The sequence below is a fragment of the Equus asinus genome, chromosome 21 (genome assembly GCF_041296235.1).
Source record: "Equus asinus isolate D_3611 breed Donkey chromosome 21, EquAss-T2T_v2, whole genome shotgun sequence".
Lineage (NCBI taxonomy): Eukaryota > Metazoa > Chordata > Mammalia > Perissodactyla > Equidae > Equus > Equus asinus.
Genome location: NC_091810.1, coordinates 74,110,912 through 74,687,627, shown reverse-complemented (window position 1 = coordinate 74,687,627; position 576,716 = coordinate 74,110,912). Strand labels below are relative to the sequence as shown.

The 576,716-nt window shown below is 38.0% G+C and overlaps 1 protein-coding gene and 1 non-coding gene across 3 annotated transcripts; one reads left to right on the top strand and one right to left on the bottom strand.

Moving 5' to 3' along the window:
- Positions 1–56,817: 56,817 nt before the first annotated feature.
- LOC123279742 (U6 spliceosomal RNA) lies at positions 56,818–56,921 on the bottom strand. Its single transcript, XR_006518005.2, has one exon. It is a non-coding gene; the product is annotated as a U6 spliceosomal RNA (small nuclear RNA).
- A 130,074-nt stretch (positions 56,922–186,995) lies between these two features.
- On the top strand, positions 186,996–525,954 carry KCNH8 (potassium voltage-gated channel subfamily H member 8). Of its 2 annotated transcripts, XM_070493015.1 has the most exons (17): positions 186,996–187,328; positions 187,714–187,821; positions 294,939–295,172; positions 327,392–327,523; positions 377,100–377,227; positions 382,257–382,497; positions 411,185–411,342; positions 413,830–414,037; positions 450,294–450,491; positions 461,034–461,233; positions 462,108–462,357; positions 467,663–467,877; positions 489,964–490,002; positions 494,363–494,721; positions 497,082–497,188; positions 499,884–499,960; positions 522,976–525,954. In XM_070493015.1, exons 2-17 carry the CDS (start codon positions 187,746–187,748, stop codon positions 523,681–523,683), a joined length of 3,330 nt encoding a protein of 1,109 aa, XP_070349116.1. In that variant the 5' UTR covers positions 186,996–187,328; positions 187,714–187,745; the 3' UTR covers positions 523,684–525,954. The 2 variants fall into 2 exon arrangements, with proteins under 2 accessions (XP_070349116.1, XP_070349115.1); XM_070493014.1 differs by lacking the exon at positions 186,996–187,328 and having other exon boundaries at positions 187,427–187,821.
- Positions 525,955–576,716: the final 50,762 nt, after the last annotated feature.

The window sequence follows — 576,716 nt, the reverse complement described above, 5'->3', positions numbered from 1 at the left end:
CAGGGTAACATTTTGAGAATTAAGTTCTGATTACTCTCTCCAAATACAGCACATCATTGACAGACAGAACGCCTTGTTAGGTTGGCGTCTATACAATCATCCCGTATCGAAAGACAGGGAAAAAACATAGTTACTGGCTTTGTGTGTGAGTGGCCACTTTTAGTTTTCAATACAATAGGTTTTTCCAGTTTCTCAAGTGCAGCAAAAGCACGGGAAGATAAAGAAGCATAAATGCGACCTTGGAAAGGGTTGTGAGGCCAAAATTCTGTGTGTATGTGCAATTGTGTGTGTGTGTGTGTGTGTAGCGCGAGTTATCTTTGAAACTAATGAATTACATTTCAATTAGCCAGCTTTTAGCAGCAGTTACTTTCTTTGGTGTGTTGGCTTCTATTTGTAGCACGTATGGTAATATATTTTTTCTCATAAATGGAGTATATTGTTTTTAATCAGAGAAAGAAAAGAAATTAGTGAGCCAGAAAAATGTCAGTCTACCTTTTTAAAAAATCTATCACCTTCTAGAGAATAGCACCACCCTCTCTTCCATGTGCCAAATATACACTTGCCTTTGAAACTAGCTAACTTTCAAGAGGAGAATGAATTTATAGACTTCCTCAGACAAATGGATTTCGGAGAAACTGAGTGGCATTGAAACCAGGACCGTGCTGTGAGCTGGTGTCATCAAGGAGAGAGGACGACTGTCCTGAGGCAGTTGCATGAAGACAAAGGCTGGTGAAGTGATGGAGAATTGGCCTGTGTTCCTTTGAATGTAAGTCCTTTGAGATGATCCTCAAATAGAGAGTACTGTATCTGGGATGTTTTTATTTCTTTAAAATAGACTTGTGAAGATTTAAAAACCATTAATAAATCTGAAACAGCCTAAGTAGCCTATTTAATTTTGTTCAAACCAGCTTTTCCCAACCATGTTCGGCCTTGTATCCCTTTTTGCCCACCACATATATTGTAGTCCCAATGAACTGGTTTAACAGTCAGGATAGGCTAGGTAATGCTGAGCTAACAAAGAGCCTCCCAAATCTCAATGGTTTATTTCAATAAATGTTTACCTGCTCATGCTCCATATCCAGCATGTCTTTGGGGATCAGCAGGAGTGTTGAGTTCATTGTAGCCACTCATGGTCCAAACCTGAAGAAAGAGCTAGCATAAAAAGGAGCCAGTTGCCATGCTGAAGGGAAAAGAGAAAGCTCTGGAAAGTCTCATGTACACATTGACCCTTAAATGCTCTGAATCAGAGGTGACTCATAGCACTTCTGATCACAATTCATCGGGCAGGACTAGTCAGTTGGTTCCATCCAAACATGAGGGGATAACAAATACAGTCCTAACGCATGCCCAAAAGGCAGAGATCCTGAAATAATTCTAGAATAGCATTCGTGACTACCATACCTAGCATTTTTCAGAATATGTTTTAAGACTTTCTGGACAACTTATGTCTCTTAGATGCACCAAATCTCATTGTTGTGCGTTTTTTCAAGACCAAGAAGAGTTGCACCTGGGAGAAAGGGAAGAGAGATAGAATACCACAGTATACTGAAAATATTTCAGTTATGTGAGAAACAGCTTTCTACACTGGAGCTTCGAATGAGAAAATTGAGATACGTAAAATGACCATTGTGAATTGATATGGTATTCAAAAGGTCTTTGTAAATCAGAAGGAAGCATTGGGATCGGGGAAATGTGAACAGCTTCAAAATCTGAGACAGCTAGACTAGCAAGAATTACCACCACAGTTCATTTCATTCTAAATTCTCCCAGATTTGTAAAGGACTTGTCCAAGTGTTGGGGAGATTATTCAACAGAGATACAGTGAGGAATAAAGCTTTCTAACAAAAAAGTGAGGAAACAAAGTTTTGGTGAGGTGTCAAGAGGTGACAAATTATTTCATAAATATCTTGAGAGCTTCTGGCCACCAAAAACAATGAGCATTGAATCATTAAAGAAAAAATTCATAGAGTGCCATAGAAGGGAAAATTTTAACCTATCACTTCAGCCTCCAAAAGGACAGTTAAAAGTAAGAGGGGAAAAAATAAATAAATTCAGCCCTTTTTATGTGCTGTTGGACTCCTACTGAGGAAAATAAATTCTGATTTATTGCTGTCTGCGTCAGAAAGAAGGGTGAAGGCACAGAATGACATTTTATAGCTTCGTTTGGGTCTGTCAGTGTAGGTGGGGTACCAGGCTGTGGGAGCAGTATGCCATGACAGCCACTAGCAAGCCACAAGCCACCGTGTTACCCATTCCACGTCCTGCCTCGCCTCCATCTCCCCCAACCCCCAAATCTGCCATAATTGGTCTCGCACGGCTTACATTGCCACAGCCGCACGCCTGAGGCATTATCTCCTATCTGTGGTATTATGTGCTGTAATCCCACAGCTAAATGTGGTAACCCAGATTTCACAGAGACTCTGTAGCAGGCTTGCTGAGATAACCCATCTTGGTATGTGGAGTGCCAGGTCGTACGAGCCTGTAGGCTTGGAGCGCTATGGATGCTTTGTGTAGATTCATCCTACGCACCCTATAGCTTACCCATCCTTCCAGAGATCACAGGAACCCTAAATAGCAAATATGGCATCCTAACTAGAACACCACCTGTTTTGTGCAAGTGTACATGGGCTTCTGCCACCCGGCTGCTTCTCGCTCGCTCTCTCTTTCTCTCTGTCTTTTGGTAGAGACGAGACAAAGTTTAGAATCCGTCTCTGTTGTCTGGCTGACCAAATAACATAAAACTGGTAAGTCGAGCCTCACTGTTTGTACCCAAGCCAACGGTACCTTTGCCACCTACACAACAACAGTGTCCTACATACATCTCTCCCACATCATGTTCTTAAACACGCTCGCAGGTGCTGGGATCCTAGGCAATAAAGACTGTCGCTTGACAAGCCTCTTTGTCCCACGTTTCAGAATTTTTTGTGGTTGTTTGTTGTCAAAAGAGATATGTATTTTTTATCTCTCCCTCTCTCTCTGTCTGTCTCTCTCTTTTTCTCTGGTGTGGGATTGCTTAGAAACATACAAGTTTTGACACACGCTTTTACCTGAAAATGTATCTACTCCTGCTGCTTTATTGGACCCCTAATTACTTGCAAAAAATAATAATAAATCGGGCAGGTGTTTGCTCTTCCAGTTGATTAATTGACAATGATTTCACTACAATTGACGGCAGAAAGCTAGGAAGCTGTCGGTTGGAGTTCAACGAGGAATACACATTTTTCTACTCAGCCATGTGAATCAGCTTGAGAGGAGAATTTACAAAAGGCTCAAATTTGCCAGCAAACTATATGTTTTTTATTCCAGGCTTGGAGATCTCTTAGTCCCAGTGTTGAGCCCTTACGCACACATAATTCTCTGTTTTATACACGTGAAACTCTGAAGCTGATAAAATGAGTTTCGAAATGTTTTTTTCCCTAAGTGAAAAAGATCACTCAGATCAGTCACTATTATATGTGGAAAGCAGTGCACTATAGCAGGAACAATGAAGTCTGATGTAAAGTTGAACAGGCTTTTTCACTGTGTCGGTGGTGTTTGCTTTTCAATGTACCAGCATCAGAAGCAGCAGCCGCCAGCCTAAGATGGTCTCTGAGGACCGTGTCTTCCAGATTATTAGCATAGTGAAGTTGGGGCCATTCTGTACTATTATGATTTTTTATATAGCTTCAAAGAAAACCACATGATGTTTTCAGACTAGTGAGTAAATAAAAAGAAAGAGCTCTAAATATCAGAAATAGAGAAACAAAACCAAGCACTTTTCTTCATTTTTTGATTGATACTAAAACTTTCCAGGTCTTCCAAAGATTCCAGTGATGTACAGAAGACATGGAATATTATAGATTTTATCATTTTAATTAAGAAGAGTCCTAGGCATAAAGCTTAATTTCAGATGACCAGATTTTCAAAAGAGAAGTAGTTTGGCTAATAGAATTTTGTATGAAATAAGAAAGTGGTGAACTATATAAAATAAGTGAGATTCAAGGTTTGGCTGGAGTTCAGGCCGTATTTTTCTGTTGATCCTTAGAACTCATTCATTCACTCTATTTTTATTTTACAGCTGGGCTTGTAAGCATGAATAATGTAGACACACAAATAGCATGGAAAGTGAGTGTAGCCAGGAGGTAGCGGGAGAGAGAGAGAAGAGTCCATATTTCCTAAAAACAACGCCAAATAGGAAATACATTTTCATGCTTTTTAAAAGACAATGACAAATAAAGACGACTTACCAGCAATGCGTATCAACTCAAAGTACCCCTTGAAACGTTTTTCCCCAAACATAGATGTTAGGAGACCACCTTACAGGGAATTGCCATGGCCATTTTAAGATACTGTTTTACTGATCAAATTTATAAGAGGAAAATTATGACATTCTGGAGTCATATCACTGAAATCCTGAAGTTGATGACCTCCTCTCTTCTTTCAAAAATACTTCAACATAGAATCAAGATCCAAAATATTTTAAAGGTACATTTCAACAAAACTATCAGATCATTTAAGAAAGAATGAACATATGCATTCACTCTGAAGTGTTTGCACGAGGAATTATATTCTCTTTGATGAAACTGATTAGGTATAGAGACTTTTAAATATTGTGCATTTTCAGCAAAAGGCTCTGAGTCTCATCTCCATTCTGAGAGTTCGGTCTTTGGCTATAAAACCTTCTCATGTTCTTTGATATTCTGACTTGTCAAGCAGATAAAGGGCTAAAATCTTCTAATTTCTCCTTTCATAAGAAAGAATTTTAAAATATACATAAACATTAAAAGCTCTTTTTGGAGAAAGTATGAGTTCCTTTCCCCTGCTCCTAGAAAAAAAAACTCTTCTCACACATTAACATTACTGGAGGATTTGCGTGGTCAATTTCTTTTCAGCTCTAAAAACCTGGATGGAATGTGCCTCTCTCTGATAGCGTTCTAAACCACCCTCTGTCTGCCGCTGTAACCCTGGGGAGGTGCAGCTGCCTCAATGGCCCAAGGGTACTAGGCTTCTGTACCTGACTTCAATGATGTATTCCTAGAATTAAGACTTTCCTAGGAATACGGCAGCAACTCCCAATCTCTATCAATTTAAAAAAATCAGTGTATTTTATTTAAGCGAATTCATCTAATTGCCCCAAGAACGCACAGACGATGACCAAACGGCTTTGCAAAAGGAGTACAAATGAAATTAACTTTAAAAACGGGATGGAGAGGATGGCACTTGAGAACTTTGTGTAGAAAACATAGGCTTTCTTTTCATAAAATTCTCCATTTCCCAAGTTCTACCTAAGCACCTTGATTGCTTTATGGATGAAACTGTGTATACTCAACGCCTGCTCCGGATAGGCTGTGAGTCAGGGCAGACACAAAGCAGACGGGCATATCCCAGCTGTAAAATTGCACATTCTACCATAAGTGAGCAATCCAGACTACCTACTTCATCTCCTTCTACCAAAATATTGCATTTTCCCTCCCAATAAAGATGTTTTATAATGGCAATGAGGTGCCATAACTCACGAAGTTTCTGCTTCTTACTTGCACTCTGTGTCCTGTAACTCCCACTCTATCATGAGAGCATATGTTGTATCTCTGTCATGAATTATTATTTGGTGATTCCACGTTGGAATTTGCACTTGGAAGGCAGTTTCTCCACCCCCACTGCAAAGATTCCTGCTCATTCATAGAAGGTCCATATTGTCGAATGGCTTCCATGTTGTGAAACAATTCCTTAGGTACTGCATCCAGGGGTTTGATCTCCTAAATTCTTAATTAGCAAAACCATCCTGAACTTATATAGGTACCTAAGGTGCTGTGCCTCTTCATTTCGAAATAACCATTTTTGTACATTACTTTCAGGAAGACGACTCATTCAACAATGAGCAAATTCAATGGCAAAATATTTCAGGTGGCAGTGATAAAAATCTCACCGGCACAAATCAGGAGAAAAGTTATCCATTTTTTTCATGCACTGCCTCCTACCTTTCTTCCAACTGATAAATTTAGAGGATGGAGAGTAATAAAATGCATTTTGTTTCAGCCTTTGTGATTCTGACTTTCATCAAAGGGATTCCAAACTATTTCCCTATGGGTAAGTTTTCCTTCAAATGAATATTTGTTGGGCTTCTCCTAGCCGTGGTGTCTTGGAGCCTGTTCATACTGGCTCATAAGAGCTGATTGGCACATCTCTTCTCCATTGCAAATTTAGCAGATGATTCATTGTTAACTTGAAATAGGTCAGTGTGGGAGTGTTTGCACCATGGAAATCAACGAATCAGGGCTTTCTTGGGGGAAGATGAGAGTTAGTTGCTAAACAGTTACCAGCATATCACTGCCTCCTACCTAGTACGTAAGGTATTATGCGGATATGGAAAGTATTATGTAAAGTAGACCTCAAACAAAAGTGGGTAAACTCTAGTTGCAAAGTAACACATAAAACAAAGTAAAGATACTTCAAATTATTAGTAGAAAAGATGTTGGGTTGGCAGTGTAACTTAGTGGTTAAGAACTTAAGCTTGGTTCAGTTTGGGTCAGTCCACTTACTAGTTAAATATCTTCAGCAGCTCACTCATTTTTCTGAACCTCAGTTTAATTCATTGTAAAAACGAAATAATAAAAGTTAGCTTCCTGATGTGGTTATTTTTTAATTAATTGAGATAATCAATGACCGTATTTGATGCTTGACTCACTCATACTGAGGGCCCAATACATTTTAGTCTTTATTATTAAAGATAGGTAGTTTAAAGGTTGCCAACCTCATCTGAGTTGTAGTTACTTGTTTACTTAATTCCAGTGGTATGTCTTTTTTTATTGTCCTCAAACATACTGAGTTCCTGACTCCGAGCCTTTGCATCTACTGTTCCAACTGCCTGAAAAATCTCTCCCCTGGATCTTTGCCTGCTTGACTCCTTCTCTTACTCTGGCATCAGTTCAGATGTTAGCTCTTCAAAGAGGACTTTCTAGGTCAGTCTTCCTTGGCACACATCCATCCTCTCCACCTAGTCACCGTATTCCAGACTCCCCTGTTCTAAGTTCCTGTAGAACCTTTCATTGTAAAAAGTTTCTCCCGTATTTCATGACATGTTTGCTAACTCTTTCTCTTGCTGAATCTAAGATCCATGAGAACAGAGGCCCTGCTTGCCTTCTTCACCGCTTAATCCTGGGCCCCAGGAATGGTGCCCGGCACTTGGTATGTATATAATAAATATTGGTGAATGGTGAAAAAATAAATGGTGACTTTGGAGCCACAAAAGTTAATTCACTACTTAGGTGGAGCAGGTAGATCTACCAACCTATTTTTAGTCCAATTAAGAGTTGTTTTTGATAATAAAATAGAAATATTTATGGATCCACAGGAGGTAGAGAGGTTCATTAATGCTCTGGATAAATAACAGAATGAGCAGTAGAAAATCTATTGACAGATTTAATCAGGAAATTGTGAAAACAACCAGATATAGCTGATTTTGCAAAGCATGGAAAGATTGGATTCAGAATAACTTGATTGGGTGAATGTGAAAAGATTTTCTTTCCCTACACACCGCTAAAAGTTTATTTATCTCTGTGATCTTAGCATAATGATTAGAAATAAGAAAGCAGAATTTAAATTTCCAATCATTAACTATCTTGATTATTATAATTTTGCATGAGAAGTAAGATATAATGTGGACTAGCCTTCTTGGTATGCAAGAGTTTCCATAGACTTTTGTGCAGGTGTGTGGGTGAGACTTTTCTCCCCTCCTCACATTTGTTTGAGCCTATGAGGAGGGGGAATGGTGGGTGTTAGAGAAGGAGGACAGAATGAACCAGTTGGAACAAATACTTTTTAATTTTTGTCGCATCAAGTCATGATTTAAGCATTTCTATGCGAGGAGATACTTTTTAAAGAGCAGGAGAGGTTTGGAGAGCTTTAAAAAATACCATTCTAAAAGTGAAGGACTTTAATTAATAGAGAAAATATTTCCTCCATATCACACTCACACAGTAGACTTAAGAAAGATGTTATGAAAGAAGAATAGAATTTTAGCATAGACATGTATTTCTTGCCTTATTGAGGAAAGGACATTTTATAAGTAGAAAAAAAGACCATAAATGCAAAGTATGTGTAGTTAGAGCCCTTTATCGTGTGTCTGGATTAAATGCTCAAAGTCCAATATTTTTCTTTATTTTTCAGATTAGCTAGGCTAGAGCAGACGGTAACATACATAATGTTGGCAGAGTTTTCAATTAAATTGAGGATATATACTTAGATTGACCATTTGAAAGAATTACATAAAGTTTCAAGTATCAGTTGCAGGAGGCTTAAAAGTGAGTCATTTTATGCGCCTGTATATATAGGGATATATACGTATATTTGTGTATATGTATGCATATGCATGTGCGCACACATGTAATCAACATTATCACCATTTTAGGGCAAATAACTCAGATAGGTATATAGCTACTTAATTCCCAAGGAGGGTCTTTTGGACCTATTTCAGTATCTGCATGGAGAATTTTAAGACTTAGTTTCAGATTCTTAAAAATATAAAAGCCCCTGAACTCCTCTGACAAGAAACTCACGATTAGGCTTACATGGTCTAAAACACAAGAAATTCAGTAGAGTGATATTTTATGTAAAAATAAACAGCGACCTAATTACTGCACATGTAATCTATTATTTACCAAAATGTCTAAGCACACATCACAAATTCTTACGCTCACACTCGTACAGAGGTTAATTTTTATCATGCTTAATGTATGACATTACATAGCTAGAGACTGATGCTAAATTAGTGTTCACTGGGGAGAAACAGCATTTCTGTAACAACACGCCATAGGCTAGAAAATTCCAGCTGCTGTATATATTTTTGTCATTTAATCCTTATAACAATTTATATATGTACATAAATACTATATTTTCTTCTTTTATCCTTTTACTGTATAACATAAGATGTATTGACCTATATCATAGTATTTAAGTATTGTTAACTTTACATCATAGTGTTTATTTTATTTTATTTTATTTTCTTGAGAAAGACTAACCCTGAGCTAACTACTGCCAGTCCTCCTCTTTTTTTGCTGAGGAAGCCTGGCCTTGAGCTAACATCGGTGCCCATCTTCCTCTACTTTATATGTGGGACACCTACCACATCATGGTGTGCCAAGCGATGCCATGTCCACACCCGGGATCCGAACTGGCAAACCCCAGGCTGCCGAGAAGCAGAAAGTGCGAACTTAACCGCTGAGCCACCGGGCCAGCCCATACATCATAGTGTTTAAATGGTGGGGTATCATGAGGAGGAGTAAACAACACCCAAAGACTTTGCATCCTCTTCTGAGGAAAGGTTTCGTGTGTTTCCCCTTGCACACAGGACAGTTATATCATGTTGGATGGAACTATGACCTTGTTATAGTCTTTCTTTGGGGATTAAGTGTGGTTAGGGAAATGCATGTGAATGCCAAGTTGACAGAGGTTGGATTTGTGATGGTTAATTTTAATGCCATGGTGCTCAGATGTGTGGTCAAATGCTATTGTGGATGTTTTTGTGAGGGTGTTTTTGGATGAGATTAACATTTAAATTAGTGGACTTTGAGTAAAGCATATTCCTCTCTATAATGTGCATGGGCTCATCCAACCAGTTGAAGGCCTTAATAGAACAGAAGATTGACATCCCCCAAGCAAGAGGGAATTTTGCAGCAGATGGCCTTTGGACTTGAAATGCAGTATCAGCTCCTCCCTGGGTCTCCAGCTTGCCCACCCACCCTGCAGATTTTGGACTTGCCGGCCTCCATAGTAACATAAGCCAATTCCTTAAAGCAAATCTCTTTATATATATATATGTGTGTGTGTGTGTGTGTGTATACACATCTTATTCATCTTTCTCTGCACAACCAGCCGAATACACAATTCAGATCTCTATCATATACATGAGGAAAATGAAGCTCACAGAGGTTTAATTGTTCAAGATCATAAGACCAGCAATCGAGGTGGAATCTGAATCCACACCTTCTCATATAAAAGCCAACATATTCTTGCATCTTCTACATGACCCTCAAGAAAGGCTTCTAATAATTGGTAATTTCATCAATTTATTGATTATTGGGGTGTATGACTAACTATGATTATCTGTAAATCTGTAAACTCTGAAAGGACAAGAAATATGCCTTAGCTGTCTTGTTGGCTGTGTCTAGTACAATGTCTGACAGAGGAACCACCAGAAAACACGCATACACATATGCTGACACCATACATTCACCTTCATAGACTTAGCCGCATTGCAATTACATTCCCTATTGTATAAATTGTTTACGTCAAGGGAGCCTACAATTTATGTAAACTTGGCCAACAGCTCATTCCTTCTCTTCAGTGTTTGATCCCATGAGTAACATTGAACAAGGCAAGTCCTCTTAACCTCCCTGAGCTCCCATTTCTTTGTTAAACCAAATTTTGGGCTGCAAAAGGGTTTCCTAATTTTCAGACTTCAGAGATTTGTAGATCACTGTCCTGATGTTTATCCTATTTTTAGACCATCAAGTATGTGTAATTTGCTGCTGAAAAGAAGGCAGAGATGGTATGGAGGCGTTAACATTAGTCTCAACCTAAGCAGTAACATCGTCATTTTTTGAACACTCATTAGGATAAAGGCATAAAATGTTAAAAAAAATTTTAAATAGTCTACATGCAAACTAAAATCATACAGTACTACCTGTGAAATGAGTACTACACTTTGGGAGAAAACGTCTAAATTAGAGGAATCTAAAAGTCTTTCCTAGTTCTGTCTCTATCTGTTTATAAATTGACTATTGAACATTAGGTAATTCTATAATTTACTCCAGGTATAACCTACCTAATAATCCTCTAGTCTAAAATCCTCTAAATATGACAAGAGATGTTCTTAGTCTTCCACATTCCTACCTTCTCACTGGCTGCTCGTACACTCCTCCTTCAGCAGGGTTCATAGGCCCTTTATAGTGTTCATAGATACATGAGAATATATGTGTCTAAAACCTCAAGGGGTCTTTTCCAGAGGATATTTTATCAATTTTCTTTTTAACCACAACCCACATTATGAAATGCATTTGTGTTATGATCCAGTACACACACACACATATACACAAAGTAACTAAAGCAAAATTTTAATGACATATACTTGCACTTACTTCGTTCTATTCCATTCTATTGTTCCACTCTATCATATTTCGTTTTTTGAACTGCAGATTGCTACTTACCAAATTTATTTCATAACACATTGTATTAGTTATCTGTTGCTGTGTAACAATGTTACCACAAAATTCAGCAGCTTAAGAAACATGCTTTTATTTTCTCACAGTTTCTGTGAGTCAGGGATCCACGTGTGGCTTAGCTATCTCCTCTACAAGGCTGCCATCAAGGTGTCAGTCAGGGCTGTGGTCTCATCTGAGATTCGACTGAGGAAGGGTTCATTTCCTTGCTCATTTGGTTTTTGGCAGCATTCAGTTCCTCGCAGGCTGCTGCGCTAAGGGTCCGGTTTCTTGCTGGTTGTTGCAAAATAAGTGCTATAATTGTATACAACGTGATCACATTCACAGAATCACATACACCTTGTTACTTTTACAACATTCTCTTGGTTAGAAACACATCACAGATCCTGTACACACTCCAATGGAAGTAGTTATACAACGGAGTTAATATTAGGAGGAGAGGCCTCTGGGGTCAACTTAGATCCTGCCTGCCACACAAATTATCATATCAATCTCTGAAATTTGAAAAGCACTAATCCAACAAGTGAACTCTCTTCAGATGATAATTTTGAGCCTCTGTAGACTAGCAATGCAAGAGTCATAATTTGTAATCTTTGACAATCTGTATAATCTGAGTTTATATATATATATTTACTTATAGAATATACATGTTTGTATTTATATTCATATTTAAAAAGAGTTAATACTAATCTTGAATACATCTCTATATGTTTAAAGGCAAATGTTTTCCCACAATCTAGAAAGATGGACTTGACATGAATATAGGCAGGGATAGTTAATGAAAGCTTAAAAGTTAATTATGTAAATGTTATATTATTCCACATATTTGTTTATAGGCTAATAATGCCCCCAACAATTTTGATCACATCATCGTTGTGAAAGTTTTAAGAAATTGAAAAAAAGTTATCAATTTAAGTATAATTATTATGCCATCCTATACTTTCAAACAATTTTATTATTTAGAACAATGTTTATTATCCCTCACCACTGCCCCAAGTATGGCTAGCTCTGAAACGAGGGTTTGAGGAGCTTTTAATTTGTGAATTAAGCATCATAATAAGAAACAGCTTTTCATTCTGTCTCGTTTTTCCAGATAATGGTCATTTGAACTGTCTCTAAGTCTGGAGGTTGCTGTTAACAATCCGAATTGTATTACTGCTGGGCTAGTTAACATTCAAATTAGACTTTCAAAACAGTGTGGAGAAAACACTCAGCTCTTTGATGGGATTTATGATGGACACACGGCTGGGCTAATGAAGACAATATGTCAAGCCTTGAACAATAATTATTTTAGGGATTTTTTGGGTTGACAGAGATGATTTTGTCTTTGGGGTTGCATTCTGAAGTAGTGATAACCACCTTTATAGAGGCAAGATTGAAGATGAAGAGTGTGGGGGGTTGGGTGAGGTGAATAATTCTAGGAGTAGTCAGACAAAGAGAAATCTTGTCTAAAAGGACATGAAGACTCTGAAATTAAATAAAGATTTGGTTGCGGGATTTTTGGTGGAAGTGGGAGGGGTTAGAGAGGACAATGAGGAGTCAACATCATGAAGAGCTAATAAGGGGTAGTACAGCACAAGATGCATCTCTACGAAGACCCTCGTTACCTGTGCTCTACGCAAGTATGAGCTTCCTCTGTGAGAGAAGGTGAGTTAAACAAACAGTCTTTTCTCCAGCCAGGTTCTAGTCATCTCTTCTCAGAGGTCTTTGAAGCTAGTCCTCTCTCCCTAAAGCCCTAATGAGCCCAGCTCCCTAGATTTTATTTCCTCTAAATTTCTAAACTCTCGAAATTATGCTTACTTATTTTCTTGTTTAAGAAGCATCTTTATTCTGTAAGAACCATATTTTTAGAGAGAAGGGAGAATATTGAATATCGTCTTTTTCAAAGGCTTCTACAAGATTTCCAGTTTGGAAGGAAGACTCAGAAAATTAAGGTATTAGTTCATTAAAATATCTTTATGTTAGAAATTATTACACACAAGAAAAGTTTTCCCTTTTTAACTGGCAAAGCCTATGTTTTTGAAGGTTATCATTAATCAGAAGTATTATAATGAAAATTATCATTTATCTAACTCCAAAATTTTCGGTTATATGACATTTCATGTCTCCATATGAAGCACTGACAACATGGCCGTGGAGTAAAACTCCAGTTTGGTGTACACTTCTGCATGTTCTCTCTTCCATTAAAGTCTCATGGCCTCCTTTAAAAAAACCTCATTCCTCCTTGAATTTCCTTTTTAATTAAAAATCATTATTGTTTTTCTGTTTTTGTCCAAACAAAAATCAGGGACCAAATTACCTGCCCACCTTATCCACTGCTTAAGAACCACTATATAACATATTTTGCCCAGGTTTTTTGTGCCTTTTTTATGGTTTAGTAGTTTCTTTAAAAATAAGTAGGGGGCTGGCCCGGTGGCAGAGTGGTTAAGTTCGCACTCTCTGCTTCCACGGCCCAGGGTTTTGCCGATTCGGATCCTAGGCGCGGACATGGCATCGCTCGCCAGGCCATGGTGAGGTGGCGTCCCACATGCCACAACTAGAAGGACCCACAACTGAAAAATATACAACTATGTACTGGGGGGTTTGGGGGAGAAAAAGCAGAAAAAAAAACAAAACAAAATAAATACACACCTACCATACAGTTCAGCAATTCCACTCCCATTTATTTACCCAAAACGAATAAAAGCATATGCTCACAAAAAGACTAATCAGCGACCAAAAAAAGTGAACTATTGATACATGCAACAACCTGGATGAATCCAAAAATAATTATGCAGAATGGAAGAAACCAGACAATGAAGAGTATAAACTCTATGAGCCCACTGACATCAAACACTAGTAAATGTAACCTAATCTATAGGGGCAGAAAGCGCATAAGTGGCTGTCTGAGCCCAGGGTTGAGGATGATGGAAATATTCACTTCTTTGACTTTGGCGAGGTTTTCACGGGTTTCTACATAGATCAAAGTCATCAAATCGTACACTTTAAAAATGTGCAGTTTACTGTTTGTCAATTATCCTTTAATAAAGCTGTTAAATTTTTTATAAGCAATTATTGTGACTAAAACCTAATCTAAGCCATGGGACAGAGCACTGTGTTTTTTCCAAATGCTTCTCTAAACCCCAAATTATGACATACCACCCTGTGGAAGTACCGCCTCCTCCCACTCCAGCCCAGCCCTAATTGAAATATCAAATTGTAAAAGGGAAGGGGTAGCATCAGCAAGGAAGTCTGGTTCCCAGAAGACAAAATTTTAATTCCCAATGCCATTTGGCTCTTTTCAAAAAGGATGGAAAGTTGCCACCTTAAAAAAAAATCAGTGTTTTTCTTCTCCACAGGTAAGTATTTTTAAAGGAAATTGTGCTATCAATACCTGATTGAGCGGATTTCTATTCCCCCTAGATTTAATGTTTTCCATCTGCAACATAAAAGGAAGATAATGCACAATTATGCTAGTAAGACTCTCTCTTCCAATAATGTTTGCACTTCTCACTACCACGTTTAAAAAGGAAATAGTAGCACTTGAAAAGTTAAGTAAGAAGATGAACAAAATTGAACAGAGGAAAAATAACTGTCTAAAGACATGCCGAAAATTTAAAGACTGTCTGAGACAGCAACTGATCCAGCCAGCCTATCTTTTAAAGAGCTGAGCATCATTCAGGTGTAAATATTTGACCTGGAAACTGGAAGGGGAGGAGGGAATCCAAAAAAATTAAGAATTGATTCATCCTAGGAATCAGCAACTGAGGTTCAAAGTTCTCTCCCTCTGCCTGGGTAAATTATCACTTCTTTTTGCTGTGAATTTTTAAATATACACATATGCTTCACTTAATGACTTGCATATATTCCGGAAAATTCTATCCCAAAGGGAAAAGTTGTTAAATGAAAAAAAGATGTCTCTTAATTTTAAATAGAAAAATGATGGCATGTTCCATCTCAACCCATTATGCTCAAAACATACCAACTGAATTATATGTATATATATGTGTGTGTATATATCTATCAATTATCAATATACGTCAAAATACACCAATTGAAAAAATCGGTTGAAATATATATCAATGGAACAATGAAAGCAAGCTTGTGTAAGTAACAAAGAATAACTTGAAGGTTCATAAATACAGCTTGTAGCTAAAATGTAATTAATTGAAAGTTTACAGCACTCTCTAAAGGAGGAAGAAAAGACAATAGAAAGTGGTGGGTGGTGGAGAAGGGCTACAGAGGAGTTATTTTTTGAAAAGACGTTTTTCTGTCTGCATCATTTTCTTCTTGAATTGTTTTTAACTGTTTGTGAGCTTGTGGTTTTCTTTAACTCAAATTAAACTTAAAAATAAAGTTAGAGGGGCCGGCCTGGTGGTGCAGCAGTTAAGTTCACACGTTCTGCTTTTTGGCGGCCCAGGGTTCGCCGGTTCGGATCCCGGGTGCGGGCATGGCACCTCTTGGCAAAAGCCATGCTGTGGTAGGCGTCCCACATATAAAGTAGAGGAAGATGGTTACGGATGTTAGCTTAGGGCCAGTCTTCCTCAGCAAAAAGAGGAGGATTGGCAGTAGTTTGCTCAGGGCTAATCTTCCTCAAATAAATAAATACATTAATAAATAAAGTTAGAGCACAGAGAAAAAAATCCTTTAAGGCAAAATAAAGGCTAAGCAAGGGAGCCTTTCAAAACATGTGGAAACAGCACACACACACCCCCAGGATAAAGAGATGTACCAAGGACACCTCTCCAATCTTCTCACTTGGTGTACACATGCACAGAAAATCATTTCAGGCTCAGCCAACCATGGAAAAAATTCACATAAATCCATGTGGTTTTCTCTGACTAGAAACTCTTGTGGAGTAAACGGTGAGTGTATCTTTATGTAAAACAGTAATATCAAAGTAGCACTTCTATTGGTTTGGTATCATTTTGGTGAAAAAGTGGTTCTATAGAATAAAAAGGAGTTGACTGAAAATAAGTGGCAGACCTTTCCTAGAGCCATTATCTGGAGGATTATATGAGATATGTCTGTACCACATTTCTGAAGGAATATTCATTTGACTCAACTGATTTTCTCCCCGTGCTTTTTCTTCAGTAGTTGGTAGAAGTCTATACATAGTAATAAAAACAACCTCAGCCCTGTCGTCCAAAACTTGTCCATCAAAACATGTCCTATGAATTGTTGAATCAGAGTTTCACCAGGAAGTCACATTCCCAGAAAGTTGACTGTGTTTTTTTTGCCCCCAGTCGTAGGGAAGGAATTGCATGAAATCATTGTTATTCTTTCTCAACAAAAAGTCTACATTTAAAACTTGGATGGAATTACAGGCTCTGTCTGTGGACTCCAAGGGAAGCTTGAAGTCTCATTACCACAACTGTCTAGTCAGGGGAGCTAAGAGGCACAGACTGCATGTGCTCATGGCCTGTAGACTTGCCATTCCCTGGAGATAGTGCACAATCTTTAACTTGGTTTAACTGGAGGGTCACTTGAGTTAGGTGACATGATGTAGGCAATGTCCTCAGTCAGTGCAGAGCTCATGCTTAAAGACACTTCTAAGCAATCAAATTCTTACATTATTTTTCTTCTCACAAAATGGAATTCCAGATGAAAAAATGAAAGCAGCCATGTGATAGACATTAGAGATAACAACAAAATTTGCAAAGCTCATATAGATATACAAGTGTTAGTGTGTCTATCCCTCACATCTATATGGAGTATAAAGGGCAGCCATTGCTATTTTACTGCCATTTAGAAATGAGGAAACTGGGGCCCGGCCTGGTGGTGCAGCAGTTAAGTTCTCATGTTCCACTTTGGCGGCCCAGGGTTCACCGGTTCGGATCCTGGGTGCAGACATGGCACCACCTGGCATGCCATGCTGTGGTAGGCGTCCCACATACAAAGTAGAGGATGATGGGCATGGATGTTAGCTCAGGGCCAGTCCTCCTCAGCAAAAAGAGGATTGGCAGCAGATGTTAGCTCAGGGCTAATCTTCCTCACACACACACACAAAAGAGTAAAAAAAGAATAAAAATGAGGAAACTGAAAAGTTGTCTAAAGACACACAATCAAAACACATCACAGTGTCCATGAAATCTAGGTCTCTGGATTTCAAAATCAGGTCTTCTTCTTACAAATTTAGGCTTTCTCATATTGCCATAAGCTCCAGAATGTGAAAATAAAGTTAACACCATAAAAGCGTATTTTCCCCCAATGTGTTCACCAATGAAAATAGAAATAATTTGCTTCACAAATGCATTCTGGTTCAAATAATTCATATACATGATACGAAAACATAATAATGAGACAAATTTTTTTTTAGTCATCTTGCTCTATGTTGATAATTACACTTTTATTTAACTTTATTTTAAAGAAAATTGCACTTTTTTCCCCTCAAGTAGAAAAGTCATATATGTCCACTAATGAGAGCTTGAACAAATATGAAAAGCGTAAAAAGATAAGTGCCAAATTTTTAAAGCATTCAAAAGAGGGCAAATGGAATGGCATCAGGTTTGGAAAGCATGCCTCAAAAGATACAGTAAAGAGGATTGATTAGCACGGAGGTGTGGCAGTCTGGTTATCAGACCAGCAACATCAGCATCACCTGCGAGCTTGGTGGGAATGCACATTCTCAGGTACCACCCCAGCCTTTCTGAATCAGAAGCTCTGGGGTTGGGAGCTGGCAGTAGGTATTTTAAGAAGCCCTTTAAGAAGCTGAGCTTGAGAAACACTGGCTTAGAGAAGCTTCAGGGGGTCCTGTTTGTATTTTAAAATAATTGAAAGGTTTTTTGAAGAGTGAGACTTTTTAATGTGTGCTTCAACACACAGAACAGCTCCTGTGAATGAACATTTTGAGGAAGTCGATTTTGACCTAACGCAAGCGAGAACTTCCAATTGACTAGATCTGTCTGGGGATGCGACTGACCCCGTTCGGCAAAGACTGGGTTCACAAATGCGTTCTGGAGAACGCATTTCTCCTGAAGCTGGAGACAGGAGCCTAGGTTTGCTGGAGAGATGGGGGAGAGTTTAACCAAGGATATGGTTTTCCGGGGCTCTCAGAAAATACGGCTCTTTCCAGCTCTGCATTACTAACGGTCTGTTCTAAACTCTGCCTCAATATCCAATGATGTCTCTGTGTTAACGAGATGAAGACTAGATAACATTAACTATTCCATTGCTGACAACAGATGATAAAGGGGGGCCCAGAGTTGTACTCTCCAGAGCCTTACACCAATGCCTCACTCGTTAGCCTAAATTTTTTCTACCCTTTGATACATGACCCCGACTTTACTTAATAAGATGCTCTCTGACTTAAAGCCCAATACAGTGTGATAAAGATTTTATTGAAAGCATCAGCAGCTTCAGTTTTCAATCCTAGTTCTCCTATCAAGTATTTCTGGACCTTTGTTTCTTCTTTGTAGAATTAAACGGCTGGAACAGGTGATTCCTTCAGTCTCATTCAGCTTGAAATTCTATGTAGCACATATTGAGTTTCTCTTCTATCCACCTAACACAGTCAACAATCACCCCACGAGAGGTTCCAAGACTCAAAGGAGGAAGTCCCTTTATCCACTTGTTAATAGGAATGATCTGCCATCTGAACAAGAAACTCATGATCTTTATGGTTTGGGATTCTTCTCAAGTCCTTGGTACTGATCGAGAACTACAGAACAATCGTCTAATAAAAAGTGACGAGCTTGGAACAATTTCTTTGTATATCCATGAGCTCAATATGGTGTCTGGCGTGGATGACCAGCAGATAGTTTCCTTAACTGGAAAAACTTTTTAAATGTGGACTAAATGTCTTTTGCATCATTACAAAGAGGAAAATAGAGAAATCTCGTAACCGAAGAAAGTGAAATCCACTTTACTTAATGCGGACCTCTGTCTCTGGAGTGCAGGTCCTCTGTGTCCAAAGATAATTAGCACTTTATAGTGCTAATTATTATAATTATGTCTGAGAAAAAAATCATTAGGGGGTAGGCCCGTTCATGGATTTTCAATTGCCCCCTCTATTTAAAAATAAGGTCACTTTTCTATGAAATAGCTTTAGGAGCTCAAAGCAGAAAGAGGGTTATGGAAAATTCTGTGTAGGTACAGTCTTGAGTTTTTAATATTCTTATAATTCTGTGATGTGTCTGGGAACCGAGCAGAGAGGAAAATAGCAAAGCTATTTAGTGTAAGAGACTGAAAATCAGGACCCAGAGAGCAAATGCTCCTATAAGAGTTAATCATCCAATAGTCATTTCCTTACCTTCACTGTGTGCCTGCCACAGTGTGCCTGGGCTAGGCTGTTTCCAGATGCTGCCTCAGATAATAATCCTCACCATAATTCCAGGAAGCAAGTATTAGTACCTCATTTTTTTTGCAGATAAGGAAGAGAGGATTCCGTTTGCCCAATATCATATACCCAAGAAGCAGAAAGCTGGATTCTGACTCAGGTTTTGCTCACTCCAAAGGTCATGCTGTAAATACTTCGTTACCCTGTGTTTACATGTAAATGCGCCATTTCTGTTAGGGAGCTCAAAATATTAAACTAACATATGGGGAGGAGGGGCCCCCTTTGGAGACACCTGGAATATAGGTTGTTTCAGAGAAGCCCACTGTCAGGTGGCAGGAGATCAAGCCAACGGGAGAGCCGAGAACACTTTCTGAGCACCCCAGAAGTACAGCCGTGGCACAGAGACAAGAATTTGGGGCATGGAGTGAAAATAGCCTGCGTCTGAAGACCAGCTCCATCTCTGCCTTTCTGGGTGATCCTGAGTGCGCCCCTTCCCTTTGCCAGGCCTTAATTACTAGTTCCTGAAACAACTCCTGCAGTTGCTACTCTCACTACCGATCCTACTACTACAGCTACCACCGCCATGACCAGTTTCTGAGAACTTATTAGGTGCCAGGCAAAGTGCTAAACAGGTCATATGCAGTGTTTATTAAATACTCACAAAGCATTGCTATCAATCCAGTTTCACATATAGGAAAAGTGAAGTTCAAAAAGGCTTAGTACCTGTATGTGAACATGCTTTATACTATGTGAAATACCATTCAGAGTAGACACATTATCACTAAAAAGCTGTCAGCTGAGGAGGAGGAACTGGCCTTTCATCTTTCTAAGATGAGCAGTTGTCTTTCTGTTTAATGGTTTTTAAAAAATCCCCTTGTGACAAGCTCCAGAGGACAAATAATTTATTTCTTGTGGTGTATGGCTCGCTAAATGAATTAATTGATAGGCATCCCATTGTCAGTCTGAGGGATATGGAAATAAAACAGACATCAGATGCTGTCTACCAAACTAATTTGTACTTTAAACACATAAATAATAATTTTTTTAAAAAAGTAACTATGTGTTTACCTTCTCTCCTGTTTCTCTTTGAATCCAAGAACTTGTATCTTTGTGGTGTCTTTGCACTATCAGTAAAAGAGTATGGTTTTGTTTGTCAAGAATTAGTAAGTGGAATTAAACAGTAAATATTGCTGGTGGATTGGGAATCAAAAAACAACCCTTTTCAATCCATCCCTGCCCTCATTCATTGAAGGAGGGATAGGAAGAATATTTACAATAATCATCATAATAATATAATAGCAAGAGTCACTCTTTCCTTCTTCAGGGGACCGTGAGGCCAAAACTAGTTTCTTAGTAAGACTAAGACATTATTGCCTTATCACTGTGCTGATACTTGCATTGATTATGCAAAAGCAATGGTGCCTCTACATAAATTAAGGCCATGAAAACGAACAGTACTAATAGTAACTGTTTTCTTCACTAATATTCATTTGCAGAAAAAAAAGAAAGAAAAGCCAGTTTCATTTAAGACAGTCCTTGGTGAAGTAGTAAAAATATTAATTTCATTAAATCTCAACCCTTGAGTACGAGCCTTTTTAATATTCTGTGATGAGATGAGAAGAACATTTAAGCACTCCTGCTGCATACTGAAGCATGACAATTGTCTCAAGGAATAGCACTTGTGCGATTGTTTGAGATGCGAGCTGAACTAGCCCCTGTAATTCAAGGACCACCATTTTTACCTGACAGAATGATGGACAAACTATGGGTATTCAAAGTTAGGTATTTGCCAGACATTTTCTTGAAAGTAAATGAAGGGATTCTGTGGCTTCAAGGAAAATAACTAATAGTATTTTGGGCCCATAATATAAACGAAAGCTTTCAAGCAACTTTGCCCGGACAGCTCGCCAATACTTAAAGACTTTTCAGGTAAGACCAACAGTGATGTTAAGAAATATGGTTTTTTGATATTAAATAATGAAATGTGTCAAAGATTGGAAGATCTGCATAACTCTGAAAAACGGCATTTTAGTCATCATGAATGGGTAGTATATAGACTAATGGATCTTAACTCAACAGATGCAAGGCGTTGACTTCTGATTCCATACTGCGACTAACCTTTAAGAAACCATCACTTGTTGAATTTCAAGTAGTAATCAAAGAAGAATGTCTGCAATTGTATGAAAAAGCCATTAAAATGCTTTTCCCTTTTTCAGTTCCATGTCTTTGTGAGTCAGGACTTTCTTCATATATATTTCAACCAAAAGCTGATTGACTGTATAAGCAGATATGAGAATCCGACAGCCTTCTATTAAGCCAGATACTAAAGAAATTTTTTAGTTTGGAAAATACAATTATTTTTTATAATGTGTTACTTTCATTGATATGTAACAAATTAATTATTGTTATTTAAAATAAATTAATATAGAAACATTTACATTATTCTCAGTTTTAATTTCTTATATGGTAAACATTAATATATACATAATACCCACATAAACCAAAGTTCTTTGGGGATCTCAGTAATTTTTCAGAGAGTAAAGGAGTCTGAGAGCAAAGAGTTTGAGAACTGCTGATCTAAGGAAATGAACAATTGCATGAACTGCCCTTGGGCGTGGACATTGGTACCTTTCTTCAGGGAAATTTAAATGATCAAAACTATTAAAATTTGGGTAACATTGACCAACAATTTCCACCTCTAGTAGTTTATCCTTAACAAAACATTGTGGATTCGTGCAGACATCTGTTTGTTAGAATTTTCATCATGGTACCTTCTATGAGACAAAAAAAACCCCTGTAAAATCCAGGGGATTGTTTAAATATAATTTATCATCTTCTTAAGAGGGAATATCATGAAATCGTTAAAAATATGTTAAGGGACCAGCCCAGTGGCGTACTGGTTAAGTTCACATGCTCCACTTCAGCCGCCCAGGGGTCATGGGTCCGGATCTAGCACCACTTGTCAAGCCATGCTGTGCTGGCATCTCACATAAAACAGAGGAAGATTGGCAGCAGATGTTAGCTAAGGGACAATCTTCCTCAAAAAGAAAAAGCTAAAATATGCAAAAGAATAAGTGATGGCATTGAAAATGTTAATAATATATTAAATTTAGAAAAGATACAAAAGAGCAGCTATAAAATAAATTTATTTGGAAAATAAAATTTAATTAAAAATGAAAACTCTCCTTCATGTATTTGGATATTTCTATATCTTTCTATATATCTGGAAACATTAGCAATGAATTTTGGAGGCCAATGGGTGATGGTTTAGTTTTAGTGATTTTTAGAATCTTTTGTATTTTTCTAGTTTTCTACGGAAAATCCATTAAAAAATGTTTATGAAAATGTGGTAGATGAGTTGTGACTCCTGGATTTTTATCTTTTTATTTTCAGTCTTACATTCTTGAACTTTGACGGAAGACAATAAAGAGAATATGTGAACCTTAGGAGAGAGGAAGAAGAGTAGCACAAGACTGGGGCGCCGGGGAAAGGGCAGGAGAGAGGGGTCGCTAAGAGAATTGACTTTTTTTTTTTTTTTTTTTTTTTTTTTTACAAATGACTTACGCTGGCTCATTTTATTAGGTGCAGGACTGAAAATATGAAATTGCCATTCTTTGTAGGTCAATGGTGATTGAAAATCAGTAATTGTGTGTTGTTCAAAATCCACAGCTCTTTTAATATAACAGGAATTATTATGCCCATTTTACAGTTGAGGAAATGAAGTCTGAAGGTAAAATAAAGTGCTTGGGATAACACAAACCCATGTTTTTTCTAAAACAGATTTGCCTTTCTTCAAATTTGTGTCTTAGATAAGCTTGGGGAGAGATCTTTTAAATAGCCATAAGAGACATCTTCAGAAACCAGAAGATTACAGATAATTTCTAGAAAATCTTTGCCCACGTATCTAAGATGGTGGAAGACCTCCTGGATGTACAAGATTATTGCAACTGTTTGACAAATCCTCAGTCAATAATTGGTTTAGCTATTAAGAAGGTGAGTAAACAAAAGCAAAAAACATTTAGTTGTAATAAATGTATTATAAATAAAAGACAGAGAAGTTTTCAAGAGTTTTGTCACCTGGTTGCTTCCAACAACGACTTTGAGACCCTGCTGGGAAGGGGAAAGCAGTGTGATAATCTATGAAGTTCATCACCTATCCCCCCAAAACAACTAAAATAAAGCAACAAGATACAGAGATGTCAACTGCAGTTAGGTAACAGAACCAAACAGGAGTCCCATTTAAACTAAAGAGAAACATTATTGAAAGAACAAAGAGCTGGAAGCAAATACTAAAAGGAAAAATATTGCTCAGTAAATAAGCTCAGAATAGGCTTAACCTCTTGAAAAAAATTCTAAAAGACAAAATCAAGAGTAGGCAAATCCTACTTTAATATGAGAAGCCAGAATTCAGAACACAAAGTTGAAAATTCAGAAACATATTCTAAATGTTAAGTTGAAGAAGACCCAGAGTAGAAGTGACCTTGAGAAAGGAGAAGCCTAAAGAACTTGCATGAAAATGCCTCAGGACCACCTGGGTAACATATTTTTGGACATAACTTAGCCTAGGCATAACCGGAAGAAGCAAGAGTTGGGAATAAACTAGTATGGATATAGATGAGTGCAAGTAGGTGAAGGGAGAGTTCATTTGAGCTGTGGAAGCAAACAAAGTATGGGTCCAGCTTTACCCTGTCAATGTGAAATATCAAGAGACATCCTTTGGTTGGGATATGGTAGATTTGACACTTCATCACGAATTCTTTGAGCAGGATCCCTCTCGAGGAACTGCTTAAGGAACAGCTCCTCACGGAATACACATTTTATGGAATGTATTTAGTCAAGAACTGATCTGGTCTCCAACGGCATTTTATAAATATGAAAAGTCAAACTCAAAGAGGTGAAATGACTTTCCCAAAGATTGTAGATGATTCCAAATTAAAACTCAACCCCGATCTCCTACATGCCAGTTCATTGTTTGTTTACACGTTTTCAATGAAGGGCATGTGTACCAACCTGCCCTAAACCAGTGCTTTCACATTTTCATTCCATTTGTCTAAATCAGCTATGGTATGTGTGAGGAGTGGAGAAGGTGGTTACTAGTAGTGAGCATTGGTGCGGGCTGGCTTGTGTAATTCTAACTGAGGAAGGAATAAGTTGGGGAGGCTCTAGAGTGTGCCCTTAAAATGATTATAAATATAAAAAGAAAATTTGTAAGGAGTTTACTGATTTATTTGAGGGTATGAAGGGAGACTTAGATAGTCCATGGAGATGTAGACCCCCAGGTGGAATTCCAATTCAATAGATAAAGTGCCTTCAGGACTTAGCTCAGATGGTACCTACTACAAATTGCAGTATATAACACTGATGATACTTGGAATGCCCTTATCCTTTGAGCATTCAGGTAAACCTGGCTTGAGCCTTCAATTTCACAGCTGTGAAATCTACTATCTTCCACAAGATTTCTGCAAATTTCCAAAATTATTGCTCGTAGTCTCCCAGTTTTTGATCCTCTGGTCTCTGTCATCTTGAAATGATTCCATTTCAGCTAGTATACTGAATTTATCCCATTCCCTCTTTTCCCTAAGAAACCCAATCATACTCATGAAGTTAGCAACATTAATGAACACTTATAAGATCTTGGGATGAAATCACATCGGGCACCAGACTCTTCTACTATTTCTCAGTTCTCCTCCCCATAGGCTCTCCTACCTCTCCAAAGCCCAACCTCCAATCATTTATTTAGTGACCAAATAATTTATTATTGCCCAAATCAGGATATTTTGAAATTGAAAGAAGATATTAATAATTAGACTGAAATGATAAGTTTAAACCTGGATCATGTTGGAGAAAATGAGATACAGATTATCGACCATATGTGACTCTTCCCCACTGGCAGTAAACTTATGGGGAATGTAGTTCCATCTCCTAGGCTTGAGGGCTTCCCTGATTGGACTTTCCCCAAGACCCCAGGGTATTCTGAAGAATAAAGTTTTCTCTAACTCATTATACTTCTTCAATTCTTTAAGTTATCGTCAGTGGATTACTTCTCCCCTAACTTTGTTTATGCTTCCCATAACACTTTTTTTTCTTCTAAAGCACAAAACAATTAACCTCCTTACACACATGTGTATGTAATAATTTACATACACATCTATCTTTTCCACTAAACAGTAAGCTCCTTTGAGGCAAAGACCATACCAAGTTCATTATAGCAAACTATTCTGGTTGTTTCTCAATATGTTGTTTCTCCTTTTTCTTTCATAATAGAACCTTAAGTTTTAGCTAAGCACATGACCACCCAGAATTAAAACTATATTTGTCAGCCACATTTGCAGCTAGGAGTACAATTCATATTTCTTCTAGATGGCATATAAATATGGTGATGTGGTGAATATTAGTAGTCACCAATTATACATGTGGTCCTCTACATTTACTGTCCTCCCTTGACAATAAGTTGGGACTATGTGACTACCTCTTACCAACAGAATGTGATTGGACACATGAGCTGTGTCACTTCCAGAAAGAGACAATTAAGACCCAATATGTCTTCTCCATTTTTCTTCCTTTGCCACAGTGACCTTGGAGGCCACTAGTTCCAGATATATAGTAAGAGGAAAAGGAACACTGGACCCATATAAGGCAACTCAGATTTGGAGCCAGTCTGTTACTACAGCACAGTCTGGCATTATTTGTCTAAAGTAGATGATGAAATGTCTGGGCCATGCAGTAAAGGTCAATATCTTAGGAGTAACAGAGCCACAATATAGGAGGATCCTGGGTCCCAGATATTGTGGAGATAATACATCACCTCTGAACTATTTACTCCTGAGCTTTATGTGAGAAATAAATACCTATCTTGTTTAAGCCACCACTAATTTGGGTCAATTTTGCAGGAGTCTAATCCATTCTCAATAATATCTTTGCATTTCTCACAGTGTCTCATGTGGTATCTCACTTATCAGAGATACTCAATTAAACATTTGGTGAATTGACATTGAATAACTGAAGAGACAGCATGAAAGAAGAAAGGGTATTCAGGCAAAAGCAGTTTGAGGCGCAGTCCACTGAAGAAGAAAAGCCAATTAAAAACTTCTAGACAAACTTTCCTGGCATTTCCTGGCATACCAATTGGGAAACAGAGTCCTGAACTAGAGATGTCACTTTGTCAGCCCATGGGTCTAATCACACCTACAGATGGATTTTGTTTGACTTGCACTGCACTTTTTGAAAAATGTGAATTTGTTGCCTGTGTTCATAAACAGGAAGAGTTTACATGGAAATCCATATTTCTGGTGTCTTTTGAAAAAATAGAAACATCTGGAAAATTAGGGCACATATTCTCATATAGTAACAAATTGGCTGGGACTATGGATGCCCCTTTTAGTCAGGACATGAGTAACCAGTTCATGGTGACTATGACATTGTCTCTCTGACACTGAGGCTATGAGTCCATTGCCTTCTATATCACAGTGCTTTCTTTCTTGCTTTTTAAAAACTTGGCAACTTTCCACAGGCAACCTTACAAATAACAGATTAAGAGCCCTACCTAAGGCATTGAAATGCCTGCCTAAGACATTTGCTTTAGGGCCAAGATCCCAGGACACAAGGGTTCAACAGCAAGAACAAAAGGATGTAGGAGATAACCACAAAGAAGTACAGCCAACAGAGAAATCTCAGGCAACAAGAATTGTGATGGCAGAAGGCATTTATGTGAGCAGGTGTGACGAGAGGACAATGATCCCAGTAGGCATATGACCATCATATTCTCTGCCTGTTCTCTTAGCCCCACCAAAAGATGAAGTGGCCCCCAGACCCCAGGTCTAATGTAAGAACCATATGCTGTTGTGCTCCTTTGAGCCCTGCTCCTAGATCTTGATAGAATTCTTGACAACTTGAATGGTGATTGGTGCTTCTCCAAAGACTTGAAAGATTGAGAGGAAAATAGATAGTCCATACGTCTCCCCCCACTCATCTTAGTTTCAATAAGAAATGTGAAGATGGAAGGTGAAATACAAGCAGAGACAAAATGAGGTTGTAAATCAAACACTTTCTTACTTTCCTTGCTCAGAAAAACCTGTTGAGTGCTTAAGAGAGCAAGGGAAAGAGCAAAATGTGGAGGTGGGGGGAGACTCACATTGAGACAAAGTGAAAAGTTGTATTGTTGTGTTTCAGTTAATCTCTTGATGTTGGTGGGTGTAGAGGCCCAGATGTTAGAAGTAATGCAATATGCATTAGCCCATCACATTGGGAAATCTCTAGTCCTTGCAACAAGGAATTAATAAATCTAGTAATTGTGTCATGTCTGTAATACAGGCTAGGAAAAAATTGTGTAAATCATCTGATAAATGTGCATGCCCGGGTAGCATGTGTTTCTGAGAACTTCCACAGGGATTGACCCAAAAGGTTGCCCAGGCATTTCTTCTCTTCCACTGTGCCCTCTGCAGGAGGAGCTGGTATGAAACTAAATGGTCCTTTATTGAGTGTGGCATTGGCATCCAATTAATAGCATACAAAATCAATTCTCCATACTTTGTTTCTTATCAAAACCCCTCCCCAGAACATGAGTTCTCTAAGGCAATTAGAAATAATCAAAGGCTTGCCAAAATGTTCTTTGCAATTTTCTAAACATTAAAATCAAAATGTGGTTCAGTTTTAGCTCTTAAGAGGCTCAGTGTTTTTTTTTTTTTTTTTAATAAAATGAACAGCTAAGCAGTTGTCTGCAGCATCAGGACACTATATGTGTATCCGGATTGACACATGCAATACGCTTTGTAAAACATTTCAGAATTTCTCTTTTTATTTTTTTGCAGCATGTTGAAGGGTATGAAATTAAAAATCATGTGTCGCATCATCATCATTGATTCTTGTATGTCTTCAGTGTGTTAAATTCGACACAGAGGTATGGATGTGGCCGAAGTAGAAGAAATCTGAGAAGGGAAGAGAGTCTGCAAAGGAAGTGTCTGGAGGACAGAGTCATATTTATGACAACTACATCAATTTATTTGCTGCTAGAAGATTTCCGTGCTATTTGTGTTGACAAGTTGTGTAGGCTTCAGTAACCAATGGACAACAGAAAGCTATGTCCCCATGTGTACCCAAGGTGATTAATCTCTTAGAGGCTGAAGACACAATAATTTGAAGGTGTCACAGATCACAATCAACACAAGTGATTATTGACTACATCTGCTTAGATGGACCCTTTGGCAGGACTGTCTCATTCCAGTCAGAAAACTACCATGTTCACATTACTATAAATATGCCTTCTGTCATCAATACATTTTGGAAGCAAAATCTACCCCCACAGTCTTGTGTAAATAAATTCTTAACCTTACCTTGATTTCACCTCTTTCTCTCTTGATTATGGATCCAAGAGAGCAAAAGATTTTATCTTGTATATCAATCCAGATAGTTCTATTTGCAGTAACTCCTAGGGCACTGTGCGAGGCCACTTCCACCTGCAGTGCTGTGATTGATTAACCCTGTCTAACATGGGCAAGGAAAAAGAGCATTGTGACACATTTTCTGGGTGTTTGCTACCCTTGTTGTGAACTCTGCACTTTTCACTTCCTAGAGAATCTGCATTTGACTGCTAGCTATCTCCTCTATCTCCTTCCAAGGATTCCCTTTGGTATGCAATATTTCTTTGTGAATCGGCAACACTTTCTCGTGCAAGTAAGATGGAACTTAGAATCTTATCAGGAAGACTGCTCCTAGGTCAGACCCTCAGTATTCCTCGATTATTATTGGGCCTGTTTCAAACTACAAAAATCAGTTTCTATAGTAATGTGAAATGTGATAATATATCTTTAAAATTAGTCTAAAAATGAATGAATGAAATAGTCTAAGAGTCTGGAAAATAATTTTAACTCTGGCTGGAGCTGGAGAAAATGGCAGAAAAGTGGAAAAGGCAAGAAAGTGAGAGCAGAGTTGGCTGAACTTCACATGTTAAGTGACAAAGAAGCCAATAAGGAATTTGACTACAAGAGTGAAGAGAAAATTTCTAATCTGAAAGATATTTTATAGTAGTCAGGGTTCTCCAGAGAAACAGAATATATCTCTATATATCTATATCTCTGTATGTGTGTATATGGAGACAGACAAACAGAGACAGAGACAGAGAGACAGAGACAGAGGTTATATGGAATTGGCTCATGCAATTATGGAGGCTGAGAAGTCCCACAATCTGCCATCTACAAGCTGGAGACGCATAAAAGCTAGCGGTGTCATTCTAGCTGAGCCTGAAGGCTGAGAACCAGGAGAGCTGATAGGAAAAAAGCCAATGTCCTGGTTCATGCATTTAAGCAGAGAAAGCAAATTCTCCCTCCCTCCGCCTTTTTGTTCTGTTGAGGCCCTCATAGATCGGATAATGCCCACCCCAACTGGGGGACGAGGGAGACATCTTCTTTACTCAGTCAGACTTAAATGCTAATCTTCTGGAGACACTCTCAGGGATGCACCCAGAAATACTATTTAACCAAATATACGAGCATCTTGTAACCTAGTCAAGTTGGTACATAATATGAACCATTACACATACTGAGGAATAAACTATAGGGTGGGGAGGAGAGGCTAGATATGAGAGGAGATGTTAAAGAAACGGAGTTGATCAACATCCTGGAAGAACATACACAACTGTGATGGTTTTAAAACATGTCTGAAAATTACTTGACATTCTCATCAAATGGTCGCATCTAAGCCTTCACTATTGAATAAGGGCTAGTCTCAGTGTCTGTGACTTATTTTCTGATGCTAGCTCATGAAAAGGGATACAGCTTCGTCTGGCTCACTTTCTCTCTCTCTCTCTCTGTCTCTGTCTGTCTGTCTGTCTCTCCCTGTCTCTGTCTCTCTCAACATGTACCTTTGCCACTCTGAACTGCAAGGTAAGAAATTATGCTGGAGAGAATTTATCAAAAGACTATATAAAAATAAAGATGATGGAGGAGCCCCAAGTGCTCAGCCCCTGTTTGACTGAGCCTCCAGGCAGCATCAACATGCAGATGTGTGAATGAACAAGATTCAGGTGTCCCAGTCTCCAGTGTCTTTTCAACCATGTTGAGACTGCAAATGAGAACTGCCTAGCTGAGCCCAGTCACCTCCAGGACCATTAGAGATGATACTGATAATCATAACAAACATTGTTGTTTCAAGCCACTAACTTTTGGGACGGTTTGTTACACAGTAATAGATAACCAGCATTATACCTTTAAGTCCACTTTTTTCTGAGCCTCCTTCTCTTCGTCAGCGATAGAAGTAGACCATCTCTAAAGGTCTTTACAATTCTAAAATGTAGAGGAGATGCTAAGCTGAAGTTGAAGCTGATGTAGCTGGATAACATTTGAGGCAAATTCCAGGGTTATGTTACCTCCATATTGTGCCTCTTTCCCTTCCTCTCCTTTAAAACACAGACTTCTGTGTCCACGTTGCCTCAGGGGAGGAATGTTGCAGGACTGAAATCAGAAGATGTCTTGGCTCTTTGTTTCCCAAACCCAAGCCCTTAGGAAATCACGGATTTTGGAGAGGTGGAAGAAAGGAAGCCAAGCAGCATGCAGGAAGAAGCAGAGTAGCTTAAAAAATATATAAGAGTGGGAGAGGGACGACTCCCCTTCCCAGATAAGAAGGAGATTCCTCTGAACTGAGTTGGGGTGGAGAGAAAGAAAGGTCTGAAGGTCAGGCAAGGAGAGGGGGCTGTGTGCTTCCCCCAGGCAGCAGTTTGAGGAGCAGCAAGTCTCCAGAGAAAAATGGTATGTCTGGACAGTGGGATTCTGGGAGGCCTTGAGACAGAGTTCCATGCTCCAAACATGGCATGAAGCCCCAGAGAGTCACCAAGCAGGAAGGACCTGAAAGTCAGAATAAGTTGATTTATAAAAAATGAAGAGATGCGATTTTTCTTGTTTTCCTGAGTCTGTGAAACGTAATTCATACGCTACACTGGGAGTTAGAAGTGATCGGAGATGTTTCAGGAAATGATGAGTTGAGCTTCCAGGATTTGGAGAATTTTTTTGCCTGGTTGAGGAGAGGAGAGAGGGTGTTTTTGCCTGAAAGAGAGGGTAGCGGGGAAATTCATGGAGAGCGACAAAAGAAAACAATGTGTCTTTGAAGATGGTCCCCTTTCCAAACCACATAGATTTATGTGAAGGCAAAAAGAAAGGAAGCAGGGTGTGTGTACGAGTCTTTGTGGGACATGAAAACACAAGTCACACCAGTGACCATTGCACAAAGGGCAACACAGTGTGGGGGAATGAGGCCTTTTCCCCTTTATATGAGTAAGACAACTGTGCCACAGGAAAGAACTGGGAGACATCACTGCTGAGGGGCAAGGAGGCACTAGCAGCAGGGACTAGTTGAGGCACTTCCATAAGAGGCTTCTAGAGCGGTGGACCACAATAAAAAGGAGGGGCAGGCCAGAAGGACCAGAAAGACGATTCAAGTATTCATATGAAACCTTCCGGAGGATTTCCAGAAACATTTAGATGAGACTTTGAAAGGCTGGAGTTTTTAAGGTTTGTGCACTGAGACAAGACACCAGAGATGTTTTATACTTAACATGAAAGTGACATGATATTACCATTAGAGGGATAAAGTCTTGGAAAATTCAAGTTCTAAAATCAATTTTTTGAAATCTAGAATAAGCATTCTAAAAGGATTCTATGATCTAATTGGCAATAACTAAGGCTCTGATGGACCACTGTGCAAATCTAATTCCATGATTCTCGGTAATTGTGAAATTAAGTTGAGTCAGCAAGCTTCATTTCCCTCTATTTCTTAAACCATGATCTAAATAAACACTGCCTTTTAGAATTAATATCTCTTTTCCACATGCGCTTATAGAAGTGTGATTGTTTCTCCATAGTGGTAATTATCACAATCCGATTTGAGTTAGTCTGTGATGTTGGCGGCTCACTCCCCACAAGACTGTGAGCTCTGAAGGGCAGCGAGCCTGCCCATTTCATTATGTGCCTCTGACAATTCCCCTTACAGAACTTTGTGTGTCATATTCATTCACCCACTGAAGATATATTTATAGAATATCTTTTTGTGCCCAGCACTGTGCTCAACAAATGATTCAGGGTACTGAAAATGAAAAGCTTCTCATTTGTGGTAATGAAGCTATTAGGAAAACTGTTTCTCCCAAAATATTATTTAAAAGAAAAGTTCCTGTAGGGGCTGGGCCAGTGGCATAGTGGTTAAGTTCACATGCTCCAATTGGCGATCCAGGTTTGCGGGTTTAGATACCGGGCATGGACCTACACACCACTCATCAAACCCTGCTGTAGTGGCATCCCACATACAAAATAGAGGAAGAGAGGCACAGATGTCAGCTCAGGGACAATCTTCCTCAACAAAAAAACAACAACAAAAAGAAAAGTAGTTATAAAGTCTGTCTGATCACCTGTAAATATTTTATTTAGAACCTTTGCCTCTATGTTCATAAGAGAGAGAGACCTGCAATTTTCAATTTTCCTGTTCTTTTAAGTTTAGTAGAATTCATTGAAAAAACCATCTTGATCCAACATGTAAAGAGTTTGGAGCCATCATTCCTGTCCTCACAACCAAAAAAGCTGAACAAGCTAAGGGACCAGCCCCATGGCCTAGTGGTTAGGTTCAGCACACTCCACTTCAGCAGCCCAGATTTGATTCCCAGGTGCAGACCTACACCACTCATCGGTGGCCACGACTGTGGCAGTGACCCATGTACAAAATAGAGGAAGACTGGCACAGTTGTTAGCTCAGGGTAAATCTTCCTCAAGCAAAAAGAGGAAGATTTGCAATGGATGTTAGTTCAGGACGAATCTTCCCCAGCAAAAAAAAACAGCTGAACAAACTGAAAATCAACAACCCTTCTTAGATTCACCAGATAAATGAGGTCCCGGGACAAATTTCTGCCCCCAAAACTGGAGAGACAGACAGATGAATACAGAGAATCTCAGCTTATTGGGAACAAAAGCTGCTGGAGCCATCAACTGATTAGAACACATAAATGACCATTAGCCAATTGCTGGAGACTGGTCAGGGACCAGCTTAAGACATAAAAACTCCTGGAGGCTCAACATTAGGAGGGTCCCCACACTTTTGTGAGTTTTACCCTCATGAGCCCGACTAGGTTCTCACAGTGAAGATCAGAGACAAATGCTCTGATGCTTCTGGCAGCGGGAGGGGAAATTTCAGAAATTTTGAGGTTTGCCCAAAGCATTCCATTCTCCTCAACAAAGATCTTCCTTAAATAGAACCTATTTTACCAGATCCTAACTGACATGGGGCAGAGGAAATGCCCAATACCAGCGCCCTCTGGCTTTTCAGACGGGAGATCAGACGTGCACAACTCCAGCGCCCTTAAGCCTTCCTGTCTCACCTAAGGGAGAAGAGAGGAGACAAGCACATAGAAAGGTCACAGGCCCTCTAAAAGACTGGGACCTAATGATAAGATTATAGAATACCTCCCCTTCATACTTTACTCCCACACCAACAGGGCTTCTTTATAATAACAGGGCATTACAGCTGAAAGAACTTCAATGCTCAGATTTTATTTACGAGGGAGTCTCCAGGGAATAACAAAGGCAACAGAGGACACAAAAACAAGCACAGTAGAGAATATTTTAGCCTCTGACATCTGCAGATACAGCATACAGTAAACAAGGCTAACTCCTATCCAGATAGATATAAAACCTGACACTAAAGTCCTGTTCACCTCAGTTTCTTTTACTTAATACATCGTGTCCAACTTTCAATAAAAAATTACAAGAGGGACCAGCCTGGTGGCATAGCAGTTAAGTTCACTTGCTCCACTTTAGCAGCCTGGGGTTTGCAGGTTTGGATCCCAGGCACAGACCTATGCAGAGCTCATCAAGCCATGCTGTGGCAGGCGTCCCACGTATAAAGTAGAGGAAGATGGGCACAGATGTTAGCTCAGGGCCTGTCTTCCTCAGCAAAAAGAGGAGGATTGGCAGCAGATGTTAGCTCAGGGCTAATCTTCCTCAAAAAAAATTTTTCTTAATTACAAGATATGATAAAAGGTAAAAATTTTAAAGTTTTAAATTAAAAAAAGTTTTCCTCATTCTTGATTCATCTAAAAGATAATTGTTCAAAACAATAGTAGCAACAATGCATTGGGTGATTATAGCTTAGGGATAAGTGAAATGAATGATAGCAATGTTGTAATAGATGAGAGGGAGGAATTAGAAATACTCTGTTAGAAGGTACCATGGTACTTGTGACACAGTATAGTGTTATTCAAAAGTGGGCTTAGATTAGTTGTAAATGTATATTACAGACTCTAGAGCAACCACTGAAAAAAGTTTAAAAACAGGTATAATTGATATGCTAAGAGAGGAGAAAAAGTGGAATCATATAAAATGTTGAATTAAAATCAGAGAAGGTAGTAAGCAATATAAAGATAAAGTAACAAAGAAAAAGTGTGAAGAGTAGAAAATGGTTACAAATATGGTAGACATTAATCCAATTGTACGAACACTCACATTAAATGTGAATGGTTGTAGGAGTTTTACATATCCACTGAAATTATCCTTCAAAAGTGAAAGAGAAGGGCCTGTAAGTTTGGCACGCTCTGCTTCAGTGGTCCAGGTTTGGTTCCTGGGCACAGACCTACACCACTTGTCAGTGGCCATGCTGTGGCAGTGGCCCACATACAAAATAGAGAAAGATTGGCACAGATGTTAGTTCAGGGTGAATCTTCCTTGAGCAAAAAGGGGAAGATTAGCAAGTGATGTTAGCTCAGGGCTAATCTTCCTCACCAAAAACCAAAAAAGTGAAGGAGAAATAAAAACTTTCTCAGACAAACAAAAATGGAAGGAATTTGTTGCCAGTAGACTTTCCTTGCAGGAAATGTTAAAAGAATTTCTTCAGAGAGATGGAAAATGATGTAGATCAGAAACCTCAATCTACATGAAGAAAGGAAGAGCATTAGAGTACAAATAAATGAAGTAAAAAAAAAATTCTAATTTTCTTATTCTTTTTTTTTTTATGAGGAAGATTGTTGTTGAGCTAACGGCTGTGCCAATCTTCTGTTTTGTCTGGGATGCCCCCACAGTGTGGCTTGATGAGTGGTGCTAGGTCTGCACCAGGGATCTGAACCTGCAAGGCCTGGGCCACCGAAGCAGAGTACACGAACTTAATCACTGTGCCACCAGGCTGGCCCCTAATTTTCTTACTCTTAATTGATCTAAAAGATAATCATTCAAAATAATAGTAGCAATGATGCATTTATAGCAAGGGAGGAGAATGCAATATTAATATCCAAAAGTCAATTGCTTTCCTATATACAAGCCATAAAAAATTGAAATTTGAAATTAAAACACAGTATTTATATTATCACCAAAAAAATTAAATGTTTGGATATAAACTAACAAAGTATGTATGAGACACATTTTGGGAAAAACTACAAAACTCTGATCAACGAAATCCAAGATAATCTAAATAAATGGAAAAATATTCCCATGTTCATGAAAAGGAAGATTCAATATTATTAAGATGTCAGTTCTTCCCACTATGATCTATAGATACAATGCAATCTCAAAAAAAAACCCCAGCAATTTATTTTGTGTATATTGATAAGTTGATTCTAAAGTTTACATTAAAAGGCAAAAGACTCAGAACAGCCAGCATAATATTGAAGAAGAACAAAGTTGGCTGACTGACACTATCTGACTTCAAGACTTACTATAAAACTATAGTAATTAAGATAGTGTGGTATTGGTAAAAGAATAGACAGATTGATGAAACAGAAGAGAACTCAGAAAAAGAGCCATACAAATATAGTCAACCGATCTTTGACAAGGAATAAAACAATTCAGTGGAAAAAGGATAATCTTTTCAACAAATGGTGCTGGAACAATTGGATATGTACATGGGAAAAAATGAATCTAGACACAGACCTTATACCTTTCCAAAAATGGTTATAGACCTAAATGTAAAATGAAAAACTAAAAGTTCTAGAAGATAACATCAAAGAAAATCTACCTTGGGTTTGAAGATGACTTTTTAAATAGAACACCAAAAGCAAAATTCATGAAAGAAAAAAATTGATGTCAGACTTCATTTAAATGAAAATTTTCTGCGATGTGGAAGATACTGTTAAGAGGATAAACAGACAAGCCACAGACTGGGAAAAAAACATTTGTAAAACCCATATCTGCTAAATGACCTGTATCCAAAATCTACAAAGAACTTTTAAAAGTCAGCAATAAAAAAATGAACAACTGAGCTAAAACATGGGCAAAAGATCTGAACAGACTCCTCACCAAAAAAAAAATATATGGATGGCAAATAAGCCTATGGAAGATGTTGAACATCGTGTGTCATTAGGGAATTGCAAATCAAAACAACGAGATATCATTACACAGCTCTTGGAACGGCCAAAATCCAAAACACCGACAACACCAAATGGTGGCAAGGATGTGGAGCAACAGGAACTCTCACGGAAATGTCAAATGACACAACCACTTTGGAAGATGGTTTGGCAATTTCCTGTAAAACTAGAAACAAGCTTACCATACAAACCGTCAACCACAGTCTCAGGCATTTATCCAAACGAATTGAAAACATGTTCACACAAAAACCTGCAAAAAAGTGTTTATAGCAACTGCAATCATAATTGCCCAAACTGGAAGCAACCAAGTCCTTTAATAGATGACTAAATTAAAAAACTGTGGTATATCCATACAGTGGAATAGTATTAAGCAATAAAAACAAATGAGCTCTCAAGTCACGAGAAGATATGGAGGAACCTAAAATGCATGTTGCCAAGTGAAAAAATACAGTCTTAATAGGCTGCATACAGTATTATTCCAATACATGACACTCCGGAAAAGGCAAAGCTATGTATTCAATGAAGAATTGTTTGCCAGGGATCGCAGACAGGGAGAGATGAAGAGGTGGAGCACAGGTGATCTTTAGGGTAAGGAAAATACTCTGTATGATTTTATGATCAGGGATCAGTGGTTGCCAGGAGTACAGGGGAGATGGGTGAAAAGGTGGAGCACAGGAGATTTTTAGGGTGGTGAGTCTGCTCTGTTTGATATTGTAATGGTGAATGTATGAGATTATGTATTTGTCAAAACTTGTGGAACTATAACAACACAAAGACTGGACCCTAACCTTAACTTAGGTATTTAGTTAATAATAATGCATCACTATTGGTTCATCAATTGTAGTAAATGTAGCACACTAATGCAAAATACTAATAAGGGAAAGTATGTGCAGGGCAAAGAGGGCATATGGACACACAGAGGAGAGGGGGCATGTGGAAGCTCTCCATACTTTCTGCTCAATTTTTCTGTAAACTTAAAACTGCTCTAAAAAATAAGGTCTACTAATTTTAAAACTCTAGTTCTAGTGTCTTTATAAAGAGTGATAGTTGACTATTTTTAAAATTTATTGTGAAATTTTTCGTCTATTCATTTTTGCCAAGCCTTTTCGAGCAGTTTTGGCATAAATTTGCAAGTTACACATAATCTTCTATAAATTTTTTTATATTCCATATATTCTGTTTTTCTCATCTCATTCTTAATATAAATTGTGAAATTTACTCATTTCTTTTATCAGACTCATGAAAGGCTTTGTATTCGGTGGTCTTTTCCAAGAATTGGCTTTTGGTTTAATGGTCAAGTTTATGCTTTTTTATACTTTTTAAAAATAATTTTCCTTTCTCTCTTTTAATTTCTTCTCTTTACTTTTTTGTGTATTTTATTGTTTTATTCTGCCTTCTCTAAATGAATGCATAATCCATTTCCTTACGATTTTCTAACAAATATTTCCTGTTAGAAATTTTCATTTGAGTACCACTTTACAGGATGTGACACACACACACAAGCACATTACTCTCATTTATTGATTTTAAATATTTGTAATTCCCATTTGGATTTCCTCTTTAATCATAGTTATTTAGAATAGCCTGATTGTGTAATTGTGTTTTTTGTTGACAGAAAATATGACTCGCATGACTTCTTTTTTTTTTTAACATGGCATTTCCCTTTTTTTGTTTTTTTAGGAAGATTGGCCCTGAGTAACATCTGTTGCCAATCTTCCTCTTTTTTTTCCATTTCTCCCCAAAGCCATACATAGTTGTATATGCTAGCTGTAAATCATTCTAGCTCTTCCATGTGGGATACCACCACAGCATGTCTTGACGAGCAGTGTGTAGGTCCGCAGTCAGGATCCAAACTGGTGAACCACAGGCCACCGAAGCAGAGCACGAAAACTTAACCACTCAGCCACGGGGCCAGCCCCTTCATGACTTCTAATTTGGGAAATTTGTCAAAGTATTCTTTAGGGTCTAATAGAGGGTCAATTTTGGTGAATGTTTCATTGAATTTTGAATGGAATATATGTTATTTTTCATATGTAAAATTCTACACATCTATTTCAATTATTTCTTGAATTTCTATTAGTTTTAGTTTAATGTATATCAAAGTTATGTTGTTGAGTGCCTTGCGATTTGTAACTCATATTTTTCTGATGAATTTTGCTTTTTATCAGTGTGGTTTTTATCTCACAATACTTTTCACCTTCAATTCTATTTTTTCTGGAATTAAAATCAGCACATACCTATTTTTAATAGTTGTAAGATATATCTTTTTCTATCCTCTTTTAATATTGTAATAGTAATCAATATGGAAAACAAACATGGTTCTTGACTGTGATTACCAAACAACTTTTTCATTTCTCTATTCCTTTAAATCCATTTAAAGTGCCCCTTGCTCAGGATGAAAATTCAGACATACTATATACATATATTTTTTTTCTTCAATAGTGAAATCTTTGATACTTCTAGGCTGAGACCCAGTCACAGTTTAGTAATTACAATGTTTGTCCTTGTGTAGGGGACAACTTTCAATCTCCTTATTGTTGTTACTTCTCCTCATCCAGTTCAGGCCTTGGGTTGGTGGGAAGCTTACCATCAGAGAGGGGGCTTTCTTCACTTTTTCTTCTTCTGGCTCTTCTACTCCTGCTGCTCTATTTTGGTATTGATGGTCTCTGACTTGAAGTAGGGGGAGAGAAGAGAAGCAAGGGAGTAGGGAATTCCTGACAACACTGTTGTGATCTACCAATAGAACTCTGTTAACTCAAAAGGTGTTTAAATATGATTCTTTCTCTCCTGGAGCATTTTTGTGGGTGCATCTTTGTAGACTCTCTCAGGTACATTTCCTTTGAGATGGACAGATCCATCTCTTCTAGCTGATCACTCACCTTTTCTTAATCTATAGGAATTCAGTGATATCTACAGTTTCTGTGTTGTGGTTTTCATTCCTCCAGGGTCCTCCTGGATAGGACCTAGGATGATTTCATGCCAGTTCTGTCTCATATGACACACAGGACACGCTTCTACATGCTTTTCTTGGACAAATTTCAAAAGTATAGGCCATACTTCGAAACCTGCTCCTTTACTCCATCCTCAATGCATCTAACAAATCTATCTCTTGTCTTTTAGAATTTCCAGGGTGGAACTAGACACATTGCGTCTCCTACATTCTTGAGTTTCACATAGTACATTCTCCAAGTAGTCACACTGAAGGCACTTTCATTTGCGGGATGGGTTTCTCCCCAAATCCTCTACTTATCTCTAAATCCAAACCTTTTATAGCTTTCTTTAGAGTAGGAGATGGAAGGGTCATATAACTGGATTTTTGTCACTTCCTTTGAAAATTTTATCTTGACCCAGCACCTCATCTCAGAAGGTAATATCCATAGTCTCATTGATTTACTCAAAACCATTTTAGAATCTTGTTATAAGATCATTTTCTTTTATCAGGGTTTTTAGATGAAGGTAACACCAGTTGTAAATTAGTTAAAGCAATTTAAATGGAAATTTTTAATAGTATTACATAGCACACAGAGTATGTAGAACAACCAGATACTCAGGATCAAAGTTTACTTAGCGGGAAAAACTAATGGCTATACTAGTGAAGACACACATGGTGTGCTTCTATTCAGCACAGACACCCATATCTTACAAATACCACTAGAAGCTGGATGCTAGACTGCAACTAACCTGAATGGAAAGCCAATAACTCTTGCCCAAAGAGTGATGGTCATTTTTCCACTTTCCAGTTAGTCCTGCATAAATGCATTTGATTGACATATCTTGTCACATATATCTTCTGTAATCTCAGGGGATGCTGGAAACATTTATCCTGTGGATGAGAGACTTGTAATGGGGAGAGTTTCCAAAGAGGAAAGATGTCCAAAAAGCTGAAAGGACCCCCAAAAAGGACAAGTGCCTACTTCTGAACGTTATTTACAAATGATAATAGCTGGATTCTTAGTAAGCAGAGAATTTGTATCTTAGTAGAGAAATTTATCACATTCACGTTTATTGTGATGTTGGAATTATTCCTGTCACCATACTTAATATTTTCTAACACTTACCTTTTTGTCCCTTTATTTTGTTGAATGGCTTAGCTTTTATTATTTTTATGCTTCTGTTTCTCTTTTGTTTTCATTTTATCAAGCTAGCACATATATTAGTAATAAATCAAGTAGTACAGAGGGGTTTATGAGGAAAACACAACTTCCTGACCTTGTACTCCCCATTCCCTAAATGGCATTTCTTATAACTCTAGTTTTGTTTTTTTCTAGTAATAATATCATAACTTCAAAAATTGTTTTTATCTCTTTTTCTTGATCCACCAATTTTAGATAAATAAAGATTAGAAGTTTCTCATTTAAACATTCCCTTAATTACTTTATGCAATACATCTTAGATTTTTGGAAGAATAGTATGATATAAGTAATGTAGATTTCTTAGGCATGCATTAAACAGGTCAATTAATATTAATTATCATTTTCATCATCATCATCATTACTTTTAGACAACTCACTATCAATTATTTTCTGGACCCAGGTCTTCTTTTCTCTTGGTTTACTTTCTAATTTTAATGGAACATTTTCAGGATAAGTGTAGGTCTTTTTCTCATGTCATTCTTCAATACTGAAAAATTCTCCTCTATTATTTTTTTAATAATTTTTCCCTTATGTCTTTTCAGTTCTTTCATCCTGAGATTTCTATTATTTGTATGGATGGGTCTTTATGTGTCCTATCTTTTCTCCCACATTTTCCATTTTGTATCTCTTTCTCCTACATTCTTGGAAATGCTTGTCTCTATCACATCCTTCCAGTCCCCAGATCCCCACCATTTTACATGTTCAGATCATCTGGGATTTGAGATTCAATTGGTTATTTTCTTTTTAGATTCTGTGTGAACAACTACTTAAAATTAACTAAATGTCTTGTGTGCATCTTTGGACTGAAATTTTGATTGCTTATTTGCTTGTTTGCTTTTTGTATCTCATGTGTTTGTTGTATGTATGTATGTATGCCTGTATGTGTGTTTACTTATTTATGGACATCTTTTTCTAACAATTTTTTTCAGTTTGTGTGTGGTAAATTTTTTAAGACATTTTGATTCTAAAATATCTTTGGTAGGCTTTTCAAATAGAGTGTCACTTTTACTGAGTATAGAATTTTAGGTTCCAAATCATTTTCCTTCAGATTAGTCAACATTTTGTTCCAGTGTTTTCTAATACACATTGTTTTTGATGAGATGTGTGATGTCAATTTGATTTTCATTTCTTTGTAGGAAATCTGTTTTTATCTTTCTGGAAACTTTAAATTTTCTCATTATCCTTAATGTTTTTAAAATTTCACTCATGAAGTGAAATTATTGCATAAATTCTGCTTGATACTAAGTGTATCTTAAAAGCTGAAAAATCATTTCTTCCTTCAGCATTGGAATTATTTTCTGCCTTTTTATTTTCTTAGCGATTTTCTCTCCTCCATTCTGTGTTTTCTCTTCTATTAAAATTTCCAAATTTAGATGGAATTTCTCTTTACACCTTTCCATTTCTATTTCATGATTAATATAACTTTTCTGACATATAATATCTCTGTCGTTTTGAGAAACTTTTGGGAAGAATTACCCTGTTCAATTACCCTGATTTGTAAACATTTCTCTAGCAGTGGTATGAGAGTCTGGGTACAATGTACTCCCAGCTAGAGAGTTCTTGGTATTGACATGCTGATTGCGGAAGATTCAAAGGCCCTCCTGAAAGTTGCCTTGTACCTGAATACTCATCAGCTTCTCCCAATCATTTTCTATTTTATCTTGTCCCACTGAACCAGGTCAAGAAACAGGAGGTAAGATACCCAGGTGTTCAGGATGCATTTCCCCAGTTTATCACCTTCACCACTATCCTTGTACCCCTTCCTCCTACTGAGTCCCTTGACTCTTAGCTTTGAACTTCTATAGAACAATTGCCCAAGCTTCAAGATGACCTTCAGTTACTGCCATGTATTCAATTCTATCTGCTTTCCATTTGTTCAGGAATTTCTTAAAATTTTTGCTTCACTGGCAACTTTTTTTCATTTTTAATACAGTAATTATTTAGTTCTTTAAAAACTATCTTTCTTATCATTTACAGAAATGTTGAACATGAGGGAAGTTAGCTACATGCTCTCAGTTTTCTATCTTAACCCAGTGTCTCTAGAACACATTGAAGGACACCGTCTTTTAAGAATGACACTCCGGGTATCAAGTTCGAGCCCAATACATTTCATTATTTTTTAAGTCCTGAAGTCTGAACTGGAGCACTGTCAGTATGATGGCCAAGAGTAGAAAGGCCAGCATTTGAAACTGAATTTGGCTGAGTCTGGGATGTTATGCTGGCTCTTATTTCTTTTTGTCCAGAATAATTAAACAATTGCTTTCATAAAGTGAATAGTTAGTCCTTTTTAAAAATACATCAACTGAATATTGAAAAGCCACTATATTTAAAAGAGAAATTTTTAAATTATACAGGAGTAGTTGCATCTGCAAGTTGCAACCACAAAAAAATTTCTGATCTTCAAAGGGGACCATAGAAATAAGAATCATTTTGAGAACTCTGAGAAGTCAACTTGTCTCTACCAAATGATTAATACCTTAAAAAAAAATCAATCACTTAATAGTCAAAATAAAGAATAGTATTCAAGGCTAATTGGTTTGTTCTTCTTTTGATGATTTGATCTCATGTTATTTCATAAAATTTTTTTTCCAGATACTGTAAAGAAGCACTAAACTATGATGTGGCACTGTCTGGGAGGAGAACTTAATACACTGGAGTGAAAAGGTAAATATGCATAAATTAACACGCCAGACTAAAGCTTTGCACAAGTTGAGTTTTATTTACTCAGTAAGGATGATAGAATCTCGCCTTCCTCCCCTCCCCCATCATCATTAGCTCAGAAGGAAGAAGAGATAAAATGAATAAAGTCTAACTCTCTTTTGTCTCCAGGAGTGGGATTACAACTACAGATTTATTATTAGAGCAAAAAAGTAGTATTTTATGTAAAAGATTACAAATGATAGAATCAATTTTAGATTTTGAGTATCAGAATACTCGCAGGTGGACAATGATTCACACATTTCTAGAAAAGTAAATGGGAATGTAATTTTACCAAATAATAAATGCATAAAAATGTTTTGAGCATGTTTTCAGAGATCATTTATTTTGGGGGCCCTTAACCAGTGGTCCATGGATCCTTAGTTGGAGCCCTTCAAAAGGTCTGTGACCCACTTGAATTTACATCCAAAATTTAGTAGACATATGTGCATATCTAGTTTTCGTCAGACTCAAAAGCTATGTCAGACCTCACAAATCTATAGCTTTATTGACATCAGTGATCAATGACCAAGAATCTACAAATTTGTAGAAATCTGACCAATGACTGAGCTATGTTTGTCCCCAAAGAGTCTTGGGCTTGTTGACATCAGGACCATACATGTGCCTTGTGTTCCACTTTAAGCCATTATTTGACTCTCAAGATTTTCTTTTCAGATCTATAAACATGAAACAATATAAATTATACTGTTCTACTCATCTTTAAATAGAATGTTTGATACCTACGCTTTCGATTTAGTAAGAAATAAATCCCAAAACAGGAGAGGAAATAATCTATGCACTAGCATTGTCTGTTTTCAGTCTATTTTACCTCGAAGGTTTTTATATTAACATTACTTTTATAATTTTTCTAATGCTAAAAAAAATGCTCTTGAAAAGTGCACCATCTGTGCTTTGTCTGATTAGCTGGTCCAAATGGAATGGATGTCAAATTCTGCATCCCTTTTATTTTTATGAAAATAAAAAGAAGCTTCACTTCTAACTCAGCTTTATGAGTGAATCAATGAGAAGTCATCTACTGCATAATGTTCCCCTAGAAAGTGATAAATATTTACAGTATATAATGAGATTTCATGTCAAAAATTGATGGTATTTATTGTGTTTTAATAAAAGCAGATTTGAAAACATTAGTTTTATTAAACAAAAAACAGAATATTGTTTTAAAAATTGCCGTTTTCATATTTGCTTTTTCTGTGGAGACCTTATAGACAAAGGCAGATTTTTAGCTAACTATATTACTATGGAAATCAGCTCCAACTGAATAGAAATAGTACAAAATAATGAAAACACTAATACATCTTTACACATTGTATTATTCATCTATCAATTACTTTCCCTTTTGTGGGCTCACTCTTCTAGGTTTGGCTGTTTAACAGTCATATTTTTTCCAATATTTATTCTCAATTTCTTTTCTCAATCTTGATCCTAAGAATTAACTAAAAAAGAATATTTAAAAGGTCATGTTGTCCTTTCCTGTGCAAATCTGGGAGATAAGGCTGTTACTAACGCATTTTCTAATTTTTTAAGTAAATGTTAAGGGGAACATTTGGTTCTCTTATGAAAAGCTTTTCACAAACAGGTCAAATATGTTACAGGTGGTAGGAACACAAATTTTCCTTCCCAACTTATCTAGATCCCCTACTCCCAAGGAGGTAGGTTCAAAAGGATTATCTCTCACCTTAGGTTAGAGGATCATCTAAAACTTTGAGTTTTAGAAACTAATATCACTCCTACAGTGAAAAGGCTCTTAAGAGAAGGTAATGGCTCTTACAGCCAATGATGAACATATCTGGTCACCAGTGACTCTACATCAGAGATTATAACTCAAATGCTTTCCAGCATCTGGTATAAAATAATAGACTATTGGTGACCATAGCAAACTGGAAAGTGCAGGCTCATGTAGACACTAAGATTTGCATTTTAAAACACTAGTGTGCTGGCCAGAAAAAAACACAGGTGTGTGCTAAATTCAGCCAGTGGAGCACCGGATTTTGATCCCAAACTTCACAATATGTCAAAGTTGGTGGAACTGATTCTATCCTTTCCTCTTTCACACTCACCCATTAGTCGACTCATAGTTTGATGTATTCCCCCTACCGCCCATCAATGTTTTTCTGGTTGCTATGTTTATTCTTTCACTGAGCTAGTTTTTCTAAATAGATGATGCATTCATGGGGTTCAAAGATGAAAAGAAAATATAAAACTTTCTACAGTGAAAGGCCTTCCTCTCACCTCTGCCTTTATCTATCCAGTCCCATCAAATACCATATGATCTCACTCATAAGTAGAACATAAAAACAGCATCAAACAAACACATAGCAACAGAGATAGGGTTGGTGGTTACCATAGGGGAAGAGGGAAGTGGGGAGGGCAAAAGGGGGGATTAGGCACACGTGTGGTGATGGATTATAATTAGTTTTTGGGTGATGAACATGATGTAATCTACCCAGAATTCGAAATATATTACGATGTACACCTGAAAATTATATAATGTTAGAATCCAATGTTACTGTAATAAAAAAATAACAATAAATAAATAAATAATTTAAAAATAAAAATGCAATTGAAGGGGCCAGCCCCGTGGCCGAGTGGTTAAGTTCGCGTGCTCCACTTTGGCGGCCTGGGGTTTTGCTGGTTCGGATCCTGGATGCCAACATGGCACCACTCATCAAGTCATGTTGAGGTGACATCTCACATAGCACAACCTGAGGCACTCACAACTAGAACATACAACTATGTACTGGGGGATTTCGGGAGAAAAAGAAGAAAAAAATGCAGTTGAATTCATCAGGCTTTTATTTTATGGCTTCTGAATTTTGAGGCAGAGAAACATCTTCCTCACTCCAAGGTTATAATGGAATTAATATGTTTTCTTCTAGTATTTTTTATTATTTCATATTTTTACACCCAAATCTTTTATCCTGTTTGAATTTACTATGGTATATGATATGACATATGGATCCAACTCTAAGGACCATTTCACCTGTTTCTCTTAGATTTAAGATACCATCTATGTTATTTAATGCACACGTGTATGCACTCAGAGCTGTTTCTGGAATTCTATCCAACTGGTTTTTTTCTATTTATTTATAAATACCACAGTGTTTTAATGTTTTCATATATGCAAGAGTTTAGTCCACCTCCAGTGCTCTCCTTTCTTAAAATCTTCCCTGTTTATCCTTGTTTTTTCCTTCATATTAACTTTACCAACTTTTTTAGCTATATTTTTAAAAGTTAATATTTTTATTGGGATCGTAAAAAATTAATTGACATGGGAAGACTGGATATATTTATGATGTAGAGTATCCTATCAAGAACATAGACTCTCTTTCCACTTTTTCAGGCTTTTTTTTATGTGTCCTTCAGGAGCTTTTTAATATGTTCTTCATGTGTACATTGTACTTTTCCTGTGAAATCTATTTTTAATTATTTCATTTTCCATTAATATTTCACTGGTTTTTTCCATCTATTATATGTTTTATGATGGACTTTTGTGCATAAGAAAGCAATTTATTTACATAGTAGGTAAAATGTGGCTTTGGGGCTGAGATAGATATTGACAAAAATAGATCTTGGATGTGAGATTATCATGTTAAGAAAACTTGTATTTATTCTTATCTTGTTTATAACTGTTTTTCAATCCAAAATGAATATTGAACTTTGTCAAATGCCTTTTTGGAGGCTTGGATATGATCACTTTTTTCCTCCTTAGATGCATCAATGTGATGAATGATATTAATAGATGCCCTGAGGGGCTGGCCCCGTGGCCGAGTGGTTAAGTTCGCACGCTCCGCTGCAGGCGGCCCAGTGTTTCGTTGGTTCGAATCCTGGGCGTGGACATGGCACTGCTCATCAGACCACGCTGAGGCAGCGTCCCACATGCCACAACTAAAAGGACCCACAACAAAGAATATGCAACTATGTACCGGGGGGCTTTGGGGAGAAAAAGGGGAAAAAATAAAATCTTTAAAAAAAAAAAAATAGATGCCCTGATATGGAACCATCCTTGCATTCCTGAAATAGAACCCAATCAGTTTCCACTGTATTTTACTTTTTGGTAGATTCCATTAGCTAATGTTTTGTTTGGAATGTTTGAATTGATATGCATAAATGAGATTGTTCTTTAGTATTCTTTTTTGTGAATTATTTGTTAGATTTTGGCATCTGTATTATATTCATTACAAAAAATAATTTGGATTATTTTTCTTTTCTAATTCTCTGGAAAAGTTTAAATGGCATTAACTTATCTATTCATGAAGGTTTAGTAGATGTCTTTTATGAACCTATCTGGGCATGGTGTTTCCTAGAAGTGGCTTACTCTCTTTTATGAAATCAGTCTGTCTAAATTTTCTATTCCATCTGAAATAAGTTTTGCAATATTTTGTATTCCTAGAATATAAAAAATTTCTTCCAGGTTTTCAAATTTATTGAGAGATTCAGCAAAAATTATTTTACTGAATTTTAAGTTTCCTCTATTCCAGAGAATATTCCTCCTCCCCTTTAGCATTTTTTACTTTTGCTGTTGAGTGTTTGTCTCTTTCTCTCTCTCTCTATGAGATTAACAGATTATTAGTTTGTTTTAAAATAAAGAACTAAATATAAAAACTAAATAAATTTTGAAAATAAAAACTTATAAATAAAATTTACCATTATCCTGTTTTCTAGTTCATTAATTCATGTTGTCATAGTAGTACCACATAGCAAACCACACCAAATCTCTGAGGGAATCTCTCACTCTTGAACTTCAATGCTGGCTGGGGCAGTTCCTCTCTGGGCTTTGGTGGCTGAAGCAGCTCTGCTTCATCTGTGGGTTGGCCTGTGTAGCTCTCCTCTATGTATATCTCACTCTCCTCCTAAACCAGCAGGCTCGCTGAGGCTTGTTAGCTCATGGCAATGGCAGGAGCCCAAGAGCGCTTGCTTTTCTGCTCAAGCATAGCACAAGCCTCCACTTGCGTCACATCTGCTGGCATCCCATTTGCCAAAGGAAGCCACATGTCTGAGCACAAAGTCAAGAGGTAGAGCACATGAACAGGGAGAGCTCAGAAAGTGGGACCAATATCCAACCTGCCAAACTTCCTCTGCTTTCCTTCAGTTCATTTCACTTTCTGTGTTCTAACTTTTTGTTGGATATCTATTCACAACTTCATTTCTTACTGACTTAACTATTTTAAGATTATGAATTTTCCTCTAAACACTGCTTTAACTACATCTCAAAGATTCTAAAATATTTTATTACATTTTTTCATATATCTGATATGATTTCATTTTTTATTTCCTCTTCAACCTAGACTTTAAAAAAGTGTTCTGGGGCTGGCTCCGTGGCCGAGTGGTTAAGTTCGCGTGCTCCACTGCAGTGGCCCAGGGTTCGGATCCTGGGCGCTGACATGGCACCACTTGTCAGGCCACATTGAGGTGGCATCCCACATCCCACAAATAGAAGGACCTGCAACTAAGATATACAACTATGTATCAGGGCGGCAGGGGTTGGAAAAAAAAAGGAAGATTGGCAACAGTTGTTAGCCTAGGTGCCAATCTTTAAAAAAAAAGTGTTCTTACAAATTCCAGGTAAAAGCGATTTTCTTTGTCTAGGATTTTTTGCATAGTGATTAGAGAAGGTTGTATCTATGATTCCTATTTATTTTTAATTCAGGATAGATTAAGGATTTTCTGGTAGCCTAATATGTGGCCAATTTTCTCAAATATTTCAAGACATTCAAAATTAATAAAATACAGAATTACCTCATCAATTGGCTGTACCTTATTGTTTATATTATTTCAATATTCTATATGCTTATTTTCCTTCACTTGATCTGATATAGATCATCAGAAGTGAATTAATGTCTCCCATTAGTTTTTTTGTCTATTTCTGCTTCTATTATCTGTAATTTACACTTTGTGAATGTTTACTGCATACATATTGATAACTGTAATATGCCCATTGTGAGTTACACACTTCTGTGCTATTAGGTTTTCTTCTATAATCCTGTTTGCCTGGAGTCCCTGCTTTCTTTTGGTTTGTATTTTCCAGTCTTCTTCCACTTCTTCTTTTTTTTTTTTTGTGAGAAAGATTGGCCTGAGCTAACATCTGTGTCAATCTTACTCTATTTTATATGTAGGATACCACCAAGGCTTGATGAGTGGTGTGTGGGTCCACACCTGGGATCTGAACCCACAAACCCCAGGCCACTGAAGTAAAGCATGAGAACTTATTCGCTATACCATGTGGCTGGCTCCTGGTCTATCCTTTTTAATTTTTATTTTCAGCCTTACTGAAGTACATTTTTAGGTGAGTCTGTGCCACAGAGCATAGAGTTGGGTTGTATAACCCATCCTGGAAATTCTCTTCTTTTAAAAGCTAATTTAAGCCTTTTAATAAGTGAGCTATTGACATAAAAATTAGGTTTTGTCTTTGTTCTATCATATTATTTGCATTACATTTTCTTTTTGATATTAAAAATAGTCTTTCATCATAAATCCTGGGTTTTTTTGCTTTTTATGTGTTGTTTGTCTGCTATGCAAATTACATGGTTTTTCTTTAGTTGTTACCCTGATAACAATAGTTTGATATTAGACCCTTAGTGATGTACTTCTTTTAACTACATCTCTAATTCTCTAACTCATTTCTAGTTCTCTAGTAGAGAACCTGCTATGAACAATGATTAAAAATGAAGATACTTCTTCTTCCTTTTTCTTCTCTTCCCTCTTCTCTCTTACCTGAATTAAGTTGCTAATAGTCTTTACTTTTAAAAAATTAAATGAGACTATGAGTTTATTTATTTTCTGAACCCCTTTCTCCCTTTCTATCCAGTTTTTGTTACTTGTATCATTTCTACATAGTCAAGGTATATAACGTCTTTTTTTTGTTGAGGCAAAGTTGGTATATAACATTATATAAGTTGCGTATGTATGACATTATAGTATGACATTTATATTTTATTCTGACATCTCCATTTCCATATTTGTTTTTGTCTCAATTCTACAGATAATACATTCAATATTTGTTTCCAGTCTTTTTGCCATGGTTTACCAAGCTACTTCTTTGTTGGCCAAAATTCATTCTCTAGTAATTCCCTCAAGAGGGGTTTAATGGCACAATATTCTCTGAGCTCAGACATGGTCAAAACTGTTTATAGACTTTATACATTAAAATTTTGGTGATTAAACAGTCTTTGGCTAACACTCTTTATTTGGGTATTTTGTTGCTCTGCAGCCTTCTGGCTTTGAATGTTGATAAGAAGAAATATTTGACATTTTGTTCTGCTGGGAATTTTTATTTTTTTCCAGGATGCTGCTGCAGTGGGGCCTTCTCCTTCCCTCCTCCTCCTCCTCTTCCTCCTTTTTCTTCATTTTTAAGGTTCAAGGGTAAGTCTTAAAGCTGATCATACTGGATCCATTTTCCATGTTTACTGGGTATCTACTGAAAATGTTGAACTTTACTTGAGCTCTGTGATCCTGGAAAATGGCAAAGGTTAAAGAAATCCCCCACTCTTTTGTGTTTTGAGAAATTGCTTGTTGAAAAGAACCTCCTTTCCATATGTGACCTAGATAAGACAGAGATTCCTCCCTGTTTATTTGTGACAAGGGAGAAACAATCTTCCAAATTCCCATTCTTTGCCTCATAAATGATTAGCTGAATTCTTTTGTCCTCACTGATAATCAGAACAAAATGCTTGTTAACTAGACTTTGGTTAATTGTCTCTCCTTCCCCCAGGTATCTGAACTTTGACCCACCCTCTACCTAGACCAGCACACAATCCCTCTTTAAGAGCCCACAGGGCAATAGGCTGACCTCGGAGTAAAATATTCTCTGATTTATTGTCTGATCATAGGTGTATCTATGGCTCCTTCACCATCTGGGAACAAGGAAACTTAAGTCTTTCCTCCATCTTAGATGCAATTATGAAAATTTGCATAGTTCTCGTTCACATTCAAATCCTGAAATTCTCAGGGTATTCTATTATATCCTCTAGGATTAAACAAAGATGGTGGATGAAGAGTGGAGAAAGCAGAGTGAAGGACTCAGGGCCCCTTTGCTGGGATCCATCATTATCTATTTTCTTTTGTACTGTCTACCTTTTCTTCACTATTCTCTCATTTCTCGAAATCTTGATCTCCCCTCAATGTCAGGAAAAATTGAATCTGACTGATCTCTTATTCTAAATCTTTTCATCTGGAGCCTAAAACAAGGCTTTAGAAAGTCAGAATTTTCTTCCTGTTTTCTTTTTCTTTTTCTCTAGCTTTACTGCATTATTCTCCCTTGAAGTAATCAGCACTGAATGAGGAGTCACCAATGCCTGAACTTGGAGTAAGGAGGTAGGAGACAAGAATTACAGAGGAAAGAACAGAATAGCATCCTGCATGGACACGAGTTAGGAACTGTTTTCATTAATATGACAGAAGTGCCTTGAGTCATCTACAGTCTGGTCAATCCCTCCCATTCCCCCAGGTTCCACAAATCTGCAATGTATCTGGATGCGTTGGGAAGGAGTGTCTCCATTGCCTGGACAGAGTCTGGTAACATTCTTGAACATCAAGTCCAAGTCCTACAGGTAATGAAGTGTGGAGTTAGCCTATCCTCGTCCCTTTTGATACTATCTTCTACTGAGAACGTCTGGCCAGATAATACTCAATCAGGTCTCTTCTCTCCATCATTTTTTTATTTTCCTCAAATATCCAATATGTAGTTTACTGCCCACTCAGTTTTCTGTTAATAACTCCTTGTTTTTCAACCCAGAATTACATAGCTGTCTCCTTTTATCATGGAAAATGTCTTCACTTCTCCAAGTCTGTTTCTTCATCTATAAAGTGAGGATTATTATATGTTCTTTATAGGTGTCATACCTACGACCCTCTCATAAGAATATGCTGAGATTGAAGATCTTATCCCATTGTGTAAATCGGAAATGACCCTACCAATATCAATTATCATTAAATGTTTACAATATGCAGTAATTCTCATGACTATAGAAACATTGGCAAACAGGTCTGACAAAACCTTTAAAAAGATCAATAAAAACACTGGGATGGTCATTTTCCTAAAGACCCTTCTTTCCCAGGGGCTGTGCATACCTTTGGGAACTACACATTCCTGGAGTTTTGTCTCAAACAGGAGCTTACATAACCTCAGTTTGCAAGTCAGTTTTCATTACAATTATACGATAAGGCTCAACTGGCTGAAGTAGTTGGGGCTACAATGTCTATACCCAACAAGGAAAACCATCAAATGACTTGGAGCTCAATGAGCAGTGGAGTGGTTAGCGCCTGTAATGTGTTATATAGCTGTTTTAACTGGCTTGCCCTCTGAAGTCTAACCCACGTTGGGGAATTCCTACCCTGCTCAGGTGGAGTCTGCTTCTTCTTGATCTGGCTCTTAATTTTGTGTCTAATCTTCACAAAGAATGATTGGTAGTGGGGGTTGTTTTGTGTGGCTCATGTAAGTTTATTTTCAGCAGGAACCAACAAGGACAAAGGGAGGCCTGGAATCCAGTGTGAGGTTTCTTTCTGATCCTGGGCAAGTAGGCACCCTGAAACCTCCATGACTATTTGACATCCATTGTGGCGGTGATCACTGTGACTCATTTGGCCCAACTGACTGAAAGAGCCATCTGTCGTCAGGGAACCCAATTTAGAACTGTCCAGTCAGGAAGCAAAACAAAACACACCTCTGAATCACAGGACAGAAGGAGAGCTGCAGTCATCTGCTAATATTTTTTCTTTTAAATAATGTTTTCCCTGCAAGCAGGTGGAAGGATCTACCTTACAGGGCCTCTGTGATTGGCTCCCAGCCAGTCTTATGCATTTTTCACAGCTGGCATCAAGATAAACTAATTTTTTTACTAAATTGACCCCTATTACTTTCATTTTCATAGCTCACAACCAATTGATGGGATACAATTTAATACAATGCAATTAATGTTACAGCATCCTTCATAGCAAAGCATCAGAAAAAAAACTGAGTTAAAATCTAAGTGCTCAGGAGTGGGAGTGGAAGGCATGGAGATAAGAAATGTAAAAGATGACATAAACCTAATGGCAAAGAGCACTCTGAGAAATATAAAAGGAATTTCTGCTGCCTCTGCCGAGAGGGAAAGGGATTATGAAAAACAAGATAGACAACAAATGGTCAATAATTACTTCAAATTCGAGAAACCTTCCCAAACGAGGTGACATATAAGGAAGTCACAAATAAGAATTCAAGAAACCTTCCCAAAGGAGGTGACTCCTCCTTGAGGAAGACTGAGGAAAGGAGCACATCAAGCTGATGAAGAAAAGGAAGGCTATTCCAAGCAGAGGGGAAAACATGGGCAGGAGCAGAGGGCTGTGAAAAAGCAGATGTGGCCCCCAGGAGCTGATGCCTTCCTTCACCTCCCTGTCATTTCCCACCACCACCCTACCACCTGAGGTCTTTACTCATTCATCTATTTTTATATCAATTGGGACTTACGTATTTTTATTTTATTCAAGAGATTATAATCCATTTCTACATTATTTATATTGATGCTCAAATTGTTTCAGATTTTGTACATCAGAAGCTCTTCAATCTGGCTTGTGTGTCCTTTTGACATGTCCCCAACATTCTTTGAGTATTTTCTTACTTTCTTGAACAACTCATTTTGTATTTTTTTAGCTTTAGCTCTGGAATAAATCTTTCTTCTGAGGAGCCTGGGTAACTTTTAGTGGAGAATGGTATTTAGGAGCCAATATCTGAGTACTAGCTGTGCTCAGTATTTCATTGCTTTCAACCTCTCTCAGTATTCAGACTAGGAAAAACAACAACAAATACATACACACAAACTTATTTCAGTGTCTACTTATTTATATTTAAAAACAATGAATTTGCCTGGTAATTTCAATTCCAACCCAATACCCCTGTATTTCTTGTAGCTGTCTCTCTACCATATTTATAACTCTAACTGAGAAAAATCTGTGATAATTTCAATTCCAATCCAATACCCCTGTATTTATTCTAGCTGTCTCCCTACCATATTTACAACTCCAACAGAGAAAAATCTGGCACCCATTATCATCAATATATTTATTCATTTGCTCAATCACAGAATACACAGAGAGTCATTTCAGAATTGTTTGTCCATACCATCATGAAAACCATTTCTACTAAGCAGAGTTCGATATTTGTTTTCTTGAGGGTAAAATTTACATAGAGTAAAACCTATAAATCTTAAGTGTATGAGTCAATAAATTTTGATAAATACCTGTATCCATGTAACTCACACTGCTATTAAGACATAGAAGGTTTTACTATTGAAGAAAGCTTCCTCTTACCTCTTCCTGGTAAGTCCCCTACCCCACCGGATAGGTTAGTGTTTCCTCTTCTAGAAACTCATACATATGAAATCATACAGTGTGCATTATTTTGTGTCTGGCTTCATTTGCTTACTATATTGTCTGAAAGATCCATCCTGTGGTACGAGTCAATAGTTTTTCATTTTTATTGCTTGATATTATTCCAAAAATATCAAAATTATTTACCTATTCTTTGGTTATAGGCATTTGGGTTGTTTCTAGTTTTGAACTATTATGAATAAAGCTGCTATGAACATTTCATGTAAAGTTCTGTGTGGAAATATATTCTCATTTCTCTTGAGTAAATTCCTAGGAGTGAAATTTTAAGATCATAGGAAGATATATGCTCAATTAAAAAAAAAAACTATCAGGTTTCCAAATTGATTGTACTATATTAGATTCCATTGTCAATGTCTGTCTGCTTGCTCTATATCCTTGACAGCACTTAATGTTGTTGGTCTTTTTTAATTTAACCATTCTGCTAAGTGTGGAGTGGTACCTCTTTGTGATTTAATTGCATTTTCTTGCTGACTAATGACAATGAAGCCTTATTTTGTTTACTCATTAGCCATGTATATTTCTTCCTTTGTGAAGTCTTGGTCTTTTTCATTGAATTGTCTTTTTATTATTGAATTGTAGGATAAAATTTCTTTGTCTTTTGACAGATAGCTGTTTTGCAAATGATTTCTCCAAGCCTACCTTGAGCTCATGAAGATATTTTCTTACGTTTTCTTTTATAAGCTTTATAAGTTTAGGTTTTAAAATTAGGTCTATGATCCTTCTCAAATTAACATATGGTGTGATGTAGAGGTCAAAGGTCATTTTTTTCCATGTGTATATCCAGTTGTCCAAGTACCATTTATTGAAATCCCTCATTGATATTATCAAAAATTAGTATGTAAGTGTGGATGCATTTCTGGATTCTTTGGTGTTTTATTTAATTATCCTTTCATAAATACCACACTATCTTAATTAATGTAGCCTCATAGTAAGTTAATCTTGAATGAGAATGTAAACCCTCCTATGTTATATTATTTTCTTTTTTCAACATTATTTTGACTATTTTAGGTTATCTGCACTTCCATATACATTTTAGGAGAGCTTATCAATTTCTAAAATAAAAATTTGCTGAGATTATGATTTTGCTTGTGTTGGATATGTACCACAACTTGGGGAAAATGGACATCTTGATGACATTGAATCTTCTAATCCATTAACATGGCACATCTCACCATTTATTAATGGTTTCTTAGATTGTTCACATTAACCTCTTGTGGATTCAGTGTAGAGGTTTTTTATGTATTGCTAAATTTATCCTTAAGGATTTTATGTTTTTGTGTTATTTTAAATGGAACTTCTAAAATTTATTTTCCAAATCTTCGCTCTTAGTATGTCAACTTTGTGTATTGTGGCCTTGCTAAATTCACTATTAGGTCTAGTAGACGTTTTGTATATTCTTTAGGATTCACTATACAGACAGTTATGGCATCTGCAAATATGAACAGTTTTTTGGTTTTTTTTTAAAGATTTTATTTTTTCCTTTTTTCTCCCCAAAGCCCCCCCCCCCGGTACATAGTTGTATATTCTTCGTTGTGGGTCCTTCTAGTTGTGGCACGCTGCCTCAGCGTGGTTTGATGAGCAGTGCCATGTCCGCACCCAGGATTCGAACCAACAAAACACTGGGCCGCCTGCAGGGGAGCGCGCGAACTTAACCACTCGACCACGGGGCCAGCCCCCAAATATGAACAGTTTTAATCTTTGTTTCTAATCTTAGTCCTCTTCTTTGTCTTATTTCACTTTCTGAAACTTCTACTGCAATGTAGAACAGAAATGCTGAGATAGAATGTCTTTGCCTTGGTCATTCTCTTAAAGAGAAGTATGAAGTCTTAAAGAGAAAATGTGGAACTCCTCATAAATTTTCATGCAATCCTTGCACAGCATTCATGCTAGTCCTCTCTGTATTGTTCTAAAATTAGTCTATATTTGCCCAAGCAAGCACATATTTCCTCTGAAAATCTATGGTCTCTTTGAGGTCAGAATTTATGATTGAGTCGTCTTTCTAGTCCAGGCACCTAGCATAATGCCCAAGCATGTAAGAATTCCAAAAAGTGTTCTTTTAAACAGATGAATAACAAGATTAATTAAAAATAAAAAATAAAACTGTTTTAAGAGTTAACTCTAATAAGAACATAGAAACATATTTACCAGAGGATGTTCCATGTAATACTTGTTCTGAGAGATGAATGTTAATTTAAAAAACATTTTTTGACAAATAAACTTCGGGGATTTTGGATTAAAAGTGGAACCAGATTTATCTGTGTAATAGAGTAGACAATTTATAGCTACAATTCACTTGTATAAAATTCTATGATATTTCTATGTTAACTAAGTTCTTTTATAATCCCCATTTCTAATGATGGGTAGAAAATGATAATGTAAACTTTCCAGTTACAGGTAGCTCAATCTTTTCCTGTTTAAAATCTTCTCACTTACATAAATGTCCACTCAATTTAGAGTTCAAACTCTCTTTCAAGCAATTTTTCTCTAGTGTCCCACAGCTTCCTTTCCAAAATGGCGTCTGGAATGGGATAAATATTTCCTGAGCTTTCTCTTGAACTCTGGTTGAGATGTATCTTGTCTCATCTGACTTTGGGCAGTGTCTTTTCTTGAACTGCATCTGGTCCTCAAGTGACTGTAACAAGTCTAACTCCTTGCCTGTTCTTTCAGCAAAATCAAAGTCATGAGAGCCATATCCTCATCCTCATTTCTGGAAGTTATGCTTCTCCTTGGCTTTCATTGACATTCTAAACCTTCAGCTACAACTTCTTTCTGGTTTACTGTTTTTCATATGGGATCACTTTGCCATTTATTATGGTGACCCTGGCATATCCACTATCACATTTCTCAACTATTTTTCAGTTGTCCTAGTGAGAACAGGGAAGGAATTTCAAATTCCTTCCACAGCTCACATCTGTCAAAGGAGATTCCATCGGCAAAATTCCCTGATGTTTTTCTGCCTAAATATGTGTACAATCTTTTCTATTCCACTGTGGTCATCCTCTATTGGCACAAGAGGGGCCTTGCAGGTCACTGTCCTTTCAGAATTATAATTGGTAGGAGGAGTGCACACACACAAGTGTTTCAACTTCCCTTTCAACCTGCCTGGGGTTTTCATCTCACTTCTCTGGCACTCCTTGGATCAAGGCCCATGGATGTGGAAGCACTGGGGTCCCAAAGAATCCAAGCTGCTTCTTTATCTTCTACCTGTCTCTTCCAAATATGTCTACTTCCCTTCACGAAAAGTCTCATGTTCCTTTCTCCTTATATACCATTGCTTTTTGATTAACCTCTCAACATTTTTTGTTAAAACTTAGTGATCTATGATTCCATCAAGCCTGGATCTTACATACAAAAGATATTTCGGAAAGCAGCTATGCTAACCACTATGCCACCAACGATAAAAGATCTTTTGGAATTTATAAATCCATTCTCTCTCAAGAAAGCTGGTATTTCAAGAACTTTTCTAGCCTTGGTCTTCACGAGTCACCCTTTGGAAGTTGAATGTTGAAAATTGGCTCTCTGTCTTCAAATTCCTGCCATAATTACCCTAATTTTCCCTAGGGCATTAAATGCTTGGGATAAAACAAGGTGATGCTCATGGGTAGTACAAAAGAGAAAAACACGATACTATCTTCATGTTGCTCAGGACTTCTCAAAGCTTTTAATGCGCTCACAGATTTTATGACTCTACAAGCATGGAGGATATGATCAATAGCATTTCCCAACTTATTTGAACACAGATCCATTTTCTTGAACGAACATCTGGCCAGACTAAAACTCCATTGGAAATACTCTGAAGAGCAAAAGGACGCACTGCCGGAAAGACTGGAGCCAGGGGTGCCAGTTAAGAGGCAACTTCACTTGTCCAGAAGAGAAGTGATGAATATCTGAACTGGAGAAATGGCAATAGCCATGGAGATAAGGGAAAGATTCTTCTCCTTACCAACACTAATTCCTCTCTAATACTAAATAAGTATTTTGAAAATGAGGGCGCCTCCCTGGTGGCACAGCGGTTAAGTTCACACTTTCCGTTTCAGTGGCCTGGGGTTGGAGGGTTCAGATCCCGGGCGCGGACATGGCACCACTTGGCAACCTTGCTGTGGCAGGCGTCCCATGTAAAAAGCAGAGGAAGGTGGGCACGAATGTTAGCTCAGGGCCTGTCTTCCTCAGCAAAAAGAGGAGTATTGATGGCAGCTGTTAGCTCACGGCTAATCTTCCTCAAAAACAAACAAACAAAAAAAAAGAAAATGAAATTACATAATCTGGTGAGAATATTTACTCTAATTAAATGGAATCCTAAATATTTCTATCTTAACATATGTTTTATAAATTTTTAAATTTCAAGAAAGCAACTGAATGAGAACCACATGCATATCTACATGAAATAGACATGGAAGGAAAACATATTTCTTTTGGGTTGAAATTTAAGGGAAATTTTCCCAAGATACCCAATTATGTTTTATTCTGCCCCCTCAGTCCATGAAATCTGTTAGAAAGTTCCCCTTGACTCTCAAGATCTCTAAAAACTGATCTACCGATGGAAGGAGTAAAATTGAAAAAAAATCCCAAATAAGCAAGTCAGCGAAATTCTGGATCAAAAGCAATTTCAATATTTTAAGCATCTAATGTTTTTCTAACAACGTGTTGGAGTATCTTCTGTCGGCCTCCACTGGTTTATGCTTTTCACTGACTAAGCCTAGTATGATGTGTTTATTATAATGTAATCTGAACATAGGAGGGGAAAAAAGGGAAATTTAGTTATGAAATCACATTAATTAATATTATTAAATACGGTGTAAGACATTGCAAATGTTTCGGGTTTAATAGAAGTGAATCATCAGAATAGAATTGGTGATTTTTTCACTAAAGACAAAACAATACTGCTGTGCTTCTTTTTTAGCAAGGATGTGACAATTAAATAGAAAGTAAATTGGGGCCAGCCCCGTGGTGCAGCGGTTAAGTTCGCATGTTCTGTTTTGGTGGTCCAGGGTTCGCCGGTTCGGACTGCTTATCAAGCCATGCTGTGACAAGTGTCCCACACATAAAATAGAGGAAGATGGGCATGGATGTTAGCTCAGGGCCTGTCTTCCCAAGCAAAAAGAGGAGGATTGGCAACAGATGTTAGCTCAGGGCTAATCTTCTTCTTCTTAAAAAAAAAAGAAATTATAATAAGATATGTTCCAGAAAAATGGCCTCTTCTTCTATTTCCTTCATATAGTTGTTCAAAAATTATGTGAAAAAAATAACAATGCAGAAAATAAATTGGGCAGTGCAGCAGATTGCTGGGAAAAAATGGCCATAATTACTTCCCTCCTTCCCTTTCATTCATGCCCCTTTTGCAATGTGACTTTGCAGCTCCTTGAATCAGAAGGTGGGCTCTGCATTACCCTGCTTTGTATCTGGTCTGATCTTGTGAACTGCTTTGACTAATGGAATGCAGTGGACATGACATCATGCCAGTTGCAAGTCTAGGCTTCAAGTGGCATTGGCACTTCTACTGTCTCCGCAGGAACTCTTCCCAGCCTCCGTGTGAACAAGCCTGAGCTAACCTGCTGGATGATGAAAAACCAAATGGAGCATGCCATCCCAACTGAAGCCATCCTAGAGCAACCAGCTCTGATAATTGATTGCAGGTGCATGGGGAAGACCAGCTGATACCAGAAGAACCACCCAGATAGACCCAGCCCAAACTGTCAAACTGTGTAATTACAGAATAAACAAATGGTGGTTGTTTTAAGCCACTAAATTTTGGGGTGGTTTGTTATTCACTAACTAATGCAATGGTTCAAATTGTTTCTCTCCTTAACTATTTTAGTCACCTCTCGGTATTTTACCTCCCTCCTGTCCTTTTACTTTCATTCTATCTATACATTGCTCTCAATTTAATTTCTTAAACACTATTCTTATCCTATTACTTCCTACTCAAAAAACCTTCAATGGCTTCTGATTGTACATGTAATAAAGTCTCAACAACTTTAATCTATTATTCAAGGCCTTTCATGATTTCTCCACAACTTAACTTTTGAATCTAAGCTTCTGCTACTTGTCTTCATTCACCCTCGATCTTGTCAAAATGAGTTATGATGAGTCCTTGGCTATGAAACACCCTTGATTGAAGAGTCCATCATTCATTTAATAGGCATCTTACTCCACAGCCTAACGGATGGTAAGCTTCTTTTGAAATTGATTCTAAGATAACTCATAGTATTCCAGACATTAAAATATAAAAAGATAATGTGTCTGAAAATTAAGGAAAGGGTCCTCATTGTTTTCCATGTCTTCTATTTCCCACCTCCTGTCCTTGTCTAGAACAACTCCCTCTGCTTTGTATGCTCCAGGTCTACACACTGAAATCCCACCCACCTAAAATCTATTCAAATGTCCCCTCTTTTAGAAATCCTTGAGAACGTTTCTCTTCACTGAGCTAAATGTAATCACTCTTACACGAACTCCCCTAGAAAATGATTAGAACCACTCATAGCCACTTGTCGCTTCCTACTTGGTATTAGAAATGCTTTTTCTTTGCTTTTGATTGTCTGCAGGTTGAGGGCAATTCAGCACTTATTGAATATTTCATACTCTCTTTTTGCCATGCCAACCGAAGTTCTAAATACAATGTCTAGTGGGTATTGCACAATATATATATGTTACATAAAAAACTCAATGAAAAACAGGCTTTTAATAAACCTAAGGTTACCAACACTTTATTTGCATTCTGCCACTAATTCACCATGTGATCTTAGATAATTTATTTAACCTTCTAGGACTGAGACCTCAAGTGACATAATAGATGAGATGATGGGTCTGTGAATATCTGGATAAACTATAAACTGTAAGATGAGTTCCAGGTATTAGCATTGTTTCCTCTTCTGAGAAATGAGGCAACTGAACTTGATCTAATTCAAAAACGGTCTGTAAGGAATGTTCCACAATAATATAAGAGCAAGTTGCTACTTTTTCCTTAAGTGTGTTGGCTCAAAGTGTGAGGTGACTTAAAAACCCGTTATAAAACTTGCCTCTTAACTTCTCTTGATAGTTGATGTCCTACTGAATCCCTTTGCACCGTGCCGACAGGTCAAATGAGACCAGAAGTATTATGAACCAAGGCTAATCAGGACTCTCTCCCACACTCTGAGAACAAAAGAGCCACTCTCACAAAGAAAGAGATAGGTGTTATTACGGCAATATAAATCACCCAAGAGTTTGGTTCAGAACTTTTTTTATTAGCTAAGACTTTTATTAATAAAAGTATATTAAAAACATATTAAAAGTTCAATATTTTAAAGAATCACCCTTAGGAAATAGGCATTCGGTGATTGGTGTTGGCTGTAATGATATACCATAATTAACACGAGCACTACAGAGTCTTGAGTCCCACATCTCTGCATTGTGATGGATTTTCCAGTTCAGTTCAATATAATTCAATTCAAATCACTTTGATTCAACTTATATTTGTTTCAATTCAAGGTAACATTATGATATTGTGGAAAGAACAGAGGCTTTATCTCAGATCTTAGAATTCATGGATTTCAATATCAACTACTGTTTGTATGACATTTGGCAACCTACTTAATCTCTCTAAACTTTAATTTCCTCATCTGCAAAAAGGAAATAATATTAGCCACCTCATAATAGATATAAAGTCCCCAGCACAATGATCATATCATCTTCCTCCTACTCCTTCAATTCTTGTCAGTTCAATTTGACTTAATTCAACAAACGTCAACTATTTATCAACTACAATGCAACTACAATAGACCTAACAATGAATTATGGTAGCATCATTGCAAATGGGGGCTTCTGAGAAGCCTCTGCAATTCAAAAGTTTATCCCTAGGAAAATAGATGTAATTTGATTAAGTGAGGCATGAGGTTGTAATGGGCAAGGATACAGATGTATTTAGTATGGTACACAAAGTGAAGGGAGATTTGGGGATTCCATGCCTATGAACACATTAAGGTCTTCATAAAACTCACCAAGAGACATCACACTGTGGCAAGCGTTGGAATCTCAGCCAAAACTTCCCAATATCAATGATGAGTTCTGACTTGACAGAAGATGTCAGAAAGTTTTCTATCAGCTCTGAAGATTAGTACATTCCCTCATTTAGGAATTTAATTGCTCCTAAGTGTTGATGAAACTTATAACATATAGTAAATAATTTATAACATTGAAGTTAAACTATTCTCCTGACTTTTGATTACAATGACACAAGGAATTTGTAAGAGTTTAATGGTAGTTTAGACAGAATGTGTTATGATATTACAATAAATAGTCCCCATCTCTCAGCAGCTAAAGACTTAAAGTTTATTATTTGCTCCTGCAAAGTTTGTTACATGCTGGGTGACTCTCCCAAGCAGCTTTCCTTCATGTGATGACTCAAAGATCCAGGCTGTTGTTGTTCTGTCATCTCAACAAACAGTCTCCATGCTTTTCATGCAAGGTGAGGTAAGAGAGACTGGAAAATTACGTAGGGGCTTTTCTCTACCTCCATCTGGGAGGAACACGTGTCAGTTCTGCTTCGGTTTCATTGGTCATCATCAGTCACATGGCCTTGCCTTACTGCAAGAGGTCTGGGAAACATTGACTCTCATATGCCCAGAAAGAAAAGAAAGACCAGATATTGGTGCTTTGTTAATGTCTAATCCAGTGGGAAGACCACAAAGGAAAGCCTAATGTTTTCTCTGGGAAATTTTGATGTCTTGGTACACCCTATTTCCCAATAGAAATGAATGTCTCCTTGAATTTTTGGAAGAAAGTAGTCTCCCACAACCAGGTCAGTGGGCATGGCCTTAATGCAAGCATGAATGAATCCAAGTATTGCTAAGGTGAACTATACTGAATCCCTCTTGTAGATCACTAAATTCTGCTCAGCCAGACTTCTTTCTCCAGACTCTGCTGCAATCATCAATCCCACATGGGCTTTGATTACCTTCACCTAGGTGCAACCTCACTTTTGGGGCTGTGTCATGGATTGCTCACTTAATGACCTAGGATCCTCAAAACCTGGAAGTGTGAAAAAATTAAGGGATTAATAGATAAATTAGTTCCTCTTCCATCCCCCAGGCAGGTAGGTATGAGATAGACTTTATAAAGCTTCTCAGAAAGTCCCATGGGATGAGTAACAGTCAGATAGTAGTGACCAACTTGATCATGCATCCTTGTCTTGGCTTTTCCGCCATTCCTGTTTCACTCTCCCTGTCCCTCACTCCTATCTCCTCTTCTCTTATTAGGGGGAACTTGGGCTAAGACTGAGTATAATAGGACAATTTTTAAAGCTTGAAACTCCTCCACACTCTACAACTTTTAATATGGTAGACTGGTAAGGGCAAGTTAGTATAAGAGGCCAATGAGACTCTAGGACAGAAAAGACTGAAATGTCTTTCCCTTTGGGGTTCAAGGTTATTAGAATTGCTGATGCATCAAGATAGCCCCAAGTGAGGTTGATCAGCAGCAGAAGACACTCAAGGTCCCTAAAGTGAATTTTCTGATCAGGGTGGAGGTGGCTCTCAGCTGTTGATCTAGGCCAGTGTTGAGCACAGTGTGAGGGTGAGGTTGGAAATGTCACCTAACCTGGACTTTGTGAGCATGCTTAAGACAGGCTAGCTGTACCTGGGAGGGTAATCTAGGCAGCTATAAAGACAGGAGCCCAGTCCTAAGGCAGTGTGAGACATGATAGATAAGGGTTACCCTGAGAGGAGGTGGCTCTGTTTCCTGCCTGCCCTGTAAGCCACTGTGCTGAGCAGCAATGTCAGAGGTGCTGCATGTTTATCATCCATCAATGGGCAGGATTGCATAAGGCCTGTTCTGTGTACAACACAAGATCCTGTAGTTCTTTCCACCAGAGACTCTTGAAACTAGAGCTGGGCCTGAGAACAGAACAAGCTGTGGCAATGGTAATATCAGAGTGTGCTGTGTGGATGCAAGCATCTTTACCCCAAGGGGGTGGCCCGGAATTCACACGAGTCAGTGTAGCAGGGCAATGGGACTAGATTAAGCTGGAATTGATCCAGGAAGAAGAGAGTTTTGTTTGTGATAGCAAAGATGGAAGCTAGATTTGCAAAACGAGTCTTTTATGTTTTATGGAAGAGTAGCAGCCAATGAGGACGCACCATGGTGTGGATCCTTCACGACCCAAGTGCCTTGGGTTCCCATGTTTCTTCTGGTCACTCAAGGTGGGAAACTGAAGCTATTTAGGCTAGAGCTTTGTGAGAGTTAAGATTTCTTGATTTTTGGCTATTGTGGTTTTGTGCTGTGTTAACTTGGCTAAGGTGGAACTACATTTTCCAAAATCCTTTCCCTTTATGGCCCAGGCTATGGCTGGCCACCAGAAAATTCTACATGGGGCTGGGAAGACAGAAGTGAAACAGCAGTGGTGTTTATGCTGGAAGGTTGGTTGTAGGGTCAGAAGTAGTTGCAGCTCACACATGTTGTCATAGGTATATTGGTTCACCTGGTTGGTGTGGGGCACCAACCTAGCCAATGACCCTTCACCTCCTGCCAGATCTTCTCTTTTGGCGTCTCTGATTCCTGGGCCAGGATCCTGTCTACTTCCATAACAATGGGCTGGCAGCTTCTCCTGCAGATCACTCACATTAACAAAGTTGGAAGCTTGGAGGTGGTGTGACACGTCTGCGGGTTCTACTTTGTCCTCATGGACTTCAGCTTGTACTTGCCCTCTCCTGTTTCATAAGCATCTTTCCTTTCTCACTGTCAGCCCTTCTGATGTCAGGCCCAGAACTAGATGCAAAAGCACAGGCCCTACATCAACTGTTTCACCAGCAACCAGAATTTTACATGGTGAAAGTGCTATGATAAGCCCCTTATTCCATATCACTCCTAGTGAATTTGCTTCTCTGATCAAATCCTGCCTCATACCGGAGCCAAAAGCAAAGATTTCTGCTTCACAGCTTTGGGTCAGAGGTATTTCAACCTGTTTCAGCCCAGTTTCCCTCATGCTGGGTAGAATATGAGTGAGAAAGGGGGAGATTGGGGTGGGAACAGCGGTTTGTGAAAAAGTTCTCCAGGGGATGTCCCAGTGTTAACACAGCAGCACAGCTGATGTCACAGCATTAAATCCCTACAGGGAAGAAGGAAGTGAGGACAATGAATGGAGCAGGCAAGGTGGCCACTGGACAGCATATGCCTGAGTAAGGGGAAGCAGCAAATCCCGCAAGCCAATTGTTACCAGGTAGAACAAAGATACTCAATATCACTAGATTTGATTTTCCAGAATCGCTGGAAATTCAAATTTGTATGCAAAAAATCTCCCAATTTTAAATGTCTATAACAACAACAAGACTAAAAACTAATAATTTTTTTTTAAATCAATGTTTAAACCTAACAAATATTGTCTATAGGCAAGATTTATCCCAGGTTAAGTGTGCACTCCAGAGTCAAATTACCTGGGTTCAAATCCATGCTCCATCACTTACTATATATGCAACCTGGGGCAAGTTACTTCTCTACCTCAGTCCTTAATCTATAAAGTGAGACTAATAACACCAATCTCTTTGGATGTCTATGAGGATCAAATGAGTTCCTAATATAGTTCCTTGTTACTGAGTCACTAAGATGATGTGTCCCTAAGAAATAAAAGATGGCTGCTAATTAACCTAGAACACAATGCTTTCTTATCACTTAGAATTATTTTTTTATCATTATTGAAAGAGCTCTTTCAGAGTTATTTTGATATAGATTTTATAATTTATCATTCTTGGGCACATATATAGGTGAAATATAAGAGAAATAATTTGGTTTGAAAGTCTTAAAACCTCCCTACACTATGAGTTTGACAACTATGAATTAGTTTTCGACTCTGTGTTTTTCCCCACAAATCATCCTTGGCACTATTAAGAGCATTGGTGACGTAGCATTTCTTAAAAGAATGCTCCATCATTGTCTCTAGGAATTTCTTCCAAGTTGCTGACACTCACAGTGAGAGTTTTCTTGCTGATGCTTTCTCAATCTTACCAGAAGATGTCAAATGGAGAATGTTCAGACAACAGAAAGACTAGTATTCTTTTTTCAAATGGTCCTTAAGTTAAAAATTGTTGGCTAAACATTCAAAGGATTTCAGTTGTTCAGTCATTCACTAGGAATAACAAAAAAGTTTGTGCATATACAAACACAGTAACTGTTGTTTGGCTGAGAGTAACTGTCAAAATGTCATCTATTGGAAGACATTTTCCTACATATTAAAATGTATAAAAATAATTGTGTACTAAACTTCATTCAATAGAATTTTTGCAGAGCTCTTAGAAGATAAAGCAACATCAAAGTGTAAAGGTAAATAAAATCTATATAGGGGAAAAGCTACATTTTTATTTTTACTTAAATGTCTGTTCCATCATGAATTGCCTGTATGGCCTTCCTTAAGACATTAATCTTTTTATCTATAAAATAGGTATAATCTGAGTTGTATTGATTGCCTGTGACAACACATGGGTGAATGGATGTCACATGTAGAATGTCATGCTAATGTCAGTTCAGCCAATTGGAGTCTGAGAGTTGGAAGAGTCAAACCTGGAAAAGAAAGGAGCACAACAGGGTCATGGATTGGGTCTCCTTGGGAAGGGCAAATTAAACCAGTAAGGTTCCTTGGAAAAGTCCAAATAAAAGACTCATAATATTGGTTTTGATCACAAATGTAACCTGTTATAGGTGAGAACAAATAAGAAAACTTGATCCGGGAAGAGAGAAAAGACTAGAGACAACAAATGCCTGAGTTGGATATTCTGGTTGGGTGGTCTTAGAGCTTCATTCAAAGTTGTTCTGTTTGACTTAAGATGTCTGGCCACAGAGAGTCCAGGAGAATGTCATTGTTTGTGATATTGAGGTCCTGGGGCCCCCTTTGTCCATTGAACCTGGATTCCAAAGTCCCTCCTCTGAGAGAAAAAAAATGTTGCTTCAGCTTTTTATTTCTTAATTATATCAATTCGGCCACTTCCTCATCCTAAGCTCCTGCATGTGTCAGGACTTAGAGATCGAGGCCAGTGCCAGAGAGGAATCAGGCAGAGGAATGGCCACCCCTCTCCTATCCCACCTTCCACGGTTACAAATGATTCTGCAAGCTGAATGGGGCATTGCATGTTTCATTTACAACGATTGTACAACAGCTGTATAGTCGATGTTGTTGAAGATATGGGTGTTGCTCAGAGTGCAGCATAAATGTCCACAGTGAGCTGCAAATGTGAACGAGAATGGTCCTGCCTGCATAGTAATTGGTATTATTATTGGAATGACTGGGAAAGCCACATATGGATGCATGGGTGGGGCTGTGAAAGGGTACAGCATACAGCATGAGAGACTAATGGTAGCATACATTTTCTCTTACCAAGGCCTGCTCTCTCAAATAACCAGCCAAAGGAGGTGGAGGAAAAGGGTAAGAAGTGAGAACATCATGGGGAAAGAGGGAAGATGTTTATCCACACTTGTATTTCATGCCCTTTCCTCTGTCGGTGCCCACTCTTATTAACTGCGATTAAGTATATCACACATCTTCTTCCTGAAAAAAAAAATGTATTACAAAAAGATAGAAGGATAGGCTCAGGTGAAGGGGGTGGGGGTGAGAGGGAGACATAGGGAAGAGAAACACTTCAGGTTAATTGGAGCCGAGAATATAAAAATACTCGTCTTAAAGTGTGTGCTTCAGTTATGAGACGGAAAGTGTCGAGATCATAATGTTTTCTGTGCAGGATTCAACACAGCATGGGTGTTTTAAAACAAGCGGTAATCATTTCTCGTGGAGAAATTATAAGCTGCAGCTCCAGGCTCAGGACAAGCACATGGAAGACTCGATCTTTTCATCTCTCCGGGGAGACACACGGTAGTTAGCGGCTGAGAGTCCCTTGAACCAAATGGCAGAGTTAGTGATGGAGAGAATTATACAGTTTAATTTGCTCCGTGCTTTATTCATTCAGAAAGAAAAGGCACAGAACTCTTCTAGAATTCCGAAAAGTAAGAGGGAGGAAATTTTGGTTTGGAAAATTGACCTGTCTGGCTTCTAAAGAGGTTACAGAACAAATCGGTCAACTTCGCAACCAGGAAATAACACAACATTGTTACAATGATTTCTCTGGCAAAGCTGACTATATGATTTCTTTTAAAGATAAGACCTTTTTTGAGCCTGATGCAAAAACAGCCTCTGCCCCGTTAGACAGGGCGTTGGAGTGCTTGCTGTCGTCTGATTGCATCCATGTGGCGTCTGAATCACTGTTACATCTCTGTTTAAAGATTCATTTTTACTAGAAATAATTTATCTGAAATAATAAGCAATGCACTGTATAGCACCAAGTTAAAAATTCTTAGAAATAAAGGCAAGGAAATTAGTTATAATTATTCAAATAGTTCTTCAAAATGGTAGCACATGAGAAGAAAGAGGGGTCCGTCTCACCCTTTTTCTGAAGACCATCTTTGTTTACTTCATTCCCAAGTATTAAGAGATTGCATGAACCATTTGCATAGGATAACTAACATATACCACATCATTTGCACGTCTGCAAGTACACGTGAGTAACCGTAATTACACGTGACACCAATTACTCTATTACTTTGTATTAAATTATAATGGAAAATTCCACTAGAGAATTGAAGCCTAATTGCATCTTAATTTGCATAATTTTGCATATTAATTACATCTCAGATGAATAATAAATTTCAGCAGATTTTTAATTTATGCATAGACACAAAAACAAGTGGAGAAATAATTTAGAAAAAAAAATACCAGCAACTATTACTTAGGGCATTCAACTAATTTTGCTTAGTTTAGCAAAACAAAACTTGGTTTGTTTAATATAGCATCTTTAGGCTGATTGCTGTTTATTGCACAATATGTCAGTCTTGAAACATAGGTGCAGACATGGCTTTTCTTAATAAAAAAAGTGTTCAATTACAGCATTTTAAGTTTGGGATTTTATATTTTGATAAAACTGTCTTGGGGATAACATCGTTTCGTTGGAAATATCTTTAATTGTGATATATTTTTATTGAGGTTTAATTTCTGTCACAGTTATTTTAAATGCAAGAGATCACAAAAAAATAGAATGTAAGAATATTTTGGTGAAGGAGATCATTAATAAAATATCTCAAATCCTGTCTTATTTTGAGCCTGCTATGCAGTCACCCAAGATTGTTTTAGTGATTTTGCATGAAAGATTCAGGGTGAGAAATTCCATACATTTTTGTTTTGTGGAGTATAACAATTTAGAGGAATGGATTTTCAAGATTACTATTATTTTCTAATTGTTTTCTTTGTTTTTCACTGCCTGCTGGTAAACAGAAATACTTCTTGACTGCCTTGGTTTTAAATGTAGTCACCCTAGCTTTGAATTTATCCAACAAACAGAAGGTATATTTCTCTGAGATAATTAATGCATTTTAGTTCCATAGCTGTATCTAGGTTGACAGTCACCGACTTCGTGTGCCTCTAATGACAGTTTGTAACTGAAAATTCATTTCATCCACCTCTTGCCTAAACCCGAGCCTTATTGCTTTCTACCTGCTGACACTGTTACAGGAAAGGGGAGATCCCTCAGCTCTGTCTCCACTAAGTCTAATACTGTGATCATTTGCCAAATTATACAAAAGAAGAGGATGACAACGTCCTAATAAATCAGGAAACTGTCACGATTAATAATCTCAGCCGTCATCTGTTTTCCTATAAAAGCCCTACTGGCATCAAATATTTTCCAGTTGGGTTTGCAGTTCTGTTGGTGCAGAAACTGGACCTGTGCCAGCCTGGTGCCGTGCGACCTCGAAGAGGCCGTTCTATATGTCTTTTATCACATTAATCTGGGTTTCACAACTGTGCCGGTTCAAAGGGATGTAAGCAAGAATTCTTTACAACATATGTTCCCTTTTTCCAGTTACCGATCACTGTTATTATTTGCTATTTCACAGGCAACACTCTGAGCTAAGGGTTTGGATTTGTCTTTGTTTCCCCATATTTTAATATTTTCTGTTTGCATCAAAAAAAGTTTGCCTGGTTCTTAGGCAAACTAAGACCAACAGAAAAATAAAGAACCGTCCGTGCTCTCTTTATTCCATGGATTTCTGGTAGGTGCCTGACTCTGGTCTTTGGTTTCTGTTAACTGGTTACAGTCCTGGGAACGCCTTTGATTATTTGAATGTTTAAAAGCTGAAATACTTCAGCTATCAAAAATAGAACTGCATCAATGATTACATCTCATCGGTCACTTCACTTTTTTATTCAACCGTTTTGACCAGATCCTTATAAAAGAGAGATTGGAGCTGGATGGATTCCTCAAAAAGACCCAATCCCTCCAACATTTAAGCAATGGTTCCCTCTTGTGGCAATGCTTGAGTACTGCGACTTGAGAAAGGGGGTGAAGCGTTAAAATGGATTGCTACGAACCAGACGGTATTAGTCCACCTGCAGATTGCATTCGGAGGCCTTCCCAGATCTCCCAGGCCTTTCCTACCTATTTTCAGCCAGGTACAAGTTTTGAAATTTGTTGAGAAAGAACAGCCAAGCAGCCCGATGCTTATTACTGGCAGTATTAGGAAAATAAATAAATAAATAAAATAACTCCTTTGGGGTGTCATGTCCACTTTTTAGGACAGTTTTGAAGATGTTAATATGGATGTAGGGAAAAAGGCAGTTTAGGCTTTCATTGAAGGCTTCTGAAATGGGTTTAGAACTTTACTATTCACAATATTCATTGTCTCCTGCAGGAACTTTACAAGTAGAGAATTAAATCTAAACCATGTAGAGGCTGGCCTGGTGGCACAGCAGTTAAGTGCACACGTTCCCGCTTTGGTGGTCCGGGGTTCCTTGGTTCCACCCCAGATGCAGACATGGCACTGATTGGCAAGCTATGCTGTGGCAGGAGTCCCACGTATAAAGTAGAGGAAGATGGGCACGGATGTTAGCTCAGGACCAGTCTTCCTCAAAAAAAAGAGGAGGATTGGCAGATGTTAGCTCAGGGCTAATCTTCCTCAGGGGAAAAAATCTAGACCATGCTTGTTCTTTCTGGTATTGTATCCTCAAAGTTCATCTGAGAGGGAGAAAAAAATCTCACACTTAACCAGTTGCTCAAAGATGGTCTTTCCAAGCACCTTTGATATATGCTCTCAAACATTTAGTTTGAGTCAAATTTCCCCCGGGGCCACCATCTTTTACAGTTTCCAAATTCCTGTGATAAAGAGGACACAGCAACTGAAAACAGCCCACAAATGCTTTCTCTCCGTTTTGAGCTATGTTCAGAACACAACAGCCAAGATATGTCCCTTAAGTAGATTTTTTTCTTAAGATTATGTTTAATATAAAAGTAAAGTGCTGTTAGGAACAGAGATAAGAAGCTGCCTTTGTGATCATATGACTGTAAGGATTGCAGCCATCACGCAAGACGGGTGTGATGCTTTTTACTACGCATCAAAATCCTTAGTAATAAAAAATGCCGTCTTTCCATTCTACTCTAAGGACCCTTTTTAAGGAATGAATGCATTCGTGTTTGTCAAGCCCTTTTCGAAGCACAATCCTTCTCATTCACCAGAGTTGATTTATTTTGAAGTGTTACACGGGAAATGAGGCTCAGGATGGAAATGGGTACCAGTTCTGGGTTTCCGCGGGAGAGTGTTGGAAAGAGAGCTAGTGGCCAAGAGCCGAGAGCACTGAGATCGTGTAATGACCAGAAACATGCTGCTTACTCTTCTGATTCCAAGTGAACTCCTCCTTCCCTCCCCTCCCTCGCCCAACCCAGGCTCAGCCTCCAAGTCACACGTCTCTTCACTTCATCGCCAAGGCAGCAAGGCCACCACAGCCCACCACTGCATACTTTACTGACCATCCTCCATTTTGTGTAGAAGGACACAGGCAGTAACATTTTAACTATCCACCTTTAATGTGAGTGATATAAGAAATGCATATAACAGAGAAAGGTTATATATTTAAGAAATGGGATGAGCATCAACTTAATTTTTAGCCTGAATTCCAAAATTGAAGAAAATAACTTTCTTTCTTCAAATAGTGAAGTTTAAAGAAAAAAAAAACAAACCTCTGTTTCTTATGGTGATTCTTTGCTACCCCTTTCTAGCCTCCCTGGGGTGGGGTGCCACTGCTTCTGCACCCCATTTGTCATGCTCTCCTGGGGCTAGTGTGAATTTTCCTGGGTGTTAGTACCCAGTCTCCTAGGATGCTTTTCCCTAGACTTTTCTTTCTTCCTTTGTGTTCAAAATAACAATATAAAATTACCTGAATTAATGACCATGACATGCCCCCCCTTCACAAATGCACAATTATTAGCATCTTGTGTCTACTTTTAAAAAATCAGCATCCCCTGGTGTGTATGGCTATGTACCTTCAAACACGTCTCTCTCCCTGTACTTGCTCACTGTGTCTCTGTCTCTCTCTCTCTTTCTTTCTCTCTCTCTCTGAGATTAACGGTGTAATGCATCAGCACAAGAAAAAACACAAAATAAAAATCCATTTGGCTTTTCACCTTCCTTCTCTTAGTAGAACACAGAGGCTCTTAGACATTTGCAAAAACTTAAGGAAATAGAGGGAACTGTAACCCAGAGGCGCCCAGATTTTAGATTTTAAAGATCCAATGAAATGTCAAACAAAATATTCGGAATTTGGGGCTGAAATATATTTTCCAGGTTTTTGTTTTTCCAAAGAAAGTTTTCTAAAAATAACCATATATTCTAACCAACATTTATAAAAGAAGAGATAGCCTAACAACAAAGGAATAGGTAGAACATATCTGAGAAAATAAAAAGGATATCTTTTTTTTTTTGAAAGATTGGCACCTGAGCTAACATCTGTTGCCAATCTTGTTTTTTTTTTCTTTTCCCCAAAGCCCCCCGGTACATAGTTCTATATTCTAGTTGTGAGTATCTCTGGTTGTGGCCTGTTGGACCCCGCCTCAGCATGGCCTGATGAGCGGTGCCATGTCTGCGCCCAGGATCCGAACCACGAAACCCCTGGCTGCCGAAGCAGAGCGTGCGAACTTAACTACTCTGCCAGGGGGCTGGCCCCAAGGGTAGCTTTTTACTTTGGCTATATTTAGCTTTAGAAAACAATCACTCCACTTTCCTTACTTTTTCTCTTGTCTTTCATCAATCAGATCAGTTAAACTTCAGTCTAGAGCCCCGCCCGCTGGACCACACAGCAGCATCTGGGACTCCCTAGCTCATGGATTTTGTCCCTTAAGGCCATGGTCAAACTCCACCTCTTCCAAGAGATGCCCCTTAATTTCCTGTATCGGAATGACCAGCTGTGTCATCTAAGCTCTCATCGTGCCTTGTTTTATTTTCATCATTTGATTTTGAATCTGATAGGTATTTAACTGACCTCCATCTTGAGAGGGAAAACTCCTGAGGTTAGGAATTTCTATAACTTCAGCATTTTTTACGAAGCATTCCATAAATTTCAGTTGTCCGAATGAACCCAAATCTAAAAGAAAAGGATATGATTTCTTTTGCATTTTTTATGAAGCATTCCGTAAATTTCAGTTGCCCAAATGAACCCAAATCTAAAAGAAAAGGATATGATTTATGCAAGAGTTGATTTCTCCTCCTATAGACCAATAATTTCTTATAGGCATCCAGAAAAAGGGTGAGAAATGTTAGGAGGTAGAATTGATCACCTTTCTATATACCAGCAATGAGGGCAAGTGTCCAAAGAAATGTAAATTTCTCAAATGGTTTTATCTATGTTCAACCCCCAAATATATTTATATAAAATAATATAAAATGTATAAATATATTTTAAAAATGTGTATAATAAAGTTTACACATCCCTGCTCTAATTAAGACCATAGCCTTGGGTTTAGATATGGGGAGGAAAATATGTATTTCTATTAGTCTTGCTCTTGGCTAACCACTTCTATTTTTCACATTCTCTTTGATCAACTTGATTCCTGATAACTAGGATTCAGAGGTCCTTGGCTATCACGGGCTTATGGTTCTTTAGAGTTAGGAAACCTTTTGGAAATTATCTGTCTCAATCTTCCAAATATATGGAAGAAGAAATCAAAACTGAGAAAGACAGACAGATCTTCTAACTTCCCAGCCACTGCTTTTCTCACTCAAACTATTAGACTGACAGAAGGGAAAATCATGGAGCAATTGGTGCTTTTTGAGCGAGAGAATTTTTAGAGGTAATCTAATTATTTTTACATTGTATTAAACAAGGGAGAAGGGAAGGACGAGCAAGCCACCAAAATCAGTAAGGTCAACTCTATGGAAAACCTGGTTTTCATCAGCTGGTCCTAGCGTTGGGAGCCAGACTAGGGCCCAGAGGAAAACCCAGGACTGCTCCATTCTTGGCAGAAACCGTTTTTTGGGTGAGTAAGCCGCCCACTAGCCTTTTTTTCCCTCCCATCTTCTAGATAAAAATGAGTGTTTAAAAACTGTGCTAAAATTTTCAAAAACACCTTAAAAAGATTCCATTACTTAAAGTGATTTGGATAATTGTGTTCAATGGTAGCCATTATTTAAAAATATAATTAGTTGCTGAACTCAGAGAATGAGGGAAATTTCTGCAGGTGTTTCTCATTATTTGCTATGCATACAAAATATCTGCATAAATTACCATTATTATTCCAATGTATACTAAGAGACAATAAAGCATTAGCAAGCAAAGAAGAACGCTGTTGACCCACAGACTGTGAGAGGGGCCTGGATCCACAGTAACAGTGTGCTGGCCTTCAGAGCTGCTGCTACACATGTGCAATCACATTCAGGATTGAAAGAAACAATTTTGCACCTGTAACAATATCACATATGGAACGTAACTCCATCAGAATGATATTGAAAACGCAGGCGGGGGCGGGGAGAAACAACCACAAAACAACGTGAAAAGGAGCAGTGGATGCTCTAATTGTTTCAAAAGGTTTGCACATGCTGTAGGTGGGTCTCTGGGATATTTCTTTGAGTTTAAAGCCCCCATAGAACACAAATGAGGTGGTTTTTTTTTTTTTAAGTATGTGGTGCATTTCACATTTTTCTTTTATGATGTTTCTAGAGTTTGATGGCAATGTTATTGTCAGTGCAGTCCAACAGAACTACCTGTGATAGTGGAAGTGTTCAACATCTGCCTAATCCGATACCAGTAGCCACTAGCCATGTATGCCTATTGAGCACTTAAAATGTGGCTGGTGCAACTAAGGAAGTGATTTTTTTAAATTTTATTTTAATTAATTTAAATAACTTCATGTGGCTAGTGGGTGCTGAATTGGACAGCACAGGACAACTTAGTTTCATTGAGTTGTCCTTGTCAATAAAAATAATAACTAATATCTTTTGAGTACTTACTATATACCAGGCACTGGGCTAACCATTATCTCATTTAATTACCATCATAGGTCTGTGAGGTCAATACTGTTATGGCTGAGGAGACTGAGGTCCATAGAAATTAAGTTACTCATCCTGAAGTCACCAGACTAGCATGTGAAGGAGTCAGGATGTAATTTAGAATCTGACTCCAGATTTCTCCCTACTGAACTCTTGTTAAGGTGGGGTCAAGAAACATGCTGTGGAATTCCCTTGACCTATCCACAATATATCAACTGCAGGTATATAATCTGAGAACAAATTATGAATGAATGATCCAGGAATGCGCCACATTGGAGATAAAGATTACCCAGTGATTAATCCAGTTCTTAATATCGATAAGACGGAAGCCCGGAGGAGCTGAGTTCAAACACATCAGTCAGTGGTTAGCAAGCCTAGAATCAAGGCCGTTGAGATATATATATGTATATATTGAGTGCCCCAAACAGCATGTCCCACAGTAACCACTCAGAAAATGGTAGATTTGCATCCTGTGGGGGAATCTGACCCAGCGACCAAGAAGGAAGACATGAAGGACATGCTGGGGCCTGATTATTTGCTGACAGAGAGCAAATGAAAAAAACTAACTGGAAAATGAAGTAAGTTACTGACAGTTTGATACGTAATTCTGCTTTTCATTTATCATCCTTGCTTTGCATGAGTAATGCTCCACCAATATACCCTCACCCCTTGTAGTTCAGAATTCACAAACCTCCTCATGCTAAAGGCTCGTCCAAGAAAGGAGTGATGCTAAGAGGTTGTCAAGGGAATGAGGAAGACAGAAAATTGGTGCAGCTTATTTTTATCACTGTCATGTTGCATTGGGTGATAACAAAAACCTATGTGCAGTCTTGCCACCAGAGCCTTTGTGATATTCTTTGAATTCATGTAGTCTTCCTGAGGGTTTTACACAACTACATATCTTTTGACTAAATATGTAGATGTCTAGAACCCCTCTGGACTAAAGGGGTCCAGAACATGGAAGAAAACTTTCTTTTTCTCCTTAACGGTGGACTAGGCATTCTGCAAATCTTAGGCAGGTAAAATTACTCCCTTTGAACTTTGGAAAAGTTAAGCAACTTGGTCCAAATCACATAGCTATTGAATTAGAAAATCAGGATTTGAACTCAGATCTATTGAGTTCCAAAATTGGCACTCACTTTGCTCTTCAGACCTGCTCCTCATTGCAATGTGGTAAAGTCTGTGATCCTGGCTTGAAATTCTGAGTATAATCCAGTCTCATTTCTGATGTTCATCACAACCAGAGCTTCAAAGACACAAACCAATTCATCAGATTTGTCTAACGACATGTTTCAAAATCCTTGCTAATTCTGTTCCTTCCAACTAAATGAGACTCCATACTCTCTAATCTTACCTTGTGCCATCTCCCACAAAACTTTCCAAATTTCTAATTTTTCACATTAATTTTATTGCTCAATTCCCAGTTCCCTCTTAGGAACAGAGTTGATTACACCTCCCTTGAGCTCCCACAGCCATTCTTCTGTGTTTACCCTGTTGCACTATATTATGGTTATTTTTTTGGGCACCCATATCCTCCATTCTGCCACTCAAAGATGTGTTCTAGCCTTGTTCCTTTCTACGTCTTCAGAAACAGAGAAAGTTCCTGCACACAGAAGGTGCTTAACTATGTGTCGAATTGAACCAAGCAGCAAGTTCACACAAACTCTAGCCAAATACTAATTAAACCAGGATAGACATTCTTTCCACATAGACAATATTATGGAGTGAGCTAACCATAACAATGATATCTTCATGACTATTTATATGTTACTTTATGACAGTTTGCTTCTGGCTCTGTTTCCCCACAGGACCTGTGAGCCCTTTAAAGGGAAAATCATATTTATGTCAGTATAGCTCATACGTTAAGAGCATAGACTCTGAAGCCAGATAGCCTAATAAGTCCGAACTCCTTACTAGCTTTATGATTGAACTGTACTTGGGTCTTAATTTAGAAAGGTGATCGAGTGACAACATGGAGAGGTTGATGCCATTGAAAGAAACAAGAAGCATGGCACACCACTCAGAGCCACAGGAGAAAGCACCAGATTCAGTTAGGAGGCAGAAGAGAAATGAGGGAAAACCTAGAGGAGAGCTTTTATTTGGGTTTCTGTAGGAAAGGCAAGGCAGGGAAGAATAAACAGTTTAGGATTGGCTAGTTTGAATAATTCCAGTGGTTTGGGGCTCTAGGGATGGTCTTTAGTTCCCTGTTACCTGGTCCTGCGAAGATTTAGGCCAGAGGAAATATTGGCCTGGTATGTGAGTTAGATGAAGCGGGTAGTTGGGAGGATGGTCTTGGGACGGGTTGGTTTGCATATAAAAGGCTTGCTCCTAGCTGAGTCCCTTACTATCTCTGAGAATTGGCTCCCCTCAGAAGGAAGATTTTCTCTCTCTACCCAGCAAGATTCTTAACATATCAAAACATCATAAGCTATAGAAAACAAAAAGCATGATTCATACAACGACTTTAACAAGTTGCTCACCCTCTTTTCCTCCCTTTCCTCATCTGTAAAATGGGGATCACAATAGTTACAACATCATAGGGATGTCATGGGGATTAAATGAATACATATATCATACAGAACAGTAAGTGACATGTAGGAAATGTAATGTAAAAATTGCCAATAATGTTTGTCACTATATCTGCTCTCAACATGCCTCCCATGAAGTAAGAGTTTCTTGAAAAGTACTGAACCAATGAATGCATGAATGAGCGAATAAGTTTCCATAATTGCGCACCTTAATGTTGAGCAACCCACATTTTCAATTTCTTAGAGAGAGAAAATGAATCCGTGGGTAAAATTGGCACCGGAGTGGGAAGATGAATCAAATCTCGAGAAGGAATAAGATTCCCAGCAACTAAAGGCTTTGCTGCCGTTTTCCTATAGTGCTGCTTTTAGTCCATCTATCTCTGTCTCAATATTTAAGGCAGGCATTTGTCTTTCAGGTTTCTTTTGGCATCACTGCAGTCATCAAATGAAACATAATTTCCCCCATCCATAACCCAGTGAAGTTTAGTTGGACTTGGTACCGCTACTCTCACTCTCAATTTAAGAAAGAAAATTTGCATCCTCAGACATCAGCAGCGTGAGACAACCTAAGAAATAAGCATGCATTATGCTTCTAAATAGACTTTTCCTTTATTATCTGTATATGGCATCTATCTAATGGAAAATGAAGCAACAGTATCCATCTCTTTCTACTGCCATTACAATTCAATGGAATCGAATGAACTCTCTTTGTTGCAAGCAGAGGATCTAGTACCATTCTCTACTTCTAATGAACCTGGCATCTCAGATGCATAGACATTTAGAGTTGGAGAAAGGGATAGTATTTAATCTACCCCCCTAGATTTCCAAAGACGATAACAGATTCCAATGCCCCATCTGCCATCTCTTGTCAACAATCCTGGAAAAAGGAGTCATTTCTTTGCATTTAAGACACCCAGAATAACATCTTAAATAATGTCTTAAATCAGCATCATGGCCCGATGAATGCAGATATTTTACTAGTAATAATACAAGAAAATTACTTCAATGAACAACGAGGCTTGGAAATGTCTGTCTAATGTACCCTTGATGACAAAAGCATGGAAGAAATAGTTCGTAGTATAACATTGATAAGTAACTAATCCTCTTATTCATTGGTGTAAATAGCTGCGTTGGAAACAGCACAGAGACTTCGGAGGCCCAGATCTGCCAACCTCCAGCTACGTGACTTCGTGTAAATTATTTCAACACTCAGAGTCTCTGTTTTCTTATCTGTAAAATGAGGACAGCACAACCAGATGTTCAAGACCTAACATTTTCTGGTTTGATGATAGGAATTATACTCAAACTTTATGGTACTAATTATCTACAGGTCACTTTGGTAACAATGAATAGCAACACCATTTCACACAGACCCAATAGAGAATTAAGCAAACCACATGATAACCTCATAAGTATGCTCTTTATACATTTATAATCTTTTTTAATCTTTTGAGGCTATTCCCTATAACAAGAGATCCAATTTAGAAATGAGTTGAGTTACAGGTCTTTATATAGCATTTATTTCTACACACTTGAAATAGGAAATGTTAGCTATTTAATTAGTCAGGTTCATAATTTAGTTTGTAAACTCAGAGACCATATCTAGGTTTTACATAATATTGATTACATGATCAGGGCTCATTAAAGGATAATAATTTAAAAATCACTTTTAAGTGTTAGCTTTTTCTAGCTAATTTCCTTTCCATATGAATGCTTCATATTTTAATATATCACCTTCTCCTCCTATTTATTTATTTATTTTTGCTCTAGAAAACTGGTGAGAATTAATCTAGAATGATGACAAATTTAATGGAAATTTAAATGAAAGTGTAATCTTATTGGAATTTCATTTTTGATGACATAATAATAGGCTTATATAGCACCTTTCATCTATGGACCTCTAAGCACTTTACAAACATTAGTTAATTCGCACAACAATCCTGTGAGGTTGGCAATTATAATCAGCCCCATTATGTAAATCAGGGAAGTGCAATACAGGGAGGTTAAGTTCCTCAGGCAACAGGAAAACCAGTGGCAGAGCCAGCGTCAGACCACAAGCTTTCATTTGCTTAGCATTGCACACCCAAAAAGGCTTGCGGAAAGCCTGCCATTTTTGTTGGTTGCATCGAAAAGATGTCTTTTCAAAAGAAACAAAATCCCAAAGAGATATCTAATTTTGTTACCTTTTCAGTGTTCCACACTGGATGTGAAAGAACTGGAAGGGTAGGGCAGGACAGAGGGTCACTTGCCTTGAAATTTGAAGAGAACTGGTACTGTTATGAACTCCCTCACCAGCATGAGACTCCAGCCAGAAAACCATGTGATACCCATTGATACATCAGCAACACTTGAAAGAAAAAAACTAATGTGATCATTGTTTATAGTAGCAGAAATTCTTTATTAACTCTTATTGATTGATGGGCCTTATGTTAGGTGTTTTGAATATGTTACCTCATTTTAATCCTTATATTAACCTATAAGTGTATTAGTTAGCCATTTCTGTGTAACAAAGCATCCTAAAACTCAGTGACTTTAAAATACATTTATTCTTGCTCATATATCTGTGGGTCAGTTGAGGGTTGATGATATGGGCTGGGCTTGGCCTCAAGCTGCAGGTCGAGTCCAGGTCTGCTTCATGAGCCTCGTCGTTAGACAGTAGGACAGCTGGAGCATGTTTTTCTCATAGCAAGCATACTTTAAACTATTACTGCACCATATCTACTGATATCCAGTCAGCCTGTGCAAGTTGCATAGCCAAGCTCAAGGCCAAAATGTGGTGAAGTACACTCTGCCAAGCTTGGGGCTAATCAAGTTGCATGGCTAAATCCAGCATCAATGGGGTAGGAAAGTTTATTCCCCCCATGAAGTTGGTGGAAAGTGTGAATATTTTTGAATAATAATCTAACCTCCCATTGTAGTTGTCTTGTTCCCATTTTACAGATGAGAAAGTAGTCTGAAGGAAGGAAAAGCTTGGGAGCTTACGTGTCTTTATTTCTTTGTCCTAATCCCTGCTCCCACTCTTATTAAGCACCAAGTACATTGCAGGCTGCTTTCTCACCCCTCAGATCATCCACTCAGAAGTGATATAGACACACCTCCTCCTCGTCACTGGAACTGATGATGATTTAAATTACAGGGCCATGGACCTCTCCATCCTGCTTATGGCTTAAGCAGGGGCTAAAAAACCCTTTTTGATTCTATGCCTATAGTTCCTCATGGGACCAAGAAGCCCTGAGCCCTCCTCATCCCTTCATCACCAGTGCATTTAAGCCATTAAACCATCCTGCTGCACTTCAAAGAATAATGCGGACAATTCACAGAAAGCACCCTTTAGCTTTTGGATGTATGAATTAATCATTCCAGCTAACTAGATAGAAAGTTCACCTCAGGTCTCTGACCTTCTCAAGATAAATATTAAACGTGTCAGACTTACTCAGTGGAAGCAATGCAAATTACCAATAGTCCCTGGGTCAAGGATCTGAGAAGTGATAAGAAGTTCAAATAAATCAGATCATGAGGTCAGGCAAGAATTTTATCCCTGGTGTGAATATTGTACCTCGTCCACGTACAGCTGTCTCCTGCCAATACCAACAGGGACACCAGGAAGTGTGAGATGGGCTGCTTCAAATCCTATACTTTTGTTGGCTGCTCCATCTTTCAACTCTCTTTACAGACTGCAAAATCACGAACACAAGAAAGGAGAAAGATTTGCAACTTCGTTACCGTATGTCTACCAATTTAAAAGGAGCTAATTATATTTAATATCTTTGAAACTATGAAATGGATGGAAGCTGCAACGTTCCAATGTTTGCTTTTCCAATTCTGTTTTGCAAGTGCAAGGATCCCCTGGCAGGGCTACAGGAGCAGCTGCAGGAGAAAAAAGAGAGGCAGAGGATGGTGCCCTTGGCCTCCCCTTACTCTACTGGAGCAGCTGCAATTTTATCGGCTTTATCAATTGAACTCCATGTACCATCACATTTGAATAAAAGCATTCTGCTGCTTAAAAAATGGTTGAAAACCATTGGTTCTGCTCACATCTTCCTCTGCTAGAAGACCCATTTTTCTACCCCCAAGAACAGTGCTTCTCTTGAAGGTGGCCTTAATATTTATTAATTTACGCTTTGGCTTTTCATGTATCAGACAAGAATGGGATTGTCTTTGCCATGTTTTAGCCTTTTTTTCCGAAACATGCTCCATTTTGTTTTGATTGCTTTAATCTTTTTGTTCCCCTCTCCTTATGTTCAGCCTCAAAATTGCTATTTTACTCCTAGCCTAGGGACAGGCATGTTTGATATCATTTCAAACAAATAACTGGAGATTGGAGAGGAAAACAACGTGATCTCTCAGATCTAAGAATGGTGGTATTTCATGTAATTTATGGAAAGCCTTCTGTATCACGCTCCCTATGGAGTGTCCTTTGGACGCCTGACCGCTGCCTTCCAGGATAGTCGAGTTTCCTAGAGCACACGGTAAGGCTCAGCATAACCCAAAAGACTCTTTCCAATCACTTCCACTTCTCATTTCTTTTTTCTAAGTGACATGTATGGATGAGCAGAGAGACCACAGACACACACAGGCTGCTCCCTGGAAACCAGAGCTGCTTTCTGTCTCTTTCTGTGTGGACACAGTGGGATCCCTTGGACAAGCTAGAGCAGCGCTTCACTGAGAAATGCTACAGACTTCTCTTTTAACACAATATTCCAAGCCTCCCTTTTTCTTACCATCCTGAGTACTGCCTCACATGGTACCATCCCTCAGCTCCTCGGCTCTCTGAACTGTGCCATCACTGCACCAGAGAAGGAAGAACCAAATTTAATCCTCGATGATGTCAAGAGTCTCTTGTGCCTTCTTTGGCACCACCCCTGGTGGCAAATCTCTGACCCATTAAGGCTACTGGGGCTTTATATCTGCAATCATGTTGAAATAATATTCAAGATTCTTCTTGGTCACATTTTAGGGTTGTTGACAAAAGTAAATTAGAATACTTATTATGAACCTTTACAGTGTTCAAAACAGGGGAACTATACTGACATCTATTAAATAAAGCTTATTTATTTACCTTTCATGTGACACAGAGATAAGCCTAGTTAAGATCCTGCCGCTGTTTTAAGTTCTTCCTTCAGTCCCACAGTATGAGTTTATGTGCAAATCCTGATTCTGTGAAATGCTAGTTACTTAACTCCTATATAGATGTTGTCAGTGCCCCACCCAAATCTGCACCCAAAGGTGCTTTGTGCACCTATTACAGTCAACTTCCAATTGCTAGCCCCTGCAAATCTTTGTCTAAAGGCTTTCTCTAGTGGCCAGATACATGTCCAAAAGTATGATAGGCTGAAAGCACAGAGAATTAGTGCCCCTTTGGGAACAGCTCTAACCTATGAGTGACGGGAGTTTGGGGTAAATACTCTAGTTTGAGGTATAAATATTACCCTTCAGGTGGGATAACTGTAAGGGGCAAATGTTCTGCACTGACTTCCAGAGTTCCCCAGTGGGCCTGAGTTCCAGTTAGCCACAGTGGTAATTAATAACTTAATAACACAGCATTTTTTATTTTCTTCCCCTCTCTGACTCACTTCCCAAATTTCCTACTGGCATCTTCTGGGATCACCTCCCAAATGAACTACTGGCACTGAGATCTTTGTTTTGGGATTTACTTGTGGAGTAACCCAAGCTAAAACTTTGCTATAAACCTCAAGTCAATCACTAGTAAAAGGAAGGAAATATTAACTCCCTCGTAGCCTTGTAAAGATTAAATTAAATAATGTCTACATAATTCTTACCCCTGTTACTGCCACAGAGTAGGCATTCAATATATTCTAGCTATCCATGGTAACCCCCAACTTGCCCCCAACCTCTATGACATTACCTGATTGTCTACCACTCTGTTTCCTACTCATTCCAATCGAGACACAGTGGTCTTCTTGCTCTTCCTCAAATATCCCAAGCATACTCCTGCTTCAGGGTCTTTGTAGCCTCAGTATCATCTTCCAGATACCTGCATGGCTTTCTCCATCACTTCTTTCAAGCCTTGCTCAAATGTGGTCTCATCAATAAAGAGTTTCCTGACCATCATGTATGAAGGAGTAGTTCCCCTGAGGTCTCAGAATCCCCCTTTCCACACTGCACTTTGTTTTCTCCATTACACTCATCACTCTCCACTAGAAGAGAGACTCCATAATGGAAGGAGCCTTGTCTGTTTTGTTTCCTGGAATACTCTCAGCTTCTATAACAGGGCTGAGCACACAGTGAGTACAAAAATAATTTTTGTTGAATGATAAATGAATCTTCACAAAATCCTAAATTTAAAAACTTTTTTTTAAAGTATTCTTATGTTGAGATATATTGATGAGGGGAATCTTACCAGATTATGACATGATGTGCTGGAGCTGGCTTGTCTAGACTCATAAGAGACAATTGTTAAATATTCAATAATTTTGCCAACCAGTTGTTAAAGTGTTATATCCTGGGGCTGGCCCCGTGGCCGAATGGTTAAGTTCGCACGCTCTGTTTCAGCAGTCCAGGGTTTCGCCAGTTCGGATCCAGGCACAGACATGGCACCGCTCACCAGGCCATGCTGAGGCGGCGTCCCACATAGCACAACCAGAGGGACTCACGACTAGAATATACAACTATGTACTGGGGGGCTTTGGAGAGAAGAGAAGAAAAAGAAACAAAACAAAAACAAGATTGGCATGGCAACACATGTGAGCTCAAGTGCCAATCTTTGAACAAAAACAAAGTGTTATATCCTAAAATTGTCCATGATGGAAGTATTTACACCATGGAAACTGGAAAATGCCATAAAACAGGATTTTGGATTTTTTGGAGAAGAGTTTGCCAACACATCACTAATGACAGCCAAGATTCTGGTACAAACAAAAGTGCCCTCAAATGGCTAGAACATAGCTTTGAAAAAGGACAAAGGGTAACATTATTGAACACTGGCAACACCCTTGTCACTGAGTTTGGCTTTATGTGTGTGGTTTAGACTAGCCGTTTATGCCCCCCCCCCCCCCGCCAACAATTCGTATGTTGAAAACTAATGCCAAATTTGATGTATTAGGAGGTAGGCCTTTGGGAGTGATCAGGTCATGACAGTAGAGCCCTCGTGAATGGGATTAGTACCCTTCAAAAACAGACCCCAGAGAGCTCCCTTGCCCCTTCCATCGTGTGAGGACACAGCAAAAAGATGGCTGTTTATGAACCAGGAAGTGGACCCTCGCTAGATAATGAATCTGCTAGTGCCTTGATCTTGGACTTCCCAGTCTCCAAAAGTATGAGAAATAAATTCCTGTTCTTTATAAGCTACCTAGGCTATGGTAATTTGTTAGAGCAGCCCAAGTAGACAAAGACAGTGTGAGGGATATTATAGAAGGATCCTCCAGGCAAATTTAGTAACATTCTCTTCTGTGCTACACCACACCATGCATACACTTTGACCATTGCTCATATGACATGAAGTTTTCATTGTTAATATAAAAGAGTTAGCTCTATGTGGACAAGACATTGTTCATCTTTAAAATCCCAGAGACTAACAAAATTTGCCCACACGGAAGGTTTGTTGAATGTTTGAATGATGCAGTGATAACAATCAGGGTTATGAAGACTGACACAAAAAGTCAGTATGTGCATAACTAACCCCATAATGCTTCCTTTCCTAGCATCTTACGGAATGAAGTTGATTTCAACCTCATCTGTAATTTGCAGTCATTTCTGTGGAGATGGTGACAATAATTCAATGGGCTCAGTTTATTTTTCTTTGCACAAATAAACTCTGCTAAGGGTAGCCGTTCCCAAGATATGAATGCTAGTCAACTTTTAAATATAAATGGACTTCTGGAGCCACAGGGATATATCACAGAGAATGAATTAGGTTCTCAGTTTGGACCTTGCATGCCATTAGTAAAAGAAGAGCTACTGGAAGTCTGGGTAAAATTTTTCTATTTAGATGGGTATAGGAAGCAAGGCAGAAGAGATTATGTTGCAATGACAAATAAACCTAGGAACTGTAGTGATAGAAATCAATACAAGTTAATTTTTATTTGAATCTCAGTCTTATGTAGGAGACGTGGCTCTCTCGGCTAGATCTCCTCTAAGACACTTCTACCGACTTTCCATGGGTCACATGGCCCCATTCTAATTGCAAGAGAAGCTGGAGAAGGTAGTCTTTCTATGTGTTATGGAGGAAGAAATTATTCAGGTGAGCATCTAGTCAGTCTCTGCCGCAATATATCTAAAAAATTATCAGAGAGTCTACGCATAAATTAATTTTATGGGAAATCTTACTACCCTAAATTACTGACAACAAACTATTTTTCCTATGAGTGAAAGTCTCTGCTTGCTGCCCAACCATAATCTTCCCACTTTTTCTGTTTGGGAGAGCCTCCATCCCTCTCCTAGAGATTAGTTTTCTTAGCCTTTTTTCTCTAACCTTTTGAGTCTGAAAAAGAAATCTGATGGGAGCTGCTGGGAAAGATTTTCCTCCCTAATTAAAAAAGAACAGGAGTAAATTCTCTCTTTCTCCTCTATTGATATAGCATGTGGTCTATGGCTTCTGAAATTAGTACCGCCATCTCTTGACAATAAGCAGAAACATAGCAAAGGTACCGAAGAGCCAAAAGTCGGAAGTGACATGGTTCTAGATAACAGCAAGGAACGTTGAATTAACTCTGAAATTCACTAACGTTGTGCCTTTTATTATTGGAGATGATAAAATTTTTTCATGATGAAATTTTTTTCAGTGTACTCTTTACATATTTTTAGGGTATTTATGGTTGGATTCAACAGGCATTTATTGAGTGCCCAGTTGGCACAAGGTATAGTATTAAGCCACAGAAAGATAATTTCCATGCGCCTCCAGATCCACTCCTTTATTTACCTTGACTGCTGCCAGAGGCCTCTTTCTAAAAGACAAACACACGCTCTCTCGTGTTGAAGCCTGCCTGAATATTTTACCTGGAACCTTTCTGTCAGTCAGTTCAGGCTGCTATAACAGAACACAATAGACTGGGTGGTTTGTAAACAACAAACATTTTACTTCTTACAGTTCTGGAGGCTGAAAATATGAGATCAGGATGACAGTATGTTCGGGTTCTGGTGAGGACCCTCTTCCAGGTTGCACATGGCTATTTTCTTGTTGTTTCCTCACATGATGGAGACAGGAGGAGAGAGCTCTCTGGGTCTCTTTTACAAGGTCGCTAATCTCACTCCTAAGGACTCCACCCTCATGATCTAATCATGTCCCAAATGCCCCACCTCTTAGTACCATCACATTGGGGGTTAGGATTTCAACATATGAGTTTTGGGGGGATGCAAACATTCAGTCCATCATGCTTTCAATCCCTGGAAGACGGGTTGTAGTTTTAGAACTGCTAGGGTTTGTTGTGTTTTGCAGACCAAGGATAAGGGGAGAGAGGACCAAATTCTTAGCTACTCTGAGGTCTGATCTCTAAGATTATGTTGTTTTCTCTTTTGTGCTTTTATTTCGTCTTCGTTATCCCCAAACCCTCAGAAATTTTGTTGTACATAACGGTCGTGTACTGGTGTCCTGAAGAATGAGGTGAACAGCGAGTTCATTTTTGCTCAGATCTTCTCTGCTTTCAGCCCAGAAAGTCCCACATCCCTGCATATCAGGATGGTTGGTCACCCTACATGGAGATTGAAGGCACGAGGACTGGATCTGTTTGTGAGAGTGGTAGTTATATGGTGAAAACTAATCGAAATTGAGCTGAGAGCAGTTTTCCAGCCAGAAGGTGACACATCTCAAGAGAATAAAAGTACTTTCCTGGGCATCAAGAGAGACGCAGGACAGGTCATCAGACTTTCCCCCAAGGAAAAGGAAGTCAAATGGACTATTTGAATGGTAGCGACAGGAGTAACACCAGACAGGATTGGGAAACAGAGATCCTGGTGTTGCCAGTTTTAAATCATTTCTATAATTGTGATAAGTACTGCTAAGAAACACAGGGCTCACTGAGAGCACATAACAGGGCCATCTGTCTAGATGTATTTCAAAAGGCCTCCCTGAGGACATGAGTCCTGGTCATGTTGAATGTGAGGTCTTCCAGGCAGGTTAATTCTCTACCACCACTGACGTAAAGTAGTGACTTCTAATGAGTACAATTTATAGATACTATCAGTGACTCCAAAGAGAACTTGGAAACTAGTGTTAGAATTATTATAATTCTGATTTTAGCTACTTCAAGCAATCCTTTTCAGGCCTTTCCTCCTCCTATGTAACTATCCTTAAAATGTGCCAGACTGCCTCATTTCTACCCTGAGGCTAAAATTTTCCCGTAAATCAATTCTGCGTAATGTGTTCTCTAGTCAGAGAGTTGAGTCTCCCAGATCAAGTCACCCAACAGGAAGGAGCAGGGATAATGCTGGATGGCTTCAGCCATCAGTGTAAGGTGTTGGGACATCACAATTTGACCACACAAAGCTCAGTGTCCCTCCTGAGTAAAACCAGTGTCCAGAATGAACAAGGAAAAAGTTATCTATAACTGCAGGTGACACATTCCTCGAACCACACCAAACTCCATTACCTGGACAGCTTGCTGTGTGTGCAGGAAAATATACCATGCAGCTTTATCAATGATAGAAAATAAAACTTTCTCCAGCTTGCCAATAAAGTTCAGTGTCACTGGCTTCATATTCCTGTTACTGGATTGTGATCAGGTACCCATTATGTCTGCTTAGAAATGATATCACTGCCGCTTACTGGGTCAAAAAACTACTAATAGAGGTTCTCTGTCTGAATAGAGTACCCCCCAAGGCATTTTTGAAATTCATTTTAAAAATGAGGCAGATGAAAAAACAAGCTGCAATGGAGACTCTATAAGGCAGACACTTGTTTTTGGTAAAAATTCTTATGCATTCTGAACTGAGTAAATCTAACCTAGATTATAAACATTATATTATATATATCATTACATATGAAAAATAGTAAACAGTCAAGTCTGAAATGAGAAATAAAGAAATCAAATAAATAGATTAAAGGGCTGAGCGTGTTTCAGCAACTGGCGGGCTTACGCAACGGCAGTGAAGCAACAGGCGCAGACCCATGGTCAGTGGCCAGAAAGCTTTACTGTTCTCAATTTCCTGGCTCTGAGATTTTCGTGATTCTCGGACTCCAACTCTGGCTTCTCGAACTTTAACTTCAGCGGTACTTCCCATCAAGCAGTGACACTCTGGACACTGTTTCCAAACAAAATAGCCAAAAATGAAGATTCTTCTACCACCACCAGTCCAACTACACAGAACTCATGCCGCAGGACCACAGCATCCTTTGGCAGAATTTTCAGACCTTCCTGAACAGCAGCAGACAGGACACGGTAGCGGTTTGAAGCATGCACTCTGAGGTCAGATGGCCAGAGCTGGAATCCTCGCTCCACTGCTTGCCACTGTGTGATCTTCGGGAGGTTGGAAGCCCCGAAGCAGGGTCTATAACCAGCATTCGTGGCCACAACCCAGAGGGCAGTCTTCTCTTTTGTACTTCGGTTTACGTGTGTACATCTTTTTCCCAGCACAGCTGTGACTACCTTGAGGGAGAACCTCTCTTCCCCTCCAAGGAGAACCTTCTACACCGGAATGCACATAGTAGGAGCCTGATAAATATCTGTAAGATAAAAGACTAAATAATTCAAGTGGGTTAAATTATTATGTCATTCTTGATTTTCATTGCAATTTGTGACACGGACAACAAAGATGAAAATTTCTCAACTAAAATCTTCCATTTCTTGAGGTTCAGAATTTTTTTGAGGGAGAACAGGGTGGCGGTAAGAACTGCTGGGTTTGTCTCTGGTCCCTGCCACTTACTTGCTGTGTGATATAGGGAAAGTTCCTTATTTCTCTGTGCTTCACTTTCCTTATCTGTAAAGCAGGGACAATAACAGTTTCTTTGTGATAGAGTCATCATGAGGATTAAATGAATTAATAAATGAAAAGTTCTTAGAAATGCGTTTGGTGCATAATAAGCAATTTATAATTGTCTGTTATACAAATAAATTTATAAAACCAATAGGCATCCCAGAATTGCCATGTAAAATCAATGTATCTTCTTCCCCTCCCCCACACTTTTATTAAATCCATGGTATATCGTACAATTAGTGATATTTAAAAGTAAAAGAAACATAGTAACTAAAGGAAAGCAAAAGAAGAAATACAATAAGAAAAATGACCAAAGAAATTGGAAGGGAAAGGAAGAGAGTGAAAGTGGAAAGATACACAGAAACTTGGCCCTTCTCTCCGGTCTGGTGGCTTGATCTTGAGAATGATAGTGATCTTGTGTTTTGCACTTTGGTGGGAGGATGAAGTAGCTGAGAAGAACTGAGAATGATTTCAGGTAGAGTTATGTTATAGATTGAATGCTTGTTTCCCCCCAAAAGTCATATGTTAAAATCCTAGCCCTGGTATGAGGATGTGGCGCCTTTGGGAGGTGAATAGATCATAAGGGTGGAGCCCTTATGAGTGAGATGAGAACTCTTTTATAAAAGAGACCCCAGAGAGTTCCCTCCCTCCTTCTATTATGTGATGACACAGGGGGAAGATGGTTGTCTATGAACCAGGAAGTAGACGCTCACCAGACACCAAATCTGCTGGCAGCTTAATCTTGGACTTCCACACTGCAGAGCTGTGGGAAATAAATGCTTGTTGTTTCTAAGCCACCAGTCTATGGTATCCTGTTCTAGCAGGCCGAATGGCCTAAGACGAGTTAGTTAGCCTCTACAGACACAGGACTGGTTAAAAGGATTTGCTCACGTTTCCCCTCAGCTCCTTCTTTCTGGTGTTGGTGCTTTTTGTCAGAGGTGGTCTGGAAGGAAGGTCACGACAGCAACAAGGAAGGTGAGAGGGACCGACCGTCTCAGGGCCTTTTCCCCAGAAACGTCAGTACGGGTTTTATGGTCATAATGTTAAAAGAGTTGATGGGAATCCTTCTAGAGAGAAGAGATCAGGTACATTTCTATTTCATATAAATACAATTCCAACTTTGTCCTAAAAATATGCGTGCAAAAATAAGCAACTTCTCTTTTGAAAGCTATGAAGTCTTTACTTTTTGTTTCAGGGTCATATTTAAAATAGTTCAGACCTGGCTTCTTAAATTATGTTCTAGAGAAAACAAGTTCCATGAATACTTCTTGTTGTTTTGTTTGTGTTTTCGTATCTCCCCTCTCATGGAGTTTTAACAGCTTTAGCTATTAAAGTTTTAACTTTTTTAAAAACACTTTTAAAAAAATTCAATGGTCAAAGAAGTAAGTAAACATTGAATTAACCAAAATTTAACCTGTTCTTTTTTTTTTGTGAGGCAAATTAGCCCTGAGCTAACATCTGCCGCCAATCCTCCTCTTTTTGCTGAGGAAGATTGGCCCTGAGCTAACATCTGTGCCCATCTTCCTCTACTTTATATGTGGGATGCCTACCACAACCTGGCCTGATGAGCGATGTGTAGGTCCATGCCCGAAATGGGAACCGGTGATGCCTGGGCCGGTGGAGCGGAGCATGAAAACTCAACCGCTAGGCCACTAAGCAGGCTCCTAACAAGTGTCTTTTTGATGGGACTTTTCAGAGCCTTTAATATGCTGACAAGCATTGTCCATCTCCTAGAGGGAGATAATATAGGCAGTTTTTGCTAAACATATTTGACCACACAACATTTGCAGCATTTTCCCCCATGGGGCATTGTGACAGGCATGTTTTAGGAAAAATACTACAAAGGGCTGACTTAAACTGTTTTATTCATATGAATATAAACAATGATGCAATGCATTTGTTTAACGTTCTGTACTTTTCTAAAATACATTCACACATATAATTGTAATAATTATCCATCACCACAGTCCCTGGGAAACAACAGGAAAATAATCAGCATTGTCATTTTACAAAGTTATGAAACAGAAGCCTTGGAGAGTTTAATTATTTTCTTGTCACATCACGTGCATCTAGGACTTAGGCCCCTTGATTCTTATCCTCTCAAATGCTCTCTTATTCAAGAACTACATGGACCATGGGCCACACAATCTCTCTGTAGTCTTGCAGCAGCTCCCATCTATTTGTTGCAAATCCAATGAGGGGTGAGAACGTCTGAGGACACAGTAAGTGGATCTCGGGTCCAGGAGTAACTGGGACGGGCTATTTCTGAAGAGTCAGCATCAAGAGAGGCAGCATCTGTGGAGAGACTATGACAGAAGTTGGAGCAGGCCTTTTGAGATTGACAGGCAAGGGAGTGGTATGGAGCTGGAAACTGGAGCCGTGAAAGTCTGATGGTTGCTTAGGAGTGATGAACAAGAGTGTTGGCCAAAGTTCCCTCTCATTTGTTGGTGGCCGGGTGGCCTGTGGGTAGATCATTGCATAGTAGTCACAATCCGCTAATGTAGATAAGGGGTATGCGTTCTGCTTACCAGCTCCCAGTTCTGAAAGGCCAAGGAGAGCCTGAATGGGGCCAAGAGAAGGAAATCATGGAGCTAACTATTTGACTTCATTCTTTTTGGCATTTTCAAGGCAAAAAACATTCTCAACAATCACACTTGGTGCAGCCCAGCATACCAGGATATGAATAAAGTCTTAGAATTCAGTACCAAACATAATTACTATGTATGGACAATACACTTTCTCATCATCCAAGTCTTCAAAGCTGAAAGGAATGTGCAAAGTCAAGTACAAACCACGGCTTCCCAGGGAAGAGAATTCTATTCAGCCAGAAGTCAGTTAATCTCATAATGTGTTTTCCTGTGCTAAGTGGTATTTCACTGTATAAGTTGTCTAAGCAGCACACACTGGATTGCCACCAGCCTCCAGAGCTGTAGGAAAAGAAAATGATCACTTGTGTATCTTGGTGGCTTATCAGGGAACATAGAAGAATTAATGTATTTATTCTTTCTTCTGAGATTAAATGTAATTGCTTTAAAAAGATAATCATGCTATTGTTTGAATTGTATGCATTTCTTATGAAGCATTAATACATTTTCCTGTAGTCTGACAAAGTGTATGGTCTCTTATCCTCATTTCCCTGTGGATAAATACTTTGTTAATTAATAAAGTATTATATGAGCACTTAGTGTCTGCATTTAACAGTGCAAGGATTTCATTCAGATTATGTTAATAGATTGTTCGCATTATTTCTTGCATTAATTACAACTTCTCTCTGTGGTTTCATCATAAGAGCATTGTCTCTGTGAATACAGGGGGCTTTTTGGATTATATTCTTGTTTGACTGCTGAAATAATGCTAGGAAAATATTATTATATTGAGAACTATTCTCTAGGACTTGGATCAAAAGACAGAAACAGAGATTCAATTATTTCCAAATCTTCGAGGAGACACAATTAGTTAGAGTCTGCCCTAGTTGAATCAAAATCAAGCAATTTGGGAATTTCTCTGGAACCCACAATATCTCAGGAACAAATGTATGAAATTGGTATTCTGCATCATGATAACTTAGGCATAATTATGAGAAAAAAATTAAAAGGTTTCCTCTGAGTAATTGATAAATGTGGAATTCAGATGAAGCAAATACGTGGAGTAGGTATGAATATTAGGCCACAGGTGTGCAGGAAATTTTACTTTCTTTATTTTCCTTGAATCAACCTAGTTCTGACTCATCCTGCTGTGCTGCTGGGAAATTTAATCACAGTTATTACCTGACATGCCTCTCCCAGCCCACCCCTGCCCAGTGTTATATAAAGGTTCTGGGGTCTTATGTAACTTCTGAACATAAGGAAGCTCCTGAGGCATCAGTCATCAGTCCATCATGGGTGCCAGTGAGGCATTACAGGCCTCATTCTCAGGGTGCCTGACTGTGCTCAAGCAATTTGACATGTTTTAGAAGGCTGGGGATCTCTCTGTCCACTTCAGGGACGAGCCTCCCCAGACACACTCTGAAGAATGTACTCCCTTATCAGTCCACAGGAGGAGCACCACCACCAGGAAACAGGCCCATCCCCACTCTCCCATTCGCTGCCTCCATCTCTTTTTTTCTTTTCTCGGAAATAGTTCCCTCCTTCATGCCTATAGCTTTCAGGGCCACTTTCTCTCTCTCCAGTTGCACTCTCTTAGCACTATCTTTTTAGGCTTTTCCTGGTCAGGGAGACTAGTTCAGGGAACTGAAGCTTTCTGCCAGGCCAAAACATCTCAGAGGTCTCCTTGCAAAAGAATCAGCTATGCGAGCAGAATAGGGGTGGGAGGAATATACAGGACAAACATTACTATCTTGGTAACATATCTTGGAACATAAACTATTTTCCAAAGAAAGACAATTTTATTTAAAAAAATTAAACTTTACAAAATACAGTTCTGCTGTCATTATTTCATGTAAAAAGAGAAATGATTTCTAAAAATTAAATCTACTAGTTTGAATTCAAAATTTACAAAGGCTCAGATTTGACGTTCTAGATGACAATGTGATAAAACATTAACATTTGATGTTTAACTAATTGTATTTGTTTATAAAAATGATTAGGTTATTTTCATTTTATTTCTTAAAGATTCCTATGAAGTGTAATTCTTGAAATTAAGAAGCATATTTTCTTTTCTCCTTTTTTTAAAAATTTATTTTATTGAGGTCACATTGGTTCATAACATTGTGTAATTTCAGGTGTACATTATTATATATCAGTTTCTGTATAGACTGCATCGTGCTCACCCCCAATAGTCTAGATTTTATGCATCACTGTACATATGTGCCCCTTTACCCCTTTTCCCCACTCCCACACCCCCTTCCCTCTTCCCCTCTAACCACCAATCTGTTCTCTTTATCTACGTGTTTGTTTATTTTCCACATATGAGTGAAATCATATGGTGTTTGTCTTTCTCTGTCTGGCTTATTTCACTTAGCATAATACCCTCAAGGTCCATCCATGCTGCTGCAAGTGGCCTGATTTTGTCTTTTTTATGGCTGAGGAGTATTCCATTGTATATACACCACTTCTTCTTTATCCATTCATCAGTTAATTGGCACTTGGGTCTCTTCCATGTCTTAGCTATTGTGAATAATGCTGCAATAAACATAGGGATGCATAAATCTCTTTGAGTTGTTGATTTAGCGTTCTTTGGATAAATACCCAGTAGTAGGACAGGCGGACCATATGGTATTTCTACATTTAATTTTTTGAGAAATTTTCATACTGTTTTCCATAGTGGCTCCACCAGTTTGCATTCCCACTCAGCAGTGTATAAGGATTCCCTTTTCTCCTCATCCTCCCCAACACTTGCTAGTTCTTGTCTTGTTAATTATAGCCATTCTGATGGGTGTAAATTGACAGCTTATTGTATTTTTTTTCTTAATTAGGTTTTTTTTTTCCTTGAGGAAGATTAGTCCTGAGCTAACTACTGTCAATCCTCCTCTTTTTGCTGAGGAAGACTGGCCCTGAGCTAACATCCATACCCATCTTCCTCTACTTTATACGTGGGACATCTACCACAGCACAGCTTTTGCCAAGCGGTGCCATGTCTGCAGCCGGGATCCGAACCAGTGAACCCCGGTCACCGAGAAGCAGATCGTGCGAACTTAACCACTACAGCCACCAGGCTGGCCCCTCGATGTAGTTTTAATTTGCGTTTCACTAGTAATTAGTGATATTGAACATCTTTTCATGTGCCTACTGGCCATCTGTATATCTTCTTCGGAAAAATATCTGTTCATATTCTCTGCCCATTTTTCAAGTGGGCTGTTTAGTTTTTTGTTGTTGAGTTGTATGAGTTCTTCATATACTTTTCTCTCCTCCCTTTTTATGCCCATACTCATTGTCATCTTTGACTCTTGAGTCCTTCTGTTCCAACTCCTTCAAGTTCCAGGTGCAGTTCCTCTCACTCATGACCTCCTCTTGCCCTTTGCGTCTAGCTTTCTCCCATTCCTAGAGCTGCAGATTTAACAAATAAAAATACAGAACAGACACTTAACTTAGGGTTTCTGATAATAATGAAGAATTCTTTAATAAGTACGTCTCATGCAATATTTGGGACATATCTATACCAAAACTTTCTTTGTTGTTTATCTGAATTTCAAAGTTAACTGACTGTTCTGCATTTCATCTGGCAACCTGGAAGTCACTATCTCCTTTTTTTCCTGACCTCTCTCACCTCCTCTCACGGAGCAATGGAAGATTGCTCCATTTAAAGACCCATTGTAGTAAATGTGAAAGAATTCAAAGAAAGGCATTTTGGTTGAATATCCCAAAATCTCTGATGAATTTCTCAACCTGTGTTCCCAGGTCCTTAGCTGTTTAGAAACCAGAAACTGGTGGTCAAAGATACAACCTAACAGCTTCAGGATCCCACACATATGGCAGAAATAAAGAGTCGAGATAAGGAGTGAAAGTTTGGGTTCGAAGACAGTTTGTGTCACATAAGAAAGAAAATGGGAGCAGTTGATAATAATCAGGCATTCTGAATTCACGAAATAAAGTGAAAATAATTTCACAGTGCAGTTGAGATGAAAGAAGATTTTTGGTTTTTTCCAACGTGATAGCCCCAGAATCAGGAAAGTAGGCTTATTCCTTGAACGATTCTCTTCAGAAACCATCCATTTGGAATATGAAGACCCTTGTTATCTAGAGAGGTGTGGCTGGGGAGGCAGAGATCATTGAATTTTGTAGTTGTGCTTGGCCAAGCACTTAATGTATTGAAGCAAAGGTAAAGTTTCAAGGATTGTTCCCATCGGAAAACAGATTTAAACTTGTAGGCCAGGCTTTCCAAATAAAAGTGCAAGTACAAGAAAAGTCGAGGCTTTTATTTCAAGGCAAAGTAAGAGCTGTGTAGGATATGGTCCTTCTGGTTCAATAAAATCTCCAAGACGCTTTCAAGTTGAACATGTTTCTGAGCATTGCGAGGACATTTCAAAAATGGTTTTTCTTAAGCTGTTGCTTATTAAATCAAATCTGAATCAGGCAAAGGAACAGCACGAGCCAGGGGAAAGCCAGTAGAGGATGCATTAATGCAGCCTTGAAAATAACTTTCAAGTCTTACTCACCAACAAAATTTGGTTACATTCCACTTCATGTAGAATGATTTCATTCCTCTGTTTCCTTAATCAGTCCACCTTGTACAATAGCCATTTAAATCAAGGATTAAGCTTATCAAAAGGGTATTCTTTATTATAATTAATTCTAGGGTACAGAAGATACCACCTTCTAAAACAAACACAGAGTGAGGAACTCTGACATTCCATCATATTTATAGACAAAGGAATTGTATTTGTACAGAAAAAAAAAAGTCAGAAGATTGAGGCAGCTTTGTGTTTAAAACCCAGCTCCATCATTTACCAGCTTCGTGACTTTGAGTAGATCCATTAACCTCTCTGACTCTCTTCCCTTAATTGTAATATGCAATAATGATGTCTTGCATACATGACAGTTGTAAGAATTAAAAATAATATGTGTAAAGTGCTTCATACATAATAATACCTGCCATTTATTGAAGTCTATTAAGGTATCCCAAGACTCATAAAGGAGAATTGCTGAGACCTCTTGGACAACATTTCTTAAAATGTATTGGGAAAATATCAGTCCCTACAGATGGGTCTTATAAAGGGATTCTATTATCAGATAAGTTTGGGGAATGTGTTCTATAGACACCTCTTAGAAACTGATGAAACTCATTAATTTTTTTAAAAGACTCTGAGAAACTCTGCAACTAAGAAATCTGTTTAAGTTTGTGCAACACTGAATTTTCCAGGCTTAAGAATCTGGTAATCTTTTTGTTTGTGAGGAAGATTCACCTGAGCTAACATCTATTGTCAATCTTCCTCTATTTTATATGTGGGACACCTCCACAGCATGGCCTGATGAGTGGTGCTAGGTTCGCCCCCAGAATTTGAACCTGCAAACTCCAGGATACAGAACTTAACCAGAGTACGGGAACTTAACCACTATGCCACCAGGTCAGCCCCAAGAATCTGGTAACCTTTTATTAGGCATCAACAGGAATTCCAGCCTTTATCAAATCTTGCTTCTTGCATCAAAAAAGCAAATTTGTTGATATTTGTTCAGCAGAGGTTGTATTTCCCACTCATGTTGATCTTAAAACTTTTACCTGTCTTTTTCACTGATTTTTTTAACCTTTGGTTTTAATTCATGAAAAGAAATTTGGAGGAAATGTCATTTATTAAAAATTGTACCAATCCATTTTCTTCAGGGACTTTTCTGGTGTAACTTTTAAGTTTAAAATTTTGATTTCTTTAAGGAACTATTTTATCAACAACCAAGAAAATTCACTGATCCTTTGCCTTGTGAACAAAACATGCTACTTTCCTGGCTTCTGCTGACCTACATCCTAGATGGCTGGCTCTCACAAGCTTTGAGCTTCTCTCCTCAACTTACCATTTCAAATTCCATCGGCTTCTGCCCTCACTGCTCTCTCCACCTAGGCTATCACTTCACCATCCCAACATAAATATAATCCACTCTTCTATTTGTTTGTCTTCAAACTTTATCTCTTCCCTGGCTAGGCACCCCCATCCCCATGAGCACCTGTCTATAAACAGCATTTGTACAAACAGCTGTACAGAACCAGTTGGTGAACCAGGCCATTTTCCCTCCTGGCTTTGACGCTCCATGATCCAGCCAGTATCTACTTGACTTCACTGCTTCCTAAAGTGTCCCGCCAGAAAGATCCTCATCTGACCCATTCCGGCTTCAAAAGTTAGATCTGAATATTTTTAATAAGCCATAAGCAAATTGTTGGTAACCAGAGAACGAAGAGTTGTTGATAATACATGTATGGAACAGCAGCAGCGATTGTTACGTAAATGGTAAAGTACAGATGACTTGTATACAAGACAATGACTTATCTACTAGCAGACTAATAATACGGTCTTAGTCATGTACTGTTTTTGGTCTTTGGAAGGAGTGGTCTATTGGTAGTAATTCTGAAGGTGCCAATTTGCTCCCATCAAGCCTTTTTGAGCCTTTCATACCTGGCCATCGTGCAAGGAGCCCAGAGATCAACAGCTCTGATCCCATAGGCCTTGTAGAGAGTGCCAGTTGTGAGATGCAGCCAGAACATTCATCTCACAATCTCAGTTCCTAGAACACTGAGCCATCAAACAGCCTGCTGGGTTGGCAGGGGCTGCCTTGTTGATGTCCAAGACCAGGGTCGCGGCAGGGAAAGGGCTGAGGTGTTTTGGCACCCGGGATGGAGAACGGTTTGTCAGCACCTGCCCACAGTATGCTTGCTTCCAGGTGCTATGATAAACACCTTGGCTTTTTTACAACTCTCTAAAATTATTCTGCAGCACAACATAAGACTATAAACAAAGAGGAATATGGATGAACTCCCTGAATAGTGAAACATAAGACCCCTATTAGAGCAGAATGCAATATACCTACTCATAATCAATCTTTGGTTGTGTTTTTCATGTTGTTGACTTCATGAATATGAAAGCTCACTGTAATAAAATTCAAGTGTAGGTTTTCCATAAAATTTCAGCTTCCCAGAGCTGGAGGCTTTTGAATAAAAATTCTAATGATAAGAGTTAACACACAAAGCACTTTTCCAATACAAGCACAATTCTAAACATTTCACATATCTTAACTATCTTAATCCTTCCAACAATCCTATGAAGTAGATACTATATTCCCATTTTAGAGAGGAGAAGTGAAGTTACATAACTCTAAACATGGGGATGGAAGCATTGTTGAGGGTGAGCTGTTACAGAATCGATAGCCCTATTAGAGCGAGGGGGCAGCAGGTGAGCATGAAAACGGACTTGAGGTTGACAGGAGGAAACTCTGACATCATCACTGCTTAATGATAAGTGTAGGAAAGTCATTCTACTCACATTTGGTCTCTGTTTCGCTATCTGTAAGATTAACATATGCTCATCTTTCCCCAGAGTAATTTGAAAACATATTTTAAAACATCATGGAAATCCATGACAGCCACGATGAATAACATGAGAGCCACTAATAATAAATAACTGAAAGCTATAGAAATGGACGAACCATGGTTTGAGCCATAATTTCCCAACTCCCTGTGCTGTATTGCATCTCCTGCAACTAGAATTAGGTGACGACTTAGAATGCTCTCTCTGGGACCATTCAGAGGACAGGACTCTGGAGTAGACTCTTAAGGAAGGGAGGCAGTCATGTTTCATTCAGCGTTATTTTTCTACTTGGGGCCAAGTATTAGGCTGAGCCAAATGAAATTGTCTATATTCAACCACTTTGACTTAGGAAACTGACAATTACGTATGGCCAATCTAATAGAAAGGCCAACTTCATGGGGCTCCTAGGAAAAGCATCTTTGATTAGAAGGTAAGTCTATAACAAGTCTAGGCTGAAATATCTAGCCCAAACGAACCAACCTACACCAAACCTACAGTACCCTTGAATACATGATGGGGAGAAAGGTATGCAAACTGTACTCATTCTCGTGGAAATTTGAGTCAGTCTATGAGATCACAGTTAGCACGGGTGATACAACTGGAAACCTGGATTTTCTTTTCCCCATGTCCAGTGTTCCAGAAAACTTGGTGCAACCATGCTCATCCTTTCCAGCAGGAAATTTTAAATACAAATCTGCTAGACCTCTTGCAAAACAAACAAAATGAACCAATAACAAACGCTCTTCCTAGAATTTTCTTTTTTTCTGGAAAGACAGTGAGTGAGGTAATGTAATGGAACTCTGTAATGCACTTCTATGATTCTCATTGTAATCTGTGAGATCTCCCTACACAAATAGATTAGGAGTCACTCCAGTTCATGCTATCATTTTGGACTAAGACAGGCAGTATAAATGGGCAGACAATTTTTTTGATAATGAAATCTAGAAATTCGTTTGGAAGACCCTGAGCAACGTCGTTGGTGCTTGTTTGATGCTGCAGTGCCATCAGTATGAAGTGGAACAGCTCTGCTTTAAAGCGCCTGGCAACACAGGCGCATGTCTCTGCATCTCAGGAGCACAAGCAATAAATATGTTACTGTAAATTCCATTCTTTACGGAAGAGATTAATAATGTATGAGCATGCATTTCTTATTGCCATCCCAATGAACTTCCAGAAGACTTTCAATTCCAAATTAGAAAAGCTGTGTTTATATTTTCCACGCTGTCATGTGTGTGCTGTACATGTAGCAAGAAATACAGACACATAAAGAGAAAATACAAATTATGAATCTTGGAAGAATCCTCTTTCTCTCCATAGGCATTTTTTGTTGTCTCTGGAGAGATCAAAAGTGTCACTGTACATATTTCAGAAAGTAAGAAAGGAACAGAAGCATAATGATGTTATGTCTTCCTGGGGATTTCATTACTTACAAGTGAATTGTGCAGGTGAGTGCAAAGGAGTGGTTTCTCGAAGAAATCCCTTGGAAAGTGAAAATTAGCGTGACATTAAAAGTGCCATTTATGTGACAGTGAATGTTCACCCTGACATGCATATACACACACAGACACAAAATATATGCACAAATAGAATGTGGTGACTAAGACTGTCTTCCTGCAGGCAGGATAGAAATTCTTAAGCTGCGAACTTACTTTTAAGTCTTTGAAGTCATTCAACCTCATACTTAGACTGCAAATGGGAAATCATGTTCAGGAGGCCCACCTGAAAACTCTTCTGCTCACTGTGATTAAGTGTAGCCAGCTATCTCTTCTTGGTCCTTTAGCTAAGATCAAATATAATTTAGCCAACTATGCGGTTGGGTGAAAAGTACTTGCTGTCCCACCACTTGGATTGTTGAGTGAGCTCTATGACTTCTGCTTATCTCTCTGTTTCTGGATCCTTCTCCTCTTTATAACGTCGTCCTAGATTTTTACTTCATCTTATTTTTAGATTTAGATAGTATCTCTCCCCACTACACACGCACAATGTAGGCGGGCCTTTAATTGCATGAAGCCAGTAGAATAGTCACATACCTAGCTCTAGGGTCCATTCTTCAGAAATTGATTTTACAAAATGACCTTAGAGGGATGTATCCACCCTGCTGTGAGATAATTTGAGTTTTGCTTGTGCTTACCTTATGTGGAAGATGGTGATACTTGTCGACCTAAAATTAATTCCTCAATCACTTCTTCCTTCTTCAGAGTGGCAATGTACCCAGTTAAAAATAGTCTATGGCAGCTAGAGATGGCCATGGGACATAATTCTAGCCAAGGAAAATGGTTGAGGCTTTCTGGGAAAGTTTAGATTTCTCAGTATAGGTACCATTCCTTCCTGTATGACCTTCTCTCTTCCTGCAATAGAAGTGAGATGAAGGTATGGCAGCTATATTGCAACGAAGAGGTGGAAAGCATGAACACAAAAGGATGTTGGAGCACAAAAATAAAAAATGTCTGGGCCGGCCCACTAGTGTAGTGGTTAAGTTCGTGCACTCTGCTTAGGCGGACTAGGGTTCACTGGTTTGGATCCCCAGCACGGACCTATGCACTGCTTATCAAGCCACGTTGTAGCAGGCGTCCCACACACAAAATAGGAGAAGATGGGCATGGATGTTAGCTCAGGGTCAATCTTCCTCAGCAAAACGAGGAGGATTAGGTGACAGATGTTAGCTCAGGGCTAATCTTCCTCAAACAAAAAAAAAAAGAAAGAAAGAAAATGACTGGGTTCTTGACATTATGCTAAGCAGTTGGAAGAGACTTGGACTCAACTACCTCTGTCACTACTACTTTTTATCATTTAATCAAAGTTAACTTCATATGCTTAAGTGACTGCAGCCATGTTTTCTGTTATCTGCAGCTGACCTCCTTCCTCAATTGATGTACAGTATTAGACAGGGTTCTCCTGAAACAGAACCAATAGGGATTTATCACAAGAAATTGGCTCGCTTGATTATGGAGGCTGAGAAGGTACATGACCTGCCAGCTGCAACTTGGAGACCCAGGAGAGCTGATGGTAGTTCCAGTCCAAGTTCAAAGGCCTCAGGATCAAGAGAGCCAATGGTCTAAGTCCTAATCCAAAGGCAGGAGACCAGTGTTCCAGCCCAAGGAGTCAGACAGAGAGGGAAAATTCTCCCTTCCTCTGGCTTTTTTCTCTACTCAGTCCCTCAGTGGATTGGATGACACCCATTCACATTTGGGAGGGCAATATGCCACTGATTCAAATGCTAATCTCATCCAGAAACACCTTCACGACATACCCACAATAATGTGTAAACAAATATCTGGCTATCCCGTCACCCTGTCAAGTTGACACGTAAAATTAACCACCGCACATACCTTACATTGTGCTAACAATTTCAGGTAACCGCATGAGTTCTTTGTGGGTTGCTTTAGAGGCTAGGTGAGTGATGGATGGGGCAAAATGATCAAGAGCCAGTTCTTCTTTCAGGTTCCTCCCTTCTGAGCAGGTGGGCCCACAATACCACTGGAGAACACTTTATTTTCCCTGCTTGCCTTCAACTTTCAACTATCCTCTCCTGTTTTGTTCAGCCCTCGCTCCCTCAGGGCTTCTATTTTACTCCAAAAACACGAACAGAAAAGTCAGGGAGACTGAATCGGAAGTAAAAGTATCTTAGTTTGGGTTTCTCCAAAGCAGATGTGGTATGAGTAGTTCATTTGGGAGGCGATTCTAGAAAGCACCTGTAAAGAAGTGGGAGGTGAGTCAGGGAAGAGAAGAAAGCAAGTGAAGGGTGTGTTATTGTACAGGTAACCAACAGTAGGCAATGAAGACTCAGAGAAATGGTGTGACATACCTCAGAGTTATCCCAACACGCCCAGATACTAACCCCAGCAAGGTAGCTGGAATATTTGTCTACCAATGCCTGTCAATCAATGTTGGAAGGCTGTTGGGGTGGGGCGGTTACTCCCTGACACCTCTAGCCTGTGGACCGAACAGCTTCAGGTAAAGAGTTGCAGGGGCTTGTAACTGGCAGCTATTGAGTTGTGTGCTGAGGGGCTATGGATAGGGCACCATCAATATCCGCTACACTTTCCCTCGCACCACTCACATCCACTGCCCATGCCTCAATTTAAATTCACTCTGTTAAGTCAATGCTTCTTCAAGGTGGTATCCAGTTGCAATTAAAACAACAACAACAACAACAAAAGCCTTACACAGTAGATTTAGTGGAACAAGCTATTACCCTTGTTGCTGCAGTGCATCCAAGATTTTAAATAACATACCAGGACTCTATTTATCACCCGGTCTTTGCCAGCTCCTGCTCTATCAAAGGGAGCATGTTGCTATTTTTGAGCTGTCTGGTTTCAGTGTCATCTGAGATTGTATATATATCAGCCATTGAAAGACCTCAGTATTCTCCTTTCCAGAGTTACTCTGGCAAATAGCCATAAAGTCCTTTGGGAAAATTGCTACTATATATTCTTGCTGTGTCATTGCAGGGATCTCCCTCAAAGGAACTTGGAATGTCCTCCCATTAAAGAGAAAGCTGTCTCATGCCTTTGAAAGCTTGCTCAAGTTTGGAAGCTGGGTTGAGAATTGTGATTTTCCCCTTTGATGATTCTCATCCGTCTTCTTGCTCACTCACTTTTAATTTTTTGTTCTTGTATTAGACAAACAACCTCGTTGGCTACCCATCTATCTCACCTCCAGGCACAGCATGCTCTGTTTGCCATTGCCAGAGAGCGTAGCAGCTCAAGGCTCTCTGGGCCATGTTGGCAGGGCTGTCCACCATGAAATCACATTCATGTTATCTCTGGTGGCCTAGTGCTGCCATCTGACCACTCTGTCCTGGTTCCTTATTATACCCGTTGACACAAGCAAGCCCACTTGTATAATGGCAGAGAATAGCCACCAGTGAACTTCTCAGTGATGCCAGTGTCTCTCTCCCTAGGGCATTCCTTATCATCTTCATGATGGCAGTGTCTTCCAGGCCTTCCCTGGGAATATAATTAGCTGGTGGGTTCTCTAGTCTCATACATCTTACTTAATAATCCATTTTAACATAACTTTGTAGACTTTTAAATCCTTACTCAAGGCTGTGCCAGTGCATTCTGACATCTCTGCCTCATTTATTACCATCGTTTCCAGCCCTAAGGAACCATCATCTTAAAGAAATTAAAAGGGCTATAAAGAAATACTTGGGGCAAGCCCGGTGGTGCAGGAGTTAAGTTCGCACGTTCTGCTTTGGTGGCCCGGGGTTTGCTGGTTCAGATCCGGGCATGGACCTATGTACTGCTTGTCAAGCCATACTGGAAACCAGTCTGGCAGTGTCACAAATGGTTAAATGTAGAATTACCATATGATCCAACAATTCTACTTCTAGTTATATACCAAAGAGAAGTAAAAATGTAGATCCCCAAAAAACCTCTACATGAATGTTTACAGCAGCACTAGTCACAATAGTCAAAAGGTAGAAACAATCATGTGATGGACAGATCAACAAAATGTGGTATATCCATGCAATGAAGCGTTATTTGGCAATGAAAAGAAGTGAAATACTGATACATGCTACAACATAGTTGAATCTTGCAAACTTTGTGCCAAGTGAAAGAAGTCAGTCACAAAGGACCACACATTGTGTGACTCCATTTACACAAAATGTCCAGAACAGGCAAATCTATAGAGACAAAAAGTAGATTAGCAGTTTCCTAGGGCTGGAGGTCAGGGATGGGGGGTGGATTGGGGAGTGATGAAAATATTTTAATGTTGATTGTGGTGATGAATGCACAACTGTGAGTATGCTAAAGTCATTGAATTGTACACTTTAAATGAGTAAATTATAACGTATGGTACCAATAAAGCAGTTTAAAATAAAGCAATAACTAAGTGTCACGTTCTCTGTAAAATGAGAAAAGTAGGAAAAAATATACAAATACATGCCATATATATTTTCTCTGCCCAATACAGTAGCCACTAGCCACATGTGCCTATCTAAATTTACACTTTAATTAATTAAAATTATGTATAATTAAAACTTCAGTCCTTGACATCCACATGTGGCTAGTGGCTCCATGTTTAACAGTGCATATACAGCATATCTCCATCATCTCAGAAAATTCTTTTGGACAACATTGATGTCTATAATCTATACATCATAAATTTATTTTTACATTTGCCAAATGCATTCTCGACTTAAGAAAAATTTCTTACTTTGAAATTTTTGCCCTCTCTGGTTTTAAATGATTTTTTCTAATAATAGATATTGTTTTTTGAAAATATTTTTACCTGGGGGAAAACAAAAAGGTGGCTAACCTATACTAGCTTGCTGCTCTCATCTCCAATCTCCTCACCAGGAAGGCAAGGATCATTGATGTCTAATATTTTCAAAAGCATCTCAATTTGAAAGTTTATCCAGAAAAAATGTAGTTTGTAAGACTGAAAGTTGAGAAAGATGGGAGTCTTGACATATTAAGATTCATCTTATTGGTATGTAAATATTGGGTATTAATTTAGAAACAAAGGGGATTTTGACAGTGAAGTGCTAATATTCCAACCTCCTCTGAGGGGGAAACGCATTTGATTGAATCAAAGGCATTGAAAAAGGAAAGTTATTTCAGTTGCTGTGTCACTCAAGAACAAGAAGAAAAGGGTAAAAGAAAATACTCTATTGATATGTGTTGTCATCTGGGGTTGCTTTTCCGTAGTCATCTGTGTGTGTGTTTGATTGTATTTTATGTCACCCTGGTGAACAATACCACAATATGTCAAGACCATTAGAATTCAACTACAAAGGAGCTAAGAAAAGAGTTCTGGTTTTCATGTCGATCAGCATCTTCTGCTTAGATTTGGAGGCCTTAAAATTAACTCAAGCAATATAAAGAAAAATATCAGACACAAGGCAGAACAGGCAAGCTCACAAAAGACTTCCTTTATGGCTCATCAGAGTAAATTTCTTGTCAAAATACTCCCGGCGCTAAGTAAAGGTTATCTATTCATATGAACACCTGACTTATAAAATCAATCAGGGCACAATAAGAAAGCAGCCTGCGTTTTGCATGCATTCAAGTTGTTGCTTCCATTAACTTAACTTCCTAAAAATATATTTCATTTTTTCTGTCTGCTCTGCACAACTCATTAACATCATAATCGCCAGCAATAATTGCCTGATGTGAGTAAAGAAAATCACGAAAGATGAAGAGTTGAATTACCACTTAATGAAAGAAGAAAAAAAGAAGACAATTTAAATCAACAGTCTACGATATTGCCACCACTCCCTTCCTTGAGAAAATGTATAGTAATTGTGTTTTGTGGAGCTTGTTGTGTTTATAAATGAGGATTCTCAGACAGTGAATTCTCAGAATGATTCTAAGGGCTTAATTGATGATATGAATCAGATGAACTTAAAAATATTTGCTCAGCAATCTAAAGATGCATTTTTTTATAGCAAGTTGCAAAATAATACTATTTAAAATATTTCAAAATTATCTCTATGGGAATTAGAAGCCCTGACCAAAATGAAATATTTCCTCTCAGTCTTCAAAACGTGTGGACTCTATCAAAGTCGTGTTTAATGTATTTGGGGACTTGATGAGTATCCTTTTAAATGAGAGCTTCTCAACTAGAGTTGATTTTGACTCCCAGGGAACATTTGGCAATGTCTGGAGAAATTTTGGGTTGTCACAACTTAGAGGATACTACTGGCATCTAGGATAGGTCCCTACAACAAAGGATCATCTTGCCCCACGTGTCGATAGTACTGAAGTTGAGGAACCTGGTTTATACCAACAAAAGGACCTAAGAGACTACTACAAAAGGTAGCAAGTAAATAAAGGGATGATATTTCTTAATAACAAAAAGAACACAAAGAAGTCTGATCAAAGCTAAAAAATTAATGCAATATTTTACAAAACAATAATTTATTTTACAATTTAGTGAGCAAGCTGGAGCTAGGGAGATGGGAGAGGAAGGATAATGACACATTACTCCAGCTGCCCTTGCTGGCCAAACTTTCAATTCATGGTGATTTAGGTGTGATGAGTGTCAGATAATGAGCAGGCTCTAATTGCAGCAAAATATAATTATGATTTATCTTTTTTATAGCTACTTTTTGAATCTGTAAACATACGAATTATTATGAGAAACAGATTAAGTGGGTGGACAAGTTCAGCCAAGCACACATGTGAGAGGATGTTAAGCGGAGTTTCAGCAGATGCCTTAAAACAGTGGTTCTCAAATGTGAGCATACAGCAGAATCACCTGGAGGGTTTGTTAAAACACAGACTTCTGTGCTCCACCCCTAGAATTTCTGATCCAGTAAGGTCTGGGGTGGGCTCTGAGAAGTGGCACTTTTAATAATCTCCCCAGTGATGCTGAAAATGCCAGTCTGGGATCACCCTTTGAGAACCACTGCCTTAATTCAATGGCTACTGCATTCTAAAATGGAGTGCAAAACAACTACGATGAAAATTTTTTAGAGGAAGTGGCTACAGCTCCTCCCCGACAACAAAGATATAAAAGAGTAGAAATTTAGAGATGAGGGAAGTGGAGGTCTTTTTAGAGGGAACTGTAAAATGTGTGCTGTGAGTTCCATCCCCTCCCCAGTAGTTGGAGTGCAGACCCCTCCCATCACAACTAGGGAAAAAAGCTTCAATCTAAGCACTTAGAAAGAGATGTTCCTTCGAGTTTGCAAACACAGAATGGACTTGTGTCTCTCTCGCCTGAGAAATCTAAACCATTAAGAAAGACTGGTTGGCTAGCTGATCTGATGGTGGGGCAGAGGGGATGTGGCTACTGTGTTGGAATTAGCCTGCACTGCTGGAATTTGTCAGAGAAGGAGTAGTGTCCCCCAATTGGTAGATCGTATGTGGGCTGTGTGCAAGGGACTTCACATGAGTCTTCTTAAATTCTGGCCAAGATGGCAGCCTGCTGGGCATAAGTAGAAAAGCCTAGAGGTATTGTTGGATTAGTAGAGGCCGGAAGGCAGTAAGATACCAGTCACACTAGAGAAACATTTTCCTTCATCCAGGCAATGAAAAGTCAAAAATTTCTGCACGAATGAGGCGAGTGAGATATCTCCAATGACCCAGTTAAGTGCCTCCAGAAAGTTCATTTTTAAATGCCTGCCAAATCTCAAGAGCACTGAAATTAGGTAAGTAGAAACCTACATGTTAAGTGGGAACTTTTCCCCCTTAGTGCATCTCCTTCTCTTGCTCCAGCTCTGGGAAGGTCAGAAGCAAGGTTTGTCAGATGAGAGAGAAAGAATAAAATATGGAAAAGATGCCAACTACACCCTCATCCCTGACTCCCACCTTCCTGTCTGCAGGATGCCTGAACGACAAGAGGAGGAAATATTTTTAACTACGTGTGAGACTGGACTTCTAAATTACTAAACTGAGAGTGTGCTTGTGATTTTAATTGACTGCAGAATTGTTGGTTTTACTGGAGAGGGACCAGAAAAGTCAAGGGGCTGCCTGAAATTTGATCCAGAGACAAGGGAAGAATTTGCCCCACAATGGAGATTTAGTAAGAGAATGGAAAGGTAAAATTAAAGTTGCTCTTGCTTTGCCTTGCCCCCAAGAGTGATGTGTCTCCAGTAATGGTTATACACACAGCATTTATCATACCTTCCTAAGGTCTGTGAATGAGTTTCCTGCTACGCAAATCTATGCCTAACTTATTGCTTTGCATTTGTTCCAAGCTTTCTTCTTTGATAGAAGAGACCAAGGATTATTTTATAAAGCATGGATAATTGTAAACCAAAGAAAGTCTGATAAATGCCTGTTTGAATGCATTTGAATGCAGAAACATGATGTTACATTCCACAACAGATAAGTAGACCAAAGAATTTACCTGGGGTGTGTTTAATAGGAGTTGGAAGTCTTTTAATAACACTAATACTTGGATGAGCAATTGAGTAAGCCATTTATGGATTCAGTTTTAATTTATATAGATAATTGTAGAGTAAAACGAAAAGAATAGATGAGAATCCTAATGGATACATGTTATCAACTGCATCTGCCTTGAGTATTTGGGATTTCATTGTTACGAGCTGCGACAGTGAACTTCTCCTCAGGTCCCCTGATTTCTTTATCTTCTGTTTTAGTACACCTGCTAATTGTCACCATATCAGTGTTACGAATTGAAACATCATTCTGATCAGATCCCCAATCAAAATTGGTTAATGAGTCCTCATCTCTACAGAATTATACTACTCCATGTTGGTTAGGATTGTTGAGTAGGACATTCTTATGAACTATGGATATGATATTTCTGGAAAGGAATTTGGCAACTGAATCAATCAGAGTTCCACCAGGGAAACAGAACCAGTATTATCTATCTCTCTGTCTATCTGACATATATGTGTATACATGACATATATGTGGCATATACACATACATGTGACATATATGTATACAAGCCGTGTGTGCTACATATATGTGTGGCATATACATACATATTGCATGTATGTAAATATGTGTATGTATATACAAGAATTGACCAGAGTGATTGTGTGAACTAGGTAGACAAATCTGAACTCCGTAGGGGAAGGTCAGGCTAGAAACTCTGGGGCAGGATCTGAAGCTGCAGTGCACAAGAGGAACTTCTTCTTCTTCAGGGAAGTCTCAATTCTGCTCTTAAGACCTTCCACCTAATTGAATCATGCCCAGCCAGATTATTGAGGATAATTTCGTTTACTTAATATCAACTAACTGTAGATGTTTAATCACATCTACAAAATGCTGTCACAGCAACACCTGGATTAGTGTTTGATTGAACAATGAGACTATAGCCTAGCTAAGCTGACATATAAAAGTGGTCATCAAGACAACATTATCAAGAGGTGTAAATAGCTTCCTACTGTTTGACCCAGGATTCTAATTCTTGAAATCTGTCCTAAAGGAAATAAGAAGAGATGTGCACAATTTCTTACATGTGTTAGTGGCTCACTTCAATTACTATCATGAACCAAAGCTCTTTCCCACCAGCCATAGGTACATACATTCTCCCTCAGAAAGCATGCTAGTTTCACAAGTTCAAGTCAAGGTCATTATTGATTCATTGACTAAAAACTTGAATTTTTAATGAAAAGTAGAAAGGGGTTAAAAGGTGTTAAGTTTGCATATTGTGGTTATTTACATCTTCACACTATAGCATTTCCCAAAGACTCTTCAGTAAGCACGTGCATTTTGTACTCTGAAAAATAAGCATTTTATATATATTTTAAATAACTGCAAGAGACATTTTAAAGCACCAATAAGAGCAAAAACAACATTGTAATTAATTTAAGTACAGCACTCAGAATATGACAACATAATTTGTATATATCACAATGTTATGATTTTAGTTCAGTACCTAACACACCACACGGTACCTAATATGAAGGAATTAAAACTGGGTATTAGAGAATTGGGCTCAGACCCCTGAGTTCCACTGCAGGACGACCCAGTGACAACCAGAGCAGATAGTACAATAAGAACAACCTTCTAGTAATGAGTGGAGCTTGCATAGACTCTATTGCTCCTTTACCTGGTACCCACCAGGCCAAGGGCAAAGAAAACCTAAGTGTCAGCATAAACAGCTTGTTGCCAGCTCCAATGCTCCTGAAAGTGGCCTGATCTCTTCTTTGCCACCCAAAGGCTTGTCTGCTCTTCTCCCTATGCCAGCTCCCATAAAAAAAAATATTCTCATTATTTTTAGTATCTTCAGGTCCTCCCCACTAATCCAGAAGGGGCAAAATTCTTCAATCGACAAACTTCCTAACTTCTCCTATCACCAGGAGAGGTTACGCTTGTGTCACAACCCTGGATATTCATTGGAGCAGGTCATATGTAATAATGGACAAGGCTGCGATAGCTTAATTGTATGAGCCCAGCTTCCACCCTTTATCTTGACCTGCCAACTTCACCCTCAGAGTAGGACTGGTCCATGTGACAATCAGTTAGTCTTTTGAACTTCCTTTTATATTCCATGTGGAGGTTGAGTGGACTCAGAGCCCTTGGGTTAAGTGTTTTCTCTCTCTCTTTCTTTTTCTCTCTCTCTCTCTTCAGATTTGTCTGATCACATTGGTCCCAAATTTTTAGATTTGCAGTTGAGAGTGGGGAAGAGATAGTCAGAGCCTAGCAGTTTCTACTTAGGCCTCAAGCTTTAGCCCAATTCTCCAGTTCAGCTTTTATGAGACAGCCTACAATATGGGATTGAATATTCTCTCAAATATCAATGAAGGGCTGCTTTGAGTCAAAGTTCCACTATTGTTTCTCTCAAACACAGTTCCCTTAGGAAGTCAAAGGGATTTAAAGTAGTTAGCAGGCAGCACTCAGACATTTCCAAATTTCCTACTCTGATTCAGGCACATTTTATTTAATAAAATTTAAATCTCATCCTTAACCCCTAATGAGGTCTAAAATTGGATGATACTCTGGTGCTAACCCCATATCACTCTCACTTCAAGATTAGATAGAACAACTGACCCTATTGCTCTATCAATTACAGCTACTCCTAATGACCCTATGCCTTTGTTCTAGTCTGATTTCCAGGACCATGCTTGTCTCTTCATAGTCTTGGTCTTTCTGAGTTACTATTTCAGTCTCCTGTTCGAGTCAAGCCCTGCTGTCCAATAAAGAGTCTCTTCCTGCGAGATTTTAGTGTTTACCTCCATTGTTCCTCCTCAGCTTTGGTGATTTACTCTGCTGCCTCATCTTGAGTCCCATGGTAGGCACAATTATAAGATAGCCCTAAGATTTCTGATCCTTAATGCATATGCCCTGTGTAATCCCCTCCCCTTGAGTGTGGGCAGGGCCAGTGAATATGATGGATGTCACTCCGTGATTAGTTTGCATTATATTCTGAGAGGTATGGGATTTGGTAGGTGTAATTAAGGTCTCAAGTCAGTTGATTATGAGAAAATCAAAAGCGAGATGATCCTGGATGAGCCTGACCTAATGTGGACTCTTTAAAAGAGGGTTCAGGGGTAAGAGAAAAGCAGCAGCAGAGACGCTCCCTGTTGGCCTTGAAGAAGCAAACTGCCACGTTGTAGAGAGGGCTGTGCAGCAGAGAATGCCGGCTGGCCTCTAGGAAATGGGGGCCTGAGTCCTTCAAATGCAAGAAACTAAATTCTGCCTATAATCACACAACCTTTGAAAAGGAATCCAGGCTTTAGAAAGAAAGGCAACCCAGTCAGCATCTTGATTGCAGCCTCATGAGACCCTGAGCAAACGACCCAATTTAGCTGTGTCTGGACTCCTGACCACAGAAGCTGTGAGATAACGAGTGCATGTTATTTTAAGCTGCTAAATGTCCGATATTTTGTTATACAACAATAGAAAATTAATACAGCTTCCCAGGTTGTTGTTTTTACTAGAAGCATGACCGAAGATTGCAGTTCTAAAGGCTGCGTATGCGGTTCCAGGGTCAGCCAATTCTCTTAGCACCCTCATCCCCAGCAAAACACATTCCTCCCTTTCTAAACTGCCAGTATCTCTTCGGCTCTAAGGGGAGCTGGGTCTAATTTCACGCTAAGACTCCTCCCCCTCCTGCACTGGACTGATACCTGCCGAGGACCCATCACAAGTCCTGAGATAAAACAACATTATGCTTCAGGAGTCACAGGATCAGCTGGGGAAGTTTCTTCCATTAATTACAGTACAAAGGAACCTACTGAACATGGTATTGTGAAGTTTGTTTTGAAAATCATATTCCTTTAGAAAATTACCATTCATTATGCCTCGTAGCCAAATCATTTCACTTAGAAGCAAAAATGTGATTTTCTACCAGCTGAAAGGTCCCTCCACAATGAAGCTGGAGAATCAATTCCTGAGCAAGCCTGTCTCTCCTGAAGTTAAGCTCTTCCTGCATATTTAGGGGGGAAAATGGACAAATCACATGTAAACGAAAATTAGATCTTTGAAAGCAAGAGAGACCTCCCTTTTGGTTCATTTCTATGAGTGTCTTTTTCTTCTTTTGCTTTTAAAATGGGAAACAATATAACTATCTGTATTCTTTTGTGAATAACTATACAATTCATCACTTCAAAAATGTAAATCTTTCTCTGATCCGTAATACCTCTTGGTCTCCGTAATGAAACAATCAAATCCACTCAATGTGTCTCAAATCTGCCATACTTTGTGACATTCCTGTTACAAGTCATTTTTTGGCTCCTTGATATTGTAGTTTCTTGATGCATGCAATACCATATTTATAGCTATGGATTATACCTGCTGGATAGACTGCAATGATTTGCACAGTGATTTGAGTGGGTAATACATTGAGGAGGATGAGGCTTGTTGTGGACACAAAAGAAACTGAGATGATTCCTTTTCCTTCTTTGCTTTCTTTTTCTACCATCACAGGTTAAGAAATGAGGGGGTGGCAGTTTGCCATGTTTGTCACTGACTCAAATAAATATGCAAATAAATGAAAACCAAAGAGGTCCTAAAATGACTTGACTTCCTTTTGGAACTCTAATCATTGCTTTGAATAGTTCAGAATATCTCACTAGTTGTTTTGAGCTTTATTTAGGGAAAAATAATTTTGAAATCAGCAATACAGCCAAGTTTAAAAAGACAGAAAAAAACCTTGTCTTATCCCTTCTTCATATCTTCCCCACTCCCTGAATATGGACTGTCGTGAATTTTTCCCCTCTTGTTATCATGCCTAGGAAATTTCATGCTCTATGGAGGTTGACATGGTGACTTTCCTACTCACTGTTATAGTCCCACAGTTTAGCAGGGTTGGACACATAGTGGGGGCCTTACAAATATTTATGGATTGCATGAGTATCTCTAAGCACTTAACAATTTGCATTTCCCTAAAATCAGAAAATGGATTGCATACACCTGGTTGAGATTGAAATTTCCCACCACTCCTTTAACCAATCTTTGACTTACCACTAAGTTATGCTGACCCAGGGATAACCCTTAGGAAGCAGAATTAAAAATAAAAATAAGAATAAAGTTTTTTGAAAAACAAACATAAACATCAGTGTTCACACACTGCAGAGAATATAGACTCTACAGAATTAGTTTAGGAATAATCACTAAACAAGTAAACAAGTGAAAAAAAAAAAACACAGTGATATCCACAGCCCCTAGGAGAGGTGAAAATCAGAATCGGGAGTGTACAATATATTATCTAAAATATCCAGTTCTCAACAAGACAATGCAAGGCATATGAAAAAGTAAGAATATTTGACCAACATACAGGAAGAAACCATATCTGTTGCAATAGAAAATCTCTGAAGGGGTTCAGATGTTGGACTTAGCAGACAAAGAAAGGTGGTTATTACAATATGTTCAAAAGCAAAAGGAAACCATGTTCAAATAATTAGAGGACAGTATGATGACAACGGATCATCAAGTAGAGAATATCAATAAAGAGATGCAAATTATAAATATTAACAAAATAGAACTTCAGGAATTGAAAAGCACAATAATTGAAATGAAAAATCACTAGAATAGCTCAGTGTAAGACTTGAGATGGCAGAAGAAAAAATCAGCCACCCTGAAGTGGATCAATAAAGATTATCCAATCTGAAGAACAGAAAGAAAAAAGAATGAAGAAAATGAATAGAGCCTCAGACACCTGTGGGACAACATTAACCATACTAACACATGTACAAAGGAGTCTCAAAGAGAGGAGAAAAAGGAGAAGAAAAATATATGAAAAAATAATGGCTAAACATTTCCAAAATTTTATTACCAAAAAAAAAGAGCGTTAATCCACATATCCAGAAAGCTTAATGAACTTCAAGTAAGATAAGTACAAAGAGATCCACATCCAGACAAAACTTAAACAAAGTCAAAGAGAAAATCTTAAAAGCAGCTAACACACACACACACACCCCAACTTATCATGAACAAGGTAACCACACTGAAATTTGCAGATAGAAAAAAGATGAAGCCAGAAGGCAGTAGGTGACATATTCAAAGTGCTGAAAGAATAAACTCAACCAATAATTCTATATCGAGCAAAACTATAATTTAAAATTGAAGGCAAAATTAAGATCTCTCCAGATAAAGAGATTGAAAGAATTTACTGCTAGCAGACATTTATGACAAGAAATACTAAAGGAAGCGCTTTAGACTGAAGGGAAATGACACTATATGGCTATTTGAGTCCACACAAAGAAATAAAGAGCACTATTAAATATAATTATGTAAGAAAATACAAAAGATTAAGTAAAAATATACTCATAAGTAAATAAATACGTAAGTATAAATACATTTTTTCTCTTGTCTTAAGACAATTTAAAAAACAATGGCATAAAGAAATTATTATAAAATTGCGTTGTTGAGCAATTGCATGTGGACATATGACAATAACAGCATGAAGGAGTGGGAAGGGGAAAAAAATCTGTGCTGGATAAAGTTTCTATATTTCACTGGGCTCAGGGGGTGGGAGGGGACTTGAAATATTGATACTTTATTGTAGAGTTATCTAGATTGTTTTCCAGCCTGAGAATTAACTAAAAACCTGGTCTTTGAGGAGTGGAATACAAGGCAGGTAAGTTTTGAGAAGCCTAAATTCTCCATCCCACCCCATGTTAGTCACTACAATGAGAACCATATCTGAGTGAGTCGTGAGGGTGATGAGTCTCAGCAGACAGAGGAAATAAACATAAAAGATGCCAAACTGGAGTGGCATCAAATGAAAGTTCATCATGTTTCAAAATATCCTCTGGCAGTGGTGCTGTTAATGGGAATGAGTCTATTTCAACTCAGTTTCAGCTAATTTTTTAAAAAGCTAATAGTGTGATAGTTTGATGATGAATATAAAGAAAGTTGTCAAGATTTGAAAGAGAAAAGGAGAGGAAATGAAAAGACCGAGAAATGCAATTCAAATGACAAGTGCGAGAAGCAGCCAGGCTGGGCGTCCATCTAAATACCCACGTAACCTTGACCTTTGACTTCGCTCTAATCTGTCATTCTCTACAGGTTGAGTGATCACTTCCTTTTTCCTTTTTCCTTCCTGGTATTAATGATTATTTGAATAACTCCCTGATTTTATGAGAACATTAAAAAAATTCAGAGCACATTTTTATCATGTCAAAAGATAAATGATGAATTTTCTTCCCATGTTCCATACTCCATTAAAGTGACCCTGGGAAGTTTGATTGGATGTCTGGATCTCTAGCACCCGGAAATTTATGTAGATAAGCCACAGGATCCCAGAAGTCCTGAATCTTCTTTTGTTTTGCAATTCCTCATGGCACACACAGATAGCATTTGTGTGAATTATGCTAAGCATTTTTTTTTTCAGATTAGAGAGATTCAGGGAAATAAACAATTGTTCTGGAGCCTGGAGATCAGATAATTCTAGGATTAACAAAAATGGCCAGCAGTATCTCTATGGAATGAATAATTCAAGAAAACGACTTTTTCTATCTCTGTGTCCTTTTACCTTCTATCATCGCTCTTCCTATTCCTTCACCATTCTTTGTTTATATGGGGAAATATTGCCTCTAGAAAGTTGCTTTGATTATCAGCAGAAGCAGAAGTCACTATGACGACCTGACAAGCAGCCGTGATGCAAATGTCCTCTCTTGTTAAAAGATATAATCCCCCAAAAAGAAAATCTTGAGTGAAGAGCTCAGCATGGACTCTGGCCATTGACATGATGAAAATCGCCAAACACTATCCGGAGATGTTTGTGATTCACTCCTTGGGGGAGACTCCACCTTCCCAATAGATAGAAGTCATTGTCTACTTAAGGTCCATGGGATAATCAGATCTTGCCTATAGTGACCATAATTTTTATGTTATAACAATTTGTAACTTCTTACCTTACTGAAAAAAGTATAAATCGCTCAGTTTACTGAAGGTGAGAGAAGTAAGCTAACATGTCAAGTTGTGCTATTTTGTGCCGAGGACATTATATTATCATTTAATTGAATCATCTCCATAATTCCGTGGGGAAGACACAGTTATGCACATTCTATGACTGAGGTGACCAAGGCTCATAAAATTTAAATGACTTTCTCAGGATCATACACATAAGTCCAAAATGGATTAAGAGGTGGAATACCTGGACAATTTCCTATGGTATCAGACTGTATCCAGCACTAAAACATTATCTAAGTACTTGGAAAGTTTCTTGACCAGTAATCCAAGAACTCATGTTAAATTCCTTACCATCATTTGGAAAGTGTAATTGGTCCCCTAGGGCAGAAGCAGAAAAAAGCAAAAAACAAGAGTATAAAAACACTCCTTGTTAGTGTTGATCCCATCCCTGTGGAGTAAATGCTGACCAAACATTAAAAGAATATTTTTTAAAGTAGGGCAGCAGTGTTGCTTTTCCAAGGACCTCACCTGTCTCAACCAAGCCCTGTCATGTAGTGCCATGGGGTGAGTGTGCTGGGCTGCGCACTCTGAGATGGAGTTAGCATGCAGACAATTTATTAGGGCACATTTTCAGAACCAACACCTTTAGTAGGGACGGGAAGGATGGAAGATAGGCTAAGGGAGAAGGTAAGCTGTGATGGAGATTCAACAAAGGCCCCAGCCAACTCCAAGGGCAGCTGTGCGCTTGGGCCCTTCAGTGTTGGGCTGAGATGCCCAGGTCTCTGTAGATGCCTGTCAACCAGCCATTGGATGATATGGGTCAGCTGCCCCACGAAGGGGTGTGACCTTGGGCAACGGATTACCAAAGGATGACCAGGAGTAACTTTTGGAGATAGTGACAACTGAAAACTGTCTTGTGGCAGACTCCCAGTCATTGGGAGAAAATGTCTCTCATTCCCGGAGAGAGTTCTGGGTGGATCATCACAGTGTCAACCACATATAACTAGTTGATAGTTAGGCCAGTCTTCAAATCTAGACCTATCTGACTCTAAATATGCACCATGTCCCTTATAAGCCTATATCTGTGTGAATCCGCAAAGAATACTATTTATGACTATTATCAAAGTTTTAACCTCTCTAACCAGGCTTCAGAGTATCTTAAAGAGCAAAAGTTATGCTCCTGGTTGCTCAAGTAAATGTCTGGTTTAGCTGCAACAAGTGTGAACTAGATGTGTGAAGGAGCAAGCTACAGCATGATATTTTCCCCCCAGGGTCCAGACACAGTGAAGTAATTCAGAGAAACCACTCTGTGATGCAGGCACATGGAGACGTACACCAAGGCTTTATCGTAGGAAGGCAGCCCCGGAGCCTTGCTCCATGCCTGGGAAGTGACCTGCAGGGAGGAGAGTTGGGTCCCTAGTAAACTCCCTCTAGCTCTTGCTTCCCATCCTGAAAGAGGTGTTTGTAGCTTTGCAAAGGAATATGGTCAACGCTGCTGGACATAGGCTTTGTTTTCCCCAAAGAGGTACCAGATGGCCGAAGATTCACTGCAGAGAAGCCAGGGTAAGTTCACAGTGTTTCCTAAATGCTTCTCCTGGCCGATGAGGAGTGAGTGAGAGGGAGGGTGTGGACAGTATCCAAACCATAATGTGGAGTTTTAGCCTGGGTTCCTTTACAAGCAGAGCCTGAGACAAGGACTCAAGTGCAGGTGGATTCTTTTGCTCTATTTTGGTGGGGGAGGGTTATCCCAGGGAGCAAGAGAGAAAGGTAAGGAGAACAAGACAAGGAAAGGGCTTTAAAAGGTGTCTCTTTTCTGAGTTGGTTGTGGCTGTGGGCAACTGGGACTCAGTTCCGCTGAAGACCTTTTGAGAAATTTTGCAGAACACACTTCAGAATTGCCCCATCAAAAAATGGGTGCCTGGGGCATTTTCCTAGGACTCCAAGCTCCCATTGTGGAATACTCTCCCTTGGGGAAATGAATTCTTTTGCAGTTCCTGAGCAAGCTCCTTTGGTTTTAGAGAAAGCGTTGTGAAAGCACAGTGGAGCGTCCAAGTGTGACACTGTTAGCGTGCATAGGAACAGTTGACCACAGCTGCTGCTGAAGTCAGACGTGGGTCAAGGGAAAATCATGTAGGGCTCCAAAGGTCTCTGCTACAGCTGGTAGTTGTCTGGGTAGATGGTTATTTGATGGTTATTTGAGGGATTAGTTCTGAGAAGAGCAAGAGTAGAAAGGTGGTCACCTTGACTGTCAACTCTAATCTTCAATGTTTCTGCTCTGCAGTGCTCATGGGAGCTTCCTCCAGCCCACATTAAAAAACATTTGTACCCATAGGAATCATTTCTCTAGGACATTTGTAGGCTCCTTGCTTTTAGTTCTGGCTGAATCCTCCAAGATGCAGGGATAATTTACCTGCACTGGGCCTCGCTTCTCATCTCCAGTAAATATCAGCTCTTACACCTGCCAAGAGGAGCAGAGTCCAGAGATTATATAAGTAAACAGTGTTGGCAAGGCTGGGGTGGTTTCTCCAAACTATACACGTTTTAAATGATTGGCTTGATGAGTGCTTACTAAAAAAACCAGTTACCAATAACCAAAGGTCATTTTAGCGACCTTCCATTTTGTCTGCTGAAGTCTTTCTTGGGTTGAGAAGCGCCTCTGGTGGTATCCTTCACCACTAACTCACTTGGTTCCTTCCTTGGGTTTCTGCATGTCTTATCCCTAAATTCTATGATTTCATTATGTATCATGAAATGGGCTTCTGTTTCCTTTTTTTTCCAATCATTCAGGCAGTTGAGATATGACATTTCACTTCATTTTGATTCATTGAATATAATTCAGTAAAGGGTGGAGAGAGAGCTAAACTCTTAGAGCAGATGCTGTTTCATTGCAAACCAGTTGGCTTTTCTCCTACTATTTGAAAAACTCTGATAACATTCATGCTTCCAGATTTCTGCCCCCTTACCTTTTTTGGCTATATCTCTGCATTGAACCTTGAAATGCAATTTTTCAGCACAGAAAAACAAGGCCGCCTTCTTTGGCTGACGTCTAGAGAAGAAAAATAAACATGCAGGTACGTTTTAGGCTTCTTTCCTTATTACCTGTCAAATGTATGATTCTAAATAAAATGGAGCAGAATTTAAAACTCAAATACTGGCTATAGCTGGTTCTTCAATAAAGGACTCAACAGATCTTTTTTAAAACAATGATCTGGATTTCTTTGTATGTCATAACTTTCCTTATTCTCACAGCATCTCTGTAAGTAACTCCTATTGTTAGTCCCATCTCCAGATGGGGAAACTGAGGCACGTAGACATTAGCTAGCACTCCCGCAGTCTACAGAGCTACTGAGTAGGGGAACCAGGATTCAAATCCAGGCAGTCGGGCTTCAAAACCCTGCTCTTTACCACTATCCTACACTGCCTCTCAGCTAAAGTTCTCTCTGTAAAAGTCTTTGGCGTGAATTCACCAATACCTTGTGATGCTCTAAGAAGTTGAGGACACCAATATTGTTTATATGAACTGTTTAAATTTGTTTGAAAATTATCAGTAAAACAAGAAATTTCCTGCTGCTTCTAATCTCTATACACATGCTCTAATTTCAGCAATCCTGATTTCTCCCACAGATGAGAGCCCAAGGATGTACCTGTGTGTTTTGCTGGGATTCTAGAAAGTACTCCAAACGCGAGGGCTGCAGTTTGGAGATATTATTAGCCATAGTAAAATGTCATTAAGAATAGGAATTCTCGGGGCTGGCTCCGTGGCCAAGTGGTTAAGTTCGCGCGCTCCGCCGCGGTGGCCCAGGGTTCGGATCCTAGGCGCGGACATGGCACCGCTCGTCAGGTTACGTTGAGGTGGTGTCCCACATCCCACACCTAGAAGGACCCACAACTAAGATATGCAACTGTGTACGGCGGGGTTTGGGGAGATAAAACAGGAAAAAAAAAAAAAAAGATTGGCAACAGTTGTTCGCCCAGATGCCAATCTTGAAAAAAAAAAAAGAATAGGAATTCTGTTAGTGAGCTTTGACTTGTTTGTATCTTAAAATCACCTGAAAACCTCCCTAATAGAGCTAAGAGGAGGAGTAAGCATATGGGCATGAGTACATGTTCCAATTCTGTTCCGAGTCTTTCTTTCTGGTTCCAAGGTGTAATGAAGTCTATTGCCCACTAGATGGCAGCCTTGCCACATGAGCCCCAGGCCTAAGAAAACTAAAGCGAGGACGGTTCTCATTCCAAAGTCGAACATTTAAAACGATGTTACTGCAGGGCTGATAGTGAGTCTGTTCCTCTAATTTCAGGATTAGAGGCCAAGACCTGTGGAAGAAAAGACTACCACGGAGGTGAGAGAATTGTCTTCTGCTCAATAGCTCAAGAGGAGTGAGTCAACAGGAGTTGTCCGAGAGAAACTTTTTCCCTGTGAGGCGAGGAAAGGTCACTTTCTGCTCCTTGCACAGTTGGCATCATTGTAGAAAGCTTCTTTGGGGGCTCATCAGAAAAACAGAAAGAGTTCGTTTGTAGTTATACACTGAAATAGCTGATTTCTTGTAGCTGTTAAATTATATGATTAATTTATAACCATATATAATTATATGATTATAAAAAATATATGCTAGACGCTGTGTGTATAATTTTGTTTTCAAAAGCTCCATTTTTTTCAATAACATAAGAGATTTGAGGGATGAATAGAAAGTTAGTCATCTCAGTGTTATTACATACGGTCCTGTAGAGTCATTTAACATCTCCTATCTTTTTCTTCATCCCAGAAATGCCTCCTCTAATCTTTGTCTCTGTTAAACTCAGTCCAAGGTGAACGTTCCATACCCAGATCCTCCAGTTAGCATGTTCTCCTCGCTGCTGGCTGGAAATTGAAGCAATTAGAAGGGAGAAAGGAGCTCCCTGCCTCAGGCCAGAAAGACAAACGTATTCCCGCCCGTCCCACGGGGGACCCTTGACCACATTGCCCTGTAGCTACAAAGACTGCTTCAGTTGGATTAGCCACTAAACAGGCTGTTGGGAGTTGGCTGAGGAACCGACTGCCACGTAGGTGCTTGCGAGAAATAGATTCATTGAGCAGTGCAAACTGTTCAAACTGGTTAAGCTACAACCAGCTCCGAGACTGGGGCCTAAAAATAATGTTTATCCCTTTCATTTTCTGTTGGCCTCCTACAGTTTTAATCAAATCTCCTAAGTCAGATGGCTGCTGATGTTCCAATTTATCTTGCTACAACTATTTATTAACAGAGCAATAATTATGACATGACATAAGCTCAGTAGGACAATACTGCTTTATGATTATCTTCTTGGAGATAAAAGCAAAAAAGATTGCTGTAAAACCCTGCATTTGGAGGAGGGGCACAATCTAGGTGAGTACTTTGTACAATGTGGAGCAAAGACAATTGATTCTGAAAAATCTTCATCAAACTATTCTTTAAAGAGATATAACAGGGGCTGGCCCTGTTGCCTAGTGGTTAAGTCCCCACACTCCACTTCAATGGCCCAAGTTCGGTTCCTGGAAGCAGACCTACACAACTCATTGGTGGCTATGCTGTGGGGGCGACCCAAATACAAAATAGAGGAAGATTGGCACAGATGTTAGCTTAGGGCAAATCTTCCTCAGAAGAAAAAAAAAAGATATAACAAAGTCTTAATCCACATACAACATATTTGCAACTCATCTCAATGGTTATAGATTTTTTAACCATATCATTGTTATGGCTGTTGGCCTTCCTTCCTTTGTTCATTTATTCTTTTCTTCCAACTCTCTTTCCTTTAGCAAAAATACAGTGAGTATCTATGCATCTGCTACTGTATAAGGATATATGTAACATGTTATAAAGCAAGGAATTCCTCACCTATTATCTAGAAGATAACTTGAAACCACGGCGTTGTATACAATTGAAGTAACATTTAAAGATTTGCAACATTGCCAGCTCTTTGCTGTATGCTATCATGTACGTTACAGCATTCAATTCTCAGAACACCTTTTGAGTTGAGAAAACAGATGCAAAGAGGTTGAGTCTTGTTCAAGAGCATGTGGTGAATTCCAGAGCCACAGCTTGACTTCAGTTCTCTTGCTTTGGTGTCCAGCAGACTCTTACTGATTAGAGTCACAAAGGAATGCCTGGACATTTCCTCGGTTTTAAAACGAAGCCTCGCCTAACTGCTCTCTGAGTGCATAAGCCAGAAGACTTGGCAAATCGTGATAACACCAGCTCTGTTAAGGGTAACTGGCAACCTATAACTGTGACCCCATTAACTACATGTTTCGTTTATACAAACCCTCCCTAATATTTCAAAAGAAGCATTCACAAACAAAATGGTTAGGTTTTTGCCTGTGTGGTTACAGACAAAGGAACAAGCCAGTCCACAGTATCCTTTATATTTGTTCTTGATTGTACAAAAAACTCATCAGGACAAAAATGTTAACCATAGATGACCTTATTAGATTCCACCGGCTTCCAGATGAGGAACATGAGAAAGAATTTCTGTTCTAGAGATGAAGATAGATAGGGGTCTCCAGGTACCACAGTCAAAAACAGACTCCCAAGTGTAGGTCATTCTGACAAATTTCACACAGTAGGTGCTTTCCATCTTCACAATGTTTGGGTGATAGTTGTGCATGAAGGGGGCCACCCCCCGAGAGGAAGCTTAGGGGTATATACGGTGTCAGTACTGTGGAGATTTCATACAAATGCCCAGCACTGGGGGCAATCCTAGTGTCCTCTCCCAGTCCTCCTTTCTGGGTCCAAATGTGACAGTAGCGTGCCCTCACACTCCTGCTGCCCGAACCTCTACACAACGACCTAATGCAAAAAACTGCGACGCTGCCTTGAGCCTCTATTCGGCTCTCTGCTTCCATCACACCCACTCCCGCTCCAGGACTAGAGGCCTGTCTTCCTTTCCAAAAGGCTGGGGGCTCTCTCCACACTCTCCAGCCCACAGATGAAGGTTTATAGCTAAAGTGACTCTATATTTATCATCCAAATCAATACATATTAAAGATTGAAAAGGAACACTATTAATAAGGATGTGGGAAAGGAGAGTAAGCCAAAGTAGTCCTGGGCCAGCCAGGATGTGGGATATGAGTCCCTCTACCAATAGCCAATCTGGTTTTGGAATGAGCCTGTGGCCTGGAACCCACAGTTAATATACATCTTCCTTGCTGGGTATCTAGTAAGAGGGGCCACTGGACTCAGTGACGCACGCTGTACTCATTGCACATTGCACGTAGCAAACATAGCACACTCATGTTAGAATAATTTTAGACTTGTTTTTACAAAAGGACTAATTACAGAGTCATGTGCAGGGAGTAGGGGAACCACAAGGAGATGCAGGAACCTGGGGGTAGCAGTAGTTACCACTCGTACCCTAGAACAGGGTTTATGAAGCTATGGTGGCTTCTGGTGGGGCACAATGAATGACACTCAGGAGAGCAGAATGCCAAAGGCAAATCTAATTTATTACTCACAGGTGCAAGGGAAGAAACCGCAGCAGGCCTTGCAGGGCCAACAGGAAGTTGGGCAACGCGAGCCCTCAACCAACAGGTGGGGAGAGGGAGGGAGGGAACTGAGTCTTTATTGGAGCCCAGGACATAGCCAAGCCGGGTTCCCATGCTAATGAGGGACTGGTTATTTGAAAGGTAGCAGGTGGTCCCAGGGGACTGACTGTCTGGTGGGAACTTGAGTGTTTTGGTATCAGCTGTACCATATTTTGGTGGGTAAGAGCAGAAGTCAGGATGGTCGGGTGAAGTCAGGATGTGGGCCTTATCTAAACAGTGCAGTGAAATGGGAAGTTTGGTTTTGCTTAACTGAGCTGGTTAAAGGCCCACAAAATGGATGCCGACGCAGCACAGAGAATAACTAACAGAAGATTATGATGCCCCGACAAGACTGCAAGGAATGAGAGGAGAGGCAGCAGTGAATATTAAGTGCATATTTATTTGGAACCCAGGAAAGCACGTAAAGTGCGCTACCTTGAGAGCAGCTGTGTCTGGAGTTGAAGGCCACAGCCTGAGGCAACTTCTCAGAGAGAAGATAGAAGAATGATTCCTCTGAGCTCTCTAGTCTCCCTCTCCCTGGACTCCCTCCGGGGTCGCGAAATGGCTGACATTACTGGACACTGGAGGGCACAGGACCCTGTTGATGTAGTCCATGCACGTCAGCATCCACACAGAAGAGAGCACGGTGGAGACAGGTAGAAAGTAGATCTGGGGATGAAGAAGCAAATGGAAGATGTCTGCCCCACCAGCGTTAAACAGTTGTCCTGGTTACTACTGCGGCATAACAAACCACCCGAACTTACGTGAGTAACACAACACTCGGAGTCCGGAAACACAGGCATATTCCTGGCATCCCACAGGAGATGGGGCACAGCTAGTCTCTGCTCCGTGATGCCTGGAGCATCAGTTGGGAAGGCTTTGAGGTGTGACTTGATGTCTAGGGACTAGAATCATCTGCTCACTTATCCACATGGCTGGCAGTTGATTTTGGCTATTGGCTGAGACCTCGGCTGGGACCGTCAGTCAGCACACCTGTACGTAGAGCATCTCCCTGTAGCCTGGGCTCCTGTGCAGCATGGTGGCTGGATTCCAAGAGGAGATATCCCAAAAGAGCATCAAGTGGAGGCTGTGTCAACTTTCGTAAATTAGCCTCAAATTACACATAACGTCACTGATACTATAGTCACAAGTTTGCCCAAATTCAAGGAGAGAGAATACAAATCCTAACTCTCCATGGAAAGAGTAGGATGGGAGAGAACGTAGTCATTGCTGGAAAATGCAATCTGTCACTCTAGGTCAATAGAACTCCCTATCTTACTTTTAACATCATCATGTATATGCTTTTATGCTTTTTAAAATAAACGTTGAATTAATATATTATTGACATAATTTGATTGATTGCATTCTTTGGACATTATTTATTTGGTTGTGCCCTATGCTAACAAGCAATACTTTGACAGAAGGAGCAAAGCCCTTTTTTGAAAATGGATGTGATTCCTTATAATACTATATATATATAATTTTTGTATTTGTAATATTACATATTATAATTTTATAATATTAAATAATTGTTACAATGTAATTATAAATCCTGACTCTCCTTCCATAATTTTAGTGTATTGAGCACCTCTAGAATACTGCCATATGTCTATTCACACATTTAAAATATTGGGTTACAGCCAGTCAGTTTTATAATATATATATTTATATATATATATTCAATAAACTTTACGTTAAACTGGGTATTTTTTCCTAAATGGTTGTGGTAAGGGAGCAACATTTTGTATTCCTGCATAAAGTCCAGAATGGAAGATGTAATTATGCAGTGGTAAAATCTGATTCAAATATAGGGAATTTGAGTCATAAGCTGGATGTATTCCATATCTCTCAAAGTGACCCATTTATTGCTCCAAGCACTGTTCTGCTGTGAAGGAAAGAATTCTCTCTTGGGGTCGCATTAAGTCCTCTTAAAGGGATGACTCAAAGTACCAAAATACGGGCAAAGTTACTCTCTACGTTGTCGTGCTTGACATCGGTAAATGACAGTTCTCCTCTTAAGAAGAAAAACCCATGATCAGGGCTGAAAGATGAGAAAAACCTAAAGAAAACTTTTGAACAAAGACATTTAAGTTGGTGGGATAGAATAAAAATAAGCTGGTAAAGCAAAGGACATAAACAAATTAGGCAGAGGATTTTGTTATATGATCGAAATATAAATGCTTCCATGAAAAGAAGAGCTTAATATGTATTTGTTACAACTCTGCAAACAAGTAATTATTAAATTACTATAAAAACCAAGAAAAGAATAGACAATTTGGATAGGCCTATATCTATTAAAGAAATTGAACCAATAATTAATAACCTTCCAAAACAGAAAGCACCAGGCCCAGATGGGTTCACTAGTGGACTCTACCAAACATTCAAGAAATTATACCAATTCTCCACAATCTCTGCTAGAAGACAGAAGCACAAGGAATACTTCCCAATTTATTCCATGAGGTTGGCATTACCCTAATATCAAAATTAGACAAAGACTTTACAAGAAAAGAAAACTAGAGACCAATATAGCTCATGAAAATAGGTGAAAAATCCTCAACAAAATATGAGCAAATTAAATCCAACACTGTACAAAAAGAATTATATACCATGACCAAGTGGGGTTTATCCCAGGTATGCAAGGCTAGTTCAATATTAGAAAAGTCATTAATATAATCCATCATATCAACAAGCTGAAGAAGAAAACTTGCATGATCATATCAATAAATACAGAAAGCATTTGACATAATCCAACACCCACTCATGACACAAACTCTCAGCAAAACAGGAACAGAAGGGGTGCAGTGGTTAAGTTCACATCTTCATCTTTGATGGCCCAGGGTTCGCCGGTTCAGATTGCAGGTGTGGACCTACACACTGCTTATCAAGCCCTGCTGTGGCTGGTGGCCTACATACAAAGTAGAGGAAGATGGGCACGAATGTTAGCTCAGGGCCAGTCTTCCTCAGCAAAAAGAGGAGGATTGGCAGCAGATGTTAGCTCAGGGTTAATCTTCCTCAAAAAAAAAAAAAAGGAATAGAAGGTCACTTCCTCAACCTTATAAAGGACATCTACAAAAAACCTACAGCTAACATCACACTTAATGAGAAACTAAGTTTTCCTGTTAAGATTAGGAGCGAGGCAAGGATGACCTCTCTTACCACTGCTCTTTAACTTTGTACTGGAAGTCCTAGCTAATGCAATAAGACAGAAAAGGAAATTAAAACTATACTGATTGGGAAGGAAGAAATAAAACTGTTTTTGCTTGCAGATAACATGATTACGTATGTATAAAATCTGAAAGAATCAACAAAAAACTCTTGGAACTAAGAAATAATTATAGCAAGTTTTCAGGATATAAGTTTAAAGTACAAAAGTCAGTTGCTTTCCTATGTACCAGCAATGAATAAGTGAAATTTGAAATTAAAACACATCATTTACATTAGCATCCTCCAAAATGAAATGCTTACATATAAATCTAACAAAATATGTACAAGATCTTTATGAGGAAAACCACAAAACTCTGATGAAAGAAAAAATGAGCAAAGAGATAGTCCATGTTCAAGCATGGGAAAACTCAATATTGTCAAGATGTCCATTCTTCCCAGTAGGGTCTATAGATTCAATGCAAATTAAAACAATAATGCGATGCCACTACACATGTATTAGAATTGCTGAAATCCGAAACACTGACCACACCGGATGCTGGCACGGATGTGGAGAATAGGGAATCTTATTCATTGCTGGTGGGAAGGCAAAATGGTACAGACACTTTGGAAGGCAGTTTCTCAGTTTCTTACAAAACAAAACATACTCTTATGACCCAGCAATGGTACTCCTTGATATTTACCCAAATGAGTTGAAAACTTATGTCTATACAAAAATCTGCACAAGACTGTTTATGGCAGTTTTATTCATAATTGCCAAAACTTGGAAGCAACCAAGACGTCATTGAGTAGGTGAATGGATAGATAAACTGTGGTACACCCAGGCAATGGAATATTATTCAGTGCTGAAAAAGAATGAGTTATCGTGTCATGAAAAGACATAGAGGAACATTAAACGCATGTTACTGAATGAAAGAAGCCACTGTAAAAATGCTGCATACTGTATGATCCCAACTATATGACTTTCTTGAAAAGGCAAAACCATGAAGTTAGTAAAAAGATCAGTGGTTTCCAAGAGTCAGTGGGAGTGAAGGATAAATAAGTGGAGCACAGAGAATTTTTTAGGGCAGCAAAACTATTCTGTATGATAATACAGTGGTGAATACATGTTATTATACATTTGTCAAAACGCATAGAATGTCCAACACCAAGAGTGAACTCGAATATAGACTATGGACTGTGGGTAACAATGCTGTCAATATAGATTTATCACTTGTAACAAATGTACAGCTCTGGTGCAGGATGTTGACAGGTGGGGAGGCTATGCACAGGTGGGGGCAGGGAGTATGTGGAAACTCTGTACTTTATGCTAAGTTTTGCTGTGAACCTAAAACTACCCTAAAAATAAAGTCTATTTTAAAAATCAAGGAGAGGATAGGGCAGTATAGATAATAATATGATCTTGCTAAAATATTTATCCTGTTCTGCATTGTAGGAAAGTTGTGCTACCCCAGTGAATGGGTATACCAGTGTCACGATCCTGGAAATTAAATCAAAGGCATCTAACCTCAGTTTTGGTGGCAGTTGGATATGCTAAACCTCGTGTCTAAAGCTATGGAGACTTCTGTAATTATTTCTGACTCAGAGTTGGAGGAGGAACTGATACACGGCTTGGGCAAAGTGAGCTCCTCAGAAGCTTTACTTTCCAAGTATGCCGGAGAGGTTCTACTCCTTGGGTCCTTCCTTTGTTAGTGTCAGGTTGGTAGACAACACAGGACCAGATACCCCCATCATTTGAAAGGAGTTCTGCCGTAAAATGGAAAAAACACAGCAAAACAACACTTTCATAGTCATATTCTATGAATATTAATATATATGAATGACTATATAATTCGTTATACCTACGAACCCACAAGGGGCATATATAATTTAATAAGTAGATGAAGAAAATGTAGCTTAATATTAGGCCTTTGAAACTCAAATTTTTATTGTCTTGAAAAAGTATCTTCTGTATGTAGGTGGTATCTTACAGGAAAAAAGACCTTTGGAAGGAAAAGAACATCGCTAGCAATTCTTACAAACAGCATTTTTAGTGGATGAAAAAATAGCTTTCTATTAGTGTGCTCATTGTCACTGACGACTTTGAAAATATCATTTTAGAGCAAAGATATTTCCTATGCAGATATTATATTTAAAATATTTCTATAAAATTCAATGACACTCATAAGTACCTTAGAAGAAGTGTATAGAAACAGACGGCACCACTGATTTGATTGATACTAAGAAAGAATCTTGATTTGGAATTTGGCTCGGTGAGCCACACATTATTCTCCTTTTCAACTAGCACATTTAATAGCCCTTATTGTCACTGGAAAATTGCTTTCTTTTTGAATGACTAGAGAACACGCTTGAGCCTTTTCAATCTGGATTCAGGAAGATGCTAATGGATCCTCTTAAGCTCAGAAAGAATATATTTTCCTGGGGTCTAAACAATCAGGCTTCCTTTTGCCAGCTGTAATTTTATGAAGGTGTTCTCCTCTAGCTAACTTTTCTTGACCGTGACTCCACACTCCCAGGGGTAACTCAAGCCATCTCTCACCTTCCCTCTACCACAGAGGAAGACGCAATGTAAAAGGGGTTAAAGGTGTATAATTAAATGCGAAGGGAGGAGGCATCACGATTGTTCACTTCCCCCCAAGTGGAACCCCCACCTTGGCACAAGTCTAGGATTGCCTCCCTCCTACCTGGGTGCTGTCCCTGATGGTTTTTTCTGACAAGTTAGTCCTGTCTGCCCATGAAAAGCAGCCCTGCACGCTGAGAACAACTTCATTGCTGTTTTATCTTTATTTTTTAATTTAAAAAAATCATTCAGGCTAAGCAAATGCTCAGGTAAGTCCCCTTCTGACAAATTTATCCTGCGCCTGTATCAATAGGCTCAAATAAAGGATATATGTCTATATCACATCATAGTTTATGAAATACTCTTGTATATTACCTCCCAGCCAGGGGCCCATTATCTCCATTTATCTTTTCAAAAGGAAGACTCAGGGTCTGAGAAGTTATAAGGTTTACTTCAAGGGCACAGAGGGAACAAGTTACAGGACCAGCATCGGAGACCAGATTCTCCAACTTCTTGTTCCTGGTTGTCAAATTAAGCATGGATTAGAACCTCCTGGAGGACTAATTGGAACACAGATCTCTGAGCTTCACTACCAGGGCTCCTGAGTCAGCAAGTCTGGGGTGAAGCCAAGCATTTGCATTTCAAACAAATTCCCAGGTGATGCTGATGCTTCTGGTCCAGGGATCACACTTTGAGAACACTGCTCCAGAACATGCTGTAAGCACATGCCTGCATTATTTGCATGCCTCTCACTCAAGATCCAGACAAATTTCACGACATTAAAGTAAATATGTAACAAAAACGAGAAGGGAAGAGAATCAAAATCTCTTTAGGCCTGCTGCATCCCTTCTTTTGACCCCTTACTATGGAATGCAGAGTCTGTCACCATTGCTGTTGTACCATAATGTCCTGAAATTTAAGTGGTTACAGCCAGAGGCTGTGGGGAGAGGAGAGTAGATGGGCTTTGTGTTGACAAAATGCATTTCCAGGATATGATCGTTTTGGTCTTTGCTGTCGATTTCATCACACGCTGTTCTCTCAGCAGACTTTCAGCATCTGGCCTCCACAGGAAACTTCAGATTGACTCTAAGAGTGAGGTAAGTCTTTATTTTTAGCAAGGAAATATCCACCATTGCTAAATGTGTTTGATTTTGCTTTAGATTTCAACATAAATTCATTTAAAAAGGCACTGAGGCCAAAGGAAAAATAGATAGTCATGTTTGTTGTCGGAAAGTACTGTTTTACTAGAAATCAGGGAGTTTGGCCAGCTGAAATTTCAAACATTTTTCAAAGCAAAAATGCCATGAGCATAGGGAGTCACTTGAATTTAAATTCTAGAATAGCCTAATAATAACGAGCACTTGCTATGTGGCAGACGTGGTTTTAATACATGTCTACAGAAATTATTTTCAATAACATTCTCAGCAATTCTAAGAAGCAGATACTACAAGTATCTCTATTTTGGAGATGAGGAAACTGAGGCCAGAAGAGATTAAGTGACCTACCTAAGGTCATAGAGGTGATTAAAAGTGGGATTTGAACCCACACCCAGTCTGGATTCTGTGCTTGGGCTTTGAGCCACTATCTCTTCACTGGATGACCCAAGCTTTCTGGCATGAATTCATAGGGAAAGGAGAAACAGGAATGAGGAAACTAAGCCCCAGTTTGATGCTATCCCAGGACTGTGCTGGCAGCAGCAGTGACTCTCCATCTTGATTGCGTTGACTTGCAGTTGGGAACCAATAGTCCGGGTCCAGGACAGGTAATCTCAGACCTTGGATGACCCGTGGCTACTCTTAGCTTGTCTAGGTAAGTTGCCTTAACAACAACAACAAATTAGTGAGTAGTAAAGGGAAAATAACACCAATAAAATAACGTGACTCAGATACAGAGATAATTAAGGAAGAAAACAGTTCTGTTTCATCTGATGGGTCTTAGTTTAGTTAGCATGTCTGTCTAGTATCAATCATTTCTCCTTTGAAAGAAAAAATGATTATGATGACTGATCTTTTGTTACATAATGAATCATTTTGTGACAATAATTGACTTCCAGTAGAACAAAATGCACTCCCATAGTTTTTTTGGCTAATCTATCAAAGTAGTTAGCTCCTTTACTTGTTTTTCTTTTCTTTTTTAATTGCCTCGAGAAATAAAGTTAGGAAAGAGGAGAGGGAAGAGCAAAGGGTGTCACTATTGAGTGTTACCCTTCTCTACCTCCACTGGGTGACCAAAGACTTGAGCCTGAGATGAAGTGACATTAGCCTAAATTGTGACCTCTTTGCTAGTTTCAAATTGTTTTCAAAGACCCAATTGTCAAACTTTCCTTGAAGTTTCTGGAGTTCTTAGTTCAGTGTCCAGAAAACAAACATCTTGAATTAGCATACTAATTTCCATTTACAGGGAACTTTATGTATCATCCAATTTGATTGTTACAACAATTTCTGGGCTAATTCTGGTGGTTATTATCATCATTGTTTTCTAAATGCAGAACCTGACACCCAAAGAAACTCATGTGGAAAAGCTTATATTTAGTAAGTGACAACGTTCAAACTTGACCCCCAGCCTACAAACTATAAAATTTTAGTTTCTTTTATTTTTTTTACTACAATGTAATACCTGAATGTAGAAAACAGCTTTATTATATTTGTTCTTTTAATTGCAATTGAAGACATCCCACATATATTTTTTAAGAGAAAAAATAACAAAATGGGTTTTTTCCAAGCAAGCTGTTAACAAGATTTGAGGAATGTGACAAAACAGATGAAAAGCAAAATTTCAATACAAAATGTTTTAATTATGAAAAAGCTTTGAAAATTATTTATAAAATATTTTGCAAATGTTATTTTCAAACATTAATTTGTTGACGGGGCTAATTTTCCATTGTAAAGATATAATCAAAAATAAAATGTAAATGTAAAATGACATTTAAAAAAAAAAAGGAAAAGCCAATATGTATAGTGATGGACAAAAATTAGACTAGTGGGGGTGAGCACAATGAAGTGTATTCAGAAATTGATAAATAATAATGTATACCCGAAATTATACGATGTTATAAACTATTATGATCTCAATAAATTTACTTGAAAAAAGAAAAAAAGAAAAGTCTTGCAAATGGCTGATGCACTTTATTAACTGAACATCCAGGAAAGTCCCAACCCTCAGTGTTTGTAACAGCAGGCCCTCCAGGACCAGTTCAACTGACTCCATCTTATCGGCAGGGTAATTAAGGGTGGTTTCTCAGAAGCTGAGGCCCCTTGTCCAGTTCAGGCTGGTTGAGACCACCAACCCATCAACTACGCCTGTGCAAATGCCCCACAGGTAACCTTTTTGATGTCAAGGAGCTAAAAACTCCAGCCTCAGATCAGGGTAACGCTGCCATTTTGTGGACATGCGTCTTGTTAGGAGGCGTGAAGCTTGACTTCGCTTGCACTGACGTCAATTACCTCACTTCTCCTCATAGCCAATCATCTACCTCTGCGACTGCACAAAATTGGGCCTCTCTTGCCTGATGTGCAAAAACAAAAACCAATTAATCTATGGCATCAGCTTTTGGGGGAGAAATCGGTTTTATTCTGAGAGATTGATCTGCAGGAAGACGGGGGGGTGTGCCCTCAGATCTGTCTTCTCAATTCAGAATTTGGGGTGAAATTTAAGAGGTTAGGGAGAACAGGCTGGCATGTGGTAATGCTGGTGGGACAGGTTTTGATTGCTGGGCTTCAAATATTTAGGGAAAGGTTTTAAACACCTATGACAGTGTCCTAAACATTTTTGATGAGGTGTGGAAGGAATTTTAACACTGGATCTTCCTGAATGACGGACCCCTCGCTTCTGATAAGAGTCTGACTTTCAAGTTCCAGTTGTATCCCGGTCCTCGGGTCCCGTGAAGGAGGATCTTTCTTTGTGCAGTCACTTCAGGTCACAATTTTTCTTTTGCACATGCTCTGTCTACGTGACTTTGCAGTTTTTCTGAAAGACAATCCTTAATCACTTTGTTGATAAGAGAGGGGGTCTGTTTGAACTGGCTCTGTGGGCCCATGGTTACATCTCCCCTCTTCAGATCGTCCTGCTCTTCATCCCATAAATTGTACCCCAAGCCCTGGATCAGGGAGGCAGATCTGACAGCACATGCCCCTGTCTCCTTACAGATCAATCTAGCAATAAAGCTGATTTCTTTTCCCAAAAGCTGATGCCATAATAATTGGCTTTTTTATGCACATTGGGCAAGAGAACCTCAATTTTGTGCAGTAACATGTTGATCACACAGATGCAGATGTGGCTAATTTCTTGGAAGAGATGGAGAAGTGAGATCTCTCAAAATATATAATAGTATGAACAAAAATGTAAGAATAAAAACAGGAACATAATTTAATAGTGACAACTAAATAAGAAAATTCATTTAATCAATTACAGAAAGTTATGACCTAGGAATTAAATGGAAGTTTCTGGTTTGGCTTCATACAACTCCTAAGCCTTTCCCAGCTTCCAGAACCAATAAGGAAGAAAGTACATGAGTGAAATAAATCCTAAGTATTCTTTCTACCAATTAGGACAGAAATCAACCGAGGGGATGAGCAGGAAGGTTGCAAAAGGGAAATAGCAAGTCCCTAAGGTGCAGAAGTTCTGCCTTCTCTATAGACTCTCAGCACAGCCAGCAAAAGTGGTTAGAAATCACCGCTTTCCAGGACTCCCCACGGATTAGAGAAAATGGTCCAAAACTTAAAGGTATCTCCCCAAAGAAACAGGCAACATTGCTGTCTATGAGGAGTGAACCCAAAGGTAAGATATTTAACCCCATACAAAAGAAAGGGCAGTGTTGCCTACGTCCTTGGGGAAATGCAAACTAGCAATATTATAGTAAATGAAATAGAACGTCTAGACAAACATGACCACAATATCATGAGAAAAGTGAGAGGACACAGTATGGCAAATATTAGCGAGAGAGAGAGAGAGAGAGGAGGGGGGAAAGAAGGAAGAAAGGAGGGAAGGAAAGAAGAAAAGGGGAGATAGAGAGGAGAGAGGAAAGAAGAGAGAGAAAGGCAGAAAGGAGAAAAGAAAAGAGAAAAAAGAAAGGAAAGAAAAAAACTTTTAAAAAGCAGATAAAGAATCCAATCTGGAAGGAAACAAACAAAGCAAACTGAAAAATAAACCCCAAAAGTGCTTTAGCAGAATTTAAAAAAGCAAGAATTAAGTAAAACAAATCCTCAGATAGTAAATAATGAAGAAATATTAAACTTGAAAATTATTATAGAGATAAGAAAATGAAGATTAAAATATTAGGGAATTAATAAATAAGTTAGAAATAACTAATAATGGTAATAATAGTTAACATTTGTACAGCAATGACTCTCTGTCAGGCACTGTTCTAAATAATACACATATACACATATATTTACCTATTTATACACACACACATTGAATGCTTAAAAGGATACATTATGTTACACCTAACCTCACACCATAAACAAAAATTAATTTGACACAGATCAGAGACTTAAATGTGAAAGGCAAATCAACAAAGCTTCTGGAGGAAAATATAGCAGAATATCTTCATAACCCTAGAATAGGCAAAAATTTCTACCCCAAAAACCTTAACCAGAAAAGATTGATAAATTAGACCTTATGAAAGAATTTCTGATCATCAAAAAACCACATGTAGAGCGTGAAAAAGCAAGCTACAACTGGAAGAAGAAATTCACGATACTTATATCGGAGAAAGGAGCTGTGTCAAAAATATATTAAGAAGTGCTAGAAATCAATAAGACAGGCAAATCTATTTTTAAAAATGGCAAAAGATTTGAAGCGACACTTAATAAAAGAAGGTAGCCAAATGACCAACAAGTATATGTAAATATACTCAGCATGACCAGGCACCAAGGAAATGCAAAATAAAACCTCAGTGAGATCCTGCAAAAATGTCTCAAATGGAAAGCACTGACATTATCTAGTACTGGAGAGAATGTTCAGCAACTTGAAAAGTCTTATATGGTTGGCAGGAGTGTAAACTGGTTCAGCCTCACCAAATGGGTCCTTCCAGAATGAAGCAGGCAATGAAGGGAGTAGGGAAACCATCCTAAAGACATATTTAAGGTTTCACTGTAGAATACATAATCAACTTTCAAGCACATCAAAAATGTCTGTTTTACAGGTAACCTATTCACCACTAGGAATCTTTTTACACATGCTCTTTTGAAAACTTGTAAATTATTTTTTGTTTTTAATTGATTTATGTTTCAAATGCACTGAAGAAATTTACATTGTAAATGAACCCTGAGGCGGGTACCATAACACAGATATTCCTTTTGTAATATGAATAAGCCATGTTCCATTGTATCTGTTTTCTAATTAAATTTAATAACAATATATAATTGACATGTTCACCTAATCTTTAAGACAGCACAGAGATATATTCAGAAAACAGTTAATCTCATTCAGTCCCCTCCCTTTCACACTCCCATCCCCTTGAAGTAATCTGTGTTAAGATAAGAGTATGTATCTTTCCCAACTCTTTTCCAAACTCAAACAAAAAGTTTATAAAAATAACTGAGATGTCTGTTGTCTGAAAATAACTGAGATGTCTGTTGTCTGAATATGGGACGATGTGACATACATGTCTCTGAAACTTGTTTATCTCACTGAACTATACATCATAAATAACCCCGGAGGTCAGCATATACAGACATAATTCTCTTTGGAGCAAAAGCTTTCATTCTCCTGCTGCTGGGAATTTCTGCTGCTGACAGCTCCCATCTGCAACACCCCGGGAACTACCCTGGCAACAGAGAACTGCCTCACCTAAGGTGACACCCCCTCCCAGTGACTAGGTGCAGCCAATGATTGACTGATGTGGGAATACCAAGGCCAAATATTTGTCTCAACTGGGGATGACTGTGAAGGGCCGTCTCAGCGCCAGAGTACCCTCATGGGATCGGCTGAGGCATCAAAGGAAACCATTGTGGGACAGCTTGTCTTTCTGCCCAGTCTTGCCTTTCCCCACCTCCTAACTGCGGTATCTCCTGAGATCTCTAATCAAAAACATTTTTCATCCAACGCCCCATCTCAGAGTCAGTTTCAACCTGACTTAAGACAACTGCCTATGTGAGGGAGATGGGGGTAGATAATGGCAACAAAGGGAAATAAATAAATACAACAGAAGAGACACCTTGTCTAGAGTAATGATGTTAGTGCATTATGAACTTGGGCAATGATTCTCAAAGTGTGGTGCGTGAGCCAGCAGCATCAGCATCACTTGCTGAAATGCAAATTCTCAAGGCCCACGCCAGACCTATTGAATCAGAAACTCTGTAGGTGGGGCTCAGGAAGTTGCATTGCAACAACTCTTCCAGGTAATTCTGATGTTGCGCAAGTTTGAGAACCAATGGTATTGGAGGTATGACTAACTCAATACTCTACACGTAACATTTAAAAAAGAAGAGAAAATGAGTGTTATTGATGGTAGAAAGGACTTCAGAGTAAGAATTACAAAGCACAGCATTTAGCCTGCATTCTCCTATTTCTGCACTACTATGGAGATTAGGTATTTATTGTGGAGTCAGTTCTGAAGTGTGGTAGAAGTGTGCCGATGTAGACATCCGTCTGTGGAGACAGTCATTTCCTGTCTCATCAGGCATGAATACACAAGACCAGACAAGTGACTTGGGATAGAGGAAAACCAGCCATGCCAGGGCCCTGTGACCACTCTTGGTTAATTCCAACTTCTTGATCCTACTATGGGCTACCTGGAAATCCCATCAATTAATTTCTGTTAAGGGCTGCCATGGCTCTTAATAACCTGTCCAGGTTAAACACCTCTCAAGGCACAGTGGGTCCTCGATGATGGACTCAAGAGGAGAGAGGAATAAACTGGAAAAGGAAAGAGCTTAAACTAGTAATATTTAATGTTGCTAGAGGGCTTGCTTCCAGGGAGGGTGGTTATCAATGTAAATTATGTCATTTGACACAGCAGAATATATTTAAATTCTAGCAATCACTGGTCAAGAAGCTAGGCCTCCATTTAATGGAGGGACATCTCAAGAAGTCCTCCCCGAGGAGAGGATGAGTGACCACAGATAGGATTCAATGGACAGTAAATGCTTTTTTTTAAAGCTTTTGTACCGAAGTGGAAACATAGAAGATACAAGGACAGGAGTCCTAAAGCCTGGACTGAAGATAGGAGATGTATCATAAACAGAGGAGAATTGGACCGTGCTTGAAAACATGACCTGAGAGTCAATAAAATATGTTTCTAACATTGGCTAAATTAGTAAATTAGTCCTGTATAGCAATAAACTACAGTCTCAGAGGCATGTGACTTTCTCAAACTTTAGGTTGGTTGGGACATCCCTGCTGAGTTCAATTCCATTACTCATGTCAGCAGGTCAGCTGACTCAGGCAGGGTTTGGTTGGCTCAGTTCTACTCCACGTGTCTCATTGTACCTGCTCAGCCTGAGGGGGCAGTGGCCACACAGGGAGAGCTCTTTTCATGGTAATGACAGAGGCACAGAAGTGCTTGACCAACTACAGAAGCACGTTTCAAACCACTGCTTGCATCACATTTGCTAATCTCCAATTGGGCAAAGCAAGTTTTGTGGCTGAGCCCAGAGTCCAGAATTAGGGGAGAAGGCTCCTTCCATGGTGGTGGGGGAAACTGCAAAAGTTTATGGTAAAGGGATGCAGTACTGGGGCCAATAATTCAATCTCCAACTTAAGTTACTTTAAACAAGAAACATAAACTGTTCTCTTATCAGAAAAAGGATGATAATAGTAGCAGCTTCACAGTGTGAAAAGGGATTGATAAATTTCTAGATAGTCAATAACTGGTAGACAAAAAAAAAAAGGAAAAAAGAAAAGCATCTGCCATTTGTTCATTAGTAAATATTTGTTCCAGACACTGTGATAGGTCCTAGAAATATTGTAGAGAGCCATTGACTAGTTCACAGTCTGATAGGAAAGACCAAGATCCAAAAATATAAGTGCAATATATGGACAGTTTGTGAAAATTTATAGATCTGTATCCTAATGACACGTACATCTCTGATATATTTCAATAAAAAGTTTAAAGAATACTAAATGTAATAAGTGGATTGATGGGGATAAATAGTATATGTGGTGATAACATGAAAGACAGAGAGTCTAACTCTGTTTTTATCCTGGAAGACTTCCCAGGGGAAAAGATACATGAGCTGGGGTTATAAAAGAAAGCGTAGAAAAGAGTAGAAGTTATCCAGGTGGTTGGGATGGAAGAGATAAGTGGATTGAACTTATTCTAGGAGAGAAAACATCATACACAAAATAGATGAGAGCCCAGTGCTTGATTCCCAGCAGTGAGAATCAAGTGTAGATAGAGACCAGGGCAGACGTCAATCACAGAGTTAGGTTTCACGTGAGGGAAGCGTCATCTGCAGTTCCCTGAGCCCAAGCATTTCTTGGGTTCTTGGGAGCTTGGGGAGAAATTTATTCAAATTCTATCTGCTGGCTAGAGTAGAGCTTATTGTATTCTTTCAAGCCCTGTGCTCCTTGATCTTGGAACCGAGTAGGAGCTCATTCTACTGAAAGTTTTTAAATTTTTCCTCTAGGAAGAAAAGACCAACTACTATAGCTCGAACAGTTGGGTTTTGAGATGTCCACTGTATTTTATGATCCTTGTAAGCAAACCACTTACAACATTTTAGAAAAACAAAATAATTTGAGAAGAATCCTTATTATAAAATTAAAGGACTCAGAAACAAATAGGAAAATTAATAATTTTAAAAATTTAAAAATACTAATCATTGTTAAAAAATCTTCATACAAAGGAAATCCCAGGACGAAACTAGTTTTACTATAAAATTCCACCAAACCTTCAAGGTACAGATAACCTGAAGGTTACACAATAGGTAACTCCCTCTAATTAATTTTATGAGACAGTGTAACCTTGATATTCAAATCAACAAGGCATAATGAAAAACAAAACTTGCCAATTGTTCTCACTTGTTAATATGTATGAAAAAATCCCAAACAAAATTTCAGCAAGTCAATTCCATCAATGTCCATCAAAGATATATCATGACCAATTGAGTTTATCCTGGGTGTGCAAAGTACATTTAAATTAGAAAATCAACTAATGCAGTTAACGACGTTAACAGATTAAAGGAAGAAATGTCATCCTCTGAATAGAGGCATAAAAGCACTCAATAAAAGTGAATGTACATTCATGATTAAAAAAATTATTAGCAAACAAATAGGTTGGAAATTCCTTAACCTGATAAAGACAGAGACTGTGATTTGCCTTTTTATTATTCACTATCTCCTTCTTAGTTAAATAATCTCAGGTTGGGGGAAGATATCAATGTGGGCGACACAAAATGACATTTCTTAACTTCACTTACAGCCAGTTATTCATAAAATGTAGGGGCAAGTTTTTTTGTGAGAACTCAGTAGAATCTGATTCTGTTTCCCTTTCCTTTTTTCCCCCACTTCCTGCTTCTTGCTCCTGGAATAGTTGCTGTGATGACTGGAGACCCAGCAGCTATTTGGGGTCATGAAGTGACCTTAAAAGGACAATTTGCAAGAAGAATGTGGGAGGAGAAAGACTGAAGAGCTACATTCCTGATGATTTTATCTTCTATCCATCCTTGGACTGCTTACTTCTGTACTATTTTAAATAATAGAATAGACCCTTATGTATATAAACTAATTTTATTTTGGATTTTCTGAAAGAAATTGTGATGAATCTAAACTGGATACAATTCTGATATAGAATTTGCCAAAGGAAAACCCTGAAATAAGCATCATGTTTAATAGTTAAACATTAAAAGTATTTATTTTAAAATCAGAGTCAAAAAAGGCTTAGGACTTCTGATTAACACTGTACTGGAAATTCTAGCCAGTGAAAAAGACAATAGAAATATAAAAATGTATGATTTTCGAAAGAAGTGAAAAATGCTTTGTTATTTGCAGATGAGGTGATTTTTTATATAGAAAACAAAGTAATATACAAATACATTATTAGAATTAGGAATAGGCGCCGGCCCCATGGCTGAGTGGCTAAGTTCGCACGCTCTGCTTCGGTGGCCCAGGGTTTCACTGGTTTGGATCCTGGGTTAGGACATGGTGCCACTCATCAAGCCATGCCGAGGTGGCGTCCCACATAGCACAACCAGAAGGGCCTGCAACTGGAATATACAACTATGTACTGGAGGGCTTTAGGGAGGGAAAAAAAAAAGAAGATTGGCAACAGATGTTAGCTCAGGTGCCAATCTTTGAAAAAAGAAAAAAAAAAAAGAATTAGGAAGAGGATTTAACAACATTGCTGGTTTCAAACTCTGTAAAGAAAAGTCAACTACATTTTGAATACTGAGGCAAGGGTAAAACATTTAATAAAAAATAGGTTAAGAATATAAGGAACTAGAAATAAATCTAACAAAAGATGTGCATAACTTTCTGAGAAAATCTTATCGAAATACATATAGAAGTTCTAAGTAATGGAGAATCATAACTGTTTGTGCATAGACGGGAAGGGGAAATTATGAAGACTCTTTTTCTCAAATTAATCTATAGTTCAATATAATTCTAATAAAATTTCCAACAGTATTTTTATTGATCTTAGCAAACACATTGCAAATATAGGTGGAAAAACAAAAGACCAAGAACAGATAAGATATCACTAAAGGCGAAGAGCAGCATGAGAGCTTTACCTTATCAGATATCATTTATCATGAAGCCATAGTGGTTAAGACATTGCAGGATTTTGGGAGCTACAAATAAACAGGGCAAAGGAAGAGAATCCAAGAAACAAAATAATATAAAAATGGAAACTTGTTTTATGATAGAGCTGGCATTTCATATCAGTGGTTAGATTGATCAAAAATTGCACTGGAGGGTTGGACCCATGGCCGAGTGGTTAAGTTTGCGCGCTCCGCAGCAGGCGGCCCAGTGTTTCGTTGGTTTGAATCCTGGGCACGGACATGGCACTGCTCATCAAACCACACTGAGGCAGCGTCCCACATGCCACAACTAGAAGGACCCACAATGAAGAATATACAACTATGTACCAGGGAGCTTTGGGGAGAAAAAGGAAAAAATAAAATCTTAAAAAAAAAAATCCCAAACCATCGCTATTTAAAAAAAAAAAAATTGCACTGGAACAATTAGTCTTTTTATATAGAAGAAAATAAAATCAGCTCAAAGTTTGTTAAGGGCTTACATATCAAATTGAAAATTTTTAGTGCTTACAGAAGACAACAGAGTAAAAAGTCTTTATAATCTCAAGATAAAGAAATAATTATTTTGAAAATACAAATGATGCAAACCTCAAGAATATTACAGAAATTTTGCAACATTAAAATGAAATGTTTTTTCATCAGAAGACCTTATAAAGAAATAAAAAGATGAGCCATAAACAGACATAAGATACTTGCAATGTTTAGAAATAACAAAGCGTTTAGCATCTAGACTATATAAAGAATTCCTGTAATACATACAACAGAAAAAAAGACAACCCAACAGAAAAATGGGCAAAATTACTGAACTGGCTTTCATGGAAGGGTTGATGTGAACGACAACAAACACAGGAAATGATGATAATCTTACTAACGATCATAGAAAAGCAAACTAAAACCACAGTGAAATATAACGTTACTTGACATAATTGACAGAAATTTTAAAATCTGACAATACCAACTTTTGCTGAGGTTGTGATGCCACCGGGGGACCCTTTTCACTGCTCTTGGGCATGTATATTTCCACTACCCTTTTGGAAACAATTAGACATTATTTATTACATTTGAAGATGTGCACAATGGATTAGCCAAGAAGTTCTTCTCCAATGAAAACTCAAATGATTACATGTATGTTTTAGGAGACAAATACCCAAATGATCAAAGCAGCATTATTTTTTAGTAAAATACCATAAAATGCTCATTCACAGGACAATGGATAAATAAATTGTGGTGTATTCATACAAAGGGATGCTATAAAGTAGTGAAATGATTGAACTAAAAGTCTGCAAATTAATAGGGAAAATCTAAAATAAAAATTTTAACCAAGTTTCAGAACAAGACATAAAACATTCTATTAAAATTCAAAAATAATGCATTTAAATCAAAAATACTTATGTCGTAAACTACACAGAAATGCGTGGGAATGCTATGAACAATATTCCAAATAGTGTTTACCTGTGGGTATGGTGTAAGGAGTGGCTAATGGCAAACAGGGCCTTCAAATATAAGGGTGATGTGGGCCTGGCCCAGTTGCCAAGTGGTTAAAGTTCCATGTGCTCCACTTCGGGGGCCCTCAGGTTCACAGGTTAAGATCCTAGGCATGGACCTGCTTCACTCACCAGCCACGCTGTGGAGGTGTCCTATATACAAAAAAAATAGAGGAAGATTGGCACAGATGTTAGCTCAGGGCTAATCTTCCTCAAGCACAAAAAGAGGATTGACAACGGATGTTAGCTCAGGGCAAATCTTCTTCAGCAAAAAAAAGATATATATACACACACACATATATAATGATGATGTACTATTTTCTGGCCTGGATGGTGGGTACATAGGCTTTATTTATTATTATTCTTTACATTTTTAATATGTAGTCTTCTGTATGTGTGAAATATTTCGTATTAAAAAAGCAACCCACAAAAACAAAAAGAGTGAGAATTGCTCACAACTGACTACCGAACTGTATGGACATGATTACTTTAAGATAACTAAGGCTCTATCAGCTTTTATAACCTCCTCCGGGTAAAAATGATGGCTTCTGATGCCATTTGATTGCAAGCATCCTTTTCTGGATGCACTGAGGGTCAGGGCTGTATTTCTACCCACTTCCCCAACAGATTTCGATAGAACATTAAAACAATAAGTTAGCATAATCTCTGGACAGGTTGATTTCTCGCAGGAATTTTCAAAGAATGGTGTGCTCCTTTCTTTTGTGGAAAAAAATAGAATTTATACCTGGGAATAGGAAATTCAGGACCTTAAGGGTAAATATACTAAGAATATTGTTAAAACTATGTATCAGTATATTCAAGCTGAGCAAATTGTTAAGAGTTTCAAATATATTCACTCATTTGACTTATGGTTACCAGTGAGCTAGGAATTACTACCCCCATTTCACACTTGAGGAAACTGTATTTTCTGAAAATTATCCACACTGTTTTAATCCCAACATTTCTTCTAAAATGCGGAAGAATGCAGCCATGATGATGCCCAGAGACCTCAGTCTGTAAACATGGGTCTCCAAGAATTTTAGTGTTGACTGGAAGACATTCCATTGTCTGACTCATGTGTCTCTCCAGCCCTGACATTAATCATTGTGACAAAACTACATATCTGAATTCAATCCTTTTTTATTCTGTTCCCTGTCCTCCATTCCAGGGCACCCACTTTATTCCTGTCTAGTATTTCAGAATACAAATAAATTACAAAACTAATTTCCAGATATACAACAAATGCGATGGTTCAGAGCAGTAGGGAAAGGATGCTAATTTCAATAGTGTTGGGCCAATTGTTTATCTGTATAGAGAAAAAACCAGTATACTGAATCCTACCTCACACTTTACACAAAAATCAACTCTAGATGGATTGAAGATCTATATATATGAAGTAAAACAAAACTTTCAGAGAAAACATAGAATAGTGTGTTTGTGTCTTTGAAGTATATAGAAATTTTTTTAACAGGGTGCTAAAAGCTCTAAACATAAAAGATAAAAAGAGGGCCAGCTCTGTGGCACAGCAACTAAGTTCGCACGTTCTGCTTCGGCGGCCTGGTGTTCACCGGTTCAGGTCCCGGGTACGGACCTGGAACTGCTTGTCAAGCCATGCTGTGGCAGGTGTCCCACATATAAAGTAGAGGAAGATGGGCAAGGATGTTAGCTCAGGGCCAGTCTTCCTCAGCAAAAAGAGGAAGATTGGCAGCAGATGTTAGCTCAGGGCTAATCTTCCTCAAAAAAAAAAAAAAAAAAAAGACATGCTTTACACACCCACTAGAATTGCTAAAATGAAAAAGACAAACACTATCAAGTTTTGATCAGGGTATGAATGATTAGAGCTCTCATACTCAGCTTGTGGAAGTGTAAATTTGTATAAACACTTTGGAAATTGTCTGGCACTATTCATTGCGCTTAATATATGAATGCTTTATGACCCAGCATTTCCCTTCCTACATATACACCAACAGATGCACCATAAACTTAACAAAAGACATGTTCATAGCAGCAATGTTTTTAACAGCCTAAAACACAAAACTACCAAATGGTCATCAAAAGTTAGACGGATGAATAGATTGTGGTAATCACACAAAGTAACACTATACATCAACGAGAATAAACAACCTACAAATAAACACCGTAAGGATGAATCTCAGAAACATAACATTGGAAGAAGGAAGTATATATACTGTGTAGTTCCTTATATATCAAGTGCATCTATAGGCCACACTATTCTACTAGGTAGAAATCAGGATAGTGATTCCTTGGGGATGGGGGTTGGTGTAGTTACTGAAGGAAGGAGGGCCTGCCGGGGTGTTGGCTATGGACGTGCTCAGTTTGTGAAAATTCATCAAGCTGTACAGTTTCCAAATGTACACCCTTATGAACGCATGTTATATTTTTACAAAAAAAGAGCTCCATCCCATGATGACCTTACAGTCCTTCCAGGTGGGAACTTGCTTACCTAAGACAGAAAAATAGGACTCTGGAGGTGAAGTCCCAGTTGTGGGATTCTGACTGGAGTGGAGCAACGTGACTGGCAGGTTTACTGTGACACACACAAAGCTCAAACTTCAGAGCCCTTTACTCCCAGAAGTCCCTTCTAAGGCCCTGGGCAGAGGTCAAGAAGTAGGTGTCAGTAAATTTTTCTGAAGTGTCTGTAGAGCTTTTCACTCTCCTTTAAGTCACCACCTCATCATGTAGAGTAGAAATAAGCGTCCATGAAGAACAGTTTCACGCCTCCCCCCCAGTTATCCGCCGGCGCCAGCCTTTCCATACCGAGTGCTCTCTCAGCCCTGGACCGCACCACTTTGAGTCACTGCTGACCCTGTGCTGCTCATGGCACAGGATCCCTGGAGTTCAGGCTTCCCTGTGGTTCGGGTGATGCAGAGGGAGTTGTTTGCTGAGAGGAGACGAGACTCGTTTCCCCTTATGGTTCCATTCTTTATTTCCTTCGAGAAGAGCTCCCCACCTTTACATGAACAAGTCATACTACATTGAAGGCTTTGGAAAAACTAACGCAAATGAAATGTGAGGGAGAGAATTGAAAACTATGAACTATCTCTTGTGTTTGTCAAAGTCAAAGGGGCAAGTAGCCAAGAATTAAAACCCTTCACAAAGAATGTGTTTGTAGATGTGCCCCATGTCCCAATGTTGTTCCCTTTGTTCTGGGTTTGCTTTCCTTTCAGAGAGTAATGCCACTTAACCTTGGGTATGAAATTCTTGATCTGTTCTTTGGGAAGCCTCAAGCCTTACCTATTGGTTGTTAGAGCTACATCAGCCTTCATCCCCCTTACCCTATGGTTCAGTTCTTTAATTCTGAGTTATTTAACCTAGAAAACTTCCCTAGAGACTCTTAAGGAACAGTTCAGGTTGACTTTGGTATTCTAAGTCCCCCCAGCACAATTCAGGCTGGGTGCAGCCCCAACCAAATTCAGTCATTTTCAAGGTTTCCCAGCTACTGTCAGTTGTAGTTATGTTTCCTTATTTTTTTTCAAGTCTTCAGTGGATAACTGATCATGCACACACACTCGCACACACACTGAAAGCATATCATCTCCCTGGGACAAAGATTGGTTCTCAAATTTCCATAATCAGTAAAGTCTAAACTCAGAACGAAGATGATGATTTGCTTACTGCTCCACCACCTGTAAGGTCATTCCAGACCACAACAGTTTTCTCTTTGATAGTGGAGTAGAGCACTGCTGGTGCCCGCATCTTATCTTCTCCCTACTCCAGCTTTCAAACTCTAGGCTACCAGGCCTTTTGCGGACCAAGAACCAGCTGGTTACTGAGTGAGCTATTGTTCCACTAGACCTGTAAGGACACAACTGAAGTCTCAAAAGGACGCCTTGTAAGGGCCCGATTAACTGTAGACATGACATCGAGCTCTCCTCTTCCTTGGCTAGTGTTTGTGTGTGTGTGTTACAGATTGGTGAGGGTGGGAAAGGGGGCATTGTCATAGAACTGATCCGATTTTTTTTCTTCCCTTGCATTAGAAAAGTGAATCTCAAAGTATTATTCCAGGTCAGCAGAATCAGCCTGACCAGAGAACTTGTTGGAAGTTAGAATTCTCAGGCCCCTCTGCCAAACTTCTCAATCAGAAACTCAGGGTGGGCTCCAGCTGTCTGCATTAAAGTCTGGGGACCACTGGTCTAAACCTCCACCCTACTGCCTTTTAATTCACTGCCTGGCAAGAATGGGCCCAAATGTCACACCTCTTTGTCACGCCTTCCCCACACCCATAACCCCGTGAGCTAAGCAGAGCAGAATTGCTCTGAATTGCTCTGTTCTCTGTGCTTTTCAAGCACTTTGGTCATACGTACAACTCTCTATTATATTACATTTTCTAAATGGCAGTTTTCCACCCACATCTGTTTCAACTTACTTGTATCTCATGATGCCAGCTGCAGTCAAAAGGTGTAATAGAGAAGTCTTCTTCTGCTGACAGTGTTGGCCCAGTAAGTCATGCACGTTGAAGGGAGTCACTGGAGAAAGACAGCAGGAGCAACATGGTCCTGAAATTTTCATAGATGTCTCTTCCTCCATTCTCGAGCCTTAGGAGAAACATGAACCAATAAAGTAGTTATTAAGAAAAGAAAGGAGTTGATGAGCTAGAGAAGATTACACAGCAGATCAGTGATGTGTCTGAATGCTGAACGGTTGCCCTCTTGCTGAGTTTAGACTAATTTGCCATTTCTTAATTAAGCAATCTTTTTGCCATTACCATTCAGAAGGCTTCAGACATCAGTGCTTCTCATATATTGGGTTGCATATCTTCACCCTTTGAAGGAATCATGTGGTTAGAAGCTTATGAACCAGATATGGGTGTTGGAGACATACTTGCAAACAGATCCACATTGCCTCAGTGGAATGGCTCCTTGATTATAAATTAGATACTTCGGGGGACTGCAGAATTCCTTTTTAGTTAACTGTGTATAATTAGAAAATTACTGCTCTAGCAAACTCAAAACAATTTTTAAAAGTGAATACTAAAAATATAAGTTCTGGGAGAATTCAGCTCACTTTTCATTCTGTGTTGGTAAACCATAGCTGGATATTTGGAGCTGTCTGAGCAATCTTTGCAAATCAATTTATTCCTACTTTTGTTCTGTGTTGGGATTAGCTCCATGAAATGCTTTTCACAAAATGGACTTTCATGCGGTGGCCAAGTAGAAAGATTTTTCTTGTAGACGATGTTTTTGAAAAGTTGAGCAAATTCCTTTCATGGCTGTTCTCCTGGTATTTTCAAGAAAATTCAATGCCTTCTTATTATTGACAACCATTCCTTTGAAATTTATTGATAATAGGAGAGAGTTAATCGATTAATCCACTAATTGACAGTGGATAATGAGGGAAAGAAAGTATAAGGTATTCCTAATATATTTATCATATATTACATAATTTAGTTGTGCTATTGTATACTGCTCCCAACAATAGAAATAAACATTTCTCATTGCTTCTGTTCATTTTTTCCACATACAATTTTTACTAAATATTTTGTAAATAGATAACAAAAGGACATGTTTCTATTATGCTATTTTAAAAGTTAATAATAAAAATTATGCATTATCTATTTTGGATAATTAGGAAATACAAACATAATAAAAAGCCACAATGACACTTAATCCCCATTAAGGAAAAATCTATTATTAATATTTTTATGAAGAATTTTCCAGCCATTTATCTACATGTGTGTCTACCTTTTTTTCAAATTTGGGATCATAATGTACTACATTGTTTTAATAGTGCTTTATTTAGATAATTTATCTTAAGCATTTATTAATAGCTGTGCATTTTTAAAATTTTATAAAGTGAACTTATTGTTTTTTCACGTACTTTAATTTTCTTTCATAACATGATTTTAAATGACTTTAAAATTGTCCAAAAATGATTTTGATTCAAAAATCTTCCTCAGATAGAGAAGAAGCTCTAGCCAAGCTCTGTCCAAGAGAAAATGTGAGCCATGCATATAATTTAAAAGTTTTTGGTAACCACATTAAAAAAAGTCAAATGAATGTTAAAATTAATTTTAATAAGATATTTTATTTAACTCAGTATATCACAAAATCACCATTTTAAGATGCAGTCAAGACCAAGTATTACTAATGAGACATTTCACTTTCTTTTCTTCATTTTAAATCTTTGAAATCTGGTGTGTGTTTTACATGGAGCACATCTTAATTCTGATCAGCCATGTATCAAGTGCTCAATAGCTACACGTGGTGAGTAGCTGCCATACTGGATAGTGCAGCATTTTTCACTTGACTACAATAGATAGCAAATAAACAAAATAACTTAAACTAGTACATAAAGGTGTATGAGTTCCTTTACGTGGCTCTTTCACAATTTTTTCATTTCTCCGGTCACATTTTCCCATTGGATTCTAAGAGAAATTTGACGCAAAATTCCCAGGGGCCGCAGGTGGCGTAGTGGTTGTGTGTGCAAGTTCTGCATTGGTGTCCCGGGTACGGACGTGGCACCTCTTGGCAAGCCATGCTGTGGTAGGCGTCCCACATATAACGTAGAGGAAGATGGGCATGGATGTTAGCTCAGGGCCAGTCTTCCTCAGCAAAAAGAGGAGGATTGCCAGCAGATGTTAGCTCAGGGCTAATCTTCCTCAAAAACAAAATAATAATTCCCAATGATCTGGAGGTGACAGCTCCTTAAAGAGCCCCAGCCTACTCTGTCCTTGACACCCCCACCCTCACTCCCAACCCCAGCAGCCCAGGGTTCTGCAACATTGATCCTGAACTGCTTGCTTCAGCCACTGTGTGTCCTTGTTCTAAATTTCCTCCGTCTCTGTGCCTCATTCTCCTGCCTCATGATTTCTTTGAGGTCATGCTTCTAGGGGATATTTTCCGGTTACTACATTCCTTTGGCCCTTCCTCCTCTGGGCAGTCGTGCAGCCTGTCCTCTTAGGCAGCCGTCTTCACACTGGGGTCTGGGACTCCCTGGCTTCCCAAGGTGCCTGGGCACATAGAATTTTTAAGAGAAGGAATTTCCAAATCCTCAACTTCCATATATATTCTCATCTAAAATCAACCTGCTGGAGACTGTCTCAGAAGTTCTCCTTTCTCACCTCCTTTTTACAAACGCCCCTTGGCACACCTCTCACTCATGTCTCTGCTGCTGTGCCCAAGCTGGAAAATTCTCCGGTGCACGCGACAAAGAATCGTTTCAAATCTCGGCGCAGGTGCCAAGAAAGGAATAACTAAGCCAGCAAACGCTTTAGGTCAGGGGCCATCCAATTCTCTGCTTTACACAACTCATCTAAGTGACTTATCAACTTAAAGGTTACTAAAAATAATTTTTGATAATGGATCACTCAATAATTTTTGTTATATAACTTGGCTGTCGAAGAATTGCAGGGTCATTGCTGGTAACACGCTCTTTTCATTCCCATCTATTTATTTATGTAAACATGTTTTCTCAGTACTTACATCAGAAAAAGACATTAGATAGGAAAAAAACTGATGCCAAACTCTGTTTTTAAAAAAGAAGTAAAATTCGCCCTGAATGCATGAGGAAAATCTCTGTCCATCTCCTTAAGAAATGCAGTAAAATTTTATTCTTTATGTTTATTACTTATTAACATTTGTAATATATCTATGTCACTTTTATTAACTATGTATTAATAATAACTCTAAAGACAATGCAATCTGGAGCCTTATTGTTATAAGAAATAAAATATTTAAATTTCAATTTATATGCACCGTTTTGTTGAAGGGAATTTTGATAGAGTGATCCATTCAAGCCTTTCAAGTACAGAAATATATTTTTAAGATAAAAATCCTATGACGGAGGTAGAATGGATATATAAATTCAAGGAAATATGAATTCAATACGAACACAGAAATACGTAAGGATTTTCTGTTAAAGAAAAACTTGTTCGTATATATTTTAAGAAAGACAATAGTCGGTATCAAACAGCTCTTATATTTAGATTGGATTTGTCACATTTAAGAGAGAGGTGTCAATATTTCATTATGCTAGAAATTACATCCTTTGTACTTAAAGTGTATGATGAAATTTCTTTAGATATCAAGTGAAAATGTGTAATGTGACCGTTACTTTTTTATAATGAGATAGTACATGAAAACTTTGAAAACCTCTAAAATTCGCTCAGCCCACCTGCATGTGGCCTCAGGGAGCCCCCATTGGCAAGACCTTTAAACTTTCTGCACCTCAGTCCCCACTTGGAATGATATTATCATATTAATAACATGCAGTGGTATTATTTACCTGACAGTGTGGTAAAGGTAAAATGAGATAACTTGTGGAGAAGCGTTGAAGTATTGAGGAGATGTTTGCTAGTAATAAATGTTTTCATTTATGAATTCCTTCAACCCCCAAAAATTTTAGGCACCTACTCTGTGACAGGAACTCTTTTAGGTTTTGCAGGTAAATGATGAAATAAAAATGGGACGTCCATGTTTGCGTAAATCTTACATTTTAGTGGCACAGGTAGAATACACAAGTAAACAAATGAACAAAACAGTATCATTCATTGTAGGTAGTGATAGCTGCTAGGAAGGAAATAATACCAGATATTTCAACTGTTGTTGAATTTCCATTTTAGAGTTGTTGAAAGAAAAGAACATGCCCTGTGTCACATGGAACATCTCTTTCTCCATGTTCTAAGACAGCCAAAGACCTCACAATAGTTTACAGCTCCCACTCCTCTGACATGGTCCCCTCCCATGCTCCACTTTGTCCACTGTGTTCCAGCCACTGTGACCTCTTTCCTGAAGCTTGACCAGTCCAGGCATGCTCCCTCCTTGCAGTATTTGTACAGGCTATGTTCTTTCTCTGGAACGCTCGTTTCTGATTTGTGCTTGGATGGTTCCCCCACTCCCTTACCTTTTTTCTTCCTCACGTTTAATCTTCTCAATAAAGCCTGCCCTGACCATCTTACCTAAAATTGTAAACTGTCTCCCCTGTCTTCCAACTCTGCATTACCAATCTACTTTGATCTATCCTTTTTCCTTTTTCCTCCACAGGACTTCTCACATTCTAACAAATTATATCATTTAGCTATTTATTATTTCTGTCTGCTCCTTCTAGAATGTAAGCTCCACAAACAGAGAGGTCTCTGGAATGCTGACGCACTGGTACAGTTCAATCACTAACAACTGTTGAATTTAATTGCAGTGTTTCCCCATAGGGTGCTAATTGTTTTATTATTGCTATCTGATTTAATCCTAACGACCCCCACATGAGATAGATCCTATTTTTGTTTCAGTTATCTATTGCTACATAAGAAGCCATTCCGAAACTACGTGGATTGATGCACAACAATTCATTTCTCACTATCCAGTGAGTCAGAAATTCAGCCATGTCTCAGCAAGATGGTTCTCCTGCTACGTGGGGATCATTCACTCATCTGGCTTCAGCTGGTGGCTGGGCTGGGCTGGAAGATCCATGAAGACTCCACTCAGATATCTGGGGCCTCAGTGCTTCTTCCTGTGACCTCTCTGTCACTACATGACTTTTCCTCCAACTAACAGTCTCAACTGTATTTCTTTATAGTATGGCAGCTGGCTTTCCCGATCACAAGCTACCAAACCCCTTAAGGTTTATTACTGGAACAGGCACAGACTCATTTCCTCTACAGTCTATTGTTAAAGGAATTCACAAGGCTGGCCTACATTCAAAGGGATGGGAAACAGAATCTACTTCCTAATGGATGGAGCAGCTTGGGCATATAGAGAGAAAAGGAAATGATGGCAAGCCACTTTAGAGACTATCTACTGCAGTTCTCATTTTTCAAACGAGGAGATTGGAACTCAGAGAGATTAGGTTGATAAATTAATAAGTGGCAGAGATGTGAGTCAAATCTAGGTTTCACTGATTCCAGAGCCTGCATCCTTAAGCATTCTGCTTTACAGCCTCTAGAAGAGTGGCTTCCACACTGGCAGAGAGGAGGTCTGGGCCTTATGAGACAGTCTTAGAGGGCTGGCTGGAAAGCAGGCCTGTCACTGGGGAAGCAAGCAGTAAGTGTCCCAGCATCCTACCCTTGCTTCAATCAGAAGAGTTCAACCTCAAACTATTTTACCCATCGAACTTCCACAAAATTTGGACTGAAGAGAAGATGCCACAGATTTAGAACACGATCAAAGTATACAAAATAATTTTCTGAATAAAAAATGAATTTATGTCTCTATGAGTTAAAATCTCTAATATATTCAAAAATATGTAAGGAGTTTGTTTTTATGATTATTTTTATTCTTATTTTGTTTATAAAGATAAATTGGAAAGAGATAGCTGTTCACTATTTCAAATAGATATTTTATGCATGAGGCGAGGGTGATTTTTATACGGTGATTTCAAAATACTAGATTTTTGGAAAGATTCCCTTTGAACTCTTTTGAAATGTTGTAATGTGTGATGTGTCCAATTTCAAGCTGATAGGGAAACTATACATTTCCGTTGTGTTTGTTGCAAGGATATAATTTGGGAAGCAATATTCCATACAGTTGACGGGCATGTTACATTACAATTTTACTCAAACTTGGAACATTATTGTAAATTCTAATAACTCTATTTCTTCGTAAAACTGCAAATACTGGGGGAGGGAAAAATGGTGAGCGGTCACACTCCCAGGTTTCATCCAGAGGAATGCTCATTGTTTTCTTTCACACATTGCCATTGCATTTCTGCACAAGATTTTGTTTGAAAAGGAATCTGATGGAAAAATACAAGTTCAAAGCTGTCTCACTAAATGACCTCTGAGCCATGGAGTTCAACTGCAAAGTCTGTGGTTTTCTAGTCACCAAGTTCTTCATTTGCCAGAATTTATATCAAAGATATTCCTGGAGTGGTTAAAGGATTTGATAATTTTATGAAAATTTTTGGCAATGATGACATTAATTGGAAATCGATGGTGATATAAACAATAATGAAAAACTTCCTTCTATATGCTGTTGCTAAGCTGGTATAAATATTTTGCCCAAGTATAACTATTTTATTCAAAATCTCTTGAAGGTAGTTAAGATGCCCACAGTTTCTCTAGAAAATTTCTTAACTTTCCAGAAAACTGCTCTAGATAAGAAATGCATAGACTTTCCATCCAAGAAACCAGTGGAGGGCAAGAATAACTGGCTTATTGTTAACCAAGAACCATTAGAGAATAGAAACTGTTCTAAATTTTTAACAGCCACAAGCTCAAATTTAATTCAAAATCCATTCCACTTTCTTGACTAGTTTTACTTTGCATCCAAATCATATTTTCAATATGTGCCTTTGTTTTTTAGGTTGACCCTAAGCAAACATCTGTTGCAATCTTATTGTTTTTTCCTCTTCTCCCCAAAGCCCCCCAGTACATAGCTGTATATTCTAGTTGTAAATCCATCTAGCTCCGCTATGTGGGAGGCCACCACAGCATGGCCTGACAAGTGGTGCTAGGTCCGTGCTCAGGATCCAAACCAATGAAACCCTGGGCTGCCAAAGCAGAATGCATGAACTTAAGCACTCAACCTCAGGGCCAGCCCTCAATATGTGCTTTTAATGAGTACTCTTTTCTTGGAACAATTTACTTTTGTTCCTGAAGTAGGAACCTGAGAATTTCAGGGGTCCCTCCAATTCCTCCTGGATTGGGAAATAGCACAGTAGATACTCACCCCACATAGTGAGTGTTGGAAATCATCAGGCACTTTCAAGTCACTAGAGAAAATATTAACTTGCTCTAGATCTGGTTTGACACCAGTAGTTGATGCACATCGGATCTAGAAAACATGCAACATTTTATATAGGCAAAATAGATCATTTCCCACAGCCCAGGGATGGTCTCTTGAACTATTAGAACAAACAGACAGATATCAAATGTCTAGCAGACAGAAACTTTGGTCTCAAGTTAAATCAGATACAGAACTAGTGTCAAAAAGTATAGTTTAGAAGCTATGAGTGCTCTGGGTTCACAAACTTGGAAATGATTGCTAAAATCAACAATGTCTGAGGCCCAATGATAAAAGCAAGAAAACCAGTTAGCAGACTACTATAGCAGTCCAAATGTAAAATGTCAAGGAGATGAACAAGGTTAGTCATAACTAACAGAGAGATGGAGGGAGAGATGAAGAAATAGTCTGATGTACAGTGACCAACCATCCTGGTTTGTGTGAGATGGAGAGGTTTCCCAATATGTAAGACTTTCAGTTTTAAAACTAGGATATTCCTGAGCAAATTGTCCAGTTTTCATGAGATTGATGGGTTTCCCAGAATCCAAGGCTTTTTAGTGCTAAACCTGAAAAAGGCTTAGGCAAACAAGGACAAATTGGTTACCTTACTCAACCTTTCTTCATTTTCTTCTAATGACCTAGCTCTTTCTTCCTTGGAGTCACTGCAGAAGTTTTTCCCTCTGCTGACGATATTGAACCTATCCCTCTAGAACATTCAATTATATCTGGAAAGCTTCAGACAATCTTATTCTAAATGTCACTGGAACATCTTGAGATGAGCCAGAGAGGGAAAAACACATTATATGGATGAACAGTGAGAAGTATGACCAGTGACTCCTATCAATATCAATGCAAACAGGAAGGTGATGGTCTGACATCTTTAAAATGCTGGAAGGAAAAGAAGAAAAGAAAACCTAGAATTCTATAGCCAACAGAGGTATCCTTCAAACTGCAGATAAAATACATTTTCAGATAAGCAAAAGCTGAAGGAATGTGTCGCCAGAAGATCTATACTACAAAGAATGTTAAACAAATTTCTTCAGCTTGAAGGAAAATGATCTGAGGTAAAAATTCAGAGATATCAAAGGAACGAAGAGCACAAAAAACTGTAAACTTGGAGGTAAATAAAAATGACTATTTTTCCTTGTTTCTTAATTCCTGTTAAAGACACATTACTGTTTAAAGGAAAAATAATAATAATAATGTATGATGATTGACTTCTAGCTTTTGCTCAGAATGGAGAAAATTGGAAAGAATGTCACTCTCACCCTTATAGCAAAAATTCTAAAAACAACATAATCTACAGATTCACATTTTTCTCAAGCCCAGTGGATAGCTGAGGTTGCAAGGCAATCAACTAACCTGAAGTCTAAGGAAGAATGTGGGCTCCTAGGAGACAGGGGACACGAACAATTGCTTACCTGGATCAGGACCCCATACAACCCGATAAGAAGAGATGAAGAAAAATATTTATCAAATTCCTAAAGGACATTTGCGGACTAGCAGTAAATTATGGGACCTCTGGGAACAACAGACACAAAAGTATTGCCACCTACTTGAAGGCTCCTATCAACACATGTCCCCAGGATTCACAAGATTCGGGGCAAGGAGGGAAACCTGAGAAAGCCTCCACTGTGGGGCAGGGTTAGAGAAGGGGCACAGCAGCCACTGTGAGGAAGCCACAAAGACCCGCTCTGATGCTTCTCCACCATCTCCCATACTGAGCAAAAGTGTTAAGCCTCTGGGAGAGGGGCGTCAAATCCTGTTGCCGTTAGACCACAGGTGAAAATGCATTGCAGCTAGAGGAAGGGAAGACCAACAAAAGAAACTTCTGCCCTGGGGGAGGGGAAAGAAAACATCCTGAACCTAGAGTGTTAGAGATTCTTTGTTGCCAGGAGAGATGCAGAGTCACCGAGAAGGCCTTGTCCCTGATATCCAGTCTCAGCACCTGCCTAAGACTGAGATCAAAGCTGAACAACATGGGACACACCCTTTGCCTCTCACCATTAGGCCAGCAAGAGTTGAGTAATCAGTAATAGCGCTCTAGTTCTGGGAGAGAAGGAAGAAGATGGAGAGAAACACTCTCTGAGGAGCAGATTCAGAGAAAAGACCTAAGGCCAAAGGAAAACAAGACATACAGAAAAACCCTTTAATACACCAGTTCTCAGCCAAAGTATAACGTAGGGCTGATGGAAGTCAGCAACAACAAAGCCCAAATCCAGATCAACTCCTCCACGCTAAACGGCTGTTGAAAAACAAAGCTTGCCCATTTCCATCCATAAATTCTAGTTACCTCATCTCCAGTATTCTATACATGTCAACTTTCAATGAAAAATTAAGCCACACAGCACCAATAGAAAGATACTCTGTCAACAAACATTTATATATGAAAAACTAAAAGTGAAAAACATCGTAAGAGAGATGAAGCATGCCTTCAATGGGATCTTGAGTAGGCTTGACACAGATGAGGAATGAGTCAGTTAACTTGAAGAAGTTACTCCAAAGAAGGTACAAGTGAAAAAGGAGAGAATAAAACAGAACAGACCAGTGAAAACTTGTGGTACAATATCAAACAGTCTAATATATATGTAATTGCAAATCCCAAAGGAGAAGAGAGAGAGAATGGTGCAGAAGAAATATTTAAAGGAGTAATGACTCAAAATTATCCAATATTAGTGGAAAACAACAAGCCACAGATCCAATTAACACAAAGAAACCAACAAAAATAAACATCAAATAATAACACTCATACCTAGGCTCATCATATTCAAACTGTTGAAAATTAAAGATTAAAAAAATCTTAAAATCTTAAAAACACATTATGTACAGAACAAAGAAGAGAAGTATAGCCAACATCTTGTCAGAAACTATGCACGTTAAAGACAGTGGAGTGACATCTTTAAATTGTTAAAAGAAAAATATCATCAACCCAGAATACTATATCCAATGAAAAATCTTTCAGCAGTAAAGGAGAATAAAGAATTTTCAGACAATCATAAACTGGAAAGATTTATTACTAGCACATCTGCAGTATAAGAAATATTAAAGGAAGTTCTTCAGGCATAGGACAAATGATTGGATTCTATGAGAAAAATAAGTGAGTCTTGATTCTAGGCATGTACAAAAATCAGTTTTGGTAGATTTTAGAAATAATGTAAAAATCCCAGCAATAAAACTTCTAGAGGATAATGTAGACAAATTTTCTCATGACCTCATGGTATGAAAAATTTGTTTAATAGATTAGACTACATTAAAATTAAGAACTTCTGTTCCATAAAAATGCATAAGTGAATGAAAAGGGAAGCTACATAATGGGAGAAGTCAGTCACAATACACTCAACTGAGAAATTATATGTATTCACGGTGTATGCAGAAACTCTTTCAAACCAATAAGACAAAGACAGACAACCCAGTAGAAAAATGGGCAACAGGTTTAAGCAGATATTTTACAAATGAAGACATCCAAATGGCCAAAAGTATTTAAAAAGATGTTGGTCATTAGTAATTAGTGAAATGCAATTTAAAAGCAAATGAGATATCACCAGAATGTTTGAAATAAAAATAACTGACAGTGCCAAGTGTTTATAAGAATGCGCAGCAATGGGAATTCTTACAAACTGTCGGTGGGATTGTAAAAGGCACAACTATTTCAGAAGAGTGTCATTTTTAATGAAATTAAACACATACTCACCTCATGACCCAACAATTCCAAGGACTATGCCCAAAAGAAGTGAGTACAAATTTCCATAAAAAGACTTTTAGGGGGCCAGCCCCGTGGCAGAGTGGTTAAGTTCGTGGGCTCTGCTTCAGTGGCCCAGGGTTTGGCTGGTTTGAATCCTGGGCGCGGACACGGAACTGCTCATCAAGCCATGCTGAGGAGGCATCCCACATGCCACAACTAGAAAGACCCACAACTAAAAATACACAACTATGTACCCGGGTGTTTTGGGAGAAAAAAGGAGAAATAAAATCTTAAAAAAAAAAAAAGACTTTTAGGAGAATGTACATTACAGATTTAGTGATAATAGCCCAAGACAGGAAATAATCCAAATGTTTATCAACAGTAGAATGGGTAAATAACTCATGGAAAAATTATATAATGCCAATATTGTACTGCAATGAAAGAAATATGGCTACATGCAACAACATAGATGAGTCTCACAATCAAAATTTTAGTGAATGAAGCCAGACAAGAAATGATATCTACCATATGATTCCATTTGTATAAAGTTCAACATCAGGCAAAATAAATCTCTGGTGGTAAAATTCAGATAAAGATAACCTTTATGGAGGAGAGCAGGATAGTGTCTGGGAGGGAGCATGAGGGTGCTGATAATTTCTTTCTTTATGTGGTACTTACCAGTTTGTTCACAGTGTAATAATTCCTTACACTGTACACTTATGGTTTGTGAACTTTTCTGCATCTATGTTGGAATTCAATAACGTGTATATTTTAAATTAATAAAAATAACATGTAGTAAAGTAAAACATATCGAGTTCCAAACTTGAGTGAAATTAATGACCATAAAATTGGCAACTATTTATTGTCAGTTCAATCTGAATGTTTCCTGGAAACCATCATTCTGTGTTGGGTAAATGACTGTGGCATGGGTTATGTTCTCCATCAAGTGCCCTGTGGAGCCTGAAGTGTGAGTCAGTTCAGTTCAGGTGACATTGGCCTTTGAGGGGTCTGTGCCCAGCAGGTGGCTTCCCTTTGCCCTTTCTGGCATTTTTCCCCTGTTTACTTTATGCTCCCTTCCTGCTGAGAGGTCCCTGGTATCAACAACAAATAAATGGGCAGCTGTAGCCCACACAAAGGGATGCCTTAGGTAATCCTTTTGTGACAAATCACCTAATTTTTTATTAATTCTTGTCCTTTTGATTTCAAGAGAAGGCAGAGGGCACTGCCTAGGCTCCCACCACCAATGAATACTATTTGTGGTTCGCTTGCCAAGAATTGAGGGAATGGATTTTTCTAAAGTACATGATAATTATAACTATAGCTATGCTCATTTGTACAGCATCTAATAAAACATTTTTATTACGAGATACATATTATATCATTTGTTCTTCATAATAATCATATCAATAAGATGGGACAAGCATTATTCTCTCCCTTTTATTCAAGAGGAAATTGAGGTTCAGATATATCTTGCAAAATAAACACTTTATTTGAAATAAGTAGAAGATGCAGCTTACATATCACTGTCTGAGTGTGGGTTTCCTCAGATTCAGATCCTGAGCCAAAGATATAAGTGCAAAGAGTTTATTTGGGAAGAAGGGGAGTGGAGAAGTGAAACAGAGAAGGGAAAGCAATCAGTAATGGATGTGTTATCTACTCATCCACCACTGTGGGCTATTGGGATTTAATCCTGCTCTGGGAACCAGGGTCATATGTATACCTTACAATTACATCATCCACTATGGGAAACAGTATGGAGGTTCCTCCAAAAGTTGAAAATAGAACTAACATATGATCCAGCTATTCTACTTCTGGGTATTTATCCAAAAAACATGAAAAGACTAACTCAAAAAGATATATGCACCCATATGTTCATTGCAACATTATTCACAGTAGCCAAAACTTAGAAACAACCTAAGTGCCCATCAGCAGATTAATGGATAAAGACAATGTGGTATATATACACAATGAAATACTACTCGGCCATAAAAAAGATGAAATCTTGCTATTTGTGACAACGTGGATGGATGTTGAGGGTACTATGCTAAGTGAAATAAGTCAGACAGAGAAAGACAAATACAGTATGATTTCAATCATATGTAGAAGATAAACAAACAAATAAGCACATAGATTCAGAGAACAGATTGGTGCTTACCAGAGGGGAAGAGGGTGGGGGAGGGCAAAAAGAGTAAAGGGGCACATGGGTGCAGTGACAGACGGCAACTAGACTTTTGGTGGTGAACATGATGTAGTCTACACAGAAGTTGAAATATAATGATGTGCACCTGAAATTTATATAATGTTATAAACCAATGTTACCTCAATTTTAAAAAAGAAGAATTAAATTACCAAAAAAGCAAAAGACCTAGGGGCTGGAGTATTTATCCACCAACACTGGGGGAATTAACTTCCTATAACTACTGGCCTGCTGGGTAGGTGGACAAAGAGGATTTTGGAGACCAGAAAGGTCTTTGGCCAAAGAGATGCGGGTACTGGTAGTTGGAAATCAGGCCCAAGTTGCACTGATGTGTGTGATGATATGAACAGGAAATTTATTTTTTTATTTTATTTTTTTAGAAGGCAGGCAAAGAGTATTTAATGGGCTTTTATGGGGGTCCTCGCACTCCCACCAGGGCAGTGGGCATGTACAGAGCACGGAGAGCATCCACGCAGGCTCAAGAGGTGCGATTCAGGTGGGCGAGATGCGACTGAACCTCCTCTGGGGCTTCCGGTAGCAGGGGCAGCACTGGGGCAGCCGGCGTGGTCCTCACCTCCTGGAGGAGTGCAGGATCACCGCTCCCTGGGGGACCCTGTCCCAGTTTGAAGAGATACAGAGGTTGGACCTGGGGGCCAGACTCCGGCACAGGGACGACTGGGGGAATGGGCACAGAGGGGCCCATCGGGCAGTGCAGGCTCTGCTTGGGCATCCAGTCAGGAACCACCACTCTCTGCAGCCCGACAGCTTCGGCCATGTACTTGGGTCCTCGCCGTGCACAAATCGTGAAATACCAGTTTCTGGCACAGCCAAGGTCGAAAGGGTTGTATACATGCAGGTATCGGTACTTGCCCTCCTGGTAGCGCTCGGCTGCGCTCACTGACCTGGCCTTGATGAGCAGCAGCACAAAGAGAGGCAGCAGGAAGCCAGCGGCGGGTACGGCCAGCGATGATCTTGTCCACACTGTAGGGCTGCTGTGGACAGGAAATTAATGGATCTGCTACACTTGGTAAATAAGTGTATTTTCTTGTCATTCGAGGTTGCCTTCCTTGAGTCCATTCTCTATTTCTTTCTTCCTGCATAAGAGTTCTGTATTATGTTTGGGGATGCAGAGATGGAGCATGTGACTTAAGCTGGTCCAATCAGAGTTATTGATGCGGGCTCAGTGAGCCAAGGAGTAGAAAGAAAGATTTCTTGGACTCTAAAGGTCTGGCAGTAGTGCTCTTTTATTCAGAGAATAGCATGGAATAGCATGGGGATAGGACCCATGGGCAGTAAAGAGCTGCAGACATGGGTTGAGGGTAGGGCTAAATTTAAGGTATAGGTATGTGAGTTATCTCTTTACAAGACAAAGGAAAGAATGTGTAAAAAAAGTTGTTAAAATGGTATCAGTGCAGGTGGGGTCTGGTTATTGGGTGGTCCTATAACTTTAGATAAGAATCAGACCTGATTAAGTCAGGATGTCCTGTGCTTCCAGGAGGATGTTGGTGGTGGAGGGAGTCAGTTACATGAGGTTACCAGACAAGCACAATAAACAAGAGCAAGATTATTATGCAGACGTAAGTCCTTGCCTTCCCCATTAAGAGTTTCTAGAGATAGGGTCATCCCTCCTTCTTCCTGGTGCAGAGAGGGAGATACCCTTACAGATACAAATTTCCCTTACAAATGTAAATGTCTCCTAACAAACAGGTAAGTAAATTCCAGTCCTCAGAGCCTCCTTCCTGTCTGCAGTTTTTAAAAGTAACCAGCCCAAAGTAATCCTCATCAGTTATCTGCTAACTTTTTCTGGATTCCTGGGAGAAATTTCCTACTTTATCCTGATGGATGAGGAAAGAGAAGCCTGTTGACCTAGCAACTGCTGCGAGTCCTCTTGACATTACAAAGAGAGGTGACCCGGAGATGAAGTGCATAATATGGAAGGCAGGGTGAGGACACAGAAATCAATTGCTTAGTGATATTATGAACCCCTGGCTCAAGGCTTATCTGAATTAAGCTGAAAAATTGGACTTTATAGTTAAATAAAATAATTACCTTTAGTGTTTAGGCAAGTTTGAGTCTTTTACTTTTTTACTTACAACAAAAGGATTCTAACTGATATGAAATATGTCATCTCATCTAAAACACTGTCCATTGTAAGAATCATCATTATTTTATATACTACTGAGAAAAAAATGCTTTCAATTAAACTAAGAACCAGTACTTTATATCCCTTAGGTTTTTAAAAGTTTTATACCTTTTGTAAGATCTCTGTTAGACTTTTTTAGACATAGTCTTTTTCTATCATATAAATTTGCAAGGCATTCATTAGGGCATATGAGTGAAATATTCTAGTTAAGATAATCCTAAAATGCGTTCTCATTCGGAGTTCAACTCTCAAATCATCTCAGTCATCATCATCATCATTACCCATATGTTCCTGCCGCATATCCTCCTTGGGGACATAGCTTTTCTTATATGCCCACAATTTTCCTCTAGGCCCTACACATCTATTCTGCAAATTTTGATGCTTACTGTTTCTTGTGTGTGATAGGCAATACGTCAGCATATATATATTAGTAACAAAACCTCACACATCATCTACAATGGATTTCTCCCTTTCTTGGGTCTCATAAAGCATTTGGTTGCAGCTTTACAAGAAAATGCAGAATGAGCTTATTCTTCCAATGGAAATATTTGCTTTGCAAATAGCAAATTTATGTCCCCACTGCTTTCTTCTGTTGCCTTTCTAGGTACACAATAACTTTTTACCTTTAAATCATAGTGAAATTTAAAAAATAGCAACGGAACTCAGTAAACATAGTAAATTTTAATAATGTCTTTAGCTCAATTGATGTCATAACAAATTACCAACTATGACCAAGGTTTGATCATGCACACAGGCAATAATAACTATGTTATGATTGTTGCCTGACTGAAAACCATTGTAAGATGCCATACATTGCATGACACACAACGTCAGAGATATTGAAAGTAAACACATGGAAAGACTCGCATCTTAAAATAGGTGAAATATGTTATCCCATGTCTAGTAAGGCAAAATCAAGTCCTCTCTGCTATTCTGGGCTCCTTTCAATACACTGTCTGCCTTCTTTCAACAAGAATGTTTGGCTCCTTCCATTTCATTATTATAGTTAGAATTCTTTTGTTTTTCACTATTTACATGTTTTTTATTTTTTTAATTCTTTGAAACATAAGAATTTGATGGTCCTTAAAATATATTCTAATATCTAAGCATTTTTAAAAAATTGAATAAAATAAAATTTGAATAAATGAAGATAAATGCTCAATTTCTGGTTGTGAAGAATTAATACCAGTGCAAAGTCAGTCACCAGTAAATTAATTTACAAATTCAGTGAGTCCAATTTTCTGTAGATCCCAATAAGCTAATTGTGCGATTCTTCTGGAAGGGACAGTGTGCAAAAGTAGCTACTGTTTTTTTAAGAGAAAAGGAAAACTTTCTCTAAAATATATAAAATATTCTAGAAGAATACGTTAATGATAACAGTATAGGTTAGCACAGGTATAGACAAATATAAATGGAGCAGAACAGAGGACGCAAAGACACACATTTATGGAGGAATATAATAACGAGTAACAGTGGCATTGCAAACTAGTGAAGGAGAAGGATGGGTACTGTAAATGAGGTTGAAGCAAATAAATAACACTGTGGGGACTTACATGATCCAAAAGTTAAGAAAGACAAACAAAAGAACACACAAATAATCTCATATTAATGCTTGGAGGAAAAAACCCATGAATTTTTGTTGTAATCAAATGAGGCAATTTTATTTTAAAAAGACAGGAAATCCAGAAGAATCTAAGAAAAAAATCAAAAGATTCTACCAGTATTTTATAAATATATGTACACAAAAGAGTTGATAAACAAAGTTTGGGGTTAAGTGCTACATTGGGAGAAAATAGAGGCAACATACATAACAATGGAATAACTAATATGCCATATATATCCAAAGTATATAAAGTATGTCTGCAATACCATAAGAAAGCAACTCACTTTTATGTAATGAGATTTTGCAATTAAAAATTCATTAAAAATAAAACAAATTATGTTACTTTCATACCAAGAAAAAAAGAGATGTATTGTATTAGGAAGATTATCAAAATATATATATATCTTTAAATGCAGATAACAAAATATGCAAATTATGACTGTACTATTGAAAATTTCACATATTTTTATGATATATTTCATGATAGCTGTGATTATATGTGAGAAGTACAAATATAAGTGATTTTATTTTCTCTCTTTTTTTTTAAAGATTGGCACCCGAGCTAACAATTGCCAATCTTCTTTATTTTTCTCTTCTTCTCCCCAAAGCCCCCTAGTACACAGTTGTATATTCTAGCTGTAGGTCCTTCCGGTTATGCTATGTGGGATGCCACCTCAGCATGGCTTGATGAGCTGTGCCATGTCTGCGCCCAGGATCTGAACCGGCGAAAGCCTGGGCCACCGAAGCAGAGCAGCGAACTTAACCACTCGGCCACAGGGCTGGCCCCTGATTTTCTTTTTCTTCATGGGCATTATTGTCTGAATTTTTAACAAACATAACACATCAACTGCCAGCAAATATAAAAACTTTGTAAATGTACTATGGATGTTATTTTTTCCTTCTTCCAACTTTTATTTTCCAAATTTACCTAATCAAAATATTTATTTATTAGGATAAGCTGGGTTATGCCGCAGAAAATAAAAAATAAAAAGTGCCAAATTTTCAGCAGCTTAACACACTAGAGTGCACATCTGATTTCTATTTTCAGCTTCTTGGCTATCCACCAGTTACATGGGCCTGCATAACTATAAGGGAACCGGGAAATGTGAGGGAGACTGTATTATTCCATGATCAGTCCAAGTCTCCACCACCATCAGCCCTTCCAGTCAATGAATATTCCTTTGTTAATTTCTTTCCACTCATAGAACACATTCAACCTTTCCCAAAGGAGACAACTCATTGTTACAGTCAGTCCCTTTATCCAGCTCAAAGTCCAAATTTTACTCCAGTTTCTTCCTCAGATTTGGTTGTGACTCTCTTTGGTCCAGACATCTATCAAACAAAAGCGAGTTTCTCCTCCCTCAACCAATATACCTGGTGGAACAGGGGCAGGATAACTTCAGTGAAATCTCCCACCAGAAAGGGAAGGAACGGGAGCCACCTAGCCTGCACCGGTTGATAGCAATTCTGAAATCCTGCAGGCCTCTCTACCCGGGATGCACCTTTATTAGGCTCTGACTCAACTCTGGGGAAGAAAATCCCTTGACCATCGCATTGTTTCTCCTGGCTTTCCTTTTTCAGTTGACTTCCCATCAATGAGAGTTTGGGGGCCTAAGGACTTTTATATATTGAATAATCACAAATATTTTTGGATCCAACTCTTGATTTCTGTAAAACTCTAAAAACTTCAGTACATTTACCCTTGATTTGCTTGCAGTCACATCAATGTGCCATAACCACGGCTCTCAGATTTGCTACATTTCTGTGCTTTCCTGCCCCTATCTAGCTTCTCTTGCTTGAGTTAATCGTGAGTACCTTAAGGCTGTCAGAGCAATAGATATAAAGGTCAAACACTTAATCTGATCTTTGTTATTTTAACCAACTGCCCATTTTACATTTATGGAAAAAAGCCTTCTTAAATGCTCTGTCTTATAGGTTGGTATATAGACTCAGTCACTTTTCCAAACCTACAAGGCCTTGAGTTTCTGGACTCTGTTTATACTTTTTCAATTCCACTTACATCCCAGCCAATTTCTTCACAACCTCAGTTTTTTCTTAAAATAACTTGCCGAATGTAACCGATAGCAGCACCTCATACCACCAAGTTTTACCAAATGTTTTACCACGGGATAACATGGATCACCATTTTTCCAGCCTCTGCATGTGTTTTTTTCACTTCCTACTACTGCCCAACTATTAAGCTAATGCCACGTATTTTAGGGTTTTGTTTTTCTTTTTTTGCTTTTATGGCAGCCCTCATTCTAGTACCAATATTTGTATTCATAAGTATAGTTAGCTGAAACTGAAGTAAGAAACAAATCCTGAAACCTCAGTGGCCTAACATAACAAAGATTCATGGTTCACAAGTGTATATTCTGTTGCTCATTGGTGACTCCCTTGATTAGAGGATCTCTGTGCGGAACACCTCCAGTTTCGATCTTAGGCTTCCAGTTTACTGCAGAAGGGATGAAAGAGAGAGAGCAGCACCGTTAGCCGGAATTCATCACATGGTTCTGTCAACTGAAAAGGAGCTGAGAATTGTGAGGAAGCATGTGGGTATTTGGTGAGTAGTAACTGTCTCTGTCACTATAGTATCAATACTGAGTATTGAGTACTATATTTAAAAAAGTAAATCCACTTGACACAGGTTATCACTGCCCCTCCCAAAAGGAAAAAAAAAACAATAGAAATTATTTCCTATAAGTTATAGGAAGAAAGGAAAAAAAGCTAAAAGAATGTATTCCAAACTGATAAAAGTAATGCAATACCTTATATTCAGAGAAATATACTAATGTTTTATTTGTATGTCAAAAACATTAATCATAATTCACAACTGTAGAGGGCCTATATTTAGATATCTTTATCTTATAAAATTTTAATAGTAGTGACAGCATAAGCATTTATATTTTCAAATATAAGTAAAATTAATGTTTAAAATTATAACGTAATTTTAATCCCAGTTTTCTCGCAAAAATACTTGCAAATTATGAAAATAGGATATACAGAAAACTGCGAAGAAAAGAAAGTAACAGTCAGACTTCTGTTCCCAGTAACAACCACTGTTAGCATTTACATTTATTTCCTTTAAATTTTCACATTCATTGTTTACATTACAGACGTAATATTCTAATATTATTTGATGTTTTTCATTTTGCTAAATATTTAACATAGCATTTGTTTGTACTATTCAAAACCACTTATAAACATCATTTAATAACTATTCAATTAATCACATGGTATGTGATATAATTTATATAATTATATTCTTCTTGTTGGACATTCAGGTTTCTTTGCAATTTTCTAAATTATGAGTTATAGGAAATGAGCATCTTTGCACATAAATCTTTGGCCTTCTGAATGATTCATTGATATAGATTCCAAGGAGTACTATTACTTGATCAAAGGGCATGCATATTCAGAAGCTAATGAATATCGGCAAATTTATTTCCATAAATATGCTAATTTGTACTCCCACCATCAACATATGAATATGTCCATGTTACCAAACTTTTATCGGCACCTTTTTATATAAATATTTGCAAAGATATATACGTATCATGTATGTATATGTGACGTATACATACAATATGTTATATATCTTTGCTAATTTGAGAGAAGTAAAAGTACTATCTTCTTGCTTTACTCTTTGCCTGTTATTTCTTGAAGTAATTGTTTTTAAGTGAAGAATAATTTGAATAAAATAAAATGAATAGATTTTAAAGTGACAGTTTGGTTTGACAAATGTGTACAACAGAGTAACTACCACCCCAATCAAGATATAGAGTATTTTGATCATTCTAGAAAGTTCCCTTGTGCCCATTTCAAGTCAATCCTGTCCCAGAAGCAGACTCTATTCTGATTTTATAGTTTTTTAGAATCAATTTTATCAAAGTTGATATCAAAATGCAGCCACTTTAAGTGCACAGATAAGTGAGCTTTAACGAATGTGTATGCGTGTGTAACTAACACCCCAATGAAGATAAGCAACATTTCTATTACCTCAGACATTCCTTCCTTTTGCAGCCAATCCCTTCTACCTTGGCCTTGGACAACCATTGATCTGCTTTCTGTCATTATAGATTAATTTTGCCTATTTTAGAATTTCTCATAAATGAAATAAGACGCTATGTACTCTTGTTTCAGGCTTCTTTAACTCTGCGCAACATTTCTGAGAATCATCCAGATTGTCACATGTAGCAGTCATTCATGCTTCTTCATTGCTCAGTAGTAGAATATTGTGTGGATAGATTTTTTTCTATCTATTCACCTGCTGGTGAAATTTGGGCGCTTCCAGTTTGGGGCTATTATGATTTACAGCTGTTATAAGCATTCCTGAAGAAGATTTTATGTGGGTACGTCTTCTACTTCTATTGAATAAATACTAGGGATGGAATTGCTGTGTCCTATAGTAAATATATGCTTAACTAGAACTTTACTACAAAACTGATTTCCAAAGTGCTTGTACATTTTGACTTGCATGTACAAACCTTTCATTTGCCCACTTTATTGCCGAGGTGTGATATTATCAATCATTTTTTTAAATTGTAGTCATTCTAGTCGCTGTGTAGTGGTATCTTATGATTTTTTAATTTGTATGTCTCTGATGGCTAACGATATTGTGCATTTTTCCATGTCTTTATTAACTGTTGTATATCTTATTTTGTGAATAATATATTCAAAATTTTACCCGTCTTTTTTAAATTGACTTGTTTGTCTTCTTGTTATTGAGTCATAAGAAATTTTTGTTTGCTGGATATTTCTTTCTGTCAGATATATGGAGTGTGATTTTTTTTCCCTGTCAGTGACTTTCCTTTTCCTTTTCATATTAATATCTTTCAAAGAGCAGTTTCTTTTTTCTTTTGACTATGTCCAATTTCCAATTTTTTCTTATATGGTTAGTGCTCTTGATAACCTAACAAATCTACTTTTAATCCAAGTTTACAAAGATTCTCTCCTTGTGGCCTCCTGGACATTTTGTAGATTTATTTTTTCTGTTTAGATTTATGGTGCATTTTGCATTGATTTTTTGTATATGGTGTGAGATAAGGGTCAAGGCTCGTTTTTTCCCCCAAATGGATGTCCAAGTATTTCAGCATTATTAGTTAAAAAGAATTTACTTTCTCCATTAAAGTACCTTGGTACCTTTATTGAAATTCAAATAACCCTGTATAGACGGATCTATTTCTGTATTCTCTATTTGGTTTCTTTGGGTTTTCTGTCTGTCTTTGCATCAACACTATATAGAACTGATTCAGAAATCTCTTTAGAGAGGTCTTTGGTGATGGTCTTTATCCATATGACAGCTTCCACGTAAAAGCCTTGAATAACTAATGTGAAGAAACTCCCCAAGACATAAAGAACCACAGTCTGAAGAAAAACAAAGCTTAGATTGGGGTGCCCAAAATTTATATGTAAGATACTTGCTGTGTGGTCTCTTTTTTGCTATCTAGTGAGAAAATACTGTGGTGGACTTTATTAAAGGCTTGTATTTAAAAACTGGAAGGAATCTCAAAAATACGTCATTCAGTATTTCTCAAAGTGGGGTTTGCATAGCGTAGGGAGCTTTAGTTCCAAATAACCAGGCTTCTTTCACCACCTATATATTTTTTGACTTTACTACTACCTGTAGTATTGTATATTTAATATTTCATATAATCTCTTTTAAAACATAAGTGATTTAAGGAAGCTAAACATAATACAGTATTTTAATCTCTTATAAAATGGGAAAATATTTTGATGATATGTGTTTTCATAATAGATAATTAATAAAATAAAATAATGTCATCTTGGTAACAATCCAAAATCAACCCACAACAACTCATAGTCCTATACTATGAGAAATACTGCAGGTGAAGCCTATAAAACTGTGCTGTAGGTCCTTCAGGGAGATTTCCACAGGGAAGTGGGTGATATTGAATCTAGCAAGTTTCATTTTTAGGTGACAAACAAAGATTCTGAATCTTTATAACATGGTTTCTGTGTCTTAAGTATTCAAGACTAGGACTCGAGTCTCCTGATTCCAAGTCCGATGGTTTTCTGATTATACCACTGTGTGTAGTGGGTCTTTTCTCTCTGTCTACTTTCTGAAACACGTGTATTCAAATCGTTATTAACATAGTTTTTATTAGAATGGAGCCATTATCCACATTAGTATAATTATGTAGAAAGAGCCTAATTGGTAAGTCAAGTTATGCTTTTTGTGAATTTATAATCCACAGAAAGTCCCCTAATTCCTGGTTTGCTTAAATTATGTCTTAGGAAGCAATAAAATAAAACTTGAAATTTTGTAAATGGGAAAAACACATTTTCAGTCAAGTATTAACTTTTATAACTATCTAGTTTATAATAGAATTTCTAATTTTTGCTGAAAGCAATCGATCTAAGTACTATTTATCTTCTGAATATAATATATCATACCTTATCTTCTAAAAAATAAAGTAACCCTTTCAAATAATCAAGAAAAAAAGAAAGAAAGAATAGAGGTGATTTTGGCTACTCTCCCCCAAATGCTTCTACATGTGCTTAAATAAACATTTAACAGCAATTAAAATTGTTAGATGTTCCCGTTTTGTTGCCTTTGGCAGCGAAGAATGAGTAAGCTTACAAAATGCTATCTAGGGAAGTGTTTAACTGTTGAAATTTGAACTTAATATAATGGAGCTGCAATGTGGGCTTGTTGATCGATAAAAATTGCCTTCATTTCCAAAATTCAAGTAAGTCCACTCTTCTGCATTACACTGTACAGAAACAGCACATTGAGTCAAGGCATCTGCCTCTTGATCAAGAAGTACTTTACTCAATTCATTCATTCATTCATTTACTCACTCATTCTCCACTGGAACAATCACACTCTCTACGGTACTTGAACTGTTTTGAGGGATATTTGTTTTCAATCATTTTGTGCATTAAGCACAGCTGTGATATTGATCCTTATATATTTTCAATGAAAAGAATAAGCCTTTGAGGCTTCATCCCATTCAAATGTATCTTAGTATTGCCAACAATTTTTATAATTTGTTTCTCCAGGTCTAATTTCCCACTCCCAAAAGGGATGTGACTGCCACATGAAATTATCAGCTGAAAGAAAAAATGGAAAGTTAACTACAGATTATATTCTTTAAAACAATGATAATTTTTGTTCTCAGAAAACATTCTCTCTTTGCCTTACATTTTTTAGTGAAAAGATAAAAACCACAAGTGTACAAAGATTTAAATTTTTTTTTTTTTTAAGATCGGCACCTGAGCTAACAACTGTTGCCAATCTTTTTTTTTTTTTTCCCTGCTTTATCTCCCCAAATCCCCGCTAGTACATAGTTGTATATTAGATGCAGGTCCTTCTAGTTGTGGCATGTGAGATGCTGCCTCAACTTGGCCTGACGAGCGGTGCTGTGTCGGCGCCCAGGATCCGAAGCAGCGAAACCCTGGGCCACCGCAGTGGAGCGCGCGGCCACCTGGGCCGGCCCCAGATTTAAAATTCTAATAATTTCATTATTTCTAGTATTGCGGTTTTTTTTGCTGTTTTTCATTTTTCCTTCTAATTAAAACTTAAATGTGATTGTTTTTTCTACAATGTTACAGAAAGAGGAATTTTTATGTGTGTCTCTCATAGAAAAACAAAAAGAGACGACATATAGGATAGATAATTGTGTAATAAAATGATCAATTAATATACATGTAAAAGTCACTGAACTTTTGGGGCTGGCCCAGTGGCTTAGTGGTTAAGTTCATGTGCTCCACTTCAGTGGCCCGGATTCCAGGCACAGACCTACACACCACTGGTCAAGCCATGCTGTGGTGTCATCCCACATAAAATAGAGGAAGATTGGCACAGATATTAGCTCAGGGACTATCTTCTTCAAGCAAAAAATGAGGAAGATTGGCAACAGAGGTTAGCTCAAGGCCAATCTTCCTTACCAAAAAAAAAAAGTTACTGAACTTTAATTCTTGTTCTTATTATAATCCACATGCATAATAGGCTTTATTGAACTTTCCGTCTAACCTGGAATTGTTCTTTTCTAATTTTTCTTAGAGTTTAAAATATTCTCAAAGTGCTGGTCCTTCTCAATTCCTGTGATACATATGGCATATCTGGGTCTTCATATTTCCTGAGGCAGAGTCTGCCATATCCTCTACCTCTATAAACAGTCTCAATAAATATTTGTCACTCTTAATATGTATTCTACATTTATTAGGCAACAAATATGTATTGTGCTCTGTACTTTGCTAGATGGTAGGGGACCCAAAGAATAAGACTGACAGATAGAAAGTCAAGGCTGAGCCATAAGCTATACAATAATTACAGATAGTTTTATAAACTGACATTGCAGGTGTTTGGCAACTCACTAGATATTGTTACATATTGTTACATTCTTTACTTGAACTTTTCTTCTTGAGTTCTGCTAACCTCAAGGCAGCCTTTATGCATGTTCCAGGGAGAATAGCCTGAAGTAGCAGCCACAACTTTGAAATTTTTAAAAATCCCTTTATTAAAAAGGAAATATCTAGCTGCATCTGAATATGAAAATAAAGTTTCTGGAAGATGTGCCTTGTTTATCCTGTGGCTTTAGAAATACCTTTACCACATACCATGAATCATCAGAGGCACGTATACTCCAGTTCGAGAAGCTTTAAAGGTGATCTACAAAGGATGATCTACCATGAATATTTTATCAGAAGAGTTACAACTCAAAAGAAGAGGAAGAAGGTAATCTTCCATGGCCACATTAGAGATGGAGCATCAAGAATTGCACCACCTAAATAGTTTGAAAAATATTGATCCAGGAAAGAACAGAAGTACAAAGGAAAAGTCACAAGGGTATTCTGCTGAGACAATTTAGATTTGTGTCCTCTCTTGAATGGACTGTTTGACCTTGGAAAAGTCATAGCCTTTCTTAAGTGCACCACTCTCCCTCTGCTAGAGTGATTGCATGGTCTCTATGGTCTTCTCTAGTTTTGCCATCTTATGATTCAAAAATATACTGAATTTCTTGTCACTTTATCACACTCCGCTTTGAATTTATGAACTCAGTTGAGTGGCAATGGTCCCTAAGTGCCAAGCTCACCCCCAGAAATAAATTCAGCAATGTAACTTTAAGGTACATTTTGACTGCCTGCAATTTTGAGGCTACTACAAAGGGAAGAAACTAGCATTTATTCAGCTACTAAAATGTGCCAGTAGTTGCAGATTCCACAATAAGAAAGAATTGACTCAACACTGTTCCTTATGATCTACTTAAGAGCAAAGATTATAGAACACAATTATATAAGAAACATTTCAAAACTGGGCAGCAGCAAAGGAAAAACTGAATCTTGAAAGTTAAAGTGATGCCCAAAATGGGAAAGAATTAATATTAGACGTCTTTTAAAGAAGGCGAATTTTGAGCTGAATCTGGAGGAGATAATAGCTGAGTAACAGAAAAAAGGAAGGAAAAGGAGGTATTGAGTTGGGGAAGTAACAAAAAGAGCAGTTGAAGTGAATCTGCAGTTCAAGAATTTTGAATGAAGTCACAGAATGAAAAAGTTGGCAACTTGAAGATCATAGTTGAGTTCCCTTAAATCAATCCACACTGTATGAATAACCCACTATGTTCAGCGGATGTAAGTCTATATTGGAAATCTACAAAAAGCACAATTTCAAATTAGGTACCATGAAAGATTCAAAGCATCCAAAATACAATCCTGGCACTTAAGGCATCTGTGATCTAGCAAAAGACCCAAGGCAGGCAGACAAAGAAAGGTAATAAAACCAAATTTTATAGAATGAAGTCAAAACATCAAAAAAAGACATGTCTTGATATTTCATGAGCCATGACCAAATTAGGAGTTTGAATAGTGCCCCTACAATTCAGAAAAGAAAGAGATCACTGAATAAGCACCAGGAGATTAAAAAGAGAAATGAACAGCATGATGTCTGACCACCAGGAGCTTATAAATTTTAAACATCTACTTCATCAACACTCAGAACTGCTCAAGCCTTCCCTTTCCCACTCTACCCTTTTATTTCTGTTTTCCGTTAGCTGAGTGATGACGGCATTACCATTTACATCAGCACTGAGCATCTATTCTCATCTTCTGCTAAAACATTGGGTTTAAATACATACAAAAGAGCAGCAGGAGACTTGAAAAAGACAGACTTTATATATATTTGTTTCTTCTTGCGAGAAAGTCTAAAAACAGAAACCAGGATAGACTCTAGGGAAGAGAAGGAGGGTGCAAGAGTCACTGTTTTCATCTTTCATGCATTACGCAAGACTGGATTGTCTTTATCTGTATGTGAGCAAAGGGATACCGTTTTTCTTTCAAGTTCTCAGGGGCAGCAAAGATTGTTGCTGGGGTTCAATTTTCAAGTGTAAAGAGGTGATTCCCAATCTTATTTTGAAATTTTCTACCTGAACATGGATCATGTTAGATTAAAGCAGGGAGGAACCTGGGAGACCTGAAGCTGCTCTTCCTTCTTTCTCCCTCTATGTGAATCCCAGAGATAGTAAATGATTCGTTCAAAGTCTCGAAATTAGTTGAGAATGAGCTTGGAGTGGAACTTGAGTTTTTGAAGCTCAATATTTTGCTTTTTCAATAAAACCAAGTGAAAGTTTCTTCCTGGGCTTTGGTACCAGGAATGGTTTGGATCTCAGTCAAACGACGGAGATACTTTTATTCACCAGGCGATCTTATGGCCTCTACTTAAGTCAGAGCTTAATTTAATGCTCAGATGAGTAAACCACAATCCTTGTCCAATAAATTGCCCCTTCCTTTATATAATTTCTGATTTTTCCTGGTTTTGTTTTCAGTGTATTTTGGACTTCATTATAAAGTAATACATATTCATTATGGAAAATCTGAAAAACATGTCAGACGATAAAGAAACCAAAAAAGGTTCTCATAGTCCCACCACTTATTACTTTATCTGAACTATGTTTCTGTGTCTGTTTTAATTGTAGACTGCTTTGAAATAGTTTGAGAAGTAGGAGGAGATTATTTTATTAAGCAGAAATTATATCACCTCACTTTCCACAAATATCCACATGTCTTTTAATATGTGTAGTCCATTTAGCTTAACTGGCATCCAACAAATGAAGCCCTCTCTTTTAAAATATGTATGTCATGGGGAGATGGAAGTCCCAGGGCAGGACAGAGGGAGCTCGCCTTGGACTCTTAATGAATGGTTATGCAATTAAGAAATATTTTATAGCTTGAAAGTTTTGCAATTTAAGAAATACACATTATTATAAAGCACCAGTTGCATAGCTGGAACAGAGAACTTTGGACCTTATACCAAGTCCTCCCCTCATCTTTTGCATGTAAATGATCAATCCAGCAATGTTGGGGAGCACACTCAGAATATTCTTTTAAGTTAGAACTTGTGTGATTTATAAATAAATAAATAAAAAGTGAATACCCATGTCCATACACACACGCCTACATTCGGGATATCAATCAATCAAAGGAGAAGAGACTGGATTGCAAAAGGAATTGTAATGAACAAGCCATGAAGTCAGTGTTGACACTTGCTGCAGAGAAAGATCGGCTGTAGAATAATTTCATCCATTCATCCATTCATCGAACATTTTTAAATACATCTTATTGCCAGATAATCTTAAGTAAAAGATTGGGTAAGATAATCTTCTTAAGATAATAACCTTAAAAAGCTCAGTGTGTGGTGGAAGAGACGAGAGATAAACTGATAAATATAAAGCAATATATTGGTGAAATTACTGAGATAATAATTAGAACTAACTTTTATTCTTTCAACAAATATTTATGTGTCTACAATGTGCCAGAGACCATGTTATTCACTGGCAATACAATGGTGGCTACTGTCCTAATCACTTCCTTTATGTTGTCTCATTTATCCCTCACAATTGCCCTGTGAAATGTATGTTAATATAATTCCTGAGACTCAGAAAAGATAAGTAACTTACCTAAAACCACACAGGTAAAACTGGGTCAGATGATATACGAGTACTATTATGAAAGCAAAATGTCTCCATTTTAAGAGACATCCACATAAGACAGGAGAGGAAAGTGGGGTATGCATGTGTTAGTCATGCTAAGGAAGTTTGGGAAGCACTTTTCAGAAAGCGAGGATAGTGTGATCAAAGTCAGCGTCTCTACAAGAGCACTGAATATTTTGGGAACTTCTAAGAATTTTGTTTTCCTTGCACATGAAATTCGAGGATGATAAGAAATGCATCATGAGAAATAAGCTGAGCTCAGAACATAGACCTCTGACTTTATCCCATAGGCAGCACGAGGAGTGACATGATCAGATTTACCTCTTAATAAGTTCACACCAGCTGGAGTGTAGAGAACAGCTCTATGTAGGCAAAACTTTAAGTCAGGAAACCAGTTAGGAGGCATTGCAGGGGTTCACTCAAGATATGGTAAAGGCCTAAACTAGGGCATCAACTGGATGGAGAAATTAGAGACTCTTCAGACTCTACTTAGGAGATAAAATAAGGACTTAAAGATTAGATGCATGTTAGGAATAAGCTACAAGAAGGATGATTCCCTGGGGTCTCAAATGGATCACTTGATGGTGAGTATAAGAATTTATGTGAGAGAAATATTCAAGGGGTACTATAAAGCTCACAGTTGGATATTGCCGTTCAGAAACTTAGAAAAGAAGCCTAGGTTTCAGATAAAGATATGGAAAGTGTTCTCACAGAGGAAATACTTAAGATAGAACAATAGTTGAGATGTATAAATTCAGTGGCCCAGTTTACGAAAACTTGAAAAACACTAGAATATGAAGAATGGCTGAAGGAAGAGAATTTTTTGAAGAAAACTGAACATGCAGCAGGTAAGGGTCTTTTTGTCCGAGGAAGGAAGTTTGCTATCTTAGAAACTGATGGAGTAGAGAGGTTTAAGAAGGCAGTAATTGATAGAGTTAAATGCAGAAAAAAAATCAAGGATATATGGATTGAAAGTGTCCATAAGTTTAGACAACCAGGTATTAATGACTTCAATAAGAGATGTCTTGGTGGAATGGTTGAAGAAGAATCCAGAATACGGAGGGTTGGTGAGAGAATGGGGAGGTAAGAAAGTGGTCACAGTGATTATAGACTAATTTTCAGGAAATTTGCATGTAAAGGAAGTGTGAAAGATTAGATAGAACAAGGAAAAGTATTTCTTAGGACCAGAGAAGCTGGAATATTTATAGGTTAAGAGAAGGAAACAGTAGAGAGAGAGAAATAAAGATGTAGGAGAGGAAAGCTTGACAAATGGAACATGACTCTAGAAGTAGACTATGAAAAAGTAGAAGTGGTTGTGTGATACTTTTGAAGAGAAAACCTAATATTCTGGGAGAAAAGGAAAGATGGTAGGGTGGATGCAGATGTAAATTCACTGGTAGATGAGAGAGCAGGAAACTGAGGGTGTTCACCATTAACTTCTGATGACATTGGGGTGGCAGCATTTATGTAAAAGACTTGAGCAAAATGTTGAAAAGTTGGGATGGGTGCTAAGGACAAAATGTTAAGTTTCCTGTGTCAGAATATCTTCAAGACACGGGAAAGATGGTGAGAATTAACAAATAAAGAAAGCCAATATTAGTTCTACTTTTCACTTTCCACGCTCCCAAAGAGACTCACATTCACTGAATGGCAAAAAGATATGGATTATATCCTTGGCTGTGTGACTTGACTACTACTGTGAAATTTTACCATGAGTTGAGGATGCTACTAGATGAATCCTTGTACCTCTAGGAATCTAATAGCCATCTATTGCCCCAGGTCTTTTGTAGAGCCTAAATTCCTAAGGTGAGGGTATGTACAGGACAATCTAAAATAATAATAATGATATCCTATATTTGTTGAGCTCTTACTATAATTCAGACACCAAACTATGTGTTTTTACATTATTAAACCATTTAATTATCACAAAAAGCCCAAGGTCACAGTGTTATTATTTCCTTTTTATGGATGAGTGCCCCCTCTTATAGGTAAGGAAGACCATATGAGTAATTCTGGTCAGTAGCTCCAGAAAGAAATAACATGTATCATTTCCGTGCTGAAACTTAGAATAGCAGATGTGTGACCTTGCAAGTGACTTTTCAGTTCAGTGGCAATGATAGAGGTTTCTGGATGTGCAACTACAACATGGCTGAGCATCTGTCAGCCTCAGGTACCTGAGAAACTGTGTATAGAGGAGACCCCTCTATTGCTCTATAAGCAATAATTAAATTTTGGTGGTTAAGCCACTTAACTTTGGGGTGGGGTATTAGTAATACCACAGTGTAATCTAACCTATACTAACTAACAAGTTAGCAAAATAAGAGATGAAGAACTAGATCACAGAGCTAATAAATACTTTCTTCACTTTCCTCTCTAATGGTAAGATGGGACAAATGTGGCTCTTAGGAATCTGTTACCAAACTCACAGCCCCAGGTGTATGGCAATGACCTAAATCTCTAATGTTTTTGGCTGATATGTGGTCACTGCCTTCTTTCTCACACTCACGGTAGACATCTCTAGTTGATTTTGAACTCTCTATTACTGAGTCTGGGAGTGGTCTAAAAATTACTTTCAATGAAGGAAGCCAAGGAGCTGCTATCAATTTTTCAGAATTGATACGTGATGTGAAAGCTGTTTGTCACCCATATTATAGACCTTTGTTTATGTCACTCCATGTTTATAACAGGCACATGTCTATACCTGTAGGGTGAGGGTTATGATAGAGTCATATGTGATTTACTATCGGAACACAAGGAAAGAAGTACTTAAATTTGATCTGAACTGGACCATGAGTTCAACCGGTAAGGAAAGTTAAAGTATGAGATGGTCACTTGAGGTAAAGGTAACAGCGTGTTAAAAGTGCTGGAGGTCTCAAAGAGAACAGCACATTCGAGGAACTGTGTGTAATTTATCGTGGATCAAGCATAAGAGGATGCAGGAATTAGAACGCTACGTGTGTGGTAGACGAGACTGGAGGGCTATGTACAGGCCAGCTCTTAAATGGCCCCCACATGATAGGTGATGAAATTTTGCTTTGTCCTCTAAGATATGGGGATTTTTAAGGAGGAAATTACATGATTCATTTATATCATAGAAAAATATTATGGTGGCTGCAGTCTAAAGGATCAAATGAACAAGAGTAGTTTTGTGTCAGGACAAACAGCAAGGAGAAATTGTCCTTCTGAGAAATACTGAGTGCATCAACTAACAGGGTGACACCAGAAAATGTAGAAAACACAGATTTTAAAGAGCTAGAGGTGAGAGAAATTAGTGAGATTATTTAAGTATAATGAGAGGATAACCTAGATTGGCCCCCAGATTACAGTTTGAGCTAGTGGTGAATGACAGATAAAAAATGGAAAGAAAAAATAAAAGTAGACACTGGAGAGAACACAACAGAGATATGTGAAGATTTTTCCCACTTAAGATTTATTATCAGCTGTAGAATCGCACAAATGGGCACGTGGATCTCTTTTTTCAGGAAACCTCCCTGATATGTACTGGTCACTTCAGGTCCTTGGAGAAGCAGACACCAAGGCAGGATTAGATGTGCAAGAGATTTATTGAGGAAAGAGCCTGTTAAGGATGAAGTGGGATGGGATCAGGCATAGGCAGGGCGAGTCTTCAGACTGTGATGCAGGGCTGACACCTGTGAAAGAAGAAGAGGGAAGGCAGGAGGAGTGGGTAGGAAGAGTGATACAGAGTAGGGAAGAGGCTCTGCTAAGCTAATAGGGAACTGCTGAGCAAAGATTACCCATTAGAAGAGTTCCACATTGGGCACGAATGGCCAAGCTTTCATACCTGCATCATGTTAGTCATTGGCTGGGGGCAGCCCTGAGAGAAGATGGCTCAGCATGAAGAGCGTGGCAGATTTGAATGTGGCAGCTAGAGGCTGTCACTGGCAACGTTTGGCCCGCAGGTTCTCTTAAAAGGAGACCTGAGTCTCCTTCATGGCCACCAAATGTCTGTTCTTGAATATTCCAGAGCTCCTTTTCTTCAAGACCATGGTTGGATTGTGCTCAAATTGTGTTTTCTTAGATTCTGTATTTGTCTATTTGGCATCCATTCATCACAGGGTCAATTATGTTAGCCATATTTTCTTAATTTCTGTATTTTTGATGCTCTGACATTTGGGGGCCTTACAGACCCTGGGGGAGATTGCCCTTTCCAAGGTTAGCTGATTCCTAAGATGATAAAAACTTGCTTATGAGTACTCCTTTCATATGCAAACCAACCCATCCCACATTTATACCCCCAATCACCTCCTTATCTAAATCTCACACACCAAGCCGGTAGTTCCCCTGCCCCAAATCATCCCAGGACTGGGTACCAGGTAACTAAAGCCCACACCTATAGCCCAAAGCCGGCCAGAATTACTCAAACTAGCAGTCATTAAGTTGTGGGTGGAAGTTTTAAAACACATTTTGAGCAGAGTTTCCATTAGTCTGGACCCTGATGATAAGCAGAGGCACATGCCAACTTATGTTGGAAATGTAGAGTGAGCAAGAAACAACACTGTTGTAATAAGCCACTGAGATTTTATATTTTTATTGAAGCCTAATCTAGATTATCCTGACTGTGATTATAGCTTCGGAGGTTTTGCCAGAGTATTCCAGTTTCTACACACAGTGAGAGTATTTGGGGAACAGAAGGTAGTGACCAGACCACCAGAATCCAGTTTGGTTGGACATCAGAGCAGGACACTTCAAAAGCATTCGTAAAAGAAATAAATGAACTTGATTTTCCTTCTCAGCTTCTAGAGCCATTTATATTTAGAAGGAAAAGCTCAGAAGCCTTAGATTGTGACAGATGATTAACACATAACTGTGTTCTGAGTTTATAAGACCACGCGTTGTAACAGTCAGTCAACAATGTTTATTGTGTTTAAAGAATTTTGAATTAGGTGTGTTAGAATACAAAAAAATGAGAAATAGATGATTATAATAATCCCTTATGTCATATCCTACACATTATAGCTTTCAAAGGCTTTTCACAATTATTTTCTTCTACTCAGTGAAGTAGGGAGGGAAAGTATGATCCTGGTTTTTTAGGTGAGGAAACGGACGCTCACGAAGATTAAATGACTTGCCCAAGGTGTTATGAAAGTCACAAAGGGGATAACGGGGAGAGTCAAAACTAGAAGCAACACTTCTGAGTAGAGGCTCTTTTATAACAGCCTATAAATTAAAATAGTTACTTCTCTTAAGGACTAAAATTCATGTTGCCAGAAAAAGTTGAAGAAAATTTTCAAAGCCTATAGTCAAGTACGTGGACATCATCGAAGCATTTGTTTGTGCCATGGCATTGGATGAATGCTATAATTAGAAAATGGACATGAAGAAGACCTAGAACGATCAAACAGATATGGTGGTTTCTAAAGCCCTTTTCAACTTCATTCAGACTGAAAAGACAGCATGAAGTGTTGGGGAGATGTTGGCTCGAAACCTTGGGAGCTTCCCAAGGTGAAGTCTGAAACTGGCCCCCATACATGGAGGGCAAGGAGAGATGGGATAAAAAGGCAGACCACTCCAGATTGGCAGCTGGCAGGTTTAACAAGCAAGGGAACTTACATACGAGGCTTGTCTTGGGCAGCCAAGAAACAAGTAGATCTCTGCACCTACCCGCCAGAATCTTAAAAGTTTATATTGAGGCCTTCATGGGGTTTAGTCACATATTCAGTCCAGATGGTCTCAATAACACATTGCTCTCTCGAGGCTGCATCCTTGAAAACAGCTCCCACTGTGGGAACGGTGGGCAGAATGCACATTTCCAAGGACAGGAGAGGGGATGAGGAGCCTCCAAGAGACCAGGTCCAGCTTGCGGGTCAACCTGCAGTCACATCCTCTTGATGAACCTTTCCCAACAGGAGAGACTCGACATTAAAGAAAACAGAAACAATTGCCATTTATGTGTGGCTTTAGATCTCAAGGAATTTTAGTGTATATTTTTCCACTTGTGTCTTAACATTTTCTCTATAAACAATCATTGACTTAAGCCCAAATCTTGTACCCTAAATCCTAAACTCTTATGGAAATATGTAGAATAGGTGAAAATAGATTTTTTAATCAAATTTTGGAATACTATTATAAGGCAATCTCTTTTGAAACTTGAAATACTAAAATTAACGTGGAGATTTTAACACATGGACTTATGTTCCCTCCCATTGAATCTGGGCTCTGTGCCTGCTTCAGTTCTGGCAGTTTCTGGACGAGGTCTTAATAAACTGGTAGCTGCTAATTCCTGTCTCTTGGGACGCTTGCTCCTGAAACCCAGCCACCATGCTGTAAGGAAGCACAAGATGTCCATGGAGAGAGCCACATGAAAAATAACTGAAGCCCCAATGCCCCAACAGTGGCTGAGCTCCCAGCTGACAGCCAGCACTAAACTGACACCCATGTCAGCGAGCCATATTGGAAGTGACTCAGAAATAGGCTGTACCATTGACCCTGTCCCAAATGGCAGATCTAGGAGCAAAATAAAATATTGTTATTTTAAATTAGTGGGTTTGTTACACAGTAAATCAGCAAAATTTGCCTAGATTGGTTTTACAGAGAAAGGCCTTCCATAGTACATTATTTAGAGTACGTTGGTCTGAGTTTAGGGATTTTTGTGTCTTCTCTTACATTTTACAGTCAAAGGAATGATCTCCTCTCCTGTGAACATGAATCTCTTCAAATGGGTCTTGGGTTTACTGTATCGTGTGGTTATCCTGCGTTCTTGTAGTGTTGTCTAATTGAGGTCATAGAGACATGTCACATCTCCCTAAGATGGAAGAGGCCTTCAATGAAATGAGTTGGAGTTCTTTTTGGTGATCAGTGGGGACAGTGGGGACATTTCCTTTAAGGAAAGGAAATGAGATTTGGGACAGATGATAGAGAAATTCCCAACTCTCATTGTGCCTCTTTCTTGTGCCTCTGATTTCGAAGTGCCAAAGTACCTTTAAGGGAACTTAATATGCTAAAACTCTCACCAAGGTCATGTTTTAATGGTGCAATTTGGCCTCACCCACATCACAAACACTTACAAAGAGCATTAGGTCTTTGATTGGGCCAGAATTTAGAGAGGCCCTGGGCCCCAAGACCAGAATGGTGATGACAGTCTTCATTAAGAAGGACTCGTTGGTGGGAAAACCATGTAAGAGGTGGTGAAATCCATTTACTAATGAATAGGATCCAATAGGATCCTGGGCTTGAATATGAATTTAAGGCAGGGATCTTGTCATGCCTAGCACAGTCCCTAATACATAGTAGGTTTTAGAAGGGTGACTAAGGCAGTGAGTGAGAAATGCTGTGCTCCTCTTGCCATTTAGCTGAAGCTTTCTTTGGGGTTGCCCTTCTTAAGCCCCTCTTGTTGTTTGTTTCTTGCAAGTGATTTCACGCATTTGGCAACACAGATCAAGCCCACGAGGAAACAGTTTTTAGACACACACGCACAGCCCTACAGTGCACATTTTATGAATCCGAATCGTGATTCACACAATATATTTCATGATGAACTTCAAGTCACTTCAAGGGAGGGATTTTTCCGGCTTTTAAATGGACAGCAACAGTCTGGTTTTTTTTGGGACCTGATGCACCGCCTAAACAGCAGCAGGGACTCCCTTGTCTTTTTCTCCCGGGTTCTACCTAAGAGGGAGCCAACAGAGGCACCCGCAGTTGGCTCGGCGCGCCGCGTGGGGGACACCACCCTCGGGAGCTCGGTTTCCTCAAAGCACAGCTGGCTCGGCACGGAAGGATTGCAGGGAGGACAGGAGCGGCCCTGGACCAGCCCCGGAATCCCAGGCCCCGGGGACTGCCGCCCCGCGCCGCCCACTCAGGAATCCCCTCCCCTGCCGGACGCGCCCCAGCCCCGCTGGCCGCGCGCCGCGGCCGGATCTGCTTGAATTTCAACACAAAGGGAATCCTCGGCAGCAGGAAGTGCATCACCAGAAAGGGGGACCGGGGGCGGGGAGAGGGGGATGCTTCCCTCCCTCTCTACGCCCCCGCCCTCTTGGAGCACTGGACAGCAGTGAAGAAACCCTCAGGGTCCCCCCCTACGCCCCAGGAGCCGGGAGAATTCAAACAAGGAGCCTCCCCCCGCCCCCTGCAACAGTGGGGTGGGGAGGGGAGAAGCGGGCGCTGTCGCCCTCCAGCCAAGCCCTAACTCCCCGGCGGCGAGGACGCCCACTACCCCTCACCGCGGCTCACACACCTGTTCGCTTCCCCACTCCGTTCCTTCCGGGTGCACGAGCACCTGGGCTTGCGTTTGTTTTTCTAGCCCTGGGCTCTCAACTTTCCTACCACATCGCCTTCCCTTCCAGGGTTTTCCGTAGAATCCCGGCTCCGGGTGTCCTCCTCCGTTCCCAGCAGGAGTGCGTGCGACCCGGGCTTGGGCGAGGCTTTCCCTGGCTGAACGTTGCTGGAGAGGGAGTCCCCGCGAGAGCCAGAGGGAGAAGGACAGGGAGGGACCACTTTCGTTTTCCAAGACACTTGCTGTTCCAGGGACTCGGCCAGGCTTTCTACCTGGAGGTGCCAGTCTTGGAGGGAACCTCGCCGTTGGGCGGGAGGAGAGGAGGCAGGCTAGACTAATTTGTCTTGAAGCTATGTTTACAAGGCAACCTTACTGCTGTTACTTGCATTATATTTTGCAAATCAATAAAAACAGCAAACTTTTCTAGAAATGTTTTATTCACATCTCTCCAGAGTGTGGGAAACCATCCATTGTCCATATAAAAAGCTATTATTTTCTTTTAGTTTAAAATGGCTTGGGTAGACCAATGGCAGTTTGGGGAGAGGAGCTGAAACACCCCTTTTTGGAGCACAATTAGGAGAGGTGGACAAACCCTGGCGCTTTGGACCACTTCCCGTGTTGAAAGACCCGGGTGACCGGGGAGGGGGCCATGCAACTAACTCCAGGCTGCCCTGCTCCTGTCGCGGGCACTCGCGATGACAGGTGCGCCGGAAGGGGGCCGCCTCCCCCTGGGGCGCCTGGCTGCCTCAGCTCTCTTGGACACCACTGGGGGGCCTCCCCCCTCCCAAGTTCTAGGCGGAGGCCAGGTACCTGCCGCGACCTGTCTCCTCCCCTTTTCCAATACCACACCCACGGGACTCCGGTCTCCCCGGGAGAGGGACGGAGCGGGAACAAAGGGGTCTTTGTTCATCGGCTCCTGGGGGGGTGGGAGTAGTGCTCGCTCGCGTTTCCCGGAGCTCCTTGGAGACGGGGAAGCTCAGCGCCACCGAACCTCGCCCACATCGAGCGCTGTCCTCCATGACCCCAGCGCCTTAGGTCAGGGCACGGCGCCCCGGGCCACCGCGGGCTCTTTCCGGGCGGGCGGGGTGGGGGGCGAGGCACCGCGCTGCGGCGCCTGGCGGGCACTGCAGTCCGTGGAGGGACGGTGGGGGGGGGGGGTTCGGCAGCTGGCGGAGGTAGAGGGGGCGGGAGAGGGAACTTGCTCCGGGCAGAGCCTGGAGGTGAGGGGCGGGCTCCGAGAGCGCTCTCCGGGCTGCTCCAGGCAGAGCAGCGGCGGCTGGAACTCGCTCCCTCTCTCCTTCCGTCCTCCCCCTTCCCGCGATCAGCCCCATCACCACGCCAGGCCCCCCTCCCCTGCCGTCATCACGCTCCCCTTCTCCCTTCTTGGCACTTTCCTCTCGAACCATCCTTCTGGACAAAGTTTGATGGAGAATTTCACACCACGCTGGAAAAATGCCGGTTATGAAAGGATTACTGGCGCCCCAGAACACCTTCCTCGACACCATCGCCACCCGTTTTGACGGAACACGTAAGTCTTGCACTTCGACGAGTTGCATGGTATTTTTTAAGAATGATTTTGCTCATATAAATTACTTTCGTTCCCACCTTTCTCTTTGCACCAGTGGAGTGAATCCCTTCTATTCTTGCGAAGATGTCTTTTGTGCGGAGAAATTTTTTTCCTCCCATGGTTCAGTGTAGTATTAACACTTTGAAGTAGTCGCCTGGCTTGACTTCTTGGGTTTGTAAGGGCTGGAAAGACCGACGCCCGTGGTCACTATGCGACTTGTATTCTGGTACTTCTTTAAGTAACTGGCTTTTATTAATTTTATGAGGTGAAAGTAGGAAGTGTCCATATGGTGAATCGCCACCTTATTCTTCTAGAGTTTCAAGGCTCCCTAGGTTACAAGGAGAGTTTGGAATATTCTTCATCCATGCAGCTTCATTCTGTGAGGTCTTTCCCATAGGCATGATTTCCCTTCTGAGTTTAAGAAATGCAAACTAGAATCAGGATTCCCAAGTGTAAGCTTTCGGCAGAATTCTAAGCGTTGTGAGTTTGTCAGAATCTTGATTCCTGCTTTTGAGATAGAATAGCATACCTCTCAATCCTGAAATTATCCTAACGCTGGAGGAGAGACTGTTGGGGAAGGAAGAGCTGGGCATTAGAAAGGCTGATCTGATCATAAGAAAAAGTTTCGACATTTTTTTTTTTGATGGAGAATATTATTGGACGCTTAGCTTGTTTAAGGCAACAGTTAAAAAACAAAGATGTGTTGGTGTGTGGATGCTTGGGGAGACTGTTCGCAATTATCTTCAAGTTGTTCTCTTTCAGGACCACGGTCAGGGCCCCGTTCCTTCCCAGGCTTCTCAAGCTCCGTTCCTAAGCCAGTTGTTTCCCAGCAGGCTTTCGCCCTGTAATTAGGAGTCTGTTCTCTCATGCCCAACAAATGCCCTCATTTAGTTTCCCTATGAATATCCAGACCTTCCTCCTAGCTTATGTTGCTTCTGTATGTTTTCCTTTTTCTGCCTATTTCACAAGACTCATAGAAACTCCTTTATTCTAAAGGCTTTTTCAGTGGTTCAGGTATCATTTTTTACTATGATGGTATATTTCCTAGAACTGATATGGGAGAGCACATGTAACTCTATTTCCACTCCAGTAGTCTAGATACACACTGTTATTATGGTAGAAAATATGTCCTGGACTTTTCTGCTTCAGGAATAGTTGGGAAAGTTTACATAAGAGAGAAATGAAGCATTTACTTGACTTTGTTCAATTTTTATTTTTGACATCCAGTCTACTAATGGTAGTTGGTGTGGATAGTCTTCCAATGTTTTTATCTTTGGCCATTCTCTCCCCTTTTCAGTTCTAGAGGTGTCAGACTGTATGAGTGAAGTGCAATGCCATTATGTATCTGTCTTCCTTAGATAATAATATGAGAAAATTTTGTAATAAAACTTCATGTTCCTGCCACTGCCATTACCTCCACCACCCAACCACCACACAAAATCATCACTGTTGTTTTTAACCAGGCATGATTGTGGGACTACTATTTATTACCTTAGGAACTGATCAGTTTCATGTGGATGTTCTTGAAGTTGCAAATTTAAACCCAAAAGGCTTTTAACATTGATCACAAATTCATCTGTTGAAAATGAAGTAATTGGCACATGGCAGTTGCTTATCTCATTGTCATTTAAAGTTGAATGGAGTGCACTGCACGGTGAATGATCCCAGCATAGCCCCAGGAATCTCTGCAGCCATCTGTTTAGATATCAGTTGCTAAAGAGGGGGCTTTGGATTCCCAGTGTGAGGATAGTGTTGCCTCTTTCTCTTATGATAGGATTTGATAAGCAGAGGGCATATAGAGAGATGTCGATGTACTAGTTAGTAGCTCTTTTTCTATCTTAACTACACATTACTGTTAATAAAATAGAAGGTTAGAAATCTGAAATCCTTATTTGGGAAGATCATCAGCACATACAGGCATTTAAAATAATAAAAAAAAAAAACAGGAACTGTTGGATAGCATCCTTGGTCCGTGTTCCACAGGGTCTGGGGATTCATGGAGGGAGCCACTCTGTATGAAATCAATTTGAAAATCAGTGAAGCAAATTTCAAAGTGATGAGTAACATAAAGGTTTACTCTGGCAAGATTTTGTTTACAACATTTAATGAATACCCCTTGTCCCAACAAACCCCACTCCACGGAAAAGGATTGTGTTTTCTCATTTGCCTTTCATTTGAATTGCAAGATGGCTTGAATAATCTGAAATTTACAAAAACTACTTTAAGCAAATTTTTAGCCACAAATTTTGCTTGATCTAGAATTGTGGGCATACCATTTCCCCTGCTAAACATTTAGTTTATCTTATTATACTATCTTTCCTGTGTTGACAAATTTTATCAAGTATCATTACTACCCCTGAAACTCTTTTCCTATAATTGTCCTTCTTTCTCTTGATTTTTTATAGTAGTCATTTATTTTCTCGTGCAACATAATACTCTTTTGGCAAAATTGCCACCTGCCCAGATAAGGTATACTGGAAAGTGAATGATGCTCAAAATGTAATGTGTTTACTTGGTACATTTTTCTGCCTTATTTGTTAGGCATATTTTATAGTCACGTTAGTTTCTTATTTTGGACAATTCTGATGAAAACTGGGGGAGCAAGCAACAACCCTGGCAAACCACCTTGCTAACTTAACCACCGTGTAGTATTACTAACCTCTTTGATTTAATCTTGTAATGGAAAGTTATAAAACTTAAAGCATCATCTAAAATTTCTCCCAGGAAAAAAATAAATATATGAAAATAAAAGCCTATAACATAATCTTACTAATTTATCAGTTGCGATGTTATCACAGGGCAACATAAGAGAAGTTAATAGTATATTTTATCACCTAGTGACACTATTGTTTTACATAATAGTATATTTTTTCCTTTTAATATTTAAGAAGTGAGCTTGGTCAAGATTGAAAGACAATTGTGGACCATTAATTGAAACTATTTTTTTCTCATATACAATATAACTTTCAAAAACTATTGGAAAATATACATTTTTTTTAATATAAAACTACCCTAAAATATATTTACTCTAGGTGCCGACCCTGTGGCCGAGTGGTTAAGTTCACGTGCTCCGCTTTGGCAGCCCGGGGTTTCACTAGTTTGGATTCTGGGCGCAGACATGGCACCACTCATCAGGCCACGCTGAGGTGGCGTCCCACATGCCACAACTAGAAGGACCCACAACTAGGACATACACCTATGTTCTGGGGGGATTTGGGGAGAAAAAGCAGAAAAAAAAAGAAGATTGGCAACAGTTGTTAGCTCAGGCGCCAATCTTTAAAAATATGTGTATATATATTTACTCTTGAAATATGTTCTCCTGTTTGTGTTTAACTGAAACATAAGTGAGACTTAGGAAAACTAAGAACCTTGCAAATATTGAATATGTTTGCCCTATTTAAGGAGAAAAAAGTGACTCCAATGAATTTCTTTGACTCATTACATGTATCTATACTTTCCACTTGAAACACTCTAAAACACGCATACACACACGTACACAATCTTAACATTATGACCTGCATATAGTTCACTCCCACATAGTTCCTTTCTTTATTTTTCTTTTTACATGTTTAGTATATTTAAAAGAAATCTTTTCTGAGTCGACTTTTGCTTTAAGTACATGAATATTAATGTGGACAAAGGGAAAGTATAATAAGAGAACACATAAGCGCATATTTTTCAAAATAGTTTTTCAGTACAAATGTTTGCCACAGGGTACCATTTGAGGACAATGCATTTTTTTTTTTTTGAGGATATAAAACTTTCAGAGGGAAGTGTCCACTTTCAAACATAATGGTGCATTAGCCTACATTTTCCAGTCATATCAAAATTTGGCCGAAATCCTCCTTTCCCTTTGGGGTTAGTGAGACAAGATTTAAGCTTTAAAGAAAGTTTTTAGCCCAGTGGACTTTATCAAGGAGATTCTAGTCAAAGTATTCAGAATAACGGTAGTTTCGAAACTCATTCATATTTGCATTTATTTATGTACTCCAGTATAGCCTGTTCAAAATGGTCTTAGGAAATTTGTTAAAATTGAAATATTTCACAGAGGCAATTCTCAACGTTTTTTTCTTTTCCTCCTTATGCTTTCATCAAGGTACAGAGATCTTTTAACATTAGAAGTGTATAGAGAAAGGTACTGTAGTCAACGCTGTAGGAAGGGGAAGAATAAGGTGAGACAGCGGAGATCTTCCTAAGTCTTTGCTGGGTTGTAGTTTGGACAATGTCATCAAAGGCATTTAGCCAATAAAAATGAATGAGCTCCATTATGTGTAGGTCTGTCTGTTTTACATGAAAACATTCAAGGAAATACCTAACACTCCATAGATATCTCTTCACAAATGGAAGTTTATAAAGACTCTTTGTTATTTTTATTTTTTGCATGCCACTAGTAGTCTCTTTTGTCCCTATTTTTTTGTTTAGGGAGATAGTTTCTGTGTTAGTTTTCTATTGCTGTGTAGTAAATTACCATAGACTTAGTGGCTTGTTACCTCACATTTTCTCTTGGCCAGACATCCAGGCAAGGATTAGCTGGGTCCTCTGTTCAGGATCTCACGGGGTGTAAACAGGTTGTCAGCTGGGGCTGTGGTCTCAGCTGAGGCTTGAGGCCCTCTTCCAAGCTCATGTGGTTGTGGGCAGACTTTAGTTCCCTGAGGGTTTATGATTAAGGTCCCTGTTTTCTTGCTGGCTCTCAGCCTGGGACTCTTCTCAGCAGCTAGAGGCTGCCCTCAGGTTCTTGCCACATGACCTCTTCTATAGTCCCCCTCACGACAGAACAGCTGCTTCAAGAACAGCGGGAGTGTCTTTCTTTTAAGAGTTCACCTGACTAAGTCAGGCCCACCCAGGAAAGTCTCCCTTTTGATTAAGTCAAACTCAACTGATTATAGATCTTAATGACATCTGTAGAATCCCTTCTAAAATCACATGTCCTGTCACACTGAAGGGAAAGGGATTAGACAGGATGTGTACACAAGAAGTTGGGAATCTTGGGAACCATCTTAGAATTCGATCTACTATAGTTGCTATCCATTGTTGTACTGTCATGCAAAGCCTAATGTTCTCACATTTGTTCTTCCATGAAGCAGATTTCTTGAGCACACTCTGTAATTCTGTATGCACTATGCACATAAACTCTGTTGAGTTTATGTCTGAAGTCTTTGTGACTATAAGGCCCAACTCAGTGAGGGGAGGGTTTTCGTTCACCTTTGGTGGTGGCATATGAATAAACCTAGCCTAGGCAATGTTTAGTCAGCTGTGCTGTCAGATTCTTCATTCTCTGATCTAGAAGTAATGTGGGAGGTATAGGAATATTTTCAGAATATTAACCCCAGCCTCTTGACAGCGTGTTCCCACTTTCCAGATAAGGAAAGTACATGAGGTCTATAGGTCTGTGTGTAGGTATCTTAACTTGTACTGGATAGAGAACCAGTCCAATAATGTGGCATCTGTAACGAATGACACCCGAGGCAGGTCCTTGCACTCTAAGATGGCTGAGCTGTTTCTACCTCACTAACCTTTTAACCAGTCCTGTTTCTGGGCCAACTATGTGGACTGTTTTGAAACAGTATATGTTTTCCATCTCTTTGTCATGCCTCTAACCATGTTTCAGATTTAAGGAACTCCCCACTATGCATTCTTACATTGAGCTTGGCTATGTTAAACTAAATTATGTGCTTTATTTAAACTTTATTCCAGGTTTACTAAAAAGTAGAAAGGAGAACAGAGAGAGGGAGAAGGAGGAGAGAGTAAAGAGGAAGGAGGAGGGAGTTATTTATTCTCATTCTTTCGAGTCTGTAGATGAAGGACTTATCACAGGGATTCTCATAACTTCCCTGCAAGGAAGTGTGTGATTTACATGATTTGGATTGATATCTTTACCAGCAATGCATTTCTTTTTATGAGTGACATATACAAAAAGTAAGAAAAGTTTTATTATATAGTCTTTAAGAATATCAGGTAATTTTATTTTGATATCATTATGTAGAGGAAAATGGATACCTAACATGTTCAGAATGGAAATTATGTCCACAATATATTTTTTCCAGGCTCTGGCATTTGGCATAAGCTTTAGACCAAAGGCCATAGCTTGAGTCCTCTTCTGGCATGAGAAGCATATTGAAGGTCCTGTATTACTAGTTTCTAGGATATCCTAGACCCAATGTACTTCTGGGACGGTACAGTCTCTCTGAAGAAATCTTTATTCATTCAATCAATGGATCATTTCTTCTATAATATTTCTTCAACAATCAACACTGAATATATACAGAATCATTGTGTTAGGATCTTTGAGAGAAATCAGGCTTGTCTTTCTCTGAAAAAGAACAATAAATGTATGCACAAATTACCATAATATCGATTGGAAAGAAATAAGAGTATTCAGGAGTTGTAGGCACGGGGTGGTGCACATTTGGATGAGGGAGGAATAATTTCTGTGGGGGCTGATCTGAGAGGGCTTCATATGGTGAATGACTTCTGGATGGGAGTGATTGGCTTATGTATGATAAGAGCAAAACGAGTATTCCATTGACTTTGCCAATTTGTGTAGCACTCGTCATTGAGGCTAATAAAGGGGGCCTTTAGGGAGAATAAAGTATCTTAGAGGATGTGAAGGGGGCAGGGTAGAGGCAAGAGGACAGTAGAAAGTCAAGCAGGCTAGACATGGAGCATCTTTAAAGCCACAGTGCTCTGTCATAATGAGCCACTGGAGGTTATAGATCTATAAGAAGACCTTATAGTAAGAGAAGTGTGATGCCATCTATGCCTGGTGCAGAATCTCTCAAGCTTCCCTATTCCTCAGGTTGATACATAATACAGGAGGAATGTCAGCCTTGAAACCTAAGATGCTTCTTCCTCCTATCTCTTCTAATAATGCATTTGCACTTGGACAAGGGTCCCACAGAATGTAGTGAAATGAATGTGCTCTTCATTTTCTTGCAAATGTCTGCTTTGCCCAGGGAGCTAACTTTCCCTTAGGAAAGGAAAAGATTGATTCCTGACCACACAGCTGAGTACTCGCCTCCTCCAGGGCAGTTCACCCCTGTGTTGTACTATAGAATTATGCCTGTGGAGAAGAAAAAGAACCGAAGGTGTGCTAGAATTTAGTCCCAGTGAAGTCGATTGGAGAAATGCCAACAGTAAAAGGCACAGAACTGTAACTGCTGCAGAGATAGCAGGGTTCACCCCAGCAGTGTATATTTGCTGAGGTAGTCTAAATACTAAGTTTTTAAATCCATTTTGGTTTAGCAGAGCCTACAAACGAAAAAGATGAGACTTCAGCTTTACCTATGGCCCGGTTCATATTTAGCAACTGGAACAATTGAAGAGCTTTTTCAGTCGTTTAAAGAGTCAAATATAATTCTGGGCTTACAAATTCCCTGGAAGATATATTTTATAGCTTTCCTTTCTAGCTGTTAATTCAACTGTCTGTCTCCCTTAAACCCTTAAAAATTCACATGTCCCCAGATGAACCAATAATCTTTTCTAGCTATGAAGCCTATTTGTCTACTTATGTTTTCTGGCCCCATTATTGGCATCACCACCCACCCATTTCTCTGAGCTAGAAATCTGAGTTGGCCTTGACTGCCCACACATCAAACTGATTATCAAGACTTTGAGATTTTACTTTAGAAATGCCCTAATTTGGCTCCTCATCTCCCTCTTCATTGCTTCTGCTTTAGTTTGGATCCTCTGTTTCTTATCTACACAACTGTAACCTTCCTCTAACTAGACTCCTGCGGCCATAGGCCCTTATCCTGCTCACTTGCTCCTCCTTCAGTCTACATTGTCCCCAGAGTGATTTCCGTTGAAAGCAATATGACCATTAACTCTCGTAACCCTCCCACTTAAAGCTATCCATCGGCTCCCTGCTACCTCTTGGAGAGTGTCCAAAGTCCTTCGTGTCATCTGACCCCCAAATGATAGTGCAGAATCTTTTTCCAGCCACTGCCTCCCAGGCTGCAGACATACTCACCCCCTGTCCCATGCTCATTCGTGTCTCTGGGCCTCTGCATGTCACTTGAAGAGCAAGATCTTTTGTTTTCTTCAAGACCTGTTCTAAGTAAAGAAAGATACGTTCTAAGTAAACTCTTTCTGTGAGGGTCCCGGTAGAGTTAGGTGACATTTCCTCTATGCATCCCTCTAGTCAGCTCTTACATGTGCTCAAATTATACTCCCTCATATTTCAATACTCGGCTATCAACGCCTTGAAGCCCTGACTGTGTCTTCATTCATTTTGTCTCCCCCTTACTTAGACGTATCCTTGAAACAAAGTCTTTACTCGATAAATACCCCTTCAAGTAAAAGAATTTCAAATTCCTTGAAGGCCAGGGCTGGATATTGTCTTTATTTCCCTCCAGTAGTAACTAGTGTTTCTTTTATTCAGTATTATGTGATATGTGATTAAATTTAGTTTTGAAATGTGATTCTAGACTGGCTTCCAGCCCCTCATTTTCATGTAGTTCGAGTACTGGTTTCTTTTATAAAACTCTCATGATAATAGTCACTACCATTTGGGGCATGGCTACAGACACACTATGTACTATGCTGATGCTTTCTCTGTTCCTACCACAGCCCAGCAACCCAGCGAGGAGGAAGGCAGCCCCTTTTTTGTTACAGATGACAGAACTCAAGCTCAGAATTTTTCTACGTTATCACACTAGGCTGTGATGTTCTTACTATAGCCTATGATTTTTCTACTATATCACACTTCCTCTAAAACATGTATTTTTATAGCAAGTATAAACAGACTGGGACAATCTGTGGTATTAATTCTTGTTTCTAACTCTTGCAGAAAGGGATTTCTGCTTTAAAGTTTTTAGCCATTTCTAGTTTATATGCTGTTTCTTTTCTTTTGATATATTATGCTTTAAGTACTTGTCATTTAAAGAATGTTTTTAAATTGATATTTAAGACTCATGTCTGGAACTACTAAATGCATTCACTGTGCAAAGAAAATCTACTGTCCATTTTTAAAAAAATAAAGAAATTCACTTTCTTTGAGATTTTGGTGCTTAGAACTTGCTGACTTTAGAACTTCCTTGTGATTTTTTATTGTCAGGCTGATCTCTCCATAGAAGATATTCTAATTCTCATAGCAATTATAGTGACATCATTTTGCATTTTTCCCTTGTTAGTGTCTTACAGAGGAAATTTTTCTACCTATTTTGAGGCTGTTTTTATTGGGAGAAATATCTTCTCCAGTGACAGGTACTGTTGATGTCTTTTAACAGAAATCATTTACCTTTTCTCCACAGTGAACTTACAGGAAGAAATCTAACTCTCAAATCTAGTCTAAAGCTCTTTTTTTCTTCTTTATGTTTTCTTTTGTTCTGTTAAGTCTTTTGGACAGACTTCCTTATTGCCCTTGTCAGTCCAACTGAGTTTCTTACTCTGGTTATTGAATGAGAGGGAACCGAGATCAGATCATTTGTCAGTCTTTCCATGTTTTATTTGATTTTCTAGGAAAAAGGATCAACATAAGAAGTTCAGATGTTATCAAAATGTCAAGAAGTCGACTTGTTTGACTTGTATGGTGTTCTGTAATGGAGAGAATAATTTAGCAGATAAAATTGGGCATACTTTTGACCTTAACACCTAAATAAATGTTTCTACCATGATTCCATGAGTGGTGGAGAAGAATGAAAGTCTCAGGACTGGAGCTTTTCTATTGTATTAATCTGGTGCACTCTAGGAGAGGTTACATCTCAATCATCTGAAAATGAGCTTGTCACACTTTCTCAACAAATGTGAGGATTCAGGTTTTAGGGTATAGAATTAATAGTCACCGAGGGTTCTTGTCTATCTGTATAGTGCTCCATATCATGTAGTGTATTTTCGGTTGGAATGAACCAAAAGTTATAAAATTATTTGAAAGATGGTAATAATAGCTAATATTTGCACAGCATTTCAGTATATTCATTTTTTTATCCCATCACCTAAATTACTTTTGAACTAATAGACGAAAACTGGCTTCCTGTTACAATTTTAAGTGTGCATTTGTTTTACTATAAGTGAAGTTGAGCATTGTTTAATATATTTAAGATCTATTTGAATTTCCTTTTCTGGGCATTACTTGTTCATATTCATTGCCCTTTATCAATTGGATTGTTGCCATTGCCTTTTTGACATCTACAAGCTCTTTACACAGTAACAAAATGAACACGTTGTGGGTAATGTAAGCTGTATAGATTTTTTCTGATTTTGGTTGATCTTTTGATTTTTATATAAATGAATGAATTAATTTTCCTTTTATGATTTCTGTGTTTTGTGTTAGTCATACTTAGAGAGTTGTTTTCTATTCTGAAATTATTTTAAAAATACAATCCTGTGTGTTCCACCATAATTTCATTTTGTGTATTCAATTTTTTTCTCCTTCATTAATAAGTTCTGTAATTTAATCTGTTGAGTATGATGTAGGGCATCAAAATGTATTCTTTCTAGATTCCTATTCATTTTCCTAACAACACTGTTCAATAATTCATCTTTTCCATACTGATTTGAAATGTCTGGTTTATCATTCTATATTTATCATATATTTATCTATATTTGTGTCTAGTTATCATTCTATATTTCTATATTTAATTCTATTTTTTGACTCTCTACTGCTATTACATTCATCTTTTTCTTTATATGCTAGTACCACAGTTTTAATTGTAGAAGTTTTATAATATGTGTTAAAACTCTCATTTCATTCTATTTTTACCCCAGAATTTGGCTTGGCTAATCATACTTATTTAGAAGTCGATATCAACTTAAAAATTAGATTATCTACCTGAAAAAAATCCTGATGGTAGTTTTAATGGAACCTCCTGTGGGAAAAATGACATTTTTATGATGTCGAAAATTCATATCCAAAACCTTGCTATGTATTTTTACCATTTACATCTTTTTAGGAGTTTCTCAATAATGTTCTTGCATGTTTCTTGTTTATTTTATTCCTAGTAATTTCCTTTTTATAATTACTACGGAAAATGGAGTCTTTTTTCCCATTGTTTCATTTTTCAAATTCAATCATGTTTGTTTATTTGAAGTCTATTGATCACTATGTGTTACTAATTTTTTAACTAGTCTGCTTGCTGAGTATTATCTTTCATAATACTATCCTTTGTAATAACTTAGCAGTTGGTTTCTTGGGGCTTTCAGGTAAGGAATAATATTGTCTTCAAATAATAAAAATGTTACTTTCTTGTTTCCATTTTTCACTAGTCTTACTTTTTGCCTCCTTAACTTTTCTTTCTATTGTCTAATTGCCTTGGCTTGTATTATAAATACTATAAAAAATAGTGATGATAACAAAAATCCTTTTTTTTCCTGACTTTAATGGGAATTATTTTTTTTAAAGAATACCTTTTTATTTATTTGTTTGTTTGTTTATTTTGCTGAGCAAGATTTGCCCTGAGCTAACATCTATGCCAATCTTCCTCGATTTTTCATGTGGGTTGCCACCACAGCATGGCTGCAGACAAGTGGCATAGGTCCATGCCCAGGAAAATGAACCCAGGCCACTGAAGTAGAGTGCACTGAACTTAACCACTAGGCCATGGGACCAGCCCAATTGGGAATTATTTTACTGTTTTCCTAATAAGTATTTTCCTGGCTTTTATTTTGAGAGAGAGGTATTTTTATCATATGTTTCTCCTTTTAAGAGATTTTGTTACATATTCCTCTTTTGTCAAGCAATTTTATCAATTGCCTTTTCATCATCTATCCAAGCAATTCTACGTTTCTTACTGAATCAATTAATATAATAAATTAAATTGACAGATTCCATGAATTGAACTATCCTAGCATTCTTTCAATAAAAGTTACCTGGCCATATTGCTGGATTTCACTTGTTAATGTTTATTTAGAACACATCTGTATGTGTGTGTTTGCATGTATGTGTAATATTGACATTTATTTTCTCTTTTTGTGTGTGTGTAACATTGGATTTTGGTGAGGGAACCACATATCCATGTTTGTTTGTGCCTGTTACAATGTAGTCCCATCTGGTTTAGCATTTGTGCCAGATTTTTCATATTTTAATGAAATATTACTATTAATCATTGCACTAAAATGAGCCAAGATGGGTTGGTAGACTTCCAGTTAGTTCTTATAGCTTTGACTATGTTCTTGTCTAATAGTATCTCAGATGCCTATGTGGTGAATATAGTTCTTATTTTAATGTGTAATTAAATCTGAAAGATGCCCAGCAATAATACATATCCTTTACCTCAACCCTTTCCAGATACAAAATATTTAATTATACATATATTTATGTATTTATCTTTTCCTAGGACAACATATGCATTGGAGCACTAAGGCCTATGAGATGCATAAAGTTACCAGGGCACAAGTTAGCAGAGTCAGTAGGAAACATGGGAAGTTATAGCTTAAGTATACATGAAATATATGTAGAATGTATCTGTATTTTTGGTAGTTTTAAATATTTTTCATTGAACCTTTTGTAGCATCAATGACCTCACAAAAATGAAAATGTTTAATGACATAGTGAATTCCTATTTATTAAGAAAGTTGATGATGAATGTATAGCAGGAAGAAAATGTTGGCATTTACGTCTATCACGGGTGCCCACCTTGGGGCAGTATCACTGACCATGTTGAAATCAGAAGACACAAATCTGCTGAATAGCCATCAGCATGTTGTTAAAAAATTAGTAGTTGTCTGCAGTTTACCTGCAAATGATGATTCATTTCACAAAAAGAGTCTTGGACGTACAGCTCTGTGAAGCATGACTTTTCACTTAGATCAAGGTACTGCTCTTCTAAATGAATTTCATTCATTCTTTTTTTTGTAAAGTTTATAATGATATAATTTACATGCAATGAAATCACCTGTTTTAACTGTCTAGTTCAATGAATTTTGTAAAATGTCTACAGTCCCATAACCATCACCACAATCAAGATTTAGAATAGTATCTTAACCTCCAAAGATCACTACCCTCCCCCTACTTCCAGTTCCTAGTGACAGCTAGTCTGTTTTCTATCCTTATGGTTTTGCCTTTTCTAGAATGTACTATTAATGAAATCATACAGTAGGTAGCATTTTTTTTTCTGGCTTCTTTCACTTAGCAGAAAGCTTTTGCAGTCAATTCCTTCTTTTGCATGTATCAGTAGTTTGTTTTATTTTATTGTTGAAAACTTCATTCACATTCAATTTTAAGTTTTCTTGTACATGTAGGAAAAAATGAAGCAACAGTGGTTAATGTATTGTTTCAGTAGTAGAAGAACTTAGCAAGTGTGAATACCATCAGGGTTTTCAATGGAAAAATCAATTAATTTTAATAATGCGTGAGTTTTTGCATCTAATTCATGGATATAAGTAAAGCTTTTCAAAGTTGATTCTATAGACAATAAACCATATGTTATTGTAAATGTTATTTTATGGATCATTAAAGATAAAGTCACTTATTTTGTGGTGAGAAGACAAATGTAAATTTTGATAGAACACAGTGCCACTGTAAAGACACTGTTTATTAAATTAGAAAAAAATGTATGGAGCAGAAATGTGCTTGGACTTGGTTGTGATGTATGCATAATTCATTTTTCTGTCCAAAAGATGGGGATATTCTGTCAATCACTCTAGAGGCTGTAGTGGCCAAATTACTAAATATCTTACAAATGAGGAATTACGCTAGTTACACCAAAACATATGTGAGGTTAAATACAGAAAAATTTTTGGCATGGCAGTACATGGTTTCTCTTTTTACTACCATCATCAGTCAGAATTTTAAAGGGTCTGAGCCTTTGAATTAATGCTTTGCAAGCAATCTAAATGTCCAACAAAGTTATTAGTCTTTTCTAAATGAGCCTCTTATAATTTTCTTTTCATTTTGTTTGAAATCACTTGAAAATATTGAATAAAAATACTTAATAAACAGAGTACCAAAACCTTCATTTTAGCGAATAGCGGCTCTTGCAAACGAAATTTAAAAACAGGAAGACTTTGAAATGTATCACTCATTAGGCAAGGGAAAAAATTAAACAATAAAAGCGCAAACTATGTACTAGATTAATTCTGAAATTCTTTTTTTTTTTTAAGATTTCATGTTTTTCCTTTTTCTCCTCAAAGGCCCCCAGTACGTAGTTGTATATTCTTAGTCGTGGGTCCTTCTAGTTGTGGCATGTGGGATGCCGCCTCAGCATGGCTTGATGAGTGGTGCCATGCCCGCACCCAGGATTCGAACCAAGGAAACACTGGGCCGCTGCAGCAGAGGGCGTGAACTTAACCACTCGGCCATGGGGCCGGCCCCCTGAAATTCTTTAATCTGTGTTTTGAATGTTTCAACTTGGAAGACTCTTGATGAGGCTTCCATTTTCCTCCTTTTTTTTTTGAGGAAGATTAGCCCTGAGCTAACTGCACCAATCCTCCTCTTTTTGCTGAGGAAGAGTGGCCCTGAGCTAACATCCATGCCCATCTTCCTCTACTTTATATGTGGGACACCTACCACAGCATGGCTTTTGCCAAGCAGTGCAATGTCCGCACCCGGCATCTGAACTGGCAAACCCCGGGCGGACGAAGCGGAACGTGTGCACTTAACCACTGTGCCACCAGGCCGGCCCCCATGAGGCTTCTATTTTTAATTGGATATATTTATGTTCAATATTGAAACAATGCCATTGAAAAGGTCTGTGATTTTGCAACTCCTACATTTGGCAAAACACTAGAAAGAATCATAGAGACACCCTTGATGTCAAATTTTTGTATTATAGAAATATTTTTTGAAGGTATTTACTCTGAATAAGGCAAAATGAGAGGACCTGTGAAGTATTTGGACTGAATATTTATACTTTTCAGCATAAAAAATAGAGTTGAGATTTTCCTAACATAGCAAAATTTGGGAGGGCAGGAAATGGAATTGAGAATGTTCATTATTTAGCAAAATTTGCCATGTGCCTATAAGGTATTTCAACTACTACAGAGGATTTTTTCAATTAAAATTTTTATGGTCTATAGCAAAGAGTTAATTGAAGGTGTCTACAATTTCAAATTTGTTAACCATAAAATGTACCATTGAGGAAAATCACAGGCAATTTTACAAAAGAAATTAAAAGTAATAATATTATCTAAATAAAAAAGACATGTTCCTACTTTAAGGATAGAGAAATTGAAGCCCAGAAAGGCTGAATAAATTATCAAAAGTCACATACTTTATAAATAGTGAGGCTGGAATTTATACATATGATTTTCATTATAACAGTCTGTGTTTAATAAAAAGACAAAATTGGATCTAAATTCTAAGGCATTAAGTTTATATGATTAAGATCTTAATGGTCATGTTTGACTTGAACTTTGAGGCACTTAAACCATTTTCATGCTTTTTAAGAGCACACCATTTGGGAAACAATTCAGAAAGTTGTAAAGTGGCAAGGTTTTATAACCGGTATTGGGTGGATTATCCAGAAATTGACCTCCCTTGTTAGAATAAGCACAAAAAATGGTTCTTCTTATCCGAGGGGTCATGGCCCACTAGTGTTGGAGAGCTCTGCCACGAGTGCAGAAGTCTGATAATACTAGAACATCAGAGCAATCTATAGAACAATGTCACACGAACTTGAATTTTAAAATGCTGTGGCCGGTCAGTGGTTACTGAGGAGTGGGCGTAGGGTGAGGGATGGAATTACAAAGGAGCATGAGGAAACTTTTGGGAATGATGGATATGGTTACTGTCGTGATGGTGGTGGTAGTGTTTTGGGCGTATATGTTGGTTAAACTTGTGAAAATTATACATTCTAAATATGCACAGTTTATTGTATGTGAATTGCACTTTACTAAAGCTGTTAAAAATGCTTTCTTGGTGGTAGGGAGAAGGAAGAGTTATAGCTGCAACACTAGGCGTGACACACACTCTGCATTCAATCTTCTCTGTCTCTCAACCTCTTGATGAGCAGCCTTTTCTGGCATGTTATTGGTTGTACTGATTCAAATTGAGTGTATATGACTTGAGAAACAGGTGACATTAACCATGAAGATATTGAAATTAATTACGCAAAATTATTATTTTAACAGTAAAATTGTATTAAAGTTAGTGTTGATCTTTTTGGTCAATAGTACAGACTTGCTTGCTATATTAGTTATGTACCGATTATTACAGCTCACATGTTTGTGAGTTGGCTGGGGTTCACCTAATCCAGGCTGGGCTTAGCTGGGTTGCTCCAGGATCTTGGCTTGGCTTGCTCATGCATATGTAGATTTTCTACAGGCTCTGCTCCTGTCTGGGCTTCATCTGAGAAGTTTAACTGGGGGCATTTCTGTTCCATATGTCTCTTGTCATATGCTGGTCTGACCATGAACCTGTGCTGATGGCAGAGGTGCAAGAAAGCTAGCCCAATAACACAAACATTTTCAAGACTTTTCTTTGTCATGTTTGCTAACATTTCATTGGGTAAACTAAGTCACAGGGACAAACACAGGTATGAGAATAATGTCCTTCCCACAATGAGTGGGCACAGAAAGTTATATGCCAAAGGAGAATTGGAGTCAATAACAAAATTTATACCACTTGCCTTATTACTATTATCTTTGCAGGAAAGGAAAAACATGCTTCAAAAAATTAAAAGTTAGTTCTCTAAAAATGATTAGCCATGTTTACTTTCATTGAAAATGACAATCTGATATCTTAGAATGGCTTCTTCATTTCCTTACATGCTGTTAAAATTAAAAATGAATACCATAAAATAGAAAATCTATGACACTACTTGTGAAATCTATAAAAAGTTACAAAAACAGTTTTAAAATATTTATATATCATGGGAAAGTACACCTACAAAAAAATACACACTTTTGCGTAATGTTTTGCAAAGTCAGCCTGCTTCAGCAAGAATGTAAGCTAAAAGAGGATGGCAGTCACCTCTAGCCTGTTGGCCAGGGAAGCCATGCCCCTTGCACAGTTCTTGGTATACAGTTAGAACTTTAAATCTGTGTTTTATGAATGAACTTGCAAAATACAAAAAATTGCCTGCCTCATTAAAAGTTTTCATGAAATGAAGGACTTTTCTAGTTATGTGGAATCAAATTTGGTTAAATACCTTGCTGCAGTGCTCTCAAACAAGGGTCACACCAGTAGGCTTGGGGACAATAACAAGAAAACCAATAGATTTCTTTGAAAGTCGAGTCAAGAATGGTGATGGAATGTACTCTTAAGCTCTACACTGAACTAGAAAGCAACAGGGGTATCTAGAATGCTTAAAACAAGCTTTATAGATTTAGGCCCTCAATAGTTTTCCCACCATGTTTCTGTAACAAAATCATCAATGTGTGCTTTGACATCAAGTGTCAAGACCACTAATGAAACAATCTGACAGATTATATCCAACTTCCTCCATTTACTAGATATTGTGATATGTTTGTATAATATTTCCTAAATTTTCTCTTTTGCATGTCTCTCTCTCTTTTTTCTTTTTGAGGAAGATGGGCCCTGAGCTAACATCTATTGCCAATCTTCCTTTCTTTTCCTCCCCAAAGCCCCAGTACATAGCTGTATATTCTAGTTGTCGGTCCTTCTAGTTCTTATACGTGCGATGCCTCCACTTCATGGCCTGATGAGCAGTGTGTAGGTCCATGGCCAGGATCCAAACTGACGTACCCCAGATCACCAAACTGGAGCACACGAACTTAACCATTTAAGGGCCGGTCTGGCAAGTGTCTCTTTTATTTGTTATTCACAATACAGTGAGGTAGACATGGCAGGAATTTTATCCCCATTCTATGGATGAGGAAATGGAGTATTAATTTGTATATAATTACTGAGCAGATGAGTGACACAGACAGAACTGGGGCCAGTTACTTCTTAGTAACTTCTTAGGCCTGTGTTTTTAAATTATATCACATTGCTTCTAGAAAGGATTGTATGGGGGAATTGAAAAGATTTTCATAATAGAAACCTCATGGGCATTGAAGCAATGTTGCTTCTGCTAACGTAGATGTGTCGCAGCTTATTCAAAATGTTTCTTTTTGTGAATCAAAATATTTGGAAGATTTTCTACTACTCCTTCTTCAACAGAGAAGATTATGCATGGAGGCTTTTTAAAAAAATCTCAGTCCTCGGATATGATCCCTCCCACCCGAAATAAGCTATTTCTGCATTGTTGCTTATTAGGGCTTTTTACAAGTTAATATCCTCTTATTACATTGAAAATATTCAAGGCAGGAGAGGTACAAAAGTGAATGGCCATCTAGTTACTGGGATTCTAGTATCTTTCTATCCTTACTGATCAGAAAGCAATTCCATTCTTTTTTTCTAACTTTTTTCTTTCTTTAGATAATTGTAGATTCCCATGCAGTGATGAGAAATAGTACAGAGATCTTATATACCCTTCATCCATTTTTCCCCAATGGTAGCATCTTATTTAACTGTAGTACAATATCCCAACCAGGAAATTGACATTGATACAATTCACCCACCTTCTTCAGATTTCACCAGTTTTATGTGTCCTCATTTGTGTATGTGTGTGTGCAGGGGCGTGATTAGTTCTATGCAATTTGATCATATGTGTATATTTGTGGAACAGCCACCACAGTCAAGATGCAGAACAATTTCATCACAGGGATCCCTTGTGCAATCTTTTTCTAGTCACAGCCACTGCCCTCCCTGTCCCCTGGCAACTGCTAATCTGTTCTCCATCTCTATAATTTGGTCATTTAAGAACCTTATATACATAGAATAATACAGTAAGCACTTTTTGAGATTGACTTTTTTCTCTCAACGTGATTTCCTTGAGGTCTATCCGAGTTGATACACCTATCTATCAATAGTTCGTTACTTTTTATTGTGGAGTGGTATTCTATCCACTCATTTCTGAATTCCATTTTTCTCATCCGTAAATTGCAGGTTGGGCTCTTAGCACTTGCAACTCTAAAGGGCTCAAGTGATTTGTTTGAACAGATGCTTTAAAAAAATGCTGAAACACAGCCAAGGAGCCAACAGTCCCAGCAGCTACACACCTTAGAAAGATGGCATGTGCTTCCTCAACAGTTGGAACATAATCCCAGTCACAGAACAATCATTTTCAAATATGAAAGATGAAGAGTAACAGCTTTCACGGAAGTGTTTAAAGGAGGTGACTCGTTAACAAGTTTCCTCAGAAAAACTTGTGCAGATGCTGAATTCTCACCTCTCAAATAAAGAAAAATAAAGAATTTAATTATGAGTTCAAAGGCTTATCTACTGAATGGATTATTTCAGGGCCGACTTGTAACCTATCCCTCAGCACCCTTAGGGGCCTGGCAGCATACACCTGTCCTTCCTTGTCCCCCTCATTGTCCCTCCCCTAACTAGAGCAGCTCTGAGATCATCTGTCATCAACATTGAGCTTTGCATCAGCTTTCTTTTGAAGAATGAGTTCTGTGGCTGAAAAGAAATTTTGAAAACATCAGAATTGTCACCTACACATTATATAATTGTAACTGTTTCACTGAGTTAGCCCCACAACCCCACTTCCTGTTCAAACCCATTGTTATGGAGCCAGTTCTTTCCTTCTACTTGGGTGAAATCTAGGTCAAGTTCTGGGACATTTTTGGTCAATGTTAGGTAATGAAAAGATCTTTCAGATGCTGTAATTTCAGTTAATGAAGATCCAGTGCAGTGTAGTAGTCACAGTTTCCGTCTTCCTTTGAAATGACAGCCTCTTCCCTCCCCCAGCAGAGGTCCACTTTGGCCTGGCAGCCTGATGTGAGAAAGTTCCATACCTCAAGATTGCACCCCTCTTCTCCCATTCGTTAGGCTGCATCAGGCTCTTCTAGGGTTGAACCTGGAGGCCGAGAGGAGAGATACGGGACAGAAAACTTGTTAGTTGACAAATATTGTAACAAATATTGGAAGTTGTCATTAACGTTTTGGAACAAAGCTGATGTTTGATATGTACTCCTCTAGCCAAACTGGTAGAAGCCACTCTGACTGGTCACTGCCCTGTTCTGATTGGTTGGTGGCTGTGCCATCTGATTGTTAAATCTTTGGAATATGCATGTGGTTTGGGGTCATGGTGAAACTGATTCTCTTATTGGACACTTTTTGGGGCCCTTAAGACTTCCTATGCTTGTGTGCACACACACATGCACACACAGCGTCCCAGGGGATTTATCATTTATTTCCTTGACTTGGATGATCACATTCATTTCTGGCTGATCTCTCTCTCCTCATCCCCGAGACATCCAGTGGTACACCTCCAGCTTCTTCTGAGGGGATCACTTCAGCCCTACAGGGATCCCTTTTGGGCAGAATCTTGGACAACCCCATGCTGTTTCTCTCGTGGGCCTGGATTACACGAAATCCATAGGCCATACCCTCATGTTCTTTGGTGGCCATGTTCAATATAGCCGTCTCGCTTCGCTATACCAGCAGAGCAGCTGGCCTGCCACAATCGCTTGCTTTCTACATTAGTTTTTCCAAATTTCCAGAGGTCACTCTTTGACTGTGTTATTGAAGGCCCATTTCCTGTGCTTGAGGTGAAAGCCAAGCCTCTTCTATCTCTTGAAACTGCCCCCCTTAATCTCCCAATGCCGTCGTCATTTCATAACCTTGGTGTGGTAGAAAAGTTAAGAGTATGCAAAACTGGTTTTTCTTAAAAAGCCTGTGTGTAGTCTCTCACCTCCTTTTGGAATGCAGGGACGTCAACACCTAACACTTTAGGCTGACAACAGAAATGGGAAGTGAATAGATATATTTTATCATCCTGCTGTATAATAGAGACACCTAACACATAATCGTCCTTCAGTAAATGGATAGCTCCAGCTAAAATGAATCTTATAGAGCCTATCAAGGATCCATGAATATTCTCCTGATGACTGAAAGATTGCATGTACATATCTTTTGTTTTCTTGTCAAAGAACTTCAATGTCAATTTTATGTTTTATGTTATGTTGATGAAAAGCATATATAGATGCTTTATTACAAAAACATACATATTATCTCATTTATTTTTCACAAGTACCCAACTAGTTTGGAAAGGAATTGGATATATTTCCATTTGAGATCCATGGAGGAGATTTATATCCATGTGTCTCAATCATATATCCTATATTCTTTCTTTATATCACTTGATGTTACTATTTTATTCTATCAGTTTTTTGTGACCTACTTAAAGAAATGGCATCATTTTCATTTCATGGATAAGGATATGAAAAACGGCATTCTTATCCTTGGTAAAATTTACCTGCTGTATTCTTAACCTTCTGTTTTTTCGTTTCTCTTCTTTAACAGTTCCCCGAGTTCTATCCCCAACAGACATACTCACACATATGTACACATACACAGCTATTTAGAATTTAGTATTACTTCAATTAAATGTTAGTTGTTCTCAAAGTGTAATATCTTGTAGAATGGAATAGTGTTTCATGCTTAAAGAATTTAGAACATTTTCCAACATCAGAGAGTTATATGGGAAGAGATTTGGGGATTATTGTGAAACTGACCGTGTTTCCTCCTTACACAGGTTTAAAGATGTTCAAAGTTGAGTGCTCAGCCTTCCTTGAGCAAGTGTATGAGTTCTTGTGGCATATATTTTAAGTAAGGATAACATTCTTAGCCACCCAGTCTCTTTCTTATTCTTACGTGTTCTAATTTCCTCACTTATTTATTTATTCTTATAAATTAGGAATATTTTTGTTACTCATAGGAATAATTTCTTTTTTGGGGGACAATTCATCATATAAATAAACATAAGTTTTAAGAAAATTTATTTTTTACTCTCTGAGAAGCTTCCTCAGCAGCTTAGAGTTTTCTAGGTTAAATTGGATCCCTTGGAGGACACAACTCATATTTTTTGCCCCCGTTCGTTTATTTCTATATACCTGTTCGTTTTTCAGTGACTAGAGAGGTAAAAACTAAGATTCAGCAAAAATGAATGATTCCTCTTGGAATATATTTTTCAAGTTGTCATTTGTTAAGTGTTGATGCAAATGGTAGACATACGTGGCTTTTTTTCAGTGCTTCGTCTGTGTTCAAGTAGATATTCGGTAGCTCGAATCTATAAATAAGTGAGCCTCTCAGGAGTAAGATGCCATGAATGACAGATCTGCTCCTCTGATTACTAAATTCACTTAGATGATTCCATGCATACTTTTAAATTAGTGTCTGTGACGTTTTTTGAAGAGAGCAGGGAAACGTGTTAATTGCTGCCATTGCTGAGTTTACAGATAAAATGAGAAACATCTCGTTAACCCAAAGTGAGATGTGGTTTTGTGTTGCCCATATAAGGTGAGAAGCTGAGATCCGTTTTGAAATCTGGAATAATAACTCACAGGTAATTTTGCTGTGTTGTTGTGTTGGTGTTGGTTAGCTGATTGAGTTTTCTCTGCTCACTCAGTTGTGAAGGATCTTCGTTCTGAGTGAGTAGAGGAACTTGACAGTGTTTGCACTCAGTGTGACAATGGGGTAATGTCATCTGAGTATAGCAATTCCCTTTCTTAATCATGTGGGAGGGAGTGGGAAAGGCTTCTGATCTTTGTAGATAGTTGCTGTCTATCAATGGGTTTTCTAGGTAAAACTGTCTCTCTTTTTTCCTAGGATATTTGTTACTTCATGGCAATGGGAATACATTGACTACCTTCCTGGGTAGGGCAAATAACAAAAAGAGCAATATTACTGTAAATCATGGTGTCTCCTGGTACCCAGATTGTCTTAACAAAAATTGTATTTGGAACTACAGAGAAAGAGGTAGGCCCTCTTCACACTCATTATGGTATTACTTTATTATTATTTTTTGGCTTAAATACTTGTCTCCCACACAAGAATGCATACTGCTTGGAGACAGTCTTGTCTTTTATATGGTTATCTCTCCAGTGCCTTGCAGAGTGCCAAAAACACGGTAGATATACAAAAAATGTTTACTAAAAGTTTTTACCTGGTAAGTTTGAAACCAGAATTATAGAAAATATTTTTCTATTCAACTAAAGTTTTTCAAAATTTCTTGATCACTTATATTCAGGCGTTATCATCATCATCATCATCATCATTGTCATCATCACCAGTCTTTCTGCTCAGCATGTTTTCTACATAAGCTCATTTAATTCACACAACCACCTTATGTCTTATTAGCCACACTTCCGTTTGACAAAGGAAGAGAGTGAAGTTCTTAGATGTTGAGCAGTTTGCCCAAGTTTCACAGTTGAACAAGTACCAGAGGCAAGATTCAAACTCACGTTTGTCTAATTTTGGGTCTGAGCCACCATGGGGTTCATGTGATGGTGGTAGAAGGAAGCCGCCCGGTGCACCGCCCCCTGCAAACCTTCTTGATTGAATAAGTTTTCTGTTTATTTATTTCTTAATTCCTCTAATTCCACCCCCTGCTATTTACTTAGTTACTTGCCTCCTTAGATGTATTGTTTTATATTGAAGAGGAGAAAAAGTGTGGTCTGAGTTAAATTAACTGAAGGAGTAAAGATAACAGATATATAGTTATATATCAACAAATCTACATATGGAGATTCATTTCCTTCTAGATGGTTCTCAACCCTGGCTGCAAAACAGAGTTGCCTTGTGAGCAGCTAAAAACTGCAGATCACCAGGCTCTGTCTCAGAAATGCTGAATCAAAATCTTTTAGGAGGGACCCAGGCATCTGATTAAGAAGAAACAAATGCCGTGGTGTGTTCCTTATGTGCAGCTGGGGTGGAAAGCCATAGCTTGAGTCTGTGAGATGGGTTCTTGAAGCTATTTCCCCTTGAGCAATAGACCATGAGTGTGAATGGTGGTGCCTTGAGTAGTGGATGTCTAGACTGTTCCCAGGTTTTGCCCAGTTCTTTTGCTCTATCAATATTTATTGCGTACCTACTATGTGCCAGACAATGTATGAGAGCTTGGACTTCCCCTAGTGCAGAAAGCAGGAAATACTTCCATCAATTAAACTGCTTTCTTTTTCTTTTTCATTAATATTGTGAGGTAGATATACTGTGTCTACAGCATACTTAGCTTCTCATTTTTTAGTCCTTTGCTCAATTTGTAAATGTTGCATAGAGGTAAGGGATTTAGAGAAGGGGGAGCAAGGGAGAGAGGCAGTAACTATATGTGGACTTAAATATTATGACAGAAGAACACACGGAGTCATTAATATAAGCTATTTACAGCTTGTGATTTGTGAGAAAACGATAGAACATTTAGACAAATATTTAAATAAATTCACCTAAGAACAGAGGCATTATGTGTAAGACTGTGATCCTCTTGGACATTGCATATCCTGTGTATTCATGTTCATCCTCAAGGAAAAGAATTCTCTTTGCTCCCCCAGGACTTACCCGAGCACAAATTCTTGGCAACTGTGTTTATCAGGGTTGGCACCCAAAAGTTCCCACAGGTGGCTTTATTGATCTTCGATCTGTCCTAGTATCTGGCACCTGCATGCTATACTCACGTTCCTTCTTCCCTCCCATAACCATAGTGACACTACAGTAACTCCTGCCCCTCAATATCTCTGCCACCACTCCCAAATCACCTCATTTGTCTCCTTGCTCTTTTGTGGCTAGATAAAGTGATTAAAAATAATAGAGGCAGATACTCTTGGAGGGTAGTGTTTCCTCCTTACTCTTCCTGCAGCTCCCCGCTAGGCTCCACGTTTACAGGAAATGAGTTTCTTCCCTTAGTTTAGTGATGTTTTTTGTTTGTTGTTTTTCAGTGTGGGTACTATATTTTATTTCATTTTTCTCACCCTTCGAAATTTGTTTCCAGCTTTATTGAAGTATATTTAACAGATAAAAACTGTATGTATTTAAGGTGTACAACTTAACAATTGGATATATGTATACATTGTGAAATAATCACCACAATTAGGCTAATTAACTTATCCAGCACCTCGCATCGTTACTATTTTCCTTTTTTTTTTCTTTTCAGTGAAAACACTTAAGATCTACTCTCTTAGCAAATTTCAAGTATACTATACAGTATTGTTAACTATAATCAGTCAAAATATTTTGATAAGTTAAAAAGACCAGTATATGAAGGTCGGCTTGGTGGTACACTGGTTGAGTTTGCACAGTCTACTTCAGCAGCCTCGAGTTTGCCGGTTCAGATCCCAGGCGCAGACATATGCACCACTTATCAGGCCATGCAGTGGCAGGCATCCTACATGTAAAGGAGAGGAAGATGGGCACGGATGTTAGCTCAGGGTCAATCTTCCTCAAACAAACAAACAAAAAGACAAGGATATGGAGGATTTGCCTCCTTTCTCTCACTGCTTACCAATTGTCAAAGATTTTAGCAATACAACTCTGAGTACATTAAAACTCATATAGCACTATTTGCTGGAGAACCATCCAAGGTGTTTTACAGAAAGAATTGGTTTTAAGGCAAATCTGATTCCAAGAATGGCTTTGTAACAAGGTGTTAAGATGCTTTCTCCCAAAAAGCCCACCTAGGGATGCCGCCAAAGGACCTTGTCACCTTAGGGCTTGTCTGGATATACCTCAAGCTCTGGGTGAGATGATAGTTCAGTGGTGTTTTGACATCTTTACATCTGACCTAAGCTCTAGGTCTTAGAAAGCACTGTATTTTTAAAGATTTTTACTTTTTCTCTATATTTTCAGATACCTTTGGACAGAATAACATTTTAAAACACAAATGAGGTGGTTTCTTCAAAAATAACATTCAAAGTACCTCTAAAAGGGGGCTTGCCTGGTGGTTTAGTGGTTAAGTTCACGTGCCCAGCTTTCATGGCCCGTGGTTTGTGGGTTCAGGACATTGGGCATGGACCCAGCATCACTTGTCAAGCCATACTGTGGTAGCATCCCACATAAAATGAGGAAGATTGGCAACAGATATTAGCTCAGTGCCAATCTTCCTCACCAAAAAAAAAAAAAAAAAAAAAAATGCCTCCAAAGGATTCTACAAGCATTAAAAATTAAGGTGACACAGTTCTTTTGGCAAGTTTGTAAACCTCAGTATTCCCTCTACCTTTAGGGAAATGGAAAAGTATTTTGGGTGAGGTTAAGCAACCTACTCAATAGTCAAGGATTTACTTTACAAGCTCTAATTTGGACCTCCTTCAGATTTTTAAGGAATATGGATTTTTTGAAATGTTGTTAGTCTTAAGAACTAAATTTAAACTGAATTTTCATGTTTTAGTGAGTTTATTTTCCCATTATGTCTTAAAGTATGTTTCTTACTCAATTAGCCTGCCATCTATTACATGCTTTAGAATGTAATTAATAAAAAAATATTCGCTATCCTCCAGGAAGTGATGTCTAGCCTAGGAGATTGGTATGAGCGTTATTTCCAACAACAGGGTGGAGATTGTTAATATGAACAAATGTAGAAAACTTGAATTATTTTGGTTTCTGTATAGGAGAAAGTTTGTACCTGTTTTCTTTAAGAAAAGGGATTTTTTAGTCTATCCATAATTGTTTTGTTTCTATCAGTGAAAAGTATTGCAAAAGAAAGAAAGAAATGAGCAAATGTATCTCTTTGAATTAGACACCATTTTATGTTCTATTATGTAGTCTTTGACCAATTAGTCAAATATGCATATCTTTTCTTTTTTTTAATATTATTTTATTGAGGTCATATTGGTTTATAACATTGTGTACATTTCAGGTGTACATTATTATATTTCAGGTTCTGTATAGACTGCATCATGTCCACCACCAATAGTCTAGTTTCCGTCTGTCACCATACATATGTGCCTCTTTACCCATTTCACCCTCCCCCTACCATCTTCCCTTCTGGCAACCATCAATCTGTTCTCCTTATCTATGTGTTTGTTTTTCTTCCACATATGAGTGAAATCATATAGCATTTGTCTTTCTCTGACTTATTTCACTTAGGATAATACCCTTAAGGTCCATCCATGTTGTCCTAAATGGCACAATTTTATCTTTTTTATAGCTGAGTAGTATTCCACTGTAAGTAGAATAGCTGGATCATATGGTATTTCTATTTTTAACGTTTGAGGAAGCTCCATACTATTTTCCATAGTGGCTGCACCAGTTTGCATTCCCATCAGCAGTGGATGAGGGTCCCCTTTTCTCCACATTCTCTCCAACCCTTGATATTGTTTGTCTTTTTATTAATAGCCATTCTGACGAGTGTGAGGTGATATCTCATTGTAGCGTTTATTTGCATTTCCCTAATAATTAGTGATGTTGAACATCTTTTTTCTTTTCTTTTTTTAAGGGTGAATCTGGCCTCGTCAACCTAGATGAAGTGCGATGAGTTTTAAAGAACATTATCGCACTGTGACAAATACTGAGTCCAAACTTTTGATAATGGATTAGCTTGGTCTAAATATAGTACTCTAGAATACCTTATTCATATTTAACCAAAAACATACGTATTCGAAGAAGTGGGTGATTTGAAACATACACAATAACTGTTTTGTTATTTCATCAGTCACACTTTTTTCTGTACTCATTCTTTTATTTCATGTTGATCCATCAAATGGCAATGAATATGTTGTGCTTTATGTGACTTTAAATAGTTGAGATGATATTTTATGGCAATATTTTCTCTAAACTCCACGAGAACATGAAGCCTAATTCTTGAATACTTTCTAGTTTATTTCTTCTGGAAATCCTGTAATATCACCTTTTTAATCACTGCTAAAATGAAATTTGGTTTGTTATCTTGATTCTTCTGTTGATCACATATTTATCCAATTAAATGGAAAGGCTGAATGTAAACTGGTTCTCCTAATACTCTCTATGACATTTCAGCGGGGGAAAAATCTGTGAGCTATTTATATTTACATTTGAATTCAAGTACAAGTTCCCATGCTGTATTCAGACTTCACATTAGACATTTTCCTCAACTGATAAATTTCTAGCAGCTGTGTGGGAGTTTAGGATCAATTTAGTTACATTAGCTTGTTTAAAAATAATGCTACCTAAAATGATAAAAATTCACATTATGATGTCAGTACTTTCTCCGGACAAGTTTCCTATTATTAGAATTACCTCAGAAAATGTGTGCTGCTGAGTTTGGGGTAAAATATTTGTTCACCTCTTGTCCTTTAATATTTCACATTAGTTTAATTCTCAAATAGATTCAGAAGAACTTTTTTAGTAAAGCCCTGAAAGAGACCTGAAAAATTAACTTATATCTGCTCCTTATTTGAAGATGAGGGAAATGAGCCTTCAAAAGGCAACATGACTTGTCCAGAGTCACACAGCTGGTTGGACCCCATGCTTCTTACCCATTGTCATGTCCATTCTATAGGCAATATGTGAAATTGGAAAGAATATTTGACTTTGTGACTCTAAAACGTCTTTTCTACATGGACTTTTATTCCATGGGAATTGACCTTTAAAATAATAAACATCTTGGAAGTTAAGAGATTTGCTTGGACACTAACGCTAACTTTTCAGTATTTTCTTTGAAATGATCTTTTTGTTGACATTATAAAATTGAGGCTAGGCAAAAGTAGAAAAATGAAAACATAATGAGGATTCAATAAAAAACAGAAAACCTACAAGGTTTGAAATATGATTCTGAGTCTTCCAGATTCCCCATGATAGGCAGTGTCTACCTTGGTAGAGAGTGTCCTGCAAGAACATTCTACAATTTTCTTTTTCAATTAGATACTAACATCCTTGATTATTACAGTGAATGTTCTGCATGATCCATTGGGCACCTCTGTTCTCTTAGCTTAGAATCTTTTCTTCTTTTTGCTCTTCTGAAGTAGAAATGACTTTTAGTATCAGTCCCTGAAGGTGGACACAAGGCAGGGAAAGAAGAATCACTTTTTAATTTTAATCCTGGCAAGCAAAAAATGCCTGACTCATCAGTATTTTGGGATTTGGGTTAAGGTTCCAATATCCAAAACTAATAAAAAGTTGATGTTAAGTTAAATATCTGTTTATTTGGATCAATCTGTTGTTGTCTTTGTGGATAGTCACATCCTGGCCATAGAGTGACTTTTCTTCCTATAAGCTTACAGAAGTTCATCCAGCAACGTTCCAGTGCCTTCCTTTGGAGGCAGGCATATGAATGTGAACAGAGCACTATGCTTCAAGAATACCTTCCTTGACTACTTTAGCTCACAAGAATCTCTCCCTTTTTCCCCAGGCCACCTAGCACTTCACTATATGTCATTGTGTTCGTAATACGGATAACTTATCTAGTCATGATGAGACATGATAAACTTTTTTAGAATGATGTTTTTATTTTTATAAATTCAGATATTTGTTAACTTGTTGCTGAATCAGAGCAATTATTCACTCAATACACGTTTATTGAGGCCTTACAGTATTCCAGACACTGTTCTAGGTACTAGGGATGTAGCTGTGAATAATTCAGAAAAAGCTCCTTCCTTCCCAAAGCTTATACTCTGATGCTAGGGGTAGGAGGAAATCTTTAACACATGAGTAAAATGAGTTTAGAGAGAGATACAAGACGTTAAGAAAATATAAGAGAAAAAAGGAGAAGAAGTATAATTGAAGGGAAAGGAAGTTATTTCTTTAGATAGGATGAAAGGCTCTTTACAAGTGACCTTTAAGTTTATACCTAATGAGAACAAATCAGCGATGGAAATACTAGCAAAGGGGAGAGAACGTCTAAGGGAGACGTGACAAGGTTGTAGACGCCGGGGTTGAGGGGTGGAGAGGCAGGAGGAGTGTGATATGAAACAAGTTCTGAGTGATAAGAAGAGGCCAGATCATGTAGGGCCATATAGGCCATGGATTATGTTCCAATTGAAATAGCAAGCAGGTATAAGGTTTTAAGAAATAGAGTGGTATTACCACTCTGGCTGTATTGGGAGAAAGCATAGATGCACATGAAGAGAAGCATCTCTTCACATATTTTTATCATCCCTTATAGAGCTGGATGGAAAAGAATGTGCTTGGTGGGTCCCTTCGGATCATGTGTGTGTATGCGCGTGAGTGTGTCTTGGGGAGGAGTAGGACTTTGGATTATTCTACCGTTACGGATGTGGGAGGCCTGGGTTTGCACTGATAGGGTTGGAAAGGATCCTGATGCCTGAGGGAACACTAGGACTTGAAGGAAAAGATAGGTTGTATTTGAGAATAGAAGTCAAACAGGCATGATGAAGCAGGCAGGAGGACAGGGAAAGGAAGAGGAGCTGCCCAGACCTGGCAAGCAGGGAACTCACCAAGATAGGGGTGGGTTGAAGGCCAACTTGAGATAATTTAATGAAACTATGAATTTCCATGTTTTCTTCTTTTTCCTCCTTTTGTTGGGCCAAAGACAATATGAGCAAGAGAGAAGTGGTCAGATATTATGTAGTCACATGTATACATAAAAGACACGTACGTGCTTTATGTATATAGTCATTTACTCCTCCCGGCAATTTCAGGTTGAGTACTACTACTCCACAACAGCTTATCCAAAACACTTGGGGCTAGATGTGCTTCAGAATTAAGATTTTTTCAAACATTAGTTAAGATAATGTGATGCATGTGCTAGATATTACCTAACACTCATTGGAATCTGGGGTGGCACCCTGTAATCAAACATGCTAATATTTCTGCAGCAAAACATACTGTTATTCACACAATCTGAGACACAAGACGAATATAAAGAGCCTCACATTAGTTCAAATGAGGTTTGCAGATAAGAGAGTTTGTGCTAAACTGTGAAAAAACATCGTTTTCAGAGTTTTTAGAAATGTTGGAATCAAGATTTTTACTAAGGAGGAAATTAGGTTTAAAGAAGTTAAGTGACTTGGTGAATGTGGGGCCAGAATTTGAGCACTACCTTGTCTGACCACAAACTCTCTGTTCTCAACCATCACTTTGTACCACGTAGCAGAAATGGTGACTCCTGCTTATGAATATGTGTCCTGTATATAAAGACACATACGTGTGTATTGAGAGATAGATAGCCATAAGGAACTACAGTAAACTATGGCTACTAATAACTTTAAAACATAACTATTTTCTGAAGATGATGTTAATTGTTTTATACTGTTTCTAGCATGACACTGTAATGTTAATAATGACAAAGTTATCTTGTAATACTTTGAAGATTTAATTATGATACATCTAATGACTTAATTGAATGATTTAATTTTGATAAATGATTTAACTTATGATACATTTTAAGGACCACATTTTCTCTATTCTCTCGTTGATTAACAGAGAAAGTTTTACATAAATTATGGATGAAAGCAATCTCATTTATTTTTTTTATTTTATTTTTTTTTTAAAGATTTTATTTTTTCCTTTTTCTCCCCAAAGGCCCCCAGTACATAGTTGCATATTCTTCGTTGTGGGTCCTTCTAGTTGTGGCATGTGGGATGCTGCCTCAGCGTGGCTTGATGAGCAGTGCCATGTCCACGCCCAGGATTCGAACCAACGAAACACTGGGCCGCTTGCAGCGGAGCGCGCGAACTTAACCACTCGGCCACGGGGCCAGCCCCAGCAATCTCATTTATTTTAACCAAACTTCAGAACATAAATTCAAAGGGTTGTTTAGGCTAGAGGCTATTGAGTACTTACTATACTGGAAATATCCAACTAAACATGGAGTCTTGCAAGCATGGGATGAGAATATTCTCATAGAACAGAGACTTCTCTAGTTTAAGAACATCGCAGAGCTGGAAAGTGCTGGAAAGATCTGAAAATGCTGAGATTGTGGTTCTGAGAGCATTTAGCATGCTTTTAATGTGGTGACCAAATGATTACTTTCTTTCCTAAGATTCTTTTAGGACTGTTTTCTATCTTAAAATTTATCAGGGAAGTTAATAGAAAAATATCCTTCCTTTGATTGAAATTTTTTTTATATATGTAGTTTGACTGGAACATAGTGATTTTGAGCAGAAAGTGTTATACGGTTAAAGAAAAGTAGTTTTTCTTTAACATTACCTGTCTTTAGATTATTTAATTTCATAACTTTTTTCAGATTACTCCATTCTGTGTGTGTGAGTGTCAGTGTGTGTATGTGCGTGATGTACAGTTGGTCCTCATTATTTGCGGTAGTTATGTTCTGTAAAGTTGCCATGAACACTGAATTAGCAAATATCGAACCATTGCTCCCAGGGGAAATACACAGTTAGGTTCCAGTGAGCCTAAGCTCACAACATTTTTGTCAGCTGATCAATATATAATTTTGTTTTACATGTGTTTCTGTTTAAAGACACCTTATGTAATATGTATTGTTGATTCATTAACATTGAACTCGTGATCAACAGCACTGAACGAAGCTTATGTAACACACATATTTTCTCCATAAGTCACATCACAGCCTTCTCAGGCTTATGAACACTAGATAGCACTTCAGCTAGATAGCACTTCAGTACTACGCTTCGTGGGCATTTTTTTTTTAAAAGATTGACCCTGAGCTAACATCTGTTGTCAATTTTTTTTTCCTCCTTCTTCTCCCCACAGCCCCTCAGTACATAGCTATATATTGTAGTTGTAGGTCCTTCTAGTTCTGCTATGTGGGACACCGCCCCAGCATGGTTTGATGAGCAGTGCTAGGTCCATTCCCAAGATCCAAACCAGTGAAACCCTGGGCCGCTGAAGCAGAGCACACCAACTTAATCACTCAGCCACAGAGCCGGCCCTTGGTGGCCATTTTTAAAACAGCAAAATCACCAATATAAAGCATAAAAATGTGAAAAACATGGTACTACACAGACCATGAAAAGGACACTTGTTCACAGTATGAGAGCTGAAACAAGAAGGCGGAGAGTCGCCTTGTTCGACCTTAAGTGGGAACATGTCAGGTGACTGAAATTTTTCAGTGCTCTGTGCATGTCTGTGAATGGCCGTGAAAGCACCACAAGTATTGATTTCGTGGTTACAAATAATTTTAGTGAGTAGGCAAATTCACAAATAAAGAATCCACAAATAATGAAGATTGACTGTACAAGGTTGCATCTGTGACATGTTCTGGTTAGTATAGGGTGAGAATTATCTTCTGTTGTTTTCTATCTTTTAATTCATAATACTTGGTAGACAGCCAAGCTCATTCTGTGCTTCCATTTATTAGTTATAGGCAAATATCTTGAAGTATAATATTTATCATCTTTCATATACCTGTTTATTAAATACTTGAGTATTTATGTACATGTATATTTAAATACGTGTGTATTATTTGCATACACATACAAAGACAGAGAGAGCAAGTGAGAGAGCAAGAGAGAGAGTAAGGACATACAGAAGAAAGTCATTTTTAAAAGTAAAGAATGTCCTAATTATTCATGTGTTAGTGAGCAGCCTGCTTAAAAATTCTTTGAAGTACATAAAATTGACTTAAGCTCTTCTGTTTATAGACAATTAAAATGAAAAACGTTCATAATTAATATGATCTTAACATTATTTTAAAATACAATTAATGGGAAGTCATCCATCTTCTGACATAGTTAATTTGGTTTTTGCCACACTTAGAGCTACTGAATTTGAACATGTCATTATGTATCAGTAGAGAGTGCTTTGCTTTGCTTTTTTCTTCCTTCTTAATATGAAAGTCAGTGGAACATTTGCTTAGCATATTACCTACTCAATTCTTTGGTAATTTATCAAAATTAATTTATGCCTTCTAGTAACACTGAATAGTGCAGGAAAGTAAATAGAGTAATGGGGTGGCCTTTTCCAGGAAATTCGGCATTTGATTGTTAAGATCTAGGATTGAGGCCTCTTGGAAATAAATAAATTCACTGGTTTGGGTTGTATTTTGTACTTAGAATTTTTCATTGCCGTATCTTTGGCGAACAGAAATACTTGGTCATTTTAACTGTTTGGTCCATTTAAAAAAATAATTGAGAACAAGGAATAAAAAGTGGGTGCTCTGTCAATCTCCTAATCTTTAGGCGCTAACTCAGTGACTCAAACATCAGTTCAACAACTACTTATGCAAATCACTGTGATACATATTGTTGAGGGGGTGGCTGAAATAGGAGGATGACTCTTTCCTATCTCAAGACACTTACACTATAGCGAGAAGTAAGATTGACACGATAGAGCACAGTGTAGAATGGAAAGTTCATCCGAGAGCTGGCAACAAGGACTATAAACTGATCACTGAGGGGAAGTTATTTCTTAAGGAGACTAGAAAAGGGAAAATTTAGACTGGGACTCGTATTCTGAGTAGAATCTGTTAGGTAGGAAGGGAGAGTGTGGTTCTTTAGCAGATTTTACTGGAGCAGGGCATTCTTGAAGGTAAATAGTAGGGTGGCAAGTTCTAGGAAGGCTAGAATGGTCATTCGGACATAATGGTTCAGGTGTTAGAAGCTAGGTGATGTGATTGGACCTTCATAAATAGACAATAGGGAGCTATTGCAAAATATTGAGCTGGTAAAGTCAGAGCCTTACTTTAAGAAGCTCCCTCTAGCAAGGGAGTTTCGATGGATTAGAAGAGATGAGATACTAGAGGCAAAGAAACCAGGTAGGAATTGCGTTAATGGTATCGAGGGACCTGACTCAGAGAAGGAGATTTGACCTAGGATGATGTGGATGAATGTCAGAGACATTGTTGAAAAAGAATATGTTGTTAATGTAAGAAATAGTTTTCACTTGGCTGAGAGATTCTTTGCCCAAAACTTTGAGTTTTTGTAGAGAATTTACTCGTAGACGTTGTTGTTCTGGTTTTATTTGTAGTGAGGAAATGTTTATTATTTGTTCCTCTGCAGTTTTGCCAAATGTACTCATCTGTGGTGTTAGATACCAGATAAGAATGATCTAGTTTTGACTAACAGGGACAAATATTTCACTTAACCCTAAAACTCTGCTGATTAATAATTTAATCTTTATTAGTCTTTCAGAAGATACTTTAATATCATGGGCCTTAGTGTTAACATTAAGACTATCAGTTATCGTGATACTTTATATTCTATAGCGTTACTGATTAATGGAATTCGGAAGAAGAATTTACAGTAATATACTTCATTTAATCAGTAATTTACAGTAATCTGCTTCAATTATCCAGTATAGTGACACCTTTTGAACTCAGCTTCATTGCTTATTTTTTCTGCAGCTATTGCTCTCCAAGTTAGAGACAATCAAGACATCTACTTTGGCATACATTTTATTTAAAAGTGGAAACGTTCTGTTCCATCTCAGGGACTTTGGAAGATTTAATGGGTGTTTCATGAGCAAATTTCATAAGAAAGACTTAAAAATAAATATCTTTTAATGAATTCATCATTTGCAGTGAATTTAACAGAACCAAATAACAGTAGCAGCAACAATAAAACCATTCTCTTTATTAATCTCACAGAAATACACTAATAGCGTATTGTTATTAAGCAAAGCCACGTGGGAAACAGGTATTGAAAGACACTAAAAGTCTAGCTACAGGAGAAGTCTGCATCCATCACACATTGGACTCTGTAGTCTAATCAATGTAGAGAAGACCAGGATGATGGAGATGATGTAAATGGCATTCATGGTAGTTTTGCGTTAGAGTTGAGGGGTAGGGAGAAGAGAGACTTCTCGAGATGGACATCCTCTTAAAAGTATTTAATAAAACACAGGAGGAGAGCTGGGTTTCTGATATAAGACTTGATGCTTTTAAACATGGCCAGACTGAGAGTACCTAGGCAAAATAGAAAAGCTTTGCACCACGAAATTTTCATAAATTTGCATCAACTCCTTAATATTGAACCCTCAAAACATTTAAAAGTCAAAATCATCACTATGCAACAGAATCAATCTTTTCTACTGAAAAATTTGGAAAACATACATTAGGATACACTAGAATCTAACATGGTAAAATTAACTATTTCTACCCTCTGCCTACTTTCTGAACTTTGTAAAGGTGATCTGGTGGGACCTATGTTCATCCACAGGGACGAGATAGCTTTTTCCAATCCGGGCTAAGGATATTTTGAAGTATATATTTCAAAGTACTCATATTCATGCTTCTTATTGAAACAATTAGAAAGCCACTATTGAGTTGTTTCATATTCACCCCTGAATAAGCAGGAGGGTGTCAAAAAGGAAGATTAGCTTTGGCCTTAGGAATATTGCACTTTTTGAAACTAGCAGTTTCCAGGATTATTACAAGAATAAGCAATTACCAGTTTCATTAAGTTTGGCCCTTGAGAAAGTAGTTTCATCTTGGGTAGGTTCATATGTCTTCTCAACTGCACTTTAAACATTTAAAATCTATGTGGCTTTAAAATCTCATCCACTATAGTTATAAAACAAGTGAGTACCAAGATGTTTGTTTATTTTTTAAATTTTTTTGTTTACTTTCTAAATCCCTCCCCCAAAAAGACTATTCGACAGACTACAAGAATGTGCTCTTTGTAAAATATTTATGAGAACTTATTTTAAGATGGTTGCACCAAGTCTAAAATATATATTCCATTTAATACTTCTGCTGATAAGTGATTGCCATGTATAATTTCATAGAGTGATCACAGAAAAAGAATATTGGTTAGGGGAAATGGAATAAAACATAAATCCTTTTAGTTGAATAGAGACATGAATATAACATGGTAATATAATGATATCCAATTTCTGGGGTAGTGCGAATATTATCCTAACAAATATAAACTTAGGAAAGATTAGCATCTTCATGATGCTGTATTTCTTTCCAATAACGTGGTTTATCTTTATTTGTTGAAGTTTACTTTTGTGAAAGACATTTTTAGTCATACTAAAAATACATACTGAGAGAGTTTTTACCCTCAATAAAGATTCAGCAAATAATCTTTAAAAGACAGACGTTATCAAGAGGAAGACTGATCCTGGGAGGGTCGTGGGCTGCTCTTTGCTCTGTTGACTCTCAGATCTATTTCTTGCCATTTTCCTGCTTTGTTTTGTATATCATTCAACTCCAGAAGTTAGAAAAAGAAAATTAGACTAAAATTAAACAAAGCTGGAGGAGTAAAGGTAGATCAGAAATTTTCAATATAAGTCAAAGAAGATATGATCGGCTAAACCAAAAGTTTGGTTTTTTGAAGAAATTAATGATATATAAATTCTGTCAAGATTGATCTAGAAAAAGAGAAAAGACACAAAGAAATGAACTTGGAATAAAAAGGGACACATAGATATTTAAAAAGTCTCTGTGATTTCCATAGGCATCTTTAAGCCAATATAGAAACTTATATGAAGTGGATGAATACCTACAAAATGACAAATTCCCCAAATGGACTCAATGGATGGAAAAGTTGAACAAACGAATAGCCAGTAAAAAATAGATTAACCTGGGGCTGGCCCAGTGGCATAGTGACTAAGTTCACAGGCTCTGCATTGGCAGCCCGGGGTTCATAGGTTTGGATCTCGGGCCCAGAACTAGCACTGCTCATCAAGCCATGCTGTGGTACCAGCATAAAATAGAGGGAGATTGGCACAGATGTTAGCTCAGGGCCAATCTTCTTCGCCAAAAAAAAAAAGAAAAAGGATTAACCTAAAAATGTTCATACTCTTCCCTCATTGCCTCCTGTCTTGCACAGGCAACAGAAAGTTTATAAGCACCCATATTTAAGGAACATATAATCACTTATCTGGACAAACTGTTTCAGCAAAAAGAGAATGAGCAAGAGTTCCTTAACCTAGAAATCTTGATACAAAACTGGACAAGGCTGGTAAAAGAAAGGAAAATTAGGGACCGATTCCTTCTGAAAGAACAAAGACATGTATAATACCAACAAAGTGAATACAGTGTCTCGTGTGTGACTTTTGTTTAGAAAATGGCCAAATACCTGGATAACTGTGTGACAGGAAAACCATGGTTCCGCATCAGAAAAAAACTGTTAATGTAATATACACATTAATAAAGGAGACTTTAGATTGTAACAATGGCAAACATTCTTTGCTGCTCTTCCCATCTAAAGGTGGAATCTGTTTCCCCACACTTAAATCTGGACTTGGTCATGTGACTTGCTTTGGTCAATGGGACATTAACAAATATGATAAAGAAGCAGCTTACAAAAGTGCTCGTGCATCAGGTCTGTCCCTTTCTTGTTGCTTGGAGCCCTGATAGCATCATGTGAAGACGTGTGGGCTAATCTCCTGCAGAATGAAAGGACAAATGGAGAAAGAGGCCGCAGTAGTCCTGGCAGAGCCTTAGGTCTGCCCACAGCATGCAGCCTCCTGAGTGAGCCCACGGGAGAGCTGTGGCACTGCTCAACCGCACACAGAACTGGGAGGAAAAATAAATCATTCTTGTTTTAAGCCACTAAGTTTTGGGGCATCTTGTTACTCAGCAAAGGCTAAATGATACATTGATGCGTGATCTTACGCAGGAAAAAAGTTTATAGTTTGCAACGAATGCTTCTTCGTTAGGAAATACCATAGCAAAATAGCAGTAGAACTTTCTTAACCTGATTAAAGATATTTATCTAAAACTCACAGTTAATCTATTTAGTAGTGAAGTTTTAGAAGTATTCCCATTAAAATATGGAGCCAATCAAGAATACTGCTATTACCTCTTCTATTTAATATTGTACTGAAGTTCTAGTCAATGTAATGTAATCATAAAAAGAAATGAGACGTACAAATTAGAAAAGATTGTAAATGATACAGTTGTCTATGTAGGAAGCCCTGGAGAATGTAAATATCATTAGAACAAAAAACACGCTGAAGATGATGTGGAAGAATACCAAGAAGGTGTGGAGACCTGCTCTACCAGACGGCAGGATCTATTATTTATTGAATTACAGTGAGTAATTAACAAAATGATGTTCAGGGACGGAAAGATGACCAACAGAACAGAATACGGGGCCAAGAAACAGACTAGATATTTCTAAAAACCTAATAGGGCAGAGTTCACATTACAAATGAGTTGGGAAAGGGTGAACTATTAAATTCTAAGTGGACTAAAGAATTAGATAAATAAATAAATAACTTCAAAACTGAAATATAGAAGAATCTCTTTATGATCAGAGGAGGGGAGCATTTAAAAAACACACAAAAAAGCACAAACTATTAAAAAAGATTGACAAATGCAATTAACTTACAATTTAAACATCATTTAACAACGACCACAGCAAAACCTACCACAAACATAGTTGCAATGCAAAGTGCAGACTGGAAGTACATATTTGTCACACGTACGGCTGACCGAAGATTGCGTGCAGAATTTTGCAAGAACTCCTATTAATCTAAAAAAGAAATAGGCAAAGACAGATCAGAGAGGGGAAGCCCTTATGGTGAGTCGACAGAGGAAAGAAAAAGGGAGAGATGCACAACCTCACACGTAACCAAGGAAATGCAAATTGAAACATTTCCTATCTCTCTGGCTGGTATATATTTTTTTGAAAATCTAACAAAACATGTACTGGCAAGAACTTGGAGAAATTAGTTTTAAACACACCTTTATTCGTATGAATTGAAACAGCCACTCTGGAAGAGCAATGTGGCACGTTATGGTAAACTTGAACTTGAGCATACTCCTTGACAGAGCTACAGTTTTGAGGGGAAAAAAGGCAAGTATGTCATTGCTTATATAGAGTTTATAAATATGTGGAAAATACCATATATTATTTATAAATATGTATCCATGTAGTAATAGTACAATAATAGGCATGGGAATGATAAACACTATTTTAGGATAGTGAATACAGTTGTAGAAAGAAGAGATGGAATTTGGATACACAAGAACTTCACCTGCATATGTAATATTTTTATTCAATAAGGCAAAAATGGAAACTTTTAATATTTAATAAAATTGGTTGAAGAATACAAGGACATGTCATTTTCTATAACATTCTGGACAGTAATGATATTTCATTTAAAAAATGGTGTTAAATAAAGTCAAACTGTGTTGTTGTTATTGATGCAGGACTTCTCAGGACCTTTATTATGCCAGGATGCACTGTGACTCTCTGAGAGGTAAATGTAGTGTGCAGTGCTCCTCAAACACATTTGGCCAAGGAATGCATTTTGAAGATATATATGGAGACACTAGAGTGTTGCAGGACAAATGGGAGAAATGCAAATCTAGAGATGGTCAATGCTATGGAATTCTTTTTTAGTGCAAGTCCCCAAGGTCTGGATGAGCATCTGCCTTACGGTCAAAATATTCAACCAAAATGTGGAACTTTGCCATATATGGTTTAATTTTGGAGGATTTAATGTAAAAGTTATTCAAACTTGTACCATAAAATACCTGTGGAATTTAAAATTTTAATAGACTTTTTACAGTTCTATTGAAGTCTAATTTATAAACCATGAAATTTTTTTAGAAGTGTACAGTTCAGTGATTTTTAGATAATGTATAGAGTTGTACCACCATCACCACAATTGAGTTTTAGAGCACTTCTATCACCCACAGAATCCTACCAGCATGTTTATAGTTGATCCCTCTTGCCACCCCCAAGCAACAACTGATTTGCTTTTTGTCTCTAAAATTTGCCTTTTCCGGACATTTCATACAAATGGAACCATACAATATGTAGGCTTTTGCATCTGGCTCCTTTCATTTAACCTAATGTTTTTGAGGTTCATCCATGGTGTAGTATATGTCAGTATTTTGTTCCTTTATATTGCTGAATAGTAGTCCATTGCATGCATACACTATGGTTTGTTTATCCATTCACCAGTTGACGGTCATTGGGATTGTTTCTAGCTTTTGGCTATGAGTAATACTGCTATGAACTTTCACGTACAAGTCTTTTGTAGACATGTGTTTTCATTTCTCTTGGGTAGATTCATAAGAGTGGAATTGTTGGGTCATTGAAAGTTTACGTTCAACTTCTTAAAATACTGCCAAACCAGTTTTAGAGTGATTATAACACTTCACATTTCTACCAGTCATATATGAGGGTTCCGGTTTCTCCACATCCTTGCCAAACCTCATTATTGTCTCTGTTTTGATTATAGCCATTCAAGGGGTACGTAGTGGTATTTCAGTGTGGTTTTAATGTGCATTTTCCTAATGATCAATGATACTGAATACCTTTTCATATACTTAATAGCTGTATGATGTCTTCTTTGGTGAAATGTCTATTTAAGTCTTTTGCCATATTTTAAATTGGATTATTATTATTGCTTATTGAGTTATAAGAGTTATAGTCTGGATACTAGTCCTTTACCAGATACAAGATTTGCAAATATTTTGCTCCTATAAAAAAGAATGTGATTTTAAGTGGGGCTTTATTTTCACGTGTATCATATCTCTCACATGATCTTAATTTGGGCAGAAAGTACCGCTAAGAAGACACTTTAAGAGAGGATCATCACTGTGTAGCTGATCCTTTAGGTAGTGAGCATAGCTGTGCTTCTATGATTTATTTGCCCATTTTCTCTTTAAAGGAGATTTAAATCTTATGAAAAACATTGATTCAAACTTATTAGAACTCATGCATTCCAACCAGCGGTGATTCTGTCCAAGTAATTATCTTATATTTACTCTCTGCATTTATTCCAAAAATATAACCATTGTTCAAGACGTTCTTTGAAGTTTTTCACGATTTGCATTCTGAGCCAGTGTTGAACCCCTGCACCCAATGTCCATACACCCGCTCACACACGTTCATCTTTTCTGCTTCAAAAATATAATATTTCATCAGTTATAGACGTTACCCTCATAGTAATTAGACAAACTCCTGTTGGCAAGATTAGTGTCTCATGGAAAATAGAGACTTCGTGAGAAAATAATAAAAAGTCTTTCTAAGTATATTTTAAAAAAACAGTAAGTAACAATTCTAGAAGTCAAATGCTTCTGGAAGATCTACATTATGATCAGCATTAAGACTCGCTGGGCAGGTAACTGTTCTCCTGAGTCACCTTCCCAGATTGTCTAGATGACATTGCTGCATTGGCACAGTGCACTGGGGTGCATTCTCCTACAGTTTTATTTTATATAGAGGGCTCCTCTTAAAAAAAGAAAAAAAAGTTTTGCAGTTTGCCCTTACTGGCTTGAAATGAATGTCCTTTACACTTGAATATAGCTTTTGTTTCATTTTCAAAAGTCTGTCCAAAAGAAAACCTTGTATAAACACCTGGCATTTCACAAATTATTGTGTTGCTTAAGGGCACTTTCCTGGGCCTTGTCTTTTATTCATATATCGAAAGGGCAGAGCACAAATGGATCACTTTTGTGTGCTCTACCCTCACATGATGTAAGAGGTGGCGCAGGGAGGATAATACATATTCTTTGATGTGTTCTTTTTATTCCGTTAAAGGATAAATTTTAAAAAAGGAAAATAACGATAACTCTCATACAGATACAAAATAACCATAAGTTGAAGGTTTTATTTAACCTATTATTTAAAAAGAAACTATACAGACGTTACAAGGTTCAAAGGAGAAGTCAACGAATTTCAAATTTATACGGAGCCAAGAAATGTTAAAATGAATTTACAAGAAGAGGTGAAACTGGCTTTTTCCATGGCAGGCGGTGAGCAGGAGGGGGACAATGCCTGGTATTTCATTGGAGACATTTTGTAATCTTTTCTGCTTATTCCAAATTTCTGTATCATCTTAAGCAGGGGTTGTCAAAATTTTTTTGTAACATGGCGGACAGTAAATATTTTAGGTTTTATTGGCCTTATGGTCTTCCAATCAACTCTGCTGTTGTAGCATGAAAGCAGCCGTAGATAATATGGGAACAAATGGGCATGACCATGTTTGAATAAAACTATTTATGGACATTGAAATTTGAATCTGATATTAGTTTAATGTGTCATGAAGTATTATTCTTTCTTTGTTTTGTATTTTTCCCCAAATAAATTGGGATTATGGCCCAATTTTAGCTAACTTCTGATCTGCGGGGAGTAACCTGAAAAACTCCTAACTAAAATTAGCACAGATTTTCCAAAGTATGTGATTTATGGTAACAAATTTCCATACATAATAGCAGAAATCCATCTATCCATCTTTCTATTATCTATCCATCTATAAATATAACCGTATAATAGCAATAAAAGAACAATAAAGCCTTATGCTAAAACAGCAGAAAAAAACATGATTGGTTAAGTAAAGATTGCTATACCATGTTGTTGACTTGAGTTATATCACCTCAATTTATCACCCACTTTGCTCATGTAGGGGAGGAAGACAATTTCTCTATCCTCTCAGTCCTTCCGTCTAGTCTAAGATTTAAATTGACATAAGACAGAATAACAGGAGAAAAATCAAACTAAGTTTAATAACATGTGTACATGGGAGAGCAAAACTGAATAACTCCCAGAATGGCCAAAGCTGCCAGCTTAAATACCATTTTCAGCTAAAGACAAAGGAGGATCTTGGGGTTGGAGGAGTCAGTTATGGGAGATTATCAGAAAAGGCATAGTAAGAGTAAGGTTATTATGCAGATTTAAATCCTTGCCTTCTGCATTGATAAGAGTTTCTAGAGATGCGGTTATTCCCCCTTCTTCCTGGTACAGAGAGGGAAACACCTTTGCAGATGGAGATGTCCCTGACAAATGTAAATGTCTCTTGCAAAGGGCAACTTCTACATGGTTTTCAGAGCTTCTCCCATGTCTGCAATTTTTTAAAAATAACCAGCCCAAAATAATCCTCCTGCCAAAGAGACACATCTTGAGGTGGCAAATTCTGCTCCCCTACCCTCATGAGAATCAACTCCTTGTGATCAAGTCAAAATTGCCTTTGAAAGTAGAGATCCTTTATCCTGAAGTGATTCTCTTTCAGAATTGCCTTTACCGAACTCACGTGGAGTTCCAAACACGTTTGGAACACACAGCTTTCCATGGTACCTGGGGAATATAGCCAAACTTGGAACCCAGTTGCTAACAAATGCTTAAGAGATAAGCTGAACTGTATAAGCTGAACTGTAGATCTGGGTATTTTCTTTTTATTAAATCATATTTTTAAAATTCTACCTGTAAAACAATCAAAATAATCCTTGAGAATAAATTTTTATGAGCCCCCATCCACCCTTTGGCTGAATAAACTGATGATTCCATAAATTGGGAATAGCTATAAAATTATATCTTTTATATATTTATGTGTTTATCATTGTGTTTTACAACTGCTATGAATATACTAGGGTCATCAGATATATTCTTGGGGTCCATGAGCTCTTAACAGTTTTCTGAATAAGTGCTTTTATTTTTATGAATGATCTAATAAAATCATAAGAATGTTTTCTATTATCTGTATTGCCACTTGATGACCGAGTACTGCTGTACAATTTTTGTTTCTACGTTTGTGTATTTAGTTTTTTAGTGGGCTTTAGCCGATATTTTAAAGTGTAATGTTTACCATAACATTCATCCAAATATATTCTACAATCTATACAAATATACTCTAGAGCAGGGGTCAGTAATCTTTCTGTAAAGGGCCAAATAGTAAATATTTTAGGTTTTCCTTTGTTTTTTTTTTCTTTATGGAGATCATATTGGCTTATAACATTGTGTAAATTTCAGGTGTTCATTATTATATTTTAGTTTCTGTATAGACTGCATCATGTTCACCACCAGTAGTCTGGATTTTATCTGTCACCATACATATGTGCCCCTTTACCCCTTTTGCTGACCCCTCTCCCCCTTCTCCTCTGGTAACCACCAATCTGTTCTCATTACCTATGTGTCTTCCACATATGAGTGAAATTATATGGTATTTGTCTTTCTCTGTCTGACATTTCACTTAGCATAATACACTCAAGGTCCATCCATGTTGTTGCAAATGGCATGGTTTTGTCTTTTTTTTCCTTCTTCTCCCCAAAGACCCCCCAGTACATAATTATATATTCTAGTCGTAGGTCCTCCTAGTTGTGCTATGTGGGACACCTCCTCAGCATGCTAGGTCCACGCCCAGGATCTGAACCAGCGTTACCCTGGGCTGCTGAAGTGGAGTGCACGAACTTAACCACTAGGCCACGGGGCTGGCTCCTGATTTTGTCTTCTTTTAAGGCTGAGTAGTATTTCATTGTATATATACTCCACATCTTTTTTATCCATTTGTTGTTGGGCACTTGGGCTGCTTCCAAGACTTGGCTATTGGGAATAATGCTGCAGTCAACATAGGGATGCATAACTCTCTCTGAATTGTTGATTTCATGTTCTTTGGATAAATACCCAGTAGTGGGATAGTGGGATCATATGGTAGTTCTATTTTTAGTTTTTTGAGAAATCTCCATACTGTTTTCCATAATTGCTGCACCAGTTTGCATTCGCACCAGCAGTGTATGAGGGTTCCCTTTTCTCCATATTCTGTCCAACACTTGTTATTTCTTGTCTTGTTAATTATACCCATTCTGACGAGTGTTAGAAGAAAATATATGCAGTGCACTCTTTGGTATCGGTCTTAGCAGTATCTTTTCGAATACCATGTCTAATCAGGCAAGGCAAACAAAGAAAAAATAAACAAATGGGACTACATCAGACTAAAAAGCTTCTGCATAGCAAAGGAAACCATCACCAAAACAAAAAGACAACCCATCAACTGGGAGAAAATATTTGCAAATCATACATCCGACAAGGGAGTAATTTCCAAAATACATAAAGAACTCATACAACTCAACAACCAAAAGTGAACAACCCGATCAAAAAATGGGCAGAGGATGTGAACAGACGTTTTTCCAAAGAAGATATACAGATGGCCAACAGGCACATGAAAAGATGTTCAACGTGGTTGATTATTAGGTAAATGCAAATCAAAACTACAGTGAGATAGCACCTCACACTCATCAGAATGGCTTTAGATGTTTCAGGTTTTCTGAGCTGTAAGATCTCCGTCACAGCTATGCAACCGGAAGTTGTAGCATCAAAGGAGCCAAGGGTAATATGTAAATGAGTGAGTGTGGCTATGTTAGAGTAAAGCTTTACAAAAACAAGTGGTGGGCTGAATTTAACCCAAAGGTTTTAGTTTGCTAACTCCTGTTCAAGCGCACCTGATGATTCTCCAAAATCTAAGAAAAATCCATCTATAATTATACACTACTTTAACAAAATCATTCTATAAATTAGGAATTTTAAACTTAGGAAGCCATTATTTGCTTGACAACATGATCCTTCCAGTATAGAAGTATAATTTACAATTAAGTCATTATTAATGCTATATGTTAAAGAGTTCTAGGTTTTCACAATTTGTTTGTTTGTGTTTTAATGAAAAGCTCATTCTTGAAGAAAATTGGTCTGCATTCCACAGGTTTGTTAGACAGACTATGAGTAGCTTTTCTTTTTGACTCAGCCATGATGCTTATACATCACCTATAAGCAACTAAGTAAATTGCTAACCACGTCTCTAGACATAGTACATACCTTTTCATGCTCATCTTGCAAGTGCAGAATTTTCAGATGTCAGCCAAATCAAAGGTGTTTGATGAAAAAATTTCAATCGTTAAAATGCAATGGTAGGTCATTCTTTGGTAAACCAGAAAGAAAGTTTAAAAGCTCATCACTTCCCCCAAAATCTATCCACTGGATGACTGATTTGCAGAATTTATCAAAATTACCATTTCTTTCTGAACATATTCAGTGACTATTCAATTGCTGAGTTGATTAATTTTTTATGAATGCATTTATAAATATATTGTTTTATTTATTTTTGATGAATCTAACAAATGTTTCATATGGGAATTGTTTAGCTTATAGTAATCTCTTTTAAATTCTTTTTAAAGTCATTTTTTATTTTATGTCTTTTAAAAGATCTTTTTAATTCTCAAGCAACAACAATTTAGCTTGTTATTTAATTGTTTATAAATTTATAAATTTTATAGCAATTCATATTGTAGGACTACATTAGTAGTTTTTAATAGTTCTATAAATTTTAGCTTATTTTTTTGTTTTTCTAGCAATATTTTAAAGAATTATTTGATTGAAAGGTAATTTTTTAAAAGGTCATAGGATGACTTAGCTATCTTATGAACATATTTAATATTCATAAATTTGTAATTCATATTTAGCAACCAAAATTTAGAGTAAGATTACTACCCAAAATCTGTTTCACAATGACCATAAACATAAGTTTACCTATAAATGTTCCAAAGCAAATACATTAATATAAGGTTTTAATGATTTTGGTAGTAATTACAAAATTATGGTTGATATGCCACTTGGTAAAATAATGGTGCACTTACTTAAAGCCTGAAAGTATAAAAAATGAAATTGTAAAGAATGTGAAAGAACTAAAAAAAGCCAAAATAATTCCATCATATATGAAGTTTTATATTTTGATATAAATTTTATATTTTATTTGATATAAATATATATAAAATTAAGGTTGATATATTCATGACAGATTCATAAAAAGAATGTATAGTCATTAACTCTAATTTTAAAATTCATCAACATATTCCTTACAAGAGTTGATACTTTTGATAAATGTTGTGATTATTTAATTAACTGATTTTTGGAAAAACTGATCTAAAGCCAGCAGAGATGGCCTAATTAAGGGAGAGAAAACACCTGTGCTTGCCTTGAGTGGAAAACTTAAGTTGGGGCATCAGAATCAATATTTCTGTGAAGTCCTGTAGTGAAGTGAACATTTTAAAACTTGTGTTCGCAGGTTTTCCATCGATTCAAGAAACTAGTAAATGTCGTCTTTCATTTTTCACATACAGAAGTTCTAGGAGAAAAATTTTATTCTCTGTCCTCTTTATTGTGTTAGCAACTGTTTGTGTTGGTAACAAATCTAGCTCCCTGTAGTTCTCGGAGGACACCCTAAGTTCCTCGTCATATGCACTCGTGGAGTAGCCCTTCTGATGAGTGGTCTGAAAGTGCTATTTGTGCGTCATCATTCCATCCTAATTTCTTTTAGGTTCTGCCACTACAGCTTAGTTAGAAGTTCCATGGTTTCTTTATAGCAGTTAGGAATGCTCTCTCATTCATATTCTCTCTCTCTCATCTTGCCAAGAGAAGAAGTTGCATGGATGCCTCGCTAGATCCAGTCCTACTCTTGGCTAGCTAAGGCCACTTGTCTCCAGTAGATCAAGGATTTTTTTTCACACCAGCAGAAATATTTTAAAAAGTGTACACATCCCAGGTGAAATTAATTTGACCTTTGATGAGATAAAAGGAATAAAATGTCTAATCTTGGCTCTGAAGGGATGTCTTTTTCCTGGAATAGCTTTGTGGGGGATAAAATTATTTATAGCCAAAGAAATATTAGCTGCATGGACAAGAAGCCTAATGGCTTTAATGTGGAAGAAAATAGGATGCTGTTGGAGACTAGCTGATTTCTTAAAGCAACAAGTGGGAATGACAGTGTGGCAATAGTTTGGCTTTCACAATACGTAGTGGATGAGTTTAGGACAGAGCACACAAAGAAACACTCGGTGGCCACCTCCTCTTTCAAGCCTCCACTTAAAATCTCTCAAATGTGAGCCTCATGAAGATAGGGTGACTTCTACAAGTTTGTATGGCTTTGCTTCAAGAATGTTGTATGAGTTTCATTTTTAAGGAAAAAAATATATATAAAGCAATACTTTTGATATTTATTGTTGGTCAATACTTTGTCCTTAATTTTATAGAATTAATTTCATCAACCCTGTGGACTAGATCATTTTGAGGAATTGCCATGATCATATCTTAAAACTTTCAAAGAAACTTTTATCTTTGTAAAAGAATAGTAATAAACTGTCTATTGAAAAGTATTTTTAAATTACAAAATTTAAACATGTCTGTTTTTGTTTTTTTTTTTCAGGAAGCAAAAGTCAGCTACTGTCTCTATGTTCTTACGCACTGTAATTTTTCTCTTGACTGCCTATGATCCAATTCTTCTTCAAAGAATGCCTTTATCTTAGGGTCTTCTCTGGTTGAGATAATCATAACTCAGTTAGATTTTGACATCAGTCTATTGTCATCTGCTTTATATCTTCCATGGAATTCATAATTGTCCCAAATTTCCAGTGCTCTTTTGTGTTTACCTTTATTTCCCCGTTTGTCTTTTTCAAAGGGATTTGGGGAGTGAAGAGATTTATTCTCTCAGCTCTCCTCCATCATGATTTAAGAAGACCACATTTCTTTTATTATTGACGTAAAATGTCTCTGGTTAAATAAATGATTCATTCATTTTGTGTAATTGATTTTATTTTTCATTTTCAGCTTTCTATGGAGTTGGCTTGGGTTTGTGGTTGAATTTGATCCATTATATTTATTTTCGCTCAGTCTGATTCCAATAAAAGAGATGACTACTTATGTTATTTTCAGTGTGAAATACTTGTAGCAGGTATATTTAGAAATGATCTGCAAACTTGCTGCAAATTTAAGCCAATCAAATATTATTAGAAGCATTATTCTTCACTTTTTTTTACTGTTTTAAGTGCAGGATTGCTACTGATTGTCATAAAAGATTTAAGATTTCCACATCACCTTTTAGAAAGAGTCATTTATAGAGGCACTGAAACTTTTTCATTTTAAAGCAGTAATAATGAGAGAAAGAGTTTTACTTGGGAAGCCTAGGCCGATCTCATGCAAGGGTTATTTTCATTCCCAATTTGACTGAAAGTTTTAGGTTCTTAAACATATGCCAATTTTAAAAATAGTAAAGAGAACATCTTCTAATTCCAATATTTAATAAGTCCTCTCTTTGCAAAACCTGTAATTTAGTGCTCAACACAAAGTGTATGTGTGAGAATTGAATATTAATGTAATTTAGTGAAGTCTTTGCACAGGGAGGAATAAAAATAATCTTCTGTATCTCCATGGACACTGATCTCTCCTTGCTTTTGAGGCATATCATTTTGTCCCTTTCCTTCATCTTGTTCTTCCTCCTCTTCCTTCACATTTAATTAAACAAACATTTGTTCAATATCTCATAGGCACCAGGCACTGTTTTAGTCCCAAGAGATACAAAGATGAATAAATAAGCCATAATTTTGACCTTGTGTCTTGACCTTTACATGTGTGCAAATTCAAATGAGATGGTAGATATGAAAATGTTCTGTAAACTGTGAAGTATTATATAAATATCAGGTGCCATAGAAGGTACAGGTAGCTATAGAACTTATCCAATTTAAATTTTGGGTCAAGATATTAAAAAGTTGTAAAATTAGCCCTAAAAGCTTTCGGATTGTTGTCTTAAGTACTGAGTATTAAATTGGGGATAATTATGCTAGAGCAAAAGGGACTCCTCAAAGAAAGAGCTGTTTCACTGAAGAAATTTTGCTTTAACTTTAAAGCTTCAAACATTTTGGGGAGCTTATTAAGTATTAACACTTTTCTCTTGTAGTTGTTGTTTGTGTGTGTGCAAAGATCAAATGAGACAGTAGGTGTGAAAGTGTTCTGTAAACTGTAAAGTTCTGTATAAATATAGGGTGCTGTCATTGTGAAGGGAGGTGGTGTGAAGAGACTATGCAGCAATTTGGCTAAGATGTAATGGGCTTACATGGACCGTATCAGGACAGGAAAAGACAGTAGAGTAAGTTTAAAAGCAAAATTACAACTATCTATATGACATATTTTGAAGCAAGATAGAATGGCCTCAATTTCCAGAAATATATTCTGTCTATAACCTGCTATAGCATTTGAAATTCTGCTGGGGAAATTGCTTTTGTTTGATGCTAATAGTAGGTAATAGTGTGCATTCAAAGCTAGTATTTTTATAATGCAGTGGTTTAACGTTTGAAAGTGTCTTGCTGTATTTTTATTAGCTCTTGATAACATTTTGAGCTAGGGATTGGTGATGGTATTTTTATCTTCATCATCTCTATTGTCCCTTCTTTATTGATAAGGAAATAATGACCAAAAGTTGAAGGAACAGTTTATCCCATAACCATTGTGGGACGGGCTTAATCCAGACCATCTCATTTCTGTTTTCTTTCCACTCCATCATGATCAAACCCTTGATGAAAGATGTGTTTATTAAGCATCTATTATAGAGTTAGGGAATTTCAAAGTCTGTTGATACGGTTTCTTCAGAGGGCCCCACATTGTTGGAGAGACAAGTCTTATGGGTCAGAAACAGCTAGAGAAGGTTATAGACAGTAGTTGATTTTAAGTACTAAATTGTGTGGTAAGAGCGTTAAGAATTTAGATAATGGAGAAAACAATATGGGTTGGTTTAGGTCAGGGAATGCTTTGTTAAGAGGTGAGATTGTCCAATTATTTTAAAAAGTTAGATAAAAAGGAATAGGAGGCCCCCTTTCAGGGTAGATTAAAAGCTTTATGAGGAAGGTCATCAAAACTGAAAGCGATAGTAAAAGTGATTAATAAGACATGGTATATTTTAGGGGAAAATGCCAGTAACTCCTATAATCAAGTGTTTCCCTGAGCCTCACCAGCTATGATCATAGGAATGTTTACATCCTCTTTTGCCAGCTTGAGGCTTCCAGGGAACCCCCCGACCCCCAAGCCTATTCCCCGCTGTCATCACCTACCCTTGTACCCACTCGCTGGCCCTGCCCAGCCTCCTGCGGTTCCAAGGCTCCAGCGTGTTCATTCCTTTTACTAGTTGTGAAATGTTCCTTTCTCTGCCCTGTTCTGCATTTTTAGAAGGGATACCACAACAGAACTGCTTGGTTCTGGCAGTAGGGCTTTTTTCCCCCTAGATTCCCACAGCCTTCTTCTTCCTCAAGGTACTTTCACGCTGACAGAGTAGATAAATCAGATGTGGAGTCTTAGCTCATCTATTCTCCATACCAAACAGAGAAGCTCCTGTGGGTCTCAACACCCAGACAGCTCTAGACGTTTGCTCTATCATTTGACAGTGGAGCACCTATTGCTCCCTTTGTATTTGGGTGGAATTTACCAGAGTATCAGATTGGTGTGCTGCAGTGTTTTGCCTCTCACTACAAAAGTGAAAGGGAACGATGCTCCATCTTCCTGAGAATTCCCCAGGAGCCGGGACATAGCACGTGACCCAAGCTCAGCCAATTAGATGTTGCAGCCTGAGACGTTGATTCTGGAGCTAGTGACCAGGAAAGTAGGGCTGGTTAGGAGCCATGGTCCAGCACGGATGGCAGTGGTTTCTAGCAGTGGTCACATCTTGCAGAAGCACTGGAGTCTTGTAATTGGACTTGCCTGCTTTTTGATCCTTTAGCTCAGATCTTCCATGTCCTCCTTTTTTTTGTTCAGTTTGCATCTTCCTCTAGTCTTCTTGCAGATTCTGCCAAGCCTGATATCTTCCCATCAAATGTTAGAAAGATAGAAAGTGAGAAAATGTTTGTTTGCTTTTTTAAATTAAGATAGCTTAAGTTAGTTTATTTTTCTTGTAGCAAAGTGCTCTGACTCAAAACAAAAGATCCTATTGCCAAGCCCGGCTTATTCGATCATGCCCACATTTCTTTTCTTGTGCCAGATTTTCCCCGAGAGACCCCTAGTCTGCCCCTTGTTTAGCTATTATCTTCCCCTACTGCCCAGAAGGGGCTGGACAGACTTACATATGCCTAATCCTCATGAAAGACAGCTCTGTTCCTTTTCTGAATCTTCTAGCTCACATGTATGTTGAGAAAACGAGCAGGTACTCTTCAAGGGGTGAGGAGAGAGAAAGTACTGCCTACTTCCACGTGTTAGGAATTTTGAATTCCTCTTCTGGTCCAATATCACTGATATTCTCACCTAACACTCACATCAGTGTCTGAAATGGACCCTTTTACCCAATGAAAGACTTTGAAATGGAAACAAAATTTCTGAATGTCTTCAGAAACCAGATGTTCTTTAGCAACGTGCTCTTCCTGCTATCTGATTATGTGGAGGTCTCTATACCTTTCATTGTCTTTGAGCTGTGTACAACTCTGTAAAGCATAGATAACTAAGGGTGCAAATGATTCTTATCCATAGATGTACAAATACATTTTGTCTGGTGAGGACAGACACTTTTTCCACCATGGAGAAAGCCAGTTTTTAGTCTATTTGTAAGTTCGTTTCAGCATTTCTTACTGCCTATGTCTATGGTTCTTTAGGATTTTTCTTTGAGTTAGTTGTAACATTTGGCTGGTTATCTCATTAGTTAATAAATTAATATAATCTTTGGCACCTGCACCCTGCAAATTTTGTAGGAGATTTTATCTTTTTGAAACAATGATCCTTTAACAATCTCAGTGTACCAGATAGGAAATATGACACTTTAAGCCTCTAGTGACTTGAACATAGTTAAGGAATGGCAGAGGTAAAATTTAAACCCAGATTTCCCAACTTGAAGTTAAACAATGTTTTTACAGGAAAGAAGTGATAAGTAAAACAGGGATCCTGTCACTTCTGTCCAAACCTGTAAATAGTGTTTTAATGAGCTTTCTGCTTCCAGTATCTTCCCCTTGATTTTGCTATATAAGCCACTGACAGATTATTATTCTGAAACAATGCTATATTCGTTTCTCCTGGACCATTTCTCCTAATGACTTCTAGGGTCAATTAGAAAGATTTTGAACTACTGACTTTAGAATTTCATTCCCCCCTACATCTTGCCCTATATACCCTCTAATATTATCTCTCAAACAACATACCTGTATTTACTCATCTTTGTTTTCTCCATTGTGAGGCCTTCTTCTGCTCTGATTTGCCAAATCCAATCCTGAAAAGTCAATTTGAATCAATTTTCACCTCTCCTGTCAAGTTTTTGCAAATCTACCTGGCATGGAGCCGTTGGCCCTCCCCTAGAGTTAGAGCAGCTGTCCATTCAGCCATTTGGCAGTCAGTCCTGCAGCTTTGTGGGGGCATGTAGGCCTTTATGTTTCATATTCTTAGAGGCAATATGTGCAGTAGTGAAGAACATAGGTTTTGGAGCCACACTGCCTGGCTTCAACTCAGCTCTGCTGCTTCCTCCCTCTACAACCTTGGGAAAGTCATGCGATTTCTCAGTGGTTTGGTTTCTTCACCTCCAACAAGATAATGAGACTTCCTATCTAATTGGATTGTGAGGCTTACATGAGTTAATATATGTCAAGTGTTTATAAACGTATTTGGTTCAAAACAAGTATTGTATAAAACTTTACCATTATTATTGACATTACTTCTATTTTACTCACTCTTGAGTTATTTTCTCAACTGGATTTTAAGTTATTTGAGGACACAAATAATTGAAAAAAGTTTTGTACAGCATATGTCACAAATTTGATGCTTACTCACTTGGCAAAGGGGAGCTATTGAAAGCTTTTGAGTAGGGTTTTATGTGTCAAGGCACTGTTTAAGCACCATGCAGCAAGGTATTGGAAAGGTTATTGGAAAGGCTGGGTCGAGGACTACTGCATTAATTCTGAACATACAATAGTTTCTCATTCATCTCCAATCAACAAACACTTATTGAGTATTCACCAATAAATTCGCCACATGCCAAACATAAAGATCCATCATAGGGATTCAGAGTGAATGAGTAACCATTCCAATCTTTAGGGTACTTAACACCCAGTACAGGAAAATTAATAAGTAAACGAATAGGGACAATCATTGCTGAGCTTTATGACAGAAGTATGTATAGGCACAGGATATAATGGGAAACAATGGCAGGGACAGAAATGGTTTCTCCAAGGAGGTAATTCTTAAGCCAGCCCTGAATAGGAGGCATTGGGAGGTAAAGGTATGGGAGTCTTCTAAGCAAGTAGAGCAAATTTGTGAGGCCAGAAGCAACATGGCAGTGCAGGGCTACTGCAGTGGGGAAGGCTTGGCTGTTGCACAAAACAAAGCTGGAGAAGTAACAGGGCTCCATCTTGACATAAAAAGGATTTAGACCTTTTCGTATGGCCAGTAGAGAATGTGTGGAGATTTGAATTTCTATAAATAATGAGCACTAAGATTTATAGGCTATTGTGATTCTAAGTTAGGCTTCCTTTAAACATTACAGAAATAAGGATGTATCTTGTGCATGAGCGCAATTAATATGATAGTGACCCCCAAAGCCAAGAACAACAAACTTTCCCAAACAACAATAACAACCAATGCCAATCCCACTCCCCAGTGATGTTTTCGATGTTTTCCTAACACAGGGAAATACACTATGTTTGGTTGTTAGGGCATCTCTTAGAATGTAGAATCCCGTTGAGTATGCCATAGCTTTTGAGATGAATTAGCCGTCTCATTGAGAATAGGGATCTGCAGAAATAAGACACATCTCAGAAAATATGGAGGGAAGAGAGATGGGAAGAGAGGGATCCCAATCAAGGCCCCTTGAAAAAGCCACAAAGTAATGAGAACCTCAAAGCAGTGACTAGTGACAGGTGAATAGGTGACAAAGACAGGCTGACTGGCCAACATCTGCCTATTATCAGCCTCATGTTTACGGCAGAAAATTATAAAATAGGAAATGTGTTGTAGGAAGGGATGGCTTGACGTTGTGAAGGCTTTTTTTACTCTCCCTTCAAATATTTAGCTTTTACCACACCGAATGTTCTTGCATTCATTGTATTGTGTCATTTTACTAATGCATAAAGTCTGATAGTTGTTCATCGCTAATCAGGTTGAAATAAATCATGTTATGTGTTAAACTGAGCTTAATTCTACCCTCTCTTTTTCATCTGACAGGGTGCTTTTAGAACAATAAGTTCTAGAAATGTCAGAGCGCAAACCTTCATTCTCGAAGCAATTCACTAATGTTACATAAATCATTATGAGAAACAAAGGACATCACGCCCTAAAAGGCAATCTTTTCAATCATCTAACAAAAGAACACTCCCTCAAATTTGTAAATACGTATTCTCAGGTTGCAATATTAAAAGTTCTTATAGCTACTGAATAAAAATTGTTATTTGTGTAATTCATGCAGCAGAAATGTGCATAAGTCTTTAGTTGTTGGAAACCATTTGTGTATCCATATTTATATTCTTACATAAAAATATATTACATAAAGAGGGACCAGCCCCATGGTGCAGCAGTTACGTTCACAGGCTCCGCTTCGGTGGCCCGGGGTTTGCAGATTCAGATCCCAGGTGTGGACCTATGCACCGCTTGTCAAGCCATGCTGGGGTGGGCATCCTACATATAAAGTAGAGGAAGATGGGCACCGATGTTAGCTCAGGGCCAGTCTTCCTCAGCAAAAGGAGGATTGGCCCCAGATGTTAGCTCAGGGCTAATCTTCCTCAAAAAAAGAAAAACTTGCAAAAATAGATTACGTAAAGATTTATATTTTAAAAGTCTGTTAGCAATGGGTACCTAAAGTTTCTCGTTATAAGGAATTTTCTCTTATTTTCATAAACAAGGCTGTATTCAGTAAAATGTGTAAATCACCACGAGCCTTATTGACAAATGACAGATGTGATAGTAAAACAAAGTAGCATGTGATGTAATATTACTGTTTCAATTTAAAAAGTGAGCGGTTCTGTCTGTCCTGATGAACTGGGTTTCGTTCTGCTAATTTCATGATCTAGTGCCACAGTTAATGAAATTCGGAGTAAGACCTCTTTTGAAACTGTTTTACTATAAATGCTCATGTGATATGAATCTTGGTACACATTTTTATTCTAAAACTGAAGAAGATAGTATCTTGTTCAATTAATTATTAGGCTTGGTTAAAAAAGAAAAAAAGCTAACTGATCAATTTGTCCCTTATATCATTCCAGAAACTAATACAAGGCAGCTTTCAGAGATACAAATAACTGATTAAAATGATTTTCCATAAAAAAACTTAAAAAACAATAAATGGGTGAGGAAATAAGAGTGAAATAACAAAAAATAAAAGTAGAAAATAAGATAAAGCCCAAGAATATAAAAGATGATATAAAAGATGATCTTGAAAACTTGCTAAATGTGGTTCAAAAATACGTCCAGATCAAATAGCAAGCACAAATAACTTGTAGAGTTTTATTTTTAAAGATAATTAAGGAATAATTAATAAAATGTATTAAATGAATAAAGTTTACTAAAATTTTATCTTCTGTAAGAAAAGTGGCACATCTTTAGAATTTACTGATAATTTAAATAATATGGCACCTAAGCAAAGTTGCAAAGCTCTTATTACGTACACCTTTGGGGTTTCCACTTTTTTTTTCCTTCTGGAAGAATGCTTTTTTATCAGAGTATAATCAGTGAGATCTTAAGCTAATTATGGTTTTCAATTTTACCTGTGGCCTTTGAATTTTTAATTGTTAGTCCAGCTTCATCTTTATCAACTAATTTTTGTTCTAGGTTTGGTTTAACCCTACAGGATGTACTAATGTCAATTTATAGTAACTGTAGTTTTAGCCCATAAATTAAAAAAACAAACATTCAGACATGAAGTTTCCCAAACCATTCATTGTACAGTGAGATTTCATTGGTGAAATTCTACCCGTAAAGTTGTGCTGTTTAACTAACTTTATATCCTCAAGTTACGCGTAATAAATGATTGGGATACTTTCAAGTATGGAAATGAAAATAGAAGTAATGATTATTCTCTTAAATTATATTAGATACTCATGTATGCTGCTAACAACATTTTCATCATGATGTGTTTATGTTGTCTCGCTCTCATTCTTTGTTTTTATCTAATTAGTTTTCAATAGTCAAAATTCAACAACTATTTTTTATGGGCCAATTATGTGATGTGTCATTTAATCTCACGTTCTCTCCCCAAGGAGATTAGCTGGGCCATTTTACAGATAAGAAAACTGTGGTTTAGCAATGTTAAAGGATAGTAGTGAGTGACAGAGGGAAAGTAATTAAATGTAAACCTAACATTTTTTAACACAACACTCCACCAGATGCTACATAACACAATTCCCCTTAATTGTGTTCTTAATGGATGCCCTATTCAAGTCTGAATTTTTATGTCACAAACTCTGGGCCACATACATTAATTCAGCAATCTCTTGGGGCTTTGAAAAGCTGTCCACACTAATGTTGTCCATTAAATCCTCAGTGCAAGACAGGATAAGTGCATGAGAGCTCAAGTCTCCCACCTTGAAACATGAGTTTTCTCTTCACTAAGCTCCATCCTATTTTCTTTTTAAATGCATCACTTACATTGTTACTCAGGGGATAACAAGTTGATTGCTTTCATATTTTAGATCAAAACCATTGGATGTTAATTTATATTTCCCTGAAAACAATTCATTAAGTCCTTTCCATCTAAAAACAAAATAACACTAACAAAATAAAACAAAACGAGAGGTCAATTCATTGGGTTTGACAGATTCATCACTAATTTTAAAGATAAAAGCTGGCAATATCAACTTCATTAACATATCTCCTGCACCAAATTAGTGAGCTAGGAGAACCGAGTTAAAAAAAAAAATGTCCTTCTTGAGTTAGAGCTGGAAGTGCAAACAGGCCCCCTGAGGAGGGTGACCATATGCCACATGTCTCGGTTTGCCTGGCTTATGCCTGTTGTACTGTCATTCCATCTGGTTTAGCATCTACCCAGGTTTTTCAGTTGTTAAGGACACGTTATTCTTCATTTTGTTAATATGAGCTGGGTTGGGTTTGATGGATTTGGGCTTTGCTTGAGGCTTCTGCCATAGTCTGGTCTAGTAGTTTGTAAGACTCACGTGCAATGAAGAGATTTCTCACTTCAACTTGTGGTTAAATCTGAAAGACAAGGACCCGACATGCCTGTCTTTCTATTCTCAACCCTTTTCAGCTCCAACATCCCTTCAAAGACTGCATGCCTTGTGCTTGCTGATAAGACAAAGGGCTCTCAGAACTCGGTGACTGGGACCCACTAACTCCGTCTGTGCCAGATGCACAAAGCTGCCAGGACACCAGTGATTGGGGTTAGTGGGAAATTTTCCTCATGGTGTGGGAAACGTGTATGGAAAATAAAGGATGGACAGCCCTGCTCTATAGAGGAGTCTATAGTTGTGCTTGTCATTTACTGTATGATTTAAGTCTACAACTATATTGCATGGCTTGGAAAATCTTTTTTATTTTGGAAAAACCCCTTTGGCAGCAATAACAGAACAAAAAGAAATCAATATTTAATGAAATATTAGGTACTGAATTTACAGTTAAGAAAGTTGATGATAAACATGTAACTTGCACAAAAAGTTTGTTGATATTACCACCCATTATGTGGACTGCGGACTTGTCACTCACCACATGACCGCCAGAAGATGCAAATTTGCCAAAGAAGCACCCATGTCCAGCTCAAATTCTGTTTCCATTTTCTTCAAAATTGATTAGAAATTTAGAACCAAAGTATTTAAAGAATGAAGTGGCAAAAATACTCATATTTTCAATACGCAGCAAAATGTAATTATTGCAAACACTGCTTTCAAACAGGAACATATTGAAATGGATTCTTACAAAAGAAGAAACTAAACAAATTAAATAATGAGAGCTCAACCGGTGTAAACAACTTAATTTCGGAATTTTATAATTGCACTTTGGAATATCGTGAGTTTTGAGAAGAATGTTTTGTGGGCGTTCCTCTCTTTGGTCGAATATGTTTATATATTTTGAAATATTTAAATTTGGCTAAACATTCCAAAGAATCATAATAGAGATGACTTGTTGGTGTATTATAGAGAAATGTTTGGCAAAGAAAGTTATACATAAAAGCAAAAAAACTCAGTATCTATAAGAGTAGTCACATGTTTCAATATAAAAATATTAAAATTGAGATTATACTTTATGTAACGTGATTCGCTTTTTGCTTACCAAGTAACTTAGCACTTAAAGAGAGAATAATTCTTCAGTAAAAATTTTATGGCGTACAAGGAAAGGTCAAGTAAAATGTCCATAATTTCTTATGTATTATCTGTAACATGCATCTTTGAAGAAGTTTTCAGGTAATTATACAAAAAAAAATTAAAATAATAGAACCATATTGAAAGAATGCATTTTCAAAATAATACTAGTGACATGACACTAGAGATGGATACGATAAGAACCCGTGTAAAGTACCTAAATATGTGCATAAATACTTTTTTTGTTGTTTCTAAACTTATTTCTCTTGGTAAAGTTTTGTAGGGCTTTACAATCCTTTTTGAGAAATTCCTAGTTAGTGCAGGATACAAAATTAATATACAGAAATCTGTTACATTTCTATACACTAATAGTGAACTACCGGAAAGCGAAATTAAGAAAAGAATTCCATTTACAATTGTATCAAAAAGAATAAAATACTTAGGGATACATTTAACCAGAGAAGTGAAAGACTTGTACTCTGAAAACTGTAACACATTGATGACAGAAATTGAAGACTACACAAATATATAAAAAGATATACTGTGCTCATGGATTGGAAGAATTAATATGGTTAAAATGTCCATACTACCCAAAGCAATCTATAGATTCAGTGCAATCCCTATCAAAATACCAATGGCATTTTTCACAGAACTAGAAAAAAGTCCTAAAATTTGTATGGAACCACAAAACATCTTGAGTAGCCAAAGCAATCTTGAGAAAGAAGAACAAAGCCCGAGGTATCATGCTCCCTGATTTCAAATTATACTACACAGCTATAGTAATCAAAATGGTATGGTACTGGCACAAAAACAGACACATAGATTAGTAGAACAGACAAGAGAGCCCAGAAATAAACCCATGCTTACATGGTCAATTAATCTATAAGAAAGAAGGCAAGAATATACAATGGGGAAAAGACAGTCTCTTCAATAAATGGTGTTGGGAAAACTGGACAGCCACATGCAAAAGAATGAAACTGGACCACTTTCTTAACCATATACAAAAATAAGATTTAAATGTAAGACCTGAAACCATAAAACTCCTAGAAGAAAACATAGGTAGTAAGCTCTTTGGCATCGGTCTTAACGATATCTTTTTGGATCTGTCTCCTCAGGCAAGGGCAACAAAGACAAAAATAAACAAATGGGACTGCATCAAACTGAAAAGCTTTTGCACACTGAAGGAAACTATCAACAAAACGAAAATACAACCTACTGAATGGGAGAAAATATTTCCAAATGATATCTCTAATAAGGGGTTAATATTCAAAATATATAAAGAACTCATAAAACTCCATATCTAAAACCAAACAGTCTGATTAAAAGATGGGCAGAGGACCTGAGCAGATATTTCTCCAAATAAGACATACAGATGGTCAACAATCACATGAAAAGATGCTCAACATCACTAATCATCAGGGAAATGTAAATACAAACCACAATGAGATATCACCTCACACCTGTCAGAATGGCTTTTCTCAAGAAGACAAGAAATGACAAGGATTGGCAAGGATGTGGAAGGGGACACCCTTGTGCACTGGTGGTGGGAATGTAAATTGGTGCAGTCACTATGGAAAACAGTATGGAGTTCTTTAAAAAATTTAAAAATAGGGGGGCCGGCCCTGTGGCCGAGTGGTTAAGTTCACGCGCTCTGCTTCAGAAGCCCGGGGTTTCACCAGTTTGAATCCTGGGCGTGGACATGGCACTGCTCATTAGGCCACGCTGAGGTGGCATCCCACATGCCACAACTGGAAGGACCCACAACTAAAAGTACACAACTATGTACTGGGGGGCTTTGGGAGAAAAAGGAAAAATGAAATCTTAAAAAAAAAAATTAAAAATAGAACTACTATATGATACAGCAATTCCACTTCTGGTATTTATCTGAAGAAAACAAGAACACTAACTTGAAAAAATATAATATATGCACCTCTATGTCCATTGCAGTGTTATTTACAATTGCCAAGATATGGAAGCATCTTAAGTGTCCATCAATAGATGAATAGATAAAGATGTGATATACATATATATGTGTGTGTGTGTGTGTGTGTGTGTATATGCCATGGGACATTACTCACCCATAAAAAAGAATGAAATCTTGACATTTGCAGCAACATAGATGGACCTAGAGGGTATTATGCTAAGTGAAATAAGATAGAAAAAGGCAAATACCATATGATTTCACTTATATGTGGAATCTAAAAAACAAAACAAACAAACAAAATAAAACAGAAATAGATTGTATATACAGTGAACAAACTGGTGGTTGCCAGACGGGAGGGAAAAGAGCGGATGGGTGAAAGAGGTGAAGGAGATTAAGTACAGACTTCCAGTTATAAAACAAATAAGTTATGAGATGTAATATACAGTATAGGGAATATGGTCAATAATATTGTAATAGTTTTGTATGGTGACAGATGGTAACTAGACTTATCATTGCAATCATTTTGTAATGTGTATAAATGTTGAATCACTGTGTTGTACACTTGAAACTAATATAATATTGTATGTCAACTATATTTCCATTAAAAAAATAAATAAAAGTAAAAATTCCTAACTATTTGAGTATGTATTTCTTTAAATCAAAGGCAATCTCTTATAAAATCAGTACAGCTATCAGAATCTGGAAGTGAACATTGCTTACATTTAATGTTCAGATCAGGTGAAGAAGTATTTTAATGTTTTATTATAGAAGATATGTGCTATTTTTACTTTATAGGAAGAAATTTATTTTGAAAATAGCTATTAAATAGAACTTATTGGCTTGCCAATATTTTAAAACCAAATTGTCAGTTGTTAATTATGTGTGTGTGTGTGTGTATATATACATATATTTTTTTTTTTTGGTGCGGAAGATTGTCACTGAGCTAGCATCTGTGCCAATCTTCCTCTATTTTGTATGTAGGACACTGCCACAGCATGGCTTGATTAGCAGTGTGTAGGTCTGCGCCTGGGATCCTAACCTGTGAAACCCAGGCTGCCGAAGCTGAGCATGTGAACTTAACCACCATACTACTGGGCCAGCCCCAGTTGTTAATTAAATATTTTTAAAAGTATATAATTTAATCTTCTTATGGCTCCCATTCACTTTTAAATATAGCCTGATTTGCATGATAAATTATGTGGTCTCCCTGCTCATGTTTAGAGGATACATGAAAATTAACCAGATAAAAGAAGGGAGAGAAGGTCATTCCAGGAACTTGATTCTACTGTAAACTGAGGCTGCTACTCTCTCTCTCTCCTTTTTGTCGTAATCATTTGTGATCTTGGAAATGGAATTATATTGGCTAAACATGGCTGTGGAGCCACCCCTCTCTATAATGGAACAGTTTTAGAGGTGGCTGCATAGAAACCCCCAAAGCTGTCTACTACCAGTTGACTTGAAATTGCAAATGATAGTATTAACTATGGCACAAATAAAGAGGAATAGAGTTCTGAATGGGAGTTTAAAAAAAAAAACACTATTATCACACAAATGGTGTCAGGTTTTCTTTCCTTTTAAAATTAATATTTTGGCCAAAATAATTTTTTTAAAGAATTTAACCAAAACACTTTAAACTAGTTGGGAGAAAAACTTGGTATTGGAGAGGATAATCACACTCCACTGGAAATGAGAGATTGGAAGAGATCTTAGCTTCACTCATTATAAACAAAATCAAGATGCTTGTTAATGAACTTCAACCATATTGAACTGTTCATTCAAATGTTCCCAGAGGCCTTTTCCCTTGGTCTTCCTGAGTCTTGTCAAAACGAAAGACAAGTATATATACAAGGAGACCAAGTAATGAGGTACAAGGAGTGTTTCCTAGTCTTATTAGTGAGTAGATGGTCATTTAAAAATAAAAAGGCCAAAAGAGAGATCAAAAGAATACAGTGTTTATAGATCCATTTATCCACCCACCCACCTATCCATCCACACAGTCATTCATATGTTCCACTAATAGTTAATGAGTGCATATTTTTGACATATTTCATTGGCAAAGACTACAAAGACCTGGCCCTGATCGTAAATTACTTACGTCTAATGCAAGGATTCAGTGTCAATAAATATATTTCAGGGTGGCTAGGAGATTTCTGCATATATGCCACTAGTTTTGGGCAAAATGAGGTCTTTTCTGAAAACTTAGAAAAATAATTTCTTAGAGTTACTTTTTATGCTGGTAAAATTCTCATCCTTAAGTAAATACAGTCACTCTCCACTTAACTTTTCTAGTTCATTTCAACAAATGTTTATTGCTTGATTCCGAGCCAGGCATGGGGGTACTGAGAAAACTGATAAAACACCATCCTTATGTACGAACACAGAGGGCATAGACACACATGATGATTTGAAAACCCCCTGCTGATGCTCCGACCAAGGTGTCTTCAGCACATTGTGAGAGCACAGAGAAGGAGCATCTAATCTGACCTGGGAGTGCTGGCGAGGGGGAATGGTGTCAGGAAAGACCTCTGGGAAAGGTCTTCAAGGATGGATGAAAATTAACCACATAAAAGAAGGGAGGGAAGGATATTCCAGGAAGTGGGAAAAGTATGAACAGAGGCACAAAGGTGATAAAATGTGTAGTGGAGAATTATAAGCAAACTTGTGCTGCAGAAACATGATGAGAAGGGCATCATGGGAGGGAGATGAGCTGGAGTGAGAGACTGGGATCTGTTGTGCAGGGACTTACATGGGCTTTCAAGAAGCTTGAATCTTGAGACACTATTGAAATGATTTTAGGTGGCAGTGGGGATAGTGACAAGGTTAGTTTCTAGTTTATATCAGGTTTTTCAACATCAGCACTATTAACATTTGGGCCAGATAATTATTTGCATTGTTGGGGTCGGGGAAGAGCCTGTCCTGTTTGTTATAGGATTTTGAGAGCATCTTTGGCCTATACTCTCTAGATGCCAGTAGCATTACACACTTGTGACAACAAAAATTGTCTTCAAACATTGCCAATGTCCCCTGGGCGGCAATATCACCCTCAGTTTTAGGTGAATCACCCAGAGGATGAATGTCAGGGGGATAGACAAGTGGTAAAATCAGAACTGAATCTGGAGGTGGAAATTTCAGGGAGAAAGCAGACAGATACGGCAGATAATTTGGAAGACATCGGGATGGAAAACCTGGGAAGAAATAGAGAAATGAGGGAGTGGGATGCTGGGAGAAATCTTGGGTTGGGTTTTTGAGATGGGGATTCAAGGTGCCTGAGTTATATCCAGGCAGATTTGTCTGGCAGGCAGTTGAAGATGCAAACCTGAAACTCCATGAACAAGTTGGGTCTTGAGGGAGAGACTTGAGTGTTGCTAACTTAAGTGAGGATGGAGGTGGATAGAGAAGGAAACACAACTGAGGGGGCCAACAAGTGAACCTTTGGGGACATAAAGAAATGGACGAGTGGACAGCAGGTGAGAAAAGTATCAAAGGCAAGGAATAATTAGGGGTAAGAGAAGAGCTAGGAAAGTGTGAGATCATGTCTGCCAAAGAAACAGGTCAAGAAGGAAGCTGTTTTAGCAACAGTGCTACAGGAAGGCATGTTCAAACAAGCAGTGAGAAGTGGTCTTTAGACATAGTGGTGAGTTCGAGAGGAAGATACGAGACTTAGTGAAGACAGCGTTATTCTGCTCTTTAGACTTGGTGGCTGGCACATAGTGGGTGCTCAAAAAAATGCTCATGAAGTGAATGAAAGAATCAATACGTAAATTATATTGAATTTTACTAAATAAAGCACCTCTTTTGAGAATATAGAAGCAGGTCTCTGTGCCTACATTTTTATTATAGTCTTTGGCTATACTATTACATTAAATATCGTATCTAAGAAAATAGAAAAAATTAATGCTTCCCCCTTAATTATATTATGATAATACAAAATGATCTGTTAATGTCTGTGAAGCATTTTGAGACTCTCAGAAATAGGCATTGCAGGCATGTATTTTTATTATGTCCCTTTCTGTACCAATATGCACAAATAGACAGCTGAATTATGCCAGTGACGAAATAAGTCCAATGTGTAATTGGACTCATTTAACGTATAAATGAGCATTTGCATGTCCTGAAATATGCCAAGTTGTGTCTAGAATGCTGTGGGCAGCTGTCTCATGTGTCTATTGGCTTTTCTCACCAAAAATCTAAACACTAGATATATTACGTGTCACCAATGTGGTGTGTTCTGGATACCAAAATGGGGGGAGGTTCTTGCATGAAATTTTAACGTAATTGGTATGATTTCAGGGTTATTTTTTCTACACGTAGTTCAGGATAGTCAGTGTACTTAATATCAATCGGCAATTCTACTAAGATTTTTTAAAATAGGAAACTAGTTACAGCTGAATTTAATAAAACTCTAGCGTGTATAACCTTCACCTGTTTATCTGCTTGTCCCACAAGTTGAGTCAAATGCTAAATGCGACAGAAATTAATTTCCCGAGATTCCGTCTCAGTTTGAGCAAATGTCGTTTGCTCCTCTTGTCGATGCTGTAGGAAAGGAGCTGTGTGAAAGCTTCCCAGTTGGAAATTTTCTACGTTATGTTTCTACTCATAAGGAGACATTTCATTCTTTGCATTTATTCTCAAGAGAGTACACATTTAATGCTTCAAATGTCATTATTTTTATTCCTGTGGTGCATCTTCAGTCTATAAAAAAATATTGTGAGTGGTATCTGTCCAGAAGTTGTCTGGGTGTTACCAAAGTGTAAATTCGCTCTCTCTTTATAGTTAAATTAACACCCTAACTCATTTGTACACGTTTCAAGAACTTGTAATATTGAAAAGAGTGACACGCGATTCTCAGTCGGCCCAGTATGACTTGAACAATTGTCTGTATTGATACACTGCTGAGTACCACGAGGCACAAATAATAAGTATAAATTATAATCCTTATTCTCAGAAGTTAGCAATCCTTTTGGAGAAAAGAGCTCTATAGAGCTCAGCACACGTTTAGAAGGTGTTTAGGATGGGAGAGATCCATGGACACAAAGGAAGTCAAAGGAGGCTTCATGGAGGAGGTGGTCTTCTTCCTGTTTTTGCTGATGTTGATAATAGTCCCAAAGGGAAATTTGTTTTTCCCAATTTGTACTAGAGTCCTCTTTATGAGTGGGAGTTGGGAAAAGGGGAACTGAATTTGCCATTTGGAGGAGCACAGAGTTAAAGCAAGGGATCAAGAGACATCAGATCTTCAAAATTTGGGGACTCAAAGGGTGTTTTCCCATCCTTTCCTTATTCAGGAAACAGAACCACAGTCTGCTTTGGGCAGAGCTAATTTTTACTCAGTCCTTGAGACTTGCAGTAGCAGGGAAGTGGCTCCTGAAAGAAAGGACTTTTTATTGTATTTATTTATTTTGAGGAAGATTAGCCCTGTGCTGACATCTGCCACCAATCCTCCTCCTTTTGCTGAGGAGAATTGGCCCTGAGCTAACATCTGTGCCCATCTTCCTCTGTTTTATCTGTGGGATGCCTGCCACAGCGTGGCTTGATAAGTGGTGTGTGTGTCTGCGCCCCAGATCCGAACCGATGAATCCCGGGCTCCCGAAGCAAAGCACATAAACTTAACTGGTACACCACCAGGCCAACCCCTAGGACTTTTTAAACATATTTATATGTATTTCTACTTTCTCAACTCCTTCCCTTGGCTATTCTGGCGATAGCTTTTTCTTTGGTATTTAAAGCATCACGCCTTTTTACTTAAAAAGGTTCGTTGTGATTGCCATCACAAGTAAACCAATAATCTCTTTAGTGCTTAAAAGTTCATTTACTAATGAAAATAAATCTTGAAAACGCGCTTTTTTTTTCAGTTAGTAGAATCATCTGTATTTCTTGAGCACAGTGTCACTGCGCTTCCTAAGGCTGAGGAAGCATATTCATCTCGAAAGTAATGCTGATAAATTTAAGGAAAGACTTCCATTTTAAAATAGAGTAGGTTCTTGTAAGCAAAGCTAATTCAGTCTTTGGGAGTTTGGAGGTTCTTTAACACTTACCCAGAGATTGGCTATTACATCGTAAGACATTCCAACCAGTCATGTGGACTGTCTTAAATTATCCAGGAGTTGAAATCTCCCTCGCAGAAGTAAGCAAATGATCACGTCTTCACCTGCGCTCTCAGTACAAAGCAGTGCTTCCTCCACTGGCTTCCAAACAAAAAGTGCTTATAGGAAGGCATGTTGTCAGTGGTAGCATGAGACCTGAGAGAAGTGCCACTTGTTCACTCCAGTTGCCAAGGAGAGCAGTCACATTCACAAGCCATATGCTCACTAAAGACCCGGCAAAACCGTTAGTGAAAGACATGCAGGTATCTGATGCGTTATCCACCACCTGTGTAACATAGACTCCTGTTTGCTCACTATTGTTGCAGCCTGAGCTGAAATGGGGGTAAAGCCTCAGGCTTTGAGCTCAAAGAAGAGAATTCTTAGGGGAGGCACTGGATAGGCCAAGGCTAGAGATTTAGTTTGAGAAGCCTGTGTTCCAGACTTCGCTTTGCCAAGAGTAACTAAGTGACCTTAACGATTTACACTCATTTCTGGTTTTCTTCTTTGTTTGAACAATATCTTCTTTGAACTAGGCAATCTCCAAGATGCCTCCCAGTTCTAACAAAAGGTCCTTTTAGAATCTCTCATGTATTTCTAAGAAAGCCTTTAACATTTGATGAGTGAAGAGACTTGCCATTGCATTTAAAAATGGAGAGAGAGGGATGCAGATGGACAGCAGCGCCAGGCTCTCAACGACAATCCCTTTTCTATCTACTTGCTTTCTTTTCCTATTATCTGATTTTCTCTAAAGTGACATTACCCAAATGCATAAAATGAAATCATATCCTTTCAGACTGTACGCCTAGCTATGTGACGATTAATGTCCTGATTAGTACACAGGGCTTAGTAGAAAATAGTGCAAGAGCCCTACCACCGGGTTGAATAAAGCTTTCTATTTGGCATTCGAATCTCATTTGAAGTGTACCATGCGAGAGAATTCATTTTAATATTTCACCTTCTTTTGTATGGTACTCTTTTTTTCAACATTCCTTTCTTCAAGATTGTCTTTATACTTCTGAAATTCCACTGTGGTGGATTCTGACACATTGTGAAATGGCTGTTTTAGTGTTATAGCAGGTTAAATTTCATATACCTATCAGCAAAAAAAAAGTGATAAGAAAAACTGGGCATTCAGATCTATCCTAATGGGATTTATTCACATTTCTTAGTGAGTCAATTGAGAGATAAAAATAAAGGACCTTGGCGGGAATACGATGGTGGATTCCTTTGACAGCGCCACCTGGACAGAACCCTGTTACTGCTAGACCCCAGAAACATGATGAGTTTCTAATATTAGTGCTGACAGCTACTTTTTTCACAGTAATATGAAACCAAAATTATCTCAAGAAAATTTGTATTTTTATTTCAGTAACGCCTGGTTAATGTCACTATTCTCAGCCCTTAGCCAGATCGCCTCAGTTCTCCAATACAGCTGTAACACTTGATCTTTTCATTGACCGCATGTTTTAGTCACTTACTCTACGTATATCTACCACATGCCTATCATTTTCAAGGTTTGCGTGAATAAGATAATGTGGGCAGAAAAGACAGAGTCCCCACCCACCATGACTTATATTGGGGAAAGGGTAAGAAAAACATGTACAATGATAAGAATGCAAGAGCAAAGTGCCAGTATGACAGTCAAAGAACAGATGTCATGAGGAAGTGTGTGATTTATTTCCAAATGGGTTTTCTTAACACAAGTACTTTGATTTAAAGGCAGGGAGTTTACTGCTGACTCGAATGATCAGGGGAGGCTCGGTGCAGGAGGCGGGGCTTGAGGGAGCATTGAAAGATACGAAGAATTAGGATAAGCAGAGAAGGCAGGATGGCGTGAACCAAGGCGACGTTTCTCAAAGGCTCTGTACCACTGCTGATGTGCCCAATTTACAGACGTGACATAAAATGATATTGAACCACAAGGTGAGAAAGTTTTCTCTTTCCAACTGGCTTTCAATACTTTTATTCAGGAAAAAAAGTCCTCAATTTCATGCTAATGTATCTTTAATCCCTTGCTATACTTGCCAGTTAACTATCCCTCTTCCTTCCCCTTGTTCTTTCACACATAGCCAGTAGGGCCCCAGGCTCAAAGACGATGGCAGACAACAGTAACTGTAATTCAAAAACGGGACTCAGATTGCATTTGTCTTTTAGTTCTCTTCACCTTACAGAAAGTAATGCTAGATTTCCATTCAAAATTGTGATATGAAACGTTTTAATCAAATCAATATATTAAGGGAAAACAGATAATTTAAGGAAAAATGGAGGCAAATAATAGAACACATGTTATGTAGCTAGGGCAAAATTTGTTTGGGCGGTGTATGAATGAATTTGGGAAAACACGGAGTGCCAATATAAATTATACTTACGATGGTAAGTAGTTCCGTATGATAACCAGGAAAGTCATGATGGAAAGAAGCCAGAATAAGATTAGAAAGACAGGTTGTGAGAAGATCAAGGAGATCAGGGGATACTCGACTCATCAACTTAATTCATGTTCTGTCTTCTCTTGGGATTCCAGTAGCCTCCTTTACCTAGATTTTAGAAACTACGGCTTATCGATTCCTTCTCACATGCCAGGTATCATATTGTCTCTTGCATGTAATGATCACATCTTTCATCACAACCAACCTAAGAGGAAGGTATTAACCTGAGTATAGGAGTAACGAATCTTACCAAAATGCACATAGCTAATCGCTGATAGAGTTGGGTTTGGAACCCAGGCCTATTTGATTCCAAAGCTCCTATTCTTCATCATGCCTGGAAACCCTACTCATCTTTAAGCCCCAGCGTGAATCCTAGCTTTTTCTGTCTAAGCCCAACTCTCCAACAGAAGGTCCATTCTCCTCCTTGGCCTTTCTGAAACTAGCACTATGGATATTTTGGTAGCAATTTTCTTCTCCCCTTCACTAGAAGTGGTTAGGTTGTAAGTGCCCAGTTCACATGTCCCAAGGCATGCAGCACTGTACTTTTCTCATGGTCAAGGCTCAAGTTGATGGAATATGAGTGAAATTTTCTTCCTCTGCCATGGCTTATCACAGCAGTTAGAGCTGTGCCACCTCAGGATGGAAGGGGGAACAGGAGCTCTGGCGAAGATAACTCAGGAACTACGTGGACAGGCTTTGCCTTTGTCAGATTCCAAGAATCTAATTAATTAATTTTGAGCAAATCAGCAACTCATTGGATTTGTTAAATCATCTTGGATTTTTTTCATACCTCGGTTTTATAACATCTGGGTTAAATAGCACAAAAATGGATACCTGGTAATTAGAGACTTTTAGCTCTCAGGAGAAGATTTTAACTCCTCTATTTTATCAGGGAGGAAACTGAAGACTTAAGAGGGTTTCATGAGTTGCTTCAGGCCACAGAGCAAGTTAAGGGCAGGCCTGTAACTACGGATCTCTCGACTCCTAGTCAATTATCTTCTATATTGATGGCTTTGAGCTTGGAGGTCATGTGCTCCATCTTCCCACCCAGCATAGGGATCCCTACAGTATCCCTGACTGATGTCAACAGGCGCTGCTTGTGAGCGTGGAAGAGGAACTCTTTATCTTTGGGAGCAATGTATTCCATTTTAAATTAAAGAGTGTCTTCTCCTGTATTGAACCCAATAGAACGTCACAGTCATGTCTGTTGCTCTAACAGAGTTTCCTAGGGCTCCCTTTTTGAAACTAGCCGTTTTTCCATCCACATGAACTCCTTCTGTGATCCTATCAGTCCCAAGGCTTCAAACACATCCATATATTGAGGACTGTCAAATTTGTACCTCTAGACCCACCTTCTCCTCTAAACTCTAGACCCTGTACAACCACCTCCTGGATCTCTCCCTTTGGATGGCTAGTAGTCATCTCAGAGTTAATACCAAAAAACAAGGTCTTAGTTATCCTCTCCTACCAAAGAGTTCTCCCTACCCCCCAGTCTTTGTCTCGTGAGACTTTATTTTTCCAATTGCTCGGGCCAGAAACCTGAAGTCATCCTGATGCGTCTTACTCTCTTTCATTGTACAACTAAAGCATCAGCTACCCTACTGGCCTTACTTTAAAATTACTTCCAGAATCAACAAATTCTTGCCAACTCCACTGCTCCCATTGTGGGCCAGGCTATCCTTCTCACTTGCAGAGACAGCTTTCCCACCACCCTGTCTTCCTCCTCAACAGTCTGTTCTCACAGCAGCAGGAACATAAATCAAAATGCACCATGGTCTGCAAGCTCCTCACTGTCATCTGCCTTCTTTCTGACTTTAGCCTCTACTCCTCTCCCTCTCACTCAGTCTTCTCTAGGGACCGTGCCTCCTTACTGTTCCTCCAACATGCCCCATGAGCTCCCACCTCCAATCCATTGTATTTGTACTTGCAGTTCCCTCTGATTAAAACACTCTTCCCTCTGCCCTGCCCACCCACACTCACTCCCTCAACTGCCTTCACTTCTATACCCACGTTATCAGGGAAGATTCTGCCCACCACTCTCTCCCCAATATATTATCCCAACCCTCTGATTAATTTGTATCTATAGCATTTATGACTTTCTGACAAACTATGCATTTCCATGTTTGTTTTTTTATCCTTCTCACAAAATAGTGAGCTCAATGAAAGCTGGAATTTTCTTTTATTTTTGTTGTTTCCTAAGCATCTAGAATAGTGTCTGCAAAATGTAGGTGCAATAAATAAATACTTGTTAAATGAATTTCTCCTTCACCTTGGCCGTTTAGCCAGGTCTTATACTCGAACTGTGTTGTCTCTAGAACCCATGTTCAGGAATTTGCCTTTGTTCCAATAAATAGCATAATTTTAGTTTGGGACCATTAGGCAAAGTTGGCAGAACCTTTCTGACTCTGGATTTTTGCTATTTTATTTTCAACTATGATAATTACTAATATTAGCCACAGTTACCATTTTACTGAACACTTACATGGCTATCACTCTCTCAAGTATTTTCCAGTATCGTTTCAGTTAATCCTTACAGTGACTCAGTGGGAAATGCTACTATTCCTCATTTTACAGATGAGAGAAGTGAAGAGGTTTAAACAACTTCCTCCAGCTCTTACAATCAGTGAATGGCAGAGCAGAGCCGCGCTTCAAAGCCACGTGTCTCTGATTCTAATGTACTGTGGTGATCAAGAGCACAGCCTCTGGGGGCAGAGAGATCAGGGTCAACGCTGACTGACCACAGCTGTGTGATGTTGCTCAAGTTATTTTCCCCTGTTGAGCTTCGGGTCCCCATCTCGTAAATGAAGACAACAGTAAACCGGGGTTGTTAGGATGATTAGATGAGATAACTCTGGTCACATGCCTCAGTGCCGTCCTAGCACAGAGTAAAAGCCCAGTAAGTATTGCCACAATGGTAACATAATTAATAAGACTAAAATTTTAATAATTATTTTGCTACTATTGGATAATGCAAATCGTCTTAATGCTATTCTATCCCACCTCTATCTATATGAGTTCTTGCTTCAATCTGTATAATCTAAAAATTTGATAGTGTCATCTTAATATAAACCCCTGATTAAAAGTGTGGAAGGGTGTAGAGGTAAGGCTAACCCTTTACACAGGCAGAGGTTCACCACGAAACTGCCTGAGCTTTGTTTGACTGCAACGAGGTAACAGTATGGCACCTTCTAGAAACATAGCTTAGTTTTACCGGTCTGTTCTGCTCACCTGAAAAAAGGCTAGCAGAGCTTTACTTTCCTCATCTAGGGATTTTTTACTTTCCTCACCTACTGGGACTAAATGACGTGTTAGGAAACCTAAGAAGGAACTCCGACGTCTACCACTTTGGGCAGACTGGTCTCCAGTTAGCTCTCTTTTTAGCAGTGCTAGAGGCAAGCTGGATGCCTGGCACTTCTAAAAAGAAGTGGAGAGGGGCAACCTGCTATTTCTGTGAATGCTCTTCATTGCTTGGTATCACAGGCAATGATGAAACGACCAGTAGCAGTTACTACTATGTGTTGACTACTTACCGTATGCCAGGCACTGTGCTTGGTGCTGTACAAAATCTCACTTAATCTGCACAACAACTTTATATACTGGATGTTACCGCTATTTTCGAGAAGCAGAAACTGTGCAGAGTGGGTATTAGTAGGTGCAGTTGGTGTCCCATCCAGATCTCCTTTACTGGGCTGGGGTACTATGTCAGTTACCAATTTGTGCCTCAGCTCCTAAAGCACTTACGCTCTGTGCTAACGGAATTCCAGTAGAGGGCGCGAGAGGGACACTGTGGGAGGAAGCTGCTCTTAGACCTATTGGTGGCGTGAGTGGGAGGACATCCGGTGAAGCCTGCCCCAGCATCGAGCCCAAACCACAGGCCCTCTGCAAACCTGCAGCCTTAGCCTAGCCATAACCTGTCCACAGCCCTCGTGACACAAAAACCAGAGCCACGCATGACTTGCGCCCTCCCTCCTCCTCTCGCCAGCACCCGGACCACCATCACTCACACCCATGGTATCAGCTGTTGATCACCTGCTCCTCGCTTGCACTCTCATCTAGAGTGGCGGCCTATTGCTTGCCCAGCAGCCCAGACCATCTGCAGCCTGGCCATACCAGCAGACTTCGCTGCTATTTGGTGAGCTGAACCACACTTCCTTCAAGTTTGTCCTTCCTTGGATTCTCTCTCTCAGCCCTAGGTTACTATATGATTACTCTTTTACCGTAGTTAGTAATTATTTATATAAAACATTTCCCGGGCTGGCCCAGTGGCGCAGCAGTTAAGTTCACACGTTCTGCTTCTCAGTGGCCGGAGTTCGCTGGTTCGGATCCCGGGTGTGGACATGGCACGGCTTGGCAAAACTATGCTGTGGTAGGTGTCCCATGTATAAAGTAAAGGAAGATGGCACGGATGTTAGCTCAGGGCCAGTCTTCCTCAGCAAAAAAGAGGAGGATTGGCAGCAGTTAGCTCAGGGCTAATCTCCCACAAAGCAAAACAAAACAAAACAAAACATTTCCCGTTTAACTTACCGTATGATTTTTGTATCCAGATTGGATCCAGACTGCTATAGACCCATCCCATAGCTGCTACAAGTACTGGCTGTGTAACTCGCAGCTGCCCCCTTCCTTAGATAATTGCCCTCAGCCAATGGCAACTGCCTTGCCCAGGAGGTTAGTAGCCTCCCCGTTTCTCCCCCTCCACCTGTGGGCCAGAGCCAATGGCTAACCCACAAGAGCCAGCTCCTTGGACTTTAGGCAGAGATAATTCTGTGGTACACTTTTCCTTCCAGAACTCTCCTGTGGATCAGGTCAAGGTGAGTTTTTACCAGAAACCGTGTTCATTCTCAGCTCTTTTTCCTCTTCTCAATCCTGCTCCCCTTAATCCTTTATAGGCTTTTCCTTTGAGTACTCCCTCAATAAATTGGGTATATTCTAACCCTTGTCTCAGGCTCTTCATTTAGGGAAACTGATCTCAGACATGTACCAACGCCACAGAGTTAGAAGATAATGAAGCTGGTAATTGTGCTAGGTCTGACTCCAAATCCTGTGCTCTTAACCATCACTTTCTCATTGTTGAAGCAATCTCCCACCTCCAACATGCTCTTGCTAACTCAATGTCTCTGTGCTGAGCCATCTTGGCTTTGAGGATGGTCTGTCATTGGTTCAGAGTGAAGTTTGTGATTACTGGTTCAGCAACATCCAAGGGCTGTGCCCACTGTTACGAGAGGTCCACATGCCCATTATCTGCTCCACACACCCTCTGTTTTTATTGCCTTGGGCCTGTATCTCTTCCTCCTCTCTCTTCTCCAAAGACTGTAGGCCGAAATTCTGATTGGAGTTCTACCCTCCTAGTTCCCCAAAGTGACTTTGCTTGTTTAGTTAAATCATGCTGCTCTTCTCCCATCTTGTTTATTTGGGGTAGACAAGTTCTCTACGCCCTGGGAGTTGTGCACTGGCATTCACTAAGGTTCAGAAACTAAGATGACAGCTTGACACTTGACTGCCTTTTAGGTAAATACTAGTTTTTAGTGGGGACCATAGCAGCAGGTTTATTTATAACTCCTGCCACCACACACCGGCACTTAATGGGGTGGAGCGGGGAGGCAGTTGAAAGGCTGCTTAGGGACCTAGGGGAACCAGGAGGACCTGGATTTACTAGAGCTTGTGTGTGTCAATCTTGAAAGATAATTGGGTCAACACTGCGTGAGAACAGCTTGTTTCAGCCCATTCCGTTTCCAGATGCTCTAACATATAGTGAAAGATTCAGCAGATAAGTCAACAAGTCTTGGATTTAATTGTCTCTTTTCCATGATCCTAACATATATTTTGGTCTTGTGGTTTGTGCTTTGACCACCACATGCAAACCCCTTTGTGGATTTCTCAGCCTAGTGAATGCCCCCTAGTCAACTCCGAGCGACTCCTGTGTTCCCATTTGGTAGTAATTACTTGACAGTTACACACTTCTTCTCTCTCTTCCTCAGTCAACAAGCAACTAATAAATAAACAACTGGTGTTCTCATTAGTAGGCTCTCCTTTCTTCAGAGGGCCAATCTATTCCACTTTATAAGGTGGCTTCACTTTCTCCAGCATTGCCACATTTTCATTGTGGCTGGATGAAGTAACAGCTGTAGCTAATTCAGTCACATTTTTTAGTTGTCCCGCAGTTAGTGAAATTATTAGCCATCCCTACAGAGTGTCAGCAACTGCAAATAGAAATGAGTCTTTGCAGGCAACCGAATCCAACCGGGAATTGAGAAATTAATAGGAATTTAGAACAATGGGCATGCTTGCAATGAGCCATTTATAGGTTCAGACACCTAGTTCCTCTGGTAATTTGAATGAGCAGTTTTACTAATAAAATCTGTCTGTGTTTAGTGAACTTACTAGATCTATCTGTCATTCACAAACAACTTGAATTATCACCTTCCCATCAAATTTTGCCCTTTTCCTTAGCTTGCTGCCTCTCAGAGTGGATTTTCTCCAATGCAGGCAAGGGGATGGAGGGAGAAAGAAGTAGAAAGTGCTTTTAGCCCCAGCGGAGGCAGGCTGGCCTCCATCTACGTCAGGAATGAAGCGTGTTTATTTTATGCAGATAACATTGGATGAAATTCAAGTGGTGCCACTTTTATTTGACAGGGCAGATATTCTCAATAGACGTTCCCAGTTACGATCAATATCTGCTGGTGGTCCTTGACTCCTCTCCCTACTAGATCGATAAGTGCCATCACCCCCACTGCTCTGACCTCAGTGGATTGTAACTTCAGGAACGTGAGCAGATGTCACTGGCAGGTTCAACATTTTAACAGTCTTGGTAATTCCTCACACCAGGAAAGCGTTTTAGAGTTTGCCTGCCACCCTTATTTACATGGTCTTAGGACTTTTGTAAAACTTCTCTAGTGGGACAGAAATGCCTGTCTCTCAAGGAAACATGAAGTGCTGCCCAGTCACAACCCATCAGGAGCCCCTTTTGTGTTCTGTGCAGTTTCCCCAGCAGTCAGAGTGCTGTTCTCAAGGAAACAGTTGTCAACAGGATTGATTTTTCCATTTGGCCCCTGGGATCGTGGCAGCGTGGCAGCAGGCCAGGTCCGGGGCACTGAGGGCCTCTGGGAAGCGGGAGGAAGAAGCCTGGGATCTCAGAGGGCGGCCAAACAGCCTGGAAGCATGGCTTTGAAGCAGGTAAAGCAGAGTGGTGAAGAGCTCCAATGAGTTCTCCACCACGTTGCAGCTGTGTGAGGGGAGAGAAAATATTTAATATCTCTGAGACCATTTCTTCATCTTTCAATAGAGAATGCTGACAGGACGCACCCCCTGAGGTTATTGCGAGAATTAATTTAATGAAGGATTCATGTAAATCTTAGTCCACTCCTTTGTAGAAGGCTAATATTTTTTGCTTGTGTACGGTTATCATCACTGCTAATTCAGGTTGAGAGGAAATCACCTGCTTTTGTTGAAAAGCATTCTATTTTAGTTTATTTAACTAATGTGGCTAAGGAAATTTCACCTTACATTTATACAGTTTATAAAAATCTGTCACATGCAAACTTTTAAAGCAGGTGACCATTTTGTGAGCAGGTGAGTACAGGTCTATACTCGCCTGTATTTGTACCTCTATGCATCCACATTGCTTTCTGGAGGCAAACATTTGAAGAGCTTGCAAAGTTTGTCTATAGTATATGAGGTCTTTTCCTTTATAGCCAATTTTATTTTTTACTTTGTTCATCAAAACCCTTTTCCAGGAAAAATACATACTTGTTTATGTATTTAACAAATACTTATATGTTTTTTACTAAATGCCGGGCGCGTTTTAGGTCCATTACAAATATTAACTCACTTAATCCTTATTACTACACTGTGAAGTGAGTTCTATCATTATCCCCATTTGACAGATACGTACATTGAGGCACAAGACAATGAAGCAAGTTGCTCCAGATCCTCTAGGTAGTGAGCTGACCAGCTAGGATTCTAACCCAGGCAGGATGACTTCAGAGTCTCTGCTCGTAGGTACCAGGCTAGGCCAATCTAGCCCATTTGTAATGTGGGGGCTTTTGAATGACAGGAGTTAGGATTAATTAAATTGTTCTGTGTGTCCATCAATAGGGGATTTCTGGGTTGACATACAGTCGCCTCATTTAGTAGGTTCAGCACTGTGGCATTAGCCAGGAATTCTCCCTCTGCACAACGCCACACAGATAAGGAGTTAAGGACATGTGTCACAGATATCAGGAGCCCCTGGAGTTGAGTGAATTAAGCCATTCTCTCCATGAATCCAAACTAGATGCTGAGGCCCTTGACGTTCTGAATCTCCTGAGGAGTCCCTGTCAGTGACTCACGGCAGTGCTCCTCAGCAAATGGAAGTTTGTCTTCAACAAATAAGAGAAGGCTTATACCCCGAGACTAGGATTTTATCATTTATATTTTTTTCTTCTGATAAGTAAACTCTGAATTTTGAGAAATTTTAAAACTCCACTAAGCATAATAAACCCCATGGACTTAAGAGATAATTTTTATGCTTCACCTGGCTCGTGGATGCTTTTGAAGAAGTTGATGGACTTGGAGGTCTTCCCTCGGTGGTGGTTATTCCTGACCCATCAACTGTGGGCTGCGTTTGCAGTACTATCTGACCGTGTTTTCAGTTTGAAAATTACCATGGGCTTTCCCCGCTGCGCTTTCTCCTGGTTTTCCTCCTCTGTCACTGGTGGCTCCTTCCCAGCTGCTTTGCGACGTCTGAGACTCATGAAGTCCAAGTGCTCCAGAACTCAGCCTTTGTACAGATCATGTCACTCCTCTGCTCGAAATGCTAGAATGGCTCTTTGTCCAAAGTCCTTGCATTAAGACCCTTTGTCATCCGGTCCTTTATTCGATCTGGCCTAATTGCCTATTGTATTAGTTTGCTAGAGCTGCTGGAACCACAAACTGGATGGCTTAAACAGAAATTTATCGTCTCAGTTTTGGAGGCTGGGAGTCTGAAATCAAGGCGTCAGAGGGCTGTGCTGTGGGGCAGGATGTGTTCCAGGCCTGTTCCAGGCTTCTGGTAATTCCCTGGCTTGTGGCAGCATCACTCCCATCTTTACATGGTGTTCTCCCCATGTGTACTTCTCTGTCCAAATTTCTCCCTTTCTATAAGGACACTAGTCCTACTACTGGAGTAGGGGCCCACCACACTCCATCCAGTATGGCCTCGTCTTAATCAACTACATCTGCAGTGGCTCTATTTCTGAATAAGGTCACGGTGTGAGGTTCTGGGAGTTACGACTTCAGCATATGAATTTTGGGGGCATACAGTTCAACCTGTAGCACAACTCTGCTTCTCCTTGCTCACTGTGGGGCACCATTCTCCCCTCTTTGCTGTTCCTGAATACTTAGATGTGCTCCTGCCTTAAGGCCTTTGTATTGTCTGTTCCCTCTGCCTGGAACATCCCCACACCCCAACTGTCCACATGGCTCACAAACTGGGCCCTTCTCAAGTCTGTCTTCAAATACGCCCTCTTCTGTCATACCCCCCTCCCTTGATAGTGCTGTTTTAGTCATATCTCCACTCCCCAACCCGCCTTGTCCACTGTTTTTCTTTTTTCCATAGTACTTACCACCTGTTAACATACTTGATAATTTGCTGTTTACCAGTTTTGCTGTTTATTGTTTGTCTTCTCCCAACCCCGACACTAGAATGCAAGCCCACTGAGGGGTTCTTTGTTTTACTCTCAGATGTATTCTAAACACCTAGAACAACAGTGCTTGGGACATAATGGCAGCTCAAAAAATGTGCGCAGCGTTCCCATTTTCTGTGTGGTTTAGTTGTAGAGATGCATACCTTTAATACATTGGAGTAAGGCAGATGGGAGGAGAGTGAAACCTATCTTAAACTATTTTCTTGAAAACTGTGGCATGGCTTTCTCAGAGTACCCTACACCTGGGGCCTTTTTCAAATGTCACATTCATGATGACTGCAAATCTTGGTTAGGGCTTGCCACCTTTTCCTTCTGAGAGCTCAGTATTTTTTCCACCTACAGGATGAAACCAAAGCCCCTCTGATGAGATGATGAGAGGCCTTGATTGACTTGTTCCCACTGTCATTTATCACTTGGAGAAGCAATCATTGAGGCTTCTGGAAGAAACTGATGGTCAGGTTGAAGACTCAGGCATTGTGACTTGCTGTGATTTTCCTACTAGCATCAAAAAGCAAAAAGCTCCTAAAGTAGCCGCAAAGTGCTCTGAGAGACATTTCTCTGACTTCACTAGAGTGGGTGAGGTTTAAACGGCCCACAGATGTCACATCCAATTTCCTTAATAATCACATCAAGGCCTCTCGTGGGCCCCTGGTGGCAATGTCAGGAGCGACTCCCAGTGGAACCGCTGAGCCAGCCAAGCCACTGTGCATTTCTTGGCCTTAAAATCTATCATTTTATATTAAAACTACTTATTTGTTATCATCCTTTGTCCTCATAAATGTTGTCTATTTTTTATGAGCCTCTGTCCTCATAGGATGTGGCATTTAATGAGGGCGAGCACGTCCTACCCATCGTTGGTTTTCCTTCTGGTGTCAGCATGGATGCTGGCACATAACAGATGCTTGAGAGATGCTTCTTAAACCCCAGCGGAAGTACCACCACAGAGCACGGCTCACAGTCTCACGCAGGCTGCATCACCACCCAGCCTTGCCTTGGTCCTTTTGGTTTCGTTTCTTCTTGAACTCACAAATGGTTTTCAAAAATAAAAGCTGAAACACCACTGTAAGCCATTTTTCTGTCAGAAGCAAGATTGACAGTTTGCAGGAGAGTGGAAAAGGGTGTTTCTGACATCATGAGGCCCAGGAGGTGAACATTCTCAACAAGACATCAAAAAAACTGATGAGAATTCACAGGGGAGGGCCTGGCCACACAGATGTGGGGAATGTGCCATTGATTTTTTTCCAGCCACACTTGTTCATGGATGGCAACATTACCCATGACTGACCATAAAACAGCCGGGGCATCAGGAGGTAGAAGTTGACTGAGGCAACACATTGATCCCTCAATCCGCAGGTAATAAACCCATCTTGCTCCTTGTTCAGCCACCTGTCATATGCTTCCTGAACAATGTCTCTTTTTTCCTCTTGTCCTGTCGGTGCTGTCCACCTGAATCCATCTAGAAGAAAAACACTGGAAGTGTGAGTCTAGAGGTAGTTCCTTTTGATGGGGCTGGATTCTTTCTGCAGATGAAGATTTATCAGGAACCTAATGAAGCTTAAGCTTCAGGCCTTTCCCTTGCCTTGGTGGGGCCCAAGTGTGTCCCATTAATCATTTCTGTTGGCAAAATTTTTGAAAGTAATATATTTTAACCACAATGGTTTCATTGTACTTTCTCTTTCCATTCTAATTTGCTCTCTGCCACACTTTCCTTCATGTGGCTGCAGGCAATTTTGGGATCCAGCTAAAGTGGAAGTTGAATTGAAAATGCGTTTATTTAGTTTAGGCTGAAGAGAATATATTTATGTTGTTTGCAGTAATCTCCAAGTATAGCTATTGCTAGTTGTCCTGGTGTGGGAATAAATGGCTTGCAGGAGTACTCAGGCCACCCACTCTGTGACCAGGTGTCAGGACACAGAAGTGCAGGGACTGAGATCTTGCCTCAGGATGAGCAGCTCGTATGATGGCCCGCATCAGAATTATGTGAACAGGCGAAGAGAAAGGAGGATGGGGACTGACAGAGCCAACAACTGGTCTGTAAAAAGTATCACAGCGGCTGGCCGCATGGCTGAGTGGTTAAAGTTCTGTACGCTCTGCTTCAGAGGCCCGGGTTTGCAGGTTTGGATCCCGGGAGTGGACCTGTTCCACTCATAGGCATGCTGTGGTGGCATCCCACATACAAAATAGAGGAAGATTGGCACAGATGTTAGCGCAGTAACAGTCTTCCTCAAGCAAAAAAAGAGGGGGATTGGCAATGGGTGTTAGCTCAGGGCAAACCTCCCTCACCAAAGAAAAAAACGTATCACAAAGGGTATGTCAAGCAGTCAATTAACAAAGCCATTATGTTATTTTTCTGTATTTTATGAAATAACATTTCTACATTAAAAAATGTTTTTTCTAATTATTTGCAGATATTATGAGAGAATTGCTAAATGCCTTTTTGCTGAATGCCTTTATTCTATATCCTCAAATTTTCTGGGAGAAAAGATGGTGGTGAAATGTTCAATCATTTCTACTTGAACTAGAATTGACTAATTAGAATAGGTCAAAGCATGTGCATTTGTGTACAGAGGATAATTTTCTTTGGCATTTCCAACCATCAACATAACTGCAGGAAAGGTTTCAGAAAACATCAGTAAGGCCTTGTAAAATTGCCTGTAGTGTGACAAATAATACCAGCTCACCCTTTAGATAAATTGCACTCCAAGAAAAATAGTAATATTAAGCTTTGATAAGAGTAAGTGGTCCGGAGGAACTTTCCAGCTTAAGTGTCAGCCAGTTGCAGAGCCTTTGAAACCTTTGAAATGTCTGCTTTCACCACAGATCCATCTGCAGCTAGATCACTAGCATCCAGCTTGTTCCAGGATACTTTTTAGGATGAAGCCCACATAGATCATAAAGGAAAGCCTCTACATTATGCCTTTCTAATGAAGAAGGACCTGCGTTTTCTGTCCCCAGAGATTTCCCAAGTAACTCCAGTGCACATCATCCACGCAAGTGTAGACTGACCAAATCCCTGAACTTCTTTGGGTCCATTTCTTCATTTTATACAACAAAGGTTTGGGGCCACATCTCCAACTCTCTTTCCAGCTCTAGCACAAATATTCTGTGGTCTTTATCTCTGTCTATATATTAAATGGGAGAAGAAAATAATTAGCACTCTAGGCATAATAGATGCTGTGGGAGATGAAGATACCACTGGAACCCTTAAGATTCCACTGAATTATTGCTTGACGCTTGGGCAAGAGTTAGTAGAGAGGATAATTTTGGCTTGAGATTAACAATTCCAGACAAAGGGCATTAGAACAGAATAACACATTATTCAGCGATTCTATGCTAATATCTCTACATAAGATTAAATTTGCCTTTGGTTAAAATTACCCACCACCATCCTCTATGAAGCAAGTCTACTGCAGACTGACATTTTGTCTTTTACTAACACACATTGTCCCCAGCATTGAACAGATAACTTGACTTGGAGTCTCTGATGAAATAGTTGCCTTATGTTTTGGGGGGCCACATTATATTGAAAAGAAAAAAGCTTATCTTGAAACCATTCCAATTGAAAGGTCAAGTTACCTATACTATTTAAAGTCCTACTCCTTTTTTCCTCTCTTTTAAATTATTTGCTTATTTATTTACTTATCTATATGTTCATGCTAAGCTTGTATATTAAGTTTGTAAGTTACATGTGCTTATTTGGGACTGATTTCCAGTGTACTACTTTTCATTTGAGGTCTCAAAGTTTACTGCTAGTAGCAAGAGTTTGTCTCAGCCATTCATCATAAACTCACATTGCTGGTGAAGCAATTGTATAACTCATCTTCTTTGCTTCTTAGTCTTACTTACATTTGGGACCGTGAAACCTCAAACTTTTGGCCCAATTCCTCAAGGACTCACCATTTACTTGCCATTTTCTTCTATTCATTTGGGAAAATGTTTTAAATAATTTCTGCCTTTTTAAAGGTTGCACTGCTATTTCACTTTCTAATTTCATCTCAAATATTTTAATCTTAAATATCTTTTCTGAGATGAAAAGGGATGCAAAGTCAAGGATGGGGAAAATGCAAAGGAAGTAATTTGAAATCATATAAATCATATTTGGTAATGCACAGAGCAATTAATAGAGGCAGATTAAGACCTATTGTGACACATCTTTTATTGGATTGGGCTTCCCTGTAGGAGAATGTGCGCATATCTTAAAAGACAGAGCCAAGATTTCTGTTAAAACTAATTGGCACAGAGTATTTTTTTCTCTCAGCAATTTCAAAGTAAAGCTTTTTTATGTGGAAAATAGAGTAACCTAACTCAAACAGGAGACCAATTTTTCTTGGATGTTGAATAAAGGCAAATTCCAACATATTTCAATGGTGACTATGTTATATGTTCCAACTTAGAAAATATTTAACCTTATTCCAGCCATTAGGTTTGTGAAGCACTTGACAATGTAATTCATTAAAAGTTGCTGTGGAGTCTGAGAAATTAGTCTAGTAGTGTTTATTCAGTTTTGAACCATGCTTGCTTTGAAAATTATGAATCCTAGCTAGCCTATGTTAAAAGACAAATAAGCCGTTCATAATGGTCTGAAATGCTGTTTAATTCTCCCTCCTTTTCAAAGGCATTCATTCCCACAAGGCTGAGAGGAATTAACTTTTGTTAAGGCTTACTTTGTTTTGATTTTTAACAAAATATATCATCGATTAAAGTAAAACCAGACCTTTTGTTGTTTCACCAAGATTAGAATCACCAGCCATTCTCCAGTCATTCTGAAGGATATATTTTGGGCAAAGTGTTGTTGGATACTGTACTAATGGATGCAACCGTGCATGAGGCCCAGCCTCTGATATCAAGGGGCTTATAGCTTATAGCAATGACAGATAAACAGAACCGTGACACAGAGATGGTTTTGGAAAATGATAGAATGGAGTAAAAGACAGTTCAGTTGAAGAAGAGGGAAGAAAAACAGAGGTAACCATGAGGAACGATGAGAGAAAAAGGGAATCTGAATGGGATATTGATGTGGCTTCAGGAATAGAACAAGATGAAGGTGGAGACAAAGGCTATAGTCAGAATATGAAGAGCTGAATGCCAACCTGAGAGGTTTGAACTTTATTCTCAGTCCCTGAAATCAAATGCTCATGTGAAGGAAGATTTGACGAGACATAATAGGGTGATAGAATGTTAGAGTAGGAAGGATCCAAAGAAATCCAATCCATTGTTTTACAGATAAGGAAACTGAGGCACAGAGAGGTTAAGTGACTTTCCAGAGGTCACATAAAATATCAATGGCATAGTAGAGCTGCAAATCTGTGTGCTGACCCCCAGCCTAGAAATCTTTCCATCCTATCACACTGTCCTACGCTATTCAACATCAAAGTCTTCAGCAGTTACTGCTTCTTGAATATGTAGTACATTGGCCTAGTTGTCATTCTTTTTTAATATCTGCTTTTCTCCTAAAGACTTCTAAGAATGAGAGCTTTCTTCCTGATTCCTGCATGTGGCGTGTATGTTCACTATAACAACTTGCCCTTCATATGTAAAACTCATAATTTTCCTTCTTGCAAAATCATTGACCTCCTGCATTACTTGTGAATGGTGGTGTGTTTATTGATGGGGACTTGACAGTTCCTTGTAACCTTTATCCTCTAGAATAGGTTTCCCATCTATTCCAGGAGTCTTTTTGTTTCTTGTGCTCCCACATTCATAGATGGCTGATTTGGACAGTATTGACATCCATAATATGGGACTGAAATTAGCAGAAAAATTAAATGTATATATTTAAAATACTTACGAATGTTATTTTCTCCCATAACCTATTTTGGCTGGTGTGGTAGGTTGGGTGTACATATGTGTCAGTGATTTTAATTGAGTTTTATTGTTCATATATTCATGGGTATTTATTATGAATTTGGTGCCTATGAAAAGTGATACCGTGAGTAAACCATGTTGTCAGGAAGTGGAAATATAAATTTATAAATAATCCTTTTAATTTGAAATTCTTCTTGACCATATGGAGCTGTCTCCAGTCGTGGATGTTCCGATAGTGTAAATATTAAATGCTTATCTTGTAAGGCATAATTTGAAAAAATGTTTACAGCCTTCATGTTAGGAATACAGATTTTGTCAAGCAGGATAGCTTTGGGAAAGGCAGTGCCTATTACATTTATTTTCTAAAATGTCTGCATGTATCTGGCATAATTATATATTTGTGTGTATGCACATGTGTGTGTATGCATGTGTGTATATGTAAAATTTTCCATCCTGGGTCCTGAAAAACATAATTTTGATCAGTAGTAGGTGGAATACTCAGACTTTTTGCCTCACACATTACAAGGGTGTGCTTGGTGTTTGGTGGAGAACAAGGCCCTCAAAAGAAAGTGTAATTTGTATAATCCTTGTCTTGATAAGGCCTCAGTGCCAAGAGACTGTCACACTTCGGAGGCATCATGCTTTATTTAGCATTAAGGTTTCTGCTCCAGCATTGCACACACACACAGACACACACATGAGAAAATTTGCTCTGCAGGAAAGGCAGCTGTCAACTTGCTGATGCTCAGGCTATACAGGCTGTGCTCGGCAAAGCTCTGGTGGGTGCCATTCTCATGAGACCACTAGACCATGGTCTGAATAGTGCCTCCCAGAGCTCTGCTGTGCTCTGCAAGAACAGTACTCATCTTAAAATGTTCCCAAAAGATTTTCAGTAACAGGAAACAACATCAGCACACACGAGATCTGCAGTTTTTGTACAGTTCTGGAGATCCACAATGTCCCATTTCCTCATCCCTGACCTTTCCACTAGACCACAAGACTTAGGGTCTATTTTTGGAGCTGTCCTCCCAAGTCTTCACCTGGATTCTTCCCTGGGCTCCTTTTGCCTGGATTGATCCAGTGACTCCCTCAGATCACTGCCTGCAGTTTGTTGCTTATATTCAAGCATAATACAGGAAGTGTCACTGATCACCTCTAGAGCCAATATCAGTCTTCGGGTGCCTCAATCTGCTTTTCTCATTAATCTTGAATACCAAACCAAACATCCCCCTCCCTCTATACTTTCTTCTTTAGCCTCTCTTGTCATGGATTCCTCCTTTCGTTCAATTCTTCCCAACCCAGGCAAGGTTGCTATTCTCCATAATGTTAGTGATCTGCATCCCTAATGAGCCAGGATTTTGTTCTTTTCTGATACCACACAGAAGTGGGGAGGATGGGGAGTAAGATGGTAGTATGTAACACTTTTCCCTTATTGAGAACTTTTGCTCCTAGAGGTGACCCATTGTCTAGATTGGGAACCAACATATACATGAGAACTCAAGAATTCCCAACAATTTCCTGGGTTATATTTGAATATGAGTGCTTTGATCTCCATACAGAGCTTGACAGGCAATAGATGCGCATAGAGACACACACAAATTACAAGTGATACAGAGATGTCAGGCATATCAACTACCTATGTACTATGTAGATCAGGAAAGAATTTAGCATGAAACAATAACCCAAACTTTTAAACATCTTGTTTATGCCAGAGATTCAGTGAAACATTTAGGATGTACTATGCACCAGGCTCTCACAGCAATCCTAAAGTGCAGGTAAACTTGCAGTGTCGATGAGCTGTAACAAGGTGGAAAATTAGTGGTCAGGGTTTGGGTGAAAGTGTGTTTAGACTCAAGGATCTCATGTTTCCATAGTATATCATGCCTATGAAAATAAAGATGCTTAGATGGGAAGGGCACTACCATCTGGGGCAGCCCTCCGTGCATAATGCTGTGTGCTTTCATGCATTCCTCATTCATACCACGTAACAATCACATGAATGAGGTATAGGTTATCCTTCCGACTTACCCCCCTGAGCAGAGAGAGGAGACTAATTTGCTCAGCATCACCTAAGCACAAAGGGATAAGGCAGAATATGAGTCCAGACAGTCTGACTCTGGAACAGGGGTCTGAAAACCGCTGCCTGCAGGCCCGATCTGGCTCACTTTCTGTTTTTGAACAACACATGAGATAAAATAGTGGATATGTTTTTAAATAATTGAAAAGAATAAGAAGAATCTTTCATAACAATACTTGTTTATGTATTTTCTATGGCTTCTTTCATGCTAAGACAGAGTTGAGTATATATTACTGAGATGAGACAACCCTGAAAGCCTAAAATATTTAGTCTCTGGCCTTTTACAGAACAAGTTTGCCAATTTCTACTCTAAAATCTCTATTCTTAAACCTTAGGCTATACTTTTTCCACTAGATCATGTTAGGCTCATGTTGAGTACTGTTAGAATTTCTAGGTAATTTCGCCTCGTGAGAGTTTTAAAATGAAAATAATAATCATCTGGGACCCTTTGAACAAGAGTAGCACAGATGTGAAATTTTAGGGGCAGCTCAATGAAAACATAAAATAGATTCTAGATTGTATGATGGGAAAATATGATAAATGTTCTACTCACACCATTGCTAGCTCTATGACTCATTAGAAAAAATGCATCCCCACTGACAAGTAAAATGGAGGTTTATTCATGTGCCACATCCCCTATATATTTAGCTAATTTGTATTGATTAGGTTATTTTCCAAAATAGATAAAAAGCAGAACATTAGCTGGAAAGTTATGAATAAAACCACATACTTACTGGTTTAGCTATTAAGGCCTATGAAATAACCTAAAGGAATAGCTTAGCTATGAAAAAGATTGATATTCAAAACACCTACTGCAGGCCATACACTTTAATAGGTGGTACCTGATTTTACTTCTACAATGTCATTTGGTGGATAAGGGCATCGAGGCTGACATGTAAAGTCATTGTTGCCAGTCATGTAGCTCACAAGCGACAAAGAAACCAGATCTTTCAATTCCAGATTTAGTATCTTTTTATAAAACAAGTTCCAAGACATTTATCATTTCAGTCTGTAAATTAGTCTGGAATTACTCAGCCAGTGGGACAATTGATTCTAAATGTTGCCCATTATTCGACTCTGTTACTTCTGTCTGTTGCTGATTAGTTGTTCAAAGGTAGGAAAATAGCTGAGAAAGTAAATAATATTGTCATTAATTTATATCTCACACACACACAAAATAGTTGAAGATGTTGACCCAAAAGAATGTATTTTAATAATTAGAGAGTTTCGATGAATTTTATCCCCAGCTTTTATAGAGGTTGGAGAGAGAACTTTCTTGATTTCCATGTATGTGACTAATTTTTATTTATGATTGGTGGTTCTATCAACTTTATAGTTGCAAAGGGTGAACATGTAAGTTGAATAAAGACTGAATAAGTAGTCAACCATTTCATGTTGCTTGGACCCAGATAGAACAGATACCAGAGTTGCTGATGAGAGAAGACAGAGGTTAGCTACCATGCCATCTGAAACATGGTTATAGATGCTTGTGATAAAAGGTTTCAGCAAAACAGCAGATGTCATTAGTTACATGATACAAAAATTGTGCCTTCTTTTGCTTTAAAGAAAATTTTAATTTTGAAATAGGTATCTCTTACAATCAGACAAAACCAATGATCATCTCTGAATCTTTGTGTAATGTAAACGTGTCACCTGTTTGTCCCAAAACAAAAAGATTATTTGCACTTAGAAACATTCAAACTTTGAACAAGTCAAGGACAGTGCGCGTATTTATTAGTGTGTACTTCTGTATGTATCTTTTAAAGGCTCAAATCCCGGTGGGCACATAATTTGGTGCAATGCTTTTGTTCTTTGGGAAGCAAGTCTGTGATGTGTGTCAGGAGTTTGACAAGTTGTTCTCACCCTTTGAACCCAAACTTTTAATTTCTAGGAATTGGCCTTAGGACAAGTGTGAAAGATGTCGTTCACTATGTTAACTAAAGAGTGAAAAATTTTAAATAATCTGAACATACAAGCATAAGAAAATGGTTAACAAACTGTAGTACATCCAAAGCATGAACTTTGTAATCAGTAACTTGATGTTAAAAATATCTACTGTCACGGGGAAAACTTACGTTAACTGAAAATGAGGGATCCAAATTTTTAAAAATTTGATCATATCATGATATAAAATATGCATATGTACCTCTATGATAACACTGATCAAAATGCATTGCATTTTCCTTTTTATTTATACATGTTCCCCATTAGGTGACGCATAATTTGAGGGCAGGGATTGTGTTTAACTCGGTGTATTCTTATTATGTATAATGCTTGGTATGTTGTACATAATCATAACTTCCTCTGAATGACTAAGAGAAGTGAAAGAATATGATCTGGTTGTCTTTAAACAACAGAATTATGATTTTTTTCTTTATATTTTACATTTTATTTCTTGTATGATCAAAACAGACAATTTTTAAAGTAATAGTAAATTTATATATCAAAAAAGAGAAATAGCTTCTTTTCTCCAAAACTGCTGGTAGCTTAGGTATCTGTTGTTGAGATGCTTCTTTGTAATTTGGCTCTAGTTTAAATAACCCTCCTAAGGGGCAGCCTACAGGAGCAGATCTGTTGCTTGGCTTCCTTTCCACCCCAAGGTATTCTTTTCCAGAATGAAAGTACCCAATAATGCCATGCTGAATCATTATTAGCTCTAATTTGCGGGATGGAGCCTTTAGGTAATGAGTGTTTGGGGTCTGATTCTGTGAACACTACTCACGCTCAGCTTTTGTTTCATCAAAGGATTTTATCTTCATTCGTAAACATTCTTTTTCTCCTGGAAACGTCTTCCACAGTGCCCTTGCCAGATAAATACATCTCTGCTTGAGATATTAAATCAATACATCAAATTAATTGCGATGAGCTGAGACCTGACACTAGAAGAGAATACATGACATCTAGCTCAGGTCAGAGGTCACTCTGCTGAATTGCTTTTAAAATCTTTAATTGTGCATTTGAGATGTTTGCTGCTGCATCTCAGTTGGAATTTATTTTTAGCAAGAGAATAGCTGAGGGGAATTAGTTCTACAGAGTCTTTTTTTTTTGTTTTTTTTAAACAGAAGTTTTGTCAAACAGAAGTCTCCTGCATGATAGACAAACAAGATACACCTTACAGGTTTATTAACTTCGATCAATAGGTTGCAAGCATCCTAATGTAACTGGAATACGTCATTTCTGTTTGGTTGCCAGGAAGATAATCTGACTTCTGGTTTTATTTCCCCAACCATATCCTTCCCTCAGAATCTGGAACTGAAAATCTCTCAACAGTTTCAGCGAAAGGATGTTCGATGTAGAAAGATTTGAACTACGAGAAGACCAGGGGTCCCATCTAACAGAAGAGAGTTGCTATTTGCATGTGTCATGAGGACCTACCTCACCATGCCCCTCCTAGATCATCTTACACTTCAATTCTCCAGGCTCTCATAGAATTTAGAAATGATCTACAGTAGCCCATGGGATGCTTTTGTGAAAATTAGAAAAAGTCACAACTGTCGGGCAGATCATTTAGAACAGGAGACCTCCTCGGGTGGACTAAGTAGCATTCTGGGGTGCAAGGTTGGTCACCAGCCCCCCATCGCCCCTTTGGCTGGGATCCTTTGCGGAATGCACTAATGCACAGCTCTGCATGGCTGCCCTGGGTAAAGAGTGAGTCTCCACCGGTCAGTGTGAGAATCCTATGAAGCATTCGAGAGGTATGGTATGAAAGGAGCACACCCAACTCTCAATTGGCGTGCGTCCCACATGTTTCAGTACCTACAAATATCTTAAAAATAGTTCTTGACTAATGCAGAGACTACCAATCCTGCTGATGCCAAATCCAGAAAGTATGAGTAGCATCCTTTTTTATCTATTTCCAAAATTTGATCTACAAAATGCCAATATTTTATGGTTCAACCGAAATAGCTCCCTCTATCAGTAGTGCCTGGCCATTTTTTGATGATCGGATTACAAATGTTACTTGCCTCTTAGCCTTACACCTCACGCCTTGATATTCTTTCCCCGAATGTAAACCAAGGTGGTGTCTTAAATGAGTGCCATCTCTGCCCAACCCTGTTAACTCTTGATGCTGTTGAAAACAGCTTTGATTTCGTATTGTGGTTATTGTCAGCACACCGAGTGGGGGCCAATTTTAGGATACCATAGTAAGTGAAGGACTTTTTATAAGTGGAGAGTTTGTAGCAGGAGTCATCAGCATCATTTTAAAAATAAACCTAGATAAATGAAAATGACTGGATTAATTCCTGGGTAAATATTTTGCAAAACACATATAGTGGTTTTATAGGTTATAATGCTCAGATGTGGTTTAGGTGTTGGTACGGGATAAATGAGTTCTTGCTTGTCAATAAAAAAGTTTATTCAATTTCCTCTTAAAAATATAAGATAATGAACTTCAAGAAACTCTAGCACTCATGCTCATGTGCTTCGCTGCTTTGTTTATTATAGGAAAAGAGAGGAAAGGAGGAAATTAGTTAAATATCCATCTGCAGAGGAATGGATGCATAGACTGTGATATATGCCTACAGTACAGTAGTTAAAATGCAACAATTAGATGTATAGTTATCAGTGTGGATAGATCTCAAAAACAAAATTTACTAAGAGGTGGGGGAACAGATTTCAGAATGATCCATAGAGAATGACACAATTTTTGTAAATTTTACAAACACATAAAACATTTCTATATGCTGTTTAGATAGACAAAAAATATGATGAACATGTAAAAACAAAGGTGAGTTGGGTACATGCCCACTCCAGGATTGCGTGTACTTCTGGGGAAGTATGAGTGTGACTAGCATTGAGGAAGCATGTCACCTGCATCTGTCATATTATAAAATTAGACATTAATATGGAAACGTTAATATTTGTTAATTCTGGACGATAGGTACCTAAGTGTTCGTCACATTACTGTCTTTAATTTTTATGTTTCAATATTTAATAATAAATATGATTTAACAAAGATCATCTGTGTAAGTTTGTTACAACTGGAAAAGATAAATATTATCAAATAAGTGGATTTTTCTTGAAAGTGCAGATGCTGTTAATCTTTTTGTTTTTATTGTTGAGGAAGATTCACCCTGAGCTAACATCTGTTGCCAATCTTCTTCTTTTTGCTTGAGGAAGATTCGCCCTGAGCTAACATCTGTGCCAATCTTCCTCCACTTTATATATGTGTCACTGCCACAGCATGGCTGACAAGTGGTGTAGGTCCACGTCTGGGAACCGAGCCTGGGCCACTGAAGTGGAGTGCACTGAACTTAACCACCAGCTCATGGGGCTGGCCCCAATGTTAATCTTTTTAATGCCCTGGGATTGTCTCAGGTACAGAATCACAGTAATCTAAGGTGCTGAGTTAAAGCTATGCTAGTTGGAGCGATCTAAGTTTTTTCAATGATTATTTTAGGGAAAATGGCCAAAATTAAAACCAAGAAAACTGACTTCTGGCACAGATTTGATTGTACTCACTTGGGAAATAGACATTGCACATTTGTTGGATAAAGTAGTTAGATTCCAACATAGGATCTTGTAGTTAGAGATAATTAAAAGAAAGTAGGTCATTGAATAAATGACATTTTTCTGTACCCAGTTGAGGAACTGTGGGGGGGGAAGGCCGGGAAAAGCTTGGTGCACAGTCTCAGACTTCCTAGTGTAACTAACATGAGGACCTCATAATGGTATATAAACGGCTCCACAGATTCCTGAGGGACTTTCACTGCCATAGCTCCACAGGACCAATAATTCTTGTGGAACCCTGGGGCCGTAGGGCTTCATAGAGGTTGTTGGTCCCTCTTTGAATCATTCACGAAGTCTTCCTTCGTGTGGGGTTGGGTCTATGCAACTTTTTGGTTAGCAACAATAACAATAAAGGTGTGGATAAAGATATCTTGATAAATCTCATACTCTCTGCTCTTCACTCATCCTGTGTTCAATCCCCTCTCCAACCTGTTAATATATTTCAGATGAATTACCCTAGGGTCTTTCACTGGGGAGGAAAGTGAAGGGGAAAATACTGCTATGTGCAGTGTGTGTTTGTGTGTGTTGAAGGTGGGGTAAGAGGGCTCTGGTTAAAGAGAAACAGGAAAATGAAGACTGGGGAAAACTGTAGAATTTGTGATTCTTACTTCTCTACTCTCACACTACACTTCACTTCACCTTGACGCCAGATGTGTGGGCTTTTCCACACGTCAAGCATTTATGCGACACCAGCTGAGTGTCCTACAATTTAACATCAGATCCCACAGGTTAAGGTCTCAGTCCACAAGACTGCGCCCTCCCCACTTCAGACACCAGTCAGAAGTCTGAGTTGTCGTCTGTTCTTCTGACTAACTGGCTATAAATCGGAGGTTACTTTGACCCCTTCCTTAGGTTTAATTAATTTGCTAGAGCAGCTCACAGAACTCAGGAAAACATTTTAGTTACTAGATTTCCAGTTTATTCAAAAGAATATAACTCAGGAACAGCCAGATGGAAGAGACAAAGCAAAGACCAAATATATATTTCTTATTATAAATTGCAACATCACATATAAAATTAGGTAAAACTATTGCATTCTAACCTTTTGACGACTAAGACTAAATATATATTTCTTATTATAAATCGCAATATCACATATAGAATTAGGTAAAACTATTACACTCTAATTATTTTATACACCCATTCCTCAGAATCTAGCAAAGGAAGATATGGCATAAGTTTTAGAGGAATACATAAAATTAGAATACATAGAGGAATACATAAAAATTATTTAGAGCAATACATAAAATTATTCACCCGTAAAAATAATTAAACAAGGAGACCGTTATGCTAAGTGGTTCTACTACCTTAGCAGCCTATGTAGGCAAACCAAAACCTAAGCCTGTGAATGCCTCAAGGTTCAGAAATTGAAAACTAAGGATAACCAATCACAAACAGCTAGCGAGGCTTTAAGCTCTAGCCAATCAAATAATTTCCTTTCTTTGCTTCCACACCTTCTCTATCGAAGTCTTTCTCTTAGCTCCTGTTGGCTGAGCCCTCCTAACCACTTCCAGTTTCCCATTGCCCTATTGGAATTGACTTTGCTCAAATAAACTCTTAAAAATTTTAACATGCTGCAGTTTATCTTTTAACACACTCACATTGCAGCCTTAGAATGGCCTAGTCTCCGTTAATAGGTGTTCATATAGAACATGAATAAATGAAGATACCTGAGACAAAAAAGAAAACAAAAGATAAAGGAGTATTTTAAGTATGAAAATTATTCGCATCTTTCTATAATACAATACATCTCAATATCCTATGAGCCACACATACATTATGCTAAAAATATTTTAATATAATTGTTTTAAAAAATCGATTTTAAAACCCAGTTGAACTTGACTTATTATTCTGCTTTGATTAATTGTAATTCCTTTGGAAGTGACTTTATTTATATTTCAATATTTTTATCTGTACCATAGAATGGTATGAGACTATAGGCTGTACATGTTTCTTTCATGGTCAAGTTAAACAATACATGTTAATGTAGCAAAGAAAAGTATAGGATTTTCTCATTCCCTTTGTTTCTAAAATTATTTTTTATAAATTGCCTGGGAATAGCCATTTGATCGGAGATCACAGGAAGCATGTGTAGATGTTTTTATTGTTGTTGTCGAATGATAGAAGATTCTTCAGATATTACTCAGTCAGGCCGTTGTTCTCAGAGCTGCCCATTGCCTTTGTGGGAATTAGACAAGGCCCCATCCTCCAGTGGACGTGGTCCAATATCAGGGCTCATGGTTTGGTGAGCTGAGCGCAGGCTGGATTTCTGTCCCCACACAGCAGTCAGCTGGGCACATTTTTTAGGACATGACCTGCTCAATAGTACATGACAACCTGGTTATTCTTCTCTGCAAAAGCCATGATGGGTTATAAAACCCTGCTCTTGACATTAGCACAAGGACCACACACTTGAGTATTAGAGGGCAACAACAGTGGGCATGTGCATTGGAGAGCAGTGCATTCCTTGAGTTCAGTGATTTATGTGGGTCTGCACAGAAGAAAATACCAGTAAATAATAAGGGTCCTGTAAATGCAGGTGATGAAGATCCTGTACTTTACAGACTAAGCTTGGAGCAAATGCAAACAGCCAGACTGAGAAATTTGTGCAATTAGTATATCAGCACTGATAGATCAAAGTTCATGGACCACTGTGGGACTCAGAACAGGAATAATGTAGATCCAGAGCTTGTGTGTGTGTGTTTGTATGTGTGTATTTGTATATCTTTTTGTTTCAAAACAATTTAAATCCAACTCATATCTTTATTGTGTAGGAAGAATGTGATTAAAGGATACATTTTGAGCCTATTGGCTAAGGGGTAAATACAAATATTTATAATAATTTATAATTTATATATGTCCTATAAATTTTATGATGAAAAATTTAGCAGTTGGGTTTGGAATGCTTTATTTCTGTATGTAGATATAAAAACATCCAGTCTTCAGGGCTTGGTTGGAAGAAATGCTTCAACAAAGTATTGCCAAGTTATTACTTAGATTTTTTACCAATGGCCTTGGAAGTCATCTAGGCGAAGTTGCTGCTGCTCATTGTAGCCCCCTTTCCATTGCATCTTTGTCAGTCATCCATCTCAATATGAGTACTCTTGCTAACAGGATGCTCACCAGATTTGAGGTGGCTTGGGACCTTTTGGGCAGCCTTAGCTATTAGATACATTGATATGCCTGCTGAGATGAAATCTTTTTCCTTGTGATGTTCATGAATGAGCCTTGATTTTGTTTCCTAGACAAATCCAGAACATGACCACTCTCTCTTCTATGTGGTAATGCTGAAAATATATGAAATGGTACAATTTTCCTGTCTCTAGACTGAGAAAATAGTAGACTAGACAATCATAAAACAACTGAAAAAGGAAAAAAAAAAACAGGAGGTAGAGATTATTCCAAGTCTTTGTTTTTGCAGACACTAGCACCCCTTTCTGAAAATTTCTTATTTGTATAGAATAATAACTTTCTTTTTGTGATTTAATAACCACATGCTGAGCAAATACATCTTACTTTCTAACTGTGGATGAATAATAATGCCAAAAGAGCCTTTACAAGGGCAAAAGAACCAATTACCCAACATCCGTGTCTCTAAAATTGTCTAACATAAAACAGCCAAAACCCCAAAATCGCATTTAGGATGATGCGACTTCATAGCATACGTTTATATCTTGAGATTACACATCTTAGATTTTTCCCTTGATGGACTTTTGTTGTAAATTATAGGATTTCATACAAGTCTTCAAGGTCATTTGGTATCAATAACTGTCTAGCAGTAGATGGAAGGATGAAATCTTACACTTTTTTTTATTCTGAAAGATGTATCCAAAATACTAACTTTATTTTTTGCTAACAGCAAAATCTTTTAAGAAAAAGACCCAACAAGTTCTCAGAAAATATATATCATCCCAGAATAGAGGATTAGCTAAGTAACTGTTGGTATATTGATTATTATGTCACTACTCAAATTATGGTTATAAAAACAGGAATAAATGTGGAAATATTCATGATATTGTATGTTTTGGTTAGGAATGCTTTCAGCTTCGAATACCGGAAAACCAACTATCAGTGGGTTAAGAAAATAGAACTTTATTTTTCTCACCTAATAAAAAGTCTGGATGTAAGCTCTTGCTGGCATTGACTCTGCTATTTCAAGATATTGTAAAAGATCCAGACTTTTTCTCATCTTTTAGTTCTACCATATCCAGGCATGTTCCCTCAAGGTCACAGGCCATGGTCAGGACATTTGAGTTTCATTCCGATTGCAACGGAAAGCTTTTAAACAATTAAAAACAGGAGAGTGATAGACATGATTTTCTTTACGAAGATTATTCTAGGTAAAAAGACCAAGAGCAGGTATTAAACCCATATGTGGGTTAGGTTAGCATCCTTCAGAGTCACAGCGTTGACATCACTGATTCATGAGTGAGGGCCCCATCACTGGGGTACTGACACTGGGCAACCACAAGATAGAATATCCTAGAGGGTGATTAAAGATTACAGATTGGGTATTAGGTTGTATATTGACCTTTATATTCCTCCCTTAGTTTTGAGCTTCTACAGTTCTGTGAACTGAGCTAATTATTGAAAGTCTTTTTTGGAATTACGGAAAACCATAAAATCAAAGGAGTTATGTTTCAGAACTGAGTCCTCCCAAACCTTAGAAATTGAGTATATACTCATTTACGAGGAGGATATCCCCTTTTCAGGTTGGCGTTGGGGTATATAATCTGAACCTCCTTCCATGAGTGCAGAAGGTCTCAATTTTGAGTGATTTGTGTCACCTAGTGATTTTGGTTAAAATGGAGATCTTAAGCTCCCATATTTGGAGATTCTAATTTAATAGATCTGAGGTGATGCTTGAGAAACTGCAGCTTTAAAAAGCAACCGAGGAGATTCCAATGCACCAGGAGTACAAAGGCTGTAGGCTTGGTGAGGAGGAACCCCTGCCTAGATCCTGGCTCTACTTCACCTCTGGCCGCCATCCACAGAGATCAGGAATATTGTAGCTCTAAGGATATTTTAACTTGCCCTGTGGCTTTGTTAGTTTATTCAACCTTTCTGAGCCAAAGTCCCTTCATCTATAACAACACTTACAAGAAGAGGCTGTTGTGAGGGCCAGAAATTCAAAATGCAAAATGCTGGCCTGAGCACTGGCTTATCACAGCTGCTTACCAAACAGCAGCTATTACCTACTTCATTTCTGCCCGGCTAATTTATTCGGCTGCCACCTTATTCGTCTTGGTTTCGTAATGCAGTCAGCATTCACCCGGTTGGTTTGTTTCTCAATTTTTGTCGTCTTCCTCTTGCCTCCACCTCCCCCACAAATTCCCAGAGACCTGCCTTTAGCAGGTATCACTTTAATTAAAGTTTTGCACTCTCTCTGCATTATTTTAAAGGCACTAGAATAAAAACACTAATATTACAGCCATGGAATATCTGTAGCTATCAAATTAGGTTACTCTTGTGTTTCCTGCTGCTTAACGTACAATTATAGCTTGTAAAATCACTCGTCTTTCCTATTTAATCTAACATGAGTCCTGTGAAGCAGAGAAGACTACACAGTGGTCAGATGATGTTCTGGAAAATGCTACCAAATTATGAAAAACATTTGAATTGCATTAGCTTCCACAGAATATAAACAAAACTTGAACGGAGAGGAAAAGGTCAGTCCACTCTGGGACACCACGGACACTAATTTGTATACATTGTCTTCAAAAATTCAAATATAAAAAGCTTTTAAGTATTAACAAATAATAATAAAATGAGTCATTTTTCCCCCCAAATCTTCATGTATGTTTGGAGTAGAGATCCTGGTTCAATCTGTTTGAAATTAAAAGGAAATATTCTTTGAATTAAACCTAATTGTAAGCAAACTCTAGCTTGTGCTGGAGGAGAATCAGGGGAAAAGTGAAATTAAATATTTTGGGAATCTACATAGTCATAGGCTATGGCTGGTTTCATTTGCTAGGTTCCCTTTATTCTGCCTTTCAATGGGCCAAGTAAGATACGAAAACATAATTCTGTTTTTCAGAACAAAAATATTGTCATGTTTTCTCGCTTTGTCTTTAAATAAACTCCTAAGAAAGGTTTTGCAAAAGTATAAAATTGAAACCACAATTAGCCATATATTTGGTAATTTAAGTTTGTTTAGGAGAATAAAATTACACTAAAGGAGAACTGTGCCAGAAAATCCAGGCTCCACAATTGCCAAGGCACTAAACGTCTCCTGTCGCTTTCCACCTCACTCTCTGGGCCGTACCTTCCTCTGGGTTAGCCGGCTTGGGGTTTTTATATTATCCAGTGGTGTATCCTGAAAAGCGGGAAAGTATAGCCGACACTGAGTTTCCTCCTCCCCTACTTTCTGCAAAAGCAGGAAAAATGCTTGCCCTTTCAGGGAAGCTTACCTATGGTTCATATTTGATTTGCGGGTGGAGGGATAGGGAGGGACAGGAATTATAAATATGAAAATACAGGAATAATAATAAATACGCAAATGCAGGGGCATTTACATCACATATAGTTCTTTTCTCTAGGCAGTGTTTGGAACAGGTTTGCCTACCCTCACTCAAGTAGTGGCTGAAATGCAGCGTCCTGGATTAGAAAATTACAAAGTAGCCCTCAATCACCCCAAAGAGCCCCTGACTATTCCAAGTTGCTTAATTCATATGCACACAGTTGTGTTCTTTGCTGAGCAGAAGTGCCTTATAATTTCTTCATTTTACAATTTGGAGAAAGGGTTTTGTTTAGCCTTATTCAGCTTTCTGTTCTTGCTTAATTGGTTTTCTAATAGAAACAATTTTCTATTTCTGCTTACTGAAACTTTACCAGAAGTAGCATGTCAGGATGAAAACTCCAGGCATGAGCTAGGTGTTTAGGGTGATTCTGATTGTATTTTTAATGTAAAGGTGCTAGTTATAAATGATTCCTGATAAACAATAAGGCAATTGATTCAGCTAAAAACACATAGTCTTCATTTGATGTACTTTAATAAAAACTAATAAGTTACAAGTTTATTTCACTCGTTTACTTAATGAATATTTCTTGGGCACTTCCTAAGTGCCAGACACTGTTCTAGAAGTTGTGACCCCATTAATGAGCCAAACAAACCAAACCCCCGTCCCTTGGCATCCCAAGGGCAGAGTATAGATAATACTATTAAGTTTTTAAAAAGTAAACAGATGATGTGAAAGATTGTTTTGTCTAAAAGATTAATTCTGTAAGACAAGAACTAGAGAAAAATGGGCACATTAGTGTTTCAAATGTGTTTGTACTGAATGAATTGTGGATAAAATGGCAAACAAATTTGATTATTCCCTTTGAGGTTTTCTGCAGTTTTTCCCTCATTCATTTTGTTTTTGATGAGTGCTGTCACTCTGTCATAATTAAAAATCATTCTTTTTCAAAATTAAACTCATTTACTGAACTCTAAGAGACAATACACCTGAAGTTAGGACAACGCAGCATCGGAGCTCGCAGAGCTGAAAAAGTGGAATTTGAAAAAGTTGCTGATTTTGCTAAGACTGAATTATGGTAAAGAATGTGCTGAATTTGCTTAAAATTTATTTGTCTTAATGAGCTTTTATCTTTTCCTATTAGAAGTTTTAAAATTTGTTTATTTAGTTTTTCTTTTGCTTCCTCAAGATTACTATTTGTTTTTAATCATTATTTTTATTTAGCCATTCAAATGAACAGTTAAATAAACTTTAAGAAGATATTTTTGAACAGCTGTTACATGCATATGGTACAAAATTCAAAACTGAAAAGGGGCAAATTCAAAATGGTTCCTTTCCTTTTTTCATCCTCAGCTACCCAGATACTCTCCCGTGGTCATTTTCTGTCACCAGGTTCTTATAGATCTTTCTAGTGGTGTTCTAAATGACCTTCTCAAACTTTAATATAGGTATGAGTCTTGTTAGAATGTAGATTCTGATTCAGAGGGTCTGGGTTGAAGCTTGCCATTCTCCATTTGTACCAAGTTCCCAGGGAGGATGGTGTTGCCAGCCTGGGACTATGCTCCCTGTGGCAGGGTGTTTAGGCACATTTGTTTATACTTGTCTCTGTGTTTATTTGTTGATGGACTAAAGAGAGCAAGCTACTCTCATACACAGATAGAACTTACCACTTTTTAGTACAACTTCAGCACTAGAATGGCATTGAGCTTTGCCTTGTTACAAAGTTTTCTTCTAATCTTTGTCTGTCTGAAGTTATAGTTTACATAGTATTTTTAAAATCAAACCATAAATGAATGATGAAAGCTAGCAACATGGCCATTTGTAGCATGCCACTAGGTAACGTGTAAATCGCAAGGACTATGAGAATACCTCTTTGCAAATTTTTCATCTGCCTTTTTTTTTATAAGGTTAGAAAAGGCCTCAAATCCAAGCACACTCCTAAATTTTGGCAGGGAGCACACTGAGACTTCAGCTTGCAGCCAGTACCATTAATCTAATAAAGATGCCATCATACTTGGAAATGGTACAATTAAGCTCCCTAAAATCAATATAAAGTGCAAAGATCGTTTAAATATTTTAAAGTCGTAGACATGCATATTCTATCTGCCTGAATAAAGTGGTCTTGAGAGATGATTGTGATCAATATCATGAGGGGGACAAACGTTGTCTTTGTTTGGACCTGTATGTAAATGTAATTTAGAAAGCATGCGATGGATAACTCATATTGCCCATCTACTTTGTCTGCAGCATATGTTCATGAGTACTTGCTAACACAACACAAGCTTTGGTTTTCTTAGAGAACCAACATCAGAGGCGCTTTTCGGAAATAAAGATTTGGACCATCAAAGTCTCAATTTCTGTGTTATTGGCAGAAAGAGCTAAGGGAGTACAGGTTTCCCTTTTGATGCCGAGTGAGTATCTATTAATGATGCCTTTGGCTTGAATGGCTCCTGGGTCTGCCACGTGGAGAGCTCTTAGACTGGGTTCTGAGACGGTTGTTTTGAAGTATTTGAGACTGCAGAGAGAGAGTGCTTTGGATCTGCCTAAACCTCTTGAGCATGTGGTACTCTATGTCCAGTCATGATTCTCAAACCTAGGTTATGTAGAAGTGTGTTAAATGATATACACAGAGTCATAGAAAACAAATGCTGTACCTTCCTGAAGTTTCAATTGAGTTAAAAATTCGTCAGTCTCATATTAAAACAAAGTCAGAAACCAACAGGAATATACAACACAGTATAATGCAAAATCCTGATGGATTTTTTTTTTTTCCTGAGGAAGATTGCCCTGAACTAACATCTGTTGCCAATCCTCCTCAATTTTTGCTTGAGGAAGATTAGCCCTCAGCTAACATCTGTCCCAGTCTTCCTCTACTTTTTTGTATGTGGGACACCTCCACAGTGTGGCTGGTGAGCAGAGTAGGTCTGCATCTGCGATCCAAACCCATGAACCCGGGCCACCAAAATGGAGTGTGCAGCACTTTAACCACTGGGCCACCAGGCCAGGCCCAACTGATGGATTTTTAAAACTGGAGATTTCAAAACGATATCGGACTTAGTTCTGTGCCTGCAGGCCCCTTGGAGGACGCATTTATTGGCTTCGGCTGGTAGGAGGATCTTTCAATGGGAGAATTTTAGGAATACTGTGATGTACATTAAAAGGGCGTGAGGAGCTCAGAAAGTAGATCATTTGAATAGCAGTTACATTTCTTTGCCCCCTGCAGGCCTCTGGAACGGGCCTATGCAAAATATTTTGGAACCAAGAAAGTTGCTGTCATAGTTTTGAAATATTGACTTTCTGGAGGAAATGAGGAAGTGCATAAAGTTTGCTGAGAGACCCAGGTGGGTTAGGAGGTGTCTTCAATGAACGTTCAATAAATAATCTCTACAGAGAAAAATCTGTGGTTTTTGCTCTTCGTAGAATGGAAGAGGTAAAAATCTTTTTCTAGAATTAGCCCTTTTCTGCTGGAAGTAGAGAACAAGTCACTTCTTTCAGAAAGAATGCATGATATAGTAAACACAGTCTGTCACACAGACCCGGTTTTAATCCCTAGCTTCAGACCTTGGACAGGAAAGTAAAGTTCTCCAGGTCTTAGTGTTCTCATCTGAAAAACGGGGCAAGTACAAGATGAAAAGGAATTAGTGGTGGGTCCACATTTGTCCTCTCCTCTTTTTTGTTTCTTCTATACCTTTCCATGCCTGCCCCCATACCCTTCGTGCCTGAGAAGTCACAATGAATAGTACATCTCAGTTTAAATGGGAAAGTGGTGTTCTATGTTAGGAAGTCAGACCAAGTGACCCAGGTCTCCACCCACACTGAGATTCCCTCTGATGATCCAGGAAAGCTTTTTGCTAAGGAAGCATTTAGAGAAATAATCAACTGCCTAAAATGTAAACACGTTTAGATCCTACTGTTTACTGGCACTTCAAAATTGAATTTACACAAGCGGATGACCTAGAAACAAGCTGGGAAAAGCTGTGTGGCATTTAGATGCGTATCACATATGCATAATTGATTCCTTAAAAGGTTAAATACCCTTAGCATATGTATGGATAGTGGTATACCCGTGATGGGTTCATAATCATTATGGCAATGGCTTTGTTTTACATAATTCTAAAGTAAATGTCACGTTTCTTCTTTGGAGATTCCAGGACTGGCATTCAGAAAAGCATATGTTTCCAAGTAGATAGCTGGGTGAGAGGAGCCACTCTTTTCCTGAACAGAAGGACTATTCATGTAGCTAGTACACTAAGCTTTATGAGGCAGCCAACTGCCACTAAATTCTCTTTGGAATTGAAATGCAATTACATATCGAGGACAAGTGCTAAATATAAACAGAAAAGGCCAAATACATGACTTTTTTTTTTTCCGCTTTGTTTTTGCAATATATTTGCAGGAAGAATTAACCACCCCAAATACACTATAATCCTTAATTGAAACACACAGATCAGGCAATTTGGTGAATCCTTTAGCAGCTTTTTTCAGAAGCTTATTGTAGCTCCGAAGGACTGGTCTTTTCTTATGTTCATAAACAATTATAAAGATGCTAAGAAAACTAATAAAAGAAGCAAGTCACTGAGAAATATACAGAATGAAACACCATACTATATGCCACAAAAATCAGGGAAAAAATAGGCAATATGTTTCATGAAGATACGTGTGTAGCAGTAAAAACTATATAAATGGGAATTATTATTATAAAAATACAAGTTATGGGTGTCTTCTTTGGGGAAGGAGGGAAATACAATCTGTGTGTTACACACTGGGATTTTCACTCGATGAATGATCCATGGGTGTTTATTGTTGTTTTTAAATATTGTTATAAAATCTAGATGTGGTATTTTTTCTAATTTTTAAAATTGCAAAATAACAAAGTAGTGAAGAGAGGATACAAGTTAAGTCGGTAAAAAACCAGTGTAATATAATAATATTAATAAAGTAAATATGTTGATCTCAGGTTGATGGATGTATCTTCATATTGTTCTTTTAAAAAATTTAAATACATGCAAGACAACTATAAAACATAAGTCCCTAGAAGGGTTGAAGTAGAAAGATGAGAAAAGGTATACCAGATAAATACTAACAAAAGAAAACTACTGTAGCCTTTTAAATAATGGGAAAACGGGTCTTTAGGACAAAATGTAATGTTGTTTATTCTCTGTCTCCAATTCCTGTTTCTACCTTCATCCTCTGAGCCTCCTCCATCCAGGCATCTGCTCTAACCTTCCAGGACCTTTGATAAATCATCTCCGCCTATTTTTGTCTTATTTCTAATTAACCATTTTCAGAGCCTAGGATCTTTAATTTCTCAGCTCTGGTAGTACTTATTATCTGTGTACCACTGATTTCGGTGCTTATTATATGCTGTGTTTTTGAGTTATTGATATTCATGCATTTCTTTAATTAAATTGTAATATGCTAGAGCTAGAGACTATACCTTATTCATCTTTTAACACCCTTTCACCTCATCCTAGGACCTGCCATATGGTAGAACCATGTTACCTGGCCTACAGGAGAAAGTCAGTAAACATGTCAGCAGCCGACTGAAAAATGGCTTCTGAAAGCACGTTAAAAGCTCTTTCGGGATGTTTGAGTACTTTGCCAATGCTATGCATTTACATTTTCTAAGCAGTCTCTCTCCGTGGAAGTTTCAGAATGGAGGGAGGAAGAGACACTACGGTTGGAGAGTGACCTAAAGCTGTGTGGAGTTGGTGAAGCTAAGACCATAGCCTAGATGGGAGGGTATCGCTTTCTGGACCTAGCTGGGAACTGTCACAGGTTCATGACTGATCTTTAAGGGCAGGACTGTATCTAATAAGCTTTTTTGCCTCTGCACCTGGAACAAAGTCCAACATATAGTATACACAGTCCATAAATGCTTCTGCAAAGGGGGAGAGAATTAAATATTAGTCTGGAATAATTTAATTCACTCCTATGGCTTCAAGACAACATACCATTGAAGGCTTCCCAGTGTGGGCCTTTAGCTCTGACTTTTCTCCACAGGAAGAAGTTGACTGGGAGGGTGGAGGAGCCAGACTGGCCCAGGCAGGATGCAGATGCTAGCACTAGAATTGGTACTCTAGGCTTAGGGGCTGTTTGGAGCAAAGCTGAGTAGAGTGGATTTGGTTCTACCAGCTGATGGTGGGCTATGGAAACATGCAACAGATGTTGAAAAGGAGATGGGGAAGCCCATGGACTAGATCTTGTGCTTGTCCTGCTGGCCACCTGGAAGTAGCTAGAATTCCTCCTTTCTCATGACATACAAGATAGGCTGTCTGCTGCAAAGCTCTTTTAAACATACTGTTTTTTTGAATAGGCACTACATAAAGCAAATGGTATAAAATTCAAAGGTTACAGTAGGTAGATATAAAAGTAAGTGTTCCTACCACCTTTGCCCAAAGTTGCTCTCTCTAAAGACATCTACAGCTATTCCACGTATTTTTAGATATGCATAAATATTTCTTATTGGGGTATATATGTGCATGTTTATATGTGTTTATATATTTTCATGCAAATAGTTCATATAATAACATACTACATTGAATCTTTGTTTTTTCATTTAACAACTTTGTTGTAGTTCTTTCCATTTTAATTTTTATTATCTTTAAAATTCTAGCCTCTAATATTGCCTGGTATACTGACAGTGTTCTACATTTGTTTGATGAGTGAATGAATGGATAATTTAATAATGGTCTCTAACTCATTCTGAACCTAGGAGTCACCCCCCAACAGGTTTCATAAATGCCTTATCTTACACCCCATCGCCAACATGCATCTTTTTACCTATAAACATCATATCCCTCCCTCAAAGTTAATCTCACAAAATTTGTCATGCGGGAATCTTCCCTGAATATTTCCTCTCAGGCTTGCCTCCAGGGGTTATCCCTAAGCACTTAACAAGTCTACTGTTTTTGATTGCCTTCTGCTTCTTATTTATTCATATAATAACCTTAAAGATACGAATAATACTCAATAATAATTTTTTGTTGAGTACTTATTTGTGCCAGGCACTGTACTAAGCTCATTGTAAACATTATCTCGTAACCCCTACAACACGCCTATAATGTAGGTAACACTATCATCCTTGTAGCATACCTGTCACTGTCCTTCCAATATCACCTTGACTCACCCTTGAGATCATGAACAGACAGTTTCCTTATGTACCAATGGTTTCCAGCATCTCACTGCCCAGGTGACCTCTGGACAGTGTGCTTAGCCCAAGTGGGTAGGCCAGAAATGCCAACATATTGACACCCCAGAAGTGACCCTAATCAATAATTTGGTGGATAAATGCCCCAGCTTTCTCTCCCCTCAATGGGAAACTCTGAGCTGTGTTCTACCCAGTCACTTCTAGGGTCCCTGTGTGATTGAGCCTCGGCTGACCGTAGCTGTAAACCCCTTGTTATCTCACTCCTTATTACCTTCCCTTCCTTCTCTTTCTCAAATCCCCACTTGCCAACTTCCTGGAGTCACCCCCAAATAAACTACTTACACTCAAATCCTTGTCTTAGCATCTGCTTTTAGGGAAATCAACCCTAAGGAAACTGAGGTTTAGACTGTGAGTAACATGTGTAAGTTCAGCTGTACATCAAGTGCAGATTCACAAGATGAACCAGAAGCCACGCTCAAAAGCACCGCACCTTAACGGCCAACCAGATGCTAGGTGCCTCAAAGCAGACCAGTGAATACTGTGCTCCCTCCATGGTGTGTTTCAAAATGCGAGCCGAAGTCAGAACTTAACATGTGCTTCTTTGGGTCAAGGCCGTTTTATGCTTTGGAGTGTCTCTTTTCCGCCTCGGCACATCAGGACATGAATTTTAGGCACTGGTAGCTTAACACATGTGCTCAGAATTTGTTATTAAAATTGTGATTTAAAAAGAGTTTCTCATGCTTGTTTAGTCGCTGAGTGTCTTCTTCTTGTTCTACAGATAGCAACTTCATCCTTGCAAACGCCCAGGTGGCTAAGGGTTTCCCCATAGTCTACTGTTCTGATGGCTTCTGCGAGCTTGCTGGATTTGCCCGAACTGAAGTCATGCAGAAGAGTTGCAGCTGCAAATTCTTATTTGGGGTTGAAACCAATGAGCAACTGATACTTCAAATAGAAAAGTCACTGGAGGAAAAAACAGAATTCAAAGGAGAAATTATGTTCTACAAGAAGAACGGTGAGTTGGCTGCCTTTGATTGGTGCTCATTGGGCAGTTGTGAAAGGTCACCTTCTTTCAACTCAGTAATTGCTCTATAACTCCCATTAAGCTTTAATGATGTTTCACATAAATACAGTCTGTTACAGAAGTTCCACAGATGCCTTGGATGATGGCCTTGTGTTAGCCATTAGCAGCATACACTGCATGAAAATGTAGCATTAGAATTATAACTCTCTAATGTCAGTATATTAACTGAGCTAATATATGTTAAAATAAAGTGTATTACTATTCTATTATGGTCATTCTTAAAATATGTATTAGATATGATCATTATTAATATATTAACAGATGATCTTTTATCCAGAGATATTTTTCCAAATTTTATACCTTTAAGAACCACATCTCAACCTCAGTCATTAAGGAGAGAGATCGAGTGTTTGCTGGAAAAAAAGGCCATTAATTTAAAGGAGATCAGCATAGTCATTTTCTCTTCTGGTTCGCTGGCCACAGTCTTTCTCACTACTCTTTTAAAGTCTGAAGACAAAAAGTCTAAAGGGAGTAAATTTGCTGGGCTCAAAACTGCCCCTGGGGAAATACTAGGTATTTTCTTGCGGTCGCAGTTTTGTGACTCTCCTCTAAAGGAAAGAGGATCTAGTCTTCTACAGATGGGTACGGTACCTACAGTGCTTGGGTCCTATGTGGGAATAGATATCATTATTCCATCGACCCTGGTAGATGGGGTGAATCCAAGAGGCATTAAATTGGGGAAATGAAAATCAAAAATGAGAACCAACATTTTCCATTTTCTAAAGTTCTATCTCTTCCTTGAATAGTTTTCTTTCTTCCTTTTAGTAACATAACCCCCTGAGTTTTAGCTGGGCACGTGGTGGTTGCCAAGGTAGGGAACATATTTCCTGGCCTTCTTTGCAGTGAGATTGTGCATGTGACTGAGTTTTGGGCCAGTGCTTTGAAAGAGGGATTGATTTATGCAACTTCTAGATAACATTTCTAAAAAATGAAATTGTTTGCTCTTTAATTTCTCTTCTTCTCCTTTCCCATGGTGTTATGGTCTGAGTTGTGTCCCTTCAAATTCGTATATTGAAGCCTTAACTTCCAATGTGACTGTATTTGGAGACGGGGCCTTTAAAAGAAGTAATTAAGGTTAAATGAGGTCATAAGGGTGAGACCTTAATCCAATATACTAGTATCCTTTAAGAAGAGGAAGAGACACCAAGGATACACACACACAGGTCATATGGAGACACAAGGAGAAGACAGCTAACTACTATCCAAGAGAGGCCCCTTAGGAGAAACCAATCCTGCTGGCACCTTCATCTCAGACTTTCATCCTCCAGGACTGTGAGAAAATAAGTTTCTGTTTTTAAGCCACCCAGTCTGTGGTATTTTGTCATGGCAGCCCTAGCAAACTAATGAGTATGGGTCAGAATGTTAAGGTAAGGTTGGAAAGCCAGCGTCAACCATTTGACAAGGACAACATCCTAGAGGAATGCAGAGCAACAATATGGAAGGAACCCACCCCAGACAAACACAAATACATTTCTATTTTGTTTGAATCACTATATTTTGGGGCCTTTTTGTTACAGCATTTAAATCATACTTTAACAATCTTTCACTATTGACATTTTGGGCTGGTAATTCTTTGTTGTGGGAGGCTGTCCTGTGCTTTGTAAATGATTGGCAGCATCCCTGGCCTCTATATGTTGCTCTCAATACTTAATATTGAGGTCATTGTCAGGAAGAGAAATAGGAGCCTAAGCATGGGAACTTCATCCCCTCTTATAAGTTATTTGTCATTGGAGGACAGTCCTTGATTATGTGAATTTTGGAAACACAGTAGTCATGAAATACTGGAGAATACCACTCTGGGAGGGACAGGATATCCAATCCTTTGGCACTAGGAACACAGTTCAGACCATTGTGTCCTTCCCAGTGTCAATAGATAAGGCCTACATAGCAAATATGATAAAAGAAAAGGATTCTAGCTCTATCTAATTATACCACAATCATTGAAAAGAGGGCTTGAGATAAAAGAAAATGGAGGATGTTACTGAGAATGCAGACTGGTAGGGAATGATAAAGCTGCCATCTGGTGAAACAAAGGGAAAAGGAATATCCTTTGTCTGAAATATCTGCTGACTGCAGACTTGTCCTTCTTAAGATAGGTTCCTTGTATAGGTCACTGCAAATCCGTTTGAGTGTCTTCCCTTTTAAGCCTCCTCAAAATATCCAAATGAGGCAGCACTGAGAAAGGTTCAGGGGGAGAGGGAGAATCTAGGTGAGAGGCCCAAAGGTTGGAGCCTTGGAGTCCAGATAGGTAAAACATATCGAGCACAGGGTGGGAGTCATCACAAAGAAGAATTTCCTGAGCCCTGTTTTTTGCAAGATGCTTGCAGCCTTGGACCCCTTTGGGTGGAAGTCATTAAAGGTATCAGTCCCCTCTAAGCCAAGCACTATGGGAAATTGTCTGGCATCGTGAGTAAACTAATTGATCCAGATATAAGTGATTAAAAATTGCAGCTTCCTCTGTACTGATCATGCTGTGGTATTGCTATCTTTATAAATATTTCTCTCTACAGACAACTGTCCCCCTTAGGGCACAATCTACACGTTAGTTATTTCCACAACCCAGTGCATAGAGTTTGAGTCTAGAGCAGTGTCATCAAATGTTAGTTTCTCAGAAAATGCTTGCTGAATGGAATTGAAATTGAGTATTAAAGGGACCTATGGACACTTTACAGGACGTCTGGATTTCTGACTTTTGAACATGTGCTTACGACCTTAACGGTCCTCCTTCTCTCCTTCAAAGCTCATTTTCTTTTAATATACTTTAGAAAGTGGATGCTCATCTCTCATCCTCTCCAAATACATTTCAACAATTTGTGATGGAGCTGCTTTGCTTCCTGGCTCCTCAGTGTTGTGCTTGTTCTCTTGACCTCATGGGAAAAGTGATGGGGAAAAGGCTGAACTTTCTCTTCCTACCCAGGCCTGTAATTCCAGTAACCTGGTCCAAGACTGGTGATGTGCAGCAGAGCGTTCTAAAGGTTTGGGACATCCAGTGGGACTTATCATAAAGGAAGACACGCTCTGATCAGGATGGCAAGTATGCCCGTTGACTGAGTCCAAAGAAAATATAAATAGGAAATCCTTCACTGGCATTGCCTATTTGGCAGAACCCAGTTCCTAGTCATGCTTTAAGTCTTGAAGACTGCCCTCCTTCCTTCTCTACTCCACCTAAAGGCAGCCCCTTCTTTCGTAATTCATAGGGTGAATGTCCCCGACTTCTTTAAGAAAGTCTTAACCTGTTTAAGAAAATCTTCTCTACCCACCAGTTACTCTCCCTCAGGGCTCTCTCCTCCTCTCCTGACCAGGAAAAAAGGTGGGATACAGTATTCTCCAGAAGAATCCCTCCAAAAATGTAGAGTAATTCAGCCCAAATAAAAGTAAAATAAAACCATAAAAGAACCGGAAGAACAGTCCATGTCTGGTCTTTTGTTATCTCTGCTCCAACACGCTGTGAAGTCATGCTGCCTTCTCTCTGTGGTATTGTGGTTTCCTTGAGGCAGCTGATAGAAAACAGACACACAGAAACGTGTACGCACACACACACCCCTCCTAAAATAAAGAATACTTATCAAAGAGAGTATAATCTTTTAAAAGGTCAATAATAATGACTAGAAAAATAATAATATCTAACACTTATATATGTGTTCACTTATAGCACTTACGATGTGCTGAGAACTTTCCCACACGTTTAACTTTTACTTATGTTAGCCTATTTAATCTTAGAACAATTTTAAGAAAGAGATATTCTTATTATTGTCATATTACAGATGAGGAAACCAATATAGAGAAAGAATAAGGTGTTTCACAATTAAGTTTAATAGTTAGGAAGAGAAATAGTTTCACAGATAAGTGTAATTTACAAACTTTTCTTTGTCTAAAATGGAGATAGGAATATTTTACATTTTTTTGTTCAGTAGCTAATATTTCTCATTTCTTGTCCTCCCTCTCGATAGTCCAGGGTAAACATATATATCAGAAATGAGTACCATTAGGATGCCTTTTTAAGAAGCAGTCCCCTCCACTTCTGTTGATATACAAGAGGTATTAACCAGGGCTGCTGTGGACAAACAAATGTATGGCTACCCTAACTCAGGGTAATCATTTTATTAACTTTTTGTTTATCTTCTCATTTAAAAAAATATATAAGCAATACATATATCTTTGGGGTTCCCTCCTTTTCTTACACGTAGCATACTTTGCACACTGTCCTGTACCTTGCAGAACAACATGCATCCTGTACAGCTGCATATACCTTCCAGAACAGTACATGCTGGAGATTGCTCCTTCTTTACAGCTGCATAGTATTACATCACAGATCTATCAAAGTCCATTCAACCAACTTCCTATTGATAGACTGTATTCCCTTTAAAATGCGGTGTGTTTTCTTTGCTTTCTGTCTCTCTCTCTCTTTTAAGTACTCCTTTTGTTATTTAGAAAGTTTTCTGTGTTTTTCTAAGAGTTATCTTTTATGTGAGATATTTATATGATACAGTCCCACTTTGTAAAGATTTTTATCTTCATTTCCTACTATAAGCAATGTTGTAATTAGCCAGGAGCCACTTCTCCCTCCTTTTTCTCTCCCCCAACTCCTTTAGAGGAATGTTCTTTTAGTACCAGTTACTACCAATAAGACAGTTAGCGTGCGTGGTCTGCCTTCCTTATAGCCTTGCCTTGTTCCTCTTTCGCCTCTTTCATAGGTATTGTTAGCACAAATAGCAATTACATTTTGTCACTCTTATCTTCCATCATTTAATCTTATTGCTACAGTTAAATATGCTTAGTGATCACCATGTGTTCTTATCCTAAAACTCCTCCACTCATTGCTTGCTTGTCTGAAGCTCGTTCTGTGAGCCATCTCAGGAAGAGCTCAGGGGAACTGTTTTCCCATGAGCTCTTGCATGTTTTTTGGTTTTTTCTGTTTTCTTTTTTAGAGATTGGCACCTGAACTAACATCTGTTGCCAATCTTTTTTTCTCTTTTGTTTTTTTCTTCTTCTCCCCGTAGCCCCCCAGTACATAGTTGTATGTTCTAGTTGTGAGTGCCTTTGATTGTGCTGTGTGGGATGCCACTTCAGCATGACCTGACGATCAGTGCCATGTCCGTGCCCGGGATCCGAATTGGCAAAACCCTGGGCCGCCAAAGCGGGACACACGAACTTAACCACTCGGCCACAGGGCCGGCCCCAGAGCTCTTGCATGTTAATAACAGTATGACTGTGGCCTTTATACTTGTAGACCAATTTGGCTGAAAATTAAATCTTTGGTTCATATTTTCATCATTTAAATATCTCAATTATGTTATTCTCTTGTGTACTTGCATAGAGTATTGTTTTACCCTTAAAGTGCTGCTAGTTAAATGCCTTGGTGTTTTGTCCTGGATGTTTAATTTATCTTATTTTAATCCAGTAGTTTTACGGGAATATATCTTGTCATAGACCTGGGTCAGCAAATTTTTCTGTAAAAGGCCAGATGGTAAATATTATACATTCTGCAAGCCATACAGTCTATGTTACAAGTGCTCATCTCTGTCATTGTAGTGTGAAAGCAACCATAGAAAACATGCAAATGAATGGGTGAGGCTGTCTTCCAATAAATCTTTATTGACAACAACAGAAGGTGGCTCGATTTGGGCTGCAGGCTGCAGTTTAATGACACCTGGTATAGAATGTTTTGGATCAAACTTTTCTTCTCATGCTGTGTGTCCTGTAGTATTTATGTTTAAGTCCCTTTTACTTGGAGAAATTTTTCTTGAATTTCAATCATCATTGTTCTGGTATATCACTTTGGTTTTCCTCTTTACGATCACCTAATTTATGAATGTTGGATCTTCTTTGCCCATCGTCTATACCTATCACTTTCTTTCTCTTTCTCATTTTACTTTCTTTTTTCTTTTTTCATTTTTTACCTTATATAATTTATTTCCTTTCCTTTACTTTTTTGGTAACCATTCACGCTTGTATTTCTTTAGTCTTCAGTTCTTTATCTTTTGTTTAAATTCTCTCCTGAGCTCGTTAGCTAGTGTTATTTATATCATTCTTTTGCCAAGTATATTCGTTAGGGATGCCAGAACAAAGTACCACGGATGGGGGAGCTTAAACAACAGAAATGTATTTTCTCACAATTCTGGAGGCTAAAAGTCCAAAATGAAGATATTGGTAGGGCCGATTTCTTTTGAGGACTCTCTCCTTGGCCATCTCCTCCTCCCTGTGTCTTCATATGGTCTACCCTCTGTGTGTTTTTGTCCTAATCTTCTCTTCTTATAAGGATACCAGTCATGTAAGATTAGGGCTCACACATGTGACTTCATTTTAAATTAATTATCTTTTTAAAGACTCTCTCTCCATTTACAGTCTCATTTTGAGGTAATGGCGATTAGGACTTGAACATATGAACTTTGAGGGGATACTGTTCTTCCCGTAACACCTAATCATACTATTTCTGAGCCCTTCGAAGTCAATGTATGCCATTGTTCCAGAGTTTGTAAACTTTTCTCAATTACTTTTTACTCGTTTTGAAATATTTAGGTTTTGTGTGCTTTATGGAATATTTTGACTCTGTCTTTACTTTCTGTAGTTACATTATTCAGATAATTTTTCTATCTTCTCTTTCGTTCTTTTCTATTGTCGTATTTGAAAAAGATATGTTTTTCTTGTCTTTTAGGAAAATATTGGACATAGAGATGTGCTAGGAAAACTTTCTTCAATCTACGGCTTTCAGGTTCCTTCTGCCATTACCAAAAAATCTTTTTTTAAAATGGCTTCTCCATTTAGCTGCATTTTTGCAACTTTCTGAGTTAGGTCGCTTCTCCTACTGTGGGCGTCTCCCGCACTGGTATCTGAAACTTTTCCTTTCTTTACCCTGATTTTCCTGCTATGACCAAGTAGGGCTCTGGTTCTAGCAGATTCTTCTCAGTATAGAACTCAGTGAGCTCTCCAAACTTCCAACAGAGAATTTCTGCTGGATTTTCTGAGAGCGTTGAAGGCTCAGACAACCCCAACACCATCCTATCTTTCTATAGCCCATTTTCACTCACCTACAAATTGGGCACTGTGAAGTTTCCTTCTAGTCTTAATTGTATTCAGATCTGTCTGTGGAATCCTCTACCACAGAGTATTTCTTCTTTCGGGAGCGGTAGACACCTCTTGATGATACACAGGGTCTCAAGCTCCAAGGGCTATGAGAAGTCTCCTTTTCCCATCCTTTTTTTTCTATGTGGCTGCTGTTGCTGCAAGGGTCTAGCTTCTTAGTTGGTATTGCCCATCATCCTCTATTCTTGAGGTTTATGGAAACACGTTGTCATATAGTTTTGTTGATGGTGTCTTTTGCAGATTTCTGATTTTGCTGTCTTAGTTACTTTAATTTTGTGATAGGATTGGGGATACTTCAAAAACCAAGTCTCCATTGCCACTCTTGTCTTTCATGTGGTATTTTAAACAATCTTTTTAGACAATATACAATTGCTTTAGGTATATAAGCCCAATTTCTGAGCGTCTCCTTCTTCTTTTTTTCTCCCTAAATTGTCATTTGCATGGTTGGGGTGTGAGGGGCATATCTGAACTCATGGAATACTGTAGAAAGGGTTCCCCACCCCTTGTGTGTCCACTGAGTCATGCCTGGCCCATCCGCCTGACGCTTCCCTTATTGGCCTTTACAGCTGGGTTTTGTGCTTGGTTGTGCTCCCTAAATGACTTCCTCTCTCCTTAGCTCTTGAAATCACTGTAGATCCCTCTTCATTTTTCCCTCCCTTTTCGTCATGCCACTAATTAAAGCCTTCACTATTTTTCTCTATCCTTTATATTGCTGGCCTTGGGAGACTGATGGCTACCTTGGGTGAGAATTTCCATCCTTCAAACATAGAAGCACAGGGAGTTCCTAAGTCAACTAGAGCACCCTTTGTGCTATAACATTTCCTCACAAGTAGGCAGCCAACTTCATGCTGGTAAAGACGTAGCCTGACAGTGTCTCTCACAAGTCCCAAAAACAGAGGAGGAAAAAGTTTTCTTCTGCCTTCAGCATTTACAAAAAACTATCCAACACAGCTCCTCCCTGCTTCAAAGCTGTGAAACCTCATAGTGAGGAGACTGTCTCTGGCCTCCCCTATTCTTTTTCCCAGTTCCTCAAGATAAAAATGGACAAACTGGGATGCCATGTCATATTGCCTTCTTCCTAAGTCTGGCTTCCTGGCTAAGAAATTGTATCTTCTCTGTGTCGTGGAAGACCATCGTGGTTAGATCTATAAGCCCCAATCTTTATATGATTATCTTATATGTTTATGCATGTCTTCTATACAGAAAGCTTGTCTTTCAAGCTCACTGTCATATTAAATAGTTCCAAAGGGAAGAAAAATGCTGCAAGAAGGCAAATATTTAAGGGTAAAATTAAAATGAAATAGTTAATTTTTCAAAAAGATTATCCTGATGCGTTATTTTGCTAGGGCTGTCATAATGAAGTACAACAAACTAAGGGGCTTAAACAACAGAAATTTATTGTCTCACTGTTCTGGAGGCTGGAAGTCCAAGATCAGGGGTCAGGTGGGTTGGTTTCTTCTGAGGATTGTGAGGAATAATTTGTTCCATGACTGTCCCTAGTTTTTGGTGGTTTTCTGGCAATCTTTGGTGTTCCTTAACTTATAGAAGCATCACCCTAATCTTTGCTTTCATCTCCACCAGGTATTCTCCCTGCATGAGTGTCCATATCCAAATTTCCCCTTTTTGTAAGGACACTAGTCATATTGGATTAGTTTTCACCCTAATGACCCCATTTTGACTTAAATCTCTGTGAAGACTATCTCCGAATAAGGTCACATTCTGAGATTCTGTGTGTTAGGGCGCTAACATATCTTTTTGGGGGGACAAAATTCAACCTATAGCACTTGGTTACCTTTACATTAAATAGATTCGAATTTAACCCACTTGCCCAAGATTGTAAATTAGTAAATAAAGAAACCGAGATGCATAAACACCCTCTGACTCCAAGGTCCTTACTCTTAAACCACTGGTTCTCTGTGAAAGTGGGGTTGGTACTACTTCCCAGGGCATTTTAAAAATCTCTAGGGCTGTTTGACTAAATAATTGGGGGTTGCCTTTGTTATTTAATGGACAGGAGTCAGGGATGCTAAATATATGGTAATGTGTGGGGTGGTCTTGCAATTAAAGAATTGTCCGATGCTTGGCATGACTTTTCTTTTGAGCTTTACTGAGATATAATTGATATACAAAAAATTGCAAACCTTTAATGTATATGTCTTGATGAGTTTGGACATAGGCATATACCCACGACACAGTCACCACAATTAAGGTACTAAACATATCCATCACTTCCAAAAATTTCTTTGTGTTCTTTTGTGGTTTTTTGGTTGGTTGGTTGTTTTTTGTGGTAAGAACACAACATGAGATCTATGTCATTAGTCATAGTGAGGTATATGGTATATAGTCCTAATGAGGTATTAGGAGATATCCAAATTAATCAAACTCATAGAAGCAAGAACAGAATGGCAGTTGCGAGGGGTTGAGCGGAGCGGGAAATGGAGAATTGTTGCTCAATGGGTTTAAAGTTTGAGTTATGCTAGATGAGCGAGTTGTAGAGATCTGCTGTACAGCGTAGGACCTATGGTTAACAATACAGTGTTGTGCACGGCATGACTTTCTAATGCTCCGTCAGGCTTTTCAGGAAGGAAAACACTAACTACCTGAGCTGAGAACTTAACACACAGTTCTTTTGGAAAGCATTAATTTCTCTCTGAATTTCCAAGAATAAAACCATAGTGTAGTGAGAGAAAATTAACCTCATCTTATTTAGAATTTCACCTTTTTAGAAAATCTTGTCACTGACTCACAGGACTTGTCACCAATGCAGCACGTCTGCATGTGTTCTGCACTCGGAACGGGTGCAATCACCTTGATTCTGCATATTGGTCCAATTATCCAACTGCCTTATTATTTATATCTTACATTGTAGTCAGCCATACCTGAGTATTTCGTGTTGAAATGCATATTATTTTATCAGAGATGACTTTATTTCTGGTATATTACTGTGAATAATATATAATGTTGCTTTTCTGAAAATAATGTGTATTATTGGTAGGCAAGTTTTATTATGATGACTTTTCAGTTCTAAATAGAAAAGAGGGGGGCTGGCCTGGTGAGGTAGCAGGTAAGTTTTCATGCTCCACTTCGGCAGCCTGGAGTTCGCCAGTTCAGATCCTGGGCATGGACCTAGGCACTGCTTATCAAGCCATGCTGTGGCTGGTGTCCCACATATAAGGTAGAGGAAGATTGCCCCGATGTTAGCTCAGGGCCAATCTTCCTCAGCAAATAGAGGAGGATTGGCAGCAGATGTTAGCTCAGGGCTAATCTTCCTAAAGAAAACAAAAGGGAAATATAAGTGTTTATTACAAAATGGAATCTTGAGTCTGATTAGAGTTGTGGATAACTCTCGTAACTCACAACCTCGGTCATTCCCATGTCGCCTTCAAGATTTGCCATTTATTTCCATATACCTCCTGAACTGCCCTGGTGATCTAGTGATTAAGATTTGACACTCTCACCACTGAGGCCCAGGTTTGTTTCCTAGTTAGGGAACCACATCACCTGTCTGTTGTCATACTATGGAGGCTGTGTGTTGCTGTGCTACTGAAAGCTATACCACCAGTATTTTAAATACCAGCAGGGTCACCCATATGGTGGACAGGTTTCAGTGCAGCTTCTAGATTAAGACAGACTAGGAAGCAGGACTTGGCCGCCCACTTCTGGCCATGAAAACTCTATGAACAGCAGCAGAACATTGTCTGATACAGCACTGGAAGGTGAGAGGATGGTGCAAAAAGACCAGGGAGCATTCTTCTCTGCTGTCCACAGGATCACTAGGGGTCAGAATTGGAATTAACTCGACAGCACTAATAACAAGAAACCTGCTGAACTATTGCTTACTTAAGCTTTTTCTTTAACTTAACTCACTTTTTTACTGAAATTGCAAGCAAAAGAAAACTAAATTACTACTCTTAATGGAAAACCAGGATCACTAGCATCAAACAGAAGGTAACCATAAATAAATATACAATCAAAACAGTGTTATTAAACTTTTTAAAATTAAAATATACCATGAAATCTAAGTAATAATAAATCTAATTGATTACGTTGTGCCAAGCAGCATGTATGTTATTTAAATTTTCCCAGTAATGCTTCAAAGCAAATATGAATTGTCTCACATTTACAGATGAGTAAGCTGGATGCTGAAAAATGACCTGAATGCGGGTCTGTGTTATGTGATAGACAGTCCTCGACCTGTCCTTGCCCCAGCAATTCTCCCTTGTTCATTTTCTTTACCCACTGATGCACTTCACATTTCTGTACTTAATTTTCTCAAGACAAGGTAAAATGCCCAGAAAAATCAATGCTGAATCTGTTAGTTTTCTTTCTTTTTCTTTTTCTTTTCTTTTTTTTTTTTTTTTTGCTGAGGAAGATTAGCCCTGAGCCAACATCTGTTGCCAATATTCCTCTTTTTTTACTTGAGGAGGATTAGCCCTGAGCTAACATCTGTGCCAATCTTCCTCCATTCTATATGTGAGTCACCTCCACAGCATGGCTGAGCAGTCATATAGGTCTGCACCTGGGATCCAAATCCTCAAACCCAGGTTGCCAAAGTGGAACACACTGAACTTAGCCGCTATGCCATGGGGCTAGCCAGTTTTTATTTCTTTTAAAATGTAGTTATATTTTCAACTTTCTGTGATACAAACTTTAAAATATATACATATTTGTGACAGTAGAAACAACTTATTTGAAATTTACTGGATTTGGGGCCAGCCTGGTAGCATAGTGGGTAAGTTTGTGAACTCTGCTTTGGCAGCCTGGGGTTCCCAGGTTCCGGTCCTGGACACAGACCTACATACCACTCATCAAGCCATGCTGTGGCAGTTTCCCACATACAAAATAGAGGAAGATTGGCACAGATGTTAGCTCAGCAACTATCTTCCTCAAGCAAAAAGAGGAAGATTGGCAACAGATATTAGCTAGGGCCGATCTTCCTCACCAAAAACAAAATAAAATAAAATTTACTGGTTTTTATTTATTTTTTTTAAGGTAGATGCCTGCTAAGGGAGATCCTTGTTTACTCAACTGCCAAGTGATATAGTCAGATGCAGATCAGAAGCTGAAACACTAAATTCTTCAGTAAATAAAAAGTGGAGTGGTAGAAAGATTGGGAAAAATACAAAGAGAAGAGGAGAGAGGGAGAGAAAAAGGGGAAGGCATCTGGTGATATCTTACTCATTTCCCTCAAAATGTCTAAAGATAGGTGTGCTGTGCTAGCTGCATAGTTTGTTTCAATACACATTAAAACTAATACACAAATATTAAAATGTAAGTTATTTATGTGTACCACCTAAAATAATCTCTGACCCCCAGGAGTATGCATACCACTAACTAGGCAAGAGCTGTCTTCACTCCAATGTCCATATACACTGTCCGAATGAGGCACGTTCCCATGCAGTCTTATGAGATCAGCTCACGGGCAAAGACAAAAGGAAGCAGATTTCTACATGACTTTCCTCTTTTTTTTACAACGAGCTGCTCATGGCAGATAATTATAGTCAAACACGTTACTTTCCTTACACTAAGTTTATATTTGAGATGTTCTTAGTGAGTTCTCTTACACTCAGTTATTCAATGTGACTCTGCAGAAGATTTTTAGAATATTTGATTATGCCCTATGGGCATTTTAGAACTGAAGCTCAATATGGGAAAAACGACAAAGCCTTGGAGTTGTAGAATGTCAGATTGTTCTCAAAATTAACATTTTAAATGTGCAGCATTTGTGACTTCCCCATTTGACTGTTAAGAAATGGACTTGCAGGGGGCTGGCCCCGTGGCCGAGTGGTTAAGTTCGCGCGCTCCGCTGCAGGCGGCCCAGTGTTTCATTGGTTCGAATCCTGGGCGCGGACATGGCACTGCTCATCAAACCATGCTGAGGCAGCGTCCCACATGCCACAACTAGAAGGACACACAATGAAGAATATACAACTATGTACCGAGGGGCTTTGGGGAGAAAAAGGAAAAAATAAAATCTTTAAAAAAAAAAAAGAAATGGACTTGCAGCATTACATATTGAATGGTTTCATGTAGGATCCAAATTTCAGAGCAAGGTGTGTCATGCCCATTCATGTAATAAATTACAACAAGAAAATGCTTTTTAATTCAAAGTGTAGTATTTAAATGAGTGTATTCTGTGGATACAGGGGTTCCCATCACAGGCATCACTTGTAGTCATTTTAGCTTTTCACCACCTCTAGAGAACAATGAGGCAAGCCGGCCAGCCAGGAATCTATTTTAACAAGAGCTAGAGAAACAAGCCTTGAGATTACAGAAAATAAAAGAAACTGTATCCTAAGCTTGAGTAAGACCTGGGGAGGAAGGAAGATAATTCTGAGCAAAACAAGGTCAAGCGCAATATTTTTCATAAAGATCTCCTTGGGCTGTTGAGGATGTCAAAGCAGCAGCATCATGGACATCAGCTTTGAATTGGATGGTGCCTGTGGCAGCCACTGAAAGCATCAAAGGGAACCTGGAAGACCATGCGGAACTTAGAGTCTTGCATTCTTGGAAGCCAAGAAGACTAGATTGTGGGGACATTTCCTCTGGATTTTGGAAGTATTTGTGAATAGTCCGATGGAGGCTTGGTTTCCTGAAAAGCTGGTGGAGGTGGGACCATGGAAACTTTTCTGTGAAATGAATACAACCATATTCTCGCTCACAGGTTTATAGAGTCAAGGAAGCACTACCCAATTTATCTAGTGTTCCAGTTGTCTATTACTGTGTAACAACATCATCAGAACTTAGTGGCTTAAAACAGTCACTATTATGTCATACAGTATCAGGAATCCAGGTTGGGCTTGGCAGAATGGTCCTTCCTTGTGGAGTTAGCAGAGATTGGTTGTTAGGCGGCATTCAGATTGGAGATGCGCTGCTTTGGAGGATCTTGAATGGCTTCATTTACATGCCTGGCATCTTGAAAGTCTGGGATCAGTTGGGACTGTCAACTGATATGCCTACACGTGGGCTCTTTGGCATGGAGTCCTCCGGGTAGTCCCGTGTTCCCTGAACCAGGCGGAAGCTGCAAGACCGATTGTGACCTAGTTAGGAAGTCACCTAGCTTAACTTCCTCCATCCTGTGTTGGTATTGTGGTTGGAGCAGCCACAAGTCCACTCAGATTCATGAGAAGGGGACCTAGGCCCGAGCTCTTGATAGGAAGAGTGCCAAAAAATGTGCAGCCACGTATTACAAACTCCATGTCTAGATTTGTAGAAACACATTTGTCGAGTATGTTCATCTGTGTGTACCAAGAGGCAAGAGGACATTTAATTCTGGTGCTTGTAAAATTTGCAGTTTTCATAATGTCTAAAGGGCCACCAAACAGGGACCTTGCTTCCCACAACTGAGTGTTTTAGCGAACTCTGAGTCAGATTCTGTCGCTCCTCTCAGTTACTTTGTCTAGTCTGATTCCTCTGATGTCTGACTTGAGACTTCGCATGCCCTGAAATAGAAAGCATTTATGATTTTATGATGATTCCCCAATATGTCTTTCAGTCTTGATAGAAGATTAGGATTTTATATTTCCCTCCTGTGTCTTTTGTATTCGAGAAGTGGAGTTCAGAAATGTGAATACAGTAAACAACTTTGAAGCGATTGTAGCAGGAAGGCAAAGGGCTCAGGAAGGACCTGAGCTGCAGGCGTCCACGTGCCGCCTGGAGGAGGAGCCCACCTCACAGTTGATCTTATCGCTCGCATAGATTCAAGCTTTGTCCCTGAAAATGTAGTCAGCTTTCCTGGTCCACCTCTCAGATATCATAACAATCTACTCTAACAGAAAGCTCGTTCTTTTTCTATGCCCACGGTTAAGGTTGCATAGTTTCATCAATAAGCAGGAGTGTTACGTCAGTCCCTATGTTGAAGTGCTCATCCAGGCTCCCCAGCCAGGATGCTCAGAGCAAAGTGAGACAGACAGTTGTGTGGATCACGCCTCCACGCATTCATCAGGAACACTTAGCTCTGCCTGTCCCGCTGAGATTGAGCGGTCAGTGTTACTGCCTGACTAGCTTCCTGTACACCTTCACTTCTTCAAACTCAGTCCTCCCGACTTAACACAGAAGACTCCACACAATAGTAACAGCCAACATTTACTCAGTGCTCACTGCAGGTCAAGCTCTGTGCTCTGCTCTGTGCCATGTCGTCACTTCAATTAGTCCTCTCATCAGCTCTTTGAGGCGGATCCTAGTGATGCCCCATTTCACAAAGAAACTGATTCATGGAGAAGTTAAGAGGAAGAGCCAGAATCCAAGTCCTGGCAGTCTGACCCCTGACCCCTGACCTCTGTACTCTCAAACACTAAGGCATGCTCATGGGCATGACAAGTGTAAGTCTCCTACCTAGGAATCCCATGATACTCTCTCACCTGCCCCTGGTCTCTGAGAGGGGATGGATCGCCTTCCCGGGTGCTACAGACACCCCTCAGAGAAGAACTGGCAAACCCTGAAAGCAAGAACCTATTAAGTTATTACTCATTTTTGTACCTGTAGCTGTTCATTATTCCCATCTTTATAAGCCAGAAATGAAACATAACCGTAAACAATGTTGGAGAATCTTTGTAGCTAAATATGTTCCCTTTGAAACAAGCTCATTATTTTAAAGGTTCTCTCTTTCTGTGGTAGGAAGAAATGATATTGAACTTGGAGGAAGCCATGCCAAGGGTCTTCCCGCTACATTTACTGTGCCAGGGCTGAGGATGGCTAGCATAAAGAGATCAACAGTTAGAATCAGAAAGACTTGGGGTAGAATCTTAGCTCTCTACGCTCACTAAGTATGTACTCTGGTTAAGCCGCTTTCTTTATCTGAGCATCAACTTGATCTTCTCCATAACAGAGATAACAATGCCTCCCTCACAGATGTCTGATGAAGGACCAAATGAGACAACCATTGTTCAGCATACATTAGCAGGACAAGCTACACAATTTGCAGGGCCTGTTGCAAAGTGAAAATGCAGATACTTTTGTTAAAAAAAAAGGTTACTAAAAATTTCAAGACAGCAACAGCAGATCATTAAACCAAAACCTAAGGCCCTTCTGAGTGGGGGGTCTGTGCAGCTATACAGGTTGCACGCCCAGGATGCCAGTTCTGAGCATTAGAGTAGTTCCCCCCTTATCTGCAGGGGATATGTTCCAAGATCCCTAGTGGATGCCCGAAACCATGGATAGTACCAAACCCTATGTTTTTTCCCATGCATACATACCTGTGATAAAGTTTAATTTGTAAATTAGATGCAGTAATAGATTAATAATAACTAATAAGAAAACAGAACAATTATAATAATATACTGTAATAAAAGTTACTATAGATCTTAGCAACCTCAGCATACAATTTTTTTTTCTTTCCTTTGGTCAAGAATTTTCACCTTTTCACTTAAAGGAAGCACTTTACAGCTTTTCTTTGGCATAGCCTAATTGCCCGCATCACTACTCTTGTACTTTGGGGCCATTATTAAGTAAAATAAGGGTGACTTGAACACAAGCACCGCGATACCGTGACAGTCGATCTGATAACTGAGATGGCTACTAAGTGACTAACGCGCAGGTAGTGAATACAGTGTGATACTGTGGACAAAGGGATGATTCACATCCCAGGCAGGAGGGAGCAGGATGGGGTGAGATTTCGTCATGCTACTCAGAATGACATGCAATTTAAAACTTATGAATTGTTTATTTCTAGAATTTTCCATTTAATATTTTCAGACTGCAGTTGACTGCAAGTAATTGAAACCATGGAAAGCGAAACTGCGGATAAGAGGGGACTACTGTATAGCCGTTTAACAAATATCCCTTCTTCCCCTGACACGTCTCCTCAAGAAGAACCTGTCTACTCCCATTTCCCAGAGTGCCAGACCCTCAGAACCTCAGAGTTAGATGTCTGACTCCAGTGCCTGGCCGTGGGTAACTCTGAGCCTTGGTCTGTCTGATCGTTTCTAGATCCCCTCACCTGACTAGAAAGCCATGGACATCTAACCACCTTCAAAGAGATTCTATAGGTTCTGTGATGTGTTAGCCAAGAGGCTCTACGTCTTTTGAGTTGTATAAGAATTACAAAATTGACACAAAAAATTATACCATTTTAGACGTGCTAAACATATACTCTCCACATGGATAATTATATAATATTGACTAGTTACAGTTATATAAAAATAGAGCTGTGCTTTATTTCTCAGTGATAACCCTTTACTCCAAGACATCCATCAAATTTACACAATAACTAGTACCAGAAATTCAGATCTCTAGGGTACCCACTGGGACCCTTTGACCCTGACATAGAAAGCCATTCTTCCTACCACTGCCTCAGTTCAGGCTCTCATGATTCGGGCCCTGAGTTGCAACAGTTCCATTTAACCATCACCCAATTTCCAGTTATGCCCTCTCAAGTCCTTTCTTCTCACTGCCTTAGAGCCATCTTCCTATATCGCAAATCTGATCATACTGCTCTCCTATGACAAAGCCTTCAGCGCTTCCTCATTGCCTTTCAGGATAAATGCAAACTCTGGTCGGGCATATAAATCCACTCAGGAGCTAGCTCTGGTCTATAGTTTCTCTCTTTAAACTCATCCTTTCCTTTTTCCACTCTCTCTTCTCCCCTCATTCCTCATCATTCCCGCTCCAGCCCACCCCCTGCTTCACCTGACTATTTTATAGTTGTATTTTTTTCTTTAATGTTCCATGTACTAACTTGCCTGTACCTTTGTACTTGATGTTCCCCCTGCCAGGAATGGTACTCCCCTCTGCCCATCCCCACCCTCACATTCAGCCAGTAAAATCATCAAGACTTAGTTTAAGCCTATCTCATCTGCAAGCCCTTCACCAGCTATGGCCTTCTGTTTCCCATCATACTGCCATTCTTTATAGTGGGTACCATCCTGCCATGAGCTGAATGTTTCTGTTCCCCCAAAATTCATATGTTGTAAGCGTAATCCCAATTTGGTGATATTTGGAGGGGCCTCTGGGAGGTAATTAGGCCACGAAGATAGAACTCTCATGAACAGGATTAGTGCCCTTATAAGAAGAGGCCAGGGATCTAGCTTGCTCTCTTTCTGCCACGCAAAGCTATAATGAGAAGCTGGCAGTCTACAACCCGGAAGAGGGCTCTCACCAGAACCCGACCATGCAGGCATCCCGAACTTGGACTTACAGCCTCCAGAGCTGTGAGAAATAAATTTCTGTCATTTATAAGATGCCTAGTCAATGGCACTTTGTAATAGTAGCTGAAACTAAGAAACTGCCTGTGTTGTAACTTTCTCTTTATACATTTATCTCCCCTATGAGATCGTACACAATCGAGGGTGGCCTTTCTTTCTGGTGCCCTATTAATCTTGGTATTTACAGTGCCTAGAACAGTCCTTGGTACATAAGAAATGCTTAATAAACACTTGCTGACTGAACAAAAATGTTCATCTTGCTGTGTCAAATGAAGCCCTGTACTGCTCCTGTGTTAGAATAGCCTTGAGATGAGTCGATCTCTACACTCTCCTAGAAACTCATTTTGCTCTTCTGTTTCAACTCCATGGCGACCTCTCCTTCCAAGTTTCCTCAGAACTCTGACCCCATGTTCCCCTTTTCATTCTATTTTTGACATTGTTTCCAATGCTAGGATATTTTTCTTTTTTTTCTACTTGCAGAACCCTTTCAATTCTCTATCTTGCACAGATAGAGGGAGTGGCATTCTGGAGTTTTCTGCTGGGTGGATAAATCAAATCTGTTGGCACGGGAAGTGAGCAGGTTGTCCTGAGGCATCTTAATTCAGGAATGGTAGATTGGGGTCTGGAAAATTATTCATTGACATCCTCTGCCCTTAGTCCTTTCTGTCATGGCTGCCCCTTGGAGACTGGGCCAATGCAGGCACAAAGTGGGTAAAAAATAATGCAGCCAAGAATGGTGAGTGCCTCCTCAGAGCACACTGGCAAGAAAAGGCCAGAGTCAGACAGCTGGAGAGACAGCCACCAGAGAATGCAGACAAAGCCAGCAACTTGCACACAACTCAGGAATGCTTGTGCTTGCTGTTGGGGACAATGGGACCCCTCTGAATGTGAAAGGAAGAAGTATTTTTGCTCCACCTGGGAGCTCTGGCATGTGAATATCCAAGGTGAACGGGCTCTCTAAGAAGTAGTCCAATTGTTGGCTTTTAGCATCTTGACAGGATGTTCAAGTGAAATTATATTTTCAGCTGCATATTTGAGAACAAAAATGTAGTAAAAATTGTATTATTGTGGAGAGATTTTTAAATATTTTCAGTGTGCTTGACTGGAAAAAATAATGAATTTTGTGTGTGAAGACTTGAGTTTGAGTCCTGGTTCAGCCATTGACATTCTGTATGTGACCTTAGCCAAGTCATTTCAACCTTCAATATCTGACCTTGTCCGTAAAAGGCAGAGATAATACCTTTATCTTAAAGCCATTAAGAGGATCAGATAGGGAAAGTAAGTGATAGAAAATATAAAGATGCTGGCTGTAATGATTCTCATAGTCTAGATTTTTATCTACCAGGCAAAAATGCTCCCATCACTATGAACTTTGTGATTTGAACAAGGTCCTTCAACTCCCTGAGCCTCAGTTTTCTCACCTGTAAGATGGCAATAATAGTAATAACATCTACTTCATAGGCTTAAATGAAACATTGCTTGTAAAGTGCTTTGCACAGTGCCTGGCACATGGGCTCTCAGTAAATGTTGGCTATCACTTTTGCAACCAACAGCATTGTTTTTCTAAAGTTGGAATTCATCTTATAATAGTTAACTTTGTTCTTTGAACGCAAATTTTAGAACCCCTGCGATGTTTGGGCCCTGCACTCTGCTTTGCACATGGGAGAGTGCAAGAGAAAGGAAGACATAGTCCTTACTCTGCTGGACCTAATAGTCTCCTGAGAAACAAAGACTCATCATTTAATCACACAGCCCTGTTAAGCAGTTTGCAGGCAGACTACAGGCTGCTATGGAAGGGAATAACGGGGGGATTTGACCAAATCTTGGCTACAAGGAAGACTTCATCAGGAAGAGATGTTCGCATTGAATTTTGAAGGATGAGTAGAAATTGACTACATGGAGGAAAGAATGAAAGCATTCTAAGCAAAGAGAGCTACATGTGCAAAGGTCCTGGGAGAGACTGCCTCATTTGAGAAAAAGAGAGAAGGCCAGTGTCACTGGAGAACAAGCAGCAAGGTATCACATGGGAGTGGGAAGGCAGACAGGAGTCAGATCACACAGAGCTCCATAGACTATGCTCAGGCTACCGCCAGTTAACTAAAGGCAGCCAGTGTTCAAGGCAGAGAAGTCACATGATGAATACTTCTCTTTACAAAGATCGTTTGTGCTGCCATGTGAGGCAGGTAATCCGCATAGGTGATGACTGTTGCTCAGATCAGAGTGTGATCTGAGGACCAGTAGTATTGGCATCTCCTGGAACTTGTGAAAAATGCAAATGATCAGGCCCTGCCCATACCTACTGAATCAAATCTGGAGGCGGGCCCGGATTGCGGAAGTTTAGCTACTGTAATTGACAGGATTTGGTGTTCTCTTTGGTTTGGAGGATGAGAAAGAAGGAAGTGTCAAGAATAACTCCAAAACATGCATCTAACCTGGCTCTTTGTAGTTTGTTGGGTATATGTTTTGAGATGAGAAGGGAGGGAATTCTGGGGCATGGACTTTGTTTTTTGTGTGTTTGGCTTTTGGATATTTACTAATCCACAGAGCACTGATGGTGGGATCCAAGAAGCATCACTACTACAAACGACATCAAGTGAAAAAAATTTCTTATGGTTGGGAACATCTCTCCTGGATTGGCAGCATAACCAAGCTATAACTGGAGAGTTGATTTCATCTGTGATAAGGAGAACTGTTTTTCTTGAAGTCTTTACTTTCCCAGAATTCTTCAATTTTGAGTTCACTAAATGATCTTTTGAAACATCATGTTCCACTATTTTTTTTAAAAAAGCACTCTGTTTCAGAAATACAGTCGGAGTCAAACAGCAAAAGAAGCCTTGTTAACAATGCTCCTAAGAAAAGATACTATGAAAAGGGAAAACATTAAACTCAGAATGTGTTTTGAGGTTAAAAAAAAAAATCCCCTTTTGCCTAAGGGTGTAGTTACCTAAGTGTAGTCGCCTAAGTTATAGAAAAAAGCCCCTTTTTCATTTTGTGTAATATCTATAGTGATTTAGGGAACTACCTGTTCTTGTCCGTGCATAAAAGAGATTGCCAGAGTAGAAGTTTCTCGCATTGTTTAGTTGCTTTGCGCTGACTGTATGAACTCTTTGACCGCCATCTCCATTTCACTCCTTTAGCCTCCTGATTTGCATGGATTTTGCTTTGTGATGTGGCTCAGAAAGTTCCTATTCCACACAATCGCCAAAGTAGCTTCTGTTCACAGAATTAGAAGAAAAACCTTGTGAGGGGTCCCTCTAAGACGTTGATGGTGAAGCCTATTTTTCAGGTGAAGGATAATTAAGTACATTCTCATTATCAAAACAGAAAGAAAATGACCATCCTCTATTAAGAAAATTGGGTTTTCTGGATCATCTATTAGAATGCACCACTGTGACATTTATACTCTAGGTTCGACCCAAAGAAATACTTTTTTTGGTTCTTGCACTAACAAATAGTGCTTGTCAATACTGTGGTAGTATAGAGTCTGGTCAAAACTCCCAAAGAATCAAGAATTAACCCCTAGTATAGAGTAATCTGTAGGCTTCAACATAAGGGGTTGGCAAAGTCCAGACTGTGGACCATATCTGGCAGGATGCCTGTTTTTGCAAAGGATGTTTTATTGGAAAACAGCCACGCTCCTTTGTGCATGTATTGTTGATTACTGTTTCAGCACTACAATAGCAGAGCTGAGTCGTTGAGACAGAGACTGTCTGAGCTGCAAAGCCAAAAATATGTAATATCTGGTCCTTTGCAGAAAAAGTTTGCTGACCTATGAAGATGAATGTGCCAAATCTGTTAGGTTGAATATCAAATTGGGGCCCTCGTGGTTTAGCAAAATTATGAATTGCCATGTTTTAATTACGTGTATATGCTCAAAATGTACTTTTTTGTTGTTGTGAGAGGCAAATGCCTGTAATCCTATGGAAGCTGGTGAGAAAACAGTATGCACAAATTTATTTTTCTCCAAATGATGTCTGTCTTGGCACAGGCTTGTCAGTGCTGATACCTCACCTGAGCATGGTGGGTACACCACTGCTTACATGGGCACTGAGGTTTGGCCTCAAGTTTTTGGTGAGGTATCAGCTTTATTTTAGGGGAAAAGCAGTAAGTTGAGGAAGCATCTAAACTGTTTTGCCTCACAAGCCTGCCAAGCTGTGACTCAGGGCAATCTGGCGCAGCGTTCATGAGTCTTCAGCGAGAGACGAGTTTGCACAATGGAAGAAATCTTCAGTATGTTTGTTGTCTGCATGTTCTTGGAAAGTGCTAAATTGACACCTAAAACTGCAATCTTCCATTTATACACTGGAGAATCATCATGAGATCCTTAACCATTTCTTTTCAATTCCTCTTTCCTTATTTCCAAATTCTCATCTTAAAAGTTTCTGCTTTCTCCCATAGGACACATTTTCCATCCTTTTTACCTTAATTGCCCATCCTTTTAAACACAGATTCTAATTCTGAACCTAATTGCCTAACAAGGACTTGATCAGTGCTGAATTGTTTGCATGTCCTGGCTTATTTTATCAATAATATCAATAGTAGATACAAATATAATTTTTCTTTTTAAAATATCAAAACTGGATTATTCACTCATGTGATAACTATTCCTTTGATGATTTTTTTTTTTGATATTTGGAGAAATGCACCGTGTTTTAGCATGAAGCCCATGAAACTGAGAGTCACATGACTTAAGGTCTAGACCCAACTCTTCCAACAGTTAACATTGTGACCGTGGACAGTTTGCTCAACCACTCTGAACCCAGGATTTTCATCTTTACAATGAAGACATGAAAGTCCTGTGTTCAGAGTGCAAAACAGTGATAGACAATACATATACACTCTCTACAGCCTCTTCTAACTCCGGCAATCTGAGATGATTTTATATGTTACAACTTAATACTAGATTAGATGTTCAAGGAAATCTTGAATAATTCTCCGTTTTCCAAAGCGATATGTTTCCTTAATTTAAAAAAATCATGGAATGTTTCATATGTTCACAAAAGACAGATTTTTATAACAAATACCCACCTTATGCCATCACCTAGCTTTAACAAATGTTAATATTGAGCCATAATTTTACCTGATTTTTTGTTATGTTTAAAAATCAAAACATTACGCATACAAGCAAAGTCCTTACTTTATATAACTAGTCAAAATGTGTAAAATACTTTACGTATATTGGGCTCTTCAGAGCTCTTAACCATGAGAAGTGGCCATATATCCAGTATGCAGATGTGCTGCAGACAGATGTAAAAACTATGTGTGAGGATCCTCAGCAAGTAAATGAAGAATCCAGGTCTCAGCCACATGCAATGTCATCTAAGCCCTGTGTTCTTTTCATTTCATCTTGACCGTCTTTTTCTGAATACATCATTTTGTAATCAGGGTTCTTTAGAAGCAACATAAATTGATTCTGGTTATCTTAAGCAAAAATAATAATTTATTAAAAACATGTTGCAACTTATAGAACCAAAGAAAGTAATGAGCAACCAGCCCATGTAAAAGGCAGAAAGCAGTAGTCTTCTGTAAGGTCTGGGTAGCAGCAATAGCTGGAAAGATTTTTCTGGCCTTTATTGTTGAATGAATTTACTTCTTCCATTTTTGATCTAAGGTCCTTCTGTTCAAGATTAAAATTTCCAGAAGAGAAAGACTGATTGGTCCTGTGTGTACTCCTTGTCTGTCCCGTCAGTGAGGGCTGGTCAGAGCACCAGGTTTGATAGCTCTACCAAGGCTGCCTGCAGAGAGGAGTTTTTGTTCCAAATGGACTATGGAAGTGTAGTGACAAGAAGAAGGGGCATGGACGCTATTCTGCCAAAAATATGAGATGTCTACTATACTCTTTATGGCAATCATGAGAATGTGCATCTCATATCTCTGATTACAGGAGAGTGATTGGCTGATAGCTGCTGTGCTCTGAAACACACTGCTTTGTTGGCACAGAGGCCAAACTTTCCTTGGGCTGCTCCCAGCCAATTACTGAGTGAAGCAAGGATGCTAAGACAGTTCTGTGCCCAGGAGATGCGGAGCTGCTTTGAGCGATTTGGCTAGCTGACTCTCCGATGACCTTAGCGAACTTTCCCTAGACCAGCACTGCTGTCTAGGACGCTGTCATCCAACTTTCCTCCCTTCCCTCTCTCCTTTGCTTGACCTCAAACCTGCATTGTGGTCTTCTCATCATTTGCTTCTGAGAGGACCTGCAATAACACGCAAATAGTTATTAATATTCAAAAGCAGTGTTAAGTACCACTTTCACAAATAATTCCTTAAGAATGTCTTGCCACCGTCCTACACCATCTTTTCCCACACTCTATGTCTTCTTATCCTGCTCGGCTTTTTCTTTGTGTTGTAGCATTTAAAACTTTCTAATAAACTATGCAATTATTTGTAATTTATTATTTTTCTCTCCAAAGTAGAATATAAGCTCTCTCAGGGCATAGGACAGATTTATTTTTTGTTTGTATACTGATGTATCTGAATACTTAAAACAGTTCCCAGCCACGGCAGGCACTCCATAAATATTTGTTGCATGAATGAATAACTTTATGTCAAATTGCTTGCAATGTAATCTCCAAATATTTTCTTTTGAGTCCTAAACTAAGTAATCCCAGAGTCCCAGGCCCACTTAACCATGCTGAGTTCATGTAGGCATTATGTTTATTGGCACCAACAGTTATTCCCATTGCCCTGCAAAGACTATAGATTTCTCCAACTAAAGCCTTGTGCAAGTAGAGAGAGTTTACTTGATCCTCAAATTCTCATTTAAAGTAAGTTCTTTTTCACTGAACAACTGCAAGTTTGAAGAAATCTTAAATTACTCTTCTTAGAGTCAAGCATCGAGGGAGTGGGTTTGTTTCAGTGCCTTGTTCTCTGAAAGAAGTGGCTTACAAGGAGCAATGATGAAGCCAAGCCTGTTGGATCAGACACTTTTCTGCTCACTAACAATGGTCCATCATCTCTGGCTTTCTTTCCCCCAGAGGATCATTGAAAGAGAGAGTCATGGCTCAGAGTTGATTGGGGCTCAGTTCTCTTTGTTATTTCCAGCCTTAGAAGAGATGAGTCCAGAGCTACAGTGGTATGAGATCACCATTTCTGAAGCTTTCTAGGAAAGCAAGAAGCGGAAACATACTGGGAGGAGGGGTGAGGCAAAGATTTTGTCAATGAGGTCAGAATATGTTGCTACATACGTTAACAACTTAGGTAACTACACTTAAAAATTGTAATCAGGAGCCAGCCCTGGTGGCCTAGTGGTTAAAGTTCAGCTCTCTCACTGCTTTAGTGGCCCGGATTCATTTCCCGGTTGGGGAACCACACCACCCGTCTGTCACTTGCCATGCTGTGGTGGTGGCCCACATAGAAAAACTAGAAGGACTTACAACTAGGATACGCAACCATGCATGTATACAACAATACAACTTTGGGGAGAAAAAGAAAAAACAAAGAAAATAAAACGGTAATCATGAAGCTTTTGTGAGTACTGTCTCTTTGTCTCAATGTGGGACTGAAAGCAGCACCAGTAGCGAGTTTTGGATCCCATTGTCTCAGTGGATACTGAAGCAAGTGTAAGAATTAGCACCATGTGTACCTTAATGGAGGGAGTATGCCAATCTGAAACTAAAGAAGCAGAATCTTGTTTCACATAGAGGTTCTACCCTTATTCTGGAGTGGAGAGGGAAATTTGTTGATTATCCAAAAGCTTTATTTCATTTTTTTCTTTTATAATAGGACATTTAAAAAAGTATATGTATCATTATATCCTATAGCATGGGTAGAAAGAAAAATTAAATAAAAGTGAAACTCAATTCCTAAAACATTGCTCATGGAATAAGATCATTCCCAGAATGTTATAGTAAAGCAAGATTAGAAAACCAAACTGGGACTCATGTTTAAATTCAACTCTTCAACGCTTACTAGTTGTGTGACCCTGAAAAAAATACTACACATCTCAATTTCTACATTTGTAAGATATGGTTTGGTTTGGTAACACATTGGTCAGGTTGATGAGTGAGAAGTTTAGATATAACACATGTGAAGCATGTGACACAGTGTTTCGCATATAATAGAAGCTTTGTAAATTACAGCCATCACTAGCTCCTTGCTGTGTGTATTATATTGTCAGGACTCCTTTATCTCTATTTCTCATTGGACTGTACCCAATTATCCTGGTTCTCCTCTAAACCCATCCCAGCTGAATTTGTGTTTAATCATATGTGGAAAATCATTTCAGTTGTAGGTAAGAATGATCTTTGTTTATCATCAGAAGCAGTTGGGTTTTCTTAAAGCAAGTAATAGCTCCACTGGTCAATAATTCAGTAAACGACTTGTTGAGCAAGGATGTTGGAACTATTGACTGAAGCACCTCTTGGGGACGTTTTTTGGATCTCAAGTTCCCAAGCTTCTCTTGTTCCTAATTATTAGAGATTTCTGAGAGATGGCTATGCATACTTCTGGGAGAGGAATAGAGTATTTTTATTTAAGGAGAAAGAGAACTCGGGATGAAATAGAAAGAAGAAAAAAAATTGGCACATTCAAATCAGTTAAGCATTACTTGATTGGGTAGCTATCTTTCCTCCCTTCCTTTGTTTCTTCCTTCCTTCCTTCCTTCTTTTCTTCCTTCTTTCTTTCCTTCCTTCCTTCCTTCTTTCCTTCTTTTCTCTCTCCTTTCCTTCCTTCCTTCGTTCTTTCCCTCTCTTCTTTCTTTCTTTTTCCTCTTCTTTCTTTCTTTCTCTTTTTTCCCAGATATCCTAACTTAACATAAAACTTTTCTCAAAGTTTGAAAGGAACTATCTGTTAGAACTTAAATCATGGAGAATACGTAAAAAGTGGTCCCCCCAGAAATATGACATCATCACTCATTGCCTAGCCTTGAACTCCTTTTATTTCTTATCCTAAACTCTTGAGTTGCCAGAATCCCACTGTATATTCCTTCATGCTTATTCTAGAAAAGCTGAAAATAAGAATCCTGAGGAGAAACAAAACAAAACAAAACAAAACAACTATAATCCCACAATCCACCACTATTAGTATTAGTCATTTGTTTTTGTACAGAAACAAATTTAAGACACATTGCTGTATGAGATCCTCATTTTTCATTAAACATTGAAAGGAAAGGTGTCCTTAGTCACTGCACTGTTCAGGTAGGTCTCCAACTGGTTCAGTTCATCTCCCACCAACCCCACTCTGCCCTCCATTGCTACACAGGCTGTCAGGGCCCCACTGCCCATCACTTTGGTTCACTAGTATCCTGGCATTTTGGAGGAAGGGTATCCACTCAAGGCAAATTCACTGGGGACTGCACAAAGACTTGAAACATATATAGGCTGCACTGTAGATGGATGGTCCTTGGAGGGGTATTCTCTGCAGATAAGGTGAAGCCTTGACCTGATATTTCACCAAAGAATCATTGCTTTCATCCCTTAGTATAGTCCAAACACCAAGAAGAGCTGGTGAGGCTGCTGTAGTAACTTGTCTCCCATGCAGCTCTGGGCACTCCAGGGGACTGCCCCCTACCTTTTTTAATATGATCTTCCTTTAGTTCACCTCTTCATACTACCCACCCCACTCCTATTTTCCTTTCTAGTCCCTTAAAAAGAGATCTTCCATATTGATAAAGAATCTGGAATGTTTATGCTAATGCTTTAAGCAAGCAGTGAAAAGTCATTGGGTGTTTTTAACCAGGATCCCATATTTTCACAGCTCATTGGAAGCAGCCCAGGAGGAAAACTAAAGGTGGGGAGAACACTGTTGAAGAGTGGATGAGAGATGATTAAAGCCAAAACAAGGCAGTGGCAAATGTGATAAAGACGAGAGACCACTAAGAGCTCTGTGGTAGACTCAGTTGGGACTCCCATCACTGCCCCATTCTCTCTGCTACAGACACAAGTGTCCCATCATCCAACTACCACTACCAGTAACCTAGTTTACTAACCTGCAGCTCCTTTCTCACCCTCAACCCATATATCCCTTAGACTCATTTCCAAAAATTGTCAAACCTGTCATCACATCATTGACTAAGTAGCACTGAGACAATGGTTATAGAGAACAAGACTCATCAGATTTAATGTGAAAGATGAGAAGCAGCTGAAAATATTTATGTAACATGATATTGATGCTGTTAACACATAGGATATTATATTATTATAGTCATAATTTCAAAAACCGAAAGTCACACATCTTTATCATTAAAAATCCAATCAAAATCCTGCTTGATATAAGAAACACGAGGACATGCAGTGTGTCCATATCCCACTTTCTGCTGTCATGTTACCTTGGGAAATGTTACTTGCATCACGTTGTGACAGGATAGCCATTAAAGAGAAGGGAACAACTCGCAACTCAATTTTCTTTATATCTGAACCTTCTTGTATTAAGTTATTAAACCATGAACTCATACTGGACATTTCATCATTAGTTTTCACTTATTGAAAAATACACTCTTTTGGGGGTATATGGTAAGCATATAACTCTTCTTATAATTGTAAATATTATCAAGTCAAATTCTGTACCCTTGTTTCCCAATGACGAAAAAGAAAGTACCAAAATGAGACATGGGACATTCCACCAGATTTAAGCTCTGTGCAATTATTTATGCAATTCTGAAAATACATTTTACCATATAGGGTATAAACCCTGTTTTCTCTCCATCAATTGTATTTATCCATGGAAATTAAAGGTATTATTAACTTAAATCCTGGCAGAGCCTCATCTGTTTTAGCACTCACCAACCCACATGGTAATTACTGCTGCTAAATACAGAAGGAGTTAAAATTGACACAAGATTTCTGCCCTCCAACCCTGCTTTTAAGAATCCTTCACATCTCTGGATTTGAGGCTGAGGGATTTGCTGCCTCCCATCTTAACCCTAAGAGAGATTTATTGTATCAGGCTGTAACTGCTGTTGCCTGAAAGATGTTGCATGATCATCATTGTGCTCACAGGTAAGAGAGAAAGGATAGACTCTGGGAATAACTTTGAATTATTACAGCCATGCAAGGTTGAAGATTTTCTCAGAGAGCCAGGGCAGAGGGCCTAGTGGAGAGACCTACGGAAGCAGGGAAGGGAAGGATAAGCGAGCAAATTAAGTGGGAAAAGTCTTGCTTTAAACATGATAGGTAGGTTTTGGCATCCTTCCTCTTTTTCTGGAAGAAGAAGCAGGTGCAGTATGCTTTGCTTTCTCACTTCAGAGGCGCCCAAAGCCATATTTGTAAGGCTGTTGGTATGGATAAATCTGAAGGAGTGTTTGAAAGAAGAAAGGACGAAGGGAGGAAGATGGGAGGGAAGAAAGAGAAGGAAAGAAGGAAGAAGGGAAGGAGGAAGGGAGGGAGGGAGGGATGGAGGAAGGAAGGGAGGAAGGAAACAGACCTATATGTCCCTAACACTGCTTCCCTAATACACATTTTTGTCATATATGCAATGGGAATGTAGATATCAGCTTAGTTCACGCCAAATCATTACAAAACTTGAACTTAGAGGGACTTATATTAATGAAGTTTTATTGAACTTATAAAATGTCAAAGATCACATCTCATTGTAACTTAAAAGACAAATCTCAAAGTGATCTTTCAACTCTCCCAGAAAGAAAACGATGTGAAACGACAGCTGTGCGTCAAAGGCTGATCAGAGAATACTGCCGTGCTGGCAGCTGTTTCCTTGGCTTTCACCTCATTTTGTGCTTTTGTCTATCTCTTAAATACATTGGTGTGCCTGTGCAAAGGCTCTGTAGAGACAATAATGATGCTTGCCTGAGTGCATAGATAAAATGGACTTTCAGAAAAATTAATAGCCTTTGTTCTGATTTGGGAGATATTCTTGCAAGATAATTGAAAGAAAGATGACTTAAAATATAACCAAAATTCAGATTCATACCATTCTCCATGTCCACACTATTACTGTCTCTGGGGTCTGACTGATAGCTTGGCGTGATGGTTCTTTTTGTTCCTACCGTAGCTACAGCATTAGTAAAAATGACTCCCAACTTGAAATGGTGGCTATAGCAATTGAAGTTAAGAGCCAGTCTGGAAGGATGAGGATAGCAGTTTGCCCAGGGATATGGCTCATTTATGAAGTTTCTCCATTAATCATAGCAATAGAGTTGATATATTGTCTCATGGTTTTTGGGTTACTACACCCACCACGGGACTGAAGGATGTGAGAATATTACAACTGAGGGAACAAAGTTCCAGAAAGGTTAATTGACCTCCCAATAGTCACATGGCTAGTTAGTTTTAGAGCTATGGTTAGATCCCAGGTCTCCTGGAGCCTGGTGAGGCAGTATTATGTGGCATAAATATTTAGGAAGATGAATGAAAGGAAACCATAAGTCTGAGTCAAAAAAACAAGGAGGAAATCATGTCTCTGAAACTATTAGGAGGATGTGTGGTAACAGGCACATTTTCCAGCATCCTTTATATAGTAGAAGCACGTTATACACACATGTATTGCATGTATATACAACTACACTTTTCAAAAAATACAGTAGCAGCTTAATAAAATATGATTGTTATGTCAGATGGCCTCTAAATACAAATCATCTGCTTCATCTGGTGCTCAACAGGAGGAAAAATGATAGATTCCAAGGCTGGATGCATCAGCTGTGTTGGAAACTGTGAGATCTTATACAGTATACACAAAACAAGTTAAAACATCAAGGATATTTCTGACTCTGTTATTTTTGTCTTATACTCAACTTTGAAATCAACTCCCAAATGAAGATGAAAATTTACCAAGTTTTTTCCCCCATCCAAATAAAAATGAAGGAAAATTATGTGAGTGGATTAATAGTTTAGTTTTTAAGCAATAACTTTTCTGTCATTTTCAAATGTTTCTGCCAAGGAAAGCTTTATAGTAGGAAACCTAGAATAGTAATTTTAATGTATTTTTAAAATATGTAAAAACATTTCAAAATATAAGCCTTAGGTTTCGACTTGAATCTATTAATGGTATTTTTTGTGGTTTTTTTGCTCAAAAAATAGAATTGAACTTGATTATCATCTTTTAAAATATGTTCTTGAAATAAAACATACATACTAAAGAATACACATGGCATAAATGTACAGTTTGATGCATTTTCAAAAACTGAACTCTCTGTGTAAACAACATAAAGATTATAAAACACAATTTGACCAGCATCTCAGAACTCCGTGACCCGAGTCCCCTTTTATTCATAATCTCTCAAAGGTAACCACTAACCTGACTTTAACACCATAGATTAGTTTTGCCTGTTTTTGTGCTTAATGTAAAAGCATTCTACTCATTTGTGTCTGGCTACTTTTGCTCAACATAATGTTAGTGGTATTCATCCATTTGATTGTCAAATCTTGTATATCCCTCATCCGCATTGCTGTATAATGTTGTATCACGAAAATATATCTTAATACTGCCAGTTTTTAAAGTATATGTAATAATTTGCAACCAACCAGCAATTTAGGAGAGTTCAAGTGACTATACATCTTCCCTCAAACTTAATATTTTCCATCTTTTTCATTTTAGCCATTCTGGTGGACAAGCATTAATTTTCAAGCTGACTAAATAAACCTCTAACAAACTCATAGCAGACAAAGGTCTTATTTAGGAAGCAGTGTGTGCTGGGGTGGGAAGGGGCACTGTTGTGTCAAGTGGAATGCTTCAACATCACTAAGTTCAAAGAAGCACAAATTGAATGACGTAAGCAGAAATGTCTCCGCACAGACAAGTGTTTTTGTTAAAAATACTGCCTTATTTTCAGAGAAAGCATTTCATTTGGGGATGAAGAGATGTGCATATGGGCAAGATATTTATGGAATCTGAAAACTGACATTTTTAAGATTTTGGGGGGGAGTTGTGGGATAGAAGAAAACAGTAAAGACTTTATTAACTGTACCACTAATGATTGAGATTTTCATAGAAAAAACAGAAGGCTTTGGTTGATTTGTGTTTTTATTATTGTTGCAGGATCTCCATTTTGGTGCCTATTGGATATTGTTCCTATAAAGAATGAGAAAGGAGATGTGGTACTTTTTCTGGCCTCATTCAAAGATATAACAGATACAAAAGTGAAGATTACTCCAGAAGATAAAAAAGAAGGTTTGTACTGTTTTCAGAAAACATTGACAGATGGAGTAACATTTTGAAATTGTTTACTCAAAAACTCTGGGAGGAAAAAAAATTATCTTTTTAATAACAGCAACTGATAAATATTCATAACTGCTAGCAGTCTGTATTTGGTGCCTAGAATACAAAATCAGAGAGACTCGCGTGAGTTTACGCTCTCCTTTGTTATAAAGACTCTTTTGACAGGAAACAGAAGTTCGTATTCTTATGCAAATAGGATGAAGTAGGAAAAACAATTTATCAGAACATAAAGATTCACACTACTTTGTTTTATTAGGAAAAAAATGAATTTATAGCAATAAGTCGAGTTAGAATGATATGATTAAAATATATCTCTCAGTTTCATCGAAAGTGCAGTAGCTCAAAACTTAGAAGGGCAAAATTTCATTTTACGTACAAATTTAAGTTTAGTGGTTGTTAGAGTGTAACATTGCAAAGAAGTGTGTCTGTATCTCATAGTATATAATAGTATAATGATTTAAGACACAAACAAGTTTTCCAATGATCTTCAGAGGATTCTTTCTAAGACTTGATGTTGCTTACCTTATGTCTTCTGTTTATAGCTTATTAAGAAATTCCCTATATTTCATGTAAGCTGACAAAAATTAACACTGAAAAAATGCTGATGTTTCATTTAAACAGAAGTGGGATTAGATATTTTGGGGACCAGAGAAAAAGTAACTGTCATTGTAGGGATTTCCCATGTAGTAAGTTCTTTATGAGAACCAGCTATTTGACATTTCAACAGCTATGTCTTTTTAAGAACAGACTCTTTTACTCCAGCTCTTTTTAAAAATGTGTATGAGTGTTTTAAATATATTATGTCTCTTGAATTGACAACACAAATGGAGAGCTGTCATGATTTGGTGCCCCTGCCCCCAACTTCTATCATTTGAAATGTTTGTAAGCACATGACTGCTTTCCTGTGTATTTGCGTGACTAAATACTGTGGCCTATTTTACATACACACAGGAAGAGCAGTCTTACAATTAAAGTTACTTGGATATTAGAGCAAGCGTAATATCTGTCCAGTGAGAGAAAAGAAAAGTGTGGAAATCAGTGTGTGCAATTTTTGTCTTTACTATTTTCTTTAGTATTATAGGAATACAAAAGGTGAGTATGAATTGTGTTTACTCACAATACTTCTGACACCAAATGTGTGGGGTTTTTCCATACCAACAACCAGTGCTACAGCTCTCCGGACACCAACTGGATGTCTTATAGTTTAATTCTACTCTAATGCTAACTACTCAGAGTGTCAGACTCCACATGTTTAAGGGCTCAGCCCCACAAGACCACCCTCACTTCAGATGCCAATCACAAGTATTGGGTATCCAGGGTACCCACACACTTCTGTCCAACTTGGCTACAAAATCAGGGGTTTCCAAGACCCTTCCCCCACTTTTCACATTTGATAATTTGCTAGAAAGGCTTCTAGAACTGAGAGAAACATTATTACTATATATACAACTCGGGAACAGCCAAATGGAAGAGACGCATAGGGCAAGGTATGGGAAGGAGAGGCGTGGAGCTGCCATGTTCTCCCACACTCCCAGCACCTCAGTGTGTTCACCAACTTGGAAGTTCTCTGAACCCTGTTGTTTAGGAGTTTGTATGGAGGTTTTCTTATGTAGTCATGATTGCTTAAATCACTGACCATTGATGATACTCAGTCTCTAGCCCCTCTCCCCTCTCCAAAAGGTCAGGGAGTGGGGCTGAAATTTCTGACCCTCAAATCTTGCCTTGATCTTTCTGGTAAGCTCCCCTGCTGACGCTATCTAGGGGCCCCCAGCCACCAATCATTCATTAGCATATAAAAGATTAATTTATCATTCCAGAGATTCCAAGGATTATAGAGTTACATGCCAGGAACAGGGGACAAAGAACAAGCATATATTTCTCATTATGTCACAGTATGGATTATTTGAATAAAACTTTATTCACATATTAAATATATATGTGTGTGTTATGTGTATTTGCATATATGTATAGAAAGACAGAAATATGAAACTATCTTTGAAAGGAAATATATGGCAATTCTTTTTTTGCTTCAGAGGGGGTAGTTTAATCAACCTGACTTGCTTTGAACATGAAGATCATGCCTATGTTTTTATATAATTTGTTTCCTCATCTTTGTCTTATGTACTTCATGTCTGTAGATAGTAGAGAAATCTCCATCATGGAAGACTTCAGTGGGTAGAGGGAGTCAGTATACTTATTCATTTGGGGTTTGAGAGAGCTCCATAAAAACTCTCCTTTCTCCAGGCAAGTTCTGAACCAGCTGAGAAAGAAAGAGTAAGGCAGATGGGAGACCAATATATCACCTTTATTTCTGATAAAATTGATGACAGAGTATGTGACATAAATCTACAGCAAGTGGGCTTCCTCCTGGTGAGCTCCAGATTTAGGCAAAGTTACCCCTCAGTCAGAAACAGAGCTATACTGGGGCAGAGGCAGAGCTCCCCTAGATCTGCCTTAAAGCTTGGGGGAACAGAGCATAACAGGTATTCTCCGAAGACAACTGCTCCCTAAAGAGAGGAAAGAGGAAGGGCCACCCTATGTGTGTCAATGTGTACTTCCAAACTCAATCAGATTAAATTCTTCCTCTTCTTCTGGGAAGAACTGAGAGAGAGGCCAGGTGTGTTACACTATCAGAGCTGCTTGCACGGGAAATATTGCACCTGCCATTTGGGGTGAAGGGCACACATTTGGACACTCTATGGGACCAAGAACAATTATTCTAATCCAAAGTTATATCTTAAAAATGAATTTTACATTTATATCTAAATAAACATATTAAACTATGGGCAACAATAATAGTCCTATTTTGTTTAGGGAACGTGTACAATATAAGAACTATTTCTTGCAAGTTTAAAGAAAAAATATCAACAAAACACTTTCAACATTAATTGATTAAATGATTTAGAAATTGTGAAATATTTGGTCCCTAAACTTTCTATAGCTTTATGACTTTGTTCTTCAAATGATTGTTATTTCATATGAAATTAAGTATCATTTCTAACATATATTTGAAACTTAAGAACATATTCTTTTCTGTTGCTACGTTATTATAAATGTCCCACAAAAGTATGTAGTATTTTTATAGATGCAAAGTGGTGATTGTAAGGCAGCATGTTTATAAAATGATCATAAAAAATTGATATATATTTCTTTCCTTTTTTACGTACTCTTAATAGGCGAAAATACCTTACAATTCACCAGTTGATGGCACTTCTTGCAGGAAAGTCACACCTTAGTGTATGGTATTTTTAGAACAAAAAGATAAGTGTTTAAAAATCATTAAAATGTCACTGTGAACTCGAGCAGTATTGTATCACAGCACTAGGAAAGTCTGAGCGTGTAGCCTGACGTGACCTGATATTGCATTTCATATGGATGTATCCCTGAAATCCCTCTAAGATGTAGAAATAAGGTTTGAGTTAATTACATTAATTCCCTAATAAGGCTCTTATGATTGACTTTGTTTAAGAGATACAATTGTGTATTTCTATTTTTACAAGATACTTTAATCATAACCTCTACATTGTTTGGGGTTTTATTTGAAATGAAGGTAAACATATTTTATAGAAAAGGCTATCAAGATATGAGATACAGTGCATACTTTGCATCAATGAATAGCAGTGATGGGAGATTAGCAGAAAATGCACAGTACTATTTGTATACTCGATAGCTTTCAGCTGGTGATCTGGAGGATGTGTGTGTGTGTATGTGTGTGTGAGAGAGAGACAGAGAGACAGAAAGAGACAGAGACTTCAGCAGAAATTTGGTGGTTTTTCCCACCTTTTAAAATACCCTCCTTTTTTTGATGCATATTTTACTTTGATTCTAAAAATAGTGTGTAAACCACTAACTTCTGTATCCACATCTAGCATTACTGAGTAATTTTATATGAGATCATGTTTACCTCTTTCTCTATCAGTAAGAAATATTTTAATATAATTTAAAAGTGGATTAATACTGTATTAAGTAATTCAACAAATATTGAGTGAACACCTCCTCTGCCGTCAGTATTGAATTATTGCTTGAAGACGTCAAAATGGAGACAGTGCGCTTTGGATCCTCTAAACCTCAGCTCAGATCCTGGTTCCACACGTGTCGGCTGTTAGACCTTAGATGAGCCGCTTCCCTGCTTAAAGACTAAGTTTCCTCATCTACAAAATAGGGTAATCACACATGTCTGCACTTGTGTTAGGCTTATAAGAGATAATATATGCAAATCACTAGCACAGAGCATACAGAATACACTTAATAAAAGAGAGTTGTGGTCATTGCTGTTGCAGTCTACCAGTTTTATAAATATGGCTGCCTGTTATTAAGTCTCTGCTTCATACTTCACTTACTTTGCATTTTAACTCAAAGAAATAAGTGTTATTCCTATTCCCATTTACTCATGAATTTAAGTAATTTGGCAAAGTTAACATAGTAAGAAATGGCAGGATTAGGATTTACATTCAAACAAGCAAACTCCGGAGTGTACAATCTTTTTACTGGGATTTTTTTTTTCTCCAAGAGCTCATGATCTTATGAAGGACATAGATGTGGTATTTGCAATATGGTGTACTCAGTGACAGTAAAGTGGCAGAAATAGTAAATTCTTCCCAGACAAGGGAAAAAAGGTCGGGGTCAGTGAGAGTTGGAACAAAGTCAAGGAGAACTTCGCAGGGAAAATAATATTGAAGCTAATCTTGAATGATGAGTGGAGTTTGATAAATTGAAGGGAAGGGATGTTAATTTCAGAAGAGGGACTAGTGAATAGTTGACCTTTGCTCAGAAGTAGATTAAAAATCTAAAAACTTAAAAATCAGAGAGTTGAAGTTCAACTCTAGATGGTCAGGCAGGACTTAAATCTTAAAGATTTTATTGTCTTGCTACGGAGTTTAGATGGTATAGCGAGTTCAGAGTTAGAACAGGTAGACCTTGCTAATGGGAGATGAAGAAAAAGGAGAATTTGGTGAATTTCAAGTTTCTGTTATGGACTGAATGGTGTTCCTTCCAAATTCATATGTTGAAGCTCTAACCCCCAGTACCTCGGAAGGTGACTGTATTTGGATAGAGGGCCTTTAAAGAGGTAGTTAAGGTAAAATGAGGCCATTAGGATGGGCCCTAATCGGATCTGACCAGGGTCCATATAAGAAGAGGAGGTTAGGACACTCAGAGAAACACCAGGGGTGTTCGTGCACAAGGTGAGGCCGTGTGAAAAGGCAAGAGGACAGCACTTCCTCTTTGTGGTCTTAGCTTGTGTAAGCAGGTTTTATGCTCCAGTTTCTTAAGAATCAGCTTATAATACCCTCCACAATCCACCTTCTAACTACCATTCTACCCTCTAACCTTCTTGAATTCTCTGGACAAACCAAGCTGCTCTGTTCTCATTCAACTAGTAAATTCACACTGTTTTTTCTCCACACCCACCTGCTCTAATTTTCCCTCGTTGGCAACATCTCTGTCACTTTTATTCACCATGAAAATCCCACCTCTTTTCTTTCCTTATTTATTTATTTTTATTGAGGTCACATTGGTTTACAACGTTATATAAATTTCAGGTGTGCATCGCTATGTTTCAACGTCTGTGTAGACTGCATTGTGTTCACCACCAAAAGTCTGGTTGTCTTCCATTACCATACACATGTGCCCCTTCACCCACCTCTTTTCTTTGTAGTCGGTTTACCTGAACCACCTTGGCTCACAGTGAACACCCTTCCCTTAGACTATTCTGTGCCTTGCTGCTGGCTTCACTCTTCTAACTTATCTTGTCTTTCCCAAGCTGTTGAGGGCCTTGAAGTTGGCATACTGCTTCATATGTTTTCAGTTTCCTACAGTGCCTCACATATAGTAGACGCTGAGTACAAACTTGCTAACTAATTAATTTTATTAAAGAATCTTCACCTATGTGACAGTGTTTAGCTTCTTTTAGAAATTCCCTTCTTGTCTACTATTTGTAGCGTGTCTCAATTTTCCAAATGTTTCACAGCAGTTCATTCATTATGCTAATTTGGTTTTCCATTCAAATCAGTCAAGTATAATAATATGTGCCTCGTTTTCCCAGGCATGGGGCCCAAGGCAGTTATTTTTGTTTATTTCTTGTAGGGTGTCCCAGATTTGGGTTGCAATGATGGTTGACGCTGGGCTATTCATTGTGTGGCAACAACATCATCAGCTATCCCAGCACTGGGGGATTTCAATTACAATTTCTAAAAAGTATGCACTTCAAATTTGTCTTGAGAATTTAGAGGTTGATGTGTGAAGCTTTTCACATCAACTTCAGTGGTAATACAAATCAGGATCCAAATGCAATGATGTTTCTTGGTAGTCTGACTTTTGGCAGGCAGCAGCAAGTTGGCATAATCAAAAACACTGACAAAAGTTTTATATTGCATCTGCTGCTTCCTGTTACTAAAAGGCTTCAGAAGAAATAATAATAATGAATAGCTGTACTAAACAATTAGATAGGAATTGCATTGAGCTACAAGAACCTGAAAACCTAACTAACACAAGCTTAAGCAGTAAGGGTCTATTCTTCTCATATTTCGAAGAGTCTGGAGCTGAGCGGCCCATGGCTGAAGCGGCACCAGCAATATTAGCGGGCACTCAGGTTCTTTTTCCCTTTCTGCCCTGCTGTCTTAATGTGCTGTTTGTCATCTCGTATTTGTTACCTCGTGCTTGCAAGATGCCTGCTGCACCTTCAGAACTCGTTCCTGTCATGTAGAAGGAAAGAAGAGCGAAGGAGAGAGGACGAAGCCTTCTTCCTCTGAGGCCTTGCCTTTGTGGGCCGGAGGGAATGTCCTGCCTCTGGCCTCCCCCTCCTGCCAGGTATTTCCATTAATGTGTCATTGACCATAACTCTGCCACATGGCTATGGCCAGCTCTAGCTGCAAGAAAGACTAGGAGATCAAGGTTTCTTTCGCCTATTTTTTAAGCTTTTATACCTTTGTAGTAGAAACAGCCAAAAGAGAAAGGGCTTGGAAGTGAGGTTGGGTCAGCCAATCTAAACTGTCTATCATTTATTGATTATTTTCTATAAGCCAGACCAATTTCCCAAGGACCCTACAATGTAGAAGAGGCACTGCTCGGGGCCTCAGTGTGAAGAGGTGGAGACAGCATCAAAGCCCAGGACTACGGTCTCAGAGCTCATATCTTCCCACCATGCGCTGGGGCCTCCTATGAAACAAATGAGAGAAAATTGGAAATGAGATGGACAGAGGCTGAGATTGTCTCATTTCCTTCCCCGAACTCCTACACATGCTCTTCCTTGACACTGATAGCTCCTGCCCCACTCTTTTCACCATTCTCAGTTCTATTCAGAGTGTAGTGCAAGGACCTGACACATCGCCATCACCTGGGAGCTCATTAGAAATGCAGAATCTCAGGGCCCAAGCAGCCCTCTGCATCAGAATCTGCATTTTAACAAGATCCCAAGCGATTTACATGCACATCCGAGTTTGAAGCCGTGTGCCACAAACATTCCTTAGAACCGCCTCCCTGACCATCCAGTCTGGAGTAGTCCACCTCCAGCCGCTCTATCTCATCACCGTGCTCGTTGTCTTCATTGCATTGATGGCTATCTGAAACAACGTTTTTCAAAAGTTGGTTTATATTGTACTTGTTCTCCAGTCCTTTAAGATGGAAACTTCATCAGGAAACAGGCTTTGCCTCTCTTGTTGAGGATCATATCCCCAACACGTACAGCATGAGTATTTAACGCTTAGTGAGCACTCAATAAACATTTGATTGATGGATGGATGAATAGGCAATGTCCAATTTAGGAAATTTGACTATTCAGAGATATAGAACAACATAGCATTCTTGCTTTTTTCATAATAATCAGATCATAATTATCAAAGTTTCGCATCTCAGGTGTACACTCTGATGAATTTATTGTTTGGTTGTATTCTGCTTGATGTAACTCAAAGACAATTTGACACGTATTTATCAAAGTCAGCTCCTCAAAATGTGTTCTTACTGCTGGTGTTGAATGACCCTTTCACTTCAAATAGAATCTCTGCTGTTGGTTAATTTTTGTTCTTGTTGACTCTTTTATTTGTCTTCCAGTTTCTGAGAATCTCAATTTGGTCATATTATTGAACATAATTAAAGTCATTTGTTTAAAAAAATACAAAAATATTCTCCAAAAAGGCAGACATTAAGCCACTGATCAGATATTAATTAAGTCAAAGATGATTTTTATGTACTTTGAATATTTTAATTTTCAATGTGGAACATAATAAAATGTTCCTTCCACCTGCTCAAATATTCTGCCTGAGTTTTTGTCTGCATAAAGAAAGAAACACATGCAAAAATCCCAATAAGATTTTTGAGCAGTTTCCTGATGAAAAAACTATTGTAAAAACTGGTTACTTTTTCTGAGGAGAAAGATTTCTGCCTCCAGGAGATCTATACTAACTCTTTGTCAAATGTGTGATGAAACTGGAAATTAAGAGCCCAGATAGATGCTTAAAGAATTTTAATCACACCTGTATTTCATTGTATTACCTATATTAAAAAAAAATTTTGGACTTTCTTTACATATTCACTAATATCATTCTCTCCTAGAATCTTCTAAGGGCAAATAATATAAGCCAGGCCTCATAAACTAAGTGGCCTTGGAGACCATGGGATAATGTGATGAGTGAAATACTGCAACAGACCGTGGTGGGAGCTTGAGGCATAGTACACCTGGTATGCTTCACCGAGTCATGCCAGTTTAAAGAAAAATTTTAAATATTCTGCAGCTAATTGAAATGCACCTGTGGACTAAATTTGTTTTATTGCTCACTAGCTTATGAGTCTTCAACAAAATTTTATCAAGTAATTCCTTATTAGTCTGATTGTTGTATAGATATTTCTAGTTTTATTACTTGAAGAATGGAGACATTTTTAATTCCTTTCTTTTTTGGTGAATTTAACATATACAAATGTTTTGCAATTGAATGACCAATTAACTGAAACCAGATGAATATGTGTTAAGAAGATGAGTAAGTTCAGGCTGAGAATGTAAGAAGCCATATGACTTCACCTCTTAGTTGGATATACATTCTTAGTGACATTCGCTCTGTCCAGAAGAATTCACCTAAACATTTGTATTAAGGAATGTTTCTAATTTAGGGATTATAGGTGTCATGCTACTGTTGTGAATGATAGGAACATCACTTGGGACAGGCTGGAAACCACGGACAGAAAGGTCTGCAAGTACCTGTGTTTTCAGCTCCAGCATTTTGTGGAGAGGCGTGCTTGGGATGGGCAGGACAGGGTGGGTTTGTGCTTCAGTGGTGATGAGGGGAGCATTTACCCTTTTAGCTTTTTTCTTTTGCTGAGGAAGATTAGCCCTGAGCTAACACCTGTTGCCAATCTTCCTCTTTTTTTGTTTTTCACTTGAGGAAGATTAGCCCTGAGCTAAAATCTGTGCCAATCTTCCTCTACTTTATATGTGAGTCCCTCTACAGCACGGCTGATGAGCGGTGTAGGTCCACACCTGGGATCTAAACCCATGAACCTGGGCTGCCAAAGCAGAACACACTGAATTTAACTACTATGCAAAGGGGCTAGCCCCTTCTTTTCTTTTTATATGGGTTACTGCAGCAATGACCTTGCTAGTGTGAGAAAAACAGACTACTGGGTGCCAAGAGCTTGGGTGCCAGCTTTTTGGAGGAGTGCTGGGAAATAGTAAGGGCCCAGAAAAGGAGAGATTGCGTCCCCAGTTTCAGGGGAGTTTCCATTTAGGTTCTGGCCTCCACATCAGGAAAAATGAGCTTTCCACCCCAGGTAGCTTATTTTCAGACAGGAAGAATGTCCAGGAGCCACCAGCAAGAAATCCTGCTTATCTCCACAACAGGCCTCCCCCAAATTCCATGAGGCTTTTAGAGTATTTATTTGACACATTTTGTGGGGTAATGATTTGACTTATAGACAACATAACAGTTTCACTGGACATGTGTCTACTAAAATGTTCATATAATTGCCTCAATTGCTTAAAATTATATGGCAACAATTTTATTTGATCTACTTAAAAATATCTTTCAGTTCCTGAGGAAAATTTATACACATATAATTTGGTGACTGCTTCTCAATGTGGAGAATGAAATTTTTGCCCAAGTCTTAACATTTCATAGCAGACATTCATATTCAGAATGTATATTCAAGATGGGAGGTGAGATGAGCATATATGAACTAGAAAGCTGCCAAAATGACTGATTATATTGATGGGAAACTTTGGAAGTTATAAACAGGGCTGACAAGCATATTGGTTTGTGTTCTTGTTTTTTCGTGTTACTCTTCCCAGTCTAGACTATGAGGTCTGTGAAGGTAGAGGCCATGTCTGATCCACTTTGGAGCCCCAGAATTTAGGCTAGGGTATGACCTGTGAAAGAGTGCCATTAAGAGATGCAGAGTCTTGTGGCTATTTGGAATCAGTCTAGAATGATATTTTACAACTGAGGACAAAAACATTGAAAGAGAATTTTTGAACTGAGAAATCCCAGCAAAAATCTCAGGTTTAGAGGTGTGAGGATTTTTAAGGATGTGAGAGATCCTAAGTAACAGGGTAAAATAAAGTAGCAAAATGGGTAGAGAGAATAAAAGCATTGAAAAGGAAAAGGGCAACTTCTCCTGACTGTAAATGAAGAAAATTAGTGATTATTTTATAAAAACTAGAAATGAGATATTTTAAGTGTATCAGATACAAAATATATTATTTTTCGTACAACCTCAGTGCAGAGATGGGTAATTATGACTATCTGAATGGAATATGAAAGCAAATACATTATAGTGCAGTATAAGATATACACCTGTAAGTGTCAATCTTTCAAGAAAGTGGTTTAGAATAAAGTAATCACTAAGAAACGTATTCAGGAGCATCAAAAAGAAACTGAGATACCCAGGGTAGAAGGGAGGAATAGAGCAGAGCACTGAGTCACATTGGAACACAGTATTAAGAAGTAACCATTAGAATGACTAAGTATCATGATTTGGGTTGATTTTTCAAGTACATATTCTCTTACATGATTAGGATGCCATAGTATGAACTGAAAGAAGTAATTAGATGACATCATCTAAATGGGACTCCAGCTATATTTCATCTTGCAATGATAGATTGATGAAATTAGAGGCTCACAAATTGTTTAACAACTTATTTACATACATTACAGCGTAAGTACAGAAAATCAAGCCATACCAATGGGTGATGACTTCCTGTGTAGGTAGTCTAGCTTTGCAGTTGAAAAAAGAGATTGATTGGCTAAATTAAGGTTAAAGTGAAAATTATTCCTATTAACGTTCTGTCATTACCTTCTGTGAAGGAATAGAACTTTAGATAAGTCCCAAAGCTGTGTGTACCGAGGGTATGGTGCCCAGGAAAATTGACTTTCAATTCTCTAGTCTGACTGAAAAGATCTTAGGAATATGCTGGCTAACAGTGAATAGGAAGGGACTAGAGGGTATCTAAAAATTCACTCATAACTGAAAAACAGGAAAATGGTGAAAGGAGGTTCTCAAAGGCTTGACAAATCCCCTCCTCAATCAGATGATCTCACTGGCAGCAAAGGGACAATATGAGAAGTTGAAAGCCAAGAATGCTTATCAAACTGCGCAAGTGCTGCTGGCTGGTCATTTGGCTCTGTGTAGTCCTTTCTAGATTTGCAGATAGAAGAGTTTTACCTACATTAAAGAAATGCATATCTTTCACTGATGTCTGGTGGTGTCTTTCCATAGTGACTATCATGCTTGTGCAATCACACATCATTATTAGAGCCAAAAGATGCACTATTAATTTGTGAAGATAATAAATGATAGTGGTGAGAAAAAAAAAGAAATGAACCTGATTATCTAGACAAGGATGGCAAATAGGAGTTACTATATGACCTAATGTCATGTAATTTGTAATAGATATCTAGAATTTTATGTTGAAAAACCTTTGTAGGTGGCATCTTGCCTCACAGGGGAATGATACCATAATCAATTACTGGATTCTGCCAAGGCTGTAATGAACAGGAGAACAAAAGGTAGTAGTCATGAGCAAGCCAGATATTCACCATACCTGCTGCTGAAGAAGGCATTATCATTTTCATAACAAGTAGAAAATTGGAGACCTTAATCTCTTGTAGGATTAAATCGTTGATACAAAATAGTATATCTTTCACATATTTATGGAATGAAAATAATCCATCCATTGTGGTTTGTTGTTGAGTTCTCAAGGATCTATGATTCTAAAAAAATCAATTGTAAAATTAAAAAGCATATGATGAACTAGAGGTGCAGAAAAGGCATTGTAAGTTAGAATACCTAAAATTGTGGCATTGAAGAAAAATTTTAAAACACGGCTGTGCAGGTGGTAAGGTAAGGGAAAGAATAGATTTGAGGAACAAAAAGAAAGCATGAATAAGACAGGTATGGTGGAGTTGGTGGGGGAGAGACAAAGCCTAGGTTCTAAGCAGAACAGGAGATCAGATTGCAGACAGCTTAAATCTAGGACAACTGAAAGAAGACACTGACAGTGTCACCCAGGTCTGGGTGGCGGTGGGCAGTAGGGAGTTGGTGGTGAGAGGCCCCAAAGACTTGCTTATTTAAAACCTAGTTCTGGGAAGCGCATGAAGAAAGAAAAGGAAAGTTTTCATAAGAGTTCCTAATCACAATGTCACACTCATTTCGGTTTGAGGCTGAATTTATAATACCTGTTGGATATGGAGTAATCCTAGCTGAAACTTTTATTTGAAATGATTCTGGTCTGTGAGGTTGCCAAAGCACACAGCAAAATAAAATTCAAATCTTCTCTGATTGGGCATTTTTAATTGCAGTTCTCAAAGAATCCTCAGAGATCAAGTTCCAAGGAATCTGAGCTTACAATGAAAAGTTAGGAATGCTGTGAGATAAACTACCATAACCAAGAATCACCAGAAAGAAGGAAATCACAAGGTTGAATCTTCAAGGACTGTAGATATTGGAATTATAAGATAAGAATCTAAGTATGCTTAATTTATTTAAAGAAAATTTAAAAGGGGTAAAAAATATCATGGAGCGACAAAGACTATCAAAATTAATCGGGTAGAATTTGAAAAAGAACCAGATAGAACTTCTATAAATGAAAAAGATGATAATTAAAAATTAAGACTCAGTGAACAGGATAAATAGCAGATTAGTCACAGAATAAGAAGTAATTAATGAATTATAAGAGAAAAAAAAATCCGTACAATGTATCACACAGACACATATGAAATAAAGGCCAAGAGAAGTAGTGGTTAGAGTAAAAGGATCCAAAATATCTGGAATTTTAGAAAGTATAGAATGGTGGAGAATAAACTGTTGAGGATTTTTCAGAATTAATAAAACTCAAGTCTCAAATTTAGGAAGCTCAACAAATCTGAACAGAATAAGTGTAATGAAACCAAGATCTAGAAATGTTGTGAAACTAAAGAATGCTAGATACACAGAGAAGATCTTAAGAGCAAGCTTAGTGAAATGACTTTATCTGCAAATGAAAGCCAATTTGACTGACAGTTCTCTTCTCAAAGGCAACAATAAACAGGAGGAGAGAGAGAACACTGTCTTCAAAGTGTTGATAAGGATCCTTGCCCACCTAGAATGTTGTATTCACTTGAACTCTTAGAGAAATGATGACACAGAAACTTCAGACAAAATCTTAGATCATTCACTAACAACAAAGCGTTATTATTAGAAACTTCAGTGTTAGAAATGAAAAAGGAGACATGACAATAAGTGCAGCAGAGATTAAGGAGATACGATAAAAACTTTTTGCCAATGATTTTGAAAAATTAGTTGAAATGGAAAGTTTGCAGAAAAATTCATAAAAATTGACTCAGGAAGAGAAAGAAAATTTGAATTATCCTACAATCGTTAGACATATTGAATCAGTTGTTTAAAAGTTTTCCCCCAAAATATTAAGCCCAAATGCTTTTACAGATGAATATTCCCAAACATTTAATAAACAGATAAACCTAATCTTAAAAAATTTTCAGAAGATAGAAAAATAGTTTAATATTGATATTAATACCAAGCAAAGATATCTTAGGAAGCATGGGGGAAAAAAACGACAAGCTAATCTCACCATAAATATACATGCAAAAATTCTAAACAGAAAATGCAAATAAAAGAAATCTAGCAATGATAAAAGGCAACAGTGCTTCCTGAGCAAACTGAATTTATCACAGCAAAGAAAGGTTCAACATTAGGAAGTCTATTAATAAAATCTACCATATTAACTGATTAAAGGAGAAAATATGATCATCTCAATAGGTTCAGGAATTCCACAGCAGTACACATTAAAATTTTTTTGCAGAGCTCTTGGCAAAAATACAAATAAGGGAATCTTCTACTTTTTGATTAAGGGTATGTCTCTGCCCTTCCACCCCCCAAAATAGCCAATGTAATAATCAGTTGAAACACTTAAAATATTTCCTCTAAAAATCAAGATCAAGATAAAGAAACCCAGTGTTATTGCCAATTCTATTTAGCAATACACTAGCAGTCCTCATCAGTGCAGTAGGAAGAGAAAAAGAAATAAAAATTGTAAAGGTTGTTATGAAAGTAACAAAACTGTCATTATTTTCAAAAGACATAATTGCCCACAAGAATCTACAGAGAAATTACTGATATTTATAAATGACTTTAGCAAAGTTGACAATGACAAGAAAAATATCCAATGTCAATTGCATTTCTATACGTGAGCAACAAGTTGTAAATAAATGCAATTAAAAATATATACACACAACAGCAAACAAAATATTCCTATCAAAAAATGTGCTTGAACTTTAGGGAAAAAATTTTGTCTTTATTGAAAGACATTAAGAAATATCTAACTAAGTGGAATGCCATAAAATATTCACACATAGAAACCTTTAATATCATAAAAATATCAGTTAACCTATAATTGATAATATAGATCCAGTGAAATTCCAGTGAAAATGCTGAATCTCAACAACATATTTTTTCTTTTTGTTTCTTTTAATTTTGATTTTGCTTGTTTGCTTTTTTGTAGAATCCAAAAGGTGATTTTAAAATTTGTGTGAAATAACAGAATTTCAAAAATAGCTGATAATCTTGACAAAGATAAACTAAATAAGAAAACTGGTGCTACCACATATCAGTATTTATGCTAAACTTATAATAATGAAGAGGTGTAGACAAATGAATCAGTTAAAACAACGGACCAATGGAACAGAATGGAGGGCCAGGGACCATGCATATACATATGTGAAAACCTGATAGATGGCCCAGCATGCATTGTACACTAATGCAGAAAGGGTGAACTATTTAATAAACTCATGCTGGAAATATTGAACATCCATATTTAAATAAAAATATATTTTGACCCCCACCTCACTTTGTAGACACTAATCAATTTAAAGAGAATTAAGCACTTATATATATATTTTTTTAAGAAAGAAATATAGGTAAATATCTTACTGACTTTGGTATAGTGAAGATTTCCTTGAACATGAGACTAAAAATGTAATTTATATTTGACTTCATTAAATTCAGAACTCTTATTCATTAAAAGAATGCAACAAGAACAAAAAGATGAATGACCACTGAATTGATAAATGTCAGTGGGAGCATCATATGATGGAATGACCAGACACAGAAAGCACCTGGATAAGCGAAACAAGGGTCATTCATCAAAAAGATAGAGAAGGAAATTAGATCACTCAGAATACTTAGCTGAAAACTCACATTATTTTCTAATGACAGAAGATGATGGAAGCTTCCAGGAATGCTGCAAAAGGGTCTCATTAGTGGGCACAATGGCAGATAAATAGACTTAGTGATCAATACACCAGATATTCTGGAAGCCCAACTGTGCCTCTCCAAGCGAGTCCCACATATGTGAGACCAGAGCACTTCTGCATGTGAACCAGTCTGGATGTTGGCAGAGGACCACCTCGCCCAAGGAAGTCCAAGCTTCATTCTTCATGTAATACAATGTACAGCATGACTCAGACAACTGTGGAGTGCTTCACACTCAGACTGAACGCAGTCCTCTGTTACCGCTCTGGGCTCCCCTAAGCTAGCACAGCCCTGATTAAAGTACTTTCCTGAATTTAGAATTGCCAGACAAAAACAAAGACTAGCTACTCAGACGTCTCTGGAAGGCAGGGATGTACAATTGGTGTACAATGCTAGCTCTGTCACAGGTTTATGGGCCAGCTGTGGGCCCATACTGCAAAAGTCTGGAACAGATATTTGCAACACGAAAATACTGATGAACAATTAGTATCGAGAATATGTAAGGATGGGGCAAGCCAGGTGGCGTAGTGATTAAGTTCTCACGCTGTGCTTTGGAGGCTGGGGACTCGTGAGTTCGGATCCTGAGCATGGACCAACACACAGCTCATCAAGCTGTGCTACGGCAGTGTCCCACATACAAAATAGAGGAAGATGGGCACAGGTGTTAGCTCGGGGACAATCTTCCTCAAGCAAAAAAAAAGAGGAAGATTGGCAACAGATGTTAGCTCAGGGACAATCTTCCTCAAGCAAAAAAAAAGAGGAAGATTGGCAACAAGTGTTGTCTCAGGGCCAATCTTCCTCACCTTCCCCCCCCGCCAAAAAAGAATATATAAGGAACTCCTATGAATAAATAACAAAAGTACAAACAACTCAATATAAAAAAATGGCAATAGACATAAATAGGTCAAAGGAGATGAAAAGTGAATCAGCCATAAAGATGTCAAGAGATGCAACTTAATTAGTAATCAGGAAAGTTCCAATTAAAAACAAAGAAGTAGGATTTCATACCCACTAGCTTGGCAAAAATGAGTATAGGACACACTTGGCTATTGTGCTTATTAAGACTCTCCTTAAAAGACAGCTATAATGATGCTAAGTGACCGTTTTTTTTTAAAATAGAAGGAATTCATTCAGTTTATAACCTGAGGTCATTTTGATCTGTTAACAGTAGCTGAAATTTGTGGGTAAAATTTGACGTTATTCTGGTAAAGAAGCAGAAAAGGCATTAGCCATTCCAGCTGAGTAGACAGGGCTTGACTTTAGTGGCTGATGTGCTCCTCAAAATTTCCCTTTGCACTTTTTCTCTTAGCAAGGGAATAAATTTTCATTTCTAAATTAGAGATTATTAGCTTCACATTAAAAAATATGCTTCAATGTGAATCTGTATGTCAAAGTATAGTTTTATAACGTTTTGAGTAGTAGAAGAGTAGTAGAAGTCATAAATGTTACCAGTAGTACACACAGTGATTTTAGATGATACACAAATAACTTTTTAAAGAAAAATGTTACTATTTTAGCATATATATTAGCAAACATAATCAACACATAGGTATTATTTAAATGATCTAAATAAAAATAAGTGAGTTGTTTGGGAGTAAATTTTTAAGCTAACATTTATTTATTTATTTACAAATTAGTTTTTTTTTGGCTGAGGAAGATTCACCCTGAGCTAACATCCACTGCCAATCTTCCTCTTTTGGCATGTGAGCTGCCGCCACAGCATGGCCACTGACAGATGAGTGGTGTAGGTCCATGCCTGGGAACCTGACACAGACTGCCCAAGCAGAGCACACCAAACTTAACCACTAGGCCGCTGGGGCTGGCCCTGAGCTAATATTTAAATGAGTATAATTTGAGACACATCCATTAATTATAGGAAGACTCACCAGGGAGTGAGGTGAACACAGACGGAAGACTCAGAAGCGCAGTTAACTTTCAAAGCATTACAGCTTTCTCTAGCTTTTGACGCATTTACCTACAACTCAGTGGGGGAAATGGAGGCTCTGGCACTGAGGCATTTTTGCCATGCAGCTATGCTTGATTTCTGAACTTGTGAAAACAAAAAACATACTTACTTACCATAGGAAGCCTCGACTCCTGGGTATGCATTAATATTTAGAAATTTAATTTTAAAGGTATTTAAGAGTGGCGATTGCATAACATTTTTTATGTTTTCTTATAAAAAAGTTATATATCCCAGTGACTCCTTTTTAGAATCCTGAGGAAAGATTGTTTTTAGGTCAGTATATAAGTTTTGAAAATTCATTTATAGATACTATGATTATTTCATCTAATCACATTTTCCTCTTTTTATTTGAGAGCTGGAAATTTAATAATAATATTAAACACTATTAATAAATAATATTAAATTTTTAGCTCTTTTGAGCTTCACTTTATTAAAATTTTTAGCTCTTTTGAGCTTCATTTTATTGTTTTCTACCCTTTGCCTAAATTCTTTTTCTTATTTTAAAAAATCTTCTTAAGATATATTTTTGTAAGCACCTTAAATGTTTTTTGGAATGAAAATGATACCTAACATTTATTGAGTGCTTATCATAAGCCAAGTATTTTTCCAGATACTTTCCATATATTCATTAATTTAATCCTCTTAACAACCCTGTGGTCTAGACAATATTATCATGATCGTTTTCAAAACTTAGGTAACATACCCAAGTTCACTGAACTACTTATTGTCAGGGTCAGGACTCGAACCCAAGACTCGTCTAGCTTCAGAATTTGATCTGTAATCTCTATATTATAAGGCCTCTACACCACAGTATAAAGGTATATCCACAATATCATGTATTAATTAAAGATACCAATAGCGTCAGTTTGTATTCATTAGAAAAACATTACTTGATCATTTATGAAAAATTATGAAAAAGATTAGGATAATATAGAAGAAAATTGAAGAAATAAGAAAATAGATCATTCCTAGATTCATTATGTGAGGAAAACCATCTTTCATACATTCATTGATTTATTTCAACCCATTCCTTTCTCTATCTGAATTTCAGTTTTTAAAACAATAAATCCATTCTATATTAATCCTCACTTCTAGGGAATTCTTTTGTAAAATTTCATTCCTTCTTGTTGAGGTTATAGAACATTTTATCACTTATGGATCCTTTAAGAAAGAAGAAAACTAACATTTAGTGGTCTACTATCAATAAAGTACTTTTACCCACCATCATCCCAATCATCCCATTAAATTTTCCCAGAAATAGCACTTAAAAATGTGAAAATGAATGAGTATTGCTTAATATGCTTTAGGGCCATTAGAAAACCATCTAATTCTTCTCTTCTGAATAAATTGCGTGTTCTTCTGCTTACTACTTAGGGTCTCCCTGTCCCCAGCCCTTCAATCATATTTGCCATTTTCCTTTAAGCCCTCTTGAAGTTCATTCTACTCCTTCCAAGTCTAGAACAGTACATACTAATGCGTATTATATCTCATCGGTACTGAGTTTAATGAAAAGATAACTTTTTAAGTGCTTGCATTTTATGTATTCTATCCCATCAGGATGGCTATTAAAAATAATTATGACTGTAATTCAAGTCATGAGCCACCATGATCCTTGAGATAATGTCTATTTTTCAATCTATATTCAGTCATTTACATCATCTCGTAATTGCAAAACCTGTAATAACTCCTTCCATCCTGAACCTCAGTCTGATAGTTTCCCATCACTTACTTCCTCAAGAATATATCAAATTTCAAGATATACAATCCCCTTCTTACTCACTCTCCTTTCCTGGATTAATGCAACCAGAAGGCTTTGCAGCTGAATATTTCTATTTGCTATACAATATGGCCTGCAAATAAAAATGTCAGAAATTCTAGGTACAGAGTGAAGTCAATATCAAGAAACTAGCAGATTAAATGCATACATTTCCAAAATGTCACTGAAACCACAGTGAAGAGATTTTTTTCTTAAAGGACATAAACCCATAGGTCAAAAATAATAAAAAAGATAATAGCAACAACATTTTAGAAACTGAAAAGCAAATTGATGAGTGTGGACTGACTTAACGGCTCTGAGAAACCTAAATCCTAACCAGCAGTGGAAAAAGCTAAGCAGTATGGCCGTTTCCACTATAGAACCTTCCAAAAGCTCAAGAATAGATACTTCTGAAACTGACAATGATGGTAAAGCTAAAAACAGGAAGACAATTTGAAAGTATTTTTAAGAAGAAGCTAGATCCACAGATTTCCTCCCTCAATATGTGCAACCAGACCACTGCCCTTCCCAAACCATGAAGTTCCCTGGGAAGCAGGTGTTAGTGGGATCAACATCTGTGTGGGAAAGAGAGAAAGCAGGACTGAGCAGAAGACTATTGGCATCTGATATAGTCACAAAAAGGCCTCCCACTTGGGATGAACTTTCAGAATGGTCCTGAGTTGGGGGGCCTGGACAAGCAGACTGACCAATCGTTGTAGTCAAACGATCCCCACAAATAGTGTGTGATCATGGCCAAGATGACCCTCTTCAACCAAGGGCACTCCCAACAGCTGGGGAAATAGAGCCTGTGCTTGCGAAGGAGGATATGAAGGGCACAGCATACTGTCAAACAGACCTCGCCACCCTTCTAGAAAACTTGAGACTTAACCTTTTGAGAGGGTGAAATAAAGGTCTCTGGATTGATGGAAACAAGGCTCATTTGGGGATATACTAAAATGGGAGGAAATACACATGTTTATGTCCCAAGTGCTGAGACCCCAGGCATCTTCCTCAGCTTGGCTCATAGAATGCCAGCAGCCTTTTGATAAGACTTTGAAAGAATCTTTTCAAAATAATCTGGACAGCACAGGAGGAAAGTTCCGAATATATTGATATCAGGACTTGCTCATGGAAATGGCCCATCAGTATCGCCCTACAACAAAGAGTAAATTTGACACATCTTACTCATGTGCTTAGACCTTCTATTCAGATTTATCATATTCTACTCTTAAATATGAGCAGATATCAAAAACTGCCCAGACTTCTACTGAAAGCTTCTAATATAAAAGACATAAACCAATTTAACAAAGAGAAAAAACCACCTTGAGTAAAAAGAAACTCTTTAGGAATAACAAAGTTTAAAATTTAATATCTCTAGAGGGATAAAAATAGATATTAAATCCATTAAATAAATACAGGATGCTGTAGAAAAAGAAAAGAAGCATTCAAACTACAAAAAAAAAAACCTTTGGAAATTAAAAATTGATGGTTTTTTCTTAATGTCAGTAGAAAAATTGGAAGACTAAGTTAAGGAATCTTCTAGAAATTAGCACAAACTGACAAAGATGTGAAAAATAGAAAAAAATGATAGGAAAATTAGAGGACCATCTAGGACTACACTGTCCTAGAATTTTCAGTGTTGATGGAAATGTTCTATATTTGCATTAATATAGCATCCACTAGCTACATGTGGCTACTGAACGCTTGAAATGTGGCTTATGGGACTGAAGTACTGAATTTTTAAAATCTATTCAATTTCAATTAATTTAAATGCAAATGTGAGAAGCCACTTGTGTCTAAGGAGTTGTCAAATTGAACAGCACAAATCTAGGAGGTTAAACAACTGGATTAAAAAGAGTACCAAAAAAAAACAAAAAAAGAAGAAGAAAAAGAGAGAGAGAGGGCAAAAATGAAATTGGTTAGAAGGAAGGAATCTATTAATCAGCTAATGCAAGTTGCTACAACTGCAGGACATGAAAATTTCCACACTGCAATTTCACAACATTGTGAACAAAAAAAATGATTCTTTTGGCTTCCAGAAAGGAAAAAAAAGTAACATACAAGAGATCAGAAACCAGAATGACTTTAGACTTCTCAAGAGGAATACTGGAAGCTAGAAAATAGTAGAGCAATGCCTTAAAAATTAGAACCCTTGTACGCTGTTGATGGGAGTGCAAAATAGTGCAGCTTCTTTAGAAAATAGTATGGAAGTTCCTCAAAAAATTAAAAAGAGGAGCCAGCCCCATGGCCTAGGGGTTAAGTTTGGCGTGCTCCACTTTGGCAGCCCAGGTTCACAGGTTTGGATCCTGGATATGGTCCTACACCACCTGTCAGCCATGCTGTGGTGATGACCCATATATATAATAGAGGAAGATTGGCACAGATGTTAGCTCAGGTCTAATCTTTCTTAAGCACAAAAAGAGGAGCATTGGCAACAAATGTTAGCTCAGGCTAATCTTCCACAGGAAAAAGAAAAAGAAAAAGAAAACTACCGTATGATCCAGCATTTCCACTGCTCAGTATTTATCCAAAAGAGTTGAAATCAGAATCTTAAAGAGATATTATCACTCCCATGTTCACTGCCACACTATTAATAATAGCCAAGATGTAGAAACAACTTAAATGTCCATCCATAGAGGAATGGATAAAAAAAATTGTGGTATGTACATACAATGGAATATTATTCAACATGTAAAAAGAAGGAAATCCTACAATATACGACAAAATGGGTGAGGCTTGAGGACATTATGCTAAGTAACATAAGGTAGTCACAGAGGACAATTACTGTGTGATTCCACTCGTCTGAGGTATCTAAAATAGATAAACTCAGGGAAACAAAAAATAGAATGGTGGTTTCCAGGGGCTAGGAGGAGAAGGAAATAGAAAGTTATTAATCAACGGGCATAAAGTTTCGGTTATACAAGACAAATAACTTAGGATGTGCTGTACAACATTATGTCTATAGGTAATAATACTATATTGTATATTTAAAAATCTGTTAAGAAGACCAAGCTCATGTTAAGGCTCTTATCACAATAAAATTAAAAAAAAAAAAACTGACTTTGACTTCCAACCTAGAATCTTTACCCAGCCAATTGCCAATAAAGCCAAGGGTAAAAAAACTATATTTTCAGACAGGAAAGATCTCTAAAAATTTGCCTCCCTTCCTTACACCTTTCCTCAGGAATCTGCTAGAGGCTGTGGTGCACCAAAATGAGGCAGTAAATCGAGAAAAATGAAGACGACAGATTTGGGAAATGAAGATATAATTCGTATACTAATGAAGTTTATATTATCTTGAGGATGATGATCAAGGACCAGCTCAGGAAGAGAGCTGTACATTAGATTCAGCAAACCATCCTGCCCAGATGAGAGCGGGCACAAGCCTCTGGGGGACATTGGAAAGATTAGCTGATGTTCTACTTGATGCATCAAAGTGTACTGAGGAAAGATTCACATGATTGGTGAAGAGTTTGAATTTTTTATTAGTGATAAATATATACAAGTCAAACCAAAAAATTGCAGATAATTATGAACTCCAAAGAAAATAAAAATTTGTGCAGAAAATAAAAAATATTTATTGTACACCAAATGGCTCAACTGTCACAATATTGTGAACACCGAATATTGATCTAATCAAAGTGACAATAAAACCATTATGGAAGGGAGGGGAGATGGAAGGAGGATGTGTGTGGTTGGGGGATGGAATATAAAAGTAAACAAAATTCTCATCCTTTATAGTGAAAATCAAGTCAATAGTGCCCAGAACTGAAAAATCAAGCAAGCGCCAGTAGAGATATGTTATTTTTAAGGAAATGATTCCTTCAAAAAAAAAATGGCCAAAAGACTAGAAAAGCTTTGCTCCTGCTGCAGAAAAAATGAGAAGAGATCTGGGAACTTCTGGTTTTCTAAGAGCTTTTGGACTATTTTCAGCCACATGGAAGGATAGCTTTGATTTAGTTTTTAAAGAAGAATATGCATGTCTGATTAACAGCACCAGATGCACTCATCCAAACCTGCCCTAAGTTATTAGTGAGTAACAAAAAAATTTCTAAGAATCTTAGGAAAAACACAAAACAAAACAAAGTAAAACAAATACTACTTCCCTTTCTCTCCGTGGGGTACTTTAGTTGGTGAGATGGCTCCCCATCCCTTTTCCTAAATCTTAGGAAAAAGCAACGTATTACTCAAAAGGGAAGAATACCATTCAAAAGTAGTCCTTGGGGCCAGCCCCAGTGGCCTAGGGCTTAAGTTTGGTGCACTCCACTTTGGTGGCCTGGATCTGGTTGCCAGGCACAGACCTACATGACCTGTCTGTCAATGGCCATGTTGTGGTGGCGGCCCACATACAAAAAAACATAGAGGAAAGTTGGCAGCAGATGTAGGATGAGTCTTCCTCAGGAGAAAAAAAAAATTATTCCTTGAATGAAGAAGACTAAAGGGGGAAAAGCTTCAGTTGTCTTAATGGAACAGGAGTTCTCTGCAGGAAAATAGTCAAAGTCTAATGTTTTACTGTACCCAGGAGGCATAATGGTGGGTGATTTCAGCCTTCTCTATGGTCCTACATCTAGTGAGTAGCTATGATTCCATCCAAGGTCTGACTCCAAAGCCAAAAGCGAACACTTCGTTCTAGAAAACAAACAACGTCAGGGCCAGCAGGGAGGCAGGTTAGTCAGTGGAGAGAGCACTGGGGAAGGCGCCCCAGAGCCAGAATTGTTTGCCCCCCTTCCTTACCGGCAACGTGAAGCATATGCAGGCTGTGACTATGTGCCTCATTGGATTCATTTTGTCTATCAGGAGATGTGATATCATTTTGAGAATTAAATATTATAGATCATCTATGTCCTTCAATTATCAGCGAAAAATCCATTTGTCAGGTGGGTTTCCTTCTGTAAAAAAAATTCCTTCTGTAATATTAGCAGGCCTATCCTTTAAAGCTATGGGTTTCCTAAGTCATATAAAAGGGAATTTTCCCTCAAGTTTTTTCAAATGATAATTAGAATTTATGTGGTTTTATACTAATAGACCTTAAACAAATCTGTGCGTAACAGGTTTAAATGGACAATTCTCCCCTGCCTGACCTGAGCCCTGAGTGGTCCCATTGCCCGATTGGAGTCTAATCAGTTACCTAGGGAGAGAGGGATAATTCAAGGTCTGTCAATTCAACAAAATAAAACTTTTGCTGATTTCCTCCTAAGGTTTATATTTGGGTGAAATCTAGAATATCACATTAAATTCAATTCCACTGCAGAAGAAGCATTCAAATGCTCAAAGAAACCAAATATTTTTGAAAAATTCCCATGAACCCTGTTTCAGTCTGCTCAGGCTGCTATAACAAAACATCACACAGACTGGGTGGCCTAAACTATAGACGTTTATTTCTCACAGTTCTGGAGGCTGGAAAGTCTGAGATCAAGGTGCCAGCATGATCGGGTTCTGGTGAGGGCCCTCGTCCTGTCTTGCACATGGCTGCTTCTCACTTTGACTTTAAATGGGGAGTTGGGGGGAAATGGGAGAACTCTGGTCTCTTCCTCTTCTTATAAAGGCTCTAATCCCATCATGGGGGCTTCACTCCCATGACCTCATCTAAACCCAATCACCTCCCCAAGACCCCACCTCGTACTGCCATCACTTTGAAAGTTAGGGCTTCAACATACGAATTTGGACGGACACAAACATTCAGTCCATAACAAGCCCACACATCAAGAGCTCCTGTGAGTGTGGCCTTTGTTTCTACAGGAAGCTCAAGATTTCAATCATATTGGATTTTCAGCCTCATTTGCCGTATGATTCCTCTGCATGGCAGTGAGACAGGGAGCTTTCTATTCACATTTCAACAGGGAGCTGTGGTCCTGCACCAGCCTTTGGGTGATCAAGGATCTCGTCTGGAGGGAATCTTGCAAGGGCAAGTTGTCAGTAAACCCCAAAGCACTATGCTAAGTGTGAAAACCCCACGTCTACCTTCCTTTTCAAATCTCTTCCAACTTTGAGTAGAAATTAGTCACACTACTTCCACAGAAGGCGGTTTATTTCTAAGTATTTTGTCGGGAGAAGCATATCACTTTTAGTTTTAAGTCTTTGATAACTGAGGCAGAAAAGTAGTATCAGAAGAAATGACACTATGTACCTAACAAATTTGTACCACCTCTTCGTATGAAAAGTATGAAAGTCTTTAATTTCATAAATAGAAAGTGAAAGACACCTGTTCTTCAAAGGACCAGTTATAGCTGATGAAAGCAAAACCAAGTCAAACAACAAAAAGAAACAAAATAAATGTGTAGAGTAACAGCGCTATCAAGTCTGTTTTATAGATAAGAAAAAATGGAAAATTCAAGTTATTGATTTCCTGGTTCTCGGTGGTCTTTCCTACTGCTATCTCCTAAACACAGTATTTAAGAGAAAGTAATTGTTTAAAATGATACATATGTTTTTATGCTATTGAATTGTCACGGACACTGTGCTGTGACATCAGATTCCCGCTTCAGGTCTGAAAGACTTCATCTTCTGAAGGTGTTGCTGACTGACAGCCCTGAGCGTTTGACTCCCTACAGGGATTACTTAAGCTGAAAACAGGACCTATCCAAGGTGACGTCCCTTCCCAGGCAACCTTCGTCCAGTGACTGGTGAAGGGTGGGAGGAGAGTGGTATGAAGGCCCAGTCCTCTCCTCCAACTTGAGACATTTCTGAAGGATACGGCCAGCTCCAGAACTCCTCAGAAATTGACTGAGCCTTTGTTGAGACTGCAGCACAGCCCTAATTTTCCTCTGCCAATCCTGCTGCTCAGTTCCCTTCCCCAACAGATGTTGACCCTGAGGGCACAACCTAATGATCTGCCTACACGCGATGCTTTGGTTGGCTTCTTGGGGAACTCAACCCAGTCTCTCTCTCCTATTCTTTCTCTCTTTCTCTTGCCTATTCTCTCCCTCTGTCTCATACATACACACACACACACAGCAAACTTGCTTTCCATTACAATGAAAACCAAGGACTAAATTAAATTAAATCAGTTTTCAAGGGAAGAAGGCAGACTGTCTTCATGTAAATTCCACTGATGCTAGCAAGCAAAAGTTAGTAATATCAGTGACAGTGTCAAAACTACAAATAACACCATATCACAACTCTCTAGCATTCAAATGGAATCCAAATGTGACCATAAGATTAAAACTTGATACTAGCCAAATGCTTATTCTCTAATACCTCTTTTAGACTTGGCATGCTTGGTTGTGTTTTGATTCTTACATAACCTGAGCTCAGTGGTTTGCAAACCTCTTCAATCTGTTAGTGCTCTGTTTCTTTCTCAGAGGGCCCAAGTGCCAGAGCTGCTGTTGTATAAGAGACAGGGGTTTCCCTGTAGTGAGAAGGATGCCATTCAAAGTGCTAGTGAACTTCCATTTTGATGTAAATTAATGAGGGACAAGGAAGAGCTGCCTGAAGGGATTATCAAACTTGGCTGTTAGCGGAGAAACTATTTGGAGGTTTAATGGTGTTTCATAAAGTCAGAAAGCACAACTTACGTGTACTGTTTAAAAGCTTAAGATGTAGCCAAAGTGCTACCCCTACATTCATTGTCACACTCATCCGTTCAGCAAAGAGTCATCAAACATCTAAACACATAAGAGTGAGAAAGGAATATTCTTGCCCTTACATAAACCACTGTCTATTGGGGAGCGACACAGTTAAGTAACTAAAATGTACTGTTCTGCACAGTAAAGCAGAGCTGTGAAAAAAGTGTTTTGAGAAAGTGATGTGATTATTTCTGGGTAAGAACGGAAGAGGATGGGGGAAGTAAAGGGAAGGTTTCTCAAAGGAGATGACAGTTTCAGAAAAACAGTATTTGGATAGAGTGATGGTAGAACATAAACCAAAAGTCAGATTCTTGTAACGAGCAGCCATGGCCTTATCGGAACCACTGAACATAACAGCTGAACCAGAAACTGTATGAAAATCTGGCATTTATAGCCACAGTAGAGATCGAAAATGGCAATTTGCTTTGGCATTTGGGCTCGATTTGTTGGTGGATCAAGTTAAGTGTCTCCCCTTACCCACTGTCTCTGTGTTCTCTTGGGGCTTGCTTATTGCTCTTAGTAGCTTTTTGGATCTTCCACGTGCTAAGAACTTCCTGGGAAGAAAGAAAGGGCACTCTGTATCCCAGAAATACTAAAATATGGGGTGAGACAGGGGTATGTCTTTGTTTGCTAGATCCTAGACAGTGCCTACCACATTGTAGGCATGTCTTTGGAAAAACATCATATTTTGGAACGCATAGATATATGAATGATCAGCATACTGATGAACCAAGGCATATGAGAGAATTTTCTTTGTATTTGTTTTTTACCCAAGTAAAATTCCATTGTTACTCTACATAAATGACTGGTACAAAACTTTTCAGTTGTACTACTTTGATTTCTTAGAAGATTTTGACTACTTGTTAAAGAATAATGTCTTCTTTAACATAAAGCAACTCACTTACAAAAATATTTATCCAAGTTGGTGCAGCCTTCTTACCTTGTAGAAAATATTGCTGAATCCTATCCAGGGTTAGATGTAAAATATCATGGAATGTCAATATAAAGAATGTGGTTTTCTTTTTGTGTTACTTATGGATTTTCATAACTTAGGGATCATAACAGCACTGCTTTTATGAAGTCTCTGAGGAGAGACTATAAGAAAAGGGTTAGCAGGTCTGGAGGAGATGAGAGCCATCAGGAGGCTAAGAGCCTTTTCAAATGAAAATAACCACCTTTAGATCAACACATCCATATTGGCAAGCTAGATTGCCGTTCTTGAGTTGTTACAATTTGTTTCTTAATGGAGTACTTTTATAAACATGTCATAAAAATCATATGATGATGCCTTCATATTAAATTTTTAGTGACTAAAGGAGATATATAAACAGAATAAAATAAATAAAAGAGAAGATATATAATTATTTCACAAGAAAGACCTACAAGTCCAAGCTGAAATAAAAAACAGATTTTTTTTTCAATTATATTTAATAAAAATATTCAAATATATTTATATTTCAATTATATATATTCAATTATATTTCAATTATATTATATTTAATTATATTATATTTTTTTCAATTATATATTATATTATATTTCAATTGAATTATATTCAATTATATTTCAATTATATTTTCAATTATATATATCTGGCAGATTTACCCATACCAAACATTTTTTGAAAGAATCCTGGCAGTTAAGAACTTGTTCGTTCTTCTTCACTCCACTCAGATTGGTGGGTCTACTGTGACTGGTGCTCTTTCACAGGATCCCACGTTGGCCCAGTGCCATCTTCTCACCCATCTAACTGTCACAGCCACCCGCTCTTCACTGTTCAGTGCAGGCCCACAGTTCACCCGACCCTTAAGCCCTTTTTAAGCGTTCTCTCCCTCCTCTTATATTTTACAATACTCATCCTCTTTGCCTCTCATAGCCAATCCTCATCATCATCACCATGACAGTTAACCTTGATCGAACTGTGACCATGTGCCAAGGACTCCTCTAAGCACTTTATGGGTTTTACCTCATTTAATTATCACAAAATGCCTATGAGTAGGTGTTACTACCATCTCGGCTTTTAGAAATGAATACAGTAAAGCTCAGTGAGGTTAAGTAACTTGCCTAAACACACATCTACAAAGTGGTGGAGTGAGGATTTTGACCTATACAGTCTGGATCCGGAGCCCAAACTATTAACCACTCTGCAGTTTTGCCTCTCATTTGACCATTTTTTTCATATATTTTTAATCATTTTTACTGTATGTATGCCTTGGACATTTTTGTATCTTGACCACCTTGTATTCGTTTGCCTCACTCCCTGTAACATTTTTGGGAGGAAAAGGTCCACTATTTCTCCACTCTCTGACCGTAGTTCTGGTGGAGCTTGCTCCAACCCCCATTGACTCCAAGGGTGGGGTCTGACTTAGGCCTGGCTAACTAGAGATGTACTCTCTTCTGATAGAGAAACTGGTTCAGGGTTAGACACGTGATCCCACCAGAGCAAGGGAGACATCATGAGATGCAAACGTGTGTACCTTCTGGCTGGATTTGAAACTGAGGTGATGCAAATACTTAGGGCCTTTCTGAGAATTGACTTAACCCAGAGCCTGGACCAAAATTCCTTTTTCCCCCTCTTTAGCTAGTTTGAGTGGGATTTTCTGTCAATTGCTACAAAAAGTATCCTAATCAGTATAGTATAGGGCAGACATAATCTCCCAGATTAAATGGTGAATTTTTAGAGGTAAAGACTGACTTTCTAAAACTCTTTCTTCTGCAGTGTTTTGCACTTAAATATTGTATAATATTAATTAAACCCATTTTGAAAAACAGCGGAATCAATATGCTAAACCAAAATTTATCCTAAGTGTACTGCAAATTGCATACAGACTTAGGTTTAACTTTGCTGTGAGTTAAACTTTTACCTGTTTATTTGAAATCATGCATTCTAAAAATGCAAATGTCTGTAGATAAATCTATGGCATAAAAAGAACTAAATTACTTCTATCTCTATCCCCTCAATTTTTTCTTCTTATTTCTTTCCTCTTTTCAGAGCATGAGGAAAACAGGGATATGTTACTGGTTTGCTATAGAAGATTCCATACTGTGAAATACCATATTGTAGCAGGAACACTGACTTAGACGTGGGAAAATTAACAAGCTGTATAAGCTCGGGTAGGCCTTTAATAGTCTCTTAGGCTAAACTTGGGCTTGAGTTACCTCACACACACTCTGAATATATCAGATTTGATCCCGTCTTCTTGTCATTTACCTTATTAAAAAGAATGGGCACTATGACTATATGACATGTTTCTGCACCATCAGTCACTTCCTAGAAATCCTTCTGCTGTCATCAATAGCTTGTCAGAGCTTCTGGTCATGTGATATTAGTAAATATTATTCTAGATGAAGTCTATATTGGGAGAGTATGATACAAACGTGGCTCTTACGAGTATTATGATGGATAAAAATTATTTCTCCTAGATTTTATGCAATATTAAAACTAGCTCAAGGAGCTTCCTTCTTCACTGCTTTTGTGGGCCACAAAATTGAAACCATAGAATAACTGGGTGGGGTGTTCCACAGGCCCCTTCCAGCCTCAGCTTCCTAGGAAAAGACACAAGGTCATTGTCTGGAATAAACCCGAGAGTACCTTGTGTAGTCGAGATGGGGCCTCCTTCCTCTTGTTCTAGACACCTGTTTTTTTGGAGTTAAATGAGTTCTGGTATCCAGGTTTTCCTGAAGACATTTTTTTCTCCAGAATTGCCCTTGGCTGCTTGGGCTTCATGAGAACATGCTGGCCTGTGAGCTGTTCTAGAGCTCCAGGAATACGAGTGGTTGCATTGAATGGAGAACACACAGGCAGTTCAGGCCTCCAGCTGTAGGTCATGCTAAGAAATGTACTCTTTATTTTTCATTTGGTGGTGAGTGAGTCCTCTTGTCAAAGTATGCAATCAAATGGGGGTTTGGGATTTTTTTTAGGGTCATGTGAGGACAGCTTTCCTCTATTTCATAATTTTACCTGGAGCAGGTCAGCTTGCTAACTCTGTGACAGAGTAAAAAGATCCTAGGAGTTACAGGTTCAAGACCCATCTCTGCCACTAACTAGTGGTGTGACCTTCGGGCAGGCATTTTTGCCTCCCATAATTGCAGTTTCTCCAGCTATATAAAATAATCAGACTGCATAATCTTAGGCTTCTTTCATTGCAAGGATCTGTAATTCCACAATCACACTACATGACAGGAAGGCTTGTAGCGTGCTGGGTCACAGAGCATGCTTATAAATTGTGAACTTAAGATACTGTCTTCCAGATCTTTACCTGAGCTCACTGTGTTTGTACATGTAGTATTATCAGTTAGAAAAAAACACTCCTGTTCTGCCCTAAGTTCTTGAAATTGAAGTGTATGCTCTTTTTTCTGATGCTCCCACATGTTCAATTGAAAAACCCAGTAAATAGCTCTGTGGCTAAGTGAAGAAGCGCTTCATCAGGAGTGTCATGCATAAGGTTGTACATGGTCATGTGAAGTTTCCAGGGGTCCCTGTTTAACTTATGGTCCTATTCAAGAAGGAGAAAGACAAAAGCAGACTTTAGTATTCGTGCAGAATTTAGTGGGAATTTGCATTTCAATGCCACTCTTTAAATGGTTTGAGTCTCATAAACCCTACATTTTATGGAGTATTTGATGTTACGTAATGGTGACATGAATAGCGCTGGGAAATATTTGAACTTCAAATGTACTTGCTGATGTGCTTTTTTCTTCTTTAAACCTCCTATGTACATAAACCAAGGATCAATTATGCGGAGTTTAATTTCTAAAAGTTTGATAAAGCTGGGTCACTATACTTTCTGCTTGCCTAGAAAGTTAGTTCTCAAATAGGAATATATTTGGGAAGATGGTTAGCTCACATTCTATTTCTCATTTACTCTTTCTCACTTGATCTGGATCAGGGATCAGCCAACTTTTTCTGTAAAAGGTCCAATGGTAAATATTTTAAGCTTTGTGGGCCGTATAGTCTCTATTAAAACTACTAAATTCTGTCACTATAGCAGAAAAGCAGCCACAGACAATATGTAAACAAATGGGTGTGACTGTTTCCAATGAAACTTTATTGGCAAAAACAGATGACTGGTTGGTGAGCCAAAGTTTGCATATTCCTGATCTAAATAATTAATTAACAAGTGATTCCTACCTCAATCTCTGCCAACACCAGATCATTTTATACTGGGAATAGCATTGGAATAGGGGATCTGTATACCTGGCTCCCAATTATGACTCTTCTAATTACTAGACATGACATCCTGGAAAGTCTCATTGACGTAGATGTTATTTCAGTCATCTATTCAGTACTTAACATGTGTTAGTTCAGAGCTTATATGATTGCTGTTGTTGTGCTTTATAGCTTGTGTAATACTTTGACTATCAGATCGCAGGAACTTCTGTAGCCTTAACAGGTGTTGTTCAGGCTAGGACTCAGATCAATGGGACCATGTTTCTGTTCTTGAGCAGAAGGAGGAAAGAAAAGAGCTCCTCTTCCTGTGGTTCTAGAAGTCGTCAAGTTCTGGAATCATAAGAGGCACAGCACAGAATTGTGCAGTGTTAAAACTGGAGAGTGGGATGTCAATACCAGAAATGGTAAAGAAAATGGTGGTTCAATTTCTGATTTAAGAGATAGGATAGGGTGAGTCATGTCTACACCAGGAGGTTCAAGGAGACCATAGAGTCAAATGGGCAGGGAAGCCCAGGAAACTGATGGATACAATCAAGATAATGAGAACTAGAAATATTGCCTGTACTCTCTGGGATAGCTTTACAAACCCTGGTCAGCTTTTCTTACCCAAGTTTCTTTTAATGAACTGAGAGTATTTCTGCCAGCTCTTGTCTTATAAAGCTTACAGGCACATAGGTACTTCCTGGTGTCTAACCCATGGTAAATAGAAGCAGAACCATAAAATACTGATGTATAGAGATCATTTGAGGGTCTATTTTGATTACTAAAAAAGAATGTGTGTTAATAGTGGATTGGTAGTTAGCCACTACATTGACCCATCTAGAATAGTTTTGTATGCCTCAAAAATAGTTATTTCGTGCACTTAATGTATGTCCCCTGACCTATCTGAACCATCTTAATGATCTTAATTTAATTAAAGAATCATAGAATCAAGGCTAGAGATCCAGGGCCTTATATGTTAGATTTTATTGAAATTATTACAGATTCACAATTTGGATTCAAGGGAGTGAGATGATATCATTTTTCTTTTAAGGAAACAAATCAGGAAAATATCTCATGGTTTGCCACCACATGTGAGTATTGCTTCAAAAGAAAATCTCTAAAGTTGTCAAAGATTTGGATTATTATTTGGTGAATTGATGGGCATGACTGGAGAAACATGGATCGATTGAGAGTTGACTGTCCCCAAACTGAATATTTAATGTCACCCTGATTATTAATGCATGACCCAAAGATTTAAAAGAAATTAAGTCATTTATTGATTTCAAGTCACTTGACTTCTGTGCAACTCTATTTCTTTATTTTGAAAAACTTAATAACTCTAAAAATTTCTTTGGGAGTAGTTCATCTTTTATGTATGATTGGTTGCATCATTTTGTGATTGAATTGTATAAAAAGATTTTAAAGTTTATGCAAAGTTAACATAAATAGTTTTCTCAGCCTTGGTACTATTGACATTTGGGGGTTAGATAATTCTTTGTTGCGGAAGGCCATTTGTGTGTTGTAGGATTTTTAGCAGCATCCCTGGCCTCCACCCACTAGATGCCAGTAGCACCTACACCCCAGTATGACCACCCAAACTGTCTCCAGACATGGTCAAAATCTCCTCTGATGGAGAGGCATGGTATACAGTAACCAAGCCATCACCTAATAGCATATAGTATTAAGGAATGGAAGAGGGATCATATCAATAATATAAATTTCTTTAATAGTTGAATTTTGGTGTTGAAGTGAATTAATTTATGGTATTCAGTATTTTTGAGTGGTGTATTATTATGCACAACCTTCTAAGGAAGCTCATCATTTAGAAATAAAACAGTCTTTGCAAAGAGCTCTCACTCTGTTCCTCCAGCTCTTGCATATCATGTTGTCAACGTCATGCCATGGTTATAAGAAGAAGATTATCTTTTGACTCTCTTCTTCAACCTGAGATTGCATGCAGAGTGGCAATGATGGAGTTACATCTCAGAATGGAAAGTGAATTGGGCTTTATCTTAGGACCTCTGAGAATTAGCTGGATCACCTTCATGCTTCCCAGCTCACCTTTTGTCTGGATAAATCAGATTGCTTACTTTTCCTTCAGGTCAAGAAATGTGAATTATTAATCTTTGTTTCCCCAGCTCAGTGGCCAGCACAAGATAAAGAGATGCTTTAAAATTGGATGAATGAGTTGAATCTATTTGTTGATCTTGTAGTCAAGGAATTGGCTTATGTTTTCAACATCTTGTGTTCTTCCTTTGTCCTCCTTTATCCCTACACTTTCATTCCTGGCTGTTTCTTGCTGGACTTAATTCTTCACAGATATCTTATTCTGTTCCTTCACTGACTCAAAGGATGGCCAAGACTTTGCTGTTTGGCTTCCTATATACCTGAGAAGAACCCAGAACAAACCATCAGTAAGAAATTTTGATGTAGGACTTTGGGGAATACTAGTGAGAAAAATATTGGATTATTTCAACACCCACTGTGATTGTGATAGAATTATTACTACTACAAATTATTAAGGCAAACCTTATTAATTTTTTTTACTTTTAATTGATTTCTACATTAGAATTCCTATAAACTTATTTTTCATCTTAAGTAATTTGTAATGCATTCTATAACTCTAAAATATGGACCAATTTCCTATAGACATTAATTATTTTTCAAAATCAACTACCAAATCTTTTTTAAAAAAATTTGGGGTTGGCAGTCCTCAAGAAAAATGTTCCCATAAATTATGAGAAACTGAATGATAAACTCAATGGGCAAAGGCTTTGGAATTGGGCGGAACTAGGTACTAATTGTCATGCTGCCTCTTATAAGCTATAAAGATTTGGGCAAGTTATTTAAACCTATTGAGCGTTAGTGACATTATCTTTAAAATGGGCCAGTCCTAACTCAGAGTGTCACTGTGAGAATTAGAGAAAAATTAATTAAATGTTATTTAAGATGATATTTGCATAAAGTATATAGTTGTAAGTCAATCATAATCACAATAAATGCTTATGACTGATGGCAATTGTGGAGGTGATGGTAGTGGTATTAACTAGACATGGACAGGGCCAAGGCTATGCCAGATCATGAAGTGTCTCTGGTACCTTTCTCACTCCCTTTGCTGGGTCAGGCTTAAATAGAATCTTTCTCTCCATTCTATGCCACGTGTTGGTGCACCATTGGCTGTCAAGTAATCCTTGCTAAGCAGCTAAGTATCCCTTCCAGGAAGTATTTGTATTTTAATAGAGGTATTCTTTAGTGTCAGGTATAGGCTCAAGGATCTCAATGAAAAGAGACATTAAGGTGATACTACCATATTGCTCTGTCTAACTTTTCCTGACAATTTATTTTCTCCACTCCAAGATCCCCAAACTAGGCGTATCAGTTAGCCTTTGCTGCATAACAAATTTCCCTAAAATTTGAAAACAACAGTTTATTATTTCTCATTATTCTTTGCATATGCAATTGGTTTGTCTGTTCCAAATGGTGTTGGCTGGAGTCACTCATGCAGCTGCTATCAGCTTGGAACTCAGATGGGGCTGAAAGATCCTAAAAGATTTCACATGTATGGTGCCTTAACTGGGGATGGTGGAATGACTAGGTATCTAGGTTTCTGTCTCTCTCCTCTCCCTTTCCTTCTCCTTCTATCTCTATCTCAAGCTCTAGCTCTGTTTCTATCTCTGTCTCTATCACCTCTCTCTCTTATTATTCAGTAGTTGAGCCCTTGCTACTTTGTGTAGAGGCTGGATCTAAAGAGGGCAACTATGGAATCTGTATAATCCAGAAGTCACACACCATCTCTTCTGCCATATTCTACTGGTCAAAGAAAGTCACAAGATCAGCCCAAATTCATGGGGAGAGGAAACACTCTGTGTTTTGATAGGAAGAGAGGCATGTATGAATAAGAATGTGAGGATCAGTGGTGATCATATTTGTAGACAGTCTGCCGCACTCTGGGAAACTAGTCCATTTCACCCCACTTTCCACCTTCTCCTCTTCTTGAGTCTGTTTCCATATTTCTTCTGTCAGGATCAGTGGAATCAACGGTTTCTCAGTTTATGAGGGGTGAGTGGTTGTCATTGTTCTTTTTAATGCAGTATGTTCAGTGGAAAATACATGGGTTTCCGAGACATATACACCTCCAACGGATGTCAGGTCCACTTATTCCTAGTTGTATGAGACTGAGCAAAGTACATCAGCTCCCTTACCTCAGTTCTTCTCATCTACTAAGTAAGTAGAAGGGATAAAATTTAGCTTATAGGGTTAATATGAGGTTCATATTAATATAGTTTATCCACAGTGATTAACTGAAACTTAGTAAATGTTCAATAAATGTTAATTCTTCTATTTCTTCCTGTTTCTACCTCTCTCTCCTAGCTTTTCTATCCTTTACCTTTTTCTGGAATAGAAAATTTGTGAAAATTTCTAATCACTGCTTATAATAATCAAACACATTTGTCCTAAACCTTCTGATAGTTTCCCAAAAATGCCTCAAGATTTATAGAGCATTTTGACACTTACTATTCTTTTATGCTGCTTGACTTACTCTTTTCTGAATTTGCCATGTTATTGCTACCCCTAAGCCTTGGCTCACGTTTTCCTCTTGCCTAGTAATCCATCTTTATTGCCTGCTCCTAAATCCACGTGAAATCTTTTCTCTTCCAGAAGCATTGTCTATTATTTCTGTTGCCTAATATTTACAATTTTTTGTTTTAAATTATTTAAGTTCCTAAACTCTTTTCCATCGGTTTTATGATCCATAATTATTTTGGGGGTCTTTTAAACTACATACAGTCTCAACTACTCACTCCAAATTTCACACACTTATAAGTAGATCTAAACCATTGGCAACTTTTCAATAACAACATGTTGACTTGAATTCTTCCACAGAACACTCAAAGAAGCATTAAAAACTTATTTATAGGGCCATATCATCCATGAAAGATACCAGAAACTGCGTTACTCAATGTCTTGATAAATCCTGTGAAAAAATATATATAAATAGCAACTAATAGCAATGATTAAGGATAATCGAGTGATTGCAATTTTTGAGAGGACAAAATTGAAGACCACACATTATCTTGCTTGATTCATGCATTATATTGTGTGATTAGAATTTCCATAAAAGAAACTCCTAACCAATATGTGACTAAGCACTAAAAAAATAAATTGTGAATAAGAGAATTCTGTTTCTATCATATTATAATATTTGTTATATTTAGAATATGCAGGGACTTTTTTTTTTAGTGTGTGTTGCTAGATAATTTCTTTATTTATGGCCTTGATAAACATCATTAGAACTGTGTCCTAAAAGAGTAAATAACTAGAGGACAGTTCTTACCAACCCCTTAGAATTTTTAATGGCTAAACACCATTTGTTTGTTCTTTCTGACTCTGAGAATCCTCCTTCAGTACATACTTCACTCTAAAATCCGAAAGCAAAAATCAGATTACATCTTCCCCCACTATATTACCCCAATATTTCTTTTAAGACTTAAAATTAAATTCTTTAGCATAATCCCCAATAAACTAAACCAAAGTTTTCTCCCAGTCTGTTTTCTACTTAACTGGCAACACTCAACTTAACTGAAAGAAATGCAGTAAAAGCAGAAATGCATGGTCCTATGGGAGATTGATGTGGTATTTCTGATTTATGTATATACAACTCTCTCATTGAAATTATTGGTGCTCATTAAAAGATAATTACCCTGACCTTGGTCCAGTTACTTAAATTTATCACTGAAGGGCACTTTCCTAAATTCAAAGGATTCAAAGAATCGCTCATCAAAGCATTTCCATTTCTATAATATTTTCTGAAAATTTGTTTCCACGAGTATTGTTAGGAAGTATAGATTTTTTTTTTAAATAGTAGTATTTACTCTTTCATTTGCCTTTCCTCCTCTGTTAACTGTTTGGTGGATATATATTTTTTTAATTTTAAAATTTACATGTTTTAGTTTTCAAATATAGGGAGTGGTCATTTCTAAGATTCAAAACAGCTTGTGGTTTGGTACCTACATAGATTTACAACCACTCCATTTCTTTCAGTCAAGTTGAGTGTTGCCAGTTAAGTAGAAAACAGACTGGGAGAAAACTTTTGGCTCAGTTTATTGGGGATCATGCTAAAGAATTTAATTTTAACTCTTAAAAGAAATATTGGGGTAATCTAGAAGGGGAGGATGTGATCTGACTTTTGCTTTGGGGTTTAGAGTGAAGTATGTACTGAAGGAACATTTTAGAGGCAGAAAGAACGAACAACTGGTGTTTAGCCGGGTTGGTAAGAACTGTCCTCTGGTTCTATTATGAAAATTTTTAATCCAAACAAAAATGTAGAAAGGAGATTACAATGAAACCCCATGCGTCCATTATCTCTCTATAATAATTATCAACATTTAAAAGTGGATAAATATAAATTTGCTCCAAAAATATAAATTGAATAATTCTTGAGTCATTTTGTAATTTGATATATTAAGTTATGCCAAGGAATTTTATTGCTTTTTATTGCTATGTAAACTAATCTTGATCTTTACACCTAGAATTTATTATAACTGTTAATACTTGTAAAGTTTCTGAATTCTTAATATTAGTTCATCTTAATCCCTCACTGTATTTCCTGCCACTTCGCTGCATGGACTTCTCAGACTTTTAAAAAATTACTTTAGATATTTCTGCTTCTCGCTCTCAAGGGAAAGCTACCTGCTCTTGTAATAATCTTCTGGCCTTATTCTGATTTCTTCTAACCCAGTAAGAGGTCTATTCAAAGGAAATTGAAGTCCTGCCATTGAATTCTAATACAACTCTCCCTTTGTCTTTTTAGCCAATTCTTGCATAAAGTCTCCTCCCAAACTTCCCCCAATCAGTGACTTAAATTGCTCACGCAGAACAACTGAAGTAAATGTATCAACTACGTGAATAAAGAACCTGATTAAGTAACCACTCTAGCAGCAGTATCTCTGTGCTAAGTCATGACTAGCAGGATTTTAATACAATATAATGGTATATCTTCCAGACCAGAAATTGTGTAAAGCTAAAACACCTACTGCGTTCTCCAATACGTTTCTCTACTAGGTGTATGTTTTTTCCCTGGGTTAAAAAAAGTAGAACTAGTAATACTCTTTTATTTTGATTCAAGATTACCTATTTAGTAATTTCCAGTTTCTTTAAATGACAGAGTTCTTTCATTCAGTAAAATCTCATTCAGAAGCCCATTTTATAAAACAGATACACAAAAATGAGACTTTCTGGACTTATGCAATACCTGGTGACATTTTCCTGTCCCACACTCACATTTTTCCATCCCTATAACATTTCTTCTAACTCCTGGGAATCTAAGGATCCCAATTAAAAAAAACAGTTTCTCAATGCCTGGAGATTTGATAATGTTAAAGAATTATGTTTATATATTTATGTGATAGATATTGTGATTCTGTCTCAAAAACTTTTTATCGTATATGTATGTAGATAGATAGAGGAATAGATAAAGATGCCTTGAATTTGCCTCAAAAGAACCTGGAGGCATAAAGTGGGTGAAAGGAAACAAGACTGTCAATGTACTCATACTTGAAGCTGGGCAATGTGTTTGCCAGAGTCAGAGTTCTCTAGAGAAAGAGCCAGTAGCATGTATGTATATATAGCATATTTATATATCCATATATCAGAAATGGTACAAAATATGCACGCCTCTATAAAATATAGAATCAAGTCATATGCATAGCAGTTTTTTGATAATTTCTCTGAAAAATAGACTAACAAAGACAACAGATGAAAATAATGATGGTGACAATAATTATTTGATAAGCATAAAATCTAGCCAAATTCCCAAAAATCAATAGATATTTAAATACAAAATATATAATGAAGTATTTTTCTTATTTTATTCATTTGTTCATTAAAAAGAATTCAATACCTATATATACCAGCACTATTTTAAATACTAGTAGCACAACAATAAGGGCATGTATATCTCATGAAATGTATAAGAGTGACAAATATAAAAACACTCACATTTGTTTTGTAGATATATACATTTGTATATTTTTGTAATAAATTTTCTGGCACATGACAATAAAGTGTCATATTCTAACAAGATCAGTTCAGTCTAACAATTTTATAACAGATGGAAGTAACATGCTTTGAGGAAGGACTCCTTTTCTAAATTGACACCAGCGCTTGGGGTGGGCCACCATCACTGAGCATGGAAAACCAGCTCTGGGCTTTCATGCAACTTAGGTTCTCAAACGTTGAAAAGAAATGAAAACGTCCTAATACACTGCACTCAAAATCAGTAAAAACCGACCAATACCTAGACACAAAACCTGAAAGTAATTTCTTTGACTCCTTATTTTGAAGTAGTTATATATTCATGGGAATTTTCAAGGATAGTAGAGAGAGAGATCCCACTTGTTCCCAATGGTTACATCGTACATAGTTAGAGTATAATATCAAAACTAGGAATTGACATTAGTACAATATGTGTGTATAGTTCTATGCTATTTTATCACGTGGGTAGATTCTTGTGACGACCACCAAAATCGAGATACATACTGTTTCATCACTGCAAATATCTCCCCCTTGCTACCCTTATGTAGTCATACTCACCCCTCTACCTTCTACCGTCTCTAACTCCTGACTACCACTAATCTGCCCTCTATCTCCACTTAGAGGATGTTATATTAATATTAATTAATATTAGCAGTTCTTTTTTATTCCTGAGTGGTATTCCATGGTATGGATATGCCACAATTTATTTAATCATTCACTGACTGAGGAACATTTTGATTGTTTCCAGTTCTTGGCTATTACAAATAAAGTTGTGAAGAACAGCTGTGTACAGGTTTTTGTGTGGACAAAAGTTTTCATTTCTCTGGGATAACTAGCCAGGAATGCAATTGCTGGTTTGTATGGTTAAATATATATTTAGTTGCTGTTGTTAATTTTCAAGAAACTGCCAAACTCTTTTCCAGAGTGACTGTATCACTTTACATTTCCATCAGCAAAATGTGAAACACGCAGTTTCGCCACTTCCTCATCAGCATTTAGTATTGTCACTGTTTTTCATTTGAGCTGTGCTAGTTGGTGTGTAGTGGTATCTTACTGTAGTTTCAATTTGCATTTCCCTAATGGCTAGTGAGGTTGAACATCTTTTTATGTGAATGTTTACCATTCTTATATCCTATTAAATGAAATATCTCTTCATGTATTTTACTCACTTTCTAATTGGGTTGTGCGGTTCTCTTATTGTTGAGTTTCGAGCATTCTTTATATATTCTAGACGTGAATCCTTTGTCAGATAAGTGATTTAGAAATATTTTCTCCCAGTCTGTAATTTGTTCTATAAATGTGCTAATTTTGAAACTTACATATATGATTAATATTCAACAATAACCACGGCAATTGTTTTGAACCAAGCCAACAAAAGATTTGGGGGGCAGGAGGAGTGTTTTGTCACTGAAGTTATTTAAATTTGCCAGCACATGGTGATAAGAAAAAGCTGACCAAGTGTAGTCAGATTTATTAATGTTTTTAAATTCCCAGCAGACAACGTTTCTCCTTATCGCCTACACCTGGTTGGGACTGCTCCCCTTGCCTTGTCCTGGTGAACCACTGCTCTGATAAACCCAGAGACTACCAGGCTTTTGTGACACTCTCAGAGTAACAAAATTCACAATAGACTATTGTACAATTCTGTATATGGAAAATCATAAAACACGTAACCCATAGATGTCGACTGAAAAAAATTACTTGGACATGTATTCCAGCCAATAGAAATAATTCAAAATTAGAAATTTAAGAATGTAGAAGTTATAAATTTGTATTTTTCCTAAACCAGTTTGGACCAGTTATATGTTAATCCAGAAGAATTCTTCAGTTCGCGGAGTAAACCAGACCCTGTAGCAATTCACTACATTATTCTTTCCCTTCTAGTCATTTGTGTGTATCAGTAAATATCTTTTTTTTCTGGGGCACATCCTTTACCCCACAGTTCAGATGGTAACACTTCCCATGTCAAATCACTGCTTAAACACCAGCTAGCTGTGGTTATTCTGACCCTGTGAACTAATGGGTAAGTTGCAACACTGTTGGTGTTGGTCATGATCTCTGGGAAGCAGCTCTGAGATGGAGATTGCAGAAAGTTTCTTAGGGAGTTCTTTTAGGGTCAATGCTCCTGTATAGGAAGAGAAGGAAGGGCTGAGCAGAGGGAGAAGCTGGGGTGCAATGCAGTTACAACAAGATATTTTGCTGGCTCCAAGTACACCACCAGCTAAAATTCCCAGCTGGCCTTCAGAGTTGGGCAGGGGGGCCTTTCATTATACTCCCATCATGAATACAGGCTGCTCTGGGAAAGCAATGTGGCCTTGGTTAAGGTCACTTTCTTCAGCTGAAGGCAATTCCAGAGTAAACTGTGGGCTAAGAGGCAAGGGCTGTTGGTAGGCACCCAGCAATCACAGACTTAAGCCTTTTAATTCTGAAGTGGCATCTGGGCATATAGCACAGCATACTCTACAACTCTGCCAGCAGAATCATTCAGTCTTTTCATTTCCTATCACAAAAGCAAGGCTTAATTAGTGGCCAAATGACCATATGTATTGCAAACCTTTTAAAAATGATTTTACATATATCTTTAAAATCATTGTGAATGAGCTGAGTTATAGATTTCTTCTTTTTATTTGAGTAAGGCTAAGGGTTCGGTTCCATGTCCTTTGGCAGATATTTACCCTTTCAGCGTTCCTCGTATCCAGGATCTGTGATTATTCCTGTATTAACTTACATTTAAGATTAGTTACATCATAGGAAGTCAATGATGTAAAAAAAAGGAAGAAAGCCTAGAACAAAATCAAAAAATAAATTCACCAAAATGTTAAATTATTCTAGGAGATGGTGTTATGAGACAGTCAATTCCTGCTTTACACTGTTTTACATTTCTAACTTTTTACAAATATACATGTATTATTTTTTAATATTCAAGGAATAATTGTATATATGCTGTATAATTGCAACTGAGCTTACAAAAAATAAATACAGTAAAAATTTGGAAGGAAATGCATGAAATCCTTGATATGAAAACAACCAGGCATTCTTTATTTTTTTAATTTTCTGTATTTTCCATAATGAGTTCACACTACCTTTATTTTCTATTTTTTTAAATTTTGTCTTTTTATAAATTGCAAAAATTGTGAAGCTTCTAATGTCAGCCCATTAAATATGAGTTTTCCCTCCGTTGCTGGTGGATGTTCTCTATCAAGTTGAAGAAGATTTCTTCTATTGCTTGCTCGTTATGAAGGTTTTTTTAAAAACAAGAACATTTATTGAGTTGTACGAAAACATCAGTATTTATTGAGATGATCATATGGCTTTTCTTCTCTATAAATCTGTTTAATTATACAAAGGTTTCCTAGAATGGAACCATCCTTGGCATAAATCCCCCATGAGCATGATACATTTTCTTTTAATTCTCTGCTCTATTCAGGGTACTAATGTATTATTTAGAATTTTTGTGTCTGTATTCAAAGTGGTATATAGTTATCTTTTTGTATTATACTCATCTAGTTTTGGCATCAGAATTTTCCGGACTGGTAGATTTGAGTACAGAAATTTTCAGGCTTTTTTGTTCCCTGAAACTTTAAAAGAATTATTTGCTCTGGGGTGGGCCTGGTGGCGCAGCAGTTAAGTGCACACATTCCACTTCAGTGGCCTGGGGTTCGCCGATTCAGATCCCGGGTGGGGACATGGCAGCGCTTGGCATGCCATGGTAGCAGGAGTCCCACATATAAAGTAGAGGAAGATGGGCACGGATGTTAGCTCAGTGCCAGTCTTCCTCAGCAAAAAGAGGAGGATTGGTGGTGGATGTTAGCTCAGGGCTAATCTTCCTCAAAAAAAAAAAAAAAATTATTTGTTCCTTTAAGCCTTGGTAACATTGGCCTTTAAAACCATCTGAAATAGTCTTTAGTGGGGAGTGATAAACAGAATGGGTGAGATGGTCTCTTTCTCTACTTCCTTCTACAGTTATTGGTCTATTCAGGATTTTTACTACTTTGGGGGCCTATTTTGGTAATTGACCACCCTTTCCACAGTATTCATTTAATCTAGAAAACTATGCTGATATAGTTTTGCACAAAGTAATCTCATAATTTTTTAAAGTCTTCTAAATTTAAGGTCTTTTTAAAATTCTTAATGTTGTTTGTGTTGTCTCTATTTTTTTCCTTGAGTATAATTGCCAGAAATATAATTCTTTTATCTTCCTTTGATTTTATTGATCATAACTTTTTTTAGCTTTGTTTTCTATTTCTCTTATTTCTACTTTCATTTGTATATCCTTCTAGTATACTCTTATGTGGTTTTCTCTTTATAAATTATTATATTTATTTTGTGACAAAGAAAAGTTCTACATATTTTACATTTTAAATATCTATTTTTTTCATGTATTGGATATTTATGTGTGATATCTTTTATAATACATGCACTCTACGTATGAATTTTCCTCCGATCCATCTTTGATCATATCCACTGAGTTTAGATATCAAGTATTCTTGGTAACATTATTTCTTTTCTAAAAGTCTATAAGTTCGCATTACTAATTTCTTTTAAAATCAAGAGTTGTAGAGAACTTTTAAAGAAATACAAATGATGAGAGTTTAAAGTAGATGGAAGGTTTTTTCACTCACATGACTTCTACTTTTTGCAATACTTTTGAAATTGTCTTTGCAGAACAAAATCAACTGTTGTGAATGTTCCATGAGCATGTGAAGGGAATATTGAATGGAATCATAGATATGTGTTCATTAATTATAGATAATAAAGACTATTAAAATTCTTTATACTTTTATTTATTTATTGACACCATAATCTACCAATTTCTGAGACAGGTTAAATTATCTCACTGTGATTTTGGTTTTTATAATTTCTTTAATGTTTCTAACAATCTTTTCCTTTAAGCTTATATAATTCAGAGTGTAAAAATTCATGATTTTTATATTTTCTTGTAATGTTTTAATAAGGGCTATTTTGTAACCATCTTGAATCAAAAGTCTCTATTTAAATGGGAACCTATACTCTAAAATAAAGAAAAAACGTATTATGAAAGTATTTTACGATGTAAAAGGGGGGATCTGAGGATGAGTGGAAATGAAATACAGCCTAAAATTAAAGCTGGAGAACAAATGTTTTCCAGTATGTCTCTTTTGATGCAAGGAAAGGAGTGAAATGGGATGAGAAAAGACAGCAGAGAATATAATTCTTGTCTAGCAGATAGATCCATTTTGACTCAACAAGATAGCGCAGATAAGTGAAAATATCTGTTAAGAGGCTACTGCCTAGTTGTCTGTAATCTACTCTGGTGAGGTGGAAAGAACATGAAGTTTTGAGTAAAATCATTAAGGATTCAAATAGCCCTCCCACTTTGAATTTTGGCAAATTACACAATTTCTGTGACCTTTAGTTTGCTTTTCAATAAGTGGAAAACTAATGCCTAACAAAATGAGGATTAGATGAGAACCAAGACAAAGTTCCTAGCCTTATGCCTAGAACACCATGGGGGCTAATCCATTGCTAATACATGATGTTTTGTTGAGAAGTCTTAAAGTCACTGGAGTATAAACAAAACTTGGAATTTTTTCCTGGAAATTATCCTCACTCAGTATTGCTCAAGATCTAAAATTGCTTATTCAATCATTTTGCTTACTGACACAGCACCTCCTCCCCATATATTTTACTCATTTACCTTTTTTGACCTGGTGGTAACCTCCAGATCATTGAAATCTTCACCTTCTTTCTATCTGTTAGTCCACTACTGTTTTCATTTTCCTTCTACTTTCACTTCATGGTTCACAATTCTCTTGCACCTCTGTATTTTCTTTATATCCATCTGGCAAAGCTGCAAACTCAAAAGAAGCAACAATACATTTTCCCCCAGCCAGCACACAGGTGGCTAAGAATTGCTGGGATAAAGCTGTACTGGGGGAGATCGGAACCACTCTAAATGTGTTATTAGCAGTTTCAAATGGTGCAGTTGGATTCCCCAACAAAACTCTCTTTCCCTACTGGGCTTGACCACCCATCCTCAACAACAAATATTTCAGGCGTTTCTTACTATCTTCAAACCACCAGTTCCCACTAATTACCCCTCATCTTTAGCATTTGACTTCACCTCCAAAGTCAATGAGAAAGGAAGGAAGGAAGGGAGGAAGAAAGGGCAGGAGGGAGGGAGGGAGGGAGAAGCTCTCAGAATAATATGTTATTTTCTCTGAATAATATGTTATTTAGTTTTGCATGTATGTGGATATTATAAAAATGTTGCCATGCTCTCTGTGTTCTTCTGTTTCTTGCTTTTGTACTCAATATTATGTTTCTGAATTATTTCTGTGCTAATGGATAAGTACTATTTCATTCGTTTTTCATTTATTCCCAAGTAAGTCCAGTTTAATGGAATTTTAATATCCTGTGTCATGACTATATCACAATTTATGCATTTTTTGTTTATGGACATGATTTGTTTCTAGTTATACATACAAACACTCACGTATATTACATACATATGTATATATTTGTATACATATACAAATTACAACTATGCTGTCATGAATATTTTGTGCGTATACACATATATGCATAAATATATTTTTTAATGAGTTGCTCCCTATGCTATTTGTGACTTTTTTCATTCGGGAGTCACCAACCCAGGACATTTCAAAGTTTTTTCCTCTGCTTAGGAGATTTTAGATCACCTAAGTGGAATGATTTTCAATCCCAATCTTGCATGAAGATTAAATTGTGACTAAAATTTTTCAAAGAATTTTTTTTCTTCCATTTAGAGCCCAGACCAAGGTACGTTTCTTTGTTATTTTCCTTTGAGGGTCCTTTTTTATGACTATAAAATTGCTGTTGTTTGATTTGGAAAGTCTCAGCTATTAATTAGATTTCTCCTCTAAGAAGGATCCAGCTTATTGACTGTCATAAATCTCTAACCTGGCCAAATTTGTAGCTGGCATTGTGATTCCACCTGGCCTTTTGATACCAACTGATATTGCACAAGCAGCCTCCTGGCCTTTCCTACCACATTCTGCAGACGTTGTCTAAAACTCTGGCTGTTTTCAAATTTAAATATATTTAAAATTACTCCTTGATGGATTACTGATTACATTTTCAGATGTAATTTCTAAGAGTTCCATGCAGAGCAAAAATCTGAACACATGAAGACTTGATCTTAGCTTTTAGTAGCACAGTGAAATGCATTTTTGTTAGCCATGAGTTTCAAAAAGAAGTGTCCTCTTTGATGTTCTGCTTTGTATTTTTTAATCTTTTAGTGATTCAAGCCTATGGTAATGTATTTTATTTTAAACATTCTTTCAAAGTATGAAGCAACAGGTAAACAATTAAAAAACATGTAATATCAGGTTAGACTTTTGCAGTGAATAAAACATCCTACTTTCTGGTCATTAAAAGCATCCTGGGATGGAGTTGGAATGAGGGGTGGTTAAAGTCCTTGTAAGACTTGGAGTCCAAGCTCAGATGGGCAGGGATTAGGATATTAGGATATGTCTTAGTCTATGTGACAACACCAAGCAGCTTTCCTGGACATGACTGAAGTCATAAAGGTACTTGATGCTGCGTGTGGAAGAAGTCAGATAGTAGTTCTGCTCCTTACTAGCTGCTTGATCATATGACATGATATTAGACCTTTCTGTTTTCTTGTCTGTAAGGGGAGGATAATAATGCTTATCTCACTGAGTATTTATGAGGATTAATTGAAATTTATTAATACTGAGCCTCTAGAACAAAGCCTGGCACACAGGAGACATCAATAGTAGTTACATGGCTTCTCCAACATAGCAACCAAAGCAAATCATTTTTATGAAGAAGAGGAATCAGACGGCCTTCATAATACTATGGAGACGTGATGATGAAGCTCATATAAATAAGAGTTTTTAATGTTTATATTTTGCAATCACTTTGATATAGATACAATTTATTTAGGATGAAATTGTATGTTCACCAGGTGACCAAATAAAGACTAAATGCTTCTTAATGTCATATAATCAATTTATTTATTTCTCTTGGGCAGTAGCTTTTTGAAAGAAAAGAAAATAGCTGGATTCCTATCTAATTTTTCTAAAATAGAGCACAATTGGATTAAAGATTTAAATGTTAAAAACAAACAAGTAAAGACATAAATATATTGGAAAAAATCATGCATAGATTTTTAAAAATAATTTTTGAGCAAAGACAGTTTCGCAATGCAGGGCATAAATGTTTAGACACCACAAGTGAACAGACTTATAAGTAAATAAATAAATAAATAAAATCCAAAGTCAAGTAATGAAATGGTAAGATTGCTGGCAGCATTTATGACAAGAAAGTGGTGATTAGTATACAAAGAGTTCTTACAAATAAATAGAAAAGTACCAACTTCAAAATTGGAAAAAATAGCATGACTAGACTTCATAAAAATAAATGCAAATGGACAATAAATATTTAAATGAATGTTCACCCACAAGCATCATTTTTAAAATGCAAATTTAAACAATAATATGGCATTTTTCAACTATCAAAATGTTAGGCAACACATGTTTCGTAATTTTGATGTATGTGTGGTGAACAGGCACACCCATTCATTGTTGCTGGGAGTGTAAATTGCTGGAATGAAATTTGAACTATGCATATCAAAATTTAAAATGTACATAGCCACTGCTAGTAACTTATTTACTGAATATCTTGGCACACCAATGCAAAGCTCTTTGCACTCAAGAATTTTATTGCAGGATTATCTACACAGGTTTTTTTTTTTAAATTCTAGATGAATGTTCATGATAGGGAAATAGTAAAATAACTAAGGCTAGTTATATCCTTAACACAATGTACTCTTAGCTATAAAAAAGAATGAGAGAGAACTATAATGTGCATATTTGGAATGATTTGCATTATTTTGATGTGAAAAAAGTAATAGGCAAACAGCTTTTATTGTAAACTTCCATTTATGCAAAGAAACAAATATAAATGTGGCTATAGCATATGTATTAGATATTTTTCTGGAAAAAAATGAAGAAAAAAGTTGAGAGAATTACAGAGATGACTGTGGAATAGCAGGAAAGAAGGAGTAACATGTTTTATTTTAATGCTTTTCTGAACTGTTTGAAAATTTCTCTATTCTCATGTATGCTTTACTTTAATTTTAAAAAATTAATGAAGTTAACATATTGACAAAAATATATATATTGTAAAGGACTACAATTAACGTCATTGGGAGCCAGAAAATAATTTTAGGTGTTGAAAAACATGTACTGTGTGCTCTTGAAGGGGAACTGTTAAAGCTTGACATTCTTGGCGTGAAATAATGCGTTCATTGGTGCTTAATTAGTTTTATTTTCCCCCAGACAAAGCCAAAGGAAGATCAAGAGCAGGGACCCACTTTGACTCAGCCCGGAGACGGAGTCGAGCGGTCCTTTATCACATCTCTGGGCACCTGCAAAGAAGAGAAAAGAACAAACTGAAAATAAATAATGTAGGTGGTATGTGTGTACACTATGAACACTAGGGTTTCCCCTGGTGGCAATGTTTGATTCGCTAAAGAAAGGCTCCAATTACTCATTTACTGGCTTTCCTAGATTTTTTTCAAGTTGGCTTGTGCTTTCCTACAAAGAACAAACTGGAAAAGGTCAGCAGTCATGAGGCATTTCTGTAATAAAAGTGCTTAATCATAGTGTTATCACAGCACAGAGATTAGAATATTATTGCAGTCAGTACAATATGGTACTGGGGACACTGCAAACGGGGACATACTGGTTACATTTTATGAACAAGATGATGCAGCAAGTCATATTACACATTCAGTTTGTTGGTTAAAATTTCTCAAATTTAATTTTACTTCCATCTATTTTGCACTTTATCTAATTTAACTTAATGCTTTTATCCAGGGGGACCATGAACAAATCAAAGTTGTTACTCCATTTAAAAATTTGCATTTTATACAAAACACAGTTGGGTATTTCACGCAGTGGAACACTGGATTTGGAATTACATGCTATACATTATGCAGTTTTGTAAAAAGTTGTACTCATATAAATTACAGTAGGACTGCTTTCTGAAACCTGGTACTTATCTGTCAAAAGCCACAGCAAATAACTCTGCCTATAAAAGATAAGACTTTGCAGAGTTTTACATGACACACATCCTCCAGGATTTCACGCTTAATTTCTTAATTGCTTCTTAGCACTGAGAGACTTCCCTGAGAAACCCAGAACGATGTCTGTTTAGTTGTAGATATTCAAAGATAATTTTTCAAATCATGGGAATGTCGTTAATTTGCATTTGCATTGTGTAATGTTCAGAATACACAACTTAGAGGGTCTGTGTGCCTATGGGTGGCAAATATAAATACTCAGGGTCTAACTTGCCGATGACAGGAAAAACCACATAAATAACCAGAGCTATGTTGGAATCAATCTAAGACCCAAAAGTTCTGGGACTTAGGAACACAGGAGGATTCTTTGGCATCTTATTTCTTATGTAGAAAGCTCAAGACTATGAATCTGACGTACAAATGCTGTGATAAAACAGAGTCATGCATCAGACGTACAAAGTATCTGCTTGTCTGATTGTAGTGAACAAAGAAAGGCGAGGAGCGAGATCTGACATGAAGGTGCTGCAAACCTGGTTCTGCTTCAATGTGACTCCTCCTTCGCAGCCAGAATAAGCTGTTTTGATCCGTTTGTGCTCCAGAACCATCACCTGTGCTGGTGCTGATCTGCCATGCACCACTGTTAAGAGTCACACACTGCTTCTGTTGTCCTGACTTCATGTAAAGATTTTCTAGGTATATCTAGTGTCACGTTGATTTCCTGAGAGTCCAGGAATAAACTTGAAACAGTGCGTACCACTTGATCTATGGATCCTTCCAGTGGTTCTTATTTACATCTCCCTTCAGTTACCAAGTCAGCCTTAGTGACAGTAAACAAGTTCTAGGAGGAAACAAAGGTAACCACATCTGGGCTTGATTCTATGCAAGTCAACCAGCAAAGCACCTAATCAAATATTAGCCAGAGATCCTGTAATGCTGAAAGCCGACACTCTTCCAGCCTTTAGTTGAGAATCACATAAATATAGCACGTATTAGTGAGCTTTAAAACGCATTTGTTGAACATGCTGTTTTTCCCTTTAGATTCAACAAAGTACAGAACAGTACTTAAAAATCTGGCTTGAAAAATCATAACTCCCACTGCTTAGCTAATTTGCTAAATTGCCATTCATTTAAGAAGTACAAACATCAGAGTTGAGCATTAAATTAATACATAATAATTAAGGACATCTAATCAACACAGTGACTCTGACAATAGAGGTAACATCTTACTTCTGAAAGCAAAGTATGGAATCAGGACTGACTCTGTTCACCATCTCCTTTCAAGGAGAACAGAGTAGAATGGCTAAAAGACAGCAGGAAGAGAGAAGGAAGAAGAGGAAGAAATGATCTGGATAGTTTATTGGCTAAACAATCAGTCTTTGGGGAATTCTGGTTATATTAACATTTACACACACACAAAGAAGATTTCTTAATATTTTTGTAGCTCTTTGCTATTTACAAATTCCTTTTTCTTACGTCATATTTGATTCTTACAGCAGGCCAGTACTAGATATGATTTTTCCTAGTTCCATGTTAATGATGGAAAAGAACAACTTATTGAGATCTCACGAGTAGAAGCAGCACATGTGGGGCCCACTGTGAATCCTCTGACTCAAAACCACTGTGTTTCTGCCCTCCCTTGCTGCCTCTCTGATCCAGTTCTGTGGAACAGGAATATATGATTCAATTGTGAACAAACTAACTCATCAGGCCATTAGCATGGTTTGGAAATCAGATGTAACACCGTTTAGGCTGGGCTCTAACTTTGCCTGGTATATCTTGGAAAAGGTGTTTAATTTCTGCTTCGCTTGATTTGTTCCTCTATTCCACGGCATTGGGATGACACAAGTGTCTCCCACACAAATTTGAAGATCACATGAGAGTCTTGGGGGCTTGAAAGGAGAATACTTTAAATGCCTGAATGTTACCAGCAAGGTACTGTGCTGGCCGTCATCGAAGGCATGCCCTATGCTGGAATTACTCGGCGGAGTGACTGTAGAAACATTTCCCCCTCCCTTTGCTCGTTCAGAAGTCAGTTTCAAAGAAATGTTGCAAAAATTATTTAAGAAACAATTACCTTAGCTAGCCTTTGGTCTTATTCATTGTGTTTCAGTAATTCATTGGGTAGAGGTTAAACAGCTAAAACACCATTGGTGGTAAAGAATATGCTTCAAAATTAGTGAATGATACATAACTAAAATCGAGAATAGTGGTGTATTCTTCTTTAGGCAATCTCCAAATGTTTCAGGGTTATACATAATGTGTCTTTTTTCCCTTACTTACTAAAAGCACACTTTCCAATTGTAAGAAATTTTCTTCCATTCTGAAGATTTTTGATAAAACTTTGCAAATACAGTGGTGGGAGGAGAGCATCTCTTTTTTCACCCAGGTGATGGTGTCAAGATGTATGCAGGATGTGAGCCAAAAACCTTTCAAAATTTAAATCTAATCTGAGATGTATTGGATTCTCAGTATCTTTTGAAATAATTTTAAATAATATGCTTTAAGTAGCCTATAAAAACAAGATAGTGTGATTTATTTTCTGATTTGTGGAGATAACTAATATATTGCTGGCCTTTTGAATCAACATCACGAATGCTTCATATAATTAGAATAAACCAAAGAAAATACTTTACTTCTTGAGTTTTCCCAGCTTTCACTCCTAAAGCTGGCTTCTCCCTCAAACAGCGTAAAATTTTAATTTCTGTACCATGGTAGGAAAAGACTTATTTGGATAGAAATTGACATATTTCCCTATGGCTTCTGGTAATATCTTATTGTAGCAAATATTTGAAAAATAATTATATTAGAATCCATCATGTCCTACTGTAGGTAGAAATGCTCATCAACCTTGAGGAGATGAATACTTATGGACCCTAACCCTCTCTTCTCCTATGTACCAGCCTAAGCTTTGATGAGAAGGCCAACAGTTGTACTTCATTCTCTGCTTCTCAGTTTTTTAGCAAAATCCACTGTTGGAAACTGTTCCTAGAAACCAGAGAATGAGGCAAAGGAGGCAGGTCAAGAATCAGGGAATTCAATGGGAAATACACATAGTGGCAGATTGGCATCAAAGAACCATCTGGAAGTAGTGAAGCAGTCCCTCACCATGAAATCCTGGCGTTATGAGGTGCCTGTGTGGGTTGAGTGAGAATATTAACAGGAAGTAGAAACATGTGTTGGGAATGCCTACCAAGGAGAGATGCAAGATAGGGCGTGCGTTAGTAATAAAGCAGCACAACTATTTGGTCACTGATAGTCACCAGTAAAGAACTAAGTTTTCCTGATTGCTCTGAACCTTTCGTGAATCCTCAAGTACTTCAGGAATCCCTGAACATACCTCATTAATTTGCTCTTCCCTCAATGGATAAAACAAGAAAGCACACTGTGACCTGCAAGTAACATGCATTCCAGAACTTTTAACTGTTCTGTTCATTCAACTTCACTTTCAAATTTAAGTTTCCAATACCTATCTTGAATTTCTTATTAGTTGAGGTCAGAGCAAGGTCTGCAAGTATCTGGTCATAGGCTCGTCAAATTTCCACGCATGCTGTTCTTGGGCCTCCCTTTGTCTCATAGCAATAAGGAGAATTGTTCATCAATTTAGACTGCTTTCAAAGCCAAGTGCTTTTGCCGTTATAAAAATTCCAGCTCTTCTTCTGCATTTAATCAGCTGCACAGTGAGCATTGTCTTTCTCCTCTCATGACTTGAATAATAACTCTTAAGTAACTGGTCCTCCCTTTGCCATCTTAACAAGGGCTAGCCAGGGTCAGAATCAATCCGTGTCAACCAAGGTTATGAGATTTGGGTTCCCAGTTTGAAACTTCACCAACAGCCACAAGGCAAAAATGCAAGTAGTTAGCACAAACTGGTTATCACTTGAAAGAAATGTAAACAACTGTTTACAATAGAAAGTTGATCATATATCTCTATCCTTTCCTAGGAAAAAAATTGGTACCTTTGCAGTCACTAGAAGAGTTTCAGGTCAAACATATTCTTTGGTTAATGACTGTTATCTCAAAATTATAAGTATATGGAATGTCCCCATGACAATAGAAATATAAATACATCTTTGTGTTTATAATGTGTGTAGAATTATACTTGCAACTGTGGATGTTGTTAGGTGGCATTTTAGGTAATAGTCTTTTTAATTTTTAATGAACAAATCTGGATTACTCACTTAACGTTCCTGACTAAACTTTGCCTCTTCCTGTGCCTTATAACAAAGACTTCTGCTCAATTGTAACATATACATCCTTACTTTTTGCATCACCAACTTTTAAAAGTCGCTTGTGAGATATATTGACGTTGTATACATGAATGATCCGTCTCACAGAAATGTGCATTTAAGGTTGTATGATCCGTGTTTCTAATGTTGTGTCTCCCTTCTCTCCCTTTTGTCTTTATCCACAGAATGTTTTTGTAGATAAACCAGCATTTCCGGAGTATAAAGTTTCTGATGCAAAAAAGTCCAAATTCATACTTTTGCATTTTAGCACTTTTAAAGCTGGCTGGGACTGGCTTATTCTGTTGGCGACGTTTTATGTTGCCGTGACTGTACCTTACAACGTTTGCTTTATCGGCAACGATGACCTGTCCACGACTCGGAGCACAACAGTCAGTGACATTGCAGTGGAGATTCTTTTTATTATAGGTAAGAACCAACAGCTGCTTTCGTAGGAGATTTTTGTAGGGGAAGGAAGTGTGTTCCAGATTTTTCTGATGAATTTGAGCTAAGATCCATTTGCATGGGCATGACTCAGTCTCTGATGCAAATTTTGAAGCACACATTTGAATTTTTGAAAATTGCCTCTTCCAGCTCTCTCCCTGTTCCCTTAGTCAAACAGATCTAAACCGATGTTCTGTGTGTCTATCCTTATTTTGCCAAAAATGGGCTAAAAAGACTTAACGGCTGGTTTGTTTGTACTCTTACATCCATCATGATCTTAACTGTGTAAGGTTAGAGATGGGGCTTGGCAAGAACCCATCATTGGTGTTCAGATAGCAGTCCAATCCTGGGCATAGTTCCCCAGGCCTTTTTGGCATGTGGATGGCAGCTGCCATAGGAGGCCTGGTTGCAGAAGCAAAGGATTACATAAGCCTGCCAGCCAATCAGGAGGAGCAGTGAGTGTCTGATATTAACCAGAGAAGAGGCCCTAAGGGGTGTTTGCTAAGTGATTTATCCCTAGAATTTTGGGAACCTCAGCTGAAGCTGTATTTGCTCCACTCTTGTAAGCCTCTTCCTATTTTCCTGTCCGTTAAATCTTCATCTCCTTTAGACCAAAGCCTAGCTCTTTCTTGCTCATTCTAGGACAGATTCTAGATCTCCATCAAAGCGTAGATTGACTCCCTGTCCAGTTCTTGATCCTCAGTACCAACCCAATACCTGCTTCTTTACCTGGCTATGGTGATATATGGAAACATCCATATCGTAAAGATAAGAGAATGTTTGGAAAATGTTTTCAAGCAGGTAGGTGAATAAAGGAATAAGAAATGGATTTTAAAAGTTCAAAGAAAATGAAATAAATAAGTGAGGCAGGTCAAAACCTTGTTTCAATGGTGGTGGTTCTTTTTTCTCTGGAAAGCTGGTAAAGCTTTGGGACTGGAGTGAGTTCTCTAACCAAATGTCAACACGTATTTGCTCTGGATGACTTCGTATGCTCTTGGTGTGGCTTTGGCATCACTGTTAACATTGCAACTACTGAGCATACTCCTCAGAGGTATGTTAGGACCCCTGCTCCCCCACCCCCCGAAAGTGGTGGCTGTAGTATGTTCAGGCCACTAGATGGCAACGTTGTCTAGTTAGGTAGCTTGGTAAGGCTACAAACTCAAGGAAATTTATTTTTTCTTTTCACTTAAACTATTCTTTATTGTAAAAGTATAAGTATAAAGGGATATTAAACCACTGCTAAATGGAAAATAACACCATTCTAGTCTGAAAAAGAATTTAAAATGAAAATCATAGACAAATTGGATGTGTCCGTATACCAATACATTGTAGTTTTATATCCTTTGCAAACTTTTGATGTCTTCTCAGCCCCACCCATGACACACACATAAATTAGCACTCTAAAAAGACTCTTCATGACCTCGTCAAAGTTCGCAAGAATTTGGGCAGTCATTTAACACGTCTAAGCCTGACTATGTGCTTAGCAAATATTTCATATCATTATTATTATTACTTACAAACTCTGTCATAGGGACAAGGTTATTTCTTGGACTTTCTTTTCCACTTTTCAGGTTCTTAGATTTTGAAATTCCAAGGGCTTGGAAGCCACTTATGGTACTCCATGTTCATTGGCAGATGATGACTTGTTTATACTCAGGAGAACTGACACCTATGAGAAAGATATTTTGTACTAAACAATGGAGTCTGGCTTGCCCCTTCCCCCGCAGCTGCCCCTAAATCTTCTCTGTTCTTTCTTACTGTCGATACTACTGTGATCTAGTTAGCAAGATGTTTCTCTAGGTAGGTAATACCCATCCCCTACTAACTGCATGACAAAGGAATGGAAATCCTCTCTTGTTTTTTGCAGTTTATCTTCTGTTATCACACAAAATTGGGGTTCTCTTGCCCAATGTGCATAAACAAGCCAATTAATTATGGCATCAGCCTTTGGGAAAAGAGATCAGTTTTATTCTGCAAGATGGATCTGTAGGGAGACAGGGGGGCATATGCCCTCAGATCTGTCTCCCCAATTCAGGACTTTGGGCAAAATTTAAGAGGTTAGCGAGAACAGGCTGGCACACAGAAACACTGGGGGGACAGGTTTTGATTGGTGGGCTTCAAGCCTTTATGGTAAGGTTCTAAACATTTATGATGGGGTTCTAAACATTTATGATAAGATAGGGGAAGAACTTTAACACCAGATCTTCCTGAATAATGGGCCCCTCACTTCTGATAGGGGTTCAACTTTTAAGTTCCGGTCATGTCCCAGTCCTTTGGTTCTGTGGAGAGGAGAATGTTTTGGTTCCGTGATGATTTCAGGTCAAGATTTCTTCTTCTGTTCATGCTCTGGCTGTGTGACTTTGCAAATTTTTTGAAAGGCAATTCTTAGCCACTCTGGTGATAAGATGGGGTCAGTTGAACTGGTCCTGGAGGGCCCGCGGTTACCCTTCTCCAAAGATTACTTTAGAGTTTGAGATTTTGGTCTGCTAACAGTTTTAGTGTTTTCCCTGCCTGGAATTTATCCTTGCCTGACTTATTTTTATAAGCAGTAAAAATTTCCCTGCTCTTTCCTACTGTTGTCCTCCTGCTCTTTCATCTTTAAAATGAGTTTAAATGTATCTACAACTTATTATAACATATTTGGAAAAATAGCTTAAACTAACATTTCTCAAAGTATATTTCCTAAAATCTTCATTCTATGAAATACTTCACAAAGGTGACCTAAAAATGATCATTGAGAAATAAGTCAAAATACTAGAAATAAAAGTGTATTGCCTATAATATTGTATTTTTGAAATACTAAGGAAATGTTAGTACTATTTAATATTTATTAAATTGGTATGTGTGCTAAAATCCGTATGTATATTTAATGTAATGTTTATTTTCTAGTTCTAGAATAGTGTTATTAAATGGACATTTTATAATCAACTGGGTCAGAATTGTTAAAAAGTAGTTTCAAAGGAGGTTTGGGAAGGAAAGTTTTTCATATAGCTAAACAATGATGCTTTCAAAATATTTTGTTATTTGTTCTGTTCTATATAAATGTAAAGCGATGTGATTATTTTCCAGATAGGGAAAAATTAAATGTTCCGTGAAAAAAGCATATATAGTCAAAATGAAAGTTGGGAGATAATATATCTCTTTTGGAGATTTATGATGCACTTTAGCATTATAAATCCTGTGGGAAATTCAGCGATAAAGAAATCTATTTAACTGTGATTAATCCAGCACCTCCTAAAGTTATTTTTATCTCAGAACTCATTTCCCCCCAGACCACTTAGTAGCACTCTTTTGGGAAGACTGTCTTAAAAACATTTCTTCCCTGATAGATTCCCCATAAAGAAAGTACCTGAGTGCAATTATGCTAGTCAAAATATAACTCTGAATGGTGAGCTTGAATCTCTCCTAACTACTCTCTCCTTTTTAAGTTACAAACTGGTTATAAAATTACTTTTAGTTTGCAAACCATCCTGTGTAACTTAGCTGCTCAATCAAAGTCACGCAGAAACTTAAAACGAGAAGTGACCTCCTAGTAATTAATCTAAGCCAATCTTTCTTACTTTATCAGTGGAGAAACCGAGCCCTAGTGACTTGCCCAAGTCTCCGTGACTAACTGATGGCAGACTCGGGTCTCCTGGCTGTTGGATCAGGCTTTTCAAGAATTTATAATCAATATGATTCCATTTTCTGAAAAATTCCACTCAACTTACTTTCCTTTTTTTTTTTTAGCAATAAGGCAGAAAATGAGAGAAAGAAGTGCCAATTTCCTTCTCTTTCTTCCATGAATGCAGAAATTAATAGTTTGAGACTCTGAAATCTTGGTGGTAAAAAATGTAGTATATCTGTAGGTCAAACAATCGCTTCCCCCATTTCCTTCCTGAAAAACCAAAGAACCCAATCTTGTGCAGGCAGCAGTATGCCCAGACCTGGGGAATGAATTACGAGTATTCTAAGCCAGTGGTATTTCCATTTCCCTTAGCCAGTTTCAGGTGTAGGGTTGATTAAGTATGTGACCAGTTCTATCCAATAGGATACAAAGCGATCATTTCTGAGGACTTCTTGGAAACCAATTTTTTTCCCCTGAAAAAAGAAAAGAGATATGTGAGGGAAAAATATCTGTGTCCCTGTTCTTTCTTTTCCCTGGGATTTGTGGATGGGAGGATATGATGTGTGTAACTACTGCAGCCAGCCTTAACCATTGGGAGAGACATAGGAAAGAAGATATGGATGGCAGAGCAGAAAGTTGAGATATTGCATCTCTGAACCCCTTATTGGGTAATATAATAATGTTCCTATTATGGGAGCCACTGTTAATTGGATATTCTGTTACTGATAGCCGTATCATTCTAAAATAAAACAAAACAAAACAAAACAAATTACCACTCTAGCATCTGTAACGCCTTCACTGGGCTATTTCTGAGGCTCTAAGGGTATATCCTTTCCAAAGAAATGAGTGCTCTTTCTGCTCTCCTGTCACCCACTATAAGCCTATCTAGGAAGTGGTTTGCACATACTTCTTATCCTCTGTTACAACCACAAAGCCTTAGAAACATTGGCTATGCCATAATGCTGTAACTCTGATTGACTTGGTCTGTCTAAGAACTCCTCAGAAAGCTAAAGGTCATAGGAAACATGGTATGCAATGGTATTTTATCTTTACTCTACATTTACCTTAGTCACAAAAGGACAGTTGAGAGTCGTGTGGGATAAAGAACAATCATACATTGTGTAGACCATCGTGTCCAGGACTGAACATCCAGCATCCTTAACCACTCCCCACCAGCAGTGCTCCTCAATTATTAGGAAAACCCCAAACACCCCATACATATTTGAAAGGCACTCTTTTCTCAATGTTGTGTTTTTAAGGTTATACTCTGTGTGGATTTGGGTGGTTCTGGTTCAGTTCTTGGTGGGGACAATATCACACATAGGGAGCATTTTAGAAATGTGTGAGTTTGACATTAATTCATTAATCAGCATTACCATCATTTGGTGTTTATTTAGTGCTTTTAGATCACATTTTATACATTTACGAGTGATTTCACCCCAACTAATGAGCAGAATTCCTGTAAGTGCAATATTTCTTATGAGCATACATCTATATTTTCATCATTTCTGATTATTTTATTTATTTCTCCTTTTGTCTTTAATGCTTTATTAACCAATGCTTCTATTTGCTTACATGTCACCAAATTTTGCTATCTTAGAATCTTTAATTTCTTTATATCATTTAATTTTCATTTTAATCTTGTGACATAATTAAGGCAGGTATATACCTGTTTATACACAGGAGGGAAAAGGAGAAAAAGAGTAAGCAGTTTATCCAAAATCTAGCCAATTACTGACCAAGCTAGGACTAAAATCCTAAACGCATTTGTAAAATGGGCAAAATAGTAGCATTATTGGGAGGATTTAGTGAGGTAATTGCATCAAGAAATAAGCTCACTCACTGTTCAGTCAGTAGTGATGGGTATCGTCAATAATGTCACCAAGCCCATATCTCTTCAGTCTGTTTTAATATCCACTATTTTCAGAAAGTCAGCACTCTTTAATGCATATTGAAAATCCCACTAGCCATAGGAATAAGGTAGATCAGAACATTCCACATCCCTTAGCTTTCAGGAACACAAGTATCTAGGGACTCATTACACTTAAAGGATCTGAGGCTTTTACAGCTGCTTCTACAGACTTGGCTCAGCATCCTTTCAGAAAAGCCAAGAGAAGGTCTCTTGAATACCATCCTCTTACGTCTACCTAAGTCAGGCATCCTTTATCTGCAGTGCTCCAGGGTCTGGCATGCATTGAATGATCCCAAACAATATTAGAGTCAATTATTCCAGTGTCTTCTCCCATCCAATCTTTCATCAGCACTTCTAAGAACAAGAAAATGAGCTGATCTGCATTTCTTCTTCTCCTCCTTTTTCCTGCCCAGCTCTGATGAGGCCTGAAAGGCACAAGCTGGGCTTCCAGTAACACAATCTGGAAGGAAGTCATTAGCTACAGGCTTAATCACCAGCTGTAGAGTAACTGGGACTTGTCTCTATTCAACAACTTCGTAATTTTATTGGATCTGTGTTCAATTTCTAATAGTATTTTTTAAATACATGTTTGTTTTGTAAAACTTCTACCCAAATCCCCTCTTCGTTGTGCACGATTTTTACAAACATGCTTTTTCGCATTTAACGTGGAACTGAGGAGTAATGTCTTAAGCCACTCAACTCCAGTTCATTACTCTCCAATAGAAACTCAAGCCTCAGAAGTAGTTTAATTCTTTCAGCATTCTTGGGTGTCTTTTTCTGTTAGGGCAAAATATATAAATCTCGGTGAAACCTGAAAGAGTATAGACATTTTATGGCTATTTTATTGCACAAGCAAACCTCAACTTATAGTCGTTTTCCTAAAAAGTGCAAATGAGGATATGTCATTTTACTCCTCAGCTAAATGACTAAAATTGAAGATACAGACTTGGAAGCTGGAGGAAAAGACTTCTAACAATAAAGTTGAAATTTCATGGTGATGAGGGTCTTAAAATAACTTTTACTGCTGAATGATTTGGGCATCCTGATATTCCCAGACTACATATTTAGAAGCTTTGATAAGTTAGTATTCATTTCTCTCTCAGTAGTGGGGTTCCTCGCTCCCTTCCCCTCTCCCTCTGTCAGTCCTTTTCTTTTTCAGCTACCACTCACATACTCGTATTCTCCCTTCTAGTTTCACTCTGCCTTTCAAACATAGGGTGGCAATGGGAGTTCACACAGCCACACACCTCCATGTCTGCACACCTGCACCCCCACAACCCCACACCTTAAGCATGTTGAGGAAACTTTCCAGTTATTCCATTCAGCCATTCACCCTGATCTTGGATTGAGTAATAGGGTCTTTTACTAACAGTAACTGAAGATGGCATTCATAGCCATGACTCAGATTTGACCTTTGTTCCATGTGGCCATTTTTAACCCAACTATGAGGGTATTCCCAGTGGCTACATTCCCAGATAATATATTTGGAGTATCAGATAAATGGAATGTATTGTATTGAGCATTATTGACAACAAATGAATCAAACCCATTTGGTAACTGACCATCTATTTTCTGCTGAATAAATCTAAGCCTGAGGATATAGCAGTAATTAAACAAAAAACAGAAAACTACCCTGCCACTTCAGATTCCTAGAGAAATGTAACATATCCAGTGTCTTATCTCAAAAGTGAAGAGATTTTTATATGTCTTGGGGGAACGCCTTGGGGGAAAAAGAGACTGCATTGAGAAGTAAGGTACTATTTTCATTATTGTTATCAAGAGCTCCCAAAATAAGTTGGCTGAAAAGTACCTACTTACGCACTTGAGCAAAGAACTAAAATTGCATTTCTTTTGCAAATAAACTATCAGTTTAATTATTGCTCCTTTAGGCTTTTCAGAATTCCCCCTGGGAAGATGAAGCGCTATGATAAATCAGCTAGTGGGTGGATACCCAGGGTATGTGACCACTGTGTTTTCCTTAGCCATGTGAAACTGCAAAGCAGAATGTGATTGGTTCAAAAATAGCAATTATTATTTGATTGGTTCAAAAATAGCAATTATTATTATCCTTAGGTTAGAATAATAGGTTTATGTTTGATTATAAAAAGTACTTTACTCATCATCATTTCCTGTTAGACAGACAGGTAGATTTTTGGAAATAGCCTTGCCAATTTTTTGCTATGAACAAAATCATACTCAATGACAATGTTCTAACAAACCAATAATTTACATTTTCAAGGCATTTTCTTTTGATTAGTTTAATTTCTCCTCTGTGGATATATGCTAATTATATAAACCTTAAAATAGAAACAGTGGAGAAAAACAAATGGTCTTTTGTCACACCCATTCCAACACAACCAGTGTCCATATTAAATCTTTCTGGTTGTTTTTTCTCTGTTTCTTTTCATATGTGTGATCATAGTCTATGCAAATTTTGATGCCTTTTTTATAAAACATTTTCAAATAAGTATTACTTTATGATCTATAAATATTTATAAATATTCAATAGTTGCATAATATTCCATCATGTAAATAAACTGTTCTATTTACTTAACCATGTCTTAATTGTTACATGTTTAAGGTGATTTTTATTTTTTGCCACATATATAAAAAATAGTAATGAACGTCTCTGTGAAAATTAAGTTTATTCACTAACTACACAGGTATATATCGAACGCCTCTTGTTTGCCAGCCACCGTTTTAGATGTTAGAGAGAGAAGAACAGTGGAATAAACAGAGATCCTTACCCTCATGGGATTTATATTCTAATGAGAGACAAACAAGAAACAAAGCAAATAAGTAAAATATATAGACCATCAGATAGTGGTGAATTGCATGGAGAAAAATAAAGCAGAGAAGGAGGAAGGAATAGGCTGCAATTTTAAATGAAGTGGTTGGGGAAGCCGGTTGAGAATGTGATGTTTAAATGAAGACAAAGAAAACAATCAACTCTATGTCTTAATGAACATTCCAAGCAAAGAGAACATCAAACGCAAAAGACCCTACTCCTACACTTAGAATTATGTTAAGGAGTGGAATTATTGACCTAAAGAATATTAATATATACAGCTTATAACATTTGCAGTTTTATTTATTTATGTATTTTTTTGGTCAGGAAGATTAGCCCTGAGCTAACATCACCACCAATCCTCCTCTTTTTGCTGAGGAAGATTGGCCCTGAGCTAACATCTGTGCCCATCTTCCTTTATTTTATATGTCGGACGCCTACCACAGCATGGCTTGATAAGTGGTGCATAGGTCTATGCCCTGGATCTGAACCTGTGAACCCTGGGCCACCAAAGCAGAGCACACGAACGTAACCACTATGCAACCAGGCCAGCCCCATCAAAGTTTCATTTTTTAATCACCTTATCCTTAGAACATTTATTGGTCAATAATGCTCTAGTTGAAATGCAATTTGTTCATACTAATGTTTTTTACAGTCATAGCCATTGTGAGAAGTTCTAGGTGCATGTTGCTTTCTGAATTTTTTTAAATACTATACAGTCATTTCACTTAGAGTAATTTAGATAAATTAGTGTTATCAATATTGTCTTATTGTTTTTATTCCTATTTTTTTCTTAGGAAATTAGATATACATGGAAAATAGAGTTGTATTTGCCTGCCAAGCACAAAACTTATTTCACAATGAACCTGAATTATGTTTAAATCTGAAACATTTGTGAGCTGGCAACTTTGGAGGAAAATTGTCTTAGCACTCATCCAAGAACGATGCTGCCCTGAGACTTACGTATTACTGTAAACAGACGATGAGAAGGAACATGTGCTCATAAAATATGAAACCATAGTGCTGTTTTGAACAAGATAGGGAAATTAAGGATGGAATATTACTAAATTTAGAAACCCAGAAGAAAATTATGAGTTCTTGATTTAGAAACTTATTGCAGAATAATGAGTGCTTTTTTTCCATTTGCCTCTTACCAAACATGGACTCTGCTATGTCATTCTCTCTTCTTCCCGCTTTTTCAAGTATGTTTTCTTGCAGCATTAAAAGAAGATCGTATTCTCTAAAAATGGCATTTTAGGTGGCTTATATTTCCCATTTCAATCCATGCATCTAGCATTTGCCATGGGAATAATCTCCTCTCCCATTACTCCAATTGCTTTAAGCTAAATAAATATATAAATAATTTTTAAAACCATGTATATATTGAATATATTGAGAAGTTGTTTAAATATTTTAGATAACAGAAAACATTGTAGTCACCTGGGTCTAGATGTAATTCATTATGTATTATTCAATTCATTAAATATTTGTTGAGGACCAATATGATCTCATCCAACTGACTGCAGATGGCAGTTCTTCAACATAGCATAAAAGACCCTTCATGGTCTGGACTCTATCTCTATCCTTTTATCTTTCACCACTCTTTCCTCCTTCTGGTGGCTCCAGTCATACTGGACCATTTGCAGTTCTTCAACTGTGTGATTCCTCACATCCTTTGTATTTTCATATCCTTTGTATTTTCTACTCTCGGAAAAAAGGGCAAGACATCTTAGCTCCTCTTTGCCCAATCAAATTCTCCTTATTCTTGAAGTATCATCTTTGACCTCTTCTACAAAGTCTTTTTTTAACTCTTCCTACCCCTGTCACCACAAATCTGGGTTAGATTTCCCTCACACACTATTTAAGTGGTTTCCATCCCCCACTCTTCAACTGTATATCTATATCTATTTCTTTCCCCGTACACACATCTCATAAATAAACTATAAGCTCCCAGAGGACGTGGATTGGATAACATATTTATTTCTCTAGTTCCTCCAACTAATACAGTATCTGACCCATAGTAGGCAGTAAACTGCTATTTACTTACTACCACAGTTCAGATAAACAAAATATGAAATGTAGCTCATTGAGTGCTATAGCCTTATTTCCAAAGACAAGCCTCTGTGGGGTTTTTTGTGTGGTCCTGTAGGTGACTGTGTTTGTTTTTAAACTGTATAACCCACTTTAGAGTTACTAATCTTTAACAAGTCAGTACCACAAAGTAAACCACATGTAGCTTGGGAAATCCCACAGATTTTGGTGCCCTGCCCAGCCCCTTGCAAACAGATCAAGAGCTTGTCAAGGCCCCCAAATGGAGTACTAGAGTGAGCATGGGATGAGCCTAGTGTCTCTAAAACTAGGTGTTAGGATGCCATCCTTCTCTAGATGACAACCCTTTAAGGGAGACTTCTGGACATGCAGACAAGCAAGGAGATGCTACAGCCTCAACTCGGTTAGACATACTGACCACTGGGAAATTAAAAATAATTCTTATCAATTAACTAATAAGAATTATTTAAAAGAAGATCTTATATAAACCTGATACTGTGCTGTGGGTGGCAAAAAGTGTACTGAAGAAATTGAAGGCATTCTCCCTATATTTGAGAAGCTTATAAAATAATTGAGGAAATTTGCCTAAGCATGAAAAACTCTTAGCAGATAGTACAAGAGCAGTGACAGCCTTGCTCCAAGCTATGGATTATGATTCCATGTCTGCAGGAAAGACATCTGTGGTGTATTTTGAAATAGATGTAGATCTGGTCCATATTAGTCATGAAATGTGAAGGTGTGATCAGAGAAGAAAAGTTCATGGGAAAGTAGGATGAGAGACCACAAAGGCTGAGTATTTGGAAGGAAGATGAACTTACCAAGGTAGCAACAAGAAATAAGCTATTCTTGTGGTTATTCACCCATTCATAATTCTACCTAAGCCTAACCTTATAGGCAAAATGAAATTCATTGCTGGAGTGGAATGTTTGAAGAGATCTAACACCAACTGGGCCATTGGATAAAAATCACACTCTTAAAAGCAGAGTTGAGCATAAAGACACTGGATTCCTGGTGTTTGGGGTACAATAGCTGTTCAGTGAATTTATGTTAAATGTTTGAAATTGAGCGTGACTAGAATTGACTACGATAGTAAAGAAGACTGTCATTTACTTGGGTTGAATCAGGTATTGGCCTGGATAAAACAGATAGGCTTGCCAAGAAAAATGCAAGATGTTAACTCTGACTTTAAAAATTACTGGTTCTTCATTTCTATAGAAAATATTAAGAATATGTAAAGTATATTTATTTAGATTATTTCATTTGAAACTTACAACAACCTTTGAGAAGACTGAAGTTACAAAGGCCTACTTCCCGTATTTCCTACCGCACAAAATTTTTAAGGCTGACACTACATAATGCAGTATAGTATAATTAAGAACTAAATTGGATGGTAATATTCATCCCAGCTTATAGATAAACTGAAGCTCAAAGAGGTTTAAATCACTTTCAAAAAGAATGGAAATACAAAGGGAAACAAGGAGTAAACTTACATTTTGAACAGTAGATTTACGATAAGTAATTTTATATTTGTTATTTCATTTAATGATTGTAACAAGGCCACAGAAGAGTTTTCCAATCACCTGTAGCCTCTTGTTTGTCAATTGGTGCTTGTTAGTCTTTTTCTGACTGGATCTCTTTCCATCTTTGATGCTAGTGATCCCCTCTTCTCTTTCACTGGCTTCCATTGAATACGTGTTCTCCTGGCTTTCCTTCTCCTTCTTGGATGTTTCTACTCAATCTCCTCCATGATCTCTTCTGCCTTTTCCTGTGTTTTAAATGACATGACTCCCCTGGGGTTATCCTTGGCTCTCTCTTCTTTCTACCACACACTTAACCATGGGTCATTATATTACCTCCTATTATTTCAATGTCAAATCTTTCCAAAACAATATCTTGAGCCTGATTGCTTCCAAAAATTCATGTATGTGCATTCAACCATCTATAGGCTATCTTTCCAATGAAACACAGCTTCTTCAAATACCACAGATTGGAAGTTGAGCTTGTCACCTTTGTTCCCTAAACCACACACCTGTTTCCTTCTTGAATGTCCCCATGTCTGAAAGTCCTCAAGAGTTATACCCGCAGGCCTTTTCACAGAGTCCTCCTGCTCCCTCAATCCCCCAGTAAAATCAAACTCGAAATCCTGTATGGTCTACCTCCTAATCATCTATTGAAACGCCTTGTTTTCTTATTCTCACTGTCACTACTTTAGTTCTGGTCACCATCAGCTCTGACTGGATTATTCCACCCCCTGAGTAACTTCCTTCCCTGCCACACTCTTAGTATCTATTTACTATGCTAGATCCACGTTCTTGTTATTGTTTTAATATAATGTATATCTGATCATGTCATCTCACTGTTTAAAACCCTTCAATCATTTCCTATTCTCGAACTTTAAATAAATGTATACTTTCCACCTCTACCCTCTTCCCCTCTGCCTTGCTAACTCTTATTCATCCTTTCGGACACAGCTCACTCGTGGTCTCCCACCTGTCTGTCCCAAGCTTCACCTCCTAAATCTGTGTTAGCTGTTCCTTCTTGGTGTTCCCAGAGCACACATCACACAATGTCATCATTTCCTGTTTACTTACCTGTATCTCCTACTGAGCTGTAATTTCTTTGAATGCAGAAACAGAGTATTAATCATCTTCATACTCCCAGAATCTAGCCAATATGTGTACATATAAAGTGATCAATAAATACTGGTTAAGTAAATAGATGAGGGGCAATTATTATTAGTTCCATTTTACTTAAATAGAAATTAGAACTTAGAAAATGTTAATCACTTTCCAAAAGACACACTGCTTCTGAATGGGAGAACTGAAATTGGAACCCAGTTATATTTTATTTTAAAGCCAATGTTCATCCCAAAGGGTCATGACATTTTATCATATCAGCACATCTAACTGAACTAAGATCATAATTTTAAAGAATAAAATACAAAAAAATACATATTTTAAACTTGCTAATTTGTGCTCACAGCATGATTATTATTTTGGTTACTGTGGAAATCAGTAGTTTTGGTAGTATTCCTCTGGAGACCTTCCAAACCATTTTATTTACATTGGATAATCCAAAAAGTATAATGGGAAGTATGGAAAGACTCGAAACGCACTCGGGTGGAAGAAAAGTTTGGAACACTAAACAAGATGCAATTCTCATTCACTTTTTGGGGGAGACCAATAGCAAACAAAGAGAGGTTCAAAATTAGTGACTCAAAAAAGAAAAGTGCAGAGACCTGAAAAGGTCATTCCATGGGTGTACAATACTTTATCCGAAATTCAAAGTTAACTGACTGTCCTGTATTTAATTTGCTAAATCTGGCAAGTAAATACAGGGATGACCTCAATGGATCATATTAATGCCTCGGTTTTAGCAAGCAATAGCAGAAGGTGGAAGCTCAGGAGCAGCTACATGAATGGTTTAGGTTGAAATGATGCTGACCAATTTTTGACTAGGGATTGCAAAAGAAAAACCACTACTCAGAAGTACTGCCATCCTTAGTAGAGGCTAGAGAACTGGGTTAGTCTCTTGCCCATAATGATAAAAGGTCACATTTTGATTGGACTGTCAAGACCAGCCATGAAAGCACTATTTCATGGGGCTGGGAACTGTTAAATTACCAAGGACAGAGCTACGGACTTTGCTGTGTGTTTTAAGTTTAATAAGATATTGTAATAAGAGCTGCAACAATAATTCAGTGGCTTATGGGATATAGAAATGTGTTTCCCTCTCACCTAATGTTCTGGGGAGTGCATTGGCAGCTAGTAGGGAGAAGTTGGGGGAAGTGGTTCTCTGACATAGTCATTTAAGGACTGAGACTGATAGAGGCTCTAATATCTTTAGCAGATGGCTTCTAAGGTCACTCTGTTCTTCTTCATGCCAGACAGCAGAAATAGAAAAGCAGAGTACGAAAAAACTAGTGTGCACAACTTTTTTTATTCTTCTTCCCACGACCCCTCAGTACATAGTTGTATATTCTAGTTGTAGGTCCTTCTGTTTGTGCTATTTGGGATGCCACATCAACCTGGCTTGATAAGCAGTGTCATGTCTGCGTCTAGGATCCAAACTGGCAAAACACTGGGCCGCTGAAGCAGAGGTCATGAACTTAACCACTTGGCCATGGGGCTGGCCCTCTAATGTGCACAATTCTATGGACAAAGCATAAAATTTGCACTCAACACTCCACTTGCAAAAGCCCAGCCACGTGATCACGCTAGTTGCCAAGGGGACTGGGAAGTGTCATTTAGCTACAGTTCTATTACTCTGGAAAAAGGGGAATACGAATTTTGGTAGACAGTTATCTTTTGCCATTATATTTTGCAATTATATCCTAGAGTTGCATTCCATGGCTTTTAGATTGAGGGAAAAAGAGAGAAGAAAAGCAAGGTACTATTTTAAATATTAGAGGCAATTTCAGCCATCATTTAACTTTGAGAGAATATGGGGTAATGTGTGAGATAGGGGATCACAGTCTGTGATGCCCTGAGTTGGTCTTAGTTCCTTGGTTATTGATTTGAATGTGATTTTAGTATTTTGAGGAACCTACAACATGACCACTGGATGCAAGTCAACTGCTTTATCTACTATTTAACTGAAGATGCCACAATCTCTTTTAATGGTGAAGGAAAAGGTGACCAAGTGGACTTGAAATATGCTATTCTGGGATCACACAGTTTATGGGTGACTCAGGTTCTTTTGGGTGTAATTTGGACTCTATGTGAATTACTCTTTACTCACTAACTTCAGAACCTATGCAAATCTGCTATCTGCAAAATAAATAAAAATTCTATTTCCCCACAGTCATTTAATAAGAGCTTTGTGGTTCCATGCTTTGGATGTATTTCAAGGCTTGTGTATTACAAGACACCAAGCCAGTTCTTCCCAAGCAGTGAGGCCTATAGATAAACAAAGGCAAGTAATTCACATACTCATTAAAGGTACCACATAAAAGAAAAAGTAAGAGGAAGAGTAGTGAACAGCTATGGAGGGTGATATTTGATCAGCTCAGCCCAGGTCTTGAACATAATTATTAAGATAATACAAATGAATCCTTATCACCAAGAGATGCATTTTTGTAACAGATTGAAAATCTGAACTGACCTTACACGTGAAAAGTCTGATAACAATTGAAATATACAGAATGTGTGGCCAATAACAGTCTTGAAGCAAGTTGAGAGGCAGTTATGTGTGAATCTCTTGAATAGCAAAGACGTTCCTGCCTGTATTTAAATACATCTTCAGAATAGCATTAGTACTGATGGACATTCAAATGCTAAAAAAGCAAATAGCATTAGCTTGGGTAATAGAATTCATCAAAACCATCCCAAGTCAACTTACATCCTAGTGATGGCCAAATACCACATTTGCGTTACTCAGTTGTTTGAGTGATGCCTCCGAAAACGATTTCTTGGAATAAAACCTTGGCTTTACAGTTTGTGGCAGTGTTCAGTCCTGAGTATCCTGAATTTTGTAACACCTTCTGACTCTAGTCCTGATAAAGATCATGTGATTTTATCCATATTTCTAGAAAAACAGCAGTCAATCTATTGCAGTGTAATAAAATGTTAATTTGAAGACAAGACGTTCCTTGAGTACATGAGTGGATGGTTTTTAACAAATAGATGTATTTTTGTCAAATTTTATTTATTCATCTTTACATCAACAACCACTGCCTGATGAATAATAAGTATCAAAACGCAGGGTAGGTAGGTTTTGAGAGTTATGTTTTGCTCTCTCTGGAATGTCACTGAGAAACTCTAGACGCTATATTTATATAAACAGATACCAGAGCAGTTTCTACCCTTCCTTCCAGAAATGCTATACAGTGAGTAAAGGATAAACTTTGTAAGAACTTAAAAAACTTTCAATGTGAAATATGAACAAATAAAAATAACTGGCAACTTCATCTCTTTTCAGGCTCTAGCTCTAATTGGTAACCCCTTGGACACCATACTTTTTCAAAAGATAGATCTAACCTCCTGGAGCACATCTTCCACTCTCTGACTATAACCCAGGTGCAACTTGGCATTAACTGGCTCTGGAATTCCTCCTGGCCTTCTCTAGTTCTGCTCTGTCTTGAGTTCCACATGTGGCTATTTGGATTTTTTTTTTTTTTTGGTAAGGAAGATTTGCCCTGAGCTAACATCTGTTGCCAATCTTCCTCTTTTTTTGCTTGAAGAAGATTAGCCCTGAGCTAACATCTGTGCCAATCTTCTTCTATTTCGTATGTGGGCCATAGCTACAGCATGGCTGATGAGTGGCATGGGTCCAGGATCTGAACCCATGAACCCAGGCTGCTGAAGCGAAGTGGACCAGCTTAACCACTAGGCCATGGGGCCAGCCTGGTTATTTGGATTTTTAATTCTGCTTGCCTTGTGATTTCCCTTCTTGGCTTTGATGATCCGGTTACTACTGTGAATTCTTGGCTCTTAAATGCCTGGTGATGTTGACTTGACTTGTCATTGGACTACTTTGTCAAACAACCCTGAGGGAGAATTAATACAACATAGACACTGTTTTACTTCCCAACTTTCCATTTGACTTCAGTGACCTCGATTATAACACAACTAGAGCAAGGGACTACCCTGTGCCCCAACTTTGGCATTATTGTTTGGCCTATTCATACATAACTGAAATTATATGGATGTGGCTTGATATTATTGATCTTTTTGTGAGTTTACTACTTACAATGACTAAAAAATAGACTAAATTATTGAAATCACAAGTAGAAATGCAATTCTGGCAAAACACAAATATGTGGGCAATTTCTACTGGTACGTTCATGAGAAAAGCAATGAAATCATAATATGCTTAATTGAGAATCTGTTTTTCTCTTAACAAGCATGGTTCCATTATTTCAAATACTGAATATTTTATTCCATTTAGATTTTTTTTTTTTTGAGGAAGATTAGTCCTGAGCTAATATCCACTGCCAATCGTCCTCTTTTTGCTGAGGAAGATTGGCCCTGAGTTAACATCTATGCCCATCTTCCTCTATTTTATATGTAGGATGCCTGCCACAGCATGGCTTGATAAGCAATGTGTAGGTCCATGCCTGGATTCGAATCTGTGAACCCTAGACTGCCAAGCAGAGTGTGCAAACTTAACCGCTGCACCACTGGTCTGGTCCCTAGATTTTTTTTAATATGACACTTAATATTTGTGACTAATCAACTTTTGCTTTAAAAGTTGAATATATTAGTCATAGTTTAAATGCCGTTGAGAGTCAGTAAATATAGGTTGGACACATCTGTTTCTGACTGTGTTGGAAAAGCTGGTATCTGACAGATAGGCCATTGGAAAAAAGTATAGAGATCAGAAGCAGATCTGCACATATATGATCACTTGGTTTATGACAATAGTGCCACTGAAATGCTTTAAGGAAATGATAATGTTTTCTAAAATGGTGCTAGATAATTGGATATCCACCTGGGAAAATATAAATCTTGACTACTGCATCTCACCATACACAAAATCAATTGCAGATGGATTGTAGACAAAATGAAAGTTAAAAAATAAAACTCGAGGGGCCAGCCTGGTGGTGCAGCAGTTAAGTGCACACGTTCCACTTTAGTGGCCCGGGGTTCACCAGTTCGGATCCCGGGTGCAAACATGCCATGCTGTGGTAGGCATCCACATATAAAGTAGAGGAAGATGGGCACGGATGTTAGCTCAGAGCCATTCTTCCTCAGCAGAAAAAGAGAAGGATTGGCAGCAGTTAGCTCAGGGTTACTCTTCCTCAAAAAAAAAAATTAAAAAATAAATAAAAAATAAAACTCGTAAAAGACATCATAGTAGAATATCTTAATAACTTTGGCATAGACGTAAATTACTTAAACAGAACACAACTCATAATCAGAATATATAATACCAATTCCTACAAATCAGTAAAAGAAAAGAAGGGGAAACATATTTCATTAGACAAAATCAACACTTCATAAAAGAGGATATTGAAATGTGCAATTAGTATGTGCTCATTATCATTAAGAAAATGAAAATAACTTCACCACCACTAGAATGGTTAAAATAAAATTTTTTAAAAAGACAAATTACCAAGGTTTGGGGAAGATATGGAGCAACCTGAAATTTAATACACTGCATGTAGAAATGTAAATTAGTACAGTATCTCTGTTAAATTCTTTGCCAGCATCTACTAAAGTAAAATATATACTTACTTTATGACCCAGCAATTTGACTCATAAAATCAACAGATACACCTGTACAAGGACAGTTATACGTATTATGTGTATGTGTGCATATGTATATATGAGAATATATATACACACACTTACGTATATACATATATGTGTAAATATATATATATATCTTTCTAAGAGCCTTAACTGTAATAGCCCAAACTGGAAACAAACCAAATTTTCATCAACAATGAAATTAAGAAGTGAATTTCTGTATAGTTATCCAATGAAATACTGTACAGCAATGAAAAACAGTGAACATGGTACTACAGTACCAAATTGATGAAAATCACATATGCGTTGTCTAGTAGAAGAATGCATAGACAAGAGTACATACTATATGATTCAATTAAAGTTCCTAACTAATTAAGCAAAATTAATCTATGATAATTGGAGCATCAGTGACCTTTCGGAGGTAAATGACTGCACAGGAGCACAAAGAAGGCTTCTGGTGTTCTGGGGCTAGTTATATCTCCATCCATAGTGTGACAAAGGTGGTCAGCTTTGGGAAAATTCATCAAACTGTCCACTTAAGATCAGTGCATTTTATAGTATATATGCAATTCTTAAAACACTTTTTGAAATATTTTAAACAATTTTGTATATTGCAACCTACAGTCAAAATGCTAAATATTATTTTTATGAGTCTAAAAATGACCTAAATTTTAAAAAGCAATTTATAGATATCACCAGAAGAATCCCCTTCATATGCCGGAAGGAGGGGATGAATTATAATAAACACTGTGTTGGTGGTAGCATACAGGCAGACTCTAAAGTATAAATTGCATCTGTACCACTTTCCACTTGGGCATCCTTGGGCTAGCTAATTCTGAGTCTGTATCTTATCCCTAAATGGACGTAATATCTACTTCATAGTGACCAGGTGAGGATCACAATAGCTAATACACGGAAAGCACTTAAAACAATCCCTGTCACATAGTAAGAATTTAATGAATGTTACCTATTATTATTTGCATTGTTATTATATTCTTGTTATTTTAGTAACACTATATTATGTGTCTCAGGTCTATAAAGTAACACTAAAAATAATAGTCTTAACATGTTATTCAACCTTAGCTAAGTCATTCATCATCCCTGTTTCTCAGTTTTGAAGACTGTAGAGTGGTAGTAGTACTAGGAGTAGTAATAACAACCTTGACAACTAATACCTGCTCAGTGGTTCACAACCCAGGGATTCTGACTCCGCTTTGTGTACTATTAGCCACTCTGCTTATAACCTTCTAGGAATACCTATCAGTCAGGATGGGCTAGGGTTTGCTGTGGTAACAAGCAACCTCAAAGTTTCGGTGGGATGTAACACAAAGGTTTATGTCTCACTCGTGCTTTGTGTTCATTGTGGGTTGGCAGTGAGCTCTGCCCATTTTAGTCGCTCAGGAGCCCAGGCGGACGGAGGCTGCATCTTGCCACAAGCTTCCATGGTCATCAAGGCAGGGGGAAGAAAATGTGAGGAATTGCAAGCTAGCTCTCAAAACTTTCACCCAGAGGTGTTTCAGGCTACTCCTGCTTCACAATTTCAGCCAAAGCAAATCACAGAGACACACTCTTGTCTCTTCAGGTGGTGGGGAAATAGGATCATACCAGGAGGTAGAGAGCCAGAAATATTAGGTAAACAGTGCTAAAGACTATCATCAATACTAAGGATATTATTTTCCTCAAATGTGAAAATGAACATAAAAGTACTAATTAAAATGTAAAGTTTTCTGCAACTATACAGATCTTATTTAATCTAAAGCGTTTCTCTCTAAGGAGGATAATATATGTTGGATTTCACATTGGGGTAAACATTAATTTGGGGTAACATTAATTGGGATAACATTAAAAAATTTGTTATCTCAGTTATCTCAGTCTTTATTAATTCTAAGTTTTGTTACTTGTATAATTAATATTTACTTCATATGAAATCAATAGACTAATTATTAATTTTTTAAATTGCCTGACTGAATATTACAGATATGCTAGGTCTTATATTTTCTATTGTACTTAAATTTGGAAATTTTACCCCATGATAGCTATATTATAGACAGAATGAGTATGCCAAGACTTTCTGTAATTAAGCAGCATATTCGTAAATCATGGCTTTTCAGTAGGTTTGTGTTTAATCATTAAATTATTTTATTAAAAATGATCCAATAACTCCAAAGTTCAATATCTAATTTAGAGTTACATATTACCGAAAAAGTGAATAGTTTATAAGGAGCCAAAATTGGTAGTTTTTACACATACCAATGTGCATGGTACGTGGGAATCTTTAGATACAGTAAAATTGTACAATAAAATTAAAGCAAAGTGCAAAGTCAATATAACAAAACAATTACTTTGCACAATAAGTAGGGGTTTTAATAGAGATCCGCAGGGATCATACCCTATCTCCTTTGACCTGCCAGCACATTCCCAGCTTACTTATTCACCAAAAGGTGGAATGACATCAGATAATAAAAATATGAGGGCCCCTGGTGACCAGACAAAGGCATGCTTCTTTTGGATGCTTTGTCCATCTTTGAGTGCCAGGGACCTTGCACAGGGCAAAGAGCACAACAGGTCCTCAATAGCAATATTTTTTATAGTACTACAGGATGTCACAAAGCTGAAAGGGGAGGTGTACTTTAGCTCTTCCAATAAAGAATAGGAGCAGTCAGTTGGGAGCAATCTGTATGAAAAACAACATTTGGGGATTTGCCTTAGCAAAAGTTCACTTCAACTCATAGTAATGCAAGAGTTTTTTTAAAATCCCCCAACAACTTACTAAGGCTGCATTACTAGAAGTATTAAAACCAATTCTAAATACTTTCTAGAAGCATTACACTCCCACCAGATTGGCAAAACTTTTAAAGTCTGATAATATCAAGTGTCAGTGAGACTATGGAGTCATAAGAACCCTGAAAACACTACTGGTGGGAGTGTACATATTTGCTATTCTCCTCCACTCTGGACAGGCTATATCTGGGCATTAAATTTTGTCCTTCCTGGTAGAAAAGGGAAGAGGGACACCTTTGAAAATTTATGTCCTCCTTTTAGGCAAACAGGGGGAGGGCAGGGAGCTTTTCTTTAATCTGCTTCTTCTCAATTACTTTCAGCTCAAAAGTATTCATATGCCAAAGTGGCATATTTTGGGTGGCATATTCTGCTATCCTTTGGTAGCTTACTTCCAAGAGGGCAGTAGCCAACTACATGAGTGGTTTTCTTTTCTTTATTGTGTTAAAGACTTGAAAATCCCTTTTCAAAATAAAAAACTGATGGAGTGACTCACTACGAAATGAATAAAAATTCAGCCTGAAAAGAGGAAGTGAGGAAAGGAAAAGGCGTTAGCCCAAATCCTATCTTCCGTGAGACTGTTGTGAAAACCACTAAACTAGAGAAAAGCCTCAGGACTGGGAAGAGGAAATCTTATCAGTAAGAGACAGTGGGAAGAAATGGAGATATTCTCCTGGGGGACTGAGAGAACCTGATGACTAATCTCGAATATTTATAGAAAGGGCTTTTGGGTGGGAGAGGACAATGTATTCTGTGTTGCTGTAAGGGCAAAACTAGAACCAAGGAGAGGTTGTTACAAGGAGGAAGTCATTTATTCGAGGAAAGTAAGACGTACCTGATGGTGGATGTGTCAAACTAAGATGGCGCTCTCAGAAAGCAGAGGGCTCACCATTGCTGGAAGCATTCAATGACTGGTTGACCACATCCCTATGAAGGACAACATGGATGGGGTTCTGCATTCTGAGAGACATTGGGATAGAGGACTTATAGGTCTCTTCCCTTCTGAATGAGTCCACATGATATTGATGTTGAGGCTCAAAATCTTTGTAAGGGTCCACCATGCTAACATTGGCCGCATTGCTATAAAACAGAAACTGATACCAGCATCAACCACCCCTTGATCCACCTGGTTGCTTTCTTTCAGCCTCACATTTTCTTTTAAATGTAATTGCTCTCCAATACTATTTTTCACTTAATCTGCTGCCCTATCTTTGCCATAAATCTCTCATTTTAAGGTAAATAAGAGGGACAAATGTTGACAAGATGAGCAAGTGTGGAGTGGTATGAATATCTTATTCACTAATATTGGCAATCAATTACAGTCATTCTTAGGATTGTTAGTCATTCAAGCATGTTCATTAATCAGCTCTCAGTTATTCATTCTTCCACACCTTTTGGCTCAAATTTGCTGTGACATCATACTGTGTTCAAAGGAGTGCCTCACAAGCCATGAAAAAGACAGAGTGTCTTTAGTATGTTAGTCAGTAGCTGGTTTAGTTAAATATCTGTCCACCCACGCTGTACTACATTGATTAATTTTTAAAGAAATGGCTAAATGAAGATATTAATTATTTGTATGTGTGCCTATGCTCTCATGCACACCATTATATTTTAATTTACTTATTAATGAGTAAGCCGATATGATTTTAAAATTATTTCCCATCTGGCTTGCATGCTAATAAAGAAAAGAAATCTACTAATTTGTGCCATATCGAATTTAACCTTTTCTTTTTGTACTTTCTAATTACATAGCTCTCAAGGAAATCAAACTAGAAAAAATGGATTTAACCTTCCTGCTTTTTAGTCCTCATACATAGCCATGTAGTGTGGAAGAGAAACAAAACATTCATTTTTGGAGGTCTTAGCGATATGAAAACAGAACATGTACACAGTTATCTCCCTATTATTTGTCTTTATTTTAATCCTGCTTATGTAAAACTGAAATACAACAAGAAGGCAAGTTGATTATCTTGCAAAATAATTAAGTGCCATCTGAATCATCAGAAAATTCAATTGTATTCTGCCTCATTTTGGTGTAGTATATTATGATCAAGTTTGGAGATGCTGTAAACCACATAGAGTATGTACGGTAATTCTCTTTTGCCCTGCTTGTTTACTCATTCCACGTGATACCAGCACCATATGCCACAACAGATTGGTTATGCCTGTACAAACACAGGATGCATCAATGTTTCTGAATGGTAGATTTTTATCAATTAATTTGTTATGCTTTTGGAATATTTCTCCTGATTCGAACTGTGTGCGCATGTGTACTTAGAGACAATTGTACATGCTGCTAATAAATGAAATTAAAAAGAAAAATTAAATATAAAATTTGGATGTTAATGAATTTTCATGTATTTTTCAACATAAAGTTGAAAAACATTATACTTATGCCTTCTGGATGTCTCAAAATGAAAATCATACTGCTGCCTTTTAGGTGGGTTTTGGATTATGTGGAAGAGACCACATTCTTACTGTAACATTTGATTGAGTCACTGATTTAATTCACCAAAGACACAAAACTTTACAGAAAGCGAGACAACCACAGGCGGAGGAGCAGTTACAGCGAGGTTCATGCAGCTCCGCTTTGCTGCCATGATTCTCCCACAAGGGACATCAGATCTAGAAGACCCTTTTCCTTCTCATCACAATCTCATCTTATTCTATACTCCGCTCACTCTTAAAGAAGAACGTGTACTAACCATCTCTGCCCTTCCATTTAAGGGAATATTTACATTCAGTTCTCCTGGTTCTTGAACAGAATCACCACGTGCTCATCAGTGGAGAGAAAGCAGAGTGAATTCTCAGTTGTCGCGAGACAAAAGCTTATTCCTTGTACTTACAGAATCAATAACAGTTCATTTCCCCGCATTCAGTCCTGTGATTTTGATTTAATCTTCTTTCAACTGAGTGCTGCTGATGCTGAATTTAATCTAAGGGCTACAATTGAAAATGCATTTTCCTGCACCAACCTATTGTTACTGCCTCTAAAATAGATTTGAAAGTGCAGTAAATCTTTAAGATAATGGAAAGAAAATGGAATTGAGTGTCAGAAGTTGTCCTGCTTCTCTACTGCTTACTATCTTCATGACTTTAAGCAATTTCCTTAAATCTCCTGAGTCATTGGTAAAATGACAGTGATAATATAGACCTGAGAGAACTGTATGGAACCACACAAACTGATACACGTGAGAATATGTTTCGTAAAGCACAATACACCAGAACCATGTGTATTCTTATGCATGTGACAAAAATAGGTGTTTTAAAAATCAGCTATCCAAAAATAATACTAATCACTCTATAAACCTACAGTCTTTGCACAACGATTGTACCATAGTCCTGAAAACATTCGAATATGATATACATCTAGGTTTTTCACCTGAAAATAAACTTAAAAGTATTCAAGTATTTAAAAAATATATTTATATCCATAGATTTTAAAAAATAGCTTTTATTCTTTTACTATTACAACTGTTTGTGTATAAAGTCTTATAATTATTTCTTTTTAAACCTAAAATTAACATATCTTCTTTTCTTCTGATTAACACAATTGAGTAACAAATTATTTTTTTAAAAGCTTTCTAAACTGATATTCTGAAATGACTCATCCAAGAAAATACCTTTTCTATTCAGAAATCTGCACTTCTATTTTATTCTTTAGTCAACCACACTATTAACCACACAACCCTAAAAATGTTTGCTGTATCAATCAACCAAAGGCCAATCATTTCATTCATTCCTCCATTCAGGGGAGTGCCCCAGGCACGTGGATGATGGCAATGACTTTTCTGTGATATTTTTGGTAGACCTGGCGATGAGTTAGTAAATATGTGAGGAATTTGTCCTTTCAGTTTTATAATGAACTTACAGGCTTACCTCAGCCTGCGTTGTGGAAACCAAAGATCACTAAAGGGCTTGGTAAAAACCTCTTTGGATTTCTCACTCATGAGTTGGAAACCTAAATTCCTAACCTGAGCTTTCTTTTGGAAACTATGAAGTTGAAATCTCTGCTTTATTTTATCTGCTGGTGGCCTGACCTGTGAAATTGCTCTGCAGAAATACATCCGTCTAGAATGTTAAAGATTGAAAAGTTCACACACTACTGTAACAATCTTATGGCATTCCGCTGAGCTCCCAGCTCCCTCTTGGTGACCAAGCTATGATGATGCATTGCAGCTTTGCCATGAGAGCAATCTTACCCTGCAGCGTGTAGGGGAAGTGGGAGAATTCCCCTCCCCGCTTTTCCTTAAGGTTCTTATGGCTGGTCAAATAATTAAAAAGGCAGGTTAGCAGGAGAAAATCAAACAAAGTTTAATAGCATGAATACATGGGAGAAACTCAGGAGAAAGTGAGCAACTCAGCCAACTGGTCAAGGCTGCCTGTTTAAGGATCTTCAGCTCCAGACAAGGAGGACGTTTCAGGTGGTGATTTGGGGCTTCAAAAGGGAGGAAACTCACAAGGAAATGGAAAAGCAAATGTTTGGTAAATAGAACTTTGATAAGAGTGGGCTTAGCAAGGATCCTCCCAGTCTACCGGATACCCAGAGCTATGTATGGTGATGGCCTGTCCTGGGGACAGGCCTTCAGTTTAAATTTCTTTTAGGCTGTTAGAGGGGAAAGGTCGAATGTTCTTCCTGAGTCTGAGCCTTTATTGTCTTCAGCTTGAAATAATCCGCCTACCAGAGTGGCGCATCCTCGGGAGGTCTGCCCTGAACCCCATCTGGTGACATATACCTTGGGATTGTTTTCATCCTGTGTGAGTGGCTTATCCACGAGCTTCATCCTTTCATAGTCTCAATATTAACAATGGAACTAAATTAATGTTTTTATTTTTTGACAAAAATATGACTTTTAATAATGCCGTTTTAATAGCTTAGATCATTCACAATAGACTTGAAAAATTATTGTTTTCTTAGAGTCGCCTTGAATTTGCTTCCAGACCTGCGATGTGCTGGTCTCTGTTAAGGCACCAAAACCCAAAGCACTGAATAGGAATTTAGGAAATTTGGATTTGGGTCTTGCTCTTTCACCACCTGGCTGAGAGTTTTAACCCTGTGCTTCAGCTTAATCATCTGTGTGACCCCGGGAAAATCACTTGATTTCTTTTGTGCCTCCGTTTTCTTATCTATAAAAGGAGATAATAAAGTGCCTACTTCTTAGTGTTGTTGTAAAGAGTCAATGAGATTATGATTATAAAGGGCCTGCAACAGTACTGGATTTATGCTAAGAACATATATGTTATCTATAATACTCTAATAGTAATCTCTTGTCATAATTCTTATATTGTCTCACCTCACAAGGCTGTAATAGTACCAGATGACATAATAAATGAACTAGTTATTTTCATTACTGCATAGCAAACTACCACAAACTCAGCAGCTTAAACAGCGCCCATTTATGCCATAGTTTCCGGAGGCCAGAAGTCCAGGTCTAGCTTAACTGGATTCTTGCTCAGGGCCTCACAAGGCTGCAATCAAGGTGTCAGCTAAGCTGTGTTGCTTTCTGGAGATCCAAATTCTCTTCCAAGCTCATGTGGCTGTTGAAAGAATTCATTTCCTTAAGGTTGTAGGGCTGAGGTTCCCATTCTTGCTAGATGTCAACCAGGGTTCACTCTCACCAACTGGAGGCTGCCCGCTGTTCCCTGCCATGTGACCCTTTCTGTAATATGGCAGTTGCTTTCTTCCAGAAGAGAAAAGCTTGTCTCACTGGCTTCCAATACTTTACCACGAGATGACGAAAGCTCTGCTTTACAGGGCTTATTTGATGAGGTTGGGCCACCCAGGGTAATCTCCCTTTAGCCATATAATGCAGCATGATCATGGCTTGATACCTTCCCATGCTCACAGTTTCCACCCCCACTCAAGGGGAAGAGATCACATGAGAGTGAGTGTCATGGAGCGGGGCGGTCATCTTAGAATCGGGCCTTCCACAAATGTGAATATGAAGTAAAAAGTAAAAATGCTGTATAAATATAAAGTGCTCATTATTATAATTTTTATTATTGTCACCATGATGATCATGATATTAACAAATTCTTAACCTCATACAACACTATTCCACTTATTTTCAGTGGTTTAAATTAGCTATAAAGAGTATTCCAATTCATCTAATAATTGTGTACCTCAGAGCTTAGCATTCAGCTTATAACTCCTTGAATTCCTATTCTCTTTGGGATGTTTACTTCCTACATTCCCTCCTTTGATCTGAGTCACTGAATCATGGCAAGAACAAAGTTCCATGGAGAAATAGGTTTCTGTTGGAGTCATCAGTCCATAAAAAGTTCAATCGTTATCACTCTTACATGTATGTACCAGTCGTGAAATTCCCAAAGGCCTGGTTGTACTCAGCTCTAAAACAAATAAAAGAAAAGGTCATATTTTCCACTGCTTTAATGAAATTTAACCCAGAACTAATGTGACAGACTCAGAGACGTTTATTTGTAGGCAGCAGGACTGAGTTTAAGATAATCCACATGACTATGGCTTTGTCATTTAACCAGCACTCATGGTGGCCTTGTATACTGTAAAAAGTTCAATAAGTAGATAATAAAATCAAATATAAATATAAAGCAAAAATATATACAAAAAAATACAAAAAAATACAATAAAACAACGATGTAGGGAAAAGTTAAAATTAATTCCTCATCCTTTAAAATAAAATGGGGAATTTAACCCAGAAATGCAAACAAGAAGCTTCTGGTATTTTATTAATACAAGTGCTTTCAGGGCTGAGATGAATTTCATATCCATACGGAGATTAGTAAAATTTTTGTACACAGAATAAAAAAAGAATACAAACTATGAAATGTATCTGTGCTCAAAATCATCTCTGCCACTGTTGGCAATATGATCATGGATGAGTCAATTTTCCTCACTGAGACCTCATTACCGCCTCCTGGATAAGGAGTTAATACTGTCTACTACAGAAGATGTTCTGAGGAGTAAGTGGAATAACCTATGCTAAGATCTCAGGACAATGTTTGGTACATAGAGGGCATTAGAAAGTGATGACAACTGTTGTTATTGTTATTATTATTTATTTTAATTATGTTAACATGTGACCCGATGTCTAGGATATATTAAGTACTCAGAAAATATTACTTTCTTCAACCTTCTTGGATACCTGTTTGTTGAGTTGAGCTGGATCTGTCAAGAAGAGTATTATGGATATTATCAATCTGAAATACATTAAGAGGTTACTCTTAGTCTAAACTTTATTTAATTGTATACAATTTTCTTCCTCCCCTCTTTCTCCATGCCTTCCTGTCTTCCTTCCATCTTCCCTTCTTTCACTCTACTCTCTCTCTTTCTTCCTTCTTTTTCTCTATCGTTTTTTCTCAAGCAGATATTATTTTAAATTTCCGAACAACCTATGTGAGCAAGTCTGGCCAGGTTATCTTTGAAGCAAGATCAATTTGCATCCACTACGTCACAACCTGGTTCATCATTGATTTGATCGCTGCCCTGCCTTTTGACCTCCTGTATGCTTTCAACGTCACAGTGGTGAGTAAAGAGCTCCCTTCCACATGACCTCAAAGGCTGGTTTTACCCCTGTGCTTCTTTTTCACATGTTCAGGTTTTATTCATTTGTGGCAATTTGTGCATCCAGGATTTTGTTCCCTCTTCAACAAAGATGCCAAGGTGACCAATGATATGCCTATCAGATTCTCCACTTGAGGAAGTTACTTCCTTTTGAAATTTGCATTACTTAGTTATACCTAGTTATTTGCATTGTTTCTAGTTATTTAAATACCTGGAACCAGGATATACAAAAAGCCTGAATTTATTATCAATACTGACTCACTAAAAAATCCTTTGACAAGGAAACCATGTGTAGAAATACGAGCATTACTTTATATTACTAAGGCAGATATTAGCCTTGAGAATTTGGTGGAGACTTTAAAGATTTCTTCTCCTTTTATGAATTTCCTCTCTACCTCTTGAGTATTTCCTTATTCACTGACAAAACAAACAAGACCAATCAAGATAGAGAAAAATGCTCAAATAAAAATAAGAGAATTTAACCACTTTTTGGAAGTCCTTGTAAAAATGTTGGATGGGACAGAAACCTAAATGATGCAATGACCAACATAAAGTTGAGAGTTCTCTTGAATTTTAATTGATATTTGTAGCTTCCCCTCTTTCTTCATCTAAAGCCTTTATCCTCATGTCTCATCACAGGAAAGAAAACATGCCCACTTGTAGGAGCTATTTTTACTATTTAATCATTGATACTCTTAAAAGCAGTAAGTGCTTCCTTATAAATAGAGAGACATCTAAGGAAGTATAATAGTAGTTTGGGACCAGTAATGCAATTTGCTGTGGAGTAACCAATTTTAGCAGGTAAAAATTTACCGATTATTAGTTCAAGTTAAATATATTTCCCACTCAGTTGATAACCCCTTGTAGAAATCATATTCTCTATCAAGAATTTAAAAGCGTAGTTTTTAATATTAAACAAGGTGATCAGTGTTTCAAATACATTCGAATACAGAATGAAGATCGAACTATACTCCTGACTATTTAGTACAGATTTCTGCACCTGTTAATTGCCTGTACAATAGCATTTTTCTTTTCTTTTTCTTTCTTATTTTTTTTTTAAGCTGGAAAGTTGAGGGTGTCAATCTCTTTAAAAGGTTTATAACTCAACTGAAAGGAAAGCTCTGGAGAAAAATCTAGTATGTAATATCAATCAGTGCTACACTGAATTGTTATCCAAGCTTTTTAAAGTGCTTTTTAAGATTGAATTTGACTAGATGAGTGTACTATAATGAAAGCGTAATGACTTAAAATAAGGCTTTTGCAAGGTTGCAAAAAAATATCCAAAAGCAATGTATAATTCACAAAATGCTAAAAAAATTTCCAAATTCTCCTAGAGAATTGTTAAATACATGGTGCTTAATAGACTCTGCTCTAAACTAATTGACTCTTTTGCTATACTAATAATATTTTTTATATTCCATTTTTCTTTGGGTCCTGAACAAATAGAATAATTTTAAATATATATGTTATAGAATTATATGATAAAATACATAAAATAAAAAATACATAACATGTATTTATGTATCAGCATCTCATTGCCTAAAATTAACATGGATAAAGGATTTTTGAAAGTCTAATTCTCATATTTTGATAAATTTTAAATTCTTGTGCACTTTCACTACACTTCTGTCTTTCTTCTTTCTTATTTGTGAAATCTGGCACAAATACTTTACAAAGAATAGATCAACATCTATATCAGAAAGAAAGAAAAAGAACACAGCTAGCTAGCAGGTTCCTGAATTGATCTTATGATTTTATCTTTTTTGAGTACAGAATAAGTCACAAGATTACAACTGAACACAATCTTATTGAACATCTATTGTTATCCTGAGCTTGGAGTGTTTTGTATCTTAACTTAGTAATTTATCCTTTTATTCATTTAACACTATTTATTGAGCAATTACTAAGTGTCAGGCACTATTCTAGGTACATTTTTCTTAGTGATAAGGGAAGATGGCTAGGAGAGGAAGGAATTAGAAGTCAACTGAATCCAGCTAATTGCAAAAGCAAACTTCCAAAAGATGCTGAACTTGTTTATAATTCTGTCTGTAAAGAAAAAATTCCTCTTAGGTTGGTCATATACATCACTTCCTTCCACTCTATTTATGATTCTACCCCCCAAATTAGATAAAGTCAAGGAATTTGTCAAACTCTAATGTCAAAACTCTATTTGATATTAAATCAGCCAGGTACAGAAAAAGAGAGAAATCTTAATTAAGGAAGAAAAGTATTTACTCAAAGAAATTAAATTGTCTTATCTTCCTTTATCCTATCACTTCCTGATAGAATATGTCAAGAACAAAGAAATGGTCATGTTCATGACCATAGTACTGGAATAATGTTTATACTTCATTTCTAGAACTTTCCAGAATGGCTATAAGCTAAAGTAATGTCATGGCGTGAAGTGAACCCATGAGCTAAATTGTGCTGCTCTGTCTGCTACCTCAGGTGTCTCTCGTGCATCTCCTGAAGACCGTACGGCTGTTGCGTCTTTTGCGTCTCCTGCAGAAGTTGGACCGTTATTCCCAACATAGCACAATCGTCCTGACTCTGCTCATGTCCATGTTTGCGCTCCTTGCACACTGGATGGCGTGTATCTGGTATGTCATTGGAAAAATGGAGAGGGAAGACAACAGCCTTCTGAAGTGGGAAGTTGGTAAGGGCTTACATTTGTCACATTTTCCATTTTTAAGCAAAAAGGAAGATTGTCTAGAATTTGGAGGAGGTGAAAGATGAGTCTATAAGTATATGTCCTCTGTTGATTTTTCTCATCTTTTTAGGGGGAGGGGAAGGTCCATGACGCAAGTGATTTTTTTTTGAGAAAATTTTCTGGAGCAAACTTATTTTTTTTCAAAGAGTTATGGGTTAAACTTTCAGTGGGTTAACTGTTCAAAATGACCAGGAAGGCTGTAAAAGTTTTTAGATAGGTAATGTGTGATCTTATCTCGACATATCCAATGCAGGGACAGTAATAGTAAATCACTGGGCACCTGACCTATGGCCAATCATGACAATAAGAAAATGATCACTTGTGTTTGGGAGTTGGGGGGGGATTTAATAGAAAAGATACACCTACCATTCTTTCTTTTAAAAAGCAAGAGAGAGCTATCATAATGACACAGTTTCCACATTTAGTGAACTTTGAGAATTTGTGATGTAGAGAGAATTGGATATTCACAAATATAATTTACAAAATTTTGTGTCCCCATAGTACATGGGAGTGTAAGAGATTTTCCAAGTGTTACATAATTCTGCATAAAGAAAACTGAAACATTCTGCACGTCAACACATCTTTTAACTTATGTCAACCACATAAACTTTAGAAAAAATGAAAATTTTGAAGCTGTAACTCTCTATCCTAAAATATCTTTGTTCTTCTCATAGTCATTTCCTTTAGAGAATCATCATAGTACCCTACATAGGATTTTTGTTCTTAATCTGATATTTAATCTAAAGAATATGTTTCTTGGTTGGTTAAAAAATCCTTCATTTATGTTCTCCTCCAAAAATCAGTCTTGAACTTTTGAAAGAAGCCCAGACCTTTGCACAGGGATAAAGCCACAAGAGATTCCCAAGAGAGAAAAATGTTCTGACCTCTCATGCCAGCACTTAGTGGCAGAATGCATTTTGAACTTCCCTGGGTTGGCCCTCATTAATGCCACTCTCTCACCGTAGGGTGTATACAAAGCCTTCAAAGGGCATCTTTGGAGAAAAAGCTGGAGACCTTAAGAAAGCAGCTTCAAGGGAGTGACTCTCCTGTCTATGTTCTTAAAAATGCTCCTACACATCTCAATTTCATCCCTGAGCTACTCAAAGCAGCTGATGTACTCTGAGAATTTTCATCTCAGAATGGTTTTCTTATCTTCCTTATCAAAGCACTTTTTTTGTGACTTGCTGTGGACCTCAATTCTCAGAAATGAAGTAAAGGGAAAAATAAAACTGCAAAGTGAAAGCAAAAATATCCTTCATAAAGAGAATATGAGATGAGAGAGAGAGGGAGAGGTAGGGGGAAAGAGAAGAGTTGATCAAAAGGAGGATCAAAGCCTGGATTGCACTTGGATTAAAATATTTTCCATCCTTCAATACCATTTCCCTTTCTCTAACTTTGTCCTGAAGGCTTTCCCATCACATACTCTAGTGGAGCTCTAATGGTCTTCCGTGAATTACGGCATTAGATCTCTGCCCTTTGTTTTGAACCCATATTAAAACTCTGACTTGTGGTCAGCCACCTGATTCCCTTTTGGACCTGACCTAATTTCCTTTGGGCCCCAGACCTATACACTCATATTAATTTGTAAGGCTTGTCTAGTCTGAGAGTCTCCAGATGGGGATATTCAGCTTACTCATGCTCTCAAATTTAGTTATGTGAGGAAAGCTTTTTGTTTTGTTTCTAACACGCCAGTCCTGCTGCAGACATACAAACTAGTTGTTATTTTTCTTCCCACAAACATACAGAGTTATTTTCTAAGAAAAAAGAAGCCAACTACCTGAACTGCTTCTGTATTGCTCCCTTCCACTCCTACTCTTGGTCCTGGGGTTATGGTTCAGTATAATGAGTGGAGGCTTGAGAACTAGAAGTCAACCCACAAAGAGAGCATTGGCATAATCGAATAGTCAGAAGAACCTTGGGTTGGAGGCAATGGATCCCTTCTATCATCATGGTTCTACCACTAACCAACTGTGAGATTTGCAGTAATTTTGTTCACCTGCCTGGGCCTTAGTTTCCTCACTATATAACTTGAAAGTCTATTTCAGGTTCCATGATTTATGACTTTAATGGAAGAACAAACCCAGTATCGTGTGCTTAATATACCTATCTTTTATTTTAGCTCAGTACCCACATAAACCAGCAGTAGCAACCATCCAACGTCAGTAAGTTTAAGGAAAAGGGCTGTGTCAGGAAGTACATTCTATGATCATGGCATGTCAGGGAATTGATATGTTTTACTCAGTTGTGATAAAAATGACCGAACATTTATCTTTAGAGAATTAGATTTCCTGTCCAAACACCTCTCAGGATATGATCAGGAAGGTAGTGCCTGTCAAAATTGGATTTACAGGCTTGACTACAAGGACTTTCCCTTCCTCTAAAATTACTTGCATCATTTGTTCATTTAAAACATTCTCCAGCTGAGATTGGACACAAATTAAATAATTATGACCTTCCTTGCCTAATTTTATAATGAAGCAGCTGAGAGTCTAGGCTAATTTAGTTTTTACCATGTAATTTGTCCACTAATAATATGTTTTACCTTTTTCGGTCCAATTATCATGAATTGGAAAACGCACTATACAAACACAATTTCGTTAGAGAACACGTTGTTCTTTATGTTGTGACTAACATTAGATGTATAGAACAGATTCACCTTTCCAAGTGAAAAAAAAAGGACATTTTCTTTCTAATCGCTAATTGCCTTGAAATGATTTTTTTTCCCCTTTTGTCCTTGGCAGGCTACCACTTACAGCTAGAGAGAGTTCCAGTACTTTGTATCAGACCAAATCAAAGTTAGTCTTTAAATAACGTTATAGTGAGAGATATAGATATCTCTCTAAGATATCTATTTTTGGAAAGAAGTATACCTGTAGACTAATTATATCAGAAGCTGCTTATGAACTGATTTGCCTAGTGTTATATTTTACTTTATATTTTTATATGTTTCTATACTATATTTGAAGGAATTTGAGGTTTGGCTTATTGTTCCCTGGAATTGTAGACCTGGGAGGACCTTGGTCCAACTCTTTGATTTTATGGCCAGAAATCCAGCTCTAGGTCATGCAAGATCTTTGGTGGAAGTGGTTGTTGTCTGTTGTGTCCACTGCTGCATCCCCATTGTGGCGTACAGTTCCTGGCACATGACACATGTGCAAAAAGATTGTTAAATAAATCAATCTTCAAATCATTCAGTTACTAAGTCACAATCATGAGACAAGAACCTAGACTCCCTAACTCCTTGTGTAGAACTCCTTCTAATAATTTTGAATATTATGAAATTATAGAGAATGGCTATTTAGCAAATTCTTTCTGGCAGGAAGATTGAGAGGAGAAGAACAAATAGGGTGCTCACTTAAGATTTGACCATTCATTCCAAAGTTGTTTTTTTGAGGAAGATTAGCCCTAAGCTAACATCTGCTGCCAATCCTCCTCTTTTTGCTGAGGAAGATTGGCCCTGAGCTAACATCTGTGCCCATCTTCCTCTATTTTATATGTGGGGCACCTACCACAGCGTGACTTGATAAGTGGTGCATAAGTCTGCGCCCAGGAGTGGACTGGCAAACCCCAGGCCACCAAAGAGGATCACACAAACTTAACCGCTACGCCATCCAGTGGCCTCCAAAAATATTTTTGAGTGCTCACTGCTTGCTTGGTCCTGTGTTAGGCCCTGGAGATACCAAAACAAATAATATACTTAATGAGATGGAGCTTAAAGTCCAGTAGGAAGAATAGATAAATAATTCACTGAGTATATCAGTGTGATATATTCTATAACAAGAATATGCGTAAAGGAGTGGTAGCTAAATCTAACTAGAATGTCAGCAAAAGCTTTTCTGCCTTGAGCTGAGTTGTAAAGGATCAATAGGTCTTGTCTCTACAGATCCTGAGGAATGGGCGTGTGTGACAGCAGGGACATGACAATATGATGCAGTTCAGTAGAACCAGGATAGAGGTGAATGGGGGCAGGTGGATGGTAGTAAGATGATGCACTAAAGAGGTAAGTAGTTAGGGGCCAGATCTTTACAGACTGTTCATGCTAATCTTTAGAGTTGGGACTTCATCCTAAGGCCACAGTGAGGCAAAAATTCTCTCTTGGGCAGTGATCCTTTGAGTATAGAACACTGGGCAACAAGGGAAGGTGTTTGGCTTTGCTTCATTTTCAATATCTGTAAAATGCTAATAGTAATAGTGCCTACCTCATTGGGGTTGCCAGAATTAAATTAGGCAATCTATGGGAAGCATTTAGCACTGTGCCTGGTACCAAGTATCTGCTCAGTAAATAGCAGCTATTTTAACAATCATTACCATTTTATTATGACAGTTACTTCTAATAGAGCGCCATGAGCTGTGACTGGTGATACTTAGCATTTTATATGGGAAAGTTATTAAGAAATGGCTTAAAAAGAGTTGCCTTCAAGGCCTAGTTGTAGTGCTGGACAAGAAATTATATGTTTTTGTGTATCTTCAACATAATATATTTACCCAAACTCTTTATTTGAGCAACCCTCTGAAAAATTAGTAATTTTCACATAGCCTTATAAGTGCACACAGATAGGAGATTTCTCCTTCAAGGCTAATACAGGAGACAGGTCCAACATCCACACCCTGTAAGCTTGCTGGGATATATCAAACTTTTATGAAATTTAGACATAGTGCTTCCATGGCAAGATGTAACATTGCGTTAAAGAGATATATCACAACTGAGTCGAAGCATGCTTTTTTCAATTTTAATTTCTGTTTTGGCTGCAAAAAAATGTTTCAGAATGATCTCTTTGGGGGACCTTTATTTATCTTCTGTAAGACCTGAATAAATACCCAGCTAGAAATGTATGAGAAGACCTTGCATGTTTCCTTATATCCCAATTAATGTAGGGATATATTATTTTAATTATTATCTCTTATTAAGTTCAATTAATGATATTCATAAAGTTCAATTAATAACATTGAATTAGTCCTTAAAGAGTTCCATTAGGATTCTGAATAGAATATAATAGTTCTGATTTTAATCTAGAAAGATTTAGATTTGGATCTTGCTTCAGGCATGTACTAGGCATGTGATTTTGGCCAAGATGACTTCAGCGTGTGACTTTTTATACAATGATCTTAGTTCCCTCATCTGTAAAATGGATGTGACATTTTGGAGGATTAGAATTATTCAAGTTGACATACCTAACATAATTTCTGATTTATGATAGGTCCTTGTAGCTAGTAACTACCACCTTTACCACCACTACTACCACCTCCACTCTTATCACTAATTCCACTCTTATCACTCAAACTCAGCCACCTGCTCAAATTTACATCCATGAACTATGTAGAGCTGAAATAGCAATACTATTCAAGTTTGGTGAAGAGGTGATATCTGTGTATCAGTCAGGATTCTTGATTGCAAGCAAAGACAGAAAAGGAATTCATTAGCAGGACATGCAGACTCAAAATTACGATAGAGAATGAGACTTGGGAAAAGAATATGAGCCAGATACCCCAGTGCAAGAGGCACTGTTGCTGACATTTTGCAAGGGTGGCCTGGACCTGTTTCTGTCTTTGTAGATGCTATGAGAGAGTCTTAACCCTCTGTTCATCTCTGACCCACAGTCCCTGAAGGGAGAATTTAATTGGCCAAGCTGAAGTCACATGCTCAGATACTGACTGCTGGGGCAAGCAGAGACCCCATCTTACACTTCCGTGGTGGGAAGTGGGTCCCTGTCTCTTCCTTACTTTATCTATGGTGAATTCCCCCTTCACAAAGGAGTTTAGACAGCCAAAAAAACCAAAAGACAAAAAACCAAAGAACGTTTACGATAGCATCTTTACCCTTACATGTAAAGACAAACAGTAAAACTTATTAAAATGCTTCCAAGAATCCTCATACCCTTCTCAGACATCATCACGTCAGATGGAATTAGCTGAAAGACGGGGATGTGGTAATTCTCAGTGGATCTTGCTCACTACAACAGTTGATGCTCCTGATGTAAACTTGACCATGGAGTTCTTACCAAGCTGGGCTTCCCCAGCAAGACTGCATCTTGGTCAGCAGCTCCCTTCTGTAGCTAAAATGCTACCTTACATTCTTTCTCAAAGCTCTCTATTTCTAAGGCTATGACATGCTGAACTTTAAAATAAATGATCTACTCCAGAAGTTAGAGATGAGAGTATTTTGCAATAGAAAGAAGCTTTTTTATCTTTTAATCCTTCTACTGGAGTACACTTATCCATTGTAAATGCCTAAAAAGTGTATCTGTATCACTGACCAAAAAGAAAAAAATGCCCAAGAATCTAGAATGGGAAAAAAAGGATTAAGTCAGATATCATTTTCAAATTTTCATTGACAATTTTAATCCTAAATCTCTTGATCCTCATTGGATAAAACATCATAAAAGCTGATGGATTTGAAGGGCTCTCTGCTTATTAACAGCTTAGCATCGACAAGCCTCATGGAATGGAAAAAAAATAACCAGGCTTATGATATTGTGAGCGGATTACTTCAATAATTGTATGAAATTCTCCTCAAGAAGGTAGACTTGACAAGCACTCTACCTTTTCAGGTTCTATGTAAAGGATTATAAAACTTTTTTAGATAACCCTTATCTGTAGATTCTCATTCTTGGGAAAACATGAAATAAAGAAGGGGAGGAAAAAGCCTAAAATGAAGGTTTCCAATTATTAAAATGGACCCTAGTGAGGGACTCCTGGACTTGTTTTTTAAAGCAAAGTTTTGAACTTTAAGGGGCCCTGGAATCACCTGAGAATTGCCTTAAAACACCGATTCTAATTCAGTAAGTCTGAGGTGGAACCTGAGACTCAGCATTTTTAACAAACTCCTGGGTAAAGTTGGGCTGCTGATCCCCACACTACACTTTGAGTAGCAAGGTTTTAAAAAGTCTTGAGGGCCGGCCTGGTGGCACAGCTGTTAAGTTCGGACGTTCCGCTTCTTGGCGGCCCAGGGTTCGCCAGTTCAGATACCGGGTGCGGACATGGCAGCTCTTGGCAAAAGCCACACTGTGGTAGGCATCTCACATATAAAGTAGAGGAAGATGGACATGGATGTTAGCTAGGGCCAGTCTTCCCCAGCAAAAAGAGGAGGATTGGCAGTAGTTACCTCAGGGCTGATCTTCCTCGCACAACAAACAAAAACTCTTGAGACATTTTGTGAATTTAATACTCTCAGTTATAAACAGTACTAAACTAGCGACAATTCAGTCCTTTCTATCCTTCCTCAATCTCAATAGTATTTGCGAATTCATATGGACATAGTTCACTCCTAAAGGCCCAAGGAGGTCCAGTGAGAAGGAATTAACCTCAGGGCTGAATAAGTATGGCACAGTGCTTTAAGTTTCATCATCAGAAACAGTTTATATTACTGTTAGTTCTCAGAAACTTAAAGCAAATACCATCAGTTTTTAAAGAGTTGCCGATGCTCTACTCTTTCAATAAAGATTTTCACAAAACAGAAACATCTCTGTGTTTTAGGAGCAGGATTTTACTCTTTTGCCACAAAGAGCAAACGTTTTATTCTTAAAACTCATACTTCCCTCGTACTTTATTTCTGAGCATAACAATAAACTTTGCTGATAAAAATTGGGGAAATAAAGTACACATGAGTGTCAACTTGTGAAGTTGAGTTATCTCTGTAGTCTGATAAAAATTATTTGGGCATTTAGAGAGCAAGCAGGACAAAATGAGCTTCTAATTGCATAATGTTCTTAATCCTTTGTTAGGGAATTTCTGGATTTCAGGTAGCCGACTGGGAGTTGATATTTCAAATTGCCAGGGTTACTTGATAAAAGGACACACCAATAGAAACTACCAAAGCTGAAATATACTCAGAATATCTTTGCATCAGTTTCCAAAAGCGTTCACACCTTAGACCAAAACTGCAAGCAGCAAACAGTTCTGTTGTCGTGTAAGTTTGAGAAATGCAGCCACTCTATTCCCATTCTGAAGGACTGACAAGGTGGATTAGCATAGTGTGAGCTCAGAGAAATCCCAAGGAAACTGATTAAACTTTGTTTAACCTGAATGTTGCATAAATTTATTTTACCACATAACCCTGCCTTTTTGTAATACTTGTTATTATTCTGTTAACATCCCATGAATCTGGAGTTTAAAAAAACACACCTTAGGAAAAATTAGTGAACTCAGTAGCATAGGAGGAAGAATAATAATGATTTTCATCTTTCTAAAAATATAAAATACAACGTGCAGCGTCTCGCAGTAAATACACAAGAATAGGGAGATGGATTATCCTTATCTTTCAAACTGAAATAGTAAACAATACTTACCTTGGAGTGTAGTTGGTGAGCTTAAATAAGCTAATATGAAAGCAGTTTGCAAATTGGAAAATACCATAGAATTATGGCATGTCATTGTTGTGTTACAGTTAGTAGAATACACACAAACACACATGTGTGTATATATGTATAAGTGTATCTCTATTTCCAGAAAGACGTTATGTACATACTCTGTACCGCAAACTCCTGTCTTTGTGTTCATCTTGGCGGACAGAGAGAACTCGTGCACAATACATGTGTTTAGGTGGATGCAGGAACAATCGCGTGGACCACAAATAAAGGCTTCTATGCCATGTCAGTAGGTCACTCCACTCAGATTAAAAGAGGCAGAAGCTCTGAAATCAATCTTCCTTCAGTGTTTGGAAGTAAGTTACACTGGGTCTGTGCTTCCAAATAGTATCTCATCATTTATGATAATATACAACAATATTCTCATTGCTCATCTCGTTAAGACTGGATTGCCGTGAAGAGTAGACTGTAAAGTCATAGGAAGCCAAAACTCAGGATTCTGTTTCTATTGAATGCCTGTTTCTTTGGGGTATTTTGGCTATCCAAATACTGAATTTCCTCAGTATTCAGATCACCCTTGAACAGGAACTGTCTTATTTCTCTCTCAAAAGACCTCATAACACTTGACAGTCGTTAATATGAGTACAAATACTATTGAGTGTTGGTAAGTGTCACCTGTTGAGCTGTTTTGGCTTTCTCATTTATAAAACATTGTCTAAATATAAGATTATCTGCATAGCTCTTGCTGTTTTTGAAAATGTATCTCTGACCTTTATCCACTAATCAATTTGTAACCCATGGTCTATTTATACCTCAAACTTTTGACCATCTCATGAAAACAATTGCTCATTTTCTGGTTTTTTTCCCTCTAAAAATAAATTATTGCTTGTTTTTCATTTACTAATTTAAATTCATGGTAGATATATATATATTATAATAATCCTCCTGTTTATGGTTTGCTAAAGAACAGACTTTAGCTATTATCTCAATCAAGGGAGAACATATTGTAAACTCATAAATCATTGGTTTGTTTATAATTTTATTGTGGAAAATAATTACTAGATTCCTAAGGCTATGGGCATTGACTATGACCTCAGTACTGAGTATTGACTGAGTCTAACGTAAAGTGTGAAATTTCAAACAGCTTCTAGCAAAGCACAGCTCTCTGTCCATTCATCCTCTTATTTCTTTAACCAAAACAAACAACCCAGACAAACAAATAAATTTTAAATGATGAAAGTAAAAACCAGAACTACAATAGCTTATTCCTGAGGATAAAAAGTGTTGAGCAGCTAACACTTTATGACTGAGGCTAATTGTTATTCTCTAGTGATGATATTGTTCAGTGCAGAACTTTTATTATCTAGACTTTGTTAGAATATGTAGTATATATGTTGTTATAATCCCTATACTGTCTCCCATTTAATGCCTCCTATACTAAATTAGATTCTGAACCCACTTCCACTGTTGCGGTTGGAGTTCTGGACACCAGCTGAGTGTCTTACAGTTGGACTAAATTACGATGCTTATCTACTCAGAGATAGCATCAGATGTCACAGATTAAGGGTTCAGTCCTACAAGACCGCCCCCTCCCACCACCCACTTTAGACACCAGTCACAAGCCCAGGCTGTTACCTGTGCTTCTGACCAAGTGGATATAAATCAGAGGTTCCCACGACCGCCTCTTTGGGTTCAATTAATTTGCTAGAGTGGCTCACAGAACTCAAGAAACCCATTTACTCACTAGATTACCGATTTATTACAAAAGAATACAACTCTGGGACAGCCTGATGGAAGAGATGCAAAGGGCAGGTAATGTAGGAAGGGGCACTGAACTTCCACGCCCTCTCCAGGTATGCTGTTCTCCCCAAATCTCCACACGTTCGCCAATATCGAAGCTCTCTTGAAGCTGGTCCTATTGGATTTTTATGAAGACTTCATTATAGAGGCATGACTGATTAAATCATTGGCCATTGGTGATTGATGCAACCTCCAGCCCCTCTCCCCTCCCCAGAGGTGGAGGGCCAGGCTGAAAATTCAAACCCTCTAATCACATGGTTGGTTCTTCTGGCAACCAGCTCCCATCATTAGATGCTTTCCAAAGGTCACCTCATTAGCATGGCAAAAGACACCTTTATCACTGTCATCACTTAGGAAATTCCAAGGGTTTTAGTAGCTCTGTGCTATTAAACTAAGACCAAAAATATATTTCTTATTTCAAATCACAGTATCACTAACTATTTAAGTATGTGGAAGCCGTATTCCTTGCTTAGTGTCAGAGTTTTTGTGATGTTGCAGTGAATCAGCCAATTGCTAATACATTTTCAATCTCTTACTATGTGGTAGCCTTGGAGAAGAGAATTATTAAGCAATGGTTTTGACTTTATAGGGATACAAGAGAGGGCTAATTTTCTCAACTCCTCTTCACTCCCTATCCGGGTTCTTTTTCTGTCTCAGAAAATGGCTCAAATTTGCTACCATCTTCCAGCTGGAGGTAAATTTGAGGTGACACTGCTTACAGCTAACTAGATCCAAAAGTCTCCAAGGAGCTGTTTCCTGGTCTCATTTTGGCCTTTCAGCCCTGGAAAAGACTCTTGGTCTTTAAATATCTTGAGCTTTGCCCTAGGCCTAGACCTTGGAAGAGAGACTCTCCTTTGAGTATTTTCTCTAAGGAGCCTTTATTTTGAGGTGATGATACTTTGCTGACCAGGCATTGCCTCTCTATGCTCCTCCCAAAGGATCCTATGACTTCTATCATTGGAAATTTTGCCCACCTCTGACCTCTTCCTTTCCACCCTGTTGGATTTTCCTGAGTTGTGTGGCTGTTAATATTAGGGACAATAATGTGTTTCTGGCTCAGGGAGTGCCAAATGCTTGTGTTCTTAAATGAGTTCAAAGTTGAAGACATATCTCACACAGGAAACATTAATTTTAGGGTGGTCCAAAAGGTGATGTGAGCATTCAAAGAAGAGAAAAACAGTTTGCTTCTGGTGGTCGGGAAAGTTCGATATAGCTCATTGAGGCTTGGATCTAACTTACTTTCTTTATTTGTATGTATGTACACATTTATATTCTAAATGTCTAACTAGTTTCCCAGGATCACTAATTAAATACCGCATTTTAATCATACTTAATTATTATGCATTCTTTTGATGGTTACTGGGTTTCATTTTTCTTCCATTAACAGTCTAATTTTATACCAATAGCACAGAATTTTAATTATTATAGGGTTTAACAGCAAGTAGAATAGGACCATTCTAGCCCATTTACTCATTTAGATCAATAGTAGAGAAAATTCTATTCCCTCCAAAAATCCAAATGTCATTTTAATTGGAGTTAATTTTATAAATTAATTTGGAGGAAATTCATGCTTTTATAACATTGAAGTATTTTTGTCATCCAAGACTATGGCATTTAGTATCCATCTATTTAAATTCTTTTATGTCATTAAGAGAAACTAGGTACTTTCCTTCACACAAGTTGCTTGTGTTTCTTGTCAAGTTTATTTTTAAATACTGTACATTTTTGTGCTTATGTGAGTGGGATCCATTTTCCATTAATTTTATTTCAGTTATTATTGGTATAAGACAATCTAGTGACGTGAAAATAATATTTTATAGATCTCAAATAATGTGCATCAATAAGTTTTAATTAATTTATTTGAGGTTTTTAGGAAGACAATCATACAATATAAAGTACTAATAAATTTCTCCCTGACTTATCTAATATCCATACTTGTTTTAGCTATTGTTTGAGAAGATTGTTTATTTTATTAAATATTTACTCTAACTCGACTAGAGGATTTTACTGAAAAGATATTTTATGTTACAAACAGGCATTGTTAATGATGCTCAATACTTCACAGAATCATATTGAACATTAAATTATAGCCCTCCAGAGTATATTTCATAAAAGAGTATGGTGTAATAGAACAATTCTTAGCTTGGAAGCTGGGGATCCTTTAGTCTAAACACAGCCCTGCTACTAAATAACTGTGTGACCTAGGAAATTTTATCAAACCATATCTGTCCCAATTATCTCTTTGAAAATGAGATACTTGACTGATTCTTCCTGAATCTTAATGCTTCTTGAGTCATAAGCCCTTTTGAAAAGTAAATGGAAGCTGTAGATCTCTGATGATAAATTCATATATCCACGTGTAAATAGTTTGCATAAAAATGTAGTTGTATATTCCATGATGTTCTTTCACAGGCTCCTGGTAAACAAAACAAACAAATACATCCTAGAGCTGGATGATCTCTAAGTTTATTTTCAACTTGGAGAAGATTTAGTTACAATTCCTTTAAGAAAACTGTCTTGCACCTGAAACTTAGGTATGTTGAAGAAATAATATCTTAGTCTGTTGACATGCCTTTCATCATAAGTGAAAACTGGGTTAGAGCTGCTCTAACTCATCAGTAGAACCTTTTTTAATCTTTGGGTCCTTTCCAGGTTTTGTACCATTAGACTGAAGTTGTCTTCTGTACAGTAATATACATGCCATGAAATCCCTCTTGTTTAATCCACTTCTTCCTAAAGTTCTTAACCATTGGTGGTTTAGCCACAGCCGTACACTTCCAATTTTATGATGCAAACAAGCTCAATAAACAATTTCACTTCACATGAAACTTTTAAGAAACATAATGATTTCTTAAATTGAGAGAAAGAAATAGCACTCTCTAGATTGGATATAGAAATAACTGGTGATTAAAATGTGCAAAATTTTGTTTCTGATTTAATTTCTAAAGGATAGTCAGAAGAAAAGCTCACTTCCTGATATCTTAAGACTTCTATCCTTTGTCTAATGTTCTAATTAGCCCAGCTGGTGAGTTGCTTTAACTCCAGCATTTTCTTTTCAACCTTTGTACTCAATGACCTTATGCAATTGAGGTGACTCCAGTTGAGTTACTCTTTTATTTAAGCCAACTTTGATTCATAGATTCACAGGATGTTAGTGTAAAGAAGAACCCTGGAGAGAATATATTCTAAACCTCTAATTTTGCTTAATTGCTTCTTTTTCATGAGGTGTCATGGTGTACTGGAAAGAACGGTGGACTGGGAGTCATGGATTTAAGAGCATAATCCTGGCTCGAGGCATCATACATCTTCTCTGAAAAATGCGGTGGTCAGAACAAATGATCTCCAGAATCTTTAGAACATCAACTTCTCTTATTTTTATGTGAAGAAGAGCAAAACAAGATACTTTTAATAGAGTTATTCTACTCTAAGCTTTCTGAAGATAGAAATATATGTTTCTATTTCCAAAAATTTGCAAACTGGTTTTTGTGATTTCTGCCCCTTGTTCCAAAGAAGAGGTAGGGTGACCTGATGTATGTCTTTTTAAAATTACTTTTTAGTCTATATATTCCTTTCCTCAAGATCAAACATAATATTTTTTAATTTCTAGTGCTGAAAAGTAAAGAATATTTTAAAGAAGTAGTAAGAAATACAGAGTGATTTCAATGGAAAAGAACCAGGGTGTCGGTATTTTTCTTAAGTTAATTATCTTTCTTTACCTAAATTTAAGAATATTGCATCCAGATAAGAATTCTTCTGAATAGCAGTCCTTTATGCAGCCTCTTGCATCTTCCCACTAACATTCCTCTGAAGGCCAGGATAAAAACATAATGTCACATCTTAACCATCATTGAAAATGTGGATCAACCATTGATCTATTATTACAAGAAATGAGAGAAATTTCTACTAAAAGGCAGATAAACAGGATTGGATTTTAAAATATAATCAACAGACAACTTGAGTTTTTTGAGACCCACACTAATGGAAGCCCTTCATTTCAGACTCATACTGTGCCCTCTGATTCGGAGAGCAAAACTATCCAAGAAAATGGAACAATTTTCCCTCTACTGCTTAGACATTGCTTTAAAGCAGAATGGTAGCTCCGCCAGGCCCAGTAGCCTTTTTGTTCCAGCTAAAATTAGGAGAGACTTTAAAGTATATAAAATTTCCCAGTTTAGAGATGAGGTTAAAGAAAGGAGGTACTAAAATGATGAACTGTCAATATTGACTGATAAGTAGAAAACTATAGATTAAATGGGCTTTTGAAAAATTAAATGTCACCAATAAGTAGAATTTAAAATAGTACACATATCTGATAAATTACAAAAACCATGGAACATATAGAAAAGCATAGGAAAAAAGAAAAGATCAAGAAAGCACAAATATAAGAAATAATAGGCCATTAAACATCATGATTTTAATGGTTATTTAATGACATGGGGAAAAACTCAGGTTATTTCAAGTGAAGAACCCAAGGTATAGATTTCTATATATTATTTGATTCCCATTTGGGATAAAAAGGGAAATACACACACAAACACAAGGACTGGAAATAAATTCAATGAATAGTGGAATTACTTGTAAATTTATTATTTTCTTTACATTTTTTAAAAGAATTGATTTTTATCAAATTAATATTTAGCTTCCATTTATTAAGCACAAACTACACGCATGGTGCAGTGCTTAATATATTTGTGTGCCTTATCTCATCTGATCTTTATTGCAATCTCATCAGGCAGATTATTTCAACCCCATTTTACAAAAAGGAAACCAAAGCTTGAAAAGTTTGAGATTTCCTGGAGACTTCTTTTTTAAATTAGGAAATATTTTTAACACACACAAAAAAGTTTAAAACATATATAATAGACGCTTCCCGGAAATTGTATCTTTTTAAACTTCTTGCCATATTTGCTTAATTTCTATTTTTAAAATTACTTTATTACAGATAAAGCCAAAACCCCACTACAATTTAATTCTCACTTGCTCCCTCCTTCTTTCCTCCTTAATATTCTAAAGTTGGTGCATAAGATTTTCTTAGATGTTATTTTTACTCCACAAATATATTAGTAAAACAATATACAATATTATTTTGTCTCATTAGCTTCCATATAAATCATCACAAATGGAAGTAGTAGTAGTAATAATAATAATAATAATAATTATAGCAGACATACATGGGGCTTTCTCAGTGCCAGGCGCTGTTCTAGGTACATTACATGGGTTCATTCATTTAATCCTGCCATAATCCTATGAGCCCAATAGTATTATCATCTCTATTTGTTTAATATAAAATACTCTGTTTAATATACATACCTGTTTAATATACTTCTGTTGTACAATAAGCCAGTTTACTCATCCTTTTGGTTTTTTATCTACTCCTCCATTGAGTTGCTTCACACCTGTCATTATTACAAGTAGTGAGCAATGAGCAATCAAAGGAGCAATTTCCTTCTGCCCACATGCAAGGATTTCTCTGGATAAGACATGTGGGAGTGCACTTGCTCAGTCGAAGGACGTGTGCATCTGCGCAGTTAACAATACTGCCAAATTCCTCTTGGAAGCAATTATACTCATCTATTACTTAATAATGTTGTACGTGTTCTTCCCCAGATCTTCGCCAACAATTGTTACAAATGTTTTTAAACCTGTGAAAATCAGGGGAGCGGGAGAGCGGAAGGTATGAAATAGTGTCTAATTCTTGTTTTAATTTCTCTTACCCTGAGTAAGTAAGGTAAAACATATTTTCATATATTTTTTGGCCTCTCTAGTTTCTTCTTTGGTGAATTAGACACTTAGTTTGTTAATTTGCAAGTTCCCTTCTTTCCTAAATAATCTATTTAATGCTATATATTTTTATGCATTGACGTCTTTAAAAATTGTTCTTCAAATTATATGGGACTTTTGAAGGTAACTCTTTGTTATGATTTCTAATTACATTCATGGGTTGTCACAGAATTTGGTCTATGTGATACTGATTCTTCAGTGTTTGATGAGGCTCAGTTTGAATATATGCTTTATGTGTTTGGATAGAATGGGCATACAATTTTTTAAATATAGTTTTTAGTTTGAGGTTTTATATATGTCCATTAGATCAAGCTTCTGAATTTAATTATACATACATTATAGATCCTTACTATTTTCCATCAAATATATATACCAATTTTATTTGGTGCTTTTTCAGATCTCTGTTCATTTTCCCTAGTATTTGGATTTCTTTTTATATTTCCAGTTCCTTATTTTTTGTCCTTTAGATCAAGTTTCTGAATTGAATTTAAATATTTTAAACATATTATCATACTATATTTTTCCATTTTTATTTTATTAATTCAAGTGCACCATGTGCTAATCTTCTGTTTGTTTAACTCTTACAAAAGGTAAACTATTTCCTCATTTATTTTGTAATTTTTTTTTCATTTTTCTTGTGAGCTCATCTTCAATAGGGCTTCTTTCTATAGAGATCCTGTGCAGGTTGGGGTAGGAGAACATCCATAATTTTAGTTGTTGTTTGTTTATTTGTCTTTGCCAAGGACAGTAGGATTATCCTGTGCCTTAGGATCAAATTTTTTAAAATTTCTTAGCTTCGAGGTTCCTGTGCCTCATGGATAGTGTACATTCAGACACCAAAATGTATACAAGGCACAAGCCTGGATTTTAAAAATTTCTCTCAAAACTACTTTTTTCAAACTCAGGTTTCCCTGTCATCCCTGTAAGTTGTTGGGCAAATTATTTCTACTCTTCTCCCTTCATGTGTCAAACTTTGAGTATCCCAATTGTATACAAGGTGTCACTTCCAGCATTGTAGGAGTTGAGTGTTCTCTCCTGTGCGTGTACGGGTGTGAAACCCAAGTGCACCAACATCATTACTTGTGATTAGCTGCCCATCCCTCTCTCCCTATTAGCACCACCACCATGATGTCAGTTAACAAACTCGCTACTTCTCGGTTTTGCATGTGGAGAGTTCACTTTCTCTTTTGGAAGAATATGTATATTTCCAGGTGTTTACATCAGAAAGGTTTGCACATTAATTATGCCAGAACTGCAGTATCAATTTCTGCCCAAAAATAACATAACCCAAATTCCAATGTGATTTTGTTGTATGTTTTGTTAGAAATATAAGAATGGCCGCAATTTAATCCATAAAAGACGAATTGAATAAAGGTTAATTACTTAAGACCTTATTCCCACTTGGAATGCCTTTATGAAGGAAAATGATTTAAACTTAAGACCTCAAATCTCCAATCCTTCAAACAGAATTGTTTAGTTACCATGAATATAAATTATTCTGCTGTCTTAAGAAGACATCATCAAATGTGCTTAATATACAATTATTTCTTTCTACCTCCTGTATTAATCATAGTAATTCTTTTGGAATAGGTGACAATTTAATGTACTGCAGATTATTTTCCTAAGAGACTACAGATATAGAGAAAAATAGAACAGAAAAAGAACCGAGTGTTTGAGATTATTGCATTTAAACCCTACAAGGTTTTCAGTATTTACTATAAAATAAATATTTGTTGAGGCCCTAAAAAGGACAGTGTTATGAGATGAAAGCAGTACAGAGAATTATAAATTAGAGCCTGTCTTCTAGAAATGTGCTCTGTGGTTAGAAAGTCAAGAGGTGGATACAAAAAAACATAAAAATTATTTTTTAAAAAATATTAGTTTGGTGTAAGTTTGTACAGGCTGAAATTTCCTTAATAATTTAGAAAGAAGTAGAAGTGATTCTAACTGAATCTCTGTGAAGATGGCATTTGAGCTGGGCTTCCAAAGGTGAGTACTATTTTGGAGGAACATTCATCAGAGAACGTCTAAGTAAGGGGCACAGTGTGAATAAATGCATGGAAGTGGGAAATCTCACAACGTATTTGAAGAACAGTGAGCGGATGAGGTGAATCTATTTAGAGTAGAAACTTCTTGAACAACTTCGGTCACAAAATAAGAAGCCTAGAGGAGAAACAGGTATAGCACACATGGTTGAAGCAGGCCAGGTACTGGACTAAAGATTATTGAAATTAAGTTCTGAAAGTGGAGAAGGCAAGTCCCATGTGAGGGAATCAGCCATGAGCTAACTCCAGCACCAGTATAGATGAAATGTGATCACATCTGATTTTTCCAGAGAATTTGGGAATCAGGATTTTTTGGTATATCTCTGATATTTAGACATTGGCAAATAATTCAGAACTTGGAAAGCCTAGTGTAAGAACCAAACAAAACATCTGTGAACTTGCTTAAGCCCATATGTCAAAAATTTGCCATCCCAGACACAGAGTGAGAAAAAAAGGGATAAGACCAAAATAATGGGTTGAAGTCCTGGCTGAAATGTGCAGATATAATTCCTAAAACAACAGAGAGCAGAGAAGGTGTGACTGGATTAATAGAGGAATTTTATTTCAAGCTCAAGAGGGGAAAACACAGAAAACACTTCTTCATGATATTTGCCAAACTGTTTAGTCCAGCTGTACATTCTCATGAAAAGAAATATACATGCTATTTATAGGAAATTGGTCTCAACTCTATGGACTTTCACTAAGGAACTTCTCCTCTGTTTGTTATCTTAAGTGTGTGAATATTTTTATAATACAGTATTGAATTTAAAAAGAATTTCCACGAGAATATTTTCATCGTTTGAGATTTTTGACAAATATGAATACAAATCATAGACACGATAGGAAATAAAAGATAGTTAAACATTTTGTCTAAGCTAATTAGACATGTGGCATAAAAATTTCACTACCTCTTCTCTCCTTTCTTGTCATGTGTGTATGTGTGGGTGTTTGCTTTGTATTTAGGATTTTTCCAACTAGCCACAAGCAGAAGAAATCATTACAATGTGTTTCATAGTCTATGACCCTCCAGAGGCTTCTGCAAAAATCTCCTTGCTGACACATTCCTTTACTTGCACATAAGGGTCTTTTTAGTTTTGTTTTTTTTCCATTGAGGTTAGTCAAGAAAGACAAAGACAAACTCCAATTTTAATTCCTCAGGAACTCAGAGCTCAGAGACCCACTTAAGACAGAAATGATTTATTAAGGCCCACTTTTTAAAAATGGTGGATTTGTAGCCCACTATTTTTATCAATGCACCTGTCCTCAACACCAAAATTAGATAGCCTGGCAGAAATTATATACCAGAATTTTCGTTTCATTGAAATATTAAAGACAGAAATAAAAGTTAATGTACATCTAGCTTTATGTAACTTTGGAAATTTGTAGCCATTTTATGTTAAGAGGATGTTGAAAATTAACCTTTGGCTTGACAGCCTCTGCGAACTTATATTTGATCTCTTAGGTTAAGTTGTTATATGATAGTTTTTAAGAATTTGAATTCTACATTCAAAGCCTGGCTCCTCTACTTGCTGTCCGTGTCACTGTGTGTGTGTTACTTACCTGTCTAAGGCACGGTTTCCTTGTCTGCACAATGAAGACAGGATTATCTACTTCGTTAGGTTGTAAAGAGAATTAAGTGATATAAAGTGATTACTAACTGCTGCCACTGCTACTGTTGATGTTTTAGCTATCATTATTGTTATTATTGACATGTGGTATTTTATTAAAATCATGACTATGGCAGCTGATTCTGTTCCCAAGAAACTATAAGTACTTTATTTACGGTATTGAAGCCAGTGCCCAAACTGCTTTCTGTTTTTACTGAAAACCTGATGCTGATGGTCAGGGATTACAGTTCTATTTTTAGCAATCTTTCTAGCCTGAGATGGAATTCTGTCAAGATTGGCTTTTTTTGAGTGTGACCCATAGAAGGAGGGTGGTATTTCTAATTTTATCATCTGCCCATAAAATCATATTTTAGTGATAGCTAATTCCATTAATTTTTAAAACATACTGGTTTAGATTTACAGGTCGCAAAGCTATTCTGTGCCCTAAATGCTTTATTTTGGAATTTGTGGTGACTCTTTCTGACCCACTAGGGACCCACTAGGGTGAAATGATTTCAGAGTCGATCGGCACCTGATTTATATTGAGTGTGTTGTAAGTGCGGACACATGATTCCAGTCTCCAATACAGTGTTTTATATGTTTCATACAAAAATGTTTGTTCATAACAATGCAGATGTATTTGCAAAAATCCAAAAAATAATACCATGGTGTAATAGAATTCCGAAGAGTCACATATTCTTAAATGAATAATCCAGTATTATTTTGTTGACAACTGAGCATATGTGACCCTGTGATTTCTCTGTTGACAACATGCTTGGTGATGGTGTAGGCAAGTCATGTTATGGTAGCATTCTTTACAAACGCAATGGCCATATTGAGTGTGTGTGTCTGTGTGTGTGCGAGAGAGAGAAAGAGAGAGAGTGAGAGAAAACAGTAATCCATTGCCACTGCCAAGTTATAGAATCTGGCATTCTTTTAAATTGGTGAATCAAACACTTTTCATTATTTAGAAGGGATGGATTCCATCTTTGGGTGGCAAGCTTAATGGAATTATTTTAGTTAAATTCTCTATTTTCTATGAGTTAGTAATTACATTGAGGTATCGATCAGATGATTAAAAAAATCCTTATTTGACCAAAGACTGAATTGATTTGATGAGTAGAAGATGTGTTGGTGCTACCATTTTGAACCTCCCATTTGAAATAATCCTGTGGCTATTTTGTCCTCACTCTCTTGACCCATAAGGACATTTCCCTTCTATGTTTGGTAATGCAGACATTCTCATTAGAATGAGAGGAACATTTCTGAATTCTCATGTAGAGGGTACTTGCTAGAACTTCATTATGCTAATATAATTTTTGGATCAAGTATCTATAGAGTAGGGCTAAATAATTCTTTTCCATTTCCTGTTAAAAAATTTATTGGAATTATTTTTATCAAGAAAAGTTCTTCTCTACGTAAACTTTATACCAAAATTATTCGTCAATCAATTTTTTTTAAATCCCACATCAGAATAGAATGAGTTTTCTTTTGAGACATTTTACCAAGTCCAATTTTCTCAATTTAAGTTTTAGAGAACTAATTTTGTCAAGAAGATTTAATTCTTCCACCATTTTTTTGTCAATAACAAATTTTACTCTGTGCAGTTTTAGCTATTGTGGATTTTATTTTTTATTGACTATTTCTACTGTGCGTACTTTTTCCCCAATGAATGTTTGCCGTCTTCAGTGTTCTTAAAGAGTGTTGATTTTATTTTTTTTTAATTTTTTTTTTTTTTATTTAAAGATTGGTACCTAGGCTAACAACTGTTGCCAATCTTCTTTTTGTTTTTTTAAGGATTGACACCTGGGCTAACAACTGTTGCCAATCTGTTTTTTTTTTTTTTTTTCTGCTTTATTTCCCGAACGCCCCCAGTACATAGCTGTATATCTTAGTTGCAGGTCCGTCTAGTTGTGGGATGCAGGACGCCGCCTCAACGTGGCCCGAGGAGCAATGCCATGTCCGCGCCCAGGATCCGAACCCTGGGCCGCCGCAGCGGAGCTTGCGAACTTTAACCACTGGGCCACGGAGCCGGACCCAAGAGTGTTGATTTTAATCAGCTTCTTTTGTGTTATTTTATTTTGGGAACTAACCATTTTTAGCATGTACTGTTTTAAACATTGTCAACTATATTTGTCTCATTTCTACTACTCATGTTTATTAATTGAATAAAATAATTAAAATATATATGTTTTTGAACGAGGAGCAAAGAACATGAGATAGAACAAACGATGTATCTAGATGGAGGCAGGGGTCCACTGTCATTGCAATCAGGACACTGAGTCAAAATGTCCTCTTTCAAATTTTTAGACACCTTAGTGGAATCAATCAGGAGACATATGGTTTTGCCAAGTGATAGTGACACCTTTGAGATATTCAATATATTTTATTCTCGGTCTACAGTTATGGGTCACTTTATTCTAACACACAAATCTCCCTATGGCATATGTCCATTTTTAATTATATACATGATATATGATGAAAATTGTCAACTCATCTTCTAATTTACAAAAGTACTTTATTTTTGAATAATATATTATTTGTGACAAAGTGAGAGAAGACCACAGGAGAGGTAAAAAGAAACCAATATTTTCAGCAGTAATCATACCCTAGGCACAATGACAGATGTTTTACAAAATTATCTTCTTCACTCCTCTTAATAAACAAGGAGGCATTTTTAGCTCCATTTTTTCAGTTGAAGAAGTTGGAATTTAAAATGCTAGCTTACCAGAAGTCAAATTGTTAAGTAGTGGTGGGGCTATAGTCCAAGTCATTCTGCAGACCCAAAGCCTGTTTTGTATACATGACAAGAGGATCTATTCTGTGGTCTTTATGGTTTAGAAGGATATGCATTGAGTGTGTATTGGGTGCCACACCCTGAGCTAGGCTTGGGAATCAAGTGTATATGGGAGACCATAATCCCTACTCTCAGGGAGCAGCCAGTCTACAGGCAGATGATCATATGACATTAAAGGGCGGTAAGGCCTCCAGTCGGGGGATAAAGGAGCTAAGCGATTGATCGGTTTAAGCAATGAGAATGAAAAATTGATTACATAGATTACTGAAAAGTGAGAGGGGGTAAAAATACCCACTAAATGAAATCACTGCAGGTGAGAGAATTTTCCAATATCCTACAAGATCCTTAAAAATGTTTATGTGTTGCAACAGTGATGATGATTCATAATGATTATAAATTATTATCTAGATCAGAAATTATTATCTAGATGCCAACATAAGAGTTGAACGTTAGCAACCTGAAATCTTTAGCATGTGCCTCTCCAAAGATTGCAAAGTATCTCTCATGCTTCTGCATTTCTTGGCCTCGTAGGCAGATTGAAGGATGCTAAGATGAATCCCAAGAGATTTCTCCAAGTTTCTCAAAGCCTCAGTACTTTTTGCTTTATTGGTTCTTTAAAAATTATTTCTAAAATTTTTAATTGTGCATTATCTTTTTTTTGCATGATGAGTATTCTCAAAATAAAGCTGAAGGAACTCGCCTGACTCTAAAAAGAATTATACTTAAGTCCACCCCTATATTCTTTGTGATTTCCCTGTTACATGCACACGCATACACACACACACACACACACACACATGCATATATGGTGGAGAATAATTTTTCCTGCTAATTTATTCAAAGGCTTAACATTCTTGCCAGGAAGTTAGCCAAGACAAGTCAAGTCTTGTCTTGAAGGGGCAATTGCTGACCAAAAAAAAAAAAAATTGATTGTGTTTGATTCTGAGAGTAAACATCAAAGATAGACTTTGACAAGCTGCAGGGTGTTCAGGAAAGAGAAACCAGGTGCAGGAAGTGGTGTCATATGACCTTGAAAAAGATGACCTCATAGAGTGGGTGAAGTTGAAGGCATTGATAACAATATTTCTAAACATTTCTTAGACCTTATGGAAGAAGGGAGTAGAAATAGGGCTGAAGGTTGGAGGACCAGGGGAGGCGGATTGGGCTCAGCACCAGACTTAGAGAGAGCCAGGGCTGTGATAATGGGGTAACTCATGTTTTCCTGGATCTTCAGCTCTTGTTGGAACTGGGAGCCAAATCCTTCCGTCCACCAACGCCTTGGCTCACCAGGGCTCTGGGTGCTTAGTTTCCTCCTGAAGGGTCCCTGCCACTGTTCCCTCCACCCTGCCAGGTCATGCTGCTGTTGCTTCCAGCCATTTTTCCCAAGATGTGATGGAGTTCTTGGACTTCTCTGTTCCCATCATCCCTGTGTCTCTTGCTACCTCTGCTATATGGCCAAAGTTGGACAGCTTTTTCCTTGAGTGACACCTACAAAACCTGTCCCATGGAATTTGAAACATATTTTCCTGCACCTGGACTGAAGGGTTTTCAAAAGATACTATCCAATAAAAGTATAAACCCATTTAGTCCCAGTTGTTAGGGTGAGACAGGCAACTGTGTAAACAAGCTATATACTGTACTTGGGTTCTAATGTGAGTTAAACCAACTTTTGTGTACCAGGGTGGAGACTAAACCATCTTTTGCTCTCATTTTCATTGTTTCACATCCATTACAAAGGCATTACAGATGCCAAATAATGGATTTGTAAACAAAGAGTTGGTATCTATGGGTGAAATGAAAACTCAAATGACAGTGAATGGAATGGTTAAACCATGATTCAAGGTGCTTAGTTTATCCAATATTTTTAATAAGGTCCAAGAAATTACATAAGAAAGTGGGTTCTTATGAGAAAAACAAAAGCTATGTAGTCTTTAATTTCTGTAAAGCATAAGCCTGACCTATATAAAATCTCTTGCAAAGTCCACAAGAAGGTAACCAAAGAGTTCTATTTCTGGAAAATGAAGCATTGGGAAGTTGCTGAGAGTTCATTCTGTGGTTCCAAAAAGCTCTTATATTACCCAAGCCTTTGCACACATAGACCGCTAACACATCAATTCCCGCCAACTACCTTTGGAATAATAGCTAGGACTTCCGGGAGGTAGAGGGTGGTGAAGAACATCACAAAAGTTTCCATGCTCAAAATAAAAATAACACCAGGTCTCCAGACCATATGTCCTAATGATGGTGACTGTAAGAAGTAGAAGAAGACAATATGGAAAATTTCCATTTGCAGGTGGAAGGGAAGAGCAGCTACAGAGAAAAATCCACTGGGCTAGCCATTTCTAGGAAAGAGATGAAGTCAATCAGATGTGCATTAAGACCAAACCTTGACTGACAAGAAGGATGAGGAGCTAGCACAGCATGTCAAAAAGTGTAAAGACTTTCAATTCAGACAAACCCAGATTCAAAACCTGGTCCTTCTCCTTAAGAGATGTCTACTTGGGTCATGTTTTACTTTAACCTTTATAAATACCAATATTTTAATATCAACATTTCACATTAGAACACTTAGCTCTTAGAGTTGTAAGAAATTAAATTACACAATATAGGATTAAATTAGATAATATGTAAAGTATTCAACACACTGGGAGAACAACGTGTGATCTCCAACCTCAAATGCACAAATAAGAATACTATAGCATACTGCTATTTTTACCATAAAGAATTAAGTAATGGCAAAGCAAATTGATGCCAGAAAATATTCTGAGTTGACATCCTCCCCATTTTATGTCTTCAGTACCTCGTAATGGAAAGTGGCATTTGTAAATATGAATGGTGCAAGATCCTTGATTTCCAAGAATGATATGATTTTGTACATTATTTCTACTATTGGTTCATTATTTTCTACTTATGGAAATGGGATGCTGGATTAATATTTTATACATATTTTCAATAATGAAGGATTTTAAAAGTCTCCTCTATTTTCAGTAAAACAGAAAATCTTCATTCCTTTAAAACAACAGCAGCAACAATAATAATAGTTTTTTCTCTATGCTTGCTGTGTGTAAAAATGTGCTCTACTCAGCACTTTATAATTTCCCAATAACCTATGAGGTAAGTTCCTGTGATGTTCTCCATTTTGGAAAGGAGGAGACTAAGGCACAAAGAGTGTAAGTATCTTACTCAATGTTACACAGTGATTAAGTAGCAGAACTAAGATATGAAAAGGTCAGGCAATATAATTCCAAGACAAGCTTTCTTCTGCACTGCCATATGCTGCAGTGCTTGCCTCTGGGTTATCAAGGTCAACTGCGCTACCTGGTCTGATAGACTTCTCTATAGTCATGTTTCTCTTTTTCATTCTTCCTGTGTTTCTTGATACTCTATGTGTTGTCTCTCTGTGCTCAATTTACTTTTCATTTTTAAAAATATCCATGCCACCCTTTAGGTCTCTCTGACACAATCCCATTGTCTTGTGCTTACTTCAAGCCAAATCACTCAGCCACCTGCTGGCTAAAAACTTATTTTGGAATGTTCATGCAAATTCCCACTCCTTATTGTATTTCACACCCCATCAAGCCATCAAACAAAGTTAGTTATATGTTTTTAAATGCATTACTAGACATCTGAGTCAGAATCAGCTCTTCTAAAGGAGAACAAAGGCTGACACCTCAAAGCTGATGTTCCATTTTGAGACTTGGGGCTTTCCTAGAAACTTGAAGAAAATACCTTTAGAACTGTTTCAGTACCAAGGGAAGATAAATAAAATCCAGAGGACTCATTAATGGATAATTTGAACAACATTCTAGCATATTATATGGTCTAATTTATTTTAGAGTTACTTTTATAATTGAGATGTTACAAAACGTATCTCCTTTAATGTATTTGGAAGAAATGTAATTAGAACTTTATTTTGAAGTTCTGCAAACCAAGAAACTTGAGATTCCTTTTTAATGGATGTCAAGCCCTATGCTTCTAACTTAAATGACTGCCAGGCAACTATTACAAAGAGCTGAGAAATGGTTTGCACACATGGGACTTTTCACTTCATTTTTCTTCTTTAGATTTGCACCAACTCTGAACCTTTGAAAGAAAAGACAGGACAAGAAGGAAATTGGGGGCAATAATGAAAAAAACTTTAGCATACCAATAAAATAAAATTGTTTGTCTAGGCTCAACTACTTTTATCGCAAATTTTCTTCCTGGAACAAATTTTTGTCCGGATGTAGGTGCAAGTGGTGAGCTCTTGGATTAGAATTTTCTGACTGAATGACAAGTTGTCTTTGTAAATGATACTCTGAGCTCAGGCATGAATGAATTTCAGTCTTGGAGTTATATTGCCTGACCTTTTCATATCTTAGTTCTGCTACTTAATCACTGTGTAACACTGGGTAAGATACTTACCCTCTTTGTGCCTTAGTCTCTTCCTTTCTAAAATGGAGAACACGACAGTAGCTTACCTCATAGGCTATTGTGTAGTTATGCAACGGAATTCACATAAAGTGCTTAGCAGAGCGCAATTTTACACACAGCAAGCACAGATAAAAAGTTATTGTTGTTGCTGCTGTTGTTTTAAAGGAATGAAGGGTTTCTGTTATAATTATTGAAAATAGCGGAGACTTTTAAAATCCTTCATTATTGAAAATCTGTATAAAATATTAATCCAGCATCCCATTTCCATAGGTAGAAAATAGTGAACCAATAGTAGAAATAATATACACAATCATATCATTCTTGGAAATGAAGGATCTTGTACCATTCATACTTACAAATACTGTTGTCTATTGTGAGGTACTGAAGACACAAAATGAGTAGGATGTTGATTCAGTATTTTCTGGCATCAATTTGCTTTGCCATTACTTGACTTTTTATGGTAAAAATAGTAGTATGTTATAATATTCTTATTTGTGCAGTCATGGTTGGAGACCACACACTGATCACCTAATGTGCTGAATACTTAATATATTATTTGATTTAATTCTATATTGTGTAATTTAATTTCTTACAACTCTAAGAGCTAAGTATTACGATCTGAAATGTTGATATTAATGTCCCACAAACTAATTAAGCCATGAGAAGAAACGTTACAACAGTCACTCAAGAAAAAATGCCATGTTGAGCACAGATCTGAAAGTATAGTGAATTGTGTGAGCATTTTATATAGAAAGGTTAAATGCAAACAGTTCATAGCTTATGCTCTGCTAACTTAGCCATGAGCCTAATCTTTGCTAGAATTTCCTTTATTTTTAGCTGAGATTTGAGAGGTATTTGGAAGTGCCCCAGTTGGCTGGAAACAGATGGCGTGTGCTGCCTCTTCTTAGGATCAGTCAGAAAACTCTACAGTAGCTGTTCAACTGTGGTTTTGGATTGTTTTTCATTCTTTCTAGAGTGTTTTGTTTGGTTGGTTTTGGTTTTGGTTCTTTGGTGCATGTGATGATGGCCAATTTTAGCAGTTTACAAAAGTACATAATCTTTCAGTTAATCATTGTGTAAGTGAAACGCTATACCTTAGTAACCAATATTCAGGAAGTTTCTATTATACAAACTTCAAATTTAAATAGATTTCAGAGAATGGTGAACTCTGGGATGGATTTAACACAAGTGGTACATTTTTTTTGACAGTACTAATCACATATAATATTTCTTGCTCTGAAAAATTGTTCAGCAGTGGAAATAGAGCAGAAGTGATACATGCATCAAAATGTAAAAACCTTCCATCCTTATCCCATCAATATTTGCTGATGGATCATCACTCAAATAATTAAAAACAGATAAAAGATGAATTCACAAAATCATAGGTTATTACACAAGCATTTTGCTTTAAAAAAGTCAACCATTCGTGAAGAAATATTACAGGATCTTATTTCATAAAATCTTAGATCTGAAAAAGAACCTAGAGATTACTCAATCCAGTCACTCCATATGCAAGTTTGAAAAATGGAAGACCAAAAAGGCTAATTGATGCATAAAGATTCATACATCTAATTAGTTAGTGGCAGGACCGAGATTAGGACCCCTATTTCCCGATTCAAAGTCCAATGTCTACTACTTTATGGGTAGTTCTTTTTGTTTCAGAATTTCACCTCCAAAGTAAGTTATACCACTTCAGAAATATAAGATATCTTTTGTGAGAATCAAAGTGTGTGTTTAGTGGGAATTCCAAATAATGGAGTTCCTGTTCAGATTGGGACCTCAAATTTACTGATGGCTTCTCCTTAGTGGAATCAACAAATCAATATCAAACACCATTACAGCCTTGAGCTCTTCTAGTCTTATCCTCGGTCACGTCCTCTAAAGTAGCAATGAGGTGAAAGGTTGAAAGTGAGTTTAGGAATCTAAGTCTCTGAACTTCTCCTTAACTCTATTTATTAAATTAAAATAGAGAAAGCCCATGGTTTAGTTGGTAGTAATGCAACAATGTTAGTTTCATAGTTTTTGACAAATGTACCATGGTAATGTAAGATATTAACCTTAGAGGAAACGAGGTGAAGGATATTCAGGAATTGTCTGTTCTCTTTGCAACTTGTGTCTTAACCTAAAATCATCCCAAAATAAAAAGTTTGTTTAAAACAAAAACAAAATAAAAAATTATGGTGGCCAGCATTAGGTGACCCCTTAAGGAATGGAGACAAGTATGTTTCCTATCAATGATGTTTCTTATCAGTGCTGTGGGGTATAGATATTTTAAGGGATGATGGAGATGAAATCTCAAGCTTTTCTCTTATATTTTGTTCAGGGTTAACAACTTTTTTTGAGTATCTGTAGCAGTAAATCCAATACCTCACCAATGCTTTGGGTCTCAATTGCCACACCACCATCACCCATACATACACACATAAACACATGCACACACTCAGGCTTCTGACACTTAATCGGGATTTCTCAATCACTTGTGTGACTGAGTAGTCCCACACTTCAGCCTCTTGCCAAGCAGGCTGCAAAACCCAAAGTCCTCCCACTGTGCCCCATAGCAGTCATTGTCTCCCACTGCTCTGCTTCTCGCAGCCAGCTCCTGCTGCCTATGACTCACAGGAATTACAGCGCTCTTCCACCTCTCACACTGATGAAGTCCAAGAGGATTAAGTAAGTCTTCAGAATCATGGAGGGAGGAGAAGCAAATGTTAACTATAGGATTTTCTATGCTTGGAATTTACATTAGAAACCTCTTGATCACTGTGAAAGTAATATTCAGGTTTTATTTTCCTTTTTTTCTCTTTTTTTTTTTCTGCTTTTTCTCCCTAGATCTCCCCAGTACATAGTTGTATATTTTAGTTGTGGTCTGTGGGACACCACCTCAGCATAGCCTAAGGAGAGGTGCCATGTCCGCGCTCAGGATCCGAGCTGGTGAAACCCTGGGCTGCCAAGCAGAGCGCAAGAATTTAGCCACTCGGCCATGGGGCCAGCCCCAATGTTCAGGTTCTAAATACCATATTATCCCCTGTCTACATTGTGGATTGTATTTGGATAATTCTTCCATTTTTCTCTGATATGATTTTGGGACACGTTCCCCTATGCTAAACAAAAGTGGGCACTGGAAATGTAAACATTTAATAATGGTTTCAACAAGCACAATTAAACAGATAATTTTAAATGATTGCTTCTTTATAAGTAGAGCAGTCTAGCAAGAAGATCACGGATGTGAAAGTTAGTGTTACGGATTTGCCTCTCAGTTCCAATACTTCCTAAAAGAAGAGAGGAAATTGTGCATCTTCTCTGTTAGGACTCATCAGTTGAAAAAAAAAAAATGCAGACTTATTGTGAGAATTGGGAGAAAATAATGTTAAATGAAAGCCTAGCAAAATACTAGGCATTTGGTAAGTGTTGGCTGCTGTCGCAAATGTTATTGGTGCTCCTCTATGTGCCCTCAGTCTGTGTGATTCTCATCCTTAGGATCTCTGTCTGTTGGCCGGAGGCATTGTCTCAAACTGTGAAGGCTCCTCTGCTAGCAGGCATGGCGCTGGTGGGGAATTAATGTGCCCCAGGAGAGGGGTCAATCAGTGATGGCTGATACTTGGTGCTTATGTTCCCCTGTGCTAACAAGGCTGTGTGCTCTACACTTGTTCCGGAGATTCCTCGATGGGATTAAGCTCCAATCGCCTGTTAGTGAATTGCCTATAGTGGTAACTTGCTTGACTAGACATACTTCCTTGGCTGCCTTCCCTTTTCTGTGTCCCTTCCGCACTGTCTCCTAGAGATAAATACTGGACTCAATATTTAAATAAATTACTTATACTTAAGGCCTCATCTCAGGGTCTTCTTCTGGAAAGCCTTAACTAAGACTACTTCTTTCTCCGTTGTGTATGTGCACCATAATAAAAAATGGCACCTTGCTTGTAAAGGCATTCAGTTACACTGCAATCCCAGTACTCTGGGGTCTATACATATGGCGTGTGAAGTACTGTGGCATAGTGGTCAAGACCTTGGGCCCTGACAGCACACGGGTCTAGATTAAAATCCTGACACTGCCACTTTGAACAAGTTATTTAATATCTCTGAGCCTTGGTTTACTCATCTTTAAAATGGGGATAGTAATTCTAAGTTGTAATGATTAGTGAAATAATGGGTCAAATATGGATGATAATTGTTCCTATTCCATAGGGTTAGTGCATATAAATGAGAAGAAAGATGCACCGCCCTAGTGGAGTGTCTGGAACCCAGGAAGCACTCAGTAAAATGTTAACTGTATTAGCTTGCTAATAACAAGAAAACCCTAACAAGGGCTCCATTCCTGCTTCTTAGCTAAACCCTATTACAGCATGGTTCGTTCATATTAAAGTCATCAAAATACCATTTTGGGTTATAGGCGTGATTATGCATGTGCCAGTCCTTTCTCTCTCTTCTCTATCCATACAAACACATCTTTATATACACATTTCAATCTGAGTTAATATGTTTACATTTTACTGGATGGTTTTTCATATTACTGAAGTATTTTGTATGACCACTGAGATTCATCATGGGCTTTCCTTAAATAAAATGCTCCTATTCCTTTCATTAAATCTAAAATATCTGTTAATTTACCAAAGGCTAATGTAAACTAAACTTTTCAAGGACACATTTGTTATATAAAGCAGGCCACATCTGTACAAACTGTGAATGCACACACATGTGCAGTAAAAGTGCGTATATTACTGTAGGAAACCTGAAGAGTAAAATAACAAGAAACTCTGTTTAGAGTTAAAATTATGTTATTAAGCAAAATACTGGGCCCATGGTAAGTATGCAATGAAAAATTCATGGACTGAATTATCACGCTAAATTATAGGCTCTTCTAGGCTTAATCTTTAAAAGTAATTCTATCTTTGAAATTTATATTTATTTCACAAATCTACTCTATTTTATTCATCTAATCTATTTTAGTAATGATAGGATTATTTTATATTACTTGTTTTTATCAGATGGCAATATATTCGGTATATTTAGATCTTACTTTATGTTGTGTGCTTTTTCCTTCAAAATGTTCTTTAGAAAAAAATTTTCAGCAGAAGCAGACACACTGTTCTAGGACATCCCTTCCTTTAGAGACGAATTTTCCAGCATAAGAAAAGATTGGCTTCCAAATTGGTTAAATTGCTTCTTCTGTACAGCGCAGTGACATGTTGTCTTGTAACAGTGGAATATGTGCTCTCTTTTCGAACGAGCTGTTCTGTGAAAAAGTTTTATTTAGCCCACAGAGCCAATCTCTGCATTTGTGAGTGTTACCTCCTTTCTGTATTACCAGGTTTTTTCATCATCTGTATTGCTTCTGCTCTGTCAGCTGTAACACAGTTTAGTAGCAACCCTTCTTAAAAAGCGAGATGTTTCTGAAAATAGAACAGTTGGCTAGACAGAAAAGAGATATCAACAAAAGTAGGTCTGCTGTTCCTCTTTGTTTTGCCCCCTGAATCACTTCTGAGGCACGCAGTTTCACACATATGTAAACGAACAGGCATAGAGTGGGAATATAATCTAACGTAATCTGTACGTCCCAACGCAAACTTTGACCCCATTTTATTAACGAAATCAAATTATATGAAAACTGATTCGGCTCAGAGATTTCTTAAATGTTTCACTTTTGTGCCAATTAAGGGGTTTAACTGAATGTATTGGCTGGGTTTGTTCACTTTTTTTTTTTCTGAGAGAACTTTGGGTTCCAGAAGTAAATGAATTCTTTAAATCTGTGCAAGATCAACAGACGGGTCCAGTTGTTTATTCATGGTTGATTGTAGAGCTGATTCAGCCGAGAGGAAGCAGCGGCTTGATTGTGTTTTTTTCCCTTTGTGCATCAACTAAAACAAAAATTAGGTCATGCAGTATTTATTCTCTGGGTAAAATGATTTTTTTCAACTGCTCAGACTTCCCATTAATTAGCGGGAAAGACCAATAAGGAATAAAGGGACAAGCCCCTCTAATCACTTCTTTGTCAAGTAGAAACGATATGACATCCCTTTCAGAGCACAACTTAGAAGACACATGAAAATAGCCAACCCACCAGCTGGCCAGCATCCCGTGGTTGTCCACACTTGACAACGCTTGAGTCAAATGCCTATAAGAGTGCTTCTCTACAGAAATGGGCATCCTGAGGCTAATGATGTGTTCAGATGTCATCTCTGCTTCCTGATTTTACCTCTGTGTCTTGACTCTCCCTACAATGCCTATAAATACACACATATAAATATTTTTTAAATGCCCATTTGTGTTGCTTTTGTGATATCTCTTTAATTAATCTTGGACAAATTGTCTTTATTTCTAAATCTTTTCCCATACAAATTAAACTAAGTTTTATCAAAGCAAGCTTTATCACTTCCTCTTTCTCTTCACTTATAATTCTAAAACCAAGCTTTTGGGGGGGGGGGAAGATTAGCCCTGAGCTAACATTTGCCACCAATCCTCCTCCTTTTTTTGCTGAAGAAGATTGGCCCTGAGCTAACATCTGTGCCCATCATCCTCTATTTATATGTGGGACCCTTGCTACAGCATGGCTTGATAAGCGGTGTGTAGATCTGCACCTGGGATCCAAACCAGTGAACCCTAGACCACCGAAGTGGAGTGCATGAACTTAACTGCTAAATCACTGGGCTGGCCCCAAAAGCCAAGCTTTTTAATCTGGGTCTTTGAAGCAGACATGTATGAAAGGGCTGCAGGAGGCCGTGAACCACCTGAATATGTATACAGAATCATGTGTGTCTCCACATGTACTTTGTTCTGAGGAAAAGACCATGTCTTTCTTTTGATTCACAAGTGGGTGTATAACTCCCTAAATTTTAAGAACTACTGTCACCTGGATTTTCTCTCTCTCCCTTCTATTAGTTCAGAAATGCTAAATTTTATCACATGCAGCCCCTGGGTTCTATGGAATACAGTTGGCTACCACCTTCCTTTCCCATTATAATTTACTGCTGACCCCTTATTTTCTCTTACCTTTCTGAATTTTGTGCTTTCTCTGTTCCAATTTAAGTAACAGAAGAAAGAGAGAGAAAAGAGGTATTCTGTACTAAACCTCTACAGGTAATGGTGGTTGGCATTTTCTTCATGTGGCATTTCATTTAATCCCATTGCAACCCTACAAGTTAGATAGTATGCATGCCTATCTTCACAAATGAGAAACATGAAGCTCGAAGAAGTTGGTCATCCTTATAGCCGATAGATGGAAGAGCTGAGATCTCAATCTGTGTTTGAATCTAGAGTTTATTCCTTCGTGAAGCCTCTCCAGATGGAGTAAATGGTCATAGCTTACTAAGGGCATCACTTTTTATAGTGTATAACTTATATTTTATTATTATTCTCTATCATCAAAAAGTACATTCATTATACTTTGTGCATAAATCTAGTACAGATGTACATGTTGCTATATTGCACCAGTGTTGTCACATTATCTCATACTATCACAGAAGGCAAGAACCATTTATACATTCATTAATTCATTCAGTTTTTAAAAATAACATTTATTAAATGCTTCTATTGTCAGTTGCTTTGCTAAATTCTATAAGAGTGGTTCTAAGCATTATCTTCACATTAGGCTCTACTGTAGAACTTTTAAAAAATGCCAATACCTGGGCTTGGTACCAGGAATTTAATTCAGTAAATGGAGGTGGCACTTGGGCAGTGTATTTTTATTAATTTATTTTTTTATTATTTATTTATAATTTTTGCTGAGGAAGATTTGCCATGAGCTAACATCTATTGCCAATCTTCCTCTTTTTACTTGAGGGAGATTCACTCTGAGCCAACATTTGTGCCAATCTTCCTCTGTTTTGTATGTGGGTCACTGCCACAGCATGGCTGCCAACAAGTGGTGTGGGTCTACACCCAGGAACCAAACCCAGGATCTGAAGCAGAGTGCATAGAACTTAACTACTGGGCCATGGAGCCACCCCCTTGAGTGGTCTATTTTTAAAACCTTTCCCAGGGGCAGCCAGTATTGAGAACCATTGTTCTAGAGCAGTGGTTTTTCGAAGTGTGGTCCCCTCGATCTGCAGCATCAGCATCAGATGGGAACATATTATGAAGGCAAATTCTCAGCCCTTCCCCCAGCCTCCTCATGTACTGTACCAGAAACCCCAAGGATAGGACCTGGCTGTCTCTGTTTAACAAGCCTTCTTGATGTTTCTGAGCTACAGGTTGAGAAACACTTCTCTAGTGACAAAGGATGAACATGGCACAGTACTTGCCACTAAGAATTCCTCCCTGATCTCAAGGAATTCCCAGTTGTTTCAAATTTGTATTTTAATTACCTAAGACAGTTCCATAATTTGTAACTTTAGGTGATAATGACAATACTATTACTAGTTAAAAAGTGTAATACTTTTCATCTCTTCTTGGGCAGCCATTAAATGAAGTGTTTATAAGAAGGTAGTGATCGGTAGGGATGAAATAACATCCCTTAGCATAAGTCTTATGAACCTTATGGTTGAGCTGAATTGTCAAAGTGTTTTGTAACACACACACACACACACACACACACACACACACACAGAATTTGAAAATATAGAATCTTAAAAGGCAAATATTTCCAATAAAGTGTTTTTAAGTGGTCTCGTGTTTTGTTTCCATTCTATTATTCCATTATTTTTAATATTTAGTTTCTATTTCCCATCTTGATTACTATAGCTTTTTTTTTACAGCTTTATGAGAGTATGATTGACATGCAAGAAACTGCACACATTTAAAGCATTTAATTCAATAAGTTTTGACACATATATATATATATATATATATATATACCAGTAACATAAAACAGTTGTAGGAGGGCATCCAATTCTATTACAGGTACTTCTTAGTTACAGAATTTTCCCCCTCCACTCCTAAATGGCAGAATGAGCCTGCAGAGGAGGCTTTCTGAGAAAGTTGCATGACCTAAGACTTGTAAGGCAACTAGATATCATCCCAAGTGAATAAAATGGGGAAAGGTTTTACAGGATAGAAATAAAGCCCACCTCACCTGTGTGAAGTCTAGATTCTTGTGATTGTTGCCATTTATCATCATGCAGGGCTTAAAAATACCTACTCGACCCTCTTATTTCTTAAAATTCCTATTGAGAAATGAGCTTAAGCACTAGTGAAATACACAATGCTGTTACTGAGAGTGGCTATCCAGGGCCCTATCTCCACAGGCAGTTTCTTGCATTAGGGTGGCCTTTTGAGCTGTGCCCACCAATCCTTTCTTGAAAGCATATTTCTCTGCTGTGTGTATCATACAGAATGTCTTGCATAAAAGTGATGCTTTTGCTTTTATAGCAGTGGAATCTAATTCCTTGCCTTTAATTTCCTTTTACGTTTCTCTCTTCTTTCTCCTGAGCAAATAATGGTGTTCATTTATCATTACTCCCATGTACTAATACTGAGACTTTACTTTTTGGGCTTAAATTCTCGTTCTTTCTTCCATTGCAGGTTGGCTCCATGAGCTGGGAAAGAGGCTGGAGTCTCCATACTATGGCAACAACACCTTGGGGGGCCCGTCGATCCGAAGCGCCTATATTGCTGCTCTGTACTTCACCCTGAGCAGCCTCACCAGTGTTGGGTTCGGGAACGTCTCTGCTAATACAGATGCAGAAAAGATCTTCTCCATCTGCACCATGCTGATTGGTGGTAAGGGAAATTCTTCTGTTATACCAAGAGAAGGAAGCAGAGTCTGCCACTGCTGCTGTTCTGTTGGCTCTGTCCTAAAACCTAATATAAATATATTGATTTACAGCAGAAGACTCTAAAAAGCACTAATTAGGAAATGAGTGATATACATTTTAATATACAGATTAGTAATGAAAGTCTGTGATGTCGAAAAATTCCACTTTCTAGAAGTAGCCATTTACCTGATGGTTGATTTTGAAAGGGCAGGCACTTGGTATTCCCAACACAATTGCAGGCATATGTTTGAAATTCCATTTTATAGTCCCAAACAGGTCAGTGTTATCTAATTTTGTTAATACTAATGTAGTCAGTTAAGGATCTTTGATAGATCACTTAGTTAAAAATAAAAACAAAAACAAAAAACACCAATACAATAATAATAAATAGTTAACATTTATTAATTGCTTGTATGCTCCATCCTCTGTGCCAAATGCTTCAACACAATACCCTAAGTAATTCTTAAGGCAAATCTATGGGTTTGGCATTCTTACTATCCCATTTGACAAATGGAAAAATTATTGTATTAACGTCTCTGAGTTCCAAACTCACCTTCTGTATTCTGCTCTGCAATGCTGGGGTTTGGACTCTGCAAACCTCATTCTTTGCCAGCCGACTTCAGTTACTTCTGACAATAGGGGGCACCAGAGGGAAACTAGAAAGCAGGAGTTGCAGAGAAGGGACTGCCTGCCTCTCATGTGTATGATGTACTCTAAGTGGCAGGCCACCTCAAGCAGCAACAAGCGGTTCAAGCGTTCAGCATCTTCGGGCGCTCCCAGAACCAGTCTCATTGGGCCTTCTTGGGGATTCCTGCATCAGTCGGGAGTGCCCTCACATCCAAAGTCAGAGCCCTGGTTCCCTGTGGCTCCTCACAGCTCCTCCTCTGGGCTTCTGTGTTCTGATAACTCCACTTCTTCCCTGTGTTTATCCATCTGCAAGGGCAGAAGCTCCTCCCTCCCTGTACTTACTATATCCATGTTACTTCTATGCTCTCTTTTTGCTCATTCAGTCTTCTGACACCAGGGAAACCAATTCCCTATAGTAAACTCTCTTTGTTGAACTATTTAATTTCTTTTTTCTGAATCTCCTAACTTATCCAGGCCTGATACTATTATTGTCCACATTTTTCGGATGGAAAATCTCAAGCTTGGAGAAATAAAGTAATTTTCCCAATGCCATACAACCAGTAAGTAAAAGAGGCAAGGTTTGAACCCAAGTGAATACTTACTTCTATCTTTAAATACGTAAATGGAAACTCACTGAATTATAAAACTGCTATCATGGAGAATAGGTCGTGTGGATGTCTACCTGGATCAAGAAAGGATTCATATTAGACCAGAGTTCTTTTTTATTATTATTTTTTTTGAGGAAGATTAGCCCTGAGTTTAACATCTGGGGCCAATCCTCCTCTTTTTGCTGAGGAAGACTGGCCCTGAGCTAACATCCGTGCCTATCTTCCTCTACTTTATATGTGGGACGCCTACCACAGCATACCTTTCCAAGCGGTGCCATGTCCGCACCCGGGATCTGAACCAGCGAACCCCAGGCCCCAGAAGCGGAACATGCGCACTTAACTGCTGCGCCACGGGGTCGGCCTCTAGACCAGAGCTCTTAAACGAGGGTTCTATTAGTATTTTCTGCCCCACACTATTCCCCCAAAAGCCTGTTTTATCATCCTCTCTTCAAGGCCTTAATCTTAAATATCACTTAGAGTTTTGAACCTTAGAATAAGGGATGGTTCCTACCAGCTTCCTTGCATGGGAAATGGGAAATGCGTATGTGCGGCTTTGGGCAGTGAGTCATCCAGCCAGTGGAGAAATCAAAGAAATTTAAAGCCAAACCTGCCCTTAAGGACAGTTTGGAAGAGAGAGGCTGAAATATGTGGAAAGAGTTTTAACAACATCAGGCAGTAAATGTTAATTGCCAACTCAGTTAGGCAGTTCAGAAGCAGTGAGAAACAAGGGCCCGGGATCCGGAGAATTTCTTGGAAAAGCAGTGCTTGTGGCAGAGTTGCTGAAGCAGCATGCTGCGGCTGCAGCCATTGGAACAGACTCTTGGCTGATGAAGAGCAGTAACAGCCTAGGGAGCAAAGAACAGGAATTTTCATTTTCTGAAGAGCTACGATGTGCCAGACCCTGTGATGGCTGTTTTATACCCAGTGTTATGACTTATATAATTGGTGCTCTCCTCGATGGCCCATCTTTCAGTCTAGCAAAATGACAAGCATTTTGCAAATAAACACAGTCTATACTTATTTAATATTTACCCATGTTTCTTCTATTCCTGTTGGAAATCTTGGGAAATGCTCAAGGCTTAACCTACTAATTTGACATTTGAAGAATCTTAGATAATTGTGTTTACTCTCTATTGGTCGACAGACTATACTGTGAGTGGTCTTGAATCAGAAATTGTTAAGGCATAAATAATTTTCTGCTGTTCACTGTAAGTAGAAGCAATGCTGGTCACAAAGCCAAAAGATGTGGCAAATAATCAGATAATGTCAATTTGTCACTTGTTAAATGTTTCTTGAGCAAATTATCCTGGTGCAAAATCAGTGCTCATTTGTAGGTGGCACTAAAGCATTTAGGTGACTTGAGTAGCACTTAGGAAACCAGTGGTTTTGAATGCCAAATGCATCTAAGCAACTTGAATTTATTAGTTAGAGCTTCCCAAATTGGTGTTTGTGGAAAATGACTCTGATTGTGACAATTACTCTAGGTTAGGAGAAATGATGCCTTCATTTTAATATTTCCTAATTAACTAATTACTTGCATAACTTTGAGAACTAATCATAAGAGGTCACAATATTGAACACTTTGTTCGTTTAATTCTCATAACACCATGAGATAGAGGTTATTAACACTCCAATTTAGACATAAGGCAGCAGAGATGTAGTGAGTTGAAAAGCCAGGATTCACTAAGACCTAGCAAACTTCTCATAAAATATCCATTTCATTATATACTGTAAATTGATTGTATTCACTTAATTTCTATAAATATGCACAACTAATTATTTTTAAAGACTCTAAATATATATTATCATGGACTCAAGTCTAAGGTGTTTTATTAGGAATCCTCACACAAGGCTGATGAATTGCGAATGACAGCGATGCAATATTTACTACAAAAGCAGGCAGTGGCAATATTAAATGTTGCAGGTGACTGCCAAAACCCCAGATAATTACCTAGGGCAGAGGCACTCACAGGCTGCGTGAGGAGGAAGGAAAAAGCAGAAGCTTCCATCTGAGCATCTGTAATTATAGGGTGTGCAAAACATTGATTTGTGAGAAGAAAATGTAAAACTATCAAATAGATTAAGCAAAAACAATGCATACCTAGACAAATCCATGTGAACTCTGAGAACGCTCAAAACAAAAAGCAACCTTAAAAGCTACAGACAACTGTTAGAATTAGTAAGTGAATTTAGTTAGACTGATAGATACAAGGTCAATATGCAATACAGGAAAAATCAATTGTATTTCTATATGCTAGAAACAAACAATTAGAAAATGAAATATGAAAAATGCTTACAAAAATATCAAGTATATAGGAATAAATCTTTAAAAATGTGCAATACTGCTACACAGAAAACTACAGAACATTAGTGAGAAAATTTACAAATGATTTAAAATAATGGAAGGATATAAAATGGTGACGTTTTTGAAACTCAATATTTTAGAGACCAATTTTACCCAAATTAATCTAAAGATTCAATGCAATCTCAATAAAAATCCCAGTAGATGTGTGTCTGTTTAAAAAATGGCAGACTGTTTCTGAAACTTCGTGGAAATGCAGAACTAAAACTAGTTAAAGCAATCATAAAGAAGAAGAGAATCGGAAGAATTGTGCTATAGATATCAAGATTTATTATAAAGTTACAGTAATTAAGAAAATATAGTGTTGATTCAGGAACAGACAAGTAGGCCAATGGAATACAAGAGAATGCAGAAACAGGCCTGCACACATATGGTCACTTTACTTATGACATAGGTGACACTGCAATGCAAAGGGAGAAATGATGAGACTTTCAATAAATGTTGCTGGGTCAAATGTATATCCACATGTTGAAAAACAACCTTGACTCCTCTTAAAACTGTACATTAGGGGCCAGCCAGTGGTGTAGTGGTTAAGTTCCCACACCCTGCTTCAGCATCTCGAGGTTTGCAGGTTCAGATCCTGGGCATGGATCTATCAACTGCTCATCAACCCACGCTGTGCCAGCACCCCACATACAAAACAGAGGAAGATTGGCATATATGTTAGCTGAGGGACAAGCTTCCTCAAGCAAAAAGAGGAGGATTGGCAACAGATGTTAGCTCAGGGCCAATCTTCCTCACAAAATAAAAAACAAAAAACTATACATTAAAATTAATTCAAGATGGATTTTGATCTAAATGTGAAAGAGAAAACAATAAAGCCCCCAAAAGATAATATAAGAGAATATTTTCATGACTTTGGATTTGGCAAGGTTTCTTTAAAATGATACAAAAAGCCTTAACCATAAAGGAAAGATTGATAAACTGAACGACAAAATTTCTATTTATCAAAAGACATTGTTAAGAGTGTGAAGAGGCAAGCCACAGGATAGGAGAAGACATTTGCAAGCATTTACCTGATAAAAGACTTTTATCAATCACATGTAAAGAACTTTTATAAGTCAATAAGAAAAGAGTAGACAACCCAAAAATGTGTAAAAATTTAAAAAGTACTTCAAAAATAGATTTCTATACTTGAATAGACAATAAACATATAAATAGGTGCTCAACATCCTTCATCAAGGTTATGCAAATTAAGATCAAAACTTGATAGCATTTACATTCACCAGAATGCTATATGTAAAACCACTGACCACTCTGAGTTTGCGAGGATGTGGAACATCTTGACTTCTCCTGTACTGTTGATGGGTGCGTCAACCAGTGCAACACTTTTGTCAATAGCTACCAAATCTGAATATACCTATACTCAGTGACTCAACAGTTCAACTTCTGAGTGTATATCCAACAGAAATGCATACATATATACATCAAAAGGCATGTACATAGATGCTTGTAGAAGCATTGTTGTAAGAATCTCAAACTGGGAAAGCCCATTAATAGGAGAATAAACAAGTAAATTATGAAATAATTATTCAATAGAATACTATACAGTAATGAGAATGAATGAACTGTTACATCATGCAACCACATGGATGAATCTTACAAACTCAATGCTGATCAGAGAAACCTGGCACAAAAAAGTACATATTGTATGATTTTGTTTAGAGAAAGTTTAAAAGTAGGCAAAGCTTATTGATTGTAATACAATTCATAACTGTGGTTACCTTTGGTGATGGGGCTGGTTAGTGACTGTGAAGGGAGCAGAGCAGAGGCCCTAGCACACCGATCATATTCTGCTTATCCATCTGGGGGATGATTCCATGGGTCTGCTCACTCCAAGAAATCTCAATGAGCCATCCATTTAGTATTTGTGTAATCTTCTCATTGTGTGTCTTTGATATTAATACCTTGTACAATTATAATAGATGAGCTAAAAATAATAACATAACTAACAAAAGTGGAATGAGAAGGTGGGTAGCAGCAAGCTGAGTTCTCACCTTTCATGTCGGGTTGTTTTCAAGTATTGTCTTAACATGATGAGTTACACAATAGAAGTAAAATCATATTGTCTAAAATATCAGTGATAATCACAAGAGCTACATGAAATAATTTTAAAAGATTGCCTTTGGGGAGTGGAATGGGGGTGAAGGGATAGGTTTGGGTATGAACTGTTCATAAATTTTCTAACCACTTACAATTATGAAACTATTTTTCTTTTGGAGGAAGATTAGCCCTGAGCTAACATCCACCGCCAATCCTTTTCTTTTCGCTGAGGAAGATTGGCCCTGAGCTAACATCTACGCCCTTCTTCCTCTACTTTATATATGGGATGGCTGCCACAGCATGGCTTGATGAGCAGTGCTAGATCCGAGCCCAGGATCCCAACTGGCGAACCCCAGGCCGCTGAGGCGGAGCATGCGAACTTAACCACTGCTACACCAGGCCTGACCCACATGATTATAAAACTTTTTAAAGAAAGTGTCAAACTATCAGAGGTTCATTTCAGTTTCATAAATATTTATGGCCCACTTAAATTATGCCAGGCACTGTGTTAGATGCTGAGGAAACAAAGATGACTGACGTCAGGCTCTCCCTTAAGGAGTTCACAGTTTGGCAAAGGAAATAGGTACTTAGATGTTCTTTCTTTTTCCATTTTCATTTTTACTGTTACAACGCACATGTAGAAAAGACTGGCAAATCCACACCAAAAATAAAATTGCATAGAATCCTATCACCAAAAGATAACCTTTTCAGTCTTTTACATTTATATACCCCTATTTTCTGAAATATTTATATCAACTACACATATCATTTTTGCCACCAAACAAAATATATTGAGAACATTTTCCCACATCTTTAGAAGTTCTTCTATCACACATAGTAATGGCTGCCTAAGAGAAATCTAATGAGTTAGACCCAACTGATGAGGACATCAACTCAGCCTCAGAGGGTATGTACAGCTTCTAGTGAAGACGACTCTCTCAGAGGACATGTCCACTTTAAATGAGGCATTGTTTACATGAAAAAAGTAGAAACTCAATAGTCAAGGCTTTCCTTGGGTCTTCTTATCCTGTGCAAAGTGTCCTGACATGATTCTATTGGACCCGTTTGAGCTATGGTGTTCACAAATTCAGGCCCTTTTTAAGATGTCTTTAGACTGCCATTTAAATTCTTCACTCAGGAAATTGTTCTCACTCTCTATTTTCGCAACCATCTGCCATCCACAACCTGGTGTACTTGTAGCAAGGAGTGGAAAATTCCAGGGCAATGAGTAGGTGGGAGAGAGAGGAGGACAGCTAAGATTACCCAAAGCCTGAGCCCTGGTCTCCTTTTACATCAGGAGAATACAGTCCCTATGCAGACTCTGAAGGAACTGCAAAGTAGTTGGCCATAGAAGAGCAAAGGAGAACAATGTCACCCAAAATCCAGAAAGAGAAGTATCGGGAAGGGAGTGAGAGAGAGAAGTCTGTTTACTTTCTTCTTAGATTCCAGTTGTTGAGGTTCCTCCAAAGACCTGACAGCAAGATGACATTTTACAAAATGCATTCTATACCAAACTCCTACACACAAAAAAAGAGCCTCCCACACACTCAGCAGCAGGCCTGGTGTGCTACTTTAAGAACTGTATACCTCAAATCTGCTAGGAGTCGAAGGAAAGTGAACGGTAATTTCCACACTGACCTGGATATGGAAGTTCTTGAGTCAAACTTTCAGAGCAGATGGAGTGATTTGGGCTGACGGTTATAGACACTCTTTGCTAGTGTGAAACTGATAACCAGTGACAGAGGGACAATAACTTTGGAAACAGAAAAACTATGAGAGCTAGGCCTCTATGTTTTTAACTACTTAAATTAGAAGTATTTTCCTATGCTGAAATGAGACTTTGAAATTATGGTGACTCCGACATAGAGTAGCACTTTCCAACAATTATGAATGCTGCAATTAATCCAGTAATTCATTTTATTGATAATGTACAATTAAGATGCTAAATGATCTGAGCATATTACTTCTCTTACTTTAAGTGCTTTACCCACATTATAATTAAGCAAAGCAAAGTTAAAATCATACGCGTAATTAAGGAAAGCAGTGTTAAAACAAATGAAATAAAATTGTTCTCGGTACTCAGTTCAAGCTCCACAAAAGACTGTTACATGCTTTTACAGATGGTAGGGCTCCCAAATACTGAGCCCATAAGTGTATTAACAGAGCCTGAAATCAGTGTTTAATTTCTTAGACTTGGAGAAGAATCAGTTCTTTTGTTTGCTGAATGTTTATCATAAATAGAGATCTCCTCTTACAAATAAAATACCTAAGCATCAGAACCATACGGAAGAATGAACCTCTATTTAGAGTCTACCAAGAACCATTCAACTGTAAGTTGTTAAGCAATATACATTGTTCTTGGGGTATTTTTGACCCATTGGAAGACATTTCATTTTTGATCATTCAGAAAGAATATATACTTACATGTACTTGCACGTAGCAGGCACCTATTGAATACTTCTCAAATTTCTGTCATCAAGAAGTTATATCCACCAAGAACCACTTTTAATTATTTAAGAGGTTGTTGGAACCTCTTAAATCTGAAATCTCTTAAATCTGGGTCCTTTTCCCCAAATTTTACTCTACTGAGCATGCTGAAAATTCGTAACACTTTTCACTTTCGTGGGAAAAATTAACATAAATTGACCACCCACTGTTTTTCACACATATACTAGACACTGAAAAAAATATATTAACTCTTTAAATCTTGAAATAGCCCTATGAGTAAGGTACTATTATGCCCATTGACATGTAAAGGGACTGAGTCCCTGAAAGAAAATTACGTGTGTTCCCTAGTTTACAAGAGCTAAGAAGTGATAGTAAAGCCAGGGTTCAAATCCAGACATGTCTGATTCTGAAGTCCACATTCTGTCTGCAACATTATATTGCCTCCTGTATATATACCTAAGTTTAACCCTGTTCTAGTAACTTCTCCAAAATATTCAGGCCTTTCTTGTTATTACAGGATGACTTTATAGGCATGGTGGCTGTATTTTCCATAGATGAGTGATGATATATAACTTATTAAAAATTTTAATTCCCTTGTTAGATTATATTGAAATTACTATTCCAATGGTTAATAATTTCTGGTAAGTGTAGGGGGATAAAAAGAATTTGAATTGGGGCTATCCTGAAATATTCAGGAGGATAAATGTAATAACATGTCCACACATTTGCACTAATTTACTCATTTTGATGCTAAGAAAGTTTTAACATAATTCCCTGAACCGTGAAATTTTGGCACAAGGAGATTTTGATAGATCCTAATAGACAAACTACTAAATTTTTAGTGTCTTTTTTTTTTTTTTTACCAAAACTGCTGAAACAGAGGATTTCACTCAATGCCTGAGCTTCTTACCTCATTGCCAATCTCTCCCCAAGATGAGGATCAGGGCTAAATCTGAATATCCCTGAAAATTAATTTCCCATAAGTGTGAGTACACCTGGCTCTCATCTCTCTCGCAGTTTCACATCTCCACGTGGGTCCAAGGCCCTCTCCAGCTATCTGCTGGCATCTGCAGAGGCCATTCCAGTTCTGTTTGGCTGACTAGCGCAAAATTTGTCACCCCTTTTCTGACTTCAAGATATCTGACCACCTCCCACAGTGGGCAACTCCTGGAAACTGAAGTCCTTTCACTCGCTCTATTTTTTCCAGTAGAAAATCCATCTCCAATCCCCACCCACCGTCAGATTCTGGTGAGCAAAATCTCTCTCTTCACACTTTGGTAGTGGTTTCAGAAAGGGAGGGCTCAGCAAGAAAGTGGAGCTTAAATACTATCTAACCGAGAAACCTCATCAAAACAATGGTCATGTAGTTATTTACCACCCTCTTCTTCTCAGGAGGGTAATGATAACTCTAAGCAGAATACTTGTGTTTCTCTGTGAACTCATTTGTTTCTTGACAGTCTCGAATTTTCTGATATCTCCCTTAAAATTAAAATGACTATGGAGCTGGGATGAGGTTGGGGTTTGAAGACATATTCGTCTCAGCTTCAGATTGCTCAGGAAATCCTCAATTCCATTTCTAACAAGTTCCTCAATATTTGTTAACATAAATATGCTACATTTAATATCCTATAACTAATTTTTTTCTTTTTTTGAGGAAGATTAGCCCTGAGCTAACTACTGCCAATCCTCCTCTTTTTGCTGAAGAAGACTGGCCCTGAGCTAACATCCATGCCCATCTTCCTCTGCTTTACACGTAGGACACCTACCACAGCATGGCTTTTGCCAAGCAATGCCATGTCCGCACCCGGCATCTGAACCGGCGTACACCGGGCCACCGAGAAGTGGCACGCGCGAACTTAACTGCTGCACCACTGGGCCAGCCCCACTATAACTAATTTTAAATGATGGCTTTGGAGAAGAGACTAATATTCCCATAAAGGCTACTCAGTTATGATAGACTTATTTTTTAAAACATATTTGTAATTATAATAAAAAATAACCATTAAACTATAACTTGATAGTTTATTCTATGAAATTATTAAAACTATTTCATCATACCCATTAAACTATACCAAGCTACTAAAATAATACAGATATGAATAGAGTGCAAAATAAAAGTTTGTCATAGCTAGAATGGCAGCTAACAGATTAAATGTGGGTCAAAGGGGCTTATTTTGCATCATACTGAGTATTTTTAAAGGATGTTTTTATTCTGATCAGGCCATATGAAATCAAAATGACCGTATCAGGTCGGTGACAAAGTGGCTGCACCAAAAGGCTCATACCAAAATAGCCGCATCACTGTGGCCACGTAAGCATACTCTGCTCTGACTCGGGATACATAGACTGTAAACTGAGACTTAAGAAGTGAGCCCTCCATCATCTCTCTCCCCCGTTTTGTGTTGTGTTCTTCCTTCAGCCTTGATGCATGCCTTGGTATTTGGAAACGTGACGGCGATCATACAGAGGATGTACTCCAGATGGTCCCTCTACCACACTAGAACGAAGGATCTGAAGGACTTCATACGTGTCCATCACCTGCCCCAGCAGCTCAAGCAGAGGATGCTCGAGTATTTCCAAACAACCTGGTCAGTCAACAATGGAATAGATTCAAATGAGGTAATGTTCATTTCTCACGTTGACATTTTCAGGCAGAAAGCACATATTCTAAGGTAAAAGCAAGGTGCTCTAATGCAGGTCTCAGAACAGAAGTACACACCTACCAACTTTTTTAACTCTTTAATTTTAATGTCTCATGAAACCCAATCCATCCTCTTTCCTCTGCTTTGGTGTATGTTCTCATAATACAACTTTGGATTGACCAGTGTTTGACATTAACTTTCTATTTTGGTCAATCAGGTGGACTTATTTTCATTCTCATTGACTCTCTTTGCAGGAACCAATTCTTAATGACAGTTGAATGGTGTAATCTTGGAATATTAGATTAATCAAAATAATATTTACCTTTAAAACCAACAAAGTAAAAAAAAAATGTTTTTCAGTAAAGGTGTTATCTTTGGACTTGCAGAAACACCCCAAACCACTGTAAAAAAGCTATCGTATAAATCAAGCAACCATTTCACCAACCCCCTAACCAAACCAGTAATCAACATCTTTAAAGTGATTATTTGGTTTCTCCTCTCTTCATCTGATCATGACACCAGAGAAAACACCAGAGGGTCCACATTCCATATCTTCTCTCCTGAGTAGGAGTCTTTGCGAGAAGCAAGTCACAAGGAGCTTTATGTTTTCATTCTAGAGTCTTTTATCAATTTATTCTATTTCTCCAGACTTATTATCAGCTGATTATTCAGTAGCGCATAACTGGGGTCATGGCCATTGAGAAATCTCTCCATAATTATACATGCTTGTACTTCCTCTTCTGCTCTCTGATTGGTCAAACAGTGGGAAAGAAATCTGTGTTGTCTTGCAAAGTAAATCAATTAGACTAGACTTATCCCAACTTGATTTTCTCTTTCACCTTCTTTCATAGCTTCTGAAAGACTTTCCAGATGAGTTGCGTTCTGACATCACCATGCACCTGAACAAGGAAATCTTGCAGTTGTCTCTTTTTGAGTGTGCCAGCCGGGGCTGCCTCAGGTCTCTGTCTCTACACATCAAAACCTCCTTCTGTGCTCCGGGGGAGTACCTGCTGCGTCAAGGAGATGCTTTGCAGGCCATCTACTTTGTATGCTCGGGCTCCATGGAAGTTCTTAAAGACAGCATGGTGCTGGCTATTCTTGGTAGGTCTGAGTTGAAAAGCTTCATGAAATTTTACTCTGGAGAAAAAATTAAGGAGATGAAATGGGGAAAAAAAACTATGATTGAGAGTAAGCAAATTATGGATGAATATATGGACTCAAGGTTATTCTTCAAATGGGTTTAATTTGCCAACTATTTATTATTATTATCAATTGTTATCTCGCTATGTTAAGCATTATATCCAACACATCATTTGATCCCTGTTAAAAGGCCAGCGGTATAAATAGTATCCCTGTTTTACAAATGAATAAATAATATCTTAGTTAACTTAATTTGTCCCAAATAACATAGTAAGAAAATGGACATAGTTCTTTCTGATTCCTAAAACCAGATTATTAGTCATGATATATACTGACTCTTGGTGAAATATCTGGTCGATTGTACAGGGCATTTCTGTGTTTTTTTGGAAAGTGAATTCAGAGAAGAGCATTGAAAATTAAGTTTTATCTGTGATAGAAATAGAGAGAAAATGATTATGCGTTGACTGAGTTCTTATAGCAATCATCAACCCAATACTGTCAAGATGACTATAGCCTTTTTTTATTCCCTCAAAGAAAACTCACAAGACAATTTGTGAAGACCTTGGACCACAAAATTGTTTCCAACTATTAAGCCGTAATTGGTGTCCATTGAAATAAAGGGTCAGTTGACAAAATATGACATGTAGGGTGAGTGTAGAAAAATCCCTATCCATAATTTTATGTGTACCTCTTAAAAAAATCAATTTGATTTATTCATTTGTCTCTCTGTTTATTTATTTATTCAACTAATATTTTCTGAGGGCCCATGAATGAATCAGGTGCTGGTCTGAGCAATATATTTTGCACGAGAATGTAGCACACCAATGTTTAGAATTTGTGTTAATAAAAAGGAGCTGATGTGGCACTTTCCATTTATTTTTAATTTCATATTTAAGAACCTAATATTTGTAAACAACTTGACCATTTACAAAATATTTTCACTTGTGGGATCTTGATTCAACCTTCCTAACACAGAGACAGATAGGAGAGGTATTTTCTCGTTTTTTCAAAATCAAAGCTAACCTAGGTGTTTGGACTCTGTATCCAGCGCTCTTTCCCCCTCTAAATAATACCAGTTTAGTCATATAACGCATATGTATATATTATGTTCAGTCATATAATATATATGTGTATATATTTATCATAATTATATAAATCATTGAGAACCTATAATCATTGCATTCTAGTTAGTAAGCTTCTAGACAGATTATATTTTGGAAGAGAGAACTAATATTTATTGACTCCCTAATATGATCCAGGTGTTTATGTCCATCATCCAATTGAAACCTTGCAACCCTATTAGGTTGGTGTGATTATCCCCAATTAAAGGTGAAGAGATGGAAGCTAGGGAATGGTGAAACAGCCAAGTGCTTTTCATTGCTGCATGTTGGCTTCACTTTACCATTTACCAGAGGAAAGGTACGGCTGCCTTTCAAAGTTTTGGCTCAGTTCTTGACTCACTCCCTTATGTTTTCCTCCTTAATAGAAAGGCACAAAATAGCAACTAAAAGAGTTTATCATCAGCTTGGCCAGTTCATTATCAGTGTTAGGGTGAGGGTCTCTATGGGTGTGTTTTGTAAGAGAATGTAGCACTCTTCCTGCCCATTTCTCATCTTTGTCAAGTTAAAAGCCAGTCATTCTATCATCTTCTGCTTCTAAATTAAAAGTGACAATTATTTTTGTTTGCTTCAAAAACTTAACTTTAATCATACAATACTTCTTCATGAGTTTCCTTAGTATCACTGTAAGTTTTATAGCCTGCCTATTTAACAGGGCACACAGTTATTTTCCAGAACGTTATGATTTGATATACATGCAAGCAAAAATAACGCACCATTTTTAAACATTGGTAATGTGGATCTTTTTCCATAATTGTCATGAATTTTTAAATTTTGTAACTAGTAATAATTCTAGGAATGGAATATGAAGGCGTCATCCATAACACTAGAGAACAATAGGTGCAAATTTGATGACATATGTAAATACCATTGTTTGCAATACACAATGCAATTGGATTACTTTGTTTAAAAAAAACAAATTCTACTAACAGCTGTAGGATTTAATCCATTGCATTTTGCTCCTGCCCAATTTCCTCCACAAATTGTGATTTCCACGATTAACATTTTCACATCTTTGCTTCTACTGTGTTATCCATCAAAAGTGATTTAAGTGTAAATTGCCACATGACCATTTTAAACACGAGTACGTGGTATTTGGACTAAACCCAAACAAAGATAATAAATTATTAATATTTTCTCTCTGTGGTTAACATTATTTCAATGGAGATTGACTATCTTACTTTCTCTATGGTAATACTGTCTTATGGGGCCAATTCAAATCAATACTGACTTTGATAACCTTAAGCACGTGGCTTCACATTTGATCTGTACATATTTAATACATGTTCACTCTGCCAACAAGATGACTTAATCTATAATGTCGTGGGGAAGAAATAGCACCAAACAGCTGTCAGCTGTAACTCATTCAAGCAATTCTGTGGTCCAGTCAATGCATGAAGGCCTTTCCTAATCTGATGCCTGGGGAGGGAGTTGACCATGAAGGCCAGGATTTGTTACTGGAATAGAACATTTTTGCCTCTTATACCTTCATTTCATGTCCCACTAATTGTGTTTTCCCACCAATTTCTTCATTCTTGTTTAAACAACAAAGCCCTGATAAATGCACTCTTCACAGATGGCATTAGTCTGACTAATTATGATTAAACACAAGTTAAAGCTCTAACCCGGATGGTTTGCAGATGCATCCCATAAACTTTTAGTTTTTTTCTTGCCCAGTGGAAGAATAACTGATTAGCAAATATCAATTATAGAACTCTGAATAATGGAGACTGTAAGTGACCATAGATATCTTTCTGTTCTTTTAGAAGTAAGGATACTGAAGCCCAGAGTAATCAAGAAGCTTAGATCTAGGTCCCAAACCTGGATAGTGAGAAATCTACAAAACGGTAAAATTAGTGAGAGTGAGAACCATGTTGTTACTTACCAGTGTCTGCTTTCCAGGACTCGACACGAGGTCTGGCACACACGTCAGTGCTCCATAAATATTCATTGAATGAATAAATAAACTGGGATTCTTTCCAGGGTGCCAAGTTTGGCAAGATGTTGGTGCTATTTTTATAACAGGGTCATTGTGGCCAAAAGAGCCATGGCCACTCGAGGTATGAAAGTATGACAGCCCTAAAGTTATTCCAAACACCAGTTGCTTAATAAAATGTGAATGCTCACTATGGCAAGATAATGCATCATAATAAATTCTCCTCAGATATACAAAATTTGAAAATTTGCTGTATTCAAGGCACCCCGGCTATATTTACATCTTGCACCAGTACCCAACTTGGAATTTTTGAGCAGCAATTTAGATTTCTAACAAAATATGCAAGAAATGAAATTTCCAAGTTTAGCAGTATTGATGACAACAAAAAATCAGACTTGAATTCATCAGCACCATGTGGCTGTTTTTGCCCGTAGTGTCTATATGTATAGATTTCAATCTTTTTTTGCTCTGCCAAATAGGCTCAATTTCAAGGTTTAAATCCAATATTAATTCAAAGATAATACTGAGATACAATTTGATAATTTAAAAATGCTCAAGTTTTTGCTGTGCCGTAAATATTTATGAATATTTCAGGTATTCATGGTTAATTTGGCATGTTTCCTTTTACTGTCAAATTCAGTAAAACAGATTTTTATTGAAGCCTGCTACATGCCAGAAACTTTGCTTCTGGAAATGCTGGGCACAATAAAAAAACAAAACTTTAGAAGTTACAAAATTAATTGAACACAGGACGGGCAGTTCCTTCTATAACATTCCAAAGATATTATTTTCTTGGTGGCTTTTTTTGTTGGTCAATTGTTTATTGTTGGTTGCCTATGAAATGGAGCAAAGTGGCCATTGAAAAAAATAAAAGTTAAAGCTAGGCATGATGCTATTTGAGGACAAAGTAAAGACTCAGAAACTCCTAAGCTGTAGCCATGTAGCTAGCGCCAGTGTCCTCTGTGAACTTGATCATATTACTTCAGCTTTTAACCAAAGTTTGTCTGAGAATTGAATGGCTTTTCTGTCATGTTTCTCACATGGATGCTGAGTGAATTAATAACTGTGTCTAAAATAAATGTGAAGCTGTAATCAGCTGTTCATTAGCTCTTACATTTATGCTCACCTTCCCGCTAAGTTAAACTGAGTCAAATCAATTTAAAGATTTTAAAGATCGGAATAAATTGTGCAATATCATCTGGTCAGCTCACTCAAGGAAGCAAGCTGGTTCCCAGGCAGGGAAATCCAGCCCAAGACTCATAGGCTGAGGTATTGCAGACAAAAGATCGGGGGTGCTGGGTGTGGGGCGGGCCATAGGTGGCTTAGGTAAAGCGGTGCTAGAGCTCTCTCTCTGTAGTGCCACAAGTGAAGAGCTCATAGTTTTCATTTATTCACTTTCTTTTTGGATGGAGCAAATGGGGTTTTTATACTGTCACAGAGCATTAGAACCATGACATGTTTTACATTTTTATGTAGTAGATTTCACTGTCCATAATGTTCAATGGTTATCTCTGTTATCTCTGCCTCCCAACCCTGAGATGAGGGAAGGAGAAAACCTCTTTCCACATCACCCACCTGTCTTGTAGCCATGTTCAGAGATAAATAAAACAAGCCGAGTATGTTAGAAAGCCGACGATGAAGCTTACATTATTATTCTAAGTGCTAGAATCAAAATGATTAATCCGCATCTTGATGGTCTTACACAGAGCCTCTTTTACACTCAGAAAAATTTGAGCTTTTGTTATTTCTCTTGAACCGTTAAGACAACTGTGACAAAAGTGTCAACTGGTTTGTCTAAAGTTGTTTACCGAATCCTGTGAGGGACTTGTCTGGAGCCCATCTGTGACCTACAGTTCCTAATTCTGGGTCTCTGGTCTTTCTCCTCTAGACAAGTATTCTCTGCTGGGAACAGTTTTGCCCACCAGGGGACAGTTGGCAATGTCTGAAGATATTTTGGGTTGTCATCGCTGGGGGTGGGGGATGAGAGAGGCTGCTAAGCATTCTACTATGTACGGAACAGCCCCCAAACAACAGACAATTACCAGGCCCCAAATCTCAATGCTGCCAAGTTTAGAAACCCTGCCCCGGAAAAAGGTCCCTCTTCTCTTTTCAGTCTAATCTCAGAGAAGGGAAGCCTGTGAATCAAATGAAGTTTCCAGTCCTAAACATGCTTTTTTTTAAAGTGACATTTCTCTTTTTTCACTGTTTCAAGGGAAAGGGGATTTAATTGGAGCAAATCTATCAATTAAGGACCAAGTGATCAAGACCAATGCAGATGTGAAGGCTTTAACCTACTGTGATCTCCAGTGCATCATCCTCAAAGGACTCTTTGAAGTGCTAGACCTTTACCCAGAATATGCTCACAAATTCATGGAAGACATTCAGCATGACCTCACATACAACCTTCGCGAAGGTCATGAGAGTGATGTAAGTCTCACTTCTAATTAGTGCTGAGACCTAATAACACGGGCCCTGGAGATCATTTATAACAGTACAGGCAGACGTCATGACCTCACTTTAAAAGTCTCTGAATATATAAGGTACGATTATTCAGCCACTAGTTAGGCAATTAAATAAATAGCCACAAGTCAAACCTGGAGTTTATTGTCAACATTCTAAGAAAGTATTTTTTATGGATGACTTCTCTTAACTCAGTTTCTTTCTTGTTTATTTTCATGTGTTTAGAAGCAATTTCAATGATATATGACGTTTAGCTAGAGATGTGTGATATCTCCAGAATTGAAAGATTTCCAGGTAGGATATGTAGTTCAGAGTTTGCTGTGTTTGTAACTCTTGCTTGATATAGATTTTGCTTAAGAACAGTCTTTTTGTTAACCAGTACCCAAAACAGTCTATCTTAAAATGACTAAATATGCATAAAAGGATTCAAGCCAAAGAAAGCATAATGACACTTTATGAAATTATATATTTGCTGCATGTTTCAGCTTATACAAACAGCTTTCCTGTCAAAATATGTACTATACTGCATCCTGTGATTAAGCTGATCGTGAACATGACTACATTAGATGTGTCAGAGGGACAAATGATTTAATAGGAATGATTGTTGAAAGGCAAGCCAGAGCATGCATAGCATTCTTTGACAACAAAAGCCTTGACCTGCTGTCCTGAACTCTATCCGAGATATTTGCAATACTCAATTTTTTCCTAAGGGTTTAAGAAGCAGTTGTTTGGACTAACTCACGTTGTGCAGACATTTTGTTAGTCATTAATATTCTCCACTTTGAAAGGTAGAGAAAGAATCCAAATTTTGTATTACCTCATCTTGGTTGAGGATATCAAATGACGTCAATACTTCGATGGTATGCCATTCTGAAGTTCAAGATTACCAGTTTTGAATGTGTGCCTCTCCCCATTGATGATAGCAAACAGCAAAGGAGGTATCGATATTTCTTGGGAATCTATTTGAGCTAAGCACTCTGCCTATATAAAGCGTCTCATTTAGTGCTTCAAATGACTTTTTAAGGTAAGCATCCATCAATTTTTTTGGATGAGAAAACAGATTCAGAATAGTTGAGTAATTTATATGTCATCACACAAACTCATAGTGGGCAGGGATAGCATATGAGCCGAGGTATCTGTCATTTAAAAATTTATACACTTTCTGGACTGGCCTGGCGGCCCAAGGGTTATGTTCGCACATTCCGTGTCGGCGGCCCGGGGTTTGCCCGTTTGGATCCCGAGTGCAGACAAGGCACCATTTGGCAAGCCATGCTGTGATAGGTGTCCCACATACAAAGTAGAGGAGGATGGGCACAGAAGTTAGCTCAGGGCCAGTCTTCCTCAGCAAAAAGAGGAAGATTGGCAGCAGATGTTAGCTCAGGGCTAATCTTCCCCCCCCAAAAGAAACAAACAAGAAATCTATACACTTTCTATTAGTTCCGTTGTCTCTTCTTCTTGAAGGCAATTTTCGTATCTTCCTATTCAATAGAGAAAATTTTAAAACTACCAGTGTTTTTTGTGATCTCCATGACAGCCTCATGTGACAACTATTTTTGAAGAATGGAGGTGAGTTAGAAGTTGGATGCAACCAAAAAGGAAAAAAGAAATGAGGAAGAGAAAGAAATAGCCAACATTCCTCAGCATGGAAAAGTGGAAAATATTGGTCCTCAATCCCTACTTTCTTTTTATTTGATTACTTTTTAAAGATCTTTATATTTGATCAAATTTTTTATGCTTTCTTTTCTATTTGCTGGAACATCAATCATAGTGATTTTAAAATTCCAATGTCTGAGTGGGACTATTTTCATTTTCTGTTATTTTTCTCTCTCTTGCTTTTTGGTCATTTGGTTCCCTTTTTTTAGCAGGTGTCATAATTTTGTTTAAATCTAGATATTACTATGAAAAATTGTTCATATTCTTTTCCTCCAAATAGGATAAGATTTTCTTTTGGCAGGCAGATAGAGGACCAGTGAATCATTTCATCCCGTCCATAATTCCTCCTAGGCTTTATCGAGCTGGTTTATTTCAGTTCACTCTTACTCTAGGGGTGTGGCTCTCAGTCCTACGACGTGGTTGTTCTGGGATCTCAGATGAAAGCCTTGGATGCTTCCCAAGGCCCCTCTGATTTGGCACGGCTTGAACTCTAGCCTTCATCTCCTCCGCACCACCTGGTGCTGAAATCTCTGCTCTGCCATTTAGCCGCCCAGTTGCTGTTTTCCTCTGCGTTTCCTGGAGCACTCTCTGTGTGTGCTCCAAGGAGGAGCTGGCTAAGGCCTCAAGGGCCACGTTAATGCTGTTACCTCCTCTCTGGAATGTTATCCTGCAAATCCCCGATGGTTTGGTATGCCTGAACTTCATCTTCTGTGTCCTCAGCCAGTAAGCTTCCTCCTTTCTAGTCTGTTCTATTCTACCTCACAATGAAATAGAAAACTCCCTCAGGAAAATGCCTGGGTAAATGTGCTGCTCACACTGGCCAGCTTCCCTTTTCCCGGGGATCACAGCCCTTCACGTCTTACCTGAGTCTCTCACTCTCCAATGCTTTCGAACAGTTATTTTATGTATATTGTTCAGATTTATGATTATTTTTTACTGTAGGGTTAGTTCAATATAACCTATGTCATTACGGCTGGAACCAAAAGTATTGCTTCTTTCAGAGGGCTCCTTATGAGCTACATTTTTAAGGGTAAATGAGACCTGAAGCTTACCTCTGAAATCTTTATTGTTTTATATTTTCTAATCTTTTATTACTCAAAACTTCTGTTTACATATATATCCAAGATCCTGGGATGCTGTGCTTTCTAGAGGCTGAGTAAATTTGAACTACCCTTCTCCCTAACACCATCCCTTGGGAAAAAGTCTCATGCTCTTGCTAGGCATATTATGGCTTTTAGGGAAGTTTATATTCCGCTGGTAACCTATGATTATGAATTCCTGCTCTCTGTTCTGCAACTCTGCTCTGTTTCAGACCCAAGTGGAACCCGGCCCCTTTCTTTAATTTCCATGCACACACAAACAAAAATATCCAATCGCGCAAGGTTTTTTGGTGGGTTGGAGCCTTTGTGGAAGGTTGGGCAATGGGTTCTAAAAGGAGGAATGTCTGCATAATGAAAATGCAAACAGTATAAATACAACTTGTCTATGTACCCTTCTTCTTAAAAATCACTTGGCCACTCTGCCACGTTGTTCAGCCCTTTGTTATTGCTCTCGCCTCTCTCCTCTCCTCTCTTCTGTGCTTTCCCTTCATTCTCAAATTCCCCACTATTTCTCATACGTATTAGCTTAACTCTTCCCTTTGGTTGCCTATGTCTTTGTAATTTTGCCTTCTAGATGTTACCTTTTACCCCAAGTAGCTTATAAACTATCAAGTGACATAGAGAGCTACCAGAACATCTGATGAAGAGAAACCTGATAGCCAACTCATTTTGAAACAAAGACCCAAAAAGTATTTTAAGAAATAGTTAAAATTAAGAAGGGATATGCATGTAGCAGTAAGCTATGACTCCTAGAACTGCGATAAATTATGTCACTTTAGAATGACAGCTCATCCAATCCCCATAGGAAAATTAAAATGTATAAAATACTTTCTAAGTTTGTGAAAAGGCTAGCTAGTACTGTTTTGACCTCATGCTAATTATGCATTTTATGCACTCAGTGTATTTTCTATATTTGCCCTTATTTATATCTCCTGGATGGCCCCAATAATGGCGTAGATTAATTTAGCTATTTCTGTCTATGCAGATATAAGAAATTAGCTTCACTGCTTCTCGTGGTAAACACTGTAAAATTGATTTTAGCACAAACTCATGTGTTATTGATTGTGAAATTTAGTTTGCCTTAGCATAAGAATTATGAATTTGTGATAAATAAAATGATTGACAAGTATCTAAAATATCTGTTTTTAAAAATTAATAATACTAATACACTGAAGCTGAGATATTGATATGGCTATACATAAATATCTGATGTGCTTTGCACGTGGTAGACACTGACTCGGTGGTGGTGTTGTGGTTGTGGAGCAATAAAAGGCAATTGTTGTTGAAAAAAGATGATAAATTCTCCAGTTTTACCTTTTTTTTTTTTTTTAAAGATTGGCACCTGGGCTAACAACTGCTGCCAATCTTTTTTTTTTCCCCCCGCTTTATCTCCCCAAACCCCCCCGTACACAGCTGTATATCTTAGTTGCACGTCCTTCTAATTGTGGGATGTGGGACGCCGCTCAGCGTGGCCTGATGAGCAGTGCTATGTCCGCGCCCAGGATCCAAACCCTGGGCCCCCACAGCGGAGCGCGCGAACTTAACCACTCGGCCACGGAGCCGGCCCCTCCAGTTTTACCTTAATGAGAGGTTTCTCAATGATGAAACCTATTAAATTTTGTATGTGTTGATCACTTCATTTTTTTCTCAATTTTCCATTATTATCATATAGTCTTAGCATAAAAAAATAATCTCCCCCTTCAGTCTCCCCACCTCTTTAGTAAAGAGAGGGCTATTTCCTGAGGGTCAGCGGCCTCTAGGTCAAGGTCTTTGAACTCCCCTCTCTAGCATGGCACGAGAGGTTATACCAAAATTCAGAGAAGGTTCCTGAAGCAGAGACATGGGAGCTCTTGAGGAACACCCACTTTCAGCAGCTTTTCTTCACTTTTGACATATTTGATGATTCTTGGGTAGTTTATGGTGCTGACCCATAGCAGCTCAAAACCTCAGCATTCATCGTAATATCCCAATTCCTCCACACCAACACACACACTCCCTCTATACCAAGCACCATGCTTAAGCAGTGTAGTTACAAAACTATATGCTTCAGAGTCTTAGCCCTCAAGTGAAACAAATACATATATAAACATAATTCACTGCAAAAGTTCCAGAGGGGTCATATGCATTAGTTAATGCAGATATAAATAAACATAATTGAATGTAAAAGTTTCGTGCTAATGGAAGAGTCAGCTTTGTGGGGGTTGCGTGCATGTGTGTGTGTGTGTGTGTATGTGTGTATGGTAGGTGCTGAAACGTATCCATTTGACCATGACCAATGAGAAGTGATATACTAGTTCTCCCTGCCTCTGTTCTTGTTCCCCAACCCTCTTCTATCCTCAAGGCTACAGGAGCAATCTTTTCAAAATATATATTAGATATGTCATTCTGTTGCTTAAAATATTTCAATGGATCTTCCATGAACTCTTAATAAAATCTAGATTTCTTACCATAGCTTTCAAGATCCTATGCATTCCAACCCCTGGCTGCCTTACAAACTCATCTGATGCCATCTTGCACCCAGCACTCCAGCAAACTGGCCTGCTTTCCCTTCCTTACATGGGCCAGGCTCCTGCCTGCCTTTTAGGCCTCAGGGCCTTTGCATGGCTCTTCTTTCTTCCTGCAGTGCTATTCCTCTGGCCTTAACTGACCACCTGCTCTGGAGTTTGCCTCTCCCAGTTATCCTCTGTCACATCACCTTGTTTATCTTTTTCATGGTAGTTAGCAACATCTGAAGTTACTTAATATGTATATTTTCTTTTTCCCGGTCAGTTTCTCCTACCAGAATGTCTGCTTTGTGAAGGCTTTATCTTATTCTATGCTATATCCTCAGTATCTATGTCAGGGCCTAGTGTAGGATCCACATTTAACATATACTTGAAGCTTGAATGAGTGAATGTCAAAAAGTTTACTTTGGGACCTGGAACCTATGTGAAATTTTGAGAAAATGAACAAAGTCCTGAAGACAGCAGCCTATGTAGCCAGTAAATGGAGTCTAAAATGAAAAGTAAAGGGAATTTAGAATTATATTTCTTAGAAGTAACAAAGCCAGAGAGTGTCGACAGTAGAATTTGAAAGAGAAGCTAAATTGAAAAACAGCTATTTTTCACTTCTCCTAAGTTCAGGACAAGAGGTTTTCAAAAGCTGTAGCAGGAATTTAAACTGAATAATAGAAAAGAAAAAAAAAACCCACCTTGCAATATAGGTAATGTAGTCCTCCAGGCGGTTTGGTTTAGCAGGTTGTGTGAATGAAAAAGGATCTGCCTTCAACTCTAAGCTCACGCACACGTTTTCCGTAGAAATAGATGCACCATTACAACACTAATACCCCCAGAAAGCAGAGAATCAGTACTGTTAACTGTTAAATCATTCTGAACTGTTGTTACTCACCTCACTTTTATTGCCCGGAGCATGAGGCTACAAACTTTCTAGGTGAAATGAATTTACATGTGGAAAATTCCAGGGTCTAGTAGAGCAGCTTATCTGTGGTTATGAAATACTTCGTCAAAGTGTAATAGATCTGTTGCCCTTAGTGATAAACTGTGAGGTATAGGGTCTGTAAAGATGGTCTGTATGATGAAATCTCATCATGTATTTCTCATGTTCCTTAATCAGCGTTAGCCTCAGTGGTATCTGAATGTGAACTTGTATTTCCCATCCGGGTCTGGACCCCATGTCTTTTTTTTTTTTTTTTTTTTTGAGGAAGATTAGCCCTGAGCTAACTACCGCCAGTCCTCCTATTTTTGCTGAGAAAGACTGGCCCTGAGCTAACATCCATGCCCATCTTCCTCTACTTTATAAGTGGGACGCCTGCCACAGCATGGCTTTTGCCAAGCCGTGCCATGTCCGCACCTGGGATCTGAACCAGCAGCAAAATGGCGAACCCTGGGCCACCGAGAAGCGGAACGTCCAAACTTAACCGCTGTGCCACCAGGCCAGCCCCCTGTACCCCACGTCTTTAATGTGCAAAGGTGAATCTTTATTTACAGTTTTCTATTTTCAGAAGGCAGCACCTATCTCAAATGCAAATATCATTGGAGAAAGCATCTAATTCCCATGCCCCATGGAGTTGTGTCCACTTGGACCTCTTGGCAATGGAGAATTTCTTGTGTAATTAAACTGTACTGTATGCATGAGGTTCAACTCCATGCTTCCTCCTTTAGATAAAAAGAAACCTGACTAGATCTTTCAAGCGAAGTCTGTCATTTGCCAGCATCTCTTTCCTCCTATGTGACCACATTACAATTTAATTCAAGATTGTACTGAAAAGGGAGTTATTTCCAAAAGAGGGACTTGGTTTAAATTTCGTCCCCATTTCAGTCTGAAATAAGATTGGGCTGCCTGGAAGCAATTTTCTTAAAAATGATTTACCAAATAGTAATAATTTTAAAAATTGTATCTGACAGCCCAGATACTTAGCTCTTCAAGAGTAGCCTGTGTGTAGGTGTGCGCCTACTGGAGCCTTGTGTCATAGGAGAACATGTTAATTCTGCACTTTTCTGAGATAAATGTTCTTAGCAAATTGCACATTGAAAGACTCACAGGTCACTTTAGCATGGCAGCTTTCCTTGCCATCTCCGGACCAACAGGTGTTTTGTTTATTAGTTGTGTATTTTCAAACACTCTCCCTTAGGGAGCAAGAACCCTTCCCTGAAATATCTTGTAGTGAACTGTTTTACCCACTGTTCACTTTCATGGTGCTTAAGACCCTGTCAGCTAGGATAGGAAAAGCTCAGTAAGTAATGACCTGGAAAGTTCACTTGCATCCGGGATATATTTTATGTTCTGAAACTCTTCTCCTATTGGGGTCTTTCAGTCGATTCAGAAGTCGTGGCCAACATAGTGCCTTGAAGGAAGAGATTGTGTTTCAATTAGTGTCCCCAGAACCTAATGTTGTGTTTATGCTCATGGCATTGAGTAAATGGAGACTGCTGTTGAGTTTCTTGCATTATTGTCATGTCGGACTTACTCTGACTGCAGCAAAATGACCCTCACTGCCCTCTTCTCTTCTAAGTGATTGCCTATGGTTCCTGCTTCATTCCCTCCATTATCAGTCTTGTTCCCATCTTCTTCTCCCTTAAAGAAGATCTCAGGGAGCACTGGACTCTAAGTGTACACTCCCCTGTAATCCTGAAGTTCTCTTTCTCCTGCCTGGTCCACTACCTCAGAGAGATGAAGGCGTTATACTCCTAAAAAGAAAAGAGGTATGCTCATCTCTTTTCAGACTAGACTGATTCTTTTTAAAATTTTTATTTTAAGACAGAGCTAGTGTGGGACATTGGCAAAAGGGCCAGCCTGAGAATTCTGTTAAGTTTTGGGGCATTCAGAATGAGCACATTGACTGTAGGAAATAGAAATCCAACTCAAATATAGCAGTGGAGGCAGAGGAAATTTATTGTAAGGATTCCAAGTATCTAATGGGATTAAATAAAACACAAACACACACAAAACATACACACACACAAAAACATGCACACCTGGATCTCAGGAATTCTTATAATCAGGTTCTCAAGCTCTCTTAGAATGTTCTCTCCATTTCTTACTTTTCCTTTTCTCTCCATTCTTCTCTCCTTCAGTAGACTTGTGGTCTTTCTTTCCTTATACAAATGTCAGGAAATAGCCAGAGATCCTCAATTCAAAGGACAGCAGATTAAGCTAGACTCTCTTCATTGTTCTAGATTCCTGTAGAAAGACTGAGTGGTTCAGCTTAAGTCAAGTCCCTATCCAGGTTTCATCAATTATTTTTGTGCGTGTGTATGTGTGTGCGGTGGGAGTCAAGGATGGAGGGAGTCCACATTGTAGTAACACAGTGGTTTCCAGGGCAGCTCAGTGGACTGAGGAGTTGTGATAAGAGACAGGATCCTGAGAAGAGGTGGGTGGTTAGAGGTAGTTATTGGACAAATGAAGCAAGGCCCGTGAACGTGTGAACTGTTGGTAATCACATCATTGTAAGTTGCACAATCATATCTCAGCAACATTTTCTTTGACACCAAATCCATTTAAATATATATTAAAAATAAAAACACATAAAATAGAGAACACACAAAAAGCTTAAAACCACCCAGAATGGGTTCATGTTTCATCTCCTCTGGATTCTCTCCTGTGTAGGCTTTTCTCAACCAAATAGCATGAGGCATATCCTGCAAAGAGATCAGCCATATTTTGATGATGTCTAGGGTATTTCAGCTTGTGTTTGCAGGTTGAACAGTGAGCAGTTCGATTTTTAAGCTCCTTACGGGGGAGAGGGTGTTAACTGGCTTGGGAAAGTCAGAGAATAAAAAAGGCCACCTGCCATCCCATAAACAAAACAAAAAAGTCTTTTCTTTCTCTACTTCCCTGGTTGCTTCCATCCTGCAGGGAACAACAGATGTTCAGCCTGAAATAAAAAGCATCAGATTTGCATATGCACACATATACACACAAATGGGCAGGGCTCAATTTATGTGCATTCCTTGAGAATGAAAAACTACCTGGGCTACATCCACCAAGAATAGTCTCCTGTGCCCCACAGTTACTTGGGGGACCAGGGTCCTCCATTCCACACTGCATTCTCGATTGTTGTGTAAGCCTTAGAAGCACAGAGCTTGCCCTCTTTAAGTTCTCTAGCCCGGGGTGGCAGAGTCCTGCCCTCCTAACAAAGGCTCTAGGAAATGAAGATGATGTTGATGCAGCTGATGGCACAGCAGCTCCCCTGAGCCAAACTGTATGCTAAGCACTTTACAGACATGAACTTTTTTTATTCTCACAACAACCATGGAGATAAGTTAAGTTCATGTACTAGACATGAAGACTAGTTAAGGATGAGGGAAGTCCAGGGTCCCTCAACAAGGAAGAAAGAGGGGTCAGAAACTGCAACTTCAATCCCAAACCATCCGAATCTAAAACCCAATTGAAACAGTGTAAGTTTGTCCATCAAAACAGAGTTAATTCATGCTCTGTCCCTTGATCCTATGAACGCTGAATGCCAGCTACATTGCAGGTTCCTGGAGCATTCACAGGAAACGTGTTTCCACAGGAAAATGTCTCATATGCCAAAGACAAGTAAAAAATGAACCACATAATTTTTTGATAATTCATCAAGCTTACACTTTTGATTTGTGCACTTTCTTCTGTATGTTATACTGTGGTGAGAAAGTTTTTCAAAAATGAATCATAAGAATTAACCAAGTTATAAGTGGAGAACTCAGTTGTATACATATAAATACCTTGACAGCAATAACTATATTTTATTCATCTTTGTAATCCTTTTCCAAGTGAAATTGCTGGCACAAAGTATGTGCTTGATGAATGCTTATTGGAATTTAGTTCATGTATTTCTGTAGAGATACGTATTTCCAGATCCACAGAATAATCGACTCTTACAACTGGAAGGGGTCTTGTGTAACATCTAATAAAACTTGGTTTTTCTCTCAATTACAAGTGGCTTCAGGAGGGGGGAGAAAGAAAATTTATTCACTCCCAGAACTAAAATTCCAGTCATTGATTAGCTATATAACTTAAGTGAATTGTATACCTAAATGGGTTAGAATATTCCCTTTGCACAAAGAGGACTTTCGCTTTTGGATAAAATCTCTCATTGACCATACTAAGCATGTGTTTCAAATAAGATTCAATCAAAAAATCAGAGTGTATCTCATTTGGTTTTAATTTCTCTTGTCAACTGAATATTTAGCAGCACATCTACTGAGGAGGAAACGATGCTAATATTTATTAAGTATGTATTATGAGTAAGACAATGGGTTTACATTACTTCATGTAGTTTAATTTTAATCTTTGCATCACCCCTGAGAGCTGGGATTACGTTTTGGCTCTACAGATGAAGGAACTGAGATATAGAATCAGTGAAAGAGTCAGACAGTGTAAAACCGAGTCCAATTCTGGTATTCTGAATCCTGGGACATTTGACCACTAAAGCACTCTTCCACAAATCAAAACATAATTCTCCTAAGAGGGGGCTGGTCTCCTTCAGACATCCTGACCTACAGCAGAAGCTATACTGAATTTCCAGAGTAACGTTCACTTTAATCTTCTTAACCTTAATGCTCTTACTTGTCACGTCTCATCAAAAACCCCACTGTACCTAAAGATTTCAGGAAGGACATCTCATTACCAAAAGGACAAGTAAGACAGCAGGACTATTCTAGCCTGTGTCCTCTCTACTGGGTTTTCTGCTTTTATTTGCTCGTAAATCCATCCGTTTATTAAATAACCCTGTGGCCGTAGAATAGCTCTAGGAGAATTTCTTCCCATTCAAGTATGTGCTTTTCAGGCTGCTATACACATCATTGTTCTTCATCCTTTCCTCGCTCCAAATTCAAGAGTAAATTTGTGAAATCTCCACTCCAGCATCATTTCAAATGTGCAAATAATATTTCAATTTCTTTCCAGACTCAGTTTTATACTTGGAAGAAGCTGGAGGCCTTCTTATTCATTGAAATAAATAAAAATCTCATTGGAGTGCGAACATATCACATTTGCCAATAAATAACACATCCTCAGTGCTTCCTGAACATGCACACACACTCATCCATGTACGTACAGTTATGTAGAGGAATTGAGAGTGTACGCGAAAGAAGCAATATTTTTAACTTAGAGTTTTGCTCACATTTCTCAATCAGTCTGCAAATATTTTACCTGTGGATATGTTAGGAGTTTTTAAAATTTTATTCTTTTTTTTCAAGAATTCGATCTCCTAGGACTTGTTAGAATATTCCTGAAGTTTTTCTGCAGTAAATATTTCACTCTTTGACATGTGCAAGTCTGCTAATATTTCACAGGTCATCCTTGGACATGTGCGACATTTCTTCTCACTAATCCCATAATTCTTGCCTCTAATCCCAAACCGAGACTCAACTGTTACATATAAAGTCAATGGGTGGTATGACTGAAACTGTTGTAAATGAGCTAAGTTCGCGGAAATTAAACTAAAATTAAAAACAAACTACAAGATCCCAGGATAAACATCTTTAATGGTGCTTTTCCTGTGAAGTTCCCCAAAAGGGTATAGACAGCAGATCCTATGAAATATGGTTGAGACAGTCTGCATACACCGCCACGCAGACTGTGCTCAGAGGGCAGATCTGGAAACCTCTGGTTTCATCAAATTTGAAGCCACTATTTGCTCACTATTTAAGCCCAACATTCTGGGATGCCAAAAGAGCGGTGGCTTTGACTGGAGGAAACAGCTGCCAAGTAGTCAGAAATATGAAGCAAACAAGATACAAGTTAGGGAGGATATTGAAGTACCTTGAAATTATCAATTGGAAGGCCAGCATGCTGTAATAATGACAATTCCATAAGGGCAGAGGGACGCGGGAGATGCAGTTTTGTCAAATGAATTGGGATTTAAAGGATTTGGTTTCTGTGTCGTTGAGAAAAATGATTAAGGAAAATTCTGAGATGAACATCTGCAAGATGCTAAGCTTTTAGTGATGTGGTAATCCCACTTATATCTTCCATCCTGAAGATTAAGGTCTTTAAAAGCAGAGCATATGGTGACCAATCTGTGGCACTGCATTTTGCCAGCATTCATAAACAGCCTCAAGTCTGACTAGTGCTAACAAAGCATATTTATATTCTGGGTTATACAGTTTACATTTTTTCTTTGAGGCTGTTAGTCACCCTTTTACCTTGATAGTACAAAATGGTAGCATCATATATGAAAAAAATCCAAAACACCCAAACAGGATTCTGTCAAAAAAAGCAGTGAATGCTGGGTAGTAGACTCAATGCACATAGGAGTTGTATGACTTGGAACAAGTTGCTTACCCGCAGTGGGCCTCCAGTTCCTCATCTCTGGCCTAGGTGATCACTAAGAAATTGTCTGGTTGGGTCAGGCTGAATGCAGTAACGGCCAACTCCAAGTCTCAGTGACTTAACACAATAAGTAGAATAAAAGACTTCTGAGTTCTGACTCATTCATCTCACAGTGTACACATGGTAGCTTTTCATTTGGTGATTTGAGGACCCAGCCTTCCTCTGTTTGGTGGCACCGTCATCACCTAGGCCTCAGAGTCCTCTGGAACTCAAAGTCCTCCACTAGATACTTCATACCTGACCAGCCAACCAGCTGAGAGAGAGAATATAGAGGCTCTCCCTGCATCCCTCAGGGGCGAGAGCTAGAAATGCCATAGATCTCTTCTGTTCGCATTCCGTTGGCCAGAATTCGTCATCTGGTTCAGCCTAAGTGCAAGCAGGCTGGGAAATCTCATCAAGCTGTGTGTCTAAAAGGATGCAACTGGTGAACAACCAACCAGTCTGAGCCACAGGCCCTTCTAGCATTAACTTTCTATTATTTTTTAATTCCAGTTTAAGAAAGCTTTTAAACACTGAGAAAGGTGCACAGCCAAGTTAAATTATTTGTTTTTGCTCCATGTGTGTGTTTTATTATTGTTTTAGTTTTGCCTTTAAATGAGAATATGTTCTTCAGGAAACACAGAATTGGCACACACACCATCGTGTTTAGTATTTTGAAGAAAATATGAGGGAGGAGTGGCCAATGGATGCAGCTTGCTGGATATATGAGTGTGCCATCATTTTAAGAAAGCCTGGCCTATAAGAATATGAATCTACAGAATTCGTTAAGAAATAGGAAGGTGTTCACACCTGAAAATATTTCTTCAATTTTTCTAAGCAGTTTACCACAGAGTCACTTTAACGGTGTTTCTCCGAGTGAAAATAAATGTTTGTTTAGGAATTCTGAATAAATTCTCGTAAAGGGGAGAGTGAGAGGAGGGGCAGAGGTTTCAAGGCAATGTTAGAGAGCCAGTGCCAAGGAGAACTCACACCTCCTGAAGATGTAATGGAAATTAATGGGGAAACTAGGACTTCCTCTGTGGGACTCCACGTGCCGTATTTTGGAAGCACCCTTATTACCTAAAAGGTGGCGCCTACACAGTTCAACTAAGGCCGGAACTGTTCCTTCAAAGAATCCAACTTTGCTGGTTTCCTGCAATCCCCAAAGAAACAACTTAACAAGCACAGTTTGATCCGGGAGATTGGAAACTTGAAAGACCAGAATTGGTTTGCACAGATTTGTGTAAATAGTTATGAAAGAATCATCCTTCCAATAGAGTCACTTGTACATATTTTGCAGTCATGGAAATAATAGCCTTAAAACTTGGAGAGAAAAGTTTGTTCTGAAGAGAATTATATGCATCCATTTGATGCGTGTAACTAAAAGAATGATGTCTTTATGTGATGCTATAAATAACTGAGTTAGATAGTTCTGTAAATTCAGAAGGACCCCACTATAAGAAGTTGCACCCATTCTAAATGGAAATGCCTTATTCACTGTTCACATTTTTATGAAGACGACTTCCTCAATGAATATCACTGTGACTTTCCCCAAACTTGGAAATGGCCACTTTGTCACTAGGTTGCCATGTGATAACTCTCAAAGCTTGTCCACATAGCTTAACTTCAGGAAAAGAGTCATTGCCTCACCTCTCCTCACAAACCCCTCCCTTAAATTTCTCACTATTTATTTTTAAAGGTTAAGGAAAAGTCTATCCTATGATGAAATCTCACATTCAAAAATATAAATTTACATGAGAAAAGAAATAGAAAATACACACTTCTGTATAAATAATTGGAGAATGATTTTTTTCCCCCAAAGGAAGCACGTTTTGGGTGAGAACATTATTAGGAAAGAGACTCAGAGAAGGAAATGAGATATATCAGATATATTTTATCTGTGACAATTTTTGTTCTGGAAGCTTCCTGGATTACCACTGGAGGAGCAAAAATGCCCAATCAGACAAGTTTCTTCCTAAATTTCAGTGGCTTGTAATCCTATTGTGAATCCTCACGAAGACTTGCTTTTAGGCAGCGTATAATTTGTCAGTAATATCTTCCTTACGGTGCCCCACACATCACCTGTGAGTCCAACGAAACCGTAACACAGGAAGCTTGGCCTCACATCTACTAACTGTGAGACTGTCTTCCTCCCTTAGAAAATGTCAAATATTTGGTCAAAGGGTGAATACTATGATGAACAATATTCTTCATGCTAAAGTTTCAAAGATATCTTTAATTTAAAAATGCATGCATGTCGTCGTGTAGAAGCTGCCTATGACCCCACTATCAAAGTCCTATATGGGGCCTCGTCTTATTTTCTGTGGCTAAGTGAGCTTAACCGAGGCACGGTGCTTCAAATAAGCAAACTAGCTCATTTCAGTTTGCTGGTTCAAACACTGTCTACAACATATAGGGCTGTTCAACTTTTTTGTTACAGTGTAAAATTGACAATGGGCTTCCTAGGCAGCAAATTAGGCATTTTGCATTAGCTTTAAAAGGGCCATCGGGAGTTGTGATGCTCAAACTTCTCACATTAAATCGAGCATCTTTCTTCACCGACCTGGTTTGGAACCAAAGTACTCAGCATGTACCCTGAAAATCTTATGAAATCAGCTATTGTGTTTCCTTACAATTACATAGTAGCTGATTTTACCGGGCTAACCAGGAGCCATTGTACCCTAATCAGAAGCGGGTCACTGGGGGGCATAGGATCGCAGCTCAATATAATGAGTTTAAACTGTGTAAATTCTTTTAGCACTGATTAGCCTGCTGAACTCCAGAATCATTGGTTTGGCACATAGCTCCTTAAGCCTGAAATCTTTAAAACTGTATGTTGTTGTTGAGAGACTTCTGGTTAGTTTTCTTCACATAAAGGTGTGTATTTTCCTTTCTAAAATGGTATGAACCACATGTTAGTAAATAACACTCTCTCCCTCAAAATCATCCTGCATTTTCCAAGTTTTCAAATGAGTATTAAGGGATTCCTTAGGGTTTTCTTTTAATTCCAGAGACTTGTAGTTTAGGCATTTGAATTCAGAAATGGGAAGTTAAAGTTGTTCTTGAGTTAATTTGTATATATTTGCAATGTCTTTTTGATCGTATTCATAGGCATGGACAATTTGAAAATGCCTTATCTTATTAGTTTGTGGAAAGTATTCCACTTAGTATTGTGTAAATAAAAGTTGTGTTTTTGTGGCCCTTCTGCTAGGAGAACAATTTGAGGAAAACTCATATTTAAAACCTTTATGACCTCTTTGTTAAGGAGTCCTACATATATTTTAGTTTCAAGCTGTACAAACCTATCTGTGTGCATGTTTAGTATCCATGACCTAGCTAATAAAACCCCATTCCCCACCAGGCCAATTCAAAGAAAACGTTTCTTCATAATCACTATGTCGATAGTAATATATTTAACACTTATTAACGTGAATTACTCTTTATGCCAGACACTGGACCAAGTATTCAACCAATGCAACGATGTGAGGATTTTTTTCACCATAAATTCTATGTGAGAATTACTTGTGGATAATTAAGTTGAGATTTTGAGACTTACACTGCCCTAAGGGCTCCATCCGAATGCTTTCTCTGCCTGGACAACCAAGGGAGACCTGGAAGGCATAGCGCCACCTAGTGGTCACTTGTGGCATGGAGGTTGGGCATTATGGCCAGAGGGAGGCAGGAAGTGGAGAAACGTGAATGTAGGGATCCGTGGAGAGTTTCAATGACAGAACCAAGAGAGAGGCACCTTTGTTATTGCTAATAGAACAGAAAAGGAGGGATAATTTTAAAAAGTCTTATTGTCGGTTATCAAATGTGTTGCCTTTAAGGTTCTTGAAACATACACACGAAAAATAAGAATTATTTTTTTCATTCGTTTTGGTTGCTGTACTGCGTTGCTCTTAATGGGACACATGCCAGATAAGGCCAACTGGGTCTCCAAGATTTGTTCAGTTTACACATATATATCTCATTTAATCCTCAAAATAACTGTGGATATCATCATTATTTTTGAGAGGAAGAAATGAAAGCTCACAGAATTTCAATTGACGGTGACTGACTTTAGTTCTGACCAATGGAATGGAAGTAGGAGTGACATGTCACTTCCATTGCTAGGGTGATCACGTGCCCAGTACGCCGTCCCCATACTCTCTCCCCCAACTCTCTCAAGCTGCCAACTGGATGATGCCAGGACAATCCTGAGACCACATGATGGCAGAACCACAAAATAGAAGAAGCCTGTGTCCCTGAGTTTACCACTTAGGGGAGGACTGCTAGACACACATCAAACTGTACATGAATGAGAAATAAAGTTCTTTTGTGTTAAGCAATTGAAATTTAGCACATTATTTGTTACCTCAGCATTACCTATCCTATCCCAATTAATATGCTTCCCAAAGTCATACAGCTAATAAGTGACAGGACTAGGAAAATCCAAACTCTTAACCACAGTGCTACACTACCTTCTAAATCTAGTATCATCCACCGGCACACAGACCTTTTATCATAATATACACCGCTGAAGAGTTTTTGTGGTGCTTCCTACACTATAGGTCCAGTAGCTGATTCTCCAGCTCTAGCAGTCAGCACACACTAAATTGAGGACTCGATTACTTGACTTGTATTTTCTGCATCAGAAGGAATAGTATTTATCTAAGGGAAGAGAATTCTTTTCTAAGCCCTAATAGTTTGTCTTGACCTCAAGGCTCAGGGTGAAATTGGGAAATGTCGGAATCATCCTTTTTTCACTAAAATCTCATTTCTGTTTCTAAGTTATAAAACAAATAAAAGAAACAATAGAAACTGTATTACACACGTAGGGTTTCAGACCAGCCTCAAAAATCTCTCCTTTGGATTAGATGGTGGTGAACTCTCAGCCTTGTTTAGTTGAAAATGAGAGCTCCCTTATCCAAAGCCTATCCTTCCTCCAGAGGTTGCCATGGCTCCTCCCATCTGCCACCTGCCACTGGTGTCACTCACTAATTATTGGCACCTCCACTTGAGTCTACATGAGAAGGAAGCAAATTAGAAATGAAAATGAGACCTATTGATATGCTACTTGCCTATATTATATGACAACTATTTATGGTTTTGTAAGAGTGGACATTTTAATCATGTGAGTTATGGGGTTATTTATGAGTATCCTTCATTCATATTCTGTTTGTCCCAAACAGCCCAATACTGGTGATGTTGCTGTCCAGTGAACAAGATAAAATATGTGATAATCCCTTTTTCTGAATGGGGACATGTGTTCCTTCAATCTGCTTTGTGCCTTAATCAGTGTGGCATTATTAACAAAGCAGAGGATATTATGAATCAGTCAGAAAGAAGAGCTTGTAATTCACAGCTCACTTCCCAGTTGAGCAATCAGCTGTAGATAACATTCCTACCAGAGCACTTTAGTGTTTTATGAGATTCCATAACTGAGGGGACATTTGCGGACTCAGGAGCTGTGAACCAAGTAAACAACGGAAATAGATTCCCTACCTTCCTTGGGCCACTGATCCTTTGGGTTACAGTGTAGGATTCCTAGATCCATGTGGGTTCCATTCACATTTGCTTCCTTCCTGCTTCATAGTAGTCAACTTCTTGGTGGTTCAGCCTTTTGAAAACTACTTGAGAGTAAGGAGAGTTTATGTAATGCCTCCCCACCATTGAAAAACCACTCAAGTTTCTTCTAAAGGTAGGGCATTAGCATGGAAGGTGGAGGCCCCAAAGCTTATTGTCATAGTACCATCTGTGAGAATTCAGAGGCATTTTAATGGATGGAGGAAATAGATGAAAGAAATCCGAGAGCTTCTTTCTCAAGTAGAAGAATTCATGAAAGTCCTAATAGCAGAAAAATTTCCTTGGCTGGCCCCGTGGCCAGGTGGTTGAGTTCGCACACTCCACTGCAGGCGGCCCAGTGTTTCGTTGGTTCAAATCCTGGGTGCAGACATGGCACTGCTCATCAAACCATGCTGAGGCAGTGTCCCATATGCCACAACTAGAAGGACCCACAATGAAGAATGTACAACTATGTACCAGGGGGCTTTGGGGAGAAAAAGGCAAAAATAAAATCTTTAAAAAAAAAAAAAGAAAAATTTCCTGTTAAGGAATTTAAGAACTTGAAAAAATGAGTTGGGTGGCCAAGATCAGGTATGAACCTATGAACGCTCTTATAGAAATGTCTTCATTTAGTAAAATAGAGAATATTAAAAAATACAATGGTATTTTTCACACCTGAAATTACTATAATTTGATTATGTCTGATTTGCATTTGCAATTCAAGCTCAGTAGTAGAATTGTGAGGACTTCTTTACACAGTTTCGTGTGAGAGAGACTCAAAATGTCTAAGACTGCCTTCCTCAAAACTTTTCAAAACCTTTGAGTTTTCTTCTAATTGACAGAAAAAGAAAATGGAATCGATAAACATTTTCTATCTAAAAGTATATCTATGCTTCCCCCCCGCCCCCACCCGGGGAGAGAATGCCTAGAATTCATCAGATTTCCTGAAAAATTTGTGACTCAGGAGAAGTTAAAGAGGGGCTTGGGCAATGTAGGGGAGGAACACATTTCCTCTACCTGCTGTGGGTTCTTCTGGCCAGAGATCGAGTTAAATTCACATGAGACAGAATAACAGGAGAAAACCAAACAAAGCTTTATAACATGAATACATGGGAGAGACCCAGAAAAACTCAGTAACTCGCCAAAATAATGAAAGCTCTCACCTTAAATACCATCCTCAGCTAAGGACAAAGGAGGGTGTTGGGGGATGGGGGCAGTCAGTTATGGGAGATTATCAGAAGAGCACATAAACAAAAGTAAGGTTATTATGCAGACTTAAGTCCTTGCCTTCCCTGTCGATAAGAGTTTCTAGAGATAAAGTCATCTCCCCTTCTTCCTGGTACAGAGAGGGGGACACTTTTACAGATGGAGATTTCCTTTACAAATGTAAATGTCTCCTAACAAAGGGTAAGTAAATTCTACTTTTCAGAGTTTCTCTCATGTCTGCAGTTTTTAAAGGTAACCAGCCCAAAATAATCCTCATGCCAAAGAGACATATCTTGGGGTGGCCAATTCCAGGCCCCCACAGCAACTTAGTATCGTGAGATTTTTGGGTCTGCTTCATGGCAATCATCAAACTGTGTGCCAGATTAAATTCCACAATATATCAGGCATTTAGTCTTACAGCCCAAGTTACAGGGAGGAGGTACCCGAGAAAATTTATGATTCTGTGTAGGGTACATGGAAAGTCAGGATGCAGGGCCTCTGGCAGAGGTTGTGCAACTAATTGGGCAAGTCATCTCATCTTCTTGGGCCACAGTTTCCACATTTCTAGTTGTAGAGTTGGACTAACTCAGTGGTTTCAAACCTGACCTGGAGTCCTGAGCCCCACCCACCACCAACTGAAAGAGACTGGCTGGGGTTGGTCCTCTGGAATCTGATTTGTTTTAGGAATGCTCTTCAAAGCATTCTGTTATTTGCCAGGCATGTAAACCATTGTAGCAAACACTCTTTAGGGTCACTTCTAGCTTTAAAAGACTGAGTTTCCCTTAAACTAATATTCTCTGCCCTTGGCAGAATCTAGATCAGCATGAAGTGTTAGCCAACAGAATGAACATGTCCTGGCACTCTTTTTAAATACATGTAATTAATACTATATGTAAATGAAATGTTTTATTCAGAGAGCTTATCACAGTAGTGTTGGCTATATGATGTATACTTATGGCATAGGATTGCTATGAAAATTAAAGGATGTGGCTGGGGAGCATTTGTCAGGGTGCTGATCACATAGTGAATACTTAACGGATTGATAAGTGGTAGGATGATAATAACAGTGACATTGGTTAGGAGATCTTGCTACTCAAAGTGTGCCCTGTGGGCCGGCAACATGAGTATTATCTGGGAGCTCATTAGAAATGCAGAGTCTCAAGCCCTACCGAGACTTTCTGAATCAGAATGTGCATTTTAGTGAGATCCTCAGGTGATCTGTGTACACAGATAAGTTTGAGAAGCACTGATTTAGAAAAACAGCCTTGGGATTCAGCAACTTGACAGAACTCATACTAGTAGGGCCTTTCTCCCCCACCCCACCTCCCCCGTCAGAGGCCATCTCTGACCTGGAGCTCTTCAGGCTTTCTGCATTCTACTGGGATGTTCTTTGATCCAAGCTGCAACGGAAAGTTTGTAAAACACATTTTTGTGTCTACCATAGTAGCTACAACACTGTAATTTTGTTTTATTTTTCACATTTTTAATTATTCAGCTGTTTTATTTGTCATCATTTAGGGAATTATTACAAAACTTATGTCTACAATGCTTCTGATTAATGCATATTTAGGCAACTAAGCAGATGCAGAATGGGTTGACTGCTTTGATAAAATTAAACATTGATGAAACATATATTTGCAGAGCGATAATGATGCCAGCATTTGTATAAATAATAACATCTATTTCCCTAACCATCTAGGAAAAAAAAAAAATCAGTGGGAGGGTGACAGAATTACCAAATATGTCTCTCTTGCTAGGCAGATCATTTTCAAGTGCAAGGTTTGTGTGTGTGTGTGAATAAAATTATGTTAATTTATAGTATCTATTTGCCACTTGAAAATGAAAGAAGTGTATTTGAGCAAAAAACAATGCAGATGAGACCTGAAGCATGTTTCCAGGGTATGGCAGAATTTCCAGAGCTTTGCACATCATGGAAGGTGCATGTTTTTTAATGCACTTCTCCACAGTACCGCAGTTTGATTTTATACAAGATGTGTCCTGAGAGCCAAGTTTAAGTGATTCTCCATTACACATTTGTTTTTTCACATTTTAGCGTCTCTGAAATTAGGATCTGTCTCCCAATGGATAGCATGTCACAATTTGATTGGGAGGATTTTTTTTCTTCTTTATAATCAATGGGATCTTACTTTCAATTAAATAGGGGATTAGGATCCCCCATGAACTTAATCCTAGTCTACAAGGAACATCGTAGTGAGTAAAACAAATGGGACAGAAAAGGACCCATCATCTCTGCCCGTATTCAAGTAAGAAGGGGAGGCGGATAAGTAGAAAGAAATGAGATTAAACGAAAAAAGATTCCATGGGTTTCTGTTTTCACAGAGCCAGAGAGAAAAAATCATAGAAGAGAGAACTTAGCAAAAGGGCAGTTTAGAGAGTAAGGGAATAAGAAACAAAAGGAGAGTGAATGAAGCAATAAGATGGAAAATATAGCCAATAAGCCCCCTATTTTGATCATTATTTCCTAGATGCGATGTCCTGTCCTAGACGTTTAGTTTGCTGCTCTCTTTTCTTATCACACACACTGGGCAGTAGAGCTCCTGGAGGGTGGGGTGTGGGAGGTGTTTTCAGCATCTTTCAGGAACTATGTTCTCTGGTCTACACAGGTGGATCGGTTGTCCCCCATCCTCTGAACTTCCATCTCTTTCCCCTGCCTCCCACCTTGCACCCAGTCTCAAACCATCCGGGAAGGTTTAAATGATTGTTACAACTTCCGCTTGTTTGTTTGTTCTTTCAGGTGATATCAAGATTGTCGAACAAATCTACCATCTCACAGGTATGGCTTTTGTCAAAGAGTGAAATGTTTATCTAAAATCTGTAGGACTTCCATTAAATGTGTCTCTCCCTTGAGAGTTTTATGTATTTGCTTTTGACTTTCCCTAATACACTTCCCAACGAGCCATGTGGTGACAGACTTTCTTGAGTTTGGCAATAGAGAAGAATTGAAGCTCATATATCTATTTAAAGGTTTTATTGTTAGTGCTGAGAAGTAGTTTGTCACCAAAACCTGCCAAAAGTAGCAAAGTCTTGAGGTATTGATTTTAGAAGTCCTTTCATTGTGTTTGAAATCAGCAGTCAAATAGTTTTCTTGTAAATATCCAGTGGATGGTACAACATAATTATCCTTAATGTAAAAAACATGGTTTAGAGATATTCTGGGAGTAGTTTCACTTGAGCTCTTAAGACAGTCCAAATATTTAAGTAGCTTCCAATTTCACAGAAAACTTTCCCAAAGAAACAGTGATTTGTTTATTTATTATCTAGATTTTTATTACCAATAATCCTGTGACAGGAATCCTATAAACAGCTCCTTTTCTTGCTCTGTACTATTCTTGAGGCAGAACCCAACTTTCACACACACATACACACACACACACACACACACATGCATACAGAGGCACACAAATAAATCAAGTTACATATGACATTATGAAGACATTGATAATTTACTGAAGACGGTAATGGACGGAGCAAACCTTCTTTTTTTTCTTTTTTTTGAGGAAGATTAGCCCTGAGCTAACACGTGCTGCCAATCCTCCTCTTTTTGTTGAGGAAGACTGGCCCTGAGCTAACATCCGTGCCCATCTTCCTCTACTTTATATGTGGGACGCTTACCACAGCATGGCTTGCCAAGTGGTGCCATGTCCACACCCAGGATCTGAACTGGTGAACCACGGGCCACTGAAATGGAACATGTGAACTTTACCGCTGTGCCACCGGCCGGCCCCAGGGTTTACTTTTAATACCATTGAGAAACTTCTTAAGAGCTCCTAAAACATCTCAGTGCTTTCAACTAAGTTTCTCTCTGACCCTAGTTGTCTTCTCTCTCTCATCTCTACAAAATCCCTCCTCAGGAACTAGCAAAATGGTCATTATGTTTCAACTCTTCTCAACAGCCAGCCTTCCCTCACTATTGTACCCCTTTTCCCCAGACCTTTCCTATGTTCTCTTTCCCATGAAGAGAAATTTAGCCTTCTTTCAGATTTTCCAGTTTGAATTCCTCAGCAATTTATTGTGCGCTGAAAATGAACATCCCTCCCAAGAATATCCTATCCTTAACTTAAAAAAAAAATGTTATGTGTAATTTAGGCTGAGGTTCATTTGAAATATTAAAACTACCAGAATAACCGGAGTTTTCAGACAATTGATGTTCATTTCTCTCTCATGGAGAAGTCCAGAAGTGGGCAATATAACAGTGTGTCAATAGGGTCCCACGCTGTCTTCTTCCTGCTTCATCATCTTCAACATATGGCTTCTTTCTTCAAAATCTCCTTCTTCTCTAAGATGACTGCTGGAGATCCATCCATTTCATCCATATTCCAGACTAGAAATCAAAGACATGTGAAAGAGTGAGATAGAGGCTCCCCTCTTTTAGGAGCCTTCCTACAAGTTCCTTATAACATGTCTACTTACATGCCATCATCCCAGAACAGCCTCATGAGACAAACCAAGAAACAAGAGAAGCTGAAAAAGGTGATCTTTGAGCGGGGTGTGTCGTTGCTAAGAGTTCTCTTAACTAAGAGAGAAGGGGAGATTATGTGAAACTACATAACCAGTGTTCTCTGTAGCACCTGCCCTCATGTAAATGTTTCCATTTTCTTCATGATCATCATCACAAGGGGAAGCAGTTATTAAGCATTTTCTGTGCTTTTGGCTGCTGTACTTCCATTATCTAATGTTTAATTTTTTCCTCACACTATTCCGAATTTTCTGCTGAGGAAACCAAGGTTTAAACAGTTGTATTACTTCACCAAGGCTATAAGTAGTAAATCACAGGACTTCTGGGACTGTGTGACCAAAAATCCATGCATTCAACTACTAGATTTTGTTCTGCTTCCCCTTTAGTCAAGAGGGGTTTGATTGAATCTGAGCATTTATGAGTTTGACATGACTATCCCAGCAAATTGTCTTGAGCTAAATTAGAGATTTCTTTCACTATGGTTATAAAAACCTCATTGCCCTCATGGAAGCATTTGTCAAGAGAGGATGAAGGGGCAGATAGAAGAGAAGGAAGAGATGTGTGGTTGAACTTTACAGCAGTGTATACGCAGGTGAATCCAGCTACACAAGGGAAGTAGGTGTTTCTGTCTAGCTGGCCTGAGGAAAGCAACTGATACTCCTGCCTAGAAGCTGCATGTGGGGCTGGGTGTTTAATAATGAAATAAATTTGAGTCCTGTCTGTAATGATGGTAGGAGGGGTAACTTATTCTTGGCTTAAGTAATATTGGCTGTCTTGATCACAAGAGTCAGTATCTAAGCAACTTGTCTAAGGTACCAAGTCTCCATGACAAAATGGAAATACGAAATTTAAACAAACTCGTAGAGATACAAACACCATAGGTTATTAGTTGGAGGATTCTGTCAGGGCCAATGGAAGCTCCTTGAAACAAAGGAATGATTAAACTGCCAATGCAAATGTAAACACAAGTCCAATTCGAGAATGTACTCATTGTTGTTCATTGCTTTGATAAGTTTGCCCTGTTGCATCTTTACTGAGTGAGCTAACTTTTCCATTCTACGATACTGGTATACAAAAGTTTCCCTGAAATTTCTCGTAGGTCCAACTTTTGTTAAAAGCATAGCATTGTAAAATGTTGTGTAAAACAAACAACAAATAAAAGCAAGACCATGACTATCCCAATAAAGACTAATGGCATCACCATTAATTAAAAGAATCATATCTAGTTGGAAAGTCTCATAATGCCATTGCCTCAAGAAATTTTGAGCCATTAAGATTAAAATACAGGGCCGGCTCCGTGGCCGAGTGGTTAAGTTTGCGCGCTCCGCTGCCGCGGCCCAGGGTTCGGATCCTGGGCGCAGACATGGCACCGCTTGTCAGGCCATGTTGAGACGGCGCCCACATCCTACAACTAAAAGGACATACAACTAAGATATACAGCTGTGTACAGGGGGGGTTGGGGAGATAAAGCAGAAAAAAAAAAAAAGATTGACAACAGTTGTTACCCCAGGTGCCAATCTTAAAAAAAAAAAAAAGATTAAAATACAAATAACTTCATGAGTAACCCAACCATTTCACTTCGCAGCTATAGACTAAACTGAATGAGCCACCACAAGTTCAAGTACATTTTTTATATCTATCATTGTAACTGTTATAGTAAAATCCACATATACTAAAGAACCAACTGTTTATTAAGATGAGGTAATAACCACAACAGATCATGAGATTTAAATAGTACTCTTAGATCTTTTCAGTTTGTTGTCTTATTTTTCTTAGAAATTATGATGAGCAGGTATAATTGATTATATCCTCAAAAGAAACTGAGGGACAGAAAAATGAATCGACCTTTTGGAGCAGGGAAGCCATGCCTGGGGCAGAGCAAAAAACACGTATTCGTATAGTGACTCTGCTGAGGGCCACTAGCTTAGCTGTTTGGTGTTCTCTCGGCCCACCTCTCCATCATTACCTCTGTTGTCCTTGCCTGTCCTCTTGCTTGCTTCTTCTTAGCCTATAAGGTTGAATGACTTCAGCCAAGAGTCCAAGGATGGGGTTTGGCAAGACTTTCTCCTTCCTTTCCCAAGGCTCTTCAAGGGGAGCAGATCAAATCGTTTGCTCCATTTCCTGCCAACTAACTCACAAGAATAAGGAGAACAGGAAACAGAGTAACTGAGGACACTTCTGATCTTCTTCCATCTCTGTGATCCAAAATAGGAAAGATTTTTACTCTCAAGGATAATATAATTTTACTGGTTGATCTCCACATAAAGGTCCACTGAAAACCCTATAACTTTAAAATAACAAGGCCCAAGATCTTCCAGTAAAATTGATAATGTCTTTATTCCTAAGAGTATGCCATCATATACTATTACAAGTGGCAGGCTGATTAAAATCTAGAAGAAAACCTTGTAAAATGCACCTTTCACGCAGAGTTTAAAAGGCCAAGAGAAGGTTGATGGGATAACCTCGGGAAAGCAGAGCAGGTAAGCCTGGGGAAGATCAGAAATGCGGAGACTTTTAAAACCCTAATAAATAATAGCAAAATCCACAAGTCTTTGGTTTTAATGAGAAGAAAGTCGCTAAGACTTTTACTTTGTTCAGATGGGACCTCCAGCGTAAGTGTTATACCTCTCAAGAAGTCTTTGCAATCTGCACTAATCTATGTTATCCACTGATTTAGTCAGAGCCCAAGGGAAATGGCAGCATCAACAAGAGACTCCCATCCATTGTGGAAGATGAGGAAGAGGAGGAGGAGGGGGAGGAAGAGGAGACAGCCTCCCTCTCTCCCATCTACACCAGGGGATCCTCCTCTTCACGCAACAAGAAGGTTGGAAGCAATAAAAGCTATCTAGGCTTAAGCCTGAAGCAGCTGGCTTCAGGAACAGTGCCGTTTCACTCACCTATCAGAGTCTCCAGTTCAAATTCTCCAAAAACCAAACAGGAAACTGACCCCCCTAACCAGGGTAAAAGGAAAGAGAAGAACTTGAAACTGCAGCTTTCGACTTTGAATAGTGCTGGACCCCCAGACCTCAGTCCAAGGTAAGAGCACATCATATAATTCTTTCCCAGGTGAAAATGGCTGCCTTTTATTCAGACAAGAATCTGGCTAGTAAATTATTCAGCCTTCTGGGCCTTTCGACTGCACAGCTTCCTAGCCTGGGATCTTCAGCTTTCCTGAATTTTGTGTGCAATTTCTGCCTCTATGTGGAGGTGTGCGCAGCAGGAGAATAAATAGTTTAGTCGTATTCTCAAAACAGTCCATTAAATATTCAGAATTCCTTTTCTACTCCCTTCATCCATTTAGCTCTACTTAATATTATAAATGTATATTTCTACATTGTAATTTTATCATTTATAAATTTATAATGAAAATAAAAGAGATGGAACAAAGCCCATTGACGTTATCCCCTCATATCTCACCTTACCCAAAGTTTTATGAAGCAATGAGCTGAAATTAAGGAGGGAATGAAGTGCTGATTTTCATTTTTCATGCTAGTTGCTTCATTATTGTGGATGACTGAAGCTTAGTTTTAGTTCTGACCTCTTCAGTAGGTAACATGCCATGGCTCTATTTTTAATCTAAAAAAAAATTTACTTTAGGATCTACTAAAAGTGATAGAGAGGGTGAAAAACCCTGACTCAGAAAATATGAAGGGAACAGGATGGTGCACTAAGCAATTGTAAAAATCACAATGCAGCTGTGTAATAACTTTTTGCTATTAGTACTGTCCAGTCGATTCTGACTCCTAGCGACCCTGGGTACGAGAGAGCGGAACCCTGCCCAGTGTTTTTGCACCATCCTCTCACCTTCTGATGCTATATCAGACAATGCTCCACTGTTGTTCATAAGGTTTCCATGGCCAGTTTTGTCAGAAGTGGGTGACCAGGTCCTTCTTCCTAGTCTGTCTTAATCTGGAAGTTCCACTGAAACCTGTCCCCCATGGATGACCCTGCTGTATTTGAAACACCGGTGACATAGCTTTCACCATCACAGCAACATGCAGCCACCATAATAGGACAACCGACAGATGAGGAATAATAAATAGAAGCAAGAAAAAAACATATTGAATGTTTCCTACGTTCCATGTACTCTGTTAGGTAATTTTACATTCACTATTGCATTTAGTCCTCTCAGAAATTCTATAAAGTAGTTCATATTATCTTTACTATAAAGATCTAAGAAGTGAAACTTGAAGGTTAAGTATTTTGTCCAAAATCTCATAGATGAAGTTCTGAAATCTGGATCCAAATTCTGTTTTTCTACTTGTAAGGCAAGTGATCCTTGTGATATACAATATATTTGATTATTCATTTGAAGAACACAATTTATCCATTCAGAGAGAATATTAAGAAAAAATAAGCAAAACAGGCTTAGTGAAAAGTAGGTGGACATTCAAATGTTAGGAATTCAGTTGGAAGTGGTAATTTGAAAACATTGCTTAACTCTTCTCCTTCCTAAATTTTTGGTAAAATTAAAAATAATAAATTGTAAATAGAGGGAAAATGTATCAGAGATGGAAAAAAAGATTTATGTACAATTGATCCTATACTTATAAAAAGAACACAGTTTTTTATATACATAGAAAAAAGAGAGAGAGAGAGAAATGTTAACAGTAGTGGTGGCTTACAGGAGATTTTTATTTTCTGATTTTTGATATGTTTATGTCTACATTTTCCACAATAGACTTATATTTTTTTAATAATAAGTGAGTTACATATTATTTACCGAGGAAAGAAGACTAGCTAAAGTCCTAACAGCAATTTAAATATGATTCTTCAACTGTCACTTCAGTTTTGTCCAAGTCCACAGTGAAAGGCACCAGAGTTATTTTCTGTGACGCTGTAATCATTAGGGTAAAATTTTTCAATCTGGGTAGAGCAGTGATTTAATACAAATTTAGATAAGAGAACTTCTGTCTCTTAAGGTTTTGAGTCTGAGAATATATGATTCTAAATTCTATAGCATTCCTGTCCAATAGAAATCTAACGTGAGCTAAAATTGTGAGTCACATATGTAATTTAAAATTTTCTAGTAGTCACATTTTTAAAAAGTAAAAAAAAAAGTGAAATTAATTTTAATAATATATTTTAACTCAATTTGCCCCAAATATTATCATTTCAAATGTAAATATAAAAATTACTAGTGAAATAATTTCTTTTTTTTTTATTGAACGCTTCAAAATCCAGTGTGCATTTCATACTTCCAGCACATCTCAATATGCACTAGCCACATTTCAGGTGCTCAATAGCTGTACAAGGTTGGTGGCTACCATATTGGATAGCATAGCTCTAGAGTGTCTAGAATTTCAGAAATTTAACACAGTTTTTTAAGGCTTTTAGAAATACTGGAACTCATAAATATAAATGTACAAGTCACCAATTTCCTTTATTTTAAACAGGATTGTTGACGGAATTGAAGACGGAAACAGTAGTGAAGAAAGTCAGACTTTTGACTTCGGCTCTGAACGAATCAGGCCGGAGGCCAGAATTTCTCCTCCTCTCGGAGGTAAGCTCTATATTTAGTCTCCTCTCAAGAGGCGAGATTTCTTTTAAACTTGTAATGTTTGGCATAGGCACTTTTTTTGCCTTCCCGTTCTTGGAACATTCTCCATGCGATAGAACTTTACCAACACTATGGAATAATTGGACTTGAGTCAGTGCCATGTCCAGGCTATTAAGATCTCATTTGTAATTGTTCCTCCATCCAGGCTGGATGCCCTGCCACTTACCAGCCCAGGTAAACGGTATGTCAGGACACTCAAACTTCTGCTGCTCATCAGAGAGTAATAATGTTTTCCTATTGTAAGTGCAGACTAATACACAAAACCAACATTACTCAGAGGAAATGCTGTGTCGGTTGTGCACTGTAGGAACATCGGTTATATTTAACCAAGTTATTTGGCAAGAGATTATGTATGTTCATTTTGTCAGAGGATGAACAACTTCAGAAGAGTGTAATAATGTTGGACGCGATGGAGAACTATATGAAGCACTACCCTTTAGCTGGTGAATTAATGTAAAAGCACCCCCAGACTCAGCCCACGCTCCTCTCTCTGCCTTTCATTCTTGATTTCATTGCCCATAAAAAGAAATCTGGGGGCTGGCCCTGTGGCCGAGTGGTTAAGTTCGCGCGCTCCGCTGCAGGCGGCCCAGTGTTTCGTCGGTTCGAATCCTGGGCGCGGACATGGCACTGCTCATCAAACCACACTGAGGCAGCGTCCCACATGCCACAACTAGAAGGACCCACAACGAAGAATATACAACTATGTACCAGGGGGACTTTGGGGAGAAAAAGGAAAAAATAAAATCTTTAAAACAAAAAAAAAAGGAATCTGTCAACATGATGAAGGGCAGAAATAAATTCTAAAGAAGAGACATCTGTAGCTTATAAAGAAAGAATAATGAACAAGTGTTAAATAGGCATAGGAAATACAAAACAATTACCAGCAAACTACCAGAAGCAAGGCCAGCAATCCCCTGCCAACTATCTCCTCTTTACACCCAGCTCTGAGATCTGACACGCTTGTCAGAATCTCTTCATAGACAAAGTCAAGCCCAAGAAAGACTTTGAAGGTACAGTTCTGGAAGTGTGTCTCCATTTGGAATACCAGTATTCCATCTCAATCAACCATCTTTCGTCCTAGCACTCGTCATCTTCTGGGGGAATGGAAGACTCCTTGATGGGGACACAGTGGGAGGGAAGGCAGAAAGAGAAGGAGTGCAGGTAGTCTGCAGTCCTAATTCATTCATTCAATTAACTTACATGTGCTAATATTACTCTGCTTGGGGTAAGGAACACAAATCATAGTTATAGTCAAGCTGGTGTGAGTATTTGCTATGAAAGTCGGTGATGGGTCCCAATTGGAAATTTCCTTTGTTGGCTCACCTGGACCTGGAGACCCATAGAACCGCACCATGTCCGTCTACCTATTTCTGGTCTCACCATCCTCTTAGCTTCCTCTTCTCCTTTTTCCCAACATCTATCCCTATACTCATCCATTCAAGCAACAAATTCTCTTGACTCTACCTCCTAAATATCTCAGTTCTGTCTAAGACCTTCTATCCTCACTACCACCAGCCTATTCCTTGCCACATCCATCTTTTGTCTGCATTCCTACCAAAGTCTCTTCTCTGGTCTCACACTGTTCTCCATACAGAGTGAACTTTATTAAAAATACACGTTTATTCTTCTTACTCTACTCTTATGCTTAAAACCCTGATGGCTTCCTATTGTCCTTGGTATGAAATCCAAACCTATTGCATAATTACTTTTTAAATTTCTCTTTTCCCTGTTAGACTCTATGCTCTATGAGTGTCCATCATATTTTCTTTATTCATCACTGTCTCCTCTAAAGGAGGCTTAGCCTATTGTATAGGATCTCTAATCATTTGTTGTATGAATGCATTAACTTTGCAAAATCTCTCTTCAAACTGAGCTCTTACTACCTTGCTACTGAGGATTGTTTTGAGTGACTTTTTTCCTCCCACAAACAAGTTTTCTACCCATAATTTACCAGAATTAGAATATTAGGACGGTCACATCATGAAATATATATATATATATATATAATACATATATATGAATATATAAATGAGTTCTAGCAAAACCTGTCTACTCCAGCTAGCAGTGACTCATCTGTACTTTTGTCCTTGACAGAAATAAATGTATTTGTAAGAGTAAGGTAGAGAAAAAATGGAGATGAAAGAACCAGGAAATGGGAGAAATTACGTTTTAGAGCAACACAAATGGAGACAGAAAACCTGCAGTGGAGATTAGCACCTGAAATAGAGGTGGGAGGAAAATGCTCTGATGGCACAGGAATCAATATTTGGAAAAGAAAGAGAGGAGGAAAAGAACATTCCTTTTCCATGGCTTGGGTACTGGCTCTGGTATATTTTTAAAGAATGGTCAAAGAAGAGAAAACGCACTATCTTGGAACATGGTGCTTGTGTTTAGAGAAGGGAGATTTGCCTTCAAATCAGTGTGGTCAGGTCACCACCATGATGTGTGCCTGGTTCCAAAGAGCATATCAGGAGCAGGAGAAGCTTGTCCAATCTCAGGGAGATAGACCTTATAGAGCACAGACCTCAGGAAGGGTGAAAGGTAGTAGCTTGGGCTTCCTTCCTTATTCCAATTGCCTGAATACTCAGTACAAGTTTTGTTCTTAAAGGTCTTATTCTGTGTGTGTGTCACTTTTCAGACCCAGAGATTGGAGCTGCTGTGCTCTTCATCAAAGCAGAGGAGACCAAGCAGCAGATAAACAAGCTCAACAGTGAGGTACGGAGCTTTCTCTTTCTTCAGTCATGCTGGAGCAGTAAGAGGAGGTCTAAATCCTAGTTACCAGACAAAGCAGTATAACAGAGGAATTCCAAGCATGTGCTGTCATGTCAGATCACCATGGATGAATTCCCACTAAGCTCATATGAGTCATGTGACTGTTGATTATCACTTACCTTCTCTCAAGCTCTCTCTCTCCCCATGTAAGAAGGGGAGAGTAATCATGCCTCCTTGATGGCCTGTTGTGAAATTAAATGAGATAACCTAGGTAAATCATTTAGCATAAAGTAAGCACTAAATAAATGATAATCATTATAATGAGGGCCATTATATTGATATTTGGTTTAATTGGTGCTTTTTCACTTTTTTCATGTACTTTAATTTTTAAATGAGTTAAAACAAGATAATTAGTCCACAGATGAATCAAAAGTAATGAATCAGAGGAATCAAATGGCCTGAAACTCTACTCCTTTCTCTGACACATACTTGCTGTGCAACGTTGAACACTTTACCTCTCTGGGTCTTACTATCTATCCATGTAAAATAAGGTAATTTTTTAAACAACTTTATTGAGGTGTATTTTACATAACATAAAATTCACCCATTTCAAGTAAACAGTTCAAAGATTTTCAGTAACTTTATTGAGTAGCTCAACCATCACCATCAATCAGTTTTAGAATATTTTTACCTCCCCCAACAAGATCTCCCATACCCATTTACAGTTAATCCCCGTCCCTGCATCCCAGGCAACCACATATCTACTTTCTGTTTCTGTAAATTTGCCTTTGCTGGACGTTTCATGTAAATAGAGAAGGTAATTTTTGAATATATTTAATTAAATTAAAAAAATGGATTTTGAGACAACAATTTAGATGCAAATAGTTTATTTGGGAGGTTGTCTAGGAAGCAAGATGAAGAAGTAGAAAAGTAAGACAGAAAAGAAAGCAAAACAATAAGGGAGTGTTAATGAGATAATTCACTCTGTGGGCAACTGGGGCTTCAGTCCTGCTGCGGACACTGAGAGAATGTGTAGGGCAGCTCACAATTGTTCCACCACCAGGCGAGGAAAAGTGGAGCTGTGGACAGTTCCTGAGGGGTGAACTCCCTAGCTCTTCATGCAGGCCTAGCTGTAGAGGATGCTGGGAACTTTCCTCAGAGAGGAATATGAAAGAAGACCTGGACCTGTCTTTGGTGACCTTCAGGGTAGACCTGGGGCAAACGTGCGGGCAGGCACAGACAGTGTAATAAAATCCCCTTCTAGGACTAACGTTTTAGATTATCTGGTGAGATCTTGGTGGAAAATGTAACCAAACTGATGATACTGATGAGATTTGAGAAAAATTAAATACATATAATCATAATCAGTTTCCAGTTATCTGTAATAATGGAAGACTGAGTAGCTTGTCATAAAGTCCAGAGGTCTTTCTTAAACGTGTGTTTCTTCAGCTTAGTGAAGATGTATGTTTTCCTGTCATCTCTCCTTCTGCGCCTATGCTCTGGAAGTGAGATTGTTGCTAACAAGAAGAGGGCCAAAGGGCAGACAAACAAGATAGGAACAGAAAAACTAACTGGGTTGAAAATCCTTAAATCACAAGGACTTGGCTATCCACTGGATCACCCAAATAGCCTCTTGTTAAAAATACACCAAAAAAAAACAAAACAAAATAAACTCAACACCCTGTTGGAGAACTGGACATTAACCTCCTATGGAACAATTTCTTTTCAGATATCGTTCTCAGCTAAAACCACACATTAAGACCATGTGAATTCTTTTCTCTCACATTTGAGATCATTTAACGGTTTTAAGAACTGACTGATCAATATCTTAGCTCAAACACTAGCATTAATGATTATTCCCGAAGAAAAAATATGTTTATATCTTTACCTTTTGGTAGGTAGATAATTTTTCCAAGTTACAGCTGTAAATCCACACACTGTATGATTTTCCTTTGACAATGTGAGCCAGTGATAGACGTGTTAAAACCGATAACCACCTGAAAAACAAAATATTTCCCAGTGTGATTCTGTATTCATGATTGCTTTTCTAGTGAGATGACATAAATCTTTTTATCTTGTCATATATTGAAGTAAAAAGGGCAAGATAAAATATCAATGGTCCAATTATCCTTCCCTAAAGAATTAGCTTTTCCTTATAGGCAAATATCAGATTTCTTCATGGTTGAAGCTTCAGTACAAAAATCTTGTCCTTTACACAGAATTTAATTTATACACAGTCTTGATCCTTTGGGTAGCGCATTAAAATACACTGAGACAGGCCGAATGAAAATACAAATTGGCTTCAAACTGTAAAATTATCCCCCTTCTAACCTCCTACTTGTTTTCGTCTTGTGTCTCCTACAAAGTAATGCTGTTTATACAGCCATAGAAATCTGTCTTCTAAAGTCCAAGCCTAATTTTTCCATTTCACCCGGTTCCTGCTACTTGTGTGTATGATAATTTGATTGCTGTGTCCTTTGTTTATTCTATTTTTGGTTAGGATTAAGCAAGAGAAGAATTGATAATAAATGTGGGATGTACTGCATCATAATAATTCTGCAATCAAGAGGGCAATCCCCAATATACGAGAAATGTTGAGCATTATGTGAAGCTTGAGAGCATTGCCAAATCCCCATTCTATTTGTTCAAACATTTAAAACATAAAGAAACTGTTCATTGATATGTAGATTTTGTAATCAGCTGGCTAAATACAGAACAAAAATCATAAAAGGAGTAATACTGGTAATAACCTACATTCACAGAATAGGCACGAGAGTTTAAAAGATGTAGGGCAGCTGCTAATATTAGAAAGCTTTTGAAAACACTGCCACTGCTTTACAGCAGGGAAAGAAAGAGTGTAATTCTAAGAAAATTGTTTAAAAATAACAACAAAACGTCACTGTGGGGGCCACGGGCTGTGTGAGTCAAACGCTCCATTTCTGAAAAGGTTTGTAGGTAAAGGTTAGAGGGTTTTCTCACTTCTGAAATCTGGTTGACCCAGAAAGACATTGCAGCAAAGCCTACGAAGGGAGGCTGCACGTTCTGCCACAGCAGGCATAGGGCATAAAACACTCTAGTAGAGAAAGAGAATCAGCTTTAGAGAGAGACAGACATTTAGATCCCCATTTATAAAGTTAACTGTGACTTCAGCAAAGTGTTCTCCTTCCCTAAGTTCAGAGTTTTCCTCTATCAAATGTTAATAATAAAAATCTGTAATAGAGCATTGTTGTGAGGACTTCATACCGTATGTAAAGCCCCAAGCATGACGTCTTCTCTTAATAAGTGATCAATGCTCATTCCCTCCTCATAGAAGGTTATGCTTCTGTTCAACAAAAGGTGACTCTCAAGTTACCCCCACAACCCCCACCTAACCGTACCCAGAGCAGAGTAATGGGAGAAAAGAATTAGTCAATGTTTATGGAATGAAATGAAAACGAATGAGTTAAGGGAAACATACTTAATCATGAAAATGACTACCTTCACCTGAGACTTTCCTTTTACTATGAAGATTCTCAATATAAAATTAGAATAGAAAATGATAAGGTAAATTGTGTATATTTCAATGCATCTTATTTTAGCTAAGTAGTTTGATGCAATAGTGTTACTGTATTAATGACATAAGGCTTATAGATTTAAGGGCAAGAGGATCCAGCAAGCCAGTTTAACAATGCCAGTTTAACCTGATATTACACTAAACACATACATGGCAAAATGTTGATAAAACTACGCAGAAAAAAAACCTACCAAGCTTAACAAAAAGATAGTCATAGTTAAATCTTTGTTTTCAAAATGAGAGAATGCAGGTGACTTGTTAAAACAGCCTTGCTCACCAAAGTGCACTTTGACTCAAATGCTCTGATTGCCAATTTTTTAGCATTTTATTTTGTATATACATAGAAGAGCCAGTTAATATTAGGCCATTTTAATCCACCTTGTGTCTTAAATATATTAAGGAGGATGAAAGTGTAACAAGCCTAAACAAAAAATGAACTTTGTAGAAAAAACTTAGATTGACTTTTTTAAGAGAGAAGTCTTTCTCATACTAATAATTAACACCTTTTTTAAAAAATTTTATTGAGATATAATTAACATATCATATAATTCATCTATTTAAAGTGTACAATTTGAAGGCTCTAGTATATTTGTAGAGTTGTTCATCCATCACCAGAATCAACTTTAGAACATTCCATTACCTCACAAAGGAATTCTGCACCACATGGCCATCACCCCTAATGCCTGTAGCCTGCCTTGCGCAGCCCCAGGCAACCATTAATATACATTCTGTGCCTATAGAGTTGCCTATTCTGGACATTTCATAAAATAGAATCATACAATACGATCCTTTTGTGACTGGCTTTTTTCACTTAGCCTAGTGTCATCAAGGTTCATCTATGTTGTGGCATGCTAGTACTTGATTCTTTTTCATTGCCAATTCATATTCCACTGTATGGATATAACACAAGTTGTTTATCCATTCATTAGTTGATGGACATTTGAGTTGTTACCATTTTTTGGCTAATGTGAATAATGCTGCTATGAACATTTATAAAACATTGATACACATTTTTGTGTGGACACATGTTTTAATTTATCTTAAGTAATTAAGTGGAATTGCTGGATCATATGGTAACTGTATGTTTACACATTTGAGGAAATGCCAGACTGTTTCCCAAAGCAGCAGCAGCATCTTACATCCCTAGAAGCAGTACACGAATGTTCCAAGCTCTCTTCTTCTCTAACAATTTATATTTGTTATTATCTGACTTCTTGATTATAACCCTACTAGCGTATGTGAAATGGTATTTCATTGTGGTTTTCATTTGCGTTTCCCTGATAGCTAATAATATTGAACATCTTTTCATGTGTTTATTGGCAACTTGTATATCTTTGGAGAATTGCCTATTCAGATCCTTTACCCATTTTAAAATTGAGTTGTCTCTTTATTCTTGAGTTGGAAGAGTTCTTTGTATATTCTAGATACAAGCCATAATTTGTAATTTTCTTCTCCCATTCTTTGAGTTACCCTTTCATTTTCTTGATGGTTTTCTTTGAAGCACAAAGGTACTAATTTTTGTGAAATCCAGTTTATCTATTTTTTCTTTTGTTCTTTGTGATTTTGAGGTCACATATAAGAAACATTGCCTATCCCAAGGTCATAAAAATTTATTCCTGAGGCCGGCCCGGTGGCGCAGAGGTTGGGTTCGCACATTCCACTTCGGCATCCCAGGGTTCACCCATTCAGATCCCGGATGCAGATATGGCAACGCTTGGCACATCATGCTGTGGTAGGCATCCCACATATAAAAAAGTAGAGGAGGATGGGCATGGATGTTGGCTCAGGGCCAGTCTACCTCAGGAAAAAGAGGAGGATTGACAGCAATTAGCTCAGAGCTAATCTTCCTAAAAAAAATAAAATAAAATAATAAAATAAAATTTATTCCTGTGTTTTTTTCTGAGTATTATAGTTTGAGCTCTTACATTTAGGTCTTTGATTCATTTAGAGTTAATTTTTGTATATGGTGAGAGGTATGGGTCCAATTTTATTTAATTTTTTCATGTGGATATTTAGCTGTCACATCACCATTTGCCAAAAACACTATGCTTTCCCCATTGAATGGGCTTGACGCTTTTGTCAAAACTCAACTGACCATTAAGGTGAGGAATTGTTTCCTGACTCGCAGTTTTATTCTGTCACTCTATATGTCTACCCATATCCTAGTACCATGCTGTCTTGGTTACTATAGCTTTAAGTTTTAATTGGGGAACTGTAGGTCCTCTAACTTTGTTCTTCTCTTTCAAGATTGTTTAGACTATTTGAGTCCCTTGAAATTCCATGTGGATTATAGAGTCAGCTTGTTGATTTCTACAAAGAAGTCACTTGCATTCTAATAGGGAATGTGTTGACTCTACAGATCAATTTAGGAGGGATTGTCATCTTAACAATATTAAGTCTTCTTATTAGTGAATACGGGATATTTTTTCATTCTGTTTAGATCTTCTTTAATTTCTTTCAACAATATTCTGTAGTTTTCAGTGTACAAGTTTTGTGCTACCTTGGTTAAATTTATTCCTAAGTGTCCCACTATTTTTGATACTATCACAAATGGAAATGTGTTATTAATTTATTTTTGGATTGTTCATTGTTAGTGTACAGAAATACAACTGATTTTTGCATGATCATCTTGTATCCTGAAACTTTGCTGAACTTGTTTAGTAGCTCTAATAATTTTGGGGTGGATTTTTTGGATTTTTACATAGAAAATTATGTCATCTAAAAATATAATTTTATTTCTTCCTTTCCAATTTCATTGCCTTTTATCACCTTTTTTTTTTTTTTTTTTTTTGCCCAATTGCTCTGGCTGAAACTTCCAGTACAATGTTGAATAGAAATAGAAAGAGACATCCTTGTCTTCTCCCTCCCCTTGGGGGAGGGGGTTTTTCAGTCTTTCACCACTGAGTATGATGTTAACTGTAGTTTTTTCATAAATTCCCTTTATCATGTTGAGGAAGTTCTCGTATAGTACTGGTTTGTTGAGTGTTTTTATTGTGAAGGACTGTTACATTTTGTTGAATGCTTGTTTGTGCATTTATTGAGATGATAGTATGGGGGTGTAGTATAGTCTATTGATATGGTGTATTACACTAATTGATCTTAGGATGGCAAGCTAACCTTGCATTCCTGAGATAAATCCCACTGGTCATGGTGTGTAATTCTTTTTAAACACTTCTGGATTCAATTTACTAGTATTTTGTTGAAGATTTTTGTATCTATATTCGTAAGAGTTATTGGTCTGTAGTTTTTTTTTTTTTCTTGTGATATTTTTGTCTGACTTTGGTATCAGGATAATATTGGTCTCATAGAATGAGTTGGGAGGGGAGTCACAGGGAATAATTTGGCTCAAAAAATATATAAATAATTTCTGTTCAAATACCATTAACCAGAACTAATTTCCTAGGTACAATTAATTTCAAGAGGCAAGAAAGTATAATCTTCTGTGTACCTCAGAAGAAATGGAAAGCTAGATACAGACAAACACTACTAATAGCTAGCACAGCATTCAAAAGTTAATAGGGAATCTTTGTCTCCTTTCGTTGTGCTCCAATTGAATGTCAAAATATCCTCAACTAAATGCATCGTACAATACCCAGGTAAACAGATACAGATAACGAAATGCCTTCTGCTGGAAAACAGAGAATCTCAGTTGTTGTCTAGGTTATACTTGACAAAGCTAGCAGATAAGTTTTAAATTTGTCTCACTAGATCAGATCAGCGAAGTCTCCTTGAGTCAAAGAAATTGAATAGTAATAATAGGTTGTTTTTAAATTAAAAGTTGCTTTACTGCTTTTCTACATGGCTATGAAAACTCAAGGTTCTATCAATAATTCACGTAAGGAAACCTACAATAATACCTTACGGTAAAGTTCATTCCCTGGTCCTCTGAATCAGCATTGTCATTATATCTTTCCGTTGACAATTAGTTCAACTGAAACACACTGATAGAATTGCCAGACCATCCCAACATCTGACTGTGCAGTCTCTTTTCTTCATCATCATGATCATTTATAGCTCTTGAGCATCAATTCTCACAAGCAAAATATAAACAAAGACTGTACATTCACTTTTTGGCATATAAAAACGAAACTTAGGGGCCAGCCTGGTGGCGCAGTGGTTAAGTGCACACATTCCATTTCGGCGGCCCGGGGTTCGCCGTTCAGATCCCGGGTGCGGACATGGCACCGTTTGGCATGCCATGCTGTGGTAGGCGTCCCACATATAAAGTAGAGGAAGATGGGCACGGATCTTAGCTCAGGGCCAGTCTTCCTCAGCAAAAAGAGGAGGATTGGCAGCAGTTAGCTTAGGACTAATCTTCCTAAAAAAATAAAAGTAGGGGAAAAAAACAAAATATATTTAACTGCTATCAAAACCATTCTTCTTTTTTTATCTTAATACATATGTATGTATTATTGATGTTAATGCTAAATTTTGTGAACATAGGTTTCTTAACTGGATTATGTCTACCTAATTAATGATTTGTACAACTCCTTTTGGTTATTTTCCACTTTTCAAGCCTCCATGCATAGGCAGATTTGTAGCTCTCATGAGAGATTTGCTAAAAAGTAAATAAATAAATAAAACCCTTAAAAAGGGTAAGAATCTCTCAAAAGAAAAAAAAAATGTATGCCACTCAAAAGTTTATCTTATGAAATGTGGACTTAAAATGCGTGTAACTTCTGGAGATTAGCTGTTTTATCCTCTTTCCCTGAAATTACCTGTATATAGGTCTTTTCTCATCTTTGATTAGAGAAACTAAGTAAGGTCCCAAGTGGAGACCAATGCCACATTCCAAATGGGCAATATGAACAGAGTTGAATAAAAGGAGTCTTTACAAAGGAGTTGGTATGGTATAGGGAAACCACAAAGGCTAGAACAGCCCCTCCCACCCTGGTGCTAATAATGACAGAAGTTCACCACAACTCCTAGTTCTGAAGGGGCCGAAGTAGAGAGTGGTTATAGAATCTTGAGTCAGAGAAAGCTGAGTGGAAAAGGCCACCTGACAGGAGCTATAATCCTTTGTTGGGACCTTCTCTGAACCTCCGCTCACCTCAACCCTGAAGGGAAACAGACAGAGGAACACAAACCCCGACGTCCTGTTCTTACCTCCCTCTGATCTGCTCGTGTTCTGCAATGGCCAAACCCAGCCAGAAGCCAAAGAGCCAATGAGCCTGATGATGGAGTCCATGCAAATCAGCCTCTAAGGAGTAGATTTGGTTGGAAAGTGGCTCTATTCCAGAGATACAAATGGGAAATAGTTCAGTAAAATGAGTTACTATATATCTAACCAAGTATGGAAAAATTCAAATGAAATTTAAACAATTAGTTATTAGTTACTCATTACCAGTAATTAGCCAGTTTGGTGGTAGCTAGTTATTAACTGACTACTAACTGATAGTTTCAGAATAATTGGTTATTTTTAAAAAATGGACATGGGTGTTCCCATATCCCAAATTTTCAAGTTGATGTGTTATTAAAAGAACATACATCTCTGCCATTTTCCATTTATTAATAGGAAAATTAAGTTCAATAATTGATCCAGTTCAACAACCACAAATAATGTTGGATTTTTTTTATAGGATCTTAGAGTTGGAAGGGATTACAGAGGCCATTTTCTTTCTTATCCTCTCCCTGGTACATGTATTTCCCAATTTTAAAAATGAGAACACTAGGCCAACCCAGTGGCGCAGCAGTTAAGTGCACACGTTCCAATTTGGTGGCCTGGGGTCCGCTGGTTCGGATCCAGGTGCAGACATGGCACCATTTGGCACGCCATGCTGTGGCAGGCGTCCCACATATAAAGTAGAGGAAGATGGGCATGGATCTTAGCTCAGGGCCAGTCTTCTTCAGCAAAAAGAGGAGGATTGGCAGCAGATGTTAGCTCAGAGCTAATCTTACTAAAAAAAATAAAACAAAACAAAAAAATGAGAGCACCATATATCTTTCAAAAGGGCTCAAATTCCTTTAGCATTGATTCCGCCTCCAATCCCCTATGAATTTCCTTGATTCCTCCCTGATAGATGACAATTCCCAAGTTCCTTCTTTGAACTTCAACACCTGCTTTCAACCTTGCCCTTCAGTATTTGCTTTTATGTAGTTCCATATTATTTTCATGTGTACATTTCTTCCTTCCCCACATAGAGCACAGGCTCTTGAGAACTTGGATTATATCTTCAAAAACTCTGTGAATTGCCTCAAAGTTATTATTATCATTTCTTTAAAAGTATTGAAATTTTACTGAAAGTGCCACAAAGAATGCTGTGTATCTCAAGTAACTCGTGTTCAGGACTAGAAAATAAATATACATGAACTCGTGAAGGCTTGGATTTTTTTCGTTCTTTTTATTAGAGAACAATCAGGCACCTAGAGAAATGAAGACCAACACTTCCCATTCACTTATGCACAGTTAGAAATAAACACAATGCACATAAATCAGTACTAAATTAGTCAAATTTCCTTTTGTGCTTAGATAACCACGTCTAGAATAGAATTTGAAATAATCAATTGTTTAAATAATGAGTAAAAGAATTGTTCTGAAAGAAATAATTAAGCAACCTCAGCTTGATAGTACTGTAGTTTCATAATGTGGTAGAATCATGAAATCTGAAAGTTGAGAACTATCTTAAAGGCAACCTATTCTGACCTTTCACCCTAATGCAGGAATTTTCTTTTTAAGGTTGCTGGGAAAAAGTTATTTTGCCTGAATATTTTCTGAAGTAAGCAGCTCACCATGCCCCACAGAAATCTACACCAAAGGTTCCCAAACCCTGGTTGTGCTTTCAGATTCTCTGGGAATATTTTTTCGCATAACTATAAATACTTTTTATAAATTAATATATAAAATAATGAATAAATATTTTTAAAATAACTATTCCTGTGGCCAATCATAAACTAATTGAATCTCAGAACCTCTAGAGTTGGCACTGGGCATCTATATTTTAAAAAATTCTCCAAATGCTTCTGATGGCAGTCCACTATGACAAATAATGGCCCACCTCATTTCTCAATTACTTTAGCTAATAGAGCCCTCTTCTTTATATTTGGCTGGTATTCCCCTCTGTAAAGTCTGTTAATCATTTTTCCTACTTCTATCTCTCTTGAGTTACATAGAAAAAGCTGCACAAATGTTCTTTTTTTAATAAAAATACTTTAAATTTTGAAGATCACTAATAGCTTTCTTCTTTCCCATTCTGTGGCATATTTTCTCTTCTATAAATGTTCTCTCTTCCTTGAAACTTTATCATGTGACCCAAAATCCAGACTCTTCATCATCATCATCAACTTCCTTTGCCTCTGCCCCCTCCTCTTGACCCAGTTTCTCAAACGCAAGCACAACTGGCCCCAGTGCCCTACAGAGGATCTTTCCAGAACAGAGGTTATCGTCTATGAAAATGTTTTAGCTTATGAAAGTACCTCAAGCTCTTGTATTTGTTCCCTCTGCTCAGAAAGCACTTCCACAAAATATCTGCGTGGTCAGCTCTCTTCTCTCTTTCAAGTCGACGTTCAAATGTCAACTTCTCGGTGAGGTCTTCCTTCACCAACCTTTTTAAAATAGCAGCTCCCTCTTTCCAAATTTATTTCCAAATTTGTTTTCCCTCATAGCTCTATCAAATCTCTATTATCCTACATAGTTTATTTATCTACATTTTTTCATCGTCTTTCTTCCCCCATTAGAATGGCAGTTCTAGGAGGACAATAATCCTTATCTGTTTTTATCTTTTTTCTTTGCTATATGATTGGCACATAGTAGACACATATTTATGATTGGTGAATGAATAAAAGATGCTTGGATTGTGCATTATATCTATTTTAACCATCAGGCATTTAAACATTGAAAAGAAGAGAAAAATGGAATCTCAATTTTGAGTTTTAAGAGACAATAGAAGTCCTGGCATGTGAGATGCCCCATCACAGATGAGTAAACTAAGGCACAGAGATGATCACATAGGCAGAAAGTGAGAGAGAAAGGCCTAGAAACAAGGCTTGAATCCCAGTTCAGTAGGTTTTCTTTTTATTGGGTTATCTTTCAAAGAAGATCATCCTTAGTCTGTATTGAAAAGATTTTCTTCTGAAATATCAGAAGCCCACATCAAGATGTGAATCTTTGGTTCCTTAAATTAACCATATATATATATATATATATATATATATATATATATATATATATATTTAAATTAAAGACTTGATTTATTCATGGACAGATAATTTTAGGGTAAGATAATTTTAGAAAGGGCTTTCAAAAAAGCCTGATAAAATATACTGTATGCTTATTCAAGGGGAAATATATGTTTCCCATTGATGACTATTTCACATGTTAGCAGTTTCAAATTTTAGAAATGGGAGGGAGTACATTTCAAAGCAAATAAAATGATAAACAGTAAGGAGAGACAAAGAGGAGGATCCACTGGTAATTTACTGATTTTTTAAATGTATTTTTTATTCAAATCTGATAATGTAACAAGGTACTGTTACTACAGCCCTGTGTTGCCTTCAATTGATGATCTGCAAGCTCACTTTCTAAACTGAATCTCCTCAGCTTTAGAGATGAAGGGATTTCTGTTCAAACAGCATTTATTAAAGCATCTGTTAGGGAAATGCATTTCTGTTTAAAACTCCATTATCAAAGAAGCTTGAGTTGGGGAAGGTGTGTGCCAATGGTTAAAAGAGAGCTCTTCCTGGAGACCTGAAACAAGCTTTAGGTACCATGGTTCCATGATGGTTTTCTGCTAGACCTTATTGGGTCAGTGTTTCTCACTGGAGTCTTCATTGCTCAATTGCTTTAAGGAGTCTCTGCACTAATTCACATAGGAACCTACCCTTTCAGTGTGTTTTTGGACATTGATTTGCAGTAGTTAAAAATAGGTCATTGATGTTTACAACAACCAGAAACAAAGGAGAGACAGCTGATGAAAATTAGTTCTTTCTTTTCACGTAAAATGTCATGGGGGTATTTTTTAAAAATTAAAGGTGCATAGACATATTATAAAAATGGGATTCTAGGGGCCAGCCTAGTGGTGTAGTGATTAAGTTCTGGTTCTCAGCTTTGGCCGCCTGAGATTCACAAGTTGGGATCCAGGGCACATAGCTAGCACTGCTCATCAAGCCATGCTATGGTGGCATCCCACGTAAAGCAGAGGAAGACTGGCATAGATGTTAGCTCAGCAACAATGTTCCCCAAGCAAACAGAGGAAGATTGGCAACAGATGTTAGCTCAGGGCCAATCTTCCTCCCAAAAAAAAGGAAAGAGAGATTCTAGTGTGCATACTGAATATTTTGCTTTTCTTTTTTAATCAGGAGCTATTTTAAACATATAGAAATTGAAATAATAACAGATGTCCAAATAACTATCATCCATATTAAGCAAATAATTTTTCCATATTTCAGATGTTGTGCTTTGAAGAAATTTAACATTTTATATCCTTTAAAGCCCTCTTTTCTTATTTCATGAATGATAGAACTCAGGAGTTAGAGAAAAAAATTTAAGAAAAATTTAGAAGAAAAAGATCATTTTAGAAATTGACTAAATGAGAAGCTGCACAAGAGCAAATAAGCAAAGAACATCAAAATAGGTGGTGAAAAAGAAGGAAAATCTAAAGCATCTAATCTAAATGAAGAAAGAAATTTAAAAAAAGGATTTTAGGAAAAGTGTCAAACATTAGAGATAAGCAAAGAAGATCTAACATACAAAAAATACAAGTCTAAAGAAAAAAGCCAAATTTAGAAAACCAAACAAACGCTAAGAATGATAATCCAATAAAAATCTCCTGAAATTTTTTTTAAATGAAACTACATATTGAAATTATATATTGTAGTGAAATTACTGGACTTTAAAGTAAGAGAAAAAAGTCTTTGGGTATCTAGCCAAAAAAGATCTTACAAAGGACTTGCAAGAAAAAAATCTAGACTGTCATTAGACTTTTAAGATAACGACATTTTATGCAAGAAGATGGAGTAACATACAAAATATATAAGATTCTTAATAAAAGAAAATGTAAACTAAGGGTTTTATATATGGTGAAAAAGAACATCAAGTAAAAACTGCTATCAAAGTGAAAGAACTCCGGGAATATTGTTCCCATATACATTTTCTGAAGACTGTACTAAAGAACAAGCCTCAGAAAACCAAGATGACTTGAAAGACATTGTCATCAGTCAAGTTCATCAGCATTAAATATGTGCTTATTGATAGCACCAAGTCTAAATCAAAGTTAAGGGAGAGAGAGTATAAGTTGTCAAAGGCCATAAGCTCTGACAGTGTAAATATAGCAGACCCGTTAAAAAAGGGAAGAAGAGAGAATAAGAATAGAATACGCTCCCAAAAATTTCTTAACTGCTTTCAATAATCATAACTTATAATGGTAGTACTGGTATTGATATACTGAAACTTTTATGTGTAGTGGGAGATAAAGCAAATGAGTAATTATGGGATATCCTAATTCTATAATCCTCTGTACCTCAATAACCAGGATTCACAGTGTAGAAAAAGGAGATACAAATATAATATAGAAAATGTTAAGTAGAAACACTGTAGTCCTGAAATGGAAATAGAAATACCAGTATGAACTTCTGTAGTATCGTATATATGCATATATCTCCAAGCTCTTTCAAAAGAAAAGGAGTAAAAACAATGGCCAGCCCAATAACAGTGAACATCTCTGTGTCTCGATTATGGTCTCAAAATATAATTTCCTACTAAAAGAAACTGGAGTTTCTTGGATAAATGGCTGTTTCCACTTCTGGGGCATGAAATACCCATGGTGAGTCTGGAGAACCTTAGTACACCAGACAGCAAGAAAGCTGTCAAACACTGCTACGATAATGTCGAAAGAACTGAGGAGCCAGTATGAAGAGTGTCCCCCTGACCAAAGATAGGATAATTTGAGCTTCAGTAAGGATAAGATATACAGTGGATTGAAACACATAAAATAGATGGCAAATGCTCCAAGCTGGCAACCTAGGAAGCTCCTGAATTTCCCTCCTCCAACAGTCACGCTGAATGTACACCTACGCACAGAAGAGTTCCCTCGGAGAGAAACACGGAAACTGACTGAGGGACTCCTATGCATCAGGCAAATGAGAAAATAGCCACAGGACACCTGGAAATGGGTAGAAAAGGCTGAAACATATTTTTACCTTACACACCCCTGGCACAGTGCCATACATTTAAGAGTGAACCCCCACCTCCCAGCTTCTTCCTGAGGACTGAAGGATTTGGAGGGCACATCTAGTCCCCCAACTTTTAAGGCTTCTACCTGAGGAATGGGCCCCCAAAACACGTAGCTCTAAAAGCCAAAGGGGCTTGCATTCCCAATTCCCATAGGACCATAGCAAACAAAGACGCAGTTTTTATATGGGCGCAAGACCACCCCTGTGATTGTATACTCGGGCTCAGCACAGAGGGACCAAACAAAAATGCCCATCTCCCAGGAAGGGATTTGACTGCAGACTTTCCCAGCTGCTACCTGAGGGTCCAGCTTCTAACCAGCCTGCATCGAAGTGCTCATTGTGATCTTCCACTTTGGGACACTGATGGGTATTGGCACACCCTCAACTATTGGTGGCCACCAAGAACAAAGTGGGCACCCTTGACAATCACAAAACCCCTAAACCCTCAAGACTCCACCAAAACACTTTTAGAATGAATAAGTGAATTCAGTAAAGTTGCAGGATACAAAATTCAATATACAAAAATCAGTTGAATTTCTATACGCTAACAACCAACTGTCAGAAAGAAAAATTAAGAAAACAACCCCATTTACAATAGCATGAAAAAGAATGAAATACTTAGGAATAAATTTAACCAAGGAAGTTCAAGACTGTACACTGAAAACCATAAAATATTGTTGAAAGATTGTTGAAAGATTTCCATCTAAGCAAATGGAAAACTCCAACTATAGACTTGCCGAAGGAATTGAAAAAAGCTGGCAAGACTAAATTTTAAATTCTTACTGAAAGATCAGTGCATGAGGAGTTAACCAAAGGGACTAGATCCTTAAGAATAGGAGCCAGTGGTCTGACCCTGTAGAGTATGAACTCGCAGCGATGGAGCTTGTTAGAAATGCGGAATCCCAGGCCCCACCACACACCTACTGACTCTGAACGTGCATTGTGTCCAGATTCCCAGGATTCCTAAGTGCATTACATCTTGACAAGCACTTTCTTATACACAGTTGGTATTCTGAGAGGAGACAGACCTTTGTTTGGTGTTCACTGATGGCAGTGAGGCTCCCTTAGCTAAAGAGCAACTCAGATACAAATCAAACTCTCATGGAAAGCAAGAAAATAGATGAAAAAAGCAACCAAAGGGTTGATAAATAATGGATTACCTTAGCACAGCTAAAGTAATAAAGTTGCATCCAAAGGCTTGAGCTTGTAGAAACTCAATGAAACCATTGGCGTCATCACTTTCAAGACTATAATTGGTCATCTTTTATTGGTAATGCTAGACTTGTAATTCTTCTCTTGTTGCAATTTAAGAGGCATCAGATGCACCTGCAAAAGTAAAGCCCTTGGTATTATTCCTGTGTGACCTCCAATAAGCCACTTCACCTTGCAACATTCTAGTCTCTCCAGCTGTAGACAGAGATTTACAACTTTTGTTAGTAACAGGGTTGAGATCCTCATTTGGATGAAATATATGCAAATGCTGAGGATGATTATTATTTTAGCTGACAGATATAAAAGACTGTCACTTGTTTTTGAATACTTTGTGAAGCAAAAGACACAAGGATGAAATTATGCCGATCCTCTTTTTTGTTTTGCCTGCTTATGGAGTTTGATTGAACTTGTCTAAATGCCATGATAAATGTGCAACATAACAAAGGATTAAATGAAAGACCATTTAATTACCTGAATCAGAGCTTGTAAAAATGTATATGTGTTTGTGGCAGGGGGAGAGGATTGGTGTAATCAGTACCCCTGAATTTAGCAAAATTGTGTCTAGAAGGAAAATGTGTACATGTTTGGCAAAAATTGAGTGACAGGTCAAGAACTCTTCAAACTAAGGAGATTATATCAACAGATGCATTCCCCATCTGCTCACTGAATGCACAAAAATGGAAATCACATTTTTTCTGTCTATCAACTGAAGTTCCAGTTATACTCAGAGTCAATGAATCATACCATACCAATAGCCAAGACTGAGAAATGTAAAACATGAATAATATAAGATGAAAGATATTGTCAAAGACACATTCTGGTCTTCATTATGAAACTCACATTCCTATTCCCAAAAGGCACAATCCAAAGACACACCAGAACAGCAAATCTGTGTTTGCACCCAAAATGCACACAATCTAACTGTAAAAGCCGGCAGTGTACAGTGTTACTGGGACAATAGGTCACCAGCACCACAGATGGATTCTTTAAATGATATAATAAGACGATGTTTTAAAATCTCCCATTTTGAAGTTGTGGAGACTTCCATGAGACACCGAGATCATATGAAACATTCTTACCTGCTAGAGGTATAGTGATACTTCTGTGTTCTTGCAGCATTAGTTAGGGGAGATTGGTGAAAGTTATTTAAGTTCAAATGAAAATAATGGAAATTCATACTGAGAAATTGTCAGGCAACTTACTGTTCATTCAATTATTCAACTATCAGCAAAGATTTATAGACGGCAGGACTGGCACAGGGGCTTGAGCTATATTAAAGAACAATAAAGACTGGTCATACCTGCCCCCCTCCAGCCCCATATTGGTTCTTATTCAATTCTGGTCAACACCAAGCTGCACGCCATTGTATTATGGCTCACACATTCTTTATAGAGAATTCTCAATCCATCTGGCTGCAATTACTCAAAACCTTAACTGGAAATACCAGATCTTAACAACATTTTTCAAAGACTCTGGTTATTGCTGTTACTATTTGATACCGCAAAGATCCAGAAAAGGCAATGCTAAACCTTGGAGACTATTCCTTCCAATATTAATTATGTAAAAGTGTTAACAGGAATGGTTTCTCTCTCCATACTGAGGCTGAAGAGGAATTATACAGATAACTGACATTTATTTTCTTTGGGCTAAATGTTTCCTGTGTTAGTATTCTCTATCATGCAGAAGTTTTCAATTAAGCTGAGCGCCTGTGTTGCGTTATCAAATCAAGACACCTGAAATTCTGACATAATACCAGTTATATGGAGACTAAACTTTAACATCCATTGCATTATTTAATCCTCACAACAAAGCCCTTGTGGAAACATGACTCAGAGGAGGCTGAGAAGTAACATCACATCAATGGAGCAAATTAAGCATGAGAGGAAAAAGCCCGATACTCTGGAAACATAGGCAGCAATGACTATTTCCAAGCTAACGGAAGTTCTGAGGAAGCCTGGATATGGCAGAGATAGAAAAATTGTGGCAGTTAATGATTCCCTTCTGAGTAGTATGGAAAGATCAGTGTGGGATTATCATGGACATTTGACAGTCTCTTGTCACAGGGGTATTTCTATTCATGACAGAAGGTGCTGCTCAACAAGAGCAAGTACCTGAAAACTTGTTGAAAGCTTAATGATTTGTATAGTTAAATGCATGATGCTGGCAGAACGGAGAAGGGAAGAATCTTTAGGTGCTCCAAAGTTTTGGATAGAAAACTGAACCACTTGGAAGCACAGATGGTGTTTTCATCACTTCTTTCTGACAGTTGGGACTTTGGAAGGGATAGAGAAATCTTGAATGCGAACAATTGGCTACGCAGATGGTGATGGTGAACTGGTTTGGCCAACAGCTTTCAATTCCAGATGGATGGATTCCTACTCATAGAAGAATTAGACGGAGGAGGAGAAGGAGGAGGAAAAAACGGATAAAGAAAATGAAACAATAGATGAAAAAGAGAATAATGTGTATTAGGTTATGGTTTCTTTATCTATTATCTTTCTTAAAAAGAAATCATCAGAAGGCCACATCTAAAATCCAGGGCAGCAACCAGGGGTGCAAAAAAGTTTGCCAGATTTCTACTGATGAAACAACTCTGAATAACTTAATTGATTTGTCCCTTGACACTCACAATGTAGTCATGAGAAATGGGAGTCAATAAATAGGGAAAATTTTGCCAAGGGATTAAAACTACCCATGGAAATCAAGTTTATGCTGGAACTAGTAACAAAGTGCTAAGATAAGTGAAGTCTAGCAGAAGTCTTGGCCAAAAGGGACTTCTTTCTACAATTATGAAGGAAACACTATAAGATCAAAGAGATATAAATATAACATATTTATGGTGAAATCGTAAGACAAAATAAGATAAGAATTTAAGATGATATGAGAACCAAGTCCTTCAAAATGACAGGAATTGCATTTATTTAGACATTCAACATTTACTGAGGACATGTTGTATTCTGGGAGTCCTGTGGGTCCAGGAGATACTGAAATAAATAACAGTTTCTACCCTCAAGGCTTTATGGCTTAGTTGGGGGCAGACAGTCCTATATGATACTCAAACTGCTATGTGAATATCAATGAGCTGCCAGGAAGAAGTTCTACAGAGAAAACAAGGGATCAGAAGAAGTTTGAAGGGAAAGAAGAAATTTACAGGCAGAGAGAAGAGCACTCACAAGCGTGAGCTGAGGCTCTTGCTGTCTCTGGTCTGATGGTGTGCCAGGGGGAAAGTGTGGGAAATGTGACCATCAAATAATGAGCTGGGGCTTGTGGAGGGCTTTGTAATACCTGCTCAAAAAAGATATTTTTTTTCTCACATGAGTGACAGAAAACCTTTAAAGATTTAAGCAGTTGTTGAGGTAAGTGGGAAAACTTTGGTCCATTTGATCTGAATGATTTTTCTGTTTGTTTTTATTGACCTATCTCTGCAGTACTCTAGTTTTAAGTTGTATTTTGAAGATCCGGCTCCATAAGAGGATGGAGAATTGTTCACAAAGTAGCCCCAACAACCTCTTTTAGCAAACGCACATCTTCTTATGTGCTGTGAAAAAGTCTTGAGCCTCGTCTTCCTTAGAAAGCAGAGACACTGCATTCTTTACTTTCTATATTTAAGACCAAGGTCTTTTCTTTTCAGAATGAATTTTGTTAGCAAGCCCAGCAGGAAGCAGTAAACAAAAGTGCAGTAAAACTTTACTGCATTTTCTGTGGCAGCATGCTGTCACCTTCAGTGTCACTAGCATCTCCACCTCCAGGAGATGCCACCTCTTCTTGTGACAGCTGCTTTGTTCTTGTAAGGGGGGAAAATATCTTACCTAATATGGATTAATTCCCTCATGTAACTTTAATAAGGTGCAGGGGCGTGTCCACAGTGACAGGAATGTTCCCTAACATAAACTGATCATTCTCTAGAGCTAAAGAAAGGTCTCTTTGCTCCTTTTAGTTCAAGCCATTATAGTGATTTTGTTTTCTGAAAATGTTAATGCTTATGTACATTTCTGGAGCCAGTTAAGACTCTGGATTCCCATTTAGAGTTCATGGCCTCAATGTTCTGGCAAATCCACAGTAAAAGTTAGATGTCAAGAAAGTGGCCGTGGAATGGTATTTCAACCATGGAAAAATATCTGTTTATTTTGAAAGCTGGAAAAAATAGTTCATCAGAAACATATCTGTTAACATATTGTCCAATTCCAGGTTTTCCTGTATTGCAAACCTTCTTTGTTATTGCTGCATTCATATAATTTTCTCTGAAGAAATGTTACTGTGCTAATCAGTCTCCCATTTTTCTAGAGTCGACATATTTGCTTATTTGATGTTAAATTAACACTTCAGACAGCTTTTACACATGAGGCTACCTTTATTATCCTTTGTACTCTTCACAAATTCTGACCATGTTAGCAAAAATCTCTCAGCTCTTAAGCAACATCTCCTTTTCTATGTGGTAATGTACTATAATAAAAATGGCACCAAGCTTAGAAGGCTTGAATTCTAGACCCAAGATTGTCGTTTATGAAATAAGGGACCTTAAATGTCATCTAACCTCTGCCTCTTAGTGTCCTCTTTTTCCAGGTGGGGAAATAATAATGTGTCCTGCCTACCTTAGCGCTGTTAATAGATCCAGTAGGGAAATGTATCTGAAAGCACGTTGTATTATAAATTTCTTCAAACGTTTATTGAATAACATAATTGCTTATGTGCCTAAAATGCAAAATCGTTCTTCAAAGACTGTGTCTTTATTCAGTCGTAATGACAGGCCAATTGAAAGGATTTTTATTGGGAGCTGAGTTAATGCAGCCCTGGTGAATTTGATACAGGAACTAAGCTTAGACAACCTATAAGAATGGGTGGCTAATATGTCCTTTCAAACATCTCATTTAGTGTCAGCTTCTCTGCTAAAATTTTGATAGAGAAGCTCATCAATTCAAGATGGAGCCCATGAGTGAAAGTCTGCAGTGCTGAGATCCAGACACAGATTTAAGTGTGATCCACACACTTTAGAATTGAGCCTTGGCAGAGGACGAAATTGACACCTGCAGTGAAAATTTCAAAACGCATAGAATCTTTTTCAGATTCACTGTTTCACTTCTTAAATGAGGCTCAGAGGTATCTTTTTGTCGCCAGAAGTTTTAGATCTGCTGCAAAGCCTGGAGAAGTATTCAATGGAGTCTCTCGAGTTCCATGCTAGCAGCAAGGCAGAAATAGTTTTGGCCTGGCAATTTCAAGGCAGGTGTTACCAGTTGGTTGCCTGAACCATGGAAAAACCTCCTTCTGGCCTTTTTAAAATGCCTGATTTGAGCGGCACGACCTCCTGATGGGCCTGCCAGGGAGAATTAGTTTCAGAATGCGCTCATAGAAAGTGGACTGGATGAAGTTGCTGGATGAATGAGGAATGTATCCATAAATGTTGAAAAAAGTCTACCCAAAACAGCAATCTTGGTTTTGGCATCACTGAGGTTGAACTGCTCTTTTGTTTTGTTTACTGATGGTAATGGGCCGATGGGTTCAGCTGCTTGTACTGGAGTTTTGTGGTTCGTGATAATAAAATCAAGTCATTGGAAGTCCTTTACAAAATATAGTCTTATAGCAATGAAGGCAAAATATTACGACACATGTTAGTGTCATGAACTTAACAAAAGACTAGAAAATATGTGTGTGCGCTGCTTTCTGAAATGCAGGGTTTTTTCACCTTGAAGAATATAAACGCTCCAGAAGAGCTAGATTCAAGACAAATTCAATCCTTTTGGTGGTCTTCCATGGTTAAAAAAGTGATGTGGTTTTTAGGAAAATAAACCCTCTGGAGAATTTCGCTATTGATTTTAAGAATAAAATGAATAAGGAGGACTCTTGAGTGATTCTTAAGTGTTTGAGGGTCATGTCTGCTTTGAAAATCTGATCAAAACTAAATGTCTCACCCAGCAAAGTGGATACAGCACATAACACAAAATTCGGGTTATAATTCCACGGGGTTCCAGACAGATCCCAGCGCTCTCGGTTGGGTCCCCACTCTGCTTATCTGTACTCTCCCGCCTTGCACGTCTTTTCATTTTTTTCCAACTCTCATTTTCTAGCTTTCCTTCTCATTTTGTAGCTTTCCTTTTTTCCACAAACTCTCTTCCTAGCAAATCCGCTGTGAGTTCTTGCTTACCACCCTCACCATCACTGAAGGCCAGTGCATTTCTGAACCTATAATAAGCATAGCTCTCGAACAGAAAACGAGAAAAGTGACAGCTATCATTTCCTCGGGACAGATGTGCTGAGTGCTAGCATACAATACCCTCCACTCCACGTGTTTTTGAGGTGTCTGAGTTGATTGGTGGCCATACTGTGCATCCCACTAACTCAGAGGAAGCAAAAGATACTGTCCATAATTGAGAAACAAGAGGTGATGGACCCACATCTCTAATTTCTTTCCAGTTTTATTGAGCTGTAATTGACATAAAGCATTGTATAAGTTTAAAGTGTAGAGTATAATGACTTGACTTACATATATTGTAAAATGATTACCACAATAAGTTTAGTTAACATCCATCACCTCATACAGATTCAAAAATAAAAGGAAGAAAAAAATTTTTTGCCTTGTGGTTAGAACCCTTCTACTCTCTTAGGAACTTTCAAATATACCATATAGCAGTGTTAACTATAATAATATTGTGCATTACATCCTCAGTGTTTATTTATTTTATAAAGTTTGTACCTTTTGGCCACCTTCAACTAATTCCCCTCCTCCACCCCCCTGGTAACCACAAATCTGATCTCTTTTTCTGAGGTTTTTTTTTTAAGATTGCACATGTAAGTAAGATCATATACTATTTGACTTTCTTGTCTGACTCCACATCTCTAATTTTGTTCAAGAACCCCAGAATCACTGATTAAGAATGCCAGCTATTTGTGTCTCTCTAGAATCCCTTAAAATGAGGATGGCTTTATATCAGGTACCCAACCTCCCCATTCACCCCTTGGACTTGGCTGGAGTTGGAAGTGGAGCAACCTTTCAGACCTTCTTATTGAGAAATCTCACTTCCCTCCCTCACTCCACTGAAATCACTACCATCTACCTCTGACTATTGCCTTTTGCTTTGCTTTGTCCACACAGGTAACAACATTGACTCAGGAGGTCTCCCAGTTAGGTAAAGACATGAGGAATGTGATGCAACTACTAGAAAACGTTCTGTCACCCCAGCGATCATCGCGATTTTGCTCTCTGCACACCACCTCTGTGTGTCCCTCCAGGGACAGCTTACAGACCAGGATGACCTGGAGTACGCACCAACCTTGTCTACACTTGCAAGCAGGTGGTGCTGCTTATCCCCAAGCACAACTTTGTCACGGTAATGTCACCTCAGACATTTGGAGTGTGGATCCCTCCTCTGAGGGGAGCAGCCCCCAACGAACTGGAGCACATGAGCAAAATCCTGCAGACAGTGAACTTTATCATACTCCACACCTTGATTATTCGCCTGCCCACTACCAGGTCGTCCAAGAAGGTCATTTGCAATTTTTAAGGTGCATCTCTCCACATTCAGATTCCACGCTGACGCCTCTGCAGTCCATTTCGGCGACCCTCTCGTCCTCCGTCTGCTCCTCCTCAGAAACATCTTTGCACCTGGTTCTCCCAAGCAGATCAGAGGAGGGCAGCTTTAGCCAGGGAGCTGTGAGTTCCTTCAGTCTGGAAAACTTGCCAGGATCTTGGGACCAGGAAGGAATGGCACCGGTCTCTACTGAACCCTTGGAGAACTTTCCATTGGAAGTTGTCACAAGCACAGCTGAAGTGAAAGATAACAATAAAGCCATAAACGTATGATATTTGTGCACGTGAGGCAGCTGCCAATTTCAACTCCGCCACTGCATGACAGCTTGAGTTTGCCTTTTTGCCTCTGGCAGGTGCGAAGACTGGGCAAAGTTGGGTGTCCTGCAGGTGAGAGACGAGGAGCCACGGAGAGGCAGAACCACCTCCATATTGTAGCGAACACTTTCTAGATCCTAGAAACATTTTCCTGTACAGATACTAACTTTCTGGTCTGTTTGACAGACTTTGGTAAAAGTCCAAAGACCCTGAGGGTCTGAGCATCTAGAAATCCCAGACAAAGAATTTGTGGATTCGTTTTGTCCCAGGTGGCTTTTGTGAAATGCAGCAAAGGTTTTTCCGGAGTGCCTGTCTGTCATTCCTGAACAATATCCATAGCACTGTTGGCCTCGGGAGTGCACAGCTCCTGCTGATCTATTTTTCTCTTTGTGAAGGCGGAGGGACAATTATCACTGCATGTCATCTCCTAGACAATCAGTCCCACAGAGCTGGTGGCCAGTGGTTAGCTATTGCACGTTATTTGCCATGTAAATGAACATGTCTTTATTTATCAAAACAAAGAGAGGCTATTTTTATATCCTTGGTATGAAATATGTATTTAAACTATTTAAAATATTTATAAAGAAATGAATGTTTTCTTTTCATTTTGGTAAAAAACAAGAAAAGCTCGCTGTTTTAACAAGAAATGCACTACCGTTATGTAAAGTAGATCAAAAATTATTTATTGTTAAAAGGATATAGTTTCAAAAGGAATTCCCCTTTTATCTGCATGCAGTTTGCAACAAATGTATCCCCATGCTTCTGGATTACAAAAGGAAAGTGAGGTCATATTTTATTGATGAAATAAAAACGTGGACTGAGTGTCAAGTACATGAGCTCTGGGATGGTGGTAGAGAGGGCTCCACCTTGTCTCTGCTGAATCACGTCAACGACTGAATCAAGGCTGCCCCCACTGTGCCAGCATAAATGTCTCTCCTCCAAAATTGGTGTGTGCAATATGAGATTACAGTTACATTGAGACATTTGGGCCTCATAGTGAGGGAGAAAACCTTGGGTGTATCCACCCCCTGTGCTACTCTTTCAGGAGAGGTTGTAGGCATGAAAATTCCAAAATGGTGCCAAGACTTCTGAGCTATGGCGTGTGAGAGTGATGCCAGCTTGCACTGGATCCGCACTTTAATTTTTTTCTTTCAAGCGCTCAATAATGCTGCAAGTTATGTGGAGCAGGTGTTTTCATTTTCATTTTGCAGAGAAAAAAAGGATCCCAGAGATTACACAGCAAGGATGCTGGAGATGGTCTAGAACTCATAATGCTCCCTACATCTCAGCCAGCACGCCAATTCAGATGTTGGGCTTGGGAATGATTTATTAAATGTCTTCACTTAAGTTTTGTGTTTAAGAACATTTAGGGTCTGATCATCCCGGACATTCTTAGAAAACATTGAATTCACATTCTGGACTTCCCTGTTCTTATTTCCCACCACAAAGAGTACACAATCTGAGACTGGATCATTAGAAACATCTAAATTAAGCAAGACTTCTGATGTGTGAATCTTATACCCTAAAATTGGCTAGAGTAGCAGAAAGAAAAGAAATCTTCCCTAATTTGAAAATGAAAACAGTCCAGGTTTATGAGGCAGGTCACTCCAGACTCAATGCATTCTACTCCCCTACCTCGCAAATTCAATCTGTCCCTGCTTAAGTGAATGGAAACACAGAGGCACAGGCACCCTTCTCCATTTAATGTATTCACCTCTAGTCCCCATTTTACTCATCCTGACCCATGTCATCATTTTAGGTACCATTCAAGAAGAACTAACTGGTGTTTGTTTGTGAATATCCTTCTGGCAAACTAGCACTATTATTACTGATGCTAATAATGACTGACATTCTGTTTTTTGAGTACTGACTATGTATCAACAGATGTTTAGGAATTAACACGTTATGTTTCCTCATATAATCCTCAAAGCTAAAAGTTACTGGTTATTATTATCCCCTTTTGGTAAATAAATAATTTGGACATAGATTTTTTTTAACTTTCCCAGTCACGTTGTTTTAAATGATAGACCCAATACTCCCATGGCCTCTCTGGGTACCCCTCCCTTCGTGTCCATCCATTCTTGCAGCCTTTTGAAACTTTACTAGTAATTAATTTCTTTTGAAATCCATGAATAAAATAAACTAAAATAGTTGGTTTCTTTTAAACTAGCCATACAAATGAGGATTTAGGGAAGTCCCAGCAGAAGGCTTGGAAGTACGCCCACAATTTTCCAGCCAGTCACCATCTCTGTATCTACTCCTAACAGCTGACTTCAGCAGGCATAAGAACCAGCTGCCCACCCTGGATGGGTGGGCAAGTGGACAACAAGGAGTGAGCATCCAGGAGAAGGGAGGGTTCCCATGATTTCTTACAGGGGAGTACCTGCCTCATCTGAATCAGTCCCACCTTACTCCCTTATCAACCTTTTCTGTCATCATCATTATTCTGACAAACAGGATTCTCCCATACCTGGGGCAGCTCAGAATGAAATGTTTTGGGGTTTTTGGTTTGTTTATTTATTCATGTTGTGATATTATTCTAGGAAATGAGAACTCCAAGTTTTTGTAGATGTCTGATTTTCTAAACATTGTTGCTATGCAAATAGCAGAGGCCCTTGTCTTATCAGGGATGCAGTTTTGGCTCCCTACATTTTCCTCACCCACCCACTCTGCTGATGGAGCAAAACAGGGATCCAGAGGGAAGAAAAGGGCTTAATTTCTCCATCAAGTATAGTTTCTTAAAAATACTACTGGGGACTAAACTCTTCTGTTTAGTTCTAATTAACAGAACCAGATAGACAGGTTATATAAGACTTTGTTTTGATTCAAGGTACATAGAAATTTCTGGCATCTAATGTTACTCAAAAATGGTATTTTTTGCCTCGAGAGGGGGTAGAATCAGTAACAAGTGTTCTGTCAGAGGTTGCATAATTCTTTGACAGGAATATTGTTTTCCAGAAGGGCTCTGTATTTAATGGGAAGTTAGCAGAATACCTGCATCAGAATCACATGGGGTAGTTGTTTAAAATGCAGAAAGTCTGGCTTCAGTCCAACCCCTTTGGATAGAGTCTGGGAATCTACCATTTAGTAAACTTCCTGGGTGACTCATATACACTAAAGAGTGGGAAATATTGGTCTAGAATCTATGGTAGTAGAAGATTGAGTCCTAGCTAATTTATACGTAAGTGAGCTAGCATCTAAATTCTATTATAGACATTATAGACAGCCCTGAGTCTATAATTGTATAATAGAGAGCTCTGGTTAACCCTAATATCAGTAGTTATCAAACTTTAGTTTGAATAATGTAGTTCCGGTGGATCTTATTAAAGTAGTGATTTCAAGACCTTCATCCCTAAGATACAGACTGGGTGCCAAGTGATTCTGATATGAGTGTTCCGGGGAACAAACTCTAGAAACATCATCCTAAGCAGTGTGCTCATCTCTTAGATAACAAGGTTCTGTGAGAGGCAGACCAACTAGATTCGAACCAATTAAAACTGACAATTGCGTACAATGCTATTTCCGTACAGTTCCTAACACATCAGTGATTTTTTTCATTAAAGTGATCGGTCACTTTCTCCAAGAGAGCTTTGAGCATTCATTCATTCATTACTTCAACTAAGAATGGTTGAGTGCCAACTATGTGTCGTGCACTAGTACCTCTTGACTTCTTGTGGATCTTTGTTTTTCTGTTTCATTTGGATTTTCTAGAAGGAAAAAGAAATGAAAATGCCTTTTGAGGTCTCATAAACTGGTCAGTTCTTCCCTGATAGGGAGGACTGATGTTTGGATGTGAAGCAAGCCAACTCTTTGGTTAGAGAATGACAATTGCTGTTTAGGGCCCTTGTGTGGAATGAACTGCTCAAGTCGAGATTATGATTTTACCCAGAGCAATGAAAATACCTTGTTCCAAATAGTTCTTGCTAAGGCTGTATCTTCTCATGAAGTGTATAGTTCATTTCCTAAGGCCATCCTTGTAAGACATTGCCTTTACCATAGAATTCTGTAGTGTTCCAAATGCAGTCTTCCCTCAGATCACCATCATCCCTGAAAATAGAGCCTCAGCACAGAGTCGGCTCAAAGAAAGGCATTTTATTAAAGGCTGTTCCAATGGCTTCCTTTGCCCACTTCTTTCAGTTCATCCAAAGGGAAATGCTCCAGATAAATGATACTGAAAAAGGAGCAGGAGTTTTGAAGGGATACAAATGAATATTTGCTTCCAACCATTTTTCCATGCTCTGGGACCCCAGACATGTTATTTGACACTTCTGAGCCTCACCTTCTTCATCTAAAACTCCAGGATTAAAATACATCTAACTTGCAGAGTCTTTGTGAGGATTTAATGAAGTAATTTATGTGAAAGCACACTGCCTGACACATAACGAATGCAAAGCAAATGTCAGTTCCTCTCCTCTGGCTCTCTCCTGCTTCCCCGCCTCCTCTCATCTTCCTCTCTCCTTCCCTTCCTGATTTCCCCACCTTCCTTCCTCCCCTCTCCTCTTCCCTAACCCCTCCCTGGCTGTCCCTTTTTCTCCTTTTCCTCTCCCCTTAGATCTTCTCCATCCCTCTTTCATCTCCCTGCTCTCCCTTTCTCCCTCCTTCTTCCCCTCCCGTGTCCCAGGCTAACTTCTGGAAAATGAGCCCTTTTGATGTTCTCTCTGCATAGGTCACAATCTAGCTTTTATACTATGGCCCCTACAGTCTGTTCCTCACAGTTATTAACAATCAAGTCAACATTTGCCTTTAATAAAAATGTCGTTGCGGAGGCACCAGGGTAAAAACGTGCTGTCTCAGCTCTCAGCCATCTTAGCCCCAACCCATGTAGCTTCTGATTTCTTTATCTGAATTTTAAGAATTAAAGCCTTATTTTTAAACTCTTTACAACTACAGAAAGATTGAGAAAATTTATTCACGAACATGAGTATATTCCATAAACATAGGCTCCTTTTTTTGTCTGTAAAGTTTCTCTATGGAGATGTGCTGTTGCTTCAGGAATCACACACACACACACACACACACACGTATGCCACGCCTACCACCCCAGGCCCCAGAAGCCCTGAGCACTGTCAGCCAGAAGCCTCGGAACTTTCCCTGTGGCAAGTGGTCTTGCCCTCTTGCCCACAGCTCCTCCAGTTGGAAGCAGAAATGATGAAATGTCTGCCACTTCACACGGATGCCTTCAAAGCTTCCCCTCGGTATCCCATGGAGAGAGTAGGTCCCCCCGGAGGGAATAAGCTAAATGTCACTCCCTGCAGCTTGTGTCCTGAAAGAATCTGTTCCTTGGATTGTATCATTCAATAGAGCCCTGAATAAAGGGCTCACAAAAGACACGAGGACAGCCCAGGAGGGGAGAGACAAGCGGATCTGCACCTGTTGTTCCAGGGAATCAAATAAGTGTACATTCTAGAAAAAACGGCTGGGGAAAACGTATCCTGTTGGCAAAACTATTTCCGTCTGCCTTAGGTTTTTCCCCTATAGAGAGAAAAAGATGGGAATGAGGTGGAATTTAATACTGAATCTAAGGCACTGTTTGGGTTTGTTTTTTTTGTTTTTTTTTTTACAGTTGGCTTGATAAAAATAGAACGTACGTATGTGCTATATTTGAGTACAACAGAATAAAATAGGAGGAAGTGAGACTTAAAAGTGTGTCCATGCTTTTCATTTTTGTAAGAACCCTAACTTGTAAGAACACTAACTTGAAAGGACCGTTCTCCTTTAGGAATTCCCTCTGGGGCGAGGAGTGCCCTGTCCCTTAGGTTCTCTTGCTCTCTGTAGTAAATTTTCCGCCAATGCTGAGGCCCCTGAACTCCAGCTGCAGTTTATTCTTCACTATGGTTTATTTGCCCTGAGGGAGAATTATTTCTGAAGTCAGAATGGGGGTCCGTGTTAACTGCTGCTGAGGAAGGGGCTCAACCGCAGCTGCATCTCTCAGGGACACAGGGCCCTGCGGGGCTGCAGCCGCATGGGCAATGCTCTGAGTGTCTTCGCGGTCCTTTGCTGTGATTGGCAGTGATGTCCAGGAGCCGCCAGGTTGAAACACAGATTTCTGAAAGTTGCCATGGTGACCTGTCGCCCCAAATGAGTCATGATTGCTTCTCCTGATCTGATCAGGCAACCTGTAGAACAAAATTAAATTGTCTCCTCTGGCTTCTAGTACCCAAAAGATATTTGAGTCTGAGACCTGGATCACTTAGTATATCTCTGGTTAACTTACGTGAAAACCACATCTGCAGAGAAAGGATGAAGGAGCCAGCATTTCTGACTCTTGCTTCTCAAAGTGTAGTCCATGGAGCAGCAACAGGAGCTTTCATCTGGGAGCTTGTTAAAAATTCAATCTCGGACCCCATCCCAGAGCTGCTGAATCAGTCTGCAGTCTAACAAGATCCTCAGGTGCACATTGTACAGTTTTTTAGAAACACCAGAATAAACATTGGCTCTTGACTCTGGCTGCCCATTAGAATCACCTGTACAGCTTTTAAAAACCAGATTCTTGGCCGCACCTCAAAGATTTTGACTTAGTTTTTCTGAGAGGGACCCAATATGTAATGCTTTAGACTTCCCAGGTGACTCCAGGATGCGTCCAGAGTTGAAAAAACATAACTTTAGAACAGCATAGAACAGCACTTCTCAAAATATGGTCCCCTGACCAGCAACATCAGTGTCACCAGGAGCCAGTTAGAAATGCAGATTCTCAGGCCCAGCCCAGACCTACAGAGTGTGAAACCCTGGGGTGGGCCCCAGTAATCTGTGGTGATTCTGGCACCTGCTAAAGTTTGAGACCAGTGCTCTAGCCTGGGGGACAAAGGAACCAGCATGGGCTGAAGTAGGTCCTAACCAGGTAGGAGTTGGAATATAATAATATAGTATTATCATACACTAGATGTTTAGTGAGATGCATATCAATATCAGCCTTCTTCCAGGAAACTCATTTTCTATCAGAGACTAGGTGGGGAAGGAAGTTCATAAAATATGTATTATTGAGCAGATAATCACTGTGAGCTACTGAAGCTTAATGGCCCTATGTTGCTCTGGGGGACATTGTAGAATATGACCATGAGTGGCCCCATCTGAGGAGGAGGAAGTGGCATATTCATCCTCCAACTCCCATCTGTCAATGGCTGAGGGCTGCTCCCAGAGATGTTAATGTCACAGTTGCCTGGCCCGCCCCGTGCAAAGGCAGAGACAAAGCCTTAGCAGAGAGTCACAGGTCTGCGTGTGCACAGCAGATAGGGGCAGGGCACCAGTAAGCATCTGCTGCGTGAGGTGTGTATCAGGTCCAGCCAACAGACAGGAACCACACAGTAGTTCGAATAGGAAACACTTAATATACAGAATTATTCCTTATTTATAGAGGATTAGCTCCTATGAAGAGATGAAATAGAATGCTAAAAAATATCCTATGGCCAGGAAGAGTCGGCAAGGAAGGAGCAAATTTGGAAGAAGCCTCCCCAAAGCTAGGATCCAGACTGCTGAAGAAATTGTAGCCCACTGAATGGCAGGGAAGTTTGCTGAGTTGCCTGGACCAGAAACGTCCAATTGCTGGACTGAGGCTGGAGGGTAGGGAAATACATGCAGGGCAAACAGGAAACCCCCTGCCGCGGTGCAGGTGGATTGAGGCTGGAGCCAGAACTGGCAAGCTGAAGGCGAGCATCACTGGGTGTCCAGCATGCTCCTGGTCACCGAGTACCACAGGAGCCAACCAAGCAGCGTTGGGAAACCAGAAGCCCCTTTCTTCTGCAGTGTCCCTCCAGCGCCCTCTACTGGCAACGGGGAAATATTAACAAGGTCCAATCCAGTATCTGAAATGGCAATGCAGCAGGGCAAAGAAAGGTGGGTTTCGGGGTGAGTCTGACACAAGGTAACACTGTTCACAGAAGATCATTCTATAAATGGAACAACATGTAAAAGATTATTTTTCAAATTGTAAAATTCTCCTTGATAGTATTCTTAAGTGAATGTTTTTATTAAAAAACATAAGAATTACTGCCTACAAGAAACTTTTTCACTGCTACCACTATTTATTATTTTTTCTAAAAAATTGTTAGCATATGGTCTTCTTAAGAAGGTTTGTCTTCTGTGTAAGAATGTTGTGAATTGACTTCTGTGTCCATACACATCTTCTCTCGTTGCCTAAAATTCCTTTAATGAGGACCAAGTCTTTTGTCTACAATTAATAACAAGTGCTATATATCCATTTTAATCCATATAATAGAAAGGCTGTAGCATATCTTTATCTCTTTCACTGCAAGTTTTGATAGGTAGCCGGGAAAGGGAGGAGAATGGCTGGGGTACAAGGTGAACAAGATTCTGCTTAGCAGCTAGAATGTCATTGCTTCCTTCCCTCAACGACCGTCAGGAAACCACATCTGCTTTTCTCACCCTGGTTAACACAGTCAGAGAGGGTGAACCAAAAACACAAGTTGAAATCCTCTCTGATATAGCACACTTTTCTTTCTTCTCCTCCTCACTAGTGATAAAACTGTCAATTAAAATATCACCTTGAGATGTCTTTATCATATACACATCCAATTAATTAACCTTTCCACTAAATGAATTAATCTCTTGACCCATCAATATGCTTCTGGCTATTAATTTATTATTTCCTTTCAATTACTGTCAATGTTCATAGTCACTCATAACTCTTAAAAATAGAAAAACAATCTGTCTTAGAGTCTGCTGATAGGTCAGAGCATTCATTCTTCCTCCTCCTCCTTGCTTTATGAAGCTTCAAAGGCCATCAAAAGGATACATTCCCATTACAGCATAACTCACAGACACAGAAACCAAAAGATGAGAGGAAATATGGATGGGGACACAAACTCATTTTTGAGAGTTGAGCACATAGCAGAGCAATTGGCATTTTGAAGGGAATTGTAACTGAGTGGGCAAAGAGTTGCTGGATGACTACTGGTCAAGCCCAGTGTGGAAGCAATGTACGGGGTGAATTGAATTAGACCAGGAGGATTCTGAAACCTTCTCTGATTTAAGATCTTCCAATTACGGGGAAAGGAGAGAAAAGTAACACTAAGAAAAAAATTCAGTGGGTCACTTGGACTTTATTCAGATGTGACCAAAACTAACATTGATAGCCCATAGAAGCATGGAAATCAAAAGTGAGAAATAATTTGGATAGTAAATATTCAAGCAGCTCATGCCCCAGCTCACAAAGCTTAAAGAAGCCCAGCTTCTAGAACCACCAGAGAGAATTGCATCCCTCCTTCCTTCTGATGCCAGGACTGATGCTGGGCCAGCCATTTCACCTAACTCTATATTTAGCAAAGAGTAGTTAGATATAAGATGAATAGAGATAAGAAGTAGCGGAATTGGGGAGTATGCCCCACTACATGCATCCAGGATGTCCCCTGTTCTGAGGGGATTTGAGTTGTACCATTGGGGTTTGTGTAAAGGGGTCTCCATGCTGGAGTTCAATGCCTTTCTTCCATTCTCCTCCTTCCATGTTTTACCTTTTCCTCTTCCGTTCACGTCAACCTAAGATGACTCTTACTATCTGCTATATGCCAGTTACTTTAAATACGTGCTCTCCTTTCATCTTCTCAGCAACTCCATAAAATACGCTTTCTTATCCCTTTGTCACAAAAAGAAAGCAGAGGCTAAGAAACCATGTAATTTTACACAGCAAGTCAGAAGCAGAGTCCTTTCTCTCGGATTCCAAAGACCACACTCTGCCCAACACTACGGTATCACAAGATCTCTCAGACCCTCCTAGAAGTTTGTAAGCACATACTTAACCCTGTCCTGAATCTGAACTTGGAAAACGAATCCTATTAAGAAGCGTATACATTTACACAGTCCCTTAAAAGTGTAAGTGCTTTTATTGAATCTCCTGATAAACCTGTTATATTGTCAGACCATAAGATATTAGCCTTTTTTTAGATGAGGCTATTGAGGCAAGGTTGAACAAGGAGTCCAAACAAGAAAGAAATGTAAATAGCTACTATCTAATGGACGCTTATTAAGTAACAGGCACTATACTCAGAGTTTTATGTATCAATTCATTTTGTCCTAATAATGATCTTCTTGGGTGGTTGCTGCTATTATCTTCATTTCACTGCTGAGGAAACCGAGGATAAGAGAAGTAAATAACATGTCCAAAGCCACACTCCTAGTAAGTGTCTGAACTAGGAATTAAACCTAGTTATATGGGTTCCAGAATCCTTGCTCTTAGCTCTACGTCATATTTGTCTCATGCTTCTTTCTGACCCGTGAGCCACTTTGGGTTGTAAGGCACTCCCAGACAGTCAGTCTTTCCATAGATTTATATTCCCCACACAGCAAACTGGACAAAGCCTGGCACCAAATCGTTGCTGTGAAAATATGACTGAAAGGCCTGATAGTCTAGACAATGACCATTATGAGCATGAGAATTGATAAAAGACTGGTCATTATAAGGCTTCATAAGATATATTTAACATTCAAAGCAAATAATGAAATGACATTTCAATCAGCTGCTCCAAAAGATCTATTCTTCTGCTTCCTGATCTCCCATCAACTGTGTAGCAAAGGTGGGATGTAAATAGGATTTAATGTGGTGCAATGTCTGTGTCCCAAATGAACCCAGAGATGGATGGGAAGGATCTCCACTCAGCATATTCCATACAATCTTCTTAACCATTATTAACCTCTTTCCTTAATGTAGCCCTCTTTGAGGGATCTTGTGAATATTTATATACCTTAGGGTATCAATTTTCCAGCAAATAAATAACCTAAGTACTTAGCATTACCATCCTTATTTTCCAAAAAATAGAAATCAGAGGAAATGGCATCTTTTCTTACGGCTTAAAGTCTCTGAATTGCCCAAGTCAACAACTCTAATGCTGCTGGTGGTAAGAAGAACTGAAATATGCACAAAGGGTTTTATTCCTCTATCCAAATCAAAATGGCAAGGCATTCACACGCAAACATTCAAGACAGGCAGACACCTTTCTTCTCAGGCTCTCATTAAAGCAGACACAAGTTAAATGTGACCCACATTGTCCTACCTGAACTATTCTCAAACGTGAATTTTTTATTGAGGCCCCCAAATTCTTATATTTGTGCCTAGACCTTTCTCTTAGAACCAAGCCCTTATTATTTATAAAGCTGGAAACTTAACAAAGAAAGGTCTCTGCCCTTCTTTCCTTCCCCTCTGCGCATCACTTCCTTGTTTTCCATCCCCCCACCCCCGGCCCCCAATTCATCCCCATACTCTAAGTTGAAATATCAACACGAGGGAGTTGGCTTAAATGTGAGAGAAAATATTTCCATCATCTGCTCAGAGACCTCTGCCAAATATCAAGGTTATTGACCCACATGGAGTGTAAATATACTTTGAAAGCCATATGTCAAGGGACTTTGGCTTACATTATTCACTGGGGCTGCTCAGGAGCAGGCTGCTCAAAGACAGAGCTATGATGGAGGCCACATCAGAAGTAAGGCTATAGTGTGGTTGTTTTTTTATTGCCCTAAATAATATCAGAAGAGTTGATTCACTTACTGTGATTCATTTATTGAAAAACAAACAGCTAAATTTTTCCTTCACAGAGAGGAAATTTGACAGAGTAAAGGGGAGTTTAGATTTTTTATAAGAAATCATGTACATTAGTTTTCGGTAATCATGGCGGACTCCTATCACTGCTACAACAGTTTGTCGATGGCTAAGTGTGGTAGGAAGCTTCTGATGTGGCTCCCAGTGATCTCCATCTCCTGATGTTCACATCCTTGTGTGATCCCCTTCCCTCAAGCGTGGGCTGGACCTAGTGACTTTCTTCTAACAAACAGAATACAACAAAAGCGATGTGCCGTCACTTCCATTATTAGGTAACAAAAGACTGTGACTTCTCTCTTGCTGGCATTCTCCCCCTCAGGTTCTTCTCATTGGCTCACTGTGATGGAAAGCACCACAAGGCAAGGAATTGAGGGCAGCCTCTAGCCAACATCCAGTGAGGAACTGAGCCCTCAGCCCACAGAGAACTGAATCTTGTCAAGACCACTGAGTGAGTTTGGAAGCAGATCCTACTCCAGTTGAACTTTGAGATGAACCTTGCAACCTCTGCTTATTTCTTGATTGCAGCCTTGTAAGAGACCCTGCAGCAGAGGACCCAGCTAAGCCATGCTCAGATTCTTGACCCACACAATCTGTGATATAAAATATATGCTGTTTTGTGTCAGTAAGTTTTGGGATAATTTGCTATACAGCAATAGACAACTAATACAATCAGAATGGGGGAGTATGCCCTTAAATTGAGCAGAAGCCCCAACACTCTTTCTCACAAAAAAGTAGCTACATGCACAAAAAACCCAAACACTTCATTGTCATAGGGTTGCTTGATGAGCATGACATTAAGTAAAAAGGAATTCATTGGCTTTCAAAGCTGTTTCATCCAGAGTTGAACGGCTCTTTGTCTAAAGACTGAAAAACAACGTTCTCTCCTTTGGATAGGACAGGAAAGCACTCATGGTTTTTTGTCCTTTCATTCTACACAGCCCTTCTCCAGTCGGTCCTGGAGACAGTTGATTAGATTGTTTATAATACAGCTGATTGATCACAATACAGTTGATTAGGTTTTTGCTTCCTGTAGTTATCTCAGAATTCACAACCTCTGACCATGCTGATGGGTCTGTATGGTTTCCAAGTCTCATGCAGATGGTTCTACTCTCCATCTTATGCTGATTGCTACTAGCTTCCATCTCAATCTTATCCCAATAACTGAAGTATTATTAGCTCCAGTTTATACATAAAGAAATCTGAGAGAGGTCACATGACATGGAAGTGGAGTAGCCAAGAATAGAATCCAGTCTCAAGGGCTCATCCCTTGGATCACTCAACTTTTCAATACCATTCCTTCCTCCTTGATTCTTTGTAGGAATATAAAATGAATTTCACGAATTGCACATTGAATAATGCTCATAGCTCCCAGTTCTACCCACTTCTACAGTAATATCCCATACTTGATACCACCCTCATGTCATCTTGGGTTATATGGTCTCTCCTCAAGCTGTGTGCTTTCAAGATTTCATTCTGATCTCTTCCTCAGAGTCTTAGAACTTTAGGAACTGGAATCTTAGTATCTTTCCCAAACATTCTCTCTTGCCTCCTTGAAAGGCTTAGAAAAGGCATAGATCTTGAAGTCTAGCATTCCTGGGTTCTAATTCTGGTTCTACCATTTACTAGAGAAGTGACATTTGAGAATGTTGCATAATATCTCTGGTCCTCAGTTTCCTAACAGTTTCTGAAAAAGAAAAAAGAAAGAATCGTGTGTGTTTTAATAGTTAAATGAGATGCTAGATATAAAACATCAGCACAATATCGCCCGTATTGTAGGTGCTCAACAACTCGTAATTCTCGCTTACTTATCACCCTTGTTTCTATTATCTTCTCCATAGTCTTTTCTATGTGAGTAAAAGGACATAGCCTATTTTGCTTGGCTGACCAGTTCTTTCTCTCCCTTGGCAAAACCCAACATCAACTGAGTACATAATTAAAATGTTTAAAAACAGAGATTTCTTCAGGGGTTGATTCTTCCTGTTGTGTTGTTTCTTGGTGAGTGTTCAAGTTTCTTTCAATATCACCATACAGTAATACTACACAGTATGTTAGATATCAGGTATGATTTCAAGGCTGTTGGAGTGAGAAGATGTTCGTGATCATGAAATCAAATCTCAACTTAATATGAACCTTGGCCCCAAGATAGGTCTGCAAACAATCCCATGAGTTCATCCGCCTTTAGGATGTTATAACCCCTGACAAAATCCCCAAAGTAAGTCCAAAGATGGTCAATGTCAGATCATGAATCAGATAATACATGACAAATCAGATAATACATGACACTTTGTTTCTTGGCATATGCCCTCTTCTGAGTCCATTTCTCCCTGTATGGAATCAGAAAGACACTTTACAGATCTGCTCTGTTCTCAGTCCTTCCATGTCAAACCATGTGATAATCACCCTATTTTTATTTCTAAAGAACAATTTGTCCTTGATTGTGTTTACTCATTTTTCTGATTAGTTCCTGCTTTTTCTCTGTAGTAGAAGAAAATGGCCTCTAGTATTTTGTATGAAACTGTATTTTGAGCATTAAAGTTTGGATGTCTTTCCACTTTACTGACACCTTTAGACTGTGACACATAACTGGTGCTGGGCTCACCTGAGAACCAGAGAGGAGCCTAGTAAGAAGTCTGTTGATGATTTACCACCTCTCAGACAGGTTCACAGCCCAGCCCAGGACAACCTTTCGTGCCTTATTTTCAAGATCTCAGATCTCTTTTCAATGATTTCTTACCCAGATGATACAAATTGCTTTCTTATATTCAGTGCAAGGTTTTGACCTTTAAGTTCTTTCTTAAGGGGTGTAAGAACTGCTGGGATCCCCTCTTAATAAAATTTATATGTGAAAAGGCAGGCACTGTCATCCGCCTTTATTCTCTCCCCCATTAAATCTTTGTTGTTTTTTTACAGCCTGTGTGCAGAGGCTAGACTGGGTTCTACAACAATGTTAATATGAAATTGGAAATTTCAGTGAGATACATATGGCAATTCAACCTTCAGGCCCCAGCTCAAATGTCTTTTTTAAGTTTATGCTCTTAGATCACCATGAGATTTTCTTTCACAGGATTTAAATTAAAAATGTGTGCTATTTATGTGATAAATGACTCTCTCCTAATCAGACTGTGTACTTTTTGAGAGCAGGCACCTCATCTATTTTGCTCATCAGTATATCCACAGACAACATAGAATTTAATAAATGTGTTTAAATAAGGGAATGAACATATATAAGGAAACGTAAATAAGGGAATGAACATATAAATGAATAAAAAGGTGGGATCATATTTTTGCTATTATGGAAACCATGTCATTAAGAAATCTTGTTGACACCAAGCCAATCTCTAAATTGTGTTCCCTGTCTTTGCCATGTTTACCACTTCATAGGATAGTGGTTCCTCCAGTAGAAGAACTTAGGGCTAACTTTGAGTTCTGTGAGGCTGCCTGAAATCTGCAGCAATGTAGCTGCTGTGCTAGGGATAAGCACACCCAAAGTCTAGCTTCCTCAGACTCTCCAGGTTCTGACTCAGCAGCGTGGACACAAAGCCTGAAAGAAGTTTCGGACCTAAAATTCAGCCATACCTGAATACAGAGGAAAGAAGTGAAGGAGGAAAAAAGGTGGGAAGTGAAAAGAGCAAGGCAAAAGAAGAGAGCATTGATTTTTCAACACAGCCATTGGAAATAAGAGGAAAAAAATAATAGTTATTATGTAACTAGTTATACCGTTACACAATTACCAAAGAATTATAGCACATTTTTCAAAGCTTAGGTTTTTAAAATTGATAAATAGAAGGTTGAGATGATGGTATTATCTCTTACAGTTCAATATGGTGCTGTTGGGAGTATTGCAAGATACCTGGTGTTTATATTTAATATAAGTTTCTATCTTCTATCTATCAGGGGAAAATTGAATAAAGACACTATGGTTTAGACTATCTCAAAATTTTTCAGCTGTAGATCAGTATACAAACATAATTAGTGGTGGGACTAGAAATTCCCTGCACTGGGAATTCTGGCTTTATTGCTATTAAATCCTCTGCACAGAGGTTGGGCCAGGAGGTCTTGGAACCACATGTTCCACTTCCCCCTCCTATCCTGTCCTCATTTCTGCTCCTGAGTAGATTTTCTCCAGGAACAAAACCATACGATGTAAATGACACCTGTTGCCATAGCAGCTAAAAACATTCAGTTCTACTTCCCTCCTCTCAAAGAGAGCTTAATGCATTCAGTACCTTTCTTGGGGTTAGAACATGAGTTAGAAGTTAAATTAGGATTAGCCTCAGATATTCTCTCAACCACTGAGATAAATATCTGTGCAAAGTCATTGATTTTTGATATTCCAAATCATCATCAAATCACTTGCAGCATGAAAAAGAATCAACCCTGTGATTGATTGATGGATCCACATCCATACTATCTCTCCAGGGGCTTTTCTAAGAGTGCTATGACAGGAGAGAACAAAGAACACTAATTGGTCCTGAATTTTCTGTAGTTTCAAAAGTTGGTTACATCTCAAGTTAGATTCAAATGTTTGATTCCTTGCAGTCTAATTCAGCAAGCAATACCCCATTAAGGCTGGTCCTCCCCCTGACTGAGTCAGATAATTACTTGCTTATGCTTCCGAGCTCTCACATCCCTTCCAATTTCTTTTGTTTTCTCAATGGAACTACTGTCTGCTTGGTTAGTTAAAAGGATTAACTTCTAACTGAAAGAGAAGTAGGAGTCTTTCCCTGAAGAACCTGCTCTCTGTGTCTCCATAATAGAAACAGGAAAGGCAGGAAGTCCTACAAACACTGTTACCACGTTTATTGCCAAGTTTGTCCATGTCTGTTCATTTCAAGACACAGCTCTCTGAAGCTGTGCAAAATCAAATAAGGAGATATATTCCAAGGAAGGAAAACAAAAATAAGCAAACAGATCTACACAAAGACTTGTACACAAATGTTCACAGCAACTTTATTCATAATAGCTTCAGACTGGAAACAACCCAAATGTCCATCAACAAGGGATGAACAAAATGAATGAACAAAATGCTAATCAGCTAAAAAGGAATGGTCTATTAATACGTGGAACAACATGGATGAACATTATGCTGAGTGAAAGAAATATACCATGTGATTATATTTATATGAAACTCTAGAAAAGACAAATCAAATCTATAATGACAAAAAGCAGATCACAAGGGAAAGAACAAAGAGGGACGTTTGTTTGTGGAGTAACAAAAATGTTCTGTATATTGATTGTAGGAGTAGATATATGGATGTATAAATTTATCAAAACTCGTTAGAATGCTTAAAATGGTTGCATTGATTTTAAGGTTGGCACCTGAGCTAACAACTGTGGCCAATCTTTTTTTTTTTTTTTTCCTGTTTTATCTCCCCAAATCCCCCTGGTACATAGTTGTATATCTTAGTTGCAGGTCCTTCTAGTTGTGGCATGTGGGACACTGCCTCAGTGTGGCCTGACGAACAGTGCCATGTCCGCACCCAGGATCTGAACTGGCGAAACACTGGGCCGCCACAGCGGAGCGCGCGAACTTAACCACTCGGCCATGGGGCCAGCCCCCAACACTTTTTAATATAAATCATATCTCAATAAATATGACAATATTTATCAAATATATTTATGAAAATTTATGAAATATTCACATTTATGAAAAATAGGAAATATATATTTCATTTCTTACTACCAAACCCTTGTCAATGTAGAGAGTGATACTATATACCTGTGGTAAGCTGGATAACAGCCCTAAAGATATCAAGTCCTAATCCCTGGAAACTGTAGATGGAAAAAGAGTCTGTGCAGATGTGATTAAGTCAAGGCTCTTGTCCTGGACTATGCAGGTAGCATCTACAATGCTATCATGAGAGTTCTTCTAAGAGAGAGGCAAAGGGAGATTGCACATACAGAGAAGACAATGTGAAGACTGAGTCAGAGATTGGAGGAATGGAGCCACAAGCCAAGGAACGCCAGTAGCCAACAGAAGCTGGAAGAGGTAGAGAACGGATTCTCTCCTACAGCTTCTGGAAAGATCGTGGCCCAGCTTGATTTTGGCCCAGCGATACTGATTTTGGACTTCTGGCTTCCAGAACTGTGAAAGAATAAATTTCTATTGTTTTAAGTCACCAAGCTTGTGGTAGTTTATTACAGCAGCCATGGGAAACTAATACAGTAGTTTTTGTAAAATCCTAAACATTTATAAGTTTTAAAATTCCATTCAATCAGAAAAGGATTTAACGAGTGAGCACTATAAACAAGACCTCAGGGAGAACCAGGCTCAATTCACTTATAATCAAAGGGAGGAAACAGATGCTAGAACACAGGGCAGAAGAGACAAAACTGTACCAGAGAGGCTTCTTGGGTGATGGGCAAACAGAGGAGGGAAAGATGATATCTGACCAAAGGATCCAAGAATGCTTCTGGAAAAAGCCACCTGCAAATCTGGTCTTGAAAATTGATAAGACTTTGGCAAAAGTTGACAGGAAACCTGAATGTACTTGAGAGCCACTTCTCTAAGTTCATTCATTATTAAGCTTCCTGGGCGCCATATCGTGGATACAGCTACCTGTAGTTCACACAATGCCCCGTGAAATCACAGCGTCACCCTCACTCACCATGGAAAATGTGTAATATGGATGCTGTTCTTATATCCTGACATTAGCTACCACCAGGCATTCCTCAGTAGTTCTTTCTCTGTAGGAAAATCTTCACTCTCAGATGAATGCTAAAAATATAGCTTCTCTCACCACTAATCTTTTACATTTGTGTCCAAGAGCAGAGGTCTGAGGTTTTACAGTTGACAGCAGTCCCAATATCTCAGAAACTCGTTTGACCAAAAGGCATATTTCACACACAATGTTGTAAGAAGAAATGAAGAAACACAACAAAGCCTGAAGTGTGCTATCACAAAAGATGTTTAGGGTCTAGTGACAAACAGTAGCATATTTCAAAAATAAAAACTAGGTTCTAGGATTTAGAGTTTAGTAAACTATAAAATTCTCCTCAGTTTTCACCAAACCACCCCCTCCTTCCATAGACACACGTTATCAATAATGAACGGGAATGAGCCTTGCCAGGTATGAAAGCACATTACAGTCATTAAAGCACCTTCGTGCTGGAGATGGAATACAGAGCTCAATGATAAAGAATAGAGAAACTGGAACTATACACAAACATGGTGGAAGTTTGGTATATGATAAAGTTAATATTTCATATCAATGGGCAATAAGTGATAATAAAACAAGTAGCATTTAAAAAATAAGCTGGATTCTAACTCACCCCTTGAACTAAGACACAAATCCCAGATGACGAAAGATTTAGGTATTAAAAAAATAAAATGAAAGTACCAGGAGAACAAACACACACACACACACACACACACTCATAAAAATCTTTGAGTACAGAATTCTTTTCCAATCAGGACACAAAACCTAGAACCATAAAGACAAAAAGATTGAAAACAAGTTTAAAAGATTGGTGAATCTGATTAATAAACACGAAAACTTTTGTGCTAGAAAAAATACTATAAACAAAGTGAACAGTCTGGAGAAAATACTTGCAACCAAGGAAAAAGTGTTAATTTCCTTAGTATATGAAATAATCATAAATATTAATTAAAAGATCAATTAGCCCACTGAAAAATTGACAAAGGACAAGGATAAATGGTTCACATGGCTAATAAAACATCTTTTGATGGTATGTTAAATTGGTATCACCTTCTTAAAGGGCAATTTGGCAATATCTGTCAAATTCTAAAGGGCATACACAATTTGATGGAGGTTTCCACTTCTAGAAAATTATTCAAGAAGTATTCTCAACCAAGTGCCCACAAATATTTATGTACAAGAATGTATTTTATATGTGGCAGCATTGTGATATCCTATTGGCACATAAAATCATTTCATCAAATTTGTGCATTAAGATGAAAGCCTTAATTGTTGTTAATGGTTGGGTATCACCATCACTCTGTGGAAAGAGGTATCAATTTATGAAAAGATTTTTGTTATTGGAAAGGGAAACAAAAGAAAAAATAAACAAATGGGACTACATCAAACTAAAAAGCTTCTGCACAGCAAAGGAAACCATCAACAAAACGAAAAGACAACCTAACAACTGGGAAAAGATATTTGCAAACCATATACCAGATAAAAGGTTAATATCCAAATATACAAAGCACTCATGTCTCAACAAAAACAACAAAAAACCCAATTAAAAAATGGGCAAAAGACCTGAACAGAGATTTCTCCAAAGAAGATATACAGATGGCCAACAGACACTTGAAAAGATGTTCAACATCATTAGCTATCAGGGAAATGCAAATCAAAACTACAATGAGATAATTATATATGGCTATAATTAACAAGACAGGAAACAAATGTTGGAGAGGATATGGAGAGAAGGGAACCCTCGTACACTGCTGGTGGGAGTGCAAACTGGTACAGCCACTATGGAAAGCAGTATGAAGTTTCCTCAAAAAATTAAGACTACATCTACCATACGATCCAGCTATTCCACTGCTGGGTATTTATCCAAAGAATTTGAAAACACAAATGCTTAAAGATACTTGCACCCCTCTGTTCATTGAAGCGTATTCACAATAGCCAAGACTTGGAAGGAACCCAGGTGTCCATCAAGCGACAAATGGATAAAGAAGATGTGGCATATATACACAATGGAACACTACTCAGCCATAAGAAATGATGAAATCCAGCCATTTGTGACAGCATGGATGGACCTTGAGGGTATTATGCTAAGTGAAATAAGTCAGAGGGAGAAAGTCAGATACTGTATGATCTCACACATAGGTACAAGATAAAAAACGAGAAGAAACCAACACATAGCAAAAGCGATTGGATTGGTGGTTACCTGAGGGGAAGAGGGGAGGGAGGAGGGAGAAAGCGGTGATTTAGGCACACATGTGTGGTGATGGATTGAACTCGGTCTTTGGGTGGTGAACATGATGTAATCTACACAGAATTAGAAATATATTATGATGTACACCTGAAAGTTATATAATGTTATAATCCAATGTTACTGCAATAAAAAAATTAAATAAATAAATTTTTAAAAAAGGTTTTTGTTATTATCTGTTGAAAATATTTTTATTGGAGAAAAAGCACCAAAAGTTGTTAGGGAAAGGGAAAAGCAACCTAGAGTTGCAAAGTCATCTCGTTTCGTTTCATTTCAAAGAGAAGGGCAATAGAATTTCAAAAAATATACGAACTCAGAGTGTAGATATCTTCTAGGACTACACCTATGCCGAAACACATTAAAGTCAGGGATCCTCGTTTTGTAAGATTTCCAATAAATCATTTTAGAAATATCTTTTACTCCACTAGCAAATAAGTGAGAAAAGTCATGTAGTGGAAGCTGTTTGTGTGAGGGTTCTTTCTCAAATGATATTTTAGCCTGTCATAATGGAACACTCATCTTCCAAGTTATTAACAACAAAGGAGATCACGGGAGGAGTCTAACCTGAGATGAAGGCAAATAATACAGGGAACATTTTATAACTCGCTAAATATTTAGAGATATCACTCCCAATTGCCCAAGAAGTAGCTTTTATAAATTTTCAGAATTAAAAATGTATGATACATTTCCAACAGGAAGCATCTTCGGACCCAGAGCAGATCGTTCAATTTCTCTGAGCACGCAGAGTTGCCTATGGAAAGCCACAGGAGAAGAGAAAAATCTTTGATTAGCTGTCACTGTGGTCTAAACCTTTAGTAACTCGGGGAAGAAAGCTTTTGTCCCACTAACCTTCTAGCTGGAAATCTTGTTGAAATACCCATCAATGGCTTTAAAATTCAGCAGCAAACACATGAACCCCTTGTCACTTAATGGAAAGATTTATCCCCTGGGAACTCTAATTTAGGCCAATAGAAGAGTCACGAAGAGGAGTGTTACAAGGCAACCAGCTATCCTCACAGGTGGACGTGCAATCTTAAAATTTAATCTCGGGTGACTGCAGGGACAATTCCAGCCGTAAATAAGAGGCGTCAGATTCTGGGATTTGCTGCCAGTCTCTCTCTGATCATTACCCTGGATCCTGCAATAACAAAGCCAAATTCTTCCCCTATTTTCAGAAAAATTAATTTGCCCAAACATATACAGCTAAAAAGATGCAAAAACACCAAACATAAACTACCATTTTTATGTGTCACTATGTCCACTTTCTTTTGCTGTCATCTCTGATTAATCATACCATTTGCTCTGTAGCAGCTTAATATGTCCTAATATAGACTTTACATGAAGCTATAACCCACTGTCTCGACTGGATTAAAAAAATTGATGTATTTATTGTCCACTTACAAATTTATTTTTCAATAATTAAACTCTCAAAAAAAGTCATATTTTTGAGATGTAGAAAATGTTTATTGTCAACCCAGTTACTTTTCTCTTAAATCAAGCTGTACCAACTTAAATATACACATCAATTCCACCCCAATTTTATCAGCAAAGTGTTATCAATGCTTAAAATTTTCTACTTGATGTGGCTCTATTAAACATTTTTATCACTAGATAGTATGAACAATTTTTCATATTATTGTTTTCCAGTTGTATTTCCTCTTTTGAATTGTCAGCCCATGTCATTTGCCTACTTATCTCTTACAGTCTTGATACTTTTCTCATAACTTTGTGTGCATCCTTAATATGTTATAGATATTAAATTGTCATTCTGATGTAAATATTTTGTGGTACATTTTGTTTGTCTACTATTTTTTCATCATAAGGATATTTTAAACTTTTATATATTAACATATTTGCACTTTCATTATTGTTACTTAGCTGTCGAAAAAGTTATCAATCCTCCATAGATAATGTAAATAAATGATTCTATTTTCTGCCACTTCATCTCTAATTTGATGTTTCTAGAGGTTTCATTCTTCTTCAGCACACAAGCAGCAACAGATAAATTACAATTCCCACTCTCAATCTAGCTATAAAGCTACTCCTTTTTCTTTCACCCAGCAAAGACTGCAGTGCAATCCTGCAAAGAACACGTATTCACTCCACACGCCCACCCCATGACAATCGCTGCCTTATTCACATGGAGTAGATTTTGACGATTAGTATAAAGTGATTTTTTTTTTATATTTCAAGATGCTAACCAATTACTTCAGTGTGACATATTTAATAATTTCCTTTCACTACACATTAAAACATTTTTTTTTCATTTTAAAGACTATTATTTTAGAGTAGTTTTAGGTTCACAGCAAAATTGAGAGGAAAGTACAGAGATTCCCAATATGCCCCCTGCCCTGACACATACATCTCCTCCCCTGTTATCAACATCTCACAGTAGGGTGGTGCATGTGTTACAACTGATGAACCTGCAATGACACATCATAATCGCCCAAAGTCCATAGTTTACATTCCTACCCATTTTTTAGTAAAGTTACTCACCTCTGTGAGGTTTGTTTATACATACTTGATGCTATTCCATTATTTCATATCTTTATTTTTCAACCTATATCAAAATACCTTAAATATTATTGCTTTATTTTTTTTTTAAGCACACCTTTTTTGGGGTTTTTTTGGTGAGGAAGATTGGCTCTGAGCTAACATCGTTGCCAATCTTCCTTTTTTTTTCTCCCCAAAGCCCCAGTACGTAGTTGTATATCCTAGTTGTATGTCATTCCAATTCTTCTATGTGGGATGCTGCCACAGCATGGCTTGATAAGCAGTGTGAAGGTTGATGCCCAGGATCTGAACCAGTAAACCCTAGGCTGCCGAAGCAGAGAGCATAATTTTAACCACTCAGCCACGGAGCCAGCCCCTTATTGCTTTATTACAAGCTTTAATTTCTAGAAGGTATTTATCTCCCTGTTGCTGCTCTTTAAAACACTTCTCTTGATTTTTTTACTTCATTCATGTTCATTTTTCAAGTTATTTACAAGTTTTCACTGAATTGTTAAAACTCCTTTCGAGATTTTAATGGAAATACTATCAAATAAACTTTTCAAAAACTTGGAGAACTTACAATTAACATGGCGCATTGAATCACTCTGGAAAGCTGACTGTTGTGCCACAAACATTTAGAAAAGCTGGACAAAATATAATCATGTAAAATATTTAAATGTTTAACAAGCTCCAAGCCAGAAAATGGAGAACAGATAAGGTAACAAAATTTGCGAAAATAAATTTAATTGAAGATATAAAAATTTTATTATGAGGAACCTTATAGAAGAACATCAAAAGGTAAACGGAGAAATTTAGAAATACTTATTTACAGTAACTACATTTCCGTTATTCTTTCATACATTTATCATTCCTTTTGCAATTTGTTTTAATTAATGGACTTTATTTTTTAGAGCAGTTTTAAATTTACAGAAAAGTTTAGCAGAAAGTACACAGAGTTCCCACACACTCTCTCCCTCCCACTCCGGCCCCAGTTTCCCCTATTATTGACATCTTGCATTAGTGTGATACATTTGGTACAATTAGTGAACCAATATCGATACAATATGATTAATTAAAGTCCATAGTTTACATTAGGGTTCACTCTTTGTGTCATACAGTTGTATAGGTTTTGACAAATGCATTATGTCATGTGTTCACCGTTACAGTATCATATAGAATAGTTTCACTGCCCTAAAATTCTCCTGTGCTCCACCTATTCATCTCTCCCTCCATCCCTCTCCTGGAGCCGCTGACCATTTTATTGTCTCTATAGATTTGCCTTTTCCAGAATGTAATATAATTGAAATCACACAGTATGTAGCTGTTTCATAGAAGATAAATATATTATAATATACGCAATATATAGTGATTTTCAATGACTGATCCAACATTTTCTTATGCTCTGCATTCATTCATGCATACACACACACACACACACACTCCTTTATTTAACTGGTGGTAGCCAGCCCAAATTAAGTTGAAGAGGTCTGTATTCACCTGCAGCTTTTGTGCCCATTAAAGATAATAATAATGGAAACCCTCAAAGATATTCAATCTCTGTTTTTCTTTTATACGTTTATTTTGACATGGATTCTTTCATGAAGATACTTTCTTCTATGCCTTCATTTCCAAAGTTTTGTCACATCAGACTCCAGCATTTAGCAGAACTTAGGTTTTTGTGGCTGTACAAGCAAATGGTTGTATAGTGATAAGCGAATAAATGAATGGACGCAAGACAGTTTTACAGAAGAATGTGGTTTTCAGCCAACATCATCAATTCCTAGTATTCCTTTGTGATAGCATTAATTTCTAAGGTTTTTTATCATTAAAACACTCCTGATTAAATAAATTAAACTAATACTTATAAAAAATACTAGCTATGACGTCGACTAAATTTATAATCTTTCTACTATGTTTACACATTCTATATTATGTGGAATATTCTGTCATCAAATTTAACTCTATATTAAAATACTTGTCATTGGCCTGAAATCATAAGAACTCTTACCTCCACCAGGGAAATGTATTATGCCATTTACTGGATTTCCACGGCTCTAGGACCTAGCAGATAATTGGATGCTGGAAACAGCAGTCTTAGTTCCAAGGTTCCTCCTCTACTGTGCAGAAATATCAGCAGCCCCAATTCCATAATCCAGAGGCCACACTGAGTCTGAAATTTCAAATGCAGTAAAAGTGACTGTGTCTCTGGTGGTTGGAAATGCTCATCGACATTCAGACAGGTAGTCACCTTTCTAGCATTTCTTTTCTTTTCTTTATTCTTTACCTTCAAGATGACTGTCATTGCTCAAAGGAACTAAGAAAACAAAAGGAATGAGGACAAAGAATGACAATGTGGTAGCAAGAATAGAGGCTTAGCAATCAGAGCATGACCTTACATAACATCTGAAAGGTTATAATGCAGTTATCTTCCAGAATCATTTTTTGTGTATACCAAATTGACTGTCATGTCATTGAGTAAAGGTTTCATTTGTCATTTTTTCTAAAGCTTATAGGTGAAACCAATATTTCGTATCCACCATATAACTTAGAGAGACTTTAATTTGTCAGGGATAGTACAAGGAATGAAAGAGGGGTAAGGATTCAGAGGCAATGATAAGAAAGTAGAAAACAAACTCAGGATTCAGAGAATTCTGACAATGAAAACGAATACAGAGGAGGGTGTGGGAGTGGCTGGAAGGGAACCCAATTGGAGCCCAATCTGAGAAGAAACTTCCATCTGTGCTTTATGAGAATCAAAATTCTGTAGGAATTGTATTACCAAAATGGAATAAATGCCTTGTGTAAACAGGATGGAAGTGGCTCATACAAATGAGGAATGTGAGCAGAGAACAGTATGCAGAATCTTGCTCAGTGTCCACAGCCTCCAGCAGGATGTCGTGGCTGTGGAATAAAATTTATTGTGATACTGCTTCAATTGGTTTCAGGAGTCTGGAGGGAGTTCAGAGCTCCCTCTAGCCTGCTGCATTTGTCTGTAACATAGGCCTGGGGTTATGACATTTGATGTGCTAGAGATGTCATGTTGGATGTGAGCATCAAAAGTTTCTGTGGATTATATTAGTGTTACACTGATAGATATACCTCTTTGGGGTAACAGTGACAAAGCTATAGCAGTGAAAGAAAAAGCCCTTCCATGTATACGTCTTCAAGGCCATCTCTATATGTCATTGATTCTCAGTCAGGCACTGGTGCTGATCAACACGAGGGCTAAATATCCATGAAGAGACCTTCCTGGGGTGAGACATCCTCACTTATTCCCAAATAATACAGCCTAGAGAACAAGACACCTAGCTGGTGATTTCAAGTGCCCATCAAAAATATGCGGTAGAGAACACACAAGCACTGCTAATACCTTCTTGGCATCGTGTGGACCTCTCGGCTGGACTGCACATGGCCTAGATATTCCACTTCTTGGCATTCAAATTTAATTTCTTAAGATTGGTTCTCTAGTGGTTCTATCACAGTTGCTACAGAGATACTCAAACCAGAGGTCCACATGAGGATATATTTATCAAGTAACCCCAGCAGGAGATCTGCAGTGTATGCCCTCATCAATGGAGGCTTTGAACACGGTGAACAGCCACATAGACAATCTAGTGCCCCTCCCTTAGTTGGAACACTTACCCTGCAAACCTACAGAAATGGTTTCAAATTGGGGAACTGGGATTGGAGGATGAGCCCCAGACTAGACTAGTCCCTCTGCACTAGCTGATTAGATGGATTTTCCTGTGGTGAAGGAAGTGTCTCTTGAACCATGCAACCTGCCTCATCACGAATTGCACATGAGTGCCCTTCCTATTTGCCAGCACTCACAATGGACTTACTATATAGATGTCAACAAGGAAGAGAAACAAACAGATACGTTCATGGATTTTTTTTCTCTCTCTCCCTTGGAAGGGACCTGCCACATCTTTGGGTTCCTGAAATTGAACCACACATCTCTGGCAACCCTTCCTAGCAAATGTGGAGAAGTCCATCTCCTGGCTCCTACCGAGCTTCTGAAGTGCCTATCAGTTCAGAAAACTCAAAGGCTAATAATAATCTCAGTAAGATAATATTGTAAGACAATAAAAGCAATAACAAATGTTACTGAAAGGTTACTGTGTTCTAAACACAGTGTCAAGTGCTTTACATATGTTATCTTTCTTATTCTCACAAAAACTCAATAAAGTAGGTACTACTGTCATCTCAGGAATATGAGACAGAGAGGTGAAATAACTTCCCAGATGTCATGCATCTAGTAGGTAGTGAACGGAATTGAAATTCAGTTCTGTCAGCTGCCAAAGCCCATACTCTTAAACTTGCTCAGGAGATACACACACACACACACACACATACATTTTACATGTACATATATGCATAAACATATATACATACAATATACAGATGAGAGAGAAAGATTATTCTCTGAAAAGGGGTTTTGTGAGGCTCCCTAAGTATCTAGTAGATATCCATTCTCCCTTTCTCCCTTACCAGCCACAACTCTAATTTTGGTGGGCTATCAATTTGTCCAGCTAAAAATCTTGATTTTACAGTCATTCTTGCAATTATGGATGATCTTGTGACACGGTTCTGGCCGATGAGACTTAATTGGGAATGTGGTGCTAATTTCTTGACAAGTTTTTCTGTCTCCTGATACAGGTGCTGCCTTTTCCCCCTTCCTGCTCCCATTCTCTTTCAGGCTAGGAAATGGACTTGATGCTTGGAGGTGCAGAAGCCATCCAGAGACCATGAGGAGGGAATCTGCACAGTACGGATGAGAGAGTGGGAAGATGGAAGAAACGTGAGTCCCCGATGGCATCAGAGTCCTACTGAATGATTTCTAGACCTTATGTGGAAAAAAAAAAGCCTTATTTGTTTAAGCCATTGTTTGATGGATTTTCTTCTGCTTTGAGCAGAGTACATTCTTAACTGATATAAATATTAATGAACACTAGTTTTGTATTTTATAGCTCAAATTCTGTGAATTAAAAACTCTTTTTTCCTAAGTCTTATTGTAATGGGGTCCTCCTTGGTAATAAGCACTTCTAAACTGTGGCAATACCCCTTCCAAACTTTAAAACTTTTAAATATGCCTCTCCTTGGGATTAAAACATCCACACAATTATATACCTATGAATGCCATGTCCCAAGCACATAGCAACTTGGTGCTGCAACTTGACTAGTGAACTAAATTATGGGGGGGAGGGGCATACTGTGATAACTCCTGCTGCTTTCCAGCCAATTTGCACATTTTCCTAGATTTATTTTAGATTTTATTATCACCCAAACACCTGCTGCTATGTAGGCAGGAAAACAGGCCAAAAACAAGTGAGGAAGCAAAACATACTAAATTAAAAACAAATGTGTACAATCTCTAAGTATAAGATACAAACCATAGCCTCCAAATTTGAGGGCCAGCGATCCTGGTCACTAACAAGTCTCTAAGCTGCCATAAATGCCCAAAACCAGATAAGGAGAAAAAATAATCCAGAGAATTTCCATGTTGTTTTCTCTTCCTTTCACTCTATGCTTTCTGTAGAATGGAAAAAATTATTTCAAAGGGTGCATTCTTATCTTCTGTCTTCTTTTTTCACCAAACTCAGCTGCAACTTAATTTACATCTACATTTTTGCCCAAAACGTCTTTTAAGCTTCTTTACTCAAAAATCACACAATACAAAATAGTAGGGAAGAAATGTTGATATTAAATATAACTTTATATGATTTTCTTATTGGAAATTGTTGATTTTTGAGCCCTGATGAGTCTGTGTACAGGAGTATGGAGTTGAGAGAACTACTCTGAGCTCCTAAACTGAATAATTTAAGCCTGGTTTTTAGAATAAATATTGCATTTCCAGAGCCCTTTCTTTACTCTTGAGACTACCCCTCAAAAGGTTTCCTCTTCACTTCCTCCTTACTTGAGCTTGAGAGAAAGGCACCAAAGGAGAAAGGAACCCAAATCCAAAATTTGGTTTCTTAATAACAGCTCTTTGTATAGCGATAATTTTATTCATCACTGTTTCAAAGTGGAGCTGATGCCTGGTTATCATGAGAGTAACCATCAGGACAGAGGACCGGAGCTTCTTCCCAAAGATCACAGACAGCTACTCTGGGAGAATGTGCTGCACATGGCTTGCAATTGGGGAGGAGAAAGTCAACGGGACATAGAGAGGTGGTGATGGGACTATATGAATGAGAGACAAGGGGAAAGGTTTTTAGCAGTTGTCATATGTAGAAAAAACTTCAAGGACAGAGAAAGATCTAAAGAGCATATTTACAGAAAGCTTTCTGCACTGGATAAAAATCCTTGTTCTGTCCCTTGAAAACCTGCAATAATGATTCACATTATCTTTAAAGCTTCTAGTAATGGCCTGTTATCCTTTGAACACAACATGAATCATTAGGGACTGAGATTACACAGGTCATATATTAAGGGCCACCATACAAGTGGTATGAACTTAGGCGCAGTGCTGGCCTGTGCAGAAAAAAAGCACTAACAAAGATCCAAGCTCAGGAGTGCCCGTTAACCAGGCCAACTCAACTCCTAGAAGAAGAGTGTCAAAGAGTCACAGATGCCAAACACACACTATGATGATTCTTAGAATATCATGGCAAACCCACAGGGACAATTTGTGGAAGAATATCATTTAAAATTTTATGTTCTAGCTAGAAAACTGGATGTAGGCAGCATCATATGAATTCTCTAAATTTATGGAAGTCTGAAAAGTTGCTCATGAAATTACCTCCTGGAAATTGTTTTTTTAAGTACACTTGATCTCTCAGTTTCTTCAGAAATTAGTCATTTTTTTTTCTGGAAGAACTGAAGGGAATTGCAGACATCGTGGGACCAGATCCAGTCTTTTGCCTTTCCTAGCATAATAAGATCTGATATTTTAGATTTTACTTTTGCCTTAGATCTTGCAATTAAGGGACTTTGGAATTACTGGTCTTGTCTGCTGCCTACCAGAAACTGGAAAAAAATATTCTGAGGCATAGCTAAAAGATGTTATAGGACCAATAACAGTCCGATGATTCCTACTTCCTTTGTGACCTTACGTAATTTTCTCCCCTTGAACATGAGCTGAACCTAGTGACTCGCTAGTGGATAGAATACGGCGAAAGCAATCTGATGTCATTTTCAAAGGTGGCTTACAAAAAGACTATGGCCTCCTTATTGGGAAGCCTCCATCTCTCACTTTTTTGCTAACTTGCTCTGAGGGAAGCCAGCTGCCATTTTGTGAACTGCTTTCTCATGAGGCCTACAGATGTGGAATTGATGTCTCTAGTCAACATCCAGGGGAGACTGGAGGCCTGTCAACAGCCACATGAGAAACCTTGGAAGCAGATTCTCCCCCAAGTTGAGCCTAAGATGACTGTGCCTTGGCTGACACTGGATTGCAGCTTAGACAGATGCTGAGCCAGAGTCACCCGGCTAAGTTACACCTCATTCCCAGCCCTCAGAAACTAAGATAATAAATGCTATTTTAAGCTGCTAAATTTTAGAGTGAATTGTCATGCAGCAATAGGTAACTAATATGGTTGTCGTGACTATAAAGCCTCTAAGGCTAAAAGATGCTACAGATGAGATAAGAATATAGTGAGTTCAAATTTAGGGGTTAATTATGGACCCACGTCTACCCACTAGTATTTCCAGCTCATTGGCAAGTTGTCTCTCCACCCTGGAGAGGGTACTCCACGAAGTAGCAAATATAGTAGTAGAGATTCAGGACAAGTAACCAAGGAGAAATGTCTTGCCCTTGGTTCCTAAGTCTAAACTTATATAGTGAGCTCTCCATCAGGACCATGGAACATGCTTATAGAATCAGAGAAGCGTGCTTCAAATCTAGGCCCAAGTGATTTATAACCAGTGGTGTATGATAGCTGGCTACAACTGGTTTGCTAGAGCATATCGTGCACATCTTTTCCCACCTCCACATTCAGTGTAGTGAAGTTAATAGCTTGAAATTGGCTATGGTGAGAGTATTTACACCAAGAAAAGCAGCAAAAGCTAGAAATCAGGCTTTCTTTCCCCAAAGAGTCAACTATTAAACATTTACCAGCAAATCAATGTTTGTAACCAAGAGCTGCTAATTATCACAGACCCAAGGAGACACCTGAATTCCATTTCCGGCAAAGTTAATCAGGGTTAAGGGAGAGAAGAAGGTGATCATGGCTGCCTTCAGGGGGGAAGACAAAATAGATAGTTGAGTTGGGATTGGAAACATCAGTGCAGACTTAGGGAGCATAAATTGATACAAGTATGCTTCAGTCTTTAATTTGGATTCATATGTGCAAGGTCCTAGTAGCTACTATTATCATCACCATTTAGTAGATACAGAAACTAAGAATTAGGGGCATTAAATAGTATTCCAGGACCATAGAATTAGTAAGCACAGAGCCTACACTTGAACTCAGGTGTGTGAGGCTCCACAGCATACTAACTATATGCTCCACTGCCTCCCACTCTGCTTCGTCTTCTGACTCTTCGGCAATTTAAATATCAGTAACAACTGTGGGAACAGTGGAAAATAAGAAATGATTAAGGGGAAAGGTTCATTAAGAAAACCAGGACCATATCTGGATACAAAAATTAAAGAATTCCATTCAAGATGTTTTATAAAAACATAGCATAAAGCCCACTGCACAGGAAGAAAGCTTTGTACAATAACTCAACACAACATGTCTAATGTCTTCAGGTTTCCATGTTTTCGAAATGAGAATGTGATATGATATGTGGCACTGTCTCTGAAGTCATAAGAATCTGGATCACGTTTTCTGAGATTCATAATTCCCATCATTTGAAGGCCTTACTAGTGAATTTGCATGAGGTGGAATACAAGAGCTAACCAATATAAAACCAATTTTTAAAGAATCAAACAGTCCAGAAAAAACTCAAGGCCATATAACAGGCAAACATTTATGTAAGACCTGAAGGTCATACCAACCTGAAGGCAAAATAAAATGCAGAAAAGAAATCAGATCATATTTGGCCCTTCTGGTTGTATTAGAACTATGGATTAAGCAGAATTCTCTAATTCCAACCATAATGACTAGAGAAACATGTATAACATATGAACATGAATCAAGATTTCCAGAAACAGCTATGTGAGAAAGTGTGCTGCCTGGGTGACTCGCTGAAGAGATAAAAGCTAAAGACAGGAGATCCAGATCCTATATTTGTATATTAGTAAACACTAGAGATCCCATAAGCAGTCTTCCTATACTACAAGAAAAAGAGGTTGCAGGAAAAAAAGAGTATTTGCTAAAATAAAGAAAATCGGGTATCACAGGAAGACATCATAAAACAAAATTTAAAAGCCTTCATCCAAATAAAATATAGGAGAATGCTTTGCTTTCTGGTGGACCACCACTGACTTCAGTAACAGGTCAGAAAACTGCTTAGTCTGTGTGCAAGCCCATTCCAGGAGTTAGATGACTTGTCCAACTTTAACGTCCTTTCACGAGAGCATTCGTGGCTGCACATCCCATTAGATTTGTATTAGATTGCTAGATTCCGCCTGTAGCACAGCCTTAGATTCTTGCGAGGCAAAGTCTCAAAAGGTTACACGACGGGAGGCTTCTGAGAGCATTGACATTGGAATTTTATATCACTAGAGACTATATTTAAAACATGATACCTTTGTTGACATCATTAAAAGCAATAAGAGTCTTATAATGGTTACTCCCAGAGAGAGTAATGATTGCCAAAGACACAAGGGGCTTCCAGGGGTGTTTGCTATGTTGTTTTTTATTTTTTTATCTAGGCTGCTTAATTGAGTGATTTCCAATTTGTGAGCCTACATCAAACTGTATATTTATGATTTGTGCAATTTTCTGTATGCACAGAGTGTGTACAGAATGATGCACATTTTAATAAACATGTCACTAAAAGGAAACTAACAAATGATGGCTACTTGAGATCATTATCCTACCTCCTTAGGGAAGACTAATCTCTCTGAATATTTGAGAAGCACTAAATAAGAGCAAGGGACTGTGCTAAGTGCTTTGCGACAGGACTTCCCTTCCTCCAGGAGCTTTCTATTCAATAAAATAGAAAAAGAGATGCAATATCAATTCATGCAAACTGCAATGTAAATAAATAACAGGGAGTAGTAAGTGACAAGTATTATAGAAGTGACGTAGATGCGGCATTGATATTATAGAAGTTGGAAGGAGGGAAAGATCATTCTCGGTGGTAAAAACCATAAAATGGAATATTCTATTGCTCCTCTCCCCACTCAGTGTCCTGAAACAACTTACATATTGCTGGGCATTAACTAGATCAATAAAAGCAGATAGGGAAATAGCAAAGTCTTTGGAGACAAAGACAGAGACAGAACTGGTTCCAGCCCCAGCTCCATCATTTACCGATTGTGTAAAACCATGGGCAAGTTACCCATAGTGATCAAGTATTGGTTTTGTTTTCCTAACCCTTCTCCCCTTTTTAACATAGAAATTATTATGGAGGAGTAGGGTAGACCTCTTCCTTCCTGACTCCAAACTTGAGACTGTAGTGGAAGCAACTAATCTTGTACCCAATCCCCTGCCACTTTCATTAGACCAGGAATGGGCACGTGGTCCATAGGAGGCTAGTCAGAGTTATCGCCTATGTACTTGGTTGGAGTGGCAAAACTATGAGAGAAAGGGCTGCCAATGGCCGTGTTCCCTGCTGTACGGCCAATGCTAATGTGAAAGAATGAAGGTGATATGCAGAAAAATGCAAGGAGAGTAAGAGCCTGCAGGAGAATGGGGCCTGGCACCACTACTCTCCCTTGTTCCAGAAAACTCTGCGGCTCAGCATTGTCCTTGCCCTTTTCATAGTTTGAGTATTTATGCCAATTAACTTCCCATTTTGCCTAAGTTAGTTTATACCATGTTTTGGTCGTCTGCAATCAAAAAAGCTATGACAAATACATTTCCCTCACTGAACTTTGGTTTTCTCACCTACAAAATTGAGAAAACATATATATAATGCATAACTTTGTAATAGAGGTTAAATATTTTACTATCTGTAAAGATAATTGTTTGATATTAACTCCTTACCGTGTCCCACCAATGTGAGGATTTACATCACCCATTCGAGGATTCTCCAAACTAGGATCAATCTACATTTCTTCTGACTTTACAAAGCAGCTGGACAAGCCATAAACCATACTCCCATCATCCAAGAAAGACAAAGGTAGACTGATCTCAAATAGTTCCTATGACCTTCCTTTCTTTTTCCCCAATCAGCTCTCATTCCAAACCTATTCTCCTCTGATTCACCAGATCGTTCTCGATTTCGAATTTGATCCCTAACTCTGATCTGTTATGGGATGTTATGCTTATTCTCCACCGCATTTTACTTTCCAATATCACAACAGGATTTTTTCACTTGACACACCCTCCAAACTGCCCTCCCTGAGGCAAACTTAGTTAAGCATCTGCTTAATTTGGTCCCTTGAATTTTAACCCTTGGCACCCGCTGTGTGATCAACACTTCTGGTCTAGTAACTAGATCAGTTTTCACCCTTTGCTAAGGACAACATTCTAATACTCTCAAAAACATATCCAAAATACCACAAGACTTAATAATTACAGCTAAAATTTATTAAACACTTACTATGTGGCAGATTCTATGCTAAGCTCTATGTTTACATTATTTCATTTACTCCTCATAGCAACACTATAACACAGGTACTGTTATTTTCCCTAGAAATAGTAGACAAAGAAACTGAAACTCAGAACATTTATATAAAATTTTCAAGATCTTATAGCTAGTAATCTGTAAAGTTCAAATAGAAGCTCATGCAGTATGGCACTAGAAACTACATTCTAAACACTGTGAAAGATGTGGAATAAACCATATACTTCGGATTTTGGCTTCATCCCATCCTCTCTTCTTTACCTCCACCAAATCCAGGTTAGGATATGAATTCCCTAAGCTGGGTCTTCTTGTTGGTTAAATTACCAGGAACATTTGTACACAGGTTTGCTTATAATTTTGTGTTATATAGACTCAACCTGAGAGAAAAACATTACTATTTTAATTACTCCTTCCACCAACTATCAGGGATATTTTCATCCTGGGAAACAGAAAAACAAGTTCATGTGAGAGGAAGACTGAGACATCAAAGCATTTAAAAAAGAGATTTACTTAGGAGAAAGTTGGAAAAAGTCAGACTTCAGAAAGATTGGCTTGTTTGATAAAAAATACAACATAAATTGAAAAGGAAAAAAAAGCCTGTGAAGTTACCAGGGCTATATAGTTTACATTAATCTATTTGTAGTAGAAAAAGAACTTTATCACATAATTTTCATACCCACAAAGTATATTACGTATCTTTAGAAGTCAACTTTGCAAAAGTCAGAGTTACAGTGATTCTGCTAGGGAGTGAGTAATTTAATGGACATGCTTAAAGTTTCATTAATTTTAGAGACCAGAACTAGATGGATGACCCTGTTACTTTTGGCTTATCTCATTCTGGGACATCACATAAATGTTTATTCATAATGGTGGCAGGACAAAGTGATCATTTTTCTTCCACATTGGCCATGATTGACATGGCTAGGATGGCCCAAGACAACAGTTAAGTCATCTGGGTAACCTGGAACATAATGAAAAGACATTGTGGCTGACTTAGAAACCATGTCATTGACAAAGTGGTTATTACAATTAACACTTCTTGGAGGGAAATGTCAGAGGGAAGGCATTTTAATGAGCTGAGACACCTCTGTTTTCCCTCAAATTAAAGAAGACAACATAGTACTGCTGAAAGAACATCGACTCAGAGATAGTGGACCTGAGTTCTGACTCCATAAATTACCAGGAGTTTGACCTTGACAAAGTCATTGTGTTGTGGCTGATATGGAACACTATTGGATTCCTTTTGTACAAGGACATGTGGAGATTAATTATATTAGCTAGGGTATAATCAGAGAAGCAGATCCCCTAAGAGACATACATAATGAGAGATTTATTATAGGGGTTTGATCTTATACAGTCGTTGGGATGGTTAAGCGGTCTGTTTAAGGCTGTTGTTTCTGTGTCTTGTTCTGGAAACTGAAGCCTACAAGGAGGGCAGTCAGAAAGGGAAAATGGATGTAAAGTGGGGGAAGCAATAGAGAATATACAAAGAACTCAGACAACTCAACAACAACAAAAGCCAAATAACCCAATTCAACAATGGGAAAAGATCTTAAAGATACACTGCTCCAGATAGGCTAGGAGAGTGACATCAGCATTACAGTGGAGTAAGTTGTTCCCTTTGTCTCTCCCCTCTAAGTTACAACCAATTGGACACCAGTTGACCAATGGAGGATTCCCTACAAGGCACAACAGAACACGTAAGAGATCCAGGAATCTATATAGCTGAAGGTGGGTGGACTAGAACACTTGGAGTCAGTGGAACTAGGGGAGCAACCCCATCCCTCCTCCCCTGGCAACAATGATCCAGGACACAGATCCCCACTGTGGCCCACACACCCATGAGAAAACGGGTGCAGCTTGCTTCCTGCCCATCTTCCAGCAGACTTAGCCAGCTCACCCTGAGCCAGCTCACCAGCGGCCCTGGTGGGGGTGGAGAGTGAAGGCCAGCTTGCTACCTGCCCATCTCCCAAGGAACTTATCCTGATCCCCTGTGAGGGGTCCCAGCAGGGGCAGAGAGGGTGAGTTGGATTGCTTCCTGCCTGTCTCCCAGCAGATCCAGCATGCCAGCCCCCTCCCCATCCCCTTGCAGTGGCAAGATCTTTCCAACCGTGGGGATAATATACAAAGCTTGAATTTTCCCTGCTTCAGTAGGACACTGTAACCTGAGTTTTCAAAACACACCAGCTATGGCCAGAGACTAGAGGCTGCACAGCAAGCAACAACAAAAACCTCTCCCTGCTTAGCTCCTGCTCTCCACTAGTGGTGGCAGGCAGAACCTGCAACCAGAGGTTTCAGGAACCACAGCAGCAGCAGTGACCCAGCCTCTAGTGGCAGCATGCCTGACATCAGCTCCACCAGAAGCAGGAGCTGCATACAATTCCCTGAGTCCCCAGGCCCCCAGCAGCAATAGAGACATCCATGAACTCAGCACCCCTCACAGCAGTACAACCAGCACCCCCAGAAAACCCAGGAGCAGCAAAACAGGTGGTGCACAGCATAGCAGCATCTCAACCCATGGAGAACCCATGGAAAGCCAGTTGAGGAATATGAGACCCAGTCAATCCTGTAAGCAGTAGAAGGGTTCACAGCCTGGTGACCACAGAGGTGACACTTGAGACTAAAGTGAAGGTGCTAGAAAGCCCAGAGGCACAAGAGGCACAAGGAGGGCACTGATGATGCCCCTGGCAGAGGCAGTGGACGGTGGAAAGTGCAGGCTCTCAAATACAACCAGAAGCAGCTCAGAATCAAAGTAACAATGCTGTACCAAAACAGGAAAGGTGGTTACTACCACAAATGCACCAGCAGAGGATCAGTTCATCAAACACTATGAAGAACTACAGTAACACAGTAGAACAGAAGGAGAATGACAGCTCTCTACAAACCAAATTTGAGTGACAGAAGATTACAATCTGATGGACAGAGAGTTAAACATAGCTGTCATAAAGAAACTCAATGAGTTACAAGAAAACTCAGAAAGATAGTTCAATGAGCTCAGGAATAAAATTAATGAACACAAAGAATACTTCACCAAAGAGATTGAAACTCTAAAAAAAAAATCCAAACAGAAACTCTAGAGATGAACCCCCATCAGGCTTTCAGTGGATTTCTCAGCAGAAACTCAAGCTAGGAGAGAGTGGAATGATATATTCAAAATACTCTAAGACAAAAACTATCAACCAAGAATACTCTATCCAGCAAAATTATCCTTCAGATATGACAGAGAAATAAAAGCTTTTCCAGACAAATAAAAGCTGAGGGGGTTCATTGTCACTAGGACTGGGGTACAAGAAACGTTGAAAGCAGCCTTCCTACCTGAAACTAAAAAGTGAAGGTTTACAAAACTTTGAGCAAGGAGATAAATAGACAGATAAAATCTGAAAATTTCAGCTGTATATCAGAATAGGTTAGTAAACGCTTAATTATAACATAAAAGATAAAGGGAAAGAAAGCACCAAAAATAACTATAACCAATACAATTTGCTCACAAATTCACGAGACTGAAAAGAAGAATTTATCAAACAAGAACATAGAAGGGGAAGAGGTAAGGGACAGAACTTGCATAAGCTAATGGAGATGAGAAGCTATCAGAAAAAGGACTATCATCTATGAGATCTTTTATACAAACCTCACGGTAACCACAAAAAAAAATCATAGCAGAGTCGCAAAGCATAAGTACAGAGAAAATAGTGAAACACATCACAGAAAACCACCAAACTGAAATAGCAGAGAGAAATACAAGGAAAAAGAAGCAATGGAAATATAGAACAACCAGAAAACAAAAGATAAAATGGCAATATTAAGCCTTATATATCAGTAATAGTTCTAAATGTAAATGGATTGAATTCACCAATCAAAACAGAGTGGTTGGGTGGATTAACAAACAAAACTCAACAGCATGCTGCCTCCAGGAAACACGTCTCAGATCTAAAGACAAACATAGGCTCAGAGTGAAGGGATAGAAGATTATACTCCAAGTGAGTGGCAAACAAAAAGTGGGTGTAGCCATACATAGACAAAACAGACTTCAAGAAGAAAAGATAACAAGAGACAATTATGGGCATTATATAATGATAAAAAGGACATTCCACCAAGAAGATATAACACTTATTAATATATAATGCATCTAACACAGGAGCACCAAAGTATATAAAACAACTATTAACAGACCTAGAGGGAGAAGTTGACAGCAATGCAATGATAGCAGGAGACCTTAACACCCCACTTACATCAATGGATATATCATGCAGACAGAAAGTCAACAAGGAAACATTGTCCTTAAGTGAAACACTAGACCAGATGGACTTTAATAGATATATATAGAACATTCCATCCAAAAACAGCAGAATACATACTCTTCTCAAGTGCACATGGAACGTTCTCAAAGATAGACCATATGTTGGGAAACAAGACAAGCTTCAATAAATTTAAGAAGATTAAAATCATCAAACATGTTTTCCAAGCACAATGGGATGAAACTAGACATCAACTACAAGAAAAAAGCTGGGAAAGTGGGGCTGGCCCGATGGCTCAGTGGTTAAGTGCCCACATTCCACTTCGGTGGCCTGGGGTTCACTGGTTTGGATCCCAGGTGTGGACATGGTACCACTTGGCAAGCCATGCTGTGGTAGGCATCCCACATATAAAGTAGAGGAGGATGGGCACGGATGTTAGCTCAGGGCCAGTCTTCCTCGGCAAAAAGAGGAGGATTGGCGGCAGATGTTAACTCAGGGCTAACCTTCCTCAAAAGAAAAAAAAAAGCTGGGAAAGTGACAAATATGTGGAGACTAAACAACGTGCTACTGAACAACTATTGGATCAATGAAGAAATCAAGGGAAAAATCAAGAAATATCTGGAGACAAATGAAAATGAAAACACAACATACTGACTCTTATGGGATGCAGCAAAAGCAGTACTAAGAGGGAAATTTATAGCAATACAGTCCTACACTAAGAAACAAGAAAAATCTCAAATAAGCAATCTTACATGGTGCTTAAAGAAACAGAAAAAGAAGAATGAACAAGCCCAAAGTCAATAGAAGAAAGGAAACAATAAAAATTAGAGCAGAAATAAATGAAGCAGAGAATAAATAATAGAAAGGATCAATAAAACCAAGAGCTGGTTCTTTGAGAAGATAAACAAAATTGACAAACTCTTAGCCAGATTCACTAAGGAAAAAGAAAGAAGACTCAAATAAATAAGAGGAGAAATTACAGCAAACACCACAGAAACACAAAGGATTATAAGAGAATACTGTGAAAAGCTATATATCTACAAATTGGACAACCCAGAAGAAATGGATAAAATCTTAGAACATACAAGCTGTCAAAACTGAATGAAGAAGAAATAGAGAATCTGAATAGACCAATCAGAAATGAAGACATTGAAACAGTAATCAAAAACCTCCCATAAAACAAAACTCCAGGACCAAATGGCTTCTCTGGTGAATTCTATCAGATATTCAAAAAAGATTTAATAGCTATCTTTCTCAAAATATTCCAAAATATTAAAAAGGACAGGATGCTTCCCTAACTCATTCATGAGGCCAACAATACCCTGACGCTAAACCAGACAAGGACAACACAAAAAAGGAAAATTACAGGCCAATATCACTGATGAACATAGATGCAAAAATCTTCAACAAAATATTAGCAAATGAAATGCAATAATACATTAAAAGGGGCATACACCATGATCAAGTGGGATTTATTCCAGGGATGCAGGGATGGTTCAACATTTGCAAGTCAATCAATGTGATACATGACATTAACAAAATAGAGAATAAAAATCACATGATAATCTCAATAGATGCAGAGAAAGCACTTGACAAGATCCAACATCCACGTACGATAAAAACTCTCAATAAAATGGGTATAGAAGGAAAGTACCTCAGCATAATAAAGGCCATACATGACAAACCCATAAGTAACATCACACTTAATGGTGAAAAACTGAAAGCCATCCCTCTGAGAACAGGAACATGACAAGGGTGCCCATTCTCACTCTTATTCAACATAGTACTGGAAGTTTTAGCCAAAGCAATTAGGCAAGAAAAAGAAATAAAAGGGATCCAAATAGGAAACAAAGAAGCAAAGTTGTCACTATTTGCAGATGACATGATTCTATATATAGAAATCCCTGGGGCCGGCCTGGTGCACAGCGGTTAAGTGCGCACGTTCCACTTTTTGGTGGCCTGGGGTTCACTGGTTTGGATCCTGGGTGCAGACATGGCACCGCTTGGCAAAAGCCATGCTGTGGTAGGCATCTCATGTATAAAGTAGAGGAAGATAGGCACAAATGTTAGCTCAGGGACAGTCTTCCACAGCAAAAAGAGGAGGATTGGCAGTAGTTAGCTCAGGACTAATCTTCCTCAAAAAACAAAAAAAGAAAAGTAAAAGGAAATCTCTAAAGAGCCCACCAAAAAACTTTTAGAGAGAATCAACAAATACAGCAAAGTTTCTAGGTACAAAATCAACATACATCAATCAGTTACATCTCTATATGACAACAACAAACTAGCAGAAAGAGAAATCAAGAATAAAATCCCATTTAGAATCACAACAAAAAGAATACAACACCTAGGAATAAATTTAACCAAGGAGGTAAAAGTACAAGATATTGTTGAAAGAAATTGAAGACATAAAGCATTGTAAAGATATTCTGTGCTCATGGATTGGAAGAATAAACATAGTTAAAATGTCCATATTACTTAAAGGAATCCAAAGATTCAGTGCAAGCACAGTCAGAATCCCAATGACATTCTTCATGGACATAGAACAAAGAATCCTAAAATTTATATGGAACAACAAAAGACCCCAAATAGCCAAAGCAATCCTGACAAAAAAAGAACAAAGCTAGAGGTATCACACTCTGACTTCAAAATATACCACAAAGCCATAGTAATCAAAACATTGTGGTACTGGCACAAAAATGACACAGAGATCAATGGAACAGAACTGAGAGCCCAGAAGTAAAACTACACATCTAAGGACAGCTAATCTTTGACAAAGCCAAGAACATACAATGGAGAAAGGAAAGTCTCTTCAATAAAACGTGTTGGGAAAACTACACAGCCACGTGCAAAAGAATGAAAGTAGACCGTTATCTTACATCATACACAAAAATTAACTTAAAATGGATTAAAGACTTGGATGTAAGACTTGAAGTCATAAAACTCCTAGAAGACACTATAGGCAGTAGACTCTTTGACACTGGTCTTAGCAGTATCTTTTTAAATATCATGTCTGACTAGGCAAGGGAAACGAAAGAAAGCATAAACAAATGCAACTACATCAGACTAAAAAGCTTCTGCACAGCAAAGGAAACCATCAACAAAATGAAAAGACAACCCACCAACTGGAAGAAAATATTTGCAACTCATTTATCCGACAAGGTTAATTTCCAAAATATACAAAGAACTCATACAACTCAACAATAAAAAAATGAACAGCCCTATCAAAAAATGGGCAGAGGATATGAACAGACATTTTTCGAGAGAAGATATACAGATGGCCAACAGGCACATGAAAAGATGCTCAACATCATTAATTATTAGGGAAATCCAAAACTATAATGGGATATCATCTCACACCTGTCAAGATGGCTATAATTAACAAAACAAGAAATAAGTGTTGGAGAGGATGTGGATAAAAGGGAAACCTCATACACTGCTAGTGGGATGCAAAGTGGTACTACGCATCTATGCTATGCACTATGGAAAACATTATGGAGATTTCTAAAAAAATTAAAAATAGTAATACCATTTGATCCAGCTATTCCACTATTGGATATTTATCCAATGACCTTGAAATCAATAATTCAAAAGATATATGCACCCTTAAGCTCATTGCAGCATTATTCACAATAGTTAAGGTGTGGAAGCAACCTAAGTACCCATCAACAGATGAATAAAAAAGACAAAGTTGTGCCATTTGCGACAACATGGGTGGACCTTGAGGGTATTTTGCTGAGTGAAATGTCATAGAAAGAAAATACCATATGATTTTACTCCTATGTGGAAGATAAACACACACATAGATAAGGAGAATAGATTAGTGGTTACTAGAGGAGAAGGGATCAGGGGTAGGACAAAAGGGGTAAAGGGGCACGTATGTATGGTGATAGATAAAAACTGGACTGATGGTGGTGAATCTGATGCAGTCTATACAGAAACAGAAATATAGTGACGTACACCTGAAATGTACACAATGGTGTAAGCCAATATGACCCAATAAAATAATTTTTTTTAAAAAAGAAAGAAGAAACATTTAAAAAAAAGAGAGAGAGAAATTGCTCCAAAGAAGATAGATAAATGGCCAATAAGCACAGAAAAAGACGCTCAATATCACTAATAATTAGGAAAATGCAAATCAAAACCACAGTATGATACAACTTCACACCCATTAGAAAGCCAAAACAAAACAAAACAGGAAATAACAAGTGTAGTAAAGGACATGGAGAAATTAGAACTCTTGTGCATTTCTGGTGGGCTATACCAACTTACATTCCTAGTCACAGCGCACAGGTGTTTCCTTTCCTACATATCCTCCCCAGCACTTGCTTTTTCTTATCTTTTTGATGATAGCCATTCTAAGAGGAGGGACGTAATATCTCATTGTGGTTTTGAGTTTCATTTCCCTGATGATTAGTGATTGGGCATCTTGTTGTATACCTGTTCACTTGTATGACTTTTTTAGCCAAATATCTATTTAAGTCCTCTGTCCATTATTTAAATCAGATGGTTTGTTTGTTCATTATTGAGTTGTATGAGTTCCTGTATATTTTGGATATTAACCCCTTATCAGATATATGCTTTGAATATATTTTCTCCTATTTCATAGGTTGCCTTTTCATTTTGTCAATTGTTTCCTTTGCTGTGCAGAAGCTTTTTAGTTTGATGTAGTCCCACTTATTGATTTTTGCCTAGTTGTTTGTGCTTTTGGTGTCGTCTCCAAAAAATCATTGCCAAGACCAACGTAAGGAGCTTTTTCCCTACATTTTCTTCTAGGAGTTTTGTATTTTCAGGTCTTCCATTTAAGTCTCTTATACATTTTAAGTTAATTTTTGTGAGTGGTGTAAGATAGGGGTCCAATTTCAGGTTTTTGCACGTGAATATGCAGTTTTTTAAAACACCATTTGTTAAAGAGACTATCCTTTGCCCATTGAGTAATCTTGGTTTCCTTATCAGTATAAGTTGACCATGTATGTGTGGGTTTATTTCTGCCTCTCAATTCGTTTCCATCAGTCTATGTGTCTGTTCTTATGCCAGTAATATACTGTTTTGATTGCTATAACTTTGTAATATGGCTTGAAATCAGGAGGTGTGATGCCTCCAGCTTTGTTCTTTTTTCTCGGGAACACTTTAGCTATATAGGGTCTTTTGTGCTCCCATAAAAATTTTAGGATTGTTTTTTCTATTTCTGTGAAAAATGTCATTGGGATTTTCACAGGGATTCCATTCAATCTGTAGATCACTTTTGGCAGTATGGACATTTTAATAATATTAATTTTTCTGATCCGTGAACATAGGATGTCTTTCCATTAATTTCTATCTTCTTCAATTTCTTTCATCAATGTCTCATAGTTCTCAGTATACAGATCTTTCACTCTCTGGGTATTCCTAAGTATTTTATTGTTTCTGATGTTATTGTAAATGTGATTGTTTTCTTTGATTCTTTTTTGGATAGTTTGTTGTTAGTGTATAGAAATGCAACTGATTTTTGCTTGTTGATTTTGTGTCCTGCAACTTACTAAATTTATGTATTAGTTCTAACAGTTTTCTGGTGGAGTCTTTAGGATTTTACACATATAAGATCATATCATCAGAAACAGAGAAATTATATTTCTCTTTTTCTGAATTAGGTGACTTTTATTTCTTTTACTTGCCTGATTGCTCTGCTTAGGACTTTCAGTACTTTACTGAATAAGAGTGATGAGAGTAGGCATCCTTGGTTTATTCCTCATCTTAGAGGGGAAGCTTTCTGTCTTTCACCACTGAGTATGATGTTAGATGTGGGCTTGTCACAGATGGCCTTTATTATATTGAGGTATGTTTTTTCTATGCACAATTTATTGAGTGTTTTTACCATGAAAAGATGTTGAATTTGTTAAATGCTTTTTTTTTTTGCATCTATTGAGATGGACATATGATTTTTGTTTTTCATTCTGTTAATGTACAACATTTCTTGGTTTGCATACATTGATCCATCCTTGCATCCCAAAGGTGAATCCCACTTGATCATGGTGTATGAACCTTTTAATATGCTGTTGAATTCAGTTTGTAGTATTTTGTTGAGAATTTTTGAATCTATATTCATTGGGTATATTGACTTGTAGTTTTCTTTTCTTGTAGCATCCTCATCTGGCTTTGGTATCAGAGTTATGCTGGCCTCATAAAATGAGTTTGAGAGTGTTCCTCCGTCTTCAGTCTTTTTGGAAGAGTTGAAGAGGATTGGCATTAATTCTTCTTTAAATGTTTGGTAGAAATTGCCAGTAAAACCATCTGATCCTAAGTTTTACTTTGTTGAGAGGTTTTTGATATCCTGCCACATAGGCAATTTACTAAATAAAGATTAAAGTACTGATTCTGTAGTTAGACTGCTTGAGTTCTAATCATAACTTTGTAAGTTATTGGCTTTGTGCTTCTGGGTCTTTAAGAACCTGCTTCTTTACCTCTAAAGAGGAGATAACAATAGTATAAACTTTATAGTGTTCACTGAGAGAATGAAATAAAACAGCATCTATAAAGTTCTTAGAGTAGTACCTTGCATAAATAGCAAGCATGCAGACAAGGCTACCTACTGTTTTTCATTTTGTGGCTGTACAAGAACAGCTCCTTAATTGAAAATTGGAGCTTATAACTTATAAAGAAGTCTCAGGATGCAGTACCTGAATTAATTAAAAATAAATTTGATAGACTGTTAACCATAAGTATAGACCTTTGCCACAACTTGGTTCATTACTTTTACTATTAGCCAGTCATTAGCATTAATAGTATTTGTATTCAAATAATTTCTCGAGAAAAAGATATTACATTTCCTCCATAATTTGTAGTTTAATGAAATCTCCAGTATGTGGGAAATTGTTTCAATTGCCAGAAAAGCCATTCTGAGCAGCCTCATTTAAAAATCGTTGTCAATGGGTAAAGACATTGTGTAGAGTTTGTATTTTACTTTTACATATAGATCACTTTGCTTAGTAAAGAGATTTCCAAAGAAATTTGCCTGTCAATCAAGATATTGTAAATCAAATAATATTACCACCTTGACTTACATTATAATTTTAGAAACATGAAATCATTTCTAATGGCTCATTAATTGACTATGACTTTTATTCATTGGAGTTAAGATTCTCTACTTAGTGATTAAGCAGTAAGCAAACATTTATCTGCCAAGCAAAAACTATGTATTAAAGGAAATCTATATGCATTCATTTTAAATTTGAGTCTTTCTAAAAGACAGCCATCCCTTAATAGTTCAAATTTGAGTTTTTATATAGTTTTTTCCCTGGTAAGACACAGTTGTACCCTAGTTTTGGCTTTGTTTTCCATTTCCAGGTTGGTAATGGCTCCCACAGCAGGGGTCCGAGGTAGCGATCATTTCACACCACATGGAAATGCAGCCACTGAAGTGAACTGTTCCACATGTCCAAGGGGGCTGAAAGGACTCTCAGTCACACAAGCTGTAATGTCCCAGAGGGGATTTACTCATGGCAGTGCAGTTCACGGATTTGGAGAAAACTTAGTGAAACCTTGACAGTGATCAAGACCTCAACTTGAGCTGCTTATTTTAAGACCAGGAACAAAGTCAAGAAAAGGCTGTGTCAGGGGAAATAGGAGTCAGTTCTAAAAGGAAGGTCCTGATAGAATTGTCATTTTGCAGTCCCAGCATATTCTTAACTTTTTTACACTTAAGATTATCAAGGAAATTCAAAAACTTTTGTTTATGTGGTTACAGCTATCAATATTCACAATATTATAAACTAAAACTGAGAAATATTTGAAATATTTATTAATTTATTTTAAAATGAATTTATTACATGTTGGCATAAATAATAGATTTTATTAAAAATAACTGTATTTCCAAAAACAAACAAAAAAATGAAGAGTAGCATTGTTTTACATTTTTGGAAATCCGTCTAATGTTCAGCTTAATAATAGACAGCTGGATTTTCAGACCTGTGTCTGCATTCAGTCAAATGCTTTGTAATTTTTTGGATTGACGTGTATGAAGAAAACCAGACCACACACAAATTTGTAGTTGTAAAGAGAAGAGTATTTTAATAGCCTTTTCATATATTCATGATTTTTTTCTTTGATGCTATGTCAAAACTCAACAAGTGGTAGTTTCTAAAGGTAAGTGGCAGTAAGGAACCTGAAACAGTCTCAGTGAACTTTGCATACTCTGTTATATTAATATCCATTGGTCTTTCTTGCTCTCTGAATGGATCTTTTAAACATAAATGATTTTGTAACAGCATGAGATGATCATTTGAAAAATACTGGTTCACTGAGTTATCCAGATATTTAAAATGTAGACACATTTTATTACATAACATCAAAAAATAATATTTATTAATATTATTAAAAATCTCATTTGTTCTCACTGATGACACTGATCTCATCAGAAAAGTCTTTGAGAAAAGGTCAAGATCGTGTATCAGATGCAAGTTTTCTAAAATTTTAATTTTTCACTTGAAAACTTGAGCTACAGCTTCATTTATTTTTGAGAAAACATTTGCTAAATACCCAAGCCTAAATAACCACAGTTTGCCTATCAATAGATCTTTCAAGTAAAAACAGAACTTCCAAGTTCCATGAAAATACCTTTGAACTCAAAGCACACAAGTGCTGTATGCATACTTCCCATTATGTCATTCTGAATATGTGAAAAGTGTACTCTAGAATAATTTAATAAGATTAACCATTTTACTGATGTGTAAAGGACATTCTTAAGTGCAACTGGCATTTGTGAGTGTGCAGCAATGAAGAACACAATGACTACTTATATAGTTTGGTCAACTGCTTTGATTCATACTTAGGCACCTGCAGTTTACACACCACAGCTTTTGCACCATCAGGACGAATGTCGACACAACACAAAAGGCAAATACGACCTTATTACAAAAATAGTTTAACCTCATAGACTTCCTGAAAGGATCTCTAGTACCCCAAGGGCCCATGGACCATATTTTGAAAACTGCACTTCTAGAGAATTCCAGGCCTATTAAATGGGACCAGTCGGAAAAAGCCCTTTAATGGGGCCTAATGCCTTTGTTTCAGATTTCCTTTCAGGATCTAGCTAAGAACTGGAAAATTTGGGTTCCTAATTGCCTGATGGAAACCCAAATATTCTCAAATTAGAGAAAAAACAAGCAATAAAAACTTAGTTCATTTTTTAAAATGAAACAACCTAGTGAGTCATTACTTTACCTAAAACGTTTTAGCCCATTAGTGTTCTACTGTCAAATTCCATGTCACTATGGATAAAGTTCTATATACTGTAAAATAATTGTATGAGAACAAAAATTAAAATGATTCCTAATTTAGAAAATCTTTAATTGGGATAAACCATGAATTTGGCTCTATCATTTTTAACTTGCCTAAACATGTCCATTATTTTTGCACAAAATCTTATGTAGATAAACCTTTATTGTTCTGAAAACCTTCTCGTTTTACAGGTTAAATAAACTGAAGCTCAAGGAGTTGCCACTTAAATCTTAGAACCTTAGAATTGAAATAATATTTCAGGTCATCTACTTTAACCTTCCTCTTATATGAATTTCATCCTTCTTAAATGAACTTTCAGACTTGCCTTAAATCCTATCAGTGGCAGATAGTTCACTGCCTCAGAAGGCATTATTGCATTTCAGACTGGACATCATTAGCAATTCAGACGTTTCCATTTAGATTGAGACAAAGAGTCTTAGACATACTTCCTAATGTAACATATTATTTCTGCTTACTAAGACCATATTAGCTTTTGCAGCAGTCAAAGCATAATACTAGCTTGTGGTGACCAAATGGCTTGGAAACCCATAAGTTTTTCACATGAATTGTCATCTAGTCTACCCCAGACCACTTATGGATTGTACTGTTGATATTTTCTTCTAAGGGCAGGATTTTAAAATTAAATTTCATATGGATCGCTTTGGTTCACAGAACAACTTCTCATGATCAATTTCAATTTTTATTTATTCAACACTGATATTACATACATGCAATTTATATCATCAGTAATATTGATGTAGAGGTCTTCATTTAATTTTTTTTCTTATATCAATAAAAACAGGAGGAGGACAGAGAGCTATGGCATGACACTAGAGATACTCATTTATTCAATCACATTTGTTAAGATTTTACAGTAGTGTTCTATGCCCTTATGATATTATATGATATCATATGATTTTAAATATGATATTTATATATAAGCTATTTTCTGTAAGCCTTATGATAATGAGTAAAGACAAAGCTGTAGTATATACTCAAAAATTATGATAAAGGAGTCAAAGCATATCACTACAAGAAGTCATTAAATCACAAAGGAAGACAACAAGAGAGGAAGAAAAGAACAAAGGATCTACAAAACAGTCAGAAAACAATTAACAAAATGGCTACAGTAAGTCCTTACCTATCAGTAATTAATTTAAATGTAAATGGATTAAATTATCCAATCAAAAGACATTAAATTGCTGAATGGATAAAAAGAACAAAATCCAACAATATGCTGCCCACAAGAGACTCACTTTAGCTTTAAGGACATTCATAGACTGAGAGGGAAGTAATCAAAACAGATGCTTCAAGAAAATGGTAATCAAAAATAAGCAGAAGTAATTATATCATGTAAAACAGACTTTAAGCTAAAAAGGGTCAAAAGGAACAAAAAAGTCCTTTGTACAATTACACAGAGGTCAATCCAGCAAGAAGAAATAACAATTGTAAATATTTATATACCCAACATTGGAGCATATAAATTTATAAAGCAAATACTAACAGAAATGAAAGGAGAAATAAACATCAATACTATTCCAGCTAGGGAATTTATACCACACTCTCAACAACAAAGAGATCATCCAGAAAGAGAATTAATAAGGAAACAGTGGATTTGAACAACACTATAGGCCAAATAAGAGACATAGACAGAACATTCTATCCAGCAGCAGCAGAATGCACATTTTTCTCAAGCACATACAGAACATTTGCAAAGGTAGATTATATGTAAGGCCACAAGACAAGTCTCAACATATTTAAGAAGACAGAAATTATATAAAGTATCTTTCCTGACCACAATGGTATGAAACTAGATCAATAACAAGAGTAGAGTTGGAAAATTCACAAATATGTGGATTTAAAGAAATTAAACAATACATTCCTGAACAACCAATGAATGAAAGAAGAAATCAATAAGAAAATTTTTAAAAATATAATGACAAACAAACATGGAAACACAACATACCAAAATTTATGGGATTCAGCAAAAGCAGTACTAAGCAGAAAGTGTATAGCAATAAATGCATACATCAAGAAAAAAGGAAGATCTCAAATAAATAACCTAACTTTACATCTCAAGGAATTAGGGAAAAAATAACAAGCTAAGTCCAAAGTTAGCAGGAAGAAGGAAATAATAAAGATTAGAGTAGAAATAAATAAAATAGGGAATAGGAAAACAATAGAAAAGATTAACAAAACTAAGAATTGGCTATTTGAGAAAATAAACAAAATTGACAACACCTTAGCTACACTAACCAAAAATACAAGAGAGAGAAAAGACCCCAAATCAATAAATTATAAACGAAAGAGGAGACATTATAACTCATACCACAGAAATACAAAGGATTATAAGAGACCACTATTAAGAACTATATACCAACAATTTGGACAACATAGAAGAAATGGATAAATTCCAGAAACAGACAACACACCAGGACTAAGTCAGAAAACAGGACTGAAATAGAAAATCTGAACAGACCTATAACAAGTAAGGAGATTGAACAGTAATCAAAAACCTCCCAAAAAAGAAAACTTTAGGACTAGATGGTTTTACTCGTGAATTCTTCCAAACATCTAAAGAAACAGTAACATCAATCCTTCTCAAACTTTTCCAAAAATTGAAGAGCAAGGAACATTCCCAAACTCATTTTATGAGGCCAGCATTACCCTGATACCAAAGCCACATAAGGACACCAAAAGGAAAGAAAACTACAGGCCAATATCCCTGATAAATACAGATGCAAAAATTCTCAACAAAATACTAGCAAACCAAATTCAACAGCACGTTAAAAGAATCACATACTACGATCAAGTGGGATTTATTTCTGGGATACAAGGATGGGTCAACATATGCAAATCCATAAATGTTACACACCACATTACTAGAATTAAAGGCAAAAATTATAAGATCATCTCAATAGATTCAGAAAAAGCATTTAACAAAATTCAACATCCATCACGATAAAATCTCTCAACATGAAATGGGTATAGAAGAAACATATCTCAACATAATCAAGGCCATATATAACTAGCCCATGGTTAACATCATACTCAGTGGGGAAAGGCTGAAAACTCTTCCTCTAAGATCAGGGATAAGACAAGCATGCCGACTCTCACCGCTCCTATTCAATCTAGTACTGGAAGTCCTAGCCAGAGCAACCAGACAAGAAAAAGAAATAAAAAGCAGCCAAATAAGAAAGGAACAAGTAAAACTGTCTCTGTCTGCAAATGACATGATTTATGTATAGAACATCCTAAAGACTACATCAAAAAGCTCTTAGAACTAACAAATGAATTCAGTAAAGTTTGCAGGTAAAAAAATCAACATACAAAAATCAGTTGCATTTCTATACGCTAAGAACAAATTACCTGAAAAGGAAATAAAGAAATAATATAATTTACAATAGCATCAAAAACAATAAAATATTTAGGAATACTTAAGAATACCCAGGAGGTAAGAGATATGTACACTGAGAAATACAAGACGTTGATGAAAGAAACTGAAGAAGACACAAACAAATGAAAAGATATGCCATGTTCGTGGATCAAAAGAGTTAATATTGCTAAAATGTCCATATTATCTAAAGCTGTCTATAGATTCAGTGCAATCCCTATCAAGATTCCAATGTCATTTTTCACAGAAATTTTTTAAAAATTCACAAATTACTCTGAATAGCCAAAGTAATCCTGAGAAAGAAGAGCAAAGCTGGAGGCATCACATTTCCCAATTTCAAGCTATATTATAAAGCTATAGTAATCAAAACAGTATGGTATTTGGCATAAAAAGAGACACAGAGACCGATGGAACAGAATCCCATGCAAATGGTCAATTAATATTTGATGAAGAAGCCAAAAATACACAATGGAGAAAAGATAGTCTATTCGATAAACGGTGCTGGGAAAACTGGATAGTCACATGGAAAAGAATGAAACTGGAGCCCTATCTTATTCCACTCACAAGAAATAACTCAAAATAGATTCAATACTTAATGTAAGATGTGAAACTATAAAACTCCTAGTAGAGGGGCTGGCCTGGTGGTGTAGTGGTTAAGTTTGTGCACTCCACATTGGTGGCCCAGGGTTCGCAGGTTTGGATCCCGGGCACAGACCTATGCACTGCTCATCAAGCCATAGTGTGGTGGCGTCCCACATACAAAATAGAGGAAGATTGGCACAAATATTGGCTCAGGGCCAACCTTCCTCGCCAAAACAAGAAACAAAAACAAAACAAAACTCCTGGTAGAAGACAGAGGGGAAAATCTCCTTGACGTTGGTCTTTGCAATGATTTTTTGGATATGACACCAAAAGCACAGGTACGAAAGCAAAAATACACAAGAGGGACTGGATCAAACTAAAAAGCTTCTGCACAGCAAAAGAAACAATCAACAAAATGAAAAGGTAATCTATGCAATGGGAGAAAATATTTGCAAAGCCCATATCTGATAAGGGGTTAATAACCATATTATAAAAGGAACTTACGCAACTCAATAACAAAAAAGCAAAATAATCCATTTAAAAATATGGGCAAAAAACCTGAATAGACATTATTACAAAGAAAATATTCAAACAGCCAACATGTACGTGAAAATGTACTCAACATCATTAATCATCAGGGAAATGCAACTCAAAACCACAATGATCTATCACCTCACATATGTTAGAATAGTTATTATCAAAAAGACAAAAGATCACAAGTGCTGGCAAGGATGTATAGAAAAGTGAACATTTGTGCACTGTGAGTGGGAATGTAAATTGGTACAGCCACTATGGAAAACATTATGGAGGTTTCTCAAAAAATTAAAAATAGAAATACTATACGATCCAGCTATCCCACTTCTGAGTATGTATCCCAAGCAAATGAAATCATCATCTCAAAAAGACATCTGCATCTGCGTGTTCATTGCAGCATTATTTACAATAGCTAAGACATGGAAAC

Bases quoted from the DNA above. Each gene is read 5' to 3' on its own strand.
- KCNH8 (XM_070493015.1), top strand. From the start codon at position 187,746: ATGCCGGTTATGAAAGGATTACTGGCGCCCCAGAACACCTTCCTCGAC. The intron at 187,822-294,938 runs GTAAGTCTTGCA...CTTGTTCTACAG, and splicing joins CACCCGTTTTGACGGAACAC to ATAGCAACTTCATCCTTGCA. The intron at 490,003-494,362 runs GTATGGCTTTTG...CCACTGATTTAG, and splicing joins ACAAATCTACCATCTCACAG to TCAGAGCCCAAGGGAAATGG.